The 545423-nt window shown below is 39.3% G+C and overlaps 4 protein-coding genes and 1 long non-coding RNA gene across 20 annotated transcripts; 1 reads left to right on the top strand and 4 right to left on the bottom strand.

Annotated features, from left to right (window-relative positions):
• Positions 1-141464: 141464 nt before the first annotated feature.
• Positions 141465-146418, top strand: LOC144246228 (uncharacterized). Its single transcript, XM_077783006.1, has 5 exons — positions 141465-141580; positions 143918-144028; positions 144803-144829; positions 145446-145525; positions 146164-146418. Exons 1-5 carry the CDS (start codon positions 141535-141537, stop codon positions 146275-146277), a joined length of 378 nt encoding a protein of 125 aa, XP_077639132.1. The 5' UTR covers positions 141465-141534; the 3' UTR covers positions 146278-146418.
• Positions 146348-169094, bottom strand: LOC144246229 (uncharacterized). Of its 2 annotated transcripts, XR_013339895.1 has the most exons (4): positions 169080-169094; positions 168826-168924; positions 164857-164951; positions 146348-146367 (listed from the first exon to the last, which is right to left on the bottom strand). It is a non-coding gene; the product is annotated as an uncharacterized LOC144246229 (long non-coding RNA). The 2 variants fall into 2 exon arrangements; XR_013339894.1 differs by lacking the exon at positions 146348-146367 and having other exon boundaries at positions 161187-164951.
• A 3502-nt stretch (positions 169095-172596) lies between these two features.
• On the bottom strand, positions 172597-240583 carry AFF1 (ALF transcription elongation factor 1). 2 transcript variants are annotated; one of them, XM_021549218.3, is made up of 21 exons: positions 240398-240583; positions 217513-217633; positions 215997-216992; positions 197040-197084; positions 195932-196018; positions 195293-195329; positions 194879-194930; positions 190752-190806; positions 190580-190623; positions 188971-189127; positions 186808-187686; positions 185086-185183; positions 183038-183275; positions 182161-182252; positions 181509-181572; positions 180562-180698; positions 180256-180327; positions 179521-179614; positions 179371-179414; positions 178346-178590; positions 172597-175757 (listed from the first exon to the last, which is right to left on the bottom strand). In XM_021549218.3, the coding sequence occupies exons 1-21, from the start codon at positions 240412-240414 to the stop codon at positions 175636-175638; spliced, it is 3696 nt and encodes a 1231-aa protein (XP_021404893.2). In that variant the 5' UTR covers positions 240415-240583; the 3' UTR covers positions 172597-175635. The 2 variants fall into 2 exon arrangements, with proteins under 2 accessions (XP_021404893.2, XP_021404894.2); XM_021549219.3 differs by having other exon boundaries at positions 190586-190623.
• A 13422-nt stretch (positions 240584-254005) lies between these two features.
• On the bottom strand, positions 254006-366457 carry PTPN13 (protein tyrosine phosphatase non-receptor type 13). 6 transcript variants are annotated; one of them, XM_021549295.2, is made up of 48 exons: positions 366377-366457; positions 341175-341294; positions 333382-333551; positions 329702-329767; positions 326840-327025; positions 323823-323916; positions 311926-312489; positions 302314-302409; positions 300577-300676; positions 294122-294341; positions 293110-293184; positions 292826-293000; positions 292462-292615; positions 292190-292328; positions 290210-290362; positions 288654-288836; positions 287520-287682; positions 283951-284374; positions 283686-283783; positions 281893-281949; positions 280425-280517; positions 279029-279136; positions 278198-278329; positions 277496-277962; positions 276390-276518; positions 274551-274644; positions 273697-273782; positions 273011-273173; positions 271904-272118; positions 271724-271822; positions 269749-270107; positions 269376-269550; positions 267942-268100; positions 267515-267686; positions 267212-267422; positions 266113-266183; positions 265424-265485; positions 264605-264761; positions 264103-264279; positions 262712-262794; positions 261474-261529; positions 260298-260401; positions 259061-259209; positions 258389-258479; positions 257384-257721; positions 256653-256868; positions 255836-255898; positions 254006-254838 (listed from the first exon to the last, which is right to left on the bottom strand). In XM_021549295.2, the coding sequence occupies exons 2-48, from the start codon at positions 341287-341289 to the stop codon at positions 254758-254760; spliced, it is 7542 nt and encodes a 2513-aa protein (XP_021404970.2). In that variant the 5' UTR covers positions 341290-341294; positions 366377-366457; the 3' UTR covers positions 254006-254757. The 6 variants fall into 6 exon arrangements, with proteins under 6 accessions (XP_021404970.2, XP_077639130.1, XP_021404971.2 ...); XM_077783004.1 differs by having other exon boundaries at positions 262712-262791; XM_021549296.2 differs by having other exon boundaries at positions 366364-366450.
• Positions 366458-393188: 26731 nt separating this feature from the next.
• MAPK10 (mitogen-activated protein kinase 10) lies at positions 393189-539810 on the bottom strand. Of its 9 annotated transcripts, XM_077782998.1 has the most exons (16): positions 539341-539810; positions 534796-534915; positions 489626-489782; positions 487081-487163; positions 473776-473847; positions 464188-464357; positions 448008-448137; positions 446125-446183; positions 445027-445165; positions 443892-444057; positions 440614-440685; positions 419214-419396; positions 416571-416695; positions 407183-407246; positions 406604-406681; positions 393189-400631 (listed from the first exon to the last, which is right to left on the bottom strand). In XM_077782998.1, the coding sequence occupies exons 4-16, from the start codon at positions 487123-487125 to the stop codon at positions 400489-400491; spliced, it is 1446 nt and encodes a 481-aa protein (XP_077639124.1). In that variant the 5' UTR covers positions 487126-487163; positions 489626-489782; positions 534796-534915; positions 539341-539810; the 3' UTR covers positions 393189-400488. The 9 variants fall into 9 exon arrangements, with proteins under 9 accessions (XP_077639124.1, XP_077639129.1, XP_077639127.1 ...); XM_077783003.1 differs by lacking the exons at positions 440614-440685; positions 534796-534915 and adding an exon at positions 430856-430927; XM_077783001.1 differs by lacking the exon at positions 487081-487163 and having other exon boundaries at positions 539341-539809.
• Positions 539811-545423: the final 5613 nt, after the last annotated feature.

The following is a 545423-nucleotide window of genomic DNA, read 5'->3' as shown; positions in this document are numbered from 1 at the left end:
CGGCGAAGTTGTGCGAGCGGCACAGGTTTTAGCAGCTGCCGCTGCCGCGCCGAAGCGCCGAGGCTCGGGGCGGGCCGGGCAGCGGGCGGCGGCAGCAGCCCTTCACTTGTCTTCCCATAGGAAGGGTGTCCCCGCGGCGGGACTGCGGCGGCGGCCGGGCCGGGCGATGCCCCCCTCCGCTGCTGCTGCTGCTGCCGGTGGCGGCGGCGGCTGCGGCTCGTCCGGGCTCTCATGTTTCGCTCCCTCTTTTCTTCTTCTTTTTAAGCGGCGCGCGGGGAGGTGCTGCCACCGCGCGCCCTGCACGTCACCCGGCGGCATCCACCGGCCGCGCGTGCCGCCCGTGGGGGCCCGCCGGGAGCGGGAGCGGCGCGGGGGCCGCGCCCGGCGGCAGGGAGCGGCGGCGGGCCCCGCCCCGAGGGGATCTCCCTGCCAGGGGGTCCGGCTGCCCCCTTCTCCGGGGGAGCACGACCCGGGCCTCCCGGAGCCCGGCGGAGAGAGGGAGAGAGGGAGGGGGCGGCTTCCCGCTCCCCTCTCTCGGCGGTGCCCGGCGGAAGGCGAGCGCCGTAGGTGGGTCCTGCGCCCCCGACGGCCAAGGCGCCCGAGGCAGGGCTCCCTCGGGGTGGGCTCGCCCGCGCCCGCCCATTGCCCCCGCGGCTCATCCTCAGCGCCACGGAAGGTTCCAGAGGCGTGGACGGCGGGAGCTGCCCTCAGCTCCCGGGGGCTTTTTCCAGCGGCGCTTCGGCGCCGCGGCTGCCCCGAAGGTGCCGCAGACCCTGCGCGTGTGCGGGCGCGGTGACCAAGGTGCAGCCTGCTGGGGATGGCACGGTGGCCGTCTCTAAAGCTTGAGGGAGTGGCACGTGGAAGGGTGAGCGTGGTCCCGGTGTGCCTGGAACGGGACACCTGTGTCCGGGAAGAGCAGGAGGATCCAAGAAGCTGGCGCCTGGTGTCAGGAAAGCGCCTGTGAGGCCAGGACTTAATTTCTGAGTCCATTTAAAATTTCAATTTCAATTTCAATTGCTTTGCAATCCAGAAAGGGAAGGCCAGCAGGTATGAAATGGAGGGGAAAGATGGAAGCCCAGAGAGCCCCAGCCCAGGGTAAACCCCCAGAAGTGGCTGAGGTGCGGCTACAGCCACTGACTGGGAGGCGAAGGGCAGCTGCATAGCTAAAGCCAGCGGTGTGTTTACCAGGGACTGGTTGCTCATCCCAGAAATTGAGGAAACTTTAGCATGTACATTAGCGTGTACCCTCCTTTGGAGGGAGAAAGGGAAAGAAGTATTGCATTAAGTTCCTCACCAGTGCTGGTGTCTCTATACTGACTAGGCCCTGTTTTTCACCAAACAAACCAAGTCTCTTCATATTTACACTTGAGCTCTTAAACAGCCACACTGAACTAAATAGGAGTTTGGCATGGATAAATAGCACGTCAGATAAATTGCTTGAGTAGACAGAAAGACTCTTTCCTCTTCCTTCAAGTGCATTTTCGAAGGCAACTCACGACTACCCCTAGTTTTGGCACTGACTCATCTGACTGAAAGTTTTCCCAGCCAAGGCTTGAGCCACATCCACCTGAGTAGGGAAGGCCTGTGGTGCAGCTTGGGCTTTGTCACTTATGTTGGTGAGTGAAATAAGGGTGTATTCCTGAGATACAGTATCCTTGCTGTGTACTTTTAGAGAAGAATTTTGCTTAGCAGTACACAAACTTGTTCCATGAGCAACTTGACATGGCAGAACTTTAGCAGTGCAGTTCTAGGATAACAGCTGTGCTTTTTCCATTACTCAGGGGTACCGCGTAGATTATTCTGAAATGAAAGTGATTTTGGTATAGAGCAGAATAACAGTATCATGATAAAGTCACTTTTATTCCCAAGAAGATCCCCCACACTGGCAGAACTGTAGTGGCCTAAGGACAGAGCAGGAGATCTGTGTGTCTCTTCCCGTATGTAGGCATAAATATCTGTACCGGTTCTCAGAGGAGGTGAGTTTGAGGTATATTAATTAGGGAAAGATTTCCTAAAATGGGCTTTAGATCAAGCTGCCAAACTAAGAAAGAAGTGACAGTTTGTGAAGAGCTGTTTCTACGCAGAAATTTTACATGGATCTATGATGGAGATATTTCCCAGAGATTCTGTGGAATGTACTGTTGACCTTGTGTAATATGAAGTGCTCAAAACTTCAAGTTCTGTAGTGATGGGGTGATGTAAAGATGTATAAGCAACCTTGAAGAAGGTTGAATGTTCTTTAAAACCTCTGAATAGAAATTGCTGATCCTTGGGGTTTTGTGCAAGAAGACCTGATTTCATCTAATATTCCTTTACATTCTTTAAAAGTACAAGTTGCCTTCTTTTCTAATGAAGTATTTGTCTTGGTTGATACAGAATTTTATTTTAATTCTAGTAATACAGAGTTAAGATCAGTGTTGGTATATGCCAGTTCAGAGTGTTAACTTCAGGTAACTTCCAGCCTTTGATAAACAGAGAAAAGAGAATATTTACAAAGTCAAAACATACACATAGGAAATACGGATATGGATAGATTTTTTAAGGACACCTGGATTCTGTCACATGAAGCTCATTACTAGAAATAATTAAACATGATGATGTCATAAGTGAGCTGAATAAATTATCTTATTTCTTCAGTTGTAGATGAGAATCTTTGTAGGCTATAAGTAAGAATCTTTGAGTTACAGTGCAGTTATGTGAGGAAGGGTTAGAAAGTTTTAAAAAGGGAAGCTATTTCTGTCACACTGTTTGAATGTAGCTAGATTTTATTCTAGATTTGCCTGGGACATAAATAGACTCTGCTTAGTTACACCATTGTTTTAATTAATAGGTATTATTATGTATCTAATGATACGTCCTTGGGTACCTGTATCGTGTAGATTGAATGTGTCTAGAGTGTGAGGCTGATTGTGGCATGCACTTGAACTTACTGTTTCTCAAATTATTTTATGATATACATATTTTGTAAGGGAATTCACCTGCACCAAGAAACTTGCTTTCAGTTTTGAAGACCTGTTGGACATCAGGAGCAATTTTTTCAGTGAAAGGATGGTTAAAGCATTGGAACAGACTCTCCAGGGAGGGATGAAATCACTGTCTGTGGAGCGTTGAAGAAACAACTGGACGTGGCATTTAGTGCTCTAGTTAAGTTGGCGTCGTGGTGCTCAATCAAAGGTTGGACTTGGTGATCTTGGAGGGCTTTTCCAACCTTAATGATTCTATGGTTCCAGGTCCACGAACTCCCCAGCAATTTGAACAAAAGAGGAAATGCGTAGTTATGTGTAGCAGCTAGAGTCAGTTTTGGGAAATACAGTTATCACAGGAGTTTGCAGATAGGTGCAGAAGTGATTTCATGGCACCAGGTTTGATAGAAGCAAACAGTAGCATCCTAAACTAGTTAGTTATTCCTAAACTGACAACAGATTTTGTTAGATGGCACAGATTTACATATTCTTGTAATTCACTGGGAAGCTTTCCATGTGGTCACCTCACTTGTGAAAAGCTAAGTTCCAACCTTCCACATTGGTGGCAAATACCTGGCATGCTATGAGGATAAATATTGTAGTGTTGGAGCAGGCTTGGAAATGATGATATTATGAAATTACGATATTCTGAGAAGTCATGGTATTCCAGATTCTAGCAGGGGAGCATCACCCCTGTGTATCAAGAACACAACTAGATAAAGCAGGTGGACTTCAGTTCTTGGGAGAGTGACTCTGCTCTTGTTTTAACTGGCATTTGAGTTAAACTTCTGAAACACATTCATTTTGTAAAGAGAAAAACTTTTTTCTTTTTTTTCAGAACCGCTTACTTGAGGGTGAAATGTCTTCATATCTCATTACCATTACATTTTTCACTGAGTCCTTGTATAAACTGTAGGATGTGTTGTGAAGACAGTGATTCCTTTTCAGTCTAGGTAGTTCTGTGAAGAGAATGGAGTTGGCCTTGATAATCCTATGTGTCCCTTGCAACTTAAAATATTCTTAAATTCTGTGGTGTTATTGGGATTACTCTGTATCATAGACCAGTAAGAAACACTCAGTCATGGATTCTGTGCTGTAGATGCTCAAAACTAGAGCTCCATTTCCAGATTCAGTTACTTGAAAAAAAAAAAAAAAAAAAAAAGCACCTTTATTTTGAAATTTTGTATGTTTCATTTAGAGAAGAAAGCAAAAAAATCTTCTAAAGGTCACACAGTTTGTTTAAATTACTTTGTAACAACACCAAGCTTCAGAGCCCAAGCTCTGAGGCTTCTGCCTCATCTGTGGCTCCTTGAAACTTCAAGGTCCCATCTCCCTGTTTTCTGTCAGCTAGATGGACAGAGACAGAGGAATCTGGAAGTTTGGAATGAGGACTTGGGCAGGAGTTTCAAGGTTTGGCAGTCTGGGCTCCTGTGCTTCTGGCTTTTTTTGGGTGAAAGCCCAACTGTCCTGAGAGTCCTATTAGGAGTAAAGTTGAGAGTTTTCTCTGGCTCTGCGCTGAATCACTGGGGCTGGGGTTCTTGTGGCTTCAGGGCAGAGAACTGAAATATCAGAAAACTCTGTCTCTGGGACAGTCTTAATGGCAGGAGTTCCCCACAGCTGTGGACTCCACAAGTCCAGTCACTGTAGCAACTCCTCTGGTAATGAAGAAGGAAAACTGCTGGAATGGTTTCATTAAAGTGTCTTGTGGTTAGTCAGAAGTTTATAAAACCATTATATTTTTGCTTATATTTCTGTTTGTCATGTAACAGAATTTTTTTCAGTTGGTCAAAACATTTCTGGTTAGTTCTCCCCACCCTATACTATAGCCCACATAATTTCATGGGGTTGAGAATAACATGTTGCTTGTCTTTGCAAATACAAGGTGTGAAAGCTGGTATAGCATGAATGAACAGGACTGGTTAGGATATTTTTATGGGAAAATAGGTGCCCAGACAGTCACAGAAAGGTTTTTAGGGTATGCCTTTACCATGGATTTCCCCATGGCTCTTAGAAATCTTCTAACCCAGCTGAAGCCACCTGGACCATTTGAGTGTGTAAACTAATGGGTCTCCTCTCTACAGAAGACTTCAAAAAACCCCGATTCCCGACTGTGTACAAAAGCAGTATTGGACTGATGTTAACTCCACTTGATTGGCTCATCAGGGATTAAGACCTGCAGATTGTTTTAGTACATCACAGCAGCTGCTAACACAAACCTTCAATTACGTGTGTTCAGTTTTGCAATGAGGGCTGGTCTGACTAGGAGGCAGATAAAGCGAAGCATTTTGTGAGGGAATGAAGACTCAAGAGGCCCTCTCGCCTATAGCCTGCATACTTTTCACTACCTGCTGTAATTCACCTCAACAGTGGGTCTCTATTTATGTGTGTTACAAAGAGACAAAGGAAGCTGCTGTGGGAAAAATCTTTCTTTCCTGCCAGGGACTGTGGTAATCTCACTCCCTACTGCAGTTTACAAGCCACATGTATGTTGTGCCTTGCTCTAGTGTTTGAAGTATCCATAACTTGCTGTAAGAACAATTTGCATAAGATGTCAACAGGGGAACAATAACACTTACAAAGTAATAAAAGTCTTTCTGAATAAGTGATATTGTGCATGCCAGAACTAAATAATGGACTTAAATATTTGTGTCTAGTATTCTTTGTAGCCTGCTGATTGTGGGGATGAAAATTTTCCCCTGGCAGTGCTAAAAGTAAACTGTCAGGAGGCTTTGCTGTTAGCTACCCAATGACTGGGATGTTGGACAGGATTTCACAGGTTTTCCCTGTGTTGATGCAGTGCATTTGCATTTCCCTTTGTTCCATAGATCAGTGTGAGTCAATTCCTGTTTGATATGGAAGTTTGGGGAAGTTCTTACTTGTAGCTTTTGTATAATACATGCTAAGGCACCATGTACAGCATTGCTGCATATCAGGCATATAATATATAATGCTGCATTAACTTGAGGCTACTTTACAAACAATAAAAAAACTTTACTCACACAGATGGAAAATAACAGTGGAGTCAGCAACCATTACCACATATTTTTCTGGAACAGCATGTGACCAATTGATATGTGTGATGCAGCTTTCAGAAAGATGTCTCTAGTTCAGTACCATAATTTATCTTTTGGAAAGTAAGGAGTTCAGCTCTATTACAATGGCTCTTCGATGCATTGTTCTCACAGCTACGCAGGGCCCTGACGCACGGGGGAAACACTGTACCTGACACTCATCCTCAGCCCCGTGCTAACAGCCTGCTCCAAATCAGTCATTCTGCCATGTTAAGTGATTCCAAGCGGTGCCAAATGCTGCCTGCCTCGCATTCTGGCGTCACATGTGAGCCCTGCAGGCTAAGTGTGCACTTCTGTGCATTGTCATACATACATCAGGCCAGTGTTTCCAGGTGCCTGCCGTTGCAAATTTTACCCTCTCTTTTCTTTACTTTTTCTGTCTTGTTTCCCTGAAGGGGCACTGGGGACATTGCCTTACCAGCCTGAATCCTGACCAGATGAGATCAGTCTGGAGAGGATTAAAGCTGCAGCCTGAGTCCCAGTCATGTAAAGAAAAAGCTGGTGGAAGCAGGTGATTTTGTAAAAAGCTAATTCTTACAGAGGGTATTCTTTGGGAACCTATCACTGAAGTCACTCAGTTTGGCCTGCTTGCCCCTCTTCACACTCCTGTGATGCACAGCAGATTTCTTAGGATGTGGCCATAAAGTTGCATAGAGTACTGTCAAACCATCAGGTTTTGGGACTCCCTGGTTCTGCAGCCTGATACTATTCTGCCAGGAATGTGGTCTTCAAAGACAGATGGAACTGTGTAAATTCTTCAAACCTTGAGGTAAAGAGTCCATTAACTTTGGTGAGAAATAAATCTAAGTAGGTGGTGGGTTCACACACAGGTGGCAATGTGTGAGTAATTTCTTTCATTTGACTGTAAGATGCATGAACAAAGAAGATCTTTGGATAAAGATGTAAACTGATGTGGATGCCAGATGAACTTTGACTGAACTTAAGGCCGAACCACATTTTAAAAAATAAATAAATTACCCAGGATAAGAAGAGACAATAGCAGATGCTGGAACCATCTGTTCCTGGACAGCTCTAATAGAAAACTCCTTCTAGTCTATTGCATGTTTCTTTCTCCATTAAATATTAGTGCTCTCCCTATGAATGTGCTCTGCCTGTGGTAGGATATGAGCAATAACAGCCTTGATTTCCAGGTGAGTCGTCCTCAATCCCAAAATTCCCTATGCAGCCTGGCTTCTGCAGCATTTGAAATTCTGCATATAATCAAGTGATTGAGTTAAGCACTCCATCCTAACCTTAAGGCATGTATTACAATCGCTATCAAATGAACTTTAAGGATGAGCTGTACTGCTCCATGTAATTTGTTACAGATGTGAGGGAATCCCTAATTTCCCAAGGAATGGTCACTGCAGACTAGATATTGTCTGAATGAGGTAAACAGACTGCACTTAACCCTTATGGCAGAGATTTGGTTTTAATTTGATCAAAAACATGATTTAAAGTCATCACTATTCCAGCTTTTTAACTTTTCCTACTCCCCATATAATTTTTTAGAATGGGGCCTAAATTGTAAAACAGAATCATAGCATTCCAGAGACTATGCAAAATTACAGACTACTTTCTGTGCTTGGGACAAGATTAGTAGATATAGGTCACCACTCAGATATAGTATGACTTTCATGAGAGATCAATTTTTTGAGATCCATCCAGTGGAATAATGATACTTAGTGATTCTTAATATGGAAATGCATTTTTTGCAGGACATTGTCTATGTCATGGACAAGTTGTTGAATCTTGCTAGCAAATCAGTCAAGTATCAGTGGGAGTCAGATGAGTTTCTATTGCCACTCAACATTTTCTGGAAACTCAAGTCAGCTGGATGTTCATGAGGGAATTCTTTGTTCCAAAATTCATTTTTTTTTTCTTCTAATACAGAGTCTGAGATGTACTTCTGTGGAACTGTTTTATGATAAACTCATCTGAGTATGTGTAAGGAAGGAAGGCTCTGAGGACATTTGAATCCTGTGCCTCTGGCAGCTTGAAGGAGCAGAAGGACTGTGTGGGTTGTTCCCTCTGGACCTGTGTTTTTTTTAGCAGAACCTCACACCAAACATTCAGTTCTTCTGGGAGGTTTGTGTATTGCTCCACCAAGTGTGGCTTTCCAGAGGGTTTGAACTTTAACACCAGGGGCACTTGCATGTCTCAGGAGGAGGTAATCTGTATAGACAAAACTTTGGGAAACACTTCTAAGTGACAGCTGCATGTTCCCTGAGAGTGCTGTTGTACCAAGCAATCAGTGAACTAGTCTGGAAGCCTGCACAATCAAATTGTTTTGACAGAGCTGAGTGGGCAGGTAATAATTCTAAATTTTCCAGTATTTTTGGATATGAGACAGAGTTTTAAAGTTTTAATACTGATTTGAACAAGATGTTAAAAATGTAATTTCAAGCAGATAATATAGTAATTGTGAGTTATTTTATCTTTCTCCTTTTCTGTAGGGAGGGAGTAATGTAGGATGTCAATAGGACACCTCTAGAAAAAGAACTTGATGGGGATACATTCCTGTGCTTCCTTCTTACTGATCCTTATTTTAGAGATTTCTGGAATAGGATTCCACACTGTATCTTGAGATTCACTCAGTGGCATGAGAGAATTCTGAAAAGGTGTAGCATTTCAATTAATTATGATTTTTGCATCCTTTCTCAATGCAGGCATCAAATTCACTCACTGATAGGTAGAGCTAGGTAAATATATTTTATCTGAATAATGTTAAGATTTATGAATAATAATAAAATGAGACTATAACAGAAAAATACTGAACAAAAAAAAAGAAAAAACAATTAGTGATAAAATAGAGAGGGAAAAGTGAGTAATGAAATTGAGGTTTCTTCACATATGCATTCTCCTTTCCATTGTAGCTTGATCTAGAGCCCATTCAACAGCTTCTCCTGAATTTCATATCATATAATCATGGAATGGTTTGGGTTGGGAGGGTCCTTGAAGATCATGCAATTCTAACCCCATGCCATGGACACCTTTCACCAGACCAGATTGTTCAGAGCCCCATCCAGCCTGACTCTGAACACTTCCTGAGATGGGGCAGCCACAGCTGCTCTGGGCAACCTGCTCCAGTGCCTCAACACCCTCACAGTGAAGAATTTCTCCCTAATATCCAACCTAAACCTGTCCTCTGTCAGTTTAAAGTCATTGCCCCTTGTTCTGTGTGGATCTTCCCCTCACTGTGAAGATCCTTCTCTTCTGGACTTGAACTTCAGCTGATACTTTATTTCTTGTGAGTGCAAAGATGTTAGGTAGTTATCTATACAGTATTTGTTTACTTACATAATTATTTTTCTTTTTATATTCATTAATGTTACTTTAATATGGAGTATTTTCAGTCATGCATTGATAGGACAGTAAAATTGTTTCATGTACTACTTTACTTTTGAGCCATGGGGAAGCCATGGTTTTTGGTGAGCTCTGAAACAGAAACCATTGCGGTGTATTCTGATTCTTACTTGAGAAAACAGTTCTTTTTAAACCTTTCTTAAGAGAAAGTTGTCATTTCAGTGACATGTACAATGCTCACAATCCTTATGTACTTGAGGAGCCTTGTGGAAATGCAAAGCACTTCTTAAGTGCTAAGTAGTGTTTATAATAGGAAATTTTTCTTCCACTCCCAAACCTAAATTCTTCCCAGAAAATTATTTAGCCAGGTTGTGCTGTAACTTTCTGTAGTGTTCAAATGAGAATAATGTTTCATTGCTTCACGTGGCATGTAAGATACATTCTTTGTGTATGGCAACCCACAAAGTAGAAAGAAGCACTGCAGTTTGTGTTATTAAATTACATCATGTAACAAACGTGCTTTTTTTCATTGGTATCAAGGGCTCTGAGAAGCTGTTTCGACATAAAACAAGAAAAAATTGAGAGATTTTGTGCTTTGTCATACAGGTTTGATGCTTTGTGAGTCACAATTTATAAACATTGTAAAATATTTATTATTGTACTGATAGAAAAGAACTGAGGATCTGTTGTATTGAAGCACATGAATACTCAAATATTCCTGTTCAAATGAATGATAAATATTAATTCTTTTTTATAGTTGAAATTTTACATTTTCAAAATAAAATGTAAAATACTGTGGAGATGCAATTTCTTGCATTTGCTTTGTTTGTGGAAATGCAGCTTTCCAAAGAGCCGTATTGGTTGATGCTCTGATTTGTTTACATGTCTGTAGAAAGGAGACAATTGGAAGTGATGAAATCACTGCTTTACAGGTAGCCAGCACCCTTGGCTGTGTGGATTTTGGCTGAGATGGTGAGGAGTGCTGCAACCCAAGTGTGATTCCACCGCCAACTCCATCAGTACTTCATACTGAGAATGGGTAATTAGTTCTCATTGAACACTCTAGCTGACATTAAAAAATATGAGTATTGCTGTGGAACACTATTTGCTGGACCTATATTGACATTTTGGTACAATGTTCATCAAAATTAATTTTATGTTTGCATGGTGTCATGGGTAAAACAGTGTCTGAATCACCTGCTTCTGGAAATTTGCTTCCTACAGTCATGGTACTGGAATAAGACACAAAAGAGAAAGCTGAATACAATTATTTTTAAAAAATATTCATTATATTCAGTTAGTTATATTCAGTTAGTTCAATATAACTCTAGTCTTTTTTTTTTTTAAGCCTGTTGGAAGTTAATCTTCCATTTGTATTTTAAATGTATTTGTATGTTGCTCCACACAGTGGCAATCTGCATTTGATTTTGTAATTTAATTAATATTACAGTAGTCTACAGAATAACGTTAGAGTGAACATTAGAGGAACATTTATTAGGGTACTGTTGTATATGGAGAAAATGCATGCTTCCTTCTATTATTTAATTAAATATCTCTGGGCAGTAATTCAGAATTGTTGAACTCTGTGTTAACTCTGAGCTATAGATAATATTCTAAATGGTGATTTCCTGGTTTTGTCTTCTGAATAGTTCTAAGTAAATTAGTAAAGATTTAATCTTATTTTTTTTTAAAGAAAATGTTAAATTAATAGGTTGATTCATTTACTTACGAGTCGCTTGGGTCTTAATGTAAATTTTAACTTTGTGAAAGGAAAACATAACCCATTGCTCTCTATGAGATTGAAAATTCCTAAATTACTGAAAATTTTCAAAATTCTTAGCTTTTGAAGTGTCTGTGCTATAGGAATTAAAGAAGTAAAAGCTTAATTACAACTTGTAGCAGAGTCAGCTTTTTGTCCTTGATGTTTGAGGCACGGAAATTCTGGGACTTCCTATGAACTTTTTATGGCCACATTCAAGTCCCAGTTGTAAAGAAGAGGAGGTCCATCAGCTGTTTGAAACTGTCACGTGTCTGTTCATTTCAGTTTGAATAATTTCTAACTACAAATCTGCCCCAGGATCTTTCTGTAAAGACCCTTCTGTGCTATTTTCTTTGAGAGGCAAAAAAACATATCCAGAAAACAGCAACAAAATACTTTGTGCTCCATCTTGTCCATTATCACTTTAGGATATTAAAGTGTGGTAGGACTTTGGTAGCAAAAGAAAGGAAGGTAGCCTGCCAACTAAAGCAGGATGCAATTTCCTTCCACTCTTAAATAGTCTTATGATGTCCTCTTTGTGAGCCTGCGTCTGTTGTATTGAATTAGTCTTCACATTATTTTAAATTCCAAATATAGAAATACTGTTGGTGCTCATAAGGCAGACTGAACCAGAAAAAGATTACACTTGTAGCCATGGGACTTAAAAAAATAATAAAAATGAAACCTCGTGCTTTTTCACCTATTAAGACATTTGGTAGACAGGCATGACCACTGAGAGGTCCTTTCTTTGGACACTTCACAGACAGTTGCCCTGAAATGTTTTGACAGTGATGGTCTGGAAACACCTGAGATTCTGACTCTGCCTTAACTGCAGGGAGAGTGCACCAAATCCAAAGAGCTCTGAAGTGATTCTTCTTCAGTTTGTTGTCCTGGATGCTCCACATTCCCTATGTCCTGCAGAAAAGGAGTGTCTCTTTTTTGTTGTGTGTTCTGTTGTTGTTGTTTCCCTCCCCAGCTCCCCACCTACCCCACAGCACCAAGTGTTACTCAGTGGAATTCACCTTGCCGAAGAGCAAGACTTTTCAAGGCTCCTGGCCTGCTGCACAAACACAGGCTGCTTGTGTTGTTTTGGCTAACAGTTCAAGTATCCAACAAGTCCTACTTAATAAGCTATCTGATTAGGCTTGATTCTGCTTCACTGTGTTTAAATTTCTTGGGTAACTGTTTAGATGATGAAAGTGCTCCAGTTCCTGCATTTGTGTAAAACTGTGAAATTATAAAACACAGCCTTTAGTGTCTCAAGGTCTCAGATGACTGAAATACCAAAAGGATTTGCATATTGAAGTATTTTACTCAGTATCTCAAAATTGGCATAGATATGTGTAAATAATATCTGTTTATGCTTTGCTTTCTGTGTTATGTTTTGTTGGTGTGACTCTTAAATAGAATAGTCAGAAAGCAATTTCACAGCTCCTTGCAGTGCCAGAACCTACAGAAGGAAAAGGTCATGTGTAGATCATCTAGTTTTTATCTCAGCAACAGAGGATTGTGCCTTTTATTTTTGAGAGATTTTTCTGACTTGTTGAGCTTTAAACAGAATTATCAAATTGTAGGTGGTGCTATTTCTCTTTGGCATTATATTTCCATTAAAGAATATCTTTTGAAAATCATGTGTCCTCACAGACTGGCAGTGTCTTAACATTCATCTGGAAAAAAAATCTTCATTAAATCTTAACTGATCCTGGGTAAGTAGTGAAGTATTCTTGTTGTTATTATGCACTGACTTTCTCCTATCTAATTGGTCATCCTTACAAATTGTAGAATACAAGCTTCTATTATGTACTTGGCATGAGCCTAATTTTTCAGAGCTATTATTTAAAGGAAAAAAAAACTTCAAGCAGCAGACTGTGCTGTGACAAATAAGGAATTCCAAAGGATAGACAGGAAACTTGCTGAAGTTAACATGTTTCAGACCCTCAAAATGCCATACGTCTGCACACATTTCTTTACCTCACATTGTAAAATATCCAGGTGTGGTTCTAGTGATAGCATTGTTTTAGCTGTGTTTGTTTAGCTTTTTTGTTTAAATTTAGCTCTTCCTTTCCCTTCTGCCCTGGCATTATTTTCAGTATTCACAGTGTTTTTACTTAAATTCATAATTTTGATAATTACAACTGGACAATTCTGTTTCATTTACTTATGGCAATTCAAGTGAAACAGTTCTGCCTTCATTTCCTGTTTATTTTTAGTTGCTAATTTTCAGACTTTTTCCATCCCCTTGGGTTTTTTTAAATCCTGTTTGGTACAAACCAGGGTGGTCCAACTGGCAGTCCAAGGAACAGTTCCATCTGGCCTGCTGCATTTGCCAAGAAGGAGCTAGAAAATGCCTGTAAGGGCATGCACTGCCCTCACAAGCACATGTTATCTCTTGCTCAGATATGTAACTGTGCTTGAAGCCCAACTGTTGTGCCATGTCCACCCAGAAAAGGAGACTGGCACTAGACATTCCTTTTCTCTAGCACAGATACTTGTCCAGGGGGCTAGTTGTCATTTCAAAAATCTTTGAAGAGGATGCTACAAGTGGGAGCTGCCACCTGTCCCTAAAAGAACTAGGCCGCTGTCATTTTTCCTGGTTAGATTGATAAATTAATAGACAACTAAGCACTGGAAAACTGTGCTTAAGCCCCAGGACAGTAGGAGCTAGTAGGAATTTTAATATCAACTTCTACAAAGCTGATATTGCTAATTCATGGGATTATTTCAGGCTTTGCATCTGCCAAGTGTCCTCTGTCAAGTCACTCTGTCTTTTTTCCTTAGGCAAGATGAGCATGATGGTAATAACCAAGCATTGTGCACTGAAAGCACCCTAAGAACCAAGTATATTTTGTCAAACTGACAGTATCATTTCAAAGGGTTTCATTTGGTTACTTTGCAGGTTTCTTTTTGCTGGAGAATCCTGTGCTTTCAGATGCAGATGGGTGCCTCACTTGAAATCTGTGCATCTGCCAACATGCAATTTCTCATAAGAAATTACCTCAAAAGCTAAACTGATCCCATGTACTCCATTATGTTGTACAATAATTGCCTTTTTGTAGCAAAATGAACCCAAATAAGCATGATGTCTAACCAGTGCCTCATAAAACAATTATATCACATCTTTTGATGTTTATTCCATTTCCATAAAAAATATTTATAATGTTGAGCAAGAATGGGCAGACTACAGCTTGGCAAAAGGCTGAAATAAGCAACCAGAAGCAATATACCCCAACGTAAAATGTACATTTACAGTTACTATGTATCATTGTGTGATGACAGCAGAGCTCTGTGGTTTTATTATCCTTATTCAATATACTGTAGCACATAGAGGTATCAAGAACATATAGCAAAAAAACCCTCCCTAATATTCAGTCTTACTACTCCTTTTATCATCCTGCTTTCCTTTTCAGTTGTAGAGAAACACCAGGTTAATGTTCATAACTTAGCTCTTTCCAGTTTAGCATGTACAGCAGCACAACTGCTCTAGTCACTCTGTGCTCATTTATTTTAAAATATTTATTCTGTTTATTGTCCTACTCTATCTGTAGTGTTCCCCATTATACCAGGCATCTCCAATTTTGGTTAAAAACACCCTTTATTTCTGATACAGATCATCTCCCCAGGGTGGTTTTTTTTGTTGGTTTTTTTTTCTTTTTTTTTTTTTTTTTGTCTTGATTAATCTCCTTTGTTTTCTGCCTCCTCTTTGCCTGTCCTTTCTTATTGTCTAATCTTATTGCTATCTAAGGCTATAATGTTTTCCCCAAGTCTTCATTTCCTTTGCCTTCTCTTCTCCTTTCATGCTCAACTCTCTTTTTCACAGTGATTTGCCCATCTTTCTTTGGTGTTCACCCCTTCCTCAATTTTCTTCCCATATTCTTTAGTCTGATGGTTCTCTTCTGTTTCTGCTCTCTTGACTTTGCTGCACTGCCCTATGCCCTCTTGGTCTTCCTTTGCCTTCCCTGATGTTGTCTTATATGTGGGAGATGACTGATGATGACAGAAAAGTGGAAGACAACAGCTGAAGTAATTTAAACATATGCCAACTTTCAGTGAAAAGTTTTGTTCAGGCATAAATAACTGAACTGAAGCATCTAACAGGAACAGCAAAAAACCCACTGATTTCTTATGGGTAACTATTTGTAAGTGAACTGAATTTTACTTGATGATTCCAGTCAGCTGTATTGTAGAAGGACTATGTGATGGCTTACTTAAAAAGAGACAAAGTTTAAGGAGGCAAAACATAGTTATAGTTATTGAGTATATCTAGTAAATAGTTGCAGGGTTCATGTCTTTAGAAGTGTTCATGTTGAGAAAAATGGATGATAAGGCACTGCAGGATAAAAGAGGCTGGTGAAAGAAATACATAAATCAGCTGAGGAAACTACACATGATGTATGAAAAGATTGTGAATCAGAGGTAATAAAGACTTGCAACAAGTCTTTGGAGATGGTTGAAAACCAGAAGAAGTAGTACAGGACTGAGAACAAGCAGTGATACTTCTGTTACCCACAGTGGAAAAAACAGGAGTAGTGGAAATGACAGCAGAACCAGTTTACTGGGTACCAGACACACGCTATTAATTAAAGCAATTTCAAGAGGGTGCAAATCTTTATGGATAAGACAATGAAGTCCTAGGAACCCAGTGGGTTTGAAAAGGGGTATATTTCATACTGGTAAATTCTTCCTTGTTTGGTTTGTAGAAAGTATTCAACTAGAGGAATTTAGGTCATAGTTACCCATTGAACAGTGATTTGTCAAAATTTTTGCATCTTACTGTGATACAAAGGTTAGGCCTAGATTTTTCTATTTGTATTCATGTTTTCTAGAAAAATTTATTCTCAGAGTTTCTCCGAGATTTAATGAAATCACGACCACAGGCAGAATGTAGTCAGTCACGGGCATTGCTGGAGTAACAGTCCTATAAAAGAATCACAAGCTTTTCAATTGCAATATGTGCAAGGACTCAATTTCCAAAAGAGAAGATAATTTTTGTAGCTTTGTCAGCAATTCCAAACTCCTGGTCACCCATCATTGGCTACCAAAGGTTATGATTGGATGGTGTATATTATATTAGTCTGATGCTTGATGAAAACCAATGAATCCTCTGTAGTATCTCACATTATTCTCAGTGAACAATCAGATAGCATGACCTTTGTTGCTGAAACATTTTTTTTGCTTGAAAATGACATTTCCTGGAAGTCTTATGTTAAAAAATGTTATCACACATCTGACTACCATAAGTTTTGTTAAATTGACAGAGGCATATCCTTAATTAAAACACCAATAAGATGTGCAACATTTTACAGAAGTTATATTAGGGGTGGCCAGCATGGCTTTACCACAGGCAAATATTCACCAAGGGCCAGTTGTACATGACTGAGCCTGTAGTCTTAAAGGGTGAATTAACATCAGTGAACAAGGGAAGAGCTACTGATGTCATCTCTCTAGACTTCTGCAACATTCTTGCCTCTAAATTATAAAAGATATTAATTTGATGGAAGGACTATTAGGCAGGTAAGAGTCAGTCAATGGTTCAGTGTGCAAATGGAAACCAGCATTGAGTGGTGTCCCTCAAGGGTCTCTACTGGCATCAATACTGTTTAGTATCTTCACTGTGTTCACGGTGTTTGTGTATAAAGGACAAAGAGCACGACATGTTTTATCTGCTATTTTTTCAACTATTGTCTGAAGGAAGAGAAAAAATAAAATAGATGAAAATGTTTTTTTTTTTTCAAAACCAAAGGAGTATTTTATCTGGGACTAGATTGCATGTTGCAGGTTCATTACAGGAGTGTTATTTTGACATGTGTATTATGAATTTTATAGAAATTTAGAGACAATGATGGGGAAAGAACAGGCAACACTGTGCTTTGAATAGCTGTGGGCACTCAATCTCCAGTCTTACCAATTGCAGTAGGGATCAATTGTCTCAGTATCAGTGACCATGTATGTACATCCCTTATTCCTGTAATGCATATACCTAAATAATTTGCATGACAGTTTAATCTATTCAAGTCAATACCCACTTAATAGAAAAGAAAAAAAAAATTCTGGTTAGCTTCTAAGCTGTGAAGTGTTTGGGGCAAGTAGAAGTGAGAGTGGTTATAACAGCCCTTTGATTTCCATGTTATTCTGTCCCCTTACTTTCTGTGAATTAACTTTTCCTTGAGGGCATATAGGGAGTGAAATTTACTCCAGAATACTGTTGTAATCTTTTTTTGTAGATAATGAAGTCAGAGAAAATGAGCACAATGTAGACTCATCCTTTTTGTTTGAAGTATTGATTCTATTACATAGTAGCAGGAAACAAATGAAGGGGATTCTCTCCCCCAAGTGAAGCAGATGTCTCACTGAGCCAAGTCTGAGATTTTGTTCTTTGTAAGGAAGCAGAGGGAATGCCTATTTATGGTATTTTGCAGCTACACTGAAGGAAATGTTCTCTTCAGATTATGTTGAGTGGCTCCATAGTACACAGCGGTTGTGGTCCCTCTGTTGAGCCAAGAGCCGTGTAAGCAACATTTACACAGACTGGGCCTTAAGAATCTGATCCTCAGACATGAAGACAGTCCTTCATGAGTTTAATATTCTGGGAATTTGGGACTCTTTGCAATATTTTCTCCTGTCTGAGTCACATAGGTTACTAAGTCAGTTGCTGGTTGTGCTTTTCAAGTTAAGTTCTGTGAGGAAATGACTGTAATTTCAACTGTCCAAAAGAGACAGAGTTGAAATCCATTCTGTATCCCCAAAGTTATTCAAGGTGTAAGTAAAACATGTTTTAATTTTATGTTCTGGTGCAACAGATTTTAATGGAGGGCAAAGACTTGAGGATTCATCTGCTTCCCAACTAAACATGCTTTAGAAAAGCAAAGACTTTTCTCCTGGCTACCTCCGAACTGATATGAAAGCTGGGGGTATTTCAGTCCTTTTGGGTTCTTGTAGCCCTACATCCTAGTTCCTAGCATGCACCTTTTTACAAGAGTATCAAGCAAATTCTGAGCAATAACTTTATTTTAATTAATTCACAAATCCTTTATCTTAATAGCACTGTTGGGCAGTAGAGTGTTTTGTCCCAGAGGGCACAGTGTTTGTCATTCAGGCAAGCCTGTCTACCCGTATATGGAGCTGTGTTGCTCCAGTTAAATATACCTCAGTTGATCTGACAACACAGCATAGCTTTGTGGTTGCATAATTAATGTTTTCCCTTTTTGCTTTGTTTGTGACCTCTAGCCAAACCCTGCTTTGAATAACTAATTTCCATGTGTGATTTTATATGCAATTGCTGCTATATTAAATGAGTTTTCTGCAAGCAAGAAATAATATATTTTGTGAAATGAGCTCTTTTCTATGCCCGCCCCCCTCCCCCCCCCTCCCCCCCCCAGAAATAGCTGTGAACTTGAACGACTGAGAGTAAATCCTGTTTTTGTCATGAATGCCTATTCCTCAGAATGCAGGAGACTTTAAGCCTGATTTCTCATATGGTTTTGAGGTGCTTCTGGATCTTGACGTGTGAAAAGCAGAGATCTTCTTGACTTATGTCACTGTTGTAAGAATTCAGATCTTCTGGCAGACTTCAGAGGCAGAACAGTTCCAACAGAGCAGTCTTCCATTGCATGAGTGAGACTGCACTCTCTTCCCTCACCTTTCTCCTGACATAGGCTGCTCCCTCAAGGGCTAGAGTGATGTTCCTTCCCTCAGGATCTCCTCTTATTCAGATCAACAGGGACTTTTAAATTCACATTCAGAAGGGAAGACTAATCTTTGATTTTGCTTCATTTCAGTGTACTGTCTGCCTTTTGGGGGAAATGAGGCAGAAGTCTAATGAAAATATCCCTATTCAAAGCCTTGGCCTTATATTGGTCCCTAATCACTATACTTCCTGACTATTGAGTGAAGCAGAGATCCCAAATACATTAATGTTTAAAAAAAAAAGTAGATTTTTTTATGTGCACAGGAAGCAATTAAAGATTGTACAGGTGAAGTTAATGCTGACCTGTTTCAAACTTTGAGTAAGACTTTGTAGCATGTGTCATATTTTATTTAGATTTTAATGTACCATCCTATCTGACAAGGTAGAATGTAGTAAAGAGAATAAGATCTTCCTGAAAAATAGAATTGTTCTTAGGTGGAGGTACACATGCTGTTATTTTGGTATTAAACAGAGATTTTACTGACCTGTGGCAGAAGCTTTTGTGTGTCTTCAAGTGAAATATTTGGCAACAGCTCTAAGCTGTCATCTCCTTTGTGGGTTGACCACAGTGTGGAGAAGAGTTTCATGCAGTTCAGCAGTGACTTTCCCAACAGGACACCTACAGCAGAGGAATCTTAAAAATTGAGAGCTGTGTGTCCTGTTCCAGGTCTTGTGGGAAGTAGTAGTACTTAGTAGTACTAAGTTGGAATTAGTAGTACTAATTAATATTTTTCATACTTTTCCCAGCAGTTTTCCCTTTCTGCTTTTCTCCTGTCAAGTCTTCCCATACACTTTTCAGTCATGTGTTTTATAAGCACTGTGTCTTCCAACCCAAGTGATTCTTTTTCTGAGCTGTGTGTATAACAAGAAGAACATTGAGAACACAGGAAGACTGTTTGCCTCTTTTCTGTTCCAGTGCCCAGTGCCATAATTGTTTCTGGCAGCCATGAGGAGCTGTTGCAAGGAAAAGCTCTGTTCAGTCTGGAAGACAAAATGTGAAAACAGGCTCTGTAAAGAATGTTGCTTGATACCCTCTAGCAAGCTTTCATCGAGCACGTGCAAACTCTGATTTTTCTCAGAAGTTTAGAGCATGTCTGCACAGGGTGAGACTGCAGAGTGACAGTGAAAAGGATCCTGCCAAATTTTAAGTCCTTTCTTCAAATAAGGAAGATTGAAGACCCTCTCAGTGAAACAGCTGTAAGAATTTTTTAACACAGGCAGAAGTATATAATGAAGCTACTTTATTGCTTCTTTTAAAGAAATGGGATTAAATCCATTAAATTGAAGTGTGTAAACACACACAGATTTAGAAGATTCCTAGAGGCAGCATTATTTGCCTGGCATCACTGAAAGTTCCAGATTCACCTGTATAACAGGACTTCCTAGAAAAAACCCAGCCTTTTGGGGGGAGCCAGAGTTGTCATTGAAAGTTTTTAACACATCTATCCTACAGTCTGCGTGAAATAAAGTTTGTCAGACAAGCTAAAGCCTACCTAACACTTGGTCTCATTTTAGGAAAGAAATCAAAAAGGAATGACTTACCCTGCTGTTCAGTAAATGCAACTGTAAATGAATTCTTGCATAGCAATGGGACCACTTTGCATTCCTTGAAACCTCTTTGGCAGTTCATAGTGTGGTCAGCTTCAGTATCTGCAGAGAATGTGTTAGATCTTGAGTATATCTTGAGCCCCTCTTTCCTCAAGTAGTCAGGTAGCACATAAATTATTTGTTAATCCATTCCATGGCTGGGGACTGCTCTGAAAGCTACCTTTGTTAGCCAGGTTTATTGAGGAATGATACAGGAGAATTTCAGAGGAAACAGAAGAGCTAGCCCCTGTCTGATTAATGGCTGAGGAGAATAAAAGGACAAATTAACAACCTAACATCTTCTGCTGGCCATTCTGAAACCACACTGTCATTCAAGAAGAGACAACAAACAAGAGCCCTGCCTAAGGCAGGCTGAATTGTCAAGTCCACTACCTCATCCTCTGTTTCTTCTGAGAACAGTGCTGCACTACAGTAGCCCTAAAATGTATGAAGGGTGGGAAAAGAAAACTACTGAACTTTTCGCCACATCATGACCCAGGTTTTTCCTCACACCCATGCAAATTGCATCCAACTGTTTATAGTAACCTCCTTTGGCACGGACTGTTCCTTTTCCCTATACTGTTATATTCTTTGCTCTCTGGACTCCAGGTTCCATAATCTCAGTGTGAAAATGTTTCAGGAAGTAATTAGAAAGCTATGTGCTCATTACTACTACGTAAATTAGATTACAGCTCACTCTCCAGATAATTCATATAATCAGGCACCTCCCTTTCTCAGGTCCTAAAGGAAAGGTATCATTTTAAACTGTCTATCATTAGTAAGTTCATTTAGTTTCTGTTTGGTTTTGGTATGTTTTTAGTGAATTAAACACTCTTAATTTGAAAAGAGATTTTAACTGTGTGGAATTAAATCCAGATTCTGGTGACTAGCAGCAGCAGCAATCTGTGAATTACTGATATATATGTTTAATATCTCCCTTGAGAGCAGGAAAGTTCTTCAAATGTTGAAACTGGCTTAAATAATTCAAATTCATATGAGTGGTGAAAATTCTTTGGCTAATAATGTTAGCCTGATCTCTTTACTTCCAATTTAATCTGGAATATTTGGTATAGTTGTTAATAGTAAATTGATTGATTTAAATGTCTTAAGAAACAGAATGGTTTGCATCCTGACACCTTAGAACTGACTAGATTAATATTCTCAGCTTGATGTAAACAAATATATTTTCATCAAGCAAAGTATTATGTTCTTTCATGGACCTGGTTTTACTTGTTGCACTAAGAACTAGCAAAAGGCCTGGTTATTTTTCTTCTCTGTTTCTACAAAAGCTGTTAAGGAGGGATAATATTTTTTTCTCCTGAAAATGCTACTTCATGATCACTTTTACTAGGAATGAAGAAGAAAAAGAAATGAATGAAAAATATGAAAAATAAAGAGAGCATTGGGATTGGGTTGCAGAAAGCTGAGTTTTAAGTTCTTTCTCTGACATTAAAATGAGGACACTGACAATTGATGCCTTTTGGCTGTTTTGGACTCTGTCTTCCCTGCTTTTATGTGGGGAAACTTTGAAATTTCTGGGGTTAACTCTAATGTGGGGAAGAAATATTTTTGAGATTTCAGAGGAAAGGAACTGTTTACCACCCAGATACAATGTCAAGAAATAACATGAACCAAAACAATTGTCAACAGCAATCATTCAAAGTAATTTTTTGTTCAGGTTTGAAACTTCAAGTTCTTACCCACAAAATAGGTTATTGATAGGATGGTCCTTTTCATTCCTTTAATGAAATCAAACTATTTAGTTTAATGGTAATGGAGTCTTTAGGAAAAATAAATGAAATTTAATGTGAAAACTGTTAGGTAGTGCAGCCAGTGTATTAAGCTTTCATCTCTTTTTTTTCTTAGACCCATCTATTTTCTTTCTGTGTAATTTGAATACCAGGTCTCTCTTTACCTGAATAGGTGTTGAACATGTATGTCTATTTCTTTGCAGAGAGAAATAAGTAACTCTGTTCTCACAGCCATTTGATTCTGGTGGTTTATATTCATGTCAAGGCCTGCAGTAACTTCTGTAGGGTCTCATTCTCCTGCTATTTTCTTACGCAGCCAAATCAAACTTTTCCTTTCTTTACAAAGTAATTGCTCACATTTCTTATAGACACAATAACATTTAATATTTAGCCTCCTGAATTATTTGTTTTGTATTTTATTCCTTGAAATTTTGTATTTCCTTGTATTTTACTGTCCAAAGAAGTATTCTGATACCTGCCGAAATTTCAATTAAATAACCCAACAATGCACTGGTGTTGGGTATAGTAAGGGAAAAGTTATGCTTCGTGTGTTTATAAACCTTAATTGTGTATGTGATCAGGATTACATGCTAGGGTGATACCAGGATTTCATACTAGCTGCCTGCAAGGGAAAAAGAAATACACTTTTCAAGTTTATAGGAGCAGCAACATGGCACGTGCTGCCAAGTCAAGAAGTCTTGTTAAATGGAGGCAGGACCAGAGATGTGTAAATGAAACCTGCACATCTAGCATAATGCAAAAGTACCCAAATACCTGTATAAAGAAGCAAGTTTAACCACTGGCAGAAGTCTTGCTGGGGAAACCTATATGTTTTCCACACTAAATAAGCTGGTATGTTTGGCCATGGCCATGCAGCGGGATGTCTTCTTGTAGGTGGCTTAAAGTGAGGTTGGACATCTCTGCACGTCAGTCTTTTGTACAGTCCTTTCGGTAATGTAAATTACCAGTGGCATACCACCCTTAAATGTTGTGCTATTGCTGTGTAAAAAATGATGCATTAGAAGACTACATTCAGAAAAGATATAGTAAATAAGTACTGATGAAAAAAAGTATAATTTATTGCGTATTTTGATCAGCAATCAGGAACACTTTAAAAAACAGAGTTAATGAGATGCAGAAACTGTTGGATGAAACTATTCTCATGAGCCCATGAAAAGGCATAGCTTTTACCTTGCAGGATTATATATCTTTGCAGTTACCAAAGAGACAAAGTCAAATTCAGCTTCTGAGAGTGATTGGTTTTGACATTTAAAAGTATTGAAGCTTCTGCCCTGTAAGACAATGTTTTTCTGATCATTTTTGTTGTTAAAATATATTATAGTGAGGTCAGTCATTCCTAACTACTTTGAGAACCATTTTTTTGTGTCTTATAATTCCATACATGATTTATGTCACAGTCTTTAGTTAGTTACTTAAGATTGCTTAGGTCCAAAATGCCTTTTAATAAATATGACAGAGACTATCACCTTCTGACAGGCAGCATGTGTCATTGAAATAGAAGCAGTCACACAATAGCTTTAAAAGAGGAGTGCCACAGCTGAACAAGCAGCTTTTATGTTCTTTTTTTGTTAGACCCCCTCCGGGAGTAAGGGGTAAGTTTAGTTTATTGCCTTAGTTTAGCTTTCAGTTTAGTGCTAAACTAAATCTTCCTGGCAACATCTTGACTAGGATCTTAGTAAGATAATCTTCCCAAAAACACAGTAGAACAAATGCAGTCAGATATGGCCATACCCAAAATGTAATAGACATTAAATGCTTTGTACGCTCTCTTTGTTTTAATGTTTGAGTATGCATGTACCTGTACCTATATGACTACATGTATAAAACTTGATCTATGTGTGGGAGTACTCATGTGTATGAAGAAGAAGAACTAATAATTTATTGAGTGATTAATATGCATCAGAAATAAGCAAGAGCATTGATTGAATTTGGTTTTGTTGTGAAATATGTTGTGCACAAACACAGGCATATATGCACACAACCTGTATTAAAAGAATAATGTAGAGTTTTCAAATCCTGAAGTCAAATCATAGGACTTAATGTATTAGCATGGCTTGTGCAGCTTGATTTGAGCTTTTATGTATGCACCATGTTTAATTACATGACCTCAAACTTTTTGTTCAACAGTGCTTGGAGCAGATAAACACATCCTAAGGTTTGACTGCTGCCATGGGCAGGCTCATGAGATTGAGTATTACTGGAGTTCCAGACTTCCACCTGTAGCAAAATCAGGTTTTCAGCTGTGTTCTTCTTTAAGTATAATAACCTTAAACTGAACTCCTGCTTTGTACATATGTATTCCTGCACTGTTTGAAAGTGGATTGGATCTAGGTCCAGTCATTGGAGCAAATAAGTCAGGCTCTTTTTTCTTTTTTGCTGGAAACACAGAGGAGTTGCCTTGGTGGAATGCAGGCTGGGAAAAGGCAAACATATATAAATAAATAGAAGGAATTGGGACAAGAACAAGAGAGGCATGGACAGTGGGCATAACAGAGCTTCAATAAGGGCTAAGGAATGAGAAAAAGCCTGGGAGGTTTTGATGGAGTAAACTTGGTCTCTCATGTGTTTACATTTAATTATAAAATTACACTATTTTTCCACAGAATTCCTACCTCATGCAGGATGATCTTAATGAGCAGCTATTAAATATATTGCTTTGCCCTTATCTTGCATGGCTCCAAGCCCTACTTGTTACAGACATTTCAAATACTTGCTCAAACATAGAATTATTCTTTGTTTTTCCCTGAAATTTTTGTAAGGCCTCTGTCATTCTTAGCTTTTTAAGAGCTAACAACATGAATTACAGTGTTTTCTAAGTTTTCAGTGCTTCAAGTCATAGTCTCAATATATCAACTTTTGTTGTGTATAATGTCATATATATATATATATTTGTATATATATATATATATATGAGATACAGTGTGAACGACAGACTGACGTGTGTTACTGAAGGACAGACAGAAAGCAGCTTTAATTCTTTAATTTTCATTTTATAAGGACAGAAAGTTACATGAGGGCATGAAGAACTCCAGAAATGACTGGCAATAAAAGAAAGCAAATCTATTCCTTACTAATTTTAACCATTGTGTTGCATCACGTAGTTCTGAAGCAGATTAGTCATCACGCTGAAAGGTTGTGGAAATAATAGTGAAAAGCACTTGGCGGTCTTTGAACATCTATGAGGTAATCCAATAGAAGTGACAAATTACTTCTGGCATTTAAAGGTGAAATGGAAAAACTACAGCCAGAAAGCTGACATTTCTGACTCTCTCATGGTAGTTTCTTGGTGTGTTTTTTTCTGTTTTGGTTTGGTTTGGTTTGTGGGTTTTTTGGGGTTTTTTTTTGCTTGGAATATTTTAAAATTTTAAAATTCCTGATTGAAATATGTTGATAACAGTGCAGGTTCTAGGGGTCTGTTCAGAAATTAGGTAGAGCACAAGGACATCAATTATAGTAAACTAGTTCTGTAATTTAAATTATTTTTAGGTAGTGAAGTCTAGAGAGTCCATGAGAGAAATAAGCAAGATGAAGATCTTGCTGGAATGGCTAGGAATGTGATATTTGAGGGAAGGAAGCTGGCAATTTCTAAGTTTCATCAGTATATTGGGACAAACTTCTCCCTAGAACTATATAATATCTGACAATAGTATTTACGATTCCTTGAAAAACTTAACCCTGGTTTTTGAGCAGAGCTCTGCAACAGCATTTTGCAAGGCTGACATAAAATTATTGACTGGCTCAAATTGGTTGAATCCATGTTGACCATCATATAGTTAAGAAGAAAGGAGTAAAGAAGAGCGCTTGTATTTCTTTTTTTTATAAATAAAATAGTTTCAACTGATAGGAATAATACATTTTTAGAAAATTACTGCTATGTGTCCTAGGCAACTGCCTAGGACATTACCTGATTAGATTACCTGATACGTCTTTATTGTTTCACATATGCAACATCCATTTTGGTTTACCTGTTAGGACCTTCAGTGGGGCTAAAAATTACATGAACGAATAAAACAAAGCATGTGAACAGTGAGGAAGTAGATGAAACTTGTACATGAATGTATTAATTATTAATGGACATACAAAAATAATATATCTCAATTTTTTTCGAAAATGTATGACTAGTATATTTATGGTAACAGTAACAATCATTTTTAAGAGACCTGACATAAAATGAAGATAAAATTTATTTAACATTTTCATTGTATGATGAAATGGCAATACAGGTATTTTTGTTAGGTTAGGTTTAATAACAAGTTAATGTTAATAATATTAATGTTCATGAAGCAGAAAAGAATAGATGAGGGGCAAGAATTTATCTAAAAGCTCCCTTTTTCAGTAAGATCCTTTTTTCAGTAAGGCAGAAGTAAACTGTATGCATTTTAATACACAGGTGAGTCAGTGCTTGATAATGTGATATGTTAATTTCTTATTTGTACATATTAACCATGTTACATCAACAACTATTTACTTGACCATTTAGTATTCAAAGTGCTGTGCTGTTGAAGATGGTGATCAGTATGTTCAGCAAAGTTCCATGTGATTTTAGGGCTGCAGTTTCACAGATGGTGTAAACCAGTTTAAATCTATTCTGATACTTTTCCATTCCAGGCAATGGGTTATAATGCCTTTCTTCTGCTGGCACCAACATTCAGGCAGCTGTGTAATTGGTTAGATCAAAAAGCTGATCTGCCTGAAAACTAATTAATTAATTTTTATAGTTTTCAGCTGAATAGAGTCAATCCATCTGATCCAGTGCTGGCACAAAAGAGGGGCCAAGGGCTTAATGAAATAGGGAGAACTTTCCCTTTCGGTGGCAACATGGCCATGGATTGTGAAAGAAACTAGCTGTGAAACTGTGCCTGAATTGTGATCAATAGCATGGTCTACAGAGAATGGAGAAATAAAAAATGAACTAACAAGTTGTAAATGGGTACAGCATAATCAGTGTAAGTGTTGTAGGAAACTGAAAACTCTGTTTTGAAGTTAATGAACTGTATCATTGAGTGAGGAGGGAGTATTCTGTGTGAGCCTACTCCTCTTATGAGTCCATAGAAAAACGATCATGTTTTTAATATAAGGTGGGTCAATTTTATGTTTGAACATGAGTCAAATTGAATGGCTGAAAGGAAATAGTAGTGACAAATTCACCAAGGGAAAAAATATTCACTGAATATCCATAAAACAGTAAAATGATTAAATATAGTTGTTTGAAATTTAATGTATTAACAAAATATTTCATGAATTTAGAATGTAATGTGGCTTGGTATTTGAGAAAATATTTTAAAGTTTATTTGGTTACTAATTATCACAAAAGTTATACAGGATTACTACTGTGTCCTGGTCAAATACATGCTGTAATTCTCTTAAATTCTGATTCCTGATGCAAATGCTTGGTTTTGTTTTTCATTTATACTTGTTTTAAAATTAGTTAATTGGGCATAATAGAAGTACTTGTTGAAAAAAATGCAATATAGATAGTATCACAGACAGTTAATTTCTTCATCGACTATAGCTTCATGGATGTAAGGAGATTGTAGTGTTTATTACCCCAGAAAATTGCAGCCTGCTTCTAACTATCAAATTTCCAGGAACATTGGAGAAGGCACTAGAGAGACAAGGTTACCACTGTGTTTTAAAAGATAAGGGAGATATTTTTTTCAATATTTTATTTTCAGTATAGCTTTCAGTATATTTTGCGTATAGCTGAGTGAGTAATTCTTTTCCTTGGAAAAAGATTATTGAAATTAATATTAGGATTCTCTCTTTAGGTAGTTAGATGAAGGTTATTAGTTAAGTCTTGCTGTCCACGTCATCTGTCTTTTTTCCTCCTCTTGACCTTAATCCCACTTCCCAAGGATGCAGTATTCATCTAATTCTGATAGCTTTGCAGAATTAGATTTACAAAGTCCTCTCGCCTTCTAAGTTGCTTTTCTCACATTCATTCGACTCTCCCCTGCCAACTTAGCCTTCTGTCCTCCACCCATCCCTGTTTTGATTCATTTCCCTCACGCCGTGTGCCTAAATATTGCCCAACCCATGTGGAAAGTCCTTAATTCTTGTCAAGACAGGGTCATGACTAGCCCACCCAGGAAGATCAGAACCATGGCTCTGAAACTGGAACAAGGCTTGCCCACTTTATAGTATAAAAGCCATTATTCCCTCATGCTCATCCAGGCCTTTGGGTCAGCAGACAGTTGGAGCAGAGGCACAGAAGGCATGTGTTAGGGGAGATGGGATACACTGGGAAACGGCTCCAGATTTATCAGGGACACATGGGGGATGATGCAAGGGGCAAATGGGGTAGTGAGTCTGACTGTGAGACTCTACACAAGAGCAGTAAAGTGATGTTAGAGGTGTGGGACAGGAAGGGTCAGTGAGTGAACTGTGCAGGGGAAAGAGGTCTTGGTAAATTGCCAGTAGGTTTTCCCATAGTTACGTCTGGGTGTTTGTAAGAGCTGGGGAAACAAGCTTGGCAGAGGACCAGCAGGCCACCTACTCCAGCTTTCTTACCCCATGGGGGAGGCATGAATTGAAAAGAATTACTGAGCAGACTGAGGCTATGCAGGGCTTAGTTGTGGAACAGGCCCACCCTCAGTTCTGCGATGCCTTTGGCCACCTCCATCCAAGTCTTTGATGAGTGTTTTGTCCTTGGTCCGCTGGAATCTTTAACTGCACAGCCTAATAGTCCATTGACCAATCCATGGCCTGTAGGATACTTGGAGAATTTAAAAGGCTAGTGAATAATAAGAGGAACAAATCAAATGCCTTGGAGATTTGAAAAACTGAAAACTGACCACACAAGAATTTTGAGGAAAGGCAACTTTTTGAGGATGGTATTGACAAGCAGCAGGACTTGAATAAATATTAGAAAACTCCATTAATCCCAGCTGTGCCTTCACCAGTGGACATATGGTATGAATATAATTACCATCAGTAACATCAACCTCTGTTTTGTGTACCTGGGTCTAGTTTCTGGGATCTGTGTAGAATCTGTTCCAGCCCAGCCTCGAGATATGCTTGAGACAAGCACAGGTCTCTAACAGCTGACATATTTTTTAATGCTCTCCAGGCAGCAGCCATTTCTGCCTATTCTGCTACTCTATTCATCTGCTCTCAGGTAGCAAATGTTATGCATAGCAGGGTTATTTCTTAGGCACATTTTACTAGACAACAACTTCTGTGTTTTATCCTCTTAAAAGCCTGAAAATATCATCCACCAAGTACTATTGTTCACAGCACCTGGTGGGCCTGATGCTCTCAGAGATCTTTTCTGACCTGACTGATTCTATGATTATGTCCTTTCCAACCCAAACCATTCTGTCATCCTATGACTTACGGTAAATTGCTACACACCTATTTTCTGGAGAATGGGAAGAAGCAATGGTCATGCAGAGGAAGCTGTCATGATTTGTTAACTTAAATGTCTTTGGATTACATCACACAGGCCAAACTTTGTGACTACCTACATGTATGTTGTTTTACAGATATTTCTTTTTTTGCCTGAGAGAAGGCATATAAAGCCTGGGACATACTCAGATCTATGTCTTCAATAGTTTTCTTAGGTGGGCTTCAGTTCTGTGGGATGAGAAGTCTAATTTCTGAAGTCTGGTCATCACAGTGGGCTTTACACAGAGCTGAAAAGTTCTGGTTCAAAGGCAGTTACCTCATTCCAATCAGGCTCTGCTATTTATTCCTTTCCAGAGTATTGTGTCCTGTGGCATCTGGCCAAGTAGTGCAAGTTCCTGTGACACCCTTTGTAGTCCTTAGCCTTTCCAATTAACTGGTAGTAAGAATTAACTGGTAGTAAGAAGTGTAGAATTAACTGGACATCTGGCCCTAAATATTTGGCTCTCCTACATGATATTTGTGACCTGGAATAATCTGAGAAGTGGCTTTTTTCACTGCGAAGTGGCTAACCTCAGTTTACTGTCATTGTTATTCAACAGAGTCCTTTATAGACCTAAATTTTGGTCATCTTATCTCTGCTTTGTGTGGAGGATGTTCATAGAAGTTTATTAGAAGTCTCTTTCAAGAAACCTCCTAAGAGAATGACGCCATGTGCACCAGGCATCTGGTTGTTTCAGAGCTCACTATCTAACCCATGCCGTTCATATGGAATTACCACAGGGAATGAACAGCAGGAACCAAAGGATGACAGGGATGTATACAGGAACTGTACATTGTACAGATGTAAAGAAAGGCTAAGGAGAAGAGAAAGTGTTCACAGCTCTGCTCACAAATAGAATACATGAAAGATGAACATATCAAGGGAAAAAATAAATGCTTTCAATGAGCCTATAGAATAAATTTCCTTACTAATTAGGACAAATCCTATTGCTTCAATCTTCTCATGAAAGAGGATAAGTGAAAGGTACAAAGCACTTCTGAATGGACAAGGGCTGGATGAAGTGACCTTATAACTGCCAGCTGTAATATCTCAGCACACTTATTGCTGCACAGTGCAGCAATACTGGTAGGAACTGAAGTAAGAAGAAGGCTCACTACAACTATTCATGGCTGGCTCATCCCTGTTAAAAGTTGGAACAGAAGCACTTGTAGAGTGAAGGGTAGTGTGCTTGACCAATATTTGTGGCATGCTCACTGCAAGTACCAAAAGAATGTTGCTCTCTTCTATTGCAGCAATTTGTAATACATTTGGATTTTTTATGCCTGATGTACTGAACTTCCCATTTGATTTAGTTGGATGTAAGGTGTGAAAAATATTTTAAGTTGTATTTTAGGCATGATATTCTCCAAGTTTGGCTTGGAAAATTGATTTCAATCCCTTTAAACTATGCTCCAAGATGGATTGTAAAGGGCTTTTTTCAGAATTAATTTTGAGACATGAATTTAATATTATCCATTTTTTGGCAGTTGCCTGGAGCTTCTCCATTTATATCACAGGATGCACTGGTACTGTTTTACTTTTTGTCTGGAAAAGTAATTCTTGTTTCTTTTGACTGAAATGGAACTGATGGAAATTATTGTTTATAAAATCATGCAATTACTAATTACTCGTATAAATGAAGGAACAGTGTGTCTCCAATTTTCAGGAGCTTTGAGATATAGTCATGTTAAACAGTAATAATACAGTCGTGTCAAACAGTAATCTTGAAGCCTGTTTCTCTATTCTTGACTAGGCTTGATTACTTTCAATAAGATACATGCTATGACAATAGCACTGCAACATCCAGGATTTTAATAATTTACTCTTCATGTTATGTTTTTTAAGTAAATTAAAATTTCTGTTTCCTTCATTTCACTAGGAATGCTATTTTAGTGTGAATGCTAAAACTTTTAATACTTGCTTTCAGAAAGAGTATTATGTGTCAAACCGACAATTTGATATAGTTTGAGACACCATTTCTATGGACAAAAATTAAGATAAATGTTTATTTGGCTCCATTATAAACAAATGGGCTTATTGCTCTACAGACTGTGACAAGACATAAACTGACAGTACCGTGTTTTTGACATCAGTAAATGCTGTAATTCTGTTTTTGTCATGTCCCTGAAAACTTGGGTTTCTGATATTGGCATTTAAATGCAAGGCAAATGGTTTCTTTGAAATACAGCATATACTTCTGTGGATGACAGTTTGGAATTAAAATCTCTTGTTTCTGTGAATGAGGACCTTCAGCACTGTAATTATTCAACTGTGATCATACAGCTTTAGTCTTTAGTCTGAATAGGAGCATTTGTACCCAGGTGTTTCCAGTGTGCAACATGGTGCTAACTTCAACAGGTTTAATGTAAAAGCACTGAAAAAAGGAAAAAAAAATTAAAAAGAGATATTTGAATCACCTTAACTTTGATTATGTTGTCAAGCCTTCTACAGTGTAGTTGTCCAAATACAATTGTCCAAATAAAGCAGAATATTAAAGACAAAGATTTAAATATAAATTAATAGCCAGAGACACTACTGCCAAAAAGCAAATATAATTAATGTCCAAAATAATATATTGTATATACACAATAAAGGCCTGTATGTGTCTTTGAACACAATTTTGCAACTCTGCTGAGTCTTTTCTATGATATTTTATTAACCAGTGATATATAGCCACAGGAATGGCTCTTTTTGTGAATTACAACTTTGTAAGGCGTTGTCTTATCCTCTTCATAACTACTGGTATTTTGAAGCTGTCTGGGAGGGAGGTAGGAATGGTGTTCTGAAGATGCTCAAAAATTGTAATTCACATTAGACAAGTTGGCCTAAAAACACGTACAACCTCTGAGCTCAAACAGAAGTTTACACAGTTCAAATATTGAAATAAAATATGTATAGAGACCTACCTAAGTAGATGAAGGGTAGACTACAGCAACACATGTTATATGTCGAAGAAATCCAGTGGCCAGTTACTGTTCTTCATTTTGGAAAAGTTTCTTGACTAATCCCTAAGAAAGGGCAAATTTATATTTTAAGATGGATTTACTGCACCAAAAGTTTTCAGGTGCCAAGTGACACTTATTTGTAAAGGTAGTGGCTGAGATTGTTAAGTATGTTTACTTGACATGAGAAGTATTAATAGAGAAGTATTAGTATGTCTTGACTGTTACCAATATATTTATAATGCAATTGTGAAAGGAGAGGCAAATCAAATGTAATTTTTATCATATTGATGTTTTCTGGTGAGAGGAAAAGATTCAACAAATGTGTAAATATTGTAATGGAAGGAAATGGGGAGAGGGTAACATTTGATATTTGCCTCTGTGACAAATTTGAAGTAAATAAGGTGTTTAGAAACATGACAACTCATGTGAAATCCATCATATTTTCTCAAAAACATTTTAATGAAATGGACTTAATTGTAAGACAAGCAGGAAGAGTCTAGTGATTTTCATTTGCATTTAAACACTAAACAATATTTTTCTGTATTCTTAACTTTTCTAATTTGATTCCTTATTCTTTGCCTGGTGATACTTAACAAGAAAAGGGGTTGGTGGTTTATTATCATTGTATTTAATGCATTAATGGTTTCAATGTTTTATACTGTTCTGTAAGAACTGGGGCTTTAAAAAACACAATATTTGCTTATAGGAGGTATCAGTGGAAGAATCTATTTCATAAAATGAATTAAAGGATATGTCAGCTGTACAATCTTTTACAGTCACATGTAAAGATTTTTTTAATAGGTTGTTGGAAATACAGAACTAAATAGATAAACAATTAATAAAATATGGTACATACCATGAACGCACATCAGTGAAACTCTGAAAAATGTTAGAATGAATTATTTTTTGCAGCTTGGTGTGACTTTTGCTTTGGAAATCATGCATCACTTTTCTAGTTTTGACTGAAATGAGGACCACCCTGAAGCCAAGCTTAATTGAAATAAATCCCTTAGGAGGCTCTATTTGCCACTTTGTTGTAAATTTGGCAGCTAAAAAGACATAATAAAATATGCAAATTAGAGATGAAATAAATTTTATATTAAAAATATTTAATTTGGGGTATTTAATTAATTCATCATTGTCAACTGATTCTTTGAGGAGACAGAAAAATTTCTTAAAAATAGTTGTGAAAAATTGCCAGGGAACGTGGTACTAGAAGGTGCAGGATTTCACCACTCCAAACTTTAGTCTTTTTTTTTATAACAAACACTTCTGGAGAGACAAATACTGTTATTAACTTAAACCCATTAATATTTACCAACAAGCATGTCTCTTCATCTGTTTTCCTTGTGTTGATAAAGGAGAGCCTCTATGAATAATTATCTTGTAGGGAAAAAATTTATCTCAGTATGTTAACTGTCTTCTATTCAGAAGAGTTTTGAAATCTGAGCCAATCACTGTCAGGCAGTCTTTATATTATCACTTGATACAGAGTGTGATGTTAATCTCTGTTGGATGCCTTTATAACCAATAATTGGAGTTTGGGAAAATATCATTAAAAGTATGACATCACTCTGACTAAACATTGTGGAGATGTTGGTAATAAATTGTTCCAACTTTTGTATCAGTTTATCAGTGTGAAAAAAGGGTTCTTTGGTTGATGCTACATACTGTTTTTCCATAAAAAATAAGCAAATTGTGAAAGCATTAAATGTTAATAGGAAAGTATTTTTAAAATTAAACTTTGCATTTTGTTTCCTTGTGTCAGCTCAATTTGGTAGATCTGATTCTTTTACCGATCATGTATGCATTTTGTATTGTTTTTTTGTCATACCAAGGAGATGAAATAAGGTTTTCCCCTGCCTTTGCTGCTCACAAAGCAGTAATGCAGCGGGAACTTTGAAAGAATGCATGAAAATGAGGAAACACACTCAGTTCAGGTGTTCAGATCTTGTTTTGATCCTCAGAAATATCCACAAGATGCAGAAATTCTTGTTCTTCATTGCTCAGTAGCAAGAGAACAAACTGTATCCAGGCTAATTTCAGCTTGCAATGTGGACTTACTTTAGTTACTTCTTCCTTTCCTTGCTCATCTTTCAGAAGTGTATCACAGTTCATGACAGGACTTTTACCTGTTGTTTGACAGTTCACAGTTGTTATAATTTTCGTTTGATAGTCCATCAAACCCTTTCCAAGAACACATGTGAAATATTTACATGGATGTTCCACGTAGAAGTACTTAAGGTAGGTATTTCAGAGTACTTTCAGTGGTTTTTGGCTCTGGCTGGATGCTGTTTTTCCACTATGTGCTTTGTCATATTTTGCATGACGCTATTTTTGATGGCAATGTTCACCTGCACATTTGCTTGATTGCAAAGTGCAAGTTTTGCTTACATTTTTGCTCTGTCTGCCACGTGGTCACCAAGGAAAAAATAGATTCTGTACATGATTACTCCTATTAACTATTAAAAGGATTTAGTAGTTCAAGAAGTAAGAAGAAATACTGTTGGAAGAAACAAAGACAATTGTATTTATGTATTGTCATGTACACATCTGACACATCTGAAATAACTGCATTATAAATTTTTTTTTTTTTTTATTAAATACCTCTTGAAGTGCCAGACACAGTAAGAATGGTCCTAGAAGCAGGCTGCTGGAGCAGATACAGTCCTGGTCAGTGTGGTAATGGTTCTGGGTGTGAAGAGTGACAACTGTTAAGGCTCTACAAAGTGACAAGTTTCTGCCTACTCGTCAGAGACAGTTATAGAGTGGTGGCCAGCTTTACAACGTCCCTGTGAGACTGATATGGCCTGCCTTAGGAGTTTGAACTGTAAAATGCCCTCAGATTCTCTGATTAATACTTTCAGTACAGTAACCTTCTGAAGCAAAGCCTCCTGTTTACTCTAGTGGCTTCCCATTCAAGTGTGGGACTATCTAATTCCAAATCACCTCACAGAAAGAAATCACAACTGCAGTCAATCAGACATTGCTCTGGAGGGAGGTGTAATGTAAGGAGGTTGTACTGCTAGGGAGAGGTGATTGTGAGAACAGTGCATCTCCCGAGATGTATGGCAAAGTGTATGCTGAGATAACAGGCATTTTGCAACCTACTGTTACAACAGCTTGTAGTTAAAATTTTTGTGATATTTCATGGCCTTAATTAAATGGCAGGATTAAGCTCCTAACCATGTTTTTGTTTTCTTTCTGTACTTTAAAAGCAATGTGATACACATAGTGATATGTTCAAATTACTTACAAGAACAACATCAACCCTATCAGTTAAAATGAAATAACAGCCATAACTCCTGTCTATTTTAATGTGTAAGAGCATAAGAACTGGTAATTATTTATTCTTACGTATAAACTTATGTTTGGGAAAAAAGAGTTATACTGGAGTGATTTAAAAATTGTTACAATGTTCATGTTCCCTGAAATTACAGGAGCATTTTCAGGCAAGTCATTAATTTTTAGAATTTGCAGTCAGTTCATCCCTGGAGTACCCTGCATATGTCACTTTTTATTCTGGTGCTCAAACATGATTTGGTAGTTTATGTCAGCAGTAAGTTAAATTCCTGTCTATTTGCACTGCACTGACTGGGAGCTGTTGTCCAGATAAACCCAGCAAAAGTATGAGGATGGGCTCTGCTCCTTAGCCAACTTAAAACTGAAAGTCAGTTTACTTGCCATTCCTAGAGTTCCACTTGAACTTTAATGTATTAAAATGTAGACTTAGAAATAAAACTTAATTCAAAGGATTTATCATTTGGACTCAAGGATCTCAGAGGAGTTTTCCAGCCTAAATGATTCCGTGATTCTATGAATCCTTTTGTTACCAGCTTCTTAAGGCAGTGAAATTAGTTAGGTCAAGCAAATATTAAAATATCATCTTGCCACAGTTCAGATGAGTAAAAAACTCCCATTGAGGTGACAAAGATTCTCAGGGGGAAGGGTGCAACTCAAGAAATGGTGAGGAAACCTGAAGCATTTCTGTGCCTTGCACTGTGTAGCATATAGTCTGGTTCAGCTCCAGGCTTCTAATTCAGCTGGGCTCCCTGAGTTTGGACTTGCAGGATCAAACCAGGAAGAATGCAACTATATTTTACTGAGGTAGATTAGAAAAGAATTAGAATAAAAATGTTCTATACCTCCACGCTTAGTCACTCAGACTTGTGACTGAGCACTGGAAGCTTCACAGCTTCTGTTCATTTCATTCTATTTTAGAAATTCCTCTCAATACACTATTTTCATGTTCTGTTGTTTTTTGATAAAGTGAATGAAATCACAGATGAAGGGATATTGATTTTTAAAAATCATTAAACATTGGATCCATGGCAGTTGGATCTATGTTAGCAGACATGTATTTATTAGGAAGTGATTACATGAACAATCACATTATTTATTATTTCTGCATCTTTAAAATGCTGACTAACTTGCAATCTGCCTTCTTAGAAATCCTAATTATACAGCAATTCAGTCTGTTTATAACATGTTTTCAATTTGCACTACATATTCTACTGACAGAAAAGTATGACGTTTGGTTTTATGGAAATATTTAAATCACAACAGAAAGCTACTGCACTGGAACTCTGGCTTTTGCAGACAAGGATGGGCTGGTGAAATTGTTCTCTCATAAATTGGACATTCAGAAGAATTCCCAATTGATTTCCATAACAGATTAGTTAAGTCAATGTGGAGAGCATCTGAAATTTCATTGCATTTTAGCAGCACTTGTAAAATGGAAGCAGCATCTGAAATGCTGATGAACGGTGTTCAAGTATGGATCTAAATCAACATTTTTATTTATTCATTCATAATTATATCTATGTGACTCAGAATATATCAAACTATTTGTGACATTTTAACATATGTGCTTTTCAAATATGTGTTATCAGATCCATTTTGGGAGTATTTTTGATAAGGCTAATTTTTGCTCACACTAATTTTCAATGGAAATGCCTAAAGAATTCCTATTGCTTTGTATTGCAAAAGAGTCTAGTTTTTATAATGGTGTAGGGTTTCTTACAAACCTTGTAATAGCTAATAAATTAGCATGGGTAGCAACAGCATGCAATATTGGCAGTGTCATTAAAACAAGGCCTCAAAAATAGGTACCTATAAACAAGGGCCAGGCTTGACTACTCTCTCCAAATCTCATCAGTTACTGTCACTGTTGAAAACAGAACAGTGGGCTGGGTGGACCTTTCCCTCACCCAGTGAGGCATTTATTTCCTTATGGTCTTATGGTGTTATCTGCTCACTTTTGTTGCTACAAATACATTGTGCAGTGCATTTTACTTTGTATGTAGCCAAATATAATTGTAATTTGAGATGCTGTTTGAGTGGAATTACAATATCAGATAATTTGCATATGAAATGTCAGAAAGTGATTAATTAGCTTTGCATGACATATAAGGTACCTTCTTGAATCTGCAGCTTTTTGTGTGAATTTTTCCATTTAATTAAATTTACTCACAGTCTTCACGTGCTCTTCTTGCATGCAGTGATGTTGACTGCAACTCTTCAGAAATTTCCAGTGAGTTTGCTGTTTTAAACCTGCTATGGAAGCTAGACAAAACTTGTTTCTGAACTTATGACATACTTTCCATCCCATGTTTATTGTAGAGCAATGCAAAATGCTACATTCCTGCCTTGTGGAGTATTACCACTTGTTTTGCTATTACCTAGCCAGGAAACTATGTGGCAGATTGCTGTTGTACAACACTGGGAGACTACAGCAGAATTCTCAGAACCCATATTTTGTGTATCTGACAATAGTGATTTTCCTTAGGACATTCAGTCATTTCCTCATTAGTCCATGTAAAGAGCTCATCATCTCAACTGGTAGTTAGTTCTGAGGGAGGAGGAGTGTAGCACTCACTCAGAGGCAAGATTTACTTTGTCAGTTTTTACCTCTGAGATTTCCACAACTGGGAATCATGTGGTGATAGGGACAACAGAAATTCTCTGATGGACAAGAGGGTATCTTTATCTAAATTCCTATTTTCATACTGTGTATTCCTTTCTTCCTCTAATATTATACTCCTTGTAGTTAATCTCAGTTAATCTCACAGTCCTGAAGTCCCTGCCACGAAAACTTCCCTCTGCCAGGTTTTACTTCCTGACAGTATTCAGATAAATACACACACACCAAAAAAAAACAATCAAACAACCAAACAAACCAAAAAAAAACAACACAAACTCACTCAACTTGTATATTTGTGGCAGCCTTATTAGTCCCATTTTAATCTGATTTTCTAATAGCCATTTTTTTCTGAATTTGTTTTCTTCAAATTTCTTAAAGCATCAAAAATTTACTTTACACCAATAATGTGAGAGGCTATTGTTCAATGTTTCCCTGATAGTTCACAGAGTATTTTGGAGTAAATTTTCTTGATCCAAATAATTTATAGGCCTATGAATTTTCCACATCTGAAGCATGTTCTTTTCTTGCAAAAATATCACCATCACACACCAAGTTTTTTTGTCATGTTAAATTTAATACTGATATGGAGAAAGGTAGGGAGAGAGCTGAACTGAAGTTACAATGAAAACCAAGAGTTCACAACCCCATGCTAAAATATTTCCAGAAATATTGTCTACTTTCAATGGATGTTTCAAGACTTTTTTCTAGTTTCTACCTTTTTCAAGTAATAAATAGGAATTATATCCACTGAAATGAGGTTTCTGGAAGTGGGTTTAATATTATGGGGGATTGTCAATTTATTGTCATACTTTTTAGGGCATTATCAAATTGATTTTCTGAAGGTATTCCTTATGGAATGTCTAAGAAACTGAGAAATCTCTAAATTAGGAAGCTAATTCAGAATGATTCTGTGTGATCTCAGAAGAGTACAAGTTTTCAATGGCATAATGCTGACATTTAGAATCTTTTCAGGGACAGGATTTAAACCATCTTTTAAACATTGTAGAAAACTTCCCATAGTAAAGATTTGAACCCTGTTTACAGTTCCAGACTTAGGGAACTCCAGTTCAGATTCTAGATATAGCCAAAGCAGATGGGGAAGTCCTGCCCCTACCCAGGATGTAATGGGAATCCACACTCATGATATCCACCAGGAAGCTCTTTGCTGCTAATGCCACTGTCTTTTCAAGGCAATAAAGAAATAGTGCATAATTTTAAATACAAAATGTATCTCTCCAGGATGCCCTCACACACAAAAGTTCTAATTTCAGGTGTCTCATGAGAATAAATACCAAAGTAAGTTCCCTAATGCAGTGCTTTTGAAATTAGAAGACCATATTCAGTTTCCCCATGAAAAGGTGTGGAACTGCATCTCTTTAGAAAACTGCTGATTTGGATTTCATCAGACCTACAAACTGGTGATGTTCATCATATGCAGTTATTAACTTGTGCCTACAAAAGCAGGGGGGTTAATAGTGACCAAGCTCCAGGTTTGATTTGCCTGTCTGCATCTCCTTTCAAGTTTCTCTTAAGTTTGGTTCTTTACTTTGCTTGTCTAAATGTGTGTTTTTGAAGCCAGCCACTGTTTAACAATTGCCACATTTCCTCCCACAAGCAGTTATTTTTTACTTGTGGTTTATCTAATCCATAAGATGTTATTGGTTACTACGAATTTGTCAAAGCATCAGTATTTGACTTAACTAATACCTTTGAGAGACAAAGAAATCTCATTCATTTCCAAAACTGAGTGCTACTGCCATAGAAACTCCCTAAATCTGGTAGTCCCCTCCCTATGGCAGGGGACTATTAGAAGAATTGAGAAAGGGAAATACTGTTCTGGAATGAGATCTCATGCTACATCACTGCTGTGGTATACCATGAGAGAGAAACCCAGCTAAAATGCAAACAGAGAAAGGGATTTTTTTTTTTTTTATTTTTTATTTTTTTTTGAGAACTTTTGGCTACAATCAATTTGGATTTGGAACTGAAAAAAAAAAAAGAGGTGGCAAGAGAAGACATGCATACCTAATACTGAAGTAGAACTTGTTTGTATCTAACATGTTGGAGAAACTGTTTCAGAACAGTTCATTCTAGTGAAAATATTACTTTTGTAATGCTGCCAAGATCAGTGTTTTCTCATTCATGAATCAGAGTTCTTTGCTCATTTGTGGTTGCTTTCTTCTCATCCTCTTTCCTTGCCTACTGTCCTTTTACAGCAAAAAGCCATCCACAGTTGCCTAGCTCAGCACTTGCTCAAGTATCAGTGGTGAGGGTTCTACAGAACAAGTCAGCAAGACCTGATGTGCTCCTCTTATTTGTGTAGTCCACACAACTCTTCAATTTTGTGTGGATATGCTTAGGTTCTTTAGCAGTTATTTAGTTCTACTGCAGAAGAACTTGTCTGTCTTCTGGTAAGAAGTGTGGAAAAGGTGTTGAAAGGCTGGGCCTTGCTGCAAATGTGGGCGGTCCAGCACAAGCAAAAACAGTGTGGGCTTTAATTCCTGCTACCAGCTGCAAATTACACGTGGGATCGAAGACCAAGTAAATGTGTGCTTTAAAAATCTGGAGGTACAGGGCAAAAATATGAAGGTAACACAGGTGTAGGTGTCTCCCATGTGGAAACTGTTATGTAATGACTGGATGTCATTTGAATTATGAAAATATTGGTCTGTCACTACAGCTATCCAGGGGTTACTTTTCTGAGATGGATTTACTGGTTCTACCTAATTCTGTTCATAAGAAACCTGAAGAGACCTGACAATTACATAGCTGTGGATGTTCTGTGCAAGAGAATGTTGGCCATTTCATTATAACAAATCCAACTAAAACAAAATGATAGCTGGGGAGGGAGGGAGGGAGCGAGGGAGGGGAAAGGAAGGCATTATTCCTTACCACAAAACATTCCTCTCTTTCTCTTCCTCCCCTAAGCAAAAGAACAGAGTAGGTTCTTTATGCATGCAGGCCTGTGCAGGAAAGTTACTGAAGCACTGACACAGAATGAAATCATGCAAGATATTGTACCTGGTTCCAGTAAAATTTGAGTGTGTGGGTGGCAGGGAGCTTAGTTCCATGTGCTTTCCACCCCACAGGCAGCTCCACAACTTCCTGTTGTGGAGGTTTCTCCTCTTTCCTATGTGGCTTTGTGCAGTAAGCTTGCCTTTCCTTTGGTTGACGTTATTTGCAGCCTGTGTACAGTAAGTAGCCTTGTGCAGTTTGCTCATCCAAAAAGGCTTCATATAAATTTGACTTATGAACTCTGTAGGGTGGTGTTATGAAGAATTATCTCAACTAAGAATAATTTTTCATTAGTTAAATAGGAGATGACATAGTCACTGACTTTTTTCCCCTGGACTTTTCAATATGTCCCATTCAGGAATCAGGACCAAAGACAATGTTATTTTAGCTCTTTTTGGAATATATTTACTCACTCCCAATGTGTTCTGTTCTTCTTAAAGTGACACGTGTTTACTCAGAAAGGAATATACCAATCACTAAAATGGTATATTTTCTGCTTTTATGTAAAGTGGTTTTTGGCAGCCTGAAAGAAAATTTTGAGACTAAAATCTGATCTCACAGTCTAAGTAATAGGTCCTGGCTTTAATGATTTACAAGCATAATTACATACCTACTCCCTTTGCTTCTAAGTTTTTAAACTAAGGGTCATCATGAGGGCAAGCTGTATCTTGCTGAAACATAGACAAGTGTGACTGAATTGTTAAATTTTTACCTTTTTTTTTTTTAATCCTCTTGATTTATTAAGGGAGAAGATAGCAGAATGAATGAAAGTGTAGATCAGAACCAAGATTTTCATCTCTAGTATGGATCAGATCTGGATAGCAAGATGAATGTTTTGTGGTTGAATGACCGTCAGGGAGTAGCAAAAGAATTAAGTAGCTCAGTGTAATACACATGTAAGTAATTGGTTTAATGATTGGAAGCTTTAAGTGTTTTGACCACTAACATGGAGAGGTGCAAAAGCCTGTTTGAGAACATAGGATGTGGATAAAGAGGATGAGGGGTTACAACACATTATATATATTTATCTGTCAGTCATCATCATCAAGCATTCAGATTCTGTTGACACAGCAGTATTAAAGTTGTTTCAGCTTCAGTAATATAAGTTTGTTTTATATTTTAAGGGATTTAGCTAAAAATGGATAATGAAAACAGCTAAAAATTGATAATGAAAACATAATACGTATTTCAATTTACCATTTTAGTTTGATTACTACAGGTCAAACAGCTTTGTATTTTATTGTCTTGAACATGTAGAGTATATTATGGTGGGATACTTAATGGTTAAGGCAAACTAATATTTTTCAAATTGAAGGCTATCACAAAAAATTTTTATAATGTAAGTAGCATCAATAACTCTTGAATAGGCACAGATGTCACTTGCTTCATTTACCAGGATACTCAAGTTAAATAACAATTTGGCTGACTTTGAAGAAACTATTTCGTAAGTCTGAAGAACAAGTGTACAGTCTTCCTGGAGAAACTATAGATCTGATTTCAACATGTAAACAATATATTCTTCTTCTACCATTTATTTTACTAGCAGATTTTTCACTTGCTGTCTAACTGGAATCCCAATTTAAATACAGAATAATAAAAATATCAACCTCTGGTTTAATAGTGACACTAACTGTGAGCTGCTAAGTCTATTTTTTAGCCCATTAAGCCTTTATATAATTCAAATAGGCTTTATGCTAAATACTTTGGAAAGAATGAGAAAGTTTACAGGTTTTAATTCTCTTTGCACATCTACTTGAGCATTTTGTTTAGTCACAGAATAGAGTGCATTTGGTTGGTCCAAGTACCAGGCACATGAGTGCCAACTGGCCAATTTGTTTAGGACTGTGGGTCTTACATCTACATACTTCATTTCTGACCACTCTTTTTTCCCGTTATCCAGTCCTCAGTGAGCTGCTGCACACACATTAATTGCCCTGAGCAGACAAGTAGTCTTTTCTGTTTCTACCATAAATGCCACTCAATGAACCAGCCACTAGGTCATGCTCAAGTGCAATGGAATCTTGTTTTTCCCTCCCAAATATCTAGCATCACCTCTACCCTGACATCAGCTTCTTTGAGGCCAATGAAGTTCTTTCACAAATACTCCTATTGTGGTTGGTATAAAGAAACTGTATGTAAATGAAAATATATTAAAACTATAAACATTTACAGGAGCAGGAGGTAGAGGTAATTGTTGAATTTATCTCTTTTATCCCCCTAAAACTTCCCTCATACTTTTAAAATTGCTTATTTTATCACTATGGAATTAAACAATACTGTAAAAGCCCTCCTAAGATTCAGCCTTTCTGAAACCACCTAAGGGCTTGTATCACCAATACTTTCTCCTTCATGAGGACAGCAGAAATTGAAATATAAAATTCTTTGTCTTTCTTCATATACTTTCATAATTTTTTATCTTCAAACTTTGTTTAATTAAATATTTTTTTAAGGAGTGTATTTAAGAGAAAAATTAAATAATAGTGTTGTCTGTGAAAACAGGTTAAAATGTTCATCTTCACACTTCTAGTGTCAATACAGATTTTAATTGGGAAAAAATAACCAAGAAAATAAGTTACTTAGTAACTTAATTCTGTGAAACAAATAGCAGAAGCTTCTGGGAGATCTTCATGAAGAAGAAATTGTGGATTTTTTGGGTACACTTTTTCAGTCACTACTATGAAAAGAGTCTTTTAGATGGAGAAGATCATCAGACATAAAGCCATTAACTTCATGTGTGTTTTTTTAGCTTTTTCTACAGTCATTATGAAAATTAGAGAAGACTAATTTGCTTTTACATAAGATTCTTTTTGATAGAAGACTGTTAAATTAGCATAACGATGCCTTAGCATTTTAAACTTGTTTGAAGTATGTTGCACATCTGAAATGACTGAGAATCATTGGCTTGTACAGACATTACCTAACCCTGAAAAGTCTGTGTTTGTGGAATTTGATGAATATATGATGAATATACATTGAGTGCAGCACTCTTTCCACTGGCTTAATCAGTCCTATGGCATTACCTCACCTTGATGGTTCTTCCTCTAGCTGCTTCCCTTTGAGAAATCTTGCCCTCAGGCAATAGATCAATTGTGACAGTACCAATCTCTTCCAGTGACTGCTGTCTCGCTCTGTGGCTTGTACCACTCATTTTTGTGGCCTGTTTACACTGTGTGACTTGGGATGCAGTCTTGGGCCCAGTGAAAAGCTGCAAAGCCATTTAAACTGATGTTCTTTGTTTAAGGCATGGTACAGAACTCTAAACAAGTTTGTGAAAGAGGGAGCCAAGTAACAAGGACTATCTGGCAAATCAGGATTGGAAGCTAGGATTGGAATTTAGGTCTGCTGTATCATTACTTTAGGTGTTTTTTACTGTATCATCCTTTTTTTCTGAGTTCTGGCTGATCTTTATCAAACTGTTATTGACATGCTCCTGGGCCAATACATTGCAGCGTATCTGGAATTGAACCAAAGTACTTTAGAAAGCAAGGTGAGAAAACTGTTAGGTAAAATGATGAGTTAGTCATATTTTTTTATTTAGGTTGTGGAAAATTAAGCTTCTTGTGGGTATTTATCTTCCAAAAATTCTGTGAAGGCCCTGCTGGTTGCTAGGAATTACTATGGAATGAATATTTGTCTGACTCACTATTTGGTTGAGGAATGGCTTCTCAGAGTTGCTACTCAAAGGGACATTTTACTGATCTGTATAGGAGGCTGCAGGGAAGTACTTTAAGAACATTTGAGACTCATGATTAAGGATGCTAGACACAGGACTACTGGGAAGGTGATGCTGAGGAAGAGATCAAAGTGCTTAAAAGCCAGCAGCTTCTGAGAAGGAGGATTAAACTGAGACCTGCAATAAAACTTTTCTCTGCCTGAGAGTTTTAAAAAGAGATCTGCTATGACGTTAATTTAGTCAATACTTATTAGCTGTGAATAATAACCAAAAATTTATGAAATAACTCTAAAGTGAAAAACTGTGGCTAGAGACTGTTTCTTGAAAGAAGGTACAGAATAACTTCAAAACTCTTAAACCCAGCAAATATTCCATAAGCATTCTTTCTATTCTCAATTACACTGATTTAATTCTGCTTAAACTGGGGTCAGGTCGAATCAAAATTTTGCCTGAAATTTAATCATAGTGTTATCTAGGATCTCAAACTGGGGTAGAATAAATCATAGTGTGTAAGTGCCCATCTCTCTGAATCTAGTAGAAATATAGCTTTGCTTGTACATTTAGACCAATGTAGTTATTAGAGTTTGATGAGATGAATGCCATTCATGCTGCAATAACACATGTGTAATGGCTGTCAAAGGCTTGTTACCACTTATTGGATTACAGTAGACCAGACCGCACACCTTAGAGGCAGGCTTTTTGTGGTTTTTTTGTATGCTTGGTACTAAATGCATGTATGGTATTTAGTAAATACTGAGTCTGATATCTCAGTAAACTGCTACTGTGTTACTAAAGCTTTTGGATTTTAGTGCAGTCAAATTTGGATTGGAAAAAACATATGCTTTTTTTGCTCTTTCTACAGCATTTCCTAGGGAAAATTGCTGTGAACACATCAAACTCAGTATTTAGTTAGTAATGCTATTATTTTAAGTGCCTTGCTTAATGTGCTTTTTCACATTCTAGCAGCATCAAGGTTAATTATGTTAATTTTTGCATTCAGTGCTGTCAAGCAACATGCAGTAGGTTGTCTAGAAATAACAAATGTGTAGAGGTAAATCTTCTCACCACCTTACAAGTAAAACAGGGTCCTCTAAATGCTTTGGCAATGAACATGAAAGAAAAAAATAGCTGATCCTGAAAATACCATTACCATTATTTATTTTGAAATTGACACTGCACAGTTTTCAGGCTAACACCCAGATTTAGCTGTGTATCTGAGATAATCCAACACATACACAAATCAGCCTAAAATGTCTTTTCCTTCATCTCTGTTATATCCATTTAATTTTTTGAAAAGGTGAAGAAAACATAGATTGAGAAAAAGAAATCAACTAAGGAATTTTGTTTATTATGATTGGACAGCTGCAGTTGGTCCACTAAGGATCACTTTATGTTTTATTTTGATTAAGGAGATACCAGTCTGCCAACCATAATTTGTACAATGCTGCTATTGCAGACGAAAACAGATGACCTTTTGCAGCTGACAGTGATACTAATTAAGGTGTCATTGCTGGGCAAAATTTTCCATACAATTTTTACATAATCAGTAATGGGATTTTTGTTTTTATTTCTGCATATTGGTATGTTGCCAATTTAATTAATTAGTCTTTGCTGAGATTTGTAGTATCCCCCATTAACACGTGTGAAGTTTAATTCTAGTCACATATTCAGTTAATCACATATTTAGTAAATGTTGATGAATAATTTTTACAGGCATTCAAACTTAACTATTTTGTTTAATCAGGGTTAAAATTTAATTTTTCACCACCTGACTTAATTGGAGAATGAATATTTGTCCAAACAACATTTGTTTCTCTTTTGATAGAAAAATAAGGGTTCTCTTTTTTTTTTTTTTTTTTTTTTTTCAGATTTCCATCTTTATATTCTTGGATCTGTAGTCTTTGCCCATGTGGCTATGTACCTTTCCTAGCCTTTGCACTGTCATTTCTTCCTGTAGGAAGTCATAGACATCATACTAGTCTTCAGTTTGTTTCTCATTTTATGCCTGTTTTTTCATCTCAGAAGAGAGATACAGAACAAAATTATGCAGTCCTGCCAAAATCATGGCTACTGAATACAGTGTTTGCCCTTTTGACTGTGGTTCTACTACTGAGTTTGAGTATGAAAGAGAAAAGCAGAATGCCATTCTATAGCCATCATGTAGATTATGTCATGTCTCTGGATTATGCAAATTTTTCTCATACTGGGGAATACTTTCACGAGAATGCCCATATATCTATTGAATTAAAGAAAAAAGCAAGCAATACTCTACTGGGTTTCAAATAAGAAAGTAATATACTGGGCTTGATTTATAATGGCCATATCTGCTGTTCCAGCACCTCTTACCCTTTGCTGACTTTCTCCAAATAACAGGAGCATGTGAGATAGAAATGTTTAAATGCCCATTTTTTCTTTATTAAACAAATCTGAGCAGAAAAAAGAGCAGCACCTAGCCTCTCATGAAGGAGAAACAGGTAGCAACTTGAAGGATTCTGGTTCTGGAGTTTGCCTGGATGGAGTTCAGGTTTATTAATTTTTGGGCCATGCTCCAAAAAGCCATTTAAATGTACATTGAGCATATGAAAAGTAATTGTTTTTGGGGGGAAAAGAGACAGTAGGATATAATAGGCACAGTGTGAGACACTCTAATGGGCTTTACTAATTGTCAGCTCTAAGGAAATATTCTGTTGCTATAAAACAATTGTTGATAAAAAAAGTCCCTAAAAGATTTACAGAACAGAGGTGTAGCATTGATGCAATTTCATATCCAGGCCAATTGAGAGATAAAGAAAAAATAATCTCAGAAATCAAGTTTCTGGATTGCTGCACTACCCTAAATTATTTCTCTAGGAAAGTATACTTTAAAATATTTAATATTTTTTAAGGCATCAATAAAGCCCAATCATTTGACTTTTACACCCCTACTGAATTTAATGGAAGTTTTGCCCTTTTTTTATAGGATTTAGACTTTACTCTTTCATCAATAATGATTTCTTTTTAAGTAAATTTTGATATACTTGTCAGTTTGTTTAGTTTTTAAGTTCCTGAGTTTAGCAAAATTCAAACTAAGAACTGTGAGGTTTGTATTACTGAACACTTAGAAAAGTAATAAAATTTCAAATTATTATATAAAAGAATAATAGCATGAGCTTCTGCTTCTATGTGTAGGATGCTAATTTTTTTCAAACTGCTAGACATATTCTTTACCTGAGATATTTCCAATCAAATATAAAATAGGGATGCATGTATTGGTGAATGAAACAGGAAAGAAATACATAACTTGCAAATCCCATAATACTTTTATTTCTAGAATGTCACACATCAGGCACTGGACTACATGGATTACAACAGTGGATTTCAACCAAAGGGATCAAAATTCAGAATTAAAACTACTACTAACTCCTGTTTTAATATTTCCTGTTGAAATTCCTGAGGTTCTCTCTTCAGCATTAGCCAAGGCCATTTAGTGAGGCACCAATTTAGGGGCGTGAGTAGCTCCACTGTGCCTCTAAAGTCAAGCCTATGTTTGCTTCCTGAAGAGAGCATGCTTCTAAGGCAATGCTGATGTACTTAGATTTGGACAGTTTAGATGTAGTCTGATTTTGAGGTATTTGTACTATTAAACAGCCCTTTTCAATACAACCATTTAAAGCATACAGTTTTTTCACATGGCTTGCCCTTATATTCCAATTTTAGGGATAATGAAATGGAGACACTGTCACTGTTGTCTCTGCAGAACTCTAGTGTAATGTCATTTTGCAAAGAAAAATACTGTCATGAGGAAATCTATTTTTATTTGTCTTGTGCTTACAATTCTTCAGGTTCTGGGACAACGCATCTCGCGTCTCACTTGTACTTATTTTGTGAGATTATTTGCTGTGATGCAAAAACCCAGAGCTGACACAGCAATTTCAAATCAGTAACATGACAGAAGTTTTACAACAAATATGTGGGTCTAGGTTGCCAAAAAAAAGCACACAACCAAGAGAGAGCATGCAGTAGTGAGATTTTCAGCAGAGAGGGAAAGGCAGCTGTGGCTGGAAGCCTGCCAGGATGCTCTCTTCAAAGTACTGCATCTGTCCTTGCACAGACTGCTGTCCCTGGTTGCAGCAATTGCAGGGAGCATGACAGACACAGTAATCTATTTTAACTTTATGGTCACATTTGTGAAACCCATCAGTTTTCAGAAGTGGATGTGATTAAATAGACCAGGCCCTGCTTTTCTTTAGATGTTTGTGCAGTTCATTTCAAATAATTTCAGTAGGGCTGAGAGGCAAGATCTGTGACATAACACGAAAAATATTCTCACATTGCAGTCTTCCTTGCTTTTTTTTAGGAACCTGCTGATTTTCTCCAATCTTCTACTTAAAGTCTACTTGTGTAATTGAATTTTTGTATTTATTGAGTTTTGATGAAAGTATTTTGCAGTCTTCAGCTCTGTATCAAACTACTGGGAAAAAAAGGACATGTCTGGATCTATGCCTCATCAATCTAAAACAATTATTTCATCACTGAATACAATCTTTAGCACTCAATCTGCAGTACTGACTGCTTTGGACAAGAACTCTGATTTTTTTTCCACATAATTTTGAAGGAGGATCTGGTCAAAAACAGCATTTTAAAGGAAGGCATGCTAGCTGTGATTGAAAAGGCAATGGAAGTGAAATAACATGTCAATAAGGCACTGTTTACCAGAAATAATGTGTCATACACTGTTTTTGTGCGAGGAAAAAAAATCAAAAGATTGACCACCATAATTTTCATAAGTTTAATTGGAAACAAAGGGTTAAATTATCCATTACGAAGAGAATGACTGGATTTTTGGCTTTCAAGCAACACTTTGGTGATCTCTTCCTTTTCCTCTCTAATTATACCAGTATTAAATTCTTACTCTGTACTGTCTGGATGCTGTCCCAGATCATGTAGTAGAAAAGCCATGGTGTATCATGACAGGTTATTTCTTCATTGTGATGGCATTGTGATTGTCCAAACAGATTCCTTTCATTCAGACAAAGTAGTACTGACTGCCACAGAGCATTCACAATAGCAGTTTTCAAAACTAAGTTTGATCCAATGAAACAATGCAAAAAGAGTAAAAAAGGGCTTAAAGATACCTAGAGGGACTGAAATTCAGGTATTCAATTTGAGCGCTGTACACTTCCCCTTTTAGGACCATATCTCAGCCAGCAAAACACTGATAACAACAGTGGTTGGTGGTCATCAGAAAAAACCCAAAAGCCTTTTAATGGACCCCTACCAACAACCCAGAGCAATGTACATACTGAAAATACCTACACTTCTAAAACCTCAAATATGAGGAAAACCCAGGAATGAAAAGAGTGTTCCAGCTAGTTCCTGATTGCCATTAGATCTATTATCACTCATTATTGCCCACCCAGTCTTCGCTGTGCACTTGACAATTTCTTTTTAGTATTCATAGAACCACATGCAAGAGTCAAAGCCACAGATCACTAGGATATTTATTAGGAAATTAGACTCTTGAATAAGAAACATGATTTAAACAATATTCTAGCAATATATTATCTTGACCTCTGCATATACATTTGCCAATTTTATGATGGAGCAACATTAAATTGAGTGGGTGGTGTAAGCTAGGAAGGACTATACACGCCAGAGGGAACAGATCCCATTAATGTTGCATTCCAGATATTTCTAATTTAAGGGTTTTTACAGGACAATAGTTTTGAAATAGTACACACAGTACTTGTTTACAGGAGTTATTGGACTTCACTGAAACATATGTTCAACTTTCCCTCTTTTTAAATATTTTTGTTTCTTCATCCCAGATTCTGTAAAGAGGCCTTAGATTGTGAAGTGAGTTATGCATAGGGCATGTTGGAAGAGCCACATAGGGTGTGTGGGAAGTCCTCCATCTGAGGCCTTTCAAAGGAGGCTCTTCCACAGGAGAGGTGTGGTGGGCTGTGGGAAACAGAGGATGGTGAAAGGGAGCTGGCAGACATATATTCACATGGAATATATTAAGCACATTCCAGTCGCTCCTCTGGGTTTCCCCAATAGCTTGAACCTCTGCATCTGACTCACTTGGTTTTATGACCTCTTATTGCTCCTCCTTTTGTGCTTTTGATATTCCTTCTCCTTCATCATGTCTTTGTCTCCCCACACAATTTGTTTATTTAATGTGCTTCATCTTTCTACTAGCTGAAAGCAATTTGCTTTCCATGCACTCTTCATACACCCTTCTCCTTTCCCCTTGCTCTCTGCTGTTCCCTCTACAGAATCTCAGCATGTTGGTGTGGTAATGGGTAACTGTGCAGCGCTTTAATATTAAATGCCTTACCACATGTGCCAGCTGGTTCTTGGCTTATCTTAGTGTGATTGTGTTATAAACTGTAATGGGCTTCCCTTTGACATTCTGAGTTAAAGATATTCCCAGATTCCTTCCCTGCATTTCTGTTGCTGTGATTTTCTCAGAGTTCTGAATAAATGGGTAATCCTGCTCCACATTGGAACTGTGAGATGCATTTCAGAACACCATGCATAATTATGTTCGTCATTCCACAACATTTGGCATGCTGCTGCTGGTGGCCTACTTGTTGACAAGTAACAGATTCTGTGACAGACCACACAATATACCATAAAATACTGAGTATCAACACTGGGCAATCTATCAAACAGGCTTAATAATACAAAGAGATTATTATTTGAGGAATACTAAGTGTTCTTAGGAGCCTACGCAGAGATGAAAGTGGTTTTGCAAACTCCACTAGACCAGCAAGGACTACTGCTTAAATAGAGAGGGTAAAAGAACTTCACTGTTAATATCTTGTCAAGGTAAGTACTTGCAAAAACCATAAATGAGGGGAGGAAGGATAAAAATGGTTGGTGTAGCAATGAACACATCAAGCAGGAAAACTCAGAAGAGAACTTACACTTTGATTTATGCTTTGTAGCCACTGTTGTGTGTTTGCTAAAGAAGACAGGGCCCAGGGAGGGAAATGTTTGGACTATATTCACTGTAGAAACAGTGTGGGAACTAAGCACTTCTTTTGTTAAACCTTTATTAAAGCAGGATAGAAATTAGTTGCAGTCTTTTAGCTAAGCTTCCATAAAACTAATGGTCTTAAAAGAAGCCCTTAAAAAGATACCATTTTTCAGTCATCTAGCTGACTTGAGAGCCAGCAAGACATTCATTTTGATCAAAACTTTATTTTCAAAGATTGTGTATTTTATAATAATTATGTGCTAAGAACAGCTTCTTACACTATGAACATTCACATGGCTCTTCTGAATAGAACATTTTACAAACTTGGCCATGGTGCTATATTTAGAGTTATGTCTAAATTATGCAACGGGTCCTCTACTGCCATTTTTAGACTGCTGTCTGTTCTCACACTTGTTTTAAGGTAAGCTTATAATATTCACAGGGCAGTCGATAACCTTTTTGTAAGATAGCATATGATTTTTGCCTTTGCAGGCAGTAAGTATTCAACAGAAATTTTTGACCTGATAGTTCAGGAAAAAATCCACAACACATCAAACCACAAGATATGGTGGAAGGCATGTGAATCTTAAGTTTGTGGATAAGGAGCTGAATAATTCATTTTTCAGTAGTCTCTGTGGTGGGAAGAGAAGTGTTAAGTATGGAAGAGGATTACCATTAAAAAACTGTGTCTGTCATTTAGTCTGAACTACAAATGTCCAAAATTATTTCATGCTGGACCATGCTCTGGCTCACTTCTAAATGGGCAGAAATGTACAAACTGATGGGGTACTAGCCCAAACTCTGGTCTTAGCAGCAGAATGGAAATAACCAACAGCTGAATTTCATCATTCTCTGCCTTGTCATATTTTCCAAAGATTATTGAACAAGACTTCCAGCTCTGAAGAAGCAGGTTGGTCTGGCAGTTACATTCTTCAGTTTTGGTGAAAGCAACAGTCTTTTTTCAGGGAAAACTAGAGGAAAAAAGACAACTGCTTATGGCAGTTGGAAAAGAAGGAAAGAATGTCAAAGGTGAATGACTGAGGAAGAGAGAGAAGGAAAGAACTGAAAATGGGCAAGAAACAATACCAGAGGTTTTAGTTTATTCCAAATTTAAGATTTATTTAGAGGTGACCAAGAAAGAGATTATACCAGAGGGAATCTGAATTTTTCAATGTCTTTTTTCCAAATTGGGTGAAAATGATGAAGCACCAGTTTTCAGTTCTGTGCTGTACTACAATGGATTAGAGTTCTCAGTGAGAAGGCCTTTTCCAAATTTCAGTGTTTAGAAAAACACTATGTAATAAATTACTTGAAAAGTCAGCTCCTTAATTTAAAATATCACTTTCTTAATATGAAAAATTGAGAAAAGTGACACATTCTCATGGCATTTCTGCTATGGTTTTCAATTAATTTAAAGTAATATCTCCTAAGGGAGAAAACAGGGTCTGACTCATTTATGTGCACTTGCATGTTAGCCAAAATGTTGAGGTGTTACAAATTTTTCAAAGAATATTATTTATTTGATATTTTTAGAATATGTTTTATGCCAGCACGAATCTACGTTAATAAATCTTGGTCAGCTGGCATGCAAAAAAGGTCTGTGCTAACAATTACATTCACTCAGTATTATTAATGTGTGCTAGCTTTGAATAACAGAACTCCAGGATTTTTTGAACCAAATTCCAAAAGTATTTATTAGGATGCTGGCACTGTGAGGCAGGTGTGTGCTTGCTCTGACACATACATTTTAGAAGCCTGAAATCTGACTATTAAAATATTGCAACTTGACCGTCTGGCTTTTAGTGTTTGTCTTAGGTTCTCATCTCATTTACAAATTAGCACTGGATGCCCGTTATGGTGGTGTAATGGTGTTTACCTTTTTCTTATCTGCTGTGAAAAGTGGAGCTGGATTTGTCCTTGCCATTTCCCTGGGCAGTCATCTGTTAAAAGAGAAAACAGAGTTCACCCATGAGAGGGAACATAATAAAAACCTATAACAAGGACAAATTTTGAGGCTGATGGTGCTGAAATATAATTCTTTTAACCACACATTTACACTGAAGCTTTGTAAAAATTAATCATCTAATGCAGGTTTCTTCCTATTATTAAATCTCGAGCTATGGAATTACTTTGTTTCTTATAAGATTAAATTTTAGAACTTTTACTTCAGCAGCCAGTTAAGGGATTTACTTGCAAATATCCAGGATCTCAAAGATCTATAATTATATAAATAATTTCATAGGCAGAAAAGTATTATTTTAAGAACAGTTATCAAGTCAGCCCTACTAATAAAGGTTTAATCTTTTTAGCTTGATTCTTGAAGGTTTGCATTGACTTCTTTAAATGGCACAAATTAAAACAATACATGCCTAGCAACAAAAAGTACAATAGTGCCTAAGTCACAATAGGAGATGTAAATTATTTGTTTGCAAATCATGTAATACTAAGCCATCATTCTGGCTTTCTCAAAGTCATTGTCTCCTGAGGTTACTGGAGGTACATTAATAAAGATTAACAAGTATATATGAGAGAAGAAACTGTTAGGGCCAAATTCAATTTCCAGAAAAAGCACTCATGAGAAACAAGTTGGCAATTGATTGGTGTTTCATGTCAGTATTTCCCCATTGTTTCTTTCTATTTTCATTATTGGAAACCTACAGTAAAGATTTTTTTCTTTGGTAGGCATAGGATTTACTACTGCTGGTAAACAGGTTCAGTAACCCATAATTAAAATTTTCTAAAAACGTTATTAGAAGTTTCAAGTATTTTAATAGTAAATAACATAAACAGGAGCTTTCAGTATGTATTTTTGAATGAGTACAGGAAAATGGTGCGGACCAAACCAGTTCTGAGTAGATCTCTGACATGAAGTTTGAGTCATTTTCTCAATGAAAACATGAGTATAACTTTGGTGTACTTTCCACAAAAGACAGCTTTCATGCTACTAGACCATAGTTTGTTTGAGTTTTTTTTTCTGTGTCCTAATAAGCTGGAGGCTTTTCCCAACATATAATAATTTTTTTTGGAAAGGACTGATTTGGTGTTCTAGTAGTTAGGGTGTTCTTCTGGTAGTTAGGGTGTTCTTCTGGGAAGTCTAAGTTATCAAGAATCACAGAATATGCTGAGTTGGAAGGGACCCACAAGAACCATCTGGTCCAACTCCCAGCCCTGAACAGAACACCCCAGGAGTCACACCCTGTGCCTGGGATCATTGTCCAAACACTTCTCAAAGTCTGTCAAGCTGGTGCTGTGACCACTTCCCTGGGGAGCCTGTTCCAGTGCCCAAACACTATTTTCTACTATCCAGCCTCAACCTCTCCAGCACAACTCCAGACCATTCTTTCAGGTCCTGTCAGTGATCACCACAGAGAAGAGATGAGTGCCTGCCCTTGCTCTTCCCCTCATGAGGAAGTTGTATGTTCTCGCTTCAGATTAAATCAGTGGTTTGAATCTGTGTGTCCTGTATCCTGTCTTAGTGCAAATTTGAGGTTTTTGACCTTAGATTTGGCTGCAAAATTCTGCCTGGCCAGGATTGAACTTCCTGGTGAAAGCTCAGTATGTTTCCATGAGAAATTGTTGTTTAAGTGCATGGCATTCTCAATTAGAAAACCAAAATTTATGTGAGGAGAGGAGAAAGGAGAGGAGGCAAAAAGAAGTCTTCACTGATTCTATGTAATGTTAATCTTTCTGTGTGATTCTTTTGGGCATTTGCCTTAGTGAGGCATGCTGAGTTCTTCCCCATGGCAACTCCCTAGTCCTCTTAGAAGATTGCACCCCACCTTGTGTGCTGCTTCCAGGTGTGATGAGTCACAGAACACAACTTGGCCTGACTACACACCTAGGAGTGGAGAAAACTTTTAAATTTGTAGATCTCTAATTTTGCTTAAAAATATGGACCTCTCTTGCATGATTAAATGATTCCCATAAAATACTAGTGATGATAGTAGGGAACAAGGTAGCAGTTTAGGCTTTCAGGGCAACCTGGATTTATACCTTGAAATAGCTACCAACACTTGGCAGTAACATTTGACATTTTAGTTAAATTGCTCCTGACTCTCATCTTAGTGCCAAAAAATCTAGAGTGCTTTCCCAAATGGAGAGGAAATTTGCAGACTATATTCTTAAGGCTTTTTTCTCTTTTAAGATTGTAGGACAGGATCTTTTCACTTGTGGCCTCTTGATTACAAGCAATTGGACTTTGGCCATTTTGCTTTTTTTCTTCCTAGGATTGCCAGTGTTTTGCACACTGGCCTGGGTTGTTGCTGGAGGTTTGCACAGTAGGTTGTTTTTCTGCCTGATCCCTGTACACCAGGGTGGCCAAACTTTTTTGACGTGTTGGCTGCGCAGTGATTTACAGATTAAGGCTCTGGCCAGCAGCAGTGCCAGCAAGGCTGCTATTCTCTCTTGCTGACACATCGTGCTGCTTTCAGCCACAAACTCTTTGCTTACCCTTTTGGACTTGTTACACTCCTGATCCCACATTTCCCTTTGGTGCAGAACACTCCATTTAGCACAAAACATTTATTCTGTCTGTCGGGCTTTGCTCCTATCTCTGTCTCAAGTAGCCCATGAAAATGAGAGAGCAAACAGAAGCAGCTGTCTGTGGCCTACCTGTCTCAGAAAGGGGGCACAGAAGGGATCACATCTGCTGCAGCATGAAGTACAAACCTGGGCCAGATGTTAAGAATTGTTCTAAAAATGTTTGCCTTGCAGCATTGTTGTTTGCAAGTCTCTACAGAGATCTTGAAATATGCAACACACTAAGAAGGCTGGCATAGGATTTCTCAGACAAGTGTGAGTTCATGGATCCTCATCAGAGCTGAGTTCTGAGTCCTGAGTAACTGTGTCATTTAAAATGCAATATGGTAAGTTAAAGGTCATTCAGTAATGCATCCATAAAACTTCATCAGAACTGATAATTGCACCTAAAGGAAGAGAATCCATGGTCATAACTGCAAGTTCCCTGAAATCACCCTCACAGTGTGCAGCAGCAGCTAAAAAAAGCCACTAAGTTGCTGGCCTTATCAGAAACTATTGAGAACAGGACAGAGCCCACGTGCTGAGTACTGTATGTACTTCTGACTTTTGTGTTTCAAAAGCAGATAGTGGAGGTGAAAAAGGTTCAATGGAGGGCGACGAAAAAGGTTCAATGGAGGGCGACTTAAAAGGTAATGAAGATGAAACACTCTGCCTCATGAAGAGCAACTGAAGTACTATGAAACAGAGATAGCTGGGAAGAATTATGATCAAAGTTTGCAAATACATGAAGGTGGTAGGTAAAATGAATGCAAAATGTTAATTAGCTCCTAATGTTGTACTTCTGCAATTGGAAGTCAGTTGTTGAACCTAATAGGAGATCCATTTTAAATGGGTAATTCCTTTCTACGAGGCAGATAGCTAATTATTGTGTGCACTTTGTCAGAAGGCTGTGGAGACATTATAAATGGGTTCAAAAGGATTTAAAAGAATTGAGACCATAAACAGACACTAAACAATATAGACAGAGGCACTCTTTCACATCCCTAATCTGGAAATTTTGATTGTTGGAGAACAGGGATGACTCTGGATAAAGATCAGGCTTGTGTATTCTCCCCAGTCAGCATCTCCTGTTGCTATTTTTCAGGATCCCAGGCTAAGATGGACCACAGCTCTGACCCAGTACAACATTCACCACATTTTTTTTTAACATAATGGTAGTAGCCAATGATGGGAAACTTGCAGCAATGCATTACAAGTTGTAGGCACTAATTTTGGTTAAATTGTATATTTCCTAAATTGATTTAATGAATAAGCTAATTTGCTAACCAGAATGCTCCTTATATATCAAATAGCTGTCAATTATTGATATTATATTTATATTTGCTATAGAACACCAGGGATTTGCAGCCAAGAGGTCATTCCCATTGTCACTTTTAACTCCTGTTTTTGTTATGGATTGCTACGTTACTCTTAAGTACAGAGAAAAATGCTCACAGAATAACAGAATAGTTTTGGCTGTTCTTGTCATTCCAAAGTTGCAAAGGGAAAAAAAGTTTACTTATTTGAACTGCTAACCTTTTGCTCTGTAATTCTTGCATCAGAGTGTTTAATGAGTATTCTGCCTTCAGACATGTCAGAAATATCACTGAGATAGTCTCTTTGCAGATGATTGATATTTCCACTTCCAACTGAGATCAGAAAGTGTGGAGAAATGTGATTTTTTTGCTTGTTTGTTTCAGCTGACCAAAAACTCTTTGAAAGTTGGAAACAAAACCTGGTTTTCACTCAGCTTTGAGGTGAAAGAGTAATTGGCATTACACATATTTTGAAGCCCCAGTCCAGGTAATGCTAGGGTTTTAGCATTTTTCTTTTATCCAAACAAACTTGATAGTCTCCAGTAATGAAGAGCTTCAATAGCATTACATGATATACTAAGCAGCAGATCTGATGGTTTTGGTATGGTTTGTGGAATTTCTGTAAGAGAGCAATTTGAAAGATATTTTTACAGTTCAGCCAATAATTGCAGGCATGGAATCTTTATCTTTGATTGATAAAGTCCAGGTTACTTCACCTGTAAGCTTTCCATAGAGAACTTATGAACTAAATATCACAGTGAGAGTTTTGGGATGATGGAACATGGACATTAAGATATTATTCAATCATCATTGCCTGATATCTTCTGAATATTGTTCTAAAAACTATGCACTGTGGTGTGAATATCTTTTCAAAAAGAATGTGCTGTGGAATTAATGCAATAGAATACTGCCACTGATCATCCTGCACATTCCTCACAGCACTGCTTTTCTAATAGTTCTGCTGTTATTCTCTGACAATGATGTGCAAATGCCTGACAACTTCATTGCTAGAAAGCTTTTTTTTTTATTAATTTGAGCTCCATCATCCTATCTTCTAATTTATTGGGGTATTTATTCAGGAGAGGCAAAAGGGACAAGATGAACAGTAGGCAGTGAAGAGCCATTTCAGTCTAGTTGCTGGCACTGCATATTTTAAAAATTACTACAGGATCACTCCACTGTATACAAGAAATAAGTTTCTAATTTAATGCCCTCTGTATCTAAATTTTCAGTTTGAGGTTTCTGCTAGAGAAGAAGTTCCCAACAAGAAGCAAGTCAGCTTTTCTACTGTACTAATTTAAAAAAAGAGTTGAGGCTTTTGTGGGAAGCAATAATTTGAAAGTATTCAAAGAATAGTAGTTATTTAGTAGCATTAAAATAATGAAAAGCTGTATGATTCTTTTATTTCCTTCTAAAAGAAGCTTTTTCCCTTTTCCCCCCAATTATAAAAAATTGTGATTTCCTTCTTCATTTGTTTTGCATAGGACAAGCTAGTGTTTAAAATATTTTCATTTAATTTTTATGCTAAGATCATTTTCAAAGAATGTTGGTGAGTTTAATCTCTCAGCTGGACTGTGTTCCACAGGTTTTCTCCCCTTTTCCTAGTATCCCAGCAGAGTGCTGATCTTCCTGGAGGTTATCCGCTGAAAGAGATTAAGGTAGTCTGCAGGGGTGGGAGATATTTCATCAGGATTTATTACTGTTCAAAGCCACCATAAGGTCTCCATTGAAGTCTTTAGTGTTAAAACGCATGAAAATTGCTGATACCATGGCAAGTTAAAAATATTGTAGGTGTTTTCCACACAAGAGAGACCACAAAGAACCAGCAGCTGAAAACTCGGCTAACTCACCTTTAGTCTTATGCCATGTTGAAGCTAGGTTATAATTTGTGTTGTGCAAGACAGAGATAAACTTTGGGTCTATGTACCTTCTGCTGCTGTTAGTGAGTGAGCTGGCTTCATTTTTCTCCATGTCTAAATAAAAGATAGCAAAGGGCTCAAGAAAATGTCCCAGTTATAAAATTTTGAGCTATGAAAGCTTAAAACAAAATACCAAAGAATTAGAAAGCACAGGGATGGGGTTTCTTAGCAAACATGCCACATAGAGCTGTTACATCAATCTCATCACTAAATATCTTTACTTTGCCTTTAGGGGTGTGGTCTATCTCCTTATGTTTTGTCCTGAACCTAGTAACCAGACGTAAAAGGTGTTGAAGCTTTTGTTAAACTACGCAGTAAAATACTCTGGAAAGGCCACAGTAGTGCTGAATTCCTTTACATGTGAGCACCTTAGTTCCTCTCACTTCCAAAGGGAACAGTCCAAGGTAACTATATAAAATATACTTAGGAAGTTGCAGATAAGATACGAGACACCCAATGGATTTAAAGAAACAGGCCATTTCTCTTTTTGCCTTTTTTTAAAAAAAGATTCTGTAATGCCAGGCTGCACGTTCCTATGTGAGTATGGAGTAGTTTACTTTAAAGGGATTACAATGATAATTCCTACAGTTAAGAAATAACTACACACATGCAAATAACACGCAGAAATAACACATGCTACACACCCCCTTAATGCAGGTTTGTGGATGTTTTTTAGCTAATGAGCTAATATTGATTCCACACCTCTCACAGGAAAGGAAAAAGATTCACAGCATCAGGAGCCACTGCCAAGCCATGTATCACAATAGGTATCACTCTCTCTGCATCTCTACATACATTTGTCTCTACATCTTGGTTTTGTTTTTCCTGGTTAACTCAAATAATGCTTGTGACAGTGGGACTTCCCTCTGTCTCAAAGAGTGCTTCTTTTTAGATTTCAGGGTCCATTCTGTTGTTGCTGTGCAAAATACCAGTAAGATTCTTGCTTCAGGAATATACAGATAGCAAGATACTACCCCTGACTGCCACTGGGGAATGGTAGCATGTTATACCAGAGAGTCATCAGCAGTCATTTGGAAGGCTGACTGCTGATTCTAATTCAGAGGGGTTTGTCACCTCCTAGGCTGAATCTTCACCAGTCTGCCCTGCCAATTTGAAGAAACTGGCTGTTTTCCATGTGTCAGTTGGGAACCAAAGGGAATGCTGGCATGTATTTATTTGATTCAAACCAGTGAGACAGCACAAACATCCAATATGCATTCCATCTTTTTGATAGTAGGACATTCTACTCCATTTTTCTGGGATTTTTGCTGATCTTTAATTTCAGAGAAAGTATTTTCCATATAAATTATGAGTGTTATTTATAGTGCTATAGTAAATATAGGGCCATTTCCTTATGTCTCACCTTTTAGGAGCAGAGAATTGGATCTTTTTCAGTTCTGTCTGTTGTTGGCAGATTCAAAAGTATGAACTCATTGAAACCAATTTTAGGAACAGGTGCAGAAACCTGCTACTTTCAAGACATTTTCAATTATGTTCTAATCAAGGATGTAGAAACTGAGGAAATCAGGTTGTAGGCTGTAATAAAGCAATAAGTCCAAAATATTTATATTACTTTTTAAAAGAGATTAGGTTCCACCTATCTTGCCATCTTACCCATAAAAAACCCAAGTAGTGTTAATATCAATCTTATAAAGTGAAGAGTATTCTTTCAAATATAAAAAAAACTAACACTGCCTTGTACACTAAATATGATTGTGAATGCTGTAATATTCCACACTAAATTTGAGCCAAACGATCTGTATATGTAGATGTATATGGTGACAGTGACACCAAACACATGCATAGTTATGTTTTCCAGTAGTTTCATGAATGCCACAAAGATAATATAAATTTGCTTAGGGGAGAGATACTCTTAATTTTGTTTTGTCTTTTAGAGAATGAACTATTACAAGAAACCATTGATCTGATGTTTAATTTATAGTTCTTGAAATATCCTGCTTGGCATCAGTTTTTTGTTGAAGAAATAGAAATTTATCAACAGATGCCCTAACTTTTTCTTTGTATTTATTCTCCTATGTCTGCTTGGTATAAACACATTCCAGAAGTGATGCCTAGGCATCCCAGTTTGGTTGAACAATGGGATGCAATCCCTTTTACTTTAAGGAATCTTCAGCATTCCACTGAAGATTTTGTTCCTTTAACATGGAGAAGAAAATATTTTTTTATTAATGTTTACTATTTTTCTGCTGGAAATGCTTCTTTCAAAGTCAAATAAAGTCACATGTAAGCTAATGGATTCCTAAATTGGATTATTCTATCTGGTTGAAGTTTTGTCTTTATGACTCATGTTCTTTAAACTCATATGCTCTTGTCAAGACTAGAATAATTTGTGATTGCTTATATTTTTATAAACTATTTTATAAATGTACCCAGAGATTTAGAGCAGAATATTTTTTGAAAGTTCTTAAAGAGACCATGGGACATTTTCCAAGGATTGCTTCCATGTACCTTGCTTATTTGCATCAAAAAGATGATGGAATGAAGTGAACAAACTTTGAGACTATAAAATATACAAATTGAGGAAATTTTAATTTCACTGCAACAAAATTCCTGTAAATTTAGCAGAGCCAAGATCTCATTCTACTGTGCTTCCTGGAGGGCTGGGAAAACCATTTACTTTAGGACATTGGCAGAATAAACTTCTCCTAAATTCAGAGTCTTAAAAGCTTAGGGTTTCAAAGTTTCACTCTGGATCCTGCTTTTTCACAAGTTCAGAGGAGTATCTGAAGTTCTAATTTAAGGCCATGTCTGCTTATAATTTTTGCATTTATGGTAGCAACTGTAACACCATAAAGGACACTTTAAGGTCTTAGGAAAGAGGAATGGTAATAATTGCTGTCTTGTCTTTCATGGTAGTTAATGACAATGTAAAAGTTTCATCACTGATTGTAACACTGATGTATATTATGCTGAATCACTTAAAGTGAGGTTTGTTTCATAGTTTGAGGAGTTTTTTGGCCAATAAAATTTTGTTAAAACATGCTTCAAAATTTAATATAAATGTGGATGTATGTAGAATTATACTTTAGATCTGAATGTTGTCTGGTGCAGTCCCCTGTTGTGAACAAGGGCAGCTTCTGTGTTGTGTCAGCTTGCTCCATGCCTTGCCTAGTAAAACTTGGAGTACTTCCAAGGATGGACATTTCACAGCCTCTCTAAGCAACTTGTTCCCTGCATAGTTGTCTTATTTTAATGTTTTTTTGACTTGTATTTTTCAACTTGTATTGTGATTAGGATTTCATTTTTTTAAATTTTACTCAACATTTCTGCAAATACCCTGACTGGCTGTTAGATAGGTGAACAGGAGAAACCCTAAGACTTGGCTTCACAAATTCAACTCTCAGCCTCTTCTGTTGTGTCATGTGCTCCAGACCAGTTTAGTGGTCTTCCTCCTGTCTCACCCAGTTTGTCAATCTCGCTTTTACTGGGAGCCATGGCAATGTGATACCTCTATAAACTGTGCAATAAAAGAAAATTACCTTCTGCATTAATAACCTTTAAATTTGGGGGTTTAGTATTTAAATTGTTATACAAAGGAGAAGTTGTAAAATTTACTCTATAATTTAATTTTTGTATTCTCATTTAAGAAATAACTGAACTGAAGTGAATAACCATAAAAAGGTTGCTAATCCAGATAATGGCAGATCTGAATTAAGTCAGAAGCTCTGCTGCTAATTTTTTCATTCGATGACAAGTAAAGTTATTTATTTCCTTTTTGATCCCTAAAAAATCATCTCAGTGTCCTAATACTTATATTTAAGGAAATTCAAAAGCATTTATGTAAAATCTAGGGTTTCTATCTCTGTTATTTTCTAGGTTTCTTTTGGCAATTTGATTTCTCTTAGTACAAATTAAAAGAGGCTAGCTTTTACTTTCTTTCATAGCATTCAGATTTTTTTTTAGGTATACCTTCTCTGCTTTTTTAATTTGGAAAAAATTTCTCTTGATTTACCTTCCTGTGTACATTATTCAAGATGTGCTGCCCCCCCAAGCACTTATACAGCAAACCACAAAACTCGGAGAAATTGAAGTTACTGCTCACCTGTAAAGCTTACCCAACCATTTTTCTACTTAGGACCTTCACTGCAGTCTCAAAGACATGAGATGCCATGCTAAAGAAGACCCCAGTACTCCTTGTTGGCTTTGGAAGGTTCATTTCAATAGAGGTTGGCTGTATTAAAGAGCCATTTACACTTTGTTGTCAAGGAGAACTTGCCAGGGGACCTAAAGGGTCATTAGCCTCCACTTAGCACCATGCAGTGTAGCAGATGCTTCATGACATGTAACAAGGAAAGGCTTTAAATGGAGTGTCAAGAAATCCCAGCCTCATCACTTAATTTTTTACTAATCTGTTCCTGTCTAGCAATTTTAGCCATTTTATTGATAGTTGAGCTTTTACTTATACATGCCAGTGGTGACAGTAGGAGGAAATTAAAGAAGTATTGCTGGGGACATTGCATATTTTACTTCTGCTTTTAGTAATTCATCCTACTACATGTAGTGAGTTGGCCCTTAGACAAGAAGTAAACCCAGAAATGTAAATTCCTTGAGCTTTTAAAATTCCATTTGACTCCTTAATTGTCAGTACAGACAGTTCAACTATTTTTTTTTTTTTAATGCACATGGATTTCAAGGGTCAGCATAACTGTCAGCTTCCTTTGTGCACTATAGTTACTAATGTGTTGTGATCCACAAGTGGCAGATATGACCTGTTTTGCACATTTCAAGACCCTTCCTCAAAGACAACATCATGGAATAGAAGAATAGAAGAATGCAGAGAGTAGTACTTGGGGTACTTGCTACAGAACATGTTCCTTTGCAGGAATCTTTTGGCATTCCTTGTGTTTCAAATACATATAGTATGTGATCTGAGGAGATATTAAAAGCAGCACAGATTGCCTGAGGACATGGTAGGTAAAGTTCTAAACCCACCAAAAACCAACAGAAAGCAGCCCTAAAAATGAGGCTCTCGGGGCAGACAGAATGTGACCACCTCAGGGTTTACTTGATAAACAGGAAAATTTGTATGATAGTTTGTTTGAATTTAGCCACTCTTTTAACCATCATGGTGGCCCTAAAACGTCATTTTCCTTCCTCTCTCTTATTTAGCTAACTGTCTTCAGTGCTCCATAAATCAGCTCAGTTAATCTAGGAGGTGAAGCTTTCCAAGTAAGAGCAGCCACACCCTGAAGGCATGACATGTGAGACAGAATGCCTTCTATTTTCAGAATTCTTCCTTTCATCCAAAGAAAATCCCTCAAAAAGTCATGCCTAGCCATCAGGACTGCCTGGATAAATGAGAATTTTTTATGTCATTTTGACACTAGAAAATACTGATCTCCATTCTGTGGTTATGAAGTGTCCGGTGATACTTGGTGTTCAGGATGAACAAATTGATTTCACTAGCAGCCTTTAGCTATGGAAAGCCTTTATCCAAAGGTGGACATCTCTGCCTATTTCTTATTTGCTCAATTTGAATGAGGTAGGTTTAATAGTATTTATTTATCTTTAGCCTGGAAACCTCTCACTGAGAAAAAGGTTTCTGAAAGGTTTCTCACAGAGGTTTCTGAATGGAAACCTCTCACAGAGAAAAAGGAACAATATAGTTAACCAAGGTTAAAATTCCCACTCAGGGATCACTTCTCTCAGAACCATTGGGGTTTTACTGAACAAGATTTGCAAGATTATGAATACATCTGTCTCGCTCTTTCTGCAGGGAAATATTTGCACAGGTATTGAGTAGTGAATATGTAGAAAGCCCAATGAAACCCATTTGTATTGGGTCAACTGCAAGCGTAGATACCAGAGAGTTTGTACAGATGCAGACCAATTCTACAGATAAGGCTTCCCTTCTCTTCTTGCTGTCTGTAAATCTCTGCCAAATCATCAGAGTCCACTTCGCCTAGGCAAAACTTCCACCTGGAAAAAAAATGTCATGGCTGGGAAAACTAAAATGTACAATATCTCAGAGTTGTTCTACTCAAGGTTCCCAGTAATTTTTTAGTGTGGATCAGAACAAAATATAGAAGTAGTACTACACAGTACTTCTTTACATATTTGCAGTCACATCAGGTGAGTTTCATGTGATTCACAATCACAGTGGGACCCTGCAATTTGCAGCTTTGCAGACAGAATGCTGCTGTTTTTACAGCATTTAGCTGTGGTTTGGTAGATAGAAATGATCCAGGGGTAGAACTGCATTACTAAGCAGAATTGTGACTTGTGAAATAGAAATCTGTGAGTTAATAGTGCTCATGAGCCAAGTTTTGGGATCTATCATGGTTTTATTTTTCAAAGTTCTTTTTTGAGAACGTGGGGACACTTGATGATTTCAAAATGAATTGTCTAAAATGACACTTGCAAAGTGTACTACTTGTTTAAGAGATGCATTGTATTCTCTTTCATTTTGATGTATATACATTTATATATCTTGAAATAGGAAACATATGAACATATAAAGTACCTTTGGACCTCTCCAAGGGAGGTTTCCTAATGTATGCTTTTAAAATAATGTATTTTTTCAAAATCAGGTAATTTTAAGGCAATTACACATTTCTCATAGAAAAGACCAGTAAAGTTACATCACTACCTTGCATCACTACCTATTTATCTTTGTCTCAGTGAAATTGCTTTGTTTTAAAAATAGGCAAAGAAGAAAAAAAGAACAACATGTTACCTGTTATTGGAATATACAGATACTCATAACCTCACTGGAAGATCCATTGTGTAATATTTTAGGAATGGGAAGTGAAATAGACATTCCATAGGGAAAATTGGAACTTTTAGGACATATTTGCAAGTCTTCCCACATAAATATGCCTTGATACCATCCTCACCCTGTTTTTTTTTATTCCAGTTCTGGAATTAAATTCTGTCCTGGGTTAAACAAGTATTTTTACTGCTTAATTCACTGGTGTCAAGACTCAGCTGTTATCACTTGTACCAAGACTCTTTTCCTCTGGAGTTGTTCTCTAATGGAAACAAGTGTTAACAATGATGTAGGACAGATTCAGTGATTCATGACAAGGTTCTGATGGAGGACAGTAACTTTTTGCAAATACAGTTATTTCATAATGAAAAGAAAAACTATATGTGAAAAAAATAGAGGAGCCATTCTTGTTATAGGAATATGTAACACAATTAGAAGGAAGAAATTGTGTTTGGTAGAGAAACAGCAATAAAGAGAAGAAAAATCCATAAGTCAAAAGGTAGTGGGATCTGCACAGGCTATGGAGCCATATCTAAAAACTGCCAGCAATAAAGTGCTTGAGAATAATACTGCAGCTGTTACCTGGGAAATGGTAAGAAATATGAGAAATGCAGAGATGGAAATGAAGCAGCTCAGAGCACAGCCAAGAACCATACTCGCAGTATCTGCCCAAACAAGGGAAATGTACAACACTAATCCATTAAAAGCTCCCATAATGATAATAATCCAAATTAGAGCAATGCTTTCTGACCTTTGGCATAAGCCCTGGAGCCCAGTAGATCTCACAATATGAAAACGAGCTTGAGCTGCAAACTGAGCATTCATGCTGTGAAGATGTGATTTTTCTGAACCATCTCCATTTCACCTATTGGAGTAACATGCAGGAAGCAGACAATAGATCCCCTTAGAATAACATTTACCACTGAAGAAAAAGCAAAGACTAAGTAGATGTATTCTCAATTTTCCACCTCTAAAGCCTCCATAATAGAAGAAAAATGGGAAAAGCATGGCTGGTTCTCCATCCAGCTGATAGAAAGTCTGCAGGCATGCCATCAGATGGCATATGTTTTCTTATTACCTTGGGTTTTAGCTTTAGTTTTGGTTTGATGATATTTTTATTTGTTTGGGTTTTTTTTTTTTGTGAAATGCACAAATAATTTTAAAACTGTTTTAAAGAAGAAGGGGGAGTACAGTTTGAGTTATTTAGTTTTTTCTTTTCTCTTTGCAAGAATGCCTATGGAATTCGGCATCTTAACTTAGCCTTTCCTGATGCGATCACAAACACAGTTAAGTTTTTATTAAAATGTTTTGAATCTTTCAAACATGATATTGATAACTGAAATGGAGCAAAGAGACAGTAGCATCTGGTTTTAATGAACATGGTCTGCTTATACTTGAAAGCAAAACCATGCAGGAAAAGACTGGAAATTCTTGTTCAGAGAATCAAAGTGCAATAGTGTTTTTCAATACCTGACATCTGTATGCATAGAATGACCTGGGTGACTTCACTCAACCAATTGTTCATATTTTTTAGATTAAAATGCCATATTTAGATCTGAAATATAGTCAGTGCTTTTTTTTCCCCCAGCCTATTGTGTACTTCTATCTTTCTATTTTTTTGTGTACTTACTAAAGCTCATTGCTTTGAGCTCTATCATACATTTTCGACTGATGACCTTCTTCAATACAGTACACATCAAACTATTTTTATTTAGAAGTGTGGGTTCCTGTTACTACATTGTAGAGTAAACAAACAAGGCAACCCTTTGTGGGGATATTTTTCTCCTATATGTGTTAACATGTGGAATAACAGAATTGCCTGGAACAACCTCCTAAACTGCAGGCCCATATAAAAGCCAGCCTTGTCAGGGGAAATGGTCAGGGCAGTGTCAAAAGAGATTCTGCAAGAGGCCTCCCTGCCTCTCTGCCTCCAACTCAAGTTTGTTAGCAGTGCTTCAGGCCAGGCTTTTCATGGACATACTGCAAACCATTAGGGCTTGAACTAGGGCTTGAACTTTTTTATCAGAGCGGTAGTAATAGAATGTACTAATTCAGCTTCCTGCATCTTTTCCTGGAACTCAGCTTACTTATGTGAGGTGGGTGAACATGTTTGGGAATGCAGCCTAGATATCTGTTCACATTTTGTAGTACAAGCTCTTCCCAGTCAAGATAGTGATGATTTAAAATAAATAATAATTTTTATAACCCAACCACCTCTATTGCTGTCTTCACAGCTAAATCTTCTCTTGGATTCTGAGAAAAAATCACTGAGGTTTGTAGCAGAACAATATAAGGCTGTGAATAACTACAGGAAAGATCTAGTGGACGCTTTTCATACCACAGAGAAATTTAATGCATGGTAAATGCATTTAACTGTGATGAATACACCAGGTCCTTGAAATATAAATTCCATTTATTCTACTAATGTCATTCCACTTATTTTAGCATAGTATTGTTGTTATACTGGAATTTGAATTGAGAGTAAAAGTTTGGAAAATAATAAATGCTTTTGACTATAAGCACTTACCCATTGTCTGTATTTTGAAGTTTTTCACATAAAAGGCAGAGGATAAGTGCCCCAATTAGTTAGCAATACCCAAATTCCTACTGTTTTCAGCTCTTAAAGCTTTAGTAAAAGTGGCTTTCAGTTACCACTAATGGCTTCTTTGAATCCTTTTGTTTTAGTCCCAAAGCTGAGAAATCAATGAAGTTGGCCAGTTTGATTAAATAGTTTTCTAAAGTCAAACTATTGTAAAGTTAGCCTTTAAAAACAAATATGCTGCATCGCCTTTGACCATTTACAGTTTTTCTTTGGCTCCACCAAACATGTGGATGTCTAATCAGGGGATTATCAAGTAGACTAGAGAAATATAACAAAGTTCTGTGCTCTAGTAAATATTTGTATAGCACAAGCCTGGAGAAAATCCATGTTATATTTTACTGTTGATAATTTAATAACTCTGTGGCACGCCTGAAATTGTACAGTAAATGTCAAGATGTGTCAAATGAGGTATCCTGTAAGATTTAATAACCTCATACTTAAGATGATGTGCGTGCATGGGTAGGTAAGACTGTCAGTGGAAAATGTGTTTTGCAAGTAATATTTAGGGCACTTATTTGGATTTTGCCAGGAAATAAAGTGAGTAATGGCCTTCCAGCTGATAGTTAAAAACAATGACAATGTAAGTGACATACAGGATAACTCATGCAGAAATAGTCCAGTCTATCAAATGATCATGAGGGCAACCAACAGATTTCATAGAACAGTCAAAAGATCTGTGATTTCCTTCTGCAACAGAAAATAGCCCATACAGTAAACAATTGATAAAATGAAGTGAATGTGTGTTGCTTGTGTTTAAGGGATAGCATACAGCATGCTGTCTGCCACAGTAGTTTGTTTGCACTGAAATGAAGCAATAATGATTGAGGCACAGAGCATTTCCTGGGGATTAATGACCGTCTGAGAGGAGTTGATGGCCCAAGGAACATCCTGGCCATTAACCCCAGCCAGTCATTAATCCAAAGGAAATGCCCTACCCCAAGATCTTTATTACTCTTAGAAAATGAAAATTAAGAAAAACAAGCCAGTAAGGACCTAGGTATTTGTTCTGAAGGGTGAAGTTTCAAATCATTTAGTGCATGCAGAATTTGATCAAATGAATACCTCACCAGTTATTTAGCTGGAGTACTTGGTTCTTTCTAAAGCATCTTGGTATCATGTAGGCCTACAGAGGCAAACTACAGAAACATTACCTTTTTTTCACCTTTATTACTATTTCTCTCAGTATGGAAGGCAACTTATGTTTAAATGTAACGCGATTTAAGTAAGGTGATTGTGTACTTTAAGTAAGTATCTTTAAATAGTCTGTGAGTTTCTTAAATAAGTATATTTAAATTGTGTTCAGAATCTACAGTAAGTGCTGGCAGAGCACCAACCAGACGTAGGCACTGATCTTGTTATATTTAAACCCTTATTTTCTTAGTTTTGGAGGCAATGGACCATCTATACCTTTATAAGCAAAAGTAGTTGTAAATGTGACATTATACAAAAATATATTATTCAAAAAATGTATGTATTGGATTGCTTGAAGTAAATTGTAAGTTAACTTCTTGGATGTTTGTTGTTTCCTCTGTTTTTGTTTCCTGAGCTGGAGATCACTCCAGAAAATTAAAAAAAAAAAAAAAAAAAAAAAAAAAAAAAAAAAAAAGATATGTCTGTCCTTCAAATAGAAATTTATCTTAACAGTCTACCTCTAGCCACATCTAATAGGAGGAGAAGCTGGAATAGAAGTTTTAGTGATGCAACTTATTTTCATGTCATACACTAACCTGTACAGGCCAGAGATTTGTATACAGTTTTCAGGGAGTTTTGGGTATATGCTATAGCACAACTGAATAATGAAAGATTTTTTTTCTTGATTTCTTAAAAGGCAGATGGATGTTGTCCATACAGTTCAAAAAACAAATTGTTAATTTACAAATAAAAATCTCTATGTAGATGAATCCTAAGAGTTTGATGAAATATGAGGAAAACAAATTGATGAAGATAAAGGTCCACAAAGAATTGGAGGCAAGATGTCTTTTTTTCTAAATTCCCTTGTAACTACAATACAATTTAAATTTGTTGTAAAGATATGTTGTGCTTTCTGTATGCCATTAATTTTATGTCAAAGTAATATGAATTATGCATTATTTTCAAAAGTGAATGTAAAACTATACTTAGCAGTAGCTGTGGGAGGGTGTCCTGGGGGACTACAGTGACTGGCTTACTGCCAGTCAAGCAGAAAACTGAAATCCTATTCTTGCATTTTCATCCATATAAGTATGTATATGTGGAACAGAAATCTAATAAAGAGCTCTTCATTCTAGCAGGCGAAGTTAGGAGTCAGCACAATTGATAGCTTAGCTACAAAAATTTTTACTTCAACTAAAATGTTATTTTGAGGAGAAAAGGTGAGTAATCTTTGGAGCAGTGCAAGAACAGGACAGTCACTCAACATCTTTGAATTACACTTTATTTCTCACTTCCATCCACTTATTTCTAGAAGATATGCTCTATTTTGAACCAGATTTATTTATTTAACCTCTGGAGAGTCCTTGACCAATGCTATTCATGAGATCAGACAGGATGATTGCAATGATTTTTGTGCCCTATGAACCTGCTCCTAGGTTGTTGTGCAATACTGAGAAAATTGCTTTTTCGTGATTCTTTAGTGTCTCCATGTCAAAAAAAAAAAAAACCCATATAATAATTATATTCTATTTTGAATTCTTCAAAGGGAACCAGGCATATAATTTAGGAATATTTTGATTAAATTACTTCTATTGTATATTTCATTGATACAAAGATTTAGTCTTTAGTCAAACAGTGCCAAGAAAATGTTAACTCATAAACTTCAATGATTATAGTGCTGAAGCTATGGAGAAAGGTTTTCTCATAAATACATTCTTCAGGTTAGTAGAATTTGCAGTGACTTTACTGGGATCAGGAATAAATGTTTAAATAAATATACTGTTGTACCTGAATATATTTGTCATCTCCTCTTAACATGGAAGAGAACATTCAAATCACTGTAAAGATACTAGGACTTGGTTGAAAACTAATGGAATTTTCCCTGTTTGGTGTAGAGGGTCTTTCAGTTAAACTCACTGGAATTTGGATCAAGATCCTGTTTTGGAATCTTTAGTCTTGTATGCATTTTAGAGGCATTTCCGAATTAGTAGAGATTAAACCAGAGTTCTTGGTTTTCCCTGCTTTATACTGACTACAAAAGAATTTACTTCTGTTTGGGTACTTGACATCCCCATTATTTCCTTCAGAACAAGAGCTGTTGTAGATGTAGAAAGCTACATAAATCAGGATTGTAATAAATATAGTTCAAATCAGCATGTTGTATAGTGAGTAGGAAAATAGTATAATCTTTCTAGCAAACGTAATTTAAAAATGAAAACTGCTTACTTATTAATTTGAAGAGGAAACAACTAGCTTCAATTTAAGTTCTTGCTCCTCTCTTCCTGAGGATGCTATTTATTAGAAAACACCTTCAAGTAGTGCTAAAACTGGGGAATGTGTAGTAAATGCTAGCTTGGCACTTGGAAATCTAAACAGGATATTCTATGTTTCTGAAAACAGGCAGATACAAAGGTACAAGCAATGTCATTCCACATCAAGAGCTGGAGTTCTCTATTCCAACCTGCCATTCTCATGGGCTTGTGGCACAGTAGGCTTTGAAAACTAATTTTATTTATAGAAAGAGAAAGGTCTTGGAAGGCACCAGAGCCACTGAGCATTTAGTTATTCAGTGGAGAGAGGTGAAGCCAAAGGTGTAAGTTGAATTCCTGCCATGAGATGTTTGAGAGGTGAGCACATGATTCTGTTAGAGCAGCAGAAGTCCCTCTCACAGCATAACTTCAAGAATAACAGAAGTTTCAGTAGGTTTCTTTGATGTTTGGTTTGTTGTGGTTTTCTTAGTTTCGTTGGGGGTTCTTTTGTTATTGTTTTTTTTTAAATCCTCCAGTGGCCATGACAACCTCCAAAATAATTAAGCTGTCTATTACTAGTGCTCACACACTGGGCTTGCAAAGTACATAGTCCTTCTTCCATTATAGAGAACTCAAGCTTTTCCTCTACTATGATTAGTAGAGGCCATAATTTTCTCCGAGGGATAAAGGGACTTTAATACTTCCCTTGAGTCTTGACCACTACAAATTAATTCCTTGGAGCAAGTATGGACAGTGTTGTCAGACATAGGGTTGAAGCCTTCCCTCTAGCAGCAAGAAACCTGGGAGCTTACCAGTGCTAGAATCATTGTGGACTGACTAATTTTTTCACTTTCAAATTATTAATACTTTTCTTGAAGCATGAGACAAAAGTCCAGTTCCACACCTTTTCCTGTTTTGTTCTAGGCATAGAACAGAAACCTTCAAACCTTGATTTTCCCAAAACAGCTTCAGCACAATGATTGTAGCTGCTCTTCGTACATACACATCCATTTCTTTTCCAGCCTACAGTGATGACTTGCTCTACAAAGGATTTTAATCTTTTTAGGCAGGGTATAGTGGATTCTGCAAGTGCTAGACTAGAAATAAAAAGTAGTTGTAATCTAACCCTCACCATATCTTAAAAAAAACATAAGCTGTCATTACTATTGCATTGTTTTTTGAAGCTGATCTCAAATGTCTACAAACTGGCCAGAGATCCTCAGGATCTGATGGTTAGGCAGGAATTAAGGTCTGATGAGCTGCTCTGCTCTGTGGTAACTGATGTGTTTAGAGGCAGGCATGAAGGCAGTATTGACGGCGCTCAGGACTCTTAAAAATGAAAACTGAGGTGCTTTTAGAGTTTGATTATATTTGGGAGAGCTGAATATATATGAATATATATTAACTGGGGAGCTGATTAGCCTTTTCATTATTATCTAAATTCTACTGAATTTGAAGTTATATTTCTGCACCTTTTTTTGAGTCTGACTGGGACTCTTCACTGAATAAAGATCAAATTCACACCTTGCAAAGTTACCATATATGGCAAAAATCCACTACTTTTGGTTTTCATTTTAACATCAAAGCACTGTAAAGAGCATCTTCACAGAGTTCACTGATGTTCTTTAACAGGGTGGTCTGTAAATAGTCTAAAGGTTTGCTTGCTGTATTAGAGTACACAGCTTGCATCACAAGTATGCAGTGTATTTCTTTTCTTAATCAGGAATCCCAACATATTTTGAGAAAAGAAGGGAAATTTAAATTATCAGGTGCTAATTTTTGTCTCAGAATGAGAATCAGTTAGGCTGAGTTGTTCCTCACTGTACAGAACATACTGACCATCTTAAAGGTCATTTCCAACTTAAATGATTCTAGATTCTATGACCTGAAACAGTTTGCACTTTGTCTTCAAGGTAATTGAAGCGATTCTAAACCCATATTGCTGTTTTCAAAATATGTCTCATTTTTCAGTCATGCAGACAAGTGAATTGTAAACTAGAACAAAAAGTAACCAAACCAATGTGAAAACCTCATTTTCTGCATACAAGAAGGAAACTTGAAGCACAACCTTTGGACTAAGTGTCTTCACTGTATGTGTAAGGGAAAGCTGGGTCTGTCTGGGGACCAGCAACTCCCACTCTGAGCTTTTGGCACCCTGAGAAAAAGAAGCGTTGGGTTAATTTTAGGTTAATGAGATAAAGATGCAAAAGACAGATAGATGCTCTTAAAATACATTCAAACTATTTATCAGGGCATAAAATAGTTGCACAATTCTGTTACGTTTCTCTCTCAAGTGAACTCTCTCTCTTATCATCAAATAAAACTTTTACAGGGACCAAGCTTGTAGCCATAAATGTGCTCCTGTGTTAAACGTAGCTACCCTTTAGAAACATCTCAAGATACTTCTGTATCTTGAGCTGTAAACCCTCATTTTTAATTTGTAATAGATGTTAGGAACAAGAGAGTATCTCTTTCTATATATATTAATTCATGTAACTTAATTCTGTGAGATGGCACACATTTACTCATGGGTTAAGTTTATAATTGCATTTCAAAGCAGTTCTCTTGAAACATTCTAAAACAGATTATGTTCTTAAAAACTCTGTTCTTTACTTTGCATGTTTTAGTACTACATCCCATTAAAGCTGTGTTTGAAGTTACTAGGATTTGTTAAAAATTTGATCATGCCTAAGCAGATAAGAGATTATATGCTTTATGTATATATTTGAAGGATTTGTTCCAGCTTGGATACAGTGTATTAATTGGCCACCTACAGTGAACAGCAGTGTTTAATATTTAGAACCCTTTTCCTCATTGTTTTCCAGGCAGAAGAGCATGTAAGTATTCTTTTAACTAAATTTGCTAACTTTCTGGAATACATTTAAACAATGTGTGCTACTTGTGTCATATTACATTAACTTCACTTCTACAGACAGGTTGTATACATATGTAATAAATAGCCCCTCAGGGATCAGATCTAGATTAACTGAGAAAAACGTACTCTGCTGTACGTTAAGTAATTTACAATACCTCAGTAAACATTAGAAAAGATCTGTTTGTCTCACCAGAACAGGTTAACAGTGCCTGCAGACTCAGTAATGATTGTAGAATGTTAAACTATCAAGTGGAAAGTTATAATCACTTTAAATAGTCTAATTTTTTCCCCTAAAACATCAGACTATCTGGAGTTTGATACCATGATGTCTGTAATAACACTGAATGTTTATGATACAGATTGAAAGTAGTAAAGAAAGACACCAGTTCTGCAAAGGATCTAAACAGAGTGACTTAAAACTGAGAGGGAGGCTTGAAGAGAAAACTTGTTTAAGTGGGTAATCTTTTATTTAAATATTATTCCTTTTAAATTAAATCGCAATATCTACAGTTAGAGATGAAACATGTTTTAGACATGCCAGTTTTATTTACTTATGACAAAATCCCTGTAGTCTTTCTACTTCTATCAGCTCAGTTCTGCCTGGTAATTATTTAAATAGAGGTGTGCTTTCATTGGCTTTGGTTTTTATTACTCCAGTTCCAGTATAATTAACAAAAAGTGTTCTAAGCAAGTGCATGAAGGTTACTTCAGCAAATTTCAGATGTCTAACATGGACATTCATTGCAACTCTAAAACTCACTTGTTATATCTGCCAGCTGTTGAAGAATGTAACATATATCTGTAGTACAGCAATAAGTAAAAATTGTCTTGTCTTAATGTTAAATCCATGCAGCTGCTGGCTGCATTGATTGGCTGTGTAGATGTAAGTTTTCCCTTAAAAAGGAGCACTTGCCACATAGCACTCATGTAAGATTAGGATAAACCAACAACATAAGAAGTGCAATGATTTTTGAATTTAGCCTAGCTGCATTGTCTCTGATACACAGAGGGAGATAAAAAGTAGACTAAATTCCAAATGAGGAAGCATGTTTAGAATGCTGTCTTAATTGATCATTTAAAGACAATCATCTTAATTGTTTAATTACATTATTTAACTGCCTTAAACTCAGGCAAGAGGCCCACCAGCATAGAGAAATAACAAACTGTAGTAAGAGTGCTGGAGCAGAGGACCAAAAGCCAAGGATTCTGGAGAAGCCATTTAACACTGTTTGCTTGTCCTGAACTAGAAATAATAAATACTGCATTATATTCAATCGTTGGAGATCCTAAGACAAGCAACACTGTATTACAAATAATCATTATTATTTCATTATATATTAGCTTGGCAACAAAAACAACAGAATGCTTTTCTATGTGGGACAAAGGTAATTCAATGTGCACTATTTAGGAATGCCTTAGTGTTAATTGCATATAAAAATGTCAAAGCAACCGAAAAGCAGTTGATGCAAATGTTCATAAACATTGTGGCTGCTAAGTTAAAAACCAAGGTGTCATATTTACTTAGTCACTTAGTCTGATTCTACAGAAGCAGCTTGACTCATTGTACATGTACTGTTTGAGGAGAGAGAAAAAGTCTTTAAAAGGAGACTGTAAAAGTAAGCAGGACAAAGACTGAGAGAGGGACACAAATTTGAGGGAGGACTGGTGAGATATAGTCCTGTAGAGTGGTATCAGCTGGGGTCAGAATCCCTGAGTGCACTTTGTTTCAGGTAGGCCTGACTCTCTCTGCTGTCCTGTTCCATTTGTCTGCAAAGAACAATGGAAAAACACAGTCATTTGGCTGTCAGCTGAGGACCTGACATAGTGACAAGTATATTAGGCTTTGAGAGAAACTCAAAAGTGGAGTTTGCTGGCATTTACCTACAAATGATGCTTTGCAGATATCCTCTTCAGCTGAAGGAATTCTATGCTTTCCTTGTTTACTTACTCCTTTCTATCCAGGGAATAACTGGAATCCAAGTGTTGTGTAGTGCCAATAACTCAACATACAGGTTCATCTGTAATGAAATAGAGTGCCTTTATGAAAAGAAAGAAAACCAGAAGAAAACCAGAGGGAGAGAGAGGTGCTTTGTTACAAAAATATAATTGCTTAAAAATTAGTGACATTGATTTTTAAAGAATGCTGACTTGTATCTTATCATACCAAAAATGAGAAAGTGAATTAGAAACCTACCATGAACTCAAGAATTATGTAGACACAATCCCTGTTACTTTAAAGTGAGATATAAATCCAGAGATTTCTCATGCCATCATTTTGTAAATAATTACAGTTCTGCAGAATCTGTTGTATAAAGTTTACATGGGAGGTTCAGTGCACCCTTGCTCTTGTTTAGAACATTGGGAACCACCAGAGAGATGTTGACATATGGCTGCACTGTTTTAGTGCACGAGACATCGACTACATGGGAGCATAATAAACAGGAGCATAAAGACAGGTTTGTGCAAGCATTTTGGATTGACCTTTTTGGCAGCTGAAATCCATCTTGAGTACATGGTGCTGATGTGGACAGACATGTAAACCTCATCTTGTTACTGCAACTACTAGTTTTACAAATATATTCCAATGCTCAAAATGTACATCATTCTAAGTAAAGGGATTTTAAATGGGAGAGGGGTTGCTGCAGCAACAATTCATAGTATGACAGAGCAGAAACTTTCTCTTAAGTTTGTGGAACTATCCCCACAGATATATAGTTAGGTAAGTGTGTTTTGCACCAATAGAAATTCTTATCATTTCAGGGTGATGACTTATTTAATGTATTTTTTTCCCTAGCAAACTATTTGACTAACTGGTACAGTGTTTTAATTTTGACATTTGAAAAGAACAATCTATTGTCCTTTCAATAAGCAGCTATAGTGTAAACATTAGGAATATTTGTATAAATACCTTTTACTTTTGAACAACAGTGTTCTTAGATCAGAATGAATCCAATTGTAATGCATTTTTGAAGGAACATTTTTAAGGAAATTAACACTTTCTTTTGAAGCACACCTTTTGAAAACTATCTAACATAGCCAAATTTGGTTTTCTTTTAACAAGTCTTAATCTACTATTGCATACCAAAGTATGAGCCTCTTTGTATAGCCACAGTAGTGTTTGGATTCAAGACTAAAAGGTAATCATTCATTGCGATAATAAATTTTAAGGTTTAATCTAAACTGATGGGATGTAGGCAAATATCACCTCACAGTTTTAAATGCTCATTATGTCCTCAGTAGTTTCTTGTTAAATCAGTGGGAGCACTGTGCACATGCTGTGTGGATATTGCCCATCAGTTCTAAATAGTTATGCAATAATGAAAGAGCACACCTTTAACTTGTGAGCATACCTATAGTATTGTGAGTAGCATACTTCTAACACTTTTCCTAAATTTATCAACTCACCAGTTAGCAACATCCCAAAATCAGCAAAAGTAAGATGAAAAAAAGATCTTATTGTTGGAATTCTAAGGAGCAGTGAAGATGGAAAGCACCTTCAGAAGAAGGTGGCAAAAGAGTAATTACTCAATGAGGCACAATAGAGAAGCAAGAGATATTCCTTGGATATCACAAGCTGTCTTTAAAACAGAAGTGGCTGGTACTAGCACATCATAACCACACCCCTAGCTTTACCCTTTGGTTTTTGGGAGAGCTTTTCTGGAAAGAGGGGCTATATTTTGTGTGTGCTTGTACATGTTGGAAACAGTGATGAGGTAGTACTCCAGAGCACTTGAAATTTAGCGTACACCTAGTCACATTTAATACAGAGTTATAGAGTGAGCGACATTTTTCTTATATTGAAGTGTTATTGCAGTGTAAACTGTTTTTCACAGTCTGTTGTTATAAATGCTCACTCTGTTAATCTCTTATTTAGAAGTACAGAAAACATGAACCTTTAATGACTGACTTATCTAAGTCATGCAACAAGTGCACTCTTTCACACTCTTCAGTACAATTAGTAATACTATGCTTTTGTCTACAATCTGTGGCCTGAAATTGCCACAGATTCAACCTTGAAATTTGACAGTTTCAGAGGTTTTTAAGTCAACATAATCACAGAATGGCTGAGGCTGGAAGGGGTCTCTGGAGGGCACCTGTTCCAAGCCAGGGCTCAAGCAGGGGCACCTGGAGCCAGTTAAGCAGGACCCTTACCAGACATCTTCTGAATATCTCCAAGGAAGAGACTCCACAACCTGTCAGCCTGTGCCTGTTCTCAGTCACTCTCACAGTTAAACCTGAGGTTTTGGGGGAACTTCTTGTATTGTCCCTTCACTGGACACCAATATAAAGAGCCTTGATTCATCTTCTGTGCACCCTCCCACCAGGTATTTATATATACATTGATAAAACACTCTCCACACACCCTGAGCCTTCTCTTCTCCAAGCAGTGCAGCCCCAGCTCTCTCTGAGCCTTTACTGGCATGGGAGATGCTTGCAATTTTTAAAAATTGTATTTTGTGGGTGGACTTGCACTTCATAAAGGTGTGACTTATGCTTTTGTGCTGTTCTTGGAATTTGCTCAGTGAAGGTGGAAGTTGCCTCTATGTGATCAGAAAAGCTTCTGACTCAGGATTTCTGTGGTTTGGGTTTTACTGTTGCTGTAATTGTACAAGACACCAGTGCAGAATAAGTAGTCAGGTTCTATTATTTCATTTAAACATCCTGAATGTTAGGTTCATTTGCAAAGGTAGAAATAATGGTATACAATGGAAATCAATGTGCTTTTTGTGGTTGTTGAGTATTGTAACCCTGTATAATTTTTTTATCCATACACCCGAGGCAGAGTCCTGGTGCTATGTTGTTGATAACACATATTATTTAAGGATTAAACCATTTCCCTATCTCCTTTTTTTATTCAGAAGGGGAAAAAATCCATGAACATTTCTGTGTCCTGGGAGTGGCAGTGTTGAACTCAATTGAAAGCTTTGAGCTTTGATTAGGACAGTAGGCAGAGGGGGAAGTGAGAGAAGATTGGCCTTTTGTCCCTCACCTGAACCTTTAAGTCTCCCTTCTCCTTGCCTTGAGAAAGCCTTTCTTCCCTTCCCTTGCACATATTGTATTACCCTACCCTGGGCTCATGCCAGATTCTGGAGAGAGAATTTGGCCTCACAATGTTTGCATTGTTTTTGTTCATTACGAGTGAGGGTGCTTTGAAAGCAGCCACGTTTGAATCTGTAGCTGTCCTTGTATGAAGCAGGCCACTGAAATGCTCTGTGTTACTAATGTTCATACACATTTGGACAAAGCAAGTATATGATTTATATGGTTTTAATTTTAAAATTATTGAAGTGGTATCCTTGGTTCTTGCTGCTAGTGGAGTCTAGTATTGCTCTCCTTACTTGAACAAATCTCCCAGTGAGATCAATACAAATTCTGCCTAAGGAAAAGGTAAAAAAATTTGCTTATAGAAGCCAAAAAGGAAATGTGCTTCATGCAACTTCTCTTGGTAACTTCAGCAGTTTGAAATCTCAAGTATTAGAGATCTTTTGAGCACTCCAGTTTCAGAGAGAATACTCTGTATGAGCTCTAAGAATGTCCTTTGCTGGTGGGGAAAACACATGTATAAAGATGTTAAATGCTGGCTGTCGCACTGGAATGAGTGAAATCTTAAATTTTACACAGTTCTACATTTTTCCACTGAGGGATTTTTATTTATTGCTATTCTGGTTAAAGTGGTACTTAATCCATCAGTAAGAATTCCATGATAAAATTGAAGCTGTGCCTTGGGTGACCTGTAAGAAACTGTATATCTTATTGTTAGGAATCTTTTGAGTCTTGGGATTTGATTTTTCACCTGCACATATATGAGATGTCTTTGGCAAAGGTCACATAAGTTTTAACCCACAATATTAAGTCACAAATGAAACGGATTTAAGTGGTCTTGCCCTACTCCCCTGTGAGTGCTTGCTCACATCTCAAAACCACCGTATAATTTGTCACAATTCAACATGATTATCTGTCTTTGCTCAGGAGGACTATAACAGCTAAAGAGTAAGTTATATTGCAGGTAAGGATATAGGATTACTGGTAGAGCTGATTGAAAGAGCTTTTTAAACTAAAAGAGCTTTTTAAACTGTCTAAGCCTACCTGACCCTAGCTTACTTGCTTTTATTTATTTCCTTTTTTTCTTTTTTTTTTTTGTTCTGTTGTCCTTCAGCTTTTTAGGTTTGTTTTCACATTCTTCTTCACTGGTGGGTTTTTTTTTTGGTTTTTTTTGGTTTTTTTTATTGTGCTTAAAAATACCCTAGATTGCACAAAAAATGCCAACCCAAAATAGGATAGGGAACAAAGGTTCAGCTGACAGTGTGTAAATAGACCCAGCAATCTCTGATTCAGCTGTCCTCCCTGCTCAGCGGAGTTCTTCAGCATATAGACAGTGAAGCATGTAAATGTTATTTTCTAAACGCTGCATGTCCAAATGATCTAGATGGGATCATGGAACAGGACTTGGTTTGAAAAGCTGCTCTCCCAGCCACTCTCCCTGCCTGCCCCACCGCGGGGCTTTGAGAAGCAGGGCATGTTCAAGTTGCCAATCAAGCTCTTATGTAAAGTCCTGCTAAAGTTCAGTGCACTTTTTAAAGTATTTTGGGGGTTGGTACATTTTAAAGAAACACTCCTTCGCATAATGAGCTGTGCATATCTTCTCCATGTTCATTAGTTGCATGCTAATGGCTATGTTTAAATTCCTTCTTATCTTGTTTTCTGATTGATGGGAACTTGAACCAACCTCTAGACTTCCAGACCTTGCTCAGTTACTGTTGTTGAAATAAATCGTTTGATGGGAAAAGTATTGTGCACTATTCTGATTCTTTGTTCAGGCCTATATTATATATTATTTATCAACATATATTTTGATTTTTCTGGGAATCTGATTAGGTTCTATATTGTATGACAGACTCTATTATTTAACAGACCAGCAGGATTTTTTACCTTCTGCTGTTGGATACATAGGATAAAGGAATTGCATGACACTCTTTTTATTTTCTCTGCTTTTCTTCTTTGCTGTAGCTGCTTGGGTTAAAAGACGAACAAACAAACAAATCTCTGTGGACTTCAAAGAGATCAAATTAAAAAAAAAAAAAGGCAAATAATTTCTTAAAGCTAGGCTGTTTTGCTGTGTTTCTCTCCTGTTTTTCTTTTCTTCCTCCTTTTTTTTTAAATTCTGAAAAGAAATAGCAGGCTGTAGGCACTGCCTGTGGCTTGCTAGCCTTGCTTCTTGTGTGGTCTGTGCAGACTTTATGATTTATTCAGCTAATGGGAAAGGAGCATGACCCCCAGTGGCCACAGAAAGAGAGCTGCATGTGGGTTTAATGCTTTCACCACAAAAATGTCTGCTATGACTAAGCTGTGTGGCTGAAGTCACTGTCTGAATGGTGCTAAAAAGGAACTTAGGCATTAAGTGTGCACTATTTACTATAGATTGGCTCTTGGGATTAGGCCAAGGGTTTCTTACTCAGTTTCAAAGAATAGCATGGAAGCTGCTAGGAAAATTAGAGCTGTGCAATTTATTTTTACCAGTCTCCCCAGTGAGTGACCCAGTGAAGGATTTGCCTCGTAGCACTTTTTTTCATCAGTTACCAAAGAGCAATTTAAAATGTACTGGTTTGTTCGGGAGTTTTACGGGACTTATTGTTTACATTTTCCCATCTCCTACTTTTCTTCATATTAACATGAATCTCTAACAATATTTTTCTTCATGTATTGCTTAGAACAGTAGAGGAAAACAGGTTTGGACAATATTGAGCATCATTGCTTGAGACCAGTTACAGTACTATCTTTGATTAAAAGGATGAAACTGTGGGCTAAATTAGGAATCTGCCCTTGTCTTTGCTCAAGAGAACTGCAGAACCACAAATTCCATTGGGAAGAAACTGAAATCTTCTGTTTTATTATGGCAACACTGCCACTAAATTGACTTGATTTTGTTGACTTTTGAGGGCAGGTTAAAATGCTCTATATCTGTTTTCCTACTGACAGCTAACTGTCTTCACGTGAATGTATTAAAAAATAAACCCACCACCACTACCTGTGTTGAGAGAAAAAATTGCAAAGTGCTTTGTCATCTTTAAAAAGCATTTAGAAATTCTGCTTTCCCAGCACTAACATCCTTCTTCGTGCCATGTATGAAACCCAGTGGAGCATTAAAAATTAATCACTTTGCTAGTGGTTTTGTTTATTTGTTTTCTGAAAAATGTTCTTTGTTATCTGAAAATGGTGAGCAAACCTCTTAACAACTAAATTCAAAAGAATGAGGGAAAAAGAGCTAGGACCTGATATTCCAGATTCATTCTGTTCTTCCACAGCTTAATCTTGGTCAGCTCCAGCAACAGTAACTTCAGCATAGTGAAAAGAAAGACTTGTTGCTAGTATTTAGTGAAGTTATTAAAACATCTAGAGAAAAAAAAATTTTAAATCAAGTATAAAACGTATTATATTCTTTTAGTATCAAATATCTGACAGGGTAAAAGTGACTACTTTTTGTCACTAAGTTTCAGAAAATGGAAAAAATTAAAATTTAACAGATTTTATGTAAATAACAGTACTTTATGTGCATGCCTTTGCATTTTGTTTTGCAGTCTTGTAGATTTTGACTTGTAACCAAAATTTTAAAATCTAGATGACAAATATTAAGATCTTAAATTGTATTCCTGCACACAGACATCAGTTTCTATAAATGCTGAGAATCCACAAAACAGAAGCCACTTAAGTGAAAGAGTACTGAAAGTATTTTAAAATTTTAAAATTCAAGCCATTTTTACTTATAAATATTAATGGAGAAAAAATATCATGCAACATTTCTTTTTGAAGAAAGAATGTGGGCATCACTTGAAAGAGTATATACATAGGAAAATATGATGAATTCTTTGGTGAAAAATACTTAAGTGAAAAAGGCTAGCTATATTAATTTTTCATTTTTAAAAGAATATATTTTGGTTTTGCATTTTGAAACAATCATTCCTGTGTATTGTGGTTCTTTTGTTTTAATGAATTTCAAAATTGTATCTTGTCAGATGAAACCCCAAAAATAACTTGTTCAACTGAAACAGTTTTTAAAAATCTTTTTTTCCCTTTAGACAAGAGCTGAAAGAACTTATTCATAAAGTTCTGTTTCATAATCTTAAGGCACAGAGGTTTGAAATTTTTGCTTGACTCTGGTTGGAAGTTTATCCTTCCTGTTGAGTTTTCTGTGATGTCTGAAATAAGGGTCAAATTCTCAAGGTGGAAGACTTCCTGCTGTGCTTAGCTTAGTCCTGATTCTTGCACAACCAGGAAGAAAAAATGTGAAGAAATGAGCAGTGATGCTGTTATCTAAGCACAGCAATTTGTGAAAATGGAGTGAGGGGGTTCTGTAACAGAGGATTAGGCCTGGTTTTAAACTTATAAATGTTTGTATTTCCTGCCTAGAGTAGGGATCTGACTTCCTGCTGCCCTGTAACCCAAGAGTAGAATGATGTGGTGATTGCACCATGAGAGAATTTGAAAAGCCATTGCTCTGGGTTATACTGGCCATACTTGCGGGGTGCTGTACATTGTGGAGAATTTCCCCTCTGCAGGCTATGGGGGATGGTAAGGAGAACTGGAAAAGAGCAGTGGGAATAATAATCCTAAAAGTCTCCTTACCTACAGCGAGCAAACTGGTGTGTGTGGTGTGCAGCACAGATGCCTTGTCAGCAAGAAGCAGGGGAGAGGGACAGCGGGATGTGTCTGGTGTGCAGGTGTTTCAGCTGGTATTCACACTGGCTACTGGCAAACAGATTTTTTTTTTTCTCCTTTTTTTTTTTTTTTTTTTTTTCCCCTTTAATTTCTTTTTCTGGTGGAGGAGGAAGAGACAGTGGGAGGTAAAGAAAGAAGAGAGATCACCCACAGTCATTTCCCAGAATGGAAGAGGAGAAAAGCAACACATCAGCTCAACCCCTGTTTACACATATAACTGGCTCAACTTTCCTTCACAAGTATAAATCAAATGGTACAGACTTGGGATGTTATTCTCTCTCCTGTGAAGACAGCCTCTTCTTTTTTTTTTTTTGACTTATGAGGATTGTGTTAGTACTCCAGGAGCTCTGCACTGCAAGTTGTAAACTTGACTCTGGGCTTTTTTGACTGAAAGCAGCAGTTTTCTCTTCAGTAGGTTTCTTTTCCCCTGGAAAGTCACATAGTGACTTGTGTCACTAAGAACTGCTTCAGTGACATAAAGTGGTTACACATTCAGTAGCTTTAGACCCTTCCTTGGGAGCATCTTTTTCTGAGGAAAATATTTTCCAGATTATCATGACTGCACCTGCCTTCTGTGACTGAAGCGTGAAGGGCATGGAGAAGTCATTTGTACTCTGAAATTCTTGACAGTGATTTCTGAAGTGATTGACAGTTGGTAAAACCTAGAGTAGCTCTTGGGATATTTTCACCTAAATCAAGCTAAAGACCAGAGAAGGTGTAGGTGATCTGCAAGCTTCACTGTTCTGTGCAATTTAGGCTTTTGATAATGACGTCCTAGTATAAATTACTGGGATCTGTCTGTACTCACATAAATATTACAGTTAAAAGGCATTTCTCATAATTTCTTCCTTTTTTGTTTTGTTTTGATTTTTTTTGTTGTTGGTGGTGGTTTTTTGCTTTTTTTTCCTTTCCCCTCATGTAAATATAGTGGTCAGGAATCAGGTTTTTCATCTATATTGGCCATGTGCCATTTAGTCCTACATATATTCTCTACCAGTAGCAGGTTTCAGATGCCTTGAAGGGGAGTATATAGCAATGTAAATTGTTATTACTGTTATTGTATTTGCTACAGTACAGTATTCCTACCAGATGCTGCTTGGGGGTTGCATCTCTCCTCATTTGAGTTATGTATTATACTCAAAACTTGTCAACCATTTTTCAGTTTTGTCAAGGCTGTGTTGGAACCATCACTTAGAGTAGAGCAAATCATAATGTGCTTCTTCAGTTTGTTCCACTTTGACTCCCATTCTATCAGCATCGTTTCCCATTGAGCTTGGTCTTGCTCTTGAGTCAAAGGGCAGAGTTTTCCCATGATTCTCTGTTAGCTAGTCATAAGATCTGAATGATTTTGATCATTTAGTTTATGGGAACATTGACTTCCATGTCACTGAAAGCTAAGCTAAGATACCTTTTCTTGCTGGAATTTCTGATACAGTTTAGAGTGGCTATTATGGTTAAGTTGTTATAATAGCAGCCAGGGCTCTAGCCTGTTTCTTCATCCTTGAGGCTTGCTTTCCTTCTCCATGGAACTGCTCTGTTAATATTATATAGCATTTTGGTGAACAGGTTTGCTGTAGCACAGATTATTATATGCATCTTCTTGGATCAAACTAGAATTAATAATATGTAACATATAAGTCACTGATGTCATTGTTTTGGAGAATGCCCTCTAAACAATTGGGAGTTTTGCTCTTCACCAGTCAATATTCTGACATATTTACTCATGGATGTTATTGTCTATCCTATAATGTGGTATTCACATGCCCTCTGAACAGAGAGAGACTTAGCTTTCTCAGGATTTCTCCTGAGAGAAGCTGTGAGAGAAGCAGAGAAAAGAGAAAATAATTTTATCTCATTTGCTACTCTTGTGTTTGTGTCCATGTAGAATGTAGTATGGAGATTGTTTATCTAAGGTAAACAAGACTTGATTGGATTCTAGTGGTAGTTTTAGATTCATTGACCAATTAGATCTACATGTATGTCAGGACTCTCAGGAGAGAGTCACAAGTTTTCTAGTTCAGTAGTTAGTGACAGTTCTTGTTAGTGAAATGAAGTTATAGTATAATATAGTAAAATAAAATAATTAATTAGCCTTCTAAAATCATTAAAGTCCTACACATTCATCCCGAGTTGGGGATCCCAACACCGATACTATATTTTTTTGATTGATGTCGGTCTTCAGGAGACAAGTGATTTGGGTTTGATTTTTGATTCTCTCGTAGAATATTCTTGAGAGTGTCACATTCTGGTTGATGTTTAATTTCTTCTTATTGGAATGTGTGTATGAATATTCCCTAAACAGACAAGTGATCTGTGCAGCCTAATTACTTCCCACTTCCCAAACAATTTTAGATCTTTAGATGAAAGTCAGTATGAAGGCTAGTCTATGGATTTTTCACGTAATTTAGAATTAGTTATTCCAAATCTAGAATCAGTTGTTTTCTTTGGGAAATGCTAGATGCACACCCTGACACTATAATTTCCTCACATAATTTGATGCTTCTTGTTTTGCTTTGCCTTTTTAATATATTTTCTATTTGTTACCTTCATCTTTGATTTTGTATATAGACATTTATCCCCCATGGCAATTTGCCAGATGTATTCTATAGTCTCAGAACAGGATGATCACTTAATTTCTCCTATCTGTCCTTTTTAGACTATTCTGCAATAAATAAGACTAAAACTCTGTGAGAAGTAGTTACAAATAGCCTTGTGTTCTGAGAATTCATCTCAAAGCTACTTAGGCCTTACTCTAAGAATACCTCAGCTGGGATGGAGTTTCGAAGCTCAGAACATGGTCTATGGAGTGAATCTTCCTAATCAATACCCTTTTTCTTTGCCAGAAGGTGCTCCTGTATCTTTCACTCCTGCCCAGGAATTTATTCTCCCTTCCATCAAGTCTAGCAGGTTGTGCTGCTGCCTGAGTGTCAGCTCATCCAGCATGACTCCTTTCTCAGTGGGGGAAGACAGGATTTTTCCATTGGAGCAGCTCACTGAACTGATTCAGCCAGGCACCTCGGGATCTTTGCTTCCAAGTGGAACTGGAGAGAGAGGGAGAGAGCATTCAGCTCACAGGCTGGGGGTAGGGAGAGCAGGATTTCCCCTTTTAGCAGCCACCTGCAGCTAGACCAGATTATGTATAATGTCAAGCCACATTCTTAAACAACTCATAGTGTTTCTGATCTAGTGAGACCGGAGTGTTTGATGTGCTTAGTGGAGATTTGACTTTTCAAATAGGTCTGGCAGCAAGTACTAAGAAGCAGGTGTCCTCCAGATTGGTGTATGACTTACATAGCCAAAAGAAGACTTCACAGAAGGGCAGCTACTAGAAAAAAAACAATCGTAAAACAAATAAGACACCATTAGTTTAAATGGGCAAAAGTCCACAAAGGAAAGGACCTGGCAGCTGACACCAGTATTATTACTGGCTGAAAAGAGATTTGAACTTTTTGGCAACAACAAATGTTACAGAATTGGATTTGAACAGGTGAAATTTATTATAACCTTAGGACACAAACAGTCACAGAAGATCAGTATGGGTGTTCAAATAATGAGGACTATTTGCAGCAATAGGTAAAGAAGAGAGTCACAGTATATAAAATTGTCATTGCAAAAAAGTATGGGGAAGAAGTGAGGTTTTTCTAAGAATATGAGTCCCAGAAAATCAGTGAAAATTGGGTGCCTTCTTTTCTCTTCTGAAAAGCCTCTAGCCAAACTCCCTTAAATGACTCTACTGAGGATCTTTCTCAGATCTTCTAAATGCAAACCTGTTCAAAGGACAGGAAAGTCACATATTTCAGGGCCTTCAGGAAGGTGGAGGAGGACAATTACCAAAGCAGTAAAGATTTTAAGGAAGAGAGAAATTTATGTTGTGCTCAGTAAATACAAACCTTGAGTTTACAGCATTGATGGTGAACTGTCGACTGAGACTTCTTACTCTGTTTAAAATTAAAGAAAACAATGGCATGTTTTTTAAGAGCAGGATTTCAGTGATTTTTCTTTTTTCCTATGCTTCAGTACAATGTGTCAAGCATAAACTGTGGTTCTGCTCATCCTTTTGTTCAAAATGCAATGCATCAATTCAGTTTCTGCATACAGTATTGTATGCATTGCATTTGATGTTTTATCAAATAATCTTTGTTCCCAATCCTAACAAAAATACTTTACAATTATTGTGTATGGTAATATAAATTCATATATCAGCTAGAGTAAGTTATTAGACTAAATATATTATATTTTAGCTGGGCATAATTTATTTTCTGTTCTTAAGAAAATACAGTGTGCAGCTGTTCTTTAGTCTGCTTTATATGTTGAAATGTGTACTGATACATATTCTTGTCTTATTTTTTTTCTGCCCTAGGACAGCACTGGGGATAAATTACTCTATCTGAATGGACCATTTCCTATTAAAATACTTAAATAAACATAGGAGAGACTAGCATATATTCAGGCACCTACGTACTCCTATTTACATAGGCTTAGTCACTCAGAGTTTGTAATTTTTTTTTCTTTTCCTTTTTGAGTGGAAGAAATATTATAATATATAGTCTGCTTATGAAATAGTGGTGTGGGGTTTTTTGGGATTTTTTTCAGTTTGCGGGATTGAATTGTTCAGGGTTGGGAGGGTTGGATGTTTTTGTCCTTGTGGGTCTGTTTGGTTTTTTTTACTGTGGGATGCTCAAACACTGGCACAGATTGCCCAGTGAGGTTGTGGAATCTCTGCCCTTGGATATACTTAAAAACCCAACTAGACATGGTCCTGGGCAACCTGCTCTAGGTGATCCTGCTTGAGCAGGAAGTCTTCCAGAGATCCCTTCCAACCTCAGGAATTCTGTGGCTTTTAACTGGAGACTTACTTGTATGTGTTTTTTTTTTAGCTGGGTGTTTTTTCTAGCACAGAGAGAAAAATAAGTCAAGCAGGGTAGGGTTTTATAAAGAGGTTTAAAAACTGAGAAATGTCAGAAAGAAATGCAAGTTAACAATGTGCATCCTACCAAGCTGATGGTTGAGGAGCAGTGAGAGCTTGGAAGGGCAAAAGCACATCTGGCAAATCTGGTCTTTCCCAGAGTGGTGAAAAGGTATAAAAGCTCTTCATAATGAAGAAAGTATGAAGCAGCAATATTTTTGGTTAGTTTTTTATTTAGCTTTCTCTGTGTTTTTAGATTTTTCAAGGGCATTTCTTTCAACAACATCTGGTTTTCTCAGTTGTACCAAAGAGCGAATCTTGTTTTTCTGAAAAGCTGGAAATGCTACTTACTGTACGTGGATTACTGATCTTTCCAAAGCTGCTCACAGCTGACACGCACAGATTTGTCAAGTGAGTCATAAAGCCTAGTCAGCTGTATCTTTTGCTTGTTCCTAGCTGAGATTTAGTGGGTACTCACTTTGTAGACTTTGAAAGCTGGCCAAGAGCTTTGACAAAAAACAACCTGAATGTTGCTGCTAAAAAAAAATTAAAAAAAATAAAAAAGCAATATTAGAAAGTTGCTTTTTCATAATGTAAACTGTGTTTTCTGTTGCAAGCAGGTGAAATTATGTTGTCAGGAAAGCCCTTACACTAATACATGGTGAGATTTGTGATGAATAGAAGATTGTCTTTTGAAATAGCATTGCATTGGCATGACAAAGTCTTTAATTTTTTTATTCTTTAGAATTAGTAGAAATTGCATTGGAGGAAGACTTATAATCCTCTCTTAAGGAATCTGTGGGTCATGCTAGATTGAGTTATATCAGACAACCTGACTCCTCTTTCTCCTTTTCATGTCTGTAACTGTGCTACCACGGATTTAGTTGGAAGCCTCTTTAAAGATGTGTGTTTTCTTCCATGGTAGAGTAGGGAGTTGGGCAAGCCAGTTAAAGAACAGTTCATATACCTGCCAGGGGTATGAATTTCTTCTCCTCTCAGTATATTTTCTTTCTTTAGAGCAACTGAATGGACTCTGTATTGCTTGCTAGTGGAGATGAACTTAGTCTCTATAGTCTCTATATAAGTTTCTTAATGCTAACAGTCTTTTTGAAAGGCTACAGTTCAGATATTCTCAAGTTTTGAAAGCTTTTATTCTATATTTTTATCATTCACTGTTTTTTTTCTCTTTTGTTTGAGCTCCGAATTTACTTGTAAATATTTTACACTTTGAAAAATTATCTAGGATTAGAAGGTAAATGCTTAGGAACTTCATTCTGCAGTTGACAGAGTTTTGTTTCTTTAAACTATTAAATTATCGCAGGCCTGATTCTTTCTTAGAGAAGTAATCCATGTTTTTAAAATGTTGGGAATCTACTGATTTTTTTTAAAAAGTCCCTAAACAAGCAAAGTTCATAAAACTAGTTGATCTCCATGGGAATTATGCTACAGACAAAATTTTAGATATGAGATATTTTAGATGTTATGCCTCTGGTACACCAGTGCACTGAAAATCTTTGTTGTTTTTTGAAAGTAACTGTTTAATAACTGTCTGGATGTCACCTACACATACCAGTAGTTTCTGGATGCCAAATACTTTTTCAGAATAAAAATGCAGGAGATGGCCAAAGGTTCAAGGTCAAGTGCAAAGTAGGACAGGAGAGGGAGGACATCATTTTCAAGTGCCTCTTGGTAAAATAACCAGAGAAGACAGTAAGCCATTCATAAGGATTAAGGCTAATGGGTGAAAGTAAATTGTTTTAATTAGGTTTCTGAGTTTTAATCCAAAACAAAACTTGCAAGAGGCATACTGTAGATATCAGCATTTGATCCTACCCTATTAAATACATTTTCAGCATCTCAAGAAAAAGCAGCAATGGGATCGTCATCATCTCTCACCTCTCTTAATATCTGTAGCACTCTTCTTAAATTATCAGCTGCCTCCCTGCCTGGCATGAAACTGCCTTGATCTTGATTTACAATGGTGGTAATGCTTTTGTTTAGTCTCGTGGTTAGCCATTTAGTAAATATTTTTAAGACTACATTTTACAAAGATACAGAATATAGTCCCTACATTTACTGAGACTTTATCAGGTTTCAGAACTCACAGATTCTCCTTCACTTTTCATTGATAGTGGTATTGCACCTTTACCTGGTTGTGTGTGAGGCATTTTTGAGGCACTGTTTTAGGTTAATGTAGGGTTTCTGACATATATTGCCTACTGTCATTTCCAGACTCCAATTGCTGTGCCATTTAATTCAATATATACAAGTACAGTTACATATTCCTTTCAATTTGGCACACATATGGCAGCAGATAGCAGTACCCCAGTGGAGCTTAGAGAGAGACAGGGAATAGCCATAAAATTCAGAAGAGTAGCAAGAGAAACACATAATTCTTTAAACACTTTCTATAGTGGTCCTAAATATGATATTGGCAAAGAATAGAATTTATCTTTCCCTTGTGGTATTGCCAAGGAGCTCTTCATGAACCGAAAAAACATTTGAATGGTGTGGTCAGGGACATTAATTTAGCACTTTTCCATACCTGGGGTTGTCCAATAGCTAAAAAGTAACAGAAGCTTTCCTCAAGTGTGCAGTCTTTGGAACTCCAGGAAGAAAATAAGGATGTATTTATCTGTTTATCTTATTTTCCTGTATGTCATTATTCAATGGCACTTGGATTAGTTTTGTATGCAGACCAACACCAAATGTGCATGTCCTCAAGTATGATAAAAATTCAGCTGAAGAAACTTAAATTAAGTAGTGAAAATTCTGAAGATTTTCAGTAGCACTTTTTAATGGAAGAACCATTGCTTCTTGTAGGTCAAGTTATCTTGGTTTGAAAGACAGCTGTCTGCTAAGGAAGGCAGGAGCCTCCCTAGGAATGAAAAACGTGAACCCCCTCCCTCCCAATTGTTATAATTTTGAAATTAAGGGGCTCTCAGGCAAAGACATGAGGACAGGAATGACAGTTCTTTACCAGGGTGTATACCAAAGCAAACAAACAACAGCAGCACGCTCTAACCCCACCCAGAACAGGAACCAGTCCTGCCCCCTCTGCTGCAGTTCCGGGCACGGCCAGCAGGGGCGCCGCTGGCTCCCGGCCGGGCAGGGCGGGTGCGGTGACGCCCCTGGGCCTGCGGGGGGCGCTGCGACGCTCGGGGAGCGCGCGGGGATGGGGCTGGGCCCAGGAGGAGAGGGAGGGAAGGGAGGCTTTGCTGCACAAACCCCGGGGGCAGCCGATCCCAGCGCCCCAGCAGGACACTGAGGGGCGCCAAGCTGGGCTGGCAGGGTGTCTCAGCAGGCAGGGGATGAGGGCCTACAGTGCAGTGAGAATTTGGAGCGGTGCTGAAGAAGCAGCGGGGGCGAGGCAGCGGCAGCCCAGCTTCCAGCAAGGCAGAGAGGGGCGAGCTCAGCATCCCAGGCAGATGGGGACAGGTCCCTCTTTTAGTGAGGTGGGTGTTAATAAGGTCCCAGTTCAGTGGCTGCTCTTGCAAGCAGAGGCTCATCACAAGGCAGAAGAAGCAGCAAATTCTTTTTCCAAGCAGCAGCTCCAACCATCCTCCTCATCCTCCGAAGATGAGAGGGAGCAAGAGCCAGTTCTCACAATATCTCTGCCCCTCAGAGAAAAACCCTCAGAAAACAGAACTGCAACCAGATGCCCTCCTCCCCTGAGCTTGATCACTTCTTTTGTTTTCTTAAGTACCCAGTTGTTAATGTTTCCTAGCAACTTATGGGAAAAATTTCTATAAGTAAAAAGGAACTGAAGGAAAGAAACCTAACCCCCAACACTAGTGGATGCAAAAAGTGATGGTCAGACTTGTTTTGAACTCTACATTAATGAAATCCAGTTTTTAACTGTCCTGGAAAGTTCTGTGATATTTTGTTGCATAATCAATAGCCTATGCATCTGAAATGTTTATATAATTTAGCAGCATTTTACAGCTTAAGGCCTTTAATAGAACTCATCACTTGTAATACATCTCACTGTCTGGGTGGGACATAACGAGCTAAGTGTTCATCCACCAAACAAGAGAAACATGAAATGTTTTTTAAGTTCAGAGAAACACTAATAAAAATTGTGGATGTAGTCTTTTAACCTTTATCAAGACTATAATTTAAAATTAGGATACCCCAAAATAGGGTGATTTAAAGCTTAGCAAACACATTCTTACTGAAAGTACCCCTCACGACTTATCCCTAGGGATGATCCTGCAGTTACTGGTTTTGAAAGAGTTAAACCCTTGACCTCTGAGAAAACATTTGCCTTTAGAGTAATTCCTTATCTTTCAGCAGTATTCAGGGAAACTGGGTGAGAGAACATACTATAATATTGAATAAGAAGGAGCTAAGGGAAAGTTTCCTTCATTTTCTTGCTTTCCTTGCCAGCCTGCATTGCAGTTCCAACCTTCTTTCCCTGGCAGGAAGGAGAAAAGAAGAAAAAAAGCAGTGGATTCCTCAGCATAACTTCCTCTGTTCCTTGAAGTTTAGCCACTGGTCTAATCTCTGAAAGTTTTTCCTGGCTTGCATTGACTTGCTGCTCAGACAATGAGCACTTTTTTAACCTGTCAGGAGCTGAATTGCCTGGCCTGCCATGGGGCTGACAGTGAGCCGCTGTTTCTGAGACTACTCTGTTTCTGAGATGCAGTGCTGACACAAATCTGTACAAGGGCTGATTTTGTGAGTGCCCCAATGGAATCCCCTTCAACCGCTGTCTAGTTAGTAAGGTTCAGTGAATACTCAAGGGGAGACTCCTTGGCAATGGATTTTGCCTTTTGCAGGACTTCTGTGTTGCAATTTTATTATAGGATGGCTCTGTTGGACTGTGTGCTCTTTAAAAACAAAAAAAATCACTCAGCTTGAAGTTAAAGTTCTGTTTATGTTTCTGCAGGGTTTAAAGTTGTTCCTTATCTGTTGCCTATGCTCTTTATCATTCATAGGTCTGAAGGAGATGGAAAAGACCTGCTGGGTTCCAGGGAGGGAGGCAGGCGAGCCAGAAGCAGAGACAAAGGTAGGTTTGGTCCTCAAGAACAAATGACACAGTGAAGAATGGCATTTCCTTACTATACTGTTTTCCCACAATAAATGTGCCCCCTACTGCAGTGTCTTCAACCATAAATGCATGTATATATACATATATACATACACACACACACATACACACATACACACACACACACGTATATATATATATATATATATATATATATATATATATATATACACCCCTGTAAATACAGGCTTCATGGCTGCTGAAAGTCTGAAACCTTAAGGACTGAAACTGTATTGATGTGGTTTCAGAGGTTGAATGTCACACACCTGTAGCTGCACTCAGGAGATTTCACACTGCCACACCAAAACACACATAATTCACTGCTGCTTTGACAGCTGTCAGCACACCTAGAGCACACCCAGACTGCTCCAAGCAGTGTCACATAGGGACTGCCCCTGCACCAGGCACTGAGCGGGGTGTCCAAAGTGACCTGCATGATAATTCTGTGCATTATTTGCTTTGCATTAAGCTTGGTGGCTCCAATTAGCATCTGGATCTTGTTGTGTTTAGCGTTTTTTCCAAACACACAGGCAAATCCATGCTCTAAATTTTATCTAACAGTATTTAGGTTTTCTTCTCATGTTTATTTGTACTTTTTTGTGAGCTTGCATGAGGCTTTTCAGCTCTCATTTGGTCTGTCAGGGATAATATTTTATCATATCTACAGTAGGACTGAAAAGATCACTTTTCCAAAAGGTGGGGCTGTTAGATATTTTCCTCACCCTTACTGTTTGATTACCTATCTCCCTGCTAACTAGTGGTTTCTTTAAATGCCATGCTGTAAAGGAAGGTTGGGCTTCTAAGTCTATTTTAACTTTTATCCTTGATAGCTTTCATTTCCTAATATGTGGTAACTTGCAGTATTGGGTCCATCCTGTAGAATTTACACAAAAAGCTCTATGAGATTTGCTGGGCACAATTGTGAAAACTGTTCAGTATATCCTGTTTTCTAAATGTCAGCTTTTTTTCTTTTTTTTCTCTTTCATAGTGGGTGGGCTGACTAAACAGAGACTTTTTTACATGGTACTTTGCTGTTTTCTAAACAGAGCAGCTATGTATGCTATCTAGTTTATATACAGCTTCTTTTTTTTCCTTTTTTTTTTTTTTTGAAGCAGGGTACCCTTATAAATATGTCGGATTTAAAAGAAGCTAGTCCTACAGAAAGTGCTTTGTTTCTTGTATCTAAAACTTCTCTTGATTTTTTTTTTCTTCGTATTTTATTTGTTGATTTGCTGTGTGCCACTTTCTGTGTGTTTTGAAATAATTATGCATAGGTCCTACAATACAATAAGGCCAATGTTTCCAAGAGTTTTGTTCTGACATATAGCATGGAATGGAGCTAATCAAAACCTAAGTGTGGCCTTTGCACTCACTGCAGCTTCTAAAATACATAATCAACATTATTTTGGGCCTTACGACAGCATTTGGCTTTAAAGCATTAAAAAAAGACCATTCCAAATTCAGAAAACTAGAACAAAGAGGTATTCTAGAATAAATAATTACTATTCTTAAAATATATCAGCACAGACATACATCTCTGATAACTCTGCCACTTTTGGGCTTGCTGGAAAGGCAAAGGAAGTCACATTTTTGCTGCAGTTAATGTCTCTAAAGGGACCACATACAAAATGATTATCCTAAATAAGCTGCATAGCTGCTGCCTGGATAATCCAGCAGGCAGTGTATCAGATCAAGTTTGAGGTACTGCGTGGCAGAATTTATAGTGGAATTAAAGGCTCTTCTGAGCAAAACTGGTTCCCAGCTGGGGCAGCCCTCATAAGCACTAGGAAAGTCACCTGAAAGTTGTCGCCACTGGGGATGTTAATCAACCTTTTTTCACTCTCAATCTGAAAATAGATTTCTCTGGATCTGTCTGGACCGGGTCTGTGTATACTAAGAACTGATAAAGTGTGTGCTGAACTCTCTTCCTACAGGTCTGCTGATGTAGCTCTATCTTTATTTCCATGCTACTCTTCTTCTTTGAGTTTCTTCTGGCTTGGTTTCCTTTTCTTGATTATTTCTTGCATTTTTTAGTATTCTGTCCATTCCTGACAGGACCGAACTCTTTCAAGACCTCATCTGTGCCTCTACTCACATAAAGGTTCTTGAGTATGGTACTTGATTTGATAATGCCTGTTGAGTGACATCTTAGAGTTGAAGGCAGTGATAACCAAGCAGCTAACCAATTAAAAATTCAACTGAGGTTTCCTCTGGAAATGATTACTTAGTGCTGCATCAGCTTTCTGTTTTGTTGCACAGTACGTTGCTATTTCTGTGTTTTAGAAAGTATTTTATGAGTATGTGAGAGGTTTAATCTACTCTTAGATTAAACCTTGATCCTATTACAATGTGAATGTTCTGGCCTTGATCCCAAGTAACAACTAACATTAGGAGCATAAAGAGTTTCTGTGGGTTAATGGCACAAGTCTCATATTGAATGTTCTGTTTCTTGATGGAAAAGTGTTTATCCATAAAGACGCTTTGGAGAGAAATTTTGTATTCAGTATGATTCAGTTTGATCAGTCATTTTTGTTGGGGAGGTGATCTTTGATGCCTTATTTGGTTATTTGCACTACCACAGAATTATTCCTGGGGAGCGATTGAATTTTAAAGGGGAGCAAAAGACAGCTTGTTACATTTGCTTCCCAGGTTCCACTGCCCACAAAACAGCATCACTCCGTGGGGAAGTAGGAGGTTCTAACATTCCTTGGGATGTGTGGGAAATGGCGTGTGTGTTTATATGGCCGTGGTTTCACCTTACACAAGGACCACCAGGTTTTAATGACACACTTGGCCACAGGAGGTTCAAGCCACTGACCGCTGTGTTTATTCCAATGAGCCAGCCCGTTGGCACTGGGAAGTCTTTTACCCCAGTTTACACCACAACATAAAAAGAAGACAACACATTTCTTGTCTATAGTCACATTTTCCAATATTGGCACTGGAGATTCCTAGGGAATATTTTTTTTAACTTTTTTTTCCCCCCATGTGCTACCAAATACCATGTAGGGTGTTTTGTCAGAAGGGTGTAGAACAGCATCAGTGTGCAAAAAATAAATTTAGGCAGCACATCTTTAAAGAAGCTTCTAGAGTGTGAGGTGAAAACAGTCCACCTCCCCATGATGTCCTGTTTCTAATGAATACTTTGTTCCACATCAGATTCTTGCCTTTCAAAGTAAATAAGGCTGGATGCTGGAATTTTCTTCAGAAACCTCGTGTTTGTGGGGGAGGGAATGGGAACAAAACTTTTAATGGAACTCAATTATTAATTTTAAAATCTTTTCCATTAATTCTTTTTCAAATCCATTCTTAGAATAACTTGGGAGAGAGAGGAAAGTCAGATGTCCCAGCAATTTCAGGCAGATTCTTCTATTTATGAAGAATGTATGTCCCCTCTGGTATTGATGAATAATGAATACCTATTGATGTATTGATGCAATATTGATAACTGACAAAATTTTGATGTAAAGGAGGGATTAGGTGGAGGTAAATTATGTAGGACTAGTAATGAAATGGTGTGTTATTAAAGGGTTGTAGAAAATGTTCTTATGGAATTGGCTTAAGTCTGGATATGTCTTGTACTAGAATTATAAAGCTTAATCTGTTCTTGATTAAGTCAACTAACTGAAATATCTAGTTGGAGGCATATGTATATTTGTTATTGAAGTCAACCCTGAAAACTTGTTGTGGGATTGGTGAAAGCCTGGTTGTCTTTGGTTTGGACCTTTTAACCATGCTTACCACAAGCTACCTAAAATATAAAGAGCCTCCTTTTTACTCAGGCCTTTTCTGATGTTAAAAAATATGGACTGTTTGGCAGGATGACATGATGGAAGTGCCCTCCTACTCTCCTATATTGCAGAGTAATGGCAAGTTTCATTTAAATCCTTCACAAGCTGTTATTCATAATTACTTGTTTTAAAAGGTTTGAAAGGTTTTCCTTTCCAGAGTCTGGTTGTTTTAGACATTTCCACAGTGGTGAGGCTTTAGTTTTTATAGTGTGTTGTCGAATTTGCTTCTCTTCACTATCATTCTTCCTCACTCATGTTTCAACCACTAGGAATACATTTTGCCTACATATTGTATGTATTTATTTTCTCTTTCTCACTATATCACCAACAATGATTGCAATATGGGCTGCACACAAAAACATAGAAGCATTCACTGAAGTTTTTCTACTGACAAGAAACTTTTTTTTTTTTTTTTTACTTTTAGCATCTCTTTCCTATCTGCAATTCTGGTAGAAAAATGAGAGAGCTTAGGAAGTCTGCACCTACAATCTCCAGTCCCTGGTTGCATTTAATAATGAGATATTTCTTGACAAGTGCAGTGAGGATTAATTACCATTTGGTATATTGGACTTGTAAAGTATAAAGGCCCTAATTCAACACTATTTAAGCATGTGACCAGCTCCAAGCACATCTGCTTTACTTCCATAGGAATCAATGGAATTCAACCATGTGCCTAAAGTTAAACCTGTACTAAATCACTTTTCTGAGTACAAACAAACTGTAATTTAGAGCTTATAGAAGCTATTTCTTTTCCCCTGAGTTCTACAGAGCAATTTCTAATCAGACTGAAAATAAAAAGCTCTCTCTTTTTCAGAAGTAATGTTCCATTTTCCTTTCAAAGTAGTTTTAGATTATTTTGATCAATATGCTAACTTTAATGCTCATGTTTTCTTCTATCTATTAAAAAAATCATAACTATTTGAAAAGCAATAGAGTGAGTCATAAAGCTTGTCTAAAGCCATCACAGATTCTCATTTGTGTTCAAGGAAGTACTTCAGGTCATACTAAAAAATGAGCAAAGGGAGATTGTCATAAAAGTGCCTTTTTGTGATTCATGTTCAGAGAGACTGGCATTTAAATAAGGTATTCTACTAAATAAGTAATCTGATCAATGATTAAATAAAAATGCACATCTTTAATTTTTATTAACTCCTGCTCTTCTGTCCAGGAAGACTTTGAGAAATGAATCATTAATCCAGGTTATCAGTGATATTCAGCATGTACTCAATTCTTTAAATATTTGTATTTCATGAATAGCTGTCATGCAGAACTCTGGACAATTACTCAGAAGAGATAACAGCAATACTTGGCAGACTAATGGCAGTAGGATTCTTGCTCAATAAAAAACGTAAGATCAGTGCTGTTCTCAGATACCTGTTTTGGTGACAGCAAAGGTGGGAAATTTTAGAAAGGAGACAGTCAAGTCTAACAGAAACTTCTCTGAGTGAGCTGCATCCTGTCTTTCTATGAAGCAGCAGTAACTATTTTACCAAGAACAGGCAAAATCTTCTGAGCCTAATCCCACTATCTAGGAAGTGTAAAGATTTGGTCAGCAGTTGGAATCTCTATCCCAGGACTTTGCAGGCTTCAGTAAATGCCTACAAATAGCAGAAATTTCTGCAACAGCAAACAAAGCATTTCTTTTCTCCAGATGTTAGTTCATCCCAACAAAATAGGAAATCTGGAAATGATCAATCTTCTTTGTGAGAACTCTAGTAAACACATAGCAGCTTCATTTCCAGATGGTGAAATCCATGTGCACCAGGCTTTCCACCAAGTTCTCAGATTCACCTGAATGAGGCTCTGTGTGTGCTCAATCTGTGGCTTTCCTGCTCCTGTACACATCCCCCCTTCCCTTCTGTGTCTGTTCAAAGAAGGTCTTACTTGCAATCAGGCATACTCAACATGTGGACTCATTGGCTGTCATCTTGTCTCATGTTTTACCTGTAATATTATGCACATGATGAATTATGGCTTAACCAGTTAGCTCTGTTGTGCAGGCCAGACAGTGACATCTAATTCTAGGAGTCATTTCTAACCCCAAAATCGCTTTGTCCCTCCTGCTTTTTCCAGTCATTAATTCTTAAACATCTGCAGTGGTTACCTGCACAATGACTTACAGAATAACCGAGGAGGATAGGAATAGTGGATTATGGATTTGCTCTTCTTTGGCATAGCCCCAAAAAGTCCATAAGGACAGGGAAATATGACAGAAGTTGAGGGACCAAAGGGGATTTGGAACCACTTCTAAAAAGGATGTTCCATCTTTTACCTATGCTCTGAAAGTTGACTACATTAGATAAGGTGCTTAATTAGAAACTAAATTAAGTAGTATTTAAGTAGTATGTTTTAAATATCATCTGAAGTCTACTACCAGTAATAGCATTCATTTAAAATTCTTCATTTGCATTAACTATTACTTAGTTTAATGTCTTTGAAAAAAATAAATTGCATTTTAAAGTACTTTTTCATTCCTGCTGTGTGGCATAAACTGCCCAATGAGATTGTTCCTGCCCAGGAGAGTTATCAGTCTGTATAGACAAGCTACAAAGAGCATGTGAAGGCACTGTCTAAAATGAGAAACTGGAGTGAGTTTAGCAGGTTAATTAGCTAGCACATTTTAATAAAATCTGGTTTTAGTCATCTTTCAATGACCAAAATTTACAAATAGATTAGTATTTATAGACAGTCTGTGATATAGTTACTATTTTGTGCGAAGTGGTGACTTTTATTTTTCTTAGAGTTGCAATTTACTATCATTGCAGTATGGGTACTTTCAGCTAGTACTGACATATTTGTCTGTATTGTAAATTATATGTAATACTGATTTTTGCAGCTGACGTTTTTGTAAGAGCATATATTTTGTGTTTACATTTGAGCTATAATCCTTTGACTAATGGGAATATGCTAGAAAAAGTGTGACAATTATAGCACAGCTGCTCAATTCTGTACAGTATGTTTAATTTACTAAAGAGGTGATCAATATACATCAAGAAAACCAAATTAAATGGATTTTCTCAGTACTTCTATTGCAGTGGTTAGAGGAGTTTAACAGATGCACTTATTATTTAGGAATGCTGTCTAGTATACTGAAGAGGTTATTGAGAGATGAACAGTTAAATTCTGAAGTACCTGAGTGACTTAAAAAAACTCCATGTGTAACCTTGGTTCTTTAGTGCAACAGAAAGACTTGGGAGTCTGGATTCTGTTGGTTTTTAAGGAGTCCTCTGGTCATAAATGCCCATGGGGTTTTTTTTAAATAGAGACTCTAAAGAAGAATTTACTAATGGCTTCCAGAAGAAGAAGATGACACTAAATTTCAGTTGTGATGGTTTTTTCCAGTTTAGAATTCTTCTGACACAGCTGTTCACAACTTACTGGGAAAGTTTTCTTGTCCTCTGGGTTAAGGAGTTGTCTTCTTCCAAATGTAGTTTTGATGAAAAGTCTTAACTCGAGTTGAAATAGCTCTTCAAATAGCCATACCCAAATCTGTGAAGTATTTTGGATGTGATTATCAAGGCCTTTCATTTGTCTATATTCAACAGAAAGCCAGTGAACAAAGAAGCATAGTCAGTGCGGTTTCAATTCTGTTTTTACTATGTTCTAGCACAGCAGTTTCAGTGACAATAGCTTAGATCAGTGCCTGAGAATTTTGCCCTCTTGCCATGCATTTTCTCTTCAGAGCAGTCCTTACCCTGAAGATCCTGTAACAAAAAAGAGGATCATATAATGCACAGAGGAGAAAATGGGGATCAAAGGATTTTCCAAAGACCATAAACAAGTGAGGGAAGATATTCTGTCCTTCACAGAGGTGGTTTTCCAACAGCAAAGTTTAAGTGCATCACTGAGCAGCCAACAGAGGAATTTCTAACACTGGACATTTTTCAACTACATCCATTTTTCAGACTAACACATGATGAAATCATTACTCCCTGTAGATCAATGGGTATACTGCCACTGATTTAAGTGGAACCAAGATTTCTATCTAGAAGTGTTAGTCTCATCCCAGCTTTAAAAACAGAAGTGTCTGCTTTAACAAAAAGTTGGGTTCCTTAATCAAAAATTCTTCTTTCCTTTCTGCACATTAGGACAACTGATTGATTTTTACAGAAGCGGTAACTGCAGCCAGCCAGTTGCACTGATAGGGAACTCAGGTTTTAATGGCCTGAAGCCTCTTGATAAACAAGCCTCAGTCAGAAAGCTGCAGAATCATGAAGGATCAGTGCAACTTTCCAGTAAGGTTATACTTTCACTTGTAGTTTATTTTCTGCTTGGTGGAACACAACAGTAAGTCTAGGGCAAGGTTGGAGTTTGTTGGTTTGTTTGGTTTTTTTAAGTAAAAAATATAACAAGTCAATAATATCGTGGAATGAGTAATGCTTTTCTTCAATACCTCTGTCAAATGAAATGAGTGATACTTTACTGGCAGTTTAGATGAGTAACTGCTAGGGCAGGATCTGTGTCCTGTGCTTTAAAAATAAACTTCTTTGCTCTGAGTCAACATCTGTTTTGCCTTGGCCTTCATTTAGCAGCAGGAGACCATTATCCTGTGATGACTTTCTATTCCACTGACATCTCATCTGGTGCACCGATATTCTTAGTATTTTACTCCCCTGCTGTGCCCCTTCCCCTCAGCCACACACACACAAACACTCTTTATCTCAAGCCTGTAGAATGCTGTGTTCTGCTGTTTCCATGAATAGGAGATTGCACATAATGTAATCAATCAGTTGCTTCTACCACTAAGGAGAAGTATGTCCTTCCAATTAACTTCTTACATCCCACTAACACAAGCAACAGTTTTGGATAGGTGCCTAAAATCAGGAACATTTATCTAACTGCCCTGACATTCAGAATCTAAAGTGGGGGACTAGACCATCCAAGAAGGCAGTCTTGCAAAAGTTCTGGGCTTTCAGATCTGGTCTGGTTATTGCAAGGGTTAAGAAAATGGAAAATAATTATGGAATAAACCAAATAAATTTTTACAAAGACTTTGCTTGTTTTGGTTTTGGGGCAAATATTTGCAATCAAACTAGTTTCCCCAGACTTACATGAGATAAATTATTATTCAGAGTCACTAAATCTTTTAAGTTTATTGTTTTGGGACAGTTAATTCCTAATGCTATGTCCTTTAGTGTAAGAGAATACATCAAAGAAGGAATTTCTTCACTTGATGCAGCAGGGTTTTTTCCTTCAGAAAGGGAAAGAGAAGAATATAAAATCAAAATGTAGCAATGCTTGTATTGGAGCACTCCAGAGGTCTATTTAACCCAACATGTCAACAAGAAGATGCTAGAGGTTGTGTGATTCTACAGCTTTCCTGCTTTTACAATGGTGCAAGGACTGGATGAACCCTGGGGGCAGGGCAGGGAGGGAAATTGCTGTTATGGTTTGCAGAGCTTCTGGAAGCACTCAGTGCCTAATGGGGTGAGAAGTTTCCTCCTCCTGTGTCTTTTCCCCTGTCTCCTAACAGTCATGCATGTCCACACATGCACTAATGTAATGGAGGACCATTATGTGATGGGACCAAGGGCATGCTTTTCTTTAAGTTGGTTTTTAGGATATAGCCAGAAAACCCTCAGGATGAGTCAGACAAATTCATCCTATTTCCCTGTATGTCCTTATGAAGTGCCTGCAGTGAGTACCAAAGCCAAAACCTATCCTTCAGTATTATTATTTTAAATCTAAGTAGGACTAAAAGAGGATGTGTTATATGATGGGTTTGCAGACGTGGTTTGAACCTGTCACCAGCAGCAAATTACATCTCTAACATTAAAATAATACCTCCTCAGTACTGTTTATTATACCTGAGTGCAAGCTGATTGTGATGGACCATGATTGTCAACTGATGCAAGGAAGCAAGACAAAGATGGCTTTGTCCAGTTTTCCTTTTTTCTGTGAGAAGTTTAAGTTAATGTGTCTGTATGTGGCCAACTGAAAACCTCCTCCATTTACTTTTCTAAATGTGAAATTATGATTTGTACATCTTCTTTTCTATCCTACAGTCTTAAAGGAATGACTGTGGGAACTTGGAAGATAAAGCTGCTATTGCTGCCTACTGCTTCAGATTATGTAGTGCACACTGCAGAACCACTGTGTGTATTTTTCTTGTTCATGGGTTGTTTCACTGCCTCATACCTAAACAACTAGAATGAACTGGCATTCAGGGTTAGTAACTTATTCTAGGTGAAGTTAACTTAAAGACTTTACAGTAATTTGGACTAGTTTCCTTTGAAATGTTTTTTTCCTAGTTCAGATTTTTGACTGTATTGTAGATTCCTTCTTTTCATCTATTGCCAATTGTATTTTATGCTTTTGCAAAGGCAATTAAGATGGGAAAGGGGGAAAAAAGTACAGACTTTAGTACAGACTTTCTCACAATATGTCCTGGATTTGTTTGAAGTGTTTTCAGAAATGGGATTTTCATCTTGCACTTGAGTAACTTGTAGTTCAGGATGTTTGCAGTCATGCCATGGTGCGTATCCTCCCACATTAAGTGACCATATCAGGAGGAAGATCATCCTATATTATCCCCTTTTATGCTCTGCCTTGGAGTAGGTGTACATGGTATCTCTTGAGATACAGGAAAGACTGTTGAAAAGTGCTGATTTGTGTTTGAAGACAACCAAGACAATTGAATCAAAGATCATGTTAGAACTCCATGTGGAATGCCCTAATTTTTGAATAATTTAGAGAACATCCCAATCAAAGTATTATTTCTGTTAGTTCTCACTTTTTCACCATGATTAGAAAACAGTAATATGACAGTGGGAAAAAGGTACTCAAATTTTGGACTATTTCCATATTCTCTTGCAGTTCATTGCCATGTTGAAGAAGACATTTTCTGAGCTTAACCTACATGTTTCAGAGAGGTGAGCTCCTTGAATTCATCTTGGGATGAGGTTCTAATACTTAGTGCTCAGTCATCTGATTCATAGGGCTCCTAGCTTTGGACCTCTACAGAAGTTTTTCCATGCAAGTACAGTTTCAAATATTGGTAAACTACATGTGGCAAGTATTTGATTCAGGATACAGCAAAAAAATTGCACAGGAGTAGATCTAATTTGTTTGAGAAGCAACTTTCTACCCTCAAATATTCATATGTTAGCATATTTCATTAAATACATGAGTTTATACTGTTCTTACAAAAAGGTAAGGTTGAATATAATTTTTGATATATTCATTATCCACAGACTTGTCTAATCTTTCCCTTTCTTGAATTCTCTGAGAATGTAATTATTTCTAATTAAATAGTGTTGCTTTTTAAGGAGGAGAACATCTTTAAAAGCTCCAGCAAGCTCTTTTTCTTTAAACTTGGAATGGGACAATTGGTAGAAAATGTTAAAAATGCCGAATCTGTGAATCCTTAAATTTAAAATATGTCTGCATAGAAAAGGTAAGGACCACACAGTTCAGGGGATCAGGCTTGTAAGGTTCAGGGCCCCATAGCCGTAGGATGCCTTGTCAGATGTTCAATACCTCTGTTAATGACCTCTGTTTGACCTTGATTTTGGGAATGAGAAAAACTTTGCCAAGATAATAAAGCATTGGATACCCATTAGTGTTCTTTGAGTGCTCCAATAAGGCTACATTGCTCTCCCAACAGGTAGTAAGCCTGCAAGTGTGGAAGGTGAAAAAGTCATCAATATTCACAGACTTGTAGTCTTTCCTGACATGCTTTATAAACATAGTTATTGCATCTTATCCATTATATAACTGTAACTTCCATTCACAGACTTTAAAGGTATTATTGTGTGTTTAATTCTATGTAATAGTTTCAAAAATATTAATGGAGAAATTTTCTTCTCTCTGCAAATGCAAGTAATTTTCATTATTTAGAGTGTGAATGGTGAGGTAAACCAAATACCACCTAAAGCACTTTGTGGTTTTATTCAAATGGCTGTTTGTAAATACTTCTTGCAAAGGGTTTCTTTACCCTGTATTTGCTCAGCATTAGTCCTTGAAAAAAAAATCTTGCGTGATCAATGAAGACATTCAGTAGAAAATTGATCTGCCGAAGTACTTCTCTCAGAATGAAATTTGTTTATATGACATGCTCCTTTAAACTCTTTTTTTCTTAAAATCTTGCAAACCTCATATGCAACCTATTCATAGAGCTTCTCTGCTATCTTCCACGCTTTTATTTATCTGCCTAGTTCCCTTTCTCTGCCCATTTTTGCCTTCATGGTTTTTTTCCATGCTGCTGGTTGAACACAGGGTATCAGCTAATTCAGTTGCTATGCCTTAGCTCAGTTGACTACGTAACATGCATCAAAAAACGTATTTTCCCAATATTTTCCAGTGTAGATTCTTTTCCAATGTTGACAGTATGCTAAAGGATGTGTGTAAGCAACAGCTCTGTTGGGACATTTAATGGCCTGTCTGGCTACAGCTCTGTCACACACACAGACACACTCACACACGGCCAGCAATCACTCACAGAAGTTTTAGTCTTCTTCAGCAGTCGTCCTTTGATGGGTCTGGAATGCAAAGGATTCATTTCTAGTCCACACAAGATATATTGCAGAGTATATAGATGTACGGAAATCGGAGCTTAGCTGTTTTTTGGGGCTGCCAAAGTTTCACTGTAAACACAACTTCAAACAGAGCTGCTTTCTCTAGACTTAGGTTTATTCTGAAATTCGCAGCTTGTTTTCATTGTGAGTGTGCTTGTGGGAAAAGTCTGTTATACTGTAGATAATTTGCACGGCTGCCCAGAAATCACTGCTGTACAGCTTGGTACAAGAAGGCTGTTTGCGCAACACAGGCTGTTCTCTCTGGATTTTATTTTAATATGTTGGCACTGGAATGGAGCCTGGAAGGTAAACTTGATGGTTGGTGTTATAAAGGCCTGTTCCTGCATTTGCTGAGGTTGCAGCTGAGTAACTGTAGTAGTCTATAAACTATTGAAACTTTCAGCAGTTCCAGCTCCTGGACCCCTGGGTTTGTTACCCTAAAAGTTCTTCCCAGTGTAGGAAGAGCAGCATTCTTCTGGAGCCTGAGCTGCCATGTTAGCTTAAAGCCACCCAGATTTGTGGGAGTCTTGCCTCTGCCCCTCAGCGTCACGAATCTTTGCTCAGAATGCCTTTCTCTGACCTAAATGTCTCTCTTGTTTGTCACACTGTGTTTTTAATTGAGACTCAGGTAAAACAGTCAGCAGCTTGAATTATTTGACTTTTTTGCAGAAAGGGTAAGCCCAGACAGCAGGCTGAAGATAGTTTTGGATTGATATGCCAAATACACCTGTATTCCAGGGAGCTCAGAATCTTCTTATTGATCAACAACCATCATTAATCTTGATAGAACCTCTAATGGACATAATAATACTTGAATTTTGTCCAATCCTATTATTCAGATAGCTGCCTACTGTCAGACAGTACTGTGTTATCCTAGAATTAACAGATAAATCTTCTCCATGCGCTAATGCCTAAGTAGCTGGAGTTTTAACCGAACAGTTAATGTGACAAGTCTTATGATGTTAATTGGGGCAGAAAATGAAATATTTCTACTTGGTAGAAAAGAACAAATATCCCAATTTAAGATGTGGACAAATTTCTGAACTTGCCAGCATCTTAAAAGGAAATGCATATGGTCATCTTTACTGTTGTATCTAAGCTTGCACTGTGCAAGTTGTCAAAACTGTTTTTCTCAGCATAGTTTTTAAAGGGGGGGAAATTATAATTACCAAGAAAGATTTTGCCTCACACTGTATTAATTTATCTGAGCAGCTTACACATGCATTGGATGATCTGCTGTTCTTTTAAAAAGAATCTGTGGTTCTAAAAATGATCCTTCTTGCTCAACCATGGATTTGAATTCCTTGCCCAAATATGCATGTGAATGTCAGAACCTAAAGTGCACTCATGTAGCATGTAATTTTCTGTTGATGAGCAGTGACAACTCCACAGTCAAAATCCATATATGCAATTATTTTTACTATACACTTTTAATGTACATTTGTAAAGATTTTTAAACTGAATTCTTTTTAATGAAACAAGAAAACATTTTGCTTTTAAGCTAAGTAATCTTCAGAACTGGAGGTGCTGATAGAGCAATTATGTTTATTCTTCCAGTTTCACAATTTCTGTCTTATAAACATTGTTTTGCATTATTGGGCTCCACATTTCCCCTTCTCATCTGATGTTTTACAAATATTTTTCTAATTGCTTGAGACAGTGTGGTCCAATAAAATTACATCGACTTTCTGCTGAACTTGTTTGTCTGATCTGCTGCCAAAAGTAGTAGGCAGCTAGGCAGAACACTTGGTCTCACTTTCTGTCACTCCCCTCCTCTAAGGCAATGCTTTCAGTCAGCCCTCTACCCTTAAAAGAACATGCATGTGAAGACTTAGGGTTGTGAACTATGCATTTTACACTTCTAAGCCATTCAAATGCTTCAGCAGGGCACTACATCCTAGCAGATTTTTGGGACTGAAACAGAATCTCTTTCTCTCTCTGTAGATTGTTATGTGATGAAGTTAATAGAGATAAATCATACATTATTATATTTTAAAGCAGAAGTACTTGTTTTGGCTCTGTGCCCATTTATGCTCCATCATAGCAGCTATCTCAGCCTCTATTCAGTATTTCTTCATCTGATAAAGGACAAATTACAGCTTGAAATGTCCAGAAAGTGAGGTATTGTACTGCCTTATCACCCTAAGAGCCCAAATAAAGAAGGTACAATGGGATATAACAGCTGACATACATAGCTGTAAAGCATTCTATATTTTTACAGTGACAGGGATAGTCAGAGGAGAAGTGCAATCCTGTGGTTCTGAGTGTCTGAAAAAGCTAACAGAACAATGAACTATTATTATTGTATCTTGATAACTGAGTGCCTTACAATGAGGGATGAATTATAACTAGCTGTGAACTGAAAATAGACCCTTCCCTTTCGTTGTCATGAACATGTTGCTGTTTATGATCAGTTTGGCAGTCACTTTCTTCATGACATTACAACTCTTCTGTTTCATTTTTTTTACTCTCATATAATGAGATGTGTCTGTAATTTCTTTCTTTACAGTACATATCAACGGATATATCAGTATAAATCAACAGCATAAATCAACAGATTTGTTGGGTTTTCTTTTCAAAGGACAATATTCACATCAAACACTTCATTCCAGGTGCATTTTTGAGCGGTTGCTTACCTTGTGCCACATTTTGTGTGACAGAATATAATCAGGTCTGAGATGCCTTAAAATAACTGGCTGCTTTATATTTGGAATAACTTTTTAAAGTACCTTGAAGTAGAAAAACAAAGCAAATAGTGCTGGTTTGCCACAGTGGAACAGATATGGTATGTGATCAGTTAGCTGCAGCCCTCAGATAAACACAGACAGATGAGCTAGCAAGCATCAACAGAAACCACATTATTGTCCCACTTAGACTTCTGGCCTCATGTTTGTTAAGTGATCTCTAGAGTCTGAAAAGCAAACCAAAAATTTTCAAGTACAGAGAGCTGAATTTGACATTATTTGATATTAGGCATCTATGGTTCTTTTAATCTTTAGCATCAGTCATTTTTTAGTTGTCTTTCTCTCCACTTAGTTAATAAATACATCGGCCGTATAATGGATGGTATTTATCAGTGCAACCTCATTTAATTTTTTAAGAGCTGCATAAAGCATAAACATAATATCTCTGGCTTGAGCAAAATTACTTGACATTCTTAGTAACATAAGAATAGCTAATAGTAATTTCAGAGAGAGTTTGTTGAAGCCTCCAGATGTCAGGGGCATTGGAAGTGTAAAGTATTATTACAGATGTTTCTCATAATAATAATACATCTGATAGCAGGGCAGCAAAAGGAATTAAGGGCCAAGTACTTCAGTCATTAACTGAGCTGAACTCCCACTAAGGTCTATGTGAGTTTTGTTCAAATAAGGATTACAGAATTCAAATGTAAGTAATTATTTCCAACACGGAATGATTTACACTGCTTTTCCACCCTTGTCTTTCTAGAATCTTGAAAACAGAGTCAGAGTATATTGACTCACTGTACACAGAAGGAAAGCTTGCCAGTGTGGTGCTTGGTAGCACAAGGAAAGTTTGACTCAGCCGCAGATACACAAAATCAAGCGGGGTGACTTATGTCTACAGAGCAACCAGAAGTGTGCCTGCGGCAGAGAGAGCCATACCCACAGCCCCACGGGGTTACAGAGCCCTGAGCTGCAGTCCTGGCTGCTGCCTTCGCAGTGCTGCTCACAAGGTGCCTGAGCTCAGCAGTGCCTATGGCACCACCGCCACACCTGTCCTTAGAGACACCCCAAAGAACTGATGGGGCAGGAACTGCCGTGCCGGCTGATGGAGGGATTTTCACTGAGAGCTTTCTTTTTAGGCTGCGAGCTCTAAGTTGTTTGTTTGGGTTTTTTAAAAACTGTTTATAAAATAAGTAGCTTTAAATAGCCTGTGTGCTTGTGGGAAACCGCCACCAATAAGTGCTTTGTTGCAAAGAGCAGGTAATGTAGCAGTGCTAAACACATTCAAATGCAGTTTGGTTCTACAGTATGGACAACTTTGACCTTGTTCAAATTATGTCCCTGAAATTCTGATAAAATGCAGATGGTTAGAATTGATCTGAAACTCTTAAAGTACGATTAGGTACATATTCACCGTAGAACTTGTGGGTGTGCCATCTTTCTTGAGCAATCAAATCCTGCAAAAGCCTGTTTTTTCTTCTACTGCACAAGTAGAAAGTTGTTGTGCATGTGGTACACAAGTCTTCTGAAGTTCTGGTGTGCAAGATGATAGGTGGAACATTGTTTTTGGCAACCCTCAACTTTTTGAAAGCCTCCATATTGCTCCACATCTGTGTCTGGGACACAAAATTGTAGTTGTTTAGTGCTGGTATATCTGTTTATACACATGGAGAACAAAAAGAGGACTGGCATAAACAAAATGTCATATACATTCAAATTTTGATTACAATAAAATAATCATTCTGACATCATCACAAAAACCGAGCGCCAAAAATAGTAATCTGCCAGCTCATGAAGGGCAAGCCTCAGATTTCTGTGGTTTGGTTCATTTAAGCACTAAGAAATTTAAGCATGTTCACAAAACTTCTCAGATTGAGGCTCTGTTCCTACTTCTTCACTGAGTGCTAGAGGCTTAAATCATCATGTTCCTTTCTGTCCCCCTGTAGCTCCAGCCCAGGTATCCTGTGTAGGATTCACCTTGGTTAACTGGACATCAGCAGTATTGGACCACTATAAGAACTAGTAATTAAACTTCCTAAAATCAGTAAAAAAAAATGGGGCATTTTGTAACCCTGATTCCTCAAGCCTGTGCAGTCTTGGAATGAGACGTCTCATGCCTTAATAGTACTGATTTTCCCCCCAGGCTTAGGAGGGATTCTTGAACTGTCTCACATGTGACAATCTCTAAGTCCCACTCATCTGCTGTCTGTCTTTTAATACTCTCAGATTCAGCAGCCCAATAGTTGACTTTCTCTCAATTTTGCCTTGAAATTATTATTGTTATGGTGGTGATGGTCGGCAACAGTTGAGCAATTTGATTTTTAACATTACTGCTGGAATATTTTTTTTTCACTAATGTTCTAATAAATATGTAATGACATTTTGAATTTTTATTCTTTTCCACTCTAACTACTCCATGCCCTGTCATGTCATTCAGAGTAAAAAATAAATTGCCTAGCGTTGTGATATTGGGGTTTTGACAGATATATAAATAAATATATTGTTTTGTATATTCAGATATTTATTATATCAGATATTAATATGCTTTACTAGTTAAATAGATGAAGATTTTTGCCTGATCCACTAGAAGGCATTTTTTGCTAAAATAGTAGGATTTGTACTGTTTCTTTTTGGAGGAAATGTGCCCAAAAGCAAGCCAGCAGAGACTCAAAAATTTACTGGAATGGTGATGTAAGTTGGGGGATTCTTAATGATCAAAACTTTGAAGTACGTTTAAGCAAGACTCAATTCCCCAATAATGTTATGATATAAGTCAGATGACAAAACCAAAGATATGTACTTGGTTGTTTCATGACCAGTGCTGAAAGAAGCTGTCATTAGTTCAGGAATGGCAAAATTACCCAGAACACACAATCCAAGCAGAACTTGCCATGTCTTAATTACTTCATGGGTTTTGCTAAATTAACTCAACAATGTAAATGTGGAATGTGAAGCTAGAATATTGACAGCTGTGGTGTTTGATAATATTTGTGAAAAGAAAGCGCTGATATTTAGGGAAGATTTGATATGGGAGAGCAGAACTAGCACTCTTCACTGAAGAAACATCTGGAAATTTCATCGACTTTAATGAGAAATTCTGGCAACCCTAAAGAAACCACCAACCATAGGTATAATAGAAAACTCGGTGGAAATTTTGGTTCCTCAGCTTCTAGCAGGTGAAGGATCATAATTTGTCAGAGAACTATATGGAGTAAAAAATGAAGATTTCTAATTGTGGATCTTGAGTGATCTAACATATTTGCAGCATATGTTCGTTTTACTAATTTTCAGATTATTTTCATGTTTCAAATGCTCATGCTGAGAGGTAGCTTATGTTTTACTAAAAAAATATACTCATAAAATGAAAATTGCCAGCAAAGTGAAACTTCCTTGAAGGAAGATAGTGGACCATGTGTAGGAATTGGGATGACAGAGTCATTTACAGTCATTAAAAGAAAGAAATCATATTTTATCAAAACACTTTAAAACAGATTTTGTTAAAAACTGCACAATACACTAATTTCATTTAGATTTCCATATGTAGCATCTGTAAGGTAGGTAGTTTAGCTGGGTGCTAGTGTTTCTTAAGTGAGAGCAATGCCCTCAGAATTATAATAATTATAATATTTAAGAATAAGTTAATTTTTTGAGAATTAATATTTTCTAAAGTAAAAATCGGCTTTTCAGTGAAATATGAAGAGTCTTACAAAGAGCTTTTCAGTTTTTAAGATTTTACCAATAATTTCAGGAGAACAGCTCATTCAGAAAATCTGAAGTCTTCTGTAAGACTTCCCCCCCTGCCCTTAATCAGTGCTGGTTTCAACCTGGATAGTATTTTGCCTGTTTGTAAATGTCTGTTGACACTTTCTCTTCCTTTTTTCACTTCCAAATGCAGAACCTTGGGTAACTGTGTCATCTCTCAGATTGCTCAGATTTTGTTTCCCACTGTGAATAACTTTTGTTACAAGAACATGCCACTCTAAGAGGTTTTTCTGCATATCAGAAAATGTTCTCAGAGCAGATTTCACTGAGTCCTTAGGAATGTCTGTAAGCACTTTTTAAACTAATCAAATGAAGTCCTTTTTCTTGTTCTGCTCCCTGGCAAAGGAAGGGACCACCCCTCAAGAAGTTGAAACTGTTTTTTATATTTGGTGCAATGAAATTAAGATTAGATTCCAGACAAAACTGTTTTACTCAACAGAAATAAAACTGTGATCACTATATACAGAGAAGTCTGTATTTGTAACTTGACTGGAAATCAGACTAAAGCGTTGAGTCTTCTTCAACTGGCACTCGAAATACTGTGTATAGCTGAAATCAAATAAGAAAATGAAAGTATTTTTAATATATTTTTGTGGTTTATTGTACCTCTATTGCTCACAGCACTCAGAATTTGGTTGCATTCCCTAATGCTATGGATACTGGAAAACCAGGGCTTTTGATATCTGTTTAAAAAACCGTGCTCCAGAGAATCTCCTTCTCCAAAACATGCAAGACCTTGTGGGAACTTGGTGGTCCATGGCAGCCTTTTCTAACTCTTGCAGGCTGCAGTGGCACTACCTCAGCTGTTGCTGTGCCCTTCCACAACAAGCACAGAACCCTGTCACTCTGAGCAGAAGGCACTGTGAGCAGTGTTTATGCCCTCCATTGGTCTCTGGGGTTTGATGCTGTTATAAAAAAAAAAATAAAGAAGATGCTCACTCTTCTTTCACGGGAAATAAGATGATGAAACTGTAAAAAATCCCACTGTAAATATGTAAATATCCTCACTCCAGAGATAAAAATGAGGAAGAAGTAGTTTCATTCATCCTATATTAACAAGTTCAACTAAGTTAACATATTGTTTTTTCCCTGACTGGCTTCCCGAGTGTATTTACCCTGTAAAATTCATGTCCTGAAAAATTATATGGGTGGTCAGGGAGAGCATCTTTGATAGAATTGTTCCTGTTTATGGATTATGGTAACCATAATATATTTCTCTTAAGCTAGACTTGGTAATTTCCTTTTTCTTCATATATTATTATTTCCTCTGAGATGTAAAGAAATTGCAAGCTTACTTTTCATATATTACAGTGCTCAAGTAAAATGCTTCACAACAAATCACAGCTTTAGAAAGTCTGCATATTTGTAATTTTGTCTCCCCAAATAAACTTCTCATGACTTTACATTTTTCTGCTCTTAAGAAAGTACTTTTTCCCATGGGGAGAATCAGCAGAGTGTGAATCTCAGAGTGAGATCCATGTTTTGTGGTTTCATTTTACTTTTGGGCAAGAGATTAAAACCTTCCTTGAGGACAGATTTTTTAAACTGCCATTTTCACAGAATCATGGTATTATTTAGGTTGGAAAAGACCTCCAAGATCATTGAGTCGAATCTTCAACTGAGCACCACAGCAGCAGCTAAACCACAGCAGTAAGTGCCATGTCTAGTCATTTGTTGAACACATCCGGGGATGATGACTCCACCACCTCCCTGGGCAGCCTGTTCCAGTGCGTAACCATCCTTTCAGTGAAAAAATTCTTTCTAATGTCCAACCTGAACCTTCCTTGACTCAGCTTGAGGCCATTTCCGCTTGTCCTGTTGCTGGTTGCCTGAAAGAAGAGACTGACCTCCACTTGACCACTACCTGCTTTCAGGTAGTTTTAGGGAATGATAATGGCTCTCCTGAGCCTCCTTTTCTCCAGACTCAACACCCCTAGCTGCCTCGGCTGCTCCTAATAGGTCTTTATCTCTAGACACTCCCTCAGCTCCATTGCCCTTATGTGGACTCGCTCCAGAACCTCAATTACTTTCTTGAAGTAAGGGGCCCAGAACTCTTCTATTCTACTATTCAGGCTTTCAGGAAAGTTTCAGAAAAGCTGTGTAAAGGGGGTAAGACTTAAAAATACAAGTGATTTTTAATTCCTATTCATTGAAGATGGGACTTGAACATAATTCTTGTTACATATAGGCACATAAGAATCAAAGCCAAACCTTGAAATCATGCTTAAGGCAGAGCAGTAAAGTGAACTCTGCATTATGTGTTATATCTAGGAGCAGAATTTGCTAGTAAAGAATTACTAAAGATTTCCTTCTAGAATGTTGTAACTGACATTTGTGACAAATGTCATTTTACAGATACAGAAATACATGCCCACACCAAGTGCCCACATACCTTTCCTTGACTGTGAGGAACTTATCAGGATCCCATTTCCATGCTTTCACTTGATCTTTTAAAACTAGACAAGGAAACATACAGAAACATGCCAAGGCATAGCCAGCTTCATGCTCTTCAAGAGGGATAATATGTTAGCAATATAATACAGAGAATCTCTGCCACATGAACCAGGAATTCAGAACACAAACCATCAGGCCCACAGGAGAGGTTTGTTTTATCTGAACTTAGAAGAAATGGGCCTATGGAAACAAACCAATCCAAATGATCAGCTGGAGAGATTCTTCAGCAAAAGACCAGAAACAGATGTTGATGCCTTTTCTCAGCAACTGCAGACTAGTCAGTTCAGTTTCCAGTTTTCTCCCTTTATGATAGAGCTTCAGGTTCTCATGCAGGTCAGGCAAGCCTGAAGTAATTTGACAACCCTTTGGCTTTGGGTTTTGTCCTTCCTGAAGATGCTGAGTTACCAGTCATCTTTATGTGGCATGAATTTACAGTACTTCCAGTAAATTATCTCATAAGGAAATATTTTCTTCCTCTGCAAAAAGAACCTTTCCCCACAGAGATTTGAGAATTGCATTCCATGGAGGGTAACCGTCTCTGGAACAAATGAGTCTTATGGAGGATCTTAATCTGTATGGCATATAATATATTACTTGGGTTTACAATGGAAGACTTTAACTTCCAGACTTCAAACCTCTCAGTTTCTATTACTGTGTTAATGCCCTGGCTTTTCACCTTTTAAAAATTTGGTTAAAACTTATTTCATTGAAAAGTGAAAATGAGTTTAGCAGGCTGGACTGACTCTGGTTTCTCTATTTCACCATGTAGCACAATGAGCACAACTGGCAAGGCATCAGTGAAAAAAAAAATTTGGAGACTAGAGCAACCTCTTCCCTTCAGAAGATGTGCCAAAAACCACTCCTCAGTATTCAAAAGTGAGAAACAAAGGGAAGAGATACTTCATGCAATTTCAACTGCATGAAGAGCTGAAGTTTTACTAATGTCAGTTCATTGTCTCAATCCTCAGTTCTACAAGTGTATAATCCTTATTGTGGAACACAGCTTCCAAACAACAAAATGGCTCTTCATAAAAAGCTCTTCAAAAATTGGTCACAATTCTGGTTCTTGATGTTTTGCATAGGAAAAGACTTTCTGTTTTAAAAACTGGTAGGGTAAAAAGACATTCCTTAAATCTTTTACTTGTTGTAATAACTAAGCTTTAGTTTAATGTGCTTCCAGTGAGTATTTTTAAAGCATTGGTGTCCAAAATAAATTTTAAGAAAGAAACTTTTTCCCTGAGAGATACTAGGAGCTCATTAAATTAGTAGGAAATACTGGCATTTTATTCAGTGGTCTGATTCACATGTACTTCTTGTGATTCTAATCATAGAGAGAATGGCAGTGGAACAACAAAAATGTTTGTGTTATCATTGTTAGGTTTGAATATTGGCAGAGAAAGAAATGCAGATTTTTATTAGTGTACAAAAATCTACCAAATTCTCGAATTTGTGGTATAAAATGTATGTACCATGAAATACATGGAAAGAAGAATACATTTTCATGTGTAGGTCACTAAATACTCTGAAAAGGCAGGAAGGGACTTTTGGAAACTCCTCCTATGAGGCACAAATAGGGGTAGTTTTCAAAGATCATAGGTGACCATTGGGCATCCAGCAACAAGTCCAGTCCAATACTCAGCGAACTCTTCTGGGAATTTTATTGTAGTGAACATACTGTATTACATTAGCAGGATGCTGCACTGTTCTTTATTTCATCAAAGATGTGCAAAAGTTGCTGTATTCTAGGAAGAAATATTTTTACTTGCTCTACTTTTGAGTCTGTGTGTGGGCCACTGAGGATCCAGAATTATTTTCAGGTTTTGGGCACATTGCTACAGGAGACATATCTGGTTTTCTGTCTTTATTTTGGTCAAAATCAGTACAGTATCTGTGACAGCTTGTTACCTCTTTAGAATCGTCTTGAAGAGGCAAATGATGAGAAATGTTTTCTGCAAAGTATTTCAGAGATAAAAAAATTTTGGCCAAGTGATTTTTATTTTGTCTTTAAGGCTTCAAACAAATTAATATTATCAGCATCCTTTAGTTTTCTGTGTTCTCTTTTTAGTATAGAAACATGCTTACTATTTTGATAGAAGGAAAATAAAATTCTTTCAGCATCTTTGGTTTTATCTTCCTCTGTGGTCATTGCTCTGAGTTCAATGGTTTTACTGTCACTCTGTAAGTCTTAATTGCAGCAGATTTTGTCTGAAACAAATGCCTCATCTAGTGTATCGTATTTTGTGGAGTCCTTGATTACATATGCACAGCAAATCAAATATATATTAATGTCCAAGTATGATATTATCATATAAATGAAGGAGGAAGGCAACAATGAAAATCTAGAAATATTAGTTTCCTGTGGAAATGAACAGAAGTCCCCTAAGGCTTTAATTTTTGGAGAAATGCTCTGGAGAAGGCAAAGCTACCCAAGCATCTCTCTGTACAGTTGGATTCATCTGGAGTAGGTTGGAAATGACAGACAGACAGCCTGTAGCTGCATCCCCTGAGCCCTAGAGGAGCACAGAGACACAGACACAGAGAGCTCTGGCAGAACTACTTTGTCTGGTGGGCTAAAATCCAGCCTAGGAGGGAATGAAGAAACTCAAGACTGAAAGGAAATTAAGGAAAAGCTGTTATTTCCCAGAACTCATCTGCAAATAGGTCTTCACCAAGTCCCAGCTAGGGACTCCCCCAGAAGAGTTTTGCCAGATGGCACAGGGAATGCAATGACTGACGTTTTTTCTCTCTCTGTTCCCATGTCCTCCCTCAGATATTCCTGGATATTCTGTTTCTGCTTTGCTATCCTCTCTGTCCTAATCACTGGGTCATCTGAGAAAGAGCTGAAAGAAGGGCTGAGATGTTATTTAGTGGGGAGCTTGTCATGGGAAATGTCCTCAGCAGGGAGCTGGTGTGCTTATTTAGGAAGAGTTCAAGATGGGAAGGAGTGTAGGAGAGCAGTAGCACAAGACTGGGATAAATAGCACTTCTCTGTGTCTACCACCAAGCAAATCTCTGGTTTGTCAAGAATTTTGTGCCCAAAGCCAATTTTAATAGAAATTAAAATAGGTATAATGGTTTTTCTAAAGAAATCCATCCTCCCCTGCTTATGACCACTGTTGTTTACTGGACATCTAAAATGAACTGGCTGATAGACTTGTCATCATCTTAGATTAGATTAGATTTCCTGTGCTAGTAGAAAAAAAAATAATGAAAAAATTTCTCAGGTGCTGTGTTTCTCTGCTTCTGTGCTTTTACTCAGCTCAAGTGTCACAAACATGGGTCTTACTCAGCAGATGAGGTTTGCCATTTTATATCTTAGAAATACATTTCTTGATGAAAACTTTTAATTTTGAACATTGCTATAATAGAGTAAACTACTTGATCACTGCAGACCTGACATTGGTCATCTTCAGAACTGAGAATGTCATTCTTATTTTCTGTTCCAATATACCTTATAGATCAGGATGGTTCTTTCCAAGGAGCTGTGGGTGCCCCATGCATGGAAGTGCTCAAAGCCAGGTTGGATGGGGCTCTGAGCATCCTGATCTAGTGAAAGGTGTCCCTGCCCATGGCAGGGAGGTTGGAACTGGAGGATCTTTAAGTTTCCTTTAAACCCAAGCCTTTCTATGATTCTGTGGTTGTATGATTTAAATCACCTATTTAAAGAGTTTAACAATATGAACAATTACCTTATCAGAAGTCACCAGCTGAGGAATATAAATTTATTCATACATTCGTGAAAAATATGTAATTCATGACATTTTGCTGTCATGACTTCTCTTCTGGAAATCCCAAGGGCTGTCTAGTGCCGGCACAAAAAGGTGGAGTTTTGGCTAGCTTTGAAGTAATGCAGTAATTTGTCTGACTATAAACTAGCTGTCATGTTCTGAGACTTATTTTCCAGTGCAAATAGTAAATGGAGATGATAAAAAAATCTGAATTTTTAATTTTATGAATAGAAGATGAATTATATGGGGGGAAAAAAATCTGCTTTCCATAATTCATTCAGGGAAAAAAAAAGTAATATTAAAAATGAATCAGTGGAAATTTTTGGGTAAGTATATTTCCCATTTAGTTGTTTACAATTAGTGATCATGATAATTTCTTAGAATTTTTGTGCTCAGCTTGTTTTAATTAGACTCGAAATGGAAAAAATATTTCATATAAGAATTCTGCCTTCCTGTCTGATTAACTAATACCACACAGTTTCAGAAAATATGAAAAATAGAGGCTGCAATGATACTGGTTTTATGTTTTCTCACAGACAGTGTAGTAGTGAGCCAGCAAATGAAATATTGCATGTCATGCCACTTGATAGGATATAATTCTGTTGTGGAGCTAAGTTTAAATTCATCTTGACAGATCCATTGCTCACACTGTCATAAACCAATCTATTTTTATTCTGTCATTGTGTGAACTAAAATAAAATGTTAAGTTTCAATCTGTGTGTGCTCTACCTCCCCATTAACTTACTGTCTCTAGAACAGTGACCTGCCTTTCAGTCTTTTCTAGCAGCCTATACTCTTATTTCTATATAAAATGTGGGAGTTTCTAGCAAAATAGGAGATTTTAGTAATTTTCCAATGTTACTGCTTATTGAGGCCTCAGAAGTTTCCCTACTAAAAGACTACAAAAAGCCTTGAAAGGTGCCTGCTCTGTGCCAACTGCATTTGCCTTGGCTCTCTCAAATGAGGAGCTGACATTTTCATTCCCATAGGAGGAAATGAGGAGGGGAGAGAGAAAACTTAGAAACCGATGGTAATTCCCAACAAGCAATATTAATGCTGTCTGGGAGAGGGATGTCCAGGCTGGTCCTGCTGGCTCCTGCTGTGATGCTTCCTGCCAGAGCCAGTTGTGGCTGGTCAGTCAACATGGTCTGGCATGGAAGATGTGCTTGAGCTTTTGAACAGATAATTCTACTTTATCTTTTTTGGTTTTAACATTTTCCTCTCTCTCTCTTTTTTTTTTTTTTTTTTTTTTTTTTTTTTTTTTTTTATTTCCTGAATTTATTTCTTTGCCATGCATCTCCACATCCCCTCTTCCCACAGTTTTTGGGTTTTTTTCCATGAATGCTCAGCTGCTCCTTCCTGGGTATACTGAACAGTGCATTGGGCTGGTCACATTGCTGCTTGGGTTTTATTTCCTCTGAAATCTCTAGCCTTTTCACTACAAGCAAAATCCTTTGGGACAGAGATTGACTTTTTTATCCCTTGCCTTCAGTAGTTTCTATTCTCTTGCCCTTCAGTAGTTTCTATTCTGTTGTAAGTTGTGAGACAAAACTACTTGCACCTATTCAAAATTAGGATGGATGAAGGATCTGGAAGATGACATATGTGGCAGAACAAAGAGGAGAAAAGATGAGTAACTTGGCCACAGTCACACAGCAAAGTGCTGACAGAGAGAGGAATAGAAACCAGGAATGCTGGTTCTCAAGCCCATGTTCAAAACAGTAAACCATGCAATTTTTCCACAGTGTTATCTAGAAATTTCAAAGACAGAATGACATGCTGTTGTAAAACTGATAATAAAAGACTACCATCAGTGAAGCACTATTTATAAATGGGAGGGTGGGAAGGAGCTCTCTATGCTGAATGCCATAAACAAAGAGCACCAAGGGACTAAGGAGAATATTTTTATGTTGGTGTGCTGTGGTTAGCTTTATTTAAACACAAACATTGTTAATAAACATGGATTTATGTCTTTTCTTTGATCAGTGAAGTCTGATATATTTTAAATATCCTGAATATCTCATTTCTGTGTGTCCAAAAAGAGAGGAAGAAAGACTTGGGAGCACATCTGTTTCAGTCTCATTTTTGTACAAGTTTATGCTGGTATTAAATAGACAGATTTTTCAAGGACAATGTGGAACTGCCTTTTCAAACAAAGGGGACCTAAGTTGCTCCAATTAAAATGTGTCTAAGGATGCTTTTTTATATTTACCTCTTTTTATTTGCATTTTTTACATTTATTTCATTTTATTTATCTCTTTCTCAAAAGAGATAAATAAACAGGTACAGAATGAATGTTTGGTTTTACAACTTGATTCAAATCCCATGTAAAAGGTCCCAGCATAAGTGTTAAATGAAAAAAATTCCACCTTGAAGCTATATTTGATATGTGCTAAAATCAAAGTGAATAACTGAAACAAAATTTTTCTCCTACAGTATGTCCTTCTCTCAGTTTATCCACAGAAGCAAAACACAGATGTATTTTATTTTAATAAGTCCCTTAACTTCCTTTTGTATATATTTTTAATGACTCCAGACCAGTGAATATTATATCCCAGGGATGTCGTTACTATTTATTCTCTGACTCTCACTCACAGACCTTTCATTCTTTTGCTTAGTATGCTGCAAATTGCCTGTTCATCTGTGTCCTTCACTGCCTGGATTACTTCATGGTGTTTACATAGCAAAGCAAACTATACAACATCCCAGGGGCCCAATGCTGCTGCCCCGGAATACCGGTGAGTCTAATTGACAACAGGATGTGCCTGTGCTTTATGGCAGGAGAGCCAAGACCTCATCACAGCCAGCCAAGCTGGAGCAATAAAACCCAGACTTCATATTCTCCCACTCCTTGGTTCTTGAGAAGCAGAAATCCCTGGTTAGCAATATGTCAGATTACCTTTAGCATGATTCGTATTGTATAATAATGCAAATTAGTATCAGCATTTATACATGTTCATTTAAGTCACTGATCCCATTGAAACTATTTTCAACAAGTTTAAGGTTACTTATTAATTTCTAAGGTTTAATGAGAAGGTGTCACCTTATTTTGAAATATTGCATGCTGTGAGTGATTCAAAAGTGTTTTGAATGAAATCCTTGCTTAAGTCGAGTGTTTAAAGCAATTTATAGCTGAATTATTTTATACTGTTCTTGCCATTTCTCCTCCTCTCTGTGGAAGGTGGAGGAGTCTTGTTTGCCACTCTATGGTTAATGAGGGAATCAGAAGATAATGCAACACTAACTAAGCAGGCAAAAGCAGTTTAGCTCTTTCCTTGGAGTTCTATTTCAAGAAAAAATTTTCTCTACTTGGGAAGAATGATCCTCAGGAGCAGCATCTAAAAAGAATATCTAGTTTAAGCCTATGGCTTTTACCTAGCAACAAAAAGGAGCAGTAACAACTGGCTTTCTAGTTTGAGTCGCTTCTGCAGAGGAAGCAGCATTTTATTCCCCCATGAATAGAAAAGGATAAGGACCAGAGTGGGTGCACAGACATGCAGTAGATATCAGACTTCAGGAGACATCCAGAAAAATCTGCATTAGTTGTTTGGAGGAAACCCACACCATCCTTTAGAAGGCAGCATCACAGCCTGACACATAATCCTGCCTGACTGCACCAGCACTGTTTCATTCCCTCCAGTTCTTCCTTTTCTAGCTTTCTGTTCCCTCCCACCCATAAATTTACTCTTCTGCCCAAGAAAGCTGCAAAATTCTGAGATGTGAGATCTGTCTCCCAGAGGGAGGTCAATAATAAATTATAAAAAGTGACCAAGCAAACCCAGTTCAGCATGCTGTATACCACATAGAGGGGGAACAGGGCAGCATGGAAATATCACTGACTCAACTGTGACAGATTGCTCTAACATGAACTCTGACCTTTTGTATGGAAGAAATCTCCTTTCAGCATTCACAGCTTGTTTCTTTGAAATGAAACAGTGAATTCCATGGACACTGACTGTGTACTCCAACAAAATTGCCATTCACATGTAGGTGATGCAACAATTGCTTGGAATAACCTCAAAATAGCAATATTAATATTAATCTTTCCTTTTAGTGTATTTAATATGAAAAAAAAGGCATGAGAAAGTGATGATAGTGGCGTGTTGAATGTGCTCTGTATAAAATACTGCTTTTCTGCTGCTCCCCAGGAAGAACCTTCTCTGAAAGTCAAGTATTTCATCTCATCCTCTCTTTGCAGCACTCAAGGCCAAGCATGTGGTATAATGATAGCACTTTTGCTGTGGAGACTGCCATGATGGGCTGTATAAGACAAACATTTTTGAGGGCAGGAGCAAGTTAACCATGAAAGTAACTTGTGTGTGTTACTATTTACTGGCTATAATGGTGTTGTTAGGTGTAATGATAACACAGGTGGGTGAATTGCCCATAACCTGGGGCCATTTAGTCAAAGTGAGGCTAAAAACTTGCATTTTTCTATTTTGGCAGCAGCACTGACAGAACCCCCTGCTTCCTCCTTCTGCCCTCCAGCCTGGCAAATGACACCATAGCAGCATATATGAACTGTCCAGGGAGAGACAGAAGTAAGGAGAGCTGCTTCATAGCCTAAAGAACACAGCTACTGAATGCGTGACTAAATCCCATGCCTAAGTATTCTAGGTCAAATTTAGAGGCCGTGACAGTTGTGATGACAATCTTGGTATGAATTGTTTCATGGAAGATGTGTTGGATATGTGTTTCATCCGCTCCTTGTGGAAACAAAAAAGGCACAGTGAAATTGTGTAATGCTTCCCATCCTGTTTTTTGGCCTTTGCTGTTTCTTCTGGAGAGTATGAACTTCCAGTGCCTAGGAATGAGCAAGCCCATCTGTTCCACCCTGCTGCTTAATACCCAGTCTAGCTTAGTGAGCCTTGTTTCTAGCAGCTGGTGATTAAACTGTACCAGTCTGAGGTTTTGAGGGATGGTGTCATGATCTCATGCCACATGCATGTTGACATGTTCCTTTTGTCTCCTGATCATCTGTTCTCCTGTTAAGCTATGCCAGTGATGACACAGGTGTACGTCCACGACGGAAAGGGAGCAATAAAAGTTGGAGTGCAGCAGTTTTTAAAATTTCAGTCCCTTCTGTTCATAGAAACAGAGCTTGTGTATCAAGGTAATGCATCACGCAGTGGCTGGCCAGAGAAATGTCCCATTGGGCTATGACTGAATGGAGAGACTATTGCAATAGTTTTATGTCTTTACTTCACAAAATGAAAAATACAAGTGTACTCTTCGTGCCCTCTTTATTTTGCCTGTTGAGAAAAGCATATTCTGTCAATCAAGAAAAAAGCTTCCAATTGTGTAGCCTGTTAGAATCATTTCATTAATAACATGTGTTTACTACTGGGAGAAGCAGGCTCAGTGTGCTAAGATTTTGTTTGTCAGTCAGTCATTGGAACCCCACTGTTAATCGCATACAATGGTTTGTGGTTATGCCACAATTTAACCCAGGTTTAAAAATACAAACTAGAGCCTTGGTGGTCTGCTGAGAGCAGTGAGTGGAGCAAAGGTATTGGTTGAACCTGCTTTGTGGGCTGCTGGCTTGGAGTACTGTACAAGCTAATCAAATTTATTAACTTGAGCCATGACCAGAATGCGCACACGGGTGAGTGTGGGTGGGTGCACCCAGGTTAGGCTACATTTTGGCTGCATTCTGCAGGGAGAAGGAATAGCAAGGCTTTGGCTTCCCTTCCACAAAGACAAATTGGAACCAGATATCAACTAGATTTTGAGATCTCTGGCAGTCTAATAACGAGAAGGTATTTCTTTTTGTTGTTCTGGGTTTTATTTATTAATGTAGGGAACGGCTTAGAAAAAAACTGAGGGAGTTTCAAAACTGAGTGCCAGTGGCATTTGATGCATGTGTGTATCATTGCTAAATTGCCCCCTGCATGCCACTTTAATGGCAATATGACAGGAACAATCTCTGACTACACAATAACAAGGTCTGAGTGCGATTGCCAGAAAAGGGAGAGGCATTTGGCTACTAAGAAAAAGAATACTGGAGAGGCAGTTGTGGATTTTTATATGAATCTTGACCTTCTGGCAGAGGTAGGAAGAGACAAAGTGACTAAACCATTTTTCTTAACTCCAGCTAGAACATGGGTATGTGAAAATTCCTTTTTGCCACAGCTCTGTAGAAAGTATCATTCATAAACTTCAGGACTTGTAATACTCTGAGAAGAATATATTCCTTTCCAGAGATAATTATATCCATTTCTTCACATTACCCTACAGCCCAAGACATTTTGTAGGAACCTCTTCCAGATTTAAACCAATGTAAGTGTTATTTTTAAATAGCAGTGTTAGGATAAATTCAGTTCCATACACTCTCATTCAAATAAAACAGCATTAGCTTCAACTCCTTTATTCTAAATAAAGATTGCATAGTTTCATTTATTCTCATCACTGAAATTATAACTGGAAAAATTACTATAATTTTGAAATGCTTAAGCAGATTCATTCATGAAGGCAGTGAAAAAATGTATACTTGTTATAAATTTATATAGATTTGGGGTTTTTTTCACATTTCTGATTAACATGCATTAACCCCTCACTGCTAAATTTTCTTACTAAGAAATTAAGTCAAATGGATTGAGATTTGCTGAATGTACTTATACTAGTAAGCTTGAAAATGTCCATAATATTCAGGTCAATACTGGGTTTAACTCTAACTAATAGTGAGTTGAAACCATCAATATTCTACAGAGAATCCTTCCCCTTTGCCCTCCTGCCCCATCTCTACCACTCACAATGTACTCCATAAGATCCTATTTTTCTGGTTCTATGGGAGCTAGAGGGGAGCTTTGGAACTACACAGCATCTGTGACTGCTTAAACTATGGCAAGGAAGCAGAAGACAAGTGCTAATAAGAGGTGAAGAGGTGAAGACTGAAACATCCTTATACCCAACCATAAATCTGCAACTCCTATAACTATTAAAGTCAGTGAGAATATTGTATGTGGTGGCCTTTGGGATAAGACGACCATAAACATCTTCTCCCTCCCAATTACATTGAATTATTGTTTTAAAAATCTGGCTCTTGGAGCTTATTTGCATTTGTCTGCATTACAGCTATCTGAATGTTGTTTCCACAGGTATTTATCTGATTTTTCTGTGTTTTGATGATGATGTTTCCACTTCAGTGGCAATATGCAGGTTTATTTCAGACTTTGAAGTATTTGTGAAGAAAAGTTTTTAGTAACACAGAGAAGAAACTTCTACAGGCTAACTTCTTTCAGAGATTTAATGCTACTTATTTGTTGCACACTAACTTTGGTGTTTAAATGATGGCCTAGCCATGGATGACTGAAACGTGGTAGTGGCAACTCCAAGTTAGAAGTCAATCAAACATTTGCATATTCTGAATGCACAGTGTAGTTTGCAAACAGACTGGCTTGGGCAACATCATAAGTGCAAGGTGATAAGAGGTGACATGCAGAGAAATTCTGTCGCCAGAGTTAGCAGTGGTGCTTAGATATCAGAAGCCTTTATTCATCTGTTCTCAAATAAAAGCCCCATAGTTGAAAACAGATGTCTTGCCAGTGAGCAATGTACAGGATCTCTGGTACCCATTCCACCAGGGTCACTCATTTTTTCCATAACATATGCTGACCATTCCTTTCCTTTTCTTGTAAACAGTATTAAACCAGGAGCGAGGCAGTGGCTTGTAAGCCACTGCAGCTAATATCAAATTTAGGAATTTTTGTATTTTAGACCCTGAGTGCCTCTGTCCAGTCATGGAACTCCCTTTTTAAGGATATAACTTGTGGGTTAGAGCATGTTCTAAGTGAAGAGAGGAGAGAGGTTGTCAAAAAGAAAGAAAATAAGGATCATATAGGCTTTGCCAGACTTGGAAAAATGTGGGTATATGAATCACCACACTTTTGACACTTGAGCTGTATCCATACTGCAGAGAAACACAGTCTTAACTTGGGCTGACTGGCTGAGCTGAACAAAACTGTGAAAATAACAAAACAACAACCAACAAAGACCAAACAAAGCAGGGCAATATTTCAACCAAATGAACAGCTCAAGTTCAGCCCTGATCACTTTATAGGCTCTAAGTTTTTGGCAGTGTGTCTTATGGTCCAGACTCTGAAGTCCATGAGTTTGCATTTGTCAGCAATTTAGGTTTTTCTTTTTTTATGATCACTTTAAAAAAATTCAAAATAATGCTTTGTGACTGCAAATGTCTTTAGTTTGCACATTGTTAACACTTTGGAAATCACACATTCTTAACAATGTGTACCTCTGAAAGATGCAAATGAGAGGCTGCTTAGCCTCAGTTAAGTTGTAGCTGCAGACAAGGTTAAAACACGTTCACTTGCATGGTAGAATGTGTGGTAGGTTGGTACTCTGTGCATATTGTCATACTCTGCACATGTAGAGCACACGGGCTCAACTGCACACATTTTTGTCCCCTCTCATTAGGTTTTATTCTAGTCTGCACAAATGTGTCCTTTAGAATGTTTGATAGCAAGGAAACAAGAATGTTTACTAGAAGATATGAAGTGGCTCTGTTGCAGATGATACTTCTGAGGGTGGGGGTTATATTTGAGAAGTTGAACACATCTCCACTGTCTGCCCTCACATGAAATTAATTCTCTTAAGTGTGCATTATATCTTGCCTTTTAATAGTGCTAAATGAAAAAACATAGAGTATGAATAGAGAGAGACTGTGTTTCCTTCTTTTCACACTGCTGTTGCCCAGAAATCCAAGGAAGACAGGTCTCCACTCGGACATATGTGCATCTTTTAGAGAGGTAACACAGTTCTGACCATCCTTTCTCTCCTGAGAGGTGAAAAGAATTAAAAGTGGTGTGGGGCTCTGGCTATATAACAAGGAGAAGGTTCAAGTCATTGCTTTAGCACCATACTCTATATGAGAAGTTGCCCAACAAATTTTGGCAAGGAAAAGTTGCCACTAAAGATTTAGCAGTTGTTCAAGTTGCCTTTTAGGCTTGTTTCTATCAACTGCTGTAGCAAATACTCCAGAAGAATTGTAAGCTAACCTTGTATAGGTTTGTTTGTTTTTTTTTTTTTGTTAATATACACACACCTACATATATATATAGAAAGCTAAATAGAGAACTTTTGCATAAATTCCAGGCAGTTAGCAGCTGTCACACACTCTCATTCTAATGTGACTGTGAATAACATAAATGTTTCTAATCTTTCTAATATCATTTGCCAAACACAAAACAAACAACACATTTCAGGTTGCCATGTAAAAGAAAAGAGTGAAGTCCTTTGGCTGAAAGACATATCAAAGCAAATATATTTAGTTGGTTTTTAAATGAAATTTAGTTTGGGGGATGGCAAGTATAGTTCTCTGTGGTGTTACACTCAGTGTTAGTGTAAACAGGAGTTTTGGTTTTGGTTTCTTCCGCCTCCCCCCCCCCCTCCCCACATCTAAATCTTTAGATTTGTCCGTTGTTTTGCATAGTGTATTAATTTTGTAATTAGCATTCCTAGGAAAAGAGCAGAATGTACAGAATTTGGATTCTATCACTATAAAAACTATGGGTCAAGAAAGTCATTCTCCCGAAGCTTAAAGACAAAAAAAAAAAAAAAAAAAAAAAAATAAAAAACACCAAACCAAAACAAAAAGTTTGTCAGAACCAGTCTGATGCAAAAATGGTTACCAATGCTACAGGGACAGATTTTTTCACGTGGCACTAGTACAAAATATACATGTTCCATTTGAAACATCATTCAACTGAAAGTGGCCTAATTTCAGCATATCGAGAGCAGATAACGTGGTCTTTTTCTTTCACATTAGATGACATTTCCCATTCTGTGTTTTAAACTTTGAATTTTGGAGGTAGAGAGGAACACTGGCTAAAAATTCCCAATTCTTAAAAAAATTAACCCATATGGGGTTTACATTATTCATGTATTCTGCATTTCCCCAGAAACATTCTTCTCTAAGTAGCTGCATGCAGAGAGTGGGCAAAGGGGCTCTGAAGCTCAGCCAGGTGTGGAATGACAAAAAAATACAGTGTTGGTATTATTTGAGCCATTTTTGCTGTTTTGAATGTTCTGCAGTTGCAGACTCAGATCTACATCTGTCACAGAATTTAGCACTATATATATTTTTATGTCATTTTACTCATGCTAATTGGATGAAGAAGGAACTTGGAATACCAAGGGAGTGAGGGAATCTGCGACATCTGAGTTGGGTTAGCACAGCAACACATGGATGTACATAAGTGCCTGCCAGCTTTCATTTTCTGGTAATTTCAGCCTATTGTCAGCAACAGAACTTTCCTGACTCAGGATTTATGGCCATGCACCCTTGAAGGGCTCTCCCTCCAAATGCTGCTTTGAGCTCACCTCTAGGGTGGGCATCCTGAATGCCTGGGAAGGGCAGGTTGAAGCACTACTGAAGGACTTGTGCTTTGATTAAAGAGACCACTTACCTCTTTAACCTTTAAATTGCTAATGTGTCCCTGTTCTGTTTAACACTGAGAGAAAACACAAGGCATTTGCCACAGAGATATGGAACTTACCAGAACCTTGAGATGTAAGAAGTTCACTTTTATTGGAGATTTGTAAATGTTCTGTGGACAACACAATGACTAAGATATGTTAGAGTGCATGTCAGGGGGAAATTGCTTACATACCCTTCTGGTTTTGCCCTGACTACTTCTCCCTTCTGTCAAAACAACTTGCCATAGTTAGAAAGGTGGTTCCATGCTGGCCCTATAGCCAGGAGTTTGCACACACAGAGCAATGTTTGACTAATAATTCTAATTTATAAACCATCAACAATCTTAAAAACAGATTAGCCAGTGAGGACTTTTTGTGACAAATACCATGGCACTTTTCCATACCGAACCACATAAAAGGACTCTGGGTCAGAAAAATGCATTCATTTAGGATCAAGTCTAGCAAAAGTCCCACGATTGCCAATGGAACAAGAATAACATCCCTGTTGCCAGACTTTTCCTAGGCAGTGGGTGGCCATGGATAGAGTGCTGTCCCTTCCCCCACCAACATAGTCTGTGCGTTACAAGTTGATTTCTGTTGAAGTCCAGCAGCTCCACAGTCCCAGGGTAGCTGGCTACCAGCCTGAGCTTGCATTCCTGCCTGGACTGCAGGGGCTCCGACAGAAAGGTAACCGTGATGGTTAACTTCACTCCTGGTATGGCACAGGCCTGGTGGAAAACCCTGACAGCTTTGGAATTGCACGCTGAGGTTCAAGAACAAAGCACACGGGGAACTCGGAACCGCCTGTGCCACCTCGCTGACACCGCTCTGCGCTCAGATCTCAAGATTAAGCAATTTCTTTGTGCCAGGATTTAGCCTGAGTTATGCAGCAAGCCAGAGATCTTGAGAAACGCGAGCAGCCACGTTCCTGTGAGCCAGCGTGGCAATGGGTGCAGCCTCTTCTCTTTGAGCACAGACCCAGGCCTGGGTGAGGGAAGCCACTTGAAGCTACAGAGAGACCCCCAAATGCCCAAGTGAACTACCTTGTCCTGCAAGGCCACCCCAAAGCAGGTAGAGCAAGGCTGTAAGGACTTGAGAAACACATTGATCTTGTCAAACTAATGAGGGTTTCAACTGCTTAGAGAAGAGGATCAGGAAACTGATGCACTTGGTTCAGCTGTTGGGTTCACCAACCTGAACATATAATCTAGAGAATGCTGTTCTCCAGCTGAGCAGAGCTTTCTCACCACGAAGACATTTTTAGGGGTGAAAATCAAAGTGCAAAACAACAAAACAACTGAATAATTGAAATAGAAACATAATTTTGGAAGATGATGAAAGAAAATGGGAAGGGACCAAAGGGATAAAGTATTATATTTGCCAGTTGCAATATTTATTTCCTTTAGTTACAGGACTCTATGGTGGGTGGATAAAGGTAAATGAGACTTGTTTATAGTAGATTTATGTAAATACAGGAGAGCTTTTCCAGGACCTACATATATCCACCAAATATGAAAACTGTAATAAATTATTACAGTAAAAATGTCAGAAGCTTCCCTGACATCAGCAAGAAAAATTCCTTGATTCCTCAAACCCAGCTACAAAGGTAGTCTCATGTGCTACTACCCACATCCACAAAGGCATGAGATGAGCTTAGCAGCATATCCTGAATATCAGCACCTCTGGATGATTTACATTAATGGGGAAATTGAAGGCCCACTCTCATGCCAACTTCTGTCTTTTATGTGAATATTCATAAAATACAGGCTGCAGTTCAGTGGTTGACTTTTCAGTCAAGCTAGTTCAGATTTTTGCCAAAAGGGTTGGTCCCACCTGTCCCTTCCTGTGTTTGCTGTCTCATGCCAGCACTTCCCCAAATAGAGGGTACAGGCAACTGAGAACTGAGCCAGGTGAAAGCTACATCTCTGCAGAGCTGTATCTCATAATCCAGTATCTAAATTTCTTCACTGGTAGCAGCTTTTTCATGAGTGCACTAAGTGGAAAAAAACCCTTTTGTTTAGCTAAGTCCAGTTCAGAGTTACTGGGTAAATCCCGTGAGCAGTAAATCTGACATGTATTGATGCTGTGTTGCACAGATGGGCTGCACAAAAGAAGCCAAAAGCCATTGCCCACCGTGAATTCCCCGTGCAAGCCCAGTTCTCAGCTATTGCTGGTGCTTCGTTCTTCCAGTGTGTGTGAGGGATACCTCGGGCTGGGCACAGGCATGGCAGTACTGGAGGTGTGCCACCTCATGCTCTGCTGACACGCAGCTCACATTTGCTGTGGGCTCCTGAGAGAAGGGGGAGGAGGAGAGAAGGGGAAAAAAATCCCATGAGCAGAAGCTGCAGGAGCTCACAAGCAAAGACCCTCCACAAAGTTCTGTGTCCCAGATCTGATGCCTGACTTACAAAGCTTCACAAAACCCCTTGATACTCCTCCCTGCTGAGCTGAGCTGTCTTCCCTGCTTACCTTTGATCATAAGTAGTGCATTAACTTATATATTGCAGTTTTCTGGGTTTGTGTCTTGCTCATACAAGAATCTATAAGATGTGGGCTAGACTCACATATGCTCTCACATTCCTTCCAGAAGGATGTAGAAAAATCAGAATGTAGCCAGTAGTCTCCATCTAGTTTGATTTTTCTTTTCTTTAGCACTATCTAGGAGTTGCTACATGCAGGGTATTATAGGCCAAAGATTATAACACTGCATTTAATTGCACCTTTCACACAGCTTGTAAACCAGATTTCCAATAGCTGTAATTTTAAGTTTCTCTCCTTGGATGCAGTGGAAAATATGACTTTCATGCTTTTCGGTATGTTTACAGCATCATAAATAACACGCGGATCTGAAGTGTTTTAAGTACATCAATATGCTGTTTTAAACAAAGTAGTGACAATATGTAGCATATAGTGTCTAGTTATTTTTATTTCTTTCAAGGCAAAGATTCCTCCTGCCTGCATAGTTTTAAACTTTGCATGGTTCAAGACTTCTTTATGTGCTGCACCTCAAAGTAAATGGAATTCAAAGTCAAATGAAACTTGGGTGAAGAAAGGAAGCATGCAAAAAACCTGTGTGTTATTGCTACTTACTTTAGGTTTTAGGATTTATAGAGTTCCAATAGACTTTTCACCAAAATTTCAATCTGTGATAGGTTTAATATCCAAAATATTTTGAAATCCTTTGACAAAACAATCCTTGGGTTCATATTTGATGCAGTAGTAGCATTCAATGAACCAAGAAGTCTTTCTGTTGGCAGAATTGTTTGATTATAATCAGTTTCCATAACTGCAGCAGTACGTTTATTACACATTATATGCTTATTGCACTGTACCAATACAACACTTTTATTAAATGATTAATACAAAAAACCCCTGCTTCTTATTTAGGATTATATTAGTATTGTGCATTATATAAATAACTGATAGAGTATATAAACTTGGTTGTTAAATTTAGATCAAATAGAAACATTTTAAGCAAATTTTTGTCTTTTAGAGGTTAAAATCAGGATGTATTTTCTATAAAGGAATGGCTGTGCTCAAGCATAGAGTTCTAAGCATTTCCAACCCTCTTCACATGCAAGAGGACTTTGGGGGTTTTTGGTCATGAGCGTCACTCATAGAAATGGAATGCCCTGAATGTATTAAAAGATGGTGTGGTCAAAAAATGCAACTGATGTTCTTGAACGTTCTGCTTCAGTGAACCCCTCACACGCCACACATGGAACCAGTAAAGGAGTACTGTTTCTTCCTTGAAATGGGCCATGCTATTTCGTTTGAAACAACATGTGTTTCTGCTGGGTGTTCTGTGGTTCTGTCTCAACAACATTACTCAGAGCTCAAATACAGCAGGTATCAGCCAAGGAACTCTCAATTATCGGAGGGATGCATAAATCATAATTTCAAGAAACACCCATCCCTTTCAAATAGATACACAGCTATACATCTGAGACATAACTTGCTTGAAAGAAATAGTTTTATCTCACTCTTCCAAAATTCGACTTGCCAAAGGACTTCCAGTAACAACTTAAATGAAAGTCTCAGGAGAGGGATTGAGGCCTCAGTACTACTGGGGACTATAAAAACCAATCCCTTTCCTCGTGTCTGTTCCACTGGTGACCTCTAGTGCCCAAGGACAAGAACAGGTATTCAGAGTTTCTCCAGAGCACTACTTTGAGAGAAAGGGTAATAAAGCAGTGACTTTTTTTCAGTGTTAAAAATTCTGACCTGGGCTTTCAGTTCACAGTATTTTAAGTGCAAAATTATAATATATGAACTTAGTGTATTAGGGGAAGCAAAATATTTATGCAATTATAAGACTAGAAAACTTCTTATTGCAAAAATGGATATTGTGCAAGATTATTCATATTTGGACCGTCTGTTTCAGACATTTGTCTTTTCTTCTGTGAAAAGGAACCAAACCTACATTGGAAATGTTCTTCAGCCAGCACATACTACTGGGCAGATGACCTTCAAGCATGAGGCCTAAATAGGTAACATTGTTATCAACTAACTGGAATTCAGCTGAGAAAATGGGATGCCTAAGTACCCACTCAAAGATCACAATAGTTCAGATCTTGATTTTTTAGTTATTATGGTATTTCTTTTAATATAGCACGCTCTGATATGAGACCAGGCTGTTTTCTATGGAAAGGCATACATTTAGGAAAATAGATCTTGGATATTTCCTTCACAAAAATATTGTTGAATGGAAACTGAACAGACAAGCAGCTCTGAACTTTACTGCTGTCCTGTCAGCTATGGAAGCGATGGGCAATTACAAAGGTCCAGGCATTCCATGTTTCTTGGGCAAAGTGCTTTGGTAGATCTGACTTCCATGGAGTCCATCTCTGCCTGTGACTCAGGCTTAAGGTAATGAGAAACTTTCTTTGGCTAATGTTAACTCAGTGATGTGCAAATAGCAGCCAGATCATGTTTAACAGAGTTAACAGAAGTAGATGAAACTGTGCTCTGAGAGAATACACTAGAGAGAAGTGCTAAAAAATTGTGTATGAAAGAGCTAATAACAGAATGTATTATTAATACTTTGCAGATATGTATTTTAATAGAAACAAGATAAAGCACAGAAATTATGTACAGCAAGGCTGGAATGTCAGACCTCTCCTTCCAAAACTGTCCCCTAACCAATAGCAGGAATCACAGAACCACAGAATATACTGAGTTGGAAGGGACCATCAAGTCCAACTCCTGGCCCTGCACAGAGCACCCCAAGACTCCCACCCTGTGCCTGAGAGCACTGTCCAAATGCTTCTTGAACTCTGCCAGGCTCGGTGCTGTGACCACTTCCCTGGGGAGCCTGTTCCAGTGCCCAAACACCCTCTGGGGGAAGAACCTTTTTCTAATGTCCAACTTAAACTTCCTCTGAGGAGTTTTGCTCTCACATCCTGCCCACCACTCCTAAGTATTTTGATATGCTGTAAATGAGTTTTAAAAGCCTCCCAGTAGTCTCCCAGTTAGTGGTAAAGGACATTGGGAGTGGGAAGTTGAGCCACTCTGGCAGTCAGGCTTGCACAGCCTTAGCTCAGACCAAGACCTCTCTGCAGCTACGCTCCCCAGACTCACATAGACTGGTTCCCTCACCCACCCCAGAGTCTCAGACATCTGGTTCCTTAAAGCAATTTAATCATGGTGCAACAACAAAATAACAGCTCAAGCTGGCACCTCCAAGGAGGGACCCCAAACAAAGGAATCCCTGGGATTTATATTCCTCAACATCATATTGATGAAGGAATTGTATCTCTGGGTGCTCTGAAATGTAATCTCTTACATGACAGATGGGCAGTTGCTCTCTTCTCTGATTATGTTGTAAAACAGAAGGATACTATGATGGATTCTAAATTGAAAGTCTTGGATGAATGAAGGCATTATCCTGCAGCTCTGTGCCAGGAGTCTGTATCACAGGGAGCTCAGCATTGTAGTGCCGTTGCTGCTGCAGAACAAACCTTTGCTGTGATGTGGTAGCACACAGCTCAGCCTGCAGGCTCCCTAGGTTACCTCTCTGACCTGCCTTCATCTCACTCATCACTGCATGGACATCTTCTGCAGACTTCTGATGTTTCCTCCAGACATCAAATGCCTAAAGCTCTTTGCTGTTTCAGTTGTTTATTGGGTCTGTCCTGAGAGGGCTAATGGCCTAGGGTCAAAGAATTCAGCCTTGTAGTTATTGAACAACTCTTGAGTAAAATCATGTGTATGGATGTGTAAGAGACAGAAGAGAGTGTGGGAATGGGAAGAAGAGGAGGTGTGTACAAAAGCTGGTCTTCCCTGTAACATAAACCATGAAAAATCTTCTTACACATAGAGAAATGTGAGTGCAATCTTAAAATCTGTATGTTGGGTGGCAAAGCCAATTACATGACTTCATTCCTGATGTCATTTGATGGCTGTGGGCCGTGAGCAAAAGCCACCTAGCTGCAACCTTTTAAGATTTCTGCAGCTTATATTAGAACTTAACAAGACAGTAAATTGCAATAGCTGACTGCATGCAAAGTAGAGAAAGCTTCAGAATGAGGAGACTTTGTATTTTAATAAAGGTATGGGAAACAGCTGACATTTTAATTCAAACATGAGCAGAATACTCTTAAGGTAAACAATTTTACCCTGTTATCACATTGGCTGTCCAGCAGCTGTCCTCTGGTCAGGATCTGTGAGGTGGTAGTGACCCAAAGTGCTGCACACACTGCCTGAGGAACACAAGCAGCATTAGTACTCAGGTAGTAAAAGTGTCCTGCTCATGTTTAAAAGAAAGCCAAAGCACTGCTGTGCTGGAGGCATCACTGCTCAAGCACCTACAGGCTCTGAGTACCTTTTTGACAACAGCAGCCTCTTCAGAGGATTCAGAGTAGGTCTTTCCTGCCTTTAAGATTGTTTTGGTGGCTGAATCATCATAGTCTGAGCTAGAAAGAGAGTAAAAATCATAAGATGACTCATTGTGCATGTAAGATCTACTAGTTCTAGAACCATTCTATGTTTTCATCTGGGATCCAATTTTCTTTCAAGTGCAGTTTGACAAAAGAAAAAAATCAAGTTAAAAAGAGCAACTTTAGGTGGCATAGAAAATTGATCAGTCAGCATTTTCAACTAGCATAAAAACTTTTCTAAGTATGTTCAAACTGTATTTACTTCCATTAAAATGTATAGCTGTCCTCCTACTTGACCAGATATTTGGAGGTATTCAGTTATATCAATTAGCAAGGTAAGATAAACCTTTCAGATAAAATTTCCCGCTTTAAATTTTTAATCTTCATTAAAATTTGTAGTTTAAATCAGGATATAATTCCTGCTTTCCTCCTCTATGGCTCAGAGCAATACAGACCCAGTACTGGTCTCTGAGCACTGGGGTAAGCACACATGAGCAGAATCCTTTCAGGGGGTCTGTCATATTTTATTCCTCCAAATAATAAGGGTACGCCATAATTTGAAACAACTTTCAGGCCATCAGAAACTTTGTAAACTTGCTAAACTTTGGTTTTATTATTCTATCCCACTGATACAATTGGAGGAAAAAAAAAAAAAGTACAACCCTCCAATTGTGAATAGGTTAAATTTAAGAATATTGCACCCATCAGAAAAATGAAATGCTTTACTCTCTAAACATTTCTACTAAACATCTGGGAAATCTTAGCTTAAAAACAGTGCAGCAGGCACAATGGAAAATCCTTGAGAGTGATGACAGCTCTGATTTCACATGTATTTATAATCCTGCACTTCATTTATTTTCCTGGGATTTCAGAATTTGACAGAGACAGATATCTGAAAATAACTGACATGCAAGCTGTCAGCCTGTCCTTAAAATGTGTGGTCAATAGATCAAGAGAACTAAAACACAGGGGGCACAATGTTATTCTCTGTTACAAAACATAGAGAGGATGAAGCATTTTATAGTTCTTGAGTGAAATGCTCATATGGGAAAAAATAAATAGTTGACAGTCTCTCACTTCAGCAAGTTGTATGTGGTGCTGAAGGCAAACTACTACCTGCAGTCTGTGAAGGAAGGACTTTGCTACTGTAACACAAACATGGAAGCACAAAAAAGAGAGTTATTGCTACAGAGGGCAAGCTTTCCCCTGGTTTAGGGGTAAGATTTTCACCAGGCATGTGAAAGGTCATTCCTCAATAAATGGGATCACTTTGTGCAGTAACTTTGAGATAATTCAGTTCAACGTGCAGCTCAATCTCCTTTGCTCCTGTAGGCATTAGGGGTAATCCACAGTTTTGGCAGGAGAGACCTAAATGAAACTAGAGCTGCTTGAGACAGGAATTTTGTGTTATACGTGTCTGCAGCTCCCAGTACAAAGACGACAGTTTCTTCAAATTAAACAACATCCCATGCAGACTGCTGTGACAATGAGTTAATGTGAAAGGCCAATGTGTTACTTTTAATTCAAAAGGCAAAGATAATAAGATTAATTTTGAAATTCTTCAAACATAAGGTGGAAGACAGCAGTGATTGCTTGCTGTCCACAATACTGAAACTTCTTGTGTGGTGTCAGTAGTTCTGCCAAGGTAAGCAGGGAGAGGAATGAACTACTTACCTCCACTTCCTATATCTGCTAGGCGCTGCATAAATTTCAGAGAGAGAACCTACCAGTGAGTGGCTGCAGATCAGACTAGACAAAATTTCTTCCATATGTTACAACCACATTGCTCATTAGCCACAAAGATTCAAGAAATCTGCCCCATTCAGTTATCTCAGTTGTGGGTGATGGCTTTGTGTAACAAGAGGAGTGCACAAAAGGCAGCTAGGGCTGGGAAAACCTGCCAGAGAGGGATCCTGGCAGCTCTTTCCTTAGAGGGACAAGCCCTGCTTTCCCAAGGAAGATTCAGCAGGGATATTCCTGGAGTACCTCCTTGCCTAGAAAAAGAACTGTAAACGTGGGTGTGCATTTATATATGTATGAGGACCAAAAAACAAATGGTAGGCTACAGTGCATATGACTGAATCTGCAGGGGCAATGATTTTGAGTCACTTTAGAGTAAATATCTTGTTACAAAGACCTTTTGGCTTAGAATATATGTCACTTGCTACTTCATAAATAAATAGAATCTCTCTTGCAAGGAGATAATGAAACATAATAGAGTTTTAATGTAATTATTAATATTAATGATTAATTAATCTGTCATAGTTCTCTGTTCATACCACAGCTCCCGACCATGTACAATAGTGTAAGCATGAAAATGAGTGCATGCGACTGTCACATCCCACTCCTAAAAGGAAGGGAACACCCAACTTTCCCAGATGCCAGTGGTGGAAAAGGAACAACAAATTTCAGAGGGGCTGAAAATACTTATCAAGTATTATATTTGCTGTCACTTCAGAAACCCTGCAGTGCCTCTATTTAGATGTGTGAGGACAAGAATAGGACTGCAAATGAGAATATGGAGTTGAGAGAGATTGTAAAAGGGTTCCAGATATTTGGACACCTTCCCTGGGGAGAACCAGGCTGACAAAATCTGGAATTTTGCAGTTTCAGCAATCCTGTTTATAGGTGTCTTTCTAAATTTTCTCTTCTACTTCCACTTTTCTTTATAAATCACTGTTGTTTGTTGTACACCTATTGCTGCTGTGGCACTTTGTAAAATCAGAAGACTGGATTCACTCTGGCATTCTTGCTAGCAATGGCAATGACAGCAGATTTCAGAAATGCAGAATATGGCAACCAGGGCAGGGAATTCCAGAGTATTCCATTGAGAATATGGGCTCTTCATAGTTGTCTCTCACATGAATTCTTTTTCTGTGTACACAGAGGATTCATCATGATACTAATTTCTTACTCCAGTGAAAATGTTTGTAAGAAGGCAGAGAAAAAACATACTTGTTACTGGAGATAGTCTTCAAACAAAGTCTGAGATGAAAATATCTGTTACACAAGCAGTCTTTGGGAGAAAGCCTTTGAAAGGAAAAGGATGCATAATTAAAGTAGTTTCTTATGCTGGTTAGCAATGGACTTGGAAGACAGAAAACATTGTACCGGCATTTCTCACTGCAAAAGTCTGGTGTAGCCTGATAAATGTTATGAATAAAAGATAAGGGTGTGCACTGAAAAAAAGCTGTTAATGACACACGGCTGCAAGCATTATGCTGTCCTGTGGAATGGAGATATTTGCCCAAATGCTTGTTCTTCCTGTTTGCTTGTGACTCCTGGAAGTCCATCTGGTATCTTTTTCATGGGTCCAGGGAGACACAAGTACTACCTGTTGTACTGCTGAATATCTCAAAAGAAATCATCTCAGCAGAGAAAGAGGGTGACATTTTGACGGCAGGATGATATTTTGCCAAGAAAATTCCTTTTTCTTGACAAATTTACTTCTTTTAAATTCAAATTATCAGCAGTTAATTTGACATATTCTATGGCATACCCTCTGATGAAGTTCATATCTTTGTCAACCCATCTAGAGCATTATCAGTTTTGAGATGGACTTGGGAAGCAGCTATGGAAGGATTGTTTCTTTAAATGATCCTAAATATCTATCTATGTGAATAGTCATTACACTTTACAGGTTTGCAGTGCTTTTGCTTTGAATACCTAATTTTATGGTGTACTAAATATTTGTAAATATGTCATGATCTGTGATCAGTGCCAAAGAAAATGTGTGGCTTTTGTGGGCATTTCACTTCCATGGGTCCAGCTTTTCCATCTGGATGCGTTTTCCATGCTTACCAAGAGCTTTGAGATCTACACAGTCTCTTTGCAGGTGTGACATACAAGAATATCCTCATCGAAACTGGGGTGTTTTAGGAAATGAGCAGTTCAGAACTTTGGCACATATGAATAGGACTTGCTGCTCACCTGTCGGTCTCATAATTTCTGTGCTCGCTGCACACTTGGTGAAGTGTGAAAATTCGTTTCAGCAGATCCAAAACTGCTGGAGTCACAGAGCCCATTTGGCATCTCAGCCCTTGCAACAGCTGTTTCAGGAGCTGCTCTGACTCAGCCAATAAGCAGCACAGCAGCATGATAAGCACTGCAGGGGCAGGCTTTTGAGGTCTGTGGCTTTTGGTGGCACTTCTTTGCTGTGAGGACAGCAACCCAGGGATTTTTCCCTGGTGCTTTTGCCCTCTTGCTGACACAAAAAGAAAAAATGAAGATGTTTAAGACAATACCTGTGTTCATTCTGTTGCTTACAGGTGAGTGAACATTTCTTTATATTTTTTCCTCAGCTAATATTTATTCTTCAATACTTGCAATTACTTTTGGGAAATATTCTTAAGTACATTCTGAATGTTCCTTCATATGGCTAGATCTGTAAGTATAATAATTGAAAGTGTTTTGTCTGTGCATTATTATAATGTACTACATGAATGATTAGTTATATCTCTATATTGTACTACATGAATGATTAGTTATATCTCTATCAGTAAATTAATGCTTGAAAAGCATACAGTTATGTTGCCATGCAAATATCTGTGGCAATCCTAATAATAGAACCTCAAGAATAATTTAGGCTATATTTTAAAGAAATCCGCTGTAGGTACAGAAATACACATGTGCCAGTATAAGAGGTAAGACTTGTTGCAACATTAGTCATCTTAGACTCATTAATGAATGACAAAAATAAATGTTATCATCAGTTATGATCAATATTCTAACAAACAAAATAAAACTAGAAAAATGACAACATCAACAGCTCATACCTTTTACTTGTCTGCACTGGTTATAGGTACAGTGGCAGTATCTCAGTGACGCTGCAAGGAAACAAAAAAAAAATCATTCTTTCAGGCCTTTTAACAATAAGCACCAGGCTTTCCCACCTACTCCACAAAGACTTTATAAATTTTCTGAGTAGAAGTGAGAATGGCTGGGATCTTCCTCTGCAAGTTTCATGAATTTCCCAACTGCACCATTTACACTGCTCAGGACCCCTTGTATCAGTTCTGTCTAATGGAACCATTTATGTTTGATACTCAGAATTTGTGACTGAATGTTGTATTAGAGACCTTACATAATTTTAGTGTAATACTAGACAGTAATGAAAGGGATTTATGCTTGTCTGTTAGAATTTGTGACTAATTGTATCAGTTTCATAAATTTCCACCAGAACACTGTTTCCTTGTGAAAAAGAAAAAGAATAGGCTCCATCTGTTGGGAAGACATAAAGCACTTTCTTTTTTACACCTCTAAAGGCAGCAATAGAGGGAGAATTTAAGAAGGTGAAAAGAGGTGGAGGGGGTTGGATAATGGACCTTCTTATCACGAGGGCACACGTGTTCTGAAGCAAGCCTGGCTGAGAATTTCTGCTGTCCCTCTTCTAAGGAGCCCACGGAAATATGTGTATCATCTCTCTCTGCTGAGCTGTGCTCTGCTTGGCAGAGTCCTAGGAAAGCTTCAGAGTGACAAAGCAAGTTTCTCTCCTAAGCCTGGAGTAACTTCAATGCATTGCTAACAAGTGCTGCAGGTTCTCAGAGAGAGGCAGCGTCGGCCCAGAAGGACTGTTGGGTGCACGTGTTTGCTCTCTTCCAGAGAAGCTGTGGATGGATGTTATGTCTGGAGGGGATGCTATCATTCTAGGAAGGAATTTGTAGATAGCAAATCTCAGGGGAGACCAGAATTAAATGTTTGATGATGCTGATTTTTTTTTTTAACTTGTGTGCCCAAGAATCTCACAGGGCAGAGTTTTGCCCCGCTGTAATGTTTCAGAGTCTATGTGGAATCTCCTGGAACTTCTGCTTCATTAGGAGAGGTTTTGTTTTGGTTTGTTTTTTATGTCACAACTGTGGCTGTGAAAAGCATCTCCTCAATGCTCCAATAACTTATAAAAGGGTATAGTTCTCCTCTCTTCCTGTCATTAACAAAAAGTTCAGGAAAAGTATCCTTCACCCCTCCCCAATTATTTTTCATTAATTTGCAATTGAAGGGGAGAATAATATGAAAGAAGGGATGTTAATTATATTTGTTAATTAACGCAAGCAAATGAGTGTCATCATCTCCATCAGTGTGGTTGCTTCCCATTTGAGAAGCATATAGGAAAAGAGGAAAAGTGAGAACGAGGATGGATATATCAATAAACATCCCAGTTGAGCTGAGCTGCTCTATCCTATCAACTGCCATCAAAGCAAATGAAAAGGGGCTTGGTAATTTTCACAGAGTGCCCAAATCTAGTAAAGGCTCTGCTACTGTTCTCTTATGGATTTCATTTTCTTACTCCAGAGCAAGGACATAATAGCTGAAAATAATATCTGTGATTTTTTTTTTTTTTTTTTATGCTGAGTAAATGGCAGTGAGGGGAGTTTTTCCAAACTTTCTTTGAGAAATATCTTAACAATTTCAACTTAAATGTTTACACAAAGTAAAGGGATGGAGAGAAATGTTCCAAATGTAAAACAGCAAGCAAGATTGTCCAAGTTATGAGCATTTGAATCTTATAACTGAAATTATCAAACAACCTTTTTAGTAAAGGATATGGCCTACTCCAGCAATAATTTATTTAATTATTTAATATTTTTTTGAAATGTTTTTAATTTTAGGATACCTTTGTAATGCTGAGGGTGAAGAGACAACAGATATTTCAACTTTAAAGGAACTTGATACACCAAGTCCTACAACAGCCCTTCCACCACGGGATGATTATGCTTCGGGTCTGTTTTTTAAATTGTTGCTTCCTTCAAATCCTGAGTCAGATCTTCCCTCAGGTGTGCACATCTGAGTCTTGGGAATACATTGTTCCCCTTTTGTGCTGTTGTTTTCCAGCCACTGACTGTCCTCAGAAGAATTTCAAGCACAAACCAATTTAGCAGCAATATAACCCTGTGACTGATTTAAACAGGTTTCTGTTTCTGCAGAGGTGGAAGCTGAAGCACAAAGAGTATTTCAGACATCTTAAATAGCACAGCCTAAATAATCATCTGTAAAGGGGCAGGGAATGTATAATTTAATATAAAATGTCATTTTCCATGATCAGTGGAAAAGAACACTAATGAGGAAGATAACAGCAGAAAATATCCCCAGACCTGTGAAGTGTCTCGATTTTTTTCTGTGAGACCTCTCTGTGCAGCACCTGCCTCTGTGTGTGTCTCAAATGCCACGAAAGTCCCCCTGGGCTTTTTCAAGCCCAGCTCTGCTCTTAACACCACAGCTACAGCTGCTTGACACTTCCTAGCTCAGGCTCAGAACACGGGTGTTTTCTTAAATCCTACTTTTGTGGGGCTTTGAGGGGTGGGGGTGGTGGTCTCCACAGCAGCTGCTGGGGTGGTGTTAGTAGCTGAAGTGCCAGGGATTTCACCTGCCCTCCCTCTTTCCTCCTCCTGTAGTCTCTCTGCTTCTTATACTGAGGTAGGAAAGCCAGCTTTAGCTTCATTACATGTGGCTGTGCAGTTTTCTCAAGTTTCTAACTTTTATTATTTCCCTTTTAGCAGAAAGAAGTCTGCCAACTTTAGTAGGTAAGTTGACAACTTCAACATATTGTACTTTTGCTTAAATAATTTTTTCTTTACCTAAGTTTTGAATTTTTAACTTCTTTTACTGCAGTTGGTTATAGAATACAAAAGCTATGTATGGACTTGTCATTAGCCTGAAAAACTCTGTTTTCATATAATAGTCTTGAAGACACTCCTTAATTGCAAGTCATGGTATTTCTCTGGGATTTGAGTAATGACAGTATCCCTCAACCAGAATAAATGATAGTTATTTGCTTTCTTATTACTATTAGTTTGGGCCTTTTTCTTTTAATAAAATCTGTAATACAAATATTAATTTTGTGATCAGCAGTAACTGTTTTTCACAAAAAAAAAAAAAACCAAAAAACCCTGGAGATTAATGATAGCACATATTTGCACTGCCAAAAAAAAAAAAAATACTGTAATGATTTGTGACATGATTGGCTTATTTCTGTATAAACCCAGATCTGAATGAGATTTTTGTTTGTAGGAAAAATCAAGACTTATATTTTAGTGCCACATGTAACTAATTTATGCTGCATAATTACCCACCACAAATGTAGGTATTAATTTTTGCCTTATCTTAAAGTCATGGTTCCCTTTCTTTTTACTCTTCTAGTGGCAGGAGTCAGCATTGCCCTTGTGCTGCTCTGTATTCTTATAGTCACTATTTTTTGGTATGCATGGAAAAAATCACAAGTAAGTCCAATTTTTTTTTTTTTGTGGGGGGTATTTGTTACTGTGTGCATAATATGTATATATTATAGAACATTAAATTTTAGATTTCCACTTGTCACTCAGATTTCTGATGTTCATTTGCACTGTAGTTGTTTTTCCACTGGGAGGGGATTTTTTGTCACCACTGGATGGCATTCTTAAAATTAGGCAGCTTATAATCAAAATTTAATTTATCTCAGCTGACCTCCCTTCCTGGGTAGGATCTACTCACATTTTTGTAGAAATGGTTTCTGGTTTGCAGGTTTTTTTCATAGAAGATCCTGCATCAGCGATGATAATTGAAATGTTCAAGTGAGTTTTATCTGTCTGAATTATTTTAGATCCTATAATTACTTATAATTTATGCTATAATAACGTATCTCAGTCTTATCTGTGATGAGTTAATATTGATACAAACTAAAATACCAGGTAACTTTTAATAAGAATAAATGCAGTAACACTATAGAAACAGATACACAAAAATCTTCTGTTACTGAAACAATTTAATAATAAGGAAAAACATGAGGAGAACTAGTATTATATTGACATTACTGGTTTTCCATTTGTGTGGCTCAGGGCCACGCTGCAGCGGTGATGATGCATTTGTGTTTCTTTCGCAGGAAGGTTCGATGGAACTCAATCCTCTCCCCTACGGTGAGGCTGGAGTGTCCTTACGGAGCCTTTCGGTGCCCGAGAGCCAGCAGGAGTGGCCCTCTGAGAGAGCAGGGCAGTGACAGCACGAGAGCTGCTGCATCACCCTCTGCGAGGGAAGGAAAGCCCTCTCGACTGTAGATAGTTGAACAGCACTCTCAAAAGAGCTGTACCTGAAAAAAAAGTTACATTCTTGAAGTTATAAATGTCCTTCTTAGGGAAAATGCCACACTTAGACTATTTTCTAGTAAATTAAACCTGCACAGGAACATGACCACTGTTGAGATTAGCTGGAATGGCCACTGTTTATGCTTGTATACCTGTGAATTTCCTATTGGAAATGGCTCCTGGAAGGTTTTAGCTTCCAAAATCTGGCTTGGGCCACAACTAGTTTACCAGCATAAATGATGCTATTCCAATGCCTAGGAGTTTCCTAGGAATTGTTTTATTTGCTAGTCTAGATATTGTTATAATTTACAGTTTATTTTAAATTACACAGTTGATGCACCCACCCACTCCTAGTCAGGGATTATTCAAAGATGACCACTGCAAACCTTTGTTTGATCATTGTGCTACTCAGTAGAAGAAGTAGTGGAAGCATGACAGTGTCATCCAATAAAATTCAGGGGTTTGGGCTTAACTGATTCTTAAATTTCAAATCAATTTAATAATAATCAAGAGTCATTCTGCCCCTGTTTCTTCCCCTGACTGAGTAGCACTAATATGTGCCAGGTCCCTTCAGCAGCCAGCGAATGCTGTGGGGCTCTGGCTGAGCAGGAGCTGGGAAATCTGAGGTCCAAAGGGCTACCCTGCAGTAACTTGGGACAGGCAAGAGGAGCAGAGAGGCAAGGGGTTTGTCTGAGCTGGCTCCATCAGAATATTCCTGTGTGAGCTTTGGCAAGTGACCCTTATTCCTGAGACTGAGCTCCTGCCCTGGAGTGCAAGACCAGTAGTATGTCCTTAGCTTGTATTTATCTTCACAGATAAATGTATTTGAAAGCATGCAGTGTGTAAGCCCCACAGCAATGAAGCTACCCTGAGAGCTGTAAATCAGCAGGAAGGCACAGATTCTGTTTTTATGTGAATCTTCTCAAACTAGTATCAGTTTACCTAGTAATAGTGAAGAACTCTATGTCAACTTTCAAATTCAGGTGCCAGCTGACGTTTTCTACAAACAAAGGCAATTTCTTAATGAAATTCAAGAGATTTTCAGATTACTTCTGTGAAATAAAATGTGAAGGAATATTTGGAATCTCATCCCTTTTTCCATCAGCTTCATAGATAACAATATCCTTTTCATTTCTGTTCATTTACTCTGAGTTTAAGAATGAGGAAATTGTATGAATTTTATGTGTTGCAATATTATTTAGGGTGGGAAAGTTTGGCTAAATCTGCTTCCTGCACAGTGTTTTGGTTTTTTTTTAATGTGCATCATCTGTTTTTATTTCATTTAATATAAATTTTGTAAGTGCTTAAATGCTTTTTCAGCTATTCGATCAAGAGTGCCCTGAGCAATAAACAGCATTAGTTGAATACAGAGGAAATAAGAATAACAAATATTTGTAAGGAATAATTAATATAAACAATGTTTACAGTGCTTTTTAATTGATGTTTGCAAGCCTCTTTGTGAATAACTTTGCTTTTGAAAACACTTTCAGAGTGGTTGTATTTTTTTTTCTGAGCTTTTACAGAACTTGTGTGCTTGAAATAATATTTAATATTTGTTATTTGGTGTTCATGTTGGTCATTGTACTTTTGAAGAGGTTTGTGATTGCTGAAAAATTTTCCTCTACCTTGGCTGGCCAGTCCCAGAAGAGTAGATGCTGAGTACTTAGGAGCTGAACTACCTGTGGGCTTCAAATTACTTGTGTCAAGGAAGCCTGAGCAGTACCTGGGCTGACAGAGGGGCTCACAAATTGGGGTTTTTTGGCCCACAGCCCTGCAGTTCCCTGCCTGCCCAGCAAGGGAGCAGCTCCTGGGAATGATGGAGCCGTGGAGGAGAGGGCAGCTTTCCCAGCTTTCTGGGAAACAGGGGAGATGGTATTGCAAAACTTGAGAGACACATGTTGTGGCTCTGATTTGGAAATGAGACCAGAAATAAATGAAAAGGGACAGCTCTGTGGAAATCAGGAAAGCCCTGATGAGCAGAAGCTGCGGGTGTGGAAGTCAGAGCAGCAGCAAATCCTCCCTGTGATTTGATTGTCCTTACACTCAACTGAAAGGTAAGCACGTTTTTAGTTTATTCACACTTCTTTTCCACTATAGGAAAGATGAATAGGAATTGCCTCGATTTGAAGGAAATGAATTTTATATAATTTAGAGATGAGTCTTTTTGAGTGCAAGAAGAGAAAAGCACACTACTCAAAGTGGTGTTGGAGCCTTGCTAACTGGGGATTACTTTTAAAAACAGGTTACCAAAATTACCCTTATTACCAGCACAGTGTGAAAAGTTGCACTGAATAGTCTCTGCAGGTCCCTTCAAGCTCTGAATCTCCAGTCTCCAACAGCTACCACAGCTAGGTAGTTGTGTTTGTAAAACAGCTTGTTTCATTTCTGAATAACTTGCAAAAAAGTTGTAAAGCCTGGCACACTGCAGCCAGCAGCACTAGGAACGGGTGCCTTAGCAAAAAAATAAACACAGGGCTAATGTGGATGATCTTCCTCACTTTGCATTCAAACCTTTTCAAATTTACTGCCCTTCCAAGCAGTGCAGACTTGACCAGTACAACATGCTGAAGACATTAGTTACACTGCTCAAGATCTCTTCTCCCTCCCTTTAAAAAACCTTACAGAGTTCCTCATTCTCCTTTTCATCTTTTTACTATGAGACCAGTGGACCATTCTCTTTTGCTTTCTCCTGTCATTCATAGTACAAAACCTCTGGCACAACTGTTTTGTCTTCCATTGATCTAAAGTTTAGCACTTTAAAAATGAGAAAGCACATCTGGTTTTAATAACTGGAGGCTAAAAATGGAAAGCTAACTGTACTTTCTGGGGTAAAAATGGCAAAATGGCAATTTTTACAGTTTCTACAAAATTTTTAAAGCTGATATCTGCATTTACGGTGTGAAACACGAGTTTGAAGGGAAAAGGATGTGTCTGGCTAAAAAGCATGGTCAATATTTTACATAGTCAATGGTATTAGTTATGTACATCCCTGGATTTATACACATTAACCATCTTGGTCAAAGAAAAAGATTTACTCTTGCTTACCCTAAGGTTCACCACAAGCTGTCTCATAAACAGAAGAAGAAACAGGAGAAAAATTTTCAATATTATTAAAGCCAGGCTGTAAAAACTTAGATATCTTTAACCCTTAAAACCTTTCTTATACAAAGTCATCCTTCAGGCCTTTAAAATTTTATTTGTATCCAATTGTTTTCTATGCCTCCTCTGCATATGCTAGAAACAAACCCAGCAGCAGCCAGCATGTTTTCCTGCCTGTAGAGGTCTAACTTATAAAAGAAACCAGAAAAGGGGAGCTATGATCCAGGGTGAGAAAGGGTGTTATTAACAATATGTGTCTTTATTTAGGCAGAGAGTAGGTGCAGCCACACCTGCCAGGCCATTTCACAGCACCTCAAACAAGAATGGGCAAGCACCTTGCAGTGAATTGTCAAAACTCTGTAGGACTGCTCCGTTCTTCAGCAGAGCATCCAACAGGCACACAGACCAACATATGCAACACCTTTCTGTCTCACAAGCCTTCCTGCTAGTGAGCTTTGAGCCAGGCTGGAAGCAATGAGGCTGGACACAAACTGGATGCTTTTTGTTGACAGCACTTTTGATAGAAAGACATCAGTCCATTGGCAGGGAGTTTCCAACCAGCAGATTTCAAAGCACCAAGTCTTGCTGTCAGACACCACTTCATAATCATGTTTTAATAGTAGTCAAATAATTGACCATGGCTTTCTGTTCCCTCCTGTGTGTGCCCAAGCACAGTATGGACGTGTGGCAGATTAAGACATCTGTGCTGTCTGATTTGGGGACTCCAGTCCACATAAAGAGCGGGAGTGGGGTGTATTCTAATGTGTGCCAGTGATAAGGCTTGTGTGAAGTGCCCCTCCCTGGCAACACCCTCTTTTTCACTTCATGCTGGACCTAACTTTCTTTGGGGTTTGTTTGTTTTGTGTAAAAAGGATGTTTTGAACAAGAAGCAGCAGAATTTCTTCTGCCATGTTTTTGCCATCACAAGTATACCAGACAAGGAGAACTTTTTACTGCAGTTAGTGAGAGATCATTTTGTGGAGCTGTAGTGTGGCCTTAATAAGTGGAATGCCTGCCTGATTTTAATGGAATTACTTTGTGCATATTTCAGGTATACCTGCCTCCATTTAAGCAAAATTGAAAAAGTCCTTCAGAAATTTCTATTTACTTAAAATTTTTTATCATACTAATTCTTATTTTTTGTAGCAAGCTCCAGCAAAAATTCTCAAAATGCAATAGGACAGACTGGACAGGTAAATATAAAGATGTATAAGTAATGTAGAAAAAATTGTGTTTCACATACTCTGGTTTCACATGCTCTGGTTCTTGAGCATATAGAATCATAGACTGGTTTTAGATGCAAGGAACCTTGAAGATCATATATTTCAAATCCCTTGCCATGAGTAGGGACAACTTTCACTAGGCTGGGTTGTTCACAGTCCAGTCCCACCTTATGCAAACATTTGGTTTTTTCCTTATTAAAGACAGTAAAATCAATTCTGAAACAAAGTCCACCAAATGCAGAAGAATTGCTGCTGTTAGCAGAGAGTAAAAATATTCAGAGAAATCAAACCTGTTTAGCCAGTGAGTGACTGTGAGTGACTTTCAGTAACTACTAAGGAGGCTGTTGTTTTCTAGGGGGAAAACTCAATTTCTATGTTGTTTATTCCATCAGCTTTAATAGTTGGTAAAATTGTGATCTTTGCACAAGGAGCCCTTCTTCATCTAGCACAGGTTTTGTAATGTTCTGCAATACTAATGTCCATACAGACAGTTGTTAAGCAACTTTGTGACATTTTGAGAAGTTGGCCATTGTGATTTGTGCTTCTTGGGGCTCAAGCCCAGACCATTCAGGAGGTTTCAGAAGTGTTGCTGATCACTTTTAAACCAAATTAATTTTTGTTGGAACTGTGAGCCAAACTGTGCAAAATTTTCTTACACCAGTAATTTACTGAAGTCATCGAAACCACTCACAGGAGCAATTTACTGAGCTTCATTTCACATGCTCTGTGCTACAGAAACTGTGCTGCTATTCTCTTCTACCATGCCATTTCTTTATAAGAAAAACTCTAGATTCTGATCCCTTTTGTGGTAACAAAGCAATTCCTTTTGCAGTTTCATCAATTTGGGCATATTCTTTTAAGGGCTAGGATTCTACCAGTGCATGTTATTCTGAGCTTGCAAAGTGCCTTTTGACAGTAAAAAGTTGCTCTGGGATTCTAACAGAACCAATGAGCATAGACCTAGTGCCTGCAAGTTATGTCAGAAGGGGAGTGCTGTCTGGATAACAGAAGAGGGAAACAGTCTGGCATTCTTCAGTCCAGATCTGCAGTTTCAGCAGCAGATGGCTCGGATGCTGCAGGGTCTGGGTATATGAATAGGGACATTGTTATTCCTCCCTCAGCCTCATTACACCTAGGAAGTCTGTCTGTGCCCCATTGTCACCCCAGAACAAGCTTTGATCATGATGTATAATCCTAGCATTAAATTTAGTGCATTTTTAAATGGGATTATGGTGAGAATGATTAACAAGTTATGATAAACAAATCCCAAATTCTGATCTTACTGCAATTAGAAGAATTTATTTTTCACCTCTGCATTTTGAATCTTAGCATCTTGAGACATTCTAGTGATTCAGGAGGCTGGAATTTCTTTCTTAATTGTATATTGAATTCCAAGACCAGTCATAGGCCCTGATGATAGAAAAATACTCTGTAATCATCAGAAAGAGTCTCATTAAAATAATGATGATACAAAACGTTCTTTAAAAGCAAAAAAAGGAAGTATCAACTTCTTGGAAGTGCATAGATTTGGTATTAGAGGAGGAGGTTACAGAACTATGGAATGTGCTGAATTAGAGGGGACTCATCAGGATTATTGAGTCCAAATCCTGGCCCTGCACAGCACCATCCCCAAGAGTCACACCCTGTGCCTGAGAGCATTGTCCAAATGCTTCTTGAGCTCTGTCAGGCTTGGTGCTTCCATGGGGAGCCTGTTCCAGTGTCCAACCATCCTGGGGGTGGAAAACCTTTTTCTGATCTGATGTCCCAATGCCCAGCTTTAATTTAGGAAGAGGACTGAAAGGAAAACAGGGAACATACACGACCAAAATTAGGGCATAGCATGTTTAGGGTTTTCAAAGAAGGTTAAAGATCTATTCCATTCAGGATTTGCCTTTGTTATACCATCAGGAAAGTTCTAGAGTTGGGGGGAGGGTAGGAGAAGCTACCTTTCACAAGGTAAGGTAAAATGCCTGCTACTTTTAGATTTTATTTAACCCCTCAAGTTTCTATTTCAAATATATTTTTAATACTTTTGTTTAAGAAGCTGAATCAATTTCTAGGATTTGTAGTGACTGAAATTTTTAAGGGTTTGCTTTCAGACATGTGTTTTCAGAAACACTCAGTATGGGTAAAAAGTAACAAATCAGGAAAAAGACGAAGACTGAGGGAATTGTTGCCATGACATAAAAGAGAAGGTGACACCAGCTGCAGTAAAACAGGACTGCAGAGTATTTGTATCTGCTGTATTTGATATGAGCCATCACAGAAAGCTAGCTTCCCCTAGAAATCCTAAATGGATTCTTTCTTTGCAGTAAGCTCCTGATCAGCTTGTGCTAGTGGAACTGAGATAAAGAGATTTTGTTCTACATGGTTTACATATTTACATGCTCTACATATTTTATACTAATCAAGCAAAAGAGAAATGTGACTCCTTGTTCACAGGAGTTATTTATCAGGAAAAATAAACATTCTAGAAATGTTGACAGGAATCACAGTATCTTTGGAATACTGGACATTATTTCACACATTTTACTAATTAAATAAAGCATTTTGATTAGTGCCAATAAAGGCCATGTTTTTTCCCTACTGTGCAGGTATTTGCTAGGAAGCCAACTGAGAAAATGAAGCAGATGTGCATGTGCTCATTACAAGTATGATTGGGACCAAAATTGGGTTGTGTGTTAGTGGGGAAAATAGCTGAAAATTTCACTTTGGGTGAAAGTTATTGAGAACACCTCTAGATTGTTTGGCACCTTTTGCCAAACTAAATGGCCTACTGGTTCTTCTCCTCAGTTTGTTTCCATACCAATGCCAGCTAAAGCCACCAGTTTCTCTCTGATGATGAATTAATGACAAACCTGCAGCTTGTGAGCCATGCTGAGCTGTCTGCTCTTCTCTTGTGAAATGGAAATGTACAATAATCCTGTCTTTGGTGCAGCTCTCATTTCATGGGCAAAGAAAGGGCATTCACTTTGAGAGTGCAGGAGGCGAGATGGAAGCATGAGTGGAGCCTAGCAGGAAGGTCTTGGAAAGAAGTAATGAATTCCATGACAATATTATAATCCCTTTCTCTGTTCTTCTGTAAAATATTTGCATTGGATTCAGGGATTCTGATAACTGAACAGATAATGTCTGATCCCAAACTTAATGGACACCATTAATGTTACAATTAATGAGTTCTGTTTATTGCTCTGTTCTGGGCCAAAAAAAAAAAAAAAAAAAAAATAGAAGAAAAATAAAACTCACATGAGGGACTTCATCCTTATTCATCAAGGAATACTCTTTCTATCTTCTCCTACTAAAGCCGTTCATTCTCTGCCCACTGGTGCAAATGGGAGGAGAACATTAGGAAGCAGTCCAGGCTCCTCCAAGGCACTGTCTGGTGGCAGGATCTCTCTGAGAATGTATCTGCTTTTCACAGAACCCTCAGCTTCCTGTCTGCAGGATATATTAGGTAGGTTTTAATGACAACTCCAGACTAGTGAAGGCTGGTGCTCAGCATTTTGCAGCCACATAGGTTATGCCAAATCCAAAGAAACCACAAGTCTGGAGCTGAATGGCAGGTTTTAGAGGTAGATGTGGCTGGGCTGATTATTAACCAAAGGAAGTGGGTATAGCAGCAGACCTTTGAATACTAGTGTTAGGTTGGCTTTTACTACACAAAAAATTTTGTTTGGATTCACAGCTAAAAGTGTCATTGTTGTGCACACTCACTTCAGCTCAGAATGAGCTGTCAGTGGAAAATATGATCCTCTAAAAAAAATTCCCTTGTGCTTTTTTGCCGCACAGAATCCTGGAACCCTCAGAGGTGGTGCGGAGGCACGGAACAATGCGGGTTTTATGTAGTCACACAACATGCATGACCAAAATGTCTTCTGCATATAAATAATACAGATACAGATGCCCCCTTTGCGAAGATGTAAGAAATAAAGGAGTGCAGTTCTGATATGCTACAGCAAAATGCTGTATTTTCAATTTGGAATGAGAGCTGGGAGCATGTGACAAATAAATTAAGTGGAGAGATTAAGCAAGAGTATAAGGCTTTAGTGACAATGTCAGATGCCCTAGGGACATGAATGAAGCAAGAACAGAGATCAGGGATGGAAATAGTTTACATCAATTGAAGTAATATATCTAAGAAGTCCAGAAGATTATAAAAGCTAAAATAGCAAAAAGAGTATTGAAAGCCCAATGACTGGAAGAACAGATGGGAATTGAGATCTGAGGGCTGAAAACAGCCAAGATAATAAGCAACCAACAATGATGAAGTCTCTGAAGTGAGGGAAGACAATTGGAGGTGGTGTCTTGGAAGGCTGAAGGTATTGGATAAAAGGAAGTGGAAAGGAAATGCTGAGATTTAGAGAGTGAAATCAAGAAATTCAGTGTTTAACCTTGTGAAACCAAAGATGACTGCAAACCAGAGTCACAACTATTGATTGAGGTGTCAAAACGTGAGGAAGGACCAGAATGATTCAGAATAAGAGGTTGAGTACTGTAATCAACACTATCTTTATAATGGGAAAAAAACCCTGCAGCTTGAAGTAATCCTGAATTCAGAGTGTTTTGGCCCAAATGTTGATGATGAACGTTGATTCTTCTTTTAAAAAAATAGTATTTTGTATCTTCAGCAACTTTGCAAACACAGCTGTTGGGCACAGGCTTTAATTATATTTGTCGCTGTATTGGTACCAGTTTGATGGTTAGATTACCAATTGTTTTCTTTCACTTGAAGACCTTTTAGTTAGCAGAGAAGTCCAAATGAACTGGTATTTCCAGTTCAGACTGAAGTCACCTCAGTAAAACTGTGTCCTTTCAGGTGTTTCTTCACAAGATAGAACATTTTGCAGTCTCTGAATGTTACATAATGGGTAAACAAGGAAAGAGGAGTTTTGTCTGAAGGACTGGATGGTTCTAAATATGAGTTATTTTTCTCCTAGAAGCCCATCCTATGTTAATTCCTACACAGCAGCCCTGCTCTCTGATTGTGTGATCACATAAATGACCAAATGCAATGCAAGTTAAGGATACACACTATAGCCCTAAGGGAAAGGTTAGTAATGATTTTTGTTTCTTCTCTTCAGGAGAATTCTTGCTAGAACTTTGTATTTGGGGGGTTAAGGGGGGAGGTTTTGGTTGCTGTTGGCTTTTTGTGGGTTTTATTCACCGGAAGCCAGCTTCTGTTTCATCACTCATTTCTATGGTAGCCTAACAAAATCCCTCCCAATGAAAAAAGTCAACCTCTAGAATGTGCTCAAATTTTGGGAAGCAGTGTCTGAAACAATTCCAATATGCATGGGGCTTCAAAGGACTGATAAATTCTCTAAAAATTGGAAAATTACCTTTTAAGAGAGATTTGCATTTCACCTGCTGAGAATTCCATTACAGAAGCACCCAAAGAAAAATAGTCTTGAATACTATGACAGTGCATTTTCAACAGCAATTAAATGCTGCTGAAATGGTCTCTTCAGATGACAGTCAGGAAAATTAGCATCTCACTTCAGAAAACCAGTGAAACCAATGGACAGCCAGAAATTTCAGGAAAGTCTTATTTTATATTCCAGTGCATGAAATAGTTACTTACAGGGTATGTGATGGCAGTGGTGAGAATGACATCAAGGTGACATGCTGCTGAGGAAGAATTCAGAAAAACCTGATTAGATGTTTGGGCAAAACACTTTGTTTTTAGCAATTCTTCTAATCAGCCTGGTGTGAACTTCTGAGAAAATTTTCAGAGGCTTTCAGTGACTAAGAAGGATATATTTTTTGCTTGCAATAGGATGTATAAACTATTTCTTTATAAAAAGAAATAAATATCAAAATTATTCCTTGTTTTTTTCAGGGAAAATAGTCTTCCTCTTGACCCTACCCTCCTGCAGCTCTATAATAAGTAGCTCTTGTATCTAGTCTACCTCATCTGTGATGTCTAATTAATGGGGTGAGAACAAAAATGGGACTCTGTTTTGGGGGGCTTCTTCATCTGTGGTCAGATGCCAGTTTCTGCTTTAGTAAAATGAAAGAAGTACTCAGTGTTTCCACTGTTGTTCCAGTCAACTATTGGAATTGTTTCTAATTTGTTCTCTTCTTGGTTTTAGAAGGTGTGGTGAGTACAGCAGTTATTCATAATTGCTCTCCATTTCAGTGTTTGCCCACTAACACTCTGCCTGGAGATGAAGTTTTTCTTATTTCCAAAAGAACTGTAGGCCTCCTGCTAAGGACCCTGACTCCCTTTAGGGATGCTAAGTGAAAAACATTAATAGCAACTAGATAATACTGGGTTTATTTATAAGACTCTTTCCCTCAAAAACAACCCCCTTTGTGTGCTCTGAGACAGCGTCGCCTGTTCTTCTATACCAGTCCATAACCTTTGACAATGTCAGACAAGATTTCAGCATTCCCACTTCTGGTCTGGGAAAGGATAGTGGATAATAAGAGTAAACAAACAACATAAAAAGTTTTAAAATAATGGAAAATAATATCTGAATAAGTTGGGTTTGCTCCATCTTAACCAATTCTTAATTACATTTTATTAATTCAGGTTATTTCACTTGCTAATGTGAGAGATGTCTTGTTTTCTTCTGCTGCTTCCAGCATTTTAACATCACTTTGAGACTTTCTGGTTATACATTAGGGTAAGGAAGTACCTGATGACATGCAAAACCATGCTCTATATGTGCTCTGGAGGATGTCTCCTTTAGAAGATGCAGTGAGGATGAGACAATGCTACATAATTTCAGGTCATTTTTTTAGTTGTCAAGTTTTAGTGTTTTTTCTTAGGCCTATTGTTAGAGTTTTCATAGATTTCATTGGAAGATTACAGACTGGTGCAACAGCTTTTTGATCAAAAATTGTCTTTATTTGGTTGGAATGGAATCCAGGGCTTAAACAGGCTAAAGAAAAACTCAAATTCCAAGACAAGTTCAAAAAATCATGCAATTCTGCAGCTATCACACATTTAAGAGTTTGAAATGATAAAGACCACACAAATAGTTTCATGAAAGATCTTCAATCAAAGCTTAACATTTTTCCCTTTGGAGAAGTGGAATTTCTTCATCTTAATGAAATCCTTGTCTATGGCACTGGTCTTTTTCATTTCCTCCCATAAAACAAAAAAATTACCTTTTTTTTTTCTAGCTGTAATCTACTCTGCAAACACAGACAATTGCACATGCTTATTGAACTCCTACCAAAGTTAAAAACCCATCTTCAAGCTGTTGTAACACTGGAATGTGAGGTGAATGCAAGAAGGGAAGACTTTATATCCAAGAAGGCTGCTTGCAACTGTGCTGGAGTTGTCCCGCAAAACAGGGAAAATTATATTTTATTAGCACAAAATATAAAGCCACTCCTTTCAATGTTTGCTTCCATCTGAACTGCTCTAACAGTTGTACAAAATAAAGTTTTGTACATACACCAAAAATTCACATGGGGGCATGGAGCAATTTGGGTTTTTTTTTTTCTATCTGACCTCAGTGATTAACAGGTGGACAACATCTGACTCTCCTATATTTAAAAAAATCTAGAAATGTTTAGTCTATTGGTGTAGAGGCTTAAGAAAAACATCCCCTCATTTTCAAAAATGCATGAAATTTTGATGCTTCTGCATATGTGTTGGTTTGGGGTTAGGCAGAGCAATTTAGCTTAGAGCTGCCAATTGAAACATGAAGTGTTCAGCAAAAAATGTGCATCTCTGGTCTGACATGGTTTTCAGAGAAGTGTCTGCAGTTTGTTTTGTTGTGGTATTTAGATCCATATTCAATGTCTTTCCTCAGCAAGTCCAATTTTTCTTTCACAGTTAAAACTGGCATCTGAGTTAACAATATACTGGTCTGGACAAGAGGCACTACAGGTTAACTTGGGCTGGAGACAGCTGGATCTGAAGAGATGATCATAGAAATGTGTAGGTAAAACCCCTGACCATGGGTAGGATACATATTTTCATTTAGTGAAAAGACCTGAATGTTTCTAAATGTTTTATAAATATTTGGGACTTCTGCTGTATTTTGCAAAACTGTTTGTAGAAATTCTCCACAACAGACACACCCAGATCACCAACCCTGTCTGCTGGACCCAGAGCCAGGAATCCTATGCTTTTCCTGCCCGTGCCCTAGTTTCTGATTAGTTTTAACTTTCTTTTTATTTTCCTTGTAAATCTCCCCAAACCTTTGTATCCTATGTCTTAACTCATTGATAGTTTAGGACATCCTGCCTCACAAAAACAATCCACCAAATGGGGTTAATTTAAAGTAGTTTCTTGATCCTCAGAACTACGGTTGCAACAACTAACACCCAAGTGTGCCCACTTAGCTTTGCTTAGCACGGGAGGAAATGCACCAAGCAGAGTGGCACTGGCTGCAGGGATGTTATTGGGTCCATCACTGCTGCCTCAGTGGGAATCCCTTTTCTCTGTTGTCTCCTTTGGTGTAGAATTGGAGGCTGCTGGTCCTGCCGAGGGTGAGGGGGAAAGCTCCCAGCAGGGCATGGCTGTGGGGAAGGGGTGAGGGCACCACAGAGCCTGGAGGGCTGCCAGGAAAAGGGATGGGGCAGCCAAAGCTGCCCATCAGCTTCAGACAGGGCAGCAGTGTGGTGATGTCCCCTGTGGCACAGAGCAGCAAGGCAGGAGTTGTGGAATGGGGAAGGAGAAGCCTGCAAATCTTTCATGGAAAAATACCCTGTTCTTTCCAGCTAGCTCAATGCCTTCCCTTCATTAACTTCATTAGGATAATTTGTTTCATCCCATGTGATTTTGAAGATGAAGTGCAATACCTGGACTCTAGCTCAGTAAATCTCAAACTTATCTCAGTTAGACTCATGGAAGAAAATAATTTCTATATAAAGCAGAATTTTATGTGCTAACATGAATATGGAAAGCTGGGGAAGGAAAATATGAGTTCTGATATTTGATCTCCTTGAAATCCTACAACTATAGCTGTGGTGTATTTCAAATAACTGCCTTTCTGAGGAAAAATAATGTCTTCTATTATTCAAACCCTTGCTACCTGATTTGAATTTATACTCTCTAAATATGCTCTGTGGCTGAATTACAAGGCTCATGTATATTAAACCTGGTGACTGTGGGAAGCAAGTAACAGTGATATACAAGGTAAAGAATGATCAAACCCAGGAGCTGATGTGACCAGTGGACTGTAATAGATGTAAGTAGTTTGAGTGCTTGTCATCTGTCCACATGATCCCTAATGCTGGCAGCCTGTGGAAAGTGATGCGTGGGAAACTAGTGCAAAGTGCTGATTTATTTTATGCTAATGGGGAGAAGTCCATATTGTTCAAATTAAATCCTAAAGCAGAAACAAATCATCCAGCCAAAGCCCATCCTATGGAGTTTCATTGAAACAGTTAGTGGTCTTTTTCATGACCTCAAAGTAAAAATTAAACAATGTTAGGGGCTGCTGTTTTCAAGTGCTTCTGGCTGCTGAAAGCAGCTGAGATTCTGCTACAGATGGCTATTTAAGTTAAAAGCCAAATGGGGGATCACAGCAATTAGTGTGCATTGGCTTCTAACTGCACCAAAGTGAATAATGTGGGAGAAGGGAGCCAGGACTCTGCCTCGGCCTATGCTTTTTCCCACCAGAGGCTGAGTACCAGCAGTTCTTCTCAATTAAAAAAAAAAAAAAAAAAACAAATTAGAGAGTGGGGGGAATTTCTTGCTGCTGCTTCACTTGAACAAAATAAAAGAGATTTGGAACAAAATAAAAGAGATTATGCAAAGATGGACTAAAGTGGGAGTGGGAGGAAAGAAAAAAATATTTCAAAGAGAAAAACAGCCCACTTCAGGGCTCTCCAACTGGATCTTTAGTACAATGTTTCTCCTACTTTTGTCATAAACTGCCTACCCAGAGGCTCACTGCAGGGTTGTTGCTCTCCCAGGCTTTTTTTTTTAATGTAGCGTGAGGCCTAGAAAAGTGTAATCAGACTTCAGCATTTTTATTTAAAAAGAACTGAAGGGAGAAGTGATTTATTATCTTGGAGATTTGGAATTTCCTGAGGAAAAAACAGAGGGTCAGAAGGATTTTCTTTTTTTTTTTGCTAATTTGTGCAAGAGATACAAAACTATATAATAGTATAAATAGTATAAAAATTTCACTAAATTTCTTACAAGATTCTTCTGTACTTTTACCCTCACTCCTGAACATCCTTGAATTCATTTTTCGTGAAGTTTCTAGCTGTCCATTGGAATGATTTGGAGCAGTGAGATGACGTTGGAAGATACTGATCAGAGAAATGATCTCAGATTTCAAGTCAGAAAATGTCTCTGGAGAATGGTGAAGAACAAAACTAGCATTTTTTCCTTCAGGTCTTTTTTCTTAGGGTGAATGGAAAACAATGGCAACATGTTTGTGTGTCATGGTCTTTGTTGAAGCAGACACTCAGCTTTTGCCTCTCCCTGATGGAGTGATATAAATGTGATTGCCTTATGCTCTTCCCTGGCTTGTCATCACCATCTTGGGACTAGTAATCTGTAAATTAGAATTTATTCTGTTGGTGCTCCAGTGAAGAGGCTTATTGGTGAAAAATTAAAAATGGGGATTGCTTTCTACACTGCTATTATAGCCTCCTTAAAAATGAGGAACGAGGAGCCTGCAGCTAATAAATCCAGAAGAGTGCTCCTAATTTTGTGTGAAGGGTGGCTAGGGGCCAGTGCTCAGTGATCTTTGAGTGGTCGTGGTGCTGGGGTAGATTCCTGAGGACTGGCAGCCAGGACTGATATATGACAAGTCAACCTTCACCAACCCCTCAGCCTTTTCCAGTGTAATGTCTGGCTTGGGGGAGGAGAGCAGAGCAGTGGGTGCTGTTTACCTCAATCATAGCAAGGCTCTTGCCTCTGCTCCCAAACCATCCTCATGGATGAGCTGCTGAAATACAGACTGAGAAAGGGGGTTGAGAACCAGCTGAGGCACCAGCCTCGGGAGGTTGGGATCAGCAGCTCCGGGTCCAGCTGGAAGCCAGGGGGGTACCCCAGGGCTCAGTTCTGGGGCTGTGTTTGTGCAGAATTGAAAAAGGAAATGTGTCCTGTCCCGTGATGGCATCTGACAACTCCATGAACCTACACAAGGGTGGTGCAAGGGGACAGAAACTGAATCAATGCCCAGGGCACAGCCAAGCTACCTCAGGATTAAACAACACAGATCATTTCAAGTCAAGGTTGCTGGGGTCACAGGGGGAAGCAACATTTGTGCAGCAGAAACTCTTAAGCTGATTGTAAACTGAGAGAATAGAATAAATGGATGCCAGCCAGCTGTGGGAGCTGGTGACAAAGACAAGAGGCTGTGGAGCTGACCCTTGACACTGGCAGTCACAGTTGCCTGGCACAAAACCTCCCCTATTGCTGCAGGAGAAAGACTGGGAACAACTACTGGTGCCAGCAGGGGTCTGGGGAGAAGCCAAGCCACATTTCCACCGGAATTTATTTACTCACAGATCAGAGGAGATACAAACCAGGGAGCTCAGCGTGGCAGTGGGCACCAGAGCTCAGGGGTTTGCACCACTTCATGCAGCAGAGGAGGTTGGTTGGGACCATGGCTGCTTGTAGGGGCAAGTACAGCCTCGCAAACCAGCTTGTTATAGTGCTTGGAACCAAGGGGCTCAGTCATTGCTCTCAGGACAGACAAAGGTGCAATCTCAGCCCACCTGTTTGTCCTCTAGATTGGAATGTCAATGAATGAAGGTCCAGTCATCTTCTCTAGTATGTTTTGGTAAACAATTACAGCACCTCGACCTAACCATTTCTTTGAATAATTCTGGGAAGTGTCTTAATTTAGGATAATATATGCTTTTTTATATTAAAAATATCCCATGTGACACAGTGTTCACAGAACAGTGCAGTGAAGTGTTTGCCCAAGTTCTGCAAAAAGCAGTCCCTGAGGTGGATAGTTTTGAGACGAATTGTACACATAGATTTTGGACTGGAAATTATCCTCTATAGTGCAAAACACAGAAAGACACACAGACACATGCCCGAGCCCCCCACCCCTTCTTTTTCCTATGAAGTGTAAACTCCAGTGCTTGTTCAATATGTTAATAAATATACAGAGAATATGGGGTTAAATAAACCTTTCTGCAACTTGGTGTTTGAGAGTATTGAGCATCCTCTGTGTCAGCACTGAAGCTCTCTTTTAATGTAATTTGGGATTAAAATTCAGATGAGTGATACAAAAAAGAGAATTCAGTGATAAATTAAAATCAGCCTTAGAAACAACACCAGTTGTTTCTAAATGAGATTGAGGTGTTTGTGTATATACAAGCAGTGTGTTGCCCATGAGATGAGTTGTAGAGAGCTGCTTTGAGGGAATTTTTGATTTGAAATCCTGGTTTTATATATGTATATATATCACATAGACTATCAGAAATCTGCAGGAAGAATAATGAAATAATATTGACTTCCATTATGTCTGTTATAACTGCAGAAAGCAAATCTACAATGTGTTACACATTATGATCCAGTGGCTCTGTAGCACTTTTGAAAAATACTAAATACTGTGACAAGCACACTTCTCTCCCTCTCAGCATTTTTCATAGAGGTGCACAGAGAGAAATGAAAGAGAAAACAATTTCTATTTCTGCTCCTTGTTTTTCTCATTTGGAATGTGTTTGGAGAATTGTTTACCTGGAGTGAGTGCTTGATTGGATTCTGGTGAGGATTGTTTGAGCCTGATGGCCAATCCAATCCACCTGTGTCTGGACTAGAGCGAGAGAGTCAGTCACAAATTGTGTTAGAGAAAGTAGTATGTAGTTTTAATCTCTTCCTTTTATATACTATATTAATGTATTTTAGCCATAGTTATGATAAAGAAATCATTCAATCTTCTGAATTGAGTCAGACATTGTCATTTCTTCCCATTGGGTTTGCCTGCATTTACAATAAAATACAACAAAGCAAACATAAATTATAGATCCAATAATAATGTATTTACACATTCCTTTTTATTTTTGTAGTAGTACATAGAAAGGAGAGTAACAGCTAATAAACAATAGCTTTTAAATATATTTTCTTAAGATAAAATCAACATTTATCTTAAGATAAATGAAATCACGGGATTGACACATTCAGCAATGCACACCGAATCCCTTTATTAACCCTGAAGAGGGAAACCATCGCAGAAGGAAGTTAACACAGCGCACACTGGAGGGCAGTGTTGGCTGCCAGAATTACTGTCAATTCCTAACCCAGAAGGGTTTATGCAGCCTGGGTTTTGGGAGGGCTGGGTGTCCCGTTAGGGGCTTCTCTGCTTTGGAAAGTCAAATATACAGGCATCTGCCTCACATGCTTAGATATCATGTGTAAAAATTTTTTTTTTTCCCTTTCAGGAGGAACTTTGGTGTGAGTATTGTCATTATCCATGGCAGTATCTGAAATATTTTTGTGAAATGTGGCAAAAGCCACTATCTTGTAGCTTCAGTCATGGACTTCAACCTATGTTTAACACAACTGAGGTATGGAAAAAATAGCTGCCAGATGCAAATTATTTGGAGGAGCACTTTGATACAGATGAAGAATGACAGAGATTGTAACAACACAGGCCCAGGTGAAATGGGTAACCCTTACTTGTTCTAGTTGAAACAAATTCCTCTGCTAAATGTCAAATGTCTGCAAAACAGCTGAAGGTAAATATCTTGGTATAGAACCTCATGTTTAAAGGGAAATGTCAGTGTTTAGAAGAGGAAATAAAAATTCAACAACATAAATGTCTTTATTAGAGAGAAATGTGCAGCTAAGAAGCAAATCAGTTTTTTAAGCAAACATCATTGTTACTAAAAAAAAAAAATAAACCAATAACCAAAGAAACCAAAATGGGACTAAACATCTTGTTCTGTGTCATTATCAGCTGATGACTGGTGGTTGATTTCCTCCTCCCTAGACATGTCACACATGAATTGTACTTCTCAGCCTGCAAGTCAGAGGCAGGTGAAAATCTCTGCTGAACATGTTGTACTTAGATATCTGTCAGAAGCTCTCTTGCCTACCTCTACCAACAAACAGAAATTGGCATTTCCAGGAAATGGGCCAGCATAGCTTTTGCAGTATTTTTATTACTTGTGTAAAGAGGTTGAGAAGGATATTCTCAGTAGCAATAACAATTTTTCCTTCAAACATTTTGCATCACAGTGATACAAGAATACACACATCTACATATCAACATGGCAGCCAGTGCTACTTACACTTTCCTATAGCTGTTGATGGTTCATTTTCACCCTTGGTAGAATTTTGTGAAGGTGTCAGTGCCAATATCAATTTCCCTTAGCAGCAGGATCCTCTGTAAATAGAATCAAGCAGAATCTGTCATAAATCTGGGGGGGTTGGGATTTTTTAGAAACAGTTTGTCAGATCATGACTTTTCTACCCCTTTCCAGTCAGAGTGTTTCGAGACCTGTCAAATAAGCCATGGAAAAATACAGTGAAGGCTTTCTAGGTAGCACTTCATATTCTATTAATACACAGGATTTTTGGTAGTAGTTATCATGATGAAGAGGCCTTTTTTAATAGCTTTTTTTAATATATAACAGAGCTCAAGAGATTACCTTTCATGTCTCCATATTTTTGTTGCTTTTGGTGGGCATTGTAGTGTAAGACCTTAAAGATCTGTGTCCATCAGGAATGGCCAGAGTGCACTGGTAGGTTATTCACTGGTTTAGATGGAGAGTCTCTCTTCTCTAAATTTAGAAGTGGTGGTCTCTGTCCTCCATGTATTAAACTACATTTCAGGTGTCTGCTTATGCTCATTTGGAAATCCTTTCTATCACCTTCACACAGACCCTCATCCTAGCCTCAGACTGGACCTCTGATTTCTCTCCTCTCTGATCTTAATTCTTCAAATGCTTTTGCCAATGGAAAGCCCACAGTGAATTGTGAATGAATTTCCTTACCAAAAAACTTGTGCTCACAACAGGACCTCACATGTGACTCTCCTTACCAAGTTCATCCTTATCTCAGCACCAGCTCTGCCCCCTTCCCTGGGGCAGAAGGGACAGGTTCTCTTGGTCATGGTGTAACCACAACTCTGCCAACATCTTGCTTATCTCTTTCCCAAGGCCACTGACTCGGGTATAATACACCTTTGATCCTGGGGTCTGATCAGGAAATACAAGCTTCTCTCACTAAATTAGTCCCAAAATAGGTCTCAATTCCTTTAAAACAGGTTAATTGTCTATCAAGTGCCTTAACCTTGTCCTTGTTTTAGTCTTGGCTTTAGTTTATCTGAGTAGATACTCATCCATCAGAAACAGGACTCGCCATTCCTAGTCTGCCACTCCCTCTTGTGTTCTTCCATGTAGGACCCAAATGCCTTTTTCTCATCAATGGACATTCTGGGCTTAGCTGCCTGTATATCCTGCTGCTTTGTGTTGATGCGCCTTTGAAAATAACAAAATATATTAAGGATTGTTAGAAGACTCTTTAGGGGAATTCTTCTCCATTTCTATACACTAAAACACTCACTTTAGATCCTAAGAGCAAGGAAATGTCATTCCAATGGAGTTAATTCAAATGGAGATCTAAGCTGAAAACGTTTTTAAGCTGTTTTACTCTGTTGTGTCTCAGTGGTCCATTTGGATAATTAGGTACAGCTTCCTGAAGGAAATCAGGTGCAGTCATTAATGGCAATCTGGGTGTCTGCTGATTTCCAGAACAGGTGTAAAACAGTAAGAATAAACTGAAGTTTTCAGTAAAGAGAGAACTTTGTTTTTAGATGAAATCAAGCTTTCTGGCTTGTACATACAGAAGTTGTTTCCATATTGAAAAAGCTCTCCGCTCCCTGTCCCTTTTGTATGAAACAATCTGTAGTTTGCTTTTATTACTGTGTACTTGATTCCTAAAGATAATACCTCCTTTATGGTCACTGCCTGTGCTACAAGTCAGAAAGAAGCCTTTACACTAAGCTAGTCCTGCAAAAATCTTTTTGATCCTTCTCAAGTCTAGCTGTAAACAATGAAAGAATCAAATACACACAGACTTCAAATGGTCCAGGACAACCTTCCTTTCCTTCATTATCTGGAGACAAGGCTTTCATTTTGTAGCCAAATAAGCATCAAAGGATCACAAACTTGGAAACAGCAAGTTATGGAGGATTATGTGACATGATTGCAATGAAGCCTTTTATTATTATTATTACGAGAGTCAGTGCAATACTCCTTTGGCAGCTCCCAGTTCAGCATTTGTAATAGACAGAGACACTAGTAAGTGAAACATTATGGGACTCATTAAGTGTAATTTTATAGGTTGTAACTAAAACCATTGACACTCAATAGAAATTTTTAATACAATGCCTTTTGTTGTACATTATATTGAAAAATGTATGTATATCCAAGCGAGTTTGTTTGGTCACGGTTATGTTTCTGTTAACAATGATTAAGGGCAAAATAACATTTCTTTTACCACATAGTTCAACAAATTAACTGCACAGAGAGACTGAATTCTAATCCAAGAACTAATTCCACGTAAGCAAGGAACAATTGCTAAATACTGCTGAGCCAGCCAACAGAGAATAAGTGTGTGCCAGAAAAGCAACAAATGAAGAAACCCTGCCCTGCACACTGCTGTATGAACCACTGGGAGCATCACGACTCTGGGTGTTCCTAATGGGGGGCCAGAAATCTTTCTTCTTTCCCGGTGGTCAGGGGAAGATACAGAGCACTGCCTTGTTGGTCTGTACAACTGAATGAAAATGCACTTTTTTCTCCTTTAGACAAACAGGAGAACACATGTTCTGCAGAGGCAAGAAGAGGAGGAAGAAAATCAGCATGCGAGTAGACAGAATCTTGATTTATGTAACTCCTTTTTGACTAACAGGAGCCCCTTAGGTTCAGTCAAGGCCTTGAAGTAATTTCTTATGCAAACCAACCTGAGCTCAAAGCCAATAGAAAACATTTCTTTTAAAAAGGCCTCTAGCTTTTTTTGTAGGATCATGACATTTGCAGGGACAGGTGAGTTGATGTGAGAAGAAAATAGTTTAGTATCAACTGCTTTGGGGCTTATCTCTCCCAGCACAATGTGGCTGAGAACTGGAAAAAGCATCCTGGCATCTGCAGGGAGAACATTTCATTCCTCTCTAGAAATTTATATTTTAGCAAAGCACAATGCAGAACTGGGGAACCTCTATACACTCTATACAGTAGCCTGAGACCATTAGTGAGGATGACTTGGATTAAAACCTTCCTGTCCCTGTAAAACCAAGCAAAATCTAATCAGAAGGGCAGCTGAGCCTTTGCCCTATCACACTGCTTCTTATCTGTATGAGCTGGCATTTGTTGGACCTGAACTGACATGGTCTGTCTGATTAAAGATGGCAAATGACAATTTCTGTAGTTCCTAAGCTTTTAAAACAAATAATGATCACAGCATCAAGTCCCACTGAAATGCTCAAGACTGCATCTCAAAAAAGAAAGAGGAAAGATTAGCACTGCACAGCAGAGCACTTGCAGAAACACCATTAATAAACCCCTGATGGCACCTGGAGGATGAAACAAAGTCAGCCTCCCCTCCTGACCATGAGCTGCTGCTGATAATCCACCTGCACTGTGCCCTGGTGAGCCAAGTTCTGTTTCACACACCTAGGCACAGATTGATCCAGAGATTCCCCAAAGCTGAGGAAGTGAACACCTGGCCTTTTTTTTTTTTTTACAGTTCTGCATTTACCCAAACTGATTTCTGTATCCCTTTGTTGGACTTATTTGATTCTTCTTCTTTCTGCCTTTCTTCATCAAGCCCCAGGCAAACAACTGCTCTAATGGAACATGGAAAACTAACTTGGAAAAGTTAAACCTTAGGTACTCTCCTTCATGAGCTTCCCTTCCTTTCAATGCTGCTGTCACTAATATTGAAATTATTATGGGCAGAACTTGGTATCTTTGGATACATTAAATTAATTAAATTATTTGAAGAGATATCTCAATGTACAGACACAGAAGACATTGGATCATTAAAACTGAAAGTAATAATAATAAATCAACAGTTTTGGCTTCACTTCTGCAATTTGGGTTTTTCCACAGAGGCTTTACCATCTTCCCCTGGAGTCACAGGCTGTGACAGCTCACCTTACCCAGGGTGAGCTCCCTGTCCCAGCAGCTCTACCTCACACCCCTGTGCAGACAAGGCTCCCCTCACTCAGCCCCTCCCAGAAGCTCCAGCCTTACCTGCAATTTCCCTGGAGAGAGGACTTCTCTTCTTCTGAGAGGACTCTCAGCTTACAGAGGCAATAGTAAGAATTGGGATTTGAAGCTGTTCCTGTTGATCTACAAGGGATGGAAGGGAGAGGAGACATCAGTGCCTGCCCTTTCTCTCTTTTCAGACAAGCAGAGAATTTCCTTGCCCAGACAGGCTTTCTAACAAGGAATATCACCAAACTCCTGTTCCCTGCCTAGCAGCTGAGAAGGAGCCATTCAGGTACCCAGGCCAGGCCGTGCAGCTGCTTTGTCCAAAAAGGCTCCAGGCTCAGGCATTAAGTGAAAAAAGGTGGCAAGAAATTCAGTCATGTGACTTGTACACTTTGTGCAGTGATGGAAACGCAGGGAGGCTCTTTCTTTACCAGTCCACACAGGAGAACTCCTGGAGCAGGGCCTCTGCAACAAGAATTTCACATTAAATTATTAGTTCATGGGATGAGAAAAGCAAATTGACATTGGAGTGCTTTAGCAGCCCAACTCATCTCTATGATTCACAGATTCTTTACATTTCTTTCAAAGTACAGCTGATTCTTGAAAGAATTAATGTAAGAAAAGGCTTCTGCCCATCAGAAGGTGAATGAATGTGGTATTAAATCATCTCAGTCAAAGAGACACAATTAATCTTTAAAAAAAAAATCAAAACAACCCATCACTGATAAGGTACAAATCATCAATTCCAAGAATTCCTGATTTGGTGAACAAATCAAGGAGATGATTTGCTCACCTCAATGATAAAAAATAATCACCAGATGATTTTTTTCATGAGAGCAGATTCCTGCAGCTCTGTTCCTCTACCTCTCAGCTGCACAATCTTCTTTCACATTTGACTGCTATACTGCAATATTCTATATTGTTATCCTATATTGATATCTTGTCTATATCCTAAATTTTTCTGTGAAAAGAGGGAACCCCTTAAGTTCCTATTTAGGACAGTTCCCAATCACAACAGTAACAGCATGTTTTGCTACCTGCCCTCATCCAAGACACACGAGCTACTGCTCAGCCTCCTCCCAGTTTCCCAAACCTGAACTTCTTGTGTCACTGCATGAAAAATCTGAGATTTATTTTCATTTCACATTTTTTTAGTTTTATTATAGAATTTTCTATTTCCTCAGCTTTAAATGTACATTTGTGTTTTAAAGGATATAAGCTCTTGTGTCCCATTTTCCCATACTTACTGCTGGATTTATTAGGAGAACTAATTTGCCCTTTGGAGCACTTACTTAAAAAAATTTTTAAAAATTCCACATTTGTTTCTTTACAATTCTTGCAAACAAGTTTGCCACCAATCTTTGCACTCTTGTGGTTCATGGTCTGTCCCACTCACACAGTGCCAAGGAATCACTGGAGAGGAACAGGGATGCACCAGGATCATGTCTGAAGTGTGCTGTGTCAGCTACTAAATTGCAGTGTGGGATTTTCTGTTTTCCAGGGCAACTCTTGCCCTTACACAAAATAACAGCAGGGGGAAGTAATGCCTCTGTGTGGAGTGATTCTTCTCCACTGGGTACAGAAATACAATGAACTGTTTGCCTCTTGTTTAATAATCATCACAGAAAACCCACTGGCTCTCAAGAGACAGGTTTAGGGTGCTAAAATAAATGCTGTGCACATGATCTGCAGATTTCTCTTCCCCTTCTACCTCAGCCAGACTGTTTATTCAAATCTACTACCTTCACTCAGCTTACTATTCCACTTAGCACTGAATATAATCAAAATAAAAGGCTCATTTCTGCCAGCTGTGCGGGACAAAAATCTTAGAAAAGATTTTGTGCATTGACTGCAAGATTTACACCCCTAATGCCCCTCGAGTTCTGACCTGCCTGCCATGTCCTGGGCTGGAGCCCAGCTACCTTTTGCCCACAACCTCCCTGGTCCAAAAGATTCTAAGGCACTACATTGTCTAAGTAATTACTCCTTTACAGTTGTTAAAATGACAGTATTTTCTGTTTCTTTCAAATGAAAATTTAAACAAAGACTTTAATTTACCACAGCTATAGTTTTCAAGTGAAAAGGTACAGAAGGCATCTGGGAAAACCCCACATGGAACAAAAACAGATGCATTTTATTACTTGGAAACTGAAAAAAAAAAAAAAATCTGAACTATTTTTTTCCATTTACAAGTATTTCTTCATATGCAACTGGCCAGCAGTAAAATCAAGATTCCACTAAACAATCTACAGGCTTTGCAGATGCTTGAGATAGTGTAAAACACAGCCTTAATGCTGCAACATGAAGGGCTAGACCCAAAAACAATCTCAGCAATACTGAGCAGGAGAGGAGGAAAACCCACCAGGAACCCCACACCTTGACAAAAGACATGACAAAGCAGCAGTGAGCCACACTGCTACTGCAGAATGCACAAGTTCCAGGAAAACAAAGGTTATAGAAACACATTCAGAAAGGCTGATGATAGCCAAGGAACAATGATGTTTTTTTGTGATAGAGGTTGCTGAAACTGCAATTAATGTAAGGAAAGCACAGGCTGCCAAAGGGCTATTTTAGTGTTTGGAGAGCAGCACAGGGCTGAGAAAGTGCAATCGACTTTAACTCAGCTGTTTTGCCAAAAATGACATTTGTTTTTGAAAAGGATAAGCCAAGCCAAAGGCAGAACGCAAGCTCATCTATAATCAATAAAAAACTCTTAAAATAAATTAAACACAATTGCAAAATTAGGTTTGGGCAATAAAGACTTGATAATTAAAGAAACTACAACAAAGTACTAATGGAAAAATATTTTTGGCTGTGTTAGCCTGGGGAGCCACTGCCCTGGGCAGAAAGCCAAGCAGGGCAGCCAGCACTTGCTATGGCCCCACATCCTGCCTGGCTTTTGGATGCCCTCCCTGCTGGCATGTTCAACCCCAATTCCATCCCACCCCCAAAATGAACCCTCCCTGCTTTGCCCCAGCCCTGAACCAAGCACAATCCAAGAGTGCATTTCTATGCACAGCACCTGGAACTGCAGCATTTCCAGTGGGTATTAACCAGGTGTCAGAATCCTCTACAGTTTACACAGTGCATGACAAAACCACATCCATTATTAGCAAACATCCCGTGGGCAATGCCTGCTGCAGAACAGACCTGAATCACAAATTGTATCCCAAGAGAGCACAGGGAAGCCAAAACCATTCTTCCAAGGAACAGCTTGGAAAACAAAAAGTGGGAAAAGCCTCCAATGAGAAGTACAAGGCTGTGGCAGAGATCCCCTTGCACAACCAACGAGACACTGGTACCACAGGGCATGAAGTCCTGTGGGATTCCCCGAGGGAAATCCTCCTCACAGCCCTTCAGAAACCAATCCACAAACCAAGCCCTACAACACCTTCATGGCAAACACAGAGCAGGACCCTTCAGCCACCACTTCAGCCTCGTCTCCTGGTTTTCTAATTGACCTCGTTGGACTGCCTGAAACCAACCTGTGGGATGTCCCTGTCAGAGAGGGCTCAGAGCCAGGCTCTGCTGGCTTCAGCCTCCCCTGCATAGGACGTGGGAGGGCACGAGGAACATGTCCCAAGTTGTGATGCTCCTGCCACTCTGAGCATCTACATTTGCACCAGTTTTGGTCATTAAGGAAAGGACAAGGGGTGATAAACAGGGCAGAAAAGGGAACAAGAGACTTCTTGTACAGAAATTCATACCTAAACCTTATTCAGAAGGGAAACACTAAGGCCATTCAGAGAAAAGCTACACTAGAATTTCTCTGCAAGAAGCTGAGAACACAAGGACTCTTGAAACACCTCATAACAAACATTCATTTATTGTTTATTTCCCCCATATGAATCAACCATCTCAGAAATTCCATCACAGACAGGGGAAAAAAAGGTTATATACAAGAGGGACATACATCCCCAAAATAAAATGTACAGATTTATCATGGAAACCAAGAGGGAGGGGAGAGGACAAAACCAAAAACAAGAACATTGCAGTCAGACTTTGACTTTCAGTTACACAAGAGATCTCTAGCTCCATGTAAGTGGGGTTTTCAACTATTAAATAAATGGCATCTTAAAAATAGAATATTTGACAATTTCAACGCATGTATTATTATTTCTTTTAAATAAATATTGCCTGGAAATGATGCTGCTTTGCCACCATAGCTGCCTCTGTTCTTTCTGGGATTAAACAATCACCCCTGGTTTTCCTTGGATTAATGGTTTGCTTCTGAATGGCAAATGCAATTTCCTCCACTGCTACATTTTGATTTCTGCTTTTACTTAATTTTTGTTTTTTAAAGGCCTGAATAGGCCCAGGTGAAAATTATGAGCTTCCTTCCTAACCCTCTGCAGGCCTCTGACCTGGCTCAAGGTTGAAATAAGATGGCTTTTCATAAAATTTCCTATTATTTGAACAGTCTTTCTCTGTGTCCCAAAACTAAATCCAGCTTCCTACTGTGGAGCTTGGGAGTGATGCTCCCACAGATTGCTTTAGAACTGAGAGCCCCCAAAGAGTTCCCCACACCTGTGACACAAACTGCCTGTGATGTTCTTCCCCTCAAAGCCCAGGGGAGTTTGTCCTGGGAATGGGAGCAGTCCTCACACAACCACTTCTGCCCAGCAGCAAGGACCTCTCCTGGCAGCAGGGAGGGACGTGGATGCACACAGAAGGAAAGTACCAGGAGACCCCTGGCCCTGCTGCTCCTTATGCTATCCCCTAACACTCTGCTATGGTTCCTGCAGGCTCCCACAGTGGTTTCCAGGTTCAATAAAGCTTTCATCTTTCCTCCTCCTCCCCAGCTGGTGATCCTAGAAATAGCTTTGTCTGAAGACAAAGTCCAAAGTTGGCATCGATCCACCAGTCTGGGATCAAGTTCCAAAGTGCACATCAGCCTCCAGACTGGCTGCCCATCCCCACACTTCCTGAGAACAAAACAGTTAATGCTGAGCCCTTCTCTGACCCTGCTTACTCTGAGCAGTCACTGCTCCAGGAGACAGGAGTGCAAGCAAAGCTTGATAGGTAAAATGGGGACAGGGGACATGGATCTTCCTTCCACTTGTTAGGACAGCGCATCCCTGAAATGCTCTGAGGCTTTTAACAAAGTGAATGTAAAAGGCCAATCCCTTCAAGGTGAAGAAAGGCACAGCCATGATCCTGGTGGTCCTGCACTGCCAGGGAAGGTGACAGGAGAGCTCCCCTCTGCTCGGGACCAGCACACTCCCATCACCTTCTCCCAGAACCAAGAAGAGCCCAAGCTTCCCCGTGACAGGGGCCACTTCTACAGAAACTACTTTTGGAAATGCAAACCTTTTGTTGCTATTTATTCACTGTCCATTTTCATGAGCCTTAAACCCATGAGCAGGTATTTTACAAAGGGGGACTTCTGCACATCTACAGACCTGTTCCTCCCTAATAGTGAACTTATGTGGAAAAGGGAGCTAATTCTTTCCCATAAACACAATTATTTTGGGATACTATCCTTCTCTTCTCCAGTCCCATGGGCCAATGAGAGAGAGGGCGAGGGATGTGAGAGGGGACCAGCGGGCTAAGGCACACTATTGAGTATGAGGACGGCAGGATGCTGCTGTCACACCACAAGGAATCTTTGGGTAGAGAAGGGTGTCATCTCACTGAATACACAAATGCCAGGGGTGCTGCCTTCACTGATACGAGAAAAACAATGTTGGGAAACAGCTCATTATTCCTTTTCTTGTTCCCTTGAGAGGTTTTTAAGTCACTGGGTCCATCCTATAACATGGCTGAGAGAACACATGAGTTGTCTCCCACATGAAGAAGACCCTACTTTGGTACAAATCCTGCTCTTAGATATTCACCAAGACCTTCAATGGTTTCAGGCAAATATCCAAATGCAAAATTTATCTTATGTTCCACATTCAGCCACTTAATCCCTCCTTAACCACAAGCAATTCCTTCCTATGGAAGTTCTAGAACAATGTCCAATCAATTACAGTGAACCAGTGCAGCTTTCCACCCCCACCCACCAAAATGACAAAACATCAGCCCCACAAAGAATCCTCATGGTGACATTTCTCAGCAAAGAGGCAGAGCTATTCCAAAAACACCACGTTGTTTTGCCACCCCAGCTGTGTTTGGCTTGCAAGGCTAGAGCTGAGCCAGCCCCTCAGTAACACAGCTGGAGTGCCCAGGGCATGGATGTGCACGACAGCACAGCAAGGAGGACCAAACCAGTGATGACTTGAAAAGAAAACTTGCTGCACTGAAGGCAGTGGCTTCCTCAGTTTTGTCAGGTGGCTGGCAAAAGCAGGAGGGTGAGGTTGGGAAGCAGGCAGAGCAGATCCTTTTGGTGCTTTTCCTGTAACATAATGCTGTTCGGTGCTTGATAAGGTTGCTACTTGCTCTCTGAGGAACAAAGACACCAATGATTGCATCTGTGCTTGCAAAAGCAACTCCTCTGGCATGTTGTCTGGGCACACAACTGCTGCAGACTGTGGGATGTTGCATAACCACCTCTGGAGGCAGATTTCCTTCTTGTCAGCATCATGTGCAATTAATGTCCTGCTGGTTATTTGTAAAAGAAATGTTTATAGACCATCAATACATCAGGCCATTCAGACAATTCATTGCACTTCATCATTTTAAAGGAAGGTGCCATCCTCTGTCTCTTCTTTTTCAAGGTAGCAAAGTGCTACCCTAGAAAAACACAGTTCAAGGGTTTTCCAGTGTAGCCAGATAACTTCCAACTTTATTTAAAATACTTTCCCTTGCAGGTGCTCTGTATTGAACAATTAAAACAAAAATTATACTGTTTCTGAGGCTTCAAAAGTGCAAAAAAACTTCAAGGTATTTAACCACCTGGAGAACCAGTTAAGGCATATTTGCTTCCAGTCTCAGCCACTGTAATCCCTGTCTGATGTAGTGTACCAGGTCTGTCAGGCTACTGGTCAGTGCCAGAGTACTTGTCGCTCTGCTGAGTTCAGCAAAAAACTCTGAGGAAAAAAGGGAGAGAGAGAGAGAGAAAAGATTTGGTTGGTTTCATACACCAGGCACACCTGACAGGTGAGAAGTGAGAGCAGCAACACACAGTCAGCTGGCCAGTCCTGTTAAACAGTGCTAGTGCAAACAGCTCAGCAGTGTCACAGGGCTGGGAAGGATGACAAGCACAGCAGGCAAGGCAGGCAACAGGAAAACATTTACACACACTGAGACATCTCCTCACATCCTGACTTTAAAGGACACAGAGACTCTGTGGTAGGGTAGCAAAAGTTTGGGTGTTTGCATTACAGTCCCTGCTTCAAGTTTCTCCTAAATTCTAAACAGGATAAATTTGAGTGTCTTCCTGAGCAGCACCCAGAAACACATACAGCTGTGGTCCCTTTCTTTCATCCATCCTCAAACCTTGGAGACGTCAGGATTTCTCTATTTGTGTAGTTTGCCAGGCTATATACAGCTCTGGTTTGGATTGCTTATAGCCAAGCATGTCAGGCAGATCTCACATTCCTCCCATCCCACCACCTCCAGGCATCCCACTCCTCCTCCTGCACAGGAGGAGGCTCTGGCAGCACACCTGACCCTGCTGTGAGGGGCTGGCAGGCTGTAAGCCCTGCTCTCTGCTGGAAATCATCTGTGCAGGTGACCAGGAGCTGTGGGAAATTCTCACACCTATTCCTTTGCAGCCACCTTTCCAAGATATTCCTGCAAGACCTGCCTCCCACTGACACAGGCCCAGTCCCTCACTCTTCAGCTCAAACATGATGCTAAATACCTTTTCAGAAACTGGTAATTTTCAGCTCTCCTTTTTGATACCCAAAGATTGAAGCTAGAGGTGGGAAAATTCTGCTTGGCTGTGCAAGGAGCTCTTCAAAAGCAGAGTGCACAACACTTCATTTCTAATACTTGCCAATGCAGAAGGAGAGAACACATTCCCTCTGATTTTCCTGCTTTTGTTTACAGAATCCATGCCCTCATGGGGAACAGAAGGAACTGAAAGCCCCTGTCTGAGCAAACAGAAGATAACCTGATCTGTCACTGCATCATGTGAAAGGAAAGGGACTTCACATCCATGCCTGCAGCCTCAGCTTGTCCTTGCAGGGAGAGACCAGAGCATGAAGACAGCCTGTTACAGCCTTATGATCCAAAGTGCTGCTCTGAATTACAGTGAGGAGCTGGCACCTGTCAGGGGACCCTGCAGAAGGCACTTCAGCCCTGCACCAGTGACTTGGACAGCACTTACAGCTCTCTGCTTTCCAATAGCTTAGGACTTCCCTGCTTATAAGATCTTGATAGCTAAAGGCTGCTGCTTTCTTCCTCTTCTTATGCCCTATGAATTGCATAAAAGAATCAAGGATGTGGCCTTTTTGAATAATTTTGCATTTTCACTCTCTGTACCCCTTTGTATATTACACTGATTATCAGTAATCCAGTTCTGACATGCTTCCAACTGTCCTGAACAGTACACCACCAGCAAGCTTACATGAGTATTTACTAGTCTCCTGCACAGATCCACTCCCTACAGAGTATTTAGTACCCCAGTCATCATCCCCCTACTTCAGGAACCAGCCACACAGAGCACGTTTTGAATTTAGTCTTGACTGATGCAAGGCTGTGCTCAGGCCCTCCCACACATTTTCCTCCATGACTCACTCCTCTGGCTTATTAGCACCATCCACTGCTTCTATGGGACAGTCTTTTATCAGCCTTTTGAGGGCAGAATCGAAAATGCCACACATTAACTGCTTCTGCAAGCACAGATTTGCTCAAAGGTGACTTGGAAAGCCTTTTGATTTTCAGCAACTGCCTCATTAGTATGAGGATTTTTACAGCCTTCCAACAGTTCAGCCAAACACATTGTGCTTATTTTCTTTTGCAAGTTTGCCAACAGGTCATGGCAATGCATCTCTTCACCCACACTGGCTCACAAAACTTCGTGTTGTGTGGAAAATGACACTGCTGAGGCCATGTGGGATGACAAGGTCACAGGCTGGACTGCACCAACCCTGTGGCTTTTGTGTATTCATCACTGCTTGAACCAAAGGACAATACAACATTTTTAACAACAAAACTGTAAAATAAAATTTTGCAGTAATTCTAGGAATTGCTGCTGGCAAATACTGGGCACTTGCCCAGCAAGGACTCAAATTCAAGTGCTGCTCAGCTTCTCTGTTAGGCAGAGAAGCCAGCTTCACCACTTTCAAGACAAAATGACCTGGAAATTTGACAAAAACTAAAACACAAGGCTACAGGCCAAAATGATAGTTTTAAACAAAGCAAACTAACTCCGAAAAGCCCAGTGCCCCAAAGGGAAAGACAGAAAACACCCAAACCCCTTATGCTTCTTGTGTTGGCTGGTTTCCTGCACTTGACACCCTCATCCCTTAAGCTCTTGGACATTTGAGGATGCCAAGAAAACCTTTTAATGGGAACACTCATCAATATGTCACCATCAAGTATCTCTGCCAATATGCTCTGGCAGAGATATTCAACATATTTCATGCTTTGAACTTTAGGACTAGTGCTTGCTGCACTGAGTGTCAGGACTGAAGCAAATACACACAACCAAGAGACAGAAAAGACTTACCTTTATTCTTTCTGGCCAGTGCATCAGCCTTTTCCCAAATTTCATATGCATGGAGGATATAGGAAGTGATATTGACATAGGAGGAGGTGACACTGGAGATATGACAGGAGACAGTGACAGTAGAGCCAGTGCTGTTGCCAATGCTGCTGTGGCCAACACCATTGCTATCATTTGATCCCGGCTGAGAACTCACAGATCCAGCAGGAGAGGGTATTGGAGAAAGAGGAGAAGGCAAGCCTGTGCTTCTGCAGCAGAAAAGAAACACCATCATGAACATTCAGCTTCAGAGCTAAACATCTTTCCACAAGGCTGCCTCATGCCAGGAGCTATCTGGTGTCACCCAGGCCTGCAGCATGGAGTGGACTGCTGAAAAGTGAGATGTGTTCAGCTACAGCACAAGCAATTGTACTTTGAAGGCAAGGCCAAGTTTTTGAAAGTGATTTAGAAGGACTCTACTCAACAAGAGAAAATGTGGGACCAGACACCGAAAAGGGACACCCATCCATCTTCCAAACTCTACACCTCCTTGTGAAAGTCTTCACCAGATTACCCAAGTGTTTTCCCTAATGCCTTCCAAATCAGGCATACTGAAGCTCCCCTCCTGAGGAGGCTGGAGCTTTTGGCAGCTCCTTAGAGCAGCCAGGTCAGCCTACACACATTTATTTATAGGCCCAGGGCAGATAAATGTGGTCACCCGGCTGCATTCCAGACACAGCCTGGCTCATCACACCCCCACCACTTCAACCAACCTAATTTTAGTCACTGGTATGACAGGGCTTCCACCACTGCTCTCAAGAGACCATTTACTTCTCAATGAACTATCCTGTGCAAGATGGCCACAAAAAATGTAACTGGAATCAGCATCACTGTCAAAGTCCAAAAAACCTTCTCTTGGCCAAAAATTTTGGAAGACAAAAAAATCTTTCATTTCCTGTCTGTCACATGAAATGACCACAGAACACAGAAAAGCTCTTACTCATTGTTTTTGAAACACAGAATCATGACAACAAATTTTTAAATCTTACCTTGCAACACCTGGAGAAGGTGCTTGTATTACTCTGAAATTACTCTGCAGCAAGGAATAAAAGTCTAGTTAGTTTTGGATTGTTCAGCTGACATCAGTAACTACCACAGCCAGGCATCCAGCTGGCAGCTTAGTGATACCTGTGCCCTACCTTGAAGTGGTCATTTAGGAGCCTGGAATACCTCATTGCAGTGTCCTTTTTGTAACCAAACATTGCCATGTGCAGAATGGACTGGCAGCGCATGCTGTGGACAGAAACACACCAGAGTGTCAGTCTTCGTGCCCAGCCCTCATCAGCCGTGAGGGATGGAGGCAGACACAACTTAGTTCTACTGGAAGGTCAAGAAAGCTCAAAATTTCTCCTCCTTCTGATCATGATGAAAAAAGACTTTGTGGAAAAAAAAAAATTAAAAAAAAATTAAAAAAAAAATTAAAAAAAAAAAGGGAAAGAAAGGAAGGGCCTTCTCTGGTCTTTCATATAAACAGGTGCCCAGGCTCTCAAAGGTGCCAAAGGCTGAGTAAGTCCCCATCCAGAAGTGCCTCATCCATGTTCAGCTACAGTTTCACTTACACAGCTCAAACATGGGCAGCCAAATCACATTCTTTCACCTTAGGTGAAAGCCCTTATGTGCTCTCAAGTTACCAGAAGATCAAATTTTAAAGCCTGTGCCTTCTACATGTGGTCCCTTGTGATCTCCCAGCTTACTTTAGAGATATTTCAATTCATTCTGGTTTTCATATTGGGGTTTTTTTCTGTTCCTTTATATTGTTTATTTTCCTTGCATAACTCTAACTCCCATTTAACTCATTCCTTCCCCCCAGAAGCAATAGATCTTTCCCTCAGTTTCAAAGCAGTGCACAAAGGAACAGAAGCACAGTTACTCACCGTAACACAGCAAAGATTTTTCCGTGTGAAGAGACTGAGGAGTCTGCAAATGGTTTCAAAGTCATAACGAATCTAGGGAAACAAAATAAACAGGAACTTGTCAGCCACCAGAGCACTCTGAAGCCCCACAGTTAATGAAATAACAGTGCATGCCATTATCTTAAAAACAGTTGGAAAGTCAGGAAATCTGCCCTGAGTCCTTAGTCCTGGCACAAGGAACATTATAAGATCTTGAGCAGAGGACTGTGTGTCAAAATGCCCTCCTCTCCAAACATGCCAAACTGTCACACTCTGAAAGCCACTTACTTGATGAGAACTATGGTGTCACTGAATATGCTGTAAGCTGATTTTGGTTCCAGCACATCTGATTCCAAGGCAATCCCATATTCAATGAATAAAAGGGCAGCCTCCAGGTACTGAAAGGCCTTTCCAGTCTTGTCGGTCTATTGGGAAGAAAATTCTCACATTTTTACTAAGACAGAACACAATTCTCGCAAACATACTTCAATTTTCTTTTCTTTCTAGTTAGGCAGGATTTGAAGAAAGAAGATTTCAGTTTGGCCTCTGGGTGAAAACCAAAGGGTTCTCAACAGAACCCTTAATGTGATCACAGTCTTCAGCTTTGTGTGCTCCATTTCTCTCTCTTTGCTCAATGGTTTTCTTGAGTAATTTATTATCTTCATTTTTTTTATACTGTTGTCCGGTCTTGGAGATTTGCCTCACAGGGGGATTTCCCACTGCAGTATTCTCTCACTTCATTTTCACAGGTAAACAGAAGGTAGCCAATGGACATTATCTGAATGAGATAATTATCTGCCATAATTAGCAAAGCAATATGTTCACTTGTGCACACTGTTAAACTGCATAGAGCAGAGAAAATCAGATCTGCCAAGGCCACTTCCAAGTCTCGGTCACCAGAACCTCAATAACTGCCAGGATCCTGACTTTCCTGATTTTTTAAACTGTTTTAAAACAAGCTGTTCCATCTGTTCTCCAAGGATGCCTTTGTAACTCTTAGCAAAGCTAACCCTTTACAATGTCAGTTCTGAATCTCATTCTCTAGATGTGTTTGCTTCCAAGAGAAACAGCTGAACATCTGGTAAATAAAGACAGCCTCCCAACACATGACTGAACACACTCCATGTATGGAGTATGGAAGTCATGGTAGCCAGTGAACCTCATTCCCACACACACAGGTACCAGGGCTGAGTGCAGGAGCTGGTCAGCATTCCCAGCACAAGGTCAAGACTCACCATTGCATCAGCTTTGTGCTTCAGCCTCTGGGCCTGTTCAATGTAGTATTCCTTTGAATGTTGCCTGAATTGGGGACAGAGAGGAAAAACAAATGAAAAAGGGTAGGATAATTAACAGTTTTACTTTCTTATTTAGAGGATGCTATGGGTTGATTGATTTCTTAAAAAAATATATGTTGGAATAATATTGAAAATTTACATTTAGAAATAAAAATCTGCCAGAGATTGGGCTTCTATGGGAACAAGTTAAACTTCCATTTCCATGGAAATACAGTAGTTACATCATCTGTCATTCCTCAAGTACAGACCCATAAATAAATGTTAATTGAAACAAAGTAAATTTGGCAGTTAACACACACTTATCTGAGACCAAAACTTGTATTCAAGTTACTTGCTTACAAGAGAGAAGGTCCCTAACTTCCAGAAAAGCTTCCCTCAAACCAAAACTGTTGTAAAACTGCTTTCTTGTAAGCGTTTACTTTGTGATGGGTAGGCATGAGAAGGCAGTACAGGGCAGATCTCACACACGTCTCCCCGTCTCTTTCCTCCCAAAAAACTGCTCATGAAAAAGCAGAAGCAAGGGTAACCTCGTGGCCAGCTTTGCCTCATGCCTTCAGAAAGTAAAGATGAGGGGTGTCAAACAAAAACTTACTTTTCAAACTTGAGCAGAGGTCTCCTTGGCTTAGAGGTACCATTTGGCAAAGAAGGCACTGGGAAAGGCTTTGTGACATCACCTGCAAATCCCTGAAAAAGGACAGAGATAAAGCTGGTTAGAGATATACCTAAACCAATTCCAAAGCCCAGTTTTCCTAAATTTCATGTGAAAATGTTTATCTGTCCCCCAAGCCTAGTCTATCCTCCAGGCTCTCTTCCTCAGCAACCCCTGCTAGCTTCTCATGCCTACCACCATTCAAACTTCTCCCAAGCTCACAGAAATTCAGCAGCAGGTTTCCTTGCACAATGACTAAGAGAGCAGTGAGGCTGCAAGCAGCACAGTTTTCATGTCCTCTGGCTAAGACAGAATGATAAGATCTAGTCACACTTATTTCCACCTTCACCACAATTCCTGATTCCCCATTACTATGTACAGGGAAGAGGAAAAAGTAAGCAGTTAGAGCCAGCTAATACAGTGTCCACAGTCTGGCTTAACACACACAGAGCAACATCCCAGACCACACACCTGAGCCTCCAGTAAACAGCCATGTAATCAAATTTTGTAACCCAGAAATGTAAAGAACCAGCTGCAAGGATCATGAACCATTTTGTAAACAAGCTATAAAAGCGTATACCTGGGTTGTAGTCAATGCCACAGGTTGCTCGTTTCCTTATCTTTAAGCAATCTCCTCTTTCTTTTTATAAGCACAGTTATTTTTACACCAGTACTGTATTAGCAGTTGCCTACAATCTGAAATGGTAATTAGCATAAACATGATTCTCATGCCTTAGGAATTTACAGAGTATGTTTCTGAAGAGAATCACACAGCACCCAGGTTGGAGGAAACATCCCACCAGTTATCCTGGATACCTACTTTGGTGCCCTTCGACAGTTCTGTACGATTTCCCTCCACTTTCCTGTGCTTGGCAAACAAAGGATCCTTGTGGTTGCTCTTCTTGGCAGGGTTATCCATAGCAGGCAGCTCATCAGTCTCATTTCTGGGTCTCTTTTGGGTCATCTTGGCTGACTTTGGGGCAGGTTGTGCAGCAGACACGGCTGGCAGTGGTGGGAGCACATCTTTCTTCTGGGTTTCAGATGAAGCTTTTGATGCTCTGGAGATTGGAAGCAAATTCATCATTATGATGTACATACAATGTAGGGATTTTTTACAAACTTAGTTAAATCATGTGCCAATTCTGTTTAAACTCCTCCAGAAGTGTGAGATGACTTGTTAATACAAAGAATTCAACAAAAGTGAAACGAAACTTCAGGGGCTTCACTGTATTTTAGACAGCAAGCCTTCACCTACCATCAACATGCAAGCAAGCTTCTTTTCAAGTAGGAATAAGTCTCAGAACTTGTCCTTGGAGCAAACACTTGTAACCAAAACATCAGGACATTGCAAAAAAAGCATGCCTCCAATACAGCCCCTTTTCACTCAATGAGGGAGGTGATTACAGTGACTAAAATCCCTGGAATAAGTCACCCAACAAGACAGATGAACCGTAGCACTGCCTGCCTCTCTCCCTTTTGGTAGATGGTCTTTTCTGTGGTCAGAGATACTCACCCTGACACTTGATCCTGATCCTTGATAGCATTAGGCTGAGTTCCTCCTTTAAGACTTGCTATATCAACTAGACAACACTCACAAAGCTGAGAGAGGCTTAAAACGCTATGCTTTTAAATGGCAGAGATTATTACATTTCATAACATTGGATTTCTGATCATCTGAACTTAGGGTGAGCAGCCCTAAGTAGCAACAAATAGTTCTAAATTTTGTTTCACCACTGTTCATTTACAAATTTTTATACGGTCTCTCAAAGTTTCCAAGAAAACACTGAGCAGGGAATCCCAGCTCGTGGACTGCAACATCAGAAGAGGAAGAAATGAAGTTTAACCCAGTGAGGACAGGGAGGTGTGATGGTGCACATCCTGCCTCATTCTGTTGTGCATGGGACAATCCTCTCCCCTCTATCACCACACACTTTTCCCATGGTTTGGTCCCTACTCACATTGCAACACATGCTCCCAAGTTTCTCCACCTTGGCACAGCTGATCACAGAGCACAGAACCATCACCCTCTCCTCAAAAATGCATCCTATCCTTCCACTCCAAAAGCCAGAACATGACTCAGGAACTCATTTTCACTGAAAAAAAGGGAGGAATAAGCCGCAGAACTAAAGCTCTTGCATTACTACCACAGTTCAAAAATCTCTGCATGCCACTAAATGGTGCCAATTCCTCAGAGCTTCCAGGGTGCGTCAGTGTTTTCTCTTCACCAAAGCAGTTTACTCCTATTGTCAGGACACAAATCTCAACACTACATCCCAATCCAAGCCAACACCTCAAATTCAAGCCACAAGCAAGCAGGAATTGAATGCAGCAGCCCATGACTGAGGCATGAGTCTCCCCTCTCAGGAACACTGCCCAGTTGGAAACAAGCTCTTGGAAGAGCTCACTGGAGCAAAGGGCTAGCCAGAATGCTGGCAGTGCTCTGGTATGCAAATTACAGGGGAAGCTCCAGCAGAGCTACTAGAAGCACTGCAAATGCTACACTGGGAAAAAGGAGGAATTCCTGGTCACAAAGGCCACCTGAAATTCCAGACAGTCAGGACTCAAAAGACACATTGGTTTTGTGTCCATTGAGTCACTCAGAAAAACAAGACAAAGACAACAGGATGACTTTAGTGGAGAAAGGAGATGCTCACTGCCCTTAGCCACCCACATCTACAGAGCTGCTTTCTGGACTGGTTGCTTCCAGGATGTAAAGGCAAATCTGCTGTAGATTAGGTTTCAGAAGGAACATTACATTAGAAGCAAACTCGTGACTTTAAGAACAGGAGATACAGTGCCTTGATCTTAGCTGCTTAGGAAAGACTTGGATTGATGCATCCTTCTGCCATTCCACCACTGCATACTCACTTCAATTTACTGGAGTCTTTGTTAGCTGAAGACTGCAGTGATTTGGGTTTTTTTTCTGATTTCATTTTCTTCCTATCAGTCTCCTCCTTCACTCCCCTCTAATAGGAAGGAAAAAAAAAAGGAAACATAAAATTACTCAGGTTTTCAAAGTTCACATAAAATATAGACCAACACAGCTAAGTTTGATTGAGTTTGGTTAAAAGAAGAAAATATATCTTATTGGAACAAACAAATTGCAAACCCACAGCACAGAAGATACAGATTGCAAGCTCATTGACAAGTTACCTAAAATGACATTTTATCTAATTTTGCTTGGATAGATTAATTGCTTTGTAGTGGCAGGGGTGGAACTGCTAAACCTGTTGCTAACAATAATCAAAAGCAAGGCACTTTCACATGAGATACTCCACAGAGGTACTGCAGATGTGCAGGGGGTTTGGTTTTTATCACCAAGATGCTGAAGTAGGTGAAATTTTAAAGTACTGGCAATCTGGGGACTCCAGAGCTGGATGCAGCACTGCAGGTGGGGTCTCACCAGAGAGGAGTAGAGGGGCAGAATCCCCTTCCCCAGCCTCCTGACCACACATCTTTGGAAGCAGCCCAGGACATGTTTGGCTTTCTGGGCTGCAAGCACACACTGCTGGGTCGTGTCCAGCCTCTCATCCAGCAGAACGTCCAGGTCCTTCTCTGCCGGCCTGCTCCCAGTGAGTTCTTCTCCCAGCCTGTACTCTGGGACACAGCCAGCCTTGTGCCACTCACAGGGGTGTTCTGTGACACGGAGTCTGTCTCTGGCAGGGTGCTCAGGACAAGGCTCCAGCACTGAGATCACATCCTTACACTGTGTTCCAGGTTCCCCAGTGCCACAGAAGCAGTGTCTGACAGCTGTACCTGACCCAGCTGGCTGCCGTGAGCCCTGAGTCCCCAAGGTACTGATGCTCTGACAGTGAGGCTCTGAGGGGGTTTCCCTGCAGTCAGGCACTCAGATTGCAAGAGAAGACATGTCTAACTCAAATAGCTCCTCTCCTGTGTCTCCTAGACAGATTGACTGCCTGTTTCCCTTTATCCCATTGCTCTGCAAGAGTAGGAATTTCTGAGGTTTCTCAAGTTTCTTCACCATTTCCCTGCTCTTCTCAATTCTCCCTCACAACTACAGGAAATTCATAAAATGGCAAAACTAAATGAAACACAAACCAAGGTTATTCACCCACCCATGCTAAGCCACCTGCTCTGTGAGGACCAAAAAGGGTCTCAGGGACGAAAATATCCAGAGGGAATACACATTCCCCACAGGGTCTGCAGCCAGCTCTTTGTGCAGCTGACCCAGCTGGCTGGAGGTATATTCATAGTCCTCCCTGGGAGTCAGCTTTTCAAAGAACACTTGTGAGCAACGATCACCTCAGTTAAAGAAAGGGCTGTCTTGCAATTCAAGAGAAAGCCATTGTTACAACTGGTTTTATTGTCTGAGAAAACCAGGATTTCAAGAAAATGGAGCAAAAATATATTCCAAAATCCTAAAACATGTTAGACAGCTTACAGGGCTTTTAATTTGCTTAGGAGGGGATTTGTGACAAACAAGAAACATCTGCAGACTATTTTGCTTCACATTCCCCTTTATAGCAGGACAGTGGCTCTACTCCCAACCTGCAAAGTGGGAAGCCCACATAGGCTTTTCAAACATCACATTAGTCCTTCTACAAACCCACCTCCCACTCCACCTCTCACCTTCTTCTTCGCAATGGACGCCTCAGGAGTGTCTGTGGCTTTCCTCTTCAAGTCCTGCTTCCTCACACCAGGAAGGTCCTTGGTCTCTGCTTTCCTCTGGTGCCCATTTTTCCTGGGAGGCTGAGGGACTTTTTCCAGGTGACAGAGATCAATTTTCACCACAAGGTGCTCATGGGTCTGGGGATCCCTCACTGGTGAGAGCAACTTCTCCCTGAGAGGCAAGGGCAGTTTCTCCTTGTGCAAATCCTGATGCCTGTGGCTGCTGGTCCTGATGGGGGCTGTGCCCTGGCCCTGAGGAAGGGGACTGAGAGCATCCCGTGCCTGGGCATCTCCCATGAGCCTGGGCTCCAAGAAAGGTTTGGCGTTGCCCTGGTGGGATCCCTTGTCCTTTTTTTTCTCAGAGGGCTCTTGAAGTCCTGGTTTCAGGTCTTTTTTATCATTGGATTTTGTCTTCACTGGTTTTTTGACTTTTGGCTTGTCCCTGAAAGACTGGTCTGTGACCTCCAAAGGACCAGGCTCACTCTCCACCTTCAGGCCCCTCTTGGGCCCCTCATGCACCAGGGGCTTGCTGGGCCTTTTGATCCCCATGGTCTGCCTGGGCAAGGGCTCCTCGGCGTGCGCAGGAGGCTTCTGGCAGCTGCGTTTGGTCGGAAGAGGAGCCTCCTGAGAAGCCCTGGCCACTTGGCTCTTGTGAGGAGGCTCCCTCAGCTCAGCGTGCTGCTGGGAGGAATTGCTGCTGATGCCCCTCTCCTGCTTCTTGCCCTCCTCACATCCATCTCCTCGGGCAGTGTCACTGGGGCTCTCTGTTGGCACTGCTGGTGGGTTCACCTTGGTCAGCCAGTTGTCGAGCTGCCACTTATTAGAAGTTGATGGCTCGGGCTGCAGACAAAAAGAGAAAGGGAGGATTCAAACCTGATACCTTTATGGGCTGTTTCCATCCTAGCACAGCTTACGAGGGCCAAGGGACTGTTGCCTAGAAGTCTCAAAGCGTTTGCTTTTGTATGTGAAGAACTGACTATAAACAATTAGGCCATGTGCACTAACTTACTCCAGAGCATCATGGATGAACAGTTGGCTGAATAAAAAAAGGACAAAAAGGTCAATGGCAAGTAGCTAGGACTTCATTAGTATTTACAGGACAAACCAAGCAGAATTTAGTAAAACAGGAGAAGTATAACATCTTCCTTCAAAGACACCATATTGGGCAAAGTCTAACTCAGCTGCTGGAGGGCAAAAAGTATTAAAGTGAGATGGAAAGACAGGCTGTCTCAAAGCTTGTTTTTGGCTTCTCCCTGTTCATGTACTTCTAAGGCAAAAAGAATGAGAGATAGAGCTAAGAGGAGGAAAAATAAATTACAAGGGGCTTTGTAAGAGTACCTCAAAACTGCCAGTGGATTGTTTTGCATCAGTTGTGGTCTGCAGACACAGCCATGTACTTCCCAGCGGCCTGACACTGTTTTGCAAGCTAGAAGAACTGCTGGAAAGCATGGGACATGAGCACTTTTGCAGCAGATTTTTTTAAAAAATGCATGATCTCACAATTATGAAAGTTAAAGGCACCAAGTTCTGTTTGTCTGCTTTCCCTTATCAAAGCCTCAGCAATGCCAGTGCAGCAGTATCCAAGCCAAATTCAACAGCAGCAAGACTAAGCATTTCCAGCCCTTTCTGCAGGTCTGATCCCTTCAGTTGCAACCTGGAAGAAGCTGAATCTCTCACTCAGACACAGGAGCTGCAGGGAGGCAGCAGCTCCTCTTAAATTATCAGGAAACTGGTCTCACCCTGCCCATAAAGGCACCCAGACAGCCTGCACAGGCAGAGGTGGGCCCCACACAGCCCAGCTGTGCGTTCCCTCTGTGCCTTCTCTTCTCTCCCCAGTGAAGGCACTGATTCCTCCAGGAGAGCTAGACAACTGTGCCAAAGGATATGGGGGAACACTTCCAGGTTGGGCATCTGAAAGTCTAATTATGTTGGCAGTAAGGGAAACCAAGGTTGACAAACTGTAGAATGGAAGCAAAGGGCAAGAAAAGTTGAGTGATGCAGCAAAGATGTCAAGAGGACACCTGACCAATGACAGTGTTTCAGGTCTCCTGCCCTGACTGCATTGAGACAACAGAGTGATGCAAGGGGCTGTGGGAGCAGCCTCTGCCTTTCCTTTGCATTCACCTCAGGTGCTGGTGCTCTTGCAGCGTCGTTCCCTTCGCTGTCACTCGAGTGGCTCTCTGTCTCCGAGTCTGAGGAGCTGTCTGAGTCACTGGTGCTCCCTGACTCCGAGCTGCTGGAATGTGCTGATGCCACACTCTTGGGCTGGGACTGTAAGGAACTGCAAGGCCACCATGAGATAAAATTAGAAAGCAGCATGGCTGAAGGTTACTTACTTATTATATTGATAGTTTTATTCAAAAATAAAACTGAAACCCCATGTTTTGGCACTGAGATGAGAGGGGAGAAGGCCAGAGAAATACATTGGCATACTCAAAAAATAAAGCACCAGAATACAAAATTGCTGGAAATAATAAAACCTTCAACTCCAACCCAGTCAAATATGTAGCAGGATGCTACACTGCTACAATGTGGAGCTCCACAATGTGGAGCTACAATGTGCTCCACTGCTACAATGTGGAGCTGCATTTTGCCAACCAAAGTTTAGAAAGTACTGAAACTGTCCAGTGCTTTTCTGAAAAACCCAACTCTCAAAGTGAAGAACTTCCAATAAAAGTGAACAAGGCAAGAACATATATTTCAGGATGGTTTCTGTTTTTTCTGTTCTCCCTCTTAAATTTTCATTTCATCTGTGTTACTTGGTTATGCTGCTGTAAGCACTTCATTATTAGCTATATCAGGCAGCAGCATCTCTTGCAACACCCTACTCTAACAAAAAGTGGTTTTCTGAACACTGACAATTGAGTGGATGGAATCAAGGAAGAGCTGTCCCTTTCATGCACAGTGTTTTTCTTTTTGAAATGGGCTTACAAAATTAAAATGCAGATATTTTAATTTTTTTTTTTTTTTTAATTTTGGTTTCCCACATCACTATCAACTGTGAGAGCTGGAGGCAAGCTCCTTGCTGATCCAAGATTGATATCATGACAACACTCCTATTTTAAGAGTTTGCAGAGACACAGATTATGCCAAGTATTGGTGTGCTCCTCTGCAAGTCTGACTTTGTAGACAACTCTTGTGCTTGAAGAATACACATATCAAGCCAAAAAAATCTGTCAGTGCTCTCCTATAGGAAAAATTTCGAGCTTTTCCATCTTTCTTCCTCAAATGCTGGCATATGGCTTTTCAGTCTACCTTGAATATTGCCTCTGACTAACAATACATGGCAGGAACTGCTTACAATCAGCTTCCTTATCAAGAGAAGTTGAAACAGCCTCAGTGAGTCTTCCTAACCCTTTCCTGTTCCTTACCCACTTGGCTGTTTTGCGCTTCCTTCTGAGCTAAAACTGGACTCACATCTCACCCATTGCCACTGCAGCTGAAAATCCCATTAGGTGCAGTGTGATCTACAGATACACTGCTGGAGGGAGGAGGAGAAGAAAAAGCAGTTGTGGAAATACAGTTCTGGTTCATAGGCAAGGTCCAGCATGCCTGGATAACTCATTTCCAATTGAAGCTTTCCAGAAAACCCCACACACCTAAAGCTGACTTTCAGGAGCAGCCAGAAACCAAAGCTATAAGAGAAACTAGGAACCCTTACCCTCCTACCCCACATATAAAAAGCAGTTTTGTTTTCTCCTTATGTGGTCTAGCTAGTAGTTTGGGAACAAACCTGTACCTTGGAGGAGCAAGTGAAGAAGGTGACTTTTCAACAACCTGTTTTGTTCACAAAGACAAAGAGGAGAGGGGGAGGAAAGGTTAGCTCAGAATTCAGAACAATGCAACAAGTGGTGATGTTTAAAGGGAAGTCTGTGTGCCTAGTGTATAAAACAGCGAAAACCGACTTGATCGTCACCACTCTCTTCACTATCACTGAGCTGCAGGTCGTCTTGGAGCATTCTGAAAGACAAGCAGAAGATAAATATCAGCCAAGGCAGACACATTTTGAAACAGCAGGCGCTGATAAAGATTTGGTTTGTACTTGCCGAAGCAAAACAACCTCCCCCATCCTTTCTGAACATCTGGCATGCTCAATCTACTAAACCCTGTCATTACCTGAAATGAATGGTTAAACTGTTTTACTTTTTTTTACTGGTACAGTAAGAGACTCTCATGCTATCAGCCTGCACTGGCTCCCCAAGGGACAGAAAGCATCAGGGGCTGTGCATGTTCACACACTCTGCTCTCAGGAACTGCAAATATTTCTTCTGTCCCAGGGGTTCTCGTTTTGCTGCTCAAGTCTCCTTCACACATGTGTAAGTCAAAGCCAAGGGCAAGCTATCTCCCATCTCTTCTCTACTCAATGAACTCCATGCTCCGGCACATTTCAGCAGTACTGTCAAGGAGTTCAGGTACTCACAGCAGTTTACAAGTGGGGAGGCACGAGCTCTGTTTCACTATTGCTAGAGAAGACAGCAGGCTGCCCACAAATATTTCCAAAAGCATCATTTAGTCCTGCGGCTGCAGGTGCTAACTACTGTTTGCAATTTTTAATTAAAATGCTGGAAGCAAAGGAGAGGGACCCAAAGCTCTCACAGATTCTTACTCCCCTCTCTGTCAATTGTGCAGGAATCCCAAAGGAGTTGAAAAATAGGCAGGTAAATTTGGCTATTCAAAAATGTGGCTATAGATATTCAAATCTTGAAACTAGCTGGCAATTGACTCCTCAACCCAGAGGATTATTCAAGTGTCCTTCTAAAAATGGAATCAAAAGCTCGAGAGCCGAGACAGAGATTTCAAACTATCAGGTCAAAACTCCACTTATTTCAACCTCATTTCAAACCAAGGGCTTTCTGTGAGAATTTTTTTTGTGGCCAAAAAAGAAAAATAGGACTCTGACCCCTCATGTCAACATGTTTTATAGTGAGAAAACAACTATAAATGAACCCCAGCGAAACACACCACCCTGGAAAAAGCGGAAGAAAGTAGAAAAAAGTTGGGACTTTCTTTGTTCAGGCATTTTGACTGCCATTCCCCTGTGATCTACCCTCCACTGCCTCACTTCCTCACACACCTTCTCGCTGGAAATCACCTCTTGCCTCTTCATTTAGAATAAACACCGAAGGGAAGCACTCTGAGACACCACCTTGGAAAAGGAGAGCTCCAAATTCCCTACAGAAGTCAAACAGCCCAAAGCCTGCAGCAATCCTACATGAGCCAGCTCTGCTTGTGGGCCAGAGCCCAGGCTTACTGCCAGACCAAGGAGGCACAGACATGAAAAAAGAACAGTGACAGTGCAGGCACTCTCCACACTTCTGGGCAGTTTGGCTAAGCATCTAATGGTATCTCAATGAATCCTTTTTTTCTTTCACAGCTCCTAAGGGGAAGGTGTCCTTCAAAGATGGTAGTGAAGAAACTTTCAGGGATGCTAAAACGTGATGAAAGGCTTTAAGTTTGGTTTTGGGGCGTTGTTTGTTTTGTTGGTTTTGTTTTGTTCTGCTTTAAGAATTGTGGACTAAAGACTTATTTCATTTAGAGGTAAGAAGATAATGACAGAATCATAGAATAGTTTGGGTTGGAAGAGACTTTAGAGATCATTTTGTTTCAAACCCCTGCTGTGGACACCTGCAAAGATACTACCTAGATCTCTTTAAATCTGATTTGACTGTAATAAATAGGACTACCTTTTCCACCTGAGCTGCTGGTAAATAAAATACATCAGCATAAAAGAACACTGCAACTACTTATGTTCTATTTTGCATCAAGAAAGAATACTAAAACTTCAAGTCATACTTCTGCAAAGGTAGACAAAGCCAGTTTCCCCAAAACAAGGTTTTGACAAATAGTTAAATAGCCTAGTTAAAGAAAATAAATCTGCCTTAATAATTTTAATGCTCCAGTTAGCTCAGGAATGAATAGATGCCAAGGTTTCATTCACAGGACCTGTTCATTTGCAGCTTATATACACAACATTAATCTCCCTAAAGCTATTTAAAAAGAGTTCTTTTAGTGAGAGAAGCAGCACTAAAATTATTATCACTTGCCAAACAATCTCACTGAAAGCACAGGCTGGTCCCTCTCTGCTAGCCAGGTTAAAGATGCATCACCAAGAATAAGCTGGCATGTCCCCTTTTCAAAAGAGGGCTGCTTCCATTCCAGCACTGCCAGGTGCAAACTTCAAGGCTGCATTCAAGAATGAAATCCATCTGGGAAATCCCTGCACGCTCTGAAAAGCTGAATGCTTAATTTGGGCACACAGATGCCCTGGGATTTCATCTTCTAATTAACCAGCACAATCACTGTTTGTTTTCAGCCAGCTACACTTTGCAACACAAGCTACTCCAGGCAGCTGAATTTTCAGACAGTCACGTGCACTTTGAACAGCACAGAAAGCCAGGCCTGTTGTGCCAGAGAAAACAAACACAGAAAGGAAGGGATGCATCGCTCCAAGGGAAAGATGCAGAGGAAGTCCTTGGGCAAACTTCACTCTGACATAAACCCAGGCCCCCCTGTTCCCCCTGCTTCCACTGCCTTTGCAGATTGTGGGCTCACACATCCTTTGCAGATGAGCACTGGCTCTGAAGTGTCCAGAAAGGTCATTGAGCAGAGAGGGGATCATGGCTAAGGACAGAGCTCCATACCATGTCAAATTTACAATTCTGGCCCCATGGGGTAAGGAAGGAGTCTTTTCAAATTCTTGTCTGCAGGAAAAGCCTCTTCTCTCTCTGCTGTTTCAAAAACTGACCAAAGGGCTAAAGGTATTTTTACAAGCAGCTGTGAACTAAAATAATGATGATGGTCATAGGGTAGCTGGGGAGGAAGGCACAAGCTGGAGCAGTTGGAACTACTAGTTTTAGTAGTGCAGTGAAAATTTCCAGATGTCACTGAGAAGGAACAAACTGGGGTTGATGAAAGTGAAGCAAAATAAGGAAGAGATTAAGGGAGCAGCTGACTGCTCAGCAAGACACTATCCCACGCTCCCAGTGAGTGAGGGCTCCTCTGCATTATGCTGGAACAGTAGGAAACAGTAGGAAAAGGGATGTTTAACAGACCCTACAGAGCTTGAGTGAAAAATTCTACAATCTCAACCAAGATGGAGACATGATTTTGCTTTCAATTGTGACTAGTCCAAGTTTTCTTTGGTTTTTAATTAAATGATTTGTGATAAAGAAAAGGCAAACAAGTGGAATAAGCTTTGTAGTTTGTAGCCTTCCATGGAAGAGGATATCTTGGAGTAACAAGATCTTTATGTATCATATGAACTGACAGACATTTAAATGTAATGGTTCAGCAAGTGCCTTGCACATGGACCCCTGAGACTTCCAGACATGGAAAGATTTCTGTTTGTTACTGAGGGCTCAGAACCTAACAATGCTGCATTTGGCCAAGTTAATCCTGAAATACTAATGTCAGTCTGCACAAAACTGTTTTCAAGCAACTTCTGTAATTAACCTAATTAACAGATAACCACTGTCACCTAAGAGGACAGCACCAAGTTATTTTATCTACTTTTTTTTTCTTTAAAATTTCAGCCCTGGTTTTTATAATTCTTTTAGGTGTAGCTTTACTAGCCCTCACAGGGTTCAAAACAATATCCAGGATCAATCAGATTCAGTTTGGACCTTTTGTAACTTATGTCAGTTGGGTGCATTATTGTAGGTTGAAGAGCACAAAACTGTGATATTAAATAGCCACAAATAAAAAGAATAAAATACCTTTAATCTGGTGCATTCATAGTTGGGATTTTTTTTCAGTTTTGCTTTGGTTTTAACACAGTCATTGTAATCATGACAAGGTTTAGTACACTTGGCATTGTTAGGTTAAGAGTTGGACTGAATGATCTTAAAGGTCTTTTCCATCATGAAACTACAATATTTCTGTTAGTGAAAAATCCCTGCATTGGAAGTTTTCTAAGAAAAATCAGACTGATAAAATCCTAACCTTCAGAACACTGAGTAACCCAAAATTTAGTTCTTTCCAGGTTCTTTAATTAACTGCACAGTAAAGATGCGAACAGGATCTGGTTACTTACGATGTTCTTGGCTGAGAACCTGGGAACGTTTCTGAAGGTGCTCCATACTGCGCTGGAAAGCAAAAATTAATAGGTTGGGTTTATTTGCCTTCTTTGTAGCCTATTTTACCCTGTGTTCTCTGAGCACCAGATTAGACTAATCACTTTCTTCTAGGATATAATTGTCATTCGGATTATTCATAATTCCAAATGGGGTTTCCTAATTAAATACTATTTGTCCTCTGATAAACAGCTGCCTTAATGTCTGGTAATGAATGTACACAATCTCTTATGCCATTTCTAAATTCATCATTGTTCAACAAAGCACAGGAAATCACGCCTCTTCATCAATGTCAGTCAATTTACATGATATTTTTAACACACAAAATTATTTGTCAATAAACACATTGTGTGTTTCTTTGGCTATCTACTTACTCTGATCCTTTGCTACAGATCCTTCAGGTTGCAATTCCTAGAAAAAAAGGACAAAGTGCAAATTGAGAATAAAATAAATGAGAATAAAATAAATGGCTCTCTCTTAAGAGCCACGTACTGATGATTTGTTTTCCATGTGTTACTTTACTGTAATAAACATTTCAACTATCTTGTCAAAGTGTCCAATAGTCTAAGCTGGCCATGTAGCTTAGCATGGACAGAAATGATAACATGCTACTGTCACCAAAAATCGGTTGTTAGCACATTCGGGGTATGTGCATTCTTGAAGAAATATTTTTTAAATTTTCTAAGGTCTGCTAAACACATCTGTTTAGCACAGTCAGCAAATATTTCTGTTGATAAAATGATAAAATATATTTTGTGCTTCAGCAGAGATATTTAAAATGTCTCTCAAAAATAGTTGTATTTGAAGACCACAATTACAACAAATGTCTAAATTGCTGGTGCACTTTTTATTCACCCCCATTTTGCTTTAACTTACCTGACTACTTCTGAAGCTAATACCTCCTAACAGCCCTTATTTATAGAACGGGGACAAAATCAGAGGGAAACACATCCAAGAGCCAGAAAGCTCTCTTCTAGTTCATCAAAAGTCCTGGCAGAAAGAGGGTGTCTTACCTTTGTTGGGAATGGAAATTTGGAAGGCTCTGCTTTAGTAGGTGTATTAAGAGCCGTCAGGGGAGGTGGCCAAGAGCGGGTCATTTCCTGGAAAGAGATTGAGAGGAGCAACTATCAGGAGTTTTGCTGATAGGCACAGAGATTCATTTGGATCTACCTCTTCATGCATTTGGACGTTTCCCCATGGTGGCTACAAAAATAGTAATATGCATTACTAACAGGCAAGAACACAGGATGTGCCTGGTGAGACACAAAAAGATGCCAGAGTTCTAGGAGTCCTTATGCTGCAACCCCCGAGGAGCCAGTGGGCACCTATGCACAGCTCCCCTCCAGGAAAACATTGCCCCAACAGCAGCTTCTGGAGAGCTATTGAGGCATCAGGATTTTTCAACCTCAAGCAACAGCAAGAGAAGTGAATTGCAGAAACCAAATTGTTCCACCAGGACTTCAGCATCTCAGAATAGCATTTGACATTAAGGAACCCTCTCCTCAAGATCAGCACCACTGGCTTGGGAATCCCAGGGCATTTTCACACTGTGCAGAGGGAAGGGATAAGGGATTACATAAAGGACTCAGCCACAGCCACCTGGAGCCTACAGAGGCAGTTCTGACACAAGGTTACACCATCAGATGTGGCTTTGCTCTGCATGAGCAGACTGGAATTACAGTGAGGGAGCAGCAGCCCAGCAGCAGTGCCATGCACAGGCAGGTGGCAAGGACACAGGTGTGCTACTGCTCAGGGCCATGCTGCTGGGGCTGGCAGCACAGACGCGAGGCAGCTTATCTAGAACCTTTGGAGGAAGGGCACTTGGGAATGGCAAAGCCCTGACTTGATGTAGGAGTACCTCTGGCTGTGTCAGATGGCTTGTCAGTCTTGAACTGCACCAGAGTGTATTAGATTTATGTACTGATAGAAAGACAGATCTTACAACTCCAGCTGTATTCGAGGCTGACTCTTATCTTTACTTCTTCTCAGCATACCCCAAAACTAGTGACAGATACATCTGCTAAGTGAACATAAGCAGAGAGGTATTTTTTTCCCCAACCATTACATTAAAGCATGCAAAATCTAAGAAAAGACAGAGATCTATTATTTAAGAGTACCTACCCTCAAAATTTCTTCAATGGACTGCACATCAATGGGATTGGTTTGCTGTAACAAGAAAGAGGGAAGCAGCATGAGTTTGAGTTTTGCACCGACATGAGAAAGTCACGCACTCAGTGAACATTTGCTTACCAGCAGCTCAATAAATTTCATGGAAACCCATTAGTAATAAAATGCTAGTAAGGATTAAAATCCCCATCAGAAGGACAGTTAATAATGCACTTTTAAAACGTCTCATTTTCAAGTCCTGCACAGAGGTGACTGGAGATGCTGCTAGGACACTCTGCCTGGAATGAGGTAAAATAACTTGAGCAATGCTGCCAGTGGCAAATGGTATTTGCCAAGCTACTGGTGGTAAGTGAAAAAGGAGGGCATCACAGGACTTTTGGTGCTGAATAAAGCTGAAACCAGTTTGTCTCATCAATCCCAAAGTTAAACATCCTGACAGTGAGATAAAGACGTGGTAGACCTGGTAAAGTACCTGATAAAAGAGCAAACATTCTACTGATACTACCAATAATTTATCTAAAGTTGCTGAGCTGACACAGCTGGCCTGAAGAGATCTAACAGTCAATCACTTAATACTATAAATGTCCAGTCCCAAATTTTAATGGCAGGGTTTTCTAGCATATCCCTTCTCTAAGTGTATGTGTGCTTCCACACATTGATGTGCCCCAGCCATGGGGAACACCCCTTCCACAGATCAGCTTCTCATCTACTACAAGGGATGTGTTTTGAAAGTATGTGTCATTTACATGTCCTTTCCTAACTGGTATCATTAAAGGAGGCTGAAACAGAAAATAACCAAAGAGCTGAGTAGTTGTAACAAGCAAAATGCAAGCCAGGTCAGCTTCTTGTCTATAAACAAGAAATTCTATGGAAGTGTTCAGTCATCAGAGTAATTGCTGAAAAGGAAAGGCCAGGAAGACTTTATTCCCATTCAAGGAAATGGACAGTGAGCTGCAGTGCCCAATCAGAAGGATCTTCCCCAGAAAAAAGTAAAGAGCAATGCAAGCAAACACTTCAATAAAGTCCAAAACTGTCATCTTTGGCCCTTTCACAGAAAGTCCACTCATCTGTTTCCCACAAGCTGCACTATTTACATTGGAAGGAGGAGATGAGGAATGCCTTTTCCTTGCAACCTCATTTGTCTGAGTCTACATAAAGCTCTCATTGAAGCAGTGCTCATTTGACAAAGCCTTTCTGAATTTCTTCAGAAAATCACACAGGGAGAGCTGCTTCTGACCTTACACACCCAAACAAATGAAAGCTGAGGCACGGCCAGATTAGTCACACAAATGAAAGCAAGGCCTGCAGATGTGTCCCACAGCAGACAGGAGGAGGGGACAGGGAGGGCAAACAGCAAAGAACTACCACATGGCAAGAGACTGGAATGCTTCGTAACTCATGGTGCCAAAAAAAGGCACCCCTTTTTCCTTTTTCTTCTCAGCAGGCTTAACCTGGTAGCTCAGCCTAATTTACTTCTTAATTCAGTAAGTGGTGAACAGCAGACACATTCACTTGCATCTTCCTATGCAAAATGCTTCAGAAACTCCCGAGATATCCCATGATAACACCACAGAAAAAAAATTTCCCAGGAAACCGGAAAGAAATGACAATCCTGCCTGGACAAAGTATTTCAAAACTCTGTCTATAATGGATTGATTGCAACAAACCAAAGTCAGTTTACTTCACCCATTTCAGAAACTTAAGTTTTATGAGGTGGTAAGTGATGACAAAAGTGGAATGCAATTCACCTGACAACAAGAGAATATCTGTAACAGCCAGTCTGGACCTCTCTTATCCTTGCCAAGCAACCCACATCCCCCTTCCTGGCATTCTTTCTGATGAGCCTAAAAAGACTTTGACATTGATACAGGTTTACATAGACTGTGTATTTATAGTTCAATTGTCAGGAAGACTTATCATAACCCCCACAGGTTCAGTGACTGGTTCTTCACAGGTCCAGGGGCTCAGCAGAAACCCCTTTCTTCCTCATGGCACAAAATATAAAGAAAAACAAACACACGACACTGAACAAGCATCACACAAATCTGCATCAGCAGCATAAGGACCTCTGTTTTTGTTGCATTTTTTTAGGACACCATTATTAAATACATGGTGAAATGATTGCTCTAGAGATTACAATCACAGATTGTTTGGAACAAGTACAGGGTCAAAACCACACCAAAACTGGTCAGAGTCAGCTGACTGCACAGGGGTTCTGCTCTCAGGTAGGACTGTCACTGTCCCTGCACTCCAAACCTGTGGGGAACACCCCCTTTCCCTCCATCCCAACTCCAGTGACTGAGAACACCTCTTTTATAAAACTATGCAGTGCCTGATGGAGCCAGGCTTTTCTGCATCCTGAGTATTTTTCCCCCTTTTGTTTGTTGGTTTTGGTTTTTTTCCCTTCAAGTCACATCTTGGCTGTGTTTCAGCTTGTTAAACCACTAAACCACCATTAAACCACAATTACCACCCAGCAGCATGGAATGCCCTTATCAGCTTTAAGAGAAGAGTTTAGGGGAAAGGAGAAATACAGTGCTGCTGCAGGAAGAGCTAAAAAGCCATAAAGCCAAAGAAATCCCTGAAAGGAGCTCAGCTCTGCTGAGGACTGGGTGTGGGAGATCAAATATTCCACATTGCTGTCTATCTCTGCTAGCTCTTTTACAGCCTTTCCTGGGAGCACTGTAATGTGCAGACAGACAACTCCAGTTAAGCCTGGTGCATATTTGGTGTCTGACACCGACATCTGTACAATCCCCTTATGCCACACTCTTTCAGTTTGGGAATGACACAGGCACCTCCAAACATTGCTTGCAAAATATTTTGATGATCAAGGTCAAGTACAATCATGGGACATCCAGAATTTTTGGCTTGCTGGGTTTGGTTTAGTTTTTTTAGAGACTATGTTTCCACCCAAACTGATGCTGTGCTTCTGTAACAGCTAGTTCCCACAGCAATAACACTAATTTAATTACTAGTAATATTAATAAGAATACTGATTTTAAAGTAAAAAAAGGAAAACAGAACCTGAAGGCTTCATTACTACTTGGATCATAAACTGAAAAGGACTTCAGGCCAAAATGATTTCAAGCATCTACACAAACGTAAGAAGCCCTAGAAGTTACTTGAGGAATTAGTCTGTCTTTACTACAACAGGCATGCAGAAATGCACAGGTGCACATAACCAAAAAATATGAGAGGCAGCTCTTAATTTAGAAAACAATTTAAAATCTTCACAGGCACTCAATTCACGCTGCATAGAAAATGTGTGATGAAACTCTCAGAGATGCTTCCACGTCCTCTCCTCACAAGCAATTCCAAAATACGCACGCTTTCATGAACGCATACCTCTGCTCATGCCCCAAGCCTCACACTACCCTGCTAGAGAATGAATGAGGAAATCGGGATAATAAACTAAAAATCAAGCCCAAACTAAACTGCCTAAGGAACCACCAGGCACACAAAAGAGATGCCCCACTGGTGGTGATAATATGTGGGCCACAGATACTACAAAGAATAAGCAGTGGTTGTTTTGAGGGCTTTTTTTTTTTTTGTAATGAAGACGAGGTTAGAGAGCTTCTAAGGTTATTTCTTTTTTAAAAGATATTCCATTAAAAATTACACCACACATTTTCATCCCACTCTGTCACATGTGCCAAGTGGAGCTGAAGGACCGTATGGCTATCATGTGTGGAACAAGGGGGCTGAAGCTTTCTCCCTGGTCTTTAAATAGATTGCCTCGTCAGGAGGCTGTGGCAGAGTACTTTCAAGCAAGATGTCAAAAAAAATCACCTCTCAGAGAGAGTTGGCCATGCATTATTTCAGAAGCCACCATGTGACACCGCTGAGATATGTGGACTCAAACAAGGCCGGGGGCAGTCAGAGCACACAGGGTGTGCAAGGACAAGGACAGGAGGTCTGGAGCAGATATTAACTGGAATGGATACAGGATGCCTCTCAGGCAAGCGTTAAGGTGTCGCAGACCTTTCTGTTCCTTCTCATCTAAGTAATTTCCACCCAACTGCTTATCCCTGCTATTTGCAAGCCTCTGCTGTCACAGCCCGTTTGGAGGTGCCCCCTGACATCCTGTGCACAAACAAACTCCATCTCCATCTTAAGTGAAACTGGTGCTGCAGGTACCCAGGCAATGTAGGAGAGGAGCAGCTACAGCACAAGTGCGTTGCCTGGTATCTCCTCCTAATTAAAACTGAAATGTGTGTGCGTACAGCTCAAGCATGCCAGCTATTGCTCTTTGCCTGATCTCAGACTGAGTTATTAGCACCAACAAAACCCAAGCAAGTGGTGCAGCAACAATGAGAAAAGCCAATTATGAGTTCCATGCCCTTCATTCTGCTGTCAGGTTTTCTGTTTCCTAATGAGAGCTTTGCCCCTGCAACTATCAGCAGAGAAGGTTGCCAACTCTCAAAACCCAAATAAACAAACCAATCACATTTTCAGCTGCTTCCCATTTAATACTATGCTTTAATATATTTGAATAGGAATCTCTAGTTTTAAATTTATTTTTTCATGTCAACTGCACAGTCATTGCTGCTTGAATGCAAAGACGACCACAAAACTGCATAGTTCACTGCGTGAAAGCTTAGTTTGAAAACAACAGGCAGGACAAAAATCAGACTGAAATCTACCATCCTGTCCTCTCTTCACCCATCTGTGCTCAGCCAGTCAGAGCAGGAGGAGATCTTGCATATTAGATACCTTCTCTCCTCACACAAGTCACACTAGCGATAGCAAGCCAACTTACTCTCCAAAGCAACTTCCCACCACTGTATTTTTGTACAGTTAAAAATCCATCCTCTCTGTGCTATAGACAGATGCAAGATGGACACAAACAGGGCATGTTTCCAAAATGACCCAGTCAACAAGAGGCAGGTATTATTTTAACGAAGGCCCTACTAATCCTGATGATGGACGCAATAATGTTCTGCCATGTATTGAAAGAGGCTGCCAAAGCTTGAAGCTCAAACCGTATTGCTGATTGACACAAATACATAAACATGAAAATTCATAAAGGCTTTCACACAACATCTTGAGGAACACCAGACACCAAGCAGATTCCCTGCCAAGGCTACTTAAGTGTTCCATATCACAGAACATAAGTCCTACAATTATTTTCATTTTACAAATCTGCAGCACCTCTTATATTGTACCCAATATTTGCATAACTAGAAAATAATAATTTTAAAACCTTTACAAAGTGGATATTTTAGATTATGAGAAAAACACAAAGAAAACCTGTCATGCAATCAGTGTATGCCTTGCTACCAGATTTTTTTTTTTTTTCTTAGAAAGCACATAAAATCCATTTAAAATGTGGTATTTTCCCATGTGCACTAACCTAGTCCATGGCTTTGTATTCCCTGAGCTATGGATCAGGGATATTTTAATTGCATGTAGCTAAATGGATTGGAAACAATAGAAAACAACTTGGTTTTGAAGCACATCCTGGTGAAATTTGGTAACCACAACAACTCCCTGAGGCATAAAACCACACTTTCATTTCCAGCCCAAGGGTTCCATCAGCACCCAACTCTTCTAACAAAACACAACTTCCTCAGCTCTGGCATCAATGGACACTTGGGGTGAACCTGGGAAAACATCACTGTTGCAGCTGCTGGAACAAAAGAAAAAAAAAAAAAAAACAACCCTGGAAACTACTGGAGAAGTGACTACACAGGGGAAACAGGCATGAAAAGCTAACAAAGCCATAAAATTGTGCCAAGTTAGAAAAATGCAGGCAGGTAGTCAACACAAGATTTTCTTCTGATTTTTTTCATGTTAAGAAATTGTAAGGATTTGGGGTTTTGCTTGTTTCCTTTATAAAGTTAATGTAAAAAGTGTTAGTGCTTTTAAAAGGAAGAAGGTGGTGCTTGAGCTAAAGCTTACAAGTGCAAGTCTTTGCACTGTTGCCTGTGAGCTTTGGATTAAGTCAATAACAAATCAGGCTAAAGTGTGTGCAAACACTTCAAAGGAAACTGTATTTTAAGGATGAGACCATTCCTTCCTTGACTTCACACTTCCCTCATATGCAACTGTGGGAATACTTGCACATATTTAGGTTTTTCTTGGTGCTATTTTTCTATTAAGCTCAAAAACATTTCAGAAATATACAACAAAAACAGACTTTCATTACTGTAATGAAACCTTTATAGACATCATTTGTTTAAAATCTCAAATCATACAGAGCTCAGTATGTCCTTAATGACCAACTTCATAAACTAGGGCTACAGATTTTAAAGGCCATTTTATTACAAGGAATATTGTCTGAGCTTTCATTACTACTGTAAAATAAATAGAGGTACTATTTGGCAGCAGAGTCCCTTTAATAGCAGCCTGAGCTGTTCCAGGAAATTCAGGAAGCTGCTGTCACAGAACGACAAATCCATGAGAAGGGAAGGCAATTTTCTCAGCAGGTTCCCCAAGACTAGGATTAATTTTCACAGGAGAAATTACTGCAAGACACATTGCTTTTGGCACAGAAGAAGAAAGCTCACTCCATTTTAAAAGAAACATGACAACCAAAACAACAACAACAAAAAAAAAACCCAAACATAAGGTAGAATACAAAAGGATGAAAAGACAAAATTAAATACAAATAAAACTGAAATAGCTGACATTTTATAAAAACCTTATATCAGATTCTCTTTGTGGAAAGCAGTAACAAGGTAGAACACACTGCAGCAGCTGTAAGAAATACATGTTTGGGGATGCACTTGTTTGAGTTTTGTGCCAGTTTCAGGTAGCCAGATGGGTGCGTTAAGCTAAAAGAGAAACACATCCTGGGTCTCCCCTCTCACCACTCTAGTTCTTCAACCTAATGGAATGAGACTGGAATAATTCCAGCAAATCAAAGCAAAGCTTAAGTAGACCTGCTTGACATTGCTTCCAGTGTTAGATTTCACTTCTGTAGTTCATGAAAAACAAAACCCATTTATGCTTTTTGCTGTACGTGCAGTAAAACAATATTAAGGCACCACAGAAATTTACAGAAGGAGTCTGTCTTATCCAGCCAGATAGTGTCTTTGAAATTACAGGATAAATGCATTTGTTTTCTCATTTGTGTTTATGCTGCTTGTTTGACATAACAAAACTTCATTGTAGATGACAAATCCAATCTACCAGTCTCAGAATCCACAGGAGCCTTCTAAAATAATTTCTCTGGGTGCTATTTCAGGTCCTCTGTGGGCACCAGGGTTTCACCAACAGTTTGCCTCTAGCCAAGTTCCCTGTGGACGGTTCCACAAGTACACTTAACTCATTTGAGTCTACTCCTCTCTTTTCCAAGGGAACACCAAAGTTATTCCACTAAAAAAAATGCTACCTTCTCTTCTGCTTCTGCCCATACCTCAACTCAGCAGCCCAGCTCCAAGTGAAGACAGCAGCTCCAGCCTGTGACTGCTTTCACCATAGGTTTGAAACCAAATCAAACTGTTCCCATGAGTTTTCTTCAGCTGACACTGAATGATCCCGGCAATTTAAGCATTTTACATCAAAATATTCAACAAACAATGGTTGCACTGTCCTGCTCCTGCGTGGATGCCTGCAGGAAATAAAACATTCCTTAAAGATTTTACACGCTTTTCTAACCCTGAGATGGATTCTTTTGCTCAATCTAAAAATAAATACACGGGCCTCCTTGTGTTCAAACGGAGTAAGCAAAACAAATTACTGTTTTGTCTTTCTTTGACTGAATAGGCAAGGGGGTTGTGTCCTGAGGGAACTGAATGTTGATATGTTTTAATGAAGGATTCATTACAAATCCTGAGCTGCTGATAAAAATTTGTGCATCTCTTATTATTAGCTCCATCTAATAATAATATAACTGAAATCCAAACAAAGTAAGCCTGGAAGTTAAGTGCAGCATCACCTGTACATTGCCATGCAGACCAGGACTCCAGCCAAGGCTGATTATCTCTCTGGTAAATTGCCCTGCATAAAGAACCTCCACACAAGAGCACCTCTCCACTGCAATGAACAACATCTGTATAGTACCTCTCAAAAATCTAGTTCTGACCCCTTGATTCCACAAAACTTTCTTACCCACTGTCTCCTTAAGGTCTCTCTAGTAAATAATTTTGAATACTGCTTACTGTGAATCTGTAAGCATTGTGTCCATAAAAGGCTGAGGTTGTGTCCCCCTGTTCCCTGCAGAATGAATACACAATTTTCTTTCAATGTAAGCATTTGAGTAAGAGCAGCAAACCACTGTTTCAGGTATTTTCTCATTTCCAGTACCACCTCATTGCAATTTATGCTCATAGATATACTTTAACAATATTTTGAGTAGCCTTACTCTAGCCTACTCCAGAAAAAGGCTGGCCACTGCAGCTGAAACAACAAAAGATAAGAAAATAATAAATATGCTTGTTAAGACCATCAAGAAAACTGGGGCTTTTGGTGGTGAAAGGCATCCTGTGGTTCTGAGGATCATTTCAGATAATTAACTGCTGCTATCTCTCAGAAATGCTTTCCATTTCCAAAGACCACTTTCCCCTTGGAAAACAAGCAGAGTTAGATTTATGACGGCAGTGGTGGCACTTGGTGCACCTCCTCTTCAAGACTCGGTAAACATGGCTTGAAGATGCAGGTTCTCACAGCTGTTTGAAAGAACCCTCAGCACCTCCCTGCATTACCAACACTGCCAATAAAAGTTTGGGAAATAAAACAAATTGAAGAGGCAGGCTGGAGCCTGGAGCAACATCACCAGTCCCACAGCAGCACACAGCACATCCCTGTGCTGCTGCTTGGGATGGACCACACAGCCTGGAGGGGAGCTAAAAGGCATCAGTCATCAGGACCTGTGCATCAAAGGAGAAGGCAAGTGGGAGGGACATGAATAAAGGGATGCTTGTTAGTACATCTAAGAATAGTATTCCCAAAGGAAAAAAGAGAAGAAAACACGTGTGTTGAAAAGATAGGAATTGTATTTCTCTCCCTAAGTTCTTAACTCAGAAAGAGCCTACATGCTATTTTTAAACTTTAATGGAAATGGAAGAATTATCTCTAAATGTTTCCAAACCAAGGAACTTAACTTGCAGGGAAAAAAAACAAACCAGGATATCCTTTTGCTTTCAAAGGCAAATATCACTATTGTTTTCTAACTGAAGTAAATTAAAAATAAACCCTATTTCTAGATTTTATGTTTTGTGGTTGGAACAGCAAGGTGCCTTATTATTATCACCATTATCATGTCTACACAGATGAAAGTTATCCTCCTCGAGATAAATATTGGACAGGTCTCTTGGAAGCTCCCTGGCTTGCTAAGGACAATGGGAAACCAAAGCAAGTCCTGTCCACCAGTTATCTGGTCACTCTTCAATTTTGTATGCTGAACAGAGTGACCAGGTAATTTAAAGTAGCCTAACTTGAAAGCAGATTAACTTATACTTTCAGCTGTAAAAGCAGCAGAGGTTGACATGGTCTTCTCCCAGGAGATGTTTCTTATTACTCAGCTGAGCACACACAGACACTTTTCATCCTATCCCCAGCAAACAGCTTGAGCTTTGCCAGGTGGGAACAGAGGCCAGGGCTGGACAGAGCCTTCTAGAACCTTCTTTGCTTATGCTGTGTCTAGAACAACCAGTCCACAATATTTTAAGTCTGTATATAGAAGACACTTGCCTTTGTCATGATTCAAAATGCAAGGTTCCTTAAAAGACATTTTTATCATTCCCTAAACTCTGCATTAAAGGCTGCAGACGGTGTTCCTCAAGTCACAGAAATTCTTTATGGCCAGGCTTACACACTGCAGAGCTGTCACACACAATTTTTACCTTCAGCCAAGCGAAGCAGGAGGTGCTGAGCTAATGTACCTGGCTGGCACTTGGGAAGTGATCCTTGTCACTCAGGTGCAATAGGAAGGCTACAGGCCATGAGCCTCCCCGGCTCAAAAAGCTATCAGGAAACAAAGCAATGCTGAGAGGATGGGAGAGAATCAGTTCACTGTTTCTTTCCTTGTTTGTATAATCTGGAGGGAAGAAATGGGGTTTTTGCTTATTTAACATACTGTCTGAATAGCTTGGAATTAAAATCCAAACAAGGAGAAATGTACGAGAAGTACCAAGACACCAATCAACCTTTGCCTAAGGAAAAGCATTCTCCATCTTTTCCTGATGCATCCTAGGGACAGCAAACTGAAGAAGACTAGGGACATTTCCAGATTTTCTGTGTCACTGTTTTACTGCCCATAATTTCCTCTACAAATAATTGCTCAAATGATGCCAATGTTTGTTTGGTTCCCACAAGCCAATGGCAAAATACTCCAATAATTTAAAATACCTCAGGGATGGGAGCAGGCAGGCTCATAATTCATAGCCATGATGAATAGGGGTTACCACCTTTGTGTACCATGACTTTTTTATGTCCTCTCTGGCAATGTCTCTACATTGTAATAGTTTCACATGCAATCCTTTGACTCCTGAAAGCCCTACACGTACACCACAGAAGGCTCTGAGGAAATGTCTAAGGGAAGGGTAGGACATACCCAAGGGGTTACTGCTACCATAGCAAACAGAAAAATAAATACCACACTGCTTCTCTTCTTGCTTTCATTAGGGAAAAATGTGCAATATTATTGTGGCAACAATTATACTGTATTGGCAAAGAGGGGCAGGAATGAAGCTGACCTGCACCAAGGAGGCAAGGGATGTCCTCTGCACTGGTAAAGCACAGATGGCATTCCTTCAGCACACCCAGCCAAGGATTAGCAAAGCACAAATGCAAAGAGACAAGCAATGTGACAGCCCAAGAGCACCTTCAGTAAAATGCCTGCTTCAAATGAAAACATTCAGGCTGAATATACCACACCTTTCACCCATAGAGAACAGATGGTGTCCAGCCAAGTCTGAATTACAGCTTGGTCTGAACAGCAGTGAGCTGACAGGTTGATGAAAGAAACCAAAGTATTCCTTGAACGAGGAGGAATAGGTTGAATCTAACATAATTTTGTCTTCTGTTACACTAATTCACCGTTTCTTCCTAAATCTTTAGCATTCTTCATAAGCTATTGCTATTCAAAACACAACATGCGTAAGGCATGTTTTAAAAAACTACTGTTCTTAAACAAAGTTTAAAAAATGTAAGCTTTAAAAGAAATAGATACTACCGTGTTAATAAGGAATCATTCCAGACATTGTTTATTTTACAACAAGCTTGTAAATGTGCAATCACTCTGTCAGTGTGCCTGTTCTACAGACACAGAAACATAGTTGCAAACACATACAGCAGTTAACCTTAAAAATCACAGGGAAGTGCTCACTCACTCCTCCCCTTCGGGGTGCTTTCAATTCAATAGTGTATTAAAACAAATACTTGAATTTAGGCTCTAATTCAAGACAAAGTCTCTTAAAATTATGCTAATACAGAAACTGAATTCTCTCATCTCCCAGGAAAACAACAAGAAATGAATATTGCTAGGCTGTTGCTATTCTTTCTAACATTGAGCCGTGAAAAAGATCTGAAAACTTAAAGTAGGGTCTTTGGAGTTTTTTCATTGTTTTTTTTATTAATTGATCAATTGTTTCTTTTCACTTTGTGAAGTTTAGTAAGGCAGCCAAGATAACATTACTGACTGTGGAATAACTGAAACTACATGGTAATCTCTTGAATACCAGAAGTTACTGTTTGTCTTCAAAGGAAAGTGCACATTTGACCAAGTCACCTAAACTAGAGTTTCTGTAAGTAATGGGAGTTTAGGTCAAGTTTCATAACTAGTTAAAAATTAGTCCACAAGCCAAGTACTATTGAGCTCAATTTCCTTAGCAGCCAAAGCAAACACCACCCTTATTCCTTCCTCCTTTGATTCCAGAAAAGCTCCATCTGAAGAATAGGCAGAAAGGCCAAAGTAGTTTAATTCAGTATCCTGGAAGAGGGACTCATGGAAGGCTGTAGTGTCTTTTATTAGATGAAAGAGGCTGTGGGGAAGGGAGGGAACAGAGGACACTTCCCAGAATCCAGCTTTTTGGGTATGAAACAAGCACAAAGTGATGTCAGCTGCAGTTTGTCTCCCTGTGGTTGGGTACATGCAAAGGAAGGTGGGCTGATGGCAGAGCCTCTCTGGCAAAGCACCCAGACTTTTTGCTTGGAGTACAATGGACTGCCAAGATACCCCTGACTGCATGCAAAAAGAGCAGCTCATTATCTATTTATGAACCATTAGATTAATTTAACAAATTGGCAAAAAATGTGACACTGCTAAAGCAGTTTGGAGGAGAAATTGGTGTGTTGAAAAGCAGGAGGTCAAAAAATTAGGAGTATCACCTTTTCCAACAGGGAATTAAAATATTCTACTGGCTTAAAACAATACAGCACTATTTTATTGTCTAAGTAATAAATGCTCATCATTATGTAGATAAAAACTGGCATCTAAAGGTTGGGAGGGAGAAGGATGTTAAAGATAATTCAGACAGCAACATTGTTAGACATCAGACAAAATGAAAAATGAGACCTGAAACTTCAAAGCATAGAATAACAACACAAGAAAACAAATAAGAGAGGCATAACTCATATAAAAACAGACTACACTGAATCATGTGCCAGAGCAGGAACACTACTACTTGCTGACTTCATTTCAAAAATTACCATATTGCTGTAGTCAAGCTTTGGTGAGCTCTGGCTATCTCATGCCCTACCCAGGGCCAGCAGGAAGACTTTCTCCATGCAGTATGTACCAGCTCATACAAACAGCAGAGGAACTCCTCTACCCTTGATGCTGGTGCTCACTGAAAGCCATAGAGCTGACCAATACCTCAGTGAGGCACCTGCCTGCTGCAGCACCCACATGGGCCAAGAGCACTGTGATCAGTGCCCAAGAAGCAAAAGCAGTACCACCAGACTTGTCATAACCCACATCCCTGTGCTGATCCATATTCCTATGCAGCATCCTTAAGCTGCAAAATGCCACTTCCACTAAGGCTCACTGGTAGCCAGTAAAAAAAAAAAAATCCCATGAAGTAAGAAATGCAACAAAAAGCACATGCTAAACATTTCCCTACACTTAAACAAAGCAAAGAATCAGATCAAAGTCCAGGAGGTGCTCAAAGTAGCATTAGGAGAGTGCGAATGTGATGATCAATGTAGGAAAATAAATCTTGTGTTTCGTTCCTGAAAACATATCTCTTGAACAAGACACCACAAGTCTATGGCCAAAATAACTCAGAGGCTTGAAATAGGCAGATTCACTCTCTGAAGAAACATCTCCAGTGGCATTTGTGACCACCAAAGCAAAGATCTCCAGGCTGGCACTTACCTATGAAGTACTGCTTGGCCACGGAGAAGCACAACCACACAGAGGTGTTTTAAGACTTGCCTCATTAATAAGCTTTTTCATCCTTCAGTAACTAGAGAAGTACAATTCCATTTACATGAGGCAGCCTGCAATTATCACAAGACTCACTGAAAACACCCCCTCTCCCTGCCAGCCCCTCCTTCAGCAACCTGCTCCCTGTCAGAATGAAAGGCAGAACCAGACACGGTCTCCACTGAACTTCATGGGGCTGGGTGCCCGCCTGGGTTTCACCTGGTCCCGCTGAAGCCAGCTGCTGACCCCACCCTGGCGCCGGCCGTGTGCTGCACTTACCTCTCTGAACATGTCTTACTGCCTTCCCACATGGCAGGGCAGATTTCCTGTTTTCATACATTGCCTTGTCAGCCCTAATCAGTGTCAATAGGTTATGGTGTCTTTTGTGCTGGCGGCATCAGCCCTGACAGGAAAGAACTTTTAATCTCTTCCCTCACACCAAGCCATGAGAAGCTGCAGGCACTCCCAGACATAACTCCCTTGGCTCCTCTCCGAAAAATTCTCTCAAGCACTCGGTTGCTTAGCAATATTTGCCTTCCCCCTGTACGGTTCAAATTGGCAACATCTGTCCCTTTGGCACTTTCCACTTGTGCAAGAAACAGTGTGGAGAGTTTCAGAAATCTAGAGAGATGTTGTTGGAGGACGATTCACCTGAGCCATCAGAGCTGATTTGGCATTTTATTGCTGGTTTATTTCCAGCCTGGATAGAAAATGTGGCTTCTTCCAAAGGAGATGCACACAAGGGAAAATCCTCTTTCGCATCCTGTGGGACTGACCTATTAAATCAAATACAAGTAGCTTTTTCTGTTTACATAACTACACCCTCATGCTCTGGCTTGGTTTAGCTGAAAAAAACCCCAAACAAAGCACAGCACCGATATATAATTCTTTCCTGTCAAACGGGATTGACTGTGACTTCTCCTAAGATACTGCATGCTCATCAAGTGAGAAAAAAACAAGAGAAGCCAAAATGTGTTTATGCATTTAAAAATGCAAAAGCTGTGTGCAATCCTGACCTCATAATCACTAGTCAAACCCCCAAGCTGACTGTGGTCCATGCAACCATCCCAAGGGGCAGTGATTAAAGTCATTGCCTCTGGATGTACCTGCAACAAGAAGTTAAAATAATGTAAGAGCATAAAAAGTACCAACTGCTTTTACTTCTGAGAACCAAAAGGGAATATGGAGAAGACCCAAGTGAAAGGATTTGCCTTTGGGTACTTGGTATGACAAGGAGCAGCAGAGAATCCCCACAGTAAACCTTGCTCTGGCTGCAATTCATTTCTGCTCACACCACAATGCCCAAGGGTTGCAAGAAAGGCCTTGGATAGCACAGCTCCAGATATTTACATGCAAGTTGTTAGGGAAGCTTACCTAAAATGAGATAGCTCAGTTTCAGCTCTTATGGTGAGGTTGAGGTTTACTTTTTTTTGCTTTTAAAACTTTTCTTATCCAAAACGTCAGAAAAAGTAACAATTCTCACTCATGTTTGATCTGCTTCTTTAGCAGTCACACACCAGCAACAAGATAAATAGACACAATGCCTGTGGGGACACATGGAAGCCCTTCTCCAGTCACCTAAGGCACTTCTGATTATAAGAAGGGCAGCAGAGGAGATGCAGAAGTAACACCTTGTTACCTCTTTTAGTGCAAAGCAAGAAAAAAAATAGTTAAAAAAGAAATACAAGAGGTAAGGGGGAAAAAAAACCCTAAACAAAACAACCTCCCTTCTATTCACTAAATGAGAAATACATAAAAGATTGGTAGAAAGATGACAATAGCTTAATGCTGACTACTGTGTATTCATTACATAAGGGCAACAGTGCTACATTTGTCTTTAATAATTTTCATTTTGAAAGGATGCAGAATTAAAACAATGTATTTATTTCTACTCCACAGGGTTCACCTGTCTGACAGCTTCTGCCAGTAGAAAAACTCAGGTGCCATGAAGAGAAGTCCAGTGAAAAATTATCTACCTAGAACAGACTTTTTGTATTTGCCATCCAAACATCTTCATAGGTATTTAATAATTGCTATTTAACAACCATATTTACTTGGTGAACATTGATAAATTTTTACTGAGGAAAACACAGCTCAATTACAGCAATTTGAACACAAGGATAATACAGTGTTACCAAAAATACTTAAGACATCTGGGCTGCTTCATTGCTGCTTAAGAGTTCTAAATTGGCTGCTTCCCTATTTGCTTCCCAGTTCACAAGCAGGAGAATCTGATGAGGCCTCATTACACGAGGTAGAAGGAGCTATGCCCTAACCTCCAAAATTTTTGGGAAAATAAAGCCAAATCTTCAATGAGCATCAAAGGCCGAACATTCCTCCATACACTGTGCCCTTAATAATGCTTGAGGATTTATAAACATTCTCCCTCAAAAGAGTCTGACTGCTTCTTCCCCTGCTGTCAAACTGATTCCCTTTCACACATCACAGTCTGTGTCAATGGAGGCAATACAAGGGTCTTTGTTGGTGCTGCAGCTCTCCTAGAGATATGGAGAGAGAGAATGACTTTAAAAGCATCTTTGTTTAGGTGCTGGAGAAGAGGAAAAACCTGGCACATGAAGAGAAGGGATACATCCAAGCTTCTTCATGTGTCCTATATTTTTAAGCCCTCTCTCAACAAATTTGGAAAGATGTCTTAAAGGGACAGTGATGACATTTGAAAGTGAAGGCTTTGATTTGGGAAAGAGGGGAAAGAGTTGTTCAGTGTCTCTGTGAATGCAAAGTGAGTCACTGCACTGTTATCCACTGTGGATTCATTCAACTCTGTGTAGGGAACGCTGGGCTCCAGGACGGTTTAGATGAATGGAGACGAGAGATCTCTGAAGGCTGCTCTTAGGATATCAGGTTTATTAGGGATGGTGAAAGGTCTTGCTTGGAGCTGCCAGACGCAGCACGTGGAAAGGCCTGAGGGGATCGGGGAGGGGAGAGACAAGGGGTAGAGAGGATGCTCTAGGAGAGGGTGGAAGTTCTAAGAAGGGGGGAAGATTCAAGAGAGGGGAAGTTCCAAGAGGGCGTCTGGCCCCTCAGAGACCCCTTATCAGGGGCTTCAAGGTGGGCTGGAACAAGACTTGGGCCAATGGGGTTACAGACACCTGATGCTTCAGGGGAGGGTTACAGGTGTGGGATGAACCATACATTTTGGGGGTTGAGATGGATCAGTCCATTTGACTTTTGGACTTATCTGTAGGTAAGGGCATTGTCCAGCCAGTAGGGGGGATTGTTTTCATCCTGGCTGTACTATCATAAATCTTTTGCCAGGCAATTATATTTATCCATCCTTTCCAACAACTCCTCAGTGAAACTGTGTTGTCTATTTGGCCTGTAAGGCTGAACTTTTCAGTGTTCCCAAGAGCAGAACCTGTCAATAATGAATTCACAGCTGCAGGTGAAACCCGCCTTAGAAATTCAATTAACCAGAACACATGTTGAGGAAACTGCTTTCCTAAGTCATGTCAAGGGAGATCACAGGAAAAACTGTATTTGGCATGTGGCTGTTCAGTAAACTGGGGCCAAACAGTTCAGGGAAGAGGAGGAAAGAACAGCAAAGTTTCTGCTAGTCTAGACCTATTCACTGTCAGGGTCACTGCAGGGCAGGATCCTTTCCACAGCTCCTGTTTCACCAAGAACTAAAGAGGGGTTTGACCTTCCAACCAACAGACCCCCAAGCAGCCTCTCTTGTACAGGACATCCATGGGCCATATATCCAGGGGTGCCACCACACTGTTTCTTCCTCCTCTCCCTCCAGGCTTCAGCCCTGGAGGGCTCTATCATCAAATAGATGTTCATCACTGAGACCAAACAGAAGTAAGCAAATGTGACAATGACAAGACTGAAAACAGCAGAAATCAAAGTAATGTATTTTTCACTAGAGCTTACAGAGCCGTTATCCAAAATGCCAGTATTCCTCCCTGCCTACGCACAGAAAACAATCAGGGCCACAGCCTAAAGATCCCTACTGCAAAGCAGTAGTAGTTCAGCATATTCAAGAAATGGCTCTTTTATCAGCTTCAAAATGGACTAAGCATATAATTAAAACCAGGGTCCTGGCTTCTGCCAGGATTTTTTATTATCTTCAATTTTTTTAATCAATTGTTTTTATTGTTCAATTATTTTTGTTATCAACTTTTTTTTTAAATTATCTTCAATTCCCTTTTTACTGTGTTCTTACTTTGCCACAGATGAAACAGAAGGAGCATGAGCAATGGTACTCCTGCAATGGTACTGGCAACTGTAGGATTTTCATTGGCATTTGGACTCAGACTTACATGCTCAACAGAAAGGGAGAAAAAGGTCTCATTCAGCACACAGCATCATAGCTAATGCTTCCCTATCAAAATTCGTATTAAACCAGAGTTACATGAGATGACAAAAGAAGCATGGGGATGGGAAAAGAGATAAGACAATAATGCAGATGAGACAATAAGATAATGTAGAAGGTGATGCCCTGCACCGCTTTCTTTATCTCCCAGGAGGAAAATCCAGTTAAGCAAATAAGGTAATGTGGACCTCAGTGAACTTCCTGTTTGGAGGTGCGATGTGCAATGCCAAACCTACTCAGTAGCAAATAAAGTCTCTGAACATAAAAGTATTTTTCACAACTTCTCAGCAATGTCATTTTGACAGTTTCCTTTCATTTCCCACAAGATACTGCCTACAGTCATTTGCAGCTGATCCACACTCTTTTCCATGAAAAACAGACTGCATCCATACTCTTCATTACAGAAGCACCAAAATACAATCTGAAATAATCTCCATAGCTCTCTTTGCCCAGCTGCCTTAGGACCACGGGATCCTACATCCCACAGGGCATAGCAATAAAATCAGGGCTGAAGGATGAGCACAGTAAATCTGCAAAAATGTACCAGGTGACCAAGTGCCTTTGAGCTCACAAGAGGCCAAGACACGAGGCAGGAGAGTCAAGAGTGCTGGTCTCTTGGCACAGCTGAAACGGGGCTTCAAAGAGCACAGGAAAAGGAGCTGCATTTGCTGAATAACACATGTACAGTGCTGTTCCTCCTCTCCCACTGCTTTACCTGCTTTCTGCCTCCATCCCACATTGCAAATCAGAGAGGTGGCCTTGGGTCAGCAAAAACAGATGGAGTACAACAAGGAAACTTGCATTATCAAGTCATATTTTCCTGTGGGTCTACAGCAAGATTTTACAAACTTACAGAGGAGAATCCTGTGGTATTCACAGTCAAAAAGCCCAGGTGATCACAGAATCCACTGCACTGCTGGCTGCCCAGTATTCAGTGAGGATTTGGGGCCTCCACCCGCCACCACTCAGCATCAACACTCGATCTTCTCATCATATCATTTCCCCCCTTCTTTTCAACAAGCCTTAGAGGAAAATAAAAATTATGGGCACAGAGGCAGGTCTGAACCATAAAACCTGCTGCAGCCTCACTGAGAAAACAACAGAAAAATCACAGGAAGTGTCACATTTTCACCATTCAAACATGTATCTCACACCCAGGTCAACCTCAAAATGCACCTTCCAAACAGGGCAACACACACACAGTCATCACTGCTTCTGGCAGTCACTACTGTTTGATGACCTGTTCCCCCATAGCCAAACTTACCCTGCTCCAACAGATATCCCCAAAAATTCCACTCACCTCTATGGGCTCAGAAGAGGTTTCGAATTTGGATAGTTCTGCTTTGGCTTTCGCCTTCAAATCTGAGAGATCTTCATCAGTCTCTTTCTTGGGCTCAGAAGGGGTTTCCAACTTGGATAGTTCAGCTTTAACTTTTGCCTTCAAATCTGAGACATCTTCACTGGGTCCTTCATGGTACTCCTCCAGGAGAGGTTTAAGCTCCAGGGATTCAAATGATGCCTGATCTTGGCCATCCATGGGTCTGACATAGGCAGTTGGTTTCTGCTGCATTGCACTGGCTTTTGATGCCAGAGAAGGGGGAAAAGTCTGAGAGGAAGGCTGAGTGGTGCTGGTCAAGGTAATGGCTAGGCTGTCCCGACTTTCCTTCTCCTGAGATCCTGTCACTAAGTCCTGTAATGATTTGGTTTGATTGTAGGTTGACCCATGACTTTTGCTGCTGTTCTGTGACCTGGAATTGATATGCTGGCTGGAATGTAGAGGTGACAGGGGTGCCACGGGAGAAGACAAACATGGCAGGAACGGGGAAAGCGCCAGAGGGGAGGCCTGCAGGCCATGAGCACGACCTTCCCCACTCCCAGCCTTGCCATTGTGGCTGTGGGGAAAACCTGCCTGAGAGTCCCAGCCACCCCGGCCGTGTTCCTGACCGTGGCTCCGAGTGCTAGGCAAGCTGCGGCCCTTGCTGTGCAAACCTGAGGCTGGTTCGGTTCCTGATTGTGCCTTTTGGTAGTGACTGGAGTGGCTTGGAGGACGAGGGGGTACAACCATGGGTCCCACGGGTGGACGGCGGGTCAGGTGCTGGAATGAAGATGGCAATGTATGGATGGCCTTCTCAGGGAAGTATGGGCGATCAGGCTGTCCAGGAGGAAACTGAGGGGCAACGCTCTTTGGAATCCCTATAAGGTTTTGACAAGATTTGTTGCTCATGAACTCCTTGACCTCTTCATAATTGCCCAGCATGTTCTGAATTCGGTTTGACAACTCATCTCCTTTATTAGTCTGCAACAGAAGAACAAAGAGGTGGACATTTCAAAAGCCCCCCAAGAGATCCAGCTCAGGAAGAGGCATTCTTCAGGATCTTAACTTAATCACCACACATCACCATGAGTGAAATTAGGCAAGGTCATCTTGATTCTGCAAATCTCTCCAAAGCAGATGGGACTGCTTAAGCCACTATCAGCTATTCCAAGCCAAGCTTGGTGCACCTGCAGCCTTCCAGGAGTGCTAACATCAGATTCATTTGTTATACCCACAGCTGCAGGCAGACAGCTGCAAGCTACTCCTGAGCACTATCGCTCAAACTACAGGAGGCTGGCCTGAAGACCATACTGCTCTTGCACAACCACCAGAGATTCAACCACATACTCTGAGGAACTGAAATTAAAACAGATGGGAAGATGCTGTGTTTGTATTTATCATGCTTAAGTCTGCTACACCCTATGCAAAGCCACAGCTCTTCTCTTCCACCCCCATCCTCTTTCCTCTCTCTTTCCCTACCACTCCCCCCCTGTACCATTACCTTGTAGGGTTCTGCAAAGAGGGGAGTTTTCTCAGAGAACTGTTTTTTGTCTTCCAGAACCTCCTGACTCCGTCTCTCTTTCTCTCGAATCCGCAGCAAGTTTCTGTCCTCATTGCACAAGCTTTAGGAAGGAGAGAAAAGAAGGATGATTAACACGGTACACCAGTGTTATCGATAAGTATCTACTTTGTACAGAAACCCTGGTTTTGGACAATGGCATCATGGCATCCAGAATGAAAGTAACTTTGAATTCCATGGGATGGTTACAACTGACAAATCAGTTACATCAAGAATTTGCTGCACAATACAGTATTGTGGTACACAAGGTATATGCATCCTTCTCAGTGATTTCTACTCCTGATACCATCCTTCAAGAACAGTAGGAAGGAAAAAGCTATCCATCCATTTCATTGTGAAACAAATTGAGGAGCAGTCAGTGGGAGTGACAAGCACACCAGCTGGCAAATCCATTTGCAACAATAACTGTGAAAAACTAACATTCTTGTTCTTCAGACTTCCACCCCAATTCTTCACCCAGGAGTAAAAGAGAATCCATTATTTTGAAGGTGTTGTCTCTTTCAAAGAATGAACTTTGCCTACTTGGCAAAAAAACAAGGCAATGCTACTTGGCTTGAAAGCTGCTCACCAGGAAACCCATGTAGCTGCATTTAAAACAATCACACAAACAAATTTAGAAAGGTCTCAGAAACTCAGAAAACACCAGGTCAAATCCCCCTGTTCCTCCTCAACCACATCTACATGCACTCAACTCCACCACCCCCACACCAAAGCACCAATAACCCTGAGTCACATGCACTGCAGAAATATTTCACAGAAAGCCAGATCCTTTAAACTACACCTTGCCTGTGAAATTCTACTGTAAAACAAGGGAATCTCTTGCTCTAATCTTTATAGAAACTGGGGAAGAAAAAACATGCAGGCATCTCTCTCCTGTCCTATTTTTACTCTACTGCACAGTCTACTGTATACATACAATTCCTATATGCCTCTTCATACTCGCAAATTCTCAAGCGTCTACTTTGCAAGGGAAGAACCTTGTCCTCCCCACCAGTGATGTCTTCCCAAATACTATACCAACAGCCACCTACTGCAAATTTAATCACCCCTAGAGGAGAGGCAGAGGACTGGCTTTGCCGTAGTAGTTAACCAAGAGGTCTGACTGCTGCAGAGGGGGTTTCCTGACTCAGTGGGAGCTCTGGAAAATGACGCTGACAGATGGCAAAATTCTATATATGGAACTGCAGTAAGGATGTACTTGTACCACTAAGGCAGAAAAACATATCCAGGGGTTAGACTGTGCACGTTTAGCATAGTTTCCAACTTTGCTACTGCCAAACTGTTTCCAAATACAGCAAAACAGAAGTGTCCAGTAATAGCTATGTACCCTACTCTTGCAAACAATTTTAAACATTCATAAAAGAAAGCAGGAATCGCAGAGCACTGCTTCAGTAAATACATACAATCCTTCTATAATAAAATGTATAATAGAACCATTTCCGCTGTGCATCTGATGTAATTTTGCACGTCAGCAATTTTCTGTCTATAAGCAGTTAGTTGGGCAGTTGCACCATGTAAGCCAGAAAACCTTTGTGCAGTCAGGTGTGGGAAACATCAATTGCAAAACATAAAAACTTAGGAAAAATGATAAGGAAAATTAGAAGCAATATTGGCTAGATCTACTATTTAAAATTGTAGGCTTGCAAATTATTTTTTTAAGTGAATGTGTTTCACAAAAGGGCAGGCCACATATTATGACCCCGAAAATTGCTTTTTATTAAAACACTGTGCTTACATCCATGTGGATTACGGATGTCCTTCTATTTCTAGGCTGGCAAACACCCAAACTCAGAGTAATCAAGTTGTTTTGCTCAGAGGTTCTGAACACATTCAAACAAAAGGAAAACCCTAAACCACTTGAGTCTCTCACAACAATAATATTTATGATGAGAAGCAGCTATGTTTCCTATACGTACCCTGACACCGAATGTAAAATAACTTAACGTGCTGCTTGCTGCAAAGGCAGCAGCTGTAATACCTCTAAAGGCCTTTTCTTTCCCTGAACCTTCCTTGACCCCAAGCTCTCTTCCCAGCAATAAATTCTTCTAAAGAGTGTGGAGGGGGGGGGCAGAGGGGAAGGGCAGGGACACTGCCTATTTGCCATAGTGCCAATTCCTGAAGGTTTAAGAGGAGACAAAGGTGCCTGCTTGGAAATCTCCCAGTGGATGCGGGTGCTCACACACGCATGGGAGTACCGGGCACTGCTAAATCTTCAATACCCTCACGGGGTGCAGTGGCCCGGGCTGCTGGCCATACACAGCCACTGGCCCTGCAGCCAGGCCAGGGGTCATGCCCCTCCCCTTTGCTGCTCAGGATCACCATTCACCCTGTCTGAAGGGGGTCAATGTAATTTTCATTCCGAGTTTTCCTGCAACTTCATTGAACAGAAGGAGCTAGAGTTTAAAAAGGAGAAGGATAAGGCGAAAAAACACTAAGTAGCTACTTGTTTAATAATGCAGTTGAGAACAGCAACCTTCCCTTCTCTAAGCTGCAGAGAAGATCTTAAACTGCCTGAAGACAAGAGCTAAAACCCCTTCAAATTCTATTTTATCATATAGGTGTCATGAAAACCTTTTGAAAACCTGGGCTATGCTGTAACTCCGGCAGCAGCTCCCTAAGGTCAAGTGTCAGGAAACCAGGCAGAAAGTCTCTGAGAACCACGGTCAGCTCAGGCCCTGCATGGCCCCGTGCCAAGAGGAGAGGAGGTCTCCATGTCCTGCCAGGCGCCAGCAAGGAAACCCATGCGGAGACGCCGTCTGCCAGGCTCCAGCAAGATGCCCCTCGCGCGCACGCAGCTCCAACCCCGCTACTGCCACAGCTGCAGGGAGAGCCCCAGCTCCTGCTATGGATATTCTCAGTTCAGTCAGAGAGGAAAAGAGAGGTTTTCTAACCAGGCTGGGCCTGGGAGAGAGCTGGAAAGGAATGTAAATAATTCTCTATCTCTCTTGTTCACATTGTTTATAGGCAGGTTCTGCCACCATGCGTCATTCAGAGCGCACCAATGGTGTAAGATGTTTTTACTTTAAGGCCAATGAAATTGGTCTGCATGGTGTTCCCTATAAAAGAGCAGTGCATTTGAAATAAATCAACTAGCTTCTTGTCTTCTGAATTGGAGTCTCTTTGTTCCCATCCTGCCTCAACGGTGACATCTGCTCTCCAGGAACCTCTTCAGACTCACAGCTTTGATACTCAGATTTTCCTAGAAAAACCTCAAAACAACCCCCAAGCTCTTCCTTACTGGTTTGCAGAAATGCTTTGGGAAATTGGACCTCGAGGCTTGCCACTAGCACACCAAGCAAATGGGAGCCTGGGAGTTGAGGGATACATGCACAAATCACCCTCACCCCACAAAAAACCTCAAATAGTGCTTTGATACAGACTGAAACAGTAAAATTCTGCTAAGCTCAAAGCAGCCCTAGGTGAAGACACTGCACTGGCTCCCATAATAAGAGATTTAGTTCAGGAAGTTCAGCAAAGCACACACCCTGACCCACAGCATCATCCAGACCTGGGTCTGTAATAGAAGCCATAAAATACCAACGTGCTCTGAAGCTGCTCTCAGTGACATGCCAACCCTTACTACATAGGTTCAAATGCTGATATGTGACAATCCAGACCATGACAACATTTTCAAAAAATACACTGGTGCAGGAAGAAATTCTGCCTCTTCTGTCCCATGTGTTCTCCAAGTGAAAATTAAATTAAAATTAAAATCTGCTTTAATTGTTATAAGATCTAGTGCTGGCTCCCAGAAGGAATTATCCAGAAGCAAGGAAGGGAGGCAGAAAAAGGCTAAAAAGCAAACACTCAGAAAACATTCACTTCCCTCTTAACATGCAGAACCTCTTCCTCTGAAACACTGAGACACAACATTTCATTTTAGTACAACTGCAGGAAAACACAAGTTTATTGAAGCTGTTTTGCCATTGAAATTGATTCTTTTTTCAATGTGAGAAACTGCTGATCATGATTGAGAAATGTATTTTTGCTTAAGGTAAAGACACATCATCCCCAAAAACAATTAAACAGAGATCACAAGGATGCAGCCTTGCTGCAGCACCCTGGCTCAGTTCCTATTAAAATTTCCACAGAAGAATTGCCACAGTTTATAGGGCCAAGCTCACATCTGCCAAGATTAAATATGCAGTTTCATTCATCAGCTTGAAAAGTGGATAAAGGCATGTCACAGAAAGCTCCTGAGCATCACAGCTGTGCTCAGCTCTCACACTGGTATCACCTACGCAGCCTGACAGTGACTGCAACACAAGCAGATGGAAGGACAACACTACAGCTAATAAAAAAAGCATCAAAAACTCCCTGTCCCAACCTTTGCTTCCTTTCCATTATGGAGACATCAACAAGTTGTGACTTGCTGAATCTTTTAAGTTCTGTTTTCACATCAAACACTATTTTCCAGAAAATACACAGTTTGAACATACATAAGTGGTAAGAGAAAAACATAGGGTAGAAGCACAACAGATGGTACAGTTAGTCAATAATTTTCTGCATCATCATCATCAATCAGCTTTGGTACATTCTTCCCAAAAATACATATCTTCACACTGAAGTGATAGGAATTTGAATTAGCTTTTCAAGATTTTGAAAGGAGCTTCCTCTAGCTCCTTCAACTCATCACATCTATCCAGCCCTGTTTACTGACTATGTGACGGGGCATCAGACCCACTGAGCAAGAGATCAAGGCCTCACAACCCACCTGTTTATCTACAATAACTGTAAGAAACCTCCTGTCAAATATTTTTGGGAAAAAAATAAACGTTCCAAGAAAATGCAGCACTGCTGCAACCTTTCCTTCAAAGCATATGGAAAAATGATCCTGAATACACCTCTTTTTATGATTTAAACACAGAGCCCTCTAGGTTACACCAAAAAAAAATTGAAGCAGAGAAGTCTGGGATGTTGTAACGGGCAGAAGGGAACTGCCACTTCGTTTAAGTAGAAGCTAAGTTGGCCTTTGCCAGAAAAAAAAAAACAGTTCTACTTTTGTAACATTAATCATCTTCTCACTCACCCTCTCCTGTGGTAATCTTTGGGTTCAAATTCTTACTTATTTGTTTCCTCCCACTGCTGCCAAGTTTAAAATTATATTCATTACTCAGCCATTAAAAGGCTTTTGCTTCCTTTCAGCATCAATAGGCCTTTGATCATCAAGCAGTTCCCAGGAGTAAGCCTGATCTTTTCCTAAGAACTGAGCCCCTGCAGCGCCCAGTGACTTTTGCAGGAACTGGGAACTCTCAGATGTTCTTCAAACATGACAGATCCTTCATGAGCCTAAACCCCAGTGCAAATGGCTATGCACTTAAAAACACACCCCAAGATGTATCAGCCTGTGGTCCAGAAATCACTTAAGTCTCAAAAGAGGAAAAAGCTGATTTGTCAAAAGATGCAAATAACTGACAGTAACAACCTTTTTTGTGCCTACTCAAGAAAGGCAAACAAGTGAAAAGTTTATTACTTGGACTTTCCCCCACACCCTGAAATGTTTGAAATCTATTATTTAGTCATAAAATACCACATACAACAGTAATTTAGGAAATCTGAAAAAAGGTGACAATTATAGAGCACATAACTATGGTGCCATAGCCGAAGACCTGAACAAACCAAGAGGCAGTATCTGCACTTGTGATGCTGCAGAAATGAAGTCTCTAAAGTAACGCAGGCTTTCAGCCTCTCCCCATGTAGGTGACGTTAATAGAACAGTCAGAAAAGGTGTTAATTATAAGTTAGACGGGGAACACGAAAGCTGTCATTCTCCATTTAAATGCAAATAGACTAGAAGGGCTTTTAAGAAGGTGTGATTGTGTGAAGTGTAATTACAAGGAAAGCAGACAAGGAGTTGATGAATTTAAGGCTTTGTTTGTTCTGGATGTGGCAGGCAAAGCAGGAAATGTGAAAAATTTAAATCACCGGGTATGTGCAATGAAAAATCCTGACCACTTCGCCTCTGCAAGGCGTTCTGTACGCGGCAGTCTCAGGCACACATCGCAGGCTTTCCTCAAGCCACGTGAGTGGTCTGACTGCCGTTCAGCCCTTGAAGGCATGCGTGTCTTTGTGGGTAGTGAGTAAAGATCTGCAGCTCAAGTGCAATTTCAGTGACGGCTATGCAAGAAAGAATCCAAGCTGCTGGAGCCTTGGCTGCAGCTGATGGAGCAGCTCTAGAAGTGCAGCCTCACATGGGACCGGAGTTCAGGACCAGTTCCCCAGATTTTAAGAACTCTGTCATAGCTGCACACCAGGCAGCCTTGATTGCGGTGACCCAACCGTGACAAGACTGAACTTCCATGTGAGCAGCATGAGGAGCCCATCCATGTCTCTTCTCACTTCATCAGCAAGGATCAAAAAGTTACCTTTGTCAGGATACAGAGAAGACAGTTGCCCAAATCGGTTTATTTTGCAGAGGTGGCAGTGAAAAATAAGTTATTCTAAACTTCATTCTCTGTATCAAAATGGGAAGCTTCAGTTTGCCTCTAACTCATCTACACTACTCTTGCACAGCTGAGCAAACATTTTCACACAGCCCCAAGTGCCTCCTCGCACAGAGAGCTCTCAGACCCAGGGCCAATCTGGTCAGCCTCAGCTGGTACACCCAGATCCCTGTGACAGCGTGCTACATCCTGGCTTTGTCTGAGGATCCGCTTCCATGGAGAATCGACATTCCCTGCTGAGCAGATCCTGCTCCAGCCGAGAGGGGACTCTGACTCACCCACGATTTTCTCAGAAGTGACCTTTTCCCATTTTTGTGAATTTAAAAGTCAGCTGCAGTCACGGAGTCTCTCACCCACAAAACGCAACCTGGCATTATTCCCGACTTGCCACAGAGCAAGCACAGGGATGCTGGCACAGCAGGGTCACCAGCCCTGTGCCCCAGCCACTGTTGCAGCAACAGCTCCAGCGGCACCTTCCCTGCCTCTGCACCTTCAGCAGCGCCTGGAGCTTGCTGCGAGCTGGACTTTTCCCCTTAATGAAAACGGAGGTAAAGCACTAAGCACTCAGCAACTGCCGTGAACTGAGCGTGTAGACTTGAGCTCACACGCGGCCACGTCACCAGCAGCACAGCAGCAATTTGGATTAAGTCAGTGTTCAGGTAGTAGGGAGGCAGCAAGAAACATTAAGGTGAGTAGACCCATAAGAGACTCAGCTTGACACGTTCTGCTCTCCACCAGGATTAACAGCACCTGGAACACCTCTCACTACTTGGGAATGGACTGCCCTCCAGCATTACTCCCTCCCACAGTGTTTCTTCCTCTTGATTATCTACACGTCACTCACAATAAAAAACATCATGCATTCCTCCTGATTGTTTAAATCAGCCTGAGACATGTAAACAAATTTAACTCATTGTCTTACAAACCCCAGCTCAGGAAAATTATGTGACTGGAGTAAAATCAATGGAAGAGAGCCAACTCTTAAGTTTTGTTAAGCCTGGCCAGATCCTCCAGCACTCTGCACTCCAGTGCCTGGCTTCAGCAGTTATCTCTAAGCCAAATCTTTCTGGCAGGGCTCTTTAAATGAGCTGCATGAGGACAGGAGCAGGGTAACCACCACGCAGTGAACAGCAATCCTTTCAGAGCATGTACATATGTGCACAACTGTCCAGCATGGGGACAAGGTGTTCCCCAGAGGAAACACAGAGGCAGGATGGTGATATTTTATTAATTCACCCACCACTAGCAAACTATCAGTGTCCCTAACACCAACAAGGCATACTTGAATAGTCAGCAGCGGTTATCAGCTGCTGCCCAAGCAGTCTGAAGCCTTTCTTCAGTGAAGTGGTGCATGAAATCTCCCACTGTACCCATCTGCCTCTGAATTCCTCATCTCAATGGCAGAAATCCAGCACCTGCGATGAACTGTTGTAGGCTTGCCTGGGAAAATGCATAGGGTACAACCTACATTCTACCTTATATAAAATCTATCCTACCTGCTCATTTACTTTTGCCTTGAAATACCTTTTTTGCTGTTCTTCATGATCAGTAAAATCAATAGGTTTAGAGGCAGGAAGTGAACTGTGTGTTTGCAGTAGTAATGCACAAAAAGCAGAATGTAAAAATGTTTTAGGGCATACTTTCAAGAAATAGAAGCATGATTTCAGTGTCCTTTACTGGCAAACTATGAGAGATTAGATGAAAGGACTGTTGTAAACTAGTACTATTTGAAAAGGAACCAAATTATTAAGGGATCAAGAAAAAGCATTTTTTACCTTTAATATTAACTTCCCAAACCTATTTTAATTCATTTTTTCACACAATTGCAACATTTTGGTTCACATTCCTACCTTAGTGGTTATAGGAAATTAAGCCATGCTTGCTTAGACCTACTGTTTCTTCCCACCTGATATCCAAGTATTCTTCATGTAGCACAGAAGTACTCAGTCAAGTAAAGCCCAATTGTCCCCCCAACCCAGTTACAGTTTCTCCAGCATCTTCATAAAACTGATAAGCCTTTGAAAGAACTCTCAGTTAAAAAGCCTTAAGATAAAAAGCAAGTTACAGCAATACTAAAAAGGAAAAATAATAATCCAGGTGATATCAGCTGTTAAATTTCAGAAAATTAATGTTTAATTTTCCATGTGAAATAATTTTGTAAGTTAAATCAAAGGTTCAAATCTTACGGTCTATTTTACTACCTTAGCTCTTTGAAAGGATACTGAAATGATTATTGCATGTGCAGGAAGTCAAATGCAGTAAATTTCTGGTTTAGGACTACATTAAAATTATTAAAGTGGACATGCCTTTTGTTCATTGATTTTACAGAATTTCCTAAATGCCACTAAAAAATCCCCAACATTATTGTTTTCCACCATAGGAAAAAAAGAACTTCAACAAGATACTCAGTTTGTAGAAGAAAACACAAATTGTTTAGTCAGCAGCTACTTCATGACTGCATTTTAAATCCCTTCTCATACAAAATTTCTCCTCGCCATCCCTGCACATCTGGCTAAGTGAATATGTCACTGATTTTTCCCCAGGAGCCTGCTATCAGCTGACCTTGTCCATGCTCTGACAAGCAGCTCCTATTCCATCAGTCACTCTGCCATGTGGTCCACAGGTGCCACAACATACACACATTGCCACATTCTCACTTCACACAGCTCAGCTTAGCTTGGCTCCCTTCAGCCATGCCTAAACCCCCTTTCTTAAAGACCTGACTTCATCCAGCTTGTTGTAAATGCTGTCAGACAGCTTGAAAGGGCTGGCAGTGAGATCTCTGCAGAGCCCAAGAGCTTTTCACCTCAGATTTCCTACACAGTCTGAAGGATCCTCCTCTCTTCCCTCTGTGACCATCCCAGCTGAGGGCCAACACAGGCTCCTGGAGCTGACAGCTCAATGCAGCTCAAAGCCCAGCGTGTAAAATGTAACATCAGCCTGAGAATCTGCTCCTTTCCCGACTGCAAACCTGAAGCTGTTCAAAGAATTAACTCCACATCAAATGCTATCAGTGGTTTAATTTGCTGTGAGGCATATCAAAAGCAAAACCTGCAAATATAAGCATTTGAAACTGTCTCAGAAATACGGATATGTGCAACTCTGCCTCCTGAATCTTTAATTCCCTGCAACCTATTAAACATAAGAGCAACTTCATAATATTTCTTGTGAAACATTCTTACTGTAAATCCTTCCAAAACAACTGAGTAAATCAAATCTAACATGCCAAGAACAGGATAGTACTGTAACTAAATTGAGATTAAGTAAAAAAGTTAAAAAATATGAAAGAGATTAATTCTTTCATACTTCCATAGGAATTAGCAGCAAACACATCATGCATGAAAGAAAGGCTTCCTATCCTTTTGAGTTTTTCACTTACATAACAGCATGTACCAAGTAACAGGTTGGACCAGTCTTATCTGCATAGCAAGGACTATGTAGAAGCATAACGAGATTAGCAATGTTTGTTGAAAAGATCTGTTTATATGCTGAAAAGACTATTTGAAAACCTTTCCTGCATTCTCAGCCAGATTCTAATTATTCCAGGAGTATTTTCTAATTTTTTTCAACTACACACAGAAGGGCCTGCTAACTTTCCCATAGTTTGTATCTGGTTTTCCATTTTATTAAGAGGTGCACACACTCCGTAGCCGACTACCTCTCTGTGCTGGAGTTTCAAACTGCAATCGAATCATCAGCTTGAACAAAGCATCTCATTGTCATTCTGAAAGAGCTTGGCAAGTGTTCAATCTAAGCAAGAGCAATAATCCATGACAGGGTGCATTAGGCAGGTACTGATGCATGCCTAATGCATGCTGCAAAGCATATACGCCTCCAAAATACACTCTGAAGTATCTTATCTTTTTCCTGCTTTTTAAGAATGTTTACCTAAACTGTTACTTTTAGCAACTACAAAAAGCTATCCCTTTAAAGAATAATCATAAACTGGATACAAATACTTTCCCACTTCAATTCTGTACACAATTATTCAACATCTTTCTGATTTTCCAACTAAAACCCAAAAAACCAAAACAATAACAATTTAAAACAACCCAAACCAAAACAAACACAAGCCACATTTTCACCACATCATCTGCACCTCTGCTTAAAAAGCATCTATTTTTCACTTGGTACTGGAAGCAGGCTGAGAACCAGCAAGTGCTCAGCTCCACCGTCATTAGGCACACTTGCGCGCAGGCAGTGGGAACATCACCCTCTGGCTCGCACCAAAAGCAACAGCTCCCGTTCCCACGGGACAGCAGCACGGCTTTGGCAGTGCTGAGGCCACTGCAAACACTGGAACCCTCGGAGCTGCCTGCTGCAAGCCTGGTGCTGGGTCTGCCTCGGCGTGCGCCTGGCAGAGCCCAGCAGGCATTGGGCACGTCCCAGACGTGCCAAGAAAGGCTTCAGCAGAAGGTGAAGTCAGGCATCCTTGCTAAGGCAGCACCGGGAATCCAGGAACTACATCTTGGGAAAGAGTGCTGCTGGGAACCGGCAAGGCCGATTCCAAAGCACCTACCTCGCCTCCCTGAGCAGCACCTGAGTGCTCCTAGAGAATATGCTCCCTGCTAACCATGCCCTGTTCTGGAGAGCACACAGCTGTACACCAAATCAACAGCCAGCTCAATACCCAGCTAATAGCTGTTTCACCTGCTGCTGCCTAACCTAGGTGAGATATCTGAAGGATGGACACAGTTTCTCTAAGGACTGATGTATCTTCAAAGGCTTGCAGCAATTCCCAAAAATTATGTCGGTGTGCCTCTGAGCACATCTCCTTGGCTGCTTAAAGACATGAGGTATTTTTTGTGAACCATGTAACACAGCAAACCCCATGATTTTTGCAGGGAGGCAGAGGGACAATGTGTTTTCTAGCTGAAATAGCAAACTACCACACACCAGGAGTTATCTGCCAATAATTGGGCAATGTGCTGATTAATACTTTTTCTGGGTTGCCTAAGGACACTGCATGCATGAGTATCTCGTCACTATTAATTAATCACTCTTTGTGCTTTTATCCTGGTAGAATTTACATGTTGCACACAGTGAATACCCTGAATGAGGCAACTTTTACCTCCAAAAGCACTTACTATTGTCAGTTTATTTGCCTTGCTTAGCCCAATGTTCAGATTGGCAATAAATCATCATTCTTAGCAGCTGAAGTGTTTAGTGTCTTTCATTAAATATTCTTTCCTCTTCGCTCTTCCCCCTGGAAGTACAGTAATCATGTGCTGAATTGTCATTTACAGCACTGCAATTAAGAGATTATTCCATTAGGCTTTGTATTTCTATCAGGTTTTATGTTTCCATTAAAAGCACTTTGTTAAACAACTGAGCAAACAACTTCATGCAACAGCAGGAGCCTCATGAGCTGATGCCTGTCAGGCAGAGCCCAGTGAAGCAGCCCAGGATGGACAGGAGGTGCTCATGGGTCCACAGAGACCCCCCTCTTAGGCAGGATCTCAAAACCAGGAACAGGACAGGCAGCACAACTGCAGATGGGCCAGTGTGGCATAAGCAGTGAGGGAGTGACTGCTACCAAGAGATCGGGTGGAACTGGGGAAGAGTCCCTGGCCAGACACCTGTGAATGGGGGCATTCCTCTGTAAACACAGCCTCATATCTTGTGCCTCTAAGAGCAGAGCTAAAAATGTCAAGGAAGTTCTACTTGTATAAAAACTGACCACCTCTTCAAGGAGCAAAACCTGACAGCCAAAGCAAGTTGCATCTGCCCAGGCAACGACTGTGGTGATTTCACACCAGGCTTGTGACCGAGGCTGGAAAATCACACCAAAGTGCCGCAGAAATACAAGCAAGGAGTTTCACCAGGCACATCCAGCATTCTGTCCATTCACTCAGTGGTGACTCAGGGCACCTTCCAGGGAATACATCACTTTCTGTGATAACTCCCTTCCAAGCCTCTGCCCTTAAGAGTATTTTCATGGCAACAGCCAATGAGTTCCTGTACTCAACACCATGGTGGCAACAGACTTAGAAGGAGAATGAATCAGCACTGCCTCTCCCCGGGGTTCCTCATCCCTGCCCTCCCACGCACGTTCCCAACAACAGTCACTCCTTGCCCTCAGGATGAGGCAGGAGGTCTGTGCTCTGCTCACCGAGGGACAGAGCAGATGCCCTACAGGAACCACTGCACCGAGCTCCTGGAGAAGGTTTTACATGTTCACATGCAGGCTGCTGGACTTTTCCTCACCCCGACTGTCTGCCCAGAGCTACACTGTGCCAAGCACACAAAGCCCCTTGAACAACCTGTGTCCAAGCAGACAGCTTCCCACATCATCACAGGCATGCGCTGACTCAGGATTGCTTCATCTCTCTGCACTCTCTCACTGGCCCCAGAATTCATTAATAAAACATCCACAAACAGAATTAATAACATCCGCAACAGCAGCTAACACCTCACATAACCCAGGTAACATCTAGCCAAGCCATCTGTAGAAAGCTAGGTATTTTCAAGAAAATGCAAATTGATCATAGTAATTTGGAACCACAGGATAATATTCTCCACACATACTTTTTAACACATTCAGTAACTTTTCCATCTTGCCCAATTTCTTGGTTACCACAGTGACTAAACATAGGTTGCACAAGAGTAAAATTCTGCAAAGCAAAACTTGCCGTATTTCTGGAAGCCACTTGAAAAAAGGGAGTAAGGAAAGTGTCTCACTATTTATGCATTTTTCTATTCTTCTTGAAACTTCCATTAATCCTCAGAACAGCTCTTAGAATCCTTCCCAACTAGCAAATTGTGCTTTAACTTCCCATTTTTTCACTCAACAGCCCTGCTTAGAAACGTGGTGCTTGTAGTAATGCATACAACGGAGAAAGAACACAGGAAACTGTAAGGTTAATATCCCTCTGTTTTTTAAATCTCTTTTTCTGTCACTCCTCAATTTCAAGCCATGAATCAGGAATACATTTTGAGCACTTGCTTATACACATCAAAACCCATTCTCTGTGTAAAAGTTCCAGGTCAAGAATTATTTTTGAGCACAAGCTCAAACAGAGCTCTTTACCAGGAACACCCTTTTGAAGTGGATTTGAAAACTTAAAAGCCAAAGGAAGCCAGAAAATTAGATACTGGCATAAATTCCTCTTTCCACTAAAGTACAATATTGTCTTTTAATACACAGTTGAAGCTTCTCAAAAGATATGGAAAGGATAGACCAGCTGGAACCTGGTGTACAAGCTGAAGGCTACAATTTGGCCCCAAATGAGGACAGCACAGAAAAACCCAGAGGAGCCAATAAAATTTGGAGCAGCAGCTGTAACAACACCTTGTGTGTTCGCCCTGCTGAGCCCTGGCATGTCAATTCTCACCACTGCCTCAGCTTTCAGCACACCCTTGGCCAGCTGAATTCACACAAACCATTTCAATCCTCCTCTGGTTTCCTACTTTCCATTGACACTTTGCTGTGTGTAAGCAGGATCCTAGATCTGTATCTAGTGTCTGTGCCTGCACCTCCCTTGCACTCCCATCTTATTTGCACTCACCCACGTGAAACAGAAGAGGAAGGGGTGAAAGAATAGTTCAAGGGCCTTCTAAGAAAACTGCATGGCTTAATTAAAGACCTTTTAAATGCATCTTATTAACCACAGCAACTGCTACTGGTTGTTCAGACCTCCCCCTCTCTAGGGGAAAGAAAGAAATATTGAACAAGTAAAACCAAACCATTATTCACTTGGCAGATTACTGTACACAAACAGCCTTTCAAGCTGTTACATTAAAGTAAACACAGCTTATATCAATATCATCTGTACTTTTCCGTCATTAGGCTGCAAGGGAGGAGATGGCCCATTTTCAAGGAAGCAATTTTTACAAAAGGAAACCATTAACTTGATATTTAATCGATGAACAAAGGAACAGGGAAGTGAAGACAATTATCCAGAAGATGGGGTTGGGACACAGAAGAGAGTTTTCTTCACAGTACCTTCTTTTATGAGCATTTCTGTCAGGCTTTTTCATAGGGACAGGGAGAATATTTTCAAACATTATTCCAGTGTTTCCTCCTGCTGTGGTTGAAAATAGGACCACTGTATTTGGCCAATATTCAGCCTAAAGGACAGAATGTCAACTAAATGTTCATTAGATTTCAAAATTAACCCAGACAGCATCTGGATTTATAAGCACTACAGGATGGGAGGTTGTGTGCAGTGTATGGTTATAGTTTTCTTCAATTTGGGGTGTTTGCTTAATACACAGTTTCTCAGTTTTCACAATAAATTCTCTCACAATTGGTTCAAATACACATTCAAATAACATCAACACACACCAGTACAGTTGCCAGACCAGATACCAAGAAGGTTTTGTTTGCAATTACCAGATTGTGCAATAATTACAAGCTGCTTTCATTTATTCAAGAATTACAGAAAGGAGGTTCTAGCTGTGAACACTATATCAGCTGTCTATATTACAAGAGGAAGAAACAGCAATAGGTTCCCTGCACATAAATTCTGTCTGTTCCTCCAAAGATGCAAGAAAAAGGGATGTGTAATGAGAGAAACCTATTTACTGTCGATCAGCTCATCCAGTTTACTTAACTGACTTGGAAAGAAAACACCCTTTCCAAATCATTAAGAACCAGACTGATTCACATGTTTAAGTAATGGAAGAGCCAGCTTGGGAGCCAAGTTTTAATGTTATCAATTTCTGCAGACTGGCAATTTCATCCATCTGTTTTACTCTGTGGTAGTCCTACTTGTGCAGAGCTGCACTGTCAGTGCACCATGGCACCAAACAACAGCAATACTCACCAGTGACATGCTCAGGTAGGTACAGAAGCTCCACTTTGGGGCTGACTCACTTGGAACCAAAACCAAGGCTGAAGTCATCCCACCTGACCACTAAGAGCTTGGATTTGGTTTGGAAGGAAGAGGGAACAAGAGCAAAAAGTTAAAAGCATCTTCAGAGGGAAATTCTAGACAAAAGCAGCTAATGTTTTTACTTCTTCTATCCTTGGCTAAACTCTTCATTTTTATTACAAATAAATAGAGAGCTGCAAGGCAAGGCTTTGTGCCACTTAATTCACTAAATGACCAAGCCTTTTTTCATATGTAAATCAGTGAGTTACTGAATTTTCCCAGCCAATTTAGGAAGTTATTTAGGTCTATTGTGTTCTCAATTCCTCATCGTACAAGTCAACTTCTGCAATGGTTGAAGTACCCCAGGTCTCTGAATAACAGATCTCACTATTACTGTGTTTCTAAAAGCAGACTAGACCTTCTCAAAGAACAGCACATGATTTTACCTATTTTTCTCTCTCCCCAATATGTGTAGTTACAGAGAATTTTCTTATGCTCTACGACTAATAGTTTTTTTACCCCTATAGTGCATTACACAGAACCAGGCATTCCCTCTACAGAGGACCACAAACCCAGCTAAGCAAAGAGAGCCTATTTAGTTTGCTGTTAGTCCATGTGATATGGATAGGGGTTTGCAAACAGATAAAGATCACCTACAGTGTTCCAAAACCTCGGCAAAGTGATCACATTCCCTTTAAATGTTAAGGCACTTGTTCCTCTTGCTTCCAGAATGAAAGTTACAGAATATCATGTGTTAAATCAGAAACCCAAAAATCAAACCAAAGACCAATTAAAAGTTAACTGCTGGATAAAGCTGACCACTCTGCTGCAAGAGAGCTGCAGGGAAGGGAAAGAAGGGAGACACAGTGGTCCAAAAGAGCTCTTTGGCCAACACAGTTTGTACCCACCATCCCATAGCCAATCCTCCCAGAAGCCATGTGCCAGAAAAAGCAGCCTTCTTCACCAGTATCACGGAGCTCACACTTGGGCCAACACAGTTATCTCACCTCTGCAGTGCATTTGTTGCCTTTTAGCTGTGCCAGCACTTTTCACAGTAAAAAAGGCCTGCAGTGACAGACAGGCATGGCAGCTTCCAGGCAGTGGCAATTCTAAGGGAGTCTTCTAAAACTCCAAGCAAAGCTCCCTGCTCTGCAGCACAGAGGGACAGACCAGGCTCTCTTTCTGTTAGCACATGTTATTTTGGTAAAGCTATGAAGAAATAGGTCTCTAGACTGACAGCCTGTTCTCAGCAGAGCCACAGGTTTACTGACATCATGAAAACAACTTTTCCTAGAACAGCTTGTTCTGCCGAGGACTGTGGGGACAGGGAAAAGAGAAGCATGTCACCAAAGCACTTCTAAACCGCCAGTATATTCCCTGCCTGCAGTTTAGGATGATTTTTCCAAAATAGCCTACGGGGGGGAGAGGAGTATTGAGAAATAGCTGCATACCAGTTGTGAGGGAGACTTTCTGAGCTGTGCTTGAAAAGATAATTATGCCAGTAATATCTTTTTAAGCAAAACCTTACAAACTGCAGAAGGAAAAAAAAACCCAAAAGCAATTTATCACGTCTCCAATTCTCCAGAGATGTAAATATCCCTTTCCTGCTCCACATTTGAATAATTCCTTTCCATTTCAGATGCAAACAGATACCTGTATTTCAAAATGCAGTGAGCACAGCTCAGGCACATGCACTGGAGCTTCTCACACATCTCACATGCACACACCACCTGCTAAACACCCTGCCATGAAGGATCTCATCATACCCCGCTGAATACATCACTTGCTGCTTACAGCTTATACACTATATGGCATTCTAAGAAGTAAACATGTATAGAATAAAAATACTACCATAAGCTCAAGAGTTTCCTCTTTTGTTACTTTTTAAAATACTTCTTACTCATGTTTTGGTGATAGAGGTGTTTTTGTTGTTTGTTATTCTTTAATGAGTTTTTGTGGTTGGTTTTAGTTGCTCCTTTTTTTTTTTATTTGCAAGTACAAAAATGAAACCACAGTTCTTGCAGTTCTAAAAATGAGTTTTACTGCTGTCTCTGAGGTTAACCATTAACAATTTGCTTGTTGAACTTTCTCTAAAAATTACAGCAGGGACATGATTTTCTTTTAAGCTGATAGTAACATTGCAAAAAGAACAGTAAAGGAAAACTTTAGGTTGTTACTACAATAAACACTCAGAACAACTGAAAATGACAATTCTACAAACAATACCTAAGCCTAAACTAATCCAGAAGACAAACATCTCCCTGAAACATTTGTGACGAAGGTTGCCTAATCAGGTGTGCCTAGATACCCCAGCTTGACAATTCTGAAGCATTAACAGGAACAGAGCAACTTCTAAAATGCAGTTTTGTGCCTACACACCTGGTCTTTCTCCCTATTTGCCACCTCCTCTTTCCTATACAAGAATAAGGCAGCAAAAGAAATGCACTTTTTAAAAAACCATGCAGTTCAATAAGGTGATCAACAACTTCTGCACCTCAGCAGCAAAAGATCTGAGCTGGGGGCTGGCTCTGCATACATCAGCCACCACAGCTGAGAGGGAAGATGGGCTACAAGAATTCTACCTCCCACCACTTTCCACAGCTGCTTGATTCTGTACTGATCTAGAATTTAACTTCTCTTTCCCGAATTGTCCATGAATAGGCAGCTGTGGAAAATCTTCTCCTAGCACACGCAGCAGCTCTTGACATTCCCCACAAAAGCATTCTGCTGGGGAGGCAGCTCTATCTTAGTCTACTATGGTAACACCTCATTTGGAAGTGATAATTGCCCCAGCCAGTCCCACACTCTTTTTTATCATGGACACAGATGAACTGTGGCAGCCACAATTGTAAAACATAAAATAGCCATTACATTTTCCACTATAACATACCACAGAGAAAAAAATTCTCCAGGCTGTGTTCAAGACTGAACAGAAAAAGTACTTTCTCTTTTTTTTTTGAGGCTCACGCATCTCTACAGTAGCACTTGTCATATCAGGTAAGCAAACCAGCCTCTGTACTCCCAACCACCCAGCACCAAACCCAGGCCCTAGGATGACACCCTGCACTCTGTGGAGAACTCTTCCTCACTTTACCGCTCTCCACCTCATGGAAAATAACGTCATTGTAGCATTCCCACATAACTTTAAGGAGACACCTTTTCTATTATATTTTAAAGGCATTTAAAAGCTTCATGCAATGTTCATTATGGTTCCTCTTAAGAAAAGTTCTGAGGAGAATTTATGCGCCTCATTAAAATCTTGTTTCCTGCTCTTCATGCTGCATCTTGCAGTTCTACTAGCAAATTGTTTTCTCATAAAAAGCTGTGAGAAGAGGCCTCTCTTTGTAACACAGATTCAGACACAGGAAAATTATATGACCTAAGGAAACATTCCCTTGTATACCAGCTCAAGTATGCCATGACAAATGTACTTCTAAGTTTTCAATGACCTCTTGCAAATTGGAATACCCACTGCTAAAAAAAAACAAACCAACCAGAAAAATCCACTTCACTGTGAACATCTCTGTTCTGTGTGCAAGCATTTCAGCTGCATGTCTGCCTCAGAGCAACTCCATGCTCAGAAAGTCCAGGCAATAAGGAACTGCAACCTGAAAATCCCCAGCAGCCCACAAAACATGCCATAGATCATCCACACATCTGGTTCTGGAGAAAACAAGTTTCTATTTCTAGGCAGTGCTAGCAGCAAGCAAAACCAACAGGGCTTCATGGGATGTTTTAGCTTTCAATAGGCAAGTAAACTCCAAGAAGATATTGTTTCAGCCCTTCTTGACCTCCATCAGCTGACTGGAACCCAGCATCACCAATACAGGCATTTGCCTGTATCAACAGGACCCATGAAACAAACAAGTTATGAAAAGTGTCTTTACACCTGGCCCGAAAGCTATGAAATGACACAGAATGAACTAAAACTGCATCATTCCACGTAGTTTCTCCTCAGGGAAAAGCCTCACCATACTCCCTTCAGAATTTACTGTGTTTTAAATATAGATAAAGCTACATTTTATTTCTGCAAAGCATCACCTTTTTTTCTACCAGAATGAGCAGTACAGTCTCCTCTCAAGACTCTTCTGGGTTTAGCTGGTACAACTTGGCTTTAGGGGGTGAAAAAAGAGGGTTTCCCAGGCTGCTGTCCATCATTACCCTTCCCTGCAGGGCTGACTCAGGAGAAAGAGCAGTATGAGCCCAGGAGGGATAACAGTACAACACTCAGGTTTCATGTTGCTCTTTGTACTGTATTCACCTATGTACAAAGATTTGGAAAATGCATTTGTTCTGCATACCAGAAATGATGCTAACCACAACCACACTGAAAAGCAAGTTATAAGACAACCCAAAATTCTTAGCATCCAACAAAGTATTTTGCTTATCCTCCTACTGTAAATAACTGACAGCATCTACAGACAATTCAAAATTACCTCAAGCAGCCTGAGAAAAGCAGCCTACATCTTAAAAAAAAAAAAAAAAAAAAAAAAAAAAAGGCAGATATTCATCTAAAGATCCTCAGCTTGCAATTGCTGCAGCAGAGCAGATATTTTAATGAAGAAAGAAGCAGAAATGAGATGGGCTCTGTCAGTCTGTTCCACACTCCTCCCAAAGGTCCTGCCGTATTCCCAGAGCAGCTGAATGGCACATGATGAACATCACACCACAGTCGACAAGAAACTAAATTTGTCCTTATTCAGATCAGTTCTGCTTCTGCTCACAAGTTCCTGAATATACCATAAAAACCTGACACAAGCCCTGTTGCCTGGGGACACCACAGGTATCAGATCATCTGTGCACTCCTGAAGCAAGCACATAGAAAGCTACAGCTGCAAACCTACAGCTCAGCGAGCAGCTTCAAAAACCCCCACAACCCCACATTATACACAAAGAAACACAAACTGGAGGATGGCTTCTCCACCTAATAGCTCCAGATGTAAGCTACTTCCAGCAGCTAATGAGAGAAACTGATCATTCTCAAACAGCTGAAACTAAACAATGCCCAACTCGCCCTGCAAGCATTTCTCAAGATCACGATTTTAAAGAATGTTGTGGCACATCAGTCCCTCAGTTATCACCACTGCAGTTTTTAAAATGCTAAGGAGCAGCAACAGGTAGGTTTGATCACCTTGTTTTCCCTACCCTTCCACCCTTCAAAACTGTGAAGCCCAAATGCCAGGTGAGCTGCTGAGGATCACAGTACTGAAGCTGAAGAAAGGATGCTGGATTTTCTTGTTTCCAAACAAGCATCCTCCCCTATGTCACATCATTTTCACTAGCTAAAGTAAACGGCATGTGAGAAATAGAAAACGTGAGCAGATGGAGGAATGCCTGAAGGCCTTGTACAGAGTGATACACAAACCACTACTGAGCTCGGTATCACACTGCCTCATCAGTAATTTACTGAGCTTGCAAAAAAATTGCCTGTATTTTTTGCAAAGCACAAATAAACACAGAAAGCTCACCCATTTCTTTTGTCAGCTACTTTGCAGAGTAAACTCTCTGACATGTTTTGGCAAAACGAATTCTGGAGACATGTGGCTTCTCAGTCCCATACAGTAGAGTTCTAATTATTTATTATGAATATTAATTCATTCTTTACTATTGAATAAAAGTTTCTACACATCCACAAAGCAATTTTTTTTTTTTTAATGGGATAGATACCCCTGCAGATCTATGCCACTGAAACAGAAACATCACAGGCTTTCTGGCAAATGCAACTTCTCTCCTACAGACTAATTTCTGCTGCTCACATGCACTCCTACTCTCTTTAAATGTCTTAAAACAAGCAATAATCAGAGATCTTAACACTTATCTTCAGGCATACAGAGTAACCTCTGTACTCGCTGTGCTGAAATGCTCTGACACATGGTTTTACAGCTTGACCACCTCACAGCATCCAAAGCAAAAAGCATCCAATAGCAAAAGCCAACAAGATGGAGATGGAAGGAGGGTACAGAACGTCAGGTGCGTGTCTTGTCCCCATGTCTGCGTCAAATGGCAGGTGCAGGGCATGGTCCTTCCACCTGCTCTGCAGAATTCAGCCCCATGGCCCCAGCCCTTGGACCATTTTCCTCCCTTCAGTCTGAGCCACTCAGCGTGTAACACCCGAGTCTTTGCGCTCACCTTATGGGTGAGGAATGTGGCTCACTGGCCCCAGCGCCACTCTGCCCTTTCTTTCAGCTGGCTGAAGCTGTGGGCTACTGCTGGGACCCAGCTCCTATGTAGCCTCCTGCCACCCAGCAGAATGGTTGTGCGACCTCTGAGACATCAGGCATGTCCCTGGCCTTGGAGCCAAGCCAAGCTTCAGGGCCAGCCAGCATCCCTAGGATTTATGCTGCATCCAGCATGCGGTCCTATTACAGCAACGCTGATAATGCAGGCCAGTAAATCATGCAAAGGGATGATACAAAGGAAAAAAAAAGATGCTAGAAACTCAATCTTTACCTTTTTGTTAAGTACTCTTTATGTAAAATACTCCCACTATTGGGAGATTAGGCCATGGGAGCTGGAGAAGAGCTCAGCTGTTAACAAAGCAATCAATCTTCCCCTGCTTCTTCCCCAAACCGCAGGGCTCTGTCCTTCTCCAGTTTGTAATTTAAAGCCAGCTCTTGGCTTCAAACCTGCAGAAAAGCACCACTGTGAAAATGCACCGTGCGTGCCAAACTTATGTGTAGGATACACCACCATTTTCATTTTTATTCCTGCCTACACGAAAGGGGAGCAGGGTGGCTGCTTGGTGTGGGGCTAAAGAGCAGGAAAGAATTTCTCTCTTTGGCATTTCTGAAATGCCCATTAAGGCATCGTAAACGCTAAAAGGCATTTAACAGGTACCTTAAATAGCACTGCTCCATCAAGTACTACTGCTTAAGAAAAGCTGCCTCCCCCAAGCTGAGTGTGAAATTTACTTTAGGCAGGACACTCCCCAACTCCCCCGAGAGCAGGCAAAATGCTGCTTCTTTAAAACCACAGCTGAAAAGTATTTACCCAAGATCGCTGTTTTCTCTTGAATTTTGCTCACTGACAGCAACTAAGTAACTCGTTTCCGTACTCTTCTCTGTAATGTAACCATTTTCTATGCTCGCAGCTATCCAGCAGACACAACCTGCTTCCCCTGCAACCCGGCCGAGCAGAGCCATTCGCCGCCTCTAAAACCCGTGCTGTAAGCTATGACAGAGCTCACAGGCGAACAGAAACAAACAAGCGCCAGACAAGGCTGGAGGGGAGAAGGGAATCAATTTCAAAGAGCTCTTAAACAGACAAGTCCACGAGGGAGAAGGAAGTCACTTTCAGGGAGCTTTGGGTCTTGTTGGACTGGGAGAGATTTGACGGGGAGAAATTAAGACTTTGTTTTTCGTGCTGGAAGAAAGTTTACGCTGGGAAGAGGGAGCAGGCAGAGCGATGAACAAAACACAAGTAGAAAACCTATCGGGGGCTCGGGGCAAAACCCCACAGCCAAACTGAGCCTGAGCCGGAGGCAGGGCATCACAAACCCAGCTCTAAGCGAGATGCACGGGGCGCGACCAAAGTTATTTAGTGCCGTACCTCGACTGGGCAGCCATCGCGGGGTTATCCTGCCAAACGTCCTCTGTCCATGAGCTCCGTCCGCAGCTGTCCAGGCTCTACCCCGCTGCCCAAGCCGCCGTCCCATGTGCCGGCCGCCTCCCCGCCGGTGCCGCCGCGCCGCGGCTCCCCCCGCCCGGGCGGCCGGCGCAGGGCTGGGGCTCGCTCATTTTGATCGACATCCGGGCGCCCGGCCCTCCCCCGGCCGCCGGCAGGGAGGGGGGCCCGCCCGGCCCGGGGGACGGCCCCGCTCTCACCGCAGCCGGCGGGGCCGGGTGCCGCCGTCCGCCCGGGCCGCGGCCCCGCTCGGTGTCCCCGCGGTGCCGGGGGCGGCGGGACCGGCGGCGGAGCGGGCCCCGCGCCCGCCCCGCGCCCGCCTCCCCCTGCCCGGCGCTGTGGTACGGCCCGGCCTCGGCACGGGCGGGCGGCGGGAGGGCCGGCCCGGCCCGCGCCGCTCCTGAGGCGCTGCCCGCGGCCGGCGGGGCGAGACGCAGCGGGGCTGCTCCGGCCGCCGGCCCCGCTCCGGCCGCCGGCCCCGCTCCGGCAGCCGGCCCCGCTCCGGCAGCCGGCCCCGCTCCGGCAGCCGGCCCCGCTCCGGCAGCCGGCCCCGCTCCGGCAGCCGGCCCCGCGGCTGCTCCTGCGGCGTCTGCTTCAGCTGTCTGCTCTTCTGTTTGCGGTTTCTTTACGGGGTTTTTTGTTTGGGTTTGTTTTTTTTTTAATTATTATTCCTATCATTATTTGTATGGGTTTTATCTTTGCTTTTAGAAAGACAGAATAAAACGGCAGGCACGAGTTTTTCAGCATTTCGGGCGTTTCAAATCCTCGGTAAGGGACGCGCAGCCCAGCGGCAGACGCGCCTCGCAGGTGCCCGCACAGATGCGGCAAAGGAAGCGCTGAGCGCGCCGCTGAAGCCGGAGCTGGAGCTGCAGGCTCTGAACCTTTGGGAAGGGTGAAGCTGGTTATGCAACTTCTGCTGGGCTCTGGTCCTGGCCGCGGTTTGCAGATGCGCTCGGAAAGCAGCAATACCTGTCCTTTGCTCTGTGTGTTTCTTGGCACAGTTATAGAAACAAACTACTACTCCCAACTGCTTCTAACTAAGAATTAACCAAGCATTCAGCAGGCAAAAAACATTCTTCCAAGATCCCTTCAACTTTTCTCTGTGACTGTGTATGGCTAAGGTTTCTACCAACACTGCAACATTATGTTCCTCCTACTTTTCTGGTTTAAAGCACAGCTTGTGTCAAAGTACTTGGCAGATACCAGGAAGAGGGTTTGTACTTGATTGTTTTCCTATTCCAGACAACTTTTATGAGAATCTCAAGTCTGAGCCATCTCCTTGAAGAGTAAATAAAATTCGTATCAGCTCTTTCAGGCAGAACAAAATAAAAGAGAAAAAAAAAAAAATCTCTAGATTTGCCAGAACAGCTGAGCTTTCTCCAGGAAGAAAAAATTGTTTGCTTTCACCCAAAGTTTCTAGCAGTTTTCTACCTGCCTCCTTCAAAAGCACTTGTACATCTGACAAATCAGTGTTTCTCCAAAGAAAGCTTTCTGTCAGAGTATGACCTGTCACTTGTTGACTCCTCCCTCATGTTTATTTCCAAAATCAGCTTTTCTCACCTGGTTCTATTCACTGATCAGGGGATGCAAGTGTCCTCTTTTTTTTACATTGTTTTTGTAAGATGTATTAGAAATGAAGGAAAATGTCTCCCTTAAGTAAAATTCAAACAAAACAAGTCAATAAAATAAGTTCTTTTTACTCTTCAGCTCATCATAAGCTCAGAAATGCACCATTGAGCTCTCTGTCTTAAAAACCTATCAGGAAAGCTTTCCTACAGGTGATCATCATTCCAAATGGTATTTAGATACCATATTATATATATATATATATATAATATAATATAATATAATATTTGAAAATCTATTAATCTCTGCCTATGCACTGGATGAGAATAGAGTTCTCCAGTGATGAAGCTGGTGATTTAAACACTTCACAGATATGCAAATCCAACCAAAAAAAAAACCCAAAAAACAAATAAAGGTATGCAGACAGCCTGGATGCCATTGTTACTTAATTCTGAGCTCCTGAAAAGGCCAGACTACCAACCTCAGGCATGAGTGGTAAAGCACAGGCTGTGAGTACATTATGTTTCTTTTAAATCCCCTCTCACCTTCCTATAGACTTATCCGTATCTGGACATGTTGACAAGAAGGATATTTCAACAGAAAAAAAAAACAAAACAAAACAAAACAAAAATCCACCCCTAAAAAAATTACCCAGGAGCTTCAAGCATGAAGCAACATAATTTCCAGGTAAGGTGCAGATACTGATACATTGCTACAAAAATTACCTACAGCATCTAGAGCAGGGCCTGTAGAAGGAAGATGGGTTTCTCTTTGATCACCACTAACAGTGCTGGCCATACCCAGGTGTTGGCTCAGGAAGGGGAATGCAGCATCCCTTAACTCCAGAAAAAAAAATAGAACATGGCATTATCCTAATAAAGGAATGATAATTCATTAAAATTGTGGGACAAATGCCAGAAGCTTGTGGCATTGTGAAATAATTAATCAAGCATGGAATACCAATGAAGAAGGAGCACGTACCAAGCAATAGTAAAATCACTAGGATACAGACATGGTCAGTAAGCTTTCCTGAAATACATTTGCCATAGAATAAAACATGTTATTTGTTTATACATAGAAATAGGTCAAATTCATGCCCTTACCACGCTGTACAAAACACCTCATTGCACTGCACTGCATCAGGTTTTTAAACAGACACACCCCTCTACCTTCACTCTTCAAGAGTCACTGCTGTCCTTTAATTACCGTGTGCTCTCCCAGCTCTGTTGACAAGAAATCCATCTTACCGCTGCCATTTATTGCCACTGATGAGTCCTTCACATTTGGAGGTGAAAAGGGTCCAGTGGATATTGTGTTTCCCGGCCTGAGGAAGCCGTGGGTGGCCTTTCATTTGCAAAGGGCACTTCTGCACCGGGTCAGGAGGCAAGGACTGTGCTCCATAAAGGCTCTGCTGCCCCAGCCCAGTAGAACAATCCCTGACCCCTGAGCCCCTCTGGCTGTCAGCGCCCTCCTGCCTTGCATCTCCCTGCTGCCCCTGCAGAGAGCCAGAGGCTGCACGCCTGCAGAGTTGCTTGTGTTCTGGCAATCCCAAACCCTACACAAACCTACCAATGGCTTGATTCTCTTGTGTCTTTCCCCATCGGTAGGCAAGGAGCAAGCCGCACTAGAAATGTGTGTGTTGGTGCTGTAAAGCAAGGGCTACAACCGTAATGCACAGGGTTTCAAGAGTTCCACGTATTTGGAGGAGTTTGTTAATCTCATCCTCAAACTCCTGCCTCCAAAGTTGAGTTGGAAAGTGAGCAAAACTCAGAAACCCATCCAAGCAAGCACACACAAAAACTTGTTCAACAAGGTGAATGGAGCTGTGAGAAATGACGAGTCTGAAGAAGGCTGAGGCAGCAAAACTCTCTGCTAACCCTGATTCAGTGAAGCACTTCCCTGTAGACTTGTTTTATTGGGCCTCCTTAACCTTAGCACTTTCCAGATCCAAAGCTGACTGCCAGGAGCATATCCTCACCGGGCAAATCCTGGAAAGCATTTGCACTTCACTGGGTCTAACCCACACTGTCTAGCTACAGTGAGGTTAGAGGAGCTGTAGGGCAAAGGAAATAAACAGCTGAGTACACTGAAAAAAGGGGTAGGGAAGAATACAACCAAAAGGATATGCTGACTTTAAGAAAGAAGACTAACTTGGGTACATTCTGTTATGCAAGTAATTGCTCTCCAGATGTTAGGAATCAAAGTTTTCTGAGAAGAGAGGAAAACAACCCTTCATTTTTCAATATCTAAATTGAAGAAAACAGATTTTAAAAAGAAGCCACCTTCTCGCAGGCACCAGACTGTACTAGAGGCCACACCCTACTAGCTTTTGGCAGCCAACAGGAGTAATTTCCATCATCTTGGCATTACTCACTTATCACTCAGAATGCCTTAAAATGTTCCATAACGCCTATGAACTTTCACAAGTTAAGGTTCATTCCTTGCAGATGTATTGACAAAAAAAGAAAAGAAGTTAGATGTACTTTGGAGAGTGATAGCAGGTGGTATAAGTGTAGAGCACACTGGCAGCTGTTAAGATCTAAACAAGAAATAAATGGAAACTGCATAAAAATTATCCTTGGGAGGATTGGGCAGGGATAGAATAATAAATTTTGCAAGTTATATGTGTGTAAAACTCTCATTATCCAAACTTCCAAAGAATTGTTCCGGCAAGCACTGTACCCTAAGCACTATGTCTGCATGAGGGTCCCACTGAGACCCAGTGTTGAGCACTGATAATTTCTCAGCAGAATCAAGTTGGAAAAAGGCATACATTTTTTGGTAAAAGACAGCATGTTAGATTTAAACCTCCTTACACTCAGTGATTATACTTCTTGCATTGACGGGGGGATTATTTAGTTTAAACCATCTGGACATTTGTCACAGCACCTGGGAAACCAAGATTTCAACAAATTAATTCCTAGTTATTGCCACTGTTCTGCATGTCTGTAAATTCCATTATGAAGGCTCAATTTAGCTGAAGGGTCAGCTTTTCTAGAAGAGAAAAAGCAGATATTTAATGTCTCTTTTACAAAAGAGCAGCATTGTACATTATACATGGCATTCAAGCTTTGCTTCAAAGTTAAAAAGGCCAATCCAAAATGCTTTCTTGGAGTCAACATTAGGAAAAGGGGAAAGTTAAACAAGCAAACATTAAAAATCTTCAGTTTCCAAAGCAGCAAGTCATTCCAGTAATTGCTACAGTGAACAAAAAATTATATCCAAACATTTATTTCCTCCTTCGATATGTGCCTGTGGGTGCACACTCTGCATTTAGGTTTGTGTGTGTTACATCAGAAATCTCCATTTTAAATTAACTGTCCAAAACAATTTTGTACTCGCCCCAACACTTTGACAGAGATTTTCAGAGCTGTGTGAATCCCTAGATTCTCCCTAGCATTCTAAATCATTATTCAGTTGTTATTATTATGTTCTGTGAAATAGGACACAACAGGAGGGATAGATGGAACCTAAAGAGCAGATTGCTTACCTGAGGCAGCAAATCATTTGAATTTCTGATGTGTACTAGGTTGACAGCTTTTCCCCCACACAATTCCCAATACTGTTAGGCTGAGGCACAATCTCTGCATCAAACACACAGTTCAGGAAGCTGAGTTCAGGAAAAGGTTTCAAATGCTGAGAATTCTCCTATAAACACTTCTTTTGGTTTCAGAGAGATGTCTTAGAGCCACACACACTCATTGGTAGATCATAATGAATGTTTGCATGATTTTGCCTTAACCATCAAGAAATAACACAACAGATTTAGTAATTGCCTGTCTAGATCTGCAAGGCAGTGGGAGCTGCCATGTGATGTTGGCCCTCACGGCAAGTTTTTCAAAGGGCCAGCAGCTGCCAAAGCCAGCATCTCTGCTGAGCTCTTCAGCATTCCTCACAGGGAATTCAGCTGCAGCTGGATGAGGGACACTGGCTCAAGATCTTCAGGGACATGCTACGCAGAGAGCCTGGAATGTCAACTGGCAGTCGCTGACAGTGCTCCTAAACATACCAGCCAAACATGTGGATCATATGTAGCTAAGAAAGGGAGAGCCAAGAGATCCATTTTTCCCTTCTCCCCACAGTGATGCTGCATTTGAGGTCAGCTCCTAAAGAGAACTTCAGGCTTGGCCAAGAGCATGACAGAGGAGGCTACTGCTACTGGCTCCAGGAGGTTTTGCTTAACTTTAAGAATAAATGTGCTGTTAGGGCCCTCACTTTAGACAACCAAATAGGCTTCTGATGAATGCCAACATTCATTAAAAGGGGGGAAGAGAAAAAACAAACATTAAAAAGACAGCTATAGATTAAAAGGTCGCACTGGATAAAATTTCAAAGCAAAGTTCAGGAAGAAAGGAGGGAAAGAGAAGGGGGAGGATCTTGTAGCAATTAAGCTCCTCCTGTCACTGTAGAGGCAGTTCCACCTTGCAGGGTCCTCAGACACAGCTAAGTTTCAGCCACTACACAATTTGCACCATTTTAACTCATCACAGTAAAAAAAAAAAATAAATAAAATTCCCCTCCCTTACTTTGGTCCATGCAAAGGGGGTGGACTCACTCCTACAGTGCAGTTCATTCACAATGTCCACCACCTATTTCTCACCATCCTGGCTGCCCCAAACTTGCCTTTGGTTCACAGAAGAGCAGAATTGATGGCATCAACATCATTGTCATCAAGTCTGGCCTGGCCCATGTGTGTGCTATGCAGTCATGTTCTAAAAAGATTTTGGAAGAAGCAAATCCTGCCTGGAAACATGTTAAAGAAGCCTTGCTTAATTAAGTGCAAGACCTCAGCAGAAGCAAAGTCTCCATCAAGAAGAAATAGGGCAGAAAATGTTTACACTTCAATTTGTGACATTCATTTGCAGCATGTCACACTCCCGAGGGAGCAAAATGACTTCTGGCAGGGGTCCAGGCTGCAGGAGCTTTATGTGAAACCTTGTGAACCAACCCACTTAGAGTAACTGATACGAAACAGGAGCACAGGTGCTTTGATGATTAGATGAAGCAGCTGAGCTCTAGGCCATGGTTTTAACACCAGGTGAGGGACCATCAGACAATGTTCTGCAAGCCACTGAAGGAGGGGTTTCCTCAGCTGAAGCACAGACCTCACTCTGTAACAACATGGGCAGATGGAAATGCACGCACACGTGACTGAACAGAGTGTGGGGAAAGCCTGCTCTGCTGCCAACTCATCTTAACACAGCTAGAAAGCATGTGAGCAGCCAGCAGTAAAATCTAGATTTCACTAAACAATCTACAAGTGTTTTCAACCACACTGATGCCCCACGGATTTGTGGTCGCATGGGCATTATTAAGCGGACATATTTTCCCAAGTTACAAAAGCTTTTGCCACCAAGTTATGTTTCAGTTCCTGGGAGAGTTACTGAAGAAATCCTCCTGAGGTTATCACATGAAAAATTAAGCAGGGGACAGGGAAAAGCCAGGATGGATTCACCAAGGGCAAGTGGTGCTTGACAGAGCGGATCACCTTCTATGGCAAAGGAACTGCTCAGTCCAAGTGGGGCAGGCGGTGGACATTGTTTACCTGGATTTCTGCAGGGATTTCCATTTGGTTTCCCACAGCCTCCTCCTGGACAAACAGACACATTATGGTCTAGACAAGTGGTCCTTGCAGTGCGTGGGGAACTGGCTGGCAGGAAGCACCCAGGGGGTGCCACTAAACAGCTCCTCTGCAGGCTGGTGACCTGTCACAAGTGGGGTCCAGCAAGGATCAATACTGGGCCCAAAGCTGTTTAATATCCTCACAGTGATCTGTGTGATGGGACCCTGGTGAGCTTTGCCAAATGGGGAAACAGGCACTTGAGAAGTAAGATTCACCCTGCAGGAAGACCTGGACAGGCTGGAAGAGTGGGTACTATGGGTAACTTGGGCTAACATGAACTCTATGAAGTTCAACAAGGACAAGTGTAAGGTCACAGAACCTGCCTGAAAGACCAAGGTAAGAACTAAACAGAGGATGTTTTTAAAAAAATATTTCACTTTGACTAGACCCTTCATAAGGGCTTTGTTAGAATTACGATTGCTCGGCACAATTCCCTTTTGGATTCCTCTCCTGGATGAGCTGATTCATATACAGTGAGAGAGGCAACTTTATGTTCCAGAGGAAGAGGAACATTTTGAAATGCCCTTTGTGGAAGTCATGTCTTTCCATTCACCTCTTTCAGCTAGATGGAGCTCCTATGAACTCAAAGGTGAATTTTTACAAAAACTGGAATGTAACATCATCTACCTCTCCATATACATGATATGAAACATTTCTCATGACAGGTGCTGATTTGTGTTCTTACCTAGGGCCAAGAACACTGGCAAACCTCAAAAAATTAAGTGAATTGAGACAACTGGACAACATGACACAGTCAGACTGCACTATAAATTGTGCAAGGGAAGGCAGGAGGTCTTGAATGATAAGTTACCTACATGTTTCCCTTGGTTGCACTTGCTTTCTGCCCAGTTCCATAACCTTGGAGGGCAAAAGAAGGTTATTGTATCTCCAGGAGCCTCTGATATAATGCCCAAATTCATAAAACAAGTTATGAAAACTGCATTATCCCCATGTACTATAAACCATCACTGGTCACTGAAGAGACATGTAAATAATGTCTCTCAAGAGAGCAAATAAAAAGAGAAAGAAAAAAGATAAAGTGATTTGGGGGTGAAGAAGGTAAGTGTTCTTGAGGTAAATAAGGCAACCCTCCCTAGTAGCACACCCATGTGGCTGGACACACAAATCCCACTTAGGCAAATATTTCTGTCGAATCCTGAGCTGAGAAAATGCTGATTTCCAAAGCAATCATCAACATGCCAGGGCTGCACATCACCAGACAAGGAGTTTATACCCAAAGTCTCAGCACCAAAAGGCCTGAGACAAGTATCCTGAACTGCTGGGAGCACAAAGCAGTCATGGTAAGGACTTATCACAGCAGACAGAATTGCTGAATGCTTACAGCAATACAGGGATTTGAAACAAACAAAACAAAATTTAAGCTCTGCTGGGAAAAAAAAATGCAGCTGTGCATGAAAAAGCAGGTTACAAAAAGAATAATTATCATATGAATGGACAACCTTGCAGGGCTCACATAACTCCTGCATAAATCTAACCTTGCTTGCTAGTGCTTTATGATTCCCTGAGAAAAGCAAAGCAGGTAGCTGTGCTTCAGGGAATTATTTTCACTATGGGACTGAGTAGCATAAGCAGATAGGAAGACTGGCAGTGCTCTAGGAACACTACCATTGAGGAAATGCCTCCTGATAACCTGTTATCTGTAGCATCATCATGATTATCTTTTCATAGAAGAACTGGGAATGTGGCCTTTGTGCCATTATATGAAAAGCCAGCTTTAGAAGGAGCCAGGCAGTGTCACCTCTGCCTCAGAGCATTCAGCACCTGTTAAAGACATTGAAGGGGAAAATGGTCTTGACCATTTAATTTAGTGTAAATGAACATTTTTTCCTGGATGCATCAAGATGACCCAGACCAGTTATTTTATTTACCAGGTCACCGTTCTTTGAGACATTACTATTCCTTGTTAGAAAAACAAACTTTAAAAAAGCCTTTAAAAAGTCACATACTAGGACTGTTCTGAACACTGCAGAATCTCAAGACAGGTTTGAACACAGGAAACCCACAACTGTGGGGACCATGCCTTATGGGATATCTTCATTCTCTATCCAGCAGTAGGCTACACGCCGGAGATACAAGGAAGTGCAAGGAAAGTTCTGCTGCACTCCCCAGCACATTACCACTCAAGGCCAGGGTATTTTTAAACCCACAAATGTTTGACAAGTGAAAATTTATTTCCTTGACAAGTGCTAAAGGAGCTGTGGAGAAAGTGACCCCATTCTACACTGCATGGCCAAGAACTCTCTTGCTTTATTTTCCAACCCTGTCCAGCTTCCAGAAGGCTACTGCAGGCTTGCTCAGCACATCAAATTTGGCTTACCCACCTCAAGGAGACAGAGAGTTGTTACACACCAAATGCTCAGCACACTCCAATTTCAGTGGGCTTGGTCTGAAAGTTCAGCAATGTTAGAGGTGGAACCAAAATCAAGTTCCTTTACTGAAGATTTTTGAGTTCCACCTCTGACAAGGCTCCAAGGAAAGGGGGTTTTAATTTTTTAATCCCAGTGTATCTGTTTTTGAGGACAGCAGAAATATCCAATCTGTCTTTAAAGAAAGCTGAGAAGGCAAAACAGACCATACAAAGCTCCTTGTTACTGAATACCAAGCTACATCTGTGACCAAGTTAACTTGTTTAGAGATAAAAATTTGTTTGGGAATCTGGCTATTGTACTGAAGATACAGTCAGAGCCCTACCAGAGAAAATTTTTGACTGTGGAGGTCATCACAGTACAAGGGAGATGAAATTTATTTCCTAGAACCCACCTGAGGAAATTAGCAATTAAATCCGCTCCAAGTCCAATGATTTATCCTTCAAGTCACGTTCTCATAGCCAGCAAGATCTTTCCAGCACTTCAAAACAAAACCAACCACCCTTTTCCTAACATCTCATTAAGAAGCAAAGTTCCCCGCAGAGCCCACTGGGCTGACCAACACAAAAGACTAGGAATTAAGCCCAAGAAGTGATGCTCAAATTGAGGTCTGATTGTGAGCCACAGGATGTGGTGTTCTGCCTTTTTTGTTTGTTTGCTTCCCCAAAGCAGTAGCAGAAATTCAGTCACCATGTCCACAGCAATACAAGATTTTCTTTCCATGAAATTCTTTCCATGAATTTTATCAGAAGCTGACATGAACTGGATGGACCAAGATGTGTATGTGCAAGAGAACTTATATAGGCCAAAATTTCAGACACAAATGGTCATTTTCATCCTCACTCATTCATGGGAGAGGCTGGTGTGAAACATCCCACACCACAAATTCTCCAATGCCCAGAATTTGTGACAGATTCACCACTGTCAAATATAACACCTCCATCAGTCAACACTCCACTGGACAGGTCACTTGAAATAGAATGGGAACTCCAGAAGGAATTTTCCAAAAGACAGAATCCGGAAGTTTAGTTCACCTCCAATTCCAACCAGTGGCTGTGCTCCAGTTTGCAGCAAACACTACTCAGAAACATGTGCCATGGGAGCTTGTTATCTCACCATATATGTGTAAGTCTACTCTTCTTTGTCTTTTCAGTATATCCAATAAAGCATTTATTTGTATCAACCACTTTTTGTCAGCATTTTCTTTCCCAGTGTTGAGTTGGCCTTTTCTTCTCTGCTGGCTCATTCATTCATTTATTTGCCACTTTGCCCAGCCAGGAGAATGTAATTCTCTGAATTAATATTTGGTGAATGAATGCTCTTAATATTCACAGCCCTTACTGCATGGCCTGCTTGAAGCTGCTTAAATGCTGAGTAACATTTCCCTGACTTTACCCCTGAGATCAACTGCACTGAGAAGGCAGCACAGGACAGATTTTCCACTTCCAGCTGTGCCAATATCTACAAGCCACTTGATTTTTGCCCAAGTCATTGCCCTAATGACTTGTCTATCAGTGGATATCACAAATTCAACCTTCCCCCCAGATGATGTTTTTTTTTTCCACACAGGTAGTTTTAGAAGGACTTCTGTTATAAGGAAAGAAGTTGCTCAGAAGCATTCAAGAAACAACATTTTCCAAGGAGCAACTGGAACAGAACTCAAAACAGTTTCCAGCAACTGGAATCCCTCCTTTGTTGCCCTTCTCTTGCAGGCAAAGACCAGCAAGGAAAACTAAGATATGATAAACTACTAATGGCACAGGGCTGCTTATGTGGCAAAGCATTTGTGCTTTTGTCAGCTCATTCTGGCTGGAAAAACAAAAGGATCCTTTTTCTCTTGGGTTAACACAGAGGGTCAGTTCTTTAATTAGAACTATAATGGATTATATGTCGGTTTTCCCCCTAGTCTGGTACGCTTCCTCCTAAAAATCAGATACCTATATAAAGGAAAACCCCTTTCAGCTGGAGCATGTCCTGGATGCTTACTCAGCAAGGCATCCTAGTTCTAAATAAAAAAGCCTCTCAAGATTTTTTGCCCCTGCAAAAAGTCAGCATAGTAAGAAAGCACACAGCAATATTCCTTTCAAGGGACTAGGCTGCTTAATAATTTTACTTCTCATTTCTTCAAAGGGGGCATAAGGACTTTAAGTAATCTAATCCTTTGAAGAATAAGATGAGCATATTTCAACTAGATTTTCCACAGAAACCAAGTTTAAGCTATTCTACTGCATAAGCACATCCATTTTTTAGTAATGAGTTATGAGCTGTGAGGTCTGTTTCAACCAAAGTGACCACACCAGGTGCCACAGAGGACAAGTTCTACCTGCTCACCAGAAAACAGAAAACTTTCCAGTTTCCTCATCAAGAGTCAGACTAGAGAGCATTCAATCTTGATTCAATATTCTATTCCTCAGCGCTGAGACAAAAATCCAAGGAAATTCAAAGCACTTCTCAAAACAGGTCAATGCCATCTTCCACCATACATGCATAATTTCTCAGCAACACCTGAATACTTTGCATGTGTGCATGTTTCTTTTTTTTTCTTTGTGCAGATCTCTGCTTTTTTTGTTTGTCTGAGTGTGTGTGTTTGTCCTTTTTCTGAGGAAGGCGAGGTTTGGCAAGTTAATTATCCTCTGCTTTTTTGTGTGCCCACCAATCAAAGGAAATTTGGTATAACACCATACCACAGATCATCATCATATTCATGATGACAAGCAGCAAAATCTGGGCTCTTTCACTCATTTGTGTTTCCCAAAAGCTACAATCTGATGCAAGCTGTTTGTGCTGGACTTGGCTCCATGCAGCATGCTACACAAAATCTGTTCCTGTTTCTACATTGTTTGGCATGTACCTGAAAACATTTAAAAGAAGAATTTAACTGCCTTAACTGTGCTGTCTGGTTACCATAACACTTTCTTTTGTTTCTAAAACCCACACATGTCCAAACCCTCTGAACTCACTATTTAGTTAAAGCAGCTGCAGTGTATTAACTAGCTGTGTTTACTTATTTTGCCTGTATGTAACTGTTGTCTTGAAAAATCTTTTTTCTTCAATTTATAGCTCCTTCATATAGATATACTGCCAACATGGCTAATAAATTTACCTCTGGTTCTATCTACACAGAATTCATTTTCCTTCCTCAAACTAAGGTGCTCTGTAAAATGCACAGCTTTGCTGTTATGCTGGAGGGAATAAAATACACAGTATTGCTGAAAAGTGAAAAAGGCTCTTTTCCTTTTTTAAGTCGTGCTCTTGCAATGCAGTGGTCGCCTCAGTTTTGGGACACTGGAACACTGTGGGCTACTATTTTAAAGAGTCAAAGGCTTGAATAATAACCAGCCTCTGAATTTATTTCAACCACTTCAATGCAGAATGCTGATATATTAGCACTCTTACACCCTTTCTGACAGCACAAAAGCTTCAGTTCTGTCAAGGATTGCTGGGACAGAAATATTGCCCAAGCCCTCAAATGACCACTCGAGGCTGATGGCATTTATTCACCATCCAAGGCTCCCACAGAGCTTAAAATGAAAAATTTCTATCAGAACAGTTGTGATTGTTTACAGTGTCACTAAACCACTGAGCTACTTAGAATCTGATATCTTGCTTCCAACCTCAAGCTTGGTTGCCCTAGGCAGAGTAGATTACACTGTTGTCAGAACACTGCTGTAGCAGTGCAAACACACCCTCTAAAAAAGTGATATGGTCTCAATGCCCAGATGTGCTGAAAAACAAGGAGGGAGGGAAAAGAAACTTTTCACCATAGTGTGGAAACTCTCCAGAAAGTAGCCCACAGTTCTGCCAGATTTTTCAAACAGATACTGCAGAACAGAAGGACACTGGAAACTTAAAATATGCACAGCCTTTATGTCTTAGAGGCAGCAACTGCAAGGAATGATGCCAAGGAAGGCCAAGAAAAATCAGTTACAAGGACACAAAAATACCCAGACCCACTGATCAGTGTACATTAGGTATATTTTTATTTACAGAGTAGAGATGTCTAATCAATTATAAGGTTAGACACCAAATAATTCAGATCTTTTTTTTGTGTAAAAGTATATAAATATATACATAAAATTCTATTAAGTAAACATTATTAACTGTGATACAGTTAACATTCACTACTATCCTTATGCTAACAGGCATCTCTTAAAGCTTTAATGCTGATTTCAAGATACCCTCTATAAAATAGCTCTAATTGTACTAGAAGGGCAAAAATTCTGTGCCATGAACAAGCTTTCAAAAGAGACTAGTAAAAAGTCTTTGTAATAAAGTTTACAAGATAAAAATACTGCTTCATCCCTCCCACTTCCCCACCCTGAAAGAAACAAATACCCTAAAGCAGTCGCAGAACTGCAGGAAGTAGTATAGAATTATTTTTTTTTCTTATTCTTTACTTTTATTTTTAAATTAAAATATTTTTATTTCTGTATTTTATGACATTAAGGAAGCTACAAAAAATGCAGCTTTATTAAATATTGTTATACAAAAATCTCACATGTGCATCCATGGGGCTGAAGGTAACAGTGGTATTGTATGAGCTATCTGTTTCCCTTAAAACTGTATACGTTATTTGGAATGATGGAAAGACTTCATAGAAAAGGCATTGGACAGCAACGGAAGAAAGGGATTAGAAAACTATTGGCAAGACAAATAAAATGCTCCAAAGCCTCTCAACCTCCTTATTTTAAATGCACTTCTTCAGTGTTTTATTTGTCTCTCTGTTTTTCTTCATCCTGGAGTTGGTTCAGGACATAAAGGACAACTTGATAGCAGAAAATGTACTGATCCTGTAAGGAAAAGGAAGTTACAGAACATGTGAAAAATGCCTGCACACCAAAGTGCTCTCACTTGCACTTCACAGTTGTACAGCACTTCCAATACTAATTATACTATTAAATAAAACCACTATCACCAAATCCTAAGGAAAAAAAAAGACCCCAAACAACAAAAAAACCCAAACAAACAAAAAATGCCACAGTGGAAAAATATGCAACCTCAACTTAAAAAAAAATATAGATACTCCTCTGCAACTAAGGTATATTTTATATGGGACATTTATTTTTCTTTCACACCAAAACCACCTAAAGGAGACTAGGCACTTTACATAAGCAGAAATGAAGACAGCAAGTGTATTTCAAGGACTTGCATCAATGCCAACTAATACTGTTGGCTGTCCCAGAGGACAGTGAAACTTCTTACCTTAATCTGAGTGATAGAGGTGTGGGGGCTGATAGATGTTTTGGGGTGTGAGGTAGGGATAGGCTGATAGTTTACTGGTTTGATTTCAGGGTTTTTTTTTAACTATGACTTCACAATTCTTTTCCATTCAAAGAAAAAAGTGCAGGTTTTAACAAGACCTTGTGACAACCATCTCTAAAGTTAATTAGCTCTAGGTCCAGATTATTCCTAAAAGATTGAACTTCTGGCTGAATATATTACCAAAAGAGATCTCAAGACATATCATTTATTCACAGCAGCTATAGTTAGGCTTTCTCTTCAGTTTATAATGCAACTTTAAACCGAAAAAGCTTAGCTGACCCCCTCTATAAACACATGCTTTTGAAGATGAAAACTCACAATTTTTTTTTAAACACAGATCAAAACAACACAGTATGTTAAAAATGGCTTGTGTTTATAAATGCTAGATACATCCTGCTACTCATCTGATTTAATTCTTGTGACACACGTGTCACATTACAGTGCACAAAGACAATTGCTGTGTGCATCATGAAGCTCTCTGGCACTTCAGACGGTTCAGTGAAGGCCTGGGGAATCCACACTCACCTCTGTCTGAACCATTCCATGTCTCTGCAGACGCATGGTGCGCACCAGGTCCGAGATGTCGAACTACCAAAACAAACAGCAAGTTAAGCATTCAAAAAAGACAGACATGCAGAACAAAGGAACATCCCCAGCATCAAAACCGGGAATGGAATTAGGTACAGTAATGAAACAAATAATTCACTACAGCCTATGTTTATCTGGTAGGTAACCAGCATGTGCTGTCTCTGGGCAATCTGGATGTGGCCCTACATCAGACACTCCCCCCTTTTCTTGTGCTCTTCTTGTACACAGGCCTTCTTGCTTACTCCAAGCTAAGTGTACAGAAAAGAAAGTTTCAGACATTCAGAGGGTGCTTAGAAACTCCACTGAGCTAAGCATGATATAGTTCATCTTCTTTAGAAATTCACCACAGTTTTGCTACCCCAGGCTGCTGATGGACATAAACATAAGGAAGCTAGCACCCTCCTGTGGATTGCCCTAGAAAGCAATCCTTGATTGTGTTGGAAAAGTTAATTTACACTCCCCTTCCACCAATTGCCAAAGCCATCATGGCAACACCATTTTTCCCATGCTATGTGCTAGAAATCCAGAAGGTAAAAGATGACCTTGCAATATACTTCAAGTGGCCTGGCTGCTGAGGTTCCCCGAGCTAACACAAGAGCCACTGGATATTAGAGCTCTCCCCACCTGCAATTGCCAGCAAAGAAACATAGTACTGCCAACGGCATGGCACACTCTTTAAAAGATTGCATGGATTCAGTGGAACACCTTTCCTGCAGGTCAGGAGCACCACTGGGCCCATCCCATGGATACTCACATCGAGGTCTCTGCTGATGAGCCCCAGGACCACGTCTATGCAGATGAGGGTGCCCGACCTCCCGATGCCTGCACTGCAGTGGGTGATGATGGGTCCTGCCTTGTGAACGTGCCGCATGTAAGAGATGAAGGTGAGCAGATCGTCTGGCTGCGAGGGGGTGTCATGGTCAGGCCAGGCAATGAAGTTCAGGTGGGAAATGTGCCGCACTTCACCTGTCTGAGGTTCAAAAACAACACTACCGTTTGGCTTGTGGCAAGAATAAAAAGAAAGAAACTGAGTTCCCAAAGAAAAGTCTCAGAACAGAGGGATATGACCAGTGAAGGTGCTTTGTAATTCAATATGAGAGCTAAACTGGAAATAACTAGTAAGCAATTTGTGTAAGGTTCACTGTGCAGACTGAGCTGATCACACAGAGGAGTCAACCAGCCAGGCTGCATTATTAGTGAATTCATATCCCTACATATATTTCTGTGGCCAATGGGAGCCAAAATTTAGAGTCTCATTACTGTAATGAAATCATAGCCTGGCCCAAAAGTTTTCTCCTATAAAGGTCACAAAGCAGTACAAGCTGCCATGAAGAACAGCTGCCCAGTAATGCTCACTAGGCAAAGAGGAGAAGCTCTGGGTTGCGTCTTGGTGTAGACAACAGAAGTGAAAGCAGTAAAGCCAGAAGTATAAATACGGCAACACTCAGAAAAAAACTCTAAGTGTGCAGAATTAGATTCACTCACCTGAATCTCTTCGAGCTCCAGCACTCTGATGATGAAGCCCTTCAGCTGCTGAAGTCTCACAAGAGCCAGGCGTAGTCTGTCATTGATCATGGTGGTTTTATTGAGCACATCTGGCCAGTAACGCTGACACTTTATCTTTTCTCCCTCGACCTCCTGAGTCATCATGGCAATCACAGTACAGTTTTGTTCCCAAACCATTTGCCAGAAATCTGCTACAGTAGTAGGAAGAGGTCCTTGGCATGCAATGTAAACGAACTCCTCATTCCCCACGGGCATGCGAATGAAGCTGGCATTGATGTATCCACCTTCAACCCCGAGAGGGACTCTGGTGGTGTCATCTGTCATCCCCACACAACAGAAAGACCTCATGTTAGGTGTGCACGTCATCAGACCTTCAAGCAATACAGCTGCTGAGCCTTACACACTCACACAGCACTTATCTCCACTCATCCTTCCACAGCTTGCTTTAGGAGAAATAAATCACTTAAATACATAATTTAGGATGCCAATCAGTACTTTTAATAAAGAAAAAGATGTCTGCAGGAGAAATATAAAACAGCAGACAGGTGGGATAAGTGACTTGAACTCTGAAAAACAGAGGTTGAGCTTTTCTCACATAGAACTAACCTCTGTCAGTTCTTACTTCTCAACACCTAACAAGCAGAATTTTATGGCAGGAAATTTACTGACCATAGTACACATTTCTATTTTTCCAATTCTGCATGGGTAAAACTGAAAAAGTCTTGTCTGGTTGCACATGTATACGTGATTTAAGACATGCAACCTGCTAAAACAACTGAAAAGTCTGTGAACATCCATCCCTACCTACCACAGCACAGTAGTATATTGTTCACTGATCAAACTGCATTATAAATGCTTGATTTACTTTCATCCTTACTAGGATTAGAAATCAAACCATCCCCATCAACCATCTTATCCAATCCATCTGACCATACAGGTGGTGACAGAATGTCAACTGTGAATTTCAAATGAGTTAGGACTTACAAGGAAGTATGTTTTTATATCTGTTCTTTCTCCTGTTCTCCTTCGCTTGTCCAACCAAACACTGATCCAGAGGTTTTAACTCCTGAAGGTTCTGTAAAGAGGCAATTACATGTCCATTAGGAAACACTGATTGGTAATAATAGTAAGAGTGGTTATGTTATCAAGTCATAAACAGAATAATTAAAAATCAAATCCTAATGTGAATATGCAAAATAATGCAGTCACAGGAAGGAATCTTCTACACAGCCAAGAAAATGAAATTAACAAAAAAACCCCAAACTAAACCCTACACACTATCAGTAAATATTTTATCTCATTCTCTCAAAAAAGAGATCATGTAGCATGGCTGACTTAAGACACTGAAAAAACTGGTTTCACATTCAGCAGCTGGACTTCACAGCCTTTGTCTATGCCTGTTTACATTATTCACATGGTAATTTACCAGAAGGAAGAATGATGTAAAAAACACTTATGCACTTATGTACTGAATTCAAACTGATCTCATCTCTCAGTAGCTTGTGGGAGAAGGGAGAGAAGTCTTTGGTGTCAAGTCTTTTCATCTCTTTTGAGCTTCCAATTAAAGAGCTGTGGTATTCAAGGCAGTGATGATCCAGCCATTCTATTTTTGTTTCATACTGGAAAAAGGACTTTAAAGGACAAATAGTTACTCACTTCAATCTCTTTAGAAGGGACTCCCTGTTCCAGCAATCCACGCAACATCCTGATCACTGACTTCAATTTGGCTCCTGAATATTTGCCTCCAGGGAGCACATTCACCGTAGGAAGTGCAGAGATCTCTTCATTTGTCACTAGGGGTAAATCTAGCAGAAGATATAAATAACTAGCTAAAATCAGGGAAACATAAACTGTAGCCCACAGTTGGATTTGTATGTTGCTGTTCACCACTGCACTGCCTGTTTTCTCTTGAATGCCTCCCTACACAGAGAGAACACACAGCTCTCCTCTTAGTTGGCAAAAGCAAATTAACTAGCAAAACCAGTAAGACAAAACCAGCTCTGATGAATCCAGTAGCTAAAGGAAGTATTTTCCTGAACTTCCAATAAATACATTGAAACCAACTTCAAGTACGTTTTAAATTTAAGTTCTTCACACAATAACCTACAAAAATGTATGGACACACACAGGGATAATTTAGAACTCTCCACGTTACAGCCTGTGACTTGTTTTTAGCACTAATACTCAACATGTATACAGCACATCTTACAGTTATCACTTGGAAGGACATTGTTTTTTTCCAATACAGCTTGCTTCCCATCAGGCCTTCAGTACTTCTCTGAAGCACAAAAAAATCATAAACCGAGAATTTCTCTGGTATTACAATTAGAAGTGTCCTAAATCTACTGACTTAGTCTGAAGTATCCTTTTTTCTTTAAATGAATGCAAAGGACTGCTGTATATGAACTTCAGGAACTAACATTTCTAATGCTAGCTCAAAAAAAGTGAAGACTAAATTCTGCCAAATACATCAAACAGTACAGATGCCACTCTGCCACACTGAGCAGCACAGGAAGAGCAAAGACAAAAGTAGTGCCTAATCTGAGCATGGGGTAGCTGGTTTGTGAAACACATGACACATCAGTCTAATCACAGTCAAACACATATTTATTGTTACAGCTTTTGTGAGACTGATACTGAGGAAGGAAGTATCTCAGCTGGTCTCAACTTTCTACAACTACAGACACAACATTGCCAATACTTGTTCCTATTAACACTCACACACTTACTACACAAAAATGTAGAGATCCTTCCCAGTGCATTGCTGAGCTATTAGAATCCCCCTTATACCTGCCATGACACCCTCAAAACATATCCAGGATGTCTCAAAATTCACTTCTGTTTATATAATGTGATCCTGAAGTTTTCCACTGATTATGTAAAATGCCCTTGCCTTTATTCACACGCTCCTGGCTGACTGATTCAATCGGCAGCTCATCGCTTCCCCACGTGATCTCCTCCTCATCTGCCTGGCTCAAGGAAGGCTGTGGAGGGGATCTGTAAGAGGACAAGGTATGGAAGCAAGAAATAACACCTAGAACCAACACTTTTGTAATCTTGTTAAAAAAAACCCAAACAAACCCCATCAGAAAGTAATTTATAGCTACAATTATTTCTGGACTGGACCCTTATACCAATGATCTAAAAATCCTAACTTTTGTGCCCCTTCCTTTTTTTTTTTTTTTTTACATCCTAATATACAAATCTAGTAACAACTACCACGGCAATTATTTTTCAAAGGCTAAGCAATTAAATATCATCCAACAGCATATTTGTACCACTCATACAATTCACTACATCTGAGTATCTGTTTTCAATTGCAAGTTTTCTAGCTTTGTTGAAGATATTGATGAATGTATAAAGTATTTTAGGTCATCACATCGCTGTTTGCTCCAAGTCTCAACCCCAAACTTCCCACAAGCTTAACAACATAAAACCATATACATATTCACTGAAATTTCATTTGGACTAAAATTATTTCACCAAGAAAAACAACCTTGGGAGTATCTAAAGTTCAAAGTGGTTCACAGGGACAGCAAGTTAGTAACTTGGTCAGTCATGTGCTTCATGCTCTGTGGAAACAATAGCAAGCCCCAGGCATCCAAATGGGAGCTGATGGAGCAGAGGAACTCTACACTTGAGTTGCAGTGGTCTAAAACCAGATGTAACACCAATGAAGCCTGTATAGATTTGAAATGAAGACAGTATTCATTGAATGTTTTCTTCACAGCCAAGTACCAAGTTGTTAGCACAATGCAAATTATGTTACTTGGAGACACCTGGACACAGTCCAATTACTTGCTACAACCATGTATGAAAGGAACAAATAAAAGCAGGGTGCAGTAAACCACATAAAGCTGACTAATATTCAGGAAAATTACAACTTTTAAAGTAAAGAATAGACCAAGAGAACAATTCAACAAGACATTGCACAGATATTTTATTGGGTTTGTTTCAGGGGTGGTTTCTTTGGTTTTTTTGTTGTTTTTCTCTCATTCCAACATATTACACTTCAGACTTCCACACTTCACAGGTTTGCTTTCAAGCAACACTAGAAAAGAAATCTTACCTTTCTGGCACAGCTTTTACTTCACAATAGTCTTCACAACCATTTACATGTGTAGCCTAGAAGAAGTATTTCAAAACAAATTAAGAGACACAGTTGCAACGTTCACAAACTGGAAATTTTAAACAATTAACAATTACAGGGACTATTTCTGAAGGGTACTAAGTTCAAAGCAGCACATAATGGAAGACTTTCCTCTTTTAGACATCTCATTAACCCAAAATAACAGAGGACGAGAACACTGAGCACTTGGAAAGATACTCTACTGTAACAAGGCCAAAAAGCTATATTAAAATCACTCCTGACTCACAGCAGCAGTAGAGTCACCTAAGATTTCCCCAGTTGGCTTTTTTGTTTCTAATACTTAGAAACCCTTTCTAGCTAAGATTGATAGTGAAAACTTCTGCCTCAGAACTGTCAAGCCACAGTTCCTATACTGTGGATATGTAACATACCTCTAAATGACACATACTCCTATTCACACCTTCCTCAGCAGACAGTGAAGACTCAGCATAGCGGAGGACATTTCCATCCTTCTTTCAAGAAAAACTCTACAAATTCATTTATACTTTTTAGGCCAACTTGCTTTTCCACTGCCATACTGGGACAACTTTACTCGTGGCTCTCCCTAGAGCACATTGACACAGAGCCAGATTCCTGATTTGATTTTCAGCTCTACTAACTGGACAGAGGCTACAAGAGCCAGGATGTGATGGAGAGACAGAGTTCTGCTGATTTGAAACAAGAGACAAAACCCAGGCATCCAGTGACTGATGTAAACCAGGACACAATAACATAGAGTAAACCACATATAGAAGTTATTCAAGCCAATGAACTTATTCTAGCAAAATGCAGCAAGAAATTTTAAACCCACATTTTGGACAGTAAGGTTTACACAGCATTTGTTTTCACTGTGACTGCTTCCCTTCTTTGAGCAGGAATCACTGAAATCTTTTAGATTAAAAAGCTGAAGTAGCATTAACAAAGTAGTTTATTACCACTCTTTTTGAAGAAAAAGTTAATGAACTTCATATGATAGTGTAAAATAACTTTAGGCTTTGTTCTCTTACATAGGTAATTCATGATAGTCATATGCTATTTAAAAATAAATTTTTGCACACCACTTAAAGCTACTACCTACAGTGATGTTCTCATTTAAAGGACATGTAATGTTATTTCCACCAATTCTATGCCAATAAGAAAAAATATTGAAAGCACTTGCCAGTTTCTTGCCATCCTACCTCTGAAAAATCTTCAGGTAAAGATGACCCATCACAGTCTGTATCCTCAGACTTATCTTCTGTCACCCTTCCATTCATCTCTACTGAACAGGAAAATCAGGGGATACAGCATAAACACACCAGAAAATGCCTAGGAGCCACCCTCTCACAGATGTGAATCCTGTTCCACCTGTCTGGCACTAGACAGGGAATAAAGTGCCAGACTAACCAAGAAACACTTTTTGAGGCCCTCTGCTACCAGAGTACTGGAAAAGAGTTCTTACTATATAGGATAAACAGACTTTAGGTTTCTTTCTCTTACAACTTGAACAGCTGCCATGTTGTGTGAGGTTGTTTGCACAGAATATCTGCGTCACAGCATAACTGATGGACAGGCTGCAGCTAATAAGTTATCACATTCCCCATGCCAGTGTTTTTTCTGCAATTAAGTTAGATTTAGAACAGCAGTAGGTCCAAACCAGGACTCTACTCACTCTTTGCATTAACAAAATGTAATCAGGACATTCCATATAAAATCTGACTTGCATCTGTCTGCTATGGAAGCATACCCTGCCATACCCTATGGATTCAATTCATCTTCAGTCACAAAGGACAGCCTACAAGAAACTGGAAGTATTTGAACTCCAGTGATATTCCTCAGCTGAGATCGTGGCACAGCCAGAACCTCAGTGATCTCCGACTTCTAATGCAATGACCAATGACAATAATCCAATGACCTTGTAGTCATGACATGAAATAATTACAATTTTGGAAGATGTATCTAGAGTTTTAGAAGGAATCTCTACAGAAACAGCAAGCATCTTGCTTGAATTTTTGGAGAATGCATACATAGTGTGACACCACAAAGGAATTACAAATCCTACTCCTCACTACATTTGAGCTAATAACTAGTAAAACTGAGGAGATGGAGTGAAGCAAGAGAAAGGTGTGTACGGTCAGAAGGAGGTACTGGAAAGAAGCCAACCTTTCTAAAAGAAACAAAGCAGGTTGGTAAATTGTTTGGTTTTGAGAGACCTCAACACATTTCCAAGTTGTGCAATCTGAAGTCAATAAAATGCTGAAATGCTTCAGCATGCCAACATGACTGCAGCTGCAGGACCAAGTACCCAAACAATAAGAATTTCATTCAAGAGACAACTCTAGAATAGGAATAATTTTCCCAGATTACTTAAAACTCAGATTTTTCAAACCTTTCAAACCTCACCTATCACATTGCATTTCAAATTCATGGTAATCAGCAACTATTTGTTGGTATTCAACTTGGGAAACTTCCAGTTCAGATATCAAATCAATGTTAATCAACTCCCCCTGCTGACAAACCTATTGTTTACTTGGCACCTTGTTTCAGTGTTTTGCTGTCAGTGATGCTCTTTTCTAATGGTGCACGTTACCTGGCAGGTGATTTTCTGATGCAGCCTTCTTGGGATGTAGAAGACTTTGAGCCTCTGAAATTGCATTATTCTGATTTAAGAGGTTCTGGGCTTCCTCGTCTACAACATCCAACAGATACTGGACAACTTCATTGTGGTCATCCTCATCATAATACTCATCATCTGGAGCCTCTGTTCCTGAAGACAAACAGTGCAAAATGACAAGTTTTCCCAGTACAAAATGGTTTGCAAGAACTAACTTAAAGGGGCAGACACAAGGCATTATTTCTAGCTGTTACCTTGGCCTTCCTTTATTTCTCTGTAACATAAATCCAATTTCTATAAATCTATTTTCAACATCAGCTAACTCCTATAATACAAAGCATGAGACTTGAAAATGATCTTTTAAAAGTGACTGCCAGTCTAACATTTAATTATTTCAGCGTATTCAGCCATGCCATGATTCTCTTGTGCTGGTACAATAATGAGAGAATTATGCAGTCCCAATCTCACATCCTCTTACCTGATTTGTCAATGTGTTTAGGAAAATCTGACATCTGATTGGTAAATCCAAGGGAAGGTGCATCTTCTGCTCCTGAGAGGTTCATTAGTGCTTTTGTGTGATGGACATTATTTTCTGTATTTCCCTCAGAAGGTCCCAGGATGCCATTGCCATTGACCTGAGAAAGTAAAGAACAGTACAAATTAACTCTTAAATAGCCTGGCAGCTTGTTGAAACAACAAACAATCCTAAAAAGTTTTCACCTCTCCTCAGCAACAAATAAAACCTCTATTCATATCATCTGCAATATCTGGGTGATGGGTGGGACGTTTCACATGACAAGAGCAAATAAAAAAAAAATAAAGCAACTAAGGAAAAAACACACATGCTGATGAAGCAGCAGCTTCTACAAGAGAACACATGGTAGCATTTAACATTATTTTAATCCCTATAAAATGTATGCAAGCTTCAGTACTTTTGGTCCCATAACACAGCATTTCTAAGGAAGAACTAATGGGAAAAAAGAAAGAAAATCACCTAGCAAATATAATATGAAAGCATCTGCAGAAACTGTGGGCTGAATAGAGTATTTTGGATAATAGCCTTACATCCTTCTCATAAGACAATTTGTCTTTCTACAAAGCAGTGCCAAAGAAAGAGCAGCTCAATTAAAAAACCTTGCATATTTATTATGATCACTGCTTATTCATGTCATTTGATAATAGTGGGTTTGTATACTTGATCACAAGATTGTTTCATTCATTTATTTAGTTTTTAAAGTGTTTGATGTAGATTCTTTTCTCTAGTTAATGGTAACAGGCACAAAAAAGGAGCATTTACCTTGGGCCCATAAGCATCAGTTGACTTCTCTGCTTTATCACAGGGATCACCACAGGAACAACCTAAACAAAAATGGGGAAAAAACAACAACTTTTTCTCTGAAATTAAATTAGCCTCGTTGATTATTTTTCTAAAAGAAGCAAGGTATTTAAAACTATGTTATGACATGAGTAGCCTGGTTTCTGTGCATTGCAAAACTTCTATTTGAATGACTACACTTCATAAAATGGCTTTATGAATGTTTTATTTAATGGGATTAGAAAGCATGCATGCTAATACAAGTAACCAGCTCAAAACAAAGAGAAATGTTGATAAATAGTTTAACAACTTACAGTGGAAACGTGCATCTTTGAGAAAAGCACTGATTTCCTTTTTCCTCAAAATGTACACGAAACAACCCCAAAAACACGATTGGACTATTTTTTAAAATATAATATTATCTGATGTCTGGGTCCTTCTTCAAAGGAACCCTTCTGCTCTATATTAGAGAAAATTTCTAAACTAGACAAAAAATGACATCATAAGACACTATTGCTGAATCTCTTTTCATGAAGCTTTTAGAGGAAAGATCAAGTAAGCTCCTGTTGGAGCTGGTCACAAGCAGCTGGACTAAGATAGTATCTCATGATCCATATCAGTTATTTTATTTTTATTTTTTCACTTGCTGTGAGTAAGCACACAAATCTTACCATTAGCTTTCACTGGCCATGGACTTGAGTCCTCAGGGCTTTTGGATTTTGGGAACACTGCATGACCATCTCTGTGAAAAGAAATATTGACAGAAATATTTATTTTAAAAAATAGGTAAATCACAGTAATGATCAGCTATTGAAGTAAACAGTACTACTGGTAACAAAACTGCTAACCATTCCCAACCAACTTGGTGTCATTTGCAAACTGAATGGGGACACATTAAATTCCTTCTTTCAAATCAGCAATAAGGAAATGAAACTGCTCTGGCCCCAATACTGAGCTTTAGGGAAACCCCTCTAGCACCATTCATCATCACTCCCTCACTCCAGCCAGTTTTTAACCCAGTGAAGAGCATCTCTCCAAGCCATGGGCTGCCAGCTTCTCCAGGAGAATGCTGTGGGAGACAGTATCAGAGATTTCACTCAATCCAGTAGACACATCCACTGCCTTTCCCTTATCCACCAGATGGGGAACCCAGTCATAAAAGTAGATCAGCTGGGCCAGGCAGGACCTGGTTTTCCTGAACCCCTGGCTGGGCCTGATCCCCTTGTCCTATACATGCTGTATGGTCACACTCGAGGTGATCTGCTCCATAACCTTCCCTACACCAAGGTCAGGCTGACAGGCCTGATCCTCCTCCCAGCCTCTCTTGCAGATGGATGTCCCCTGGGACCTCTCCACTGAGCCAAGACTGATAACAAATGATGCAGAGCGGCTTGGTGAGTTCCCCTGCCAGCTCCCTGCATATCCTTGGATGAATCCCATCCATCCTCACAGACTGTGAGTGTCCAAGTACCACAGGAGGTCACTGACTAATTCCTCCTGGATTGCAAGGGGTCTGTTTGAACACGTGTGTTCACAGCTGGACACAGCCTTGTGCTCCCAAGAAGCACAAAGCACAAGTACCACGTACCCTTGTGCTCCTCTGAAGCACAAAAGCTGTGAATTTACAGACCCTTTCTGTGGAGTCAGTCTGCAGTAACATGTGGTGAATTTCCTGTCATACCAGGGATGGGTTTTACTCATATACTCATAAATACACTCATACAATCATGCAACAAAAAGTACAGGGAAGCCTTTGCTTCCAGAACACACCTGGTCACTTTGAGCACCACTGTTGGAAGGCATGTTTCCAGCATTCTTTTGGCTTCTTTCAGAGTCATTCCTTGTGTGCTTACTCCATTAATGTAATGGATAATATCTAGTACATGGAGACTCTCCTCTCTGGCAGCAACCGATTTGGGGAGAATGTCACTAATATACACAACTTGATAAACGCTGTCATGGCCTCCTGATAATGACAAACCTTTGCAGGAAAAGAGGGGGAGAACAATAAAAATACAATAAAAATTCTTTGTATTTTTCTTTAGGGCAAAAAGGAGATTAATTCCATGTTACCTAGCTCCTCCTTATGGCACATCAGTGTAATGTCAGGCAGCAAATGAGGCAACACTGGCATCTTTGGTAACTCCAGAACTCGCCCTAGCACTAATGTGACAGTCCTTGGGGCAGCTCGCAGAAAGTTGACTGCATCAGTATGGCTCATGTTAGTGACATCAATGTCATTAACCTGCAACAACAAAAGCAACACAGGTGTCCTTGTTAGGTACCAAGTAAGACAGCACTACTGAGGAGGCATTTGTTGCTGTTCTCAAGTGCTCTCAAGTGTTCTCTGAGAGGCATTGAATCATGCCTCTCAGAAGGTGCATCTCTTTGTCCTTTAACCACATTTGACTTGGCCGACAACACAGTTCACTTTTTTTTTTTGGACTCGAGGTTGTCCTTTTCGTGCAACCCCTGCACAAGAAAAGATGAATTCTCTCACTTTTATGAGACGGTCTCCAGGCCGTAGTCTCCCATCGCTTTTGGCAGGATCCTGAACGATGTCATGAACGTAGCAGCCAACACTGTCGTTACCTTTGGTCACTGTAAAACCCAGACTGCCCTTTTCTGACTTTGTCAGAGTCACTCGGAGCTCCACTTCCTAGGGGGACAAAACAGCACTTTACAAACAGGCAGACAGAAGAAATAAACACATTTTACTGAATTTAAGACAGCTGAAAGCAGACAACTGATTTACCTACTGATTTAAGTGTGACACAAGCCTGGAACAAGACATATTTCTCATCAGGCTCAGCTTAGTTGCTTCAAATAAGCATCTCTAATGAATTCAGACAGAACCAAAAAAATGTTTTGCATGGAAATAACATGGGGCTAAAAGTCTATGAATTGAACAAAATTTTGAAGGCACACATCAAAATTCACACCTTATTTTATCCAGCTGCTACATGTAAGAAAGGCTCTATATTTTTTAAATATCTCAACACATCCATAATTATTCCAAAGTAAGCAAACATATTTTCCTACAGTGAGACAAAATACCATAGAGCTTATCTTGAAACTGAACACATGCATGTGTTTTGTCCATTTTAATTTGCATTAATTTTGATTTGAAAGATAGGGTTCTGTCTCATTTGCATTTAAAAAAAATCACAGAGCACTGGGAAGGATGAAGAAAAACTTCTGAACAGGGGATTAAGAAAAATAGAGTTTCTTGTCAAGAGTTTTGGTACTTATAACATGGAAGACCCTCACAACTGGGACATATCAAGATGTTTCAATTGTTTTCAATCTTTGAACAGATTATGTGAGGATATGGAAGTCCCTTCTGATACACAAGACATTTCTGTGGTGTCAAGCTTTCTTAGAAGACCTCAAAAATAGGCTCCATCTTGCAGCAGAACAGAAAATCTTTGGGATTCATATTTATAAATGCAGCAAAAGAACAGGGTCCCTTGATGCCTCAGTTTATTCTCTGACCTCTGAACAACCACCTAAAACTAAAAGAGCAGAGGCAAGGTATCTGCCATTTAAGCTTCCTCTGAGTACATGGTTGAGAGGTAGGTAAACATTTAATGCCAAGGTTTCCAGGATGAAATGACCCATGAAATGGACATAATGGACATATACACATCCACCTATGTACACATGGATGCCTCCACATACAGAGGGAAATGTATCAACTCTTCAAGAACCCACAGAGGAAATACCTGCAGACATTGATATGAGCAGCTGCCGTTGATTACAAATGGCAATGTAGCTGCCATTTATTAGGCACACGCTCAGATTAGTGCAAGTATAACCTACAACTATCCCATTTGTAAATTAATGTGCCTAATTTCTGTCCACTCTCAAAATCACAACTAAAACAACCACAGCAGGACATTCATGCTCCTGAAATACAGAAATAGCATATTACTGGCTCATATTCTTCAGCATTTTTTTCCAGCTGGGTGAGTAATGAATCTATTTCTCCCAGGTGTGAAGTCAGCTCAGAGACAGAAGTAGCATAACAGTCATTTATTAACATGGATGTGGTAACATCAGGTACAGTTCTACAGGTTGGGATCACTGGCAAATCCAAAGGCAGATCACTACAGATAAAGCAGAAAAAAAAAGAAAAAGCAGAATAAGTACAATGTGGCTGTCATTCGTAAATTAATATATGAACCAAGGTTGATTTTATGCAGCTCTATAAAGTAAACCAAAAGAAGTATTTCTATGAATAGGTCCAATGATTTACTTCTATAAACATTTCTGCAGGATGATGAGGTTGATTATCAGCAGCATACCTGTCCTCCAGCTCTGCCTTGCCGGGAGCCTCCTGATCAGGATAGAGGATGGTGCGAACAGCGTCCTTCTGACCAGGGTGTGCCTGGTACTGACTCTGTGCCCGTGCCTCAGCTTCCCCTGAGCTCTGGTACAGCACAGAACTCCAGCCAAGGCCCAGCTGGGCTGCTGACTCCACATCCTCATCACCACTTCTACTGCTGTCACTGTAGCTGTCTCTTCTGGAGGGAGATTTTAGCCTTTTCTTGCTCAGATCAGTAGTTTCATTTTCATCTGAGCTGTCACCTTGTTCTCTGTTTGATGGACCAGAAACTTCTCTGCTGACCTCTGGAAAAACTTGTTGGGGAGAATGGATGGGGGTCTACAAAAGCAAAATCATTTAATTAATAATAATTCAGTACTGGTGACAAAAGACAGTTTCAATTCATAAAATTACCAAAAAATAAGGAGTTGGTGGCTACTGACTGAACTGGTGATACACATCATAGCACAGTTTCAAAAATTCAATGTAACTTGGCCAAGACAAAGTGTGCAAAACTCTGAAACTTACACTGCTAAAATCCTTTAAATTCATCTAAGGAATACAAAAATACTTTAGCTTCAGGAAGTGTACTGACAGAGGCTTTTAAACTACGTCCAGCAGTTTTCCATGCAACCTCCATGAAATCCCTTCCAACTAGAAGCTGAGGCTCACAGAGCTACTGAAGTCAAACCAACCTCACAGAGGAGGGAAACAGAGAAGCTGTCAACCAAAAAGCAACAGTAACAGACTACAAAAACTAAAATAATTTATGCCCAATGGTGACTGTTAACCAAGTTATTAACCACCATCAGACTGAATAACAATTTTGTCAATTGTCACATATTCCCAAGAATTATGATGGCCAGCAGACAGGAAAGATTTAAAAGCTTCATTTATGCTTTCATGGACAGACTCTTGTGTACATGAATGCATCAGTCTGTGAAATTTAAAGAAAAATGTTGGCTTTCCTCTTCTTTTAATATGTTCACTGTTTTATTAAAATTCCTGTTAAAGTTTGATAAAGTTCTATTAAAGTTCCTGTTATTCCACGTTACAAACAGGTCTATTATAGGAATAGTTATTTGTATAATTAGTTTGCTCAGTTGCTTATCCCTCACTCCAATCCTAAGTTCACTTAAATTTGTATTTGTATATTTAAACTTCTCTCATCAGACTTGAATGATTTTATTGTTTGAAAATAATGTTAAAGTAACACAGAGTCACAGAATCAGAGTATCCTGAGATGGAAGAGACCAAAAGGATCATCCATGCCCAATTCCTGGCCCTGCACAGGACAGCCTCAGGAATCACACCTTGTGTCAGAGACCCTTGTCCAAACACTTCTTGAACTCTGGCAGGCTTAGTGCTGTGAAGAATTCCCTGGGGAACTTAAATTGAAGACCTGTCGCCATCGATTTTACACTTTCCTGTATTATGGAAAGCCTAATTTTCAGGCAATTTGTCATCTACACTCTCTTTTCCTGAAACACATTTCATTTCCACTTCTTCAAAATGGCCTTTTGTTCTTTCAATTTATTTACTGGAGCATTTTGAAAATATTCTTTTGGACACCTCTAATTTCCAGGAGGTAAATATGACAATATTTTCCCTGTTTTTACATACATCAACACCACATTGGTGTTTTGCAGAATATCCTTTTCTAACTGATACCAATTTCAAATCATTGGGCTGCAAAGAAATCTCTGCTCCAGAAACACTGTGTAAAACAAATTTCTCATGCCTTAGGTCAGAAAATGGAGGAAAAAAGCTTTTGAAGCTATACATTCCTTTAACATTCACACAAAACAGTGCACTCCTAAGGGTTTAATTCCAAGAACCACATTTCTGTGAGCACTCTCCCCATTATTCCATCTGCATTTAACTAACACACCCACCCACCAGGTCAAATAGATGAACCTTAAATAGCAACTAATGTTAAAAATCAGACACCTCACCAGCAATGAAGGATCGATCTCCGGTAGTATTCCAGATGGTGGCCGGCAGAGGAGAAGAGAGACCTCTGGAGACGTTCCCCTCAGAGCAGAGATGACTTCCTATTGCCACAGAGGGATTCAGTGTCAGATTCAGACTTGCAGGACTCCCACGCTATGAGTTTCACTACTGTAGGTACAAACCTGCTGGGACAGACCCTTCAGCGATGCCCCGTTCACTTTGAGAATGACGTCCCCGATCTCTATCTGCCCACTCTCTGCAGCTGGCTGCCCAGGGAAGAGCTTCTTTACCCTCACAATAGTTGATCCCAGCTGCTCTGGGGTCAGGTTATCCTCACGGCAGAAACTGAACCCGAGGCCTGAGCTGTTCTTCAAGAGTTTTACCTCAAATGTGTTCTCTGTAAAACAAACATTAACTTATTATTTCCTATAGCACATGGCCATGGAAAGTGTCTGGTGCTCATATTCCCGACTTGACAATGTGCAATCTCCCCCTCACATGGCTCTTTCACTGAGTTGAACAGAAGTGTTACCCAAAAGATCCCTCTAGGTTAAAGAGGACAAAAAGCTGATCATGACTTTTCAGTCAGCTTTCTTGGCCTGACAACATCAATATGCAGGAGGCAGAGTGTCTGCAAAGGACATTCCCTAGGAGGTCAATTAAGGAACATTTTAAAGCACAGAGTGGCGCAACTTTTCCAGCCTCTGATCAGGTATTAGTGAGAGCAGCAACTGCAGCTCCTGGCAGATAGGATAGAGACCATGCAAGAAGACTCAAAGGTATCTGCAGGGATTCTGCCATCTGAGTAGCCTTCCCTTCACTTGCAAAAGTCAGCAGCAAGAGAAGCTGAATTATGTCAATCTCTAGTCAGGGACACAAATCTTTCTCTCTTCTAGCTCTTGATGTCTTCTCTCTTCTAAGACAGGAGTTTCAGGACCCACAGAAGCACTCATTTACATATAAATATCTACATTCCCCTTGGCACCCCTTAGCAGCACCAGATCCAGAAGCACCCCCTTTACTCCAACCTTGCTACAGCCTTGGCATCTGGTGAAACTGGGAAACAACATGAAGCAGTGAGAGAGAAAACAGTTAATAGTAGTTAACTGAGTCACTAAAGACGTGAAAGGAAGTCTTAAAAAGAAACACAACAGCACAAAAAGAGACTGCATTATGTGCAAGGGCTTGGTACAGATTCTTAGCCACTCCATTCCCATCCTAACAAGTGAAGAAAATATGAAACTACAGAATGCTTTGACAGTTAAGACAATTGTTCTGTGTGACCTGACCTGCAGTGACAAAGCTGTAATCTTTGGCATTTGAAGATTCTGTTGCTGGCTTCTCCTGTGGCTCACACTGCCCCACCTGACTTGGGAGCGTGCACTGTGGTGTCACTGGAGCATGAGCCTTGGCCCCTGAGAGCTGACCTTTTTCCAACAGCAGGTGCACCACCTAAAGAGATGAAACATTCTCCAGTTAACTGGCAACAGAGATAGCACAGTCTAGAGTATGTGTTTCCTTCTAACCTCTCAGGGTCCAAACTTTTACAGCAGCAAGGACTCCCCTCCCCATATATGTCCTCCAATTATTCCTTAAGCGTTGTTAAATGACAACCTCTAAAATACACTAATGGACTTGCAAAATATTTGCCAATAGAGTAAGAAAGGGTTTTCTTTCTATAAAGTTGTGAGGGTGTTAAGAGGTATCAAAGACAGTGCCACTTGCATATTTGTACAGGGAATCAAGTTAGAAACATTTTATAATGTGAACACAAATAGTAGTTCTCAGCAGCTCTGAATGTGGACACTCACTGGCTATTTTCAGGTGTGCCAGGGAAGCCAAGGTGTCCAAGAAACAAAATCTAAAGTAACCACAACAACACTGGGGAGAATTCCAGTCCTGAGGCTCCTTCACCTCTATTCACTGATAGAGAACTGGTTTACCACAGACAGGAGTAGAACCAGCAGCCACTCACCTGGCCTGTGTTCCTCAGTGTTTCAACAGCTTGCTTATGGGTAGCTCCTTCCAAACTAATCCCATTGACAGAGAGCACACGGTCACCTACATTAATAATTTAAGAAAAAGTAGGCAGAGCATCACCTATAAAACATCTATGATGCACAGAAACTTTCAAGTCTGAGCTAAAAAGGACAGTTATTTAAGGAAATTCTCCCTCCCTTCCATGTTCTGAGTCAAGAAGAGAACTTTGTAAATAAACTATATGGTTCAAATCAAAGGTATTTTCCAATGTAATGATTCTGTGGGATTATCCCATGTCAAAATTAGCATTAACGATCAGAGTGAAAGCCTGCCAGCAAGTTCAGACTCTTTATTTAAAACAAATCTTAGTCCACAGTGGGAATGCTCACTTTTGTGAAGAATGTGGCCTGGCTTACTAACAAGAAGAGCCATAACAATTACAGCATTTTCTGTATTGAGTTGCCAGGCGTGCCAAGCAAGAAGGCCACCAATAACACAAAGCTCTCTCTCTCTGTGCTTGGAACAGAGAAACATTCTCCATTAACACAGGCTGCTTTAGAGAACAAAAATCCCAACATTTTTTCCCTTCACGGCCTCTACATCACCGGTTCTGCAGTTTTTCTACATTAGTTTTTTAATCTTTAACCTGCAGAATTAGCTATCAAGGCAATATTTAAAATGACAACTGCAATAGCTTGGAAAAACTGCTCTTCCCAGTGAAAAAGGTGCAAGGACAGGAGGAAAACAGAGTGCTAGTTTCCAGGCCACAGGATATTGTCACGTCCCCCACAGACAGTCCTCTGCTCTTTTTCACATTAAGAGTCCCCACTGAAAGAATGGAAATCCTACCTTTTTCTATTCTGCCATCTGCTTCAGCTGCTCCCTTGGGAATAATCGCTTTCACATAAATACCACCATGCCTTATGCTAGTATTTACACCACCCTAAACAGAAAACAAAAATAGGATTGTTAGTCTTTTTGCAGTTAGAATACTTAGTCATTAAACACATTGTCACACATGGAAAACTGTTCTTAGGAAGCATTTTGGCTACTGGCATGTAGAAAAAAAAGAGAAACTACCAAAACAAAAATGTTACATCAAGCATGTTCTGTGCAGTCATGCAATTTGCTACGAATGAAGTTGGGGTGGGAAGATTGTACAAAACACAATGCATTGCAATGCAAATGCACAAAACACAAATAAACGTCCTTCAGCAGAAACGTGTCTGCATTTTGTTGGACTTTACATGCTTGCATGCACACCAAAGCTCAGAAATGTGCAAGAGCACAGCATGCCAAAGCAGGAGATGCACAACCATGCAGTGTCCTACTCCAACACAACTTCTCTGATGTAACAGGAAATTAAGGCGCGCTGCTTTCTCTCAGTTCAGACAAGTTTGAAGGTCTAAGCTGCTCAAGCTGAACTGACATTGTTTTTGGAGGGCCTTGGCCTTTCTCCTGATTGCAGCAGGGGTAGGACTAGATGATCTTTAATTGTCCCTTCCATCCTAAACCATTGTGTGATTCTGGTCACTGTGCTCCACAAACTTGGAGGGAAGAGGAAGACCAACAGTGTGTTAATGTTCACTCCCAAAGCACCCAGTATTATAAGTGAAAACTTAACCCACAGGTGACTGCACACCTCTCCTCACCACCACTGCACAGCAGAACAATGAAGGGGTGAATGGAGGCTGAAAAAGCAAAGGGCAGTGAAGACACGACCTGGCCACCCCTCAAGGGAAATCTCTGCATTGGCTAGCATCTTCTAACATCTCCACAAAGCTATTGCATGCACACAGCAGGTCTGGTGCTACTCAATAACCAACTCCGGCTCAAAACTGTTCCTCCAACTGTCTCAGGCAGTGGAACTTGACTTTGAATAGACTGGGATGCCAAAATAACTAATTTCCCTCTGCTCCTCTTACAATCCTAGCCGTATATATGGAAACAGTGCTAGGCTTGCAAACCATTCCTCCACTGAAAATAGCTGAATATTAAAACACATTAAAATGTATATTTTAATACAGGAACAGATGCAGTGAAAAATATATGTAAATTATTCTCTTCTTCCCTGAAGTGCCAACAGGCCCTAAACATAAAACAACTTCAAAATCCTATAGCCCGAAGAGAAATCAGTCTTAAAAAATTTATTTTTGCCTCATACTGCAAGAAAGCAGTGTCAGCCAGGTCTCATTTGGGTTTATGTAGTTTTTTGCTTTCTGCCTTTTCTCCAGCAGAGGGAGAACACTGAACATGGTGAATGTGACTGAGCGTGCACAGATGTTCTTAAATAACACTTTTGCTTCCACTGCCTGCCTTGTCAGTCTGGGAGGGTCTCACTTCTTTCCTTGCAAATTTGCCACAAGATTAGGTAGCAAGGGACAAAGACCATCTTGCCTTTTGTACTCACAAAGCAGCATCTGTGATAAGAGTCTATTAGGACTTTGGGGCTCCGCCATAAAACAAAAAACAATAATTACTTAAAGGGCAGATGATGAGAAAATTAATATAAATTAATAGTATTACTTTTCAGCTTTGGTAAGATTAATCACATATCAATAAATCTATAAATTAAAGTGATTCCAAGTGATTCCAGAAAATATTTTGCTTCCTTGTAATTTAACAATTTAATGGGTTGCTGGGAGTAGAGAAAAAGAGAAAACATCTAAAAACCTTGTCAAACAGTACCGTGACACTTATTCCCAAGCCGTTATCTTTTTTTGCTAGTTCAACCTCAAAGATATCTCCAGGTTTAAGAAGCGTTGTAGAAACTTTTTTAGAATTCACTTTGTTTGCTGTATTCGATGAGGAAGAATCCTTTATTTACAAAAAAAAAAAAAAAAGAGAAGAGAAAAAGAAACAAACAAAACAAAAAGAGACAATGATTTGCCTTTAGAACAGATGCTTACAGCTAAGACCCTAAAGGGTGGGGTTTTGAGTCAGACACAGCCAGAAGGAGTCCACCTGGCAAAGTATCAATTAGTAAGACTCAAAGCTCACTGTTTAACTCTTCCATTCCTGCCATTGAACAGGTTTAGCACAGAAATATGCTTGGCCTTTGGCAGCCAAGTCTTTACTGCCCAAGTGAGCAGGTTACAGGACACTGATACTGCAGTACTTCAGCATTACAGCAGCCTAGAGTCTGTTGGATTAATTAGCAGGAGCTGTCACAATTCAATTGAATAACCTCCATCAGCTGAACAGAGGAATCACTGCAAGTTGGAAATAATTTATAGTACTTGTGATTGTGCCCTTTTGGAAAGGTGAAGCAGCAAGCTGTGTCTGCTCAAGAGCATGACTCACTGATGGATTTTAATGCATAACAGCAGTTTTTCAAGGATTAGATCAATCCCAGAAGACAATGAATTCTGCTGCTACCCGCTCCAGATGTATGACTCCTACTTTCCTCTAGCAAAAACTTCATTTATCTGCCAAGTAAATAAACTTACCTCTAGGGGTGGTCACTAGATTATGAACATATTGGACAAACACACAGAATTTAAAGGTGGTTTTCTACAGCCTCAGGAAGTGCACTGTAGGTTCATCCCAAAGCACAGTCTGCCTCTAGTAAGGCATGTCTTGTGACATTGGAAAGCTGGAAAGTTGTTCCAAGTTACGGAAGTGATTTTTCTCCATTTATTTTGAACAAAACCACCATGTTATTAGAAATCAGCTACTAGCATTAGCTGCAGGCAAGGCCAGGCTGCTCTTCCCTCACATCCTGACACCCAGAGACAGCTATTTCAATACCGCTATCACACTGATGGGAAATATTCATATGAAATCCACTATGCCTTTTTAGCTGGCTGCTGCTCCTGGCTGCCGGAGTAAGTTGCTTCATCCATGTCGGAATCCCCTCGGTCAGAATATTCCACGGGCTCTGCCACCCCGGGCCTTTTCACTTTTGTTCGAGTACTGTCCGATGAGGATCTTCTCTTCTCGATGGCCTTTGAGGCCCCGGCCTGGGACTCGCCGCAGTGCTGAGCATCCTGCTGGGCTCTCCCACTCGCACGCTTGCCGAAGAAGCCGGCGGCCTGGCTCTGGGACAGGCTGGCGCTCTCGGTCCTGGAGTCCTGGGAGCTCACGCTTCCGTCCCGCTTGCCTCCCGACAATCCGGAGAGGCTCCCCAAAGCGGGCCTCTGGTGACCACGGCACCGGCTGTGCTCTTCTGAAGAGGACTCTGCCTCGTTGTCCTGCACGGAGGACGGCCTCCTCAAGTAACCCCTGGCTCCATTGCTGATAGGAGCAGTGCTAGACAATGCTGCAAACCAGGAGACAAGACAGCCATCAGCAGCTGGCAGCACCTCATCTGCAGCACGACGCGCTTTTCTCAGCTTACAGCCCAGGAAGGTTTCACCCAGCTGGATATTCCGCAGGGAGCTCTCTGCTCACACTGTACCCCACCAATGGCTACCCTCACACACCTCTTCATCCTGTCTCTGGACGCAATTCCAAGCTAGCTGGGGCTGCTCACACGGGAGACTGCAGATCCCTACCTTTGGACAGCTTGTCCTTGGGCTGGGAGATGACAAGCGTCACGTCCTCAGGAGCGTTCTCCAGGATTTCCAACGCTGCGTGCTGGCTGACACCTTCCAAACTCGTGCTGTTTATGGATATGAGGCGGTGCCCTGCACAGAAGGCGTTGTTCAAATACAGGCTAACACCTACATTTTTACATTTCAGTGACAACGCAGAGTATGGGTCTGACAACTTCTACACAATGCATAGATTAAAGATTACTAAACTTCAAGTGATGCTGGAAGAGGGAACTCTAATAATGAAAAAAAAAAAAAGTCAAACCCCAAACCAGACCACAAAAACTCGTTATATTTCCTCTTTTTAAACCTGCCAAATCTTAACATGTTCTGATTTCTACCTTCTCTTTTGCTGTAAAAAATAAAAAGAGAGAAAGCAGAAATCAGAAAATAAATGAGCAATATGCAGTTCAGTTCAAGACATGGACTAGGATGATAAGGAAAAAAAATACATTTTTCTCCTCCTCCCCCACTACAGTTATGGTTATGGCATATATTTAAATTTCACTTAGTAAAAAATCAATGTAGGGATACTGAGTTTTTAAAACTTTAAATTACAATGCATCTGCAAGACAGACAATGGAAGATGAGGCTCTTATCTTTATACGTAACTTCAATTTTCTGCTACTTCAGACTTCATAATTATTACATTGATTTGTATGATTGTTGTTTTTGCATAGTTTAAGCAAGAAGTATCACCAGTTTTCAGAAACCATCTGGAATGTAACTGAAGGTCACCATTGTAAGGAACTGTGATACCCAGATCCACAGATGAAATTTTATGCTGTTCACCTGGTTTTAGAGTCCCTTCCAAATCAGCTGGTCCTCCAGGAATAACTGAATGAATAAAAATTCCCAGATCAAGTTTCCCTGTCTTCTCTCCACCGACTATTTGAAAGCCTATGAAAAAAAGGGCCAAAGCAGGCAAAAATGTCAGTGATCACCATGTAACTTAACACAAGTCCATATTTTAGAACAAATACTTAGTCATTCTAATAAGTGTAAAGTAGAAAAACCCAGACACCTCAAATTTAAATCTGCATAGAAACAAACAACAAAGCTTTTTGATTAAGCTTTATTGTATCTTGTTTTAAGCAATTGATTTAGACTTTGCCTGTTTGTCTGTTCAGGACACTCCAGCAAAGGCTACAGAAGATAACTCTGGCAAGAGAAACACAGAAACAGGTGACATGAAATGTACATTTGCTGAGCAGACAAGATTTGTTTTCTATCATATAAACATTTCTGGTTTTCTCCATTGTTTGATGTTCCACACAGAAGTTTGACCTTGGTCTTAAGACCTGAGTTTTCAATGTCCCTGCTTTATTTTGAGGCTTGTAATTTATTTCTGTTCATTCTACCAGGTAAACCTGGGATAAATGTTCAAGAGGGGGAAAAAAAAAAAGAAAAAGATATCTGTCTTCTCTACTCCAGCAAAAACAGCAAACTACCATAAATTGCATGGGGGAAAAAGAGGAGAAATAGTACACTTCTGAGTACTTTTTTCCTTTTTGCTCAACGTGTACATTACTGTGCAGTGTAAAAACTATGTATTACTGTATTGTAGGCTTTTTCCCCCCTCTCAAATTTACATTACACTCTGATTTTGAATGACACTTTAGAGAATCTTCCTAAAGCACAACACTGACAACAAATTTTTCGTTACCCATAAAGGGAAAAATTATGTGGATTTATGCAAAAAACTCAGTAGTAGAGAAGGAATGTAATACAAATATCTCATCTGCCAGGCTCCTCAAACATCAAATCAGTGTTCCATCTGATACTACAGGAATAAGGAAAACACTCCACAATTTGCACATAATGTTTTTATTGTGTCTTTTTTTTTAAAGAAGCATTCATTTAAAGCATTTGTCACAGCTCAGATCTGTGAGGTTCCACAGCGAAAAAAATGCTATACTGAGCACAGAGATAAAAGGTCTTTATAAGGTCAATTTCTAGGATGACTAATTCACAATATTAATATAATCCTACATTTAAAGTATGGAAAAACTGAAAAACAGATTCACTTAACATCACAGAAAGTGCATTTTAAATGCCCTCAAAATCCAGCTACTGCCACCATTGCTTTGCTTAGTTCTACAATAAACGCTTAAATACAGGCCAGAAAACTTTATTTTGTTTTTGGCTTCTAGAAATACACATCAACAGCAATTTTAAAGCCACTTACCTAAGCCAAACTTTTTATCCTTTTTCAAGTTCACCAGAGTGATCTCTCTCTCTGGTGTGGCCACTCTGTTCTGTGTTGTTTGAAGAGAGTCAACTGTAAAGTCAACATTTCATGATCAGACACTACCTCAACACTTCACTTCAGATTTACTTGGAAGTTCTTTTTCATTAAAACATATTACTTCTCCGATAAATTGAAAAGCTGTTTTGATCTAGTGGGTCCAACTTTCATCTTCTAAGCCATGGCCAAAGACAGAAAAAACCCTCCACAACCCTTCTAACCCACTTCCATCTTCAGCAGTTAAAAATCTTTTACCCCTCCTAAGAAAAGCAGCTAGCACAGTCTCATGAAGAGACAACATAAATGAGTCCTAGAATCTTCAACTTAATTTGTCTCAATTCAGGAAGATATTTAGATCTGTGTTTATATGCTCTGCTCATAGATAGGGAGGATGCAAACACATTGGTAAAATTGAAACTGAGGGTCATTATATGAAATTACTGGAAGGTTACCCAGTGAGTTCTCTTAATGGTGTCTCTTCATTAAAAAACAACCAAAATTAGAAACACCTAATAAAACATTAGAAACATCCACTAATTCTCTTGCTTCAATTTTCTTCCTCATTTGCAACTCCACAGGCTGCTGATTTCACCTCTTCTAAAATTTGAGCATCTTCACAATAGAACTCTGACTCCTGAGGCTTCCCATCAGGCTGAAGCAGACCCAGGCATTTAAGAGACCCAAGGAGAATAATTTGGTGAAGAAAAAAACCCACTAACAAACACCAACCAAAAAATCCCACCCCACAAGCAAACAAAACAAAATACAAACAAATAAACAAGCTAAGTCTCCTGAAACTTCAGGAAACACCAACATACTGCAAGTCTGAACTCATGGACTTGCTTCCTAGAGGAGACATTCATTTGGTCCAGGAGTGCCTGGGATACTTTTGCCTTAAGTGGAAGAGGCAATCCACAGCTGCAGAAACCTAATGAGCTCCACACACTGGTACAAGCACAGAATAAGTGATGCAGGAGAGTGCAGCAGATTGCACATCACCCAGACAAGCAGTATTTTCTCCCTCAAAACCACATCAAGCCTCAAGAGTGAAAGAACTAAAAAGAAAACACAGAACCAGTAACCTCCTAAGGGAAATGAGCTTTCAAGAGCACGATTCTGGTAGGTAAGAGCACCCTTCAAGTTCCAAACTAAACAAATACTATTCATATTTGAAAAATATTACACACAGGTGTTAAACATCCTCCAAGAAGCAATCCAAAATAAATACTAGGAAAGGAAATACTAGGAAATAAATAAATACTAGGAAATCAAATCCAAAATAAATACTAGGAAAGGTCTTGTCCAGCTAACTGGCAAAGGCACTTAAGAATACCAAAGGCACAGATAGGTGGAACAGTGAAGCATTTGTAAGTGACAAACTGACTAAAGTAATTATTTATCAACTTACCACTCTCTTTTAATGCTGCGGATGACAGATGATTTTCTGAAGTATTCATGCTAACACCTGTGACATGCATGGAAGTTATAAAATTTTTTTTAAATATAAAAGCTGCCAAAAATTATTTCAGTCTTTACACCGTTCACATGAGCGCATTCACAATATCAAGCTACTTCTTTTAAAAACAAATAAACATAAAACTAGCTTTGTATTAGTAAATCCAAATTACTCATGTACTCTAGTTGTAGTTTAAGGTTCAGATAGATGGTAGCTCATGCAAAGGCAATGAATTAAGGAAGGACAGAGGTTTGGCCTTTATGACCATTGTTAACTTCAGATAAAAGTAATGGATCTTGAGCAATGAAGACAATTTTCTAACAATATTGGATATTGAATATGCTGAACCTAATAAACCAATACAACAGGACTCTTTTAAGATTTTGTAATGGAACAAATAAGCTGCTGCAGTAATAAGCAATTTGAACTACTTCTATTTAAAATTGTTTGCATATAGAATAATGTTTTCTTTGAAATTATTACAACCAAGCAAATGTGGCCCTACTTTAAAGATGATAAAATAATAAATGTACCAATATATGAAAGTACATGAGGGAATATAATTCTTAAGAAAGCGGCCCTGGCCTTCTCCAAACCTATGAACCCCAAAGTATCATCTGATATGTTTCACCATGCAAAGAACCTACATCTCTCAGCACAGGCAGTGTGACTCAGCAGCACTTTCTGACATGTGGCCGAGACTCTCACCAGAGCTGCTGCCCAGAAGTTGGCTGTAACCAGTCGCTACAGAACCTGCATGCCTCAACTTACTCCTCCTGAGAGCAGTTATGCTCTCAGCACTGAAAATGCATCATTCCCAAGTGAGTCCTGGTTCCAAGTGCAGGGGGGCATACATGGGATGTCACACACTGCTTTGTTTGCCTTTTTTTCAGTTTGTTTATAATGACCCCAGCCCCAGAAACTTAACCATCTTCCACTTTTTCTGATGTCCTGTAACTACAGGAAAGCCAACCAGCAGCTAAAGCTGCAAATATTTTAGTCATTGTAGTTTCTATTGTTTTAATAGGGAACCTTCTAGAACCAGAAACTGGTAACACACAAATATTAAACATTCACATTTAATAATCCAATGTTAGTTTAAGTCTATTTAGCTGCTCTGAATGTTTAGGGTTTTTTTTAATGTGAACTCTCTCTTTTAGTTAATAGTAAGACTACTTATGTGCCCTCCAATCCTTGCCAAGAAAATGGAGTAAGTGCATCTGGCTTACCTCACTACAAAAGTGTTTTTGTAAAACACCAAGTGTAGTGCAAAAAAATATTTAATTTATAATATCTGGAAAAAAACAAAAAAGAAAATAAAAACTCCAAAGTGTGGAGCTACTACTTAGCGGCACTGGTCCGTATCCAGCTGATACCAGTCACTTCCAAAAAACCACTCCCTACATCTTTTCACAGAAAACACTGAAAAAGTTCAGCCTTCACAAACAGATTGTGAAGACTAGCAAATTATTAAAAGATCCATACAACCAAATGGCACCCTGAAGTAATAACCTGAAAGCTGTTTTCTGCTACAGCTTTTACTTTACACCCCTGTGCATAGACTGGTGCTGACCAAAGGAGGATTCACTGCAATAACAGACTGGATTGCTTTAACATGTGATATTCTGCTCGCTCTTTCAAATCAAAATATTACCATCAGTTAATAAATATATCAAAGCATTACACCCAAAGCGATTTTAGAAGTTTGTTAGTAAATACAGTAATATTATTTTTTGCATGCTGACCTACAACATAGGCTTGACCGGTATCTTCAATGGATGATGAGTCTGATTCATTTTTCTTTCTTTCAGGGCTTCTACTTAAACCTGCATGAGATTTTGAACTTAAAGGGGAGAAGGAGAGAAGGGGAACCAGACAGAGGGAAGAGGAAGTTGGGAGAGGGAAGGATCAATGTAATAAAATAATGGCATGAATAATAAATCAAAACTGATGCAAAATGTACATTGATTGTACACAAAGATACTGCAGGGTGGTCAGAGAGGCTCTTACTTGCCCGGCTTTAATGCTCCCGTTGCTGATCCAGGATCAAATTTTGGCATTTGCTGAAAGACCCTTCCCATTATATCTTCTATTTTTTTGGGGGAAGAGTTCAAAGCAGTAATAACATTTTTCTTCGAGGGATAAACAGAGATGTGACTCTGACTCAGATCATGAAACGACTTGCTCATAACTCTGGGTCTTTCCTCCCATGGACTCTTGTCATTCTTGTCCCTTGCAGAGCCAGGTAGTGGCTGGAAGAGTGAGAGCTCAGAGCAGGACAGTCTCTTCAGGATCTCTGCTTGGACAGACAGGGGTCGGACAGCGAGTCTGTTCAGGGTGCTGCTGGCCAGGCTGCCAGTGCTGATGGCTCGGCCCATGTTGAAGCCTTTGACAGAGTCTGCATGAAGGTTCAGGCTCCTAAATGAAGCCCTCTCTGTGGAAATTAAAAAAAAAACCAACAAAACCCAAACAAAGTTATTCAATAGAGCTAGTGTGACCACCTTGTGCAAAGCATGCTTTTTAAACAACCAACTCACACAAAATGTATTTTCTCAATATGCTTAGCAGAGATATATAAACACCCACCATGGAGTTTGCTCAGGAAGCAAAGTTTGGAGTTCATGACACTAAACTAACCCTAAGTCCAAAACCACTGAATGTTTATCCTCTTATTAGCATGAAGACTCATATTCCCTGTCAGGCTGCTGTCCCTTATACACAGGCAAATAATCTCCTTCTGCAAAACAAATAATATCCTTAAGCCAAGTGAACCTAGAAGACTACACTTCCTTTAATCTGCTCATAAAAGTCTTTTTCAGAATTTGAACAAATAGGCTCCCCCATCTCCACACTATCAGATGCTACCAGATTTCCATGCATCCATTGCTTTGTTTTCTTTGCATGAGCTCCTCCACATTTACAGTACAGCTGCAAGGCCACGAGGGCTTGGCAGCATCTCTGCCCACTTACAGAGCACCAGTCCACTCAGGTGAACCTAAAGACCTTCCCTGTCACAAATATCCTAGCATGAAACAGAAAGTGTTGACTGGGGTTTGCCAGACTTTTTGACTCACTAGCAAGGATTCCCTTAAGCAGCAGCAAGAAACAGGACTTGGGCTTTAATTAAATTACTGCCAGCTGAGTCGTGGGAACCATCTGGGTGTTTGCTCTTAGCTGAAAGCAAATTCATGATAACACATCTTAGCCTAAACCCCTCTTAATTCAGAGCAAAGCTCCTTTCTATTATATTACCCTAACTGCCTCCTAAGGCTAGCAGTTAAGTTCCTCTGTCTTGGCTCTCACACAGGAACTTCATCAGCTGTGGCAACTTGTTGGCTGGTTAGAGACTTTAAAGGAAATCAGTGAAATTTATGAAGGGTCCAGGCCTGATGTCTTGGAGTCAGCTCACAGGGAAGTCTCAGGAAAAGCAATCCTCAACTGCATATATTTTCCTGATTAAGGGTTAACCAGTGGGGTTTTTTTTAACCCTATATACACATGTAGGAGACAAGCTGCTTTAGGAAGCTGCACTGTAAATCAAAGGGAACATTATACTTTTTTGGTACACTTCACCCATTAGGTTTAATGGTAAATACTGTGGCATTTAGAAAAGAGGCTATTTGACAAATAGCCTCAGTCCTGCCATTCCAAAAGACTTCACTACCTCCAATACCTCAGGCAGGAATTAGCTGCTACAGTAACTCAAGCTTCCTCTGGAACAGGCATAGAGATGGTGAAGATTTAGTTGTGGAAGGTATGTCTTTCTGTCCTTTCATCAGGTGAATAAGTATACAACTACCACTTCTTTATCCACACCAAACGCCTCTTCTAGCCACAGCCACCAGACTAGATAAGCTACAGAAAAATGATTTTGCCCAATCAGACCAGAAATCGACAAATCCTAATTTCCTGACTCTGACAGAAGCCATCAATTTCCTGTGTTGCCATCATGGGAAAGAGTCCCCTAAAAAAATGTGCTGAGATGTCTTCTCTTGACATTGTATTTACCCTCTGAGAACAACAAACAGAATTTCTATGGATTTCAGATACTTTCATACCATTAACTATATTACATAGGCATTAGGCTTTTCAAACCTTCAGCCATAACTGAAAATTCTCATGTGCTCAAAACTCGTCATCTGTAAGGCTGACTGAAGCCTCATTTATTTTTTTTTGGTTTTCCACATGCCCCTTCTGGAATCCAGAATGCCCTTTTCTTTACTGTTATACTTGTCCTTTTCTTTCCTATTTTGCTGAGTGCTCCCAACTACCAGCTTTTACTGGCACATTATAGGTTTGATTTAGATTTAGCAAAGTTATGACAACAGCAAATTTTTTGTTTTAATTGTTTTTACTTTCAAAAATCAGTGTGTTGGAGTTAGCCATAATCCTGATTTGTTTGCTTCTGATTACAAGTGATTGGTGGAATCTGGGACTTCTGATTTCCAAGTGATCTGCACTGTACAGAAGCAAACTATTGTTTTTCAGTCTCCCACAGCACAACACATACTCCATCTCTTAAGAGCAACCAAGTTTGCCTAGCCAAGAAAGCCTTCCCTGTATTGCTTTTCTCTGCAATTCAGGATAAGCAAACTCTAAATCAGAGAATGGTAAAAAAGGCTTTAAGTCACTTGGTCCTATTTCTTTGCCTGAAGTTGGCTGAGCCCAACAGAAGAAAGGCTGGATAGTTGCCACATGCCTTTTCCCATTCTCACTCCTCCTCTTTTCTTTTTAAATTAGAATCCTTATATCCAAAGTGATATCCAGCAATGTGGTCAAAGTTCATCCCAGCTACACTGGTGGAAGTCCAGATTAACAGCAACAGAAATGCAGACAGATAACAGGGAACAAAGAGAATGTGAGCAAATAGACTGACCAAAACAGCACTTCCAGACCACACTGAAGGCCAGCCAGCCAAGCTCCAAACAGTGAAGAAACTCATACAGAGGGGTTTTTTCACTGATTACATTATCCAATTAATATTTTCTATCTAAAAAGAATGCCTTTACATTTTCTGTTATGCACACAAATTATGAAGGAAATGGGAATTATGAAGGAAACAGATTAGCATCTGTGCTATTCCTTACCAGGTCCACCCAACATTAGGAGGAATAAAGACAGCTGTACCCACACTTAGATAGAGAACATCATGGAATATCCCCTCTTTTACTTGCACTCCTATGATCACACCATGAATTCCATGATATCAAACTAATCCCTTTCACATTAAGCAAAAGATAAAAGTCCCATTATTGAAATACCTTCAAGATATTTCTGAAATAAAGGCAAAAGCCTTTATTTAATTAAAGAGGGACTATTAGTGACCTGTTTTTAGATTCCTCTTAGTTTAGAGGAGCTGCTGTGTGCCAGCTTTTCTGTGCTCTCCCAACTCTTCCCACCCCTTAAACAAAATCTAAACAAGCTTAGCTAGTAGAGTTTCTTCATTGTATAAACTCTCCAAATGTAGATCTACAAACACACAGCACTCAGCACAATTCCTGAAGCTCTAGTTCAGTTTTCCTCCTTACAAAATACATATAGATTGCTAATACAAACTAACACAGCATCACAGTCCTTACCAATGTCCTGAGTGTCTTGATTGCTCTGTCTTGTTCTCATCTGTAGCTGGAACTTATGCTGGGAAGAGCAGAGATGCAAAAGGTACTGGCAAGTCTTACTATTGTCAGTCTGAAAGGAATGCTTGATGCCATCTGATGTGTTCTGCAAAGTTATTTTCTTCTTCTACACAATGGAGAAAAAAAAAAAGTCGAAGACAAATTATTTCTTTTAGCCTACAAAGAATTCTGTGTTTGCTTGTGCACAGTTACAGCATTCAGACTTTTCTGAAGCAAAATGCACTGATGAGAGAGATTTCTATTAAAACGGGAGTCAAACGTAATGTGAGATTTATAAAGTAGCTCTTTAAAGGTACTCCTGGGCTAGATGAGAAGGTGCTTTATTATTATTTAATCTGCCTCTGTTACTGTTAGTGCTGAGTAATGACAACCAGAACTATTACATTTTTCAGGATAGGTTTTCAAATGCCCCAAGGAAGTCACAAGGGATGCTGCCATTTAAGAGAAAAATCACTAAATGCTGATTCAATTCCCAAATCTCTCATTTAATGTTCCAGGTCTTGAACTTGTATTTTCAGTAATTTTTAAACTTGAATTTATCCATTCTAGTTAAAACCATCTCACAGATTAAACAGGCTGTAGCTTTTCAATAAGGTATCAGGCAGAATTAGAACTGCTGTTTTCAGTACATATATAAAGGTAAGCATTTGAAGCTCAATGCCTCATTAAAAACTGACACATGATCACCAGATTATGGTGTACCCACTCAAGTTGGCTGGTGTTGTCCAGATCAAGTATCAGCCTATTATCTTTTATCATTTAACTTAATTACTCTTGGAAATATAACTTAAAAGCAACATAGGTGCATCTCCTAATTATACTGAGTACTGGCATTTGCTTGTACCCAGTCCTCTAATGCAAGATTCTCAGTCTGGTGCTCCTTTACTATGCTTGTCCATGCAAGTTAAGGAAAAAATAAAACCTTTAAAACATGAAAACTCCTATTTCAATCCCACAATCCAACAGCCACACAAAACACAGTCAAGAATATGCTGTAAAACAGCAGTTTAATTTGTAAAAATAGACAACAAAAACCTCACAGTAAATGGAGACAGAGAGGAAAAGAGACCAACTTACACTAAAGGATATTTTCTTTGTCTCTCTCCATGGGAAGCGCAGTACAGGTGTACGGGCACCATTGTGAACTTCAAAAATGACAACTCCTTTGCAGCACACTCCCAGAAGGATTCCTGTTTGGGATCTCTTCTCAGGCAGCACATGATGAAGGTGAACCCCATATTCTGTGAGTCTCTGACACAACTGCACAGATCAATGCAACAAGACTTCTATGAGTATGAATTCACAGCCATTACAAGTTTCCATACCAGTATATGAATATTATATATCTCTCTATAAATGTTTTCACATGTGCATATAAATGTATAGATTGTAGCAAAACAATCCTCTCTGCCTGGTGATTCCACTTACTTATAGTTTACAGCTCTTATTACAGACACACATCATCTGAGGATTTTAAGACTTGGTGGTACCTTTTGGCTGGCCAGACTACAGCAGATGAACCCAATGTTTATTAAAATCAAAAAGGGAAAACACAGACAGAGAACACATGTAAGTAAATCAAACTTACACAAAGCAGTTGTTAGCAATAAACTGTAACTAGACAGATGCTCTCGTTTTTCACACATTTTATAAAAGCAGAATTAAATTAACACTGTAATTCTGTGATCATATTAAGGTACCACATGCAGTTTCACTCACTTTGCACTCCCAGTTATTCACCCCTGTTGTCTCTTCAGTACTGGTTGTCTCTTCAGTACTGGTTGTAAGGGGCTGATGGAATAACTCAAACAAGGAAATCTAGCTGTTCCCCCACCACACCCCCAGCCAGGCTAGGTTTTAGCTAGGATCATGTCCCCTACTTTGTTCTCTGTGGTCAAGTTACAAGAACACGTCTGTAAAAGGAGCAACAGACTTGGAATGGACAAAGTCAGCTGAGTGCCTCTTCCATCACATACTCAGAGATGGTGGAACTGCAGTGTGGCTGTAAAATTACAGTGTAATGGTTATCTGGTGTTTCAACAACAATCCTTCACTCCCTGAACTAATTTTGATCAAGGGAGAATCTGATTATTATCCCATGAGGAAACACTATAATTAGATTTCTCAATGGGTCCTTTTAGAATAATCCAAATATATTCATGGATAATGGCTTTCCTATCATCTTACATAGAACCTGCACAAAAAAAATTCTCCTTGGCAGTGATTCTGGCTTGCTTCATACCAAGCATCACACGAAGTAACAATTTTTTTTTTGTAATTTATGAGCTTTTTTCCCCTCTACAGAAAGCTCAAAAGACATGGGGAATACAGGGTGTACTGCCTCATAAACAGTACTTTCTTTAGAGCAAACATAACTTGGTCAGTAGTTGCTTTTAGCTGGGTTCAGCTAACACTACTGATTGGAAAAAAGTAAGAGAATGTCCCATCTGTTACAATTTCTTTTAGCTTGTTACAACGCGTCTTTTGGACAAAATCGTTTCAGCTTTCTTCCTTTCAGTGTTATTTAGAGCCTCAGTTGTTTTACTGTGCTTTCACTTGAAGTCCATGCACCCATATTCCAACAAGGGAATTTTTAAGCCACAGATGAAGGAAGCCAACTGCTGCTCACTTACCTTCAGAAATTCTAACTCTGTCTCTTTTTCAGAGGCACCCACGTAAGTGCTGTGCAGTTTTGGCAGCTCTTCCTTGATGTAGGACAGATCCAGTTTCTCCAGCACTCTTGCTGGGACATAGTGTTCTAGTCTGAAATAGGACAAGCCGTGCACCTGCAACACAAAACCTTGTTGTGGCGGCACCTCCACATACTTCCATACCCTACGAGCACAACTGAAGCACAAACATCCTTTCTACAAACAACTGTACATTACGACTCAGAGAATCATAAGATTTTGAGTAAGGGGAGGGAACCACAATCTCCATCTTGACCTAAAGCTTAATTCAAATCAGTATCTCCATATTCAAGCCTGACTCTACTTCCACTGAAAAAAACCAAAGGCTTTAATGCCCAGACCTTGCACTGAATTCTGCAACTAACTGTGTTAGACTTTAGGAATACCTGGTCACAGTGAAACCTGCCAAGAGCATTTCAGCTGAGCTTCCAGTCTGGGGCAGAGCTGCAGAGCACGTGTCGTGGTTTGACACGGAAAAAGAATTTTTTCGGAAGGAAGAGGTCAATCCAGTCAGGGTCAGGTTTGGATACTGACACTCGGTGTGACCAATTGAAGGTGGACACGCCTCTGAGAACACAGAGGGGTTAAAAGCAGATTTCCCAGGAGAACTCGCTCTCTTTGGTTCCAGTCAGCAGAGACTGCAAACCTCCCCTGCCCAGCCCGGGCTGGGTGAGGGAGGGGAAAAGCCATGTGGCCTGGGGAGGTAGGCCAGGGGATGAAGGATCGGGAACCGAGCTGGGCCAGTTCCTGCGGACAGAAGGGTGGAGAACATCTGAGATGTCTTTGTTCCCCCCACCCCCAACCTAGAGGGAAAAGAGATAGAGAGCCTGCAGACACCTGGGAGTTTGCTGGCAGAGGAGAAGGAGGAGGTGGGGGAAGATGCCCAGTGTGGGAGATGGGAGACGGAGTCCTGGGCTGAGATTTCAGCTGTCCGGGGAGTCCAGGGCTTTTAACCCTTTTCTGTGAAATGAAGGCTTTGTGAAATATTACTCTTCCTCAACTTGAAGGAAAGAGAGACAGCCTGGAACCTCAGATGTTAGGGAAAGAAGGTCGTGGGGAGATGATGGAGTGGCTTTTGGCTGGATTCTTCTTGTTAGCCATAGACTGAACCAGTCCTTCCTCCAAGAGAGACTGCATTTTAGGGAGATGCAATGGTGAGCTAAGAGACTCCTTCAGCAACTACCAGTTCAGGAATGAACAGAGGTCAGCGGAGGAGGGTGTGATGATGCCCTCTGTCTTCAGAGAAGAAGAGAAGGCGATCTCTGTTCTTGGACCTCTAGCCCCAGGGGAGATGGGGGAGACTGTAGTCCCAAAATGAGACACTGGACTGTTGTTCCTGTTGGCCCTTGGCAAAGCATCCTTAAAGGAGCCCTATGAGCAGTCTCTGTCCATGCATGGTGGTGAGAGCACTGTGACAGGGAGAGGAGAGTGTCACACTGGCCGGTGTGTTTGGGCGGTGCCACGTGTGACATGGAAACACAAGAGGTGGCATCTGTGTTTCCTGGGGGTCTATGGTGCAAGGGAGACTCCTCTCTCCCCTGATGGACTCAGGATTGATTATGTGGAAGGGTGAAGACTGGATTAAGGGTCCAAATGTGTCTCGCTGTGGTTTGTTGGAGTTGGGTGGTGGGAGGAGGAATGTTTTGAAAGGTTTTCATTTTGAATTTTGTGTGTGTGGTTTTTTTTTTCCTTTTTTCTTTTATAGTAGTAGTAGTGTAATTAAGTTTTTCCCTTGTTATTAAGCTTAGCCCTGCTTTGCTCTGTTATCGATCGCATTTCACAGCATTCAATTGATAGGTTGTATTTTCATGGGGGCACTGGCATAGTGCCAGTGTCAAACCATGACAATGTGTGGCTGTCCAGTCTTCAATGAAGCAGCAAGATCACAGCTCAACAAGATCAAAGGTGGAATTGATGATGTACCTCTGCCTGGTAATCTCCATACTCAGCCTGGAGAGCTAGGGATGCTAATAATAAGGCTGTCTCATCATCACAGTGCATCCTGTCTTCCAGGATGTCCTTCCTCAACTGCAGGTAGTACTGGTGGCATGTCAGCGTGTGCCTAGAACAGGAATATAAAACAAAACCATGAAAAAAACCCACACACCACCTCTGGGACTCCAGTACTGATTAATACTCAATTTCTGTCCATAATTTAGGGTCTTAAGGGGCTATAAAAGATTTCATACACTCACTGTATGAGACTGACATCATCCACAAAAAACTTTATGCGAAAAAACAGAGTGAAGTTGACAGGAGGCTTGTTCTTCTTCTTTGGTTCTTCTTTCCATCCTTCTGGAGCTACTTTACTTAGCTTTATGTCAGGATCCACGAAGAAAAACTCATTGTCTGCCACAAACATTAAAGAGAAGCATGAGGGTAAAAGCATGAAAACCAGGTATTTGCACCAGATGGAGGATAGAAACCAGATTTATAACTCTGAAATTGAGCATTGAACAGCAAAGTTTTCCACTGACTAACAATGACTTAATAAGCACAATAGCTCTTAAAGGGAATACTGAATAAAGGCAGAAGAAATAATCTAGCAGTTATTCTTACCTTTTAAAGTAGCCAATCCAAAGAAGTGATGCTCCACCAAGCCAATATGGGCAACAACCATATCAAAGACATCTTTACATATTGTTTTGGTATCACAGGTCAGCTCCAACTTCTGCCCACTCAGAAGCATCACATTTACTTTTCGCCTGGTGTCATCACTCTTGCCTTTCTTAGTCTGCATTTTGTGAAATGAAATCTCTCAACATTCAAACTTGTGATAAAAACACATTTGTTGGTTTAACATACTTCCCCTGCCACAGATGGCTGAACAGCCCCTTTCTTACCAAGATAGACTTTGGTAGATCCAAGGAGATGAATGGCTCAATCGTCATTTTCACAAACTCTGGGCCAAAGAAATTCTGCAAATCACAAAAGAGTATGAATGAACCCTGTGTTGCTGGAACAACAGGCTGGGGCACAGTTAACTCCTGCCCTGCAAATGCAAAAAAGGCATCAAAGGCTAAAATTTAGCAATTATCTGCTACCTACTCTTTACTATATGCAAAACATCTTCACAAAAACCTCTTAAGGCTTGGGGGACAGGGAGGAGATTACATGGTTAGTTAAAGCCTACATGAACTAACTCATCTTAATGTGATGGATCTTAATATAGGAGTTATTACTCTGCATTAGGGCAGCAAATTCCTGAGTCTTGTTTCAAGTTTTCTCATCCTTACTCAGGAAAAAAAAGTAAAATATCCACTTCATGGAAAGTAGCAGCAGAGGGCATCAAGCCATCATCTATTCCACACATCAGACACTGACACTTTGTTTACCCATATACCTCTGTCCCCCTCTTTGTGTGTAATTCCCTATTTCAACCACATACCAAGACAGATGAGAATGCAAAGGGGATTCAGGTGAAATTATAAGCAAATGAATGCTGTCTCTCTTTGCTTTCCCAACTTGTTCATTTAATAACCTCTGATGCTGGTGAGGCACATCCACATTCCACAAAGAGAAATGAAAATGAAGTGGCTGAAAACACCAAAGAATAGAGGAGAAAACCTATGCCTTACCTTTGTTAGGATGCTATACTTTTTAATTGATGCAATTGTTGAGCCTTGCTGTGTGTTTTGGCATCTCTTGATGCCACTTTAGGCTCTGTAGCCACTAATGCCACAAAATCTCAGAAGATTTACCCTGTGAAAGTAGGCCAACACCACACACCTGGTATTTAATCTCCTGATGACTGTTTATTACAGGACCCAGTTTATTGATCCCACATACGAGTTTCAGTCAAGACACTGCTCTGTTTCAATGAAAGCAAGAGTTCACCTGAGCTCAGGGCATTACCCTCAGTTTCCTTTGTGTCATGGCTGTTTCCAGGGCTATTTCCCTCAGTGGGTCTCTGGTGATGTCAAGCATGGAAGATCTAATTGCATCCCCAGGGTAGAGGTTAGGCCGGGACTGCCTCAGAGCCATCCTGGCTTGCAGTTGCATCATTTCTTCTTCCTGCCTCTTCAGCATCACCTCTTGACTTATTAGTTTGCCTTCAAATGGTGCTTCAAGCTGCCTGTAGGACAGTCAGAGGGGATGGCAGGTTAGCAGGTATGCCCAAGACATTCTGCTGCTTTAAGCACATCCCCAAGTGGAAAAGCAGAGCACAAACACCAGCCATTAAATACCACATTAATTCGGCAGCCAGGAGGTTACCTCTGTGCAGCAATCCATCACTGTAGAAAATAAGAAAACACACCAGGTTTCTGCAGCTGCCTGCAGAACTGCCTCATTTATTCATATGAAAAGAAAGGCTCAGCTGCTGTCTGAAAAAATACTCAACACTACAAACCCAGTAAATCAGTGCAAAATTAGAAGATGCACAAGAAGAGACATATTAATGCTTTGCAAATATTTTAATTTTTGTGTTTATGTGGGGACTGTGAAAAAGGCACAATCAAAAACATATCATTAAAGAAAAAACTGAAATAATAGTGTACTTTCTCTAAGTAAATATTACTTCAATACTTTCTGCTCACATGAGCCTTATATTTATTCTTTGATTTCTCCTGAGAAGTAATACAGCTTGAAATATTTACATAAAAATATTTATGCCATAAAATCCTATATACTAAAGTATTCTAAATATCATACACTAATGTTTCCATAATCTTATTTTGCTGAAAATAGTTCCTTTTTGTTTTTTTTTAATTCCCAAGAATGGCTCAGCTGATATACAGTCACCCCAGTGACTAAATTAGAGTCTAAATTTATAATCTGAAGGAAAAAATGAGAAAAAAAAACAAAAACATGTCAGAATTTCAAAAAAACACAGCAACATATCTACAATTTCTTTTCTGTAAGTATTGATCCCAAACATCCTATCAGTCTCATTCTTCACATAAGGAAAGAAATTCACATCCTGTTTGGGCAAACAAAAGCCATTTTTAATTTGAAAAATAAAATTGCTGGCTAGAAAATGTGAACAACTGAGAAACCAAAAAAATCAAAAAACAGTAACCAACTTCCACTCCCCTTCTCTCTGTCCATGCTTACAGAAAAACACCTTCAAACCCTGAACTAAACAAAAACCCATTGAGCCTTCTGAAGAAATCCTAAACCAAGAATAAGCAATGTTCTCCCTTTTAAACTTAATTATACAGAGGCAATTCTTAAACAAAAATGGACAGGGGAAACTAAGGTGCCTTTCACAAAAAAAGTCCATTATTTAGCAATTCTAAACTGAGTGTTAAGCATACCACCCAAACTGAGTAATGAAAAACATGAAAAAGCAAAGTAAATGTTTAGAAGCCTGTGTACCATTGCAGTCAGGTTTAGAAATACACACAAATCAAGAGTAATCCTGCACTGAGACAGGGCCCTTTGTAGTAAGGAAACATACAGACTTCTTAAAAATACATTACATTGATATACTTCCTATATACATTTATATACTTCCTAGGAGAATCTAAAGATATATATGGTAAGTGACAAATATATTAAAAATGAAGAGAAAAATGCACCTGTCCAAGACAGTACACTTGCCTATGCTAAACTGTGGATGTGATTTCAAATTTGATTTTCATCTTTTTGCAACATTACTAACTAATACCAGTACTTTTAATACTAAAGTGTCATTGCTTAGCATACAAAACCAGCCTTAAAATAAGAAGAGTTAAATATAAGGGAACAATGCTAAAGTTCCTAAAAGGACATTTCAGGGAAGACACAAAGTAGTTATGGCACAAATGTGTTAATGCAAGCCCATTGTCCTTTTTCCTGTGCAGGGCTTTCACAGCATTTTTTTCCCTTCTCCCTTCTCTGTTTTTTTTCTACATAAGACTGAATCTCAAATGATAAATAAATGAGAAAAGGCCTCACACCTGTCAACACATGTGCACATGCTTAGCTTTTCTTCATAAGGAAACTTGTTAGGATCAACATATATGGGAATATTGACAAAACCCTAAGTTAAATACACCCACAAGCACCCTTCAGATCAAGGTCTGAGGATGGGCTCTGAAATAGAACAAAACCAAACACTTTCTGAACATAAATATCTATGAATTATCAAAGACATTTGACAAAGACATGTTACAACTAGCTCTATCTAAAAACTTGCTACTGTGAAAACACTTACTGCAGAAAAATAACTTGTCTTTTTAAAAACATACAGCCCCGTGCAACAGCAGCAATGAGAAGTTTTTATCACTAGGTTGGTTTTACCATCTCTGTTGACATGTATTAATTCCTCTAAAAATTGGGGTGGGTGTGGGGTGTCCCTGAAGGAAGCTCAAAAACCTAAGGGTTTACAGATTTTCCCGTCTAAGTATATAAGTGCTATCACCAAATATAAATCTGCATGTTTCAGCATCCTGGGGCAGTAAAATGAATTCTGGCTTGGTCAGACTGCCAGTTTTCATGGGGAGGGAGCAAGATGATTCAGTCTTTAGGTTTCAAGACAAGGAATGCATCTCTCCTACAGAAAAGGAAATACTGTTGAAATGAGGAGAGCTCATTCGTGAAGTTCTGAATATGCAAGTGTTATTACTGGAAGAAAAAAAAAAGTCTAAATTACATTCCTAACAGATAGCATCACAGAAGTGTGTTTTGTGTGGTGCTTCATCAGTCAAGTACTTGGCTGCTACTCTGTATTTTCATCAGTGTCTGACTGCAAACCAGCACCTCACAGCTGCTTATTAACCTGCAGATGGTAGGGGAGCACGAACCTGGAAGGCTGACGCTTGGAAAAAAAGGGAAGTGAATTAATTCTCTCTTCACCTGGTGTACTTACCAAGAAATTAGCAGGTATTGGATCAGAGAAGGAAGTTGGAAGAAGGGAAGCAGGTAAGCATTCCCTAATGATTAGTGCAGTGGGAAGGTCAGGAATAGACTGAGAAAGATGGATGCCTTTTGGTAAGGCAGGAGGGATATGAAAATGAAATCAACTGGAAGGAAAGGGCAACAGAAGGAAGAGATCCATGTCAGCTGCTGCTCCTAGAGAGAAAAAGGAAGAAATAGTAAAGGAAGAAAAAAGAAAACAGAAGTAAAAAAGGAAAAATCCCAAGGAATATAAGAAGCAGAGAGGAAACAAAACACAAGCCATTGACACAAGGAATGCATGCCAAGAAGCTTAAAGGATAACAACAGTCACAGACCACAAAAGGGTAATACTGAATGTCTACGGCTCCTGCTAATTTAACATCAGGCCAGCCCACCCAAACAGCACTAGCTGCACCTTCTGATAACTATGAACAGCTTTGCTACTTCTTTTAAAAGAAACCTCCCTCAAATCCAAATCCTCCTATTTAATTTACAACTCAATTTTATCAGACTAATTCTGTGGATAACTAAAGAGACTGACTCTAAGAATATGCCACAGGAGCAGTAAAATTAATATGTACTAAAGTACAGATGATATCTCTGTAAGAGAGACATTGAAACATGCTCCCAGTGCTGTTGGAATTTAAGCAATGGATTAAGTTGCATATACTTCCCCAAACTGTGGAATCAAATGGCCAGCCAAAGCATGTAAACTCTGAGATCCTGCTCCTTGGAACCACTTGTTATCACCAGTTTTACTTTGAGACCTGAGGTTTCTGAATCTATAAAAGCCATGGTGTGTTGCAACACAGGACATTTTAGGGAAGCAACACGCAATGTCCTGGATAAAAATACTATGTTATTTTCTTAGAAATCCCCCATTTAACTAACTACCATCTTGGATTGAATTCCTTTTACACGTGTTAGTACTGGAATCTTTTAGGAGCTGCTGAAGTAAGATGGAGAGAGCACACTGTTTTCTATTCAGCTCACATTAGTAAAGGAGGTATAATATAAGTATTAGTACAGAACTGAATTCTGCTTGTGGCTGCTGTTCTGTTTCTCAGTAGGTCTGCAAAAAAAGATAGCAAAACTAGCTGGCAGCCTTATTTCTTCATCTTGGATGTACATACTGTCTGGTAGTTAGATTAAGAAAAAAACCCCAAACATCTTCACCTATAAAAATGGGTGAACAATTGTGAAAACCTGTGCTACCTACCTACCATATTTTTGTGCAAGTGCAATGCTATCAGAGTGGAAATCAGGGATACAGGAGATTAAAAAAAAATACTGTGTAGTTACATACATGTAAAATTCATCCCATTGCTAAGTCTATGCTGTGCTTGAAAAACATTTTCCTTTTAGATTTCACACATATACAAATTACATCCATTAAATTACATCCATTACAGTCTTAACAGAGTAATATAAAATAATGTGAAACAAACCATGAGAAACTATGTGCTGCTTTACCTCAGCATTTTCACTTGCATAATAGGCCTGATTCATTTACAACAATGAGTCACTTACAATGTGACTCATTTGCATACCACATACTACTTTCTGTTTCTGAAATACTTTGTAAATAGAAAGAGAAGTTCTCTATCAGCATCCACAAATTACTGCTGGCCTATTTGGAAGCATAACTACGGTGCTGAATGGGCAATTCCCCGGGTTCCAGGCAAAGCAGAAGGAAGGTTGACTTAGCAGTTTTCACCAAAAAAAAAAAAAAAACCAAAAACAGGTAAATAAGTTAAGAAAGCTATATATTGTTTCTGTACATACAATGGCAATAATCTGATTTGCCACTTTAGTGTGGTGCTAAAACAGCATGAAACACAAAGTAAAAATGTACAGTTCTTTATCAGGGTTATATGGAATATAAACCAGTAACCTTTAGAAGTCTGCCATAAGAGCACATACATTATGTGAAAACAGGGTGGATTCCCACAACTGCTTGGACACTGCTAACACATACAGCATTACACAGATAGCATACTCCTGACAACAAAACTGTGTGCACTCAGTTAAGCTGCACCCAAATACTTCTTCCCTGCCAGAAATGCCTATATATAGGTTTTTAGATGACTTGGCATTTCTCAGGCAAAGTGCAGGTAGTGACGAAACCAATTAATCAATGAGGTAACCAAAAGCTGTATGACCTCCAAGGAAATTCTTCTCGTGCTCACCTGCCCTGCCATGCAGCTCATTTGAGACCCTGCCTTACCCAGACCCACTTCTGGCTCACAATACAGTTCAAGAAGCAGACACTGATTTATTTTCATCTCCATGTTCAAGGCATGGCTCTAAGCCCTATTTGCTTTAAGTGAACATGGAGGACACATTCACCAGCAGTGTCACATCACCCAACACAGGCCCAATCTTCACACATTTCCAAGTTTCTTTAATAGGACAGAGCAGGATTCCCCTCCAACATATGCCAAAACCATACAATCATCCTAGAATATTGAGCATAGCAGCAAAGTTGCTTCTGATCTACAGCACACAAAGCAAAAAGCTGCCAAGGGAAGGCTTTGTTGCTGATGTGATGAGGGAAGAGGGCAAGAAGGTGTTATGCCTTTGTTTTTTACCCCTTGCTACAAAAATCATCTGCATCATTTTGATAAGACATTCCAAAGTGATTAGGTATCAGGCAGGGACCAGATGAAACTGTTAAATCCAAAAGGTCAATGTCAATAAAAATTTTCAAACCATTACAGTTGGAACCATTCTAAAAACGTAACAGATCTGGCAAGATATGCTTCTCCTGTATTAAAAAGATGCTGTCTCAAAGGTGATGTTCAAAGTTTTGAAGAACCTACTATTTAAAGCTGTATTGATGAATGGCATTTGGAAAAATGAAACACAGGTGCTATATTTGAATACACTACCCAGCAAAGTCATTTTCAAAAAGCATTAACTGTTACTGAATTGGCTTGCTTAATAAGTACTGGGGTATTAAAAAAAAAATAATCCAAATACAAAAATATGAACTAAAGATTTTGCCAAAACAACCAAGCCAAATGTACCAAATGTATGGCTTTTGATTTATTTCAAGGAAATAAGCATGCTTCCATTTCCTTATTAAATTAAAACAAAAACAAGCAAACAAAAAAAACAACGCAGATAAATTTGTGTTAATATCAGTAATTTCAAAACATTTATTCTGGAAAAGTATGATTAAAAAACAATTAAATATTCCCAAGCAGAACATAGCCTCTGACCTTCTGATAATTATAATAACCTGAGTTCCCATTAAACATGGGAACTGAATGTGGACACCCAACTTACCTCTACGTTACAGTGCATCATGAGACTTTTACTTCAGAATTCAATATATAATTCTGAAATGCTATTTTCATTCAAGTATTACATGCCTTTTTTTTAAATCTTAACCAGAAGCAGGGATGGGAGTGACAAACTTCAACTGCAGATGTAGAATACATCCTTTGATAAAGAAAAAGCCATATTGTTATCAAGGGGTTTACCTTGTTCTCTGAGAATTAGCTTGACTTGATGTGGAGATATCATCAGCACCTGATAACACACCACTGGCATCATCTCTCTTGAAAGCTTCATTTCTTCTCACTAGCAAACCAAAAGACAAATTAATACCTGACTGGGCAACAAAGCACAGAGAGTAGTCCCATCTAAACCCCAAGGATTTATCAGCCACATGAGATTACTCAGAAGGAATCAAATGTATGTGTTCTGCACAATGGCACTACAGTATCAAACAAATTAACATTAAGAAGTTGATTTCAGTTTTCAGAGCTATCTTACAGTTTTACCCCAACAAAAATAGCTGATAGTCCTTTGAAGAAGAATACTAAGGCCTAAAAGAACTCACAATAAACTCCACAGAATTGCATAGACCCCTTCCCAAGGTCACATATCCTTTTTGTCAGCCATGAGTTGAGACAAACATGGCAGAGACATCATACAAAACTACTCCAGACCAGAAAGAGAGCTGCTAGTTAACTATGCATCCAGTACCCAAAAAATGGAGCTAAAGAAAGCAGCATCTGAACTTCTAATCATTATCCCTGAAATCTGACTCCTCATTATAATTTACCGATTTTTTTCCTTTTGGCAATACATTAACCTGCGATTCTCTTTGTAAAATTACAGCTTTTGCTGGGAGATCTTCCTGTAGCAGCACCTGAAATGCTACACTTCGAGCTTGATTTTGCACAGTACTTCACTTCCCCCTCTCACTGTACCCTCAGCAAACAGAGCTGGCAGGAGAACTCTTGCAGAACACACTAAAGCCACATTGATTTAGAAATAGGTTTTTTAACAGTCATTTCACTGAGCCCAGATATACTACTACTAGAAGGCAGCTCTATCTTGCCTGTACAACTTAGGAGTTGTTGTCTTTGGACTGGGACACATAAACAGTCTATTCCAAATTGCAAGCAAGCAAAGGGAAATTACAGGAGCCTCAATATTCGTTACTGCTCCTCAGGCTTCTGGCTCAGTAAGCACAAGGACAGACAATGACAAAGAAGGCTGAGATAGCAATGAGTACATGGAGGCTGGGCTGGAATTCTGTGCATACAGAATACATACAGTGCAGCTATACTCCAGCTTCCTAATTATTGTTTTGTTTCCTAATTTTCAACAAATGATTTGTCTCCATTTTTTATAATGATTCTGGCAAGATGATTCTTCCTGCCATACATCAGCAAAAAATCCTTCATATTATCTCCTGCTTTTTCAAGCAATTGATTTAATAGAAACTACTTAAATTTATCTTACTAACAGCCTGCACTATGTAGGACTTTAGAATTACACTGAAATCCTTGGCATATAAATTATAAACCACTTAACCTTCATAGTAAAACCCACTGATAAAATTATACCATGGAGGCCCCATACAAGGCTTTTGTAATTCACTGCTACTGTGCACTAGCATCATTTTCTTTGCAGCATGTTATTTAAAAAAGAACACTTCTAGTAAAAAGTTAACTGCTTCCAGCTTTTCCTACCAAGTTCCATCCCAGAATGCTAAATGTCAAACTCATTTCTGAGCAGACTGCAGGTTATGCTGATCTGTACATGATGTTGTAATTTCATCATCTTAGAACTTTGTATCAGGACAATTATCAAGACTCCTACTAAAGGCTTTTGATGTCTGGTTTTCATCTCAACATTTTTTCTTTAGGTTTTTTTACTCCTTTGGGTTTTTGGTTCGTTGGTTGGTTTTTAAACATAGGTCTTACCTTGCCTGAAATCTGGTTCTGAAGAAATAACAGATGGACTTTCACTCGAAGTACTATAAACATCGCTGTGATAAGATTTGTACCTTCTCAAAGGCTCTGAAAGTTTAAACCAAGGTATCAGAAGTAAAAACCAACAGTCGTAATGTAAAAATCAAACACAAACATTTTAAATTTTAAAAAAAATATTTTCAAATAATTTTAAAATGCCTGTGGCTATGGAGTCTAAAAGCAAATACCCAGGGGATGCTGGGCAGTGCCATTCTGTTCCTGTGGTCTGAGGGTTCTGTGGTCAGCATGGCTGCTCTTGATTATCCCAATACAGCCACCTTCTCTGAGCTTCCCTCAACATCACTTCCCAAGTTAAAACTGGCATTAAAAAAACTCCATTGAGACCCAAGACAAAAACAGATCCCTCCTGCAGGTGCAAATGTTTGGTGTGCACCTCTTTCATGTAAAAAGCAATCACCGGAATTCAGTCCCTGGTTCCTTTATGATGTGAAAAGAAAAATATCCAGAGAGATAAAGCAAGCACTGGAAAATTATAATTCAGCTCATCTTTGACATCCACAAAATATGATTAACAATCAATTAGTAAGCCCTTAGAGGATATTTAATTAACCAGAACAGCTAAACTGATGTGATGAGAAATCAATACAGCAGTCTCAGTTCCTACTCTCAGGGGATTACATAAATAACATACTGGAGCAAAGGACTCCACAGAAGGGGATATGTACTTGACATTTGCAACCATCTCCCAGAACTTTCCTAAGCACAAGCCAACAACCACACACAGAATGTGCATAAAATCAGAACACACACACACACAAACACAAAGAGTGTCGACATCTTGGGAATACCAATGCTTCACTGTCAAAGTGAGACAAAAACCTCAGGTGTCCTTATTTGCAGAAGGCTGTTTCTGGTCTGATGATAGTTAATGTTTTTGAAAACAAAAGCAGTGAATAGAAAAAATACATGTAACTGCTGTGAAAACAAGTGCTAGTCATTACAGCAAGCAATATTCAATCCAAGAATACAAAATGGGGAACACATGAGAAGATATTTCTGGAGGCTGCAACACAGAAATCAGAAGTTTTAACTTTCCACGTCCAGAAAAAAAATATGTGTGGAAAAATTCTGAGGGAACAATAAACCTGCTGACATAATAACTTCTATTAGGCCAGATGACAGGTTAGTCAACAACACTACTCATAAAGAATTCCTACAGAAGTAGAAAAAATTCCAAATAGGAAAAAAGCATGAAAAGAAGTAAGATAATGCAGTACTCCAAGAACTTAAGACTAGTTGATGTTCATTTTGGACTGTTTCCAAAGCCTTCTTCTTTAAAAGCCAGTATTTCCCCCATTTTTACCCAGCTCACTTGGGCAGTGTAGGGAATTTTTAAGAAAATTGGGAAAGGTGAGCAAAGCTGCAAATCAACTCATTAAACCAACACGTCTCACCAGCCCATTCCAGTTGCATATTTAGCAGGATAAAACCCAATTTATCTAAAGAACATTTTACACTACTCTCACAAAGGAGCAGTATGGACCTACAGCAAGATGAAAGAATCCACCGGGGCTGTGTGGGAGCAGTGAGGTTGCTTCAATCTTTCACAATGGCTACTTTCAACATTGTGGATTTTACAACAAAGAAATCTGCTCCCAGTCTAGCAATTGCTTGCCTACCATGGGAAATAAAACCCAAATTCAGTGGGTAGCTTTTGGAGATGTGTTTTCAAAATGATCCTAGCCCTTAAGTGAGAAATCAATCCACACACAACACTGGAGCTACAGTACTGAAATGTTTAACTAAAACCAGACCTCTTCTTTCCCAGTAGTTTTATTAGCTGTAGGTTTTTCAAAGTCTGCTGAACTGACTTTGAAGCAAGATGATGGAGAGGGAACAATAAAATATGATGTGAGATTTTAAACAGCCTTATTTTTTTCCACTTAGTCAGCAGCCAGGGCTTCTCAAATTGCACACAAATTATGGCTCCATTCTGGTTCTTTGAGACATTAAATTTTGAAAAAGCCAAACCCGTGGTAAAACAGAAATATTCAGTTAAACCACGAGACAAGTGTTTGTAGGTGGTGGCATGCTATGGGACTCTGCAGGGTGTTTGATTTCTCCTGACTCATCTTGTTAGCAGGAGCTGGTGCCATGCTGTAGGCCAAGTCCTTGAACCAAGAAACCAAAAGCAAGATTTCCACACACTGGTTATCTCAATGTTGTCACAGACCCCCACATAAGGGCCAACAAGGCTCAAACCCATTCACAAGTAGGGCTGGAAACAGGACCACACTCCTGTCTTGCCACATCCTTCTCCCTAATCAAGACCACACAACTCAACCCAAGAACACAAGCAAATGTCTTCCTCTCATCTGCTGGAAGCATTCAACAACCTTTCCATGCTGGGCTGTCAGGAAAGTATCAAGGCAATTAAGAAGCTACATACTGAAATTTCATGTAAATCCTGGATTTATATCCATTTTGCTCAGTTTAGAGAAAACACATACAGAGGTGGAACTGTTTGCTGCTGGGGCATCTTCCTTCCAGCTCTCTGCTGGCCTACACAAACATCTGTGTACACATCCCCCCAGAACTGCTCCTGCCTCTTACCCCAGTGCCTTCCTTCCTGGGGCACAGACAGAATTTGCACTGCAGACCTGCTAATACTCAGTTAAAATGTAAATATTGAGAATATTCTATCTATAATGCTCGCATAGTCATCCAAATAATTTATGCTCTCTCCTCCAGCAAGTCCTCCTCAATTCTCATGTATCATATTAGGATTTAACTTCAAAGAAGGCACTTGGATCATGTCCAAGTTTCTAATGGAAACTTCTAAGTTTCCATTAAGCTTCTAATTAAGAATTGGCTTCCTAAGGTCACAAAGTCCCAGTTCTGGGATCAAATTAAAGTTTAGCTTTTCATACAGAAGTTTCTAGTCTGTCTGGCTGGGAAGGAGCTGAAAAATGACAACAAAAGCTAAAGACTATAATAAAACAACTATCTTCCATATTTACAATTTTCCCTGGAAATTCTGAATGGCCTTGGCTTGTTGTCTTAGTTTCCTGGGGGGTTTTTTTGCCTTTTTTTTTTTTTTTTTAAATTTTGGTGACGTAAGAGAGAACTTCAGAACTGATTTAACTTCTATAAACACAAAGCACATTGTAGCAAAAATAATTGTATCACTTACCCTCAACATTTTACTGTTTAGACTACAGTCTTTGCCAGAACACTTTGAATGATTTCATACCTTAATAAAAAAAAACCCCATGAGTTTAAGCATGTTTTAAGAGTTTGTAACTAAAATGAGTATATAAAATTTGTACTAAAAAGCAAAATAAGCATGTGGTAGCTCCATGATGCAAAGGTAGATGATGCATTCATTACAAGTTGGACAGTCTGTCTTTGTGCTGCTTAGTGGTGCTTTTTCAAGTTCCCTATCAAAACCAGCAGAGCACAACCTCCCAGGCACCTCACACAGCACAAAATAACAACACACGCTATTTATGCAGGGCGAGAGCTGCAAGCCCAGACAAGTCACTTACAGAGAGCCTCACCTCAGCCAACTTCAACAGAAATCAGAGAACCACATGCAGCTTGGAATTTCATTATCCTGAACACGAGTCACATCAGATACACAGGTTTTCAAATACACCTCATTACAGAATTATTTCTGGCGGCACAGAGAAGGCGGCAGAATTGAACCAACAGGGAGAGAGCTCTGCTTGCCCTTTGAAGTTTCCTGGTGGGTGTCTGCTACAGGACTGGTACTATAATGCCCCTTAAAACACATTAACTGCCCTTCAGGAGAAGCTGGGACTCACTTCTTTCCCATGAGTTAAATCAATAGATTAGTTTCATGTTTACTTTTCCTTTTCCTCTTTTCAGCTAAGAAAACTTGAACTATATGATGCAAGCCAGCACAGGTTTAACAGGAAGGGCATCGAGATGCAGTTCAAATTCCTGGTGGGGATCCACATCCAACAACTGACAAAGGAAATGATCCCACTCAGATTTCCAGGGGAGCAGGCTCAGTTTAACTTGCAATATTTCCACCACTCACATTCTGCATGAAAAAGCCGTATTGCACATGTAATCCAAGTCGCCAGCTATCCAGACAACCCCCTAGGGAGCCCCATCTGATGTAGAGGACCTGGCAGGATCTAATCTGCCTTAGATTAGATGTAATCTAATGCAGAAAAATATAGCCTTGGAAAACTGCAAAGAACACACATCTCTAGTGCTAGGCTGGAAAGGAAAACAGAGAGATTAACAATAACAACACCAGGGTCTGGTAGGAACTCAAGACTCCTGTATTTAAAAGACACTCTTGTTTTCTGGATCTGGACCATGCCATCTGGGATAAGGTATGTAAACTAACACAGGCCTGGACTGAGAGTTTGTCTAAAAAAGTTGTTTGCCCGTTTTAATTTAAATGCTTTATCCAACTGAGAATGTCATGTATTGACCAAAAATTGACAATCTCAGGTTGTGTGAGCTGCTGAAAGCTCGAGAGAGGAGATAAAACAGATGGCACTCTATTGTGCAATTATGCAATTGTAAGAGCTGTTTTACTGCCTAATGTTAAGCTGTGAAACTCAGCACAAAGTAGTAGTTGCTGATGTCATAGTACTTGTATTTTACATATATCTCACAAATATCTTCTTCCATGAAAAGCCAGCATCTCTTGTCTCTGTAAAATCAACAGGTGGAGTTCTCTAACCAAAATAGCATCAGCCCATTACCTTACCTCTCAGATTTGTTAAAATTATTTCTGAATATTGTTCTACTGGACAGACCAATCACATGAGAATCTATTTTGTCACAAATGAATTTAAATCCCACTTCAGCACCAGAGAGGCATGTACAAATTGCCCCTTCCTTTGCTTTCACATGCAAACAGATGTGCCATTGTGCATGGCACACAGTGAACTCAGAAACCCAGAACACAGAATTCAAGAGAAAAAGGAAGTATGTGCACTTCAATGAATTCACAGTGCTAAGTTTGTAAAGCAACTATTCATTTTTTCCCCCTAAATTCAATCTCCCATTTAACCTACTTCTCCAGAAGCTCCCAAATTCAAAATTCTGGGGCTTAATCTGCTGGGATAAATTTGCTACCAACAGCTGCCTGATTACCTGCAGAAATTTTCCCTTATTCAAAAATGCACCTTCAAACTAGGAAAGCATCTAAAATCCAGGCATTTAAAGTATCCCTAACTGTAACCTTTAACTGCAACCTTCCCAGCTAAACACAGGCTGTAAATTTCATGAATGGGGTCCAAATGATTCTTGAAGGCAGCTAATGAGTATGGTATAATGAGATAAATACATGGAAGAAGACTTAGGAGGAAAAGACTCTTGTCTAGAAATACAGACTATTAGTGCTGGCTTTATGAAGCAAGAGCAATAATTGGACAAAACCCATAAAATCTGAGGACTTAATAATCTGAGTTTCCTGTTGGGAAAAAAATAAAGGTGGAAAGAGAAAGGAATAAACACAACTTGTGGGTCTGGAATTCACATGGTTTCTGACTGCAAAAACATTCAACAAAGGTTTGAGAATATTCCCAAACCACCCCCATTTCCCCACCCCTGGATTCAGCATTCCAGAGCTTCAGCAAGATCAACTTTTTCAGTATCCTCCCATCTTTTTTTGCCTTGTCTGCTATTTCAACCCACAGCCAGCTATATTACTACTCTCATAACTGGTTTTGTCCTCCTGTATTCCACAAGGACATGGGCAAGCTTTATGCTCCCTCATGCATCTCACTTACAACATCCTCATAAACAATACTGAATTTAAAAAGAAAATTTAAAATGATACTCATTTACTCAAGTAACACATAAACCCTTTCATTTTGAATTATGCATTCACTCAAAACAGTGGGGGGAGGAGCTGCCTAAGCAAAAGGAGAGGGAGGGTCAGACAAGGCTACCATTACCATGTCACAGCCTTGTACCTTGTTACTGAGCCATTTGAAGGCAGGCCTGGGATAGGAAAACTTCAGTGTGTGTACACTTCACAAGTGTCAGGAGATACAATCAGTTTGGTGGGAGAGAAGGCAAAAAGCCTGGAGCACAGGAGAACACTCATGAGCTGCAATGCAAGCTTGCAAAATGTAAAATAATATTATTTTCTCTGTGAAAGAAATGGGACACTATCAGCAGGTGCCAGGCAGCAATTTCTAAGTTTCAAAAGAACACCAAAACCAAAACTTGCTATGTTGGTACATATAAGATGTTTAACACCCAACAACTTTTTAACTCTAATCAATTCTAAGGTCAAACACCTCCATAACAAAACAAGAATGAAGAAAAGGGCAAAGATGAAGAACTTACTGTCTTGATAAAATTAACACACATTTTTGGAGTCTCTTATTAGTGATCAGAATTGGCTATACCATAAGTCAAATAGCAGACTCTTGCCCTTGCTGGCTAAATGGCACCTAATCATAAACAATCATCTTCAGGATAGAAGAGATAAACAACCTCAGCCCTGAAACTGTACAGATTAACATAAACCAGCAAGTTCAAGAGCAAGGCAGTCACAAGGACACAGCCCTTAGAAGCCTTCTGAAGCTAAATCTGAGATTTCTAACAGTATATTATAGTGCACTTTAGATGGTCTGCAGCTCACTACAAAGTACTACAGCACAGCTGTAATTAAGGCTCTGTCATTCTTTCCACTATAAACTCTGCTTTTCATGAGTTTATAATTTAGATTGTAAAAATCTGTTCTGAGTGAAAGCTTGGCAAACCAGATCTTGTGCATAAGAACATTTTCTTTTTCCAAGGCAGTCAGTTCCTTAAGGTTTTATGAATAACAGAAAAGTTTTCCAGCTTAACCCAAAGTCAGTTAAAGAAAAATAAGACATATGTCATTTAAATTCCTTTGTAGTTTGAGGAGGGAAGTTTTATCTTGCCAAGTTCAACTTACAGAGAGTCCAGTGTCACTTCACAATTCAAAAATGGAAAAACAATGTATACAGCCAAAAGCAAAGGTTTAATACAATTTACACAGGCTTAGCTGTAACCTAGACCTGTGCTCAGCTGAACTGAAAATATCCCCAGACCTACCAAAGAGAAGGCAGATCGTGTCTCCTCTGCTACCCAACCATAACCCTGTTTCCTGTGACTCCTTGCCTATTCCTCCCTGCTCCAAACTGAACTGAACCCTTATTCCAAACTGCATGAACTTCTGAAGTATGTTATTCTCCTTCTCTATTTTTCACTCATACCTCTCAGCTGCACTGGTCAGAAGAGTAATTCCATACACACTTGACACTTGAAAGTGTTGGAGGATATGGAAATATCTGTCTACCCAGTATGTACTTCAAAATGACATACAACAGTAATGCACAAAAAAACTCAGGACTGTATTTTTTATTTCTTTGACAGATGGAACTGGCAATAGACTTTTTGCAAAAGATCTCAAGGAACATGTCTGGTGTAAAAAAATGTAAGATGAGGAACAATAAAACACGTGGAATAAAAAAAGGAAAAGGGAATGAAGTCTTAACAGACTAACAGACTTTATGTATTAAGACTTTTGTGAATCTGCTCATTAAGGCAGAATAGATACTTCCAGTGAGGCTTCTCAAGCCCTATAAGACATAACAGCAACTAACTCCTATGTGAAAAAGCACTCATCATCCATCTTACTAGAATACTCCTTTATAACTGGCTCATTAAAAATCCATATTCACAACTAGTTTCTGGTTCAAAACATTTTCTTTAAGTAGTTAACTGACAAAAGAAATTGAACAATTGAGAGCCTAAAATATAACAGTAGAACACACACTCCCACCTTCAAGAACGAAACACGCCTTCCTTGAAAATAGAAAACTCCGAAACCCAGCAACCTGTTGAGAAAGTGTCTTTACTTTTTTCCTAGCAAGTAATTCAGAAGGATGGGCAGTGAGTCATTAGCTATTGCCTCAGTCTTCCCTGTACATGTTTGTCACTGCCTCTGTGACTATTGAGGCCCAGTCCCCAGTTTTTACTTTGGCTGCACTTTCACCCATTCCCCTTACAAATCGAGTAGTTTCACACATCTGACCTATCTCAGTTTGCAAGGCAGGGGCATGTTTTGTTTTCTGCCATCTCCCAATCTGCCTGAATAAGAATGATAAACCCATTGCTCATCAATGGGTTTGGCCATGCTTTTGGTTTTGCTCTTATGCAACACCAACCTGCACAAAGCAGCACTCCTGAACAACAAGGCCATTGAGCTTTCCCAATGCTGGGAGTGGCCTCCTCTTAAACCCTGTCAGCTGCCTATCTCCAGCAATCCCAGCTGACTCACATACTTGAGATGGACCCAGTTGATTTCAGACTCTTAAACCAAAAGCCAACCAAACTTCCCTGTACCTCATCAGACATCCTGCTAGATAACAACAGATAATAAACTTTTATAGAGATAAACAATGGTAACTCCACAGTGCTGCTTTCATCTATGTCCATTTCTTCACATGATAACGTGACCCTCATCCTCTCATCAGAAGATGCTGATCTGAGATCTGATAGCACAAGAGAACTCCAGCTCTACTGAAATCACAGCAGCTTTTTAACTTGCCTATGCCATTTCAGTAACACTTCTCCTTTCTGGAACATAAGGTTCACATGCACAGGAAAGGTTCCAGCTTTCCATGCTAATTGCAATACAAACATGTCCCAAGATGGCTACAAAGGGCATGAGCTGGCATTTTCAGAAATGCAACCTTGACAAAAGGCTTTATCATCTCTCCTTAATATGAAGGCGTTTACACCCCTGGCAGAAGAAGGAAGTCAAGGTAGGGTGTGTTTGCACAGTTACTTCTATCACACCACAGGCAGGCTAACTCACAGTCTGAGTGCACCTGAGTAAATGCCTGAGCTCTGTACATACAGCTCTTGTACCATGCACCTTGGATGATCAAGTGATGCTGTCTGGCCCAGCACAAGCAGGATCCAGCTCTGCTCTCAGTTTCTATCCAGCTGTCTCAAACTTACAGCCCCTGAAAATCACCCCACAAAACCAAAGAAAACAAAACATGCAGTTCCACTTACAGTGCTTTGCATCAAGGTTATTTTATAACTTTCCCCACAACAATTACAAAGACTTGTTTTTCCCCCATGCATTTTCTTAAAGAACTGATGGAACTTGTGTGAAGTATTCCTACTGAAGATCGGAACACAAGGCCAAAATAAATTTCATATTTACAGGCTTAAGTCCAGAGCTATATATCACAAAAACAGAGATCTGGAGATGAAATTCTGCCTTTCCTCAGGAGCATAAATCCATCTCTAATAGCTGGAGATGAGACTCTTCCTTCTAGAAAAATGCTTGACAATTGGCTGTTACAAGCTTTTTTTTCCCTAATTGTAATTGATGAGCTTGATATTGATTAAAGATCAACTATTCTGCGTGAGCAATCTGGACAACCACATTTGTCTTCGTTGGCAACAGATGCTCTAACAACTTCATTTTATGTAAAAAAAAGATGAAGCAAAGACCTCAGCTGTTTCAAGAGCTGCTACAAGGGAACTCAAATTTACCTAATGAGAAATCTTTGTTTGATGACTGGAATACTGAGAAAATCAAAAAGCTTCACTAACCTTCTACATTCATAGCTTCCCTCAGAAGCTGCAACTTCTTCTGTCTCTCTCTTATCCTGTCAAAGGCACTTGATATTGCTGCAGAAGTTGATGTCTCAGGCATGTGGTGTGTTTGGTCCAGTTTTTGTGGTCCGAAGACATCCAGTGCTATGCTCCCATCAGAATATCTTGCTTCCTTGTTCCTGGCAGCAGTAGAAGTCCGTACTGTAAATGTTTCACACTGATGGCTGTGCCTGTGAGGGCCTCCAGCATGGTCCCTCTCAGCTGCCTTGTCAGTAGTGCAAAGCAAATCTGTGGAAGAAGCCCATATTTTCCGTTTGGGAGGGACATCTGTGTGAAGGTGACCTTTTTTCTCAAGCTCACTGGTTTTACACCTATGAGGACAGAAAACATCTTCCTGACCCGAACTGTAATCTGCAGAAATGCCCTGGAAAAATTCTTCCTCGTCTCGTGTTCCTCTAATGGACAGAAATCCCATAGATTTGCTAAGTCCTTTGTTAAGGGTGGTCTGTCGAGAGAAGTGAGCTCTGTGTCCATCAGGTGCATCAACCGTCAATGCTTTTCCTGGAATAAGGAGACATTTCATACATGTCATTTTCTACCTAATACACAGGAGTCCAACACAAATTAGTTAAAGTATATGATGAACACAGGCTTGGGCATTTGTTTTACCACGTAAAGCATTGAGAAGGCTGCTCCAAGGGCTCCCTCAGTCAACAACGACAAAAATACAACTACTTCATATATGATGACCATTTTATTTATTTCTAAAAAGCTCAAGAAAAAAAATAAGGCCTACTATAATTCTGTATTAACAGTAAAAACTCCCAAAGTATCACATACTTGCTGAAAGTTTTCTCATTAGTTTCATTTTCAAAATAGCCTGGACTATCACCAGAAATACTACTTACTAATCAATCTGAAATCAGCCATTCCTCTCACACCCAAATACACCGCCTACAGGTTTTAATAACAAGTCCAGGTTTGTTCTACAGATTTACAGATGCCCTGCAATAGAGTCAGCGGTAAGAAAAGAATGATTGTGTACTTAGGAACTATAAAAATCCTGGATCTTCCTCCAATGACTAATTTTGGTGACTATAGTCTCTCCTGGTAAAGAATACTCGGAAACAAAACCAACAAAGCTTCCAAAGTTAAAATTATTCTCTGAGTCTGCACCCTTTGAGTTTCACTAATACTAAGTATCTGCCAATACTTAGGAAGTTTCTCTTCTCCGTCTCCCTTCTCATGAAATTACTTCCAGAAGAAAAGAAACTGCCAGAGGTCAAACCATGAATGAAATATGCGGTCTCTGAAGAATATCATATCATGGTGACCATGTAGTTTTGACCCAGGTGGAGTCAGCATGGCATGTGACTGATGCCTCCCTTAGAGTTAGCTCCATCTTTATAGTGATATTCCCATGTACATTCTTTAAGAAGGAGCAGCCTTGAAGATTTCACTGCAAAAGCAAGCAGTCATGAGTTCAAAGTAATCACTGTGCTGTATGTACTACGCTTAAAGAATGTTACACAGTCCTGCCTGCATCAATTGAAATTAAATGCCCCACTTGCACAGCAGGCTCCTGATGATCTTTATCTAGAGTGTTATCCTTCCAAACAGAATTTCACAGAATGATTTAGGGATGTTCTGAAATGTAGTCACTAATGCTTTAAAAACTTAAAAAGGCTTTTAAAGGTGTAAACACCTTTCAACTCTGATATTTTTCTTCAAGAAGGGCTGTGCTTTTAGTTTGTAGTTTTTATTTCTGTGATATTTAACTAACAATCAAAACCAGCAAGACTGAAGCCAACTGCAACCAAATAGCCCCTTGCTTCCTACCACCATGCAAATACATGATAAAATATTAGGGCTTGGATTGTCCAGAAGGTGTCTTGTAAGACATCACACAAAATTCCCACATGATCGAGCCAAGAAAATAAAAAATACTTTTGTCAGTGAGAACAAACTAATCTTCTAAAAGCATCTGATGCCTCATTTCGTATTTTACAAAGATAGCTTTAATATTAAACTAAACATAATTATCTTTGTGGTCAAGTAAATATTGCATTATTACCTTATTCTCAGACTATACATCATCCTAAGGCTGGTGAACTTAATATTCACACACAAAAAAGCCTTTTAAAAATAATGCTCATTGTGAAGTTCCCACTATCCATCTAAAGGGATGATATCCACTCTGCAAACACACACTGCACATTCATGTACATGCACCAAGGACAAACATTCCTGAACAGGATTTTACCTCAGTCATTTGCGAGACAAAAAACGAAACGCTGCAGTTGGCTTTTTAAGATGGCCAACAGAAATGCAAATCAAAAGGAGCTCTGAGAATCTTCCCCAATAATGAGAGTTCCAGGATAATTTTAGGCCAGAAAAAAATAAAACAACCTCATCTACACACTGTAAAAAAACCTCAAACACCCACTTCTTTAACGCTGAGAGCATTTACATGCAGGGTCCTTACTGAACAAAGCAGAAAAATACCCAAGAGAAGCAGACAGCTGCAAGTCCCATACTCTGCCACAGCTATGCACGCAGGATTACTTGGTATGGCATCGCTCGTGACTCAGAAGAACATTCCTGCTTCAAAAGATCATTTAGATCTCTGCACACCAATCTCGTTGCAGGATCACATGCAATGAAAAAAGAGCCACAAGGTACTTTTAGCATCTGTGGGTATCCCTCAACACAGCACTCCAGAGACACAACCCTCTCTTGCTGTGTGCTGGTGAGAACTGCAGGGAAAGAGAGTGTCAGTCTAAGAGAGGGCTGGCGGCAAGGGGCATCCTCCTCACCAAAGCTGTGCTTCCCATGACCTTGGATATACCAGAAAGTATTTCCTGTTTGCACAGAAGCACTGAAGACACAAGCTCCTTTGCCTCAGCACACAAGAGATGCTCTCTACTCCCCACTGGGCCTCCCCTAATAGCAAGGAAAGTGAAGGCCACGAGCACTGTCTCATGGGCAGGACTGGGGAAGTACTCACAGCTGCAGCTTTGCCACCGGCCAGCCAACTGCACAATGAGACAGGAGATGAGCTGTCCTGTCAGGAATCAGTGCGGGAGGTGCTCCACTCCCACACTGCTCTTCCACTCTACAGCCTAACTCAGATCCACATGGACTTCAGCAGTCAGCAAGAGATTTTTACGTAGTACCAAAATGAACTACAGCTGGCTTCAGTATTCAGGCTTGAGACTGCAAAATTCTCTTGAAAGTCTTTCATCTGTCCTTTATTACTCTTCCCATTCCCACTTCTGCTTTTCATCAGCCTTGCCAATTCTTCCCACCTCTGCAAAACCCACCCCTCTCTACCTGACATTATTTCAATGAGCTCTGCCCAAACTGACTGACAAGGCCAACATGAGCTGGTTAAAAATCATCCTGAGAGAAGTGGAAACAATGAGAATTTGGGGCAAGGAGTGCACAGCCTCGGTATCTTGAGAGGACAAACTAAAACAAAGCAGCAATAGAGGACTTTCAGACCTGCACTTTATCCCAGCTAAAACTGCATGCTGCTTTTAGCATCAGAGCGCAGAGGCCAAGGATCAAGGACAAGACTTCTCAATACAGAAGTAACTCAAGTGCAGATACTCGTAATAAAATTGGATTAGCAACCAGCAATCAGTCCAAGCCAATTATTTCTGTTTTTAATAACATAAATCTCTCCTCATTCCTGCTTCCTTTTTTGAAGTACTATTACAGACTTTGTAAGTCACACAATCAACTGTTAAGGTATTTTCACTTTTTTAATCCTGGACTTCCTCCACTACCTCAGCATTACTTGGATCAAGAGTCTTAAATGACTGCAGGAAGTCTCTTTCAGCACAAGGCTCATGTATCCAGCTTCCAGAAAACAATACACCTCCAAACAGAACAAACTGGAATAATATTCCTTCTTAAACACATGGATTTTCTGTTGAATGTCATGCTCAAGTCCAAATTCATTAAGTCAACATGTGGTTTATTCTTCAGCTTTCCCCCCCTCAGCTTTTATAATGAAATGTGTGGAAAAATAAAGGAAAGCACCACCAGCAAAAATCTATATATAAGGAATAAATACCTAACTAATGATCAAAAGAAACCTGCATAAGGGAACGTGTATGTCTTTATAATGCAAGACTCATGCTACAACCTTGCTCTTTAAATAAAATGTTTGTATTTGTAATGGAAGCTCTGGAGACCTATCCCAAGTATCTTGGCTCAACTGAAGACATTAATTACACCACCTGAGACCACACAGAGCTACTCCAGGCTTCAGTTACCCAGGTGTGTAACAGGACAGAGCAGTGCCTCCCTGTTTGTCAGTGAGGGTGACAGAACAAGCTGTTAGCAATTAAGATGCTGCAGAATGTAAACAGCTTCAAAAGGAATACTTTCCCCTTCCCCAGTTACTTCTCTGTTGCACTAAACTCTCCTCCTTGCTAATCTGAAGTGTGTATGGGTTCTTGATTCCTCATATCGCCCTTGGGTGTTTATCCTCCACTTGATGTTACATTAGTGCAATTATTTATAATTACTGTAAATAATTCAAATGCAATTACAGTAACTGTGAGATTCCAGTGTATAATATATAGTGAGGGAATATATACAATAAAAATAGCAATTAATCACCAGGAGTTCATTATTAAATTCCCTTGTGGTGCTAAAATGAAACTCTAGTTTTCCATACACATCTTCAATTGCCAGATGTTACACTGGCTAAATAAACAGATCTGCTTCCTTCTTTCTTTGGCATTTTCAGCTATGAATGCAACTACACCCTCTTTTACACCAGTGTCACTCACAGACCATCTTTCACTCAGACTGACAGTTATCTGGTTGATTTTCCTCTGAGCAAGAGCTGTTGTCTAACTAAATCCAGTCTGTCTGTGATTACTTGTGTACCACCTTGATCACACAGGCAATTATTCCAATATTAAGTGCAAACATCATCACATACTGTGATGCCTAAACTCAACTCAATTTTCTTTAAAGTCTTCATGCCTGCTCCTTCCTTTTGTTTGCAGAAAACAGAACACCTTTTCAACTCTACTATGGATTTTGATTTGTGGATGTATGTAGATGCACACATATGGGACCAGGGGTGTTTCGGAAGAGAGAGGGGCTGGGGGGAAGCAGGGGAAAACTGCCCACGTGTGCATGAGAACACACACCATCACTGCCAGATTGGGAGGTCTCAGGAGAGGAAATTATTATACATGGTTTAAAAAACGTCTCCCACGCCATCTTTGTGCAGAAAACAAAGCAGTAGAAAAAAAAAAAAAATTCTTTCTCCCCAGACAATGTGGTTAGTTTCTAAAATATGAGTGGGTAGCTGATGGAGGAGTTGGGTTTGCAATCCCTTTGGGGCAGGCTAAAAGCCAAACATAAGACAACAGAGCCAGATGTGGCCTGTAGGTTGACTGTTAGAAATGGCACCCCCTCTTTCCTTTTCTAAATTTTTGAGAAAAATCCAAGTTTCAGATGGAAATACTCCTAAACAATGTATTCCCTTTGAAGGAAGAATTGAACTGGACACAAGGACTGTTGAAGGCACTTTATGTAATGGCCAAATTATAAATCCTGTTTAACAATTTGCATTCTGCTTTGGACTGACAGCTTTTCTATCAAAAAATACCAAACAACTCCAAAAACTAGGCATCTTGTTCAGAACAGCAGTAGTGAGCCTTGCCAAGCAGCACTTCATATTTCATAAATCCAACATTTTACTTCTTCCCCTCCTAGGCACCTCTGCAAGAAAAGGCAACCATAGCTCTTTCCTACTCAGCTTTATGGGTCAGGTTTTTTTTTTTTTTTGGTACATTTCAGCCAAGTAGGCGAAAGATCTACCTAGCTACTCCCTTCCTGGATCTTTGTGTACCCCAGGAGAAGCTCAGTTATACAGCTGCTTTTCTGCACAGAGACAGAATTTGGCATCTCTAGTTTGGTTTCCTCACTGATCTTTGTGTCCGCTCTTGTTTTATCTTCAGAGTTCCAAGTTTGTCCTCAGCACTGCTCTGGAAGTATTTCCAATAGCACCAGGCTGGAATCTCCCTACACCAGGAGAAACTATACCTAAATTTAAAGATTTCCACCAATGCCAACCACCAGTATTACTAGATGAAAACAGAAACACTTATTGGAAGAAAACAGGCATGGCTTTTGGAGTGAAAAAGAATATATTTTTTTTTCTTTCAACAAGAAATCTTCATCTGGCTTTCATTTGGTTTTGCAGAACTCTGGAAGTTATTCTCCACCTACTGAGTTCTTTTTTTCTGGAACTGAGGAGCCAGGGGAAATAAAAAGAAAAAAGTTTAAAAAGTATATTTAGCTGATTAACAGATGACAGACTTTCAAGCAAATGGAAATAAGTTTGTGCTGCAGTTTTTGATAATTTAAGTCTGTGTGTTTGCATTTATCAAGTTAATTGTTTAAGCTACTTCAGTTCACACATGGAGGTAATCACCATAAACCATTTATTTATAGACCAAAAGTTGTGTTTTCACCCGGATCAGGAACAAAAATATAATGCACAGTCAACTTCCCTGGGTCAAGAGAAAAAAGGGTACATTTTAATTTATTTGAGTTTTTTGTTGCTATTATGGAAAGTGGTAATTAATCAGTAGACTATTGTTAAAATTATAAGCAGCTGCACTTAGCCTTGGCATTTTTCATTCAGTTTACAACACCTACTATTTTTGTTACACCTGATAGTGCATTCAGTCTAATTAAACAGGGAGTTGACCAACATCCACAATTTTCATCACTATTTCCAAATATTTCCTATTGTGTACAGTTAAGGTTAATCTAAATGATCTTTTAAATTAATTTCAAGCCTTCATTTATGTGGCATTTTTGGCAGAGGGAAAGGTCAGAATACAACTGTAATATTATAATATATGAGTTGGACTTGTGGTAGTCTACCACATTGTAAAAGTCAATGTTAGTTGCATCTCTTAGAAGATGAAATATCCCTGGCAAAGGTCTGTCCTTAGTGGTCAGGGATCATCAACTTAAACTGGAACTTTGCAAATAAACACACAAGGTGCAGGATTTCAGGTATTAGAGGGCTGGGAAGCAGATTTCCAGGTAAGTACAAGTTAGGGAGATTTCAACAGAGCATTTAATAGCCTACATATCCTTTTCAAAGATAAATTGTGGCAAAGAGAAGCAGAGTGAATTAATTCCTGCTTTACATTTGGAAGAGTTTGACAGTTATTTAATCTTTTGTCACACCAAAAGAACTTTATGAAGCCAATTAAGTAACTTTCACATACAATTCTTAATGTAAGGACTCTTTTGAGGTCTAAGGTGTTTTTAAGTACAAAAATTAAGTAACTCATTGGTTCAGATGACTCATGACAGGTCTTACTGCTTTTATTTCTGCTGGCTAAGTCAGTTCCTAAACACTGTGTTCCAAATATGATTTGACTAAAACCAAACATTCTGTAATATTAATTTACAATAAATTACCTCTGCAGCCAACCCTGCTGTAAAACTCATTCACCAAGATAGCCACAGAAAGTGAGTCATGAAAGAGACAACAAAAATTTAACTGGGGAGAATATTAACACAAAGCTGTTTATTAATTTAATAATTATCTTGAAGACATGAAGATGGAAATGAATAGCTTAAAATATCGAGTCTGGTTACATAAGGTGAGCAAAATATTTGATTTAAACATGTGAGGTGAAGAAGTTTCAAAACATTTATCCTAAGTCAATAATAAAGTCCTGGCAATTATAATTGTGGATTAACATGTTACGGAAAACGGATCCAAATAATAATGAAATTCAAATAAAGGAAAAATCGTCTCATTTTACAGAGACTGCAAATATCTAAGGTCTTAGTTGGCTACTCTCCAAGCAGAAGCACAACTCTCTGAACCATCTCTTGTATTCATGAACTTATGATGAATAAGTTCATGATCTTGAACTCATGAACTTAGCATGACTTATCAGCACAATTTATTTTAACTTACATGCTCCAAGTAACTTTCCAATACTCTAAAGTTCACAATAAATTCCATACCCGTTATGCTGCTTTTTTTTCCATATGATAGCTATTCTATTCATTATGAATTCTAAGATCTTCACAATAACTCAACAGAACTTCACCTCAGTGAACATCAGACAAGTCCTCTCTCCTTTCCAGCAAAGATTTCTGCTCACTGGCAGAGAAAAAGCTCAGAATACAAGAGTATATTTTACTTATAATACACTAGGGAAGCAACTAGTAAAGTTATACACATTCTTATGTGCACTCACCTCGCCTCCTCCAATCATCCCAGTGCTAAACTTGACCCAAAGTATGTTCTCAGAGGCAGTTAAACCCGAGAAAAGGGTAAAATATTACTCACAAAACTTTTAACTCAGAAAAATGCACTCAAAATCATAATCATCTCTTAGTAGGTTACTGACCTTCTAAATGTTTGCCAGTTTGTAACTGTAGGTGGCATTTATTTCAGCTACACACAGCGGCAGAACAGCACAGTGACAAATCAAGGAAAAAGGACTTTGTGCCTTCCTGAGTTGGTTTTGTTGGCTTTTTTTATTTAATCATAATATCTTTCTTAAACCTTCATCTGGCCTTCTATTTGGGCTCCTCAGTCTATGAGATTACCAACCAATGTAATCAGCAGTACATTCTATAGCTCCCTTTCCCTGAAATTTACAGCTGTGCTGGCAGGGCAGCTGATCTGTGCTGTTATTGACTGAATTTGCACCAGCAAACCAGTGCAGCATTGTGGAAAAAGAAATAACAAGCACTGAATCGCCCTGAATCAAATACAAGCTGTAAGTCATTAATATCAGACACCCATCTCACTGGCTCCTCACTAACTTCCAAATACATGACTCAGTGTATTTAACATGAGTGTAAAAGCAGAACAGAAAACAGCCAGAACTGGTTTGGTTATTTGAGGGGGTCTGTTCTCTCTATTACAATTCCCTCAGGTCTCAGCAAAAAGGAGATCAAGCAATGTATCAAATATCAAAATAAAGAAAAGATGGTGCTATTAATGCTAGGAAATACTAGGAAACTGACTGATAACAGAAGCAAAATTGGGAAAGGTTTAGGAGAAGCTATGAAGGTAGTAAAGCTCCTAAGGAAAAGGAGAAAAATTAGCTCCACAGGTAAATAATGTGATCCAGAGAAACTGGAAATGTTTGAGTGGACAGATCAGGCGACACATAAAACAAAGGAATGAGTGATTTCCATTTTTTTAAAATGAAAATAGAGACTCAAATATCAGAAAACATGAAAAATATTTTGTTTCTAGAGATGAGGGGAAGACAGAACCATAACGTCAAATTATCATAATATCACTTATCAAATATCATTTACAAGGTAAGTGAAAAGCAGTTTTGCTCATTGACAGTTCATCTTGAAAAGAATAGAAAAAAAATCAAGTATTCAAGAGCATCTCATTAATAACTCGTACCTTTCAGACCAGCCTTGGAATTATGCAGACAATATTATGTTTGCACTGGAAGAGTGAAGCATAAACATTTATTCCCTGGGCTGCCACACATTATCTGTAACATGCAAGCACTTTCAATGAGCTTCACAGGAACAGCTGTTAAGGGACGAAGACTATTCAGCCAACTTTGTAATCTGGAGGTTATCATGTTCTCTCATTTCATAAATATTATTTGAGTAAAGATTCTATTAAATTAGAACTCTTCTGATAGTATGAATTTCCCTAAAAAGAGAACTTTACTTTTAGAAAGTAATGTTGACTGAAGTTGCTTAAAACTCTGTTATACTTACTGATTGATAGCAGTTGAGCCAAGTGGACTCAGTCTCCAAAAAAAAAGAGGAAAAAACATTCTGCCCATGAAATTTTTTTCAGGTTAGAGAATACAGCAAAAAAACCCAGCAATTGGATCATCTACTCTACTTCCTCTGAGTTAAAGACAGAGTCCTCAGAGGAAGTTTCAGACATTACATCTTATTCACCCTGGTGCTGACCCAGAAAGCCATGAAGATATTGGCTGGAGCTAATACAGCAACCTCCAAAATTTAGCAGAACCTAAAACAAAAGGTTTTTTGTGAAGATATAATGAAGACACTGGGGAAAAGCATTACTTCAGGAGAAAGAAAAATCTGCTAAAAAGTTTAAACAAAGTTGTGGGTAGGAAAGCAAATGTACAGAGAAACAAAACTCCTCACACCAAAAACATTTAAAAAGAGTTAAAATTTTTCTAAGAAAATGAAAAACAAAACCGCAAAAAAATGGTCAGTTGTATTAGAGAATAGAAAACTAGAAACAGCAAAGAAAAGAATAATCACAGTTTGCTAATGCAGTGGGAAAAGACTTTAAAGGCAAACCTCTATGTCTCCAAAATTTTACAAATTTTTTTTATCATTATCAAAACGCAGTTAATTATGGTTATAGAATAAAGAGCAGAATAGGTGATGAGAAGAGGGTAGAGGAAACTAAAAACTTGAGGTAGTAAGGCATTATGCTTAAATAAAGTTCTTGAAAAAAATGCAGAATAGGATAATACTAGCAAAAGAACAAAGGTGTATAAAGAATCTGTTTATTGGACAACACTGGAGACTGGGAAGAATAAACTAATTAACAACCCAAAAAATAAGGTTCTGGTTCAAACCTTAAAATTAGTGTGAACCAGGGAAAGAATTTATTTTAAGAAAGCTCTTAAGAAAATCAGAAAAGGCAGACATTACATAGTTTATGAATCCAGTCAACTAGATTGATCCGGTCCCAAACCACCCTGTATTTCTAAAAGGTCTCCCTATTGCTACAGAAATACTCTGGAAAAAAAGAACCAGTAAGAAAACAAAGCCCCTGAGAAAGCAGTCAGAACAGTCAATTTGTGCCAGAAAATGAAGAAACAGCTTGTACCAGAAACTGTTCCTAAATACATAGTGCAGTAAGGGAAGGGCTGACAACCACTGTCATAAGTGTTTTATATCAAACAGTAGCCTCATCTTAAAAAAAAAAAAAAAAAAAAAAAAAAAAGGGAAGCCAGACTTGTGTCTAACATCTGCAGTTCATATTGTCACTGACAACTTCATGGGTTATTTCAGTTCCTGCTTTTCACTGCATTGTTGCTTGACACAAAACCAAAGAACAGAGGAGCAACTCGAGCACATCATCATCAACATATCTTTATTGCAATGACTTAGACTGGTCCAAGCTGATGCCTTATAAAATGTTGCTGCTCAGCTCCACAATTCTTCCATAAAAATTAGAGACCAGCCTTTTGGAAGAATATATTCTCTTGTCTGAAAAGCCTAGCACAGAGCTGATGCTGCTGACCCTGCCAATGACCTTAAACAACAACATCTATGATCTTAAAAAAATCACAGCAAAAATCAGCATTCAACCTACATCACTTTATCCTTTTTCCTCCACAGTGGCAGCAGCAACCATCTGTCTCCTCCCTGGTCTTCATATCTACCTCACACTATCAAAGCATGGCAGAACTCTGATGGTACATATATAATTTCTCTTCAGAAAGAAAAAAAAGGCAGCAAAAGAGCTTTGTGTGCAGGGAAAAGAATCCAGGGCTCCCCGGGATGCAGGAAGAGATATTTTGTGCAATTAGAGCTATGATGAGAAAGCAGAGTTCACAGGAAAGAGGGAAAAAGGAAAAGCTGCCTCCTATTCCTCTAGCTGACCAAACTGCTGCTGAAAACCCCCTTTCTCCAGAAACAAAACATTTGGCTGAAAACCTTTAAAATGCTCCTACCATAAGGCTGAACTGAAAAAAGACAAATATTTTCTTCAAACCATCACCAACATTTAGCTAGACACTGAACCATCAGAGTTGTGTGAATGTAAGCAAGTCCTCCTCTATTTGATTTCTTTGCTTGCAAAATCTCCCCAGACCTGGCCTTCCAAAGGGCTGCAATGAAGCACTTACCTGTGGGAAGCCCTTTTCCCCTCAGCCTCTCCCGAATAGCCTGGCTCCTGTCTGGCTGCAACTTTCTATCTCCATTACAAGACAGCTGATCCATCTGCAAAAAAAGGCAGTAACATAAAGTCAAAATGTTGGAAGAGCTCATACTTCTATGAAACAAGCATTGTTTTTATGTAAATACATGTAAATATTAGTCAGTGTCAAACAGTTAAGTGCAGAATGGGAGTTCAAACTTCTAAATAAAGAACCGACTCATCAGTGAGAATACCCCCTCGAATTATCCATATTTGAACAGTGTGCACTTTATTTAACTACACAGTCCACCTTTTTTCTGTCAAGAATAAATTAAGTTCACAAGGATGCAACTTAAACACATTCCACCCATACTGCAAACTGAAGGGAGAGCAGCACTCAAAAGCCATCTTCCATGATTACAACAGGACTAGAACTTGCTAGTTCTACTGATGAGTTTTCTGCATAACAGGAAGAACTGTCTTGTACCCCCACAGGACTTAGTGCACATGTTAAATCACATGCACCCATTTGTGAGCAGCCTCTTCAGCCCCTCAGGCACATTCCTTTCACAAGTCAGCCTTAACTACTCCCACTAACTTTTCACTTAACCTTATTTTTTAAAAATCACTACTTCCCTAGGAAGAACTTTCACATGTACAATCATTCAAAGAAGAGTTTATTTGCTACACCAAAACATTCTTAGAAAGATCTTTTCATATAGTGGGAGTGTAACCTGGACAGCAGGAGGGAAGGAGAAATCAAGCAGACTTCACAGTTAAAATATAACTCAGTTAACATGAAACAGACTGAATCAGCCTGGGGCTATATTGCCCTTTACAAAGCATATTAACATGGCAAATGAAAACATTCAAATGAGACCTCTCAGCTGTGCTCCAGATACCACCAAATGACCAGTTACAGAGATAAAACCCCTTGAGCCTTTGATGAGGCCCGTCAAAATTAGAGCAGGTGAACCTTGGAATAAAAGTTGTACTCTGCCTCTGAAAAAACAAAATTTATACATTTTTCTTGTTAACTAAAAAAATTCCAGCACACATACAGATCACTGAACACTAAAACCAGCAGGGCTGGCTGGCTGAGGTGCACAAAAACCCAGCAGCACAGCTATGCTGTCATTGCTCTGTTAACTCTTGGGTCTGTTCAGCTAGGTTTTTTTCTTGCCTCCTTGCAAAGTCAGTGCAGTGACACGTTCAGAATTAAAAAGGTCACTGGCAGAGGAAATAAGCAAAGCTTCAACACTGGATAACTGCTAGTCCCACTCCTTCATTAACAACATGGACAGGAGATTGGGAGCACACTAGTTGGATTCAGCTCTCCACTGGATTTCAGCTGTCACTGTCTTTGGCAGGCTGGTCTAGATCAGTCCTGCACACTAACCCCAGACTCCCTGAAAGCCTGCTGACAAGAACAAGAGGAGGGAAAGCAGAAAACTTGCTGAAATGGCCATCAACAACTTGGAGAATAATGACTCACTTTCCAGAGGGGCTGTTTCTATAGCTTGTGGCCCGATTTAAAAGTTGGGTCTTTATTTTAACAGTGCCTGTAGCCTTTTATTTCACTGAACCACAGACTAGTTCCACTTGGCAACTACACAAGACTTCAGACACTACAGTGAGGAGCACTGGACTGACAGACATACCTCACAGATTAGACAATGCTTTGTGGAGCTCAGGCTCAGCACTATTTCTGGAGGCCTGGCATAATCAGTTGCTGTCAAATATTAGACAAATGCAGGGACCTCTCACTTTCTGCAACCATTTCCAAACCAGATATATGAAGAAACTATCTAACAAATAGATAATATCTTTTTATTAAAAAAAAAAAAAAAAGGAAGCATGAGCAAATTAAATATTTTTCATGCAATTTCAGTGTTGTCTCTCTAGACAGCAATTTTTAATTTACATGGACCTGCTGCAGAGAGTCCAGAGAAAGGACACCAAGTTGATTAGAGGGGTGGAGCACCTCTCCTATGAGGCAAGGCTGAGAGAATTGGAGTTGTTCAGGCTGGAGAAGAAAAGGCTTGGGATGACCTAATCGTGACCTTCCAGTACATGAAGGGAGTCTACAAGAAAGACAGAAAGGAACTATTTACAAGGGCATGTAGTGACAGGACAAAGGAAAATAGCTTCAAAACTGAGAGAAGATTTAGATTAGCTATTAGGAAGATCTTTACTGTGAGGGCAGTGAGGCACTGGCAGAGAAGCTGTGGATGGCCTTTCCCTGGAAGTGTTCAAGGCCAGGCTGGTTGGAGCTCTGAGCAGCCTGGTCTGCAAAAGGTATCCCTGACCATGGCAGGGAGGTTGGATGTAGCTTTAAGGTCTCTTTTAACCCAAACCATTCTATGATTCTATGCTTCCTTTATTTAGTTAAAATTATTTAACTATTCTGAAGTTATGCTGTAATGGTTTAAGTGGAGAGAGAAGTTGCCCATCAGGAATAGTAACTTTGCACGATGAGTTCATGTACTTTCTTTCATTTCTAAAAACAGTTGCGTCATTATTAGACAATAAAATCCTCCACAATTCTCATATTCAAGAGCTGAGCAGAAGTGCAAGAAAACTGGCACACTGCCTGAAGAGTCCTCCTTTCTGTTAATAAGCAACTCTCCAAAAGTCAAGCATAATTTCAACTTAAAGTAAACTCATAGCAATCATTTCTGAAGCATTTCAAGTAACAACAAGTCTAAGCCTTGCCCTACAGTTCATCACCTTGTTCTCCCATTTCTCCCTACTTTTTTTTCAGTGCAGACAGTTCATGAAATGACCTCCTCAGAAACCCATGAATGCATGTTCCAGGAGGAACTGTCAACTGCACAAACTGCTACATGGGGACAGAAGCTATTCTCTCCTCTCAACACTCACCCGTGTCAAAATTGCAACACACCAAAACAAGAGGAAGAAAGACTGCAGAGTGACTTTGAATTAGCACTTTTGCTCTCTTCCTGCTCACCTCTATTGCTTCCTCAAACGCTGACACAGACTTACCCCAGACAGGCTTCCCAGAACCAGTCTGACCAACTGCTTCACATAGGAGAAAGAAGGGGCACAGTTGCTGTTCCTTATGTGGGCACTGCAGGCATCCAGAACAGTCCGCACAGACACACGGGCGTAAACGACATCTTCACACATGCCAAGGAGGATGCTGTTGAGATGGTCTCCAAGCTTGATAGGCTAGTGACAAACAAGGACAGAGGAGATGGGAGAATCAGTTTTAATAGTGGCTTGGGGAATGTTCAGAAACAAAAGACACTCAACAATGTACATTAACTATTCATGAGACTTAGTGCCTACATTATCTGAGTGCCTACTCAGATAATGTAGTGCTACTTTATTATTATCCGAGTGCTAGTTTGAAAGTCATCATGTAGGAGGTGAAAAAATAGTGGCTGTAGAACAGGAAAGAAGCACTCAGCCTATGGATTCAACCCTACAATGACCTGGCCTAAACAAGCTGCCTGATCTGTAAGGTCTGGACACCAATGACTTTCTCAAACATTTAATGAGTAAGTGAAAATAAAGCAAAAGGGAAAAGGTTCAGAGGAAGTTTTAATCTTTAATTTTGACCATTCTGCCACTCACAGGTATAAAATTCAAACCTCATCACAGTAATTTTGTACAACCCTCTGTGCTCACTTTCTGCAGTTCCTCACCTCAGCAATATTTTGCAGCACATGTGTTAGCATTCCCAAATTCAGTGATATCACCAAACAGTACCAACAAAAAGTAAGGAATAAAATAACCAAGCCACTGGTTAACAAAGCAGAGCTTCATAACTGCAAGATAACACCCATACAGCCTAAAAAAAAAATAAATCGAGATGTCTTCCTGCTCTCCTGTTCAGTGAATGCAGCACATTGTGCATGGAATATCCCTCCCCAGGGAATGTAGCAGTCAGTGATAACATTTGTTGTCAGGTGCCTCTGGCACTTGGGACCTGAGCTTTCTGATCTGCACCTCTCCCAAAGTGGGTGGTTACCCACAAAGTACAAAACAAACGCTGTCAAGCTTTTTGCATCACAGAGTGCTTCAAACAATTGCAATCTTTCAATCTTCCCTGTGTGAGCACTCTTAAGGTGAACCATAAAAAAGACACTCTGGACCACCCTGATTTAATTAATATAGACCTTTCCCATCTATCTGTTTATCACTTCTAACTAATAATAAAAATCATGTATGTGAATAAGATATGAATCTCATGTTTAGCCACACTCCCAGCAGAGAAGCAGCTCATTAATGAACACAGGCAGACAAATACAGAAAAGGTATTAAAAAAAAGGTAGAATTGCACATGCAAATTAATGCACTAAAGTAATGCCATGCACAAGACTGTTCTTTCGCTCCACAGGACAGAGGATCCACATGACAATGTCCCAAAGGCAAATTCCTTCCAGGCATACTCTCACCACATTGTCTTTGGGGAAATACTGTTTTGTTAGCAGGTAGAGCATGACTTCCCACTACATTACTGAGAAACCATTGCCACACTCTTGACACCAAAGAAAGAAACAAAGAAAACAGGGAGTAAAATTTATGCCTACATTTCCTCTCAACACCTATCTTCTTTAAGTCACCTACTTTAAGGCACTCTCCTACTACTGTTGAATACTGCTCCTTTCATCTCCTACAAGACAGGAGAGCAAAGAAAAAGAAAAGCCCTAGTATCTAAGAAAACTCTAGGGATTTTGGGACAGGCACAGTAGGCATTATGAACAGGTACCCCTAAATAGTCAAGACTTTCAATGTTTTTAACCGTACTTAGTTGTATTCAGGCAGCTACTTCCAAGTAAGGACAACTGAAATCCCAACTACCACTGTGTTAAAAGAAAATATTAGGAACTGAATGTCTGAAGTGCTAAAGTCTTTAAAAACTTTCTTCCTTAGTCTGGTATGTGACATCTACTAGTAGGAACAAACCTAAATCTGAACAACAAACTGCTTCTCCCACAGCTGCAAGTCCATCATGAAATGCTTTTTCAGAAGTATTTAATCTTATTTTCACTATTCTATATAATTACTTCTTAAAGTTTTATTGGGGGCAGAGAAGAAGCACTGAGGAAGATAATGAATCATATTTATCTTCAGTCAGTTTTGGCAGGACAGTCTAAGAGTTTTGCTGGGTGTGCAAAATAACCACATTGAACAATAACACTCAGCTCTAAGCAGTCTGCAACTGTGTCTTCATTGACTGACAAATCAATAGAAAGAGTCTACTCCCTGTTCCAAACAATTCAAACCCTTTCTCAGCCATTATGAAAGGTAAGTATCTGCATGTGCCAAGTCCAGATTCACAGAAGCTATGGCAGAATGGAGAATAAGTTTATTATGTGTAAAGCAACCATGTTACTTGCAAATTTTTTTTTATATAAGCCTAAACCAAAACAAATTATTTTCTCCTTTGTCAGCAGCTTAAACTACTGTCTTTCAGCCTATGGCATTATGGGCTAGACCAGCCCATATGTATCTTCATGTAAACTAACATAAATGTGCCATCAGCACCTGCTCCCTGCAAGACAACACCACACTTGACAAGAAAAAGCTCCAAGTATGGGAAAGAAAACGTTGTACTGTGCAGTGACTGGAACAGACTGCCCAGAGAAGCTGTGGGGTCTCTCTCACTGAACCATCTGGATGCAATCCTGTGCCGTGTGCTCTGGGATGACCCTGCTTGGGCCACGAGGTTGGACCCACTGTGGTCCTTTCCAACCTGACCCATTGTGTAAAATTCTGGGAAAGGCATCTCAGTCCTCAATGTCTCAGCATGACACCCTGCCTCGCAAACTCAAATCCAGAGTCAAACAACATCAAGTCTGAAGTTGCAATATTAAACAAAACCAAATCTAAACTTACCTGACTTTGAGGAACTTCGTGGTCAGCTCCCCAGAAGAGTGCCATACCAAGAGAATAGATATGGACCTGCCATAAGACACAAGGTATCTGTCAACTCGTTGAACAAGGCTGGAAATGCAAAGCAGACTTAAAGCTATTTAAGCTCAGCCGTCTTTCACATCCTACCACTCCTTTACATGAGGTTCAGAGAAGCAAACCCTAGTGCTACAGAACATACAGCATCCAACCAGTGCCCCCTTCTCTGCTCAATTTTAAGCTTTCATCTCACACTGAAGTCAGAAACTCATTAAATCCATACAATCAGCCTAGTGTGGGGTGAAGATTGCATGGTTGTGTCCAAGGATCCTTAAAACCTGTGTCTGAAGGCAAGGCACAACTCAAGCAGAGGATTATCCTAATGAGATCACAAAAACTGAGATCAAAGGAAAAAGAAGGAATGAACAAAAGAATATAAACATTGAAAGCAGTACCTTAACCTATAACTGATATTTTAATGTATAAATACATGAACCATTACACATATAATTAACAATTAATATATCTTCAACATAATACACCCATCAGTACAGGGAATAAAACCTTTAAATACTGCAGAATTAAGACCACAAGCACATGCTGGCTCTGTAGATGACTGTCAAAACAAAACAGGTGAGTGTAGAAAGAAAGGTCGGTTTTTCTAAACTGTGCAATATACACTAGTCATGGCTCTTTATACCATGTTATTAGCAGTATTTATGGTACTTAAAGCAACAAATATATTGAATAATTCTGAAGGCAATGAACAACAATTACAAGGAAAAGCAATTAGAAGAAATAAATTAAAAGCTCACATAAGTCAGCCTCTTCACCAACTAAAAGCAAAACATTTTACTTAAATTCTAGAGATATAATTTGACAAAAATCTTAACACATTAGGACAGTAGTCAGAAAAATGCATCAAGGGTTCCAAGTCAATACCACTGCCCTATCCGATCAGAAACATTCTTTTTCAAATACTGAGAAAATTGCTCTCTGTCTGGTTTATTATTCATTACCCTTTCAACTGAAAAGCTACAAAGTTCTTCCTTACATATCAAGATATACCACAGCTACACAAAAATAGGTGAATATGCTTTCATGGCAATAATGAATGCAAAAAAAAACTTTTCAAAAAAATCCAACAAAATGCAAAAGACACAAAAGCAATCCAGAAAAAGCCCCAACCAAACAAAAATTAAGTTCCCCAACTCTCAGTCCCCCAATAAATCAAGATCAGCAATTAAAAGACTGTTATAAAATTAGTTAATTCTAATTAGAGACACTGACATAGTCCTAAGTCTGTCAGTGTTCAAGAAAAATTAGGACAACGGTCAGATACATTTCTGGGTTACCCTTTTGGAATCTGGAGTTGGACTTGATGATCCCTTTCAATTCAGGGTATTCCATCATTCTATGTTCCTGAGCTTCAACATACCCAAATATATTTCCAGAAATGATATGTGCAATCAGACCTCTTAACTAAAACTTGCTAATCTACTAATCTATCTGAAAACAGGTTTCAAAATAAGAGCATTTATTCAAAAATTCTAATTAATGTTTGTACTATACTTAAAATATGTTCCAGATCAACATGAAATTAATTCCTCAAATCAATCTCAATTCTAATTTTGAGTGGTTTGGTGACTCTATTTCAAATAAGTTTGCAGTTACCTCAGACATATTTTGGATTCAAATTGACTGTGTGTCTTGGAATCAAAGGAGTATTCATTTATTGACTGTAATTTATTTTTAGTATATCTCTTTGAATACACCGTAATTTGTATTAGCAAGTACAATCATAAATGAAAAGACAAAGGTAACCTTGTCACTGTCTTAAAGAAAGGTCTTTAAAAAGCCTTAAAAACAAGGTGTTTTTCTGCCTTCAGCAGCTTTTAGTAGAACAATCAAAAAGGAAAACACCAACTATTTCCAGTAAATTAATTCAGTGAACTACTGAGCCAATTGTGACAGAAGAAAAAAAATTGTTTAAATGTGTCAAAAATTACCACAGTCAGCAAAGCAAGATCTGATTCTGTAATCTAAGAAATGCAAAGTCAACATATTCCTTACAAAGAACCAGTGTACCACCTGAAACAGAGTTTAATAGGAATGCAAAGGGAAGCAATCAAAAAAAAGAGGGATGTACATATAAGCTATTTATCAGCCTTACCAACTTCAACTAATAAAGCCATAAAAGGACACCGGGTTTTATACAAAGCTATGTTTCAGGGGGCTTCCTTCTTCCACATAAGCAGCTAAGTGGATCATGTTCCATCCAGCAAGCAAGGTGATGCTGACACCAGGGAAGAAATGCACACAGCCCCAATCAGTAAGGATTAGTCAGCCCTGCAATGTACAGAGTGCCAGTCATTGGTCATTGCCCATTGACACGCTCTGTGTTGGCATTTATAGGCCACAGAGGTCCCTCTGAATGCTTCCTTCCTAAAGATTAAGAAACATCACAGCATGGCTTTTCATAGTAACAGTCCTCCATTTATTCCAAAAAGAAAAAAAGTAGCATACTGAATACTGGCACAGAACAAAGGATGCAATCAGCTCTGATCAAGTTCACAAGCTTGTCACTTCAGAACTATTTTTTCTGCCATTTTTAAATTCCAGTTTTGTACACTAACTTCAGAGTTGGCACTAGAAGCAATGCTACTGTCTTCAAAAGTGTTGTCCCTCTTGAAAGCAAATAAACAATTCCAACAGTATGACTACAGGATTTGGCAGCTGCATCCCACATAACTGAACCTGAGTCTTCATTGATGTCAGTGTTATTTTTACTTCTGAATCAAAACTTTCAGCCTAGGTTTCTAATTGTTTATAGCTTTGCTATAGAAAAACTCTAAACATATTTTATTATACCATTAATTTTAACAATATGCAGGACAAGAAGGATGTCTAAAGGGCTTGGGAGTAACTGTGGATTTTCATTAGGTGTTTGGTGACACAGCCCTGAAGAAAACTGACTGTATACAAAAAGCTGCTAAGAAAATATTCAACACAAACACATGTTTTAGTAGTCTTTGTGCATACAACAGCCATTGATGCCAATACCACTTTGCTCTGAAGTAAGAGCTGTTTCTTCCTGAAGGAACACTGCCAAACGTCATAATTGTTCCCAGATTACAACACTGTCTGTGGCTAGCTTCTCTCTAAGGATTATTGATCCAGGGAAGCCAAGGAGATAGAAATAGCTCAGCTTCCTTTTCACTCCCACAGCTAAATATCTTTGGCTAAGCCAAGGGAATGGTTTTCTGAGGAAAGTGTTACCATTCACAATGAATTTGTGTCAAGAAGACAGCTGAGAAGGTAATCATTTTGACTGTATTTGTCAGTGACCTGGAGGAGACCTTACCTGTCTGAACATTTACCCTTGTGAGAGAGTTAAAAAGGAGAAGTGGAAATTCTGTGCAGCCATTGCCCAAGTATGTATGTGGCCAGGGCTTGTACAGACTCTCCCTCACAACTGCATAAAACTATAACCACTACTCCACTTTAACCAGAAAAAACAAAGTAGGATGATCCCTCCCCCCACCAACAAAAGAAATTACATGAATCACAAACCATGGGGAGACAAAAAGGACAGTTTAAAGCTATTTTGTGATGGGATCAACAGCAAAACAGCAGAGCTGTCTGCCAAGGAAGAGGCACTGTACCTTTTCAACATCTGACAGGGATGACAACGAGTGGTTCTGCAGAACCTCTGGTGCTGTGAACGCTCGCAGGTCTTGTTGGGACACATTTTCATCAGTAAATGACACACTGCCAGATGGAAGCAACAGGAGAGACCACGGAGAAATGATGAATCCCAGAGCAGTAGGATCAGCTGGAATTGAAAAGGAAAGAAAAAAAACAAAAGCCACTCTGAAAACGAAGCAATGTTGTTTGATGCCCTTGCTGGATGTTAGTTTATTATCAGCCTACATACTATTAGTGGAATAGATTCGTGCTTCCTTTTCCACCTGTGGTGTTTCACAACCACCACAACAACCTCAATTTTAATCACACTGGGGAGTAACACCTATCTTTTATGACCGTTCTTCGCTTATTATTCATACCAGCAAGCTCAGGAAGAGCCTGCTAAAATACTCACAATTACCTCTCCTGAAGTTATTTCATTTATGTTACAGTTGACATATAAAATGTTCCCTTTCTGCAGTGCACATATCATTAAGGCTAATTCCCACAACAGGAATGTAGTTTGCTCCTATCCTAACATAGCACTACAGCAGTAGCAATGCTTGGAAGAGAGCAGACCAAGGAAAGGAAAGGAAAATACTCATTAGAGTGGCTAATAGAAGGGGACAAAACAAAAGAGTTTTGGGGCACAGAAGTCCTTTTCAGTCTGAAGTGAAAAAATACTACAAATACCTGAAAATTTCAAAACTGAAGCACTGAAATTGCAGAACCAAAAGTAAACAAGATATGCAATTTACCAGCTAGGTTTTTGATTTCTGATGATACTGCTGTCAAACAAACTTAAAAAAAAAAAAAAAAGACAATTTCCTTACGTCAAAAAATTTTTCCTACACCTCGAACATTAATCAATGTTTCACTGAAGGAGGCATAAGATAAAGTAAGTTAAGTAAAACGAATGTAAAACTAAGTAAACTAAAAGTTTATTTAAACCAAGTAAAACTAAAAGTTAGCTTTTATTTTTTTCATAGGCAAAAAGGCAATAGTTCTGCCTTCTGCTACGCAATATATCAAAGACCTGAGGAAACACAATTTAAATGATATGTCCTTTTCCATTGACATAGTAAGCAAAACCAGCAGAATAATGATTTCCTCCATTAGCACCACCACTAACATTTTCCATTCTCCAGCTCAGGATATTCCTACAGTGCTGGTTCCTAGACTGATGAACTATCTTGTAATCTAGAATATTTCTAATCACCTAGGAAATGTATTAAATTACTGCTTGCAGGTATCAGGTGTAAAAAGATCTCCCAAGTAAGTCCTTCAATTTTCTAACCCCACTTCCTCTGAAACAAACAGAACAAGTGCTGGTCGCTGTTGTGGCAGCAAGTTCAGATGTTAAAAAGAAAGAAACATTAAGATGGACAGGCCATTCCTATTATATGTAACAAGAAAATACCACATTATGTAGCAAAGCTTCTAATATTTTCAGGAAAACTACCTTAGTAGGCCTTTGTCTTTCAAAAATTATCTGTAGGTAACTAATGGATTTTGCACCACTTCTATGTGTATTCACCACTGATATAAAAACCCTAAACAACCAACATCTTATGATATTTTAAGATGTTTAGTCCCAACTCAGGAACCTTAAGAAATGTAGAGGCTTTAATCTTAACATTTTGTATAACAAATACTTGAAATACATAAAAACTCTTCATGTTCTGAAACATACTAAGACAAAAATATTATTTAGTTTTAAGAATAATTAAAGCCTCCCAATTAGTCTGAAGTCTTCCCAGTATTAATTTCAACAAACTTTAGAGCACTTGTCCCCTGTAGATGTGGAGTCTGAATTTATTGATCCACCCCTACACAAAAATCTTCATGACCTCAAGCAATGTAAAATTAATGTCATAAATAGTAAATTTAGAAAAAAGACTGATTTTGCCAGGCTCATTTTACTGACATTTTCTCAGCTTCCTCCTTCAGTAGTTTATAACTAATGTAGCAGATCCTAGTGCCTACATCACAACTCCAGGGAATCTCATCTGTTGTTATGAGGGATGAGGATAAAACAATTAATTCTCCAGTTTCTTCCTTAAGGCATGCATCATAAACCCAAATAACTACCTCAAAGCTTCAACCAGGTAGATATACCTACGGAAATACTTTTTAGTAACACTAATGTGTTTGCACCATGCATAAAATATAGCAAAGGTGCAATGCATCAAACAGCCAGCAACTATAGGAAAACCAAAGAAACTATTTTCCAGTGATAATAGTGATAATATTCATGTCGTCTTCTGTTTAGGCTTTCAGAATAATTTACAAGAGCAGTAAGGGTAACATACTCCTGAAAATATCAAGGAAAATGACAAAAAAAAAAAAAAAAGAGTTTCAACACCCTTTTTTAAAGGCACTGGAATTCAGGATATGGCTCCTGGTCAGTTTTCTATCCATTGGGCTTTCAACTCTGCTAGAGCTGCCAGCCTTCTGAGTTAATTCCAGAACTATGCAACTCAGTAACAAAACACTTGTGAGAGCACAGCATTTCAAGCAGTGCCAAGACAGAGATAAATAGCATGGTCTTACTTAAAATGAGAGAATGAACTGGCTTCAAACAGAATAAAAACAGAAATAATCTTCAGCTACAGAGCTAAAGATTGCCAAACAAATGAGAGAGGAAAAAACATCCTTTATGTGCTTTAACAGCAAACAAATAGCTTAAGATAAAAAAGACCCACCACATTCTAAGAAACACAAAGACAAATATTTGAAATGGATCTATGTTACATTATTGATGGCAGGTAATTTTGAATTCCCAAGCTACAGTCAAGTCAGTCCTTCAGGATCTTTTCCCCCCACTTCTCTCTTAGGCCACAGCCATTAGCACAGAACACACAGACACACACAAATCTCTGAAAAGCACAGAACAACCAAAAAATATACACGAGGTTTTCAACACACATCTTTGCTTCCCTCCACAGCCCTCACTGAGACAAGTAATCTGAAAATCTGTGTGCTCAGGCCAGGCTGGAGGCAGACAGACCACTGAATTCCCTGCAGCCTGGCCAGGATTATGGCAGCACATGGGACCACTTCTGCTGGAAACCCTCTCCTCCCTGGGCTGGTGCAGGCTGCCCCTGCACGCCTGCTGTGCAGGGCAGGCAGCACTGCAGCGTCTCTGCTCCCTCTCCCTTTGGCACAAAGGGATAGGAGAGCTCTGATGGGATACTGAACCCCTTGGAGAACTGAAATGTACTCTTTCCTGAGGATATTGGAGCAAGAGACAGGGTGAACAATTAGTTTCTGAGACCAATTTCTGTTCCTGAGCTGCCCCACAATCAGATACCACACTACACTTCACTGTTGTGCTGACTACATCCAGCAGAGCTCTGCAAAGCTGCAAGTAGTCACTGAGCCTCTCCTGTGAGTAGGGTGGGTGGAGGAAGGCATGAGGAATAGAAACTAAAAAATTTTTAAAACCCCAATAAAATTACAAAAGCCCAGTCTCTCTCCTCCTCAGCAACCAAAAGATCAAATGTCACCAGATGATGAAAAAAGAAAAATCATTCCCCAAGAGTTACTGGCAAAGGGAAAAAGCAATCATTTATCACCTGCCAACAAGGACAAGCTAGGAAATGAGGATTTGGGGTTTTACCCCTGCTTATTGCATTTTTCTTCTTGACAACAAACCAATCCATTTCCTGCTCCATCCCAACTAGGTCTGTCATTACTTTGGACTCACCACTAGCCCCCACCAACACATTTCACACTTTGCCTTCCTTCTTTTCATTACATTTACTCAAGCAAAGCAACTACAGTAGTTTGACTGTCAACAAGATTTACAGGTCCCTGAAAACCATAATCTTCCTTCTTTACATCCACTTTCAGATGATATAACTTTTCTTTACATAACTCATTTCCCATATGCAAATTTGCAAGACATTCAATTGCAAAGATTTTTTTTCTTTGCTCAACCTGTCTTTTTAATATCAGACACTTTCCCCCTTCTCTTCCACCTTCCTTTAGATATATGTCTCCAAACTTAAGATCCAATTATTTTCAGAACCCTCAATGCACACTTTGAGGTGTGGCCTAAGTGATATATGAAGGCTTTCCCACTTTCCAGTTTAGATAAATCTTTTCCAGTTAAAGCTAGCAAATTAGAGGGACGCCTGTTTTATAATTCTCTGCAGCAGTGAGCACAGCGTTCTCCTTATGCTTATACACTCATATTTGAGATTACTTCAAAGACTTGTTTCTTCGACCTCATGGAGTTCTGAGTGCAAGATACAGCACGTCTGAAACAGCTGATACACCCTTTCAACAACAAAATAGTTATTGCAGATAATTAAACAGATGTAAGAGAAGGGCAGGTCTGGTATCGGCCTTTTCAAATCTCCAGATTAATCTCAACATCACTAGTGCAACTGATGTCAGATCTGCAACTGAGTCCTAGATTGCCTTTCTCCTTCATTTAACAGCTTATAACATGCTGACAAGACAGATACCAGAGCTGGTCTTCTAACTTGGTGATTCGTAACTGGGCACTTCAATCTAAGCTTTCATTTTTTATATTGATAGGAATAAATGTGTGAAGCATTTTTAAGGAGTTCAACATCTGTTAGAACCTTAAATACAAACAGGGATAAAAACATGCACATTTCTGTATCTGTTGCTAAATAAGGTGTGATGTGATATGCAATTAACCATGAAGACAATGGCTTTTCATCCTGTGCTTCTTTTACTCAGTGCTTTGATGGATAAGAGATAGACTCACTAAAAGACATGCACAACTTCTATATATTGAGAAGTCCTCAAATCTGTAACAGAAGATTGTTCTGGACATTTTTTCTAATTTCCAGAAACCAGCTTAAGTAAGAAATTAATTGAACAACAGGACTGAGTGATAGCAAGATTCCCAACTTGAAACAAACCACCAAAACTCTACCAGGATCACATACATAAATAATTACTTGGGCTGGTAATTCCTTTATGTGTGGTTCCTGGACTGGCCTGGGGAAGCTGCCAACAGATGGCAATTCAAGAGTTGGCTATTCCACAGCATTTTTTATCCCCCTCATTTCAAACCAGCTGGTGCACAGACCATTTAACAATATGCCTAATTTAATTTTTTTGGAAGAAAAAATTTACAAAACATTCAGTAAAGCTTATATTTTGTTACAGAACAGCATGTTCAGGGACTCCAGGACTCAGAACAAGGAGGAAGAGCACTTTTGAGAGTTGGTCAAAGCTGAACATGCTGTCATCTTGCAGAAACTAAAAGCTTGCCCTATCTCCTTTAGCCCAGAAGTGATCAGTCAATTCTGAAGAATTTGGGAAACTCACCCTCTGTCATAAAATAGCTCTTCCACACCAAATATATGGAATAAATGGGCCTGAAATTTGACCAAGGAAAACAAGATTTCTTTACAAGAAAACAAGATTTCTGTTTGCTACAAGTCCTCCACAAATAAAGTGCAAAATTGAGTCAGACAAGCCTAGAGGAACCTCCACATTTTCTATTCCTGCATGTCAACACCACCTTCATAAGCCAGCACAGAAACTGATATTCAAGATGACAAAAGTTTCTAGATTGCTTCCTGAGTGAAGACAACCTTCATTAAAGACTATCTGGTTATCCAACTCTTGCTGGGAGGAATTAGATTATCTTTATCAACCTTAGCTACATAGAAAAGCTCTTTCATTTGAGTGTCTCTTGAAGTGCTTTTTACCAAAGGCTATATCCCAGATTAATTAATAGCTAGCAACTGAAAAGAGTTTGCTGAACTAGCAGAAAAACAACTCAATAAAACAGCTCCATCTCCAAAAAAGAGACAGATTCTTCTGGCACTGATTTTATCTGAATTTGTGTTTTGGTCTTCATGGATAGGAAGTAAGATCAGAAGCTCCTGCCACCTTAGCCAGTCTTGGCTGGCAAACACTCCCTTGCTTTAAAAACACATATCAGAAGTCCTGGGGCAGATTTCTGTTTTGTGCTCTCATCTTCCAGTACTTGTTTTTCTGAAAGAAGGCTGCCTGTGTTCTCGCTGTCGATGCCTGCATGCATCTTCATAGAGATTATGGAACTTTTCTGCACTACTCTCAGGACAAAAAGGACGAGCTCTTATTTTCAGCAGAGACTCCCTTGTTGAAAAAAAAATTTAGACCTAGGATAAAGGTTTAACTGGAAAACTAGTAGTGAAACCACTACTATGTGCTCATACAACTGTGATCCTGCAGGTGGATTAGGAAATGGAGCTCCATGTGTCAATTCCTGTAAAGTTTACAAGAGTAAACCTCTAACCATTCAAGATCCCTCTTAAGTCAAGGTCTTAATCTGCCCTCTTAAAAGAAATAATTCTCTTGACTGTCTCCAAAAGACAACAAATAGTGAAAGAGAGGAAAGCAGAGGCCAGCTTTCCTTTTCTTGCAATATGAGAAGCAGCAGGTCAGGTCAAACTGCAATAATAAACTCAGCATTCCTAATAGGGGAAGCTCTTGACTACACATGGGCTGTGAGAACACTGGTAAAGGGTAAATTTGAATGGGCTGTCAAAACTACCTATAATTCACCTGGCAAAAAATATGTTGGAGAAGTTGGTGAAATTAATATTTGTAAAGCTAAGTCAAGTGTGATCAGAAATTTGGCACCATGTAGCAGTTTCTGCCTACATCTGTCTCCTCTGGAGCCTGTGAAGTGTCCAGCAGAGACCACTCTCAGAGGCTGTGCAACAGGTAAGACAGAGCCAGTGTCGGACTCAATAGATTGCCTAAACCAAATCTTGAATAAACCAGCCCAAAACAACCTAAATGTTGAATCTTGATAAAATTCTAAATCAAATACTTGCAAAAAATACAAAATATTTTGCCCCAAATAAGAAAGATTTGCCTCTTGCATAGTAATGTGGCAAAACAATGACTATTTTCCAAGTGTGAGCCTTTGACAGGTCTTTAATAAAACTGAATAAGCTTACATATGTATGCTTAGATACAAGGGGATGACCCTCCCCATACAGGTGCTGAAATACTAGGATGTATCATGGGAGCATATACTTTATCTTGGAACATGTTAAAGATGTTATTGAAGTTCAATATATGGGTTAGCATAAATTGCTATTTAAAAAATCAATAAAGGGAGGGAAGGGCCTTAAGGATTTGCAGATTTTAAAGAAAAAAAAAGGAAAACATAAGGAAGGGGAAAGTTCCATATTCAGACCTAGTGCTAAAATGTGCATTATTACCAGTATTGTAGATCCTGAGCTTGGAGCTTACTGAGGTGGGAGGGGGAGAGAGAAGAAATACTTCTACTCCTTCGAAATACAAGTCAACAGCACATTCCTTCAGTAGCTATGTAGGTGCTGCCACTTGCATTTTGGGAAATCATACCTAGCCCTCTGGTGAAGTTTTCTGTTTTTCACCTTTGAGACAAAATCTCTTCAGAGCACACCGGATACACATTACTGTATCCACTCCCATGTCCCCTTCAGTACCAAAGTGTTCCAGTGGTCTCAGACTTATCACTTTTTTTTCCATGTTCCTGTCTCACTTCAATGGGTCTACAATAATAGAAGTTATCACCACAAGAAATGGGATGTGCCACAGGCTCTGGCAGAACATGAAGTGAAGGCTGAAAGCAACCTTTGGGCTGTGGTAAAGAGAGGGACTCACCCAGAGACAACCTAGGAGCAAGGTATTGTTTGGGTTTAGAGTCTGGGAAGAACAAGGCAGTTTACTTATATGGCACATTAATATAACCAAGATGTTTCCAGTTAGACTGTATTTATCAGACTTAAAAAATGCTTACCTTTTCTGAATAGTTCCTGAAGGCTTTCTGCACTTTGATTCAAAATAGCCCATATTTCCTCTTCTTGCAATGGTCCCCCCCGAACCTCCAGAGCCTCTGCTAGTGACACATGCATGTTACCTGGGAAATAAACAGGCTGATGTAAGACTAAATAACATCTTTTCTTCTCTGTGCATGTAGCATTCAAGTAGTAATCACCTATGTTCAACCCTCAGTCACTAACATTCTCCAGCATTAGCAGAATCCATCAAATATAAATGATACAAAATGTTCCCTATTGCGATAAAGAATTTTGAGCACCTAACTCAGGTTAAGAAAATAATGATCCATATTAATATCACAGGCTCTACACCCATAAATTCAACAAGCTGGCACTAATCCACATGCTATGGGCAAGAGCATGTTTATATTGCTCTGTTTCGTTCATATTGCTCAGTTTATAAAGATTACATATCGTAGTTACAGGTTTATTAAAATAAATCATCTATTAACATGATTTTGACAGGTTTAAGGGAAGCTGCTGTTAGAAAAGGAAGCTCTTCCACCTTTCACAGAGTTGTTGATAGCATCTCATGACCATATTATGAGGAGCACTGGCAGCAAATATGCACACAAGCAAAATAGCTATGGAACTGATAGGAACTTGATCTACACACAAGCAAAGTAGCAATGGAACAGCTTCTCCTTGCAGTTAAAAATAAATAAAACTGTTAGCAGCACTCTACTTATTACAACCCCAGAAAACAAATAAAGATTTCTTTCCCTAGATAAATGAGGTTATGCTTCATTATTTTTTGAAAGAGCTAAACCATTTTCACCACACTACAATATAATATTCTGTTGTCCAAAACCATCTGAAAACTGAAGACTGCATCCCTAAATATTCTGGAAAAGCAAAACTTCATCCATTTGATAAGCTCAGGAGCAAATAGACCATGTCTGACTAATTACTCCAGCTTTCTATGGAATGTTCTCATACTGAGCAATCATGTCAATTTGTATTTCTGATTAGTATGCAGTTGCAGTGGCGTCTCTCTGTGCTTCTCTCCAAAGCCTAGAGAACAAAATCTTGAGGCAGTGAGCTGTAGTAAGAGCCTAAGGTGTACTGTCAGTCATCACTGGTAAGTTTGTTATATGTCTCAAAGGCTCCAAAGTTGCTGCTGGAAGTGGAAAATACAGTTCCACAAGCAATGTTTATGGTCTGGAGACCAGCAACTGATATCAACAGTTTGAGATTACTCAATGGTACTGCTGGAAGCTCCTCCCCATTCCTGTAAATCAGCTACCCAGAGCTTCCCCATCACACCACACAATCCTGGCTCAGGTGTAGGATACTAACCTAACAAATTTAAAGAAAAACAGGCTTACAGGCTATATTTAGTTTTCCAACTGTCTAGGCAGCTGTATGCCTTTCATGTGTTTTTAACTACAGATAACCAGGCTTATACATATATATTGGCAACATAAAGGGCTGAATATCCTGCAGTTTCTAACTGAAAACATGGGGTTTGACAATACTTGCTAAAATAATAGCCTTTTCACCTAGAACTCCATACTACTACTGAAAAATTATATATTGCTGGCTGCTTTTCAGCACAGCTTATTGTTCCTTATTTCACAACTTGCCAATTTGTAGCATTCAATTACTGTGCATATTTACCAAGCCAGATATATTTTCAACAATTAATGTTCAAAAGTTATCATCAAAAGACAGTGAAAGGGAAAGCAGACTCAGTTACATTTAAAAGAAAGATGAAACCCGAATTCCCAAAGAGAAAAATAAATAAACCATGAAAAATGGCAAGGGACCAATGCAGACTTGCAATAAATGGATGGAAAACCAGAGAAAATTGTGTTTCCAGTCAGCATGAAATTCCCATACACCGGGCACAGAGTGAGTGTCTGGTCTCACTGTTCCCGGAAATTCTGTGATTTCATGCCACAGTCTCACATTTCAGTAGGTACATCTGGAGTCAAGCTATCTGGATTATTCAGATTAAAACTTCTCATCTTCTCCTAGGGACTAAAAATACATGAACTCCAAATGAAAACTTTCTGTGATAAATATTCTAAAGGAAAATGCCAAGCATAAAAACAACAATTGCTCTCCCCCATCCCAAATCCTTCTCTGCCAATCCCCATACTGCAAAATGCTGCATCCTTTCAGCTGTGACTAAATAGTGTGGACTGCTCTGTAGCAGATATAAGCCAATTCCCTATTTAACAACACAACAGAGACCACAAGCATGTCTGCTCAAACTCCCAAACATATTACATCAACAGTAAAAGAATCCTACAGCAAACAATTTCTTGATCATGGTACGACGTAGCATGAGTATACACATCCAGCCCTCTGCTGTAGCAGTGCATTTTACAGATAGCAGGTGCTTGACAAATAAAAATCAAACACAAAACACAACAAAATCAAACTATATCAAACTGATTTTGAAAGCACAAACAAAATCTATCACAAAACCAGTCATTACAAGCACAGCCACATGCAAAATGCCACAAGCTGGGATTTGAGTGGGATTCTCTTTGAAGCAGATCTGTTTCACTAACTTTTTGGTAACTTTCTCTGTGATTTTTCTTCCTCAAAATTATCTCTAAATTGCAGTGCTTGTCTGCCTCATTTAATCATGCATGCTGGTTATGAGGATTAAAAAACCTCCCACAAAATGATTCTGTAGCACCAAGGAGCTGACTGAGGGAAGCTGAGGAAAAGCTGTTGGCAGGAAAGTGCAATGCCAGGTTTCTCCACCTGCCATCAACCAGGCACCGATTTGGAGCTGACAGTGGAAGTGCCTGGCTCAATACATGTCTCCCCCACCAGTTTGTCTTGGATATTTTTCACAAGAAAATATTTGTAGGAATGCTGACATTTGCAATGCACAACTCCTCCAAATTTGCTTTCTCCTTAGATTCTGGGAGCCCTCAAGAGTGTGTGGTCCTTTCTGAATACAGAAACCTAAATGCTCAATTAAAACAACAGCTTCTGGTTCTATGCAATACCCAAACATTATGATAAATTGCAATATAAGGACTATATTGAGTAATTTTTCTAGGAGAAAAACATTTAAAGTTTCTGTAGAACAGCACATCAAAACCATGCTCCTGGCAGTCCCTGTGTTTTTCAGAGTTCCAGGCTGACCAGCAAAGAAACCTAGATGCACTGGTAAAGTTCTCTATGGACTCCTAGTTAGTTCATGTCAAGCCACTTTTTTGCAACAAGTCCTCTCCATGTCTCCTCTTTATCCAAGGAAAGCAAGATCTGGAATCCTGTGCCTTTTTCCTTTCACTCCCTGCAATAGGGATGGACAGACTAAAGAACATGGAAAGGTGCACCTTCCAAGGACAAGCTCACTTCCCCTTTTCTTGGGACAGAATTATGATGGCATCTTAATATAAGGTCACACAGAAATGGGATCAGAGCAGGCAAGTCTCAGGGTTAGCTGGCATGAACTCCACAGGAACTGCTAGAGCATGGAGTACTCATAGTCCCAAAACTCACACGAGATCACAGCCACAGGACAGCCAAACAGGGAGACTCCCACAGCAGAGAGCACAACACAACGTAGGAAGGCAATGGACAAATAAAAAAAACAGTTAGCACTGGAGGACATGAACCTGACAGACTGCTTGTTTTGTGGCAGAATTTACTCCCAGACCACACAGGAATACTCTTTCCACAGGAAGGGAGCTGCATCCTATGGAGGCAACTTTTATGCTCCAGGACAAGAGAGTAAATTCAGGTGTAAATCATTTGTAGTAACAAGCTCTGGGTGCAAATTTCTTGGCACCATTCTCAGCCCTAAGCAGGGAGCACAGTCACAGGGAAAAATGTTGCCTAAGCCAGAGGCCTCTCCCATATTTCAGACACTTTTTGAAAAGAGCCTGTCTGCCTCATGAGGACCAGCTGCCAGCTCCTCCCTCTAGAATACAGCTCACACTCCCTGGTGAGTGGGATGGGGCTCTGGCTCCTGCCTGAAAACAAGCTCAGTGACCACTTGGCTTTAGAAAGTCTCATTTTAAAGCCCCAGTAACCCATGTTAAAAGCACACCACGTATGGAGCATCCAGACAGTGCCAAGCCCATGAGGCAGCCTTCCACCTGCTCTGGCCCAAGGAAGACAGAGCACAACAGGAGCAGCTCCTCACACCAAGTAATTCAGTCAAAATGACTATTTGCAAGGTATATACTTTTTCCCCTACCATTTACAAAGTCTTTTTAATGGCTTATGTATGCAGAAGTTAAATGCTTAGAATTCTCATTTCCCCCAAACTCCATTTCTCCTCATATGTTTTAAATTTTAAATTTCAAATTGAAGGTCTCCAACAGCAACAGAAGAATTTGGAAAATTTTAAAGACCTATTCTTTCCAAATTTTATTGAACTTTTACTAGCCAAACTATTAAGAAGCTTTTGCCATAACAGTGATCATTAAAGACTGTAATACAGCAATTTTTGTAAAAAAATTCCTAGGAACAAACTAAAAGGCAAAAGGCTAAATTGCTTCAGCTTAACTGATGCTTGACAACTTGTCATTTTGGTTTTAGTAACATATCCCTTGCTTTTTTCCTTACCTTGTGTATCAACATTTTTCCCCAATGCTGTAACTTCACAACAAAAACTTTTAGTCAAAAGCTGTGTTTTGACATCAGCTAACTGAAATGCCTGCACTACCTCACACTTGATATTTCATAGGAATATGATGCCAAGAATCATCAAAGCAGCTGCTCTGGCATACACTCTGCAAATGTTTCTCGATGGGGAAGAAACAGTGAAAAAGATCTAGAATACCAAACAGTGTTAGAATTTCTCAATAATCACATAAAATACTCTGATATTAATTTTTATCCTTTAACAAAATCTAAAACAAAGAAGAGAGAGCAAGAAGGCTCTATATACATACAAAATACTTTCTGTGGAGAAAAAACCCACTTTATTTGTCCCATGTAAAACACTGACAGCTGACCTTAACTGTCCTGAATATGAGCAATATTGTCCCCTTGTTCCACAGGGACACTTGGGCAAAAGGTGGCAGGTTCTGAGGAGACTTTTCTCTTAGCAGATGAGCCAAGAGCCCCTTCTTGGAGGGGGCTTCTTCCTCTGGAGATATAAATGCCTGGAGACAGAAGTACATTTAACAAGGCAATTCTATCCAAAAGAACCTCTTAAAATTCACCTTTCTTATGCTATGATTAGCTGCCTGAAAATAAAACACTGACACTTTTATTCAGCACTCACTGAACACAAAGTGCTTTCTAAAAGCACTCGACAGGCACAAGTCTCAGTGACACTGAACTGGGGCTAGACCTGGACAGTTTCCAAAGTCTGGTCTCTCCCATTTCAGACCTGAGCACCTTAAGCCATTACCATGCCCTGTAATTTCAGAATCCTGGCATCTATCCTATTTATTTACATTGGCCTGCATCTTACACCTCCAACCAAGATCTGGACTACATACACCAATTAGTTTATCCCCAGTAATACTGTTGCTGAAACTGGGCTGAAGTGCAGAACCCTGGAGCCAAGTTAGAAAGCTTGCACTTCAGTAGTCTATGGAACCTTATTTTCAAATCCATACATAAAGTGTGGGTTTCCTATTGCTGCAGGTCCAATTTGCATAACTATCCAGAAAATAAGGTGTTATTTGCAAATAGTCAAGCATGCAAGGAAATCAAATACACAAACTAATCAAGTCAACTGTGCTTAAAGAGGTTTTTTTTCCTTTTAGAGTCCTGCTCTCGAGTTAATTACTGCACATTATTCTCAATTATTGTCTTGAAGGACAAGAAAACAAACCCTTGTGTCTCATCCACTTTTTTCATTTCTCCTATACAAAGAGTGGGGACACAGCCCCACAAGATCCAACCACCATTTCCCCCTTCTTTTTTCAAGTATTTAAAGAGCTGCCAAAAATCAGGTGAACCAAAATTTTGGTGAAAAAATCCCACAGTCTCATGGTGCCTTTCATTTAACCTGTGACCTGATAATAATGTTACATTAGCACTATTCCTGCTCGTTCATTTTAGAGTGGTCAGCAGAAATTAGTATTACCACCCAAGTATTTCTCCCCTCTTCCTGTTATGGAATAGATCAGCTTCTTCCACTCACATATTTTCTTTCCATGTTCTCCTCTTTCTTTCTTCCCCACAGCAGACAGGATGAAATGCCAGCAAAACAAAAATCTCATGCTCCTGGGCAAATCCTCAATCTATAGCAAGAAAAATTCTTTGAAACTACATTTCCTCTTCAAACTGATAGCTTGCTGCTTGAGATCAGACCACCTAAGGAACAGAAACTAGCTCAGATTTGTGAGAAAACACAGTATGGAAACACTCCCAGAAGTATAAATCTTGGCCTTTTATCTGAGCATACACAGATTAACACATGAAATGTTAGCGTTTCTCCTCCCAAAGCCTTAAATCACTATTATATTCTCAGATCTGGAAGACAGAGAATGTGACATACTGAGAATCTTGGCTCACACCTCCAGGACAAACAGTGTTTATTTTACTCAAAAAGTGCTTGCTTTCTTTCCTGGAAGGTGGAAAGAAATCAGCTTTTGGCATTGGCCTGAACACACAATGGAAGACACGCCAGGGTTAGTGTTGACTCCCTCCTTTGCTCTTCTGTCTCCATCACCAGAACCAGATAAACTTGTTTATCTGAAGCTTCATGTCAGGCAAACTAGTAAAGCCAGTCCAAATTGCATATAATGATCATGAAAGTCATGTTTTCTAGGCAACTGCAGAATGCTTTTTTATACATGAGGGTAGCTGATGTTTCACATTTGATATTAAAATTTTATTCAGAAGAGCATATAATTATCACTACAAAGTAAGCTTAATCCACATAAATCGTAGCATAATTCTTGTATCCCTCTCTTTGTTTAATTGTCAGTGTAAGATTCTTGGGCAACTCCCTTATTTTGCTGTTGATCTGCTCCACCTCGGAGAGGGCACGTCTTCTTGATGCATTTCTCATACTTGCAACTTTCATTTTAATTGCTAAGTAGGAGCAGAAGACCTGTGACTAAGGCAAGCTTTAGGGAAAAAAAAAAAAAAAAAAAAAAAAAGACATTTCATTTGGCTATAGTGACACTTTTTAAACAGCACATGAGGCAGTAACACCCTCATTCACACATAACAAGTTAAACCCTTCTAATGACCTGAAATAACCAGAAGCATCTTACTAAAGGATGGAGTGATGATGTGCTGTCTATCAGACAAAAGGCAATAAGAATGGCACCTCCAGCTTTAGTCCAGCAGTTATCCCATTGTTGCATTTGGAGAGCCAGGCATTCCTCACATACTGTGAAAAGGTCATGACTGAAGTCTGTCCTTACTCAGCTCTCAGCACAGCTGAAGAGGGAATGAAAGCTTTTGTCAGGGGAGCAGAAATAGTAGCAGGCACCTGATTTAAATGTCATGGAGGCACTGGAAAGCATTATTCTAAGTCCATAAGTACTGCTTCCCACCATCTGTAACATTCTAAAGCCATCTGTAAATAAAACACTGGGGCTCTGGTGAGCAAGAGAAGGAAGCAGTGATAATTACTTAGTACAGTAACTGCTTTTTCATTCAGTACATTATTTTATAACTATATTATTCATAATCAGTTCCCAGTGTTTGAGAAGAGTAATGCTCAAATATTTAACACCAAGATATAAATTGCCACAGACTAGAAATTTGGTAAATATACCAGTAAGTTTCACTAATGGATCAACTTACTTTAGAGTAGATTTTTAAAAGCTTAGCTTAAGGCCTCTCCATGGTAATGAAGTGATAACTTTTACTACATCAGACAAATTCTCTAGTTCCAAAGGGCTCTAATTCTGTCAGAATCCTTTCAGTCCCAGTAACAGAGAATGTTATCTTTCTTGAAAAATGCCTCTTCTTGGTAAGACAGTCCCCTTGCAGTAATGTAATAATCAGTGTCACAAAGGCAGCACAACTGGATCAGCAAAAAATGAAGCCAAGTGACCAAGAGTTCTCTATTTTCTCAGATGTGGCACTTGAAAGTCCTTCAGATAGGTACAAAAATAATAAGTTAATGTGCTACAATACTGGGGGGGGAGCACCCACCAACTTTAGTCATAAAGAAAAGTGATAGGTTTGCAGTATATTTGTAAATAACGTAGAAGTCAACATACTCTTAAGAAATGTAAAGACAGACCTTACCATATGTTCTTTCAAAACCTGACTAATTCTATATATTCACATCCAGTCCTTCCACAAATGGCTATTTAGGCTCTTAAGGTGAGTAAACTGCAAGGTTCACTTGGGTTTTCAGGTTTCTTCCTTTTGCAGGAGAAAGGTGGATCTGAGCAAAATATCTTTTTGTTTAAAAAAAATATTTTAAAAAATCTCTTATATTTCACTATCAGACATTTTGGAAAAAGAAATTAGCATAAAAGATATACCACTATGGGCATACCAAAGCAGTTTTTCCATAGTTAAAAATTATCTCCTGTATGGTACTAGTAAAGAAGGCAATGGATTCAGAAATAAGGCTTGTGTTCTTCATTTGAAAGCAGCATTCTTACACACTCAGGAGAAGAAAGAGCTGCTGACTTGTGTGCTCAACCAGAAAAAAAAACCTGGTATTCAGAGGACAGTTCATACTAACAGCTACCTCATGTCCTGCCTGGAAAGGAAATAATATTCAATAATGCAGATAAAACTGGCTGAATAACAGAATGAAGTTTGAATGACATCTACCTGCATCTGATTCCTCCAGCAGTGCTTTACCTCAGGTGTATACAGGTAAAGAAGCTGCACTGTTAAAACACCAGGATTTTTTTTTGAGCACACATTCAATTTGAGAACTGACAAACCCCCCACTTACCATATTGGATCACACCACTCACCATATTTCTACTAAACAGCACTTGCCTGTTTATGTGGGTTTTGTTATGGAGAAAAAAAAAAAAAAAAAAAAAATCCAACCAGTTTAAAAGTTACTACCCAGCCAGCATCCTCTGCAGCTACTTGGTTCTTACAAATACTCCAGTATTTGTAATGGCTCCCTTACCTGATGCCCTAAGCTGAACTACATCCTCACACACGTTTTTCTTGCCTGTAACTTGGTGAAAATAGTTGATGAGTCCAAATAATTACTGATGTAGAAAGATCATCTGGAGGGTCTATTATGCACCAAGTCTTCAGTCTTTGATGCTCAAAGAAGTAATATTTCCAGCTCCTGGAAAATTTAGATTTCCTTAAGCAATTACATAGGGTCTACAACACTGCAGAAGCCAAGAAGTTGCAGCAGAAAAAAAAAAAAAAAAAAAAAAAAAAAAAAAAAAAAAAAAAGTGTGTTGCCTTCTCAGACAGTTATGATTTCTTGGGTTCATTTCTAGGGGGGTAAAAAAAAAGAGAGATAAGGCATAAGGAACAGAACATTACAAGGTCTGCAGATAGATAACACCATGGATATCTTATCTGTGAACTCACCTGTCTGGGAGTAAAGCTATTATTCACACAAGTGATGACTAATTATTATTGTGAAAGTCTGAATTTCTAGCCTGAAAAACAGGCAAGATGGAACAGAGGCCTACATTTCAGCTGTCAAAAACTGTACGTACAAGAAAATCTGTGTCTCTAGGACCAAAGCATAAGCTGAGAGATTCTTGCTCTGCTTTCTTTCCTGTAAAGTTGAAATAAATGCTAATTCAAGCACAGTAGCAAATATCAAGACTTACTCAAAGAGTACTGCATTTTCTTAACTGTTCTGTAAAAGAAAAAAAGTAATTTTCCTCTCAGACAGAGAGCCTCTCTATTCAGACATGCTAGTACAAGATGTGAGATTTACACGCAATTTAAAATACAATTGTGTGTAATACAATTTAAAATATAATTAAATACAATTTAAAATGCCTGTGATATATTATCCTCCTATTAGGTGTGAAAACCTTTACAAAGATTTAAGCAAGAGGAATCAGTGACTAATCTTATAAAGGAACTTCATACACTTCCAATTGAGAAGCATAACTGACAATACCCTGGTGCCTCATCAGGAAATATGAACGCTCCAAGGGAATGGCAGAGATGTGAACAGGCAGCTGGCTGGATTTGACTTGTCCATGCTGTCTCAAATGAAGGAATGATGATCCTAAGGAAATGAGAAACACTGGCAAATGCCACTACATACCTGGCTCGCTGCACTTTATGTCTGTCAGCCTTCAGGAAGGATGTGCTTTTGACAGTGAGCACTCATGTTGAGAAAAAGCGTGTGCATGTCCCCACATTTGCATGTGTTACCCACTATCTATATAAAATGTGTGGGTGCATGCATATAGACCAAATATTTCACTTTTGTATTAAGTTTATGCTGAAGGACAAGAGAAAAACCCTGAAGGACAAAGAGGGTTATAAATGGGTAGGAACACTGATCTATTTTGAGAAGTCGACATGAACTACCTGAAAACCTTGTTAGAGGGTCCCTAAAGCCTATTAAAGGTTTTGACCAAGGCAGATTTAAGTAAGATCCTGTAAGCATTTGGAAAAACAGATTTGATACCAGCAGATGGGCTGCAACTCTAGTAAGAGACCTCCATCTGTCCAGAAACTGGCTCTTCACTCTACACACTTGGTATTGCAAGTGCAGCAATTAAGACCAGTATGTCTTACAGGGTAGAACCATTTCCTGCAAAGAACTTCAAAAGCATCCATCATCTTTAAAAATGTCTATCCTCATAAGAGACTTCACAGCACTTCATTTTTGCCATAAGCAACTAATTTCCCAGAAAAAAAATAATCTAGTCAACTGCTGTTTCTTGAAAGCACTTAATAGCTGTTCAAGTGATAGGAAAGATATTTCCCTTTCCTTTCTGTGATGCTGAGCTGAAGAGCAGACTGTTGGAAATTGTCCTTGAACAGGAAACATCTCAGTTTTTCCCCCAGTAACTGAGAATCTGTTTGTGTAATATAATTCAGGTGACCTACCAATAAGGTCCAACACAGCCTACATGAAACAGCATTCGATTAAAGCATAATACAGAAGATAGCAGACCTCTGAGTTAAATGCACACTCAGAGAAGAATAGATGGAGATCTCTTCTTCTGCCTAACACCTGCTTGTCCCACAGAAACTGTTTCCACATCACAAGGTGATCATTTGCTCTCTCAGACTGCAGATCCATCCTTTCTCCACTTCCTTCCATACTGAAGCACGCAGAAATGAATTTAAGACTAAAGCTGTGCTTAGTCTTTGCATATACACTCCCAACCAGTAACCAATTTACAGGGCACTTAGATATATGAGTGTGAGCAGAAAATATGCTGGATACTCTTCCATGCTGGGAAACAGACCCACTACCCAAAAAAATGGAAGACAAGCTTTACATGAAGGATATTATTCCCTATGGGCTCATTATAGGAGTGCCCTAAATTCTGAATTTCCTGCTGCTGGTGATTTCATATTTGAGTATTTCCCAAGTTCTTTGACTTCTCAAATACTGAAAGAAAATGGACTTTAAAGGCAGATTTTCTTTATCCAACCATCCATAGCTGATCCATTTCCTGCAACTGATAGAGATGATACATCAAACCTAACCTATAAAACTGCTACATCAAAATTTACCTACTTGTCACCCACCCAACTATTTAGGTGTGGTATACACCAAGGACTGAGAACAGTATGGCCTGTGTGACAACTGTTTAGCAGCTGTTTGGAGACAGCCATCAGTTCAACGATTCCACACAAACATGAAGATTTTTGGTCACGGAAACTTGCTTTTTAAATGAGCTCTTTATGGAGGCCAAAAGCTTCCTGGGCAGCTTATACTGTCTAGTTTAAATCCTGCAATTAGGAGGCTTTAGCTCTAGATTAATTAGTAGACAAAGCCACTTGAAGACTTGGAATGCCTATGGTTAGGAAATCATGATCTTCCATCAAAACATGAGTTGACACAGCACATATGGCTTTGTGCCAAAATCATATGAGTTAATCAGAACCTGACCAGTTAACTTGAGTCCCTCAGCCTGCCACTCTGCTCCCCACACTTCAGAAAAATACGTAATTATATACTGCATGATTCAGTATGTGTTTACAACTGAACAATTGTTAAACTGACTATACTGCCCCTTGAACAAATTTCTAACACACACCCAATTTATGATTCATCTTAAATTCAGTGGTTACACATGATTTATTCAGTCCTACAGCCACGATATTCTCCATGGCTTAACTGCTCTCAAAGGTGGTGTGATTATTATGTCCTTTTCCTGTTAGGTGGGAAAACTTGGCATTTCTCTTTCACAAGAGATTCACTTACTTGTTAGTTCTGCCCAGCTTCAAATGCTTACCAAGTTTATGGTTTCTGAACCAAGAAAGTGCATGGGATTTGGAGTGTAGAGAAAGATCCCCACCACAAAGAACATAAGCCTCAGTATCATTTGACAGCAGCATGAAAAACTTGCAAGAGTGACTTCTACAACTCCTCAGCAGACCTTCCACACACAACAGACTGCCTGATCTATAGCAAAGACAAATAGATAGCCAGTGATGGAACAGATTTGATTTAGCTTCACTCACCAGAATGGACAAAGAACTCCATCTGATCACTATCTGCACTCCATAATGTTTTGGTACTTGGACAGATTACAGGACAGAACAAGCTACAGAAGATGGCATTGCCAAAAGACAGAAGAAACAAGACAGCAGCACCTTCTCCTATGACATAATGCCAAGCTTACTATCAGCAAAAAGCCCAGAGTTTTGGGAAGTTTGCTTCATCTGGATGATAAATATTCATATTAGAAGGACAAAAATCCATATTACACCCTTGGGCTGCATAACAAAGGCAAACTAGCAAAAACTTTTCCTCTACAGGCCTAGAAACAGAAGGAACTGATTCACAGCATCATCCTTCTTTCCTTTTCTTTGAAGAACATTCCTACGAATAGCAATGGAAAGTTAGTCAGATTGAAGACATATACAGGTACTGCCCATGTACAAATAATATTTGCTGTATTGGAACAGAACCAAGCAGAGAGTCACATTGATCTCTGAAGCCACTGCCCAAAGAGGGATTGAGTGAGAGGAGAAGAGAAGGATAACATAACAACAATCTCCAAATCTTTTATTCATACAACTGACCCGAAGGGAGCTAGACCAGTTAAAGAAAGTATCAAATCTTGCTGCCTTCACAATCAATTTGATGATACTGTGTACCACAGCTTAACTCAGTAACTGTTACTGCATGGAGACCCAAGAAAACAGTAACTGCAACCACCTAAAATAAACAGAAAAACCTGACACTAAAAAAAAAAATTCTCCCTTCAAACCATTAGAGCTCAAGTCTTATATAATTTAGTCTGCATACAACATACAAACATTCGTCCTTTCCATGAATTTCCAGAATTTTGGCAACAATCCAAATTTTCTTCCAGTCCTACATTTAGTAATTTAATTTTATTCTTGCAAGCTTCAAAAAATGGGCATTATTTAAAACTTATTATTTACATTTTCAGTATACAAATGGCATTAACTCCTAGGAAAAAAATTCAGCTTTTACAAAAAAAATTTCACAAATGTGTGAAAAAAACATGGGCTGAACCTTTTCAACTCCCATTTCTAGCTTTCATTGCTAGTAAATACTTTGGAGATGATTCATTGATACATCACACAGAACATTCATAAATGTACCACTTAAAAAACACCACTTAGAGAATAATCTGAAACAGATTTCAAAACTTTCAAATGTTTTACCAATAGTTTCAAAACATCCTCCCATAAACTTTGCTTACAAAATACTGAATTTGAATGAAAGTTTATCAAACTGGACCAGTTGTACTGGTTTATCTTAAGTTGCATACACATTTAACTTGAGAAAAACTAGTAGCAGCAATCAATGAGAAGCATCAAGTGTTCACCACTTATACAAATACCCAACTTGGTATTAGCATAAAGAGGAAAGGAGGAAATAAAAAAAGGAGGGGTGGAACAAAATTTTGCAGTCTTGAGATGAAAATCTTGGAGACAGGAAAATGTGTTATCGCAGTCCGCAGTGGGAAGTTATCCATAGATTCCTCACTGTGCACAAAGGTTAGAAACAAGACTTCATCAGAGCTGAGAGAGAAGAACAGAGTGTCCCTGCACTAAAGCACACACAGGCTGTTTTAGCAAGGAATAAATACCCAGCTTACAGACAAAAAACCAGTCAGGAACATTAGAAACTTACACACAAGAAAAATAAATTAAGATATCATTATAGATGTGAAGCCTTGCTGGCAAAATTAAGGGATTCAGTGGACCATTACTAATCAATTCCAGAAGAAATGTCCTTTTTCCTCCAAAAATTGCTTTACCACTTGGTTTTACACAACTGACCTCTTTATCATCCATGCACCTCGACACTGAAAATATTAACCCAATTATTCAGGGAGAAATAAATGTATAGAACCATTCACAGCCTGCATTTTAAAAGGTATAGATTAAAATGTTGAGCTTTGGCAAAAAATTTAACTGAAGACAGCTGGCATTAAACAAAATTTTGCTTCCTATCATGCTGATGAGTGACTTTTCCCATTTTCTAGGGATCTTTTACAAAAATTACTTGCATAGAGGTTGCTGTAAGGCTTCATCCGTGATTTTACACCATCAGTCTACAAACAGGTAATAAAAAAAACCGATTTCTCCCACTGGCAGATGGGAGTGGGGAAAAAAGGAAGGTGAAGGAAACCCAAACTTTCCCAACTCAGAAGTCATGCACAATTTACAGCTGCTTTTTTATACCCAGGTGCGTGCTGGTGACTAAGTAGAGCTTTTTTCACGCAGCAAAATCTGAATTCCACAAATTCTTTGCAAATAGCTGGAAGAACTTTATACTTTGAGGTTCCAAAACTATTGTAAAAAGCAATTGCTCTTTTTAGATGTGTATTATTTCTTGGCACAAACTCTGTGTTGTTTGTTGCTAGTTATTTTCTAACTGGCATTTATAGCCTACCACTGAAAATACATCATAAGTTTTGATATGAATGTTGTCTACATAATATATATATATATATATATATATATATATATATATATATATATATAAACCTATTAAAGTCTAGACAGGCAATAGTTTCTCTTCTATTTCTCCAAAACCACTGAACAGGGAAGCAGAACAAATGGATTTTGCATCAGCAGCAGACTTCCCAACCAGCAGCTCACATTACATTGAAAAGTTAAATTCTGTGATCTTCAGCTCTTTAATATTCTCAGACAATGGGTGGGACAGAATGGGTGATAATTAATGTGTATGTGTGTCTATCAAAGAGTTTAGTTAAGGTCAAGTACAAAACTGTTTTCTAAAACATTGCAAACTATATTCTGCACCGTGCAAGCACCAGGGAAATTTCCACATATCACATTACATTCAATTTACTGATTCTATTCTGCTCACTAACACTGAGTAGTTGAAGACACAAATTCCCTCAGTGTCTGATAATATCACAAAACTAAGGGATTTGTATTGAAAAATACTCTTTTCAATTATTCTGTGCAAGGCCAAAGAGCACACACAGCACACATGGTAGTATCAAGAGAGCACAAGAATTTGAGGTTGAGGGAAGCAAGAACAAAAAGAATGCCTATTATACAGCATTCCCTTCCCTTCTTGAGTAATACATTTCTCATCTGTAAAAGGAATCCAATTATTTATGTCTCCAGAAGTTGATTTTTGTTGTAATTTTCATGTGATGCCATTTTAAATGACAGCTTACTTATATATTTTACCATTTTACCTAGTAGTATATTTTCACTTTCCTGTTCAACAACTAAAACTACACCTAAACTGTGATATCACCAAAGTGTTCCCATCTTTTTCTCCTCTCTTCCTGAGCAGCTATCTTTACTCTAGAGTCACGTGCATGAAAATTAATTCCCCTGATAACTTGACCACTTGACCATCCATCATTTAATCCCTCCTTAAGCAATCTGAACGAAAGGGAATACAGATTCCAAGAGAGAAAGAAGGAAAAAACCAGGAAGGAATTGCAGCTGGAATCAGACAGCTGTTCTTCTCTGAATATCATGTCAAGCCCACGTGGACATACATGAACTTCAGAGGCAGATCACAAAAGATTTTTTTTTTTTTTTTTTAAGGGTTTAAAGAAGTTCTCAGTTTGGAAGAGCTTCCCATTTCTGTGGTTTCAGAAACTTCAGCAATGTTTAATACAAGAAGTACAAAACTGGATCAGGCCAGCTCTCCCATCCCCTTTCCTGGCAATCACCAGTTTATTGAGTTCCTGCGCTCAAGCTGCACAGGCAAATCTAACAGCCACTAATGGTCCCTGTTCTGTTAACTTCTCTAATCCCCTTCTGAGAACATTTACACTTTCCCTCCACATGACTTTTTGTTCCAGTAACACAGCTGCAATTAAGCGGTTCACAAGCAGTATTTTCTTCTGTTTGCTGTAAGACAGCAACTTACTTCTCAAATTTCAGTAGAAAAGAACATGCTAAAGGTCTTGAAGGACCCAGTCAGGCCTCAAAGTTGCCAGTAAATGTTTGCAGCTATCAAAAAGAATAGAAAATGGTTTCTTCCAACAAAAGCAATAAATCTTCCAGCATACTAAATATTTTCTCTTCTTCAAGCATTGCATGAATATAAAATTTCGAAATTATTTTGTGAAAAAATAACAACAACCCAGCTTAGTTTTCTTCCGTTACACACCATAATCCTCAAATACAGAGAGAATAGAACTTGATCAGAGACCAAGGAAAAACAGAAAAATTATTCTTACCAAAACTGTTTGCCAATAGACTGAAACAAACTAATGTGATACAGTAGTACCAGAAAACCTATAAAAACAAGAGTCATTTTAAAAAAAGGACAATTTTTATAATGCATTACATTTCTGAAACACCCAAGTCTTTTGCCAATCATGGTGAGCACACACATTTTAAATTGATATAAAGGAGCTTTACACAGCTATTTCAGTAATTCAGTTCTATGTGTTAGCCCATGTGCTTAAAGCTCCAGGCTGATTTGGCTGTTCCACACATGCGATAACCTAACTGCAAAGCCACTCAATAAATGAGTCTATATTTTTGATGAAACAAACTTTCAGCACTGCCAGCTAGCAAATCTTTTATAATCAGATAATCTTTAAATTCTTTATTAAGGTCATTCAAGGGATTCAATGACAAGACACACTGAAAAAAGAATCTGTTCAAAATTTAAGGTTCTTTACTATTAGCTTGATTGCTAAGCATTGTCAGATTATAGCATCAGAAGGAACCTCTTTCAGGAAAACTAAATCTAAAATTTGGGGTTCCTAAAAAACCTCATAGCATATATTTCTTGCAAATTGTATTAAATAGATCACTGTAACAAGACTTCCCAGACAAACTTCTGATTTTCAGAGTCTGAACAACACTACAAAAAAAAAGGGGTGAGAGGATAAATAGTTCTAAAATACCTACAATAAACCAAGAAAACAAAAAAACCCAAAAAACAAAAAAACAACAACAAAAAAACCAAACCAACCCCCCCCCCCAAAAAAAAAAAAAAAACACAAGATAGAAATCAGATTATTATTAACCCTTGAAGACCTTAAACATAACCACTAAACTGGGAACACCAAAAGTACTTGCAGCTATGAATGCCTGAAAACCCATCCCGATCCTTACGAGGAAGAAACCTCAGCTCACAGAAGCCTCCACCACCAGCACATGAGATAAGGACATTCTTGCAAAGCCCATAAATCTGAACTAGAGGGAACTGAAGGTGTCCCAGTACATCTTGAATGAGTCCAAGCCTTTCTTTCTCCCCCCACTCTTTTGCTCCACCTTCCTTTTGTTCCAGACTGTGTGCTCATCCAAAAGATAATGGTTTTCTAGCAGTTTTCACAAGCTAGACCTTCTAGGTCAAAATTTTCCAGGTGCTGTACAGGTATTCTTGCTACCTTGTAAAATAATTTCATCCTTTTCCATTTGACAGTCAGCGCTGCTCTTCTTGTACAGAGCACTGTTAATTTATGGACATACAGACTTATATTGCATTGTCTCCTGCGATGTTATGTATCAATAAGGATGTCAATAGCATTTGCACTCCATTTTCATCCCACTCAAATTTCCAGTGAAGTTAGTAGGGAAAGCCTCATCATTCTTCAGGGTGTATCAATTCAGACACGAAGCATTAAGTGTCAAAGTTATTTTAATGGAAAAATATCATCAAAATTTAAGTTTTCCCTAGACTGCAACATTTTCTTTTCTAATATTTCAGTGGATTCATTAGCTGTGCTATTATTTTTTGTTGCCACTTTCTGTACAGGTTTTTAACACTAATTAATAAGCTGAATTTTTGTGCAAATGTTTCTGAAGCTCTGCCCCTAATGGTTAAGAGGAAAGCCATTCAGGTGCAAGGCACTGGTCTAAGAACACAAAAGATGATTGAAGATACATGAAAATTCTAAAATACAGAGTCTGTGAAGGCTGGACAGAATCTCTTTCCTCCTAGAAACCTACCCAAGGTAAATCCTTTAGCAAAAAGTGCACAGGGAGTTTATTAACAAGTAAATCTCTGCATAATGCATGCATACGCTCAGAATGCAGGCAGTACTCTTCTTTCCTAAATATCAAATTTATGTGAAGAAGTCCAATTTCAAGACTTACAGAAGATGAAAGCAAACTGGCTTCAGAAGAACAAACCAGAAAATGCACCTCAATCACTGAAAAATAGTTAAAACACACTAAGGCACTTGAAAGACATACCATAACAAATCCTCCGAAGAAGAAACCAGTACTTATCACCTGTTGAAGTATCCCATTTAAGGAAGTTACACACAGTCTTTAATTAGGCTGCTGGAAGGATAGCTCCACATAAACTTAACCACACAATTGTCCAGTCAGTGACACATACTACAGAGATGTCTCTCCAAGCAACACGTGTGCTGTTCCTCACTGACATTAAAAAGCAAAGCATAAAAGCAACACTTGGACCATCCCATTAACCATTTGCTTGCCTGGGATTCAAACTCCCAAGTTAATCCATTGAAGGAAAATGGAACTTTTGCATTAACTTGAAAAAAGAGAGCTATTATTCCAGTGGTCATAATCCTAAGCACTAGGAGGGGATTTCTGATTTTACAGTAAAGGTACTAAAAGGCAAACCTTCTGCTCCATTTCCCTTCTCTATCTTTTCTCTGTTGAAAAACTAAATTCAGTGAAGAGAGATATGGGTAAAATCAGTAATAACAATGCTGGCCCTTGATGAATTGTGGTGAGAGAAGAAAACTCAGCAAGATGTTTTACAGCACTGATACCCTGATAAGCGAACTAGGTAGAAAAGTTAGACTATCAATGCATGACGTGGTTAAATATCCACATGCTTCATTTTTTTACCCCTCTATTGCTTAAGGCAATATCCAAGTCCAAATCTATCACCATTTAAACCAGGCATGACTTTGCCAGGAAGCATAACTATTTCTAGCAACTGAAGTTCCAGACTTTAATTTAGCTCTGTCTTTAGTCCGTTTCATTTTTTAAAATAGCAATATATAGAAGTGGTTAGAAGAAAAAGTCAACAGTCCCAACAAGAAAGATAGAACACATTTCAACACTAAATAAGGTTGCTTACAAGTTTGAAATTTGGTAGTTAATATTTCAACAACAGTGTTCTACAAGGTAAAGTCAACAAGGTTTTATGAGTCAAGTCCCATTACCTTTCCTTGGTGACCCTAAGAAAGCCCTGGAACCATGTGCGTCACAGGTTTATCGGGGTGGGTTTTTATTCCCTCCATGTATAGTCATTCATGGAAAAAACACAGTGCAATATGCCCATGCTATTGAGGTGCTGAAGAAATTAATATTAAAAGGGAAAAATCCTTATCTGAAGCATAAAATTAATCACTGGGAACCAATTCCCCTGTGCAAAAAGGAGCTGCAAATGAGAGTGTCTATACCCCTAGAGATTGTGAGATAAACTCTGTTCTGTCTGTACTCGGCAATAACTTGGAAAACCTTTGCACTCAGTTCCTTGGGTTTTTTTCTCTAACCTTCTAAAAGGTTTTCTAAACTTTTTCTTTCTAAACCTTCTTTATCAGGTTTTGAGGGCCTGCTAACTACATGATTACAACACTGGCTGTGACATGAATAAAAGTAAAGACAGACAGACTATAGAATGGACATGAGACTCAGAGAAGCTTCCCTCTCCAAGCATGCAATTTTACCTCAAAAATTTACATTAACAAATCTTTATGCCTTCCAATGCTAATCCTGAAACAGCATTTAAGTCAACAAAAAAATGCAACAAGGATCTCCTGGAGTGTGCCTGAAAGATTACTGTCATCAGCTGCACCTGTATACATATACAGATGTAGCCAAAAAAACTTTAACAGCTGCTGTCAAACTGGATGTGAAACACACAAGAACCTGGTATTTCCACTGATTTTTCCAGCTTTCTCTATGATCAAAAGCACATCAAAAAATCAGGAACTTTTATGCTCTAACAGCCTTCTTCTCCCCTCAACAAACAAAATTGGCTTTCAAGGAAAAGTCTGATAGGAAAAAGCTTAAGTTCTTTTACTTGAGAAATAAACAGGAGTGTTTCCTAACAAGCTCAGCATCAATTTCAAGCTTACAGCACAAATATGTCACCTGCAACAGTGTTATTCAAGAAAAGTCACCCATAAAGACTTCCAGCTCCAGATCTACTTTTCTAAATAAACCAGATTTCATATAGACCATTTCCAGTGTACCTCTCTGCACATGCCTGAAGCCAAGTACCCACACTAGATAGAAATATTCAGAGAAGATGTCAACACCACATGAAAGCCATTTTCAGATTCACTTTCAAAAATTCAGCTAGCTCTAGAGAATGTTCCCGCCCATATTTCTCCCACAGACACAGACAAATGCTCTTTATGAAGACAACCTCCAAAAAACACACACACAAAAACTTAGCCAGAGTTGGATAAAGAAACCATGATACCCCAGAGACCTGCTGACAAGGCAGAAGCACACATAAATTAAAAGTCTCAAAGTCTTCTAAAAAAGCATGATGTTTTTGACAGCATCAGATTAGTTCATTAAGAGGTTTGTGTTCAAACTTATGCACTTAAATGTTCATCATTTTTAGGTCAGTCAGTCCTTCTCCCCAAGCTTTAATTTAAGCTGCAAAGCAGGAGATAAAGCTTTTGTCTCTTTTCCAAGTGCCCCATCTCACCTAATTTAATGACCAATTCTTTGAAACAGGAACCAGGAGCTAACACAGCACCTAGTCCTAAATCTGACATTAATTACCTTACCACCTGCAAATCCTTAATAATACTCAACATCCCGCAAAACTACAGTATTTCCTAAAAACACCAGCAATCAAAAATCGGCAGCTTTAATACCAGGTCTCCTTTAACTCTTGACATAATACTTGCAGACATTTCTGTGGCATATTAAATTTACACACAGAAGATAAAGGACAGATGACACCCTGAGAACAAAGCCTTCCCACATCACTTCTACAGTGTCACAACTGGAGCAGATCTCTAGCCTAACCAATTGGATTTCAAATTCACAGGGCATACATATCATTGTCCCAAGGCAACCTACTCAATTAATTGCCTTTTATGAGAGCATTTTGATAGATAATGATGCACAAAGAATATGCCTGGTTCCTCACCAGGTATTTAAGTGGCATAGGAGAAAGAGAAGCCCAGATGAAATAAAAATGGCACCAAAGAGTCGCCTTGTGCCCTTCCCATCTGTAAATGCCAGCTTCCTTCTCTGTACTTCAGGAGGAGGTGGGGCTGGGAAACACTTCTTTCAGAAGTTCCACCCTTCTTTACAGATGCACAGATTTCATTAATAGTTAACTGGCGACATACAACATTAACTTGGCCTGGTATGCACAGCTTTCCATCCACGCTTGTCCCATGGTAAGAAACAGCTTGGGGCAACTGCTTACAAATATTTTCTGCACCATGACACCCTACACCAAGACTTGCTTTTCAATCTTTTAGTCTGAGTAGCTCACTTTGAAACAGTAAAATTCCAGCCAATTTTTTTCTGTAAGCAGAGGAAAAAAAATTGACAGACTGCTGAGCTGATAACCAACACTCCTTCAAAAAATGCAATACTTAATGTTAATGCAGGTTTAAGAAACTACTTGCAAAATCACTTTTGTGTTTCACCATTGGTGGACTAAAGGTTCTACGCATGTCACACAAGTAAACTAGAAAGCTCTTCCAAAGAAAATCATTCACCTTGAAGAGCTGACCTTACTCTTTTTCAGGTTAATAAGTCTTCACAGGTGCTCTGGAACAACCACTACATAGGCTCTTGAGTGCAAGGTCTCCTTCACTGTGAAGATCTTTGAACAAGAGAATGTCAATATTAACAAGGCCCTCTGGGCCATAATGTCGTGTATTTCAACATATAAATATTTGAAGCCATTTAAGTATGGCAGCATTCAGCGACCTCAGTGATAAAGAAGAGCTTTGTGAAACCGACAGGCGCTTCAACAATAAACTCCATTTAAGAGTCTGCCCAGTCTCATTTTATCTAATTACTTGCCTCCCTTGCAGGAATAGCATGCTATTAAGGTTTGCTGATTAAGATTTGAAGGCACTTTGAAGATTTATTGTACCATGCAACCACTAATTATTATTGTTCACACCTGCATTTGGTTGGGAGAAAAATAGCTATGTGCCAAATAATTTCTGTTCCAGATGTAAAAATAAAAATATTTGACCTGCTGTGCTCTTTAAGAAGTGAACAGCTAAAAGACTGCATTTTTACTTTCAGGCCTTCTCTGTGATAGTCAGTCTGTACAAACCATGTGGCTGAAAAAATCCCAACATAAATGAAAAAAAAAAGCAGAGACACTACAATTTCCTGCCACCAGAACAGGTAACATTTAAACCCTGGTAGCTTCCCACTCCCAGGAATGCAATCTCCTCCCCTTCCTAGGAGTCTTCCCTTCAAGGCACTGAAAATGACAATTCTTCGCACAAGTTAAAATGCTGTGCACAAGTTATCACTGGTCATGATGACCAGTCACAGTGGTTATTTACCACTCATCCACACAGTCCGTTTTTACTTTCAAAGGCCTCTGAAGCTGTAAATAGACTATTGGGTCACATCTTTTCACCAGGCTCTTTTATCCTGGTGAAAATGCACACAGCGGACTCACGCTTTAACATTCTGCCCAATCTTTTCATACAGGTACTTCCTCACTCTTCATCCACTCAAACACCCTTGAGCCTGTAGAGCTCACAGCCATCAATTCCACTCAACAACAGTCATGGAAATAAGAGGATTTTTTTTTTTAATTAAGCAGTTAGAACAACACCCTGTGAAACAACCTGTCTCCTTTTACATCTGGTATATTCAAAAATCTTTACTTTGACTGTACCTTCAACTTAAAAAAAAACCCAACAAACAACCACACTGATTAGGAAAAAAATCAATACAAAAACCCTGATCTAAATAATAGATCCTGATCTAATAATTTTTATCACATACAGCAAAAGAAATAAAAAAGTCCCATTATGGAAGGAATACGTTATATGCCTTTCCACTCACCAAACAGGGTTGTTAGTTTAAAAATGAGTAATAAGGTATCTTTAAAAGATAATAAAGTATCTTTTTTTCTCTTTCTTGCTGTCATTCTCTTCTTTCCTTAAATTACTGCTTAAATTCTAGAACTGTTAATGGAAAGACACACTTGTTGGCAGGTAAAAAAAGACACTCCGAGTGAAACACATCTGCTGCATGTGAAAGCAGAACAGATATGTCCAATTGATAGCACCAGGAGTGGTAGCAAATTCTGTTGTAACTGCACTACCAAAAGATCCTCTGACTAGATTTACTCTTTCCTCATCCGTAGTTCTTGCACAAGATCCACACTGTTTGTTTTCTCATTTGTACCTCTATCGTGGCTGATTCTAACTCTTGCAGATATGTTTTTAGATCCTATTTCTGGCCATCCAAAGACAGACTCGCACAGGCAGCGTTCAGAGGCCTGATGCTCCAATGTGAACAGTGACAGCAGTCCTGCTCTGCAGTGGGCACTCAACGTCATCACCTCACCGACCTGAGCCCACACTAATGACCTGGGAGTCATGACACCTCGGAATATATATATTCCAGCTTTCTCACATGAGGTTCAACCCTCGGGAAAATGCCTGTGCATTCTGACCCAGTTTCGCTGCACAGTTTCACAAAACACGTCCTCTTCCCTGAAAAGGTTTCGGGAACTGATCATGGTTACTGCCCCAGCTAGTTCCACATGCAAAGACTTTCATATTCCCCTCTCCAAACTCACACCTTAATAAGATGGCTAGACACAGATTACCTGCAACCAACCTTACAGTTTCCATGTCCTATATTTACTTGTGATTCTACCTACAAAACCAAACCGGTTCCCAAATGTTTCCCCAGTAAACAGGAGGGGTACGGAACAGCTCCTGGCGGTTCCCTATGAAGTCACTGCCTTTGTTGTTTTAAACATGCAATTTAAAGAGAATGACACAATCTAGAATATGAGAGAGATTATCCTGCGGTCTGCGGAGGTGTCGATTGTTAGGAGATAAAAAGCCAATGAAACCTACGCTATTTCTCATCACCGGCCAACAGATTTATCCTTCATTTCTACTCTTCCAAAAACGTTAATGAGGAAAAAGTTTCCTCTCTGTTAACAAGTCCGAGGGCTGCGGGGGCCGCTTTGTTTGGCTGGCGCAGACAAACCCGAACCCTTCCCGGCCGGCAGAGCGTGGTCCTGCAGCTGCCGAGCGCCCAGCCCGACTCCACGGGACGCGGGCTGCAAATCCCGGCGGGAACACCAACATCCCCCGCCGCTGCGCGCGGCCTTTCTTCACCTCTCTCCCACCCCGCCGCGATCCGAGAACCAAAGAAGGCGCTCACACGCCCACCGGCGGCCATCCCTCCGGCAGAACCCCATCCCTCCGGGAAAGCCCCGCTCGGCGGAGGCCGCCGCCGGGATGGCCGCCGCGCACCTACCGCGCTCGCAGGGCGGCGACGGAGCCGAGCCGCGCGGAGCTGCGCCCGGAGCGGCCGCGCAGGGCTGCGCTGGGAGCGCGGAGCAGCATCTCCGCCCCGCCGCCGCCGGACCCGGCGCGGAGAGGGCGGGAGCGGCGGCGCTCCCCGCCCCGCGGCTCCCTCCTTCCCTCCGCATTCCCTCCCTGCCTCCCGCCGTGCCCGGCCGGCCCGCAGCCGCCCCAGCCGGTGCCCCGGTACCTGCGGTACGCACCGCGGCCGCCTGGCCCCGCCGGCCCGGCGCTCCCGCTGCCCGCTCCGCTCCGCCGGTCGCTGCCCCTCGGGGCCGCCAGCAGCGCGGGGAGGCGGGCGGCACCGCCCTCCGCCCCCGAGCCGCGCCTGCCCGCCCGCCCTCCCTCTCTCTCACTGCCTTCCCTCTCCCTTCTCTCTCTCCCTCCCGCCCCCGGGGCGGCGGGGAAGATGCTGACACACGCCCGGCCCCGCCCGCTCCCTCCGCGCCCCAGCGGCCCCGGCCCCTTCCCGCCCGCAGGCTCCGGCCGCAGCTCCACAGCGGCTTGGCTCGGGACTTGGCTCTCCTGGGGGCAAACTTCAGCCCTGCTCTTGGCCCCAAAGGCGCTTTTTTGGTTTTGTTTTCTTTTTTTTTTTTTTTTTTTTTTCCTCGGGGATGATCTGGCTTCTCCTAGACCTTGGCTCTTCAGCTGAAAAGTCTTGGTCCGCAAATTTGAGCAAAGCCTTAATGGCAAAGCTTTCAAACACAGCCGATTGTTTATAGCTTTCGTGAGGGAAAGGGCCACTTAATGAGGTGAAAAGTTGGGGGGGTTGTATATGTAATTTTTTTAAATTAAGGAGTGTTTTTCCACTTCGAATGCAAAATCCACTGTGGGAACCCACTGCCCACTTATGCAGTGCGGTTGGAGCTTCCCCGGTGAGTTCCTCTGGAGTTTTTGTAGTAGCTCCATCCTTTGTGGAGCCAAGCTGCAGAACAAAATTGTCACGAAATAGCACTTTTAGTCACAAAGAATAATGCCACCAGAGATGTGCCCCCAAATTTGGGCTGTGCGAAAATGAACTTTCAGAATGATAGTCTGGACGAGTTATTCTGTTTGGAAAAAAAAAAAAAAATTAAAAATTGTGAAAACAATTGCTTTAGAGTAAACAAAAGTGTTTGACTGTAACTGTTTCCTAGCAAAATACCAATTGCTTTGTATTAACTAAAGTATTAAGGACTCAGCATAAAAGTCAGTCTGCCATAACTAATAGTGTCAGGGACTCTGTGTAACTCATAACAAAAATAAAGCTGAGTAGTAAAACTAATTTACATAGGAAGAGGCTACAGCTATCTGAGAGGCTGTTAGTTATGTAATTTAAATATAATTTTCTTGTAATACAAGTTCTTTAAGTTGATAACTATCTACTTACATTTTAAGGTGAACTGACTATATTGGTATTCACATTTCCAAAAGGAGTTCATTTTGGTCCCTGTACATTTGTACAGTCTATGGCACCTCCTCTTTCTAGAGGTCAGTGTCTCACTGAAAGAGAAATTTTAATAGGTGTTTATGATCTGTAATAGATTTTATCTTAAAACTCGGCTTTCACACTTCAGATCAATTCATAGTGGACCTAAGCCATGCCGCTATATATTCTGTCTTCACTTGAAGGTAGGCCACAGAAAGAATTCTTTGTAGGAATATGATTTTTTGTAAAGCTGCATTTTTAACTCAAGGAAACAGAATGACAGAAGCAGGACTTGGGGGTGTGTTAAAACCCAACCTACATAATCAGGCAATATTGTATACTTGTACTAGAATACGCCTCTGAATATAGAAGTCTCTTCCCCAGAGAGTCATCTCTCTTAAAAGACTAAATTTGAGTGTCATTTACTTTCCTCAAAAGAAGATCTATTTCCTTGTTCTTCATTCTCCTAATGAGCATCTGTTTGGGACAACATTTTCCTTGGCCTTGTCAAATGTATGTGAATGCCTTAACAATTATCTCATTAGACTATTTGATTATATTCTTAATTAAACATCTTCAACAAGGAAACTTGGAGCTTAGGATCAATGAAAAATATAATTACCATCTTCACCTACTGTGCATTTTACAGGGATGCAAATGTATGGGAAACATTGCCATAACTTTAGAAACTTCTTACATCACCGACTAGAAGAAAGACATGGCATGTTGTGCACAAAGACTGATGCCTTGGAATGCCTCCACTGTGGGAAAATGAAATGGCTTTTGTCAGTGCAGTGCTTCTGGATTTGTTGTGAACACAACACATTCACTGCAAAGATTGACATTCCAGCACCTAAGAGATTCCTGAGTGTGACTTTTTCCTTAGCAGCTCCGAGGAATTTTCCATGCTAACCAGAGTTGCAAACATTACATTTTCCTCTGAAGAGATTGTCTGGCAAATAAATGTCCTCCAATTACTTCACCATCAACATCTTGCATCATTTACTTATAGCTTACGTTTAATGTAGTGCAACTTTACTTGAGATTGAAGAAAAAAAGGAGCCAATTCACAATATCTACTGTTCATGTTCATGTTGAAACTTCCTTAATAAAAAGTTGGGTCTCTATGCCTAAACTGGGAGATTCAAGAGCATCTCCAAGTTCCTGGTTTGGGATTCATGTCTGGCCACACCTCAACTGTGTATTAGGACAAAACCTGTACATAAACTGGACAGAATCATCCCTTAAGCTCAACCAAAAATTGTGTGGCCTGCTGCAGTGTACATGTAAAGGTCAGTTTAGAGGGAGACAAAGTCTGACATTTCATACTCTGCAACTAATGAAAGTCATCAAAAAAAACAAAGATAAAAGGAAAAAAGCCCAACATAGGTGCATCTGACACATTTGGCCCACAAAGCACCTTCTGTTTGTCTGTATTTGGTGTTGTATTTACATTATCTTAAAGATCCTAACAAAATTACATGAGTGGCTGAGAAAGAAAGAGCAAAAGCAAATAGCTACCACAAAGATTAAATCTCTGGGAAATATTAAGACAGTAAAGTGACTGCCTGGGATTTTCAAAAGCGACAATTAATTTTGGGTGTTTCCCTGTTTTGGTGCACAAATGGGGACCTCATTTTCAAAAAGTACAGAACAAGTGGTGTCCAAACTTTGGCAGCTAGTGCCAGTGAAGTCTGCAGTACTCCTGTTGGCCCTATATCAGTACTGTTGCAAAAAAGAAGCCTGAGATATATTTGGGATTATTGGTATCTTGTTTAAAAAAAAAAATAAGAAGTTTACTAGGGAAGTTCTTACATCAAGACTTACAGGATAATCTTCAAGAAAATCTAATTTACAGGAGCCAATTAGCTCCAGATACTTAAAACCAGACTGGTTGAAATAATAGTAAATATACAGTAGAGAACAATCTTGCCCAGACAGAAACTACTTGTTCAAACTGGTCCTCTCTGCATTTAACTTTGGAGTCTAACTTAATGAAGGTTTTGTTTAGGAATATTACAGTGAAGAGTTAAATCAGAGCAGCGGAAGAGAGACATTAAAATGTCTAGGGAGAGTAGGAGAAAAGGACTTGTTTTCATCTGAGATCTGAAATGAGATGAAGGGTCACCAAGGCTGAGGAATACACAAAGGCTGTCCCAGACCGCAGCCTGTTTGGAAGAAAAGGCTCTCACATCAACAGCAGCTAGATTGTATGGAGGGACAGACCAAAGTCTAGACAAGTTGCCAGAGGCACAGGGGGGCACAGAGAAAAAAGATTTTTTTTTTTCCAAAATTGTATTGTTTCTATTATTTCCATAATTCTATAATTGATGACTCTCTGCTGACCATATTGTAAAGGCCAGGCATTGTAAATTTTGACTATTCTGTTGTCGCCCTACAGCATCTGCAAGCATTGTGTTTGTCTTCAACCTATTCATTCCTCTTGCTGCAATGCAACTTGGCATCATCCTGTGTGCAAGTGATAGCACAACTTCTGCTGAGCAAGGCGAGAGCTGCATAGTTCCCTCAAACAGAGCAGGAGTGACTTGTACAAATAACAGCTTTGTATTCAGCCATGATCTTCAGTACTCACAGGTCAACAAGAAATACTGCTTATCTAGTGGTGAATTCTGTGATTTGGGGGCCATCTGTTATTTTTTTGGGTTTGGTTTCATGCAAGGAAAGTTGCACAATGATAGTTTCAGTAGGTGGCTGTCTGCAGGCAAACAATCCAACACGTACTTCCAGCATTTACAGTGTGTGCATGGCTTTATTACACTTCCTGAGCTGCTAGAATTCTTCAGGCTACACACGTGAATTTTTTCTGCTTGATTAAATCCCACTTTGTTAAGGTGACAGAAATGACTGGGAACTAAGTTGTTCATATTAATCTTTAAGAATTGCATGATTTTGCTATTTTTGACTAGCAAATATGTGCATATTCAGATGGGTGATCTTAAAGCTAACTGGAAGGGATGGGAACTGAATATAGTAATTGCAGTGCTTTCCTTTAAAAGGTAGTAAACCCAGTAAAACTTAGCAAACCAAATTAACATAACTCAACCCTCTTTTTCCTAAATTTTACCACTGATTGTTGACATTTTAAGATTTTTTTTCAGTTTCTGTCATGAATAGCATTCACTCAGGGACACAGGTTGTAGAAACAGTGTAATGAACTCTTGAGTCAGGAAAATTGTGCTCAATATTTTCTTCATGATTTTTAAGTGTTCCCAGTGCTATCTTTACAGAGGCAATACCAGGGTCCTTGCATTTCCTAGTAGCAAAGGTACATATACAAATGTCTGACATTACAGGTGATAAAATATTTCAGTAAAGGTAAAAATATCTATGGATGAAGAGATAATAATAAGATTGACTGATGCAAACATTTTGTTGAGTCATTAAATGCTTTGGAAAACCAGCAAAAAAAAGTTTGAAGATAGACTCTAGGAGAACTTAGTGACAGAAACATAGAATTAAAGAAGTAGAATCCCTGTATAAACTACTAAGGAAGCTACCAAAGAGTCAGAAGAAACTATAAGTAAGAAAATATATCTGATAACATGGGAATATTTTACTCACTGTAACGCTGCTTGAATTTATTTTCATATTCATAAAAATCTCTTCTGCCTGTCTGTAAATCACTTAAGGGTATCATTCTCTACAGGAGTTCCACCAGAATTGTTGCAGGGTAATTCCCTTGAGATCTGTGGAATTAGTCCAGTTTGCATTGAAGCTACAGTGACATTTGCCTGTAAGTAACAATTACTGTGACACCTACTTCTCTTTGTAGTAATTGTAATTACTACAAAATCATAATTGTAATTTATATTGTAATTTATATTTCTATTCACATTTGCCGTAAAAAGCTGTGAACTAATTTAACCAAAAAGCTGTCTTGTGTCTTATGCAATAATAAGAATTATTTTAGTATACTTCTTTAATGCTATTGTACAAAACTGTGCTTTTAAAAATTATGTGCTGGGATAGCTGAAGATAAGTTTGGTTTGACTAGATAAAATGCTATTTTGTCATACTGAAGGGACTGAGTTCCACCCTAGAAGTTAACCTTTTCAAAAAGTTGCACCCACTGAAGTGGATTGCTTTTAATTTTATTGGAATAATAAGTGATAATAAGTATGTGGTTTTGCATTTGGGCAAACATTTTTTCAGGATTTTACCTTTCTTTCTTAATTGCTTTCATGGTAATTTTACTTTTTTTTTTTTTTTTTTTTTTTTTTTTTTTTTTTAAGTCAGTATCAATTAGCTTTGCTCTCATGGATTTTAAATAAAATGTCTTTTTAAAATAAAGAGATACTTTTGAAGATAGCTACTCCCACAGTCAGTGGCATCCCTTCATCCTGATAAATTTTATCTCCAGGAATATATAGGGCAGCCACTCTAGCTGACTTCCGTGAGAATTGCATGTGAACAGCTTGTGAAAGTTTCACACTTTGGTGATTTAAAAAATTATATTTATTGATAGAATTATGTAATAATTTTTGGACAATTATTTCCAACTTCCATTTAGTTGTGTCACACTGCTTCTCTTAATAGTGTTTTACTGCTTTGTTGACTGGAAAGTATTTTTGAAGTGTGAAGCAGATGGAGCAGTGTGAGGAACAGTCTTCCTCATGCTGCGTTTGTACTATGTATTGCCACAACTTGAAACATAAACAGATTTTCTAAAAGTTATTAGCCCCAATGAGAAATTTCTTTAGTATCTCCTGGCCATAAATTACTTTTGGAGCAAGCAAAGACAGGAAACAATTTGTAACAGAAACACACCCTTGGAAAAGTTTCTCACTTCTCAGAGACATGTCATCCTTTAATCCCTGTGAAGGAAACACTTGACAGTTGGGGTGAAGTGTTAATGAATTGTTTAATTTTCAATTCTGCCTTTATAATCCTAATTATATATTTTTATGTATGCCTGATAATATTTTGGCATCTCTAACTCCTGCCTCTTGAAGATTTCAAAGCAGGTGGCTATACAGGATTTGCTAAATCTCACTCACAAGGGTAAAATTATCCATATTTCAAAGAAGGAAAAGCTGAGCCATGGCTTGATATATTCAGAGTTATGCAGGAAACTTGGGACAAAGTACTGACTTGGTGTAAAGCTTTGACTCCCAGTCCCACATTCTTCCTCCAGATGAGCTGGTAGTCAGAAGGAATCAGACCATTGCTCTTCTGGAAGGTTTTCCTCTGGCTACATATAGCAGTTGTTAATAATCTATTTTCACTTTACTACCTTCCATAGTGAATCCTGTATTTTTTTTTTAATATAAAACCTGCCCTTTTCTCCCTGCAACTGTGGAGATTGTTTGGTAGAAGACTATCTTATTTAAATTTCAAAGGGCTTCTTTGTAAAATACTTCCTTATGGTGGAACTACTACTTTATGCTTTTAAATAAAATCTTTACTCAGCATGTTTAAAAATTACAGGGATTGCACACAAGGAGCATTTCAGGCTACATTTGCAGGCAACTTTAATGTGTACAAATGCAGTCAGAGCATAAGAATGTTGTGATCTTTTGAGTAACCTCCACTGTTCTGAAGTTGCCACTCTTTGGCTCGACACTACCTAAGTGCATGAGCCACCTAAAAACCAAAGAAACTGTATCTCATTCTTTTTGTTTGGCAGCTAGTTGTAAAAATACAATTCTTTTGTATTTTTAAGAACCCAAGCACAAAATGTACCACATATCCTTACTTATCACATGATTAATTACAGTCCAGCTACTTTACACTCAGGGAATGAATCTCATTATGTCAATTACAATCAGGCATCATCAGATCCATAAAACTTCAGCTGAATCCATTAACAGGAGAAATGCAGGGTGAACTGAAGCAACAGCATGTGATACCTGTCTCCTCATAGTATTAATAAACACAAAAACACTTCAAACACCTTCTTTTCAAAGTTAGCCCTAGAACTCAATGTCATCAGTGAGCAGGGACAGAAGTGTACAGCTGGCAAGAGGAAAGTCTGCTAATTCCAGCGCTTGCTCTGTGTCTGGAAGGGATAATCTGTGGTTTGGTATTTGGGTGATGAGAAAACATAGCCACCCATAAGATATTCTCTGTCTTTTATCACCACTGGTGTTAAGAATAATTTAACTCTAAAATAAAATAAGCTTTTGAAAGCATTTAATTTCCATCAAAGTGGGAAAAAATGATTTTTTTTCTGTTTCTTGAGCGAGGATTTGACTGTATTGTCCACATCTCAATGTAATTTATCCCATTGCATAAAAAGAGAAAATAACACTGCTCTAGGGAAGGCACACTTACCATGAATGCAAAATATCTTGAAGGGATATGTCCAAATCATACAGCATTCCATGACAGCAAGTCATAACCACATTACCAATTTAAGATGGAGGGGGAAATAAAAGGAGTAGTGCTTTTATTACTTGGATTATACTATTGCACAACTACAAATAACACTTAGTCCCCTGTGATATGTATCATAGTCAGTCTACCTGAGGTCAGAATTGGGAAACTGACACAATTTACAGAGAAAAATATAGGCATATGTTTGTCCATGGCATATTTTCTGACTCTCACATACCAAAAGTTCATCAAGACGTACCCTGACAACTTCAAGGACAGCACACTAATAGAAAAAAAAAACGTTCAGGGAAATGCACTCAAATGCAGTGTGACCAAATCTATCTCTAATTTACCTGGTTTTTATGAAAGTTTAAGAGGAAGCCTAAGATAAGAGGGTTAACCTGTACTATTGATTCAGACCCTTAGCTGAGTGTGACTGGGGAGAAGTCTCTCTTCTATTACAGGAAACTCTCTGGTGTCAATTGTTTCCTTTACAACTTTTAAATAGACCCTTTGTCTCTAAGACTTATCAGACAGAGATTTAAACCAGCAAACTTAGCCATATGTTCTGCACATTCAGGAAATGAAATATGAATAAATATATTTTTCATTTCTTATATTAATCTTAGTGAAATTATCATTGCTAGATAACTGTGGGAATATGTTAGGTATGAAATCACCAGAGGGGAAAAACACCCTTATTTTTTAAGCTGTATAATAGTGGGAATAAAAACATAACTTATTGAAAATTATTTTCTCTGAAGATTGCTGAAAATTTGCAGAATTTATCTGTTCCTGGAGAAAAAAATATTATTATTTTTAAAAATATTTTTTAAGATTTATACTCCCTACAGGTATGGCTGCCTTATTCCAATATGAGCAGTGTATTTTCTCTAAGAAGCCTGAGAGGTTCCAATATTGTAATTTTTCTTTATTCTAAAGAGAAGCTGACATGACATTACTCAATTTTAATATGAATCAAAGGTCTTTTTTTTGACAGTAGGCTGGTCAGGGTCAAAATATTCAACAGACTTACCTGGGTAGTGGAACAAGGCTGAGAATTGGAGCTACATTTGCTCAAAAGTTTCTGAAGTGTTTAGCCAGAGAGGTCTGCCCTCTAATTTAAGATTTCTCTGCACATAAACTGTGAAATTATTTTTTAAGTGATCTGATCAGCAGTTGTGTAAATAATCATAAGCCAGTGTGCTTCGGGTATTGAGTCCTTGACATTATTCCAGCAGACCAAGTGGCTGCAAACCCAAGCCAAAGGCAGTGGTTGCTCTTCCATGAGCAGGCAACACAAATTTGGGAGGTAAAAGTACATGTAGATGGCAAGTAAGAAAAATCAATATTTTCTTGCTTGTTTGGCCTTAAACTGGAGTCCTTTGATTGTCACTGTGCATAAAAAGTTACTGAGATGAGTAAAAAAAAAGTTTTTTCTCACCAAAGGAAAACCAGGGAGGACCAGGGCAGTCTATAATGTAGTTTGGAAAAGGCAAAAAAGGAATCACTTTCAAAATTTCACTCTGTGGTCAGGTATTTTTTAATTCTCAAATCCTTTGTGGTTAAGAGCTATCCTTTCTCTTTCTCAAGCAAAAATTAAGAAACAAAGCAACCTGTATGGGGATCTTAAACACTAAATACATGAGCCATCAGCAAATCAGCAGTCATTTGAGTTGCACGCATTAACTTCCTCTCACTCCAACCCAAGCGGGGGTTTCCTATTACATCCCTGCAGCTCAGCCTCCTTCCCTGGTGTAAATTGATATGTGCAGGAGACTTCACTGGAGATAAAGGACTCTGAGTAGTGCCCCACATGCATTGTCCATGTGATCTGTTCTTGGAAGTGAAACATTCCCAATTCCAGGGAGATTACAGCTCTGTGGCTTGTCCACACTCTTTTCTCCAGGAGTGCAGATGAGAGGATTTCATTCTTGGTTGCCTTCTTTGCCCAAGTAATGATCGCTGCTCATGGATTTGTAATTCTCTACAGATTTATTTCATCTTTCAACTTGAAACATTCTGTATATTTCCATCCACCAGATCATTTCTTTCCATCTCTTTTCTGTCCTGCTCAGGCTGGGAGTTGCTTTCACAAATGTTGCATCATCCACTCTATTTTGTACAGAGAAGATATAATTTCAAAGCTGGATTTTTTTGTTGTTGTTGTTTGAAGTGCATTAGTCTACTCCAATGCCATTTGTCTTTCTGTCTAGTACTTCTGATGTTCAAATATGGTATTAAGCATAGGACACATAATAAGAATTATTCTGTTTTAGAAGATGGAATTCAATGTGGCTTTTCTCTGAAAGGAGATAGTCCAAGTAAGTTAATTTACTGATACTGCCACAAATACAATGAAAGCTATGGAGCTGCACTGATTAACTATGCCTGATAAATCCCAGACTGATGTCCTTGTTACTATTGGTTGTGTAATTATTACCCAAGAAGGGGCTCAGAGGGTATTTTTTATGACACTGCTGGAAAGCTAGTGACAGATATCCAAAAACAGGTATCAATGTACTTGGCCACTTGTAACTGCCTTAACACTGCAGGTACTCTTTTCTGCCTCAGAAACCTGCTTTACTGCAAACCTGTTCCACAGATACTTCAAGTCAAATAGTTAAATGTTCAAAAAAAGAAATCTGAAACGCTGCTGATTTTTTTTTTCATTTTGTCTTGGGAATGCTGCAGACTGCAATATATTTCTTTACACAAAGGACTGTAGCATCTGATGTTCATCTGTTCTGGTCTGAAGGAAACAAAGCAGCTCCCTTTTCACCCTGTTCATCTCTTTCATTGTTAAAGCAAATAATGAACTAAAGAAGACAGTCTCACAATGCATTTGAAATTAGCATGCCATTTAATCTTTCAGTCTAATATTTTGCTGTCTGCATGACTGGGTGTTTAGCCTGGGTTATATTCTGTATAATCTGTTTCAAGTACTTGCAGTGAAGCTGCATGCTCTTGGCATAGGTAGCACACCATTAACACGAATGCTGTGACCAAAACCCCAGTCTCCTTCCAACACCAGAACAGTTTTCAGCAATAACCCCATGGTCCTGTAACAATGTTTAAATAAACAGAAAGGTGTTGCTGAAATTACAATACTATTCATACAAAATATTTCCATGAATGTAGCTCCTTTGTACCCTCTTTTACTTTTGTTGTACTTAAATTTACCTGCATTCTCTTACTGGCTTCTTCATGCTTTAGCATCCATAAATGAGTTAATAACAAACGCTTTACCTCTGTTTCTCCATTCTGTAGGCATGCAAGCTAACTTTTTATAATTTATAATGAGTTGGTATCTAATTCTTAAATGCAGGGAGGTCAAAGCAAATTTATTTCAGACTATGTGCAGGATAATAAAAAAAATACTTGCATCAACAGCATAACAAAAGTATGTTAATGTACATCTTAGTGTTGTTATTTTCAACCCCTTGGACTATCTCTTATTTCTGATAAAAACAGGTAGGGAAGAGGGAGGTGATTGAATTCCTGGACATGATTTAAGTGGAGTTGTTGCCATCTTGGGAAGTTTAGCTCCAAATGTTGGAGACTGAATTTGCAACTTGTTTAAAACAATGTTCACAGAAATGTTCTGATTTGTAGCACTTCTAACTAAGAGAAGTGGGGGATCACAGGGTGCTGTGGATAACAGCACAACTTTAAGGTTGTACATTTGCATAATGGATCTGTTTCCACCAATAGTTTTGTAAAAATCTATGCCAATACAGGATGAGTTTCAGATTTCCCACAATAAAACCTGGTTAAATATCCTGGTGGTGTTGAAACTTCAGCCAACTGTTGGAAATGCTAGGCATTTAATTTATATCTAGTATCCTAACCAAAAGTACAAGAAATCAAATGACCAAGATAAAATATGAAAATAACTTCTTCTTCTTCTTTCTTTCTTCTTTTTTTTTTTTTTTTAACTGAGAGCACTTCCTATTTCCATTCTAGTCAAATATCTCATTGAATAAAGTCACAGTTTTGTATAAAAAGTATTTATGAAGAATGTCTGGAGGAAAGAAAGTGACTTATGGTTGTAAATGGATTTCAGTGGTTAAAATAACCCAGCTGCAATCAAAGCTCTGGAGTAAGTATTGGAAACATTTTTATACCATTCCCCAATACAAAAGTATTTGAAAATAAACAAAACAGAGTTAACCCTGCCAGTAAATTGTTTTCTTCTTCACTATATTTTTCAGTCTTCAATTATCTTGTAAAGGAAGTGGTTGAAAATACGGTATAATGTCAAATGTTCACTACCACAAGCCAGGGTATTCCCACAGCACAGAAATTGACTATATCTAGTATATCTACATTGGAAGACAAAGTATTTTTTATTTGCTTTGCTGTTTTCCAGAGTGCAATTGCCAAACATGACTGCACTTCATTTGATTATAATGATACCCTTGCAAAGCAGGGCTTGAGAGGTGAAAGTGCATGAAAGTCCACATTATGACTCTGATTTCAAAGACTTGCTTTTATTTTAAGTCACATACAGAGTTACTTATACAGAAAAAGTTTTAAATCTCAAGCCCCTTTTTGGTTCTTTCTTCAAAAAAAAGTATAATTAGTTCAGGATGAAAGACACATGTAAGTAATTTTCTGAAATTATTATACTTTTCTGAAAATTTGGTGGTGGTTGGACTGCAGGGAGCAGAGAAAAAGATGGAGTTGTCAGACTTTTGCACCATACTACTGTAGGGAAACTGCATTTAACTCCTTCTCACAACAGAAAAAAATCAGTCACTACCAGTTAAAAAGAAAAATGAGCCAAAACCATCTGAGCTGCTATTTATTTAGTTACATTATAGAAAATAATTACACTTAAGTCTCACCAGATAAGGAGTTTCTCAGGCTTCATCTCGGTATAAGGCTTGACTTTGATTCTGACCTTGTTCAGCCAAATCTCCTCTTAGACAGTGAAGGAGGAGTTTTTGTTTGAAGATGGGATCCTGTGTGAGTGGTGTTAGTGAAGGAGAATGTACACATGAGGTCTGAGGTGCAGAAATTACTGCAGGAAGTACCTGAATTTCCCTTTCTCTATTCTGCTCTGGCATCCATGGCTGAGATGAGGAGGAGACCGGAATGCATCTCACATTGCTCCTGCAACATCTCGTCCTGAAAGGGCAGGACAAGATTTTAGTGTGTCAAGAACATGGAGGGAAAGAGTTGCACTTTAAAGGATACTTTATAGGATACACCTCCCATACTTTTTCACTGTCACATTAATCCTTTTAATTGCTATTTTAAGTCCTTCTCAGTTGAAGAACAGTAATTTTCTTTCCCAGCCTTAAGAGCTGCCTGCCTTAGTCTTTTAATTTTGAAACTCTTTTAATGGATAGGTCAGAACCATGTGAGTTTGTCAGAAGAGACCTCCCACAGGCAAAGCATGGACTAGTTCTTAGCCTGTGTGACAATAAACATTCCAGTTCCCACTACTGAACCTCAGGGAAAATATTATGTGCCAACCGAAGCAAAACCTACAAGTCAAATTATTTGGCATCAAAGGCCACAACCACCAAACCAGCAATTGTTCTCAGAGCACCACAGAGAATCAAAGAACTCCTCCTGCCATGCAGAGGAATGATGGGGGATCCACTGTCTCTCTGCAGTGCAAAACTACCACACCTGTATTCACACAGTGGGGCAATGTGTTGGCCACTCCCAGCTCTCCCTTTTTCCTTACCCTGATCTGCATTCCTGTGTGTAGGTGTTTTAGGGGTAATCTTATACCTGTCACAAAAGCCTAGAGCTCCAAAACCACATGTGGCATTTAACCAACTTTTGACCTGGGCTGAAGGTGAAGTTCTGATTTAGCATTATTAACAACCTCTTGCCTACAGGGAGACTGTTTCCCATTAGCAGGTGTTGCTTTGTTCCATTATGCTCATTAAATTTGGTATTTCCTAAAAGAGTGATGACTGAAACTGGCTGTCAGGTTCTCAGGTATTTATTCATCAGTTCAAAATGCTGAACATGGCATCAACAGCCTAATTGCCTGTAGTGTCAGAGCTGTTTCAACCAGCTACTCATCAGTCCAATAGTGTATCACTTTATTTGGGTTGATTATTGCAAAAAAATGCCACTGTGGTAGATGATTTTGTTAATACTACTGAGACAATTGTTCTCCTCAGCAGTTAAAAAGAGTGAAGAGAACATAAAATATCCTCTGCACTGCTGTGGCCTGGGGGCAAGTCTACACCCTTATTTCAGTGTTGTGTTGTAAGGAAGAAAAAAAAAGCTATTGTGCCAAAATGTTTCCAGGGATATTTTCTCCAAACACTACACTAATTGTAATGAGCTGCTGCCTACATGCAATGTAATTTACTTTTCTAGCTTGCCTTTGAACATAGTAAGCACTGTGATACAATTAACTCACACCTAGCACAGATAATTCCTGCTTAAAGAAACACCTGACAGAAACTCACTGCCTGAGACAGGCCTTGCTGGATTCTATTCTACAAAAAAGATTGGTAAAGAAATATTTTTCATTTGGCTTGTCAAATGAATTGCACTTTTTCTGTTAGTGGCTATGTTGTTATTACTCTGACTGCTCTTCTTCTTAATGCTCTTCTATGAAGAAAAAAAGAGTTCTCTTGTGTGTATTTATTGTGTTATGTACCTGTTCCCTGCATATTAACTCTAGACCACCTCAAACATCAAATCAATGACAATATGAATTTCTTGCATGGACTTCACTAGTTAGTGCAAATAATTACCTCCTCACAGCAAAATTGCAATGTTGATGCTGCAATATTATTTTTATTTACTTGTAATACTCTTCTTACAATGTAAGAGGAATTTGCATGTGATCATCATTTCAAATAGCTTCTCTGACATGGTGAAATAAGAGATGTCATAATTACTGAATGCTATTATCTTTAAGAGAACTCATTTCCTGAGCTGATGGAGTAGCCATCATAAATAAATGCACTACAGCATAAGATGAAAAGCTGTATCACTTGGCAAGAGGTGTGGTTTTTAAAGTGTCACAGTGTTTGCTCTATGTGGGAGCAGCAGGTTCAATTGTACAGATTTCAGCGAAACTTTAGCATATTACTAGTAGTCATTGGCTGTTTCCACTGCTAAAGAAGTTGTTAAAGAGGTAAGGAATAATTATTAATTAATTAATATTAGGACAAGGTTGATTTCTATAGTTTGGTGGTTCTGGTGGGACCCCACCTGGAATGCTGCATCCAGCTTGGGAGTGCTCAGCACAAAACCTGTTGGAGAGAGTCCAGGGCAGGCCATGGAGGTGATCAAAGGGCTGGAGCATCCCTCCTGTGGAGACAGGCTGGGGCTGCTCAGCCTCGAGGAGAAGGCTCTGGGGAGACCTTAGAGCCCCTTCCAGTACCTAAAGAGGCCTACAAAAGAGTTGGAGAGGGACGTTTTACAAGGTAGTACAGTGATAGGACAAGGGGGAGTGGCTTTAAACTGAAAAAAGGAGGGTTTAGATTAGATACTGGGAAGAAATTCTTTACTGTGGGGGTGATGAGGCACTGGCACAAATTGCCCAGAGAATGACATTGTGTTAAAGTGAACAGGAAAACAAAAAGAAAACAAAAAGAGCATAGATTTCAAAATAACTCAACACAAAGGAATTTCCCAATATAGCAGTGTTGTCCAACTGTCCTGCTGTCTGATGGCTGAGCTATCTAAAGGGAAGAGGAATATGCTTATATAAGTTGTCTATTTGGATACAGCTTTGCGTGCTCTGTTGGAAGAAGTTTTCAGTATGTAATTTCTAGTTGGTCACAGACCAGAGAGTTAAAAATGTATAAAAGGTAATTCTCTGAATTCTTTTTGACTTCTTACTGTCAGGTCTCCAAACAGTTTTGAAGAGACTGAGGGTGGCTAAATCTACCCATATCTCCAACTGGTTTAAGCATCACTCTCTCCTACCCCTCAGTTCTGCCCACTTGACCATCTTTCTTGTTATCCCCTGTGGTACAGGGAGCCCTTTACACTCAACCATACATAAAAACTATTGGAAAGTGAAGAAAAAATAACAAAAACTTACTGGAAAAGTAGAATTATGCGTTGCCCCTAAAACTGGAGCATCTATGAAATGCTCCAAACCATTTAGTACACGATGAACTGTCCAGGGTCCGTGTGGCTGGAGAAGAAAGCCAACAAGCTGCTGATGATTTACAGGTTGAAGAGCTCGCTGAAGTTTGCCCTTGCTGGAGCCTTGAGCACATTTGTGCCTTTAGGTGTCACTGTTCACCTGTACTCGCTGAAAGGAGCCGCGTCTGTGTCACACCAGCCGACTGGAGAACAATTCCAAGGCTGCTTGCTACAGCTCTGCAATTCAGAAAAGCAGGACGAGTGCAACATTAACCTGAGGTGAGTGATCTGATCTAATGCAGAGCAGAAGCTGGGACAACCAATCTGGTTGTCTTTCTTCAGTAACACTGAATCAATTCTGATTTTTAATTTATTTTTTCCCCATCTCCAGTTGCTGGATGCTCCTGTGAACTGGTTTGCAACACAGTGCAAACTTGATGTATGTCACAGTCTTGCTGGATTTAGTGTCACACAACAGTGGTAGTAAATTTTTTTCCAGCACGCGTGGGTGACAATTGCTCAGAAATCCAACACTAAAAGTGATGGATGGCTTGATGGACCTGTCAGGATGCTCATGTTCATAATTATGGCCAAGAAGGGAAATTAAAACATCCTTCAGGTATATCAGAAATCACATGACAACATTGGCAGATTAATTACTTTAGCAATGCACGCTGTATTTTGTTGTGTCCACTAACCCTCTCTTGTGCTTGTGACAAAACGTCAGAAAGGTAAAATTGATGAGTACAACTGTACTGAAATCTGAACCAGCATAGTCCCACTGACCCACCTGCAGTCAGCAGCATGGAATTGTGTTGCAGTGTTGTTCAAGATGTTGCTTTTCTCCTTTCTGATGAAAAACATGGGAGTTCTGCACTTTCCCAAAACTTAGGGTTTTCCTTTATGTAGAGAATCATAATAATCCTCCAACTAACTGGCATTCCAGAAAGCCATACACTAAAACCCTCAGAGTACTGCTTTGAGAACACAGGTGATTTTCTGGTCTGTTACATGGCATTAGGATTTTGAAAACGAATTTGCACAATGTTCTGATGGCTTGGAACTCTGAAATCAGTGGTATTCAGACATTAAATTTGATTCCTGCACTATTTCTCATAGTGCTTTTTGATTTTAAAACCAGAGCTTCCTCCTTTAGTCTACTCAGTGACATGCTGGACCCTACAGTACTTTCAATTTTTCTGAAGAGAGCTTTTGCTCTCTTAATACTCTGAATTTATCTGTGTTCAACCCAGTTAAGTCTGAATTGAGGCTGACATTAAGAAAGAGTCTCCGTTCCCCCTGAACACCCATATCCACAAATCTTTCCCTGAAAGGCAAACTGCTCTCTGGAAAACAGATGTGGGGTAGGCACATTTAACAGCACCCTGTGGTGAGATACCTCCAGGATTTTCACTATTAGGCCACCTTGGAAAATTATTCATATTAAAAAAAAAAAAGAAGAAAACAAAAAAATGAACACTTATTCTAGCTATGATTTATCATTCTGATGATGCACTTAAAACATATCCTTTTCCTTCTAAGATGATGCAACTGAACTGAAAAGATAAGGTTATTCCAATAGCAGAGATATTGTCTAGAGAATGCTGAGGACAAACCCATCAAAGCGTAAGCATAAATGTATCTTCCCAGGCAAAAAATTCCAGAGGCAATCTTTCTGAACATTTCTGATGGCAACTCAAGTCTCAAAGACACTTTTATAGGATCTGCCATCAATTTGTTAATTACTATCAGCTTAATCTTGTAACATCAGACATGTCTTTACCTAGTTGGCATTAACAGCAGAAAAGGGCCTTTGTACAGTGTCCTAGTTTGTAAGATAAGCTTGTATTCTATTTGCCATCTGTTGGAGGTTGGGCAGGTTTGTTATCTCTTCTAAGAACAATGGTTTACTCCGAAGAAGTAATGGTTTGTTAATGGGCCATTGACTGACTCACTGCAGGGCTGGTAACGTAACACCATCCCATTGTGAGATGCTCCACCCAGAGGGGGAAGCCAAGCACTTTTTTTTTTTTTTGTATAAAGGGGTACCTTTTAGGGAGACAGGGCAGCTCTCGCTCTCTTTGCAGAATTCTGAGAGAAGCAGCTCCTTCGGCAGGACTCCCGAGAAAAGCGGCCGGAGCGCGGTGAGGCAGCGGTGGCGGAGCTCGGAGGCAGCCCCGGCGCAGAGGAAGACCGGCCCAACTGCCACCAGATCTTCAGAGAAAACTATTCCATTCTAAAGATCACCACTGCATCTGCACTTCATCAACCACTTCAAGAGGAGCAGCTATCATTTCAACCGGACTGCTACCAACACCCCGAATCCTCAAGTTGTGGACTTTATCACTAGTTTTGTTTGTACCAATTGCATTTGCCTTTTTAAATTGTTATCTAGTTTTATCCTAATAAAGAATTGTTACTCCCATTCCCATATCTTTGCCTGAGAGCCTTTTAATTTAAAAATCCTGGTAATTCAGAGGGAGGGGGTTTACCTTCTCCATTGCACAAGAGGCTTTTGTCCTCCTTCACAGACTCCCTGTCTTGTCAAACCAAGACAGATTTTGGCGCCCAAGGTGGGGCGCGAGGGCATTGAGAGGGAAAAAGGATAAACAGTTCTTAAGTAATTTGGTTTTTTGTTGTGTGTAGAAACATCTTAAGCATCACCATGTGGTCTAGTTTACCTTGGTTTGGGTGCATGTGATCGTAGCTATACTTTTCCCATTTGCAGACCCTTATCTAAAAATGGGTCCTATAACTAAGGCTACTGTGTCTGTTATCAAGTTTGGCTTCTGGGTTAATTGGGTGAGGAATTCATGGATCTTTAATTTCCTCTGGATTCATAGCTATCACACGTTAACTGTATGTTTTTGGGGTTACTTTAATAATGGTACCTACTGCGAGGAAATAGCACCTGTGGAAACTTTCTCCCAACCTTTTAACCATCTTTTTGGGTCTGCTCCACCAGTCCTCAAAGGGTTAAGATCCTCTCTAAGTGCTAATGATATCATACAATGGGTGGTGTTGCTGATAGGCCTGTTATATTTAGCACTCAGAGATAAGGGAAGATTAACCTAGATAACTACCCTCACACCTACACCAGAGGCTAGGGATGCTCCTGCAGAATCTGACACTACCCCAGAGACTCGAGATGCTGCTGCTCCAGAGCCTGACCCTGCCCCACAGCCCACCTCAGAAATAAACCACCCAGATTGGGTGAGGGTTCTAGTTAAGGAGATACAAGAGATGCTGAAGGAGTGCATTTCCCCAGCTGGTGAGAAACCGGCCCTTTGCCTTGAGGAGGGACAGTCTAATAGTACAGCTCTGGAACCCACAGATGTTACAACTGTCCAGGTTCCAGCTGAACCACAAAGGCAGTCACGGGCAGCAGCAGTGGCCCCGGTAGAAACAAGGAAGTCTAAGATGAAAGCAGAGCACCTTGCAGATAGGGACAGGAATGGAGGAACCTCACAACCCACAGGGGAGCCAGAGATTGCTGTCATTACCGAGTCCCTGACGTACGAAAGTCTTTGTAATCTGCATAAAGACATTGTGCGACAAGGGCGTGAGGCTTATACTACTTGGTTACTCCGGGTTTGGGATCTTATGGGTACAGGCGTGCAGCTGGATGGTGGTGAGGCAAGGAACTTGGGACCCTTGACCCAGGACTCGGGTATAAATCAGATTTTTGTAAGGGAACCAGGGTCCCTTTCTCTCTGGGAGCGGCTCTTAATGAGTGTCAGGGAGAGGTTTGTCCACAGGGAGAGAATGCAGGAGCACCATCATAGAATGTGCTGGAAGACCCTCGAGGAAGGGATCCAACAGCTGAGGGAAGTGGCAGTATTGGAGGTACTCTTTGGGAGGGATGGACGACACAATAATGACCCCGACAAGGTCAGGTGTACGGGACAAATGCTGTGGAGTCTGGCAAATCTGGGGCCATCTCAATACACCACCTTCATTGCAACAATCAATGCTGATGCTCACCGAGAGACAGTGGGCTCTGTTGCCAGCAAACTTAGTAATTATGAGAGTATGATTGATGGCCCAGTGCAGGCTCATATCTCAGCTGCGATTAAGGAGTTTAAAGAGGAGATGAGGGAGGAGATAAGGAAGGTTAATGCAGCACCCGTGAGAGTCACAGGCCCCAGAATCAGCGCCCAACAATCCCCAGCTAGAGAGAGAGGGTACACCCCAAGGGCTAATCTATGGTTCTTCCTGCGTGACCATGGGGAAGACATGGGGAGGTGGGATGGGAAACCCACTTCTGTCCTAGCAGCACGGGTCCGTCAACTCAAGGAGGGAAACTCTAACCGGGGGAGTTCCACCAAAGTGAAGGTAGCCTCAACCTCCTGTGACCAAGCTTGTGGGTACAATCTGTCAGACCCCCTTAAAAGGACCTCTAGTATGTATGCCCAGGAAAGGAATGATAACCAGTGTTAGAGGGGCCCTGTCTCTAGCCAGGGAGAGGCACGGGAAAACCGGATCTTCTGGACAGTGTGGATCCGATGGCCTGGCACAAAAATATGATGCTTTAGTTGATACTGGTGCACAGTGTACTCTGATACCATCGGGACATGTGGGGGCAGAGCCTGTTTCCATTGCTGGTGTGACAGGGGGATCACAACAATTGACTCTGGTGGAAGCCAAGGTGAGCCTGACTGGGAAGGAGTGGAAGAAACATCCTATAGTGACTGGCCCAGATGCTCCGTGTATCCTAGGCATAGACTTCCTCCGGAACAGATATTACAAAGACCCAAGGGGACTCAGGTGGGCTTTTGGAATAGCTGCTGTAGAGGCAGAAGACATTAAGCAATTGAACACCTTGCCTGGACTGTCAGAAAACCCCTCTGCAGTAGGACTCCTAAGGGTGGAAGAGCAACGCGTGCCAATTGCGACCTCGACAGTGCACCGCCGGCAGTATCGGATGGATCGAGATGCCGTGATCCCCATCCACAAAATGATTCGGGAGCTGGAGAGCCAAGGGGTGGTCAGCAAAACCCACTCACCCTTCAACAGCCCCATCTGGCCTGTGCGCAAATCTGACAAAGAATGGAGATTGACTGTGGACTATCGTGGCTTAAATGAAGTGACTCCGCCGCTGAGTGCTGCTGTACCGGATATGCTGGAACTCCAGTACGAGCTGGAGTCCAAGGCAGCAAAGTGGTATGCCACCATTGATATTGCTAATGCGTTTTACTCCATTCCTCTGGCAGCAGAATGCAGGCCTCAGTTCGCTTTCACCTGGAGGGGCGTGCAGTACACCTGGAACCGACTGCCCCAGGGGTGGAAACACAGCCCCACCATCTGCCATGGAGTGATCCAGGCTGCACTAGAAAAGGGTGAGGCTCCAGAACACCTGCAATACATTGATGACATCATTGTGTGGGGGAGCACAGCGGCAGAAGTGTTTGAGAAAGGTGAGAGGATCATCCAGATACTCTAGAAGCTGGCTTTGCCATCAAGGAGAGCAAAGTCAAGGGACCTGCCCGAGAGATCCAGTTCCTGGGAGTGAAATGGCAGGACGGACGGCGCCAGATTCTCACTGATGTCATCAACAAGATCACAGCTATGTCCCCACCAACCAGCAAAAAGGAAACACAAGCTTTCCTAGGTGCCATAGGTTTCTGGAGAATGCACATTCCTGAGTATAGCCAGATTGTGAGCCCTCTTTATCTGGTTACCCGAAAGAAGAATGATTTCCACTGGGGCCCTGAGCAGCAACAAGCCTTCACCCAGATCAAGCAGGAGATCGCTCATGCTGTAGCCCTTGGACCGGTCAGGACGGGACCAGAGGTCAAGAATGTGCTCTACTCTGCAGCCGGGAACCATGGATTGTCCTGGAGCCTTTGGCAGAAAGTGCCTGGGGAGACTCGAGGCCGACCACTGGGATTCTGGAGCCGAAGTTACAGAGGGTCTGAAGCCAACTACACTCCCACAGAGAAGGAAATCTTGGCTGCCTTTGAAGGAGTTCAAGCCGCCTCGGAGGTAATTGGCACAGAAGCACAACTCCTCCTGGCACCCCGACTACCGGTGCTGGGGTGGATGTTTAAAGGAAAGGTTCCTACTACCCACCATGCCACTGATGCCACATGGAGCAAATGGATTGCCCTCATCACTCAGCACGCCCGTATTGGAAACCTGAATCGCCCTGGGATTTTGGAGATAATTACGAACTGGCCAGAAGGTGAAAACTTTGGTCTCACTGATAATGAGGAGCAGGTACAAGTGGCAAGGGCTGAAGAAGCTCCACCATACAACCAACTACCAGCAGAGGAGACCTGCTACGCTCTTTTCACTGACGGTTCCTGTCGCATTGTAGGGATGAACCGGAAGTGGAAAGCAGCCGTATGGAGCCCCACACGCCAAGTTGCACAAGCTACCGAAGGAGAAGGTGGATCGAGCCAACTCGCTGAACTCAAGGCCGTTCAGCTGGCTCTGGAGATTGCTGAAAGGGAGAAGTGGCCAAAGCTCTACCTTTATACTGATTCATAAATAGTAGCCAATGCTCTGTGGGGCTGGCTGGGAAGGTGGAGGAAGGCCAACTGGCAACGTAGAGGAAAGCCAATCTGGGCTGCTGATATATGGAAATCATTGCCTCTCGGGTGGAAAAGCTGACGGTGAAAGTCCGTCATGTAGATGCCCATGTCCCCAAAAGTCAGGCTAATGAGGAGCACCGAAACAACGAGCAGGTAGATCAGGCAGCAAAAATAGAGGTGTCAAAGATAGACTTAGATTGGCACCATAAGGGGGAGTTGTTCCTGGCTCGATGGGCTCATGATGCCTCAGGTCATCAGGGCAGAGATGCCACCTACAAGTGGGCACGAGACCGAGGGGTGGATCTAACCATGGACAGTGTTTCCCAGGTTATCCATGACTGTGAGACATGTGCTGCCATCAAACAGGCCAAGAGAGTGAAGCCCCTATGGTATGGTGGGCGGTGGTCCAAGTACAAGTATGGGGAGGCCTGGCAGATTGACTACATCACACTGCCCCAGACACGCCAAGGCAAGCGCTACGTGCTGACCATGGTGGAAGCCACAACTGGATGGCTGGAGACTTTCCCTGTACCTCATGCCACTGCCCAGATGGAACACCATCTTGTTAGGAAAATAAGGCCTTTTTGTTCATATAGAGTCTCTCATATTCACAGAATAGAGTTTTAATTAGAGTTTTTACTTGTCTGAACATGTTCTCATCTTGTCAGGCATTCCAGTGTCTATCTCATGCATTCCAGTGACTATCTCTCAAGGACGACTTCGTTACGAACTTTTTAGGGAGTTAGAACTGTTTTGAAAAAGCTGCTGCTAGGCACCCAAACACCTAAGCAAATAGATATGTTTCAAGGATAGTTCCGTTACAGACTTGGCAAAACATGTAAACGTGCCTAGAGATAACATTTCTTGTTTTTGAGGGAATTTCCAGGTCGCAGAGACAACCTTAAAGAAGACCACTGGCGCCATCAAGAGGCAGAGAACAACCACCTAACAACAGGGTGCGCCTGCGCAGAAGAGACACCGGAGCGTCACCAGAGCGTCACACATCCGGAAGAGACAACCCAATAAGTGGGGGGGAAACGGAGAGCTAGGCGCGGTAGTTGAAACGACTGCCGCCCAGCGCGCGCTGGTTTGCTTTCGCTTTCTGCTATTAATAAATCCTTTTAATTGGATTTGACAGCCTATTGTGCTCGTTTATAACAATCTTAGGCTTGGAAAAGCAAGTCCTGTGGAGACACGGCACCCCTGAGAGAATTGAGTCTGACAACGGCACCCATTTCAAGAACAGCCTTATCAACACCTGGGCCAGAGAACATGGTATCAAATGGATATATCACATTCCCTATCATGCTCCAGCTGCCGGCAAAGTTAAACAGTGCAACGGACTCCTTAAGACTACCCTAAAGGCACTTGGTGGGGGAACATTTAGAAACTGGAAAATTAACCTGGCAAAAGCAACCTGGATGGTCAACACCCGAGGGTCTGTCAATGGAGCTGGCCCTGCCCAGTCAGAACCCTTACACACAGTAGATGGAGATAAGGTCCCTGTAGTACATATGAAAGGTATTTTAGGGAAAACTGTTTGGATTAATCCCACCTCAGGCAAAGACCAACACATTCGTGGGATTGTCTTTGCTCAAGGACCTGGTTACACTTGGTGGGTAATGCAGAAAGATGGGGAGACCCGCTGTGTACCACAGGGAAACTTAGTCTTAAGTAAAAACTGAGTGTAAAATTTCATTGTGTGCAGATAGAAATAGAATAAGGGGTAGATAATGTCCTAGTTTGTAAGATAAGCTTGTATTCTATTTGCCATCTGTTAGAAGTTAGGCAAGTTTGTTATCTCTTCCAAGAACAATAGTTTACTCCGAAGAAGTAATGGTTTGTTAATGGGCCATTGACTGACTCACTGCAGGGCTGGTAACGTAACACCATCCCATTGTGAGATGCTCCACCCAGAGGGGGAAGCCAAGCACTTTTTTTTTTTTTTTGGTATAAAGGGGTACCTTTTGGGGAGACAGAGCTCTTGCTCTCTTTGTGGGATTCCCAGAGAAGCAGCTCCTTCGGCAGGACTCCCGAGAAAAGCGGCCGGAGCGCGGTGAGGCGGCGGCGGCGGACCTCGGAGGCGGCCCTGGCGCAGAGGAAGACCGGCCCAACTGCCACCAGATCTTCAGAGAAAACTATTCCATTCTAAAGATCACCACTTCAGCTGCAATTCATCAACCACTTCAAGAGGAGCAGCTATCATTTCAACCGGACTGCTACCAACACCCCGAATCCTCAAGTTGTGGACTTTATCACTAGTTTTGTTTGTACCAATTGCATTTGCCTTTTTAAATTGTTATCTAGTTTTATCCTAATAAAGAATTGTTACTCCCATTCCCATATCTTTGCCTGAGAGCCTTTTAATTTAAAAATCCTGGTAATTCAGAGGGAGGGGGTTTACCTTCTCCATTGCACAAGAGGCTTTTGCCCTCCTTCACAGACTCCTTGTCAAACCAAGACATACAGCCTTTTACCTCATCTACACTGTAAGCCATTAACTGTTCTGGAAAATAGAAAGGTTATTTTGCCGCATCGGCTACTTCTTTGTAAATTCTTCCTCATGGGTTTGTAAGTATCAAAAATAATTTCCCTTATTTTCCACTGGTAGACATGGAGTAGAGTAGGGAATAACTTCACAGAATTTAAATTTAGCCTGGAGGAACGTTAAATGCCCCCATTGTTTGTAGCAGGCTCATGATGCAAGAAAGTGTAAAATCTTCCAGACAGAAACAATCAACCATTCCCCATAACGGGACTTAACAAAAGCCCCAGTCAAACCATTAAATAGATATATTCAGAAAGGGACCTGTTTTATCCAGAACCCTAATTCTATAAAATTTTGTATGTAAGTGCTCCTGGAATGGGGCAGAACATGATATGGAAACATCAGGAGACAAACACTTCACAGTAGTCAATTTCAAAATAAGGCAAATACATTAGGAAATTGGAACTAATTTGCCAGCTAAACCTTCTCCATGGCTTCTTCCATAGTACAGAAAATCATGTTTTCTTGGAGGCCGAGCAGTTTTGCAATCCAGTCTCTAAGCCATGCCATTAACATGCTGGGGGAGCATGTGGAAAAGCAACAGGAGTCTCTGTCTGTATGTACTTGAAGAGAGCCCCAGCCACAGAGCAGTGGATGGAGAATCATTGCCTTCCAAGCATCAGCACATATAAACAATAAATACTGAACAGCCTTCAGCAGAGGAAGAAGCAGAACTTCACCTCTGCCATCACATCAGGAGGTTTGCCACGTGCAGACCACGCGGTCCCACTCACCGCGAGGGCGCCGTGGGCTCGTCGCAGCGCACCCAAAGGGGCTCCCTGGCACCATGCTAAATAAATGTCCAACAGCTGGAGCGCAGGGCTGGTCACTGCCCTTCATCCCCTTGGTTTGCCTCGAGCAGAGCACTCAGGGGGGAGTTTAACAGAGGTACTTTGGTCTCCTTCCACGCAGACAGTTCCGTGGATCTGCCGCAGGCTCCGCTGCGGCCTCACAGCACACGCGGGGTGCTCGGGCTAGCACGTGGGCCTGTGGGGTGCTACATCACAGCTTCAGAGCTGGGTTTCATGATGCATAAATCACTGAAATATGGCCATAAAAGTTGTGTCTCCTGAAAAGGGCAAACCTCTCAAAAAAAGATGACCCTTCAATTGTTTCAGAAGGTACCCGGTAAAACAAAAAAGATGGTCCCTATATGAAAGGGGTCCCCCCAATTTTGCAGCAAATATCACAGAGCCAAAATTCCCCAGCCACTGCAAATAAAACATTTCTATTAGATCATGCAGCCTGGCCAATCTCTGCACATATGAACTGGGAGAAAATAGCAAGTCAAAACAAGAGTATGACTGTGCATAGTAGGCTTGGAACAACATTCAAGTACCAACAGCTACAAGAATTTCTTTCCTTACAGTTCTTACAAGGTGCTTTAATTCATCCTTTTCTGCAGCTCCTGCCTTCAAATTGTTTTGGTAGAAAGCTGTTTCGGATTTTAATTTTCATCTCTCTTCATGATAAATCCAAATATAAAAATATCCTTTGTATATTATGGTTTGACTTGCTTGGAAATGTTATGGACAGAGCTAGCTTGTGCAAGAATTGAAAAATCTGCAATCTTTTCCAAATGACAGCATCTCTTTCCTATTTGTTCTTTTTTTCATCTAGAGTGAAGTGTGTTTAAATTTGTGAAAAATCAGTCTCCAAATAGTAACTCTGCAATTGGTATGGGGGCTTGGGAATTGTTTTTTTGTTTGTTTGTTTTTCTTCTGGGCTTGTTGTTGTTGGCTTGATTTTGGTTTACATTTTTTAATGGGGAAGAGCTGGGAGAGGGACTAGGTTTTACTTGGCAGATTTTCTTCATTCTGACCAGTCGTGTCAGAATGACATTTCCCCCACTCCCTCCAATATTCCTATGCAGTCAGCCAGATGAATAGACTCCAAAGCTACTCAAAGACAAAATGTCTGAGTCTCATATGTCTTAAGATACCTTTACATTTCTGTAGTGTTGCAGATGCTTCTTAAATAAAGCCTACCCAAAGCAGCACTGAATTCAGTAATCCTGGCAATGTCCATGTGTTTACTGCTTTACCTGTGTCCCCTGGAAAGGTCTGAAGGAAAAGAAACAAGAAGCCAGGAGAGCTGTCAGAACATTCTTTCCACCTTCTTCATTGATACCCTTCATGCCATTCAAGTAGACTCCGGAATACACTACTTTAATTAGCAAAGCTTGTTTTAAAGTAAACAACACAAACACTCCTTATAGGACAGTCACAGTCTCCCCTGCTAGATATACAGGCTTTTTGGCAAGATCACATTCAAACAGCATGAAATTCACCCATGGGCACAGTCCCAAGAAGGCCCTTGCACCTCTTTAACTTCCATTTAGCTGCTCTGGATAGGAGCGAGTGGTTTGTGGGATAAGGACAGTTTTCCTCCAAAAAACAAAAGATGGTCCAAATCCACATCTGTAAAGGTCATCAGTTTTACCACTATAAGGTCATAAAGGTGTGATATAGGCGCCATGCATAGAGTACATACCATACTTCAGTTGAGTCCTGTCCCCGAGTGACTTTGAGCCCCCGCGAAAGAACAACGCACAACGCGCCTGCAGTGGAACCCTTGGCCGCGGCCTCTGCTGCGTGTGCTCTTTCCTGGGAACACTGCAAAGTCATTCACCAGACAGGAGTCAGGACAGCAGTGAGAAGAGTATCCTCGTGAGGAAGCTCTGACAGGATTCCTTTTGACAAATGGGAGAACATGAGAGTCCCATCTTCGTTCAGTAATTGCTAAACAAACAAAAATCAGAAATCATTAATGCAACATTGACCCATAAAATGTTGATCACTGAGGCCCTGTTCTCCCCTGTGCCACACACAGGGAACAACAGATACTCAAAGTAAACAGGGTAAGAACAAAACAGTATGGAAATAATGTTGGTTCATTAACAAATGTCTTACTGTAGTCCATTTATGCTGACTGACACTGGTTGTTCTTTTCAGTTATAACTGTGCAACAAAATCAGACATGTCTCATCTTCCAGTCTTGATATTGAGCTGCTGCTGATTTTCTTTTGTTGGTCAAGTTATTTAATTTTTCTGTTATTTTTCTTTTTTTTCCCATTTTTCTTTTTTTTTTGCTTTTTTTTTTTTCTTGTTTACATCTACGTTGATCAACACTGATACATTACAGATCTTAGTTATACTTTGAAGTCTGATCATGCAGAACTACAGGCAGGTGCAACTTAGATCTTATTACAGGATGGACATGGCAAGGTGAACAGTTGTTTTTGCTAGTTAAGATCTGGAGCTGTTACTGTTGTGGCTTAATGCATACTGGCCATAAGTCCCACTTACCCAATTTACTAAATATACATGATTCTATATGTACACTGAAACTTCCAGCACCCTCCTTTATCAACACGTGACTGACTCAGGAGAAGGTCGGAGGTCAACCATATTTAGGCAAACAGCAGCCTTATTGTAAAAGTTTTTAACAGAAATAGTGTGTTGGATTATTACATATTAGTTACAGAGGAAGGAAAAAAATCAATTCCATACAACTATTTACATTATAAATATCTTGCTTTCCAGAAGACAAGAATGACTCTGTTCAGTGAAAATTAGCAAAAGAGACCTGTCTGAAATGATAAGCATGGTAAGGATGCATTTATTTCCCAAATTGACTGTGTCTTCTTTTAATATGTGCTTTTCAGCTTTTCCCTCTCAGGTAAAAAGGCACCATTAGCCTCAGTTGAAGTTTTTCAACATTCTTTTGTCAAATCAAAGCCTCTTTAAAACTCAAACTTGCCATAGGCCAACAAGCCTGAACATGCATTAAGTTAAACATTTCACTTCTTGCAATCAATGGTTAATTAAAAAAAAAACCCAAACCAACAACAAAAACTAAAGAAAAATCAGGCCCCACTGGCAAGTTCCTAATACACTAAGAAGATTCCACTAAATTCCACTGGACAGGTTGGTTTTCCAGCTCATTGGTGAAGATGACACATTCACCATTCCCCTGCATACCTCAAGCATCTTACTAATTAAGACAATTACATATTCATGTGGTATTCAAACCTACTGCATAATGATTTTCTTTTGTGTGTGTGTGTGTGTGTGTGTGTGTGTGAAAAAGATCTTGCAATTAGTTAACTGTGTCCTTTGTAAAGTGGTGGAAGTTCAAATAAGCACAGCCATCAGATTCTTGAAGATGTGTTGATTATGTTACAATCCTCTCTTTATCCACACTGACAACTGGGATCAAGCACAAGTGGAACAGAGGTTCTAAAAATCCGTATTAACACCCTCTCTTCCCTACACACACATACAGAAGTAAAGAAAAACATAAATTGAATGACTAGCTCAGACTTTAAAAAGAAAAGTATTTGGTCCCTGCAGGTTTTCTTTCTATTGCTCTCCCTGGAAGCATAGAGTTTGTTACAAAATGCCTTTGTTTGTTTGTTTGTTTGTTTGTTTGTTTGTTTGTTTTTGCATGTTTGAATTCACACTAAATTTTAAACTCTAAATAAACATGAAGGAAGAAATATAAATAGATCTGAATAGAAATAAGTAGACCTGAAATGAAAATAGTTTTTGGTCCTTTGAACTACTGTGAAGCTTGCAATATATATAAGCTAGCATTGGTTACTAGAAGTTACTTTGAATTAAAACATTCCAATTCCATTTTACAATAATTCCAACACATTCAAAACATATTTTTAATGTGGGAGATTTTCTAAAAGTGACTCTCTCAGGCAGTTCTAAAAGTTGCTATTAGCATGTTTTTAATGAGAAAAAAAATTGGTGGAAAAGAAATCACTGGTGCTCACTAACAAATTCAGAATACAATCCAAATCACTTAAGTGGTACTACTTTGGGAAATTCCCTAAAGGCATTCTTTAAAGACCTAGACTGCAACGGGTCTAATTTCTTCAGTACTGTTATCCCAGAATTAGAAAGTAAAGCAATATCTATGAGGATAAAGGAAGGTATATAAACCAAATTGCTTATAAATTTGGAGCAGTGACATAGTCACATGATCATCTGTCTTGTGTAACCTTCCAAAGCCAATTCTGTGCAGGAACTGGTGATTTCCAGAGGAAAACCATCAGTGCATTAGGGCTTAGAAAACCTAACCAGGCTTACTGTAGCTTTGTTGTTTTGGCTTTTTAATGGGTTTTGGTTTTTTTTTTCTTTTTTTTTTTTGGTGGGTTTTTTGACACACTGCCATACTTGCACTCCAGTTTAAGTCTGTTTTATATAATGCAAACTTGCTATGATTCATGAATCTATTTGTGCAATGGAATTCTAGATAGGAGGGGGGAATATCAACCACTATATAAGTCAAATAAATCACAGTGATCAACTCAAATATCTGAACTCTCTGAAGACATATTGTAATGGAATATAATCAAAACTCACAAAATACTATTACAGCTACCAAATCAGTATCTGAAGACTGTTTTCCAAAACTACCAAAAAATTTGGATTGAAAACATACATAAACCCTAAATTCCCACAATACATGACCTTGCATCAACTTGTAATAAATCAATGCCTCATCCTCGTTTAAACTCAGCAGTGAGAAAGCAAATGGAAGGACGGTCTTTTTAAGAACTGTTCTGACTTATTTCTTTTTATTTTTCCTCATACTATCACAAAGTTCTTAATCTGAAAAAAAAAAAGCAGGGATGTTTTGCAGCAATCTTCCTCTCTACCATCTCAATGCAGCTAGTGCTCTGAGCAGTCACTGACAGATAATGCTTGTGCCATTCTCGTCACCCTGCTGATGCCTATATACATGACTTAGGTGAGCCACTTGGGACAGAATTTCCTAGGGTATTGAGGCACTTACGACTCCAAGAGGTTCTGAGGCATATTTTGAGAAATGCCAAGGTGTCCAGCTGCCATTTGGGACGATGGAAGTTATGCCACTTCTGGCACAGGCTCACTGATTGCCCCCTATGGTGCCTAAATACCTTGGAACATCTGTCAGAGATCTTTGGCTTCCCAATTTCCTTCACTTCTGCACTAGTGGCAGTGATGCTTACAACAGCAAACCTCAGAGAATTAAGTGAAAAATGTTGCCAAAGTACTATATTTAGCAATGCGTTAAGTAGAAGTAGGTTTAAAAGATCAATGGCAAAATTACGGAAATCATCTATCATCATCAAGCTGAATAAAATTTTGGAATAATGGGGAGCAGACTTTAAGAGGACTGTATAACAACTTCTAGAATCAGAAAAAAAAAGTGGTTCCCCTTAAAACACCCTCAGAACATCATCACTATGATCCTTTATTCAAGAGTATATGTGTTATTGTAAGGTATCAGCTGACAGCAGAGAATTCCTGGCACAAAGCAAAATTAAGGATGCTATTCCTGCTACTTCAGTTTGGACATACAAGAACCAGAACTGTAAAGAACTAATGCTTTTCTTCATTGATGGCTTGTTTTTGTTTCTAGTGTCCAATGTGGACAGCTCCAAGTCTCCTCCCCCAGACAGAGCTTCTCATGAAGGAGACTGATTTGAGGACAAAAAGAAATGCAATAATTCTTTCAGGCCCCATTTCAGCAAGGCACTTAAGCACTGCTGAGCAAAGGACAAAAGCACACGCTAGTTAAATTTTTGTAAGCATCCTACAGTCTCCATGAGATGTTTGAACAAACACTGGTGCCTAGCAGAATGAGGGAATAAATCTGATTATGTAACTCCTGTGTTGTGAGTCCATTCAGCGCCCACCTGACACCTTCTCCAGTGACTGCTTCTCCACCCTGCACTCATGAACCCAACCAGGACTGAATTATACCATGGGACTAAGAGCACAGATTTGCCACCAAGAGATGAAATGTAGGAGGTCTACAAGTCTCCATCTACTCTGAATGGCTTCTCTACTATTGCCTATGCCACAGCTCCATGACAGCACTGGCAATGAACTGGGATTATGCCAAGTTTCTGCAGTCTACACTGGTGATATTTTTGCAGTTTTGCCTCAATGAGACTTGGTTTAGTTTTGCTTAAATAACACACCCAAATGGTGCACATGTAAAGTAGATAACAGTTACCTGAATATTATTAATATGTCTATGGTGAATTAAATCAGGAGGTGATATATTTAATTATTGCTAAGAAGTCACCCTTGGTGTTATTGCCTACATACCTACAGAGCTTTGCTGTTAACCTTTCAATACTTTCATGATCATTGGCTTTGGAGTGAGAGTTACATCACTCAATAATGACCTGATGTTTCATGGCTTAAGAGAGAATATTGCTAAATATATTTAGCAGTAGTAAATTATTGCTTTTAAAATTACTGCTCTGAGTTTTTAGAACATTAACAACCTAATTTTAGTCTCAAAAAAATTTGATAAAAATCTACCAAAAATATAACCAGGGAAAGACCCCCACTTCCTACAGCAATTCTGATACAGCTCAGACCTACCAAGTCTGATTTTATTTTATATCCTCTTCATTTTTATCTCCCCTCCTGCCCACTCTGTAGAGAAATTTTTTCCTTCCCTTTCTTCCCTTTGAACAAAATCTGACTTGATACTAATTTTTTTTTCCTACCACTGAATGGCAGGCTCATAAGCCACCCAACGGAACCGCCCTATTTTGGTAGAGTTTTGAATACAAAAGAACTAGTGAATTAAAAATATCCACTAACATAATCTAAACAGTTTCTCTCTCTGGCACTTGGAAAAGCATTAGAGTAGGATTTAGCTCATTTCAGTTTACATGGCATACTTTGGTAAAAGGACAGATGACTTGGATTTTAGTTAATTTCCAACTCAGATAATGATGACATCACAGTGGAAAATGCCAATTGCTGTTTTGGCTGGAAAAAATATTCAATGGTTCTGAAATTCTGTGTGGAATTTGTCATTCTCTACTAAAAACTCTTGCTGTTACATACCATGGGAAATCCTCTGCTTTATTACCTGGCAAATTCAACTTGATATTCAGTCACTGTTGGGTTCTTCAGAACTTGTCCAAACTCCCCAAGACCCTGGCTGCGACCCTTTCAGACCAGCGCTGATTGATAACCTTGGCTGACAGAATGTAGGGAAACTAGACCCATGCACTCTGTGGTTCTTTTCTGTGTAACACAGATGCTCAAACTTCCTGGGGAGCCCACTGATTTGTCATGAGGAAATGAAGAGCCAAAAGCACCCCATAGAATGCCTGTTCTCTGAGTAGCAGAAGTGCCTGCAAGGGAATGATGAAAAGGGAAAACAACCTCTGAGCTGCAAACACACACTGAGAGGGAGTGGGCTGCAAATATCCTTTCTCTGGCTAACCTAATCAAGATGTAGACATAAAATAAAAACAAGTTGGTGCATGTTCTTTTGATCATAGCTTATTCCCCAACACTGTCATACCCTCTAATTTACAAACATACACGTACTTCAAAATAGTGAGCCTATCTATGCCCTAAGATGATAATTCACTTAACATTGACAGAAAAAGTTGCTTACTGATACCTTTCTGGGCTTAGACATGCATAAAACCCCTTCATTCTTGTTCCCTATAGCTTGCAAAGACATGTGCTTCCTTCTAACCCAGTCTTATCTTGGCATATCTGCTCTAAAAATCAGAACAACAAATCTTAACATTCACAAACTAGCATTTTTCTATGAAGCTCTGTGGCTTCTTCTTTCAATAAAACTGGTTATTATTTCAAAATATATATACAACTCTCAGCAGAAATTTGGTGCTACATCTTCAAGTGTCTGAGGGAGTCACAGTTCTGTGTGATTATTTACACTTCCACAAGTCCTCATACAGTATATGTAATCTCATCAAGGAGCAAACAGATAGAATATGTATTGTAAGATCCCATATGTAGTTGAGCAGTTTGCCTGGAATGGGCCATTTATAGTCATGGAGTGCACACTAAGTGCCTGTGCAGATGTGCAGGCACACAGCTGCATGCACTACCAGGATTCTGTTGGCACATGTGTGTATGTGTGTGAGGAAAAATGCATGGAGATCCCTGTCTGCCTCACTGGGCAGAAGGCAGAACAGACAGTGAAGGCAGACACACACTCGTATGGTGGAGCGTGGCTACTGCACACCTTGTCATGCCAGTGTGAAAAAGACAGTTGCAGGTTGCTGGTTTTGCAGCCATTCATTTTATATCTTTTGGGGAGGGGGGGAAAAAAAGGATTTTTTCAGTTCCTTTTTTCCTTTTCCCCCCCAGTAAGCATCACTGGAAGAAGACCAAAGCAGAGCAACTATAAGTTAAATACACACTTGAGCTTAGCTGTATTACATAACTCTGTAGGAGAAGCAGGCTGAAAAGATTTTGTTTGTTTGTTTCTTTGTTTGTTTCACTTAAATCTCTGTATTTTATTTCTCCTTCTTTTCATCTCTTAGCTCCCATCATTTTTTCCTCCTAGGTTCCATCATCCTCTGAAGAACGCTGGGTTTCGCAGGCAGGCGGCTAGTCACCTGCAACAACCGAGGGGTCCCGCAGAAGCTTCCAGGCTGCTGTCCGTGTCAGACGCCAGGGTTTGATCCGTGGACATGGATGAGATGTCGTTGACAGATGAGGATGGAGGGAGGCTCTCACTGCTGTTCACTGCTGCACCTGTGCTACGAAAACGAACACCAACGTGATTAAACCCGAAACCCCAGAAGGTGTCACGCGTTAAAGAGCAGAGGGTGCTTACCTGGTGGTACACAGACAATTTTATCCAGTGGCAAGCCTCAGCAGGAAATGGGCCATACCAACTTTAGACATTGGATAATATTAAATATCTTACCAGGAAATTCTGTCCCTCACCAGTCTGCTTTGAAAAGTTATAGCTCATAGAGTGTTTGTCACCCCACTTCGTTCTAGCCCACTTGAAGTTCCAAAACACCCAATAGTCAGAGGCATGTCAGGATCATACAATGTGTGATCAAAACAAAAACAGACCCCACCTATTCCTCCATATTCTTCTCATAAAATTCCAGTTCTCTTAGTGGCAGTTTAATAGAGCGGGTGGGATCAAATCACCCAGTGGAAATGCAGAGTGGTTTCTTTCTCTTACTAAGGATTAGGCAACTAAGCCCAGGATTTCAGCTACGTCTGTGTTTTTGTACATCCAAGTTTACCTCACCTCTTTACCTCTCTAAAATTATGATGGTACCAGACATTATGCCAAAAATCACTTTGACTTTATGAAATGAACAATAAACCTTCCTGAGATTATCATCAATGCAACTGAACATTCATCACATCCCTGAATATTATCAGAAATTATCTGTCTCATAAATTCAGACAACTGAATGACAAATACAGAGATATGTAAAGGATGTACTTATTGCACACCTATGACTTCTTAACTGTTACTGCTCATTAACCTCAGCTCAAACTAAAGTTTGCAGAGTAGCATAAGCCTGTTTGATTGGATTTTTTTTTTCCATTTAACTTCCAGGTGATATTTTGTTCTCTTAATACCAAAATTAGCACTGTCTTCAGTTTGAGAGGGATACATTAATTCTCATTAAATGTTCATGATAATAAAATGTATTATAATAAAATTTTGTATGATCTTGCATAGCTAGAAATTACAGCTAGGCAGGTAACAAATAAATGATCTGCAGATAGATGCCATTTTATTCTTCTGTCTGAAAAGTGTCCTCAGCCAACTTTTACAGATTTGGCTAGAAATGAACATCTATTATCCAGTAAAACTACACAACTCATACATTCCTAATACAGAAATTAAAAGTTATCTCTACAACCTAGGCAAAGTATATGCTGCTATGGGCAAAAGAAAATGATTTTTGTCACTTTTCAGTTTGCAATAAAAACATTAATTTGAGAAAACAAGCCACCCTACCATACTTCCAACCACTATTCTATATTCCTCAGCTTTTTCTTCCCTTTATACATAACCACTGTAAATATGCACAAAACAGAGACAGATATGCTCACATTTAGAGCTCCATATGGGAACTGCTTTCTGCTGTTCTAGTTATACATTATGGCATCGGAACCAATTAAATTCATTTACCCTCCTGATACATTTGGAAAATAAAATAGTTAATTTTGTAAGTGCTGCAAAAAGAGCAATCTCAATGAAGTCTGACTGGTGACTGCAGACAGCAATCATCCATCCTCTCTGTAAGAAACTGTGCTTTTCAAAGGGTTATTTATGTGTACCTCATAATTCCGTACAATACTGTTACTTCATGTTTACTTGTTATTTAATCATGTGGCATTTTATGAAAATACTAATCAGTCAAGACAAATGCATTTATGGGTAGTCAAAATATGACTGAATTAATTCATATTAATGACTAAACAATATATTACTTTTCTATGTTTACCATGCTGGGCAGAAGCCTGCCATTAAGTCATGGATGCTGTCCTAAGAATAAAATGGAAAAAATTCCAGTAGGTTCAATTAGCTTTTGATCAAACTGCTGCTTTCTTTGATGAATGTGCACTCAACTTAGCCAGGCAAAATAACTGAAGAAATAGCTGCAGAAATTGTATGGTTGAAGATTTTGTTACACTGTCTGATTCAGCACCACTGAATTCAATAAACCCTGCTATGATGTTCTATCAGTGCAGCCCACGAGTTTCTGCAAACTGCACTTTTATGGCTATTCCCAGCTTTCAGCACAATTCCACATGACACAATGCATAGATGTGACAACTCCTGCTGCATCCCCAAAGCACCCAGACTCACAAAGTATCCACAAAAACAAATGAAACCACGCTAAACCTCAATGACAGAATTAAAGAGCTCAGCAGCACAAAGCAGAACTTGGGCAGTAACACTCAGAAGCCCAAACAAAGCTGTCCCACCCAGCTGGGGCCAGGCACCAGTGGTGTCCCTCAGGGCTCTGTGCTGGGGCCAGTTCTGTTCAGTGTCTTCACTGATAACATGGATGAGGGGATTGAGTCCTTTGTTAGTGAATTTGCAGATGACACTAAACTGGGAGCGTGTGTCGATCTGTTGGAAGGGAGAAGGGCTCTGCAGAGAGATCTGGAATGGTTGGATGGATGGGCAGAGTCTAACAAGATGAAGTTTACTAAGTCCAAGTGCCAAGTCCTGCATTTTGGCCACAATAACCCCTGCAGCGTTATAGACTGGGGACGGTGTGGCTGCACAGTGCCCAGGCAGAAAGGGACCTGGGGTTGCAGTGACAGCTGGCTGAACATGAGCCAGCAGTGTGCCCTGGTGGCCAAGGAGGCCAAAGGCTCCTGGCCTGTGCCAGGAATGGTGTGGCCAGCAGGAGCAGGGAGGTCACCCTTCCCCTGCACTTGGCACTGGTGAGGGCACACCTCGAGTGCTGTGTCCAGTTCTGGGCCCTCAGTTTGGGAAGGATGTTGAGACACTTGAGCAAATCCAGAGGAGGCAACGGGGCTGGTGAGGGGCTTGGAACACAAACCCAGTGAGGAACAGCTGAGGGAGCTGGGGGTGTTTAGCCTGGAGAAAAGGAGAGTCAGGGGTGACCTTATCACTCTCTACACCTTCCTGAGAGGTGGCTGTAGTCAGGTGGGGTTTGGTTTCTTTCACCAGGCAGCAAATGTCAGAACCAGAGGACACAGTCTCAAGCTGCACTAAGGAAATATAGGTTGGATATTAGGAAAAAGTTTCCACACAAAAAGGGTGATAAAGTACTGGAATGGTCTGTCTGGGGAGGTGGTGGAGTCACCATCCTTGAATATATTTAGAAAAAGACTGGATGTGGCACTCGGTGCCATGATTTAGTTGAGGTGTCAGGGAACAGGTTGGACTTGATGATCTTGAAGGTCTCTTCCAACTTTGTGATTCTGTAAGGAATGCTCCATTTGCTGTGCTACACCAGTTTGCTCCTGGAGGGATGTGTGCCAGGTAAGACAGTGCAGATATGACAGAGGTGCACTCAAGAGAGAAAAGGAGCCCCATTTATGAAGTTACTGTTTGGCAGGAAGCTTCTTACTGGCTGCAGGATTGAGAAAAAATGCTAAAGGTTAGAGCAGGTGAGAAACAGCTCCTGGGATCTGTTCCTGGCTCTGCTATTGCTTTGACAGCTTCTCTTTTAAAGCACACATCAGCTTGTGTGCTGTAAAAAGGGATTCCTTCCTGAGAGGGCTCCTGAGAAGCGCTATTAAATAGCACCAATGGAAGCACCTCTGAGACTTCAGCTGTGAAGTGACACAGATTTGGGGGTAAAAAACTGAAAGGAGAACTGCAGCTTTTGCAGTTTCCAAAAAAGCCCAGTGTCTGTATTGGGGATCTGTTCAGCTTCTCATAAATTGTGTAAATAGCAGCTCTTGGTATCAAGTGTCACAGTGCTTGGCAAGTCCATCAGCTGCTTAATTTAGAGTCTGCACATGACAGAAGAGGTGTCCTACTAGCAAAGGTGTCCAGTAGTTCCTGGGTGATGGCAAATCAGACAGCAAGAAAAAGGCAGGAAACATAGAATAAAAGATCCAGTTTCACCTAGAAAGGGGAATGCTAAAAATAAGCTGCACTAAGATCTGTGTTATTTACTATACTCTGTACCCAGAAAGGACAAGACAGTTAAAAATGTTATGTATAAAACTACAGCTGGGTAGTGAAGGCTAGGGGAGAGTGTGAGAGGAGGTTAGATAATATGGACAGAATTTAAGTTTAATTCTAAATAATCTACAGCTTTGTATTAATTTTTTTTTTTCAAATGCTGCTGTTTGCTAGTAACAGAAACACTTTTTGTCTGGACAGGCAGAAGTAGCCTCTGCTGAGAACAATTTTTTACGCTGTTGATTTTGTTCATTGAACATAAGCATGAGGGGCAGGTACTTCAGTTTCCAAGCTGGTATGTTGTACTAACCAATTCTTCACAGAAAAGAGATTGACACCCTGATACACAGGCACTCTAAGTGGCTCTATCAATGAGCAATTATTATCCCTCATGCTGTCAGCTTCAGCAGTCTCCCCCAAAACTCTGATCAAGTAATCATGGAAACTAAGCTCCAGCTTGCTTGCCATGATTATTGATAGAGCTTTCTGATAAATCTCAGCTTTCTGAATTCTTGCCAACAGCACCAACCAACGAGTCTCTCTTGTTTTCCTTATGCTCAAAACTGGTGGTTTACCTATTTCTTCCATTATTTCATTCAGCTGAAAATTTAAGTCAGGCACACAAAGTGAAGAAAAAGGAAATCTACTGTTTCATGAAACGGCCTCATCTGAGAGCAGTTCAAAATATTTTCTGAACTTGTTGGTGCCTAACATTCAAGAAACAGTCAAAGGGAAATAGAATAAATGTTGGGTAAAAAATTACAATTTTGTATGTTTGAAAATGTTTTAGATAAACAATAAAAACCTTCCACATAGCAAAAACAGAATATGAAATTGATAAAGAAATCTCATGGTAGTTAATTCCTGAAACATGCAACTACCAAGTTTCTTGATAATAAATCAACCTGCAGCCACAATTCTGCAAGGGAGAAAAAATTAAGAATGAGGATTTATCAGATAATTTTTAGGGCCCCAGATTTCTTTTCAGTGGTGGCACCATTAGTTCAGTAAATTAAATCTGCAAGTTCTGTTCTTTGCTACTTGGCAAGAATACAGTGGATTATTTCCAACATATTACTTCATTCGTGTCAAAATCCAGGTGCAGGGCTTGTGCTCCAACATCACCACCCAGCACTTTATTAAATCCCTTCATTATTGCCATGTTTCTCCTTGTCCTGTCAGTTGCTAGTGATGCATTCTTGTTCTAACATTACTTTGGCTCAGCACCAAGTGAAAAATGAGAGTGATAAAAAAATTCTCTCTGAAGATATGCAGAGAACATGGAGTTAAATGATTATGCTTTAAGGAAAGGCAGTTTTACTCATAATTACTGCTGGAACACTGTGCTCAAAATCTGGGCACTTCAAGCTTGCCAGTGAAACTACCTTCACAAATATGTATTTCTGTGTACTGGAAGTGGCAATTTGCATTTCTGTGAAAAGACTGCTGATGTGAATTTTACTCAGAAAAAAATTAGTTGTGTTTTTTTTTTTTTGTGGTTTTTTTTTTTTTTTTTTTTTTTGTGACAGGACTTTAAGAGTCAGTGGTTGAAGACAACTTTCCCTTCCTGCTGCAGTGTCATCAAGTGTTGTCAGCCAGCTGTTCTAATGTGATTGGACTTCTGAGAGGACAGACTACCAGATTAGTACCAGACACCTACCTGGGGCTGGGGTAGGGGTCCCATGTGCAGTGCTCTGTGTCCAAGAGATTAACGTGTTAGCATCACCAATTTTGCTTGTTTTAATTAGCAAAGTATTGCTCCAGTTATCCACCCATAAGCAGTATGAAAATACTAGTGTGAGAGAAATCTCCACACTCAGAGGAATATAATCTGTAACCACAGACAATACCAGCACAACTCTCTCTCAAATAGCAGGAAGATAATTTTTTAAGTATGCTATTAACATGATGCTGGAGTACAATTAATAAAAGTCAACCCATTAAAAGCACTGGATCTCATAAAAACTTCTTATTGGCTGCATAACTGCAAGTGTAGCCTAAGCCCTTCAGCAATCTCCATTCTCTCTTTGCCAGTACAGAACACATGTCAAGGTTATTCAATGGGGCCGAGTACCTGAAGGAGAAGGCTGTCCTTTTACTACGCCATTTTTAGTCTTTTCTTCAGAATTCATTACTTCTTTGTAGATGAGTTCTGGAAGAGAGAATTGTGACAGTTACTGACAGAGGCCAGTGCCTGTGATCAGGAACAAAACAACTAGCACAATATGCTGTAGCCCTGAGCTTCCTAGGTCTGCCCTGCCTTGTCTTCCCAAGTCTGACAGCTCTACTCACCTAAGACCTCTCTCTTCCATTCCCCTCCTCTCCTCTCATCTCCTTTTGGAGATGAATGGAGACAAATGGGATTCAACCAGAGCAGGAGAACTGTTTAATGCTGCTTTATCTAGAAGAGCCGCAGCACAATATCACAGCACCTTTTACTGTGGCTAAAATTCTGATGCACTGCCTTGCTGAACAGTATTCTGCCCTCCAGATGATGTCCCTGGATTTCAGTGAAGCATTGGAATCCAACCTCCTGAGTTAACATTAACCTATGTAGATAATGATAGCCCTCTGAACAGTTTCCATATTTTTGTTGGTTTTGCTATTTTGTCACTAAAAGACCCCTTCCCGTGTAATTCTAAACTGCAATTACCTTTCCATTCCTCGATTGTATGTTCCCTTTCATCCAGCTGTTTATCATATATCTGAGGAGGAGGCTGCAGGAAAGAAACACAGCTGTTTAGTCAATTGTCTATTATACTGTAAATAATCTGGACTAATTACTTAATTAAAGATAATTTCTCCTCTCTCTCTTTGCAATCCATCCTGTACATGCAAAAACATCTGAAACACATTTGAATATTAAGGAGATTAACACTTCTGGAAGTCAACTCTTTTTGTAGAAGAAATCAACATACTTCTCTGTTTTCCTTTCTTAAAAAGGAGGCATAGCTGCAGTTGAAATAAAACCCACATCAATAACGTCATTGTGCTTGTACTGAGCCCTGAAACTTTACACCCAAATTATTTGTACCAGCAGAGAGGTACTGTCAAAATACCAAATATCAGTCTTGATTAATTAGTAGTAACATTAACATATTAATCTTTAATTTGCTCCTTAGATTTGCTGCTATACAAACTTTACAAAATAACTCTAATTTTTAACTAGGTCTCCCTGCCACAGTTTCTAATCCATATTCCAAATTACTAATACTTACAGTATGTTTTTTTATCTAACTTTACTTTGGACAGAAAGTTTTGGGTTTTTTTTATTTTATTGTGTTTCTTTTAGTTGATGGGAGCATCAGACAACTGAGTGTAACTGGAATTTACTGAGACACAGGCACCTAGAATTTCAGGAAGCCTGAACACCTGCTTTTATTGGGCAACTAAGTCATATGTTCATTGCCTCTCCTGATGCTGTCTGCCAAAAACAGCAGCCAAGGAAGGCAGAAGACTTTCCCCTCCTTCCTTCTACCAAGAAGCCCCAGCATCTGAGGAAAGATTACATAATGAAGATGGAAACAAGATCCACAATGCTCTTCTTGCTCAGATATATTTCCTCTGACTTCCATCTTGGGCACTTGCCGTTGTGTCCCCTTCAAAACATCCTCCTATTAAATGCATATTTACCAAGATGTTTCCCTGAATCTGTAAGAATTTAGAAATTTTCTCTCAGGAATCTAACTCCATCAGTCCATTAAGCCATTTGCATGCTACAAATACAACTGAAAAAGTAATAGCTCAGTGACATGGAAAATTACATGATAGCTGAACTGGACAAGTTCATTGAAAAGAAGGGATGTTTCCCCAGCATGCCATTTGTATCAGGGCTGAAGATAAAGGGATTAAGTGAAGTTATAGATTACCAAGTCTCATACCTGAGAAGGTGCTAAAGAAACACATCATGAATTAAAGTGAGTGCCAGACCCCAACATGGGTACCTGAGGTTTTGTTATATCAGCAAAGACACAGCCCTGTAAGAGTCTGAGTCCCAGACCAGTGCAGCTGTTCTTTTATTCATCATAAACACCCTTCTCATTCCTTTCCAGAGAGTCCTGATGCCACCAAGATCAGCACAACCTCTGTGGGGATTCTGTGCCCCTGATGACGGTGTTGTCACAGAGCTGGATGTACCAGAGTACAGGTGATCCTCCCCACTGACCAGTGGGGTGTGATAAGTAAGCTCCACTCCCCCAGCTGAGCCTGCTGGGCTCCTGTTCAGCCACTCAGCCAGCCCTGGAGCATGCATTTCCTACCAGAGAAAGCTGGCCAAGCCAAGAAAATTGAGGGATTTACAGGAGCAGCAGAGGAAGTGTTTGGCTGAGCTGCAGCTGAACCACAGTGACAGAGCCACCTCTTCTCTGCCAGGTGCAAAGGGAACAGGCAAACCAAACTGGACAAGAATATCCTGAAAGTAGCTTTCTAAAAGCTTCAGGGAAAAGCCTACAAAAAAGCATAGGTGGGGGTAAAATTGCTTCTACCAAGTATAAACACTCTTTTTACACCTCCAAGAGAATTACAAGTTTTTCTCCCCCAGACAGAAGTAAAAGGATAGATTTAATTTACTACTTTAATTCCCAAACACAAATTGCATAATCAAAAGGAACAAGTGATCAGATGCACCTGTTCTCAATTCACAGAACCACAGAACCTTTGGCTTATTTATTTTCTAATTTATTTCAGCTACATCTTAAGCTGGGGTAATTGGCTAATAAGCACCAAGAAAATCATCATTAGTCATTGCCTAGATTAATACACTCTGGAAACAAAGGCATTTTCCAGGGAGAGAGCCCACAATAATCTCACTCAGTACCGAGCTCCTATTTTTCTCTGGAGCCAAACAAAGGAGAGTAACCAAGCTGTCCTTCACATACTGCAGGATGCCAGGAGCTGCACCTGCACAGCATTCTACTGCTCTGCCAGCGCTGACGTTGCAGACTTTTTACTTGTGAGTTAGCAGAACCCACAGCTATGAGACATGGCTCTGGGCAGGCATGAGGGAGCCAAGGGTAACAAATATGCAGCAAGACAGTAGCATGAATAAATCCCTGCCCTTCACAGAGGCAGGGTCTGTAACCACTCTAAAGCCTGTGCAGGGCATAGTCCAATGGAGCTCTGCTGAGAGGCCAGGCCTGTGCTTCACTCTGGGAGAAGGGAAGCTTTCCCATCAAAATTCCCTGAGTCCTCACCTTTTTATTGATTCAAAGCACAGAAATGAGCTGAGAATACCAAAGCTATTTTGAGAATTTATTTTCCCACAATTCTCATTAATTCTCATAGGAGAACCACAAAGCTTAGTACACTGTTATCAATATATTGTTATCCCTTACATGCTGACCACCCCTTTTCTGCTAACTTGTTTTGTGGCTTTTTTAAAAAAACAATTTCTAAAATTAGAGGGAGGTTTGGAGGTTTTTAAAGATAATAAGAAAGAATTGTGTCAGCAATGGAACAATCAGAGTAGCTGCCATACCCACGCCCTCCTGGGCACCTGATTTTAGTCTTGGTGCAAAGCTTTGCCTAAAACTGACTTTGCTACCTAAATCAAACATCTTAGAAAATGACTGAGTTCATAATCATTAACTTTCCATGTGGATGCAGCTGCAGTGTTATAGGTGTTCTTATAAACCCTTCATACTGCACATGCCAAATGAGATAGTTTACTTTTTTTAGGTGTCTGAAAACAGACTGGGTGTGGCACTTGGTGCCATGTTTAGTTGATAAGGTGGTATAAGGTCATAGGTTGGACTTGATGATCTCCGTGGTCTTTTCCAACCCAGCGGATTCTGCAATTCTGAAAGTCTCAGAAAAAGTGCTGAGTTCAAGTAGCATCAAATCAAGGCAGGGTGTGCATCAATCCTATGGGTGGCAGCATCTAGCTTCAGTTTAAGGCAGCCATTTTCTCCCCAAAATAGATTGATTTGCAAGCAGTTGCATTGCTAACACTAACAAAGAATACAATCTATTTTTGGATGCGGAAGCAAAGGAACGTATTATATTTTTCTTGCAGGTGCTAAAACACCCCCCTGTTGTTTCAATGGCTCTTGGCTTTGCCAGTTTACAAATTGATTTTCAAAATATTTTTGTATTAAATGTAACATTCATTTGACATAATAAAAATTAAAAAAAAAACCCTAACATGAGTCTCTTTCTTGAAAAAAAAAGGGCAAACAAACACACAAAACCAACCAAAAAACAAACCAATAAGCAAAATACACAAAAAACAAGGGGGGGGTTATGTTTGTAAACAGCAAGAGACTACTGGGTTTGTTAAATACCATTCTAATATTCAGAGAGGGGAAGCTTTACACTAGAGAAAAAAACAAAACATATGTTGAAACCAATGTAATTCTCACTTTCCCAAACAAAACAGATCAGTTTGTATGCCAGTGCTAGAAGGCAAAGGGAATGGGCTGGAACTCACACTCAAGCAAATCCTGCCATCTCTGCAGGGGTGGTGCCAGCACAGTGGAGACCTTGGGATGAGCTGTTTTTAGAAAGCTTGGCAGAGTAAGGCCTGAGTCTGCATCTCTTCCCAGAATTGCAGGGTCTGGGGCAGTTGTGGGAGCACCGATGGAATTAGCAAGATAATGCACATAAAAGAGGGACTGAGAATGCAAACATTAATGGTGTGAGGTTAAACATCTTGTTAAATAGCTTAGGTCCTTATAACAAGTGAATACAAAAATTCCTTGATGCTTTGCTGCAACCTAAATTGTGTTACTGATACCATTCATATATTTATTTTTGCCGTGCAAGCCCAAGTACACATGTGTGCTTGTCACTAGAGGTCTGGCATCTCTTTATTAGAAAGTGCTTGGGATTTCACTCTGTATTGCCAAGGGATTCCACAGTGGGCTAGGGATGATCTCAGCTATGGATATGGAAGGAGAGATGACTCTGGGCCCATTTGTTCCTTGGATTTTCTGCAGAGGCTTTTGGAAAACTCCACACATTATGTGCATCAACAAAATCATAGACTGAGCTATTTCTGAACAGCTGGATCGTAAGGATGCCATGCAGCAGGAGTCAAGATTACTGGGCTACACACAGATGACTGAACAGCTTGAAGATACAACAAGCAAGCTGGAAAAAGATTAAAAGATTTGGTTCAAAGAAGAAAAATAAGAAAAAAAATGACTCCTTCTCCTCTAACCATTCCTCCTCACTGACATGAACTTTTGCAGAAGCTGTGTTCAGCTTCTGTAATCAATCAGCTATGAACGGATAGATGTTGTTGAGGAAGTATCTGTGCCTGTGCACAAGGCAGAGCTGTACACTTCTTTTGTGAGACAACAGATGCACACCATCAATCTCTGAGCAGAAAACCAAGCCCTGTAACCGAGTGCTAAAAAATGTGGCAACTCATCAAGGACTTTCTATACAACATCTGTACATACAGAGCTGACCAAGAGAAAAGAAGAGCAGAAAAGATGCACAGCCTGACAGCCTTGCTTATGTCATGCAGTGAAGGTTACGCCTTCTTTGAAGTGTGTTTGCCAAGGTCACAGAGCTCTCCAAAGTGCTTCTCCATCATAATGGATGCTTAGCACTCACAAGTAAAAGAAGAGGTCGGTGATTTTTTTTCTTTTTAAATTCTGACAATCTAATTTTTAAAAATTGTATTTAACAGCTGGTCAGTTAGTTATAGATAGTCTATATATGGCTAAGACAATACAGCAGCAGTTTCTGTCCTGGACCTCAGACTGAGAACCATAAACCAAGTGTTTTTTTCATTAGTAACACTGGAAACAGAATCACATTAATAGAAGGGAATACACAGATTGGCATGCACAGAAAAATGAATGATAATTCACAACTCAGCCCCCTGTGGATGGTCCTAGATGCAGAAATACGCCAGTGAAATATAAATTCTAAGAAAATAAAACCAAGAATGAAAGCTGTATGAGTTACAGTGAATAAAATTCCATAAAATCTATCACTGCTGTAAAATACTGTCAAACATAGAGGAATGCTTGAAAGGAATATTTTTAACACCTGATCTTTCTGATTCATAGAAATCTCTCTTCTAATGGACGGCACATATCAGATAACAAACAATAACTGCGGGTACAGGAAAGTTCAAGACAAATTTTGAAACCAGTTAACAGAAACATCACATAATAATCTACAGCAAATTTTGCTACTGGATTTGTTCCCATGAAATGGAACAAGTTTTCCCAAGTAGGAATCAATATGACATCATACATACATTCAAAATGTTCCAAAATGGAATCCAATATGACATTAATGGTTTCTTTGAATATACCAACAGCAAAAGGAATAACTTTTCTGTGCTAAAGCAATGTGTAGGAATCCATTTTGTTTGCAATTTGATCAAACCCAGTGACCTGCGAACAGGCATAAACATTAGGATAGATATGAAAGATTAAATACCAGATTCAGGATTTATTCACAAATCATCTCAAAGAAGGGTGAGAATATATAGCAGCTTCAAGGAAAAAAAAGCAGCTGGGTAATTGAAAACAGTCTCAAGCACAGAATTTTCAGACAGGAAAACAGAGAAGCTAATATGTCATCAGGGAGATACTGAGATTATCTACAATAAACAGGATAGTCTGCATGTAGACATAAGAGATATTGGAAACCTCTTCTTTCCAGAAAACAGAACCAGAGCAATTGGAGGGAGAATAGGTATCATGTGTGTCATTTATTCATATAATAGTCCAAAGTGCTGTTATATAGCTATATATTCTAACATCAAAGTAATAAACATAAAAACAATAAACATAATATTTGTGGAACTGAGACAGTTGTGCAAAAAAAACCCCAAAAAAAACCCCCCCAAACTTCTAGAAGAGTCTTGAACTAAAGAATAAAACAGAGAAGTAAGTTCTGTAAGTTCCAATTCTGATTTTACAGCAGACTTCCTGTATAGTATTAGTAAATAATACTTTTGCCCTGTGAACTTTTGTTTCCCTACATTTATACTAGGTGTGAAGATTGATAACAGATTTCAACATCTGGGAATTCCACACAACCCGAGCCATACGTGTTCTCCTGTTCATGTTCTGCATGTTCTCCTACTTTTTAAAAACACATATTTTAGTTGTCATTGGCTGAACACAGAAATTATCTTAACTGTAATGCTATTCAAAATAATTTCAGAACAATGGTGTGTGCTCTGGGGAACCTCACACTGTGACTTTCTCATCAGAGATACTGTGGCAAACTGTGTGTACTTAAAAGAACCTGACAAACTACCTAGGTTAGCCACAAGAATTCTCTGTAAATCCAAAATCCACAGGTAACCTCAAAAGCTGTGCAAGGCCTGTTTCTAGCTGTGAGTATGACGCTGTTTCAGAGATACAGCGTGCTTTGGCTGAGGTTTATTTCATGCAGAAGTTCTGTGGGAGAGCCACAGCACTGTTTGAGTAACCTCCCATGGCTGGTGAATAGCAAGTCCTACATATAATAACAGCTGATCTTCCTCTCTGGGTCAGGGAATCATACTTGGCTTTTAGGGTCACCAGAAGAGTTTAATGCTGGGACACATTGTGGGGGAAAGAGTATTGCATTCCCAGCACTTCCCATTTGTGCACAGTGTTTGCCAAGACTGGCAAACATTAGAGACATTAGAACAAGATATAATAGTTTTATTTCCCCCACACAGTCTCTGAAAGACCATAAACTTATAATAGACTATAAAAAGAGACTGTACCTGTCTCACTAGTCTGCTTTTTAACTGGGAAGGGCTGTTTTATCTGTTTCCCTCACATTTATAATGCTGTAAATCTGAGCAGACACTGAGGGTTGTTACCTCCAGGTTAAACTTCGACACCAAATTCTCTGCTTAGTCCCTGAACCAGCTTCAGTGCTCTGCATTCTCTACTCCAGCACATGCTGACATTTAAAAATGCTGCAACAGCTCACTTCAAAATTCCTGTCACATTAAATGCTTTCAGTTACCTGTCCTCTCATGCTCCTGAATGAAATGGACTCTGTACAGATGTCTGGCTGCTTTTGATGAAGCCATTTAGTGGGGAGAAGGAGGAATCTAACTAGAGAGCAGAAGTTACCTAATTCCCCCCTCTCCAGTGCTATACTGGCTGAAAATATCATCTTGTTTAATATCTTTGTATCCTAATTTCTGTTATTCCTACTGTACAGGATTACTGATAGTGGAAGGAATTCTGTCTCATATCACAATATGGGAGAACTTAAAAAAATCCTAAAACATCCCACTACCAACACTACCAAACCTTTAGCTACATGATGAAAGACTTCTGTGGAAAAGTGCTTATCAGGTATTACAAAAAAAAAAAAGTGCAGTGAGCATGGGCAGATGCAACACACTGCAGGCTTCTAAATCCCAGTGGGAAAACCAGGAAAAATAGTGGGAAGTTAAGCATTATGCAAGTGACCAAGCACAACTCTGTCACTAATTTTCCCATTGCTTTCATGTCAGGTTCCTTGGCTGCACATCTGTAGGGTAGTCTGTGAAAGAGCAGGGTTGCCTCATAGAGTCTCATTATGCTGCAAATTCAACATTAAAGAGCCACATGGCCATTTTTAGGCTTTGAAATGCCATTCAAATACTATTCTTTGTTCAGTTGTACCCTATTATAACTACTGTGGTTTTGTTCAGTATAGTCAAATTTACAGAGTCAGATTATTAAAGGAATAAGCAAAAGTATCTACCTTTCCAACAGCTAATTTGTTGGATGCTTTTAGAAGTCTTCTAAATTCCAAGCCTGCTATCTATTTGGTAAGATCCAACAAAAATACATGAGATGAGTAATTTCCCTATTGCCCGTGGCGTTAGGAAATATTTACTGAATTTGATCCTAACTCTTCTGTAGTTGTAAAAGGGCAGATATCTCAGTGGAGTACTTGCTGTAGAACACCCTTCTGAGCAAGAACAGAAAACCACCAATATTCTACAATAATTGTTTTATTTTTTTCTCCAGAAAATTATTAGTAAATTACTTATAGCTAACCACTAAAGGTATATCAGCATGAACAGATGGATATTTATAATTTATAATTTCATTGTGAAAAGTCTTCCAATTTAAGTTTCCCTCTGAAAATGAGATTGGCAAAATAAAGCCCTATAAAGTACTCCTAAATAACATCCTCTGAAAAAATCCCATGTGCTGGAAATTTCATAGGGGTTCGAACATTCAATTTACTTTTGAAGTTTACTGCACTTTCAAGAGCACAGACTGAATTGGAGCGTATCACTAAACAGAAGTGATTTAATTTTACAAGGTCTTCATTTCCTATGGTGACTAAATCAGATTTCTGAACCTGTTTTCATATATTTCATACAGGGTATTATATATTATATATTAATATTATATATTTCATACAGGCACCTTTCTGAATTTATGCCTATACCCATTATACCATACATTTTATACCATGTTACTGAAGTGCTGACAGATTACACTTATCCCTGTTAACACCAGCCTCACCAAGTCTTACAGAGAGCATGACAGGATTAGAAGAAAAAACACATTTCTGTTTGTACACAGTGTACATGATACTGTACATTAAACCACAGCCCAGGAAAACACCTGTGCCCCTCTTTCATTTTGTGGAAAAAATTATGTCCTGCTAAGCTTTTTCTGAATTCTGACTTCAGGATATTTTTTTCAGAATCCCAAATATTTTTTGCTTAATTCTCCTCCTCTTTACATATAAACACAGACATAAAAAGTGGTTTTTGCTGTCTTCCACATGGAAAGGTTTGGAAGGAAAGATAGTATCTTTTGCCAGATTAAGTTCTATAGCTAAAAAGGTGAGCTAGTGGATTCAAAATCCTTTCTAGAAGAAAGCAGAAAATGACTTAATATGCTTGAAGTGTCTTTGTTCCTCCCATCTATTATCAGTTAATCTAATAAAGAGAGATATCCTGTCCCTACAGATCCCATTTCACATCAATCCCCAGACCACCGCTGTCCCAGCATTGTTTCTTTCCAGCATGCTCATTATCCTGCTGCTGTAAAGCAGCAGGAATCCCTGAATCCCATTTGTGCTTGGCATTCTGAAGGGAGGAGTGCTGCCTCACTTACCGCCTCCACCTCTGCTGGGTCGTACCAGACATTAATGTATGGATGCTGTAAGGCTTCATCTACTGATATCCTCTTGGCCGGATCAATGACCAGCATCTTTGATAAGAGGTCCCTGGCTTGGCTGGCTGGAACAAGGGAAGCAGGGAAACAGCGTTAGTACAAAGCAACCTCTGCCTCCAGAGAAGGCTTAGTAGGGGTAGGAAAATAGCAGTGGCACAGCCCTTTGAGAGATTGGTTGTGTGTGTACTTCTGCTCCCTTGCCTCCTCATAGCAAGAGCTCTTCAGTAATCATTTTAGATCTGATTCATTAGAAAGGTGCCAAAATCAGGGCTGACACCATAAGCTCCCTAACAAGATTTAGTGACATTTTACACATGTGCAGATTCCACACAGAGGGATGAATAATATCCCATGCTTGATGTATCTGTGATTATTACCAGGATCAGAGTACAAAAGTTCAAATTAAGAATTCTAAAATCATGGCATTATTAAATCAAACCTGAAACTTACAGGCATTCTTAAGACTGGCTCAGAAAAACATCCACACTTCTCTGGATGTTTTAAAGTTTCTCACCTAACCTGCTGTGAAACATGAAACATTTTAATGAGGTGTAGAGATTAGGCTAATCTTAAGGCATCCCCTTAGAAGCAATAATTTCAAATCTGTACCCTTGTGGTATGGAAGTGTTTGGAACTGCTTGAGTCTTGTTTGTCCTGCGTAATGAAATTTAAATCAGTGGGGCACATATATATATATAGATATATATACATCTATATATATATCAAACAAATATATATATATATATATATATATATATATCATACAAACATTGAATTTTACATTGCAGCATTGATTTATTTTGCCTGATAATATATTCCATTGTTCCTATCAGGCAAATGGTGCCAGAACAAAGCCACAAACTCAGCTTTATATTACCCAAATGGATTTTTCCTAGTTGGAGTTTGTAAAAAATATAACATCTTAACCCATGTGAAAAAATTGTAACAACATATATTTCTGTTATATTAGTTATTATTAACCATATAGTGTTCTAAGATCTCGGATGCTCAGAATTATTTGATGTGTAAATGAAAAAGACAATGAAAGGGAAAAAAGCTGCAAAGAGCAGTAAGTGCAAAGATATTATTAGGTATCTCATCATACATGGGTGAGTGTCTAATTAAACCACTAACATTACATTATGGTGAAATATTTAGGCAGGGCATGGGATGATACAATGCTGCACAAGTAGGGATTCCTGAATGCACTGTTTCTTGCTTCATGGCTATATCTTCCAAACTGGCATTCAGGATGCTATGTTCTTTCTGTACCCAAAGGATAACAGCACTGCTTGACAGACATTTTTATTCTTTAGCTGCAAATGTAGGAAAATTCCATTATTCATTTGTGTTGTGGTAGGAGTAAAAAATTCTGAGTATCCAAAAGCATCTGCCCAGACCTTTCCCTTTACTCCCAGAGCCAGGACAGCAGCTTGGCTATGAAGCAGTTGTTAACTGGAAGAAAATTCTGGGTCATGTAATGACATGCAAATTGTAAGCAATTGAAATACATTAAATGCCACTGTGGTGAGTTGCTCCAAGGACTGGAGTGGTGCTGAGCCAGTACAGCACAGGTCTGCAGGGGCTCCAGGGCTGTGTACTAAGCACACAATAATCACTCTTTCCCATTGAAGTTCAATGCCCCATTCAAGTGAAAAAATACTTCAATACATTATTAAAATCATGGCAATTTTTCTTCTACAGGGGGATATCTAGTCACACTGCAATTAAGTTAATTTTCTACTTCACATATCTTAAGTGACCCACAGGATTTTTCAAAAGAAGAAATCCACCCCAGTGGATATTAATCCTTGGCTACTTCATTTTGGCTGATGTTGATAATATATTTTTATTTTCTAGTAAAGCTAGAGCTATGAGGCAGGCATTTGGCTGAACTGGTATTTTTCACCTGAAAAAAAGCCAGTGCAAGTGCTGAGATCTCCCAATGGAAGTTCCATTGTTCCTTTGTGTTACAAGTTCAAGAATAAGAGTAAAGGAACGTGGGACTCAGATTCAGTCAAAGAGAGAAACGAGAGTTTCTATCCAGGCAGAAGCCTGGGAAAGAGCTGGAGAATAATGTAAATAATTCTTTATCTCTCTTGTTTTTCACATTGTTTATAGTTAAGTTCTATCACTGTGCGTCAAGCACTCTGTGCCAATGGTGTAGGTTGTTTTCACTTCAGAACCAATGGAGTTGGTCCTCACGAAGCTCTGTATGAAAGAGCAGTGTATTTTGAATAAATTGGAGTTTTACTCTCACAGCCTTCTGGTCAGTCTTCTCATCCCCGTCCTGCCTCGACAGTGACAAAGGAACACCTCAATTCCTTGTAGCACAGGATCATCACATGGAACACCATGGGAATATTCTCAGTGCATCAGTGATTATATTCCCTTGGCTGCTCAAACACCAGGATCTCCAAAAACCATTTCCAAAGCCTGCCTCTCAGCTAAACAAAACCCATGCAGGCACTGGTCTGCAGCTAAGTGCATTAAATGGAATGCAACTAGAGAGAAGAAAAATTGGAAAAGGTTTAATTCCACTGCAGCTTTTGCACATGAACCATGTCCCTTTGTCAGACATACCTTTGAGTTTGTTGTGTTCCGAGTCTGCTGGGAAGAGAGAGTCTGGAAAAAGTTTGGGGAAAGTGAGGCCAGCATACTTGGGTCTGTTCTCAACGTAGTTCCGTACTGTTGGCTGCAGCTTCTTCATGAATTCTGGACAGGGTGTTCCCAGCTGCTCAATAACTTTATTCCACTGATCAATATCTGAACACCAGTAGTTAAGGGAAACAAAATGCAAACCCCCATGTAGCCTCCTGACATTTCTGCTTGTGTTCTCTGAGAATCCTCAGAGTTATTTAACTCCCTTCATAACATCTTTACAGTCATTATCTTTTCTTCTCGTCTCACTATTCATCCAGGTCCAACAGTCTGCAAAGGGAAAAATTCTCACACGCAACTCACACAACTGCAGGACATTGCGCAGTTCTAAAACCATGACCACCGCAGAACAACACGCAGATTCTTCTCCTTGGGTCAATGCTTGTTACCATTTTTTTTTTTTAAACTTGAAATCCAGTGACTTGCACTCCCTTTTTTTACATGCAGGTAATTGTCAGTACCTCAGCATGGAAGACCAACATGTGCACCTGTCTCCCTATTCAGTCGGTGGAGAGGGAGACCCAGCTGGCTTAAAGAAGTTCTGCACAGGACAAAAAACTTCTCCCACTCATCTGCTTTGTACTTTACTCTCTCCAATAACTTCATTGATGCTAATTTTTACAATACTAGCCAATCAGCAACCCCTCAAAAACAATTTGTTTGATTTTATAAGAATGCACTGGGACTCATTTTCTATTGGCAAATTATGCACAGGTGTAGACAGATGTTTCTCTTTAACTGAAAAAGTGACAGCTACATTGCTAATTTGATACCAGCTAATGGGAAACAGGCTCTAATGCCTAAAAAGAAAGTGTATTACAGGCATTTCATACTGAGATTTTTATCTGTTGAGGTGTTGATATTTTAGTTTTCTTGTGCTAACATTTAGGCACCTGATGGGTGTTATGTAGCTCTTTCAGCCACATTCAGAACAAGACTGACTGTGCCAACAAAAAAGGAAATTATCAGTAGCATCTGTACATCACACTAATTCACAGAGCTAAGAACCTGATGACTACAAGGGAAAAAAAAAAGGATTACATGCAGCCATGGGTACCTTGATACTAGGAAATACAATGAAGGGAGATTTGCTAAGAGCACACTAGAAAGAAAATACTTTTAAAAGACAAACATTCAAAGCATTTCAGCACAAACATTTCTTTTCTTAAAAGTATTCTCTTAAGTTATTATTTTCATCAGTATCTTAAGTGTGGAGGAGTTCTCAAAATATTAAGAAAGATAACAGAAAAAAATAGGCAAAAAAATGCAGTAGCAATTTCTGATTTTAAAAATTATTTTAGAGAAATGAAAACAGTCTTTTCATGTATCTTGGAAAGTAAAGACAGACTAAATTTTTATTTACCTTAACTATCTTATTTGAACAAAAAAAGCTAATAATTTGTTTTAAAATTGCAGGTTTACTAATCAAAAAAGTTTAAATGAATGAAAATCATTTAAACATATGCTTTAAGAATCTTAAAGCAGTGTTTTAAATAATTTTATTTTCAGCTGAAAAAGGCTGCTAGAAATAGCAGCAGTCTGGAAAGATTTTTATGAATACCTCTTATTTTTTAAACTAACATGAAGATTTATGTAGAAAAGCCCCTCACACACATACCCCCTGTAGGTTGTTTGTAGTTTATCTTGTGTTGTCCATGAAAAATACTTTTTTTATCAACAGAAAACTGAACAATTACAACAAAAGTAAAGTTATCTAAGACTACATCTGTTCAAAGAATAGCCTGAATATTTCATTAAATATTTCATTAGAAAATAAAGTGGTTTGACATTTTAAACTTGGGTTCAAGTCAAGATACCTCAGTGACTGCTAGCTGAACTGCTTCAGAAGCAGGTCTCTGAGGAACTTGGGAATACAGAGTGTGTAAATGCTTTGCAGAGAAAAACAGAGAGTACAGAAATGAAGAGGCTAATAGTTGTGCCAAGAGAAGCTAAATGGGTGAGAGAGCCAAGCTCTAAAATCATCACTGGAAGCATTACCTGTCTGTGTTGAGTGATGTGTTTGATAAATAGGGAGGGCCAAACACAAGGACTTGCTTCGAACGAGGCCACCCGTGTACAGAGCAGGTGAACCATCTCCCAAGCATTTAGTAAAGGCCAAAGAAAAACTGATCTTAGGGATCAAAGAATTATGTGGGACTTGGACACACTGAGAGGGAACATGTAGAAAGATGTCCTAGACATGAGCAATAAGGGAAAAGGGGTACAAGAAGTTCCCAGAGAAGGTCTGATGTGATGGGAACCACTGTCAGTGATGACGGAGAAGGGAGAAGGAAAATCCACAGACAGATCAAGTTCACACTGCACACATTCCTTCAAAGCTGACAGAAAGGATCTCACTAAGAAACAACACACAAGCAGACTACCACCTACAAGTGGACATTTTGAGATAGAGTCACCAGTGCAAAAACCAGAGGCAAAGGCAACAGAACTGGCAGAGCCACCATGTTCTGCTCCTTGACTGGACTTGATTTGCAGGATAGCACTGGACCTTTGACAGCCCTGCTCTTACCAAGAGCCAAAAGGTCAGGCTTTATGTCACAGCAACCTCAGGGACTGGTTTTGAGTAATGAATGATCTGAATGGGTAATCGTGCTTCTTTACTGTATTTTTTCTGACTTATGTTGTTCATATACTGCCAAACCCCTTTAATAACATCCATTCATTTGCTCTTTAGATGCATTGACATGTACACACACACACACACACACACAAATTGACACACAAACTCAGGACTGTTTTTGTCCTGATAATAGCAATAACAAAACCATGCTAAGTGAAAGCAGTTAGATATATGTTTTAGTCAGCTGGGCACACACATTTTCTCTCTAGTAATGATTCTCCCCTTACCTGGACTTTAAAACCACTGGATTATATTCTGCTGGTTAAACTCCATTTTACTGTAATGTTTTATGCAGTCACCATGTGTGATGCATCTTTGATGCACCTGGTGATTAGAAGTTGTACCTATCATGGTATGAGATTAAAAAAAAGTCTTGGAAAAAAATCTGAGGTCTACACATCAAAGCAAAGAAACAGCTTCTCAAGCTTCCAGTCAGCATTAGCTTCAGCAATTCTGGAGGAAACAAATGCTACTACAGGACAGTCCTAATGTGAATCAAAATCTACAGTAGGTGACATGAATCAATTAAAGATTGTAACTATTGATGTTATTTAAAAACAGTACTAAAAGTCAGTGATCATGGAACTCTGATGGAAGTTTTCCAGGAAACAAAAAAAACCACCAAAACCCCCAAACAAACAAACAAACAAACAAAACAAACCCAAAAAATCTCTTAAGAAGAAAAAAAAGAGGATCCTCTTTTCCCCCTTGAAATTAAGCAAATGTTAGACAGACTGACAGGACTTACAGTTGGAAAGAATTCCAACCCAAAGGTCTAGAAAATGATGGAATGTCTGCTTAAAAGCTATTTGAATCAGTTCAGCTGGCCACTGCCCCAGGCAAGATCAAGGAAAATGTGTCAACTCTTCACAACAGCATCTGTATGATTTAAGACAGAAGATGGGCTCTAACCTGGATTTATTAGCTTGCCTCTGGCACTAACATTATGGCATTTAGTAACATTAAGGTGGCCACATAGAGTTACAGCAAAGATTTAAGAATATAGATAAAAAATTAGCATCTTCTGAATGAAGATTTATCACTGAGATCTCAGGTAGCCTCAAGCTCACCCACCACCTTTTCTCTTTGCAGCTTTATACTCTCCTAAGGATTGTTCCCCTTTGCTTTCTAAATACTTGGTTATTTATTTGAAAACAACACTAAGCTGAACTGCTGATTAAGTGACATATTTTTCTAAAGCAAAGGCATAAAAATTTAATAGGAAAATAATATTGTGAATTAAGAATAAAGTATTTATTTTGAAAAAATCAGATTTCACAGTAAATTTATCTATTTAGAAGCACAGACTGAAAGTGTGCATTTTTTCTGTGTGCATTGATGCAATATAGTTCAAAAATGAGGATTAAAAACCAGTGCTTTGTTAATTCAGTTGTAAACCTCAGATAAATTAAATTCCTGAAAACTCCTATACAAGTATAAGGAAATTGAGTTTGGCTATAAGAGAAAATTTACAATACTTCTCTGTCTCAGTCAGAAAATATTAAAAGCATTTCTACAGTGTACAAAATAGTAGCTTGTAATTAAAAGAACAACTTAGACAACAAATTATTGTCTTCCTATCTAGCCTCAAAATCACAACAATTTTTCTTTTTCCTTCTCATGACATGTCTGTGTAAATCACCCTCTTTTTTGAGTAAAGAATTGTATTTTGTTAAGTTCAACTGCAAGGTTTTGCAGGAGGAGTTACTGTTTGCCTTAGGATGTTTCAGTTGTACTGCAATACTTAAAAAACTTAATCTCTCATGTTTGTTCACCTGAAAGAGAAGCCTTTTTCTAAAATCCTCCTCGAGCTGTATCTATGGACTGTGATGTAGCTATGGGCTGTGAAGCACGAGTAATTGAGCCAGAATGCCTGTTTATGAGAGAGCTGTTGGAACTGTGCTGGACAGTGGTGGTGCTGCTGGGAATCCTGCTTCCCTGCCTGGCACTTTCTCCACCTGTCCAGCAGCACCTCCACACCAGCTTTGCTGTGCAGGGGCAGGATTTGCTCTTTGTGTTGCTTCTGGACATAATTAAAATTAGGACGTGTCAAATCTTGCTTTTCTTAAGGTAGGCACAACATAAACAAAACAGACACAGGATGTTTTGTTTGTAACAGACAGACAGGGGAAGATCATCTCTTCTCAATCAAAAAATCTTGAGGTTGCTTATTGTTTTCTCCTTAGATCTGAATATTCCACCAATAAAAACTAACTGCTCCACTTCAGTGCTCATAACTCGTCAAATTTAGAATAATTACTATGAAAAGCTCTGCAGTTCCCTCCACAACACCAAATTGTGGCAACAACTGCAAAGTTGATAGGCCAATTTAAAAAAAAAATTTAATTGGACCTTTCTTTTTAAAATAAATCTGCTAAAAAAGGATCTAACCAGCTTCACTGTGGGAGACATCAGTGTCACATTCATATTTTTTCCACAGTCCCACAGTTCACACATTGATGCCAACGCAGTTTACAAAAAAGCCCACACAAAAGGAATTGAAAATGCTACCATCTGACAAGACAGTAACTATAAAGCATTTTCTGTTCCAAGGTGAACACTTTGAGAAGCATGTGGCATTTGTAAAAATCAGACTGCAACAGAAAATTCTGTGCAGTGTTCAGAATAATAATTGCTATTTATATGGAATAACAGAATGTGGTGATAACAAAAACTAACGTGCAGCACAAATAAATTACTTAAGAAGATTACCATTGATCATTCAGAAGTTAGGAGATAGCAATGTTCATTGTGCAGATGCCATCATTAACATTTTGGATGACCATCTGTGGCTCCTTAAATTTTCAAATACTATTTTTTGGCTGGTATTTCATTCAGTTGCTGTTCATCTGTGCTTACACAGCAGTAAGGAAATCATAAAATCATAGGATGGTTTGGGCTGGAAGATCATCTCATTCCAAGTCCCCTGCCATGGGTAGGGACAGCTTTCAGTAGGTCAGGTTACTCAAAGCCCCATCCAACCTGGCCTTGAGCACTTCCACAGCTGTCACACCACAAACATGTTACAGGTGTTTATAAAAACCACCTAGGAGTCTGCATAGGAAGTAGGATCTTAGTGATACAGCACAATCCCAAAATGTTTCTGTTTTTACTGTCAGTGAAGTTGTTATGAGCTCAGGTTGCTTCTGAATCTCAGGTGTTCCTGCAACAACTTGGATAAGAAATCAAGAATAGACTCCTCAAGCCCAAAACAGAGAAAACAGGATCCTGGAAACTGTAGGGTTGCTCCTCTTCCAGAATCAGGAGAGAACAGAACCATTCTGTGTTTTCATTTGTGTAATTATTCAAAAGTTCCTTTTGACCTTTATGAGTGAGTTTTTACAACAATTAACAGTTACTCAATTGTCCAGTGTTTAAGGAAAGACAAATATTGGCCTTGAAGTTCAAGAATATTCAACAACATACACCATTCTATATATTCATGTATAGATTGGTCTATATCTATATCTATCCATCAGCTGAGCCACCTCCAGCAACCCCCAGCTCACTAATACTTCATAAATCTTTTGCATCAGTTCTTTCTCTACATTTACTCTGACTTCCAAGGAGTGGAAGCTGTACACATCACTCCAAGGATGGAAAGTCAACAAAGAGAAAAGGCTGAATAAAGAGAGAAATAAAAAAATCTTCATGAGAAAATATAATAAATATGCAATAGAGCAGTTGTCAAAATGTATGAACCAAGTTGCATTATTGGATAGGAGCAAGTGTTCTCATTTTCCTTGTATTTTCATACAGATGGCAGGTTTTTCAAGATAAAATTATAAGCTGTTAGCACACTGTCAAAGTTCAAACAATTTGTGTTTAATACAAACATTTCTATAAGAGTTACATTGCTGTATTGAAAATAGTTAAGTAGGCAATGGATAACCTTTCATCATTTAATAGTGCTGGGAGTGGATTTTTGCAGCCTGGGCACTCATTTTTTGGTGGTTTATCCACAAACAGTACTGTTTCCATGGAACTGATGCTCATTCAGCATTATTGCTCACAGAAAAACCACACCAAAAAATTACTTTTCAAATAGAGTAAAATTCTCATCTCAGATTTAAAGCAGAATTAATTTATTGTGCAAATACATAAAGCTGCTTTTCCTAAGGAGTTTATGATTTCTTACTGCTGATGATACCCTGAAAATCACAAAATGCTGTTTTGCTTACTGTTGTAACCATTAAACCTGTACTTGTTTTAACAGGTAAGACCACAGTGTACTCCTGTGCAAAATTTCTGCAGGCTCTATGTGTTTTTCCATCAGTTCAGATTTCCTGACAAAGAAAAGGCACAAAAAAATTAGTTCTTTGAAGGTCTGCTGGAACAGTTTCCAATAACCTCTTCTCTGTTGTTTTCATAACAGACCCTGAATCTTCTGCATAAAAAAGAGAAAGTTCTAGGGCAGTTATTGAGATCTTCTCTGATGCCTGAGAAAATAATTTTGCCACTAATCCTAGAAAATACAAACCCATTTTTTAAAAAAAGATTATGGCCTATGATATAATGACTTGTGTACGGATACTGCTGGACTTTATAGATTATTCTGACTTAATATAGCAGCATTTGTTTATGGAACCAAAACAAAGTTATTAGGCAAAATATGTATATTGAAAAGTATTTTCAGAAGCTAAACTAATTTTTCTTCTCTGTATTTCACCAGCAATGTAGATCAGTTTGATGTGAAGCTTGTAAGTAAATTAACTCTATGCCTGGAAGAAATTTATCAAAAGGTGAAACTATTATTTCAGAACATGAGTCTTGAAAAACATAGATTTGTTTTTGTTTAAATGAAATGGCCAGAAGTGTGGATTTTAAAAAAGAGATTCCTCAAGAGTATTGATGGCTTACATGTATTTCAGTCTATTCTCTTCATCTCACACTGGTCATGTTCTTCACTTTCTGAGCACTGAGTCTCAGCTCAAGGTGTGGAGGAGTTTCAACTCTGTGAGACTCTTTAATGATGTTGGTTATCTTCTAAAATTCAGCTCTCCTTCATGAGCTCAAAAAGGCCCTGTTTGTCTTCTGAATTCCACAATATGGCTTTGAAGCTCTGCCCAGCATTTTTTCAGCAGCTCAGCTGAAGTATAAGCTCATCAAATCTGCTGCTGGCTGGAGAACTTCCTCTACAAACACATCTGCCACACCTGGCACTGGCTGAAGATTTCAAGAGCTCTGATATGACTGATGCTTAACAACTTCAGGAAGAAATTTCATATAGCCATAGAAGTGTTTAGGTTGGAAAAGACCTCTAGGATCATTGGGCCCAGCACTAAAGTCCACTGAAGGCTGCCAGGGCTGCAGCAATCCTGCACTGGTGGAGTTTGCAGTCCTGAGGGATCAGGTGAGGAGTAAAGTCAGGACCCTGAATTTTTGGAAAGCAAAGTTCCAGCTGTTCAAGGAGTCTTGAACAATAAGACCCCTTGGGAAACTGCCCTCAGGGACAAGGGAGCAGGACAGAGATGACACATATTTAGGGACACTTTCCACAGAGCACAAGAGCCCGCAATCCCTTTATATTCCAATCCCTACAGCATGCATGGCACAATTGCAGCTGTAGAATAAAGTAGAATAAGACATGTACTAAGAGCACCTGACATCACATCTCTCTGCTGAATATATACTTGTCTCCCTGAGCTGGTCCAAGTACAGGATTTAAAGGCACATTCATCCTTGTCTGCCCAAAATGCCTGCAGCAGCTAAAAAAATACTTGTAACTACACTTTCACAGCTCACCAGAGGAATAAGGCACCTTCTTCACACCTCCAGATCATCCATGCAGCAATGAGAAAAGGTTAACAGTTTCCCTCATAAAATCTTGAGGAGAACACATGGAACAAGAGTCAGACTCAGGTACAGCCAGCTTATCCCATTGTTCCTGAGGCAACACAGCACACCATGTCCTTGCTCGAGGCACAATTAGGTGCACGCTTCATGCTGATTGCTTTTTGAAAGCAGAACTACTGCTGTCAATATTGAAATTAAGTTTTCATATGAAATTAAAAAAAAAAAGGAAAAAAAAAAGAAAAAGCTGTAGCACACAATTAAGTGCATCACATGCATCAAAAATTATGGAAAAATAGTAAAATTTCAAGGATCAGTAAGGACCATGAGATTTTGGACACTCTCAATCATTTTTCACAACTGGGAGTTTAAAAGAGAATAGAGGTGTGTTCTGTTCTCAGTTTCACTCCAGTGATTTCAGTGAATTCAGATGGATTACAGGAGTAGGACAAAGCAGCAGCCTAGCTAAGCACTCCACTCTGCATTTACTCAGAGGCATTTTCTGCTTTTCTGCTTCTGAATTTTCCTACTGAAATTTTTGAAGCTAGCTGAATGGACTATTTAGGTGTGTAAACAGTAACAGCATCAAATGACCTACACTCCTTAACCACTGGAAAATGGCAAATAGTAAATTTTGCTGTCAAATATATGATTGGCAGCGAATTTCTCATGAATATTCAATCTTTTAGCTTCAAAAATGCTTTTCATGGTTATTTATGCATAAAAATTGACACAAATTGCTATTAAATACTCTTCAAATCACAGTGTGGATGTGAAATGAAACACTGACTATTAAGAAAAAACTGCTGATAGCAAATTCTGCTACACTGCCAGGCTTAACCCATTTTATGTCAAAGAAGAAACTTTTTTAAAGAAATGGATGTTTAATTACTCTTGCTCCTGCACTTAAACACATCCTTAAGTACACATCCTCTGAGCCCTCAAGCTCTGAGGGCTCAGAGTCCCTGCTGATGGAATTAATCCAGCTGCCCAACTCCATCACTCGTCTGAAGAAATAATCTTTTTTACAGCAATGCTAAGCATTTTCTGTGCAGGTTTAAGGCAGAGGATGACACGAGGTCATGGATCTCAGCAGGCTGGGTTGGAGCTTGCAGCTTCCCAACTGCAGCTTTCAGCTGCACAGATGGTCAGGGGAGCCAGAACTGCTGAACCCCTGCTCGTGGCTGCTCAGCAGCAGGGAAGGGGTGTGGGGGATGGATTTGGAGATGAGGTGGCTTTGAGGAGCAGCCTGAAAGAAAGCAATGGTATAATTCTCTGTCTATGGAATAGGCAGCTATGGAACAGCAGAAGAAAAGGAGAGAGGTACAGAAAACATAGAGAAAGTTTAGCAATGTATCATAAATAAAGATGAAGAACATGAACTCAGTTATAGCCAATCCCAAAGAAATCAGCAGCTGGTAATGAAAATTTCTGTGGAGTTATTGCAATAATAGATGGCACACAATGCTTTAATTATAGAGGCTTTGTGCAAGTTCTTTTTAACAAGCTTGCAGCTGTGTCAAAGAAACCAGTTTTTGAAGTGCTATTTAAGACATATTCTTTTTGGACTTATTTGGGGTTATCTTTAAATGTTAGCTTATAAAATGTCTGTGAACATAAAACCAGTTATGATTACATCACTGTGGGATGCTCAAACGTTTGACTCCACATTGACAGGAAACAGAAGCACAGCAGATCTGGAACACAAATCGATGCTAATGATTTCCATTAACACACAGAAGGGAAATGTTTACTTTCACATAGACAGAGGAGATGTGCTCCAGATCATACAATGACACAAGGAAAGTGTATTGCTCATTTCACTATGGATATGCTCACCCAGCATTTTGGACAAAACACAAGTTAGAATCTTACTAGGCAAGGCTGTGAAATTAATGATATAATTACTGATTTTCATTTCTTTAATGCTCTTAAGATGATACTTTTTCCACATTTTGATCAAAATATTGAGCCCTTTAAAATGCAAATGAGGTCAGAAGTGCTGAAGTGAGCTGGTAAGTATGTGCATATACACACACAAGTGCACATGCACACCTACACAGAGGAAGTTACATAAAAATTAACTTCTGTTATCTAAGTACAAAATTTAAAATAGAAGGGAAACTCATACACAGGCCATATCCATTTCTCATATTCACAATCCTATGGGCAGTAAAAAACTGGAGTTAGATCAAGCACGTACTGATCTCAGTTATTGTTACACACAAGTGTTCCACAATCTGATAAATACTAAAGTGCTTCAATAAAGCATGGAACAAAATAAGAAATATGGCTGCCTCAGACCTGAGTGTAGAATGGTCTCTAAGGAGAACAAATATATTCTTAGTCTGCTTGTCTACTGATTTAGTGTGTTTATCTGTAAATCACTTCTTGTTGATGTCAAGAATATATTCTGCTTTCACATAATAGTTCCATGTACTTAAATAAAAGATGGCAGATCCAAGTCCATTACAACAATTTCCCAAGAAACATCCAGACTTCTGAGTCATTAAACTACTACCAAGTGATGATTTTAGTCTTGGGAAGAAGTTGTGCCCAAATTGAAACCATTTCCTACTTTTATACTTTAATACCACTTGAAGAGCAACTGCACAAAGCAAATAAACAATTTAGTGAGTCTATAACAAGTAAGTATTTCTATGATTTATGTCTGAGTATCACAGAGATGCAGAAATGCGTGTGAAATGCAGAACATCTAATATCTCTCCCTGAGGTAAGCAGTGACTTGTGCTTACCCTTCTATAATCTTTAAAAACCCGCCTCATTTGTACAACATGTCCCTCCCAAACACACACCACCAAATTAATAAAGACACATTCATAATAACAAAACTGTGGTCACTGGCTGCAGAAAGTGATGCTCATGAACTGTGTGGGATGTTGCTTTCCATCTCCTCGTGCTGTACTTACTGTGGTTTTCACCTAAGGCTTTTGCTGAGAGGCAGTAATGGTTTGTTGACATTTTGGTTTGCAGGGATTTTGCAGTGGGACTTAACCCAGCTCTTTAGGTACAGAACAGAGGTATGTCAGCACTAGTCTAGTGGGAAGGGGCTGGAAGGGAAAGGGTTGGAAGTACCTGCTGGGGCCAGAATGGCTGCTAGGAAGGATACGATCAGTGCCAGGAAACAACACAGCACCTTTAATCATTTCTCCCATGATGCACCCTACTGACCACATGTCAACTGAAAACAAAAATGAAATGAAGGTAAACAAGAAAACAGGAACAGAACAACAAACAAATGAGAAGACTTATCCAATCATGCTATAGCACAGCGCCTGCAGACAGACCTGCCTCTTGCTCTCGGCGGCTGCTTTTCTGCCTGAGCACACAAGTTTCATGACAACAGAGCAGATCTGAGAAAAATCGACTCCAACAGTTTCCTTTACCCCAGAGAGGATGAAAGACAAATCCATTAAATACAGAAACCCAACTGAGACCTGCGGCTGGCTACTGTGTCATAATAAAACTTTGTAATTAAAATTTACCAATTAATTTTGTCTTTTTCAAGTTTTCATTTGTATTCATTACCTAGGTTTATGATGCTTTGTTTTGTAAATGAATGCTGGTCTCTGTATTCAATAAGGATATGCAAATTGCTATTCTTTTATCATTCCAGCTACCAGAGAACCATGCATATTTTCACAAGCTGAACTGCCAGAAGCCACAAAAGGAACTTGGGTCCTTGTGAAGACATATCCACTGCTGACTCAGGATTATGAATAGAATTTTTGAGATCATTCAGCTCCAACAATGCTTGCTTTAGGGTCTGTTGGCTCACTTCCAGCAAATCTCAGTGAAGCCAGCAGTCCATCACAGGGATCTTGAGAATCTCATGAGATTTCCATTTGCCATGATAGGAAATGGTGATTTCTAAATAGGCCAGTTGAGACAAAGAAGCACTAAGCTGTACCTTCTGCAGTGAAATTCAGAGAATATCAGGGGCCTATTTACCTCCTACAGAGGTAGGAAGAGCAGTTCAGCTGGGTCAAACAAAGTTCACCACAATTTACACTGGAGCACAAGATGAAAATCAGATTCCTTATATCCAGCACAGGATTAAGGTGGCATTTTCCCCCATACTGATTCCATGTAACCACATTACCTCTGCTGTCCTTGCTCTATGATTAGTCATAGAGCATGAAAGCAAGCACAGGGACAGACTGGTGTCTCAGGGCCAGGAACTGGGGAAAAAAATACGAAAGCATCATGCTGCTTGGTTAAATTTACTTTTGCAATTTCATATTTAGCAACAGTTTAAAGTGCATTTGACTTTGAAGGCAAATGCCCTATTTGTGGAAATCTTAACATGCCTGGGTCTAAGGTTCCCTTGTTGCTTTATTTAGCATATGAAAAGCTTCTACACTACCCAATAAATTAATTAATAAACAAAAAACAAAGAACTAAAGAAAAGGCTACTTGTTTGGAAGCAATAAGCAGACCGAGAGATGCAAATTATTGCTGCTTTCATCACAAGCTAAATGGCATGCAAAATATCAGGAAAAAATAGAGCAAGCAGTTGTTTGTTCGTCTGTTATTAATTCCTTTTTATTTTCAGAGGCTGCCTCCTGACATCACTGCTCTATGCTATGCTCCAGGGGGCACACACACAAGTTGAACTAGTGCCTTACTAAACTGCAAACCGTGTCAAATCAGAGATGATTATTCCCCTCTGTGCCTGAGGTTTTGGGAAGGAAGCTATTTGAAAATTTCCAAATCAGAAGGAGCAGAGATAAACACCTAAATATAACCAACATCCTTTTTGACTGCTGCCTGTTTTTCACCTCCTGAGGCAATTAGAAATAAATCAAAGTGGAACCAGGATTTGGCTGCATGTTAGACGTAGTTAGTTGGAGGTTAAGAATTTTAGCACATACAGAAGCAGCTGTCAGAAGTCCCAGTCAAGGCACTGAGACTTGTGCAAAGCACCAGAAAGGACTGCAGAACTGAGATCTATGCCTTGATCATCTGCTTCATTTAGTCCAACATCAGTCCAGATGTCGGATTGATTGTCCAAGTAATTTCACTCATACCTGCATCAGAAAAAAATCAAGCATACCACAATCTCTAAACACCTGCATTCAGTTCCAAAGCACTGAAAATCTACACCTGGTAAAAGTTTTTTTTTCAAATATGAGTAATCACAAATGCTGGCAATGCTGCATTAACACATGGAACATCCCTAAGCTTTAATCAAGGGCAGGCTAACTTTAGTGACAGACCTCTTCATGATTCAAGGTAAAGCTTCAGTTTAGCAACTATTTGCCTTGATGTTTGTAAGAGCATGTGAAACAGTGTTAAGGAATTTATCCTACAGCTGTTCAAGACTCTCTGAAGTGGAACTGTTGGGATTTGGGTAGCCCTTGATGGGAAACCCACTCACCCCTAGAATATCCAGGTCCTGGATTACTAGGAGTAGGGAATTTTTAATGTGTTCAGAATCTCTACAAACCAGACTACTGCACACCCTGGAACACATTATTGAATATGTACACGTACTTCAGAATACAAGTAAACATGCCAAGGACACCAAATGCCACCCTGGCATAGCCAGCTTTGAGCAAGTGCTCACCAGAAACCAAATGCACATGTTTTCCTGAACAAAGGAAAAACCATTTGAACCATACAGAAAATCTTCTCGGGGCCATCTCCTGGTTCTGATTCCTCACCAAACAGGTACTTCCTAACCCAAATGAGTGCTTGCTCAGCCTTCCAGATTTCAGATTCCTTCCAGCAGAGATGCAGAAGGGTCAGGAATTTTAGAACTAACCAAAGATGTTTCTATATGGAGAGGACCCAAATCAACTTTTCATAGATACTTCCCTGATAAATCTACATTCTCCTCCTGCAAAACTGCAGGTTGTCTGGAACATTCTCTTCACAAAACAATGAGAGGGAGCCCATAGGGAGAATATCTACCCACCCTTGCCCAAACTTCCACTGAGGTGGCTTTTCAGCCTTGCACTCAGTAAGATCCGACTGTCATTCAATGAAAATTGTGACATGCAAATTGAAATTCATCAAATGCAAGGCACAGGACACTCCAGAAACCAGAGATGTATGCACAACTGCATGAGCTTTGCTATCTTTTCCAACCTCATGGGCTGGTTCACACTTTCTTCCCAGAGCACTAGTGAGAATACCAAACATTCACGTTTGTAATAGCTCCTGTTCCAGTGATGCAGAAATCACTGCTCTGCCAGCTGAAAAGAGATGTTCACCTCCTCAAAACTGACTGAAGAAGATAATTATAGACATATTAGCAAAGCAAATCATGACACCTGATTTTACTTGTGTAGCTGTAGGCCAAAATATTTAGCACACAACACTGCTTGCCAATGGCTAAGGTGCAAACTCCAGTAAAATGTCAAGGCAGCTGAGTATGCCTGTGATAACAGCGAGCTTCTCTCTCCAAATTCTCCAAATTCTCCTAAAATGGACCTCTCTTTACCTCTATCTCTGTTGTAGTACTCCTGCACTTCTGTACTGATGTCTGCTCTGAAGAACAATTTCTAGGCCCTTACTTGCTTCAGCCCTTACAAAGCTGAATTTTAAGCATGAAAAATATAGTAGCCTGTATTGGATGCTGTACCTTGTTTTTAGAGGTTTTTCTGTTATTTCTATGCAATAAAATAAGGGGAACAGTCTATAAAAATACATGGTAGTTTACAGTAATACATGGGCAAAGCTGCTTTTTTTTTCACATGCTCCAGATACCACAGCTACAAAGGCTCCAGACCTGTCAATTCCAAGGAAATTCTGTGATCTATGGCACTCCCAATTACGATTGTGGAGATGGCTCAAACTCTTGAAAAGGATTAAAACCCTCCCCAAACCACCAAACCCTTATTTCCCTCAATTCTGCCTAAGTCATAGCAAACTCTCAGTTTTCTGATGTTCCAATCTCCTTGTTGAGACCTTGCTGAGATACCAAAACCCTCCCCTTTGTGCTTGTATTTGTTATATGCTTGAATTTCAACATGTTTTAACAAGGGCTTGCTCAGCACAATATCAGCTCAATCCAATAAGATTTCCTGAGAAAGTTTTTCCTTTCTAATTTTAAACACCACTTTCCACATGATGTTATGAAAACCTTAATATTTCTCAATAACAGTAATAAGATTCCTAAGTGTTCAAATAATTGCCTTAGTGACTTCTAATTTTCTTCTTGCCAAACACCATGGAATACAGGTGCTCTCCCGACAGATGCTATATGGAACCAAAAGGGAATTGCCACCATTTTACAAGGGTGAGGCTTCAAACCAACCTATGAATTTCTGTCTTTTTTTAAACTTTCTGTGACCCAGTAGGAAGCCTGCACTGGAGAAGGCTACTGCCTCCTAGGCTGCAGTGCTAAACAAGTGCTAAAAAATGACTAAAAAAGCCATGGGAATCCTGAGCAGCAAGCACAAGAATTAGTGGAGGCACAAGGGATGACTCACACTCTCCCCTTTCTCCCATTTTTTTTTTTTGATATATCTATATAAAAAAACCATCACGGTAAGAGAGAGCTACAGATAAGCTTGCCAAGGAATGTGAAACACACTACTCTGTGTGTAACAGACCACAGCATTGAAAACCTGTTTTATAGATCCTGCATTTCCTAGCTTCAGGTCCTCTTTTAGCTTCTTTTACATTTTGATTTTGAAGTATCTCTTCTCAGGTCTCAAAGACTGTCCAAGTACTCTTTTGTTACCTCTTCCAGTAGGAAACCCACAGGTAGTCTTTCTTGCTACAATACAAACAGATTAGCAGATCATCTGAGGATATTTTATGTTTCCATATCTGGAACAGGAGTCACAGAATATGCTGAGTTGGAAGAGACCCATCAGGATCATCAAGTCCAACTCCTGGCCCTGCTCAGCACACCCCAGGAGTCACACCCTGTGCCTGAAAGCTTTGTCCAAACGCTCCTGGACCTCTGTTGGGTTGGTGCTGTGACCACTGGCCTATGCTGGTGCCCAGTCATCCTCTAGGTGAAAACCTTTTCCTGACATCCAACCTAAACCTCCCCTGACTCAGCTTCATGTGATTTTGAAGGTGTTCCAGTTCTTTATTTTGATCCTGTCCAAATACCTGCATGCTCTTGACAAAAGGCACTTCAGTACTGTTTTGTCCACAGGTTCTAAATTCTCTGCTCAACTGTTCCCATCTGTTTCAGCTCAATTTAGCACAGCTGCCATCAAGAAAAAGATGACTAATGCCACAGAAAAACCCCCAAAACATTTGAGACCATCCAATTCTCATAGGCGCTAGAAAACACAATTAAAACTTGCCTCAGTTGAAATTCATACAAGGCAGCAGTGCATCCTGAAAATCTTTAAGGTGAGTGATGGGAAACAAGCAGTGGGACATCTCCACTGCAGCACCTGGGATCCTGTCCAAGAGCCACTCAGATGACAGACAGCATGGGGGTTTCATGCTAAATGCAAATTACACTATAATCTGTTGGAGTATACATATCTGCATTAAAAATAAAAACAAAAAAAAAAAAAGCAACAGAGAGAGAGAAAAATGGCAACAGCCAAATTATCCTCACATCTACTCTGAGACCTCTTTGAAACAGGCCTCAACTCATGAGCAAACTTTAAGGGAAATCATGAGTCGAAAACCAAATAGTCAGGGAAGAATAATCTAGGTCAAAAGCCAAATTTAGCTATCAATGCCATCATAGCTAACACACACTTAAGCAGCAGGCTAACATGAGCCAGCTGATCCTACCTGGAAAGCCAGGCCAGTAACCCTTAACAGTATCTTTTAAATAATCCTGATGCTAGTTGCTGTTTTTGATTTTAAGACAAAACAAGCCTTAAGAAAATATCATCCGGAACAAGTAAAACTGCACTTAACAAAAATGCAGAAGTTTTTCTTATACTGTAGTTTAAGAAACACCCAAAAATGCCCTCAAAACGCTTAAATTACACCTATTAATCCATGCAGATCAAATGCAATGATAAATTCTGTTTATGAGTGGTGGAAAGGCAGCACCTTTTCCTAAAATACTTTCTTCATGCAAACTTTTTTTCCTAAGGCAATAGAACACTTTCTGTCAGATGTCAGAGAGCATTTCTTAATCCCACCACTCTCAAAGACAGCTGGTAGGCAAGGAAATTTTTGAAAATCTTGCCACAGAAAACATTAACTCTATCTGTTAATGCTGACTTCTCTCTTCACAATTCCTTTTGGATGTTCATAATTACACAGAAGAAAGTTGGAATTTTTCTCTCTTCCTACTTTAATGGTATTTTCTCTTTTGACTATCTAAGACTTTAGGCTACTTGCAGTAGGAATTCTGTTCTCCATATTTACAATGGAAATTCAGGCCCAGCCAAACTTAGGATACTTGGCTATTATCACAATATGTTTCTATGGCTAAATCACCAATTCCCTTTTATCTGCTGAAGGATTCACAAGTGAAATTGCTATAGTACCATCCTGTACATGCCTCCTTCTTTTCAGTACTGAAAATAAATGCTCTGATCACTTTATTTTCCCCACTAAGTCATGTGTGCCTGTAGGACATCACTGTGGACTTGGGAGCTCAGATCTTAATAAAACTGTCTCACATGAAAGCATCCATTTTAAGTTTTCCCTTCTCTTCAAATAAAAAAAAAACCCAAAAAACCAGAAATACATTTCCAATCCTTAAATTGAAATCTTATGAGATTTTGAAGATGTTATTGCCTAGAGCTGAACGAGCTTTTGGGAAAGCCCTGGGATTTTCTAACATATTTCCAATGGCATCAAAAAGTTCAGGCACTTTTTAGCTGCTCACATGCTTTCCAATTTAACAAAAATGGAATAAGCATCAAAGAAACACTGAGCAAGAAACTCAGAAGTGGACTACAAAAGCTTACTGAAACTTGCCAGGAATATTTTAGTTTGCAAATCCTTCTGGAAATGGATTGAAAGGTGATTGAGAGGGTCTGATTTCTGACAAGGAAGTTTCCCTGACAGTATTTTGTAAAGTCTGCCTTAGCTGAATAACAAGGAATGAAGGTACCTGTCAGGTAATTTCTACCCAGTACACTCAAGGACACTGGAGGCTGTTCTTACTTGTCTGAAAACCAGCTGTATTCTATCCAGTTTCCAGAGCTTTCTTTCCTTGGCAGCTTAAGAGAGAGTTTCTTGTTTATGTAGATGAGAGGTTCTGAAATTAATCCCCTCTATGTTTTTATTTCCACAAAGACTTCAAAAATCAAATTTCATTTCAAGTCAGCAGCACCTGAGTGCAGTGGTAACTCAGTGGTATGATTTAGGTGAGATTAAATTTTAAAATATTTTCTTTCCATAAAACATGGCAGCAGCTGGGATTTTTTTCTTAGACGTATACTGTGCCATACACAAATGTTCCTACTCCAGACTAGAAATGAGAAAGCTCATATTGATAGCAAGTGGACACAGTAGACTGTCTTTTGAATGATTAAAAAGAACTGGTATTTATGATTTCTATACAGATTCACCTCTTCCAGCTAGAAAACTCTCTGTTCAAAAGTCTTAGGTAGCCCAAGGGAAATATGTAATATACTTCTGTGAAGTTTACCTGCAGCTGCACAATTGCTTCTCCAGCTCTTCCTGCACCTGGATTGAAACTAGATCTGCTCATCAACAGCCAGGGAGGGGTGGGAAATCATATGGATCCATACACAAAACAGTCCTTCCAACACTGACAACTCATTCATGGGGTCAAACTGGTTAACAAATGAGTACTGACTTGGAAATGAATGTACCAGGTTTTTTCTTCTTTTTTTTTTTTTTTTTTTTTTTTTTAGGTTTTTTTTAGTTTTTTTTTTTTAAACTTCCCACTCATCTGAATAAACCCACCATTAAAGCATGGTAGTAATTGTGACCTTGCCCACATACATTCTATTTCAGGATATAGGATTTCCAATGATTTAAAAAGTAGGACTATCCCACGATTTACACAATTTTTGCTGCATTTGTTAAAAAATTCAGTTGTTATTTTCAACTGATGCTGAAATGTTAACAAATATTTCAAGACCCTTTAACTACTATCCCTGATACGATGCTGTCGTAAGAGACTGTTTCCACAGCCAAACAGATACAGAGTCATTCTCATGTCTGAATGATTTTAAAAGCTACATTGGTTAAATTATATAGCATTAACTCTTTTTTCCAGACATGGACAAACGTATCTTCTAATTTGTTGTTGAAAAAGGAGAGCAACTCATTAACCACACTACTATGCTTTTATCCTGAAATCATTCTTTGTATCAACTAAAATCTCAGACTTCACTCAGAAAAGATTAAATGGAAATATCCTCAGTATTCACAGATGAACTTCAAGTGTATTATAGATAGTATAGTTTTTCTTTAATGTTTTTTGTTTTTAAGAGGAAAAGAGTGCATTGTTTGGAGGAAGCATTATGATGGTGTTTCTGAGACCACTGAAACACAGCATAACTAACACATTAAATTACAGATCTTGGGAATGCTGGGAGCTGATCTGCACTTTGACGTTACAGCAGAAGGTGGGTCTGCAGCTTGCTCCTCATGCTGCAGGGACAGCTCAGCACCTTAAAGCATCTCAAAGCTACCTACTAATAAAAAAAAAAATCACCATTTTAACCTCTCTGCCTTGTTTTGCATCCAGCAACTTTCCAGCCCCTCTTCCTATAAGACTGGAAGCAGTAAAGTGCTGCTGTCACCCCCTCAGCAAACAGGAGGTACCTGCTGTCCCTCCATCTCCCTGTTAGTGAAGTAGAACTGCATCTTCACTGGGTCACCAAGCAGAGCTCAGCTTTCAGAGGAAGTTGACAGAGCTGTGAAAACAGGACAGGCAGGACCCAACTTTGACAAACATGACATGAATTGCTCAAAAGTCAGCAAAAAAAGAATTGCTTCTATGGCTACATGCCTGTGAAAACTGGGTTTTCTTCACACCAACTGCCAGTGGCTGCTGATGCTAGATTTTCATGGTGCCTTTCTGCCAACTAGATGAAAATAAGATTCCTTTTTGTTTCCAAAAGTGAAGATACGTTATGTTGCCTCATTTTATTCTGATGCGCAAAACACACTTATTTACATTTCCAAACCAGCACGGGCAGGTTTAGCCTGTGACAAACTGGAGGCTAAGCAGACACCTCCTCTTTTGTTTTCATTTTCTAATATTGCTTTCACCACCTTGGAAGGGGTAAAAATAATATCACCCAAGACAAGAAGAACAAGATAGGAGGGAATACAGTTTAATTGACAACACAGACCTCATGCAAGTAAAGGGAAGTTCATTTTTAAATCAAGAGAATCTGATTTCAGGACAATTTGGAAACCATGGCAGAAAAACGGTTGCCTTAAACTGGGCGAGTCAAATTCTTCGTTTTGTTTTAAAGAAAAAAAAATGTTGTATTGGCTCAACACTGAGCCTATACAGCATTGAGATGAATCCAAAACCATGATGCATTAACAAGCAAAAGATTATGATGTCACCACAAATGTTATGAAGTCAGTATTTCCAAAACATAAAAGCAGAAAAACAGATTTACAGGAATGAGATGGGCCAAATTAGGACTTTTTTTCCCCTTATTTTTCCTTCAATGAATAGTAAATAAAGCTATCCAATTTGTTATCATAATGCTTGTTTTCTATATTGCTTATTGACATGACATAAATAGTATATGAAATGGAATGATTACAGGTTTTAGAGTAACTTAATTGACCAAAATAATTCTGTGCATCTGTTTTTCATTTTTAATTTTGTGCATATCAGTAGTGTGCTATTTTCATTTAGCCATACCTCAACTTTCTGCTTCTATCTTTACAGTCCTGGTACAGTCACTTTATGGTAAAAGGGTTGGGGTGGAGGAGAGGAACAAATAATAGGTGAAGCTGCAGCAAATGGCACAAGGATACAGTCCCTTCCTGGAAAGAGGATTTTGTGGCGAACCATTTCTCCCATAATGCATCCCACAGACCATATATCCACTAGAACAGCAGAGACAAGGAAGTGAAGAAGGAGGGAAAAAAAGCAACGTTAACTACAACATTTCACTCCTAGAGGAGGGCAAAAACGTTGATCAGCACAGTACACAGTTTGTTTTGTGGTTTTGCTGGGTTTCTTTTTCATGTCTCACCAAAAGCTAAAATAAGTAACTGAATAAATAAAAGCTGTGTCAATCAGCTCAACAGCAGTTAGTAACAACAGTGGAAAAAGTTTAAAATCAACATTTTGGGTAAAGATCCAGATCAAGTAAGTAAAGACCAAGTAACAAATTTATGGCTAAAAAATTCCTTTTTTTTTTTTTTTTTTTAGGAAAAAACCAAAACAACCAGATAATGGTAATCTGGAATAAATCCTACATAAATCCTACTTGCAGGGCTTCTAGGCTTTGTTCTTCAGCACTGAGTCTCCCTGCAGCAAAAAAGGATTTTTGAAAAGAGGTTCCATTTGGAACTGCTCACACAAGTAGAGGCCATATGGAAAAATACCACCTTTAAAGGTTATTTAAAACTCGTCTTTCAAGATCTATCCCTCTGTCCTATCTCTAGGTACCTATCATGGAGAGCATGACCTGAGTGGACTTTCTTTTGTACTGTGTAGGCACTCAAAATAAATGCTATAACAAAAGCTCCAAAGAACAAATATCAACAAGACTAAGAGCATTTCCTATTCCCAATCCTGCCTTCAGCTTCTAGATGAAATATGCACAGTTACCTTATCTGCTTGACTTGGATAGGGGATTTTTTGGCCTTTAAGTTCTTTAAAGAAGAAATGCTGGCTAGATAGTGACACAGTATTGACAGAAAAAAAAATTAAAAACCAAACAAAACCTGTCTTCCATGTGAAGAGGAAAAAACTGCTTTGAAATGCTTTAAAAGACTATGTTGTTTCTGAGCCTGAAATCCTCATTTTATCATTATGCTTGACCTACACAATCAATTTTCTCCTCTTTTTCTTCCCTTTTTAACCTTTAGAAGCAATCCAAAACAAACCAAAGAAACAAACAAACAACTCATTTCTTGGTGAAACAAAATAAAGGTGAAATGTTCCATTTGGGAAAAGGAGGGTACAGGTATCAAGGGCATGGGACAGCAAAAGCATGCCTGAGGCAGTTGCAGTTTTCTTCCTAGTGACAGTTTTGGGACCTTCCACAGAAGTGCAGCAAACTGGTGATAATTATGCATCTTTAGCCAACCAAGTGCAGAAAGAAAATGAAAGCAGTGAACAGTCCTTATACAGGCAGTGTACATAGTCAGAGGGGAAAAAGTTGGGGAACTTCAGTAATGTGGCAGCATAGGCCAGAGCAGGGAAGCAAAGAACAACCCTTTCTGTTGACTTCCTTGGGAGCTGGGTCAGAGCCTCCAAACAGAGCAGCTCCTCTGATGGTTGAGCTTCATTTCCAAACATTTTGTTTGCTTCCTCTCTTTGTTTTGGCTTTGTCCAAGTAAGACAAGATCATTCATCTTAAGCCAAATTCATTGCCCAGAGAAGTCAAAGGAAGTTTCTGTGTTAACCTCAATGGGCATTTGATCAGGACCCTTGGATGTGGCAAATAATAGAACTTTCCCAGTTGTGTACTTCGTCTCAAAAGCGTGTCTAACTTTTTCTTGGTGCAGTTTTAATCATGTGAACAGCAAATGCTCTCTCTGTCCTTTCTGGACAATAACAACAACAATAACCCTAATCATCTACTAAATGTCCTGGAGGGGAAAAAAAAATCAACAAAAGAATTCATTTGACAATAGAAGAACTCTGGATATTGACCAAAGAACTATCTAAAGAGTACAACTTCAAATTTCTAGTGGCACTTAGCAAAAATTGTAAACAAAATACTTTAAGGAATATCATTCCCTTATTTTCAGAAATTATTCTCTAAGTTAAGACTCTGCATAATAATAATAATAATAATAATAATAATAATAATAATAATAATAATAATAATAATAACAATAATTGTTATTATTATTGTTATTATTTAGCTTTTTTTAGACTTTTGTATTAAAATGTATACCTTAAATTCATAAACATTAAAAATAATTAATACAAGGACTTGCTAATTTCAGAAGAGGTTGTGCAATTATGTTTTCAGTAGTGCTGAAGTAATGGATTTTGCTCTCAAAATCAGTTTCACTGCCCTTTACAGGATGCAGTTGGCTGTTAGTAAATGTTCTCCTGCAGGTTAGCTAACCTCCTCAAAATAAATCACATAGGACACTTTTTAATAAATTCCTGGTCTTGTCACATTTCCTGTATTTGCCATCAAAAAGTCTCCTCGAACAGACAAATTATACCTTTAACAGCAAAATCTGAGCTATAGCTATTCCCTCATTTCCTGCCTGGTCTACCTGGCACTCAGATGCAATTCCCAGTTCTTTTACAAAATGAGACCAACTTAAAAATATTTCCCTTCATCTTCTGCAAAATTTGAGTTTTTCCTTATCCACTTCTCTATAGCAAGCATCCCCACCTGCTTTTCACAATATTTCCAAGGACCAAGATCTCTCTCAGACTATTCAGAAGAATATCCTATTTACTTCTAGGGACCTTACATACAAATTATGTTTTGTTTCATTTTTTTTTTTCAGCCTTTTCCTTTTCTCTTCAATTTCACTTTTAATTTAAAAAAAAATGAACTCAAACTGCAAAATTTATACCTAGATCTTACCAAGATGAAACCTGTCAGCAAAATCTGTGACTTTGTAAAATTTATCATGAAGAAGGAATTAATTCCTGAAATTCAGATCTAGCTCTGGATTTAGAGAAAATCTGGAAGGGCTAGGATTTTCTATTTCAGCTTGTACTTCTTCTTGTTCCTTCAACCAATTCAGAGATCCAGACTCAAATTTAGAGCACATCACTCGTTCAGCAATTCTAGTGGTACCCACATTATTTCATGGCCACAGAAGACCAAGATGAAAGCTCTGGTCAAAATTAGCTTGTAGTTGTAACTTCAAACATAACTAAGAATAAGTTTCCTTTACTCTGCAATCCCACAATGATAAGTTCACGAGCAGCGCATCCCAAATACATTCTGTAGCTGCAGTTCACAACAGTGAGGAACTGCTCTAACTCCAGGTGTCATTTCCCATCATTTCCCATTACATTTCCTGTGCCTCCTTTGGGTGTCCTTTTCAATGGTGAAGCAGAGCTTCCCTTGAGGGGAGCTGGTGCAGTGACACTGCAGCCCTACCGTTCTCCTTGTAGCCCATTCCCAGGATGACCTCCGGAGCTCTGTAGTAGCGTGTCACCACGTAGGGGGTCATCATGAAGCTAGTGCCTGCAGTTCTGGCCAGTCCAAAATCCAGAATCTTCAACGTGCAGTCAGATTTTACCACAATGTTACTTGGTTTTAAATCCTGCAAAAGATGGTGGAAAAAAAAATCGTGACTGTCCTTTAAAAAGCTGGGCACAGTTATGATATGGACAGATGCTTTAGGTCACCCTTCGAATACTCTTTCCCTCTTCTGACCAAGTTGCTATCAGAAATACTTGTAAATATACAACAAACTCTTGCTATTGTTCGTCTAGCAAACTGTTCTGGAAGTTGTTCTATCTCAGCATAGTGTGGGGCTTAACCTGGATAACAGGAGCCTACTGGCATTAAATTAATTGCATTTACTAGGATTAGTATGCAAGTGCTCTTTTGATTAGATTATTTTCTCTTGATGCTGTGAGCCTGATAGAGACATTCCAACTGCACATTTAGAGATACCTTAATGCTTCATTTATAATAATTCAACTCACCTTTTGCTGGATAACTATCTGGCCACCAAATCTAAAATCTTTTGCTAAACATATGATATGTCAAGAAAGGAGAACTCTGTAGAACAACATCCACTTTGTGACCCACTTTATCAGCCTTTCTTTTCTTCAGGGAAACATTTTTTCCCAAATGTTAGTGAAAGCAAATTAGTGAAAGCACTTTTCAATAAAGAAGTTAAGTCAGGGTATTTTCAATCCATTGACAATTCCCTCCTGCTCACAGTGACATGACCTAATCCCCCCTGCTATCAACTATCACACATCCACAGCCAGGTACCACATCCTTACCAGGCACAGCACTGATGTGGAAAAAGCAAAATGAGAGGATGCATTTCAAATAGACTCAGCAGTTTTTCATTTGCTTTAACACATGAAAATGATGGCAAATGCCAATTCCATATCCCCTGACCTCTGACTGTGGCTTTTATGTCTTTTATTCATTGCAGTGGGACACAGGGCTTTGACCCACAGTACACAAGAGAGCCAAATGGCTTCATGATCATTTCAAAGTCTTCATGATAATTTCATATGCCGCCTTAAATTTTAAGCCAAAGGCCCCCTACCCTGTGAATAATCCCTGCAGAGTGAAGATGCTTAATTCCACAGAGCATTTGGTACAGAAGGTAAGACATTCGCTCATGGTCCAGCTCCATCTGAATGACCTGGCACAGGTTGGCATCCATCAATTCCATTACCAGGTAGCTGAATGGAAAAGCAAAGCCACAGTGTTATTTTTTGTGTTGAAGGCAAATCACAGCATCATCTCAAATAAGTAACAATGCTTTTTCTTGCTCTAAAATTCACTTTCTCTCTGATGACTGAGAGTAACACAGCTGGAGACTGGGCCCACTAACTACAGCATCACGGTGGTGTTTGTATCTCACTGCTGAGACACCACTCTGTTAGCATACCAGGAAAACTGGTGGATTATTTTCCCTTTCTTGGTGTGTTCCCCATGGCAGACACTATACCCTACATAAGCAATCAGGCAGCACCACACAGAAACGCACAAAACCCAGAAGACCCACAAGCACCAAATGATGTAACTGCTCAGCCTTTGACCACTGCAGGGATGGCTACCACAGTACACATAGAAATCTGAGAGAAACAGAGGTGTCTGAGAGAGTAAAATATGCATGCCCGTGCAAAATGCCTCCAAAAATCCTCCTAAGCTTGCACGACTTCACAAAATTCTCATTACAATTAATTGGTTACTGCTGGAATCAGACTGCAGAATAGGAACATATTTCCATGCAATGTATACAGAATATGGGAAAGACAGAAAGATAAAAGGAGAGCAGCAATATGAAACAGAGAATAATTAAAATTTCATTCACAGCAGGTTTGTACTAGGCACAATAGTGGTTGTCCAGCAGGGCAAGGTTTCAACAGAGATGCTGATTGTCTTCTGCACCTACCCTTAGCTCCCCATGCAAATAACTTTACACAACAAATATGAAACCTGGTGTTTTTCACCTTAAATTGTCAAAAGAGCTCTCAATATGGGTATTCAGAATATTTTTCTATCTACTAGACTCACACTATCTTTTTTTGGAAGGGGCTACAACCTTTGTATTTTGCTGAATTATTACAATCAAGGTACACCACAATGCCCCACACATCCCTAAAGCTTTAGCTTAATTACTACCCCGGTTACTTACACATCCTGGAACTCCTCCAGAGATTTCTGTGGTGTGAAGACATTTAATAAACTTATAATCTGAAAAGCAAAGTAAGACAAAAGAATAAAGTGATATGCACAATCAGTTGAACCTGTCTTTAACTGTGTTAAAGAATAAACTGTTTTTTCACTGCTCTATTTGTATTAACATTTCTCACTTTATGAATCAGTAAAAAATCAGCAGCATTCAAAATAAAATACCACAGACCTTTCAGATTTCTTCTAGATGCACTTGAAATCATCTGAAACCAGTGACAAAACAAAGTGCTAAGGGTGAGACACTCCTCTCAGTTTTGAAGCTGCAGGTTCCAAGATCAGCTCAATCTAGCATAGCAGTCTTTGTGATACAGCCTGAATTTTCTTATTTATGAGGAATGATAATTTGAGGGGACAAAAAACCAAGGATAATTTTATTAAACAGTAGTCCTTCCTTCTCTCTGACATGACCTCAATTCATTTGAGGGCACATACATTCACATGGTGGCTGACACAAATCCCATCGTGGCAGGTACAACTTTTCAGTAGAGGCACTTTGAAACAGAGACACCCTGAGCAAAGACATCCTGCATACTTCAACTCATTTTCTCCTTTCTCTCGTTTGGTTAACATTTTTTTTTTTTCTTTTAATGGGCTGGGCTGATGAAAGACACTGGTAAGAAGAATGTGTGAAAAAGAACAGAGGAAACAACATTTCCCCTGTTTTCCCTCTGTGCAGGTAACAGATGTAGATGACACCAGCACTGCTGCCATGAAATCAACATCTGAATGTCACCCTTCCCACCTCCATTACCTCTTTAGGTTTTCTAACAGTAATTGTTCAACATTCTTTCTCTTTACTCCACATATTCTGACTTAAACATACCACCGCAAAAGTGTCTTTACAATCCTCTCCTTCATTTGCACTTCTCTGTACAGACAGATTGAAGCTCTGACCCAACCCACGTGGTGCTGTTAGCAGCTGTCATGCACCATGTTCAAAATTGTGTATTTAAAATAAGTGACACCCCTGCTGCTCCTCTGCTCTTTCCAGTCCATTAAAAAACTTCTCACTCATCCCTGCATTTTCAAATCCTCATGCACTGGGCTGGCTGAGGGTAGCTTCCATCAAGTCAACAGGGAAAAGACAGGAACGGTCCTGATCACCACAGTGGGAATGTAAGGATAAATCACTGCCCAGAAGTAAGGCAGAGACACTGTAGTGCCAAGTCCAGCAATTTGCCATTTTAGGGTCAGTCTTTTCTCTTTCCATGTGAACATGTGATTGAGAACAAGTGCAAAATCTCCCCTTACATCGCATTGTTATAAGCTCATTTATGCTCTGCATAAGGAAAAAGAGTCATTCCAAGTTCAGAGGGACAGGTAGACACTGCAAACTGAAAAAAATCTCTCCTAATGAAAAGGGGCACCCAGATATGGCAGCAGGAAATCTAGGAAGTAGAGGAAAATGAAATCTCTGGGACAGCCCTTTACAATGCAGTGTGGCAATCCTACATATTTCACTACAAAAAAACAGTTGAAACAGTGCCAGACAGTTCTAACAGATAATAGTTAAAATTAACATTCAGCCCTGGAATATTACTCCTGGTGCAGCATAGGAATATTTTCATTCATTATGGGTACTAAATAATATACAGTAGATGGTGCAAGAAGCAGGATAGTCTAGAACAATCCCAGTTTGGCACAGCCTTTAAAAAAGTAGGTGGAATACCCTCAGTCTCTCCTGTGGCCATGAAGTACCAGATAGAGTGCAGCCCTTGAGCATAATTCACTTCTAATTTCTTCCATTTAAAAGAGAAACCCAACAAAACAATTTATTTTCTAACACAGCAATGCACATAACCATTTCTCCTGCTGAGCACTTACATTTTTATGATTCACACACTTCATGAGGACCAGCTCCCTATAAGCTCTCTTGGCGTGAGTTTGGTTCTGAAATGGTCTGCTGAGCTTCTTAATGGCCACGTTTCTGTCAAGGACGGCATCATATGCAGCACTGCAGTGATGACAAACACAGGGGTTATGCATCTTAGAGGGTACTTCTCATGACAAATTCCTGAACCTCAGGTCTACCACTTCCTTTTTATTTTTGTCCACTGAGAAAAATAGTGGGACAAAAGAAGAAGAGCATTTCTAATAAAAAAAAATAAAGTTAAGAGATCAATAGAAAACATGTAGCACCATATCAGCAGAAGACAGCATACATCACTATTTCTGAACTCCAATTCCATTGGAAGTTAACACTTATTTTCAAAGGGTGGGGGAAAACATCAAGTAACTTCAGATAAAACTACAATAAAAACTGGATGAGAATGAAGTTGTTTCATAAAGTAACTCTCTGTGCATGGCTACAGCAGAAAAGGGTTTTGCTTTTGTGTTGGTGTTAAGAGCACTTTCACAACATGGCTCAACAAGTGAGCCACGGTTGCCCACTTACCCAAAATGAATTTTGTGTTTTCCTTATGATATTTCTAATAGAATCAAATTATTTAGTCATTCTTGGAGGCCGTATAATCAAATTCCAATCACATGTCTAAAAACAGAACCATTTTACAAGGTTTTTTACCAATTCCTGGTAACACAAAAAATTGTTACATATGCACAGTTACAACCTTTGAAAATGAAGAAATACATTGTTTGCGAAGTGAACTTTTAAAGAAGGGGCCCTAAAATGCTCCTTAAACTTCTATATATCTTTCACAACCTTCTGCTATTTTTATAAACATTACTTCTTATATATTTGAAACACGAATTTTGGTGGTTCAAATCTGACTGCATAAATTCTGACTTCTAAATACCACAAAGCACACTAAGTTCTAGAAGCATTCCCAAATGGACAGCATCCTCAGACCTCCTCCTGATTTTTCCTTTTACCAAGAAAGAGGAAAGGCATGACGTGAGTTTTCTGCTAGTCCATGAAAAGCAACAGTGTATTTCCCAGGACATAAATCAACCAAACCACCCATTGTTCTAAAAACTGCTTTCCTAAGCATGAAGTAAATATTCAGAATTCTGCAAAATTTTTCTCATTAACCATTGCTTACTGCAGACATTCAGTGACAGAGGCTAACTAACCAAGTTGAGCAGAAAGCATGCAAGCATCAGAAGCTTAGTCACAAAGCCAAAAAAATGTATAGGTGTCCAAAATAGGTAAGAAACTGTTGGTAATGTTTGGGAAACCACACAAAAAGAGAAGAATCAGAAATACTGAATTTTCACTACGTCTGCATAAATAACAAACCAAATGCACCCCATAAATAAGAGCAACTGTTTCCTAAAGGTGATGAGAAGTTTTGCAAAGATTACTTTTAAGACCTATTTAGGAAGTCTCTTGAGAGTGGTCTAGGGAAGTGAGCATTCCACGGCCACATCTGGAGATCTGGGTTGTACTCCAGGCTCACCAGTATGAGAAAGATAAAGACTGGAGCATTTCCACTGATGAGCCATGAAGATTATTAGGGACTGGAAGATCTGTCATACAGGGAGCAGCTGAGTGAGCTGGGGTTTTTAGCATGGAGAAAGATAGGGAACTTACAAATTTTCTTAAGTATCTGCTCTGAGGAGTAAAGAAGATGAAGCCAGACTCTTCCAGTGGTCCTGAGCAACCTGCTCTAGTTGACTGCTTTGAACAGGTGGGTTGGACCAGGTGTACTCCAGCATCATCCATTCTGTCAATTGGTAACTCTTGTTTGTTCTCCTATTCATTAGTAAGGCATAACTTCCATGACCCAGCTAATACCCTACTTGTCACATGCCTAAACAAGGATACGGCACTCACCAGTTACACCATACAAGCAGCAGCTTAGGTGACAAGGCTATCAGAGAGTGAGCCTGACTTGATTTCTCCCTAGCCACAGAATTTCACTCAACTAAACCTTGTGTTAGGAGGAACACGACATGTGATTTACAGCCTAACAGTATGTAGCAGAAAGCAAACCTCCTGCAGCAGCTGTCAAGAGTCATATCTCTCATTCTGATGTAGTTCAGCCACAACAGGGCATCGTAAAAGCCACAACTAAATACCCTTTAGTTCCATTAAGAAAGCATTGAACAAATAAAATGCAAAGCCCAAGAATTTAAATAAACAGGATCTTTCAATAGTTAAATATTTTGTCCTTATTGTTCATGGACATATACTGTAAATATATTTCAGCAGACAAATATCTCAGCTAATCCATATTACTTGATCACCCAACTTCTTTTTAGGATGAAAAGCCTACGTAACACTCATCTGAGCTGTGTAAGAGTACTGTGAATCATTTTGATATATTTTTTCATATTTTAATCTCATTAGATACATCATAAAAATACTGACTAGGAGTTAGAAAACAACAAAAGTTTGAGCAAACATTTTCCTCAGCTTCTGATCTCTGTCTGTCAAAGCAACAGACAAAAGCATCGATCTAAAATCAGAAAACCAAAGGCTTCTTAAACACTTGGCTTTTATGGTCAATTCCTGTTACTTGCATACCACAGAAGGGCTAAAGTAATCCTTTGTAGAGGAATATTTACTTTGAGACACAAAGTTCTTGACTGCAATTCTATCAAATGGAAGGTGTCCAACTACTTGAAGAAGCCAATACGTAAATTCATTTCACTGGGTAAATCCACAGCCCTGATGGTTTTTTATTGTGTTCATCAGAAAAACTTCCGTTTACAGCCAGCCATTTCTGCACTTCACTACAATGAAACTTCAGACACCAGATGTAGGTCCTCTCTCTGCTGCTTGCTGCACAAAATCCTTACCTTGGAACACCAAGGCTAGGATTGATGATAAGCCTTCTTAAGACAAACTTCAATCACTGGCAGAAGAGTGGCTGTATAAATATGTGGCTCCAGGGATCAGGAATAAGAGAGAGAGTAATGAGTGTCTGTGAACTGTGGTGAAAAGGCTGAGTATGAAAGCCACTCTAAATCTCAAATAAGAGACTGGACTTGCATCTAAAAGAGTTTCTCTGGAAACTCTATCTAAACACCTCTTGCTCAACTGTGAATTTATTTTTTCATTTCTACAGTTTCTTGATTTTATAGCAAAGACTCTAAATTACCCCTGGTCGTGTTATAAAATGATAGCTTTACTGCAACATGAGCTCAGAAAAATCCTCAAAGTTTACTACCATGTCTCTGGCAGCGGTACAGACAGAAAAGGCAGTAAATAAACTCTCTCCTTGTAAATCCTCTTTACAGTTAGTTTGACATGGTAAACGTTAGTGCTAAAAATGCCTTTTAAAACTAAATAATTTGAAACAAACCTCTTTAGCAGAGATAAAAAAAATTAGTGAATATAAATTCATGATTACCAAGACATATATGCAATCACAGGTATTTAACAAGGCTTTTTGCTGACTTTGGCAAGAAAAAAAAGAAACTCTTTTTAGTCAGATTTACACAAACCCAGGCCATCCTTTACCATGATATTCTGCGTGAGTTCAGACTATAACAATCAATGAATCAATAAGCAATGATCTGCTGTCATGTACTTGGAGGACCAGGCATTCATTTTTATACCTATTTTGAAAAGAAATGGAAAGCATTCTAGTTTCATGTCCAAGTTTCTATTTCAATAGACACCAAATAAATACTTAAAATTATTCCTCCCATCTTTTCATCAACAGGTAAACCTAACATTTATCAAGTCCATTATAGTCTACCCCAGAACAGACTGTTAAACCTATAGAAAATGTGTATTTTTTAAAGTAAACTCTTAGAGATGGGTTCTTAGGATAATAAAGGACAACCTGAAAATCACATTTAACAAGAATGCTAATGATCTCTCATCCTCAGCCACTGATCACCACCAATATATGGAGTAGAACACCTTCTATAGAAATGCTCAGACACACATCTAAATGTATATGCACAGATAGATAAAAAAGAAAACATAGATGGATGCATGTATGAATCCTTTCCACAGAATTTTCTCTGTGGCAATTTCAAAGGCCTTGGTTTCAGATAACTATCACTATTGCAGTTTCCAAAGAAGTAATTTATAGAAATGACAAGAACCAAATCTTTTTCTTATGTCAAGCAGAATTTCTGTAGATGTGGTTTATGAAGCTTAACCATAAAATGTTTCAAGTGCTTTACCTTCTCTCTACTTGCAGTCCCCTTTCAGCCAAGTACTCCAACTAAAATGAGTGAAAATGTTATTTTGCTTTAAGCAAAATTTTCTAAATATGCTCTGGTAAGGTTTTTTTGGTGGGTTTGGTTTATTTGCTCCTTACATTTCCCTCACGTATCAGTCCAAATTTTAGAATTAATTTAGACTTTCTCATTCTTAACTTGCATCTTCTCCTCTTGACATATAACTTCCAAGTCTCTAAAGGCAGACATTCACACAAACAGTGCATATTCTGTTCTTCAATAATTACTTTTAAACAGAAAAAATTTATTAGAGTAAAAACTCTCCAGAACGTATATTTAAATATAGTGAATGTTTTCCATTAAGCTAGTGGAAAAAGAAAAGAATTCCATATATGCACCAGGGTGCAGAAAATTTTCCTGAAGAAGTACAAGTCAAAGACTGCTATAACAAAAAGCCTTTAAATGTCCTTATTAAGTTTGGAAGCAATCTTTTGTGCTAAAAATAAAAATAAAAAAAAAACCAGTATGACCATGAAGAGTTGTAGACCTCTTGTCAGAATGGCTACTATACTCTTTGGATCAGCTCTATTCCTTCTGAAAATGCAGAGAAACTGAGACAGTATTCAGAGCTAAGGAAGACCAATACAGCTTCATAATGGATTACTGCTGCACTTTTCTTGTTGACAATTATGGTTCCAGACTAGTTTTTTGCGTATTTACATCAGCTCACAGCTTCTTGCAAGCTAGTGGAAACAGCCAGATTAGAAAATATAACGAAGCTGCCTCCCCAGCTGCTACACAAGTCATCATTTTTTTACTATCACCAGATTCCAGTTTCACAGAATAAATAAATCAGTTGCCAAGGTTTTCCATGAGGTTCCTCATCACTGCAGAGATTATTGATTTGGCTCAAAACATTCCTTCCTGCATTGCACAGAAACATGTGATCTATTACCCTGTGTTGGAATGATATAACATGAGAGGACTGAAGTGCCTGAATTGCTTGGAATTATCATCCCAGTCCTTGAATGAAAATTCAGCATTGCTGTCAAGATTAATAGTGAATTCTGCAGTGCTTAAACTTCAAAGATTTGCCACAAAAACTGGAAAATGTTAAGAAAAAAAGTTCAAATATGTGGCTCTATTTTTATATTATTTTACATTTCAGTGTTTTATCAGGAAAGACAGCTGGTCTCACTCATCCCCTCCCTCGCCCTGCTGCCCATGCTGTTGTGGATGCAGCTCAGGATGTGTTTGGCTTTCTGGGCTGGATCATGTTCAACCTCTCATCCACCAGCACCTCCATGTCCTTCTGGGCAGGGCTGCTCTGGATCTGTTCATCCCCAGCCCGTGCTGATCCTGGGGTTGCCCCAGCCCAGATGCAGTGTCTTGTACTTGGTCTTAAAGGTTAAAGGTCATAAGCCTGCAAATTTGCTGAGATGCACTTGATCTCTTTGTCTGTGATTAATGAAGGTATTAAACAACCCTGGTCCCAGTATGGACCTCTGAGGGGCACCACTTCTCACCGATGTCCATCAGGACTCTGAGCTGTTGACCACAACCCTCTGGATGCACATGTCCTCCCCTCAAATCCATCCCTTGCCATTTTAGAGAGAGAAGATGCTATGGGGGACTATGTCAAAGGCTTTTCAGAAGTCCACATAAATTAGATGTGAAACACTTCCCTTGTCCACTAATGGAGTCACTCCATCACAGAAAGCCACAGGGTTGATCAGGCAGGACTTGTCCTTGGTGAAATCCTGCTGGCTGTCCTGAATAACCTCCATGTCCTCCATGTGCCTTAGCACAGCTACCAGGAGGATGTGTTCCGTGATATTCCCAGGCACAGGGCTAAGGCTGACAGGCTGGTAGTTCCCAGGGTCCTGCTTACTGCCCTGTTTGAAGGTGAGTACAAAGTTTCCCTTTTTCCTGTCATCTGGGACTTCACCTGACTGCCATGGATTTTCAAATAGCATGGAGGGTGTCTTGACATCTACATTAGCCAATTCCCTGAGAGAGCTCTTATCTGCCAAAATTTCAGATGGGAGGGCCTGAAGAAAGGTGTTTGCACCATCATATATAAGGCAATGTAAAAGAAGCTTCAGGGATAAAAAAGGATGGAACACTTATTTTTAATAAACATATTTACAATAAAAGTTAGTTATCTTTCTAATTATGTGAGCTGGTGATGCCCTTACAAGAATAATTTTGCAACCCACCAGTTATCAGTTGTGCATATTGAGGCAAGATAAAACTCTTCCCATAGCCATTTTCTCTCACAAAGACAGTGGGGATACAGGGATACAGCGGGAAAGGCAACGTGGAAACAGCCATAAAGTTCACACATTGCCTAGCACACCACTCAATGGGCTCTGGCTCAATTTGGCAGAAGATTAAAATATTCATGAGGATGATGAGTATGGAGCATGTTTACATATTTCTCACCTGCATGTGCTCTGCTAATTCTGTGTACTTGGCTCGGAAAGCCACTTGGCTGTTTAATACTCCTCTGAACAGAACTGTAAAATCACTGGTACTTTCTGGTCCTGAATGTCTCTTGCCACTAACTCAGTACACAGTCTGCTAGCTGCCAGGAGGTTTTGTCAGCTGCCAGCCTTGGAAATTCAACCTGGGTAGCAAAAGGAGCCAAGTTTCTTTTCCATCCTGCTTTAAAAGGACTCTAGACCAATACACTTTCTTTTACATGTGAAGCATGTAACAGATGACAACCTCATGGTTTCTAGAGTATCCTATACTACTCATTCTTGGCATGCTCAAGGATTTACCAAAGCCAGAGAAAAGTAAAAAACTGAAAAATGGACCAGAGCTGGGGGTGCCTATCAATATTCAGTGGCATAGGTAAAAGAAACTTAAGCATGATTTGCAGGTAAACCATATTAAATAGATGTTTGCCCCACATCTGGAAAATGGGTATAAGACACTGAATTTGGCAAAGTGATCTGACATTTACTGCTCTGAACTCAGCAGGGAATGTAAACTTTGGACAGTTTTCAAGTTTGTTAAGCATCACAGCCAGAAAAAGTCCAGTTTCCTTGTTTAACAGCAATTTAAAAGACACGGGAAATAGTGTCACTGAGTCAGAGTCTGTGCACCTGGCAGAAGCTGAGTACCTACCACATTCAAACTGTCAGTCACGTGATAAACCTTCTATTTTTTGGACTTAGAAGCTGGAATAGAAACCAGCTACTATCTTACTATTATCCCCTCACAACCATAATTTAAAAGACTTGCTTGCTTGCCTGACAAACAGAACAAAAGCTGTCACTTGTGTGAATAAGAAATGCTATTTCATTTTTCTTTCTGCCTTTCTCAAATTATTAAAAACCAAAATTCAAGAGCGGAATAAAAGTGCACTGCTATGAATCCTTCACCTACAATATGATAATCATGGGAGAAAAAAGGTAAGAAGTTTAATCTTATAAGGCTACTCAAATTCTAGTTTCCCCCAAACTAACCCTGCAATCTCTACAAGGCTGTTCTAAGCAGACAAAACCAGCGTATTTTACCTGCTGCATAACAAGCCAAAGTGTTTTTTTCCAATGGAAACAAAATTAAAAATATTAGCTGTTGCATAGAAGTAAAACCTTACAAAGAGAAGGCCATGTAAAATCATGGCTCAGGCCTGCTACTTTGGATAAGTAGAAAAGGACAGTGGGAAAAACACTCAGCTGAATTAAGGGTAGAAAAACAATTCTATAACCCTAGCATGTCCACATCATGGTGCGTGGTGGTTGGCTGAATTATGTTTGTTAAGATTTAAAGCTATACAACTGAGAAAGGCCTGACTGCTTAAAAAGGTCTGGTTTTTGCAATAAAGCAGCTCTCCTTTGCACCTGCCTGGGGAATCTGCATCACTCTGGACCTTCACCCCACAATTAGGTTTTTGAGTTGCCATGTTACACCAGAAATTTCAAGACTTAGATGTGTAGACAAGATTTTAAAACACTGTATTTGAAGCCAGAAAAGAAAAAAAGATAAAAAACAAACCTTCCCAAAAAATTTCATATAAATAACATCCACAAACAAACAAACAAACCCCGCAATGTCCTATTTTTGACTTGCAAAGGGATTCCTGTGTTTGAGTCTTCTTACTTTCTGCTTCCCTTTCTAACTACCTGTCTCTATTGCAAACTCCTGCCCATTCTGCTGAGTTTTCCCACTCGTGTCATGCCAGACATGCATTGCATTGTTCACAAATTTTACCCAGGTTCCACACAGAATACCTTGTTTCATACTGTGTTTCTATCTTCCACAACTTATTTTTAATTTTTTTGGGCTGTCACTGGCTCTTACGATTATCTAAGGACAGGTCCTGGGACCAAGCACAATATACTGTTTTCAGTAAAGCACTGTGAACATCTGTAGACTACCTTAATCTTAGAGAATAAATATCAGCAATACATGCTAACAAAGAAAATTTAATTACCTGAGCTGCATTTCTTTCCAGACTAGCTCTAGCTTTTCTATTTCTGGTTCCACTGCTTCTTTGTTTTGCTGCCTGCCCTTTTATTTAGGTGCTCTTATTGCCCTACCTCCCTGATTCCATGTGTCCACAGCAATTCTCCTACCACAGGAGAAACCCCTTGGTCGTAAGAGGGAGCAGAAGTGTTTTGTGCAATTGGTCTCATGCGAAACACATGGTGATCAGTGATGATGATGCAACAGTGTTCGTGTCAGTGGGGAAAGGATTTCAGGTGAAAGATGTGGAAGGAAAAGCTTGAAGTCTGTTAAGGAGCAGCTACAATGCACTGACAGTAGTTAATGCCAATCCTGGTCTTCCAGGAGGAGCAAAGAGAGCCTTGAAAAAATCTGTCCAGTAAGTTGCATCATAGTAGTGACCCAGCACAAATGTGAGAAAAGAGAGATCTGTCAGCGACCAAAAGGAAGCTTTTGACAGTGTAGGAACAGACAGGTACCTGACATCTGTAAAGAGGGTTTGAAAACATCACTGTCTGATAGCAAAAAGTGGAAATTAAATGGAATTTCTAACCAACCAACCAACACAGAAAGAGCTTATGTTTCACAATCGTGTTACATCCCTGCAGGCACAGAATTTACAAAGAGCCGATACATTTTTTAATGACCCCAAGGGGACCACAGGTCCAGCCACAGCTATGAATAAACCTGCTCTATGCCTAAGAGCTGCCAGCGCTCTCAAATGAGCCTGACCCTGCCTTTACAGTACTGAATTTGTGACCAGGTAAAGGGAGCATTGCTGCCAGGCTTCACAAAAACAGATTGCACAGAGATGGCTCCCTCACCAACTTCTTTACCTTTTCCCCCCATAAACTTGTGGAATATAAATATGGAATACATTTTGCCTGCTTAACTGTCGTCATGGAAACCACACGAGTTCTTTAAGGAGAAAGGAGTCAAAAAAGGACATAGAAATATAGGCAGTGTATTTTAGAAACAGAGGGCATGGTTTCTTTGCTAGAAAAGAATACTGTGCACATTTTATTGCATACCATTGGTGATTACCATTGAATTTTAAATCTTAGATTTCTCTCTACAAGCAAAGGGAAATGAAACAAAAGAAGACAAACATGAATATGTGGTGACTTCCTGCCTACTAGGAATCTCTGCATTCTGATAGAAAAAGGACATTAACCAAAAAAAAAAAAAAAGAAATTGAGAAATATTTTTTTTATATATACTTTTTTTTTTTGCTTCCTTCTCACTTATTAATAGTTGTAGTAGGTAGAAGAAGCCTCAAGAATCAAAGCAAACAGTGACTTAAACACAATACATCTGTCCTATTTTTCAGATGTTATGTATAGTTTGTCACATGGCAACAGTTCTCTGTGATCCTAACAGCAGTTCCTTCCATATCCAAGCTCAGTTCTTTGCTGCAAGAGCACTCCAAGACATGGCCTCTTCCTCTCACTCCATATGCAAGCAAACTGTCTCTGGATATGTGTCAATATAAAAACTCTAATTAATCAACTTAAGAAACACAAATCTGACCAACTTAAATAAACATTTCTACTCAATATTCTGGAGGTCAAATACAGAGAGATACTCAGCCTTTGCTGTACCCTTTGAGAAACTCTCAGCACCTTAAAATTCACATGTTGGTGATCCAGATTCCAAATACAACTGGGAAATTTGCTGTCTCTCTCAAGAAGGCATAGATACATCAGAACCACAAAGCAGAATGTTCTATTTCACATGTACACCAGATCAATGGGGAAACCAAATACACAGTTTTTGGTGTTTCAGAGCAACAACATGCTGAAAATCCAAAGAATACCAAAGTGTAACTGCAAACTGGGAGCTGGGGAAAAATCCTGTCATGTACAAATGAATGAGCAAGGTTTGAAGCTTGCTGTGAGTTTAACATCTGGTATTGCAACAAGAACTTCCCAAAATGTAAAAAAAAAAAAAAAAAAATTAAATTAACAAAAAAATCTGGAAATCATTTAAAGTATTATTCCCAGAAGAAACAAAAAATTTAAAATCACCATGGGTTGCAAATGTATAGGATGATATTAACACTGGGAAAAATGGCAGAATTTGTTCATAGTGGCATGCTTATTTCACTATCAGTATGGCAACAGCTCGCAGTGCAAAGTGATAGCTATTTCCTACCTTCCTCTTACAAAACACACTTGTAAAACACTCTAAAAGTTGTTTTCAAAAACCTCCTCGGTGTGAGGAAGAGAACACTGACTGAACTAATGGACACAATTTGAAAAATCTACAACAGAACGGGATCAACCTGCAGAGCCAGCCAACAAATTGTTAAGCACAAAAAGCCTGCAAGATGGAACTGTGTAACTGGAATGAAAATAACCAAACTTACGACATATGCTCAGTTCTGCTTCACACGGGACTCTGCATCTGACAAAATTAATGCTGCCATTCTCTTCAAGACCACTGAAATTCTAGGCATATCCAAATACATTGTTCGCCCCATTTTGCCTCTGAATGACATGAATTCTTTGGTCTCCTCTTGTGAGAAAATTAATGATTGTTCCCACAAAGAGAACACCTCTGAACTTCAATGGAACTATACCAATTTATACATGCACCAATGTTGATCTCTGTCAGGGAATACAGTATTTCAATTCAGTGACACAAAGAAATCAAAACAGTATTGCTGGGATAGCAGGACCACGACGGAGAAAAATATTTGTGTCTCAAGAACTTGAGCACACCAGAGTCCAGCTAAACAATACAAATAAAATTGTGTATAAATAAAATTGTGTATTAGACACTGATATGACTACTATTCTCTGCTTTTCCCACTGCACTACAGCAAAAGTTGGGGCTTGGAATTGATTATGGTCAGAAGCACCTACTGCTCTTTTATATGGCTTTTACCATTATTCCCATTGCAATGTCCCTTGAGACCCTTATAGCCAGCCCAGGAGCCAGTGGTGCTACACAAAATCAGAACTGAAGAATAATCATTGTACAAAAGAGCTCAAGTGTTTCTGTACCTTGTAGTGGACAATACCTGTCACATTTCTCCTCCAGCCTTTGAATATTCTGGGAAATGGTTAAGTCACCATCCCTGCAGATATTGAAAAAGATGTGCACATGTGGTACCTGGGGACATGGTTTAGTGATGGACAGTGCTGGGGGAATGGTTGGGCTTAGTGATCTTCAGGGTATTTTCTAACCTAAATGATTCTGTGGTGCTGTGATTACTTTAGGGAAAGAACCAGCAGATTTATAAACTACAACAAACACCACCATCACTACAGGCTGATCTGAAAGAACTCTACACTCCATAAGATTCAACTACCAAATTACAAGTAAATCAGCAAAGAAGAAACTATGGTAATATTAGACAACACAGCAAGCTATTTATTGTCTTGCTGGCTCTACCTATTAAAGGGAACACTAAAAGATTATCTACTTTAGGTTCAGGTTCAAAAGTATTATCAAACCACTAATTTAAAGAAAGATATCTGCAGGACATTTCCCAGTTTACTACTTCAGGAGTATATTTACAGTCTCCTTTATATCTTCAGATGAGGTGTCTTTCTAAATTTATAATGCATTCACTGAAAAGCTCTCATAAAAGCATAATTCCTGCTCCCATATCTCCACTCAAACATTACTCACACAGAAACTTCCTGCATCAACGAGACAGAATAAAGCCCTTCCCAGCCAACCCCCCCAGTCCAGCTGACACATCATTAGACCACATCTCAGCATCATGCAGCATGAAAGCTTGTGCTCACTTTTAAGAAAAGACCAAGATAAAGGATTTCAGCTGAAAGGCACCATCAGACCCATTTATTTGATGTTCACCCAGACAGCTTTGTTTTCAAAGCTATAACTTTCTCCTGATAAAACACACAGGTATAGCCACCATGTGGTCATAAACCAGGCCAAATGTCTTCTATAAGATACTGCTAAGATTTTAATTACTTGTGTCCTCAAACCTGTAAGTGATGTCTTCCCTATCTACCTTGGAAACCTGGACATCACCCTTGCTTCTATCATAAATTCAAAAACTGTCAGAGGCCCTCCAAATTGCTTTTGAAATATTTCTGTACAACACCATTTTCTAGACATCACAGACAGTATCAAAAATATCACAGGCAACATAAAAATGATAGCTTGCAAACCACAGCAGAAAACCTACAGATCAATTACCTTGCTTCCAGGCAAAAAGCATTCATCTAAAACATAAAGAAACACCCACTCCAACATCAGCATATTTCTGTTGATTTTATGGAACATGAGAATTCCTCTGCATCCACCATCATCCACCATGCACAAACCCAAGCTGAAACTGACCTCTTTTTCTCAGCCCCTTGCAAAACGAGGTAGGTGTCAACTCCCTTCTAACATTGCAGAGGGGTATCAGCTACTTCTCTCAGCAGTTTAATGGCACATGTCTAATTAAACTCAGAAAACTGTTTTCTGTTTCTAAGCAAGACTAAAAGATTAACTAGTGTGGTTACAGGTCTGTGCAGTTTTTACAACTACAGTTTGGTCTAATAAACTCCAAGGTGTGTTTCAGCAATGTCTCATCACCATCATGCCTGTAATAACATGATAATGATAAACAAACATACCCTTTACAGGCTTTCTCACAGATGTCAGTGTGATGTACAGTGAGCAAACAGCCTCAGTTTCATAAAGAGTAGTGTTTGCAGGGTGAAGAGGAGCTTCCCTGCTCAAGAGATTCCAAGCAGCTTTTATCCTTTCCTTCTTTTGGCTGCTAAAATTATTTTGTGAACACAGTTAACACAAAACCCATTGAAAGAGACCAACAATTAATTTCCAAAGATCCTGTATGTACTATGTCTGTAGAAATGGTAATTTCTTTACTGGGTTTATAATTATTTCACATGGGTACAATTATAACAATCACACCATATGGCTTTGTCTTTTTCACATGATTCTCTAAATTATCAACTCCTGAAGATTTAATATCTTTAATGCTTCCATACCAAGAAAATAATTTTTTTCTTTGAAGTAATTTTCAGCACAATCCAGTGAAATCAAGTCCCTACTTTCTTCATAACCACATTTCCTCTTTCCTATGCCTGCTTCTGTTCCATGACATAAATTGTTTTCCACTGACATTTTCCTGCTTATCTTGAAACCTGTTCATAGAATTGTACAGGAAAGGTTTCAGTATTCTCTGACATTGCCTAGGAAAAGGCAAACCTGCAACACCTTCCAGACCCTGAAAAACATCAGGCCTCTCCCTCTAAAAGGAGTTAGCATTCAGCAGCCATGCTCCATCACTCCATAAAACCAAGTGCCACTATACACCAAGCTGTCTCCAGTAACTGGACAGCCAGTTATTCCAGCTGCTAAAAGGTAGTGTCCTTGCCTACAGTTATCCTGAAGGAAAATCCAGAAACTGTCCATAGTCTGAGAAGACTGAGCATAAACCCCTCTGTGCCATCCTACCTGTGCCTGTCCTTGGCATAGGGAAGAACCAGAAATCACCCATTTGGCTTCTACACTTCTCCCAATTCTGGCAGCAAGATCTGTGATGTTCCTTGAACAAGCCATTGAGTATAAACAGAGCCACTGGATCTGAAAGAAACTATGACCTAGGTTTTCCCCAATATTTTCATAGAGGCACTCCTCATGGCTATTCTTTGCAAAGGAACAAGACAAGGAGGGCAAATTAACTCCACCAGAGCAAGCTGTGCTGCATAAATAGGCAGGTTTTAATTATTTTTTTCTTTAACCAGCTTTTTCTAGATGTAATGCTATTTCCATCAAAATACTTCTGAATAGTAAGTTTCTACAGTAGAAATTTACTCTAATAAAGTTTACTGTGTAAGCTTATTATTAATATTAGGTAAGGAGAAACTTACACAACCGGAGAAGCTTCTCATCATGTATTGTTTTCTCTTATCTAAACTATAAATATTTATGTCCTAATTGTTTTTTCATTGATTAATCACTTCACCATTGATTCTTCATGCTTTGCTGATGGATGGTTTATTGTTTTTTGGTAAATTATGCCTTATGACAGGCAGTTTACCATGTAACACAAACTAAGAAAAAAAATGCTCATTATCTTTCCCATCTATTGTGTAATACCTCTCTATCTGTATCATCAAAAAGGATTTTTATGACCTCTCCATGTTACTCATCATTTCAGGGAATTTGTGCTAACTTTCACTTGAACTTTCTTGCTTTATGATTTGATTTTCTTGCCTAAGAAATTCTTAATTTTTGCCATCAACTCTTAGTATCACAGGATGCTTTTGATTTTATTTAGCTTAATTTCTTTATTTTTTCTTGCTCACAATTGATCATTACAGCAATTATGTTGCAGAGAGGTTCAACGAAAACTGATTTTCCTCTGAAACAAATAGAGGATAGAAACAAGGAAGGAAAACCATCTTTGCTTTCTATGGAATTGAACAAATAGCACAAAAATTCTTTTCAGTAGTACTGAACCCAAAGTATGTCTCTTCTTCAAAGCTGATTTAAAAGCAACCTTGAGTTCTTTTGTGTTTAAGACAAGGAATATGGTAATTGGTCATTTAGGTCAATTTTTGGACTTGCATGGTCTCAGAGTATACTAAACACTGGAAGTGATGGACTGAGACCTAAGGATGTGTTGTCAGTGTTACACTGACAATTATGGTGCTAATGCCAACAATCCATGCAAAAACCATCTGCCACTGGTTAAAAGGAACTTCTTGCTTTACCACTGCCTCCACCTGTAAATTCACACACATTATATCAAATTCTGAAAAAAAACCAAAAACAAACAAGTGGCAGAGGTGACAGATGGAATTAAGATTTCACCTCTGAACAAGTTATAGATAAAAAATTGTTTTAGCTACCCAAATGCCTCATAATTAAACAGGTGAAAAATGCCTGCACAGAGATATTTAAATAAAAGCCACAGAAATTTAAAATCCATGTCTAAAAATGCAGAGGCAATTTATGCACCCAGGATTCCACAATTTTTGAACGTGATAAATTCAAATTGCATTGTTTAGGAGAGCTACTGAACTTATCTTTTGTTCACATTATTCACATCACTGAAACATCACTTTAAAGAAATAAAGGCAACATTAGCAGTTATCTTGATTCAAAAGACTTCCACCCTGAATATTTGAGAATGCTATGGGATGTGACAAGTTTCTGTATTTCTCTCAGGGACTTTTACTGTACAAAGACTAAAATTACGGGGTTTACTTGGGATATTATTTGCACTGCCTCTGGAAATAGTGCCTCAGTTGTCAATTATGATAAGATCTCTCTCCTGATTTCTTGCTAGTTCCATTTTGCTGTGTGGAGAAACAAACCCAGTGCTATCAGTCTCACCAGCCAGGGAATTTATTAGCAAACCACTGGGCTCCTTCTGCCTCAGGATGTCTGTTGCCTGACTGCTATTTTTGCAATTTTAGACAACAGCTGTGACTGGCAAACTGTGAGGAGATGCAAAATGCCAATTCTGTTTCAAAGCATGATAAGAGAAAGTGCTGATACTCACCAAACTATTCCCTGAGCCCCAGAGCCAATAGGTTTCAAGTTCTGGTAGCGTTTGAGGACTGTGAAGGTCGAGTCACCTACTTCCACGCTGTAGAACTGGTTGTCAACTTTGCTTTTGCTCATGTTGTAATGTTTGGCAATATATGACACATCCACTTGTTTCCCAAATCCCTGTTGTACAGAAGAAAAGGGGAGAGGGGTTGGTAAAAACAGAGAAACCAAGGCTAGTAGAACATTAGAATACTGATAAAGCACTGTCAGCCTAATTTTTCAATATAAATCCTTGTCATTTTTGGCTCATTTTCATAAAGACTGTATCAAATTTTCTTTCATGCAGGAAGTCACCATAAAAAGGCACTGATTAAAGAAAACCAGTGAATTCTCCAGCTGATGTTTGTGATACAGTTACTGCCAATATTAGTCTCTGCCTGCCATCACTCCTGCCTCATGACTACTGGATTATGTGCTCTGCTGATTCTGCCCTCGTTTGTTTTGCAATTAATTTAAAATAAGATGACTTTCATCAGTGTGGAAGTGGGACAAGAGACACAGGAATCAGACTCTTCATTATGGATCAGACAGAGCAAGCAAATGTATTCCCATGAGTGCTAAAACTTTCCCTGAGCACGTAATAAAGGCCTTGAGAACCTTTCAACAGGTTTGTTTCTTTTGAAACAGAGAAGTTAATGGGACAAGCTGTGACCCAACATGGCTCAGTATCATGGAGATGTATTCCAAAGTTCTGGAGGTCTTCAGGAATTCTGGGCTCCTAAGGATAAGAGGGAGAGCTCCTCTCATGACTTATCAAATGCAGCAAACACCAATTTTCATAACACAAAACCAAGCACTGTAGCTAGCACAACACAGCAGTGTTCCTCCCCAAAATTAAAATTAAAAACCAATAATTTTTGGAAGACTTAAAAGACCCTCCCTCAAATTTGTAAAATTACCATGCAGCAAGTTACATTATAACCCCTTTATGACTACTGCTGAGCTCAGTTCCTATGGACTACAGAGTAAATTTATAGCAATTTGAGACAAAAATCAGAACTAGGTGCTTGTAATTTAGGATTCTATAGTACATGATGATGAGCACAGGATCTAAAAGCTCAACATATTACAATATATCTGCCCTAAAAGAGTTGACAGTTCACTTATGGAAGTCAAGATGTGCCCAAATGCCTTCCATAAAGAAAAAAAAAACAGCTATGCCTCTGTCTATGCATTTTTTTTTAGTGCTACCACATACAGTTTATAAATTTTCTTATTTGCTCTATTATAAATTTCTTTTCCCCAAAAAAATCTTAATGATCAAATGCATTATGTGTTTATGGGCTACTATGTTGAAATTTGATGGAGCTGTGAAAAAAGTAAAGTTGACTTTGATTACATTACTCGTTCAATTAAAAAGGACATCATTCCAGTGTTCCAAAAATCTGATCATTAAAAACAGATTACTGACCTTACAAAGAACTTGGATTTTAAGGTTTGCCTTGGAAAAATCATTATTATTTTTCTGTCTTTTATCTGACAGAAGGAAGGCCTTTTGGCACTGGACAGCATCATACTAAACACCTCATTTAGAGACTTTGAAACATTTTAATAAATGCAGCTCTCCATTCAAACACAAAGTCTCATCTCAGAAAACTAAGTGGTAACTTTACATTAACTTGTTCATCAAACATTGTGAGGGGGAGAGCAGGGGAGGCCTTAACACAAAAAGTGAGAGGTTTATGGACACTGATACAGCACTAAATTGAAGTTTCCAGAGAGTGAAATGATCCCAAAAGAGGTTTGAATTTTTCTCATTGGAAGACAGTCTGCATCTCATTCACACTGTGTAGCCTTAGTCTTAAAACGTCTTCCATTCTGTGAAAAGAAATGCATAAATTTGGCTATTCAGCTCAGGTATTCATACCAGACCAGAAACTGGGTGGGTTTTTTTGGTTTTTTTTAATAACATGCTCGTGATTGACAGAAATTTCACAGCTCCCTCTGGCTAGACAAACACATTAGGAGAATGTTTTTTCCTGATGTCATTATCAGAACAATGCAGGACATATTCAGCATTAACACCCATTACTCTGAAGCCAATGTTTATGTATAAAGTGTCAGCATAAAAATTGCATTCTTGAGTGAGCCTGACTCACATCCAGCTCCTCTGGAAGTACAGAGTGAATTTTTTAAACAAATTGGATGACTGTGTTAAGCTTAGATGAGCCAGGCCTGCCACAATGTGTTTGTGTCCTCACTCCCAAGCTACCTGACAGCTCCTTGTGTGGCACGGAGCTACATGGGAGCATATATTTTATCACTCTATGTGTAGAATAAAAATTACTTGCTTTTACGTTATCCTGACCTCAGGAAATTCAAGCTGAGTACAGTGGGGTTTCTGAACTGCTGCGGTTCCAGCAGCTGGTTCTTTTAAATCCAGAAATGTCTTAAAAATCAATCAAAACAGATGAGAAGAACCACTCTGTAGTACCTCAGTTCTATGGGTAATTTACATATCCAATTTCTTCAGTCAACAGCAATTAAAGTTGTGGACCCGGAAGACCACAGCTGATAAGAAGATGCAGATGCCCTGATGAGCTGCTCTCCTCTGCACAACACAGATCATTCCTATAACAATCTGCTCCTAACTGTATGTGAGAGGGAAAGGTAAAGACTGTTTTATTTTTCATGAAATAATTTTTTTCTTTTTAGATTAGTATCTTTTTCCCTACTTATAAATTTGTGCCCCATAAGGTATTTTACAAGCATTACTTGTAAAATTCAAGGCAGGCTGATTTAGTTTGAAGTTTACTTCAAGCAGAATGCCTCCTCTGAGTGACAACAATTTCAGCTTTGTGGACAGGCCAAAGTCTAAGTTGGCTCCTCACTCTAAACCCACACTGCTACAAAGCTACAAAACAACCCCTACTCTATATTTTCCAATTTTTACCAAAGCCTAAACAAGCAAAACAAAAGCATAGTAAGGTTACTAATGCCCAATGCATTGCTTACTTTCATAACAACAGGAGATGGATGATATAACTATCCTTGTCATGATGCTGACTTAAATCGCTAAGTCAATGAATTAACAGCATTGTTGGGTAACAGCATTATTGGATTAATCAGATTTGATCAGATCCCCAAGCCAAGCTGACACATAATCAAGAGCAATCTCTGGTTGATTCAGCAGCCACTTCCTATTGAGAACAAGGAAATGGCAGCTTCATTTCACTCCAAAATTAAGATAATTTTTTTCCCTTTAGCAAGGAAATTCATACTCTTTACAGAGCATGTCAATGTTAGTTTTAGTTTCAAACCCAGATGAAAATGTTCTTCTCCCAATCTTCAGATTCACATAGCTCATCTTAAAGAAGCCTACACACTACATTTTGCTCTTCTCCTGTTACATCCTCATTGCTCATTTAAACCCTTTCCAGAAGCCTTGGTGTTGTTACAGATATTGATATTCTCCCAGATGCCCCTCTGTACCCCACTAAGCTATTCCAGATCCAGGTTTTGCTGCACAATCTTTACAACACCTGTACAGGCAGATTAAATTAAAGCTTTGATTATGTGGCATCAGAAAGGAACCCAGAGCTAGGAATTTCCAGCATACACCCTTCTGTAGATGCACCTAACCATAAACTCCTTCATATGATTGAGGCTAGCATCATAAGAAACCAGGAATTAGTACTTCATTAAGAAATACATGGGGGAAGGAAGTTTATAGATACATTCAGGATATCACAGTAAAAATGTATAGGTCTCATACAGTAAAGTGAATTCCAGTGAGTTAATACATTTCCAGGTGAACTTCAAATGAACTTGGGCAAGCTACAATACTGAGGCCCCACAACAACAGTAAACATTGAAGCTGTGAAACTTCGAACAAAATACATCTAAGTTTGTCAGACCTCTGTGTAAGATGAAAGATTATTCCTCAGAGACAAAGTATACATGGAAAAGCAATTTTTTCTCAGTTTCCATAAACATTTGGACAATGAAATTGCATTAGTTTGACATTGAGAGGAACTTAGCTTTCATTTCATACGTACAAAAATGCATAAACCATTACTTTCTCCTTTCAGTACCTAATTGAAAACTTTAATGCACACACACACATTCCCCAATGCCATTCTCTTTCCTCCATAGTGAGAAATTTAAGAGTAAGAGAAGTGAAAGTTTCTCAGCCCTGAAAGCCTAACTATCCTTGTTAGCTTACTTGAGCACGTAGCCATACTTGCAATGATGTTTGCTTAGTAACCTGACAAGTGAGAAAGAGAAAAGAAAATAAACTGTCAAGACTCAAGCATTTGAGATGAAGGAAAAGGATACTCTCACCATTGCTAATTGTTTAGAGAGCACATATTTTGCTTTCAAAGGACAAGTATTTAAAAATTCTGTGGAACTCAAATAACTGACTGCCTCACACAGAGCTACAAAGTGTATTCTTTTCTTTCAGAGTACAGAGAGGAAAAGAGTTAAAACCCCAACAGAAATAAAATTGTGTTATTTTTTATATTGTAAGGTGAATTGCTTCCTGATATCCCATTTCATTTGTCCATTTCTATCCTACAACATAACTGTATTTATCATATTTTACTGACATACCTTTGTTTCTGAACACCACCCCTTCTATTATTGATGAGCCTAAAATATGGCAATGTCTTGCAGCTCAGCATCTCATACATTTCAGATTTTATAAATACAAACCATGCTAGCAGCAATTTAAGGTAAATTGCTCTCCCTTGCATCTCCAGGACAGTGAGCACTGTCACAGATTCTGCTGGCAGCATCAGCAGAGGGGAAACTTTACCTCAGTGTTTGTATCCTTCCCTGTGTGTGCCCACAGAAATCCTGGCAGGAAAATTCATTCAAGGGTGCCATGATGCAAGGCTACTGAAATCAATTCAAGCTCTCCACGTGTGTGTAAATGTGTGTGAATGCTGGTGAGTGAAAGAATCAGATGGAAGACTGAGAGGCTGATTCCCAATTGGCAGCTGGCACGGAGCCCAGAGGTGAGCAGGATGGAGCAGAGAGGATGCTCGGAGCCAGACACCATGACGGCTCCCCAGCGGCCCCACATCCACCCAGCCTCAGACAAAAAGGCTGGTGTGGACCACAGCTCATTTCTGAGGTGGATGCCTCTGAATCTCTCAGGATAGAAAAGGATCATATCTTAAAACTACAATTTAACCTGGAAAGTCAAATGCTGAGGCTGTAGAGACTGACATTCATGAGAATGGCAAAACCCTCAGGCTTCTGGCCAGCTCTGAAAATGTGCACAGAGGCAAGCCCTGCTCACCTGGGTGCATCTGCTCAGCCAACAGCACTATGAATTTAATGGCTGTCCTCCCACTTGCACAGCTCTAATTCTCACAGAACTTTCAAATGCCAGATTTCTGGCATGAACATGAATTTGTGAGCCCTCTTCAATTTTAATGGTCACAGGTTTTGCTGTGTAAATTTGAATGGCCACAGAAGCTTTCACTTGGGAAATATAGAGTGTCTTTGGATAGAAAGATCTACTAAATTATTTTAAATTGTGTATTTTATATATGACACATCTATGGCAGAAATTTTATCTATTTTTTTCTCTCCATAAAGACAGACTTCTCACTTATTCTGGCTCTTCCTGAACTCAAAAGTCCATAAACAGAGATCCAATCTTCTACACAGGGTTTCATCTTGTGCGTGTGTGGTTGGATGTAACATTACAGATTTTGGTCTTACCAGATATATCACACCACAGTTCTCCATTCTTCCACCTCGTTCTCATCCTGTGAGGTTTGTATTAGTCATCCAGTCTTTCTGATTTTAGTGTGTTTTGAGTGGGATTTAAAAGCTGATTTCTGGCCTTTTAATCTTTCTCCAGCTGCCTTGCCCCCCAGACAGGGGTCTTTCTACACTCAGACTTTTAAGTAGACAACAGACCCCTGCAAACAACTCAGCCTTGATTGATCAGTGACTGATCTTTTTACATTTGCTTTATTCATTCTATTTCAACACATCTTAAAGCATTTTATTAAAGGTAGCACTATGTTTCTAAGTGCTGCTTGGGGTTTTTTTGTTTTGTTTTTATTGTTAGGTTCGGGTTCTTCTATAGTTGTTGTTTTATATTTATTTGTTTAAACACTCTGTCCTTGTTTAGCCTCTTCTGAGATCTGAAAACCCATCAGCTTACCTAGCCCTTACCTAGTTCTGATTACACACAAAACAACAAATCTGCCTTCTCCTTTTCAACTGTATCTACTCAAAACATGAAGCAAAGCACTATTTACTTATCTCTCTTGTCCTCCACATGTTCACTGAGCTCTTGGTACTTTACTTGGCACTACAGGCACCTAATTTTCATTGCTTATTTATAACTGTGGTATCATGTATTGCTCAGAAGTCACTGTGTCCCAGAGTGTGTCCTTCATTCCAGACCAGATTCCTACAGATGAGCAATGTGAGTATCTGCACAAGAAAACACTACTTCAAATGATTCCTTCTCCCCCCCGATGCCTGAAGAGCTCAATGCTGACACACAGGTGACATCCAGCCCTGGCCATCACACCAAAGAAGGTTCAGAGGACTGATAAAGAAACACTGAAAGAAAAGGTTCCTTGAGACTGAGGTTTTTTTAGGAAGAGGAAATAAATAAATAAATCAGTGATTGAAGTGCAAAATGTAGCCAAAGATACAGGAAAGAAAGTAGATTTCTCAATAAAACTATATCATTACAGTATGTGATGTGAAGACAATAGCTAATGAAAGGATTCTCCCTTTTACAAATAAAAACTGTATGGAGCTAAGTACTAAGTAATCACACTTTACCTAGAAATAGACAGCTCCTGACCCTATGAAATGTAATTTTATTCATAAAAATCTAATATATCAATTATTGGTAACTTTTGAATACCAGCGAATCTCCCCTTGGATAGAAGACATAATCACAGGACACACTACATTTAGAATCTCATTCTAAATAAAGGCATCACCTATACCTACATCTTAGGGAACATGTAAATTCTGACAGGCTACACATCTCAATATTTATTTAAAAAAAAAAGATACTTAAAAACCAAATGGAGAAAATATGTATGAAGAAGTCACTATTCTTTTGGAATTGTGAGATGTTGTTAATATATAAGTATTAAAATTTAGTGTCTCATTCTACTCATGATACACTACTCTGCATTACCTTGTGCTATAATAAAAATGTGTAGGGTCCTATAGATAAAAGCTTGTTGGTGATAACAGCCTTACAGAAGTCTAATGAAATTCTATAGGCCTTCCTGTCCTACTTTTCTATTATTATAGAACAGCAGATGTCCTCATCCTCAGCCTTAAAAAAAGGTGGCTGCTTCAGAACATGAATTGGCTACCCATGTCCAGTAATTCCAGACCTGAGTGTTTTTACACTGCAAAAGGGTGAAGAGTTGGGGAGGTACATATTTACCCTACTTATGCTACTGAATATTTCTCAGGAAGGGCCATTCTTTTTTCTCCTTAAGCTGAAAATCCTTAAAATTCTGTTCCTGCTGAATTAGCAGTTCATTGTACAAAACTAGTATGCTCAGTGACATAAGCTCTATGTCAAAGAAAACAGCCTGTAATTATGAATGTGTCACTTTCCTTCAGAGCACATAAAGCTATGCCTTTCAGGCCACAAATACATATTACAGGAAAAATACACCCTCAGTACTAAAAATAATTGGGGTTCTCTTCAATATTGGAGCTTTAAGAAAGGCACTTCAGCACAAACACTTTGGAGAATTTCTGCAGTGAGGCATAAATTTAAAATGGAAGCAGGAATAAGAATGGAATAACCAATATTACCACCTGGATACTATTCCTAACCTCTAAACAAAGATCTAGATGCTTGGACCAAGTACAGAGATATAACCCCCATCCCACTGTGAACAATACAAATTAACAGCATCCAAGATAGGCCTTAATGCAACCAGACACTTAATTTAGAGACTGTTCTTGCTCATAGTTACAGCTGTTATTTGGATCAGGTTCTATCTTTATGGAGAGAATAAATTAACATGCAGCTTAAACCACTTTTTATCCTCAAGAGAATTGATCTGAAGGTCTGAAGACCTTGAAAAGGTATCCATGTGGTAAGTGCTTGAAGGATGGAATTCCGTTCCCGACAATGTCAGGATAGTATCTCTTTGTATGTATTTAGTGGATGACGCCATTCTGGGTACCTGTTGCAGCCATCAAACAGGAATTAATCTCACTCAGTGATAAAAATGCATCCAAAATGGCCTAAGTAAAAAAGAGAGGAGAGCTATGCAAAAAACCTCTATTCTGCACAGTGAAAGTATTTTTTTATCAATAACACTTTTCTCATATAATCTGAGAAAAAAAAATTGCAATTTCTGCAATTTCTTTTTTGGAAACAAACTCTGTCAAAACATTACAAAAATACTACGTTTGACAAAGTTGCAAGTGGAAGAATTAAGCCAGTTAAACACAAGCGCATAAATAAAATAGAAAAGACAGTTAAGCAGATTATCAAACTGAATAGTCAAAACCCATCCCAGAGCTAATGATTCCTAAATCCAGATTCAACCTTCTCAGGAGAATTAATAGTTAGCGTCCCTGAGTTAAAAAACATAAAGCAAACTTTCTAACACCTGTCATTGTCTAATATTAAATGCTTACACACAAGTAGCAGCCTTTTCTTTTTTACAATTGTGCTTTCACTTGGACGCCACATGTAATATAAAAGAAAAAAAATGTGTTTATCATAATTTCTAAGAATGCAACATTGGTTTCAGCCTCAAAAAGTGAAGAATGTCCCTAATATCTCCCCAGTTAGTTAGAATACTGATTTCCCATCTCACAAAAAAACTTTAAAACTATGAAGAGGCAGAATTCAGACACAAAAAAATGTTCAGAAGTGAGCAAGAAAAAGTAATTTTTCATTCACAAGGGAAAATTATGCACATAGATTTGCAACTAAGCATGTTAACTAAACCAAGAGAAATAAAAACTGGATAAATCAAAAAGCTTTTTCTTTGCATCAAAGATCTAGTTTCACCTTTGTGGGCTTCCATATATTATGACCAAGCAATTTCAAGGATGATGTAGAAATACAGAATTGGCTTTAGTGCAGCCTCAGGGTTCCAGAACCTCAGTACCACATGATGTTCAATGGGAGACAAGACAAACACCACGATTTTGATTTTACTTCCTTCAGTTCAAGAATATGTAAACATAAAGTTAGTCACAGGTTACAATGTAAAAGGCTCTGTCTCAGAAGAACAGAGAATAAGATAAAACAGTTTTAATTTGCAGTTTTTCTGTTTGAATATTGTGCCATTATTTTTCACTAAAAAACCTCAGAATATTAACTGATACTTTATCAAAGCAAAGTCAAAAATCATTAAGACCAAATTACAAAATAAACTTGAGGGCAAATAGAAAAGTAATTTTTTGTGGTGTGTTTCTGTATTTTCTTTGTATTTATTCTCATGTTTATAACTTGCAGTAAGCTGTTGAAACTCACTTCTATTTTTCTCTTATTATAGCATGAATTGCAAAAATGAAGTACAAGTATATACTGTACCTTGTTTTACCTGTAAGGAACACACACCTGACAAAAGGCAATCTTCACATCCAGAGTAGGTTCACCAAAATAATACAAGAAATGGCGGCTCATAAATACCTGCAATTAAAGAAAAGTAAACATAGAATTTTTGTCTGCTGCTGATGTACAAGTATAATGCAGGTCTAGCTTCATTTGGATTATAAAACCAACCTGAGTTGTTACCCAACTTGTCAAAACCAGAAATTGAATATTGAACTGTAAAAAAGCTTTAAATTCTGTCTAATGCCTATCAAGGTTATGGCCCCAAATATGACTTGAAAAACTTACATCTGGAAAACTTTACAGTAACTGGTGCCATTAATTCAAAGTTTATCATGTCACTTGCATATTCCTACACCAAAACCAAAAACAAAATCAGGTCAATAATGTTCTGAACAATGTGGGAATAGGAGACAATTATTGTTATGGGGAGAAAAAAAAGGCCTAAGTTGACAAGTATTAGTTATAGAAGTGGAAAGACTCATTACATCACTGTGTAAATTCATCCACTTTGTGAGCATCCCATGTTCTGGTCTTAACATTCTACCACTAGAAAAGCACAAAGAGATTCCTTACATGAAACAACTGCATAGACTGGAGTTTTGTGGGTTTTTTTAGCCTAGAAAAGAACTGTCTGAGCAGAAATATGCTGGAGATGCATAAAATGAGGGCCATACTGAAATGTGAAAACACCCTTCCTTTTTTTTTCTCAAATTAAAATAAAGGGCATCAAGTTATGTTATCATAGTTAGAATCAACAATAGGAAATAATTCTTCACACGCTGTTTTGGATGAAGAATTTGTCACAGTGAAACTCTCTGTCTCATGTTCCTGTGGAAGCCAGAAGTCAACATAAGCACTAATATGATTAAGCAAATTCACATAAGAAGAAATCTGCTGAAGGCTACTAACCTCGAAAATATCACCCCTGACTCAAGACACCCCTGAGTCACAGTCTGGCACTCCATGCTCAGCCTATTTCTGGATTTCCCAGTCATCTGATGCTGCCCAGGGAGCCATAGGCTAGACTAGACAGGCCTCCCTGTGCACCCCAATACAGCTGTTTTAATTTAGTTCCAAAGCACCACATCCAGCTCTGCCTAACCAGTCCTGTCCTAGCTACATTCTAGCATGGCACATCGGTGACAAACATGCACAGCAATGAGGCTGTCAGGCTGGGATAGGCAGCTATGTCACAAGACTTTGGAGCATGTGACTCTAAAAAATCACAAAAAACCCAGCCAAACACACAAAGCAACAACAAAACCCTTCTAACAGTACAATGAAAAAACTAGAAACTTTTAGCTAAAATTAGATACTTAGATAAAATTAGATAATTAGATAAAATTATATAGAACTTAATGTTTTTTCTGTTAAATATAAGTTCACTGTAAAGACTTAAAAATGAAAATAAAACAACCATCCAACCACCACTCCATAAAGACAAAGCTGTGATTCTGAAACACTACGTAGCTACTCATGGCTCTTGTCTTCAGTAAGAACAACTAACTAACTTCAAGTTTAAATGGCATTAAATAAGACAAGACTTAATTTGGAGTAATTTCAACTCACACAAATTGATCAAAAGTAAAGAAACTACAAGAAAGTATTCATCAATACTTGCACCATGTGTTCCCACATGTGTTTAGTTTTTAATGAATGAATATATGAATAATCCTATTATGAAAGCAAGTTTATGACCTTTTCTGCATCACATTACAGTGTCTGAGATTGCTGCCTCACTACCCATTGAGTCATTACCAAAGTCTCATATTCCACAGGGGGTTTATAATCGTTTATATTAAAACAAAAAATAAGAAAGGAAGCTTTTTTAAAAAGAAAATCAAAAAAGAAGAAGGAAAAAAAGCTTTTACCATTAGTCATATTGCCAATGATTTCTGGAAAGCCAGCAGGTAATTACACTGTCATGCTGCAGATATATTCACTGGCTATATGCATTACATTGCTATAATAATGAATGTCTGAAATGTCAATAGCTATGACATACCGTGTTCAAGACAGAGCTTAATGGTGGAAAGTGAAGAAAGGAAGGGAAGAAAATTGGGGGAATTTGGTTTATTCCTGAAGTTGCTGTGAGGGTCTATTGAGAAGAAATACTTTGTATTATGCATGCAGTACTAGTCATACCCTGCTCCTCAGCTGTCCAGAGGAATTACTGTGACTGTTAATAGTCACCCTGGGCAGAACAATAGACTGGTGAGTTTTATGAACTGGAACACATTGTAGAATTTATTATGTTGTCCTTGTGGGCAGTTAATGCTTATAAAATAATAGAAGTATGATATGTTTTAGTGGCCTTGATCAATACTCATCTTCCTCTGTACATGAGATACACTAAATTAATCACTACAGAGCTGAGTTCCTCCAGTTGTACAGTGGGAATGAATGCCACCTTTCCATGGCACAGAAAGGTGTACCCAGGACAAAACAGACTTGAGTTCATGTTTTAAAATTTTTATTGAATTCGTACAAGGTTCCCTCTGGTGCCCTTTAAGTGATCACACATGTATGTAACTTCTAATTCCTTCAGGCAGAAAACAGATTCACACTCCGCTGTGCAGATCTCCTTGATCACGTCTCCTCTGGTGCGAGCTGACACCACATCACTGGAGATACTTAAGAAGTGTCAGAATAAAGAACTGGCCTGATGCTGAGATAATTGTGTTACACTATAAAGCAGTTATAAAACAAGAAGCTACTGAGACAAACAGCGTCACTCACCAGCAACTGGAGCTTTAAGTGAGAGCATAAGCATCCAATATTTTTTCATCCCACCTCTGACACTTTACCTTTTCAATATTGAGTGAAATCACCCAAGGGGCAAACAACTGGGAGAACAGAACACTGCTGACAGAACAAAATACTCTGGGAAGCCAGAGACTGCTGCAGCATTACAAGGAGAAAACCTGTCTGTGAAACAGCAAAGACACAACTGGATCCCAAATCTTCATTATGATCAAGGAGCTGTATGACAGAACCCACAAAAACATACAAGACTCAGCAGCAAATACGACATACTTTAGGCAAACTAAAACTAGGAGGCACTAAAATCAGGAAGAGGAAAGCAGCCATGAAGGCAAGATAAAGAAAATCCTGAAAATCCTCTGAGCTGTACAGTGGCACAGCCCCCAAGGGAACTGTTGGCTGGATCCACTGAGGCTTGGCCTCTACCTAGTCTGCTGCTTTGCCATCCTCTACTTCACTCCACTCTTCCTTCCTTATGGAAAGCTGTTCTTCAAGCAGAATGTGGACTAAAGACATGCCCATATTTCAGGCATGAACTTCTCTTTACCTGCAGTGCTCCTATCAAATATTCCTTTTCTGTACAAGGACTTTTCAGGGCTTTTTTTACTTTTAATAATGGTATCTGTCTTTCCAGGGTTCAGGAGGATTATCTAATTATTATTCAAACAGCTCTTTGAAGACTGAAAGGATTAAATCAATACTATTAGTATAATTACTGAGAGCAGAGAAAAAAACATGAGAGCTGTTAAAACAGACCTGAAAACCGACAGGAGCTGCAGTCTCAAATATAGCCTACTGCAGTAAACCTTTCTGCTCACCCTTGAATTCTTTCCTTGCCCTCAGTGCTGTATGATATTGGTATCCAGGGAATGTCTGGGCAATTTGGCCCAGTCAGATTAAATACTTTGGCCTAGGAGTGTTGTTTTCTACCCAAGCTGCCTTATCCTTCAGGTAAGTGGCTCCTGGATCATGGACAGGGAGAATGTGTTTGCCTTAAACCCAAGAGATGCAAACCTCCAGTCTGAGGGCTCTGGGCTATTGCTCTGCTGGTCCAAGGAGAGCCTAAGCACTTGCACACACCATGTTGAGCTCCTTTATCTGGAAAAAGCATCGCAGTCACTCTCTTTTGAGAAAATACCTTCATGATCGTCTGTCATCCCTGCATCCCCTAATTAACAGGTAAGTCCCTTGTGGCCCATAGACAGTGCCTCAGCCTGTCACAGTATATTTAAAGTGTTTTGTGAAAGTTCAGAAGGCCAATGTCAATCCTCAGTAAAGCCCCATGTAACCTTTTATTTACAAAGATAAAGGAGCCAGCTGCCCTGCTGCAATACTGCTTCCTTCATCCCAGCCCAGGCAGGCAGGGCTGCTCATCTCACCCCACAGCACAACCATCTGTGCCAAACACACTGATCCAGGGCTCAAACAAGGTTCTTCATGAGGAAAAACTGCAGCAGCTGTTTGGCCTGTATGTACCTGTTTGTACCTGTAAAACAAGTGCTGCTGCACTTGAAATGAATATCCCAAACTAGCCCTGCTGCTGTTCTCATCACCTCCCATGCTCCTGAGACTATACTTTGAGAGGTATTTGTATGCCTACAAAAAAACAAAATGGAAACAAACGCTTAAATTCCTAATTTAAAAAGTAGCCCTACATGGAATGAAAAAAAATATAGAAATGCAAGTCCCAGTTTAAACAGGAATCAAATGGCAGCTGGAGATAAAGTAGAAAGAACTACTTGTATGTAAAATTTCATTAGACTTAAACCTGGTATATTGTGTCTGCAAACTGGAAGGCTGTAAAAGAATCACAAGACATCCACCAATATCTATGCCAAGCCCCATCAATTGGGATAATCTCAATAATATGGGGAAGCAATATATATTCATAACACGTAATTAAATCCAGCATTTCTGTTTATTTGATATTACCACCTAATTGTGGTATGTGCACAATGGGCATAGTGAATGTGCTTCCTATCTTCACTGACTTGTAGTTCCCTACTTGTTCTACAAAAGGAGAATTAAAGTATTTATTACTACCTCATTATGTTTCATTCATGAACATAAAGATTCAGGGCATGGAAAAAAAATATTGAAATAGCACCATCACTTAAAGTTATTTTAAAAACCCATCCTGTCCTAATTCAATGAGAGGGGGCAATTGATCAATTCAGTTGTCACTTAAAAACCTTCTGTAAAAACACTAATGTTCAAAGATTAGGTTTCATGAATTATTAATGCTTCCTGTTTTGAAAATGTGCTTGAAATAATTTCATGCATTTCCAGTACTGGAGTTCCTCTCTCCTTCATCTGAAAATACCTACTCTCACCACAGTATAACTTATCTGAAGCTTTCAGTAAAGTTATACCTCCTATAACTATATTTTTTCTTTAATGAAACTTGGCTATTCTGCTCTGTGTAAACAAGAGTGTAGGAAATAATGAAGACCTGAACAAATTCACACAGCATGACAAAGTGTGCCAGCAGAGAATTACAATGTCTGATCCTCAAACTCCTACAGAATTTCAAACATGGGCTCTGACATCTTTAACATGCTGGATTGAAATAAGTCCTGCAATTTGCCCACATTTTTCATATAATTGCTGCCAGTTATAATGGGGATATACATCTTCAAATAGCCTATCAAATTGGTCTTCACTTCTAAGACCAAATCTTTAGGCTTATCAGCTTTTTTTGTCTAACTTTTTCTTTCAGATCTAATGTACAGCATGCAATAGGAGATACACTGCTTAACAAGAAGCTTAAAGACACCTCAGAGGATAAATATGAACTGAAATTTGCAAGTGGATTAATAATAGTCAAGGAGAGTGTTCCTACTGCAAAAGAATGCTTTTCTGTTGTGTCTACTCTCCCATTTTAATTATTCTTGGAATAACCAGGGAAAGAGTGGTGAGAACAATGTAATTATTAAGATTATATCCCAGCAGAAACAGATCATCTTCCACTGGGAAGAGAAGTGATGGCATGTTAAAATTCACAAGAATCATGCAAGTAGCTCTAAAACAGCTGCTGGAAAAGAGAGTGAAAAGGAAAGAAACAATTTTGGAATAGCACTGAAAAGGAAGTATATATCAAATAAAAAGGCACAAACTGAAAAGACAAGGGACTGATAAGCAGATATTCATAATGAGCACAGCTCACTTGCAGAAGACAGGAACAACTGAGCTCTAAATCTCGTCTTGCTACCAGCTTCTTGTTTTTTCTCCAGCCAGTTATTATGAGAGAGAATTTCTCACCTGACTATATTTGGTCTAAATGCCCAAGATATACAGCCCAAGATACCACATCCAGAGGTAATGTTATGTCCAGAGGTACTGTTATGAAAGGTATTATGAGGAAAAGATGCTGCAGCAGATTAATTAGTCAAAGTTTATAATGATCTTGTCATAATCTCTCCTATCATCTTTTCATTTGCAGCTGAATATCTTCACTCCCTGAATAAATACTAGCCACTTCCTAGAGATGTAAAATTAAACTTTGATGTTTGAAGCAGCTCTGAATTTGAATAGGATGAACTTGGAGTGGCAAGTGTGTGAGACTGTGGTTACTACTGTTAACAAAAAAAAATGAAAAAAGCTAACTGGAAAGAGATGAGCACAGTAAAACACTGCCTGCCTCATATAAGATAATCTTTATCACAATAGTGAAAGCAATATTTGTTAAATGCATTTTTCCTGTTTTGGCACTTGATTTTAATCCGCTTTCTCTTTCTGAGGAAATAAAAAATTGAGGTAGCTGTCTCAGCACAGCTGAATGAAAAATTCTGCTCTCTCAGAACTTTGTTTTTCTCTATTAAAAATAAAATAAATATAAAGGTATTCATTGGATAAATGTCAGTGGCAAAGCTGCCTGAAGGTATATACTGAATCACATCAAAACTACTTTTAATAAACTCCCAAGTTAACCTCCAAACCTAATACAAATTCAGTTACATTTGCCTTCAATACAGATGTCCCTGGCACTTTATGATGTGTGAGAATGACCTATATTTTATGGACTACAAAGAGAAAAATACTTGATTACTGTCTGTATCAAGCAGCATCAAGAAAATTATTAAATTTGAATAGAACATATATTTTAAGTTTGAATAGTTTAGAATAATTTCAGATTAGTTGAACTGTATGGCATTGGATCTCATTCTTACAAACTGCTCTGTTACACATGTTAACCACCCCATTAATGAAGGGTGCTTGTAAAAAGAATTACTATTTCAGCCAAAAGCAAAATTCTAACTTTGGGACAAATGTATAAAAGGCCAGGGCATTTAGATCCTGTTATAGATTCTGTTTCAGGATGCCTTAATTATGTGGCACTGCAGTAAACAGCAATTTCTGTCAGTTTCATTCAAATTAGGGGAAAAAATTGACAGGCTTGGTCATTTAAGAGGAAAAATTTTGCAAACAAAATAATATTTAGCCATGTTTTTACTTATTTGATAAAAATGTTATTACATTCTACCAATGCTCATCTTTTCTGTATTAAAGTATGCATGATGGAGATAGGAAAAGCTGTTCAGGACTGTGGAATAACTTGCTCAGCTGCAACATCTGTATTTATCATCACAACTTTAAAAGAGCTGTGTAATTGGCCACTGAACAGAGCCAGATAATTCACACCTCAAGGTTATTCAGGAACAGAGACAAAAAAAAACACTCACCTTGGAAGGGACCTTAGGACATCTATAATCCAAACTTTCTAATCAAAACAAGGACAGTTGCTTCATTTATTTGCTAATTTGGAATGCTCAATCCTTGCCTTGGTTTGTATTTACATATAGTTGTGTGGCTGCATACAGTAGCCACACAACTAAAACCACTCTTACTCTAAAAAATGTTAGAAGCTTAGTTATGGAGTGCAAGGCTGGAGCCATGAGCAGATTACACTGTAAATTCTGCAGCTACAAAATAGCTTATTTCTCAAACAACTAAAATACAGATTCTTTTACTTCTGAAAAGCTTTTTCCTCTTCTAAGCTTTAATAGTTGCAAATTTTAATTACTTCCATAACTAAACACTACTAAAACAACTCATCTCCAGGATGCAAGCAGGATTTATTGCAAAATCTCTGCAACCTGTTAATATCAAATGGTAGTTAAATATTGTTTTACAAAACACAGAAAATATTTTGATACTTTCTAGCTTTTGATTACACCCCTAAATTTATGAGAAAAAAAATTCTTAATGGAGTAAGAAAATACCCTGTGTTTCTGATGATCAATACCTGGCAGGAAAGAACAACTTGTCTGCTGCTGGACTGTAGCCATTCACTTATGCTGCTGTTATTTAGAATGTGTCATGCTAATGTAGAATGGCTAAAGAAAGAAACATCCCTTTGATTCAGGCTGATACAAACCCAGCAAAAGTGGGTGTTTCCTTGCTCCAGTCTATAGATTATGCTGGGTAAAAGTTCTTCAAAGCATAAGGGATAATAATGATAATTTATGAACTGAAAGTGGCTAAAGTTCCAGAGTATCACAAAACAATTGGAGATGAACTACTTAAAGAAAACATATCTGCTGCTGCCAAGGGGTGTTGCTGCAAGTGCCATTTGCTTTTCCTTATGCAAAACCAGAAATACAGTAGGTGATTAATGCATAAATACAGAATCATGAAGGCCATTGTTAGTTTCCTATTATACAGATAACTGCAAACTAGCACATTAGGAAACAATTCACACTTCTGTGAACTTAGACTGGACAGGCAAGGAGTGATCCAAACCAAGTCACATACCCTTTAGGTTCTTATATAAAAGTAAAACAAGGAAAAGCATGTTAAAATGCAAGAGGTAATTGCCACAAGAAAGTAATTTCTTTTCTTTGGTTCTCTTTGTTCTGTAGCATTGGAACAAAGTGACTTTGGTAAAGTCAGGGGAGAGGAATTTCTTCAGTAAGGAACAAAAGGAGCCAAGGAGGCAAAGTTTGCAATTTTCTAGACAAATCATTTGGGAAAAGAAAAAGCAGAAACCAAAACAGGCTATTTCATAATTCCTCCCTCCTCACTGCCTCTAATACACAGAGATACTAGCTCATACTTCTTTCTGACTGCAGGGAAAGTCTCTCTGCTATGGGTAAACAACAGTTTGGAATTGATTTTTCCAGGCAGAGGCCCACAACACCACTTCAAAGCATGGGTGCCCTCAGAGTTAGACAGAAATGCTGGAACTGATTAAAGCAGAACGGAAGCACAGATGCTTTAGACAAACAGGTGACTCTGCCTCTTCTATTTGGGTTGCTGAGGAAAGTTTTCAGGAATATTTGCTTCTGCTGAGGAACAAGCATTCAGAGACAAGGATAAAAGGCTCTAAAAATCTGCACAAACGTGCATGGTCCACCACCTCATATGAAAACAAGATTTGCACAGGTATTGAAATAACTCAAATGTAACAAGACATTAGAAACTATTCTTGTATCCCAGCTCCCCTCAGACCTGGGAAAAGGGGCAAATACAACAACTCTGGATGTCCGGCCCAGTAAGGTAAAGGAGATACATACAATAAAGGAACAAGCTTAATTTACCTGGGTACACCAGATAGATTAAGGATTTCTTTCCTCTCTCACAAAACACTACCATTAATAAGGTGAGGTATAGCTCAGCAAGAACAAACTGAGCATCCTTGAGACAATCTTTGCCACCAGCACTCTGTGGTGAGTAATGCAAGGAAGCACTAGGGGAAGAAAGACCAAAGAAAAACTTAAATGACAAACTTATGTATTACTTTGAAAGAATATGGATTGGACTACATAAGGTAAGTATCACAAAGGACATTGACATCAAAAGGGTAAACATATTTTAGATGAATACTTATACTAAAGAATTTAAGAAGTACAAGAACACAACCATATCCTACTTTTGACTCCCTAAATATAAGTGCACGAATAATTCTTAGTCTCTTCCTTTTAGAACCTTCTTATGTGATTTTTAAAATGCTACAATCCATAGCTTGTTCTTCCTATGATTTAGACTTCTTTTTCAGCTATGACTTAATTACCAGAGCTCCTCCACAGCTAGAAATCTTCTGATGTCCAAAGTGCCAAGCTTTCTTTAGGCTCACAATAAAATAGCAAGATAAATGTCCTTCATTTTGTCCAGCCTTTCACACTTGATTAGTTCTACTACCTATAAATTATTAACTCATCTGCCTGATATCCATCCCAGTCAGACTACAAGCTTGGAGTGCACACACACTGCACATCCTGCAAAGCTTCATGCACACATGCTATCAGATCAGTAGCAATAATAATCACACCTCTTGCATGTGTTCATAATGCTCATTGTCATCTGAAGAAGAGAAAGCTCTTAAGGGAGATATAAACCCAAATGCCCTTTTTGTTCTAGGAAAATCCCAACCCTTTAGTATGTATGCCCACGGCATAAATGTTTCCTAGAGCTCCCATGGGGACAGTGCAGCTTTGCATTAGTCTCAGTGGAGGCCCGTGCTCATAAAGCATAACACAGACCTTGCACAATCCCACTGGAGCACTGGCATTCACTGTCCTAAACTAGAAATGTAAACATGAATGGAAAAAAGTAGAACTCGGTCATATGCCAGAGCTCTAATGTTTGGGATTAAGGTTTCAGGGCTTCACCATGTTTCCTTTTTATTGGGGTGGCAGCCTTTATAGAGGGCTCAGCAGGGGATCATTTTGTGTCTCTGGAACATCTGTTGGCCACTAAAATCCCAATTACACTTAGCCTTTTTCTTGCAGCAGGCAAGGAATTATGCACCACAAGAAGGCAATTGCAGTTTGAGCGAGTGACAGACCAGAAAATGTAAGGGTAGCTGGAGTCACCTCCTCCTGCTTTTATACTTCTACTAAAAATGTAAATTCTCCTGAACTAGGCAGAACCTGCAGCATCTTGCTTACTTTAACTCTGTTGCTATCATCTAGACTTCTAAACAGGTATGAAATATTATTAAAAAGTATATACATAAAACACATATAAAAAGATATTCATACATTTGTTCTATTGGACCTTGCAAAGGCCACATGTCCAGAAAGCACAACCAGCCAGCTCTGCTGCCTGGTTTTCAGTGCCAAGCTGAAAACACTGCACTGAAAGGCACTATAACTCCTTGTATCATAAGTTAGTTTGAGCCTGATTCCTAAACAAGAACAGATGCTCAGAGAATCAGATATGACTGAGCCTAAGTGTTTTCCAATATCATTTCCAGCTCCCATAGATGCTAAACATGAGATAAATCAACTTAAATCCAACTGACCTGACATCACTTGCAAGGAATTATCCCACTGTGAAACAGCTGATTGATTCTTCTTCCCCATTTCAAAATGGTAGTGTGAGCTACTGCAACATGCAATGAATGCCACGAAGCTGCTCGGCACAAAAATGATTCTCTATCCATGAAAAATAGCTGAATTTAGAGAAGAAATTTTCTTCTCTTGGTTTCCAGTTTCCTGTAGACTACAGGATAGATTTCATATCCTATGCTACATAAACCCCTTGCAATAATGTGCATTGTAAATGCATTTCCAAGGTAGTTGACTATTTACTGCAAATTTGGTGATAAAACCATACATTTTAGACCTCTCCCCTCTCCAAGTACAGTGCACCATGCAAACGTAGGATCTAAGTGTTTTACAAAAACAAGTTCTTTTGTAAAGACCTCAGGAGTCTCCCCACACACATTTGACAGATAAAACAAAGGCACTAGAAAATAAATTATATGTTCACTCAGTCAGGAATAGAGGCTTGGATGCTTGGCCTTAATCCTCCAACTGAAAATTAATATAAATAAGAAAGGTCAAATTCCTAAATAAAACAAAAGTTAAGGAAGACAGTGTTTCTGTCAAGGAAGACTTAAGTGAAACTCATCCTTGTTTCTCAGAAACAAAGGAATAAAATCCAATTTTGCTTGCATAGCCAAGTGCTTTGTTTTTTTGCATTTCGTTTTTGAATCCAAACATATTGGAAGAAATGAGCAGCTCAATAAACGGATATATTTCTCTGTGAAATCTTGTATTTTTATAATATTTTTTCCCCTTTTTTTTCCTACAACACATTTCTGGGTTTTGGTGTGAAATCAAATGGATACATGAATAATAACAACAGATTTCATGTTCTTTTGAATGGCAAGGTGTTTTAACTAAGGCTGGGCAGAAATTTGTGCATGACAATGGGACACAGGAAAAGGAACATGACATTTCTGAAGCAGGATGAGCCTTTAAAGAAATTGTAAATGTGGCTATGCTCCTATCTCTCTTCATGAGTACAAAGACTCTCTATCAGTCATTCTGTGTCCCCTCTGATTCTCTTCATCCTCAATATTCTGTTCTTTAGGGTATGACAAGGCAGCTTAGATTTTGTGTAATTAAAATACCTACAACTAGCAACACACAAATTGGAACCTTAAAAACAGACAAAAGAAAGATAAACTCTTACACCAGATTCAGACCTCACAATACTGTCTTTTTAAATTTTTTTAAATCTCAATAGCCCATCACATTGAATAACAATCTTGCAAAATGCAGTTTATCAAAGCAGATGCTACTTTCACAATATATTTTGTTTGTAAATCTTTCCTTTGGTTTTTGTTTGAAGTCTGAGGGTTTTGTTTAGGTTTTAGTTGTGGCTAACACTAAAAGGGTCTTCTGGGTTTTTTTGGCCTGAGCTGAGCACCACAAATAAATCTGCTTAAAGTAGAGTTCTAAATGTATGCCACAGCTTTAGATAGCTGTGATGTATCCACTGAAGAAAAAAAAATCAACTTTTATTAGGCCTGCTTGCATTATGGAAAGATTTTTAATATAATTACACTTTGGGATACTTACAACAATAAATAAAAACTGGCCAGACTGGTCACCATAAGATGCTCGAAATCTGGTTAACTTTTACTGTTATTTTCTCATTCCAAACTTTATGTCCAGCTGCCATTTGTTACTGAACAAACCCTTTTGTGAGTTGTACCAGCCCTGCCTTACAAGAGAGCACATCTGAAAGGTGCCACAGGGAAGCAGAGCAAGTCCAGCAAAGGGTACCCGTAGGTGACTGTCAATGCACTGTAACCTGGACAGGCTGAGACAACTCCTGTCCTGCAGCACCTCAGGGCAAACTCTGCTGGTTTTGCAGACAGTGCTAAGCAGGATGAAAGTTCTAGCTTTTTCTTTTTTCCCCGCTAATGGAATAAAGCTTGTCTATTTGTCCTTCAACACGAATCGCTTTTGGAAGCGTAATTAATCAGGCGCAAGGAACACGGAGAAAATCAGGTTTTAGTAGTGTAACTGTTCATGAATTCATTTGAGTGAATTTATGGGCGTCTCGTCCTCTGTGATATTTAATGAGTTCAACAAATTCACTGCAGTAGACGTTTGGTGAGACATAATGTTATAAAAACATTTAATCCCTGATTTACACAAAAGGGGCAAAAACTGAAGGCAGATATTTTACACCATTATTGATTTTCCACAAATATACATAGATGCGTGCATGATACACAATATAAACAAAACTGTTCAAACACTTTCCAAAACTGAAACTCAATCAGCAGAAATGCCACTTACTGACCTCAACAGAACAGCAGGGAAAATGCTGCCTTGTTCTCCTTCTCATGACTCTGGCCTATTTCTCTAAATTACAGGGCCAAACCTCTGCAATAAACAAGCATCACTATTAATCCCTTGTACCAGCTGTCTTTACTTTGCTCACACAGGGGCTCAGTGCCCCATGCTATGTAATTCAAATAAAACACATGATTTGAAAGAACAAGAGGGAATAATTTCAGCAGATTACTTTGAGTTGCAATTGATCCTACCTCGGTCCTACTCAAAAACTGTGCTTGATTTCAGTTTCCTCTCACAATCTCTCAGACTCTCTGATTAACAGCAACATTTTATCTGCCGATAGCATATCTTCAGAATTTACAGCAGAAGATGCTTTTGAAAAAAGGAAGGTTCAAGAATATTGTTATACTCTGACTATGTAAATCTGTGTCTCAAGAAAAATCAAAAAATTCTAAACTGAATGGAACAGGTTTGGGAGACTAGGTATGTGAAATAGATACATTTTTTGAATGTCAGGATTTCAGTATACAGTATGGCATGTTGAAAATGTTCCTGTGCTGAAGTGTGCGGTTTTTCCTCAGTTCTAAGACATAAAGAATTTGAACAGCTTCTGCTCACTTTAAAATATTCTGAGCCATGTATGGTAAGAACTTCAGTATTTTTTCACACCCAAGCTATGTAAATTCTGATCTCCTTGGAAATGTAAGCCTTGTACATCTAGCCAACAGAGACTGGCCTCGGAGAAGAGGACTCATTTTGTTTTCTTTTAATAGAAACTAGAAAACTACAAAAATACTACAAAAATGTAACTACTAGAAAACTAAAAAAAAACTACATAGAAACTACAAAAAGGTACAAGAAATTACTTCTGGGGAGGCATGAAGCCTGCATGCTTCACCCTTAATCCTCCTGTCTTTAGTCATAAACTGCCAACTCCACCATTTCAGTGACTTCTTGCTGTTGGTTTGTTGCTGGGAATGTTAGAGAATGCTGGTACTAAGCAGGGTTTCATTATACACAAAGTGAAAAGGGAAAAGAGGTTCTTTCTTGTACTAATCTAGTCAGAACATGGAAGTCATAATAAGTTCAGCTTGGGCCTATCTTATATTTTGAGTTGGCATCAATTCTTCCACAGCACAGATTCATGAGTAGTTCTGTCTCTTCTCTAAGCTCTCTGTATGAACAGACCTCAACATGATCATGACAATGCTGTTCCCATCAAAATTAATCGTGGTACAGGATCTGCACCAGTGTTCCCAAGCTGACCTGAGAGGGAGCCAGGCAGAACAGCTGGAACAGCATCAACAGCTCCTCTCCAGCAACAGCCAAGCATTGTTTAATGGCAGGTCATCTTAACATGACATACTGGGGACCCAGAAATGGAAATATAGTCATAGAATCATAAAGGTTGGTAAAGAGCTTTAATTTCAAACATTAAAATTCTCATTTATTCCAATTACCTGTACATTCACTTAACATGCAGCCAACAGTTGTACTTCCAGTAGGATCAGTTCCTAGGAATCTGAATTTACCCAATTCACATCCTATCATGAATTTAAAAGACTATGCTTATCAAACTAAAAGGACCACAGAAAACCCCAAAGAAGTTAAACTAAGTAAACCACTCACCAAGGCGGGGGGAAGAGAGGGGGAAGTAGGCTACATAAGATACAAGAATGCTTTGTGATTTTCTGCAGCTGTTCTCAGCATTGCTTAGCAAATTAAGTTAACACAGAATGTCATTCAGAACTATCTTTAGTCCTTCTTAGTGTTTTAGCACATTATAACAATTAATCATCTTTTATTAATTCATGGGCATTCAAAGATGACCTATGAACAGTCACATTCTACTGGGTACTGCTAACTCATCTTTTATATTAACATTTACACTATTATTCTACTTAGTATTACACATCCATACTACACAGAGAATTTTGCAAGTGTATTGAGACCTTGATTTTGGAAAAAAAAAAATAAATACAGGCCTATAGGGAATATGAGCATGTGCAATATTCTCTAAACCATAGAGGTAAATACGTGCATAATGCTTTGCATAGGATCCAGAGCTGCACAGTCATTCTTACAGAAGAGAAATAATATTAGAATTAGATTTAGTGGTGAAACTTCACTAAATAGGTCAGGTCTGGCTCCCCATTCTGTCCAGGCTTAGAGCTGTCATCTATACCTCATTTTCATTCAATATTCTTTCCTGGATTCATTGGAAGGGCAAGTCAAAACCTGCTCTGTCCTAACACACACAGACATTTTTTCATAAATGAATCTACCGTCACAACCAGTTCTCCCTCAGAGGAGGCAGATTAAAACAATGTCTAAAACCAACAAACAGAACACGTTTAGAAAGTGGTTTTTTTTCAGCACTAGTTTTCTTCCTATTACTTTGCATGCAATTTTTACAGTATGCTCATCTCAGCCTAATGCAAACATTTCACAAACACATAACACGTCCTAATAGTCCTCTTATTTTACAGGATATTTTCTTTTTATTAAGCTTGTTTTCATCAGTAATTAGGTGGCCTTAGATGCCTTACCAGGGATAGGATAGTCTGACAGCGAAGTTTTACATTTTGTCCAGGTGACACACTTGTAATTGTTCTCAGGTCTTCCTGGGGAGAGCTGCAAGTCTGGGGAGCACTGATCAGCAAATGCGATCTGTCGAAGTTTCACCTCTGTCCCAGCGGCAGACAGCTGTCAAAGGAGTTAAACACAGGCAGGGTTAAGGAAGCCTGAGCTGCTCTGAGTTGGGTCAGTTAGCTCATTTTGGGATTGTTTCAAAACAGCACAGATACCAAGTGATCCATTTTCTCTCATTAGAGTAGCTGGGTTTTTTTAAACCCTCTGCAGGTTTTCCTAGGTCAGTCCTTTCATCCACTGCCATAGTCTGTTGGATTAAAAAAGCCTGGAGATTGCTATGATGCCTTGTGATAGGCAGATATCTGTCAGTGGCAGAGAACATTTCTCTTGCTATGGGCCTTTAGGTATAGAGAACTCTTCAAAAGGCAAATAGACAAGAAATACATTATTCCTTAAATGTACTATTAGACAGGTTTAAGGAGTCCACATCCTGGATCTTCTTTTTGCACAGACTTAAAGGCTTATGTGGAAAGGACTACTCCTGATCTAGAGATATAAAGAAACTTTCTGAGGAGAGGTAAATGAACACCACCAAAACATCAGTGTTGAAGTAATCAGGAGTAGAAATTTAAGGGAGAAAATCAATAAAATCTTATCAGCTGCATATCCGTCAGGAGAGGGCACATTAGGAAGATGTATTGCTGTCCACTCTTTAGGAATAATACTGACACTTCAGTTTCTACCAAACTCATGAAATTACAAGAGCTGTTTACCAACCTATCTGCCAACCATACATTTCCATCTTTCTCTTCTGCCTTGCTGTCCTGAACAACAGTAGCAGGTCTCATAATATATAGAGAAGGGGAGGGAGGACAAGGGAAATCAATAGCCTTTCAGCTTTTCCCATTCACTCATTCTACAGGATGCTTAAATGTCACTTGCATTGACAACTTGGCAAAATACACCCTTCAGACCACCATACGGCATATTTACCTCCAGGTGTCCTTAGGTTCCTACAAAGGCTTGTACTATGTGCCACATCTGATTTAGGATACAAACTTCAACAGGAGCAAGCATTTGTTTGAGGCCTTTAGAACACCCTTAGATGATAGTGAAAAACAGGATTTGTACATTCAAGAGCCTCTGCATCTTCAAAAAACAGTATAAATGATCATACTCTGTTTTCTACACCAGCATGCATGAGTAAGGCCTGTGTCACAAACTACCATGCAAAGTCAAGAGTAGAAGATCAATAACCTCTCCTTTCTTTTTAATTTTTCCTTACAAGTGACTTTATCACTATTTTGAGTTAGATTCTAATATTCCCGATAACAGTGCTATAAAAAACACTGCTGAGGAAGACATCAGTAAATTATCCAATCTATATTCCTGCCCGACAACAGGATCAACTGTAATTATTTCTGACAGATATTTTCATAACTTGTTCTTCACAATGTAAAATGTCCTTGCAATTTACATTACAGTCAGTGGAGAATTCCTGTTTACAAAAAATAAAATCCATAACATCAGAAGAACAGTGCTCAACAGTATGCCAGGTTCAAAAAGATATGCAAGAAATTTGCAGCAAATTTATACACCAATTTAATTGCTGGTAGAAAGGTTAATCAGGGTTTATGACCACTTCTATGATGTTTTCTTCCAGAAAGTCTGAGAGTTTTATCTGTTAATGAAGAGCCTGTGTGTTTAGTATCCTCTTGTGTCAGTTGCTTTACACATGCCAAATATCATCTAGAGCAGCCACTGCATTTGAATTACCATAATCTGATGAAACAGGTCTAATCAACCTGACCAGAAGAGCTTGGTGAAATTTTATCATTTGCCTCTGTTTCTTTTACACTGTGTATTATTATTATTGGAGCTCTGTATAATCCAAACAATGCCCAAAAGCTGCTCAATTAAAGCAGTGGTGGTTGACTTTAAACAGAAGTTCCTACCTCAAAGATACACCAAAAGACAAATAAATTCACATATGTGGGTTACTATTCTGACCTTATTGCAGAACAACCTAGCATTTAAGTTTTAAAATGGCCCACTCTTCTATGACACATATATCCATCTATGGTATAGTAGAACAGACTTTCCCCCAAATTAACAGCCATGTACTATCAATCAAACAATTTTACTGGGTTGCAGAAAGGGTATAAGGTCTGGATTAATCTTAACATTTCAATGAAGTTTAGAAATTAAGCCTAGCTCATTTAGTAAAATTGTCTTCAGACATAAAGAACCAGGCAGCATTTGCCATCAAACAGATGTCTGAAAGTGAATCTCTGAGCACATAGTGCAATGTTTGGGATTCTGGGGGGTTGGGATTTTTTGGTACACAGATCTTACCTGCAATCCTTGAATGGTTAGAGAAGATCATCATATCTTTTTCTAGTATAGCCAGCATCTGCTGTTCAACAGTTAATCACTCCTGAATAGCATTCAACAATGATAGGAAAAAAAAAAATAAATCTCTAGCCTATTGTTAAGCAGGATGCACTTTATCAGTCCATATGTTGAAAGAGATGTACAAGTGAAATTCACAGCAGCAGCAATAATGAATTGGATGTTTAAAAAGCAAGATTATCAACCAATTATCAACCAGAAAGGCACATTTTACTAGTCACAGAAAGATGTTTCCATTTCCAAGACATTTTAGTGCATTCATGCCTAGTCCCAGCTACATTTTAATGAAGATAAAAATAAAATTACTTGTACACTACACCAGCTCCACAGCAGAAGCACTTCCATGCCTGGAAACAGAAGAGACAACTCCTGAAGCAGAATTTCTCAAAGACATACAGAGACAGCAGGGCACAAAGCAGCTGTTGCTGCTGACAGGATGGAAACTAAACATGCAGGAATTCTGCATGGAGTTGGAAGAGGAGAAGGCAAAAAGGAGAAAAGGTATGTGGCCTATACAAGTCCACAAAATTTATCACAAGTCTTCCTTAGATAAATTTCAAGGTTCTAATGGGAAGGCTCACACTACCAGCAAAGAAGCAGAGTTCTGTTGCAATTATAAATAATCTTCAGCAAAATAAATATTTTAATTATTTGCTTAAATCCATAGCACAGTGTAGCCCTTCCAACTTCAGGTGTGCACTGTCCTCCAAAGGGCATGACCAGCCTTTGCTGACTTCTCCTATGTCTACTACAGCTATTGCTGACAAGTCTTACCATGGTGTCACAAAGCCCAACGGTATTTGTTGCTTTTTGCAAAGCTTCAGATTAAGAGTTTTATCCTTCATTTAAAAGATGTTTCTCTCCCTCATAGTTGCAGAAAGACAATAAAGAACAAATTCAATAGCCTCAGAAGGTCAAAAAATAAAGATCATACAAAGATTTTTCATTTGGAAACAAAATGACCCAGTAACCTCTTGTGACTTCCATTCATGATTTCTGAGTACATGGAGACAAAATCCCACTTTGCAAATGAAAGGCAGACCTAGGCATGAGCTTATTTAATCAATGTGTAGCCATAAATTCAAATATTTTATTTTCTTGAAAAGATGCCTTCCTCTAACACCAGTCTTTAAAGGAAATTCTAGGAGTTACTGCAGTGAGAGGAAAAGCAGGTTGATTGGTGACTGGTGTCACTCACTGCTACTGAAGGCTGAATCACCATATAAGAGCTGAGAGTCTGTATGCCAGCAGGATGGGCAATTAATCTGCTGAGAGAAATTACCACTGACATAAAAATCTGCAGCATTAACTAAGGGTCATCTTGGTGCAATGCAGAGCCAAAACACAGACAATATCTCATCTACACTGTGACCATGAGCACTGCACAGCAAACATTTTTTAAAATCATGTCAGTGTATAAATCTACTGCAACCCTTATGAATGCATACAAGACAAGTATGCGTGTTGAGGATTTTGTGCTGCTGAAATCTCCTTGGCTTAATTTGAGAAAAAATTGCACATGTGAAGGAGCAACTGCAGGGCACTGGCTTACAGAAGAAGATTCACCAGAAATTGCCCCAGTGCATCAGAGACACTGTAGCAAGATATTTCAATGTATTTGTTTTTATGCAAACATGACCTGCGTAAAAAGTGTAAACCATTTTCATTATTAAGAACTGATATCCAGTTTCTCTAGACAACCTTTCAGCTGATGCCACAACAACTTACTAGAATACAACTTGTACACTATCTATCTAATTGTCCTCCCAAAAGTATTCAAGTAGCTACTAATGTGAAACTTGATGACCAGAATGACTGCTAAATATTTATGCATGAAACATTAATCCTTGAATAGTTTGGGTTGGAGGGAACCTCTGAAAATTGTCTAGTCCATTCCCCCTGCTGTGGGCCAAGACATCTTTCATTAGGTCAGGTTGCTCAAATTCCCATCCAAGAGCAGCCTATGTACACTTCATTTGAGCCATGGTTCAACATGAAGACATGCTGCTTTTCACAAAGATGGCCTTAATGATGTGTTGAATTTGTCTTTACACTGTCCTTTTCTACTGAGATTACACAGGAGCTTTCAATCTACAGTGGGTATTATCCAATGCCTCTGAGTCAACATCCCAGTACCTAAAGGAACACAAGTTATGTTTTTAATTGGAGTAACAAGACAGACTAAAGAATCCCTTACTAGCCAACATATTTCTCACTAGCCAAGGCACGGGGGTGGAAAACAAAGCAGTGGTTCCAACCACACAGCTTGAACTATAAATATATGCAAAAACTTAACACTGCTGAGGGAAATAAACTCATCATTGTTTAACTGTTTATTTATGATTTCTTTTCCTTATTGCAGGAATCCATGCTGCCACATTTGCAGCTATTATCTCTCACATGTACAATAACGCAAGCCCTTGGCATGAAGTTGCTTCTAATGTATCCAAATCAATCACTGCTCACTGAGGATATGCAGAATGGCACTTATTTAAGATGAAGACTGGAACAGTCTTAACAACCTATAGCTTGGGCAGAAGGGCAAAAGGGAGAGAGACCAAAAGAGAGAGAGATGGACTCTTTGTTTTCTTTCTATGGCATTGGCTAAACCAGCCTATTTTGAAGCACACTGCCATGCAGCAGTTAGGTACTTCTATCACTATGCAGAGTTTCACAGCACAATTATTTTTGTCACAATCATTACATCTGGTAAAATTACTGCAAAGCGGGTGTCAGATATAATGCTAAATTGCTCTGACCTAGAGAAACTATGAAGCACCTGGTAGTGCAGGTTTATACAAGAGCTATTAAGAATAAAGATTGGACAAAATGTTTGGAAGCTATTCTTGACAATATCAATACGTCTTGTTTATAAACCAGCACAAGATTTGAATGCACTAAAAAATAGAGCTGTAAAAGCACATTAAAGATTATATTTGGTTTGATTTTCAAGAGGCAATCACACACCTCAGTTTTGGGCTGAGAATATGTGGTCTGGTTTTGGACAGACAAGTCTTTCTTTTAAAAATATTCGATCACTTTTCACCAAGGAGAAAAAAAAAGGGAAACTGGGATGAAGAGGTTAATTTCTGAAAAAAAGTGTACTTTGCTACATTTTTTCTTTGGTTGGTTTGTTGGAGGTTTTTAGATTAACTTAAAACAAATAGCATAAACCTTGGATTCCTACATGTACTTTTGAAAAGAATGGCCTGACAGACTGAAGGACCTCACCAGAAGTGAAGGCAGAAAAAAATAATTATTTTTGGCACTGCCTGTCAGCTTCAGAGGGAAGGAAGGAAAACAAGGTCTAAGTACAAAGTAGTTAGTATCAGAAAAAATATACATAATCAAAAAATTTTAAATAGCTTTGGTGTTCAAGGTGCCTGAAGTCCTATAGGTGAGGACATGTCATTGTCCCAGCATAGCATAAGGTGTGAGGCTGACAAAACTTTCTAAGGATTCCTATACTCCCACACCTGGCAAGGCATGCAATTATCTGCTGAGGAAGGAACGTTTCCTTTCTGGGTACCAAAATTCGCTCTGCCCCACTAATGAGCCCCTCCTTATGGGCCTGCAGCTGTATTCAATCCTAATGATACACCACATTGTATGGGCCACTGTGTCTTTGCACTTCAGGAACATCCCCTCTTATATTTATATAGATCCTGTCAGTGTCAGAAGTCACAAGTGTACAACCTGGGATAAGCTACATTTCTCTCCAGTTCCTTCAGTTTTTTTCTCTTACAACATTCACAGCCCAATCAGCAAAGGTCTCATCTTGGAGGAAAACCTCTGTTTAAGTATCTTGGCTGTACTGAGATTCCTTCATTTATCTTCACACTAAATGAGTTATGAACAGGCAAACTATTCCCCTACAGTCAGCATCATGTAGGAAAACAGCGAAAATACCTTCTTCTTCAAGAAAGATGATGCCTTAAGGAGAGAGAGACATCTGATGTATTTAATTACAACTGTGAATGAGGACTTAGATCATGAAAACACTATGCTAATGCCCTGTTTCTCATTTGTGTCAGCTCTAACTCAGTGTCTACTACTGTGACAGACACCCCACAGGCCTTTAGGTTTCACTGCTAAACAGACAGATATTTTCTCTACTTGCAGCACCCAGATTTCTCTTACATCCTTCACCTGAAAATATTTCAGCTCACATGTACCCACATGTTGATTTCTTGTCTCTCCTGAAATTCATAGTGGCACAAAGCAGCAGCACTACTTGCCAGCAATGCAACATCTGGGATTCCCATGGCTGGAAAAATGTGACACAAATTCTAAGTGTAATTCACGTAAAGAAAGGCTCAGATTAGTAGGTGTATACAGATTCATTAACATAGAGCAGTCTTTGCATGCATGTGTATTTGCATAGCTACTCAAATTTCTGTAACTGTGGCAAATGTATGCAATCCCATCTTGGATTCCATCGACCTTCTGTGAAGTGCTCTTCAGCACTGATTTTCAGATGAGGTGTATTCAAGGAGGTCACAGAATGAACAACCAGGAGATACTGATGTCTTTGCAAGAACCTCCAACATCCAGTTTTCACTAGCTGCAGACAGGGAAGGCTAAAAATGACAGGATTCAGAGACTGGATTAATATGCAATTGTTCCCTGAAGTAAAGTTCAGAGGCACCAGCTCTGGAATACCATCAGTCTCAGGAACATGGAGATGGTAAGTTGAAAAACATACCTGTTAAATTTTCATTTCTTTACCTACTGTGCAAAATCAAGTATATGAAGGTCTATAGGCAGGCTGGAATAACTACTGTAATTGGCTCAATGGCCTTTCCATAAATAAACATACTATAAAGGCACTCTGAAAATTTACTGAGGTACACAGGAAGAATTCAGTTAGCATTTTTCTCAAATTTGAAGGGCTAGTTATTTTAATACCTTTCCTGGATTTACAGCTACTTCCTTCTATATACTGCTAGAGTGCTCATGCTGAAATTGAACTTATAGCTTTTCTACATCCTCGACAGTGCAATGAAGCACATCAAACGACAAGATATTCAAAAACCTCTCTGACAGAGAGCAAGCATGGGTCTGTGACCGGCGTCACTTTGTACTGTCAGATATGCACATTCTTGATGCATTAGTGCTCATCAAAAAGTTCAAAACAAAACAACCCCCTTCATTAAAATCCTGTCTGAAAACTGCCAGTGTTATTATTATTATTATTATTATTATTATTATTATTATTATTATTATTATTATATTAATGGATATGCCACACTGGAGGACATTGTGAAGATTAGAGGCAGATTAAAAAGGACATCAGAGCCAACCCCCTTTGAAAAGGACAGTTTTTGATGGCTTGGTTCTTGTCTTTGTTTTGTACAGGACCTGGACACAAAATCCAAATGCCTTCAGGTCTCTGAGGAAAGCAAATTTTTGTTATGAGCCCCATGTCTAAAGTCAGGTCTTTAGACACTACCTGTTGCAATATTGAAAACAAGCTTCACTCCCACAACAGGTTTAGCATTCCTGCATTAAATTATGAGTAATTTCAGAGTGCTGATGCTTCAGCTTTGAAAAGCCATCCTGAGCCCTGCTGATCAATCATGGAATCACAGAATATCCTGACATGGAAGTGACCCACAAGGATATCACAAGTTCAACTCCTAAAATAGCCATGGTAGAATGCAGCAGGAGCAGCACCAGCTGGGCATCAACCCATTTTTTCTGCAGTTCACAGAGAGTTCCACACTGCTGGGACTTTACTCTTCCCAGCACCCAAATCAGCTGATTTCGGGCCAGTTGCACATGACCTATAAACCTGCACTGGCTACAGTGCAAACATACAATACACAAGTACTAAATAAAGGAAATAGTCAGTTCAGTACATCACACAGAAGTCTGCCTAAAGTTTGTAGATACTTCACAATAATTTGCTTTTCCCTGCACTTAAAATACAGATAAATAGTTTACATAACTGGCAGTTGTGTAAAAAAAAAGGGAAAAGGCAAATATTAAGAACATTAAATATTAAAAAATAGTAAAAGAAAAAATAATTTAAAATAGGCAAAGTAAGATCAACATAATCAATGCACTTATATATTTTGAAAATGAAATGGTACCTGCAATGAATAGGCATAGAAGAAAATGGGGAAAAAAGGCAGATCATGGTTTTAATATTTTACTCTTATCAACACAAAACAAGCTTGTCTAGTCAAAAGAAATGGACAGTAATGATGCAACATTAAAACATTAATGATCTAATTAGATAAAATATCAGTTAATATTAGATAAAATATTTGCACAAAATACTGGATAGAATCTGTATAGATACAAGTGTATCTGTTAGGCAACATTTATTTTCCACCAAAAAAACCAAACAAAACCTACTGTAAGCCAGACCAGCACAGCAACTGAGTCTGAAAAGAATGCAACTAAACATGGACAAAAGGAATCAGTAAAAGTACAAGGCTGCTCCCAACTCCAAAAGGAAAAGGCTCTACAATTACTTCAGGTTTCCACAGAGGCTACAGTTCATCATGTTTAGCAAAGAAAGTACAAAATGTGTCACCATGAAACTAAGTTTTCAAACAAAGAGCCAGATAGTACTAAATAAAAGGCAAGAAATTAATATCCACAGTTTCAGTCTGAAGAAGATACAGAATTTCTCCCAAAAGGCATTCACACTCAGAAAAAAAATAGCTAGCAGTGGCTCAAAATAAGATAAATCTTCGTGTAGAGATACTGACAGCATTTGTTGACCCCCATTTCCCAAATATCAGTGGCATCTTGTCTTCAGATTACATTATTTATAAAACCCACAAGATTTCTTACTCTCATAACAGAGAAGCTTTCTATGATTGATATAGATGTTTCAATCTTAGGAGTAATTTTTTGTGCCAGTTCAGTAACTTTGCTTCTGATTATACAACACATATGCAATCTCAAAAAAATTACTGCAGTTGACATTTTGTGTGGCAGTGAGTGATTGTAGTCAATAGATATTTTTCCACTGATTTCACTGGGCTTTGGATTATTCCATTAAAAGGTGTTCTGCTTTGCAATAAAGGTCTCATATTTATGGCACCAACCTAATAGCTTTTGGTTATGTTTTACAGTCCAGATTCAGCAAAGTAATTGGTCTGGACCATTCTACTTCCCTGATGGATATGCTGAAGTACTTTGGGTAACAAATCCAAGATATCAAACTTAAAATTGCTTAATGATAAACTGAAATTTAAACTAAAGCATCCTTATTTCACTACCTCAAAAACATTGTCATTTTAAGAGGAACTTGTCACCCCTTAAATATTACATAAGATCCAAGACCAACCAACATATTTTAGTCAAAGCTGTGGAAGATGAAGCAAAAGTAAAATAAATTAGAAACTCCTGGTTATTAACACATTAACATAAATCAGTGTGTCATTACTGAGTGAGCTGCAGCACTAGGTCATTGTCCCAGTTAATCACCAGAGGAAAGAAGGAATGTCATAGGAAAGGAAAATGTTTTTCAACCCTGGCACTCACTATTGCTCTTGTGATACTGTGAATAGATAGAGATTGAGTCCTACTACTGTGGGAGCAGCCAGCATGCTCCTCTAGGCACAAGAGCAATGGCAAAGCCACCTGGTGAGCCTCTGTCCTCCTGCAGTGATTGTAAGCTGCTGCTGAAAACAGGTAGCTAGTGGTCATATTTTTATGGTGAACTATTTGTTATTTGCTTATTTATTTCTTCTAGACTCTCTACTGTCATGTCAGGATCTCATGTTTCATTAACTATATATACTCACGATAATGAAATACATAATATATTCTTACTAAGTATATTTATATACACCTTTATATTTATATAGAACTTTGACAATGTCACAGATTTAGATCATTATGCTTTATTTAATTTTTCTTTCACCAGAGTTCTAGAGTTTAAAATGCAAAATAGAAGAGTTTAAACCAATTACTGAAAGCAGATGCTGCACAGCAGCCATGAGATTATAAGAAACAGCAGCATATCCAGCTGCCTTGGATGCCCCCAAACCAAGACCCTAAGTTAGGTTCACCAAGCAGGTTTTTACTGCTGGACATGTGAAGCAAAGCCCAATTCCACATCATTGACTTAGCTTCTCCAAAAAAGCCCTAAGCCACCACAAACAAGTTGCATACAGGTTAGATAAAAATGTCTGCCACAGATGATTTTCAAAGTTGCATTTCTAAGCCACTTTTGCAGTCTCAAAGGAATCTTAAGTTTTTTCTATAATGATTTAAGAGTCTAATAATGTAACTAGGCACAGTTAAATACTAGGTCAGCCTCTTGCTGCCAGTGTCCGCATGAAGCATAGGTGGAGAAATGTGAATGAATAATAGTGCTTCCTGAAGATGTGTCTCCTCTTCCACCCTTTGAAAAGGTAATTTGCAAAAGAAAAGCAGCAGGATATCCAAAAGCTGAAATATCAAAGTGAACTTACTGGCTCACATTTCATTTAGCTTTGGTAGTAATTCTGGTCTCCTCTCAGTTCATTTCAGTGTCTGACTCTCATCTCTCCTTGATGTAGTTACCCTTACCAGTTTATGATCTGTGGTAGCACGCAATGACTGACTGAGATGGAAGCTGCTTTTGTAGATGTGCTTGACCTTTTACATGCTCAAAAAGATTTAATTCTCACATTCTTACTTACTTAGAACAATGAGTGAGTTTTGGACATAATTAAAAGGAAAGCACTACAGAGCAAGGTTGCTTTTCCATGTAGTTGCTCTTTGTTTGAGGGCCTCTCTAAGTCAGTACATGAACTGCCTTAGAACTCACAAGTCACAATCATAGAGTGGTTTGGGTTGGGAAGGACCTTAAAGAATGTCTTGTTCTGACCCCCAGCCATGGGCAGGGACACCTCTCACCAGATCAGGTGTTCAGAGCCCCATCCAGCCTGGCCTTGAAAGCTTCCAGGGATGGGGCAGCCACAGCTTCCCCGAGCAGCCTCTTCTGGTGTCTCTCCAATGTCACAGTAAAGGACCCATCATGCACCTGATCCCATTTCCCCATCCAGGTCTCATCCACAAATGACTTGCAGGCAGGCAAGACACTATGAAATTAGTGTTGGTTACCTACCTACCCCATTACCTGCCAAACATTTCCAAAGGCCATCCCACCACATTTAACTGTGCCACTCTGGTAGGACCTCTCTATATGTACCAATGTAACCAAGATCAGAGGAAATGAAGGCCTGAAGGAAAAGACTACCAACTGTAAGGCTATAATCAGATTGTTTTCTTTAGCCAAGAATTTTATTTTAGATTGCATTCAGTAAAAAAAGGCAGGTCAGTCAAAAATCTATGTGGTTGACCTAGAAACCATGCACCATAGTCAGTTATTTTTACATCTTTTTTCATGGGTTTTTGTTCCTGGACAAAACTTTACTCCTAAGTGTTTTTACAGTTGACATATTAAGACAAAAATACCTATGTATGAAAAATTCAACCGGTAGTGTTTATAGTATTTGCAGCATCTGTTACCTCAAAGTACCTAAAGATGCATTTTCACTAGCTTAAAAAAAAAAAAAGCTTTTCATTTTCAGTTCAGAAATCACAGGTTTCAATGACTGAAGAGAGTTCTGTCTCAGTAATTCCAGTTGGCTCCTCCATCAGCACAACACAACATGACAGCTTTCACAATGCATCACCTTCCTTAAACGCTATCTTTCTGAAGAGCTGCCAAGAAGTTTGGCACAGTTGCCAGCCTGGATTACAAGCAGAAGACCACTACAGCACTGAATTGCTCAGAACAGAACACTTTTTGGGGAAATACATCCATTCTTTTGCAAAAATCAAAGACAATGGGGCAAAGTACCAGTCACAACCATGGGAGTCACCTAATTACAGTACATACAGCAGATAACCTTTGGCGGAAAAACTGAGCATCAGCAGTTGATGCTCCAACTTCACTGCCACCAGTGGCAAATGTTACACCAGCAGTTCCTTCTAGAGACACCACAACCAAAAAGACAGGACCTGTACCCCACAGAGCAGTTATCCAAAATGGCATGAAGTTGTACAACAGTAAAGAACAAACACGAAACAGACAATGACAATAGAAAAAGATGAACTATAACTCAATTGAATCAACAATAGATAAATATACTTTGTTTTTAATGCCAAGTTTTATTGCTGTTAATGGTAACGACTCCTGCTTTTTCCATGGGGATCAAGAAGACAGCTCAGTGCTTTCCTGAGAAAACATTGGACCTTTCAGATGCTGTTTGGAGCTGCAAAGCTCACTCCCATTTCTCCTCACCCCACAAGCCTGTACAAATTCACTGTCAGAGTTCCCAGCTTAGTAAGCTAACTGGCTTAACAAGTTGAAGGTTACTAGAAGCAAGATCTCCCCAGCTCCTGCCTTCACATCAGATACTTTGGGTGATGTGAGCTGCCCATCAGCCAGAGCTATAGCCTGTAACAACAACCTGTAACACAGCCATAAACCACAAATACAGTGAAATAAAAGCTAAATTATGAATGTTTCCTTACTGAGTAGTGTTAAGCTCTCAGTAAACTGGTAGACAATAAAAAAAGAATTTTTTTTTTTTTTAAAGAACCCTTTCTTCCACAAAACAATAGAAAAAGTAAATAATTCTGTGGAGTTTTTTTTCATTCTTTCAAGAGAAAGTTTCTTCCAGGTCTACTATCAATGAAGAAAATCAATCTTCTAAAATTAAACAAAGCAAACAGAAGAATTCTTTAGAGCTCCCTGTATCCCCCTCTCCACCTCTCAAACCTGACTATTCACCAGACTCTGAGAAAATATTTGTCTCCTTCATGGTACAAGCACATTTTCCAGAAATAACATCTTTGTATTGCCTGCATCCCCAATTCCCAAATCCTGCATTTCTTTTATTGAAATGTTTCTTATCCTGCTTCCTCTAACATACTTCTGTGTGTGTGTTTCTGTTAAAGCCAATGATACAGCTTTTTTTTTTTAAGCATTTTTCCACCCTCTTGCGTGTTTCTATGAACTATAAAGGAACTTTTGGAGCCACACAGTGTGAAACTGTTAAAATTACCTATTTTGGGCATGCTGATGTGTCAACAAATTTATGCACACTAGAAAACTTCCTGGAATATGCCTCTATAATCTTTAGGAGAAAAAAATGCTATCCTTTCATCTGACTACTGTATGCTTTGGTGTTCCAGGTATATGTAGATGACTATAACCCTCTTTCTGAATAAAAGCTTTTTTTAATTCTGCTTGAAGATCACTTTCTGTCTCCTTGTTGGCTGCAGCTTTTCCTAGCCTGTTAGCTCTTTTCTGAGCACCTAATTTCTGATAATTTCAGTTTGCTGCAGCACAGGAGACTGAGGAATAGTCATTCGAACTACAAGTAAACCCCTACTGTTCCTACGTGGGCTTTCTTTTTAGATCCTTTCTCTGCTCCTCAATGATTAGAAACTTCCAGCAACAATCACATTCAACAAGCACCAGTGTGGTCACTGAGTTTCACCAGTTTTCTGCCCATCAATAAGCCCCATTAAGATCCCAAGTCCTTCATGAGTGAAACATAAAACAATCAAGGTTTTATTTCATGACTCTCTTCAATAATGCCAGCTGTAATATGTAGATTCTAACTTATGAAGTCTGTTTTAATAATTTTGTGCACAATAAAAACCTTAGAGAATAAGTGGTCTGTCCTGACTCTTCCTGACCCTTCTTATCTATCCCTCTCCAGAGCAACTTGGTATACCAATATCACTGGCTTTTTCCCTGGAGCATGTTTTTATGAAGCTGCATTATTTTTTACCAGCAATCTAGACAGATAACCAGTGTCCGTTTCATGCTGGGTGTTGCACATCTTTGTCCTCTAAGCTTATATTTATCTCCCATTGTTCCTACCACAAACCCTAGAGCAAACAGAAGTCACAAGCCTGCAGTTGTCACAATCCTATAATTTGTCAAAAGCAGTGAAAGCACAATTCTGTACAAGTAGAAAAAAATGAACTGGACTTCTTTCAGTGAACTGTTTGTCCTTAACTTTCCAACAATCTGGGCACTGAATTGAACAATATCTTCAACAGCTTGAAGAACTGACACTAGAGTAAAAATATCTGAGTCACCAGGCAAGGAAAACCACACTTCAATGTGACTATTAGAAGTAAGAAACAATCAAAAGTAAGAAGCTATAAACTTGTTCCAAAAAAAGTGAATTCTCTTCTGCTCCCTGCCAGAGGTTATTGAAACCACTTTGAAAAGCTCCTGGCTGTTGCCAAGCAAATTTGCAAATTGCAGCTGCCAACTCAAATCACTAAAAGCTAAAAGCAGTAAGGAAAGCTATCCAGAAATTATTTAATGACATGGAATTATTTCTACAATCACCTCCTTTCTCTGGGATGCACAGCAAGTTGAGCCCTCCTTTGTGTCTGCTTTCTGGAATGGGAGATCACTGGAGCAGAAATCCCCTTTATATTTGTGTCTTGTGCAGCACAGATAATGTCACCAGTATTCTGCAAATACAGCGCTGCAGCAGAATCTCAGCACTAAGCAGCTGATTGTCAAAGTGACTTTATAAACTTAAAACTTATTTTCTAGAAAGTGGGACTTTTTTCAAAGCCTGAAACAGAAAAAATCTTGAAACAATGCTTCTCTACCTCTTCTTGTTTGAGGAAATAATACATCTGGTACAAACAAGCTTTTTTTTGCCCTCTCTCCAGAGTTTAGGAATTTTAGGGCAGTTCAAGACTGGCTGATTTGTTCTTCCACTCTTTTACAATAATACATATAGGTATTCAAAAGCAATCTAATTAGGAGAAAAATAAAAAGTGCAACTCAACCACCTTTCTCTACACCTTGTACCTACTAGAAAACCTATGGGTTTTACTGGCATGACAAAACAATGTATGACCCCAGACTGCATTGATAAGATCAATCTTTTAGGTTCCCTAAGGAGAAAAAAAAGACCACTTGGTATAAAAAAAACCCACAAAGTAAGAAGTTTTAATATTTACATCTATAATACCCTTTATCCCATATTAGTAATTTATGGAGGTGAGGAGAGTAAAGTGGGACAATTCCTTTGCTAAAAAAGAATACCAAAGACCTTGTGTAAAGTACAAATTCACCAGTTTCATAAGGGGGCTAAACAACGTTTTGCATGCTACATTGTTCTAAATGAAATGAACTCTCCTGGGTGTCATACTCTGTTAGTTAATTCTGGAAGTGGCCTGAAGGCCCCGTAACAAAGGTGACCTTCAAAAATGGCAGCTCAGATAGGCCAAATGCACATCAAACCAACCAAAGTGGCCTTAATTCAGTAATCCCTTAAAGATGAGGACTAACACAGAAAAATTATCACTTTGAGCCTTGGGACAGAAACATATTCTTAAAGTTGGACAAAGTCCCAGAATGAGTTTATACCAGGGAGTCAGATAACTGCAGCATACTTATTGGACAGAAAACAGCAAACTGTAAAAATTACGGGAATAAACAGAAAGAGTCTTCCATTGTAGTAGAGAAGTCTGATCCATTGGGGAAAAAAATATCTGTGAAATGCCATAACAAGAAGAGAATAGGACCAGAAGGAGAAGGATATTATTTGCAGCATATTACAGCTGAAACTATTTCTCATCATGCAGATAAGTGCATTGATCAAAAAACATGTGAAATGTCTACATGCAGAATGAATGAGAAATGCAAAAATAGAGGGTCTTCCTTCAAATAATTTATTTTGGGGTTTTTTTCTTGTCATTCAAGTGTTCATATATAGTTTTAATTAAAAGTATTAAAAAATAGGTGGCAATATATCTTCCATTTCTCAGACTATTGCCCAACTTTTAACCTTTGATGTGCCTTGCTGGATGCTTTAAAGAATTAATTGGTCTGACTTTACTATAGAGCTGTACTACTGGAGCTGAGCCTGTTTGTGCAACAGTTCATCCTCCCTGGCATTCTTCCTAGATTCTCTTAAGTCTATTACAAATGTAGGCAGATGTCCTTTCTTAATGACATTTCTACTTGCGTAGAAATATTGAAAGCCTGTAAACCTTTCTCCTAGTCCCAGATGAAGATATCCTATCATGTCCTTAATGATTCCATCTTTATTGTAATGAATTTACAGGAGTTGCTGGTTCCTTTTCTTTAACTGAATTCCAGAAACAAGCCTTCATACTCAAATGATAGGGAGTCACAATACTGCCATGAAAATGGTTTTTCACTATAATTAAAATGCAATGATGTTTTCAATGTATCAAAAAGTAAATTCTTCTTTGTTAACAGGAATAGAAACAGAAATTGTCTGCTTTTCATGCTATTGCAGGATTTGAAGCAAAGGATACTAATTATTTTCAGAACATCTTTTCAAAATGGTTCTTTCACTGTTTCAGCAGTTATCCAAAGATGATAAATTCTAGCTTGAAAAAATTTAAATTCTTCATATGAGAACATTGTAATCATTATCCTAAACAAAAGGAGAACTCTGTTTCTATTCCTCTGCCCCCTTATCACTGTTCTTCCTTTCCTGTTGCCCAATTTTTTTTACCATTTTTGTCCCAAAACCTCCACTGTCCCAAAATGTGGAATCTTGCTAAATGATAATCATTGTTTTAAGGACTGACAAAAGTTCACAGAGTATGTCTCAAATTTGAGCCAAAGGAAATTTGGGGTGCTAAGTTCAGGCATGAGCTTTAGCAAAGACAAAACTATTTATATGAGCATGGTTCTGGGCACAGTACATTCCCATTGACCCCTCTGCCTAATATGTTTGTGGCCCAAGTGCCAGAGAGATTTGTTGTTTCAAACTCCAAAGTTTAACATAACAAATTTAAACTTTAACAGAGTTTAACAAATGCCAAAGCTGTAACTCACAAGTTAGCATATATGGAGTGAGGGCTACAATGGAAATTATTTTTACAGTGCCTACTCTCTGTGCTCCCCTTCCTCAGCCTGACTCCATTAGCTGCAAGAACAGCAATCCTGGCTTTCCAGAAATCTTGTCCCATCAGTCAGGTCCCACCCCACATGATTCTCAGACAAAACTTTTGTTAAAAAACCTATGGCTACCTTTGACTATCTATTTCGAGTGGCTCAACTTTGAGATATTCTTTGGATCTCCTTCCAAACATATCAACAACAGGAACATCATACAGCCTTACATCGTCTCCTATCAAGTCCTGTGGAGGCAAATCAGACTGTTTCAGGATAAAGTGGTGTCCCACTGAAGTCAGTACCTGTAGCTTCCCAATAATATTTGAATGTTGGTCGTGGTATTTTTACTGAAGCTCAAATCCTGGACTCAGTAAAATAAAACATGTTAACATTTTTTGGCAACTACCTTGCCTTACATATAAGGAAATATTTGGAATAAAATTGTTTCAACCTCTGTTCTTATACTGCAAAATTTTCTGGTTTTCAAAAGGAATGCTTAGGAGACATTATCAGAACATTTTAAGTATTAAAGACAATGAGACCATGAGATATATTTGATAACTTTTCTAAAATATTAGAATACTTAAGTAGCAACAAACAACTTGGTGATTCTGGTTTTAGTTGCATTTACCTTCTACTTAGAAAAAGACCAACTCCAATAATTTCTTTCTCTGTAGTCAAAATTCATGCTGCTACTACTACTACCCTCATCTTTCTTGTTTCCTAATAAGAAACTATCAAAGCCACTTGTTGTATTCTACTAGTGCTGACAATGTAATACTCAGAAAACACATTTCTATTCCAAAGATGCTTTTGTCTTCATTTTCTTGATTCAGAAAATTAATATATGTCTATCTTCAAAGATAACAGTCATTCCATTAATTTCCTTGGCATTCCTTACATGCTTAGGAACTTGCTAGTGTGTACTGATCAAGGAGAGCAGCACACTAAAAATAGAGCAACAGTGCATTCCTGACCTGAAATTACTCAGCTGGTATGGAGATTTGAATTTCTAATTAGTTAATTAAAATGTCATAGCAAAAAGCACATTGTAGGAGAGGAGATTCAGTGGATAACCTGAAGCACCATCTGGACACAAACAATTGCAAAAGCAAACAGGGAATGAAAATCCCAGGCTGGTCTTGTTTCATTACCTTTCAGTCTGTTTCCTGAACAATAGATAGCAGTATTTTGTTGGTACAACACAGAAAGCCTCATTTGGAAGGGCCATAGGCAGCCACAGTTCTGCCCATCTTTAAAATATCATCAGCTGTTCGAAGGGGGGAGGGGGGGAAAGCAGGATATGAATAATATCCATATCCAACAGCATGCTTCATATCTGACTCTTATCCCAGAAAAAACTGACCTGTCTATATGAAAACATTTACCTGGCCAACTGACAAGAAGTTTTTTTACAATACCTGTAGTCTTCCTCCTTGCTGCTGTTGACAACAGCAAAATGCCTATTCTCAGTTCAAAACATAAATCCATCACTCCTGATATTTTGGAATTCAAGTCACTTTTAAGGTTTTAGACTACAGAAAATCAATTTTTTATCAAAGCCACTGATGAAAAAAGTATATGCAAATTTGTTTATTTGGCTAGTCTAGGATATCTTTGTATTGCCAGGACAGAATAATGTGAGCAGAGCATAGCCTTAATCTGGGTAAAGAAATATGAAACCATTGCAAATACAGAAAAATCTCTAAATAAAAACACAGCTTACAGATGAATGCGTATATTAAAATCTACAGTAAATTTATCCAAATTTATCTTAGCAAGCTCTGCCACAAATTCCACTGTATTAAAAAAAAATTGATTGTAAAATAAATCAAAATTATTTAAATTAACACAGATTCTATGACATTTTCCTTTTCATCTTCCTATGGGCATTATCCTGCAAAATATTATTTCCAAAACATTAGCTAGCATCTGTGTCTAGTACTGGGAGTTAGAAATTGGAAGAATTAGGAGAGTTAGAAATTGTTTGTCAGCATAGGAACATATTAAAATGCAGATGTCAGATAAGGTAGATCTGGCATGTACAATATGAGTGATTTAATGTGTTAAGGAAAATGCAAATGGAGCTTCAAAAAGCAATTACACTTTCAATCACTTCTTATGTGTGAAACACAGTCTATGACAAAGACCTTCTAAAAACAGATGCATTTTGAGAAGATGACATACTGGAGGAAATAAAGTACAATAGCACAAACAGCTTGAAATTGACCCAGCCTCAGTACATTTCTTAATAGAACGCAACATGTTCAGAGATTAAATGATCCAACAATCCAGGTGAGGCTGCTTTTATCTGCATGTGCCATGTAAAAATTCTAATAATCTGGGACTACTCAGATCATTGGTTTAAGTTATTATTTTACACATTTCTCAAAAAGTCTATTCTATCCACAGTCAAACATGAGTCACAACATCCACATGGACATTGGGAACAGTCAGATAAAACAGTCATAGTGAAATCCAATAAGGTAAACCCTACTACAGAAAATACAGAGAAATTGGCACAGGAGAGCTCCCTGCTCATTGCTCCCACCTACTGCCTACCTACCTGCTCAGCTCTTCCAGGACTTCCAAAGAGGCTTCCCAACACCTCAGATTCCAGGCAACAAAACCATTTGTGTGACTATCAAAACAATTCTGGTGGTATAAAAATGGATAGGCACTTACAATTCACAGGGGCAGTTAATCTCAGTAATTCTCTTCATCCTGTGTCAAACTCTACGTGAACTGTCTGCAAGAGCAGAAATCTAGAACTAGTAACAGACTCACAAATCCAGTGACTTTCCATAGGAGTCTGAGCACATTCAGCTCGAAATTATTTTTTCTTTGGGAACTCAAAAGTGATAAATACTCCAAATAAGTGGAAGCCTTCAGAATCTTGCTTTAATTTCTCCATCTGTTTCAAAAATAAAGGTAGCTTTATATTTTTCTCATTAAGTTGCTCTGAGGGCTCCTAAATGCCTGCATGCAAACAGTGTTTTTTTAAGAAGATAAGAAAAAGAAAAAGTATTTGATTTTAAAAAGTGCCTTTAACCATTGTGTATTAAAGTAGAAAAAATATACTCCTTCTTCTTTCTCTTTTTTCCTCATCCAAAACACAAACAAACTACCCAGTGAGCTGAAGCTCATGAAAAACAAAATTGGACTATAAAAACCCCAGAGAGATTGAGAGCTACTTCTTATTTCATTTCCTCCAAGAACAACTCCATAAACTCTTAGCTCTTATCACACTAAGTAAGACCAGATATACAACGGTGTAAAAGAAACCACAACATGGACCATATGTCTTCATATTAATGTTATTTTCATTTCCTAAATCAAGAGCACTTCGAAAGCCCACATTTTACTGCACACCTAGCACATACTCCAGCTATCTGTATACCACGTGCATTTATCTAGTCAGACTTATTGAACATAGGTGGTTCTTTGAACATGGAAGCCTCTTAACTTGGCAGCCAAAGAAACATTTCTTGTCTCTTCTCCTGTCCCTCCCAGTGAAGATCAACACTGCTCATCTTTACCCAAAAATGGCCAGTGGTCTCATATTCCACAAGCTGTTTTCTACAAGAAATTTACTCACTAATACCTCAGCAGAACATAGTTTTGCTTTGTTACAAAGACCAAACCCAAGGAACTTTCTATACAATCTAGTCATGTCCCTGCTATTACAGCTTTTTAACTGATGTTAGACATAATTTTAATTTAAGGTGTAACACCTGCTTGGTTTTGGGTGCCTTTTGGAGTGGAGGTTGGAAGGGGGAATAATCACAGTTAATGTTTCATATTCGAGTCCTGAACAGGAGGTGTTCAGATGAAAACTCTGAGATATCAACTTGAAATTGACTCTGAACATTTTCCACTGCTGACAGTACAACAGTTGCTGATCATTTTAATAATTGGCAAATCTTCCCACATCAATAACCATTTATCTTCAACATAAGTGGGCTTATTTGCTTCAGCTTAGATCCTGAACTTTCTAAACTGCTGATTAATGATGGTTCTCATCTGTGACAACGGACTGAGCAGTCTGTGAGTCACTTTCAGTTCAGCAGGCCATTTGACATGCCAAAATTATTTCAAGCAGAAGTGGAAGATGGGTTCTGCTTCACATCCCAGATGTTCTCCATACACTATGACATCACATGTTGAAACATCACCAAAGTTGCTTCCACCCAAAAAACAGGACTATTCCTTGAGGACATGTGGAGACCCTCAGGATCTTTCATTGCATCAAAGTTGTACTGCTCAGCAAAGAAACAAAAAGTCCCTTTGGCTCAGCTAAATGTTTTCCTATGCTTGCTAATATGGGTTTCTGAAATGCAAATTTATCATCAAACCACAACAAAACACAAAGCCCTGCGTGCTCTGAACTCTAACTCTGACATTTCCAATCCTTTCATGCATTATGCTTTACAAAAAGTTGTTAGTATGAGCTGTGTCTATTTTGTTCTCAGAGCTGTGCAGTGAAGTCCAATGTAGGTATGCATGCTGCTGACATGCTGAAATGTTGCTGATGAGTGAAATGATCAGAAGAGTGGTCAAGTATCCATCTTGTACTCTGTTACTGTCACCTGGTCCAGCTCCATTTACACACTCACAAGGAATTAGTCTTTAACAGAGCAGTTACATTTTCACCCTTACTACACTCATTAGGGATATTAGGATTCATTGATCAAACTATTAATGCCTAGCTAAAGACCCAACACAAAGGTAACAGTTCCAATTGCTTGCAAGTTGTATTCTGTACATCCAAGTACAGGTCAAGTTATGGAGGGTCTCCATCCCTTGGCAGAGATGTACAAGAAGTGGTGTAAGCTGCTGTTTCCTCCCTTCAATGACCCAAACCAGCACCTCCCTGCAGACTTTATAAGGGGACACAATCTGGAAGTCACCATCTTACCAATGCCATTAACAACAGTAATGCAGGCAGTGAACAGCAGACACTGCTAAAAACCAACAGAGCTTGCATTATTCATCACCCTAGCACTCCATCTATCAACTGCCTTTACTGAGAGTCACCACCAGCCATGTCACAAAAAAGGGCACCATGTCTTGCAAAAATTCTACAGAAGACCGTGGAATGAAGGTCTAACTTTCTCATGGTGAAAAAAGATTTAATTTATGTCCAGAAGCTAAATTTAAAATTATTCAGATCTTTTGGTCTTGTTTATCTTCTATATTAATTTAAAGCTATTCTTATTTCATTTTTATTTGATCTCAAGACACAGAATTCAGAAACAAGTACACCCTACACAGTAGCATTTTTTTTCCATTACTTCCACATTTGGTTTTATGGACTTCTATCTCTGGAGCTAAGAAACAAACAAACACACATGACAGCAGGTGTAAATACATAAAACTCAGATGTATGTCTAACTAGTTAATCTTCTGCTCATTATTAAACCTTGCAGAAGCAAACAGTGCTTGGATGCATTGTACTGAGCATAATAATCAGCATCAGCCCGAGAGGTCAGGTCTCACTCAGCAGCATTTCACAACATCTGAACGTTACACACGTGACAAGAATATGAATGAGTTCTGTGCAACAACCACACACTTTCAGAGGGACAGGCAAACACATTTCTGACCTGTGCTGTCATTCACTGCCTCAAAGCAGCATGTCTCTTGACAGATGCCAAAAAGGGGGTGAAAAAGTGCAAAGAAAAAAAGAGACACAAAGCAGGAATTTCAGACTGCCCAGTTTTTACATGTTTACCTTTACAAAAGCCAAAGATAAAATCACTGCTGTGGACTAGTCTCGTAAAGACACATTTCTCCAACAGCAAGTGATGACTGCCTTGGGAGTTACAGCAGCAGCCAGCAGAGCTCACTTCTATCCTCATCAGCAGAGGTTTAATTCTTGTGAGGTACAAGGAGAAAACTCATAAAATTACCAGCCAAATTACCAGCCCTGCTGCTCACACAAAACAACCACAGACTCACTTCAATTGCTGGCAACAGCTGCCATTCCTCTGGAGGGACTGTAAACCACCAGAGTGAGGAATCAGTGCATGGAACACAAACAGAGGCTGACTGAAGATGCCACAGGAAGACAGAGGAGACAAAGGGGATCATCCATCAGAAATGCTTGGAGAAAAAGGTCTGGAGAAAAAAATGCTTGGAGAAAAAGGCTTTGTGGGGAAGCACAGAATTCAGACAGGGGATGGTATCTTTCTTCACCAATTTCAGTCCTTAATTCCACTCCTGAACTTGCTTACTGCCTCACAATTCAATACATTCCTTCTTTCAAGTATATTTTTTTTCCTGTGCACCTCATTATTTTCTTTTTCTTTGTGTTTTTTTCACTACACTTTTTACAATTTCCTTTTTTTGCTTTTTCTCCCAATACTGTGTGCCCCTTTTCTAGTCTGTCTGATTTCCTGGTAATGTGTCCCATGCTAAGTTACCCTGGAAATAGGGATTTGGATACTTAAATTACAGATAACTCTACCTGATATTCCTAATATTGCTGAGTACATCTGTGAACTCCACACACAATTTGAGGCACAACCTCAGCAGGGAAATAAAACCAGAAGAGCACAAAAAAAGTAAGTTTTCATACATTGGTAAAACCAACAAATAGTCAAGTCATCCCAAAGTCAATTAGTGCATCTAAACCTGAAATAGTTTCACAAAACTATTTCCAGAAACTCCAAAATCAGACTTTTTTGTGTTTAATTATGACACTGAATAAGGTATCATATCTCCAAGTTTAATAATAAAAAAAAGCCTCTTAAAATTTACTCCAGTGGAACAGACAGCTGCCAGAAAAGATGGACAAGCTCTCTCAGTGTAAAAGCAAATGGTGCTCCTTGGGAAACTGACTTTACACAGCTGTTCTTTCTCAGATTTGTGAGGAAATCTGTAAGAATACAATCACACAACCCCGTGAACTCAGAATGACCATATTAACAGCTTTTCATTCTGCCTGGGTAAACTTCATTAAACTCTCTTCATACACAGCAGATGAAGCACAATTGATCACATACAGAGTCAGATGGAAACACAAAATTAGCTGGTTTAGAGATGCAGGGACAGTTAAAGGCTGCTATGATTTTTCATTCCATTTTTTTAATAAAGAGCAACAGTGGCTAAATTTAATTTTACTTCTCAGATAAAAGAAAAAAAATGCAGGTGCAAAATCAATTAAGACCCACTAATATTCTGCATTCATTTCAGAAATTACCATACGCCAAACAACCTGATAACAGTCCCATTTTGGTCAGAGGCACACATGATTTTAAAACCCATGACACATGACTTCTGTCATTCTTCTAAGTACTTTAGCAACTCATCTATTCCTCAGTTGCCTCCCATTAGAGAGTCCATTTCTACATCTCCAACTGCCCCAAAAGGAAAGCAAATGTTCCTGAACACCTTAGCATCTATAATCTCCACGTTTGCCTAAGATAGCTCTAGGAGACAGAGAACAGAACAGTGCTGATTTCAGCTGCCCACCAGATTCCCAAGGCTGCAGGAATAAGCGTGGTCCGCCTCTGCCATTCTCTCTTCAGTCCTCAAGTTTCCAGTTTTGGATGAAGTAAGAACAGGCAAAGATAAAGACAAAGCACAAGATAAGTCAGGTCACATAAAGGGAATGAAACGGAGCACAGTGCTGATGGAACAAGGCCATGTGAATTTATGCCTCACAAAACAAAAACAACAACAACATAAAAAGATACTGAGAGGGTTGAGACTCAGGAAAAGCATTGTAAACAGGAAACATTTTAGATACTAGCAAAGAGATTTTCCTCATTCAATACAGACACAGTCAAAGTATGTCCCTGTAGCTTATACTTGAAGACAAAAAATGGAAAGAAAAAGTATCAGTTAATTCCCTGCCTGTTTTGATCTCTTCTTTAGAAAGCTTTGATTTGAAATTTAGAACAGTTCACAGTAGTGATAAGGTAGATTTAAAAGTAAAATATTTCCCATGGTTAGAAACTGCCTAACAGTAACTAATCCTGGAGAACATTACAGCAGAAAGATGCTGTTGACTGTTCATGGAAACCTCAATTTTCTTTTCTAATGTTCCATCACAAATGAGCTCCTATAAAGGTCCCTCTTGAACTGCCTCAGTCCCTCTTAAAATTTCCCATCAAGTATGGTATCAAAGGAGTAGCCCTAACATCAGCCCAGTGTCCATCATCCTGTAATCCTCATACTCACTCTGATGTTACCTGCACATCTAGGAGCAATAACCTCCAAGGGTCTACTGAACAACTTCAGCTCGTTCCTTTCAACAGCAATTTCCCTGGACATATAAAGAAAAGCAAGAAAGACCATAAAGCCACAGGAAGTGCCATCACTTCCACAATTTTTTCTTTTCTTTCAAGAAGAAACCAGGAAGACTGGTCAGATTTTAATCTGGGCCAGATGATTTTTCCAGAGCTCTCAAAATACAATTACAGCAACACTAGGCTTGGGGAAAGGCCATAATAAGTTGACAGGGCCCATGGAGAGTTTCAGAAGTGCAGATGTAAAAGGGTGACGCCCAGTACTGTCAGCAGTAATGAATTACTGCTAATCTGTGCTCTGATAATTCTTGACACGGGCAATGGTGAGGTTGTTATTTTTTAACAGGTATGATTATTTGGTTACTCATGAGTAAGTCAGGAAGGCTTCTGGACAAAACTAGGGAGGAGGTACTGATGCACTGTTCAATTTAGCAGCTGTTGCCATGGAAATATCTTTTTTTACTGACTGCTGATGATTATCTCATGTTTGAAATGTGATTTATGCACATTTATGCAAGAGCAGAGAAGCATACTTATAAATGAGCAAACCATGGTTGTTCCAAGACTAAAATGCAGCATCGTCCATGGACTTTTCGGAAATACATAATTTGCCAAAACAAATTATTAATCATGAAAATATATTGGTCTTCTGCAGTATATAACCCAATTACCAGAGTAAAGCAGAAGCCCTTTCCAGATCCGAAATTAACAGGAACAGGAAACATAATGCAATTCCCATTTTCTTCCTCTTATCTTCTCACAGGAAAGGACAGGGAGTGAGCCAGAGAGACTATCTGGTGCAGCAGCTGCTATTGTTATGAATTTACAAATGCACAGGCTGCACCAAGATATATTCAGCTTCCTGCTGCAGGATTTTTGTCAGTTTTCTTCATATTGGCCTTTGTGTCTAAAACTAGTTTTTAGAATCAACGTTTCTCCACAAGCTTAGACACATTTTTTTAATCTGCTTTGTACTGGTATTTGCCTGCCAATCATCTCTCATTCCACACACTTTTTTCTATTTCAGCTACATTAAACAAAGACACCATGGGGATGATTCACTTATTTGTGTGTGTGTGTGTAAAGCAAGCTGAGAGATGCCAAAATAATTCCTCAATTTCTACTGACAACCTCTTGAGCTGGCCAGAAGTGAGGGTTTCTTTACCACTTGCAACAAAAGACAGTGAATGAAACTAGCACAGAGGATCAAAATAGATGGTGGTGAACAAAATAGCTTCAAATGTAGGGAAGAAAGTGTTTCTAACTGCAGACTGACAGACCAATACACCAGGTCCTGCAAGGAAGTCCCAGCAGTTCCAGAAATTCTAACTAGACAAAAAATTAGAGGCATTGAAAGACCTTGCTTTAAGGTGCAAAAAACAACATATAACTGCAGAGCCTCAAAGAACTGAGACTTCTTGTACTAACCAGCCTGCACAAAAGTATTTTCAAGGTAAGGAAAGCAAGAACTGGACCAGTGAAGGTAAACATAGAACAGGTCACATAAATTGAAAGGACTCTGCAATTGCACAAAGCCACACAAAATATGATCAGTACTTGCAGTACTAACAAAAATGCAGAAAATTAAATGCCTCTTCTCCCAAGCAAACAGACAAAAATTAGTCATTCAAGACCTGCAAATGGTTTATTGAAGCCAGATGTGATCAAGCTTTTTTTGTGTGCAAGACCTCACAGATGAAGAGTGAAAAATTTTTTAAATGAAAACACCCAAACTGCAGATACGTTGCACCAGAGCAATGCAAGTTGTCAGTAAGGCTCCTTGTGTATATTAGGTTGCATTTCTGAGCCATACTGGGAAAGGAACCCTGCTAGTTCAGTGGAAGACTGGAGTACATCTGCACTTTGTTCAGTGTGAAAGCAATATACTCACACATTTCAACTTTAGTAGTGCAGCTGAAGTGCATCTACTACCCTGCATTTGAAAACGGTACTTAAAAACCACCTGAATTTTAGTTTTCTAACATATGGAGATCAGAGAACAGTTGGTAGTGAAATCTTCCGTTTCAAGAATAAGGCCACTCTTCAATTCTCCACTTCTATTTTAATGTCAGCTGGATAAATATATAGTTACAGCTAGCATGCATTATAATCTTATTATAAACAGAGACAGAACACCGAAAGAGAGATGAATATCCAGAAATGTGATGAAGTACAAGAGTTCTTGAAAAAGCCCAATTAATACATCAATTGTTAAATGACAACCATCATATGTGGATGCAGAAATAGGTTCTTTGCAATGACAGAGCTGGTAAATGAAGGGACTCACAGCTGAAGCCCACTCTGCATGAGCATGGTCAAATTTAAGAGAGATATAGCAAGAATAGAATCCACCTCTACTTCAGTTTTCTTAGCAAGGCTATAGAGAGACAGCATTCCTCAGTTCCTGTAGCAGACATTCAGTGCAGCCACATTGCTAAAATCATACTTAGTCATCCATACAGATACTGACAAATCAGATCAGAGAATCAACTGTCTGAAGCGTATACTTTGAAGGAGGGGGGGAAAATGCTTTGCATCCTTCTTATTTCTGGGAATTAAATTTAAAAAGCCGACAAAGTATTTTCACTAATGAACACAAAAAAAAAAAAAAAAAAAAAAAAAAACAAGAAAAAAAAAAACTGAAGGTGTTGCCAGCACATTATAGCTAAGGACAGCATAAGAGTATCAGTTCAGGCAGACTGAAGCCAGAGAGAGCCAGCAAAGGCCAAAGCAGAAAATTTTAAGGTAAGTCCAGGAAAAATTCAGTTTGTAATGAAAGAAGACCAGTGCATGAGACCCCTACTCTTAACTGACAGAACCCAGCCAGTGAATTCAAAGTCACTTCTAAACCCAAAATTGTAAAGATTATTCCAGAAGATCCAGTTGCAGAATATGCCAGATGAAACCTATCTTTCTGACTGCAGCAACTGCTACATGACAGCAGATCAGAAACCAGGAACAGCAGGACAAACACTCCTGGGAGTATTTGAGCCAAGTCACCTGCTCTGGCCAAGACTGCCCACACAGTGTCCAGCACTGCAGGCACAGCAGACTGAGCAGCAGCAGAGCATCAGGGCAGCGTGCATGGGAAGCAGCTAACACTGCACTGTGTGCCATACCAACAGCACACTTATTTATCCTCAAAGGACAGCAGCCACCACCACTGACATGTGCACCAGCGGTGAGAACTGCCACCACCATCTTTAGAGAGGCATTTTACACAAGACATGTCAGTAAACAAGTTAACAAGTGGGAATGGGTCATGCATCCTTGCTTGACAGAGTGACACGTGTGACAGCTCCACTCAGGCTCTGCATGAAGAAACAGGCTCAAAGAATAATAAAGATTGAGCTTTGACTAGTTAAGTGTTAATAATATATGACACACATGGATGAGGACTAATCAGGGAGTTGTCAGGACTGTTATAATAATAGCTGCTTGAAATGCTGTTCAGTGGGAGGGATTCTAAATATGAGAATACATTCACTTAATATATAGCTGAGCTTGCTTTAAAATTAATCGTGAATAATCATTAGAAGGCTTCTGGTTGGAGGGAGGGAGTGTTTCACATGACCCAGATGCTGGCTATACATCCTCAGAGATGGGATTATAGCTATCTGGTACCTAATTATGAGACCTCATGTCTTTTACTTCACTCTTGGTCTAACTGCAGTGGCAGTGAGAAAGTCCATCAATTTTAGCCAACAAATGTCCTGATATTGCTGGAGTTGAATAAAACTATGATGTACATGCAACTGTGCATGTGGGAGGTTGTCAAAGACTTACATTGGAGATAAAACTGACTTCTGCCTGTGGAAACTTTGTTTCTGCTGTGTTGCAATTCTGTTTTCTGCATTCAAACATAATGCAGTAATGTTCTTACTGCTGTGCTTAATTTTAAGTACCTGGATAGTCTGATTAAGGCACCGTTCAACTGCTTAAAGTTGGATGTGTTAGGATACATCAGTTGCTTAAAATTATAATATACATACAATTATGCATAACATGAAGTAAAGAACTCTCTATTTTTCCAGTAAAGAACTCTCTCTTTTTCAGTCCTGTGGGTAATACTGCATCCAGAAATGCTGTTGATAGTAACAATAAATAAATGGCAGAATAAATAAATGACAGAATGCAGCTGAATATTTTTTCATAACAAAAATTCAGTAGTCAATGCATGCTGTTACATCTCAAATCAAAGTTAAACAAAACTAACTTCAGGCTAATGCAGAGGAGTATCCCAAATTTTTGTTTTCTTCCATTTTGACTCTAGTATCCTGATTATATTGCTTATTGGTTCCTTATAAGATCTCCTAGGGACAGACTAGGTTTACTTCTAGTCTACTACTAACACCAACAAGGCAGAAAAAGAATTTTATTCTTTCCTGTTAGAAAATAGCATTGTTGTTCACTCATAAAAATGAACCAAGAGACAGCACTCAAATTTAAATTTAAATTTAATTATTTAATTATTTACATTTTTGCTCCTTCTGTTGTAGTCAGATACCAACTGACTCATAGCCCCTTTAATCTGTGGGTAAATATCAATATTCATGAATGTAACTTCTATTTAATAATTAATTTAAGAACAAATACAGACTAGATATGGTAAGTACTTGAACTTCTAATATGCACGAAGGTTAAATACTTGTTCAGAAACACCTTATGTTCTCATATCTCAATTACCTCTCAGGAAAGAGAAAGGAAAAGATTTTTCAGTCATATCAAAACATTTTGCCTATAAACTTGCAATGTTGAATTTACAATAGACAGATTTCTATATGCCATAATATAATGTATATATGCATTGTATATACAACCACAGTAACGGATGTAAGCTGTTGATCAATGTAAATGGCATTAACTTCTGTATTTGTGAACTTTACATATGCTACATAGGTACAATGATGATATCTCTGAAAAATATCAGTAAGCAACACTAGAGTGTAATTTAAGAAGCCAACAGCAGTCTTTAGCTACAGTGAAATTCTCCATCTCCCCAAAAGGTGGGCTTTTAATGTTCAGGTGGCTTCATCATTATTTATGATGGTTTGCTTCTTTTTTTTTTTTTTTTTTTTTCCTTCTGAAGGAAGGAAGGTTTTATATTCCTAGCCTGCTGTGGTATACCTTGCATTGAAGGATCTGTAATTAGTCTGCATTTCCTGCTGTGGTGCAGGTGAGGATATATTTCTGGAAGTAGCAGCAAAGTCAGCTTTAATTCAGTCTAATTTTACTCTATTAGGTTTTCTTTTATTCATTAAATGCATCTTGACAATCTCCTATCAATCAACTTCCCAAAAGAAAGGAAAGCTTTCCCTATGTGAACATGCAACTGACCTTAGACTGCTTTCTTTTTCTGTTTGCACACATTATCAAGAGGTTACATACAAAGCATTTGCTTGGAAGCTACTGGACAAACTTCAAAGAACTGAGGTAACACACAAGGTCCTTTACATCCAACTTGGGCATTTTGTCAAGGGATGGATCAAAGACCAATAACCCAGCCAAGATTCAGGGTCTTCATGTTTGAACAAGTGAGCTGTGAAATAACAGATTGGCCACAATGCTTTGCTCAGAGGATGCTCATGGATTGCTTTTGTGGTCACCCACTCCAGGACGTATTCCTTGGCTCCTCATCTCCACAGCAGCAGAGAGCACAGAGATCTCCACCCTTGCCCAGGGTGATGTACCACAGTCCTGTCTTTTTCACCAGAATCTCAGAGCCACATTTTCTGCCACAATGCCTGTTATTTACACAGTTTTCCATCTGCATTAAGCATTGTTGAGCTTGTTTTTTGTTACGAAGCCTCAACACTCAAGGATCCACCCTAGTATCTGCTCTTTGACACTGAGGTTCACAGAGCTTTAAGGGTATCCAGGAGGTGCCCTTTGCAGGATTTGTCACTTCAGACTAAATCACTTACCCTCAATTATGTTTACCCAACTATAAAATAGGGGCAATAACACTTATTTTTCAAAGATGATATGAGGCTTATTAATGCTTGTTTAAGTGCTTTGTTATGCTTGAATGGAAAAGGAAATTATTATTATAATTTTAAGTGAAGCTTAATTATAAAACTGTTAACATAAGCGTATTAGAAAAATGAATTCTGAATTGCAAGCCAGCAATTGCTCGTTCTTAAAACAGTGTGAGATGATTTTATATGCATCTTGCTATCACTAATCCCCTCTTCTCTAAATCCTACATTTGTTTTCCATATTACAGCTACGAAGAGGAAACATGCAAATTAAATTTAGCATTGAAACAATCAAGAAACAATACCTAGTATCATATTAGGTGATCTGTCATCACTAGAAGCCCAAGTAAAAAAAATTAAAATAGCCTCCATAAAAATCCGTTCTGTTTGCTATAATACTAAAATAAACTACACATATGATTGTCACTGGTACATTCTCTAACCTGGAAAACAGGCTAAATTACCTCTCCCTTGAAGGCAGGAAGAGAGTTGGGTATTTTCAGCCCAGAGAAGGGAAGTCTCCCTGGGCCATTCTGTACCTAAAGGGACTACAAGAAAGTTGGAGCCTTTTGGAGCTGGACTATACAACCTTTTCACATGGGTGCATAGTGATAGAACAACGGGAAATTGCCTTAAACTGAAGAAGTTTGGTTTAGATTAGATATCAGGAACAAATTCTTTATTATGAGGGTGAGGCACTGGCACAGGCTGCCCACAGAATTTGTGGATGCCCCATCCCTGGAAGTCCCAGGCTGAATAGGGCCCCTGAGCAACCTGATCTAATGCAAGGTGTCCCTGACCATGGCAGGGAGGCTTGGAACTGGATGATCTTTAAGGTCCCTTCTAATTCACACCATACTATGATTTTATGAAGATCAAGTCACCGAGTTACGAAGATAATGTAAAATTTGCAATAAGACTCTCTCACAAATTTGTAAATTCTAGAGAGCACAGTACTTCCTTTAATCAAACAACAATATGAAATCCTTTAAGTGGCTTGCTTAGAAGACAACTCAGGACTTATAAAAGTACCTAACACTGAGGATTACACAGTTATTGTATGGAAAGAATTGAGCAAAATAATTTGCTTTTACCTGCCATAACATATTTGTCAAAACAAATATCACTTCATCACTCCCAAATCTCCTGCAAATGTGTTCTATGAGCTTAAGTTCTGACACACAATGTATACAAATAAAGGCAGAACTCTGGGATCATTTCCAGACAATAAACAGAAAGAAAATAAGTTCATTTCATTTCCTCCAACCCTGTCACCAATTTGTACTTCAGAGGCTCATCAGAAGAAGTAAATAAACAACAACAAAAAAATCTGTTTAGATAAGGCACTGCTCATAAAGTGTTCAAAAAGAGGATAAGTATTTGATGCTAAAACAAAGTACCTTTAAAAAAGCTTCTCTAGAGCTGGGGGCCTGTACTGTTCCATGCCACTGTTCCACGCCGAGAATTGCTGTGCCTGGGAATGCAATGGTAGTTTTCCATGGTCACAAAAAAAAAGATACTTCATGCTGGGGAGGGGTGTGTGGGTAGGTGCTTTGTGAAGCAACAACAATAAAAAGCAAAACAAGACAACAAAAAATCTCCAACAAAAAAAAAAAAAAGTGCAAAATTAATATCCAATAAAAGCCAAGACTTAAGATGAAGAGAGGCATCCAATATTGTCCAATGTTGACCAATATTGACCCAAACTAAATGTATGTATCAACAAACACGATTTGAGCAGAACTGAAGGTTCTGTTAATTCTTCACTGATCACCAACAGGACAATTTAATCTAAATTAAACCCTGTAAGATTAAAAAACAAGTCTTAAAGGAAACAGCTCTCTGGAATTTCAACAGCAGTTGAAAACTGTCAGTAAGAAAACTGTCAGCAAAATTAAGAGACTTCAGTCAGCTGTAGCCATCACATGTGGCTGGACCTCACCTGGAAGAAAGAGTGCCACCACTATTCCCTCCCCACTGAAGCACTCCTGGAGCATCACCTCATGTGCCACTCCCAACAGCCCTCCCCAAGCACAAAATGAGAGAGGGAAAATGGAGAACTGGGAGAGTAAATACACCAAAATTATTTGATAGAACAGTCTATTTGATGCCTTCTAGACAAAGGGAAAATAAGAACAGTTGCAACAGTACTGACAGGCTTCTGATGGACCAGAGAACATAAACAATGTCACAGATCTACAGCAGACTGCTGCTACTGAAGTGACCAGGAAATCTCACAGTTAAGAACCAGCATGTGCCTGGGTCTCTCAGTGCCTGTGGCTTGTCTCCTCCCCTTGATGATATTTCAGCCACAATTAATTCAGAAAGCCACAAGGTTTTCTATTGGGTTGCTGGGTCTTCCCTTCTGCATGCAGCCATGCTGTCCTTGAAACAACTTCCCATCTTCAAGACAATTTAGTTGAAGGCAAAAGTTTTTCTGATCTGCAGCTACCACCAGTGTCTGACACTTGCTTATATTGTCCTACTCCTAACTTTATTAACAGCTGAAGTCCTAATTTGGATGAATAATTCAAATGCTGGTAACTAATCGCGCTTGCTCCCTCAGCAGATTTTTCCCATGGTGCTTGCTTGTCCTACCAACCAACTTCAATGACAAAGGCTTAATGTCATTTTAGCAGCAGGCTTTTTTTTGCCCTCTTATGCAAACACCCTTTGCATTGTCCTCCATATTTCTAGGCTGCAGGTTCTGCAAGCATAGCACACTTGTCAACTGGACTTATCGAATGTTTAACAAACCCTCACTGACTGTGTGAGTGTCTCCTGCAAAAAAAAAAAAATTGCAAGATGTCACGTACATCCAAAACCTGGGCTCCAAGAACAACTTTGTCAAAGTTTCTGTCTTTTGTCTTTGTCCCACACCACCCTCCCTTTTTCTTCTCCTTGTTTTTTAATCCTTCAGTTACAATACATCTCAACAGCAAGCATGGTACTCTGCAAACAAACACACCATATGCAAGGACAAATAAATTCATTCACTGACTTAATTTTAATTCTGAAAAGCCACTTATGATTTACTACATATTCTATTTATTTTAAAAAAACAAGACTGACATACCAATGCAAATATGCAATGCTGATGATGCACTTTGCTAGACAATTAAGCCATAAAATTCTATAGCACTGAAAATAGCACAAAATACCACATGCACAAAGGAGCCAAGTTCTGCATCCTAAGGAAATAGCTTTGTATTCCATAAATTTACAGCATTTTATATCTTACAAAAAAAATGAAGTAAACCCCAGAATTGAAGGTTTCCACTCCCAGTCATCATTATATATGTTATATGGAAGCCATCACTGAAAGACTGATATTAAGCATGAAAAAAATAACTGAGTATAAAGACTAAGTGCCAAAACAGAAGTACAATACCATTTTCTGATGGCAAATTTGAGCAATTTAATGGCAGCATCTGCTCTTTTTGATAAAGGGGCAGATGTATTTTGGGCCTCACCCTAAGTGAATGAAAATGAATACATCACTTACTAAAAAGCAGTATTTTACATAAATTCATAATATCAAATCTACAATGAAAATCTTATTCATTCTGATGACTTACTAGCCTAGCAGAAGCTTTGAGCCCATATATTTCTTTTTACTATAGGAACAAAGTGATTCTCTGCAAGAATTTCATGTTATCCATCTGCAGAATAACACAGTACTGGAGATGGAATATTGGCTTAAATCTCTCTTGACACCATGTTTTATTTTCCTGCATGGTAATAAAAAGCAGAAAGTTTTATTAATGTAGAACCATGAAATGTACCAAGAGATACTCTAATACTATTCACATTGAATATAGATTAACATTTTAGGATTTATGGCTAGTTATATATTCATTAAATTTACTGTAAACAATATCAGAGGGATGTGAAATAAACATGAAAAAACTCTCCATAGGTTTAAGTATATTCAACATCACAAAGCTCTTCATATGCTCATTAAGTGCAATGATGTAACATATATAAATCCAACATAATGACACAGTTAAACATAAGTCCTCCTTTGTTGAAAACTCATTCTGCCTCTATTTAGCTGCATCTGTCTCTGCTCTGCCCTTATCTGGCTGCTGAGCCAGTTATCTTTACATATGTTTGTCCTTCAGAGCAGTGATACACAGTCCTTCCAAAGTGCAGCTCATTGCCCCAACACGGAATTTCTGGAGGACAGAAACATTCTTCTCACAAACAGACGGCATTCATAGCACTCTCCCTCAGATAACTCTCAGCTCCAAGTGAAAGCTCTGCACTAGAACATAAGGATTGGAAATAAATAACATAAATTTGAAGTGTCAAAAGCAAGTGCCTTGTGTGGGGGAAGAAAATCAGCAAGATAAATCCTGCAGAACATAGGTGCACTGCTTTTTTGCTGTCTGTTCTCCCTCTTCCCCATCCAGAGACAAAGTGCCCAGTGAAATCACTCAAACAGCCACTGATTTCTGGTCTGGATTTACTGATTGAATAAAGGAGCATCCCAAACAAGGAAATATATTTATTTTCCAGCATGGCTATTAAACACTCTCATCACAAACCAAGCTTTTCCAGGTACAAACTTGCTTGTCTGAACTTGCTCAATATGTTTAGGCTGAATTTTTCTTTCAAAGTTGAATTTTTTGGTATTGTTTTCAAGACATCATGTAACATTCTTTCAAGTTTTTAACATCACATTTACTTATCACCCTGAGCTGTACTAGAAACAAAACAAGCCTGCAGACCTAACCCAAAGTCATGCAGTTGCTCTTCTGGGCATTCCATACAGTATTACTTTGAGTATCTATTTTGGGAAACATCCACTAAACCTTTTCAAGGACAGTTTCTAACAAGCAGGGACTGCAAAAGGTGCAACTACAAAGCAATGCATCTGAAGAAGACTGGACATTGAAAAGGAACAGGTGGTGGATGTAGAGGAGGTACAATGGTTTTGTCAGTAAGGCACAGAAATAAGAACTTGATTCTGGAATCTGCTTTTATTACAAGCAGGTTCTAAAGCAAAATACTGGCAATCCTAATGGCTGAAATAAAAAGAGCAAGCTTCCTTCTCTACATCCCTCCAAAAGTTCTGAATGAAATCCAAACCAGAGTTCTGCTGACCTCTGCAGAAAGATCCAGCACCCAGAGAACTGTGCTAGTTGTGAAAATGACATGTATTTTAACACTGGGCTTAAATTGCAAAGTAAAAAAGAAGCAGTTGTTTATCTAGAGCAGCAAGAAATGGAGTAGGTGGTGGGACAGAAGTAGCTCACATGACAAGATCAAAGCAATTGGGCTTTGTAACCCAGCAGGATGGGTAGGAAAAACCTGAGACTTGATGACCCCAAAGTCTGTATGAGGCATCACTGGGGAAGGGAGGGCTAGGTCAGGCTGCTCAATGAACATGGCCACTGTGAAATAGCATCAGGCCACTGCAGGGCTATTGGTTTATCTACTGAGCCAAACTTTTATTTTCTTTCTTTTTGATTGGAAGGGACCTTTGAAAGGTCACCTAATCCAATTCCCTCTAATGAGCAAGGACATCTTCAATCAGATCAGGTTGCTCAGACCCCCATCCAGAGTGATCCTGAATGTTTGCAGAGACAGGGCATCTATCACCTCTAGAGAATCTGTTTCAGTATCTCAATACCCTTATTACCAAACAATCCCCAAAACTTCTTCCTTTTATCTGCTCTAAATCGACCCTCCTTCAACTGAAAACCATTATTCATTGCCCTGTTGCTACAGCCCCTACTATGAAGCATCCCCATCTTTCTTAGAAGTCCTTTTTCAGTACTGGAAGGCTCTTCTCTTGGAGCTTTCTTTCTCCAGGCTGAAGCACCTTTCCTCAGAGAAGAAGTGCTCCAGCCTTCTGATCATCTTTTTGGCCTTTCTCTGGGCCTGCCCTGACAGGCCCATGTCCATCATGTACCGAGCTGGATGCAGTACTCCAGGTGAAGTCTCACCACAGACGAGTAGGCTCACTAATTTAACTGATGTGTGCTTGCAGATGATTAAAATTGGGCCACTGAGCAGTACAAAGTTTCTTTGCAATATTTCCAGGTGTGAGGTCAGAGGTCAAATTCATTTTAGTAATCACCATTACATTGGATTTTGTTGTTGCTGGCAGTCAAATCCTGACAGAAGACTTAGAATACATTAAATGCATTAAATGTAGTAAATGTCCTCTCTTTTATACTTAGGACCCAATAAAAATAATTGTACCATACAAGGGGCTACAGTTTGATTTAGGGTCTCTAGGGAGACAGTTTGATTTAGGGTCTCTAGGAAGTAATTTTATGTGTAATACTTGTTGCTTTAAAAACTGCTCCTATTGCCTTCGGCCTGTTAAAGTAGCATCTACCTTCACATTCTTTCCATGACCCCACCAAGTTCTAGTTCTGCTTGATTTTATGTCTTTTGGATTTTCAGTGACAATGAGATGCAAAGGTGGCTTACAAGCCCACAAAAACAAAATAAACCAGTTCAAAGCCTGAAGGTTTCACTGCAGGCTTTTGAATCCTTCAGTTCTGACTGCTTCCCATGTGACAGTCTGAGTTTCATGCTCTGTGTACAGTCACACATGTAACCTCAACTAACAATTGCCACATCTGCCCAAAGAAGCCAAAACCAAGCCTTGTCTTTATTTTTTCCAAATTCTCAAAAGAAAAGCAGAGAATTGCACTAGTGGTATGTTACATTGAGGACTCTATATATCACCTTCAAAACATTTTATGAATGGGTTTATAGATCATTGCTGTTTGTACAACCAAGTGGATATTTTTTGACAGTGTTGTGTCATGGAAGACATCCATGAGATTCTCTTCACACAGCTTGGCAGATAAAAAAAATTAATTTTAAGTACAACAGCAAACCAAGCATTCATAATGCCACAAAAACATTTATTTACGCACTGATGACTGAAATCTAACATAAAATTAATGCAGGCATTTAAGTAGTATTATGATTCACAATTAAGCTATGCATATCGTTTTCAGGAACATCTCAGAGAGAATTTTTTGTTTCAAGAAAACCAGCATTAAAATGCAATTTTCTTTTTGACTTGCCCTTCAAGTTCCTGTTTTAATAGTTGGAGTCAATTTTTAAAGACTATCTTTGAATTTTTGGTGATGAGTCATGTATATAATGTTCATGCTGATTTGACACAGGCATGAAGTAGTGAAGTTAAAAATTATGATACACAGACATAATCACTTATGTTCAGAGATACAACTGCATTGAGAATACAGGGACATGAACATCTGAATACCGTTTTAGGTTATTATTTTACCTGGTTCTGATGTGTGACTAAGAAAAACCATCACATCCACTCTACGAAGCACAGGGTAATTATTTCCACCCTGCCTTCTCTTGTGTGCTCTATTTCAATCCTAACAGCCTATAAATCACGAAAATGCTTCCTTTCATGGCTCCTTCCATGCAGTGTTGGCAGGCCAGAATGGAGAGCACTGGCACCTGCTCCAAGGAAAGTAGCCCCACTAGCTGGATACCTAACAGGGGTTAGATTTTAAACAAGGCAGTAAGGAAGCAAATCAGGAAGCCTCTGTAACCCCAGTTAACACCAGAAAGAAGGCCCTGCCTTCCAAAGCCCCTTCAACCCAACCCATTGTATTACTCTGCCTGCTGCTCTGACCTAGATAACCAGCTTGGGATAGTAACCATGTGAACACAAAGCTATACACAAAATAAATTACTCCACAGCCTGCTGTATAAATATTACCTTTAGCCATGATTTCATATCTGTTAGGAACAGAACATCTTATCAGGGTGCTTTATACATTTATAGTATTCTTAAAGCCCCTGCATTTTTACAGTGGGTTCACACATGAATTATTTTTTTTCCCATAAGAGGGGTAATATGGACACACAGTATCCCTTTTTAAAACAAATAAAATCTCAGTATTTTCAATGCAACCAGACTTGATCATCATATTGAATATCTAGAAAAGATCTCATAAAACACATACTGGGCAGAAAATGGTAAATTAGTAAAGAGAATTTTTAAGAATAATTATAAATATATATAAAGAAATAATTATATATATATATAAAGAAATAATTTCTATGCCTAAAAAAAAAATCAGACTGCCAGAATGCAGGAGAACAAAACAACAGAACCATTGGTGATTGCTTATCTTTCTTACTTCTCCAAATATTTAGCTAATGGCCACTGAGGACAGGAGCCTTTTCTAGATCGATTTTTCCTGTGAGACTACTGGCTGTTCTTATATTCTTACTCTTCTTTAAAGTGATTAAAAACTGTAAGTCTCAGGAACTCTGATTTTTATAAACTAATCTAGAGCTATTCAACATCCAACAGCTCAGGAATGCCTATTTAATAATTACATCTCCTCAAACTCCTCACTGGTGAATTACTCCTATTAATTCTACCAGGAATTTGAACACATTAAGAATGCACAAGTACTGCACTGGGAAGCACTGCAGTGTTCCCTCTCTTCTTGCCAACCTTCAGTCTGCATCGAATGCAGGAAAGATACCAAATGCTGTACGTGAGGCTGTGGATGCATGATGAGTTGGAATGACCTCTGGATAACCTCACTCTTCTGGACAGTCTTGCATTGTGCATTTTTACCTCTGTGCTTTCACCTGTCTGCCACTCTCCATCCCCACAACAATAGTTAGGAGAGAAGGAATATGACATTGATGTCATAGTTGCTGCATTGCACTGATAACCCCCTACACACCTTTGGCTTCTTTCACTCCCTTTTAGAGCTGGGAAACGACTGCCCAAGAGTTTAAAGCTGCTCACCTAATTCACCTGTTCAGCAGCTGGCACACTGCAGCCTTGATCCTTGGGCAGGGAGCAGGGATGCAGTAGCTGATGCTGCCAGCACTGTGGGTGCTCCTCCCTACAAGAGCAGCACCCTTCACCCACAGCATGTGCTCCCCAGTCTTTCCAACATGCACTACAGCAGAGGAAAAGCTGGCAGTTCTACATGGTATATTCAGGTTTCTGCTCCTGTTGACAAACTGTGAGAAGGAAAGGCACTTTTGATAAGGACAGGCCACAAAGTAATAGGCACAGAGACACACCACACTGACAAGCCTTGAAGAGGAAGCAGGCAAAACCTTTTGCCCTGCAGTCACAAAATACTTCCCACCACTTTATATAATACGGGTTTGCATGCCTTGCCCATTAGCAGAGCTGAATTTACTGCTGTCTTGGTCTCTTTTCCACCTTTCTGCTGGCACCATTCCAGATGTTTTTCGCTATTGATTTGGCATTTCCATTTATTCTTCTGTAGGCTATTAAAATTATTTTAGTACAGCTCAAAAGAATCACGCTGGAAAACTACTCAAAGGTTCAGAAGATATTTGTCTGACATTCTACTCCCATATTCCACAGCAATAGTCCTGGATCTTCTCCATAAGGTTGGAAGAGGAGCCTGCCAAATGCTGAACTAGCCTGGCAGGTGGTTCAGGACTATTTTTTCCACCGGGAGCTCAAAAAATACAGCAGACACAAATATTTCATGGGATATATTCACAAGTCACGCCTAACACAGGAAAGCATTAAGCTCATAAATTAAGCTCACCCCTTTTCAGTAAGCTCAGACTGACATGTGACAGAATAAAAGCATTTGGTCCAGTAGTATTCCAGAGCAAAATTAAACAACTAGAGATCCCTCAAAGACAGACACCAGGCACTTGAATTTTTTAGATAAATTTCATTTTCACTTTTTAAATGTGCAAATAGCTTGACTTTTACTGGGCCAGTTCAATTACTGGGGGAATACAGACATAGATATATGGTATGTCTGTGTCATTACAAGCATTAGAAAGACAGCAAATATTCACTTTCCAAATAAGTTTTATCAAATGTTTTTAAGACTATCTGTCCCAAATGTCTATGACACATGTTACATGATCTCAAAATTCCAATATGCCACTAAGGAATAATCTTGGTGGGAAGGCCGTGCATTTTTGAAGCCTCACTCTTTCACGTATTCAAGCTTCAATTTTTTTCAGTAATAGAATTAAAAAGCCTACATTTTGTTAAAGGAAAGCTCTAGTTTCTCACATGTTTGTGATAGCCCAGGGCATTTAAAAAAACCAAATACTGCATGAGTTGACGATGCTATATTTCAATATGATTTAATTAAAATACTAATCTTAGGGGCTGTAGGAATAACTAAAGACAAACCAAGGAAAGAAGGAGAAGGGATACAAATCAGAATAAGAACTAATAGTGTAAACCCACATAACATTATCTGAGTTTAAAGGACAGTGAAAACACTCTGCAAACAATATGAGGACACAAAAAAGAAAATCCATATAAAGGAAAAAAGGAAAATAAACAACAACTGCAAAAACGCAAAGGCAGGAAAATTCCCTTTATGGACAACTCCAACAAGGTTTATTGAAATAAAAGGTGATCAAGTGGTTCTATTGCAAAGTCCAAAATCCAAGGTGAAGATCCCAGCACTTTCTGGAAAAAATCCAACCTCCTTGAAAAGTAGAGAGGGTTTGCAGCTGAAGTGTTGAATATTAGAGGTCACTTCTGGAAAACCTTTGTTTGCATGTAGCTGATCACATGACAAATAGCTTTTGGAAACAGGTTCAGGCAACTGTCCTCCAAGGGGAATTTTGTTGCACGTTACATGGCCATCATCAGTAACAGGTAGTAAGTTTTTATATTTATCATATGCAGAAAATTTAATATAAACATGGTTTTTCTATTAGGCAGAGTATCAGAACAAAAGTTCCTCATAGAAAACTGTGCTTGGAGTTCCTCTGATTTTTTCTCATGCAAACACCTGTGATGAACATAAGAGGAACCAACACAGTATTCCAAAAACCATGTGACTGTAGTAGCAATATACCAAGAAGAGACACTACAAAATAGATCTTCAAATGTTTTTTTCAAGCACTTAAGAAAAACCCAAAAATTCTTTATCCCAGATACTTTGTTTCTCTGCATAGATTGTAGCTAAGCCTTTCTCTCATGTGGTTATTATAAACTTCTTAACTCAACTGTAAAAAACACCCATTGCCCACAGCACTAACATCAGTTTTTTGGTAAACATAACATCCCAAGATTTTTTCCTTGCTTGATCTTTTCTTGATGAATATTGATAGGTACTTCTGGTCTCCAAATGCTTCTTTTTCCTGACCTTTTAAAAAATATTTTGGCAGTTAATTCAACTTCACTAATTATATGCTAATTTTTATATGTGGTTTCTGATTTCACATACAATTTCTACAGTTGCAAAGCTTGTGCTTTCACAAACAGATATTGCTTAATGCAAAATAAAGCTATATGATCAAACTGCCTTAATGAGCAATATTAACTGGACAGAGCCTGCACAGAGAGCATAAGCCCAGATTTCAAATTGCATTTGCTACACACACATTTACAGAAGATGCATGCCTAATTCCTATACAGACAAAGCTTTAAATCCATGCTAAAGGGTTGTATTAAATGTCTGAAAACACCTACAGATATTTTTTGTAGCCTCACAACAAGACTTTACAGTCCTTAATTTCTGTTAAGCTTATTTAACTAATTTTGCCTATTAATGCTGTGTCATCTGGGAGGAAACTTCTCAAGCAGCTCTTTCCCTACAACTTCTCTGAATTATTTTGACACATTTCATATGCTGTTTCTGAAAAACTGCTATTTGCACTGATTACCCACCCAAAAATCTAAACTGGGAAGAACAGAGCTGGGGGAAGTGACTTAGGTGTGCACTGAACTCGGAAAGTAACCTGAACAGAGCCATTAGTAAATGCTTGAAATACCATACAGTAAATATCTATAGCTGCAACATTAAGATAAAAACATCTTGGTGACCCAGGGGACAAATGATCAAGTCACACTGCTTGTAGACAGCAGTACCACTGTGTTCCAAAATTAGCACTGCATATACTACTAAATGCAAAATCACCAGAAGTGGGGGATTATCATCAGCCAGTTTCTTAAGAACAACTTTTCTACTTACAGAGCAATTTTAATGTTAATGGTGAGAGGAACTGAGCTGCCATGACTATCAGCTAATTGCATTAACATGTACAAAACACCATAAAAATTTCATGCAACATCTGTTGAGCAACTGTTTATCATGGACATGTTAACAAAATCCTTGATTTGTACTACTCCATCAACTACCAGAAATCATATATACCTCGCTGTTGCCAGCTTATCTAAAATTCTTATTATCTACAACTAGCAGGTTATCTGTATACTCCTAAACACAGAATTAAAGCAAAATAATACTATTTTTTTAAAAACATGGTTTCAGGCTTCATTGTAAATGCAAAAGTCACCCAGACCCATTCATATGCAAAATGCTCAGTGTCACAGTTTCTAAAGCCCAGACATTAAGCCAAGATGAAGGCTGTCTTGTTAACCAGAATTACCTTAGGACAATGGGCCCTAAAAGCCATAAGAAATTAAAAATACCATAGCAGTAAAAAAGAGAGGTTATTAAGTTCTACATAAATGCACTGCTTCCACTGGATGTCCACAAGTCAAGGATATGAGCATCCAGACTGTCTCTTCATGACACAAATCACTGTCCAGTGTATGTCTGCTCCCCTTGAGAAACCCTCTAGATTCCAACAGAGCACAAATTCTCTCGGTGGCACTCCTGTAGGCACTGCTTTCTGCTACTCATCTCACTTCAAAGCAGCCAAATAGATTTAACTGACACCTGTTTACATTTATTTCATCAGGTTCATCAAGGATGAAAGAGCTACCAGAGTGTTCATTGCATCACCCTTACAGTTACCCACATGCCACATCTACAAGACTTCCATCTCCCTACAAAAACATTACAGTGACTTGGAGATACATCTTATTGGAGTAGCAGCTGCAATTTTAGACAACAATTCTATTGAGATTACATGAGGAATCTGAAAACAATTCCTCATCCCCCAAAGGTACACCAAAACCATGCTGAAGAAATTATCAGAACCAAAATTACTTAGTATGTATGAAATATGCATTGATGTTTATTAACAGACTTAAGATAGTTAAAGCTACAAAGTATTTTTAAAAAAACTTTGATTTTCATCACTGTCCTCACTATTTTCCTATCCAAGGATAAAGAGATATATGACAAAAAAGTCTGTGATGACTCCCCCAAATTTTCTTCAGTCATCTCAAAGAGAAACAAAACAACTTTTCCTCTCCCTCTACACCAAATCTAAGAGATGGAAAACATTAGTTACAAAAATAAGTCCAAAATTGTGGATTTTGCAGTAGTGAAACAGATTTTCCCATTTTAAATAGTGCTCAGAACTACTGCATGAGTAGGGTCTTTTTAAAAATTATTTTGCGATATTGACACTTCCTCTGAAACCACATTTGAATGTGCTCCATTTGATAACTGTGCAATGCAGAAATTATACACTTGGAAAATCATTATAAGATGACAGCATTATGTTAATGTGTACTAAAAATTGCTACAAGTTGTAACTTTAATTTTCCCTGCCTCCCCCCTCAAAAAAAAAAAAAAAGAAAAAAAGGAAAAAAAATCAGCATGCACTTCGGCACTAAGAATATTCTGGGCTTTTTTTTTTTTTTTTTTTTGCCAAGAAGTATGATTTAATAAAATAATACATTGTTGACTCACCACAGCATGTGCTATGTCTCATCTATAGGAAATAGTTCAAAGGCATCAACTTCATGCATGGGTTGCCATAGCTGATATTTGAGTCTGGCCTGCTGTTGGTACAAGTTTCTAATACTAGCCCTAAGCACAAAAGAAGAGAAAGAAATATTTGGGTTTTATTTTTTAAGTCTGATTGACACAGAAAATTTCAGAAAACTAAACTAACCTGGAATATCAATATCTGCACATTATATAACAAAGACTTTAGATTTTCCTCTGATAATACCATAATGCATTGCATTCAGGCAGTATGTGTACCATAAGTTTCCTTTCTTCTACACAAAGAAGAAAGGCAGGAGACAGAAAATAACGCAGAATGAAGTGCTGTTTAAATGGGAGAAGTGTGTCACAGTTATTCCCCCACCAGCAAAAAAAAAAAAAAAAGAGGAAAAAAATCAAGGCCTTAGTGCTCAAGAACACATGTTCAAGACTGTTCAAATTGAAACAGATGGCACTAAAAAAAAAAAAAACATAAAACTGGTCTAAAATTTTTTTCTTTTTTTTTTTCTATACTATCTATCTTTCTCAGGCCAGATCTTCAAATTTTTTCTTTGGAATAAGGAAGAGCAGAAACTTTACCTATAACAAGTTGAGATATGGACATAGTCACCTGCCACTAATATCTGGGGATGGAAATTAAATTTGACTTGTGGCATTATTAGCAGCTTTAAAAAGTGTGTGGTATGGATACATATAGGCATCAGGAAAGGCCTGGTGAATTAATGCTGAATTAAAGCATTAATGTGCTTATCAAATTAGCACCCTCTTAAAAACAAATAACAAAGCATGTGACAAAAAATTTCAACTGGCAAAAGCACATGCAGCCAAGAAACTTACAGACAACCTCAAGAACTCTAGGAAAAAGCAAATGCTGTGGTATTAAGACAGTGAATAAGAGAAGGAACAATCAAACATAGTGTTCTGGTACCTAACCACTGAACAAAACTAAGTGATTACTGTTAAGTATGAGGTTTGAGCAACATTGTTGTACCCCTGTATCCCAACATGCTGTCAAGTATCTCAGAAGAGAACGAAAACTTTGTATTAAGAACAGAAAATGAAAAATCCTCATGAGAAAACTACTACTGAAAAAAAACAGGGCCCAACTCAGGCTCCTGAAATCCCACCCCTACATTACAGCTCCTAATTTGCTGGGTTATTGACCTCTCAGTGTGGAATCCTGGTGAAGCAGCTATTGACTTGACTGGAAGGCTCTTCTGGACTCCAACTTTTAGTGATTATTACCTCACAAAAGTCCTGAGAGAGTCCAGCATACCCAAAGATTCATGTTAGATCGGGTCCTAACAGCCCAAATTCCCCATGTCACTGTTGTAATGTGAGTAAGGGGCTGCACTCACATTGTCTTTTTCTTAGACAGGAGAAAACTCCAGAATCTGCCTAAAAACACAACAGTTGCTTTTCCTTTTTCTTGCTGTAAAAAGACATTGCCCTGTGCTCCAGGCATAGTCAGGAAGATGCCAGGGTACACTAAAGCTCATGAATTCACATCCTTCGTGTAGAAATGAAACTGAGAACATACCACCACCATTGCTAAGTTCACACACCAAAACTTCTGCCAAAAATCTCACTGTATAAAAAACCAATAAGACTGGAAAGTTTTGGGACTTTAATTTCCTGTCCTTCTCTTCTAACAACTAACCAAGTCTAATTCTAAAGCTTGCTAACAAATCTACAGCTATCAGGCTAAAACACAGTAGAGCAGCTGTGTAACTTTCATAAACAGTGGAGAGGGGACCAGAAAATTCCATCCCATCCCCTCTACTGCTTTTGATTTTGACTTTAATCGTTGGTGGTCCTTTTATGAGGGTTCATTTTCCTCGCAAGTAGCTTTCAAAACAGTAAGGATGCAAGAATCATAGCAAAGGAATGGTTAGTGTGCAAGAATCAAAAGCAGAATATGAGCACTGAAGGCCAGAATTTATATATATACATATTCAGTATTGTAGTCCAATGGAGACTCTCTCCTGTACTCCTGATGACATAACAATCAGCAACTGTGGTGATTCTGCAATCACTAGGCTTTCAGGACATAATTTCTAGTAGTGCTATTATTGTAAGCTCAAAATGTAATCAGTGGAATAGGAGGGGCTATGGGTATAGAATGCTTAGGACAAAAATCCAAAAATTTACTTGGATTTGAAAATTTATCAACAAGCCAGTGATATTTTCTGTAATTTGGAATTGTCCAAGGAACTGGGTAGTATCTACTGAACAACAGTTTAAGAGATTGCCAATTTTAAAGCTGGAGGCCATTCTCTAAATGCAGATTTTCGCTCTTCCAAGTGTTAAGAAAATTATGATGTCGTTGGCAAAAGCAATGCTAAAACCACCCTCCTTTGGGCCTGCTTTAGCCTTCCCTTAAATTAGATGAATTTTGCAATGAACTGTAAACTATAAGTGAACTTTATGACCTTCTCCAATATCATGGCAGTGAAATTTTGATAACTCTCTCTTTGCTTTCCCAAGCCAGATCTGGTACTGTAATACTGTTTGAAGGTATATTGATCCAGTACTGTTAAATCACTAAGAAACAGCTGCAAACATGCCAGCCACTGACAGCAGGGAAAAAAAAACCCCAAACCTACAAGAAAACACTCATCCCTGTCATCTGCTCATAGAAATCTGTGTGTGCACTGAAGGAGCTTTTTAGCAATGAGAAGGACATTTTTCAAGGGGGCAGACAGGCAGCTGAAGTAAACTTATTTTTCATGGTAAGTGATTTCTGTCCTTATCTTATTTAGGAACATCCTTGTAATCCTAACACTCCTCAATAAAACCATAATTACAACAGGACCCTGAAAAATTATGCATACTCTGAAACAGCAAGAGAGAGCTATGAGCAAGAGTGCAGTTTATTGAGAGTCAGGGAAAAAGAATATTGTTTAATGGCTGAGGTCAAATCACCTTTGTCGCTCACATCTGCATCCCTGTAAGAAAAAGTCATTAGCTGAGCCAACTGAAAGGGTATTCTTATGCCACCATTCCTAGCAGGAAGAGAGCAGACAGCCAGAGGACCACAGAAGAAAATATTGCTCCAGTGTTCCTGACCAGTGATTACATAGCACTGTACTGAAAGAAGGTTAAAATAGCGGGGTTTGGTGCACCCCATTTTCCCCAAGGCATGGGGACCAAAGACAGGTTACACGTGGGCAGAGACAAACAGCCCTGTGCTGTACCGACACCAGACTGTTCTGCACTAACCCCTCTCTTTTGCTAAAGCTGGGCTTGCAGGGCAACCTCTGTGTCCTCCACCAAGCTGATTTCAGACTCCTCTGATTAGTTACAATATACATATTTGCATTTTCCTCTCAATACATTTCTATTCAGCACCATAATTTCCCTCAAAATTTGTATTTTCACATAGCGTCAGTTTGCCCCTGTAGAAGTCTCTGGCAAAACTTACAGTGAACATATCAGAGGAGGGGAAAGTTGCACTGAGGATATCAGGAAGCTATGCAGCAAAAGGAGCCCATGTAAACAAGTGTAAACAAGCTGACAATCCCCCAGCACATGAATGGTGTGAAACATGCCCATCATGGTTCACTGGGAGCACAGCCTGCTTGTCAAACAATGCTGTAACACTTAATTATCCAAGGCAAATTTCTATTATTTCTAATAATGTCGCTCTGCTGTAAAAAACAAAACCAACATTCCTTCCTGTAGCAGTAGCTTTTTCTGCCGGAGGATCTCCCTGCAAAGCAACATTGATTTCACTGCAGCATCTACAGATTGTTAATTTTCTTTTGCAAAGCAGCTGGCCCATAGCTTGCTGTAAACACTTCTCCTGAAAGATCTCGTGGTTCTGTTAAATCCAGTGGGCTGAGTTGTTCACTTGAATCCAAGTAATGTGGAAGAGTGATGATTAAAGGCTACTTTCTTAAAAACAACCCCCTCCCCCACATCCAACAAGATCTGTCAAACACTTCCACATACACACTCTTTTTTTTTTTTGGCTTTCAATCACTCTGCAAAAGGCCAAGACTTCCGTCCTCTGCATCTTCCAGCTCATTGTCCTCTTTTTATTTTTCCACATTCAAATTTCATACCGCTGTGTATGGACCCTATAACCCTCACAACACCCTCATTTTTCTCCTGAGCTGCAAGCCAAGACACCTCCTTTCCCCCAAAGCCCGCAGGCAGCGTTAGAGGTGATGAGGCTGGGTAAAACCCCAGTGTTTACACGAGCCAGCTGCTAAAGCACCACCACACTCCCATCCACGCAGCGCCCCTGCCCTGCTCTCACAGCCGCCGGTCACCCACAGCGCCCCAACATTCCGGCTCATACACACCCGGACTCAGGAACATGATGCTTCTCCGGCCACAAAATGGACAGGTGCAGCCTTCTTGCTTCGCTTAGCAGTTTACTTCATTAACCTCTTTCTCTCCCTCGCTTTAATATTTTTTTTTCCCTCAAGCAGCAATCAATATTCATCACCCCACCCTGTGAAAGCAGTTAGTCAAAGAATATTAGCATCAACCACCTACCATTCCTTGCTTGCGAGCTATTCTCCTCGTCCAGAAACCTTTTCCCCAAACTGCGACTTTAGGTGGTATTTTTAAATCACATTCCAAACAGTGCCGAGGGGAAAAAAACAGGATATTTATAATAATGGGGGGGGGAGGGGGGGGGGGGGAGAGATAGAGACAGGAAAGGAAAAAAAAAAAAAAAAAAAGATGGGCAGTTGGGTCCAAGGTAAATCACCGTTTTCCTTTAAAGAACTGAATAAAAGCCTGGGGGAGAGGGTAGAAGAGAACAGAAAAAGGGGAGGCAAAATGTCTGATAATAATGAAATAAAAGGGGAGGGGGGGAAGAGTGGCTTGCTGAATCACGCTCTTTCACTGCCTGGAAACCATTGTGCAGCGTGATGCTGGCTGTACCATTGTGGAACCTACCAGAGGAGACAGGCAGAGAGCTTGGGGAATGGGGCTGCTATGGCAACTGAAAGGAGCACACATGACGTCAAAGCACACAGAGGTCTCGCAGGGGGAGGGAGAGAAAAACCTAATCTGCAGCCACAGCCACGGTATCTCCTGGAGAATCAGGGGATAGAGCAGCCTGCAAAGGGAAGCTGAGCAGCCTCCTCCAGCCCTCACCAGCAGCAGCTCAGACATCTGCAGTACAGGGGAAGCTGGTAATAGCAGTGTGGATCTGCTCTTTTGTTTACGTCAGCTGCTGTACAAAGGCATAAATGCTCATCACCCTAAAAAACTGTACACATCTTTTTAAAATTCAATCATGTTTCAGCCTGGGAGAGGGATTTTTAAAAATTATAAAATTACAACACATCTCCTCCACGGCTATTGAACACAGCAACTGCTCGAATGAACAAGCATTGCAACTCTTGGAGTCCCTCAGAAGCCCAAGGACCAGCAGTATGTTGTGCCCACTTCTAGACTGCCACAAATCCCTCTTCTAAAAACAACCACTCCACAGAGGAACTACTGCAGTTTTTGCCTATAGAACCAAGCAGAGTTAGTGATGACTTCTGATGCCCTCAAGTTTAAAAATTGAGCGGATAACATTTCTTCTGCACATATCAAACTGCAGGATGTCTTTTATCTTCTGACATAAAACAGCAAAGAAAGCACACTGGAAGGCTACTACACTACCATAAGATTTAGGCTGGGAAAAGAGCTAGTCAGAAATATTATCATACAATCATAGAATGGTTTGAGTTGGGAGCAGCTGTAAAGATCATCCAGTTCCAATATCCCTGGGCAGGGATGTCATTGATTTGACCAAGTTGCTCAGAGCCCCACTTAACCTGGACTTGCACCTTGCCAAGGATGGGACATCCATTTTTTTTATTCATCTTTTATCCATCCGTCATTCTTAATATCTAACCTAAACTTGCTCTCTTTCAGTTTAAAGCCATTCCCCTTTGTCCTGTCTCTCCAGACCCTTGTAAAAGGGCCTCCCTCTCCATCTTCCCTGTAGGCTCCTTCAGGTTATAGAAGGTCACAGTTAGGCTACGTCAAAGACTTCTCCTGGCTGAACAATTCCAATCCTTTTTGCCTTTTCTCCTATTATGGTGACATTTTATCTTGCCAAAATGCCCTTTCAAAAAACTAAACCATTTTCTTTAGTGTATCGATTTCATTGGTCAAAAAGAACACCAAGGAACTCATTGCAGCTTTCTGGCCACTGGTCTGAATATTCCACAAATTTTACCATACCCAGAGCCAAACACAGTCCTGTGCGACCAGAAATTCAATCACAGAGGTTATCTAACCCAGGTTGGGTAACTCTTGTTTTTCTCAGGGCCACCCAAGTGCCTTTAGCAGCTCATGCATTGACACATGGCATGACACATAAACATTAAAATTATCTAACCTAACTACAGATGGAGTGAAGCCAATGGCTGCGATGGGCCCCTGAGTTGCTGGTTGCCCATTGTTGTCTATATATACCATTCCTCCTCCATTAGCCTGTGTCTCCTACATGTTCTTATTTTTTGGATGTGAAGGTTTTTGTTTTATGTATCATTCCTGCATACACAAATACATGCATGAAGGTCTGAACACATTTAGTTGCAGTGAGAAAAAATGCTATAGTTCCAATTTTCACACAGCTGTCTTTTTTATTTTCCCCCATTTAATTTACAGCTCTACCACAAGCTAACAATCGCCACAGAAAGTCCACCCCACACTCTACATATTACTAAGAGAAGATGTGAAGATGTCCTGCAATTGTCACCAGTACCCTGTGGAGGCACAAAGGACAGCAGGGCACAACTTCCACTGCAGTTTGCAAATTTATACCTGCATGGTAGAAATAAGCAATAAGCCAGATATTTTTAATATGTCAAGCTATTGGTCTCACTACTGGTCTTCTTCAACAATCCACTATTTTTAGGCAAAATACCATAATGAAATTACCTCTCTGAAGGTTTTTTCCCTTAAAAAAATATCCATACACATATGTTCCTGTATTACAAAACAATTTCAAGATACAATAATTTTAAGTTTTCTAGAAAAAAAAAACAACCCCACACTATTGTGTGAGTCAGGAAAATACCTTTGAAAATATCACTAACTGACCACCCACTGGTGCAGAAGGGATTAAGTGTGGCTGCTTCTGACATAATTACAGGAGTGGGGTTGGACAAACAGAGAGGAGACAAAGAGCCTAAGCTTCTGCAGCAGTGACAGAAGCTTTGGAGTACAATTAGGATACTTGCCCTTGGAACAATGTATCTAATAGAAAATAGTGGCTTTTCAAATGTTTATTTTCCCAATCAATGGATGCTGCTTCCTTGAGCTCAACACCAATTCTCTCCACATTCATCTGGTGGGATTACAGTGTCCTTCCGAGATGCTTTACTGGCTGGGCCAAGATACACCAAGATGCCACAAATTGCATTCCACACCAGAACCAGGCTTCAGCTAAACACTGTAATGGCATGACACAGTGCATCACACTGGCATCAAACAATTTAAACAAATCATTTTTGGCACCAGTTTCCCAGAATAGCTGTCCCAGTCTTAACTGGCGGATATGGTCTCTGTGACAGGTACGGCCAGAAGTGGGTATGGTCTAAATTTAAGGTCGACTGGATGTGAGCAGATGTTTACAGCACAAAATTGAGCAGATAGCAAAGGTCACAATGAGCCAATTAAATTAATTTCAGCTAAGCTCTTGGACCTCCTCTTTGTGCATCTGAAGCATTCAGTGTTGGTCCTCCTTAGTACAGAAAATAATTTCATTTAAAATGCAAATTCTGTGTACAGTTTGTAGCCCAAAAGATGAAAGCTAGACTGTACCTCTGTCACTGATTTTCATGAGAGACACTTGGAGCACATTTCTCCCAGAGCCTGCTGCATGGATGGTTGAATGCAGCAACTCCTGAATTGCCACAGTTTGCAATCCAGCACATCAAAGCAATCTGAACTTAGTGATGGTTTAATGCAGTGTGTTGCAAACTGTGATGGTTTAAGAGCTGCTACACACCCCCTTCAGCTCTGCCTGCCTTACAGGGGTCATATTGTTCTGAATCACATTAAATTAAAGCCACTACCATAAAATCCTAGTGAGTAGGCATCTTCAGGTTTTAAGGTATAAAGCAACAAACCAATCTCCGAACAAATTCCTCCACCCAAGTCAGTGCTAAAGCCAGGACTAAGGGATTTCTCAACACCACCTCCAGCCACAGTTTTGTATTATTCCAGTCTGATGTAATGTTGCATTCTCCAGTGGAACAGTGAAGGTGTGTGCCAGGCTCTCCATGGAACCAGCCACTGCTGTTCTCCCCAGGTATGCACCCACTGAACATGAAATCCAAGTGCGTCTTTGTTCCAAAGTTATTTTTCAAGAAGGGTGCAATATAACAAACTCTTTTTTTGCAGCTTTCATTTGTCTGCCATACAACCCTCCACTGTACTGAACTTCTCAGCTAGTTTTAAACAATAACCAAAAATTTTCAATGCCTCTATTGCTCTTATTCAGTCTCATTCTCAAGGAAAAATTACTGATGAAGGGTGACCTGGGCTTTATCCCAGACAAACAAAAATTAAGAATCTTGTATTTTGTGTTTATCTCCATTAAGAGGTCTTTAAACCATTACATTTTCCACATTGTTATTATGCAAATAACTGGGAAAGGCTTTAAAAAAATTGAAGAAAACCACACATACTGCTATAACACTTCTTTCATCCCCTTTCCTCCCATTACCTCTTCACTGCCAAGTCACAAAGAAGTGGATATTTTAACCTCAGGATTTCTTTTACTTTGTTATACAGATGGACAAATGTAACAGACCTAAACTGATACGAAGAATTAACTATGACCAGCATCATGTCAGCTTTCTATATAACTCTGAGGTGGAAAAGCACAATCTAAAGCTTCCTGTTACCTTCATGAGGCCTGACCAATACAGAGATGCTGCAATTACAAAGCGTAATTGGAGACCAAGACAGGTAACTGAGAACAGGCAGTGATATCACAGGGCAGGGCATGGCTGTTGGACAAGTCCACTTGATTCATTTCTTCACAAGGGAGGTTTTAAGTGAAAGAAACAGTGAATCAGCACAACAGATGCACCAGAAAAATTCTTAAAAGACAGACTGATTAACAATAAGCAATCTAAGGAGTTGCACTGATCACTTGCTTGTACATTGCACAAACAAGAACAAAATCCAGCAGATATCTGACCAAAATGCATTATTTTAGATATTGAAATCCTGGTTTACATGTAGTACAGGACAAGAGCAAATTGAGAAAAAATGGTTCTTCAAGAGTGCTTTCCATTACCTATACATTCCTAAATCAAGATCTAAGATAGGATAAAACAAATCTTAGCAGATTTGCATTAAGCAGCAAAACCACAGGCAGTAGCACAGGGGAAATGTGCACACAAATGCATGCACATGAATACACAAACCTGAAGGGTTCAAGCTTTAACACTCATCATCTTTAGAAAAAGGATGTAGTGATAGAAAGCCCATAAACATGAAACAGCAAAGATGCACATATCTCTCACCAGCAGTAAATTAGATGTACAAAACTGGACTGTTAAATACTTACTTCAGTAAAGGGAATGAACTTAATTAATAACTTCAAGCATCCAAGTGTTAGAGAAACAGGACTGTCTCACTGTACATGAAACCATTTCATCTGTACTTTCAATTACTGCATCATTAGTGAAAAATATTTCACTATTTATTTGATGACACACATATCAAGAGAACAACTTTGGCACACGATAATACTGCTGCCATTTTTGAAACTGCTTTGTTTGCTGTCAAGGGCTGCATGTCCTGTAAAACTCTAGCAAATAAATATATCCTAAAATGCACTAATATAATTTTGAATAAATTTATCATGGGTATTTTATTGTTCTAATGATATAAAATATTAGATAAAATGATAAAGGTTCCATAAACCAAATGCTTTCTATGAAAAAGAAAACAACCTTAATTCTAAATTGCCATCTGAAGGTAATGACATGAATTGCTCAAGTCTTATTTAATTTTAAAAATTGCCACTTCCTGTATTCAGTAATTCTTCCAGAGTGAATGATTTCATGCTCAATTTTCCCTGCAGAGATCCATAAGGCATGTATGAAGGATTCAATTACAAATGATTCCAGTACAATAGAGCACTAAACAGAATTTAAATTTGTTTCAGTATGCAAACAAACAGAAACCAGTCCCTCTCCCAAATGAGTACCTTCCCCATTTACATAACATGAACATACAGACATCATTTACAATATTTCACAGGTTTACCTGAAAACCATGACACACTTCCAGCTGACTTCTGTGAAAAATTCCACACTGTCAGTTCAGTTTTTTGCTACAACCATAAAATTAAATCAGACTGTGACAGATGGTGTCCAGCCTGTCTGAAGATATTATCTGCTGTATAAATATTGATGATTTCCATAAGTTGTGCTCCAAACATACATTTTGAAACAATACAGATTCCTATCTTGAGCTAACAGTAAAAGCTTTGACTATATTACCATGACAATAATATGTTCTCTAAGGGTAGGATTTAGAAGATATGGGCAAAATACTTGTCTTGGCTAAAAAGTGTTGTGTTCAAACTTACTGAAATGGGAAAAGAA

The sequence above is a fragment of the Lonchura striata genome, chromosome 4 (assembly GCF_046129695.1).
Source record: "Lonchura striata isolate bLonStr1 chromosome 4, bLonStr1.mat, whole genome shotgun sequence".
NCBI lineage: Eukaryota > Metazoa > Chordata > Aves > Passeriformes > Estrildidae > Lonchura > Lonchura striata.
Note: the sequence above shows the minus strand (reverse complement) of the source record. Positions and strands in the feature narration are given on the sequence as shown.

Excerpts from the sequence above, each read along its gene's own strand:
- LOC144246228 (XM_077783006.1), top strand. The coding sequence starts at position 141,535 with ATGAAGATGTTTAAGACAATACCTGTGTTCATTCTGTTGCTTACAG. Across the intron at positions 141,581-143,917 it reads GTTCATTCTGTTGCTTACAG|GATACCTTTGTAATGCTGAG; the intron begins GTGAGTGAACAT and ends TTTTAATTTTAG. Across the intron at positions 144,830-145,445 it reads AAGTCTGCCAACTTTAGTAG|TGGCAGGAGTCAGCATTGCC; the intron begins GTAAGTTGACAA and ends TTACTCTTCTAG.
- AFF1 (XM_021549218.3), bottom strand. Across the intron at positions 196,019-197,039 it reads CCATTGAAGAAATTTTGAGG|GAAATGACCCGCTCTTGGCC; the intron begins GTAGGTACTCTT and ends ATCTCTTTCCAG. Across the intron at positions 181,573-182,160 it reads CCTCTGCTCAAGTTTGAAAA|GCAACATTCAAAGGAATACT; the intron begins GTAAGTTTTTGT and ends TCCCCAATTCAG.
- MAPK10 (XM_077782998.1), bottom strand. The coding sequence starts at position 487,125 with ATGAGAAGGAGAACAAGGCAGCATTTTCCCTGCTGTTCTGTTGAG. Across the intron at positions 440,686-443,891 it reads AATGGGCTACAAGGAGAACG|TGGATATATGGTCTGTGGGA; the intron begins GTAGGGCTGCAG and ends CTGCTGTTCTAG. Across the intron at positions 407,247-416,570 it reads ACCCAGCAGAGGTGGAGGCG|CCTCCTCCTCAGATATATGA; the intron begins GTAAGTGAGGCA and ends TCTTTCCTGCAG.
- PTPN13 (XM_021549295.2), bottom strand. The coding sequence starts at position 341,289 with ATGCATGTGTCACTAGCAGAGGCTCTGGAGGTTCGGGGGGGACCATTG. Across the intron at positions 281,950-283,685 it reads CGGTCAAGCCTATGTTGTAG|GTGTTAGCATGAATACTTCA; the intron begins GTCAGCATGCAA and ends TGCATGTCACAG. Across the intron at positions 269,551-269,748 it reads AAGGCAGAGCTGGAGGACAG|TGATCTGCCTTTGGATTTGC; the intron begins GTATGCTGCTGA and ends CTTTATCTGTAG.